This window comes from Ochotona princeps, chromosome 1 (assembly GCF_030435755.1).
Source record: "Ochotona princeps isolate mOchPri1 chromosome 1, mOchPri1.hap1, whole genome shotgun sequence".
NCBI classification, from domain to species: Eukaryota; Metazoa; Chordata; class Mammalia; order Lagomorpha; family Ochotonidae; genus Ochotona; species Ochotona princeps.
The window spans coordinates 10,185,297-10,613,778 of record NC_080832.1 but is presented as its reverse complement, the minus strand read 5'-3'; the positions used below and the strand labels follow the sequence as shown (position 1 = coordinate 10,613,778).

Here is a 428,482-nt window from a genome sequence, read left to right as displayed (position 1 = left end):
TCATCATGGCACACACGGCACTTCCTGCTTCCGGTCTCATCTCAGAGCTTCCGGGAAACTCTCTGTGAAACAGAAGTTCTGCCTGGTCTTTTATGGTATGTTCTTAGCATGTGAGAAATGGCAAAATTCATATAATTAAAGAAGCTTGTCACAAAAAGGCTAAACAGATAGCTGTAAGTAGAGAAAATGGGGGCAGGTGCGCAGCGTGTGGCATTGCAGGTGAAGGAACCGCTGTGTATGTTTTTGGAATGATTAGAAAACAAAGCTGCATGGATACACAAAGGAAGTACACGTTGAGCCCTCCTTCTCTGAAATGCTTGGGACCAGAAGTGCTGCAGCTTTTGAAACAAGTGGTTTAGACTTCAGCAGCTGAGCCCCCTCGGGAATCTGAAATCCCGAATGTTTTGGAATCAAACACTCCTGGGTCCCAAGCATCTTTCCATGTGTTCAACAGATTCACATTTGGGCTTTGTTAGGTTTTTTTTTTTTCTTTTTTCTAGTGCGGATGCTCAACCTGGATTACAATGGAAATTACACTGCAAAATGTTTTTTTTTTTCTTTTTGTAAGATTTATTTATTTGGAAGTAAGCAGAGAGAAAGAAAGATATCTTTTATCCTCTGGTTTACTCTCCAAATGAAATGGCTGCCAAGGCCTGGTGCAATGGCTCCATTGGCTAATCCTCACCCCTACAGGTGCCTTGGTCCCATGTGTGTGCTGGCTCATATCCTGGTTGCCTCACCATCCAGCTCCCTGTTTGTAGCAGGATGGCCCAAAGTCTTAGGACCCTGCACCTGCAGGGGAGACTCAGAAGAAGCTCCTGGTTCCAAGCCTCAGATCATCTCAGCTCGGACCATTGTGTCCATTTAGGGAGTAAGCCAACAGATGGAGGCTCTTTCTTTCTGTTTCTCCTCCTCTCTGTAAATCTGTGTTTTCAATAAAAAAAAATAAAGAGGAAAAGAAAAATAAAAATAAGAGAAAGAAAAAGAAAAAGAAAAGGTTGCCACAGTCAGAACAGAACCGATCCAAAGCCAGGAACATGGAGCTACTTCCCAATCTCCTACATGAATGTAGGGACCAAAAACTTGGGTCATCTTTTGCTACTTAAACCTTGGCATCCTTCTGGGCACATTAGCAGGGAGCTGGATAGGAAGTAGAGCAGTAAGGACCCCAAACCTGTGCCCTTACAGGATGCCGGGGCCTGTATTACAGCGCTGGCCCCTTACTATTTCGTAATTCTAAGTGTATGTGCTTGCCTTAGTCCTGGCTTTGGAGGCTCAGAGGATTTGGATTTGAATCCCAGGCTCACTGGTTACAATAGCTGTGAAATGTTAGACAAGTCATTTCATGCTCCTTGGCGTAAGGTGCCCTCTTGGCGATGGAGGGAGAATAACAGGTTCTACCACCTTGGTTGCTTTGAGGATTACATGAGATAGTGCTCCTCCATGTGTGGCCTGGCATCCCGTGACAATGAATAAATGACACCTGGCCTGTCGATAAGGAGGCCTCCAGCACAGAATAAAAAGCTGTGGCTCCAAGTCTGCACAGCAGCTGGGAGCTCTGGCCATGTCTGTCCTCAGCTTCCCCCTGGCCAGCTATCCCGATGAGGCTATAGCTCCACACAAGGTCAGTCATTCTGTGGCTTTTCCATGTGGTGGAGTGAGCATCACTGGCTGCTAGGTTTGTGTCACGAGGTCTCCATGTGTTTGAACGTGGGAAGTTCGCTACTTGAAAGTTCAAACAGGTTGCAGTGTTGTGGCATCCCCTATGAGCTCTGTTCCACTACTGATCCAGCTCCCTGCTAACGCATCTAGGAAAGCAGAAGATGGCTGAAGTGCCTGGTTCTGTCACCCCCGTGGGCAACTCAGATGGCATTCCAGGTTCCTGGCTTCCCCTGGCCATCTGGGGAGTGAGCCAGCAAATGGAAGATTCTGTCTCTCTAACTCTTCTTTTAAAGGAACAACTAAATCTTTTTAAAGAAAAGATTAAGCTATCACTTTAGGCTATTCCTAGTGCCTCTGTCTCCTTCAAGGAAGGAAAAATGTGTTGTTTTCCAACCAGAAATAAATGTGTCTACTCCAAATACTGTATCAAGGATACTGTGGCACATAAAGGTAAGAATAAGCAAGAGCCCAGCACATTAGCCTAGCGGCTAAAGTCCTCACCTTCCATGCATTGGGATCCCACATGGCAGCCTGTTCTAATCCTTGGCAGCCCCACTTCCCATCCAGCTCCCTGCCTGTGGCCTTAGAAAGCAGTCAAGGACGGTCCAAAGCATTGGGACCCTGCACCCATGTAGGAGACCAGGAAGAAGCTCTGGGCTCCTTGCTTCAGATTGGCACAGCTCTGGCCGTTGTAACCACTTGGGGAGTCAATCATTACACAGATGATCATCCTCTCTGTCTCCCCTCCTCTCTGTATATCTGCCTTTCTAATAAAAATAAATAAATCTTAAAAAAAAAAAAAGAGGAAGAAGCAAGATGGCCCCTCCTCCTGAGGACTGTGCCACCATGATGGCCACAGGTGATAAAAGGCAGATGACAGCACCAGGAACCTTCCCAGTGGCAACTGACAGCTACAAAGCCGAACCCTAGAAGCAGGTGGCCGGTGGGAGCCCAGGAGCTGGCTGCCTCTGTGAGCCTGAGATGTCTGAATACAAGAACACTGTGAATTCTAATCTGTTCTTAGGATGGAGTCATTCTTCTGTTGACTGACTGTAGCCAGATTTAGAGAAGATTCACATAGGTAACTCGGGCCAGGAAATCACACTCAGAGCCCTTCAGTTTAAGGATGACCCGAGGCAGGCCTCATGGGCAAGCAGGAGTTGGAGGACTCTCTTGCTGGACCACCAAAGCAGTTTCAAGCTGAATCATTTTCATGCAGACTGAGGGAGTTAGAAGCCTTGATTGGAGCCTTCCCTGTTGAGAGTCTAGGTGAGAAATGTTTTTTCTAATAATAATATTTTTACTAAAGTTGCATTAAGTATGGAGAGATGGTGGTTGTAGGGTGTATCTCTGGGATGAACTGAAAGGAACACACATGTGTGACCATGGCCCGGGTCACTGGCTGGGACCTTATAAGAAGCCCTCTGGTCCCAGCAGGGTGAGCTAGTCACAGAGCATGTGTCTGTTGGATTTTGGTGGGGACTGTCAGTATTTTTGAGAAGTGAACAACTTGACGCACCCCCAACAACTGTTGCCATTAACACAGCGCACTGGTGTCTCTCCAGTGGACGCCATGGACAGTACAGAGTGCGTTTTTGTGGTCTTAATTGTTCTGTTTTTAATCTGCTTGATGGTCACTGATGGTGAGCATCTTTTCAGTATTTATCAGCTATTTGGATATCTTTTGTTCCCACAAAATTTATTTATTTATTTGAGGAGTAGAAGGGAGACTGAAAGAGACAGAGCGGTTGAGCGAGGGAGAGGAGAATGAGAGAGAATGATTTCATTGCTGGTACACTTTCCTAAATGATTGCAAAAGCTGCAGGCCCAAGCCAGGAGGAGCTGGAACTCCAGCCAGGCCTCCCACACGGAGGGCAAGGGCTCAAGCACTTGAGTCATCATTTCCTGCCTCCCAGGGTGTGCAGGAGCAGGAAGGCAGCTTGGAAATGGAGGAACTGGGACTCAAACCTCAGGGCCTTAGCCATAGGATGTGAGCCGCCCAAGTTGCAGCTTTGCTTCTGAGCCGGATGCCTGCCCTGGGTCTGGTCTTTGCAGGAGGAGTCTGTTCCCATTGTTCACAATGGCCAGGAATGGACTTTTCAGGATTTGATTTGTTGCAGTCACATGTGCGTGCTCTGGATGCCAGACCTTCGCTGGACATAGTTACCGCACATCCCATCTCCCTGGCTGGCTCAGCGACCAAGTGGCTCACAGGTGTCTGTAGGGAAACAGGGAGCTGAGAGTTGGACTTTGTTCCTCAAATTTCCTTCGTCTTGGGAATTTTGGTCCAAGACTTGGATTCTGGGTAACACGTTGATGATTCCCAAATGTATGGCTTGTTCACGCTTCCTGTCTGAGCTGTAGTTTTCTTATCATCTCCAGAAACAGAAGTCCACAAATGAGGCTGTGGCTCAGGGCATTTCAAAGGGAGGAGGGAAGGCCTGCGGCATCCAAAGGACATGTACACACTTCTCCATTTTCAGGCTGGCACCAGAGGGAGGAGATCGGGGCAAGGAGAGGACGACCTAGACCGTGGCTGGCACCAGAGGGAGGAGATTGGGGCAAGGAGAGGATTTCTGTCTTACCTAGGCCTCATCCCCCAGGTTGGGGGTAGAGAGAAGTTTGGGGATCCCAAAACAATGTCCCTAAGGGTTACTGCTGAGAGATGATGGGCCTCTTTGGGAAGCCTCCCTCCCATAGAGCTAAAGATAGAAAGGGGGAAAGAAGCTGCTGCTGGGTGGAGAACTGGTAGTCACTTCTCAAGCACTGTGCACCCCTAGTGCTATGGGAAGGGGGCTTCTAAACCTTTACCCAGAGTGAGGCACAGAGGCAGGCTGAGCATGATCTAGGAGAGGCTGCCTGTGGGGCCTGGTGATACAACCTTGCTATAAAGACCAAGGTTAAGTAGGACAAACTTCAGGGAAGGTTAGGACACAGATGCCAGTCAGACATTCTTGGCTCATCCCACCTGCTCCTGGGAAGAGGATAAGGAGTAGGGAACTGTGTGGGGGTGGGAATCCTGGATTGACAGATGAGTACCTAAAAGAGATGAGACTTTTCCAATTAGGAAAACTAGGAGGGGCAGAGGTTCTTTGGTGGTGATACTGAATACTCTGTATTAGTGGTTTAGATTGAGTCCCCACCATGACATAGGCTGCAGTTCTCACCTTTCGTCTCTGCAGATGGACTTGGTCTGTGCAGGTGTGATCTGTGAGGTGGGCGCTAATCCATGACGACTGGCATCCTTCAAGAAGAGAAGACACAGCTTGAGTGTGTCCTGTGACTGCAGAGCCGGAGGCCATGGGACACATGCACGAACCAAGAAGCACGCAGGATTACAGCGATGCCCAGAAATCAAGAGAACAGCTTGCAGCACTTGCTCCAGCTGCTCCCCCACAGCCTTAGCAGGGGCAGGCCCCACCAATGCCTTGGTTTTGGACGTCTGGCTTCCAAACCAATGGGAGACAGTAAATTTCCATTGCTTTCAAGCACCCGTTACTGTAGCCCAAGGAAGGTAATGTGACTACTGGCTGGGAATGGGAGCTGGCAAGCAAAGTTGGGTTGAATTAGGGAAAAAGAGAGCCAATTCCATGTGTCTCATTTGCCATGATTTATATTAAATTCAGGTTTTGCATATGCGTGTGTGTTTTACAGAGTACCTCCCGTGAGTCTTTAGATACTTTGCCTGCCTGCCCTATCTGCAGCATGCTACCCAACTCTCCCCATCGGGAAATTTCCTGAGGTCAGGGTTCACACATACGATGATTTTGCGTATATCAGGGTGGTCAGCATTGGATGGCATTTGATCTGTCTTGTTCTGGTTTGGGGAGTCACAGTGACTGAGGAGGTAGACACAGCTTGTAACCATGTGTACTTTGCCATAAAAAAAAATAACTTCCAGGCCAAAGACTCACCAGGAAGGAAATTGCTAAAATTACTCCATGCGGTGACAGTACTTTTGTCTAGAAATGTATGTTGTCAGGGTTGAGCTGTTGGGGCGATGGAAGGGCTCCAGGGGCTTCCCCCTTAATGAACTCACTTTCCCTTGCTCCTTGCAGTGTCCGAGATGCGAGCAGGCATGTTTGTTTCTCACAGGCATTGTCAGTGTTCCAATTAATGCACAATCATCCTCCCCCACCCCCAACACACACACACACAAGTCCACAGCTTATCTCTTAGCAACCACCTGTGGTTGCTGATTGTGTGTTGTCTACCTTGGGACCCAGAACAGATGTGACAAGGCAGGCTCAGGCCATCTTCCTGATTGGGTCTAGGGCAAGGCCATTACCACCACTACCACCACCACCACCACCATCATCATCATCATCATGAACAATAGCCAGGACTCAATCAAACTCCAGGGAGTACTAAAGATAATGAACATGGAAATCCTGAAAGAAGTGGGTGAGTAGGATGAAGATCTCTGTCTTTTCCACACTGCTGACAGACCCCTCCACGCTCGAGTCAGTTGACCACTAGTTCTGTGACCATGTGCGGGCTACAGAGGAGCTACATGACCCGCGACACTGAGCCACCTGCCCAGAGCAAACACTCAGGAACTGTCATAGCATAATGCCCGTCTGTGGGTTTTCTCTTCTGCCTCAAATATGCAGCATCAGCTGTGTGCTAACACTGTGCTGTCCCCACAGCATGGTGCAGAGTTGTGTGGTTAATATGATCCAGAGATCAGCCCATCGACAAGCCTTCAGGGCCCCGCACCAGGCAGGGCCCACCCTGGGCCAGTGTCCTGTGGCCTTCACATTCACAAATAAGCTAAAATAGAGCAAGGCATCAAGATAGCAGAGATTCTTGAGCTGTTTTTGTTTTATGCAACACTTAGTGCTTAACCAATATTAACTGTGTGGTGAGCCCTTACACTGTGGTTAAGACATCATGTGGGTCTTTCAGAGGGCCTGGGTGTGAGTTCCACCCCACTTGCAAGCCAGTTTCTTGCTGACACGTACCCCAGCGACAGCAAAGGATGGCTCAAGTAACTGGGTCCCTGCTCCTGCTGTGGAAGACAGGGTTCGAGTGGCAGACTCCTGGCGTCTGCTTGGCTCAGCCCTGGCTTTTCAGACTGTGAGACAGTGAATGGAAGATCTCTGCCTTACCCATACACATAAACACACACTGCTTTTCAAATAAGTAAAGTATTAATCCGTTTGTTGCCCACATGATTCCATCAGATAAATTCGATCACACCCATCTCACAATACAGAAATTTGATGCTCATAAAGTTACATCCTTTCCTTGATGTGACAAACCCAGGATCTGAAAACAATTAATTCCATTTTATTTATTTGAGCAACACAGACACACACAGAGAGACAGATATAGAAAGAGCTTCTGTCTGGTGGAGCACTCCCCATATCCCTGCAGTAGCCAGGGCTGGGTCAAGCAGAAGCCAGGAGACTGGAACTTAACTCAGGTCTAACTTATGGGTGACAAAGGCACGGGCCCTTTAAGGCTTCCCCTACTGCCTCCCCTGGTGCACATCAGCAGGAAGCTAGAATCAGAAGTAGAACCCAGGCAGGCACTATAGGGGAGGTGAACATCCTAAACCCGACGGATTTGTGACACCAGTGTCAGGGCTGTCATCCGCAAAGGCTTCTCCTTCCACTGCACTGCATCTGTGTGGCAGGTGCAGCTTCATAGCCACTCCCTAGTGCAGTGACAGCAATTAGAATGATACAGCTAAGGAACAAGAGAGTTTGGGAGTTTCTGGTGGCTGTGGAGACTTTCCCGGGGGACACAGAGGAACTGATTAGGGCAACAGTTGCTGTAGCTGCATGACTCTGGCCCCTGCCTCGCCTCCATTCACAGTGGAGGTGCTCTGGAGGGATTACCAGTGTCTCCCAAGTAGAAGAGGAAAGGGGAGTGGCCTTCAGAACCCAGCCATGTCATACCTGATACCAGAGGAGCCCATCGTGGCTGACCCAGGGAGGAAAAAGGTAAGAGATTTGAGCTCCTGGAGCAGTGCGTTCAGCTAGTGTATGGCAAAGCAAGGCTTTGCAACAGCCTCTGCAAAGCAGGCAAAAGCAAGGGTGCTCCCCAAAGGCTCCTGTGCTATAGCCAGGCCCTGGGCTAGTCACAAAGTCCTCAAGCCACTTGTGAGCTTCTGTTCAGCCAGCAGTGATGGGACAAGCACTAACAGTCACACGGCCGCAGCAGCACGGGGCTGGCTCCAACTAAACAAACCCTGGAGAATGTGGCCCGTGGATGCCATGTCTTCCAGGTGCCCAAGTGCAAGCAGGTGACCTGTAGGTGGCTACCACTGCTCTGGCTGAGTGGTGGAAGTGGCCATGGAGAGGCTTGGAGGGTCTTTTGAAAGATCGCAGAAGACTGGCTTGGGCAGTAATGGGGAGAAGTCCAGGGTGGTTCCACACGTGAAATCCAGCGATGCCAGCAAGCAGGGGCTGCCAGAGTGGAGGAGGAAGTCAGAAGTGGCTGCAGAGCTGCCCCTGAAGGTGGTCACGGCTCAGCTCTCCACGGGCTGGCAGACAGGGCTGAGTAAAACCACGGAACCTTGTGGGCTATGGCTTTTGATTTTTTGTCATCCCCTACTTGTGAGTACTGAAGTAATGGGCTTGCATTAAAACCAAAATAAAACTTTCTGGAAAGGTAGCAGGTGTCGGGACAGGTTTGTGGGGGGCGGAGCCCTGGGGAGGCACACGCTTCCCACTGCATGCTCATTTGGTTTTTGCCTCTATTTACCTTGTCTCTTGGACAATGCTGGGGAGACATGAATGTGCCTAGGCTCATTTCTGGGGTGGCGTTTCTCATGACCTCACCACAACCAAGGGAAGATGGGTATCTCACATACTGCTCCAGGTTCCTGACCGAGCAGGTAGCAACAGGCCGAGTTTCAGCTGCCTCACTGTCGGTGTGGCAAAGCTTAATACTAGGAGCCATCACGTTCAAGTGAAATTCCTCCCAAATCAACAACATCCTTCTGTTACGGAAAGCTGTGCTTCAACAAAGTCATTTTAGAGGGTTATTTATTTATTTGAGAGAGAGAGAGATTCACTCCCCAAATGGCTGCAATAACCAGATCCAGAAGAGACCAAAGCCAGAAGCCTAGAACTTCATCCAGGACTCCCACATCAGTGTCGGGGGCCCAAATTCTTGGGTCATCCTCTGCTGTCTTTGCAGGCACTTTAGCAGGGAACTGGACTGGAAGAGTAACAGCCAGGCCGGAGATCATTTGGGGTGCTGGCATCGCAGGTAGAAGCAGCTTAACTTGCCACATGATGACACCAGCCCCTAAATCATTTTCTGAAGTGTGTATGTGTGCATGTGTGCGGTGGGGAGCTGAAGGTGTTGAACAGGGCAGGGAATGGCACCGGAAGGCCTGGGACGGCTGCTGGTGTCAGGCCGGTTTGTCTGACGTCTGTTTGATGAGAGGACTCCGCAAGGGAGAGTGTGTGCTGAGTGCCTCGGCCCCCGGACACACAGGAGACTCGGAAAACGCATGAACTTATTCTCGCCTTCATCTTGGGAGGGGGTGCAATGTAAGAGTGATGAGGGCAACAGATTATTCCAGAGGCAGAAAAATCACTAAGATGAGGCCTCCGGTTTATCCCTTAAAAGAAAATAAATAAATAAATAAATAAAACAAAATTTTTAAAAATTCTTGAAAACTGTGGGCAGGAAGATTTTAGTAATGTTATGACTTTGGAGCCACTACCAATGTTAATGGGTAGTTTTATGCTAATCTAGAAAAGAATATTTTAGTGTCAAAATAGTTTTCAATTATTTTTATAGAAAACTGTACTTTAATTTAACCTTGTAGACAGTCCTATAGACATTACCTAGGGGGCAACTATATGGTGTAGCAGGCCTAAGCCTCTGACTGTGACACCGGCATCCCGAATGATCACCGGTTCATGTCCCGGCTGCTCCACTTCCCATCCAGCTCCCTGCTTTTGAGCTGGAAAAGCAACAGAGGACAGCTCAAGTCCTTGGGACCCTGCACCCATGTAGGAGACTAGGAAGAAGCCCCTGGCTCCTGGTTTAGGATCAACTCAGCTCTGACTGTTAAGAACATTTGGGAAGTGAACCAGCAGATGGAAAGTCTTTAACCTTGCCTTTCAAACTGAAAAAAAAAAAAAAAAAAAAAAAAAAAAAAAACACAAAAAAAGAGCTAAAAAATGAAAGAAATTATCTAATTTAAATGCTTACATTTAGATTTTTTTAAAATGTATGTCTTATCCAAAGCTTACAATCAGAACATCTGAGTAAAAACCAAATAGTAGTCACAAGTTCAAGGTACAGTTCAAATTTCAGACAATGAAGATTCAGTTTTTCATTTATGCAGCATTTATATGAAGTAAATAGCTTTTATATCATAACCTAAAACATATTTCTAAATAACCTAAAACAATTTCTTAAAAACAATTATGCATTGGGCCCGGCGGCGTGGCCTAGCAGCTAAAGTCCTCGCCTTGAAAGCCCCGGGATCCCATATAGGCGCCGGTTCTAATCCCGGCAGCTCCACTTCCCATCCAGCTCCCTGCTTGTGGCCTGGGAAAGCAGTTGAGGAGGGCCCAATGCATTGGGACACTGCACCCGCGTGGGAGACCCGGAAGAGGTTCCAGGTTCCCAGCTTCGGATCGGCGCACACAGGCCCGTTGCGGCTCACCTGGGGAGTGAGTCATCGGATGGAAGATCTTCCTCTCTGTCTCTCCTCCTCTGTGTATATCTGGCTGTAATAAAATGAATAAATCTTTAAAAAAAAACCAATTATGCATTTATTTTTAAAAATTACAGAAAGCAAGGGAGAGAGACAGAAGGAGAGAGACAACTCCCCAAATGAGCTCAGTGGCTGGAGCTGAGTCTATCTGAAGCCAGAAGCCAGGAACTTCATCTGGATCCCCCAAGTGGGTCCAGGGGCCTAGGGACTTGGGCCATCTTCTGCTGTCTTCCCAGGCATATTAGCAGGCAGCTGGATCAAAAGTGGAACAATTGGGACTTGAACCAGCTTCCATATGGGATAGCAATACTGTAGGCAGAGGCTTAACCTGTTGTGCCATGGCACTGGCCCCTAACATGCAATTTAAAAAAAGATTTTTCTTTCTGCCTGATATTGCTTCTGCATTCCATGACTGAAGATTATAAAGTTTTTTTTTTTAAGAAAAAAAAATGCAATAGAACATGCTGTTTGAAGAATCAAGTAAGATTTTATATGAACATATTTGCTTCCCATGAGTGACACATCTCATGAATATTCACTATAACTGTTATGTGATACACTAGTGCCTTTCCCCCCTTATTTATTCACTTTAAATTTGAGGAGAGAGAGAACCCACCTGCTGGTTCATTCTCCAAATGCCTATGTGAGGCACTGGACAAGGCCAACGCTGGGAGCCAAGAACCCAATCCCGCGGGGATGATGGGGCTCGGTCACTTGGGGCATCACTGTGGCCTCCCAGGGTGTGCCTGTGCAGGACTGGAACAGGGATCCGACCCAGAAGCTCTGACTTGGGCGTCTTAACCTCAAGGTCTTAACCTCAAGGTCAGGTTTTAGCTCACTTAGAAGCTCATCTTTGACACGGAATGCTCCAGGTAATAACTGAATCACAATGCTTTTTGAGGAAATGCATCGAGACCTGGGTGTTTCTCCTTAATCCCTCACGGGGACACCTGTAACACTGTGCTGGCTCTCTCCTGAAGAACCTGGGTGTTCTCTGCTTTTGTGAATCCTGCCTTAATGGTTTGGCTGGGGGCTGTGTGAACTCCAGTCTACGTGACACCGGGCAGGACACCTGGCAGGTCACATAGGCAGACCACTCCTCAAAAAGGAGGTGCTAGATAAGATTCACCGCCCTATAGCTCATCAGTTTGTACTTTTTGAAAGTTGCTTGCTTCAAACCCACCAATAGAAACCTGCTAAATCATGACTGTATAATTAATAGCCTGAAATGTATAAGAACCCTGTGCTGGTCAAACAAGAGGGCTCTCTCTCGCTCTTTTTCCTGTCCTGCTGTTCCTGCAGCAGCCCTGGCTGCAGCGGCCCCTCCCCCTCCAGCCCTGCTGGGGTGGAGTGGGGGGTGGCTGGGAGATCTAGATTAACCTGAATAAACTGCCCTTTATGCCTTAGCACCCACTTCAGGCTCAATGATTTTCTGGGGATATCAAAATCCAGCACAACATAGCGAATAGCTGCTGCTTCCAGGATCCTGGCTGGCGGCCATTTTCCAGGCAGGTGAAATGTCAAAATGACTTCTCTCAAGATCTCTGCCACATAGCAAGAGGCCTCGCACCCAGAGCTCTGAACTGCAACCGTGGCTCAAGTTCTCCTCCTCAGCCATCAACAAAAGCACCTGCTTCTTCTGCTGACAACCATGACCTCAGAATGCCACACTCTGGGCCCCGACACCTGCAGCAAGACAGAGAGGGGGTTGAGGGCAGAGTGAAAGCAACTGATGTTAAATGGGAGGAGGGAGGGAGACAGGAGGAGTCCACCCAGAGAAGGCTCTCCAAAGTTCACGGTTAATGGGACAAAGGACTTGGGAAAGAGGAACTAAAGGCCATAGAGGGAAACTTGAGAGAAAACCATGATCAGATTTTTTTAATTAATTGATTTTTGATGCCATTTAGTTGGTGTTGGGCATTTCCTTCTCCCTCCCCAAAGTTCTCTGCCCTCCCGTCTGTACTCCCCTCCAGGTTCACAACATGTGTCTTTCTTGAGCATGATCAAATTTTTGTACGGTTCGCGTTTCTCAGCACGTTTTTGGATTCAGCAGACCTGTTTCTCACAGTGAGGGCTTCAGTGAGCAATAAAGCTGAGAGCACATTGAGTTGCTGAGCAAGAATCGAATGAACATCATTAAGTGATATAGCTCAGGAATAGATGCTTTGCTGTGATTCAGATGGAATTGACATGTACATTTTCAGTTATCAGGTTAGCATGGTAACCGATGAAAAATGAAACACACGTACGTAGGCTGGCGTTGTGATACAACAGGTGAACTTGCCACTGTGATGCTGGGATCACATAGGAGTGTCACCTCGAATCCTGCTCCAGCTCTCTGCTCGTGCGCCTGGGAAGGCAGCAGCAGGCCTGACTTCTTGGGTCTCTTGGGACTCTGGAAGAAACTGGGGAGGATTTCAGGGCTCCCCACTTTGGCCTGAGCCAGCTCTTGCTATTGCGGCCATCTGAGGAGTGAACCAACAGATGGAAGATCTCTTTCTGTCTCTCCCTTTCTGTAACTCTGCCTTTCAAATAAAATAAATCTTTAAAGAGGAAACTTAAAATAGCATCAGTTTCATGAGTTAGAACAGTTTCAAAGGGAATTTATTTAGGGACTTATCTCTTGTGGGGAGGTCCAGCGTTTTACTATAGATCGTGGGGTGCCTGTGTGTAGGTCACACAAGGCCCAGGCTTATGCGTAAGTGACTTGGGTTGGGCAACTCCCCTGAAAACTCCTTTCAAAACTCAAGAATGAGACGCTTCCAGGGGAGTACTAGGGACCACTGTCTCTTTGGGGGACCCCTGAAAATGATTCCTGGGATCAGCTCTGGCCAGGGATTCTTCTCTGGAGCACTCAGCCAGGCTTGTGGGTCTGGAATCTAAACAAGGCATAGAGCTTTTATCGTGCTGAAATAATCCTACAAGCTGTCCTTCCATTTTCCAGTGTTTCTTCAAAAACATGTTGAAATAGACGCTTGGAACTTGTTGGAGGGAAGAAAAGGTAAAAAGAAGAAAAGTGAAGCCTTGGGCATCCTCAACTATATGCCACACACACATGCAAACAATTTGAAATCCACGAAGGGCAGGCAGATCAAATGTGGGACTAAGAGCAGCTTTCTGGAATTACAATCCAGCCTATCGCTGCCTTCTTTCCAGGGAGCTGAGACACGCCAGGAGGAGAATCACGCCAGCTCTTCGGCAGCCAGCTCAACGAACCATTCGGGTATCTAGCCAGCTGATCTTCAGAAAGGAGAAATGCGCCTTTCTCAAAAAACACACTGCCTAGAAATCCCAGCTTCTCCTAGCCAGACTGCCCGACTGGCAGACTCAGCTACCTGTGTGCAGAGACGCTGGGGCTGGACCTGAGATGGCACGGTCCCTGTCCATCTCGTCCATCCCGTGGCGCTGCGAGACCGACTGGCTGTTAGCCTATGAGGAGCAGAGATGCCTGCAGCAGAAGGAACCACTGCTGATGCTTGCTACAAACAGGCTGCAGGGAGGTGGGTGTTAGTGCAGTCGCTTTTTACAGCATTGCCACATTAGCAGGGAGCTGGATGGGAAGCAGAGCAGCCAGAACTCAAACTGGCATGCTGACAAGGGATGTCGTTTTTCTGTGGCTTTTCTGCTGCATTACATGGCCGGCCCCTGGGCTGCCTCTAAACCCTCATGCCGCCCTTCCTTCTGCCAGGGTGGACACAGAAGCTTTTCCAGAGTACACTGGCCCTTTGGGGCCTTTGGTGTTTCTAGAAGTGAGCCCATCCTGCTTGGCCAAAGTAGGGATCCAGCTTAGCTTCCTCCTTGTCTTCTGGCATCAGCCCTGCACATCTCAAGCCTCCTGGCTAGCCCACTGCCACCTCACAGGCTTCTGTCTCTCCATCCAGTGCACTTACTTCACTGCTGGTGTAAATCTGTATGTGTGCCCCCTAGACTGAGCTCTGACTCCATGTCTTACGCTCTTCCCAAACGCTTCTTCCTCTTCTTTTTTTTTTTTAAAAGCTTTATTTATTTGACAGTCAGGATTATAGGAAGAGAGATCTTCCATTTGTTGGTTCACTTCCCAAGTGACTGCAACAGGCAGGCCAGGAGCCAGGAAGTTCATGACTTTGGTCACCTTTTCCCAGGCCATCATCAGGGAGCTAGATTGGAAGTAGAGCAGCCGGGACATGAACTGATGCCCCAGTGGGATGCCAGCATCACAGGAGATGGCTTTACCTGCTATGCCACAATGCTGGCATCCCAAATGTATTCTTCTTAAATGTCTCCTTCATCTCTTTTCTGACCACCAGACAGACTGGTGTTCAGCATCCTTTTGGGGCTCTTACCAGGTTCCTGGGTAAAAAAATCCCATGTCCTTACTATGGCACCATGCCCACGTGTGCTTGGCTCTTGCCTGTCACAAACACAGCCTCACCTCCTGTTGCTCCGTCCCCACTGCCTTTCCATCAGATGGATCCATCTCCTTCCTATGGCAAAGCCTCAACGGAACCATTTCTTTGACTGGAGTAAGTCAGCTCAGTCGCCCAGAACTCTGCCACCATGCTGCTTCCTGAAGGGCCCACTCCAGCCTGAGAGCCATGGAAAAACTCACTACACAGGTTGTGAGCATCCTGCACATGAAAATCCCAAATTCCAAAACCCTGTGGGCATTGACTTGATTTCATTTGTGAAAAATTCCACAGTTGGCCTCATGTAATGGGTCCCTGTCAAAACTAAATGCACTAAAAATAGCATTTGCAGTTCACTTCAGGCTATGCAAATCATGTGTGCACAGAGACATGAACGAAAACTGTGTTTAGACCTGGGTCCACCCCCAAGATACCTCCTTTTTAGATGTGGGAAACATTTAACAACCTGAAGTCTGGAACATTGGGGGGGGGGCGCGGTCCAAGCGTTGTACACGAGAGATCCTGTATCCTGCTGTCTGCGTCCTTCTAGAACTTACCAGACATAAGCAGCTCCTTTCTTTTTTTTTTTTTTTTAAGATTTATTCATTTTATTACAGCCAGATATACACAGAGGAGAGACAGAGAGGAAGATCTTCCGTCCGATGATTCACTCCCCAAGTGAGCCGCAACGGGCCGATGCGCGCCGATCCGAAGCCGGGAACCAGGAACCTCTTCCGGGTCTCCCACGCGGGTGCAGTGTCCCAAAGCATTGGGCCGTCCTCAACTGCTTTCCCAGGCCACAAGCAGGGAGCTGGATGGGAAGTGGAGCTGCCGGGATTAGAACCGGCGCCCATATGGGATCCCGGGGCTTTCAAGGCGAGGACTTTAGCTGCTAGGCCACGCCGCCGGGCCCAAGCAGCTCCTTTCTAAGGTGATTTGTCTCCCTTCTGTCTCCCTCTGACTGTGGCGATTTCACCGATGATCCACCTGCTGCTGCTTTTCCAGCACAGCCACACGCTGTAGCTACTCCAGGAGTGCATTCACAGATCAGCAAGCCGAGGTCCTGGGCACCAAGCCTGTCAGTCTTAGTGTCGTGTGCATGCTCATTTTTACTGCAAAGCTATGTCTCTGTTGACAATTTCTACTTATTATGATTTTATTTTTGGAAGGTTATTCATTAGAAAGAGTTACAGGGTGGGCATGGGAAGAGGTCTTCTATCTGCTGGTTTACCCATGCCCCTCCCCCCCAAATGGCTGTAATGGCCAGGGTTGGCTCAGGCTGAAACTAGGAGCCAGGAGCTGCATTCAGGTCTCCCATGTGGGTGCAGGGGCCCACGCACTTGGGCCATCTTCCACTGCTTTCCTAGGTACATTAGCAGGTAGTTGAATGGGAAGTAGAGTAGACGAGACTCCAACCAGCATCCATATGGGATGCCGGCGCTGCAGGCAGAGGTTTAAACTACCGTGCCACAGTGTTGGCCTCCCTATTTCTTCTGTCATGGGGTAGGACTCACACTGAAGATAAGGACAACCATACTTGTTTCTTCTCTGCTCTGACCCGCTGGCATGGCGGCCTGGACTTGGGTAGCAGACACAGAGAGGAGGTGACCACGCTACCGCACAGCCCAGGGCTCGGGCCCAGGAGGAATGAGCAGCAGTGAGCCCTGGGGGTGCCTTTGCATCTTCAGGACGGTTATTTGCCTTGCCTGTGTTTTTCTTCTGCGGTCAGGTTTTGTCGCATCCCACAGCGTGGCCGCAGCTAGCCATGAAGACCTGCGGGCAGAGGCACCACGCCTCCCAAGGCAGTGAAGGTGGTGGGGAGACTTGGGCAACACAGCAGCCGAAGGAGTGGTGGTCAGGGACATGATGGCTGCTAGAGGGGACAGGTGCCAGCTGGGTGAGGTCTGAAGAAATGTCAAGATTCACTCCGAGTGTGTGCAGGAAGCTCCAGGGAGGGATGCTGGGTGATGCCTAGCTTTTGTGTGGCGTGCTGGTTGTCAACCTGTTGCCTCTCAGCCCCAACTTCACCCTTTTTTCTTCTCTGTAAAACTGAATCTGGGTGGGTCCTGTGCGATAGCGTAATGGTTAAGGTCCTCGCCTTGCACTTGCCGGGATCCCAAATGAGCACCGGTTCTAATCCTGGCAGTTCCACTTCCCATCCAGCTCCCTGCTTGTGGCCTGGGAAAGCAGTTGAGGACGGCTCAAAGTCTTGGGACCCTGCACCCACGTGGGAGACCCAGAAAGAAGTTCCTGGCTCCTGGTTTCGGATTGGCACAGCATCGGCCGTTGCGGCCACTTGGGGAATGAATCATCGGACGGAAGATCTTCCTCTCTGTCTCTCCTCCTCTCTGTACATCTGCCTTTCCAATAAAATAAATAAAATCATAAAAAAAACCTGAGTCTGGGCTCCACAAATAATGGCCTTTCAGCAACAGGTGGGCGAGAGGCCTCTCCTGAGGACAGTTTTCTGCCTGCTCTGAGTGGGGGAAGGGTTAGGTGGGGGAGCGTGTTTCCCAGGACCTCGCCCTCCAAGGGGTGCCTCCTCATGAGTGGCTTTCCTCACACCCCCAGAGCAGAGTTCCAGCAAGTCCCACGGGCATGTCACTGTAGTGATGTCTCTGCCGCTCAGTATGCCAAGGCTGTGCCCTCTGCAAGGGGTGTGGGTCTCAGGCCATGGGCTGGGGATGGCATCTGGGGACTAATCCCTGGGCACACCCTCTCTGTCCCGGGGGTAGGGCTGCTGCTGAAACCCTTGTAGCTGTTACTCGGCCTTGCACTCCCAGTCCTGTTACAGGCACTGCTCCGTTTTTAAGTTAGTGATACTCATTCTTGCTGTTCAGATGACAGTGGTGATGTGTCTTCCATCCGTGTAATATGGGCATAAACCTGTGAATTCTTCCTACCTGCTTTACGTCACCTCTAGATTTAGAATACTCGATGTAAATGCCAAATAAAGAGGCTGCCAGTCCTCAGCACTGTCTGGGGGAGGAATGACAAGAAAGTGACCACCTGCTGGGCATGGGCACAGCTCTCTGTCTAGAATTTTCCTTCTGCAGTGGGGTGAATCTTGGGATGTAGAGCTCACGGATAGCCCATTGCATTACTCATCATCAGAAACAAATGACTCTTTCTTTAAAAAAAAAAATTTAAGATTTATTTTTATTGCAAAGTTAGATAAACAGAGAGGAAGAGAGACAGAGAGGAAGAGCTTCTGTGCGATGATTCACTCTCCGAGTGACAACAAAGGCCAGAGCTGAGCTGATCCGAAGCCAGGAACCTGGAGCTTCTTCTGAGTCTCAAACATGGGTTCAGGGTCCCCAGTCTTTGGGTAGAGAGCTGGATGGGAAGTGGGGCTGCCGGGATTAGAACTGGTGTCCATATGGGATCCTGGCGTGTTCAAGGGGAGGACTTTAGCTCCTAGGCCACAGCGCTGGGCTCACAAATGATTCTTTTAAAACAGTATGGAAAATGTAACACAGGAAGCAGGAAAAATAAACAGAACGCAAGGCATGCCCAGGGCCCTAAGCCTGAGGTACAAGCAGGCAATCGCAGGCCAAGAGAAGAAGCTCCCAGGAGGGGATGAAACGGAGACAGAATGGCCATGGGCAGCCCAACCACGGGGTGGTAAGGGCCAGGCACCTGCGGCTCCCCGTGGCATGGAGGGCTCAGAGCCCCTGGGGCTTGAGGCTGAGGAGTGGATCCGTCCCATCCCAGGGAGGAAGCCTCAGGACCTGCGCGCCCACTGTGCCCCGGGGGAGAACTCCTCAGTGAGCCTCCCGCCCAGCCCTCGGGCTCCGGTGTGCCTGGGGCCACACAGCCCAGTGGTCGCTCCCAGGAAAATCCCCGCCGACCCGGTTTGCCTAACGCCGGACTCTGCTCCCGGCTGTGGGAGCGCTCTTCCCATTCCGGTCACTACCAACGAATACTCTCCTCCGCGGATCTCCCATCCCTCGCCTCTCCCGGGCTGGGACAAGCCCCCGAGGAACGCGTCCCCACCTTGGCCGTCCTCGGGACGCCCTGGGTCGCTCAGGGTCCCCAGTCCATCCCCGCAGCGCCTCCATCTGAGCAGCCCCAGGTGCTGTGGACTCTGAGATCCCGTGCGTCCCAGGGAAGGTCCCCGGGAACCCGTGGGACGTGGCCTCTCCCTCACAGCCCTGGGATCGTGTCCGCCCGGCTCCGTGGGCCCCAAGCCGCGGGCCGTGGGGCGCCGCCGGGGCCGGGGGGCGGGAGCTGGGGGCGGGCCGGAGGCGGGGCTCGGGCGGGCGGCGCCGGGCGCGACCAAGGTGCGGCGGCGCGCGCGGGCCTCGCCGCCGGGGGCAGCTGTGGCCGTGGCCGCCCGCACGCCCGAGTGGAGAACAAAAGTGACCCCAGAAAACTTCTCCAACTCCCCGCACAGGAGCGCAGCGCAGCCGAGAGCGTCCGGTCCACAGCACGCCCGCGCTCGGCCGAGGTAAGGGCGCGGACGGGCAGCCCCCCGGGCTCCGGCGGCGTTGGGCGGCCGCGGGTCCTGCGCCCACCCGGGTCGTCGCTGGCCTCGCGAGGCTCGGGCACCTTCTCGCGGGACGGTGGCAGCGCCAGGGACGCTTTCCTTTGGCCCGGGGCGCAGCCCGGCCTGGGGGTGAGGGGACGACCCTGTTCCCTCCAGGCTCCGAGCTCCCCGGGCGCCCCCAGCGTCGCGCACACCAGCAGGCCCCGGAGAGGGTAGACCCCCGCGCGCTCCAGGCGAAGCCCTCGGGCCCCGCCGCGGCCTCCCCGCCACCCGGGCCCCCGTGGGTGCTGTCCCGGACGGGGCCGAGGGGCCGAGTTTCCGTGCAAGCCCACACGTTGTGTCCCAAATGGATCCTGCTTCCACTGGGAGAAGAGAGGGGAGAGTTCATCCCTTCGGGCGTCCGGGGCCGGCAGCCGCCGCACCGGATTGGGGATTGAGACTGTCCGGGAGGTTTGTTAAGAAACCGGGAAAGTTCAGACCGAGGAGCTCGCAGCCTCTAGTTGGCGTTTTAAAATTGGACAACGTGGGCTGACTTTGTGTGAAAGTGGGGCGAGTTACCTTCAGGTGCGGCCCGGGGCGGCCTGGCGGCTGCCCAGACCTTTACTCCCCGCGCCCTGTGCCCCGGTGCTGCGGACACACCTGCGTGAACTGACCACACCTGGCCGCCCGCAGCATGTTCCCCAGGAAGCTGTCGCCGGCGTCGGAACGGACTTCCAGGGGCAGGTCATGCTGCCCAGTGCCAGCTGCTGGTCTTCTGGTTTGGGCGTAGCCCCTTAGAAACGTACCCTGCCGTGTTTTAAGATCTTCACGCGTTCAGAGCATGGGGGATCAAGGCAGGTGAACGTATGGAGGCAAGTTTCTGTGGGGCGATGGACCTGCGGTGTAGACGCACAGCGGCCCAGGTGAAACTGGAGCTGCGATGATTGCTCGCAGTGGCCGACGAGGCCCGCTAGAGGCGCAGCATCAGCTTTCGGGAGTCCCGGTGGCCACTGTCTGCCTGCTCAGGCTCGGCTGCTGACTGCCCCACTCACTCACTCACTCACCCCCCCACCGTGTGTGGCCACTGCTGACTTTGCCGGGACTGTCCACCTCCTCCCCCATTTACACACACATCCCAGACTCATGCTGCTTGCAGGTGATTGTTTCCAAGTGGTCGTCCGGAATGGATGCATGAATGCTCACTCACACTGCTTGTGTTGCTCTTACTCGTCCCTCTCTCCATTACCCGCACATCTTTATCAGGGACCACTTGACTTGAGCCTCTATCACTTACTAGGCAAACTCAAACTCTTCCTCCTCTGTTTGTTAGTATTTCTACAGCACATTTATGTGTCTGGTCATGCCGCCTCAGTCAGTTGTACAGGTAGCTCACTGTTATCCTAAGGTTATCCTAAGGCAGGTGGAGGCAGGGAGGTAGTTCACACCCAAGTTGTCAGCCCGCTGGACAAGGTACCTGTTGTAACTCACCCAAAGGCACCATATGGGTTAGTGGTGACCCTGCTTCCTTCTGTCCCTGTAGTTGGTGGATGAGAGAAGCCCAGGCTCCTTTGAATGAGTAAGGAAAAAGCAGGATTATTTCTGATAAGTTGCAGAGAGAAGTGACTCTGTGGGGATAGATCATGTGGGTCTGCGTGCACAATGTGCTGCAGTTTGCTGTCTTACGTCTGGCTGAGCAGGTGATGTCTTTCACTTGATCACGTGCCTGGGTGGGCTTTGGAGCAGTGCATGGGGTCCTCCGGAGCCACTGTCACGAGCACACTAACAAACTGGGTTCTGGTTCCATTTTGTATACAAGAATTGGTGCCTTGTATATATGTGTAAGGGAGACAGACTGAAGTCTTCTGTTCACTGATTCACAAATCTCTGTGATAATGAGGGATGGGCTGGACCAAAGCCAGTTGCCCAGAACTCGGCCTGGGTCTCCTGCACATGTGTGGCGTAACCTGAGCCATTGCTAGCAGCTTCCTGAGTTGGCAATTGCAGGAAGTGGAGTTTGGGGCAGAGCCTGGACTCTGCTAGGGACCGAGGGCATCCACGCAGCATCTTCACCAGTGTGCCCAACACCTGCTTCCATATGTAAGCATTGACCTCATCCTGCCAGCTCACAGAATTGAACTAGGGAGGTCAGAGGAGAAGGCTTTGGGTCTGATTTGTTTAGTTTCTTTAGTGAGATAATTTAATATCGGAATTTACACACTAGAAATAAAGCTTTTAAAAAAGAGATTCATTGGGCCCGGCGGCGTGGCCTAGCGGCTAAAAGTCCTCGCCTTGAAAGCTCCGGGATCCCATATGGGCGCCGGTTCTAATACCGGCAGCTCCACTTCCCGTCCAGCTCCCTGCTTGTGGCCTGGGAAAGCAGTTGAGGACAGCCCAAGGCTTTGGGACCCTGCACCCGCGTGGGAGACCCGGAAGAGGTTCCTGGTTCCCGGCATCGGATTGGCGCGTACCGGCCCGTTGCGGCTCACTTGGGGAGTGAAACATCGGATGGAAGATCTTCCTCTCTGTCTCTCCTCCTCTCTGTATATCCGGCTTTCCAATAATAATAAAATCTTAAAAAAAAAAAAAAAAAAAAAAAAGAGATTCATTTATTTTAGTTGAAAGATAGAGAGAGGGAGAGATTGGGATCTCTGTCCACTGGTTTACTCCCCAAATGGCCAGAACTGAGCTAAGAAAGTATGGTTTTTATATAGGGCAGTTTATAAGCTAAGGTAGTTAGAAGATTGTTTAACATTTTTCAGCTTGCATGTAGTTAAAAATTCCCCATAACCTTGAGGCCTACGTGGCTCAACAGGTTAATGTTCTGCCTTGTGGTGCTGGTATCCCATATGGGCAACGGTTTTAGTCCCTGCTTATGGCCTGGGAAATCAGCGGAGGATAGCTCAGGTCCTTGCGCTCCTACACTCACATGGGAGCCCCAGAAAAAAGTCCTGGCTTTGGACTAGCCATGGTGGCCATCTGGGGAGTGAACCAGCAGGATGGAGGGTCTCTGCCTCTTCTCTGTAACTCTGCCTTTCAATACGGACAAATCTCTACAAAAATGAAAAGACACGGAGCAGTTCTCCCATTTTATGGGTAAGGAAAACGAGAGGCAGGGCAAGTGCTCAGGCGTCCTGGCTTCCAGCTCCTGCTTCTGTTCATGTGTCTGGAAGAACAACCTGCTGTGTTGTTCCCCATCGCTGGTTTCCACTGGGAGGTCTGGAAGATGTGGACTCCATCACAGCAGCTTGGCAAGAGAGAGGTTTCCCAGTATCAAATACGATGGCCTGTGTGAAGCAGGCACCTGCTAGATATTTGCTGAATTAAGGAACAAATGAATGAGCCAGTTCATGGCTTACGGAAAATGATTTCATGACAAGAGGCAAGCCCAGGTCCTTTGGCGTTCGTTACAGTGGAGTTTGGCCTACGTGTTGGTATCTCTTAAATGCAATAAAAATACTTATAAAGTTATGGAAGCGATGACTGTGTCATATATTCACATACTTTTCATGTGATAAAACTATTTTGTTTCCTTTCCATACTGTTTTCCATAAGACAAGCCAGACATTCTTGACACAGGCATGGTGACAAGACTCAGGGCCTGGTGTCAGTGGGACTGAAGATTTGTCTTGATTTCCAGCCTCACATGTCACTATCTTTGCTATCTTTGTGTGCCCTATCAGGGTCTCAGAGCCATACATGGCTAGAAGCAGTCTTCAGGAAAGACCAGGTGACGTGTTAGGTGTTCTGTGCCTGTCGCTGTGGTCTTTTCCTTGGAGTGAGGCACATACAGCTTTAGTGGAATGAGAAAGTCACACATAGACACTCTTCTCTCAATACTGAGCAAGCATTGTGTAAACTCTACAGTGTGTTGAGAATTGCTGAGCTTTGGAGCTGATGCTGTGGTGTAGTGTGTTAAACCTCTGCCTTTGGCACCAGTGGCTCATAGGGATGCTGGTTTGAGTTCCTGCTGCTCCATTTCTGATCCAGCTCCCTGCTAATGTGCCTGGGAAAAGCAGTAGAATTCCTTTGGCCCCTGTACCCATATAGGAAGCTCAGAAGATGCTCCTGGCTTCAGATTTGCCTGGCTCTGGCTGTTGTGGCCATTTGAGGAATGAACCAGCAAATGGCAACACACACACTCTCTCTGTCTGTCTCTCTCTAACTCAACCTTTCAAATAAAAATATCTTAAAAAGAAAAAAAAACCTAAACTCTGAACACCCGAGAACTTCAGGCGGGGGAGAATAGCCAGGAACACTAGCAAAACTTGTCATTTCCCATTTATGGAGGCCAGATGTGTATTTGAGACCATTCCCTTGGCTGAGTGGACTGGCCGAAGGAGGCCAGTGGTGACAGCGTCAAAGGTCTATGTCAGTGGGACAGTAGGAACAGGCGAGGGGAACAGTCCAGAAACACAGAGGAGGTGGAATGCATTTAGTGCATGGGAGACGGTGGAGGCCTGAGGGCATTGTGTCCAGGGAGGGGTCTTCCCTGGGACAGCCACACAGAAGCAGGATGCTGGGGACCTGGGGATCTCTTGCTGACCTAACCCAGCTATGAACATGAGCAGCTGAGATCTGAATCCAAGCGTGCTTGACACCTTGTTTCTTTGCTCTTCCGTCCTGTCTACTGCTAGCAGCTGCAGGAGGTGCAATAAAAGCCAGGCAGAATTTGAGGGGTTTTGTTTGTGGGGGCTGCCGGACTTTGCCTAGTCCCAGCCCGCAGCCCTGAGTAGGTTCCTGGCTGGGAGAGCGGATGGCGTGTTTCCTGTCTTGGCCCGTGTGTCCCTGGGCTGCAGCCCCAGTCCCCTAGGCACTGTGCCCAGCTGGAAACTGGTCTGCTTTGTTTCCATGTGTGAGGTTTGTAGATTGAGTAACAGAATCTGGGCTGCAGCTTTCATTGTGTGTTCAAGGTGTTGGATTCCAAGGTTGCTTTTGCTTTCCCAATCTGTGTTTCGGACATGTCTGGTGGAGAGATCTCACTAGCAAGTGAGGTTTCTTTGCATTGGGAACTGTGGGCGGGGAAAGCATTTGGAAGGTTATTTTGTTAGTAGTTGGGGAAATGGTGTGGTGAATAAGCTTGGAATTCTCGTAAGCTGCGGAAGGTTCAGGATTTCCACAGCCTTTAAAATAGAGTGAGGAATTGTGTGTGTGTGTGCGCGCACAATATTTTAGGTTATTAAACATTAGAAAAAGTGCTTTGTGTTGTCGAATGAGCCTTCTGTGCTTTAGTATGTTCGCTTAGGAAAGGAGAATGACATCAGGCCTGGAGAATTGGGGACTGAACGTATGCGTGAATATGGTGTGTGTAGAACGGGGTCTGCCACTGGGGAGAGGACAGCAAGGGTTTGCTGGCTCCTGGTGTTCTTTCTTCTGCAGGTCTGGTTCTTCCCTGTTCTCCCATATGGGATCCTGGCGCGTATAAGGCGAGGACTTTAGCCACTAGGCTACCGCTGGACCCACTAACTGACATCTTAACCACCAGGTCAAATGCCCACTCATGATTAAACAAACATTGTTTTTGTACCAGTCTCTCTCTCTCTCTCTTTTAAAGATTTGTTCATTTAAAATGCAGAGTTGCATAGAGAGAGACAGCTGGAGAAACAGAAAGGGAGTGGTGTTCCATCTGCTGCTTCATTCCTCAAATGCTGCAGCAGCCTGGGCTCAGGCGGGAAACTGTCAGCTTCCTCTGGGTTGTCCACGTGAGTGCAGAGGCCCAAGCATGTGGGTCATCCTCTGTTGCTTCCCTAGGTGCATTAGCAGGGAGCTGAGTGAGAAGGGGAGCAGCCAGGGCTCAAACTGCTGTCTGTCTAGGATGCTGGCATCTCCGGCAATGCCTTTACCCGCTGTACCACCACGTTGGCCCCAGCTTTTAAGTCTATGTTCTGTGGTGAGTCACCTGAACATTGAGGGGCCTCAGTTTCCTTGGGGAGTAAGTAAGAGTGATCTTTGATGCCTGATGTCTTGTGACAACTGTGGCATCAGATCCTGGTCCTGAGCTCTCCGCCTCAGACCTTGGGGCAAGATGGCAGCTGGCAGGGTCCTTGCTGCTCTGGGAGCCACAGAGCTGCTTAGAAGGGGGACTGTGGGAAGCAGGCTCTTTGATGGTGTGAGTGGAGAGTGAGGAACACACCTGGACCCAGAAGGATGGGTGCCGTGCTGCTTTGCTGCCAGTGGCCTTTGCAGTTTCTGCCCTCAGAACCCACAGCTTGAACACATGAAGCCTCGATGAATCAGAAACCAAAATACTTCCCCTCCTGAGTTTGCCTTCTGGAAAATCTGCATCATTCAGTGAAGTGGCAGTGGCCTGGGGGTGGGGGTGGCGGGGAAGGGGCTGTCTCTGACCCCTGTGGGTGGGCCTCTTGTCCATGTGTGTAAATGTCTTCATCTTAGGGCTTTTGAAAAGCCAAAAATGGTTGGTTCCTTTTGATGTGCCCAGCCCCTGCTAGCCAGCCTCTCTCTATGGGAAATGGGAAACCCCTTCAGAGAGCGCTCATGTCTCCTGCCTGCAGGCTGCTTCTGCAGCTTTCCCTGACCGCAGTGTGACTGCACAACTTCCCTCGAAGCTAACCATCCATGCTCACTGTCCCCAGGGACTGTCCCCATCTTCCCCCGTCATGGCCTCCTTGGGGAAACTGTTGGGTGTTGGTGTCTGTATCCCACCGTCTCTCCCAGTTGGATTTCTTAAACAGTTTTTTGTTTTTTTAATTTTTATTGGAAAGGCAGCTCAAGATTTATAGGGAGAAGGACACAGACAGAAAGATCTTCCATGTGTTGCTTCACATCCCAAGTGGCCTCAACGACTGGATCTGAGTTGAACCGAAGCCACGGGTCTTCCATGCGGGTGCAGGGTCCCAAGGCATTGGGCCATTTGCAACTGCTTTCCTAGACTGCAAGAAAAGAGCTGGAAAGGAAGTGGAGTAGCTGGGACAAGAACCGGCACTCACTCCTATGCGATCTTGGCACTTGGAGGTGAAGAATTAGCCTTTCAAGTCATCGTCCTAGTTGGCTTCCTTATGAATGATAGAAAAATGGCAGTTCCATGATTTTATTTGAGGTGTTTTGGGTTACCTCTGGCTTTCATCCGGGCCCTCTCTCTCTTCTCCATTCTGAGGGGCAGCAAAGGGGGAACTACTTGAAAGACACTCTTTGTGTCTAACTTCTTGGTTCTTACAACCCAGGGTGGAGATCTTGGTAGTAAGTGGGCTGTCCTGAAAAGGAGATTGTACTTGTGGCTGTGTGGCAAAGTGTTACCTTCTTTCTAGGTCTCCATTTTGTGTCCTTTTAGAAGAATAGCTTCTCCTTTGGGAGCTCAGGCATCTTAAAATTGATTTTTGTTTTGTTTGAAACAAGAAAGAGCAGGAAGAATGTCCATCTGTGGGTTTACTTCTTAGAGGTGGGCCAGTTGAAGGCCACGAGCAGCGTGGAACTTGATGTGAGTCTCCCACGTTGGTGACAGGAAGTCAACTACTCGAGCCATTTTCTGAGGCCTCCCAAGGTACCATTAGTGGGAAACTGGCACTGGGGGCAGGAACAGGACATGACCTCAGGCACCCTGCTTTGGGATGTGCGTGCTCCCACATGCTGTCAGAACCACTGTCTCAAACACCCACCGCTCGTTTCCTTCACGTGTGACTTCAGAGGGCAGCAAATTCCATGTGCCACATTGGCTTTGGGGATCCTCTCCATTGAAAAATTCAGTGTTTGCTTGGAGCTATAGGGAGTAAGAAAGCAGTCACTTTTATTGTAATTTCAGAGTAGTCATTTTGCAGCCATGCTGTGTGCCGTCTGAGCATGAGTGGATGACAGGTACCCATTGCCCTATGCTGGTGATGAGCAAGGGACTGGACCTGCTGGGTCTGGCAAATGCTCAGCAGTCATTGGACGTTGCTCTCAGGGGATGTTCTGTGATCTTGTGGCTGTGGATGCTGTTTCCAGACCTTGGAAACTGGAGCAGGTAGGGGGATTTCAAGTGTGAGGTGTCAGAACTAACTGAGCTGAGAGCAGTATCTTAAGGTAGGCAGGTTTAAGGAAAGGTTGGCTGGTACCAGTCACACTGGAAACTTGTGCAGCAAAGTAGCTGTGTGGACTGTGTATAGAAACAAAGTTACTGCATTGGACACAGAGCAAAGCATGAAAGAGTAGCCAGGGAGGGTGGAGAGGAATGAACATGCCTCTGCAGATGGTGTAGGAGCAGAAAAACTGAAGCCAGTGATGGGATGTGGGTCCTCACACCTGAGAGCGCTGGATGCTTCCTTTAGGAGCCTGTTAAAATGCAGGTTCCTGGAGCTCTCGGCTTTTGACTCGGAGGTCAGGAGGCCCAAGAATCTGCCTTCTACTGAGTACGGCAGAAGCCTCAGGTACTTCTGATCGAATTGTAAGAAATTGCCATGAAGGATGCAAGACCTTCTTGGGTCAGTGCTTGGAGGAGGGGCACAAGGTATCATGCCAGATCTCACCATGCGTCTGCCTTGCTCACGATGCTCACCTGAGCTGGTTTGCGTGGGTTGGTGAGGGCCCAAGCACAGGAGTTAAATTTTTATTTTCTGCTGATCCATGTTTCGTGGCTTGTTATAAACTATTTGAATGAGGAACACCTGATCTCTAAAGGCATCATTGACTTATTACCTCATTAATTATAAGCATATACATTGTAAAACAAAAAAAGGTTATTTAGAGAAAATTTCAACCCACTCAGAAACACCTCTTTTGTGTTAACTACTAGCGAGAACAGATTCTGTCTTTTCTAGGCAGCACCTGCAAAGGCGCTATTTCAACTTTCTAAATAATTGGAGTTTTAAAATTTTAAAAATTTAGAGGTGCCACTAAATCAGACTGTCAGAAGTGCCACCCTGGCCATCAGTCTTGGGATGTGAGGAAATTGGGTCCAGAAGGATGGCTGATGTTGTTGGGGTCTCCCTGTGTGTTGAGGGTGGGGCTCATGCAGCAGGCAGTTCATGAAAAGCTGTCATGATTTTTTTGTAAAGCAGAGAGAGAAAGTGCCCTTCTGATGATTTACTCTCCAGATGCTTGCGATGGCTAGGGACTAGGTCAGGCTGAAGCTGCGAGCTGGGAATTCCATCCAGGTTTCCCGTGTGGGTGGTAGGGACCCAGTCTTGAACCTGCCTCCCAGGTGTACATGAACTGGGCGTTGGTATTGGGAGCAGAGCTGGGACTGTAACACAGGCACTGTGACATGGAACACTGGGATCCTAAGTGGCTTTTTGTAGGAGGGGGAGGGGAAAGATTTATTTGAAAGGCAAGTTAGAGAAAGTCAGAAGCAGAGAGAGATCTTTTCTGAGAGAATTTATTCCCCAAATGGCAGCAGTGGCCAGAGCTGGGCGGATCACCTGAGTCTCATGCATGGGTGCAGAGGCCCTAGCACGGAGCCATCTTCTGCTGATTTCCTACGTACAATAACAGAGAGCTATGTGGGAACTGAACCAAACAGGACCCAGATTGGCACCCTTGTGGGATGTGTCACTGCGGATGGTGGCTCCCATGTGGCCAGATGATAAATCCTGGAAGCTATCTTTGGACGGCTTATAAAGCTTATTAGTTAGGTTGCTAAAACTTGGAAATTTCCAACCTGTCATGCATGATAGTGTAGGATCCAGACAAGGAAGCTGACTGTGCATCCAGATAGAAATCACTTGTACGGTGTGTCCTCAAGTTTACTTTTCATGTCTTGCAGTTTTCCAGGTAATTTTGAAAGGTATGGACACATGTAAGAGCACTTTAGAAACTTTGTGGCGATTGACTTTAATTCAGTAATTTTATTTTGGTGTAGACAAGTGTGACATCTGTTCATATGACAGGTCTTCAAAAACGTTTATGGAAAATGTACATTATGAGATACTAAATGGATTTTGAAGTTTTTCACAGCATAGTAAAGTTGAAATTTTATTTTTTTTCTATGAGTTGAAGTTCCCTCAAACATATTACTTTCAACTTTAGATAATGCCTCCTTGCAGCTTTTTCCCGTTGTCTAAAGGAAAATCTCAAAACCTCGCAGAGTACTGTGAAAATTCTCAAGTAATTTCAAAATGTGGAAATCCATTTATCTATCTCTGAGTGGTCAGTGATGAGAAACACTTTTGAAAGCTCTGGGAATAACAGGAGTGCGTAAATGCAAATTGATCTCTCTGTGTGCACACTCAAAATAATGTGATCCCAAGGCTCAAGCATACTGTCTCATGTTAGTGGTGGCTGTGCATCAGCACACATGTTAGAGTGGGAGAGCCCGGCGGAAATCCTGCAGTTCAGCTCCTGTTTCAGAGGCAAGGCTGGGCCCTGCAGGTTAAGGAGCCTGTTCCAGTTCTGTCCTGAGACATTACTGGCAGGCAGAGATAGGCCCAGATCCCTGACTTTTTTTTTTTTCCCCGTTCAGTCTGGAATTTTCTCTGCTGTTTAAAAATTAAAAGGATTTATTGTAAGAACTGCATCAAAAAGCCAGGAAATGTTTCAATTTTTTTTTATGGGGATGGGAGCTATACACCAAGGAATTGTTGAAATTAGCAAAGGCAGCTACACTCCCTTAGCTTTTGTGCTTTCCCAGCTCGACCAAGGAGCAATGACTGCAAAGCGACCTCCAGGTGGGCTGTTGGGCAAAGCAGACTGCGGCATCTGCCCACAGATCAATAGCCTTTTCCTAATCATGTCTGAGCGGAGGATGGAAGGGTAGATGCTTCTGATACTGTTTTAAAGAGAAGCATCTTGGACTCGGCAGCATGGCCTAGTGGCTAAGGTCCTCGCCTTGATCCCATATGGCCGCTGGTTCTAATCCCGGCAGCTCCACTTCCTCTCTGTCCTCCTCTCAGTATGTCTGACTTTGTAATAAAAATGGAATAAATCTTAAAAAAAAAAAAAAAAAAAAAAAAGAGAGGCATCTGACATCTTCGAAGTCTCTGTCTATAGGCAGTGTAAACAAAGTAACTGTAAGGAAGTTTAAGGTATCACTTGCTTCTGAGTAGATGCCAGCAGATGGGAGAGGTGAGCAGGGAGGTTTGGAGCTGTGACTGCCTTGCTTTCCCAAGGAGGTGTGCTGCCCTGCAGGGGCACTGAGGTCACCGTGTAAGCCCAGGGACACCTGCTGTAGCCTTGCCTAGGTAGGGCAGGGTCCAGGACAAGGAGGCGTGCTGCCCTGCAGGGGCACTGAGGTCACCGCGTAAGCCCAGGGACACCTGCTGTAGCCTCGCCTAGTAGGCGGGGTCCAGGACAAGGAGGTTTACTGCCCGGTCCGACAGAAATCACACATGAATGTTGCCGCAAGTCTAGTTTTTGAATCTTACGTCTTTATGACTGAATATTCTGTAGGCCTTTGCATATGCAATTGGAAATTTGTGATGCCAGAGTGAGGGAGTGGCTCTCAGAGGGATGAAGAAGGCTCTGTCGTTGTGTGCCACTTTATTCTTTCCTTTTTTTTTTTTTAAAGTTATTTTTATTGGAAAGTCAGGTTTACAGAGAAGAAGAGACAGAAAGATCTTTTGTCTGCTGGTTCACTCCCTGAGTGGCCACAGTGGAAGGAGCTGAGCTGATCTGAAGCCAGAAGTTTCTACTGGGTCTCCAGTGCGGGTTCAGGTCCCAATTTGGGCCGTCCTCGACTGCTTTCCCAGGCCACAAGCAGGGAGCTGGATGGGAAGTAGAGCAGCCGGGATTAGAACTGGTGCCCATATGGGATCCTAGTGCATGGGAGGAGAGGATTTAATCACTGAGCCATTGCACCAGACCCTGTTTTATTATTATTATTATTATTTTATATTTGATGTTTACATAGTTGAGAAGGATGTATGCCCATGGACTACAGATTAGCCTAGGAAGGCAGATGGGGCAAATTATTCCAATTCCCCCCCCCCTTTTTCTCCTGTATAGGGCCAGCGAGGAAAGAACAGGGGGGTGCTCCCAGCTGCCAAACTACCTCAGCACCCAGGGGTGCGGGGGGAGGCCATTTGATGTCATCTTAGCAACCTCGAGGTGGCGAAGAATGCTCTGAGAGTGTTGCTTGAGTAGTTTTCAAAGCTCTGAGGCGCTGGTTTCATTGTTCCAAGGTTGAGAAAATCCTTCCAAGGTTCCTTGGCTGACCAAGTCCACCTTAGTGCATCCACTCACCTGGACGCTTGCTGCCAAAACTTGGCCAGGAGAGTTGTCCAACCTGTTCTGCATTCCATCCTCCAACAAGGCACTTGACATCCTCTGTAGGCCTACGTGAGCTGGCCATCCTGTCCTCCATGTGCGTATGGGCATACTGTGCACTACACAGGCATCAGCAGTTGAGGAGGCATGGAGTCCCAGTGCATGCATTCCGAGGTCAGACCACAAATCCTGTGCTTTTCCATGTGGCTGGAGTTTTGAGTCCTACCGTCCAGGTTGCAGAGGGGGGTAGGGAATGCAGCCTCCTAAGAAACCTCACCTGGGGTGGCTGCAGACCTGATTCTGGTGTGTGCCTGTTAATGTGGGGTCCAGTTCCGTCTGTCCTGTGCTTCAGCCTATGCAGTTGCCTGATCAGTTCTGTCCCCAGCTCCATGTCCTACACAAACCAATGGGTGCTACAAGCTAGTCCAATGCAGCCCGCTCCAAACCCGGCCTTTTGGACACCGATGGGAACTGCAGCCCAGCCAGGGCCCACCAGGCCCGTCCGCAGCCCTGGTTCCTGCACATGCCAGTATGTGCAGCGGACCGGTTTGGTCCGTCCTGCAGTTTCATAGAATGAACACGGATCTTGTGATGTACATGTTACCAAGGTGCCTGCCTGGCACACTAGATTTCTCTTTGTGTCAGCCACCTCTGGAGGCCCTTAGCGTGGTGTTAGGGAAGCTGTGAATTGATTTGCACTGGACTTTGGTATTCAGTGCTGCTGCTTCTGGGCTTTATTAACTGCTCTGTGTACTTAGCTTACTCTCGTTTCAAGAGAAGATGTGAATACAGTGAGGGAAAAATCCCAGGCGGCTGCCCTGAGCATGGGATGTACCTTTCAGATCAAACTGTTTTTCGAACTGTGAGTTAGGAATAGTGAATTGATTGAATAGGCCATGTTTTGTTCCTTTTTACAGTTAGTCTTCCACATGTAGACTTAGAGTACAGTGGCTTGGTTCTTCTGGCTCATATCACACAGTGGTGTTGGATGGAATAACAGCCAGATGTGGACTATGAAGCTCTAAGTCCTGTGTGCAAGGCAAGGATAATGGTGGTTTCTTAAACTATTGTTTTAACACCAGGCAGTCATTTAGCGTGTCCCGGGCTTCTCCAGAGATGAGGAACCTGTGGGGCGTGTGTCTTGTGTCCTTTTTTGTTGAAAGATTGGCTTACAGTGTGGGCTGCGGGCTGGAGACATGGCGAAGCTGGCAGTGCAGTCCTCCGGGGACAGGCTTTCCTTCTGCCTAGGTTCTCTGCACCTGCTGGGGCGAGCCCCCGTGCTGTGGAAGGCAGCCTGTGCCATTCACGCCTGGCTCACCAAGGTCAATGTCAGTCTCGGGGCAGGATCAGGCACAGTGGGTAAGACCCTGCTGGGGCGGGCTGCGTCCTATTTCGGAACGTCTAACTATGAGTTCTGATTCTGCCTTCGATTCCATCTCTGCCCTGTGCATCCTGGGAGAAAGCAGGCAGTGACTTGAGTGCCTGGGTTCCTGCCACCCATGTGGCCTAGTCATGACTTCTCAGGTGTTTGGGAGGTAAATTACTGGATAGAAAATTGTCTCTCTGACCGATTTCATATAAAAAGAAATAAAAATTTATAAATGTTAATCTCACCCAAAATACCTTGCAGATTCATGGGTAAGATGAACCACCACATCAGGATATAATGAGATACAAGGTTAAACCTAATCAGGGGCCAGTGTTGTGGCACAGTGGGTTGGGCTACTGTTTTCAGTCCCAACACCCCATATCAGAGAGGCTGGTTGAAGTCCAGCCCTCTGTTGTTTCTGTTCCAGCTCTCTGGGTCCCTGCCCTGCACAGGGAAGGAAGCGGATGACGGCCCAAGCATCTGGAGCCCTGATGCCAGTGGAGGGGACCAGTGGGAGACCAGGGCTCCTGGTTTCGGCTGGCTCACTTGGAGGATGAACTGCAGGATCAAAGATTCATTCATTCGTTTCCCACTCCTTTTTTCCTTTCTCCCCCACTCCATTCCCCACCCTCCTTCTTTCTTTTCTTTTTTTTTTTTTTAAGATATTTATTTTAATTTATTGGAAAGGCAGATTTACAGAGAGAAGGAGAGACAGAGAGAAAGATCCTCAGATATTGGTTCACTACCCAGCTGTCCGCCATGGGTGGAGCTGAGCCAGTCTGAAGCTAGGAGCCAGGAGCCTCCTCTGAGTCACCTATACGGGTGCAGGGTCCCAAGGCTTTGGGCCGTTCTCTATTGCTTTCCTGGGCCACAAGCAGGGAGCTGGATGGGAAGTGGAGCAACCAGGAACTTGTAAGGGGAAGATTTAGCCACTGAGCTGTTGCACCGGTCCCACTCACACTTTCTTTCTTCCTCTCTTCCATTCCTTGCCTTTTAGATAAGTAAATTAAGTCAGTCTTCAAAATAAGCCATGTGATCACCTGTGCAGGTTGGCATCTGTGTGTATCCTCCTAGACTGTCTGTGCAGGGCTCACCCAGGGGTGCAAGCCTTAGCTGCAGCAGAGGCCCGCAGTCCAGGGAAGGTCTGTCGTTACCACCTGGGAACTTTGTAAAGCAGAGATTGCTCTGTGCTACAGCCTCCCCTTAGGCTCTCCTGTTCTTGGGATGAATTTTCAAATGAGATGGTGGTAGAAGAAAGAAGCAAAGTTATTATTGTTTAAAAGATTTAATTCATCTGTTTGAAAGGCATAGTTTGAGAGAGAGAGAGAGAGTGATTGGTTCCATCCTCTGGTTCACTACCCAAATGGCCTCAACAGCCAGAACTTTCCTGGTCCGCAGCCAGGAGCTTCTTCTGGGTCTCTCATGTGGGTGCAAGGGCCTCAGGCTTCGGGCAGTCCTCAGCTGCTTTTCCAGGCCATTAGTGGAAAGCCAGGGCATGAACTGGTACCTCTGTGGGATGTGGTAGTTTTATTCACTATGTCACAACTCCAACCCCTAAAATTATGCTTTAAATGCGATGGGATGAATGAAAGAGAGGACTGAGGGTAGGTGAGTATGCTCTGTATGTGCTTGAAAGGGAGAGACAGAGAGAGAGGGAGGGAGGGCAGGAGAAAGAGAGAGAGAGAGAAAGAAAGACACTGATTGATCTTCCTTTTGCTGTTTTGCTGTCCAAATGACTGTAACAAGCAGAAGCCCGGAACTCCATCCGGGTTCCTGGCATGGGTGGCAGCAGCCCAAGCACTTGGACCATGTTCAGCTGCCTTTCCGGATGCATCACAGCGAGCTGGATCTGCAGCACGGCGGCTTGGGACTGTCTTAGAGATGCTGCCATTGGAGGGGCAGCTTAACCTGCTGTGCTGTGGTGCTAACCCTGTGCCTTACCTTCTGAATTGCAAGTGCTTCCCCTGCCCTGTTGGATAGAGCTGTTGCATTTCCAGAGGAATTCAGCTTGTGGGTCAGAGGCGCTCAGGGGAGATCGTGTGGCTCCTCAGATGTTTCATATCTTAATAAAATAATCGGTGTGCTGCTGCTGTTTTGGGAGCCTGTGTCCTCACCTAACTTGTGCTCAGTTCTGGGCTGGGGAGTGGCCTGTCTCATTGCACGCTGGCTCTCGTTGGTCCGTTTTTCTCGTGGGAGGTGTGTCTGACAACAGGCTGCCCTGTGGCTGCTGCATCATTGAACCACGTGCTAAGCAGAATTTTCATTCCACTGGGATCATCTTCGGTTTTTGTACCTCTTCTGGCTCTCAGTTCCATTTAATTACAGCTATTCTGGTATCTGGCCAAGTAAACTAAAACCGGCCGGCTGTCTCCGTGGGGAGACTGTTGCATGTGTGGCGGCACAGCAGTAGATGTGGAATTCTTGAACATACGCACACTTTTCCAGGAATTATTCTTGCAAATGCAAAGAGAAGTTGGCAGGCTTTGGATGCGTTTGGAGGGATTTTAGTGGGTGCCAAATGATGCCTAGCTACTGTATGCTTGGAAAATGTTAACGAGAGGCTGGTTTTTTTTTTTTTTTTTTCCTGAATGTGTGTTTTAGCTTTTTGAGATGACTCCATGGTGAAAGAGTTGCCCTTTGAAACAAAATGTAGATGGTGGACTTGCTCCAAGAGAAGTCTCGTAAATGCATCCAAGCTGATCCCACGTTGCATGTCTTTACAGAAAGGGGGCATGCTGATGCCATTGTAGTGTCTGAGCAGAGCCTTGAGTTTCTGCAAGATTGTTCCTCCTTCTGGCCAGTTGGCATGCGTGGCTGATGTTTGGGGCCTGATGCTCCCTGGTTCATGCCCTCCAGCTCTGCAAGCTCTTCTTCCTGGCTTTCTCTGTGAAGAGTTCTCCAGGTGCAAAGAAGCTTGCAAAGCAGGAAGACGACTATCATCTTTACCATGTTTTGGTTCCTCCTTCTCCATTCCCCGGCTTTTTTTGAGTTTTTGCTTGAATGTGGTCTTACAATAAACGTGCGTTTCTACCTTTGGGTAGAGTGTAAAAACTAGAGATTGGGGTTGGTGTTGTGGCAGTGGGTTAAAGCCGCTGCTTGCGAGGCTGGCATCCTTTTACCAGCTTGGTTTTGAGCTCCGGTTGCTCCACTTTGGGCCAAGCTACCTGGTCATGTGCCTGGGAAAGTGGTGGAAGATGGCCCAAGTACTTGGGCCCCTGCCACCCAGATGGGAGATCTGGATAGAATTCGAGGCTTGTGGCTTTGGCTTGCCTTAGACCTAGCTGTTGCAACCATCTGGGAAGAGCATCAGAGGGTGGAAAATCGTCCTGTGTCTGTCTGTCTGTCTGTCTGTCTGTCTTGTTTCCCATTCCCCTTCTCATAACTCTTATTTTTAACTAAATAAATAAATCTTAAAGTTAACCAAAAGGATTGTCCAGCGAACCAAACCCCATGAATTCAGGCCTGTGTAATATGCACAATGGTATTTTGCAGAGTTAACTGCAGGATAACTTGGATGCTCTTATACGCTGCACCTGCCACCATGCCACCTCCACTACCTCCTTTGAGTTTCACATTGCAGCATCTGAAGTCAGAAAATACCAGGCGAGGTCTGAGTGAGGATTCAGATTCACTTCAGAGGATGGGGTGAGAGCAGGTCCGAGCCTCGCTCTGTTCCTCCCGGCGCTGTGCCTGGGTGTCGTACTGGGCACTGTGCATGTCCATGTCCCCTCCTCCTGACATGGCTCCACCTCTAGTTGCAGGAACTGCCTTCTGTGTGGACCGGGTGGCTGCAGGGTAGCTGGGTTTTGGGTCTGCTGCCCAATCATCTGTGCCCCTGGGAGGTATGTGTGCACACACATGCACTATAGGTGATCTGGAAAGCAGGGAATAAAATGCCTTTTTGCTTAATTAGAAACATAATATTCAATAAGGTCTTTGTGTCCAGTCTTTGGCCTGAAGCTTTATCCTTTTGGCTTTTACTTCCTGGCCCTGCAATGGCATGCTCTGAGAGCTGCGGGGCTCCCAGAGGAAAGCCAGGGTTGCCTGTCCCTCCTGGACACCTCCTGTGCTCCAGGCACTGTGCCTTCTCGCCACTCCTCAAAGGAGTGCTCCCCGAGACTACCCCACGCGAGCCTTGGAACTCTGTGTTGTGGGAGCCCAGGGCTGGGACTGCATCCTGGCGTGTCTGACTTCGTATTTTTCCTCCCGGCTCCTTCTGGAGGGGGAGAGCTTAGAGCACATGTGCCTTTTACAAGCCATATGGAATCTTGAAGAGCTGCTCAGCTCTGACAGCTGCTTAAATGATCTGTGATGCCACATCAACACGATGATGGATGGGGCGGCAGGAGAGGCCTGAGCCCTGGCAGTGCAGGAGCCCGCCGAGGCTTTCCCCAGTGGCGTGAGTGCACAGTGTGTTCTGGTCATTACTGCTGCGTTGGAAGATGTTTGAGAGCCTGGCAGGCAGAGGTGTGTATGTGCATACAGGTGCATATACATACATACAGAAGTATGCACACAGATTAACACATACATGCACGTGTACAGACAGCACACAGATCCATGCATAGATGTGTGCTTGTATATGTTTACACGTGTGAACACATATTGACACACAGATACACAAATATCTAATACAGATCCATGCATGCAGGGATATATATACATAGACATACACCCACAGACCCACAGACCCGCACACACACACACACACCCAGATCCACACACCCAGATCCACACACCCAGATCCACACACCCAGATCCACTCACACCCAGATCCACACACACCCAGATCCACTCACACCCAGATCCACTCACACCCAGATCCACACACACCCAGATCCACACACCCAGATCCACACACACCCAGATCCACACCCACCCAGATCCACACACACCCAGATCCACACACACCCAGATCCACACACCCAGATCCACACACACCCAGATCCACACACACCCAGATCCACACACCCAGATCCACTCACACCCAGATCCACTCACACCCAGATCCACACACACAGATCCACACACACACACCCAGATCCACACACACACACCCAGATCCACTCACACACAGATCCACTCACACCCAGATCCACACACACAGATCCACACACACACCCAGATCCACACACCCAGATCCACTCACACCCAGATCCACACACACCCAGATCCACACACCCAGATCCACACACCCAGATCCACTCACACCCAGATCCACTCACACCCAGATCCACACACCCAGATCCACACACACAGATCCACACACACAGATCCACACACACACCCAGATCCACACACCCAGATCCACTCACACCCAGATCCACTCACACCCAGATCCACTCACACCCAGATCCACACACACCCAGATCCACACACACACACCCAGATCCACACACCCAGATCCACACACACACCCAGATCCACACACCCAGATCCACTCACACCCAGATCCACTCACACCCAGATCCACACACACACCCAGATCCACACACCCAGATCCACTCACACCCAGATCCACACACACCCAGATCCACACACCCAGATCCACTCACACCCAGATCCACACACACCCAGATCCACACACACAGATCCACACACACAGATCCACACACACACACCCAGATCCACACACCCAGATCCACACACACCCAGATCCACTCACACCCAGATCCACTCACACCCAGATCCACTCACCCAGATCCACTCACACCCAGATCCACACACCCAGATACACACACACCCAGATACACACACACACACACCCAGATCCACACACCCAGATCCACACACACAGATCCACACACACACCCAGATCCACACACATAGAGATCCACACACACCCAGATCCACACACACCCAGATCCACACACACCCAGATTCAGTCACACCCAGATCCACACACCCAGATCCACTCACACCCAGATCCACACACCCAGATCCACACACACAGATCCACTCACACCCAGATCCACTCACACAGATCCACACACACACCCAGATCCACACACATAGAGATCCACACATATGCACACACGCAGAGACACAGAGCGTGAGATGGAGCAGATCATTGTTGTTTTGTGTCTACCAGGAAGAAAACTGAGCCAAGCAAAGGAGAGATGTGTGTTGTTTCTCCATATGCTGTTGGCTTCATCTCACACCACCCTTACTCAGGCCCTCTGAGCCCTGAGAGCCCATTTTTCTCGGTCCTCGGGCTCGCAGGTGTGCTCAGTCCTCCCAGCCTGTGCTTTTGCTGTTGGAGGTCATTGCATTTATCTTCCCCTTTTAAAAATTATCTTCTCTCAATTATGTCAGATGGGGTTTAACTCGTAAGTTCCAGATAAATACTTATAAGAAGTCATTTTTACGGTTTCTTTTTAAAATCATCAGCTCAAGGTGAAATAGAATGCCAGATAGTTGTTTTGTCTCTTCACATTTTAGTAAATTTTATTTAGTCCATCCTTGCTTAAAAGAATAAGTATGGCATAATAAGGCTGTCCCGCTGTGTTTTAATGCCAGTTATTTATGAATCCCCATCATGTGAAACCCTCATGAGGCAGATGTAAGTGTAAAATGATTCTCTGCTGTTGGTATAAATGTTGGAAGCTTTCACTGTGGGGGATGGTTTTTCTGTTCTTATATCTTCAGTATATGCTTATTGTGAGTGTACGTTTATATTCAATGGCAAATGGCAAGTTCTTCTTTATCTTCCATGATTCACTAGCTGCTTCTTCTCCCCACCCCTGCCCCACACATTTCCTCTTTACAAGAAAGTTGTTAGGCCCAGCACGATGGCTCAGTGGCTAAATCCTTGCCTTGCATGCACTGGGATCCCATATGGGCACTGGTTCATGTCCTGGTATTTCCACTTCCCTTCCAACTCCCTGCTTGTGGCCCAGGAAAGCAATAGAGGATGGCTGAAAGCCTTGGGACCCTGCACTGACACGGGAGACTCAGAGAAGCCCATGGCTCCTAGCTTCAGATTGGCTCAACTCTGACTATTGTGGCCACTTGGGGAGTGAACCAGTGGATGAAAGATTTTCCTCTCTTTCCTTTTCTCCATAAATCTGATCTGCCTTTTCAATCATAATAATAATAATAATAGTAATAGTAATGAATCTCAAGAAAAAAAGGCATTTCCATGGAGGAGACAGGGCCTGAGCGACAGAGGGAAACCCAGCAGGCTTCTGCTGCTCCTCTTGGTTGCTTTCCTACAAAGTCTTTTGGCTGTGAGAATCGGGCACTCGAGTTTGGGGGGTGGAGGAGGGTGGCTGAGCACTTGGAAGCGCTCCTGGAGCGAGTGAGTGGGCCTGCCTGGCCTTGGAGGTGTCCAGTTTGGAGCGGCCGGTGTCCATACTAGAACTGGATGTAAGCTGGACCCTGGCAGGGTCATCGTGGCTTATGCAAAGGCTCTGCAGGTGTAGGAGAGAGAGGAGTGAGAACTGTGCCAACTGGCTCACTGGCTGGATACCGGGACAGGGTGCGGGGAGAAAAAAGAAATGACATTGGGTTCAAGGCTGGGTGGCTGTGATGAGGAGGCTTCTTGACAAAACATTTGGGGATGGGGTGGTTTTGGGGCACCTATTTATTAAGTTTTTTGGTTTACTTGAGAGAGAGAGAGAGAGAGAATATTTTATTCAGTGGTTCATTTCCCAAGTACTTACAGCAGCTAGAGTTGGATCAGGGCAAAGCCAGTACCCCCGAACTCACTCCAGGTCTGCCCCGTGAATGATGGGGACTCACCTGCTTCCTCTTAGGGTGTACACAAGCAGGGAGACAGAATCAGTAGTCGAGCTGGGACTTGAATCCAGGGACTCTAGTGTGGATACAAATGTCCAAGCCTCATCTTTTTTTTTTTTTTAATTTTATTATTTTTTTAATTGGAAAGTCAAATTTATAGAGAGGAGAGACAAAGATCTTCTGCTGGTTCACTCCCCAAGTGTCCACAATGGCCAGAGCTGAGCCGATATGAAGCCAGGAGCCAGGAGCCTCTTCCAGGTTCTGCCACATGGGTGCGGGGTCCCAGGGCTTTAGGCCATCCTCTACTGCTTTCCCAGGCCACAAGCAGGGAGCTGGATGGGAAGTGGAGCTGCCGGGATACGAACTGGCACCCATATGAGATCCTGGTGCATGCAAAATAAGGACTTTAGCCACTGGGCTACCATGCTGGGCCCCCAAGCCACATCATACCTGTTGCATCAAATGCCTGCCTTGATCCTGTTAGTCTTTAATTTTGTTATTTATTTACTTTTTGATAGAGCATCACAGCAGGGGAGGGGAGGGAGAGAGATCTACCTTCCATCTGCTGGATCATGCCCCAAATGTAGGCTGAGGCTAGAAGCGAGAAACTCCGTCTACAGGGGTGATGGGCCCAAGGGTTTGGGTCAGTCTTGGCACCCTCCCCGATGTGCTGGTAGGAAACTGGGTGATAAGTGAAGCAACCAGGATTGGAACTGGCGCTCGCATTACAGGCAGTGGTTTAACCACAGTACTGCAACACCAGCCCTGATCCTGTTGATGTTGGAGGTAGCTGACGGTAGTGAGTTCTGTGACAAGTTCCCTGTGAGCAGTGAGGAGTCTTGAATGAGAGAAAAGTGAGAAAAAAGTGCAGCTGTATGTGCAGGTGTAGTTCCGTCTCTTAAAGGGGTGACTGTCCCAGAAGTGGGTACCCAGAGAGGAGGCAGAGAGAGGGGACAGAGCCTGGTTGCATGTTGTCCTGGAGGCAAAAGGACAGGAGGCAGAAGGTGGCTCAGAAACAATTAGCAAAGGAAAGATTCCGGAAGAGACTGGGAGGGGAGAATGGGACCTTGAGGACCGGTGGTAGTTTTAAAGAGCTGTAGTCCATCTTGCTGGCAGGAATCTTAAAGTGTGCCTGGCGCGGGGGTGGGAAGGGCACTTTTGGAAGGAGTTCTGGCAGAGTCCATTGAAATTTCAAAAGCACGTGGCCTGTGACCCACTAATGCCTCCCCTGGGATTCTGTCCCGCAGACTTGAGAGCAGCTGTGTGTAATTTGTTTGTACAAGGATATTTATTGCAGCATTGTTTCTGGTGGTGCAGAATTAGAAACTAAGTGGATGCTTTCAGCAGGGCAGAGTTGGGTGAAATGTGGCATGTCTGTGCCTTGGGTTTCTGTGCCACTTGACCCAGGTGGATTCCCAGGAGAGAAGGCAAGAACTGCGCGTAAGGGGTTTTGTAAAGCTTTGAAGGATATGTAAAACAGTTCTTCTGTATCTGTAGGAAGACAGAGGTTGATGGCGTGGGAGGGAGTAAATGAGAAAAGACTGCTTACAAAATGTATGAGATGGAGCGCCATGGAAAATTACCTGTGTGCATATCAATGTGTATGTGTGTCTACCTGTGTGTATGTGTGTCGCTGGGTCTGTCTCTATATGTATGTGTCTCTGTGTCTGTATGTCTCTGTGAGTATGTATATATTTCTGTGTGTGTCGCTGTGTGTCTATAAGTATGTATTTGTGTGTATGCATGTCTACGTGTGTATGTGTGTGTCGCTGTGTGCATGTGCGTGTCTTTGAGTATGTATGTATCTGTGTATGTCTGTGTGTCTCTGTGGGTAGTATGTATCTTTGTGTGTGTCTGTGGGTATGTGTGTATCTCTGTGTCTGCCTGTGTGTGTGTGTGTGTGTGTGTGTGTGTGTGCATGAACAGACTGGTGGATCGGTGCAGTGTATTCACCAAGAGGTTACAGATGAGTGTCTTGTGGTCTGGGAACACAGCTGGCTGGTGACTTCTTCCTTCTAACTTTGTGTTGGTTGTAAGTGATGGAGAAGAAGCCATGCGTTTGCAGTGTGAGGATCCCTGGAGGCACCTCATGGAGCACACACAAACGGGATGGTGGAAGCCCCATCTCTCCCGGTCAGGAACAGAGTAGAGAGGGTATGCCATGTCTTTGGTGGCAATGAAGAAAAATGACCTGGGACGGCCAGGAATGGCTTATCCAGGGCAGGAGAGCTGTGGGTGAGTCTTGAGGCACAGCACAGGCACAGAGAGGCCGAGCTGAAGATGCCTGTGTGTGTGGACACCTGACTGCAGGTGTCTCAGAGTCGGGGAGTGTCTGGGGCCTGAGGCTGCACCTGTGGCTGTGCAAGGAAAACCCATCTGTGAGGCCAGGGGAGGAGACAAGTGAATCAGAGGAAGGAATCGAGGGTGTTTCTGAAACACTGGGTGGGGGAGAAGGGCCAGGATCATCAGCTGGGCAGGAAGAGGCCTTGGGGTCACTTTGGATGCTTGGGAGGAAGCAAAATGTTGGCTGTGATGTGCGAGGAAACAGAACGGGTCATACATGAGGACAGAGCGTGGCTCGCTGCAGGGAAGGTGCTGGTAGAGCAGAGAACTGCAGCTTCTGTCCAGTGACCTCATGGTGTCGCCAGCTCAGACAGGCGACGATGGGCCTTTGGGGTTACCTTTCTGCAGGGCTCACCCGGGAAAGTGAGGGGGACCAGGACTGAAATTTGGTTGTGACATCTCTGTGGACCCGACTGGGACCAGAGTGGCCATGTTCAGAGGTCCTTTGGGAAGGGAGTTAGGAGAACTGGGGGTGATGAGATGTTCAGCGATGTGAAATCCAGGGGCCCTCTACACCCCGAAAGTGCGGGCTCACGGTGGTTGGGGGGAGAGTTTTGCTGTCTAAGGTTGGGACAGCTCCTTACTCTTGCCACTGCCTGCTCTTATAGTCACCTTATGAAATGTTACATATGTGAGAGGCAGAAAGAGAGCGTGCAACTCATGTCAGCTGTCTCATCAAATGGCTCCAACAGCTGGGGCTGGCCAGGCCAAAGCTGGGCCCCAGGAGCCAAAGCTGGGCACCAGGAGCCAAGCCTGGGTCTCTCACGTGGGTGACAGGGACCCAGGTATCTGAGCCACGCCCTGCTGGTACCAGGATGTGAGTTAGCAGGAAGCCAGAATTGGAACTGGAACGTGATACAAACCAGGCACTCAGATACGGGGTGCGTGCATCCCAAGTGGTGTCTTAGCTGTGACGTCAAATGGCCCTTGGCCTCACTGCTTTGACCACTGTTCCTCCTCACACACTTGCCGGATCCCTGTGTCTGCATGTGGCTTCTCAGCGTGCTGAACCGAGGTCAGCACAGCTAACGTGTCTCTGAAGACTGCATGTCATTTGCATATTCACGTGGTGCCGTTTGCATACTCGCGTGATGATCTTTGCTTCCGCTGGCTTCTGCTGAACTTCAGTGAGCTTTCCTTGTCTTTCTGCTGTTCTCAGTGTGACTATTAGAAGACTGGAATTGCTCAGTGACTCACGTTTCATTTCTTTTGGGAGGCTCTGGGCTGTTTCTTTGTTGTGCACTTTTCTGGTTTCTCTGGTGACTGGAGATGAGATTGGCATTGCCTTATTGAGTTGTAAGCCTGTTAAAGCAGGGCTGATACAGAGATTAGTTTTTTTTTTTTTTCCTGCATTGTTTCTAGTGGTGCAGTCTGTCTCTGAAAAAAGGCTTAAATCTATAGGTGACATATGTGCAGGTCCACTAGCCTTAGCAAGGTGTACCTCTTACATCCAGTTTAGGGTGCCGCTGTGGCGCTGTAGGTTAAACCTCTGCCTGTGAAACCAGCAGCCCAAATGAGCTCAGTTCTAACCCCGACTGCTCCACTTCTGCTCAGCTCCCTGTTAATGCTTCTGGGGAAGCTGCAGGGTAGGCTGCGCACTTGCATTCCTGCCACCCATGCGGGAGACCTGGATGAGCTCTGGAATCTTGGCTTTGGCCTGGCCAGACCTTGCCATGGCAGCCTTTTTTTTTTAAGATTTATTTGAAAGTCAGATTTACAGAGAGAAGGAGAGACAGAAAAGTCTTCCATCTGCAAGTGGCTGCAATGGCTGGAGCTGAGCTGATCCAAAGCCAGCAGCTAAGAGCTTCTTTCGGATCTCCCATGTGGGTACAGGATCCCAAAACTTTGGGAATCCTCTACTGCTTTAGCAGGCCGCAAACATGGAGCTGGATGCAAAGTGGAACAGCTGGGACATGAACTCTAGTGCCCATGTGGGATTCTGGCACGTGCAAGGTGAGGATTTAACCACTAGGCTGTCACGCTGGGCCCATTGCCACCATTTGCGGAGTGAACCAGCAGATAGAAGATCTGTGTGTATGTTGTGTTTTTATATGTGTATGTCTGTCTCTCCCCCTTCTCTCTCTAACTCTGGCTGTAAAATAAAGTTGTTGTTGTTGTTTTAATTTGGTTTAGTAGGGGACTGGTGTGGCAAAGCCTGTTAATAAGCTGCCTTTGTATTCTGTATTAGAGTTGGTTTAGGTCTTGGCTGTTTTTCCCATCCAGTTTCTTCCTAACACACTTGGGAAGGCAACAGAAGATGGGCCAGGAGTTTGGGTCCCTGTCACCCATGTGGAAAACCAGGATGGAGTTTCTGGCCCCAAACCAGGTTGTTGCAGACATTTGGGGAGTGAACCAGAGGACGGAAGATCTCTCTGTGTCTTCACTCGCAGTTGCTCTTTCGAATACTTAAATGTTAAAAAACAAACAAAAAACAAATAAACAAAACCCCTAAACCTTCTGTTCTTCAAAAGACAAGAAAAGAGAAAGGACCTGAGTTTGGAGAACACAATAAAACACAAATGCTAAATGACTTGTATTTAGAAGACTGAATTTTTTTTTTAAAGTTACAAATAAATCCAGATTAGTAATGCTGTCTGCAACTTCTCTTTCTTAGCAATCTCTGAACTGTAGGGCAAGACTGGTGTCCAGGATTGGACACACCTCAGGCTCTGCCTTTCATGATTGTTTTGTGCTGTGTGGCCTTGGAGGCATCACTGAATTCTTTGCACCTTAGCATCTTGTTTGTAATTGGGGTGTTGGTGCTTGTGTCACATAGCTGCTCTGAGGGGACGCGCCATGCTGGGTTCAGTGGGTGTTCTGGCAGGGACAGTCTGTTTTAGAATGGGGAGAGTTTAGGCTGTTGCAGCCACGGGGAAAAGCAGTCAGGTTGTGTGGGCTAATTCTTGTCTGGATGGGTGACTAACTTCCTGTGTTCCCTCCTTGCCTGTTGGCCCTTGGTTGCCCCGTGATGGGACTGTTTGGTTGCTGTGTAGTACCTCGTGGAGGGACAGACTGTGTTGCTGGAATAAATAGCTGCTCAGGGAAGCCTTAGTAGATAACTGTGAAGGGGGCTCTTATGAGTGACTTGCTCAATGGGTGATTAAATGAGACCGTTAGAAGGTTGAGAATGAGGTGGGGGCAGACAACCTTGAAAAATTCAGGGGGACTCAGTAGTCTCTTTTGACCCCGGATGGGGTTTTCCAGTGGTGTATTGGAAAGAATGTTTGACTGGTAGCTGGCATAGCTGACTTCTGGGCCACGGTCAGCTTGCCGGTTGTGGAGTCCTGAAAATCCTTCCTCACCCTTCTGGGCTTTCAGTCCCTCATTGCACATGAGAGAATGCATGGATGCAGTCAGCATTGTGGCAGACTGAGTTAAGCCGCTGCTTGTGATGCCAGCGTCCCATAGTCTGCTTCCCATCCAGCTCCCTGGGAAGGCAGGTGTTGTAGGGTTTTTGAACCCCGAATACTGCAGCAACCTCAAATTCTTGTCTCGCAGGAAAGAAGAATTTTCATGCGGACACAGTTTAGTTTTAAAGTAAGATTTATTAGAAAAGCTAAGAAAGGAGACTCCCGTCCTAGTGACGAGAGGGGGTTCTGAGATAGAAAAGACCCTTACCCCCTGCCATAGTGGCAGGAGGAAAAGCTAAAAGACCCTAGTCCCCTGCCATAGTGGAGGGAGGAAAAGCAAAAAGAGACCCGTATTAATGGTGGGGAAAGCATCTTTTAAAGGTTCCCCTCAAAGATGTTTCTCCATAAACAAAGAAAATTCCTGGTTTCCATGGTACCTGGCCTTGGGACAAAAGGCCAGAAAGGTGTCACTGGCCAACTTCCTTGGTCCCTTTCTAATGATAAAGAGGCCAGTCTGAAGCCCTCCCCCTTGGCAGTGGCTGGAGACAGATTTGGGCGGAGGCTTCAGGTGGGGAATAGATATGTTAATGTCACCCTTGTCTCCTGGGAAGCTTTCCTGATAAGTTAAGATACGCACTTGTCTTTGGAGAGACGTGCTCTGGTGAATCCAAGACATGGTGGGGAAAATACCCCTTTATATTTGAGAGAAAAATGACTTGGGGACCCAGAATACCTTAACTGCCTACTACCCAGTCTAACTCCTCTCATACAGGGAGGTGGCCCAGGTACTTTGGCCACCCATGTGGAATACCTGGCTGTTCCAGCTCCTGGCTTCCACCTGGCCCAGCACCCACTGTATTAATGTTAAGTTTATATATATGTATAAATATAAACTTAACATTTTTTAAATTATGGGAAAATGCATGTAAACTTTGCCACCTTAACCATTCCACAGTTTCTGGTGCGGTGCCTGGTTGTGCAGCCGTTCCCCTTGTCCTTCCCTGAAAGTAGTTTCATCTTGCCGAGCTGGCGCTCTGCACCTGTTCATCACCACCTCCCCATTCCACCCTCTGCCCAGCCCAATGCCCAGCCCACAGAGCTCAGCCTTCTGCTTTCTGTCAGTGTTGGTCTGACCGCTCCAGGTGCCCCATGCAAGGGCTGACGTGCAGTGCCCGTGCCTTTGTGACTGGCTGATGGCTCTTAGCGTGGCTGAGACCAGGGGCCATCTGTGTTGACGTTGTGTATGAAAATTTTCTTTCTTCTCACAGCCAGCTTCTATCCCATTGTCTGTGTGTGTGTGCGTGTCCATCTAGGTACGCTTGGAGAACCCTGTGTGTGTGTGTGTGTGTGTGTGTGTGTGTCCATCTAGGTATGCTTGGAGAACCCTGTGTATGTGTGTGTCCATCTAGGTATGTTTGGAGAACCGTGTGTGTGTGTGTGTGTGTGTGTGTGTGTGTCCATCTAGGTATGCTTGGAGAACCCTGTGTGTGTGTGTGTGTCCATCTAGGTATGCTTGGAGAACCCTGTGTGTGTGTGTGCGTGTCCATCTAGGTACGCTTGGAGAACCCTGTGTGTGTGTGTGTGTGTGTGTGTGTCCATCTAGGTACGCTTGGAGAACCGTGTGTGTGTGTGTGTGTGTGTGTGTCCATCTAGGTACGCTTGGAGAACCCTGTGTGTGTGTGTGTGTGTGTGTGTCCATCTAGGTACGCTTGGAGAACCGTGTGTGTGTGTGTGTCCATCTAGGTACGCTTGGAGCTCTCCATCTGTAGCTGCTGTGACTGTGGTTGATGAGAACATGGTTGCACAGATGTTTCCTGGAGACGCGTGCTCAGATCTTCCCGAGGTGTGTACCAGCAGTGGGTTTGCTGCAGCCCTTGCTGACTCTCCTTTTCACTTTTCGGGGAGTTGCCTCCTTGTTCCCCAGAGTCCCCGTACCAATTTACATCCCCCCAAGTGGTACTTTGAATTCCAGTGGCTTTATATCAAAGAACTGCAGGAGATAACTTAATTCCTGATAGGTTAAGCAATTTGACCACCCCCTTAGCTTGTGCAAATGGTGGGACCAGAATTCTGATCCTCATGCTGGCACTGTCATGCATACAGGGTAGTGCGGTGTAGTCTTTCCCTCAGTCGCTACCTGGGTATGCAGGTCAGAGTGTGAGGGGCAGGAGCTGACCACAGTGGTGTAGCTATGACTCAGCTCCCCTCCTGACCCCCCGAGGAGGACGTGGGTTTCTGCTGCACACTTGGGTTTCTGGTCTGTTTCATGCTGAAACATTGGCAGTGTCATGCCGATTTCCACAGCTTTAGGGTTCGAGGAAGAAATCGGTCATTGAAGAACAAAAATGAATTCTGTGGAAGACAATTGCAACAGAAACGGTTGATGGGAAGTGGATTTAAAAGGTTACGGGTCAACATGTGGCACCGCCGGTTGGAGCCCCAGCTGTTCTCCCTCCAGCCAACTCCTTGTTGATGCCCCTGGGAAATCAGCAGAGGATGATCCAAGGGTTTGAAACCCTCCCCTGCATCCACGTGGGAAACTGGGATGGAGTCACAGGTTTCTAGCTTCAGCCTGGCCCAGACCAGAACTCTGGCAGCCATTAGGCGAGTGAACTAGTGGATGGCGAATCTGTCTCTCACCCGCTGCCTCCCAGGGTGCGTGGGCAAAGCTGGTCCAGAAGCCGAGGAACCAGGACTTGAATCAAGCAGTCCAATCTGTAACAGCCAATGGGCTTCACCTGCTGGGCTACGCCTCACCTTCTACCCAAGTGACTTTTGTAAGGACCTTAGTAAGTCTGCTTTAGGAAGCTTGAAAGTAGTCTGGAATAACGTCTTCCCTTACTTCAGGATTTTAGAGATACATATCTGCGCTAGAGAGTATAAGAGCGCCATTTAAAAAAAAAAGCCATGGTATAATTTTCTGGGTTTCTGAGGACTTTTTCAGGCAGCAAATTTCTTAGAAAAAAAAAAATGTGTCTTTTCTCCTGTGAGAATGTGAGCAAGCTGGGCCTCGGCGTTGCCGTGGCAGATGGACGCCTTCGCCTGCTCTCCTGTGTTGGCCGCGGAGGAGACGAGAGCCTGCTCTGAAACGGCTGTTCTATTTAGGTCCTCAGGGTGGGTTCTGTGAGTATGCTCTCATTGTAGACTGGAATCTATGTATAGGGACACTGAAATTAAATGTGGTGAAAATCCATGTCTTTAAAAAAAGAAAAGCAATGACTATGTTGGTAAGCCAAGCTATAAAAAGGAAATGAAATCAAAGAAGGCCAACTCAGGATTTCATTTTATTAGCCAATGTCTCTGAATCACTTTTCCTTTCTGTGTCCTCCCGTGGCCATGGGGATGCCCATGCTTCAATGTCAGGGCGGTGTCTGTTTCCCTGGGGCTGAGGAGGTCACTGCCCTGTGAGCTCTCGTCCTACGGCCTTCTGACATTCACCATGGAGGCACACTCGGGCAGTTCAGCTTTCCAGTCTAGCACATTCCATCGAACCTGGTTTAAAAAAAAAAGTTATTTACTGTGTACTCTTACACGTTGTAATGTATTTTCATTCAAGTTGGAGCTGATTTCCTTGACCAGATGTGTGTATTTGACTACTGAAGTTTAAAGAGTGTAGCCAGTTTTGTAAACCATACACACATACACATATTTTTAAAGTGTATTTACTTATTTTAGAGGCAGAGAGAAAGGGGAGATGGACAGAGATCAAGAAGGACATGTTGGTCCACTTCCTGGATGCTCACATTGGAACTGGGGATCCAGCGCAGGCCTCCCACGGGGGTGTCCCTGCTGTCCCAGGACTTGCATCCTCAGGAACCCACATCAGGAGCTGGAGCCAGGACTTCCAGCCAGGTGCTGCCATGGTGGATGAAACTGTCTCAAGGGGCATCTCTGAACGCTTGACCCCCGCCGGCTAGCCTGCCAGTGCCAAACGCCTTTCAAAATCTGTTTTTGATACACAGTTGTGAACAAAGGTGAGCAGCTCTTATATCCCACGTTATTCCTCTTCCTCAAATATAGAAGGGAAGAAGAAAAACCCTTTAGAGCCCCTCTGGAAAGTGCTGAGACCTTTGACTGTTGGCTGGCTGTGTTCATATAGCCACAAGGAATGGAGTCAGGTTCCAAGACCACCAGTGGGATGCCTGAAACCTAGCCAATAGCAGACCCTCTGTGGACTCAACTGTGTTTTTTTTTCCTTGCATAGTCATACCTGTGAGAACGTTCCATGTATAAATGAGGCACAGTAAGTTTATAGCAAAATAAGAGAATTATAACCAAATGATATCTTGTAATAGAAGTTACTTAAGAATGATTGATTTCTGGGATTTTTCTGTTCCATCGTTTCAGAGTGAAGTTGACCATGGATAAACCAAAGCTGGGAGTTGGAGAGTGAGCGGGAAACATAGGCCGTTTGTCTGTAATCCCATTTCAGGAGTAGTCTACGCAGATCAGAGGCTCTCCCCAGGGCCTGCCAGAGTTCTTGTAAGGATGGTTGGATTTCTACGTGGAAGCACCAGACAGTTCATAGCTAGGCATTTTGCTTTGTCTTGAATGCTGCCAGGTTTTGACCAAGAGCTAGAATAAGCAGAACTGCTCCCGAGAGAAATGCGTAGGATACGGGTATGCCATCAGAGGCAGGCAGGTTCTGATTTCATAGAAATCTCAGTTGATCTCTCAGCAAATACGAATGATCCTGGCATCATTTCTGCATGCATTCTCCGTTTGTTCCCAGGGTTTCCATGAGAAGTCATTTTCTTGCCGTTAGAATGGGGAGCTTCTCACTTTGGCTGTCTCCCCGTTGGGGGTGGAAGTGTATAAGGCTGTGCAGATGCTTGTCTGCTCGAAACCCACAGTGGCTGATCATCGTATTCCAGAGGGGACCAGCAGCTAAGAGAATGCCGTGGTGAGACCAGGGTGAGACACGAAAAGTTACTGTAATGAGATTGTGCGTTCACGTAAGAGGCTGGCAGGCTCAAAAGTGTGACTCATGCATGACTCAAGTGGCAGGCTCTGTGGCCCCTGGCCAACCCCTGCAAATGGAGGTAGGGAGGGACCATATCTCAGCTCTCCCTTGAGAACTTGAAAGTTAAAATATACGACAATGGTCTGGCTTGATTCTGGTGTGGGATAATCCTTGGTTAGGAAACCTTGAAACCACTGTGCCCTCTTACACCTTTGGCTTGGCACTGCGTGTGGTTAGGGGAAATGGACTGACACTACTTTTACATGTGGCTTGGGAGGAGAAAAACCTAGCCTGTTTGTTTGTTAGGTCCATTATTTTTTCTTTATTGGATATGCCACCTTTATCATATTCTGTGAATTCATATAAATGATATCTGTTTTGGACTTTGACTACTTGGGCTCAGTTTGGCTATGTTCCCCAGGTGCTTTGGCAGGGAGCTGTTTGGGAAGCAGAGCAGCTGGGACTTGCCCTGTTGCTGCTGTTAGATGCAGGCGGAGACGTAACCCCACTGCACCACAGTCCTGGCCCCACCAGCATAGGCTGTTGAAGTGGAAAGTGGGGAGGAGCTGACTGTATGTCTGGTGGACAGCCACTTGTGTTTTGCTGCTGTGATCCCCTGCAGAGGTTGACACCAAGGAGCAGAGGTACTGAGGACTGGACACTGACTCGAAGCTGCAGGGGTTCTCTGCTGGGCTCCCTGTCACATGGCTGCTGGACTCGTCCACCCCACTGCCGAGAAGCGGCCAGCTCAGGCTTCCATTTGACCAGGAATGCCTGCCGAGCGTCTCGGAAGAATGCTACCTGTGCAGCAGGTTTGGGATCCCCTCTTTCCTTGTAGGCATTGGTGAGTGGGGCCTAGACTCAGCCAGAGAGGTTCCGAACGCTCATCACCTTAGAGACAAGGAGAGGGGACCAGTGATGTTGGTGAGCTCTCTGTACTTTCCATTAGGAGTCATGGGGGCAGCCTGGTGACCAGGTCTGGCACAGGATGATGTCTGGCGGAAGTTTCGTAGAGACAGTGCACTTGTGGCTTTGGTAAAACAGCTGCTCAAGAGGCCATCCACCCGGCGGTTACTTCTCTCTGTTGGAGCTGGGTAGGAGTTTTGGTGGAATCTCACAAGTTAGTGTTCTTAGGACACCTTTATCACCTTGGATGGCGTGCTGGAAATTCCACTGGGGAAGGCACAGCCCTACGTGCTGCTCACTGGTAGCTGACTTTCCTGTAAGCTTCCTTATTGTTAAAGGACATGTGCATCTGGTGTGTGAGTCAAGTGAGACACATCCTTGTGATTCTTTGTAAATGGCTCACTTCCTGTGGCTATCATTTGAAATCATTTTTTGATGTTGAAAAGCATATCTCAGTTTTTATAGAATGAACTCTCTCCAACTGCAAAAATAATTTTGGCCTTTGAAAATGAAGAGATGGGGCTGGGCATGATAGCCTAGTGGCTAAATCCTTGCTTTGCAAGTGCTGGATCCCATATGGACACTGGTTTGTGTTCTGCGTGTTTTACTTCCCATCCAGCGCCCTGCTTGTGGTCTGGGAAAGCAGTGGCGGGCAACCCAAAGGCTTAGGATGCTACACCCGTGTGGGAGACCTGGAAGAAGCTCCTGGCTCCTGACTTCAGGTGGGCTTAGCTCTGGCCATTGGGGCCACTCTGGGAGTGAGCCAGCAGATGGAAGATCTCTGTTTCTCCTTTCTAAATCTGCCTTTCCAATAAAAATACATGAATCTTAAAAAAAAAAAAAAAAAAGAAGAAAATGAAGAGATGGTTATTATGGATAGTATTGCACACCTCTGGCTTTTTTCAGATTCACAAATCACCGAGCTTGTATTTACCTATAAGAAACTATAACATAGTAGAGGCTTCTGTCTTGGTCTGACACATTAAATGGAACATTACTAAGGTGAATTGTTTTACCTCTCTTTTGTGACAGGAATATCCTTGACGTTGCAAGCCACACTGTGTATATAACTTGATGTGTCCTTGCAAGTTATTTTGATTCAGATTTGAAGCTGTGTGGGTTCTGAGCAGGGGCTGTCCGTTGAGGTCACGGAGTACTGCTATGGTGTGGGCAAAAACCCTGTGACAGCGTAGAATACACTTCCTAGATTTTATACCAGAAGGTAGCACACCATGCAGTGTATGGTCTGTGTGCCGGAAGATCTGTGAGGGAAGAAGGTTCGTGACAGAATTTACGCGACTGTGAGAAAGGAGAATACATTCAGGGTGAACGATTTCTGCCTTTGGCCACAGCTCCCTCAGCGATTTTCCTCACACAGACACGTGACTTACACCTGCGAGGACCTGCCTACTTGCCTGCAGAAGGAGTTGAGCTTGCCAAGACCCCACCCTCCCCACTTCCCAAATGGCGTATGGACCAGACCTCTCAGGGGGCTGGATGCCAGTGGTGTCTGCGCCATGTCATTCACCATTCAGTGGAGAATGGAGGCATCTGTGGGCACAGTTTGGGGAGACGCCTCCAGAGGCCCTCAGCATTCGCATCCTGTGTGTGCGCGCACCACCAGCCCCTTTCTCTTGTAATATCTGTGTTGTGTTCTGGCGTGAGGCTCTGGGTGTGTGAAAGGATCGTTCCGCTTCACATGTGCCATGTGTGAGTGTAGCTTGAAATCAGCTGTGTGCTAAGGGATTGTCCTTGGAGAGTCCAGAACCATAGCCCTTCAGGCTTCCTCTCTCTCACTCACCTGGCCGATGTTGCCTGTGAGGTTGTATGTTAGACGCACATCTGGCCAAGCTGCATTTGGTCGTCTTTGTTCCCAGGCCACCGCTGCCACCTCCTTCTCTTCCTCTTCCTCCTCATCTTCCTCTTCCTCCTCTTCCTTTTCTTCCTCTTCCTCCTCTTCTTCCTTTTCTTCCTCTTCCTCCTCTTCCTCCTCTTCCTCCTTTTCTTCCTCTTCCTCCTCTTCCTCCTCTTCTTCCTTTTCTTCCTCTTCTTCAGAAGAGAGGTTGGGATGGGGGTAGGTTGGGATGGGTGTGAAATAGAGATCTTTCTTTACTGGTTCACCCCCAAAGTGTCCGCAGTAGTCTGGATTAGGCCAGCTGAAGCCAGGAGCCTGGAACTCCATCTGAGTCTCTCCTTGTGGGTGGCAGGAACCCAAGCAGTGACGCTGTCACCTACTGCCTCCCAAGGACGTTAACAGCAAGATGGACTCTAACTGGCACACTGCTGTAGCATCAGACTGCTGAGCCACACACCTTCCTGTCTTCCTGTGTCTTGGAATAGATTTGAACTCCTGAATATTCGGTGCAACCATGAGGAACACAGGATTGTCTCAGCCCTGCTTGCACCCTGCTTGAGTGTGGCCCATGGAGGGCATGAGCTGTGTGTCCTCTTGGGGTCACCTCTGCGCTGTCTCAGGAGCCAGGACTAAGCTGTGTGCTGCCTCCATTCCCTGGGCTGCTGCCCCGCAGAGCAAGTGGGGGTCCACACAGCCTTGTCTTTCATTTGAGCAGTGTTATCTGTGGTCTCCTGTCTTTGCTGTATTGCATATTTCCTCATCTTGTAGCTGGGGTAGCACTTTGCTTCTGAAGTTCACAGGTAAAAGGCAGTAAGTAGGTTCTTAGGTTTAAAGATCAGAGAATTTGGGATAGACGCTTAGCTTCACAGAGAGAGGCGAGCTGCACCCTGTAAGCCATGCTCGGAAGGAGAAAGTTTGCCTCTGGGATTGACACGCAGTGTCTTTCTCGGAGCAGCTCAGCCTTCTTGCTTTTTGTTGTTGTTAAGAGTGATTGGTTTATTTGGTTTATTTGCAAGGCAGAATTACTTAGAGAGAGGAAGTAACAGTGAGCGAGTGAGCGCGCTTCCATTGCTGATTCACTCAATGGTTGCAGGGTGAAGCCAGGAACTTCAGTTGGGTCTCCCACAGGTGTGGCAATGACCCACTCAAGTCTTCCTGCAGTGATCTCCCAGGTCCTTAGCAGGGAGTTGGATTGGAAGTGAAGCAGCCAAGAAGTGAACCGTTGCCTATATGGGTTGCCAGCATTGCAGATGGTGGTTTAATTCATTGTGCCACAAGGCTGGACCCCTGCCTGCTTCCTCCAACACGCTCATCTCCTCCTTCAAAGTGGCTTCTGGTTTTGGCTTGAGGATCCATTCCTTTCTCTTGTCATTCTTTTTTCTCTGGTCATCCTCATCTCCTCTCTGTCTGGGTTCTCCTTCCCTGTGAAACTGTCAAGGGGTGATGTTCTCCCTGGGGTGCCATCCCCGGGTCCTCTTCACTGGATAATTTTGTCTTTGCCTCTGCCGTCCACTGCTGTCATATGTGCCAGTTACTACCCAGCCAGGATATATCCATGGGGACCTCCCTTCTGGCAGCTGACAACCCATGGCTTGAACTCTCACCTGGATGTCTTCATGTGGATGCTTGCTACATCTTGGGGGCTCAGCATGTCACACAGCCTGTGTCCTGCAGCAGAGTGCCTGGATCTGTTCTAGATTCTAGCTTGTTGCAGGTGCACACTAGGGTTTGATGCTTAAGCTTTTGGATTCCGGCCACTCACACAGATTGAATTACTTGCTGTTGGCTTTGGCCTGGCCCTGTTGTAGGCGTTTGATTTTTCTCTATTGGATGAGATTTCCCTCTAAGGGAAACAGTCCTGAACAAAGCCTTCTCACTTCACATGCTAGTGTGGGGAATTGTAGAATTTAGTAAGATTAAAAACCAACACCTTTTCATGATGAGAGCACCGGAGAGAGCCGGGGTGGCAGCAGGAATGGGGTCGGTGGTGCAGAGATCAGAAGGAAATGGACTGAAATCCTATCAGGAGTTGGGTTGCTTGCTGAAGAACTTGCTGTTGAGTGACTGGACTGCTGGGGATTCCGGAGAGCTGAGTGGATAGGGTGACACGCTTTTCCTGTGATCACCATCAAAGGCCAAAGCTGAAGTTCCATTCAAAATCATTATTACCATATGCTTTCATATCTGATGGAAGAAACCAGTGCTTCTTCATTGTTGCTCGTTGAAGGGGAAGAGATGGGTCCCACAGACATTGCGTTACAAATGTAGAGCTCAGGGCCCAGCGGTGTGGCCTAGCGGCTAAAAGTCCTCGCCTTGAAAGCCCCGGGATCCCATATGGGCGCCGGTTCTAATCCCGGCAGCTCCACTTCCCATCCAGCTCCCTGCCTGTGGCCTGGGAAAGCAGTCGAGGACGGCCCAATGCATTGGGACCCTGCACCCGCGTGGGAGACCCGGAAGAGGTTCCTGGTCCCGGTATCGGATCGGAGCGCACAGGCCCGTTGCGGCTCACTTGGGGAGTGAATCATCGGACGGAAGATCTTCCTCTCTGTCTCTCCTCCTCTCTCTGTATATCTGACTTTGTAATAAAAATAAATAAATCTTAACAAAAGAGGAGGAACTGCCGGGATTAGAACCGGTGCTCATATGGGATCCTGGGCGTTCAAGGCGAGGACTTTAGCCGCTAGGCCACGCCGCCGGGCCCAATAAATCTTTTTTTTTGTTTGTTTTTTTAAAATGTAGAGCTCAGGCAGTGGTGGTATGCCCAGTATTTTCAGATGGCCATAAGCAAAGGGGTGCTGGGAGAATGGGTGATGGAAAAAAAATAACACCCCCTCCTCTGCAGTTGTTTCCCCTTTTGTTGACTGCTTTTCTGCCAGGAATCAAATTAGCAAGCCCTCCGTGCTCAGCTTTAGACCTGTGCTTCCGGCCATGCCATGAGAGTTGGGTGGCCAGGCTGGTATTTCACCGTCTTAGCAGTAGTCAGCCCCCTCCCTCCTGCTCCACTCACCCAGAACCTCAGAGTTAGGCTGTGCTCTGAGGCTTTGCCAATTGCTTGTCTCAAAGGCAGGAGTCTAGAACCATACTTCTTTTAAAAGGTTATTTTATTTGAAAGTCTGAATAATGGAGAGGGAGAGAGAGAGAGTGAGAGAAAACATCTATTTCTGTTTCACTTCTCAAATGTTTACAGTAGCCAGGAGGCCTGGCCTGTGCAGAAACCATGAGCTGAGGAACTCACCTGGGTCTCCCACATGTTGTGGTCGTGGTCTAGGTTAGGGGCTACTATTTATTTCCTAGGTTCTTACCTCTTACTTAAAAAAAAACAAAAACAGTTTAAGTACAAGCACCCACGTGGCTTAAGAAAGTAGTAAGCTTTATTTAGAAGGTGAGGAGTAGAAACACATGTGGGCCCTGTTCGGGGAGAGTGGGCCAGGAGGGAAAAGGGTGAGGGAGAGAGAGTTTGCAAACTTCCCAGAGTCCCAGAGAGAAGGAGATGGACTGGGAGGGATCCGCCTTCCCCAACTTGGGGAAGTTAGAAAGGGAGTGGTTATGCAACACTGCCCTCCTCAGGTCCGGTGGACAGATAGGATCACCTAGGTCAGGGCAGCGTGGCTTCAGACTTGTGACCCTGAGCTAGACGCATGCCTGAGTGGCATGAGACCATTACTCAGGCTGTCTTCTGCCTTCCCAGATGCAATAGCAGGGAGCTGGAAGGGAAGTTGAAAGAGCTGGAGTTTGAACTAGTGCTGCAATATGGGATGCTGACAACAACACTGGTCCCAGATGTCATTATTTCCACTGAAATTTCCCCAACTATGAGGTCTGGGCTATGGGGTGGAGAGTGTGGGGGTGGCGGCAGGGGCTGGGTCATTGGAGCCCAGGCATCTCTTTAGGAAAAGATACACAGTGATCTCTTGTGGGTAAGAACATTTGTTATGAAGGTATTGATGGGGCCCTAAAAGGCACCTTGGGGTGTCAGCTGCATTAGCTTTGTGTAAATTACTTCTGTTTCGAAATGAGGGGTTGGAATGCACTGGGATCACCTTCAGCAACCTGTGTACGTCCTCAAAGCTTTGTTCTTGGAAGCAAAGAAATTTTAAAAACTGTCCCACTGGGCCCAGCACAATGGCTCAATGGCTAAGTCCTCACCTGGCACATGCCAGGATCCCATATGGGTGCTGGTTCACGTCCTGGCTGCTCTACTTCCCATCCAGCTCCTTGATTGTGGCCTGGGAAAGCAGTGGAGGATGGCCCAAAGCTTGGAACCCTGCAGCCATGTGGGAGACCCGGAAGAGGTTCCTGGATTCTGGCTTTGGATCAGCTCACTGTGATCGTTGCAGCAATTTGGGCAGTGAACCATCAGATGCAAGATCTTTCTCTTTCTGTCCTCTTTGTAAATCTACCTTTCCAATAAAAATAAATAAATCTTTAAAAAATAAAGAAGCATGTGTCCCATTCGCAAAGGTTGCTGGGAAGCTTCTAGGAAGGGACATTTACAGTTGAAATTCAATCACAGGGCATGTTTAACATGATCGTTTTCCAAAACTTCCATTTGGCAGTAGTATGTGTACCGTAATTGAGTATTAGAAGTGACCTCTGACCCGGAGTGTTGTGCTTAGAGTGCTGCCTGGTGAGATGGGAGAGGCTTGCTGTATTCTCGCCTCCAGGATTCTTCCTATCTGCTCCCTCACTTAGATAATCAGAGATTAAGGTAATCTCATTACCCAGCAGGAATTCCTGATAGGCACTCAGGGCTTTAATGGAGCTCTTAGGGGGTCTTTGTCATTGAGAGCAGTACTTGGTGGCCAGATGGGTACCCGGGGAGCTACGTGGAGAAGGCTAGCATCCTGCAGGCACTTAATGAGGTGTCACAAGTGAGGGTGTCCGGGAGGCATTTAATGAGGTATCACCCTTGGGGCAAGCAGAGCCATCCTGATTTTGTGGTTGTGCCAATTTGGTTTTACCTACACTAGTGGCATAATATTTTCCATTTTTTTCTTCTTCTTTGGGAGTGGGTAGGATGAAGATTTAACTTCATGTCATGAAAAGGGAGAGAGGGAAACAAAAAAAATCCAAAGAATGCACTTTGGCTTTGGTAAGGGAATTCCTGATGGCTTAGCCCAGGGCTTGCCACGCCTTGGGGACTGCGGGGGGGGGGGGGGGGGGGGGAGGGGGGGGAGGCCGCCCTGCCAGCTAATTTGCTGGGTTGGGGTGTCCAGATTGCACCGTGCCTGGTGCCAAGTGTGTGCTTGGATGTGTTTGTTCCCGTGCCAGCCACGATCTGGACCAACTTGATAAAAGCATCCTCCCCTCCCAAACAAAGCCAGAGTTTGAATCCCAAGTTGAAGGTGAAAAACAGATTCTCTGAACCAATTAAACCTCATTATCATTCAAGGAGGGTTTTTTATACTTTTGGTGGGTGGGGACCGTAGATACTAGGAGATAATTGAATAAATTATTCTTGTAGAGATTTCTTCTTTTTTTAGAAGTTGCAAGTGCCTTAGGTGCCCCGCTAAGTATATGTGTTAGAGGCTAATACACAACACTTGTGAAGATTCAAGTACCTACTACATTGATGGCTTCAGAGCATTATTTTTAAAATACATTTTTTTAAATTGGAAAGTCAGATACATACACAGAGCGGAGGAGAAACAGAGGAAGATCCTCCATCCACTGATTCACTCTCCGAGTGACCACAACAGCTAGAGCTGAGCCAATCCAAAGCCAGGAGCCAGGAGCTTCTTCCAGGTCTTCCCTATGTGTGCAGGGTCCCAAGGCTTTGGGCTGGCCTCAACTGCCATCCCCGACCACAGGCAGGGAGCTGGATGGAAAGTGGGGCTGCCAGGGATTAGAACCAGCACCTGTATGGGATCACGAATCCCGGCGCCTGCAAGGCAAGGACGGTAGCCACTAGGCCACTGCACCTGGCCCAGGGAGACTTTAGATAACTTGGCTGTGTTGGTAGAGAAGACTCTTCTGTCTGCTTCGTGCTCTGGAAAAAGTGGCTTTGCAGTCTGTTCTTTTGCAAGGACACTGGTGCCTTAGGCTTGAGGGTAGCTGGGTTATTTTGGGAGTGGGATTCATACTCCCAAAGGAGGAAGAGGGGGCAGGGAGGGGGTGTGGGGAAGACACCGGGACTGAGTGATGTGGGGAGGCATGTGGCATTGTTCTGCGCTTCCCTCAGTGTGCTCAGTGGAGAAATGGGGTGAGAGAAGAATAAAGCCGGATAACCGCTGGCTTTGTTACCAGAAAAGCTCGGTGGATTCTTTCCTCAGCTCAATATAGAAGTAAAAAGCCAGGAACCGGTTGCAGACAGGGAAGTTCCAGTGGCAAAGTGTGCAGGCGAATGTGGAAAGAAGAGGGCAGGGGAAATAAGCTCCATGGGAAAGCTGGGAGGCGGGGCGCCTCTTGGGAAAGGAGAAGGGAGAGAAAAGAAAAGTTTGAGGAAGGGTCTTGGGACTTGAAGCCTTTCTTGACCCCTCCTTGAGTGGAGGGAACCTACAGACAAAAGGTTCGCCACTGGTGGGCTGTTAACCAGTTAGGAAATGGCTGGGCACTTCTTGTGCCACCTGCTTGAAGAGGTGACCAAGAGTTCTGTGGGCTTAGATGGTCTCAATTTGATGTTCTTGATGAATGGCTAAAACTCCTGAGCTTCGTTACTCATAAGTGAATAAACCCTCTGCAGTATGAACTCTTCAAACACTTCAGTGTACAATATGAACAATGAGCTCTTTGAATAATGTATTTATTTTATAAAAGTTTTAAAAAGATTTATTTATTCAGTTATATAGGGAAGACGGAGATACAGAGAAAAGCATCTTCTGTCTGTTTGTTCATTCCTCAAGGGGCCGCAACGGCTGGAGCTGAGCCAATCTGAAGCCAGGAGCCAGGAGCCTCTTCTAGGTCTCCCACGCAGGAGCAGGGTCCCAAGGCTTTGGGCCGTCCTTGACTGCTATCCCAGGCCACAAGCAGGGAGCTGGATGGGAAGCGGGGCTGCCGAGATATGAACTGGTGCCCATATGGGATCCCAGCACGTGCAAGGCGAGGACTTAAGTCACTAGGCCACAGTGCCAGGCCCATTTAACAGGATAATGTGTTAATTTTAGCAAAATTACATAAAGTCAAACAAAGCAATTCCATTTCTTATGTATCTGTATGCCTCATTTTGGCGTGTAAATCTACCTTTAAATGATATCTCTATTCTACATAGACACAATTTGTTATTTAGTAGTCTTTTAACTGTTATTAAAATTCAGCAGTACTGAGCCAGTGCTATGGCATAGTGCATGAAGCCACTGCCTGTGGTGCTGGCAACCCGTATGAGTGCCAGTTTGAATTCCAGCTGCTTCACTTCCAATCTAACTTCCTGCTAAAGCATTTGGGAAAATAGAGAAGGGCACAAGTGCTTGGGCCCCTGCACCCACTTGGGAGATCTGGCAGAAGCTCCTGGCTTCTGATCTGCCCAGCTCTGGTGTTGTGACCACTTGAGTAGTGAACTGGCACATGGAAAATGTCTGTCTCTCCTTCTTTAGCTTTGTCTTTCAAATTAGTGAATAAGTCTTAAACAAAAATTAAGCATTGGGCCCAACGCAATGGCTCAGTGACTTAACCCTCGCTTTGCTAGCACCAGGATCACATATGGGCGGCAATTCGTGTCCTGGCTGCTCCACTTCCCATCCAGCTCCCTGCTTGAGGCCTGGGCAAGCAGTCGAGGATGGCCCTGCACCCGTGTGGGAGACCCGGAAGAGGCCCTGGGCTCCTGGCTTCGGATTGGCTCAGCTCCGGCCAATCAATGAACAAAAGATCTTCCTCTCTGTCTCTCCTCCTCTCTGTATATCTGACTTTGCAATAAAAATAAATAAATCTTTTTTAAAATTTGTTTAAATTTTTGTTTTATTTGAAAGGTAGAGAGAGAGAACTTGTAATTGTTGATTCAGTACCCTACATGCTCCTAATAGCTGAGACCTAGAGCTCGCTCTGGCTGTCCTACGTGGCGGATAGAATCCAACCATGGAGCCATTGCCTGCTGCCTCCATGGTGCACGTTTGCAGCTAGTTGGGTAGAAAGCAAAGTAATGGGGCTAAACCCTGGCACCTTGATGTTGGAGGCAGGCATCCCCAGCTGAGGTTGGCTATACCAGGTTGTCACCTGTCAGTGTTATTATTCATAATGCCCCTGTGCTCTTAGACCCGATTAGGTCACTGTAAATTGTGACAGCAGAAGAAAATCAGTGGTTCACTGGCACCAACTTGCTTTCAAACAAATTAACAAATAGACTAAGGTTGGCAGTTTTGTGTTGGTATGTATTCCCTACTACTGCCAGGTCAGCCTGAAGCCAGTTGAGTTTCCTCTACTTCTGTGCTCCCTTCCCTTCCAAGTTTATCTCCAGTGTGTTCCTGGTGGGAGAGGAAAGCCTTTTCCTGTGGTGGGTGTGGGCCCTGGACTGCCCTGGGTGGTGTGGACTGTGGCCCCTCCCTGTCCAGGCCGCCACTTCGGCCTCTGCTGTAATCTCATTTCCTCTGCCTGGCCCCTGGGGTGCTGGGCCGATGCCGTTCCTGTGGGGCAGGGCGCTGCACATGTTTGTAGAGAGAACACACTGTAGCTCAGTCTCTCCTCCCTTTCTCTGGGCCTGGCAGCTATTGTGGTCCCCAGAAGCGTGTGCCTGCGGTCAGCTCTGCTGCAGTCCCAGCCCAGCTGGTGCTCTCTGTATCAGCTCTGAACCCATCTACCTGCACATGGCATTGGGACCTACAGCCTGAGGGCCAGTGCCACCAGACTGGCCCCTACTTCACACGCCAGTCGCAAGACCCCAGGAAGTCTGATGGTTAAGCTGCTGCTTGTGACGCTGGCATCGCACACTGGAGTGCTGGCTTGAGAACTGGTTGCTGCACTTCTGATCCAGCTCTCTGCTCACGTGCCTGGGAAGGCAGTGGAAGATGGCCCATGTGCTTGAGCTCCTGCTCCCTCTGTGGGAGACCTGGATGGGATTCCTGGCTTCTGGTGTCAGCCTGCCCAGCTCTCACTGTTATAGCCATCTGGGGACTGAACCTGATCTCTGTTTCTCTCTTTTACCATTAGTCTTTTCACATAACTAAGCTCTCTTTGGGATAACTTTGCTGCAATAAGCCAGTACACCAGACACAACTAGACACCTAGGAGGTCCTTTATTCCAGCAGGATAGGGGCTGCTGGATGGGAGAGGAGGCAGAGCGAGAGAGAGAGAGAAGGGCCATCTGCCAAGGTGGCAGGAGGGGCTGCAAGGGCAGGGGAGGTGGAGCAAGTTGAAGGAGCAGCACATGGAGACAGGAACGCCTGTGGGAGTTTGCCTGTTTTGTGGCCAGGAGCAGGTGTCATGGGGCTGTGAGAGACTGGGAGATAGGACTGCCAGATTGGTTGGTGGGCAGGGATTAGGAGGAGGGGCCACCAGGGGTTGATGGAGAGGGCTGTCAGGTACAATGCCATGAGGTTACAGCAGATTGGTGGGAACAGGGTCATGAAATTACAGAGGATTGGCAGACAACAAAATTTGAACCTGGTGGTCATGTGATTGTTAAGGAAACTAAGACCTTGGGGAAGCGGGTGTTTAAAATAGCCCGGAGTCCCCAATGGCAGGGGTCTTCAGAACCAATGCCAAGTCTCTCCTCGCATTCACTTTGCCCTTCAAATAAAATCATTTAAAGATTTATTTATTTTTATTGGTTAGATTTACACAGAGAAATGGAGACTGAGAGAATTCCATGTACTGGTTCATTTCCCAATTGACTGCAGTGGTTGGAGCTGAGCCAGTCCGAAGTCAGGAGCTTGTTCCAGATCTCCCACATGGGTGCAGGGTCTCAAGGCTTTGGGCCACTTTCTGCTGCTTTCCTAGGCTACAAGTAGGGAGCTGGATGGGAAGCGGGGCCGCCAGAATTAGAACTGGTGCCCATATGGGATCCCGGTGTGTTCAAGGCAAAGACTTTAGCCACTGGACCACAGCGCTGGGCCCCAGGCTAGTATTTTTATCGTATGAGAAATGCTGCAACTAGCAAACAAACCCAGGTATGCTGGCACAGAAAGACGGGGTGGGCATTTGGTACAGTTGGCTGTATGGCACTTGGGGGACATCTCCATTCTGTGTCAGGGTGCCTGGCTTTGAGCACCGATCTGCCTCTGACTCCTGCTTTCTGCTGCCGGGCACCCCGGGAGGCAGAGGCAATGGTTCTAGCTGTTGGGTTCCTGTTGATGTGTAAGAAGCCTGGGTTTGTTTCTCGGCTCATGGCTTTGGCCTTGCCCAGCCCCTGGTGCTGTGGGCGATTGGGGAGTGAACCAGGGGATAAAAGATTTGTTTGTCACTTTGTCTTTCAAGAAAACAAATCAGAAAGACCCTATGGTTGCTTGTTTAAACCCTCCAGCCAAGGCTGTGTTGCTTTTGACCTGGCTGCGTAAGTACACATGTGAGCTTGGGATTTGGTCCTCCCTCCCTTGGCCTGCCTCTCCTCCTGGGGGCCAGGCTGACGAGGGAGTGCAGTGCTGCTGGCTCCTGCCTGGATGCTGTGGAGGTCCCTGAACTTGTGGATGATGGACCACAGCTCTGCCTCATTTTTGCACACTGGGCTGCCAAGCTAGCTCGCCAGTACAGTCTTACTGTTTACTGTGGCTGGGGCTGGAGAGTTTATCTGAAGGTACTTGTAGCTGCGCGTTGGCATTCTCTACAGCGCTCAAAACTCTCCTTGTTCCAAGGGCACAGTCTAACAGCCTGTCCTGACCCCATGTTTCATAACTGGCTCACTTATCAGAATGTTTCTAATCTGAAATAGTCAAAAATAATAAAATAACATTATGAATAACAGAAGAGCTGTTACTGAAAAACCTTGATGTCAAAATAGAGCCTTTTGATTTCAGGGCAAGCAATGAGCTTGTATTTAAAATTTTAAAGCACTGATGTGGTGGCTCAACAGGTTAATCCTCTACCTGCTAGCACTGGCATTACATACGGGCACTGGTTCTAGCCCTGGCTGCTCTACTTCTTTTCCAGCTCCCTGCCTGTGGCCTGGGAAAGCAGTCAAGCACGGCCCAAAGCCTTGGGACCCTGTACCTGTGTGGGAGACCCGGAAGAAGTTCCTGGCTTCTGCCTTTGGATCGGCTCAACTCCAGCCATTGCAGCCATTTGGGAAGTGAACCAGGGTGTGGAAGATCTTTTTTTTTTTTTTTTTTTTTTCCTGTCTCTTTCTGTAAACCTGCCTTTCTATTAAAAATAAATCCTTTAAGAAATAAAAATTTCAAATTTTCAGAAAAAAAATGTTTAGAGAAAGACCATGTTAGGTTCATTAGAGAAAGACCGTGTTAGGTTATAGTTAATAACATGTTAGACGAACACAGTGATTGCAGAACCGGCACCATAATGGGTGCTCTTAGTTGGTGCAAGCCCAGCAGGTTTTGATAGTTTTGGCAACAGTACTTTCTCAACTACTGTTTTCCCTTTCCCCAGAATATTGTTGCTTTAGGGGGTAATGCAAGTGTTTGAAATGAAAGCTCAAGTTCCTGAAAGAGTAAGACCATATATTTTGAATCCTTTTTTTTAAAGATTTATGTTACTTATTTGGTAGGCAGAGTTATAGAAGGGGGCACAGGGTGTGTCTGTGTGTGTGTGTATGGGGGGATGGGGAGAGAGAGGGAGAAGAGAAAATGTTTCCACCGAAAGCTGGGGCTGGGCCAGGCTGAAACCGGGACCCACGAGCTCTGTCCAGGTCTCCCTTGTGGGGGCAGGACCCAGACACTTGGGCCATCCTCCTCTGCCTCCCCAAGCACGTTAGCAGGAGGCTGAGGTGGAAGTGGAGCAGCCGGGACTTAAGCTGTCACCCACTTGCGATGCTGGCGTAGCAGGAGTTAGTTTACAATCTGTGCCACAATCCCAGCCCCACATTTTCTTTTTTTAAACTGTTTTAGAAATTATTTTGTTTTCTTTTTTTCAATTTTAATTTAAAATTTTGAATTTTATGGTACAATTCTGTAGAGTCTGGGATTCCCCCCCCCGGCCTGCCCGCCCAATTCTCACCTCCCCCCAAGTGGTTTTCCCCATATCGACACACTAGCATAGTCCTTCAGAAGGAGTTACAATTCCATCAGTCTGTTATTTGAATGTGTCCCGACAGTGCTGGTACAATGTCAGACAGTCCATCATCCATTGTCTAGACATGTCCAACAGTTTCACAAGGTAAACAGAGCTTTTATCTGATAGTTCATGCCCCTTTAATTTTTTTTTCTTGAATGAACAACTTCATTTGCACAACTGTTGGCAGCTGGTTGGTTACCTTGTTTAGAGATGTTACATTGTAGCTAAGCCTAGCATCTGGACCCATTCTGTATGCAGTCGCCCTCTTGTTAGGCATCGTTTTTTATTGATTGGGACAAGATTCTCATTGGGGTTGGTCCTCAGGTGGCAGCAGGGCACGTCCTTAACTCTCTTCCCTCATTTCATTTGAGTAAAGCGATGCAGGGCAGAGGACATGGAAAGCGTGTGGCACTAATTTGGCACAAGCGGGCCTGGGCAGGGAGAGCTGATTCGTGTTCAGCGTGACGAACTGAGATGCAGGGAGCACTTGAGAATGGCAAGTGGAGAGTAAAGTGGAAAATGGGCAGACCGGAGATTGTGAACTCACTTGCCCCTGTAGGCCGGGTGCATGTGGAGGGGGCTTCTACCCCTGGGAGTGGAGTCTGCCCTGACCCGTGTCTTGGTGCCAGGAATGGGGCCTGTATGCCATGGTGTGGACAATGCTAGGCTGATATGTGTGGGATGGTCGGTCCTTTGAGCATTTCCAGGTAGATTTTCTTCTCCATGTTTATTTTCCTTAGAGAAGGAAAGAATGTCGGTAACTTGCCCAAGAACAGAAATGTGCTATTAATAACGAGTAGGCCAGAATTGACCAAAATCCACCAGGAACTAAAGCCCACATTCTTCCTACTAAACCGTGGTGTTTCCTGTACGTCTACTTGCCAGATATTTTTGGCCTAAAATGCCCTCTTGTTCAGCTGTGGTTCTTTTCTTAAAAAAAAAAAAAAAGACTACAGGAATCTCTTTTTGAGACGCGAGCAGCTGGTCAGAGTGGGGTAGCAGCTTTGCCCATCTTTGTAGGGATGCAGCTGCACACGTTCGCTTAGCCACAGAAGGATTCCTTTTGTACCTGAGGTCTGGGTGGGCAGAGGGGAGTAGGGACGTGGCAGAGGAGCGTCTGCCTAGGTGCTGTTCTTCATTCAGACGCACACGTGATGCAGTGGCCCAGGGGTTAGGCGGACTCCTTACTGGCCAGTGCTCTCGAGTCCAGCTGCTTGCTCCTGTGCATCCTGCAAGGCACAGTGAGCCCTTGGGTGCTTGGGGGATCCTCCCCAGTCACGTGGTAGCCTGGACTGCTTTCCTTACTCGTGACTTTGGGAGTGATCCAACGGATGGGAGATTCTCTCTCGTTCTCACTCTCTCTTTGCCTCACAAATAAATTAAAAAATGAACTTTGAAATGCAGAATTTGCACACGCCCTCAAGCCCTTACGTTATTAACATAATTACGTGGGCAAGGCAGGGAGTGTGGCAAGGATAAGGAGCTGGGGCTGCCAGCTTCCAGGCCACAGCTACCGCCCTATCCTGCGGTTCTCCGTGCGGATCCAGCAGGGCTGAGGACGCGGCACACCGCTCTGCAGGGTGCAGCTCAGCCTACCTTCCACCCTGCCCTGTCCTGGAGCCCAGCCCAGATCCTGTGTCCTGGGGATTGAAAGTCAAGGCCCTGCCTGGGGTAACATCCTCTCTCGGGCCTGAGTGTGTACCAGCTCCTTTCTGCCTTTCAGTAACTCCTGCCCTTGTGTTGACCTTCACCTTGGTCTCTCAGTTGCCTTCTTAGACACAGGAAGACGAGAGTTTGTAGTAAGTTTAATGGGGTGGGGGGGGAGGGGTCTGTTTGAGCCTAGCCAGGTTCTTGTTCCCCACAAACTAATAATCACAAGTTCTGTGATTTATTTGTATTTTAGGTGACAGAATCATATTTTATGTTAACATGATATTTAAAATTATTTATGATATATTTGATGTATTGATTCTTGATAGAACTTTTAAACAGTCAGATTATCTCCTTATTAAGCTGGACAAACTGAATTATTTAAGGATTGAGAGATTAACAGTATAATATACAGAATAGGAAAATATTCTCTGATTATACAAATATATTAAAATGTATCTTTATTTATCTCTCTCTTTTTTTTAATATCACCATCTGATGATTCACTCCCAAGAGCTGAGCTGATGCAAAGCTAGGAACTAGGAGCTTCCTCCGGATCTCCCACACGGGTGCAGGGTCCCAAGGCTTTGGGCTGACCTCGACTGCTTTCCCAGGTCACAAGTAGGGAGCTGGATGGGAAGTGGAGCAGCTGGGATTAGAACCAGCACCCATATGGTATCCCAGCGCCTTCAAGGCAAGGACTTTAGCTACTAGGCCACCATGTCAGACCCTAAAATGTTTCTTTATTTAAAGGTGGATTTATAGAGAGAAAGAAACAGAGAGAGACATATCTTCCATCTACTGGTTTAGTCTTCAAATGGCTACAGTGGCTAGAGCTGAGCCGATCTGAAGTCAGGGAGTTCTTGCAAGTCTCTCATGAGCATGCAGATTCTCCAGGACCTGGGCCATCCTCTGCTGCTTTCCCAGGCCATTAGCAGAGAGCTGGATGGGAAGTGGAGCACCCGGGGCATGCAACAATGCCATAGGAGATGCTGGCGCTTAAATGTGGAGGATTAACCTGTTGAGCCATGTCATTGTCCCCAAACATAAATGTTTTTATAATGGAAGCCTTAGGAGAATTTCTTGTAAACTCTGTGAGTACCAGGACCATATTTGCTTTGTTAACTTTAATTAACTCAGTGTGTAGGAAATTACATTTTTAATGAATATCTTTGGGTAAGTGTGTATACTAATGAATGACATGTGTTTCTAAAGGCATAACCCGAAGCATAACCTAGTGTTGCAAACTCATTCCACTCTTCTCTGGCTTGTGGTGTAAGGGCTTAGAGAGGGGTTATTGTCATTACTTGGGCATCAGGATTGCTGAAACAGTAAGGATATGTTGTTTCCGGTTAGAAAGCCCAGATGAGAGGCAGACATTGTGCTTGTTGCCTCTCCTAAGCAGGTATGTGAGTGTATGGCGAGATGGCCAGGGCAGGAGCCTGCATGGCGACAAGGCAACACTCAGGAGGACTGGATTTAGGGAGTAGTGGATGTGGGGGTTCATAAAGCTCTTCCTGCAATTCTTATGTGACTTGAAACAGTTTTCGGATAATTGAAGCAGAGACGTATAATGTCATCATTTGGTTATTAGTGAGGCATGAACAGCACTGACAACATTTCCAGGTAAAATGATGCTCAAGGGAGTTTCTCCTTCGAGTTAAGCTGTAATAAGTTCCCAACACACCAGAGTGGGTTTAGGCAGAGTAACACCGTAGCTCCTGTAATGCCTGCTGTACATTCACCCTCATCCACTGAGCTTGGGATGTTTCTCTTTCACTGCAAGGGATGGGTAAGGGGTTGGATGTGTCAGGTCTTTTTGGCCCTAGAGGCATTAAGCTTTTATTTTACCCACCCAGCCAACACCCCTGCTGTGTCCATCAAGTTCAACACACACGCTTGTGATTATCATTTGGCTTTTGAGGTGTCCCTCTTGTGGGAATCAAGTGGTTGCAGCTGCATTGGAGTCTGCTGGAAAGTTACCTGTCTCCTTTTGAGGTAGGACCCCGTCTTCCCCCAGGTACCCTCGCCTTGTGCTGGCCTTCTCACCTCCTTGGTGATGGCCGTGCTCTTGACAGTGGAGATTCACTAGGCCAGGGGGTCTAAGGAGGCCTCTTGGATCAAAGTTGGTTTTTAAAGCAACTGCTGCTTCTTAGTGCTCAGTAGTGTTTGCAAACAATCTCAGGGATTGAAGTTAGAAGGGGGGTGGTGGTGGAGGAGAAGGGACCAGTACTTCAGAAAGGGGAAATTGGGAATTTACTTGTTAAGGGTATGGTGTAAGTATTCATGGATATAAAAGTGACTTCTAAGTACAATGCAGTATGCATCTCTACTTCCAAATCAAAGATGGACTCCTAATGAAACTGCTAAATATATGTTGACAATGGGATGCTGGACTCTGCCATTGTCCACACCTACAGTTTCAGGATGCACTTAAATAGGATGATGGACTTATGACTATTTTTGAAGGACTATACTATTGTAATATTATAGGGGAAATCAGTTGGGGGAGGAGGGAGAAGGGGAAATCCCAGACCCTATGGAACCGCGTTATTAAAAAAAAAAAAGGGACTTCATTTTAAGAACAAAGTTTGGAAAAATGCTCCATTGCAATAATGTAACTGGTGTGGTTGATCTGCTTGTTCATGTCAGAGCACGGGCTTGAGTCCCATCTCTTCCACTTCTGGTCAGCTCCCTGCTAATTGCTGTAGGTTGAATAGGCAGCAGGTAATGGCCCAAGTGCTTGGGCCCCTGCCACTCATGTGTTGGACCTGGGTGCAATTCCTAGTTCCTGGCCTCGGCCTGAGCCAGCGCTGGCTACTGTAGCCATTTGGGAAGCAAACCAGCGGGTGCAAACTCACTCTCACTCTCCTAGTCTCATTCTCTCTCTCTTGCATAAATAAGTGTAAAGGAAAAAACGGAGTTGTGATTTCAGGATGTGCTGCGGTGTTAGTCAACAAGCTACTGAAGGCTCTGGTGAGAGTGGGACCCTCAGGTCCCAAGACCATATAAAGCCAGCAGATTGGCCTGGCCCTGCCAAGGCAATTGCGGGCAGCACTTGAACTTAGTAACTCTGTCTGTGGCAGGCTAATTTTTTTTTAAAAGATTTATTTTTATTTTTATTACAAAGTCAGATATACTGAGAGGAGGAGAGACAGAGAGGAAGTGGAACTGCCGGGATTAGAACCAGCGGCCACATGGGATCAAGGCGAGGACTTTAGCCACTAGGCCATGCTGCCAAGCCCGGCAGGCTAATTTTTAAGTTGATGATTTCATATGGTCTGCAGATGGCATTATGAATAGCCAAATGGCCCCATTCTTGATGTCACTAATGCTGCATGAAAACCTGCAAAGCTCATGTTGGCTTCTGCAACAAGTGTGCTAAAGAGGGCCGGAGGCACATCTGGGATTGTTCATGTTTTTGTGGTGTTTTGTGAGCCTGGGTTGGTGGAGCCTGCTTGTGTAGCAGCCTAGAGCATTGTGTGGCTGAGGGAAGCTCTTGGCCATGACTTGGCTGTGGAGTTGGGACCTGAGTCACTTTCTGCTTCTAGGTAGTTGTCAGTTGGGTGTGTGGTGTGAGAAAAGGTTTGTCTGGGTCACTCATCATTCCAGAGCACATTGCCTAGAACAAGGGTACATGCATCTCTCTGGCTCCTGCCTCTGCTCCAAGCTTTTGGCTCATTGCTCTTGCAGCATGTGTAGGGTCCAAGTGCCACACTTTAACAGCAGTTTACAACAGCCAGGGTCATCTCGTATGTCAGAAATACCATCTGTATCCGAGCAGAAGTTTTCCAAAGGAATCAACAAGAACATGCTGGTTACCAAGGCAGTCCTTCCTTAGAGGATTGGTTTTGGGAAGCAACGTGATGGGAGATTGAGTAAGTATATGTTAGAGCTACAATGACTTAAAAAAAAAAAATCAGGCTCATATTGACTTATTTTTTAAAAACAGATTTTTTTAATTTAGCAAATCAGAGAAGGAGAAAGACAGATGTTGCATCTGCTGGTTTACTCCCCAGATGGCTGCAACTGCTGGCTCTGGGCCAGACTGAATCCAGGAGCTTGTGCTGGTCTTGCTTCTAGGCAGCAGGGGTGCAGGTCCTGGAGCCATCCTCTGTTGCTTCCTCAGTCCATTAGCAGTGAGCTGGATTGGACCTGGACAGCTGAGACATGAGCAGGGTCCATGGGGGATGCCGGCTCTGCCGGTGGTGGCCTTACTTGCTGTGCCACAGTGCCAGCCCCCAAACACAGACTTTCTAAGCCTAGTTTGGAGGTTTGTATTCTGAAATCTGAAAGCAGCTTTTGATTTCATACATCACGTTTTCTGACTCATTCTCTGTTCATGCTCATGTCTAATTTAGAAAGCTCTTTCGTATAAGGACACAGAAAGGTGGTGTTGACAGGAAAGAGAAGCATTTGGTAAACAATTCAGTATATGTGGCCAGAAAAATCTGATCAAAATCAAGGATTTTTTTTTCCAATGTGTTTTTACTTTATAAATAGTTAATTTGGGGGTCAGTGCTATGGTTCAATTGGCTATTTCTTCGCCTCAAACTACTGGGCTCCCATATGGGCACTGGGCTGCTCCACTTCCTATCCAGCTCCCTACTTAAGGCCTGGGAAAGCAGTAGAGAATGGCCGAAAGCCTTGGGACTCTGTACCCACATGGAGACTGGATGAAGCTGTTGGCTTCAAATCTGCTAATCTCTGGCCATTGCGTCCATTTAGGGGATGAGCCAGCAGATGGAATATATTTCTGTTTCTCACCTCATCTCTGTAATCTTTCAAATAATAAATAAATCTTTAAAAAATAGTTAAATTCTCCCTCAGAAAGCTACTGGGACAGTATATAGTTTATAAAAGTTATGCATGGATTCAATGCATTCTTGTACACTGTAAGCTGATGGTCCTTAGCATACACTTTCTGCAGTCCCCCTCAGGGCTCCTGTCTCATTGGTTCTAATGGATTTCCTTGCAGTTCTCCCAGGTCCTGGCAATTTACAATTTTCACTCACACCTACTTGTTTCCCATATTTAAATCCTGCTCTTTTGTAATTTCTTTGTACTCTAACCAATGACAAGGTAATGATTCCATCCACTTATCTCTTGGCTAACTTTTCTTTTAATAAACTGTTTGTTGTAGAACAGTTTAAAATTTTACAGAATGATTGTAAAGATGGTATAAAGAGTTCTTGTCTAGCCTGCAACTGGTTTCCTGTGTTATTATCATCTAAATTGTTATAATACATTTGACGCAGTTTATGAAGCAATATTGATACAGTATTATTAAAGCCCATACACTATACAGATTCCTGTTTTCCCTGCGTATCCCATCTAGGACATGGCATCCTGTGTTCTCACTATCTCTGCAGCACATCCTTTTAGCTGCAGGGTTTTCCCTGTCTTTTCTTGTCTTTGGAGGCCATGGCTGGCTTGAGGAGCACTGGTTATTGATGTAGTAAAAGTCCCCTCATGGCTGGGCTGTTGTGTTTTGGGAAGACCATAGCACTGACATACCAGAGCACCTCCTGTCCAGGACAGTAGCATGACTTGTCTGTCTTGGTAATCTTGAGCATTTGGCTGGAGGTGGCACTCTTCATGGTTCTCGGAAGTTTGTCTCTCTTGCACATCTGTCTCGGAAGTTTGTCTCTCCTGCACATCTGTCTGGAAGGTACTCACATGCACAGCCCACACTCACGGAGCAGGAGTTCTGTTCCATCTACCTGAGGTCCACACATACACAGCAATGACACACAGTTCTGCAGGAGAGAGTGGTCTCTGCTTCCACACCTAGCTTGTAGGGTTCCCTGTAGCCATATGGCTTCATGGGTAGTTATCTGCGCTTTATCAGTGGGACTGCTTGACTTGTTTGGTTGCTCAGATTGTTCCAGCTTTGGGCATTGGCCCCTGTGTCCCTTTGAAGTGTCCCCATCATTATGGGTTTTGCATCATAGTCCCAGAATCAAATGTTTCTGCAAGGATCCCTGGCTCACTGGTGTTAGAATGGCACTGGAAATCAAGGTTTAATATATGAATATTTTTTTTTTTTTTGGAAAGACTTACTTATTTGAAAGGCAGAATTAGAGAGAGATGTATCGATAGAGATCTACCAACCATGGATTCTCTTCTCTTCCCTGCAGAGAACTGCAACAGCTGGTGCTGGACCAGTATAAAGCCAGGAGCTTCATCTCTTTTTGCCACATGAATGGCAGGGGCCTAAAACAACTTGGCCATCTTCCATTGCTTTCCCAGGCCAGTAGCAGAAAGTGGGGCAACTGGAAGTTGAACCAGTACCCATATGAGTTGCTGGCATTGCAGCAGCTGTATGCCACAATGCTGCCCCAAATATGTGTATATCTTCATGTGTGTTTCCTGTCCCTTGGACTAGATTTATGAGTCTCCTGTCAAAGTGGGGCTTAGGCATTGGAACATGGTTAAAGTCACAGGTAATTTCAATCTGCAGAGAAAGAGCCATAAAAATCTTTGAGGGTAAAGTCTGCTCGTTTTGAACAAGTTACTGAGCAAGTGTTTCCTGATATTAAATGTTAATTCATATATTCATCCAGTACATATATTCATCTAGTACTATACACAGAATTCCTAAGAAGGATGAGGGTAGCTCACGCAACCTGAGAATGTGTTGTGTCCCAGCACCAGGTGGTCATTCCATTCCGATCCTGATACATGCTTGTTGTCTTGGGCCTGTTTGGCCAGTGAGCACCCTGCCCAACACTGACACCTGTGGCTCTCCAAAGCTCCTAATGACTGCCTCCTGCTTTTCCGTGGCCCTTGGGGAACTTCTCATTGAGTAGGGAAAAGCAAATTGGTAACTCTACTAGAATGGGATACACTTTCTCGGAGAAACCCAAGTCAGGTGCTAATAGGACAAAGCAAGATAATTCTGAGCAATACCTGTTGCAGGGGAAACACACAGGAATAAAATCTGACATGAACCAGAGCAGGTAGTCATGGAAAGCTTCCTTGAGGACGTTTTGAAAGATCCCCAGGTTGACTGAGCAGCGTTATGAAGGGGAATATGTGCCAGGAATCAACACTAGAAGTGTACCCCTGGTACGGTGTTGTTAACTAGAGTACCTGGTGTTTGGATTACCCAGGTTTGCTACTTCTGTTTTCTGTCTGGAGACCCAGCCGTGGTTCTACACTGCAAGTGTGTTGTACTTCCTTGCCTTCTCCTAGCTGTGACAGTTTCTTGGTTTTGCCTTGTCTTTCCTGACCTTGACGTTTCCTGCAGGGTTGCACTGTTTGTGTTGGGTGTTTTGTCATATTAGATGAAGGTCGCAGATTCTGGACAGGTGTGTACCCTTTTTCTTACACCGTATCGGGGACGCAGGATGTGGATGTCACGTGTCGGTGGTGAGGTTAGCCTTGGTAGGTTGATGAGTGAGGCGTCTCTGATGCCTGCTTTTGCTGCTCGAGTGTTGGAACTGAGGAGCCAAGGCCGTTGTTCTGCCTGCAGCAGCGGGGCCTGGTCCATCTGGAAGGAGCACGTGAGAGGCTTTGTCCATGTCCTCTTTGCCTTGCTGCCTGCAGTGTGATCTCTGTGTCTGGTCTGTGAGTGTCAGGGCTGTGCTGTTCTCATGGCATCATTCTGTTTCCCTTATTCCTTTTGCACTTTACAACTGGAATTTTCTTGTCAGGGGAATTGGTGCTTCTCCCCCTATCTTCCTTTGTTCAGTTTGTTTCGACCGGTTTGGACTCATGGCCATTGATTGTTCAGCTTCTTGAAACTGTTCCAGCTTTGGTGATCGGAAACTCTCTTGGTTGGCTCTTGTGCTGTTTGGATATTCAGATTCCCTGATGGGCCTGGTCTGCCTTTCCTGTGGCCTCCCCTGCAGCTTTGGGACCAGCCGTGTCTCCAAGGAGCTCTGGTTCCTTTCATTTGGGAAGGGTGTTTAGAAACCAGAATCTGAGTGCCAGGTGTGTTCACTGCCACCGAAGGACCCATGCCTCTCCGCCGTGTCAGAGGCGGGGAGGACTTGCTGTGTGTTGGAGCATGTCTGTATGCCAGTGAGCCCCTAGTGATTTCCGGGCTCTAGATTCTGTGTTTCTGCATCTGTTCAAATGAACATGAACCAATGCTGCTACCCCTGTACACATATATTGTATTTATATTTTTACCTATAAAAATGAGCATCTATGGTATGACTTTCAGAACTTTTTGCAACCACATGAATGTGTGTTTCAAGTCCATTTTCTGGGAACTTTGGTATATCCTTGTCTCAATTTGAACATGGCAAGAGAGGTTGTTCTAGTCCCCCCCTTTTCTGATTGGTAAAACATTGGCTGTAAGTGTTGATCGTTTGTTTATGGATTTGTTCAGACTAGTTGTATATGCAAAGTAGCTGATAGTTGCCAGCATGTACACTTGAAAGCAATAAATCTGCAACCTGCACCACAGCCTTCGTGCACTCTTCAGTCAGAGGAGGGCTCTCCAAAGTTACCTTCATCAGCTCCTTTCTCCTCCACTTACTTACAGCGATAAAGCCATGGCAAAGGTTTGTACTGTAGTCACATTTTCCTTTTTAAAAAAGGTGTACTTTTTATATAAAAAAGAGATTTATTTATTTATTAGGAAGATAGTTCCAGAAAGAGGGAAAAGAGAGAGAGAAGGAGGGAGGGAGAAGAGAGATCTTTTATCTAAAAGTTTGCTCTCCAGCTGGTGGTCACAGCTTAGCCTGGGCCAGCCTGAAGCCAGGAGTCAGGAATTTTTTCCAGATCCTCCATGTTGGTGTGGGGGCCCAAGAACTTTGTCCATCTTTCACTGTTTTCTCTGGTGTGTTAGCAGGGAGCTGGATCTGAAGCGGAACAGCTAAGAGTCGAACTCAGGCCCATATGGGATGCCAGCATTGTAGCCTGCGGCTTGACCTACAGTGCCACAATACTGACTCCATATTTTCCTGTCTTCATTCTATCCTAAGATTTTACTGACACAAGATTGTCTTTATAAACATTTCCTAATAGCTCTGTGGGTTCTTAGCAAAAGCTTGGGGCCATATGTCTACCACCACAGTGTCCTACTGGCTCTACCGCCCTAGAATTTCCTGTATGATCCTCTGTTTGCTCCTGGCAAACATGGATTTTTGTCCTAGCCTGTTGCTGTTTCAGAGTGTGATGTAAATGGAGTTAGAAAGCAGATGGCAGGGCCACTGGGGTTACTTAGCATCTGGTTTGTGTTCCAGCTCCTCCACTTCCGAACAAGCTTCCTGCCTATGGCCTGGGAAAGCAGTGGTTATTTGGGAAATGACCAGAAGATGGGAGAGTTCTCTCTCTCTTTTCTCTCTCTCTCTTTCCCCTCTCTCTCCTTATGATTCTGCCTGTCAAATAAAAATGAATGAATCTTTTTGTTTGTTTGCTTTAAAAGTAGGTGGTGTTTTTTTGTCTGGCTTTTTCTGTTAGCAAAGCATGCTTAAGATTCATTCAGATTGTGGGTGAATCAATTATGTTCTTTTTTATGCTGAATAGCACCCCACTGTCTATATTATTGTTAACTGTTCAGCTGTTGAAAGGCATTTTGATTGTTTCAAAATTGGGGCCATTATGAATAAGTGTGCTGTGAATGTGTAAAGGAGTTTATGTAAGCGTAAGTTTTTCTTTAGGTGAATGTCTAGGTGTAGGATTGATTGCTGGGCATGCACTTATAAGACTTGATTCATGCATCACACTGACTCATTCTGTAGTTTCACTTCTTGCTCCCTGATCCCACTAGCTCTTGGTGTTGTCGCTTTCATTTCAGTTTTTTGGATAGGTCTGTAGTGAAATCTCTTTGTGGTTTTAATTTGCATTTCCTAATGACTAATGATGTTGAACATCTTTTCATGTGTATATTAGTCATCTCTATCTTTGATGAAGTGTCTGTTAAGATCTTTTGCTATTTTTTTTTGGTGAATGTTTGTTTCTTTGGAAGTGGTAAAGGGAGAAACAGAGAATCTTTCATCCACTGATTCAGGTCCCAGATGGCTGCTCGGTCCAGCCTGGGCCAGGCCAAAGCCAGGGGCCTGGAACTCCATCCAGGTCTTCCATGTCAGTAGCAAGGGGTGCAAGTACTTGCACTATCTTCTGCTGCTTTCCTAGGCTACCAGCAAGTTGCTGGATCAGCAGCTGGATCAGAAACCCAAGCGGGCAGCACACTAACTGGCACCCGTATGAGGAGGCCGGTGCTGCAGGTAGTGGCTTAATCCACTGTGCATGCCACACTGCCAACCAGCCCCAACTTTTGCCAATTAAATAAAAAGCATTTTCTTTTTTGCTGAGATTTTCGTTTTCTTTTAAGATTTATTTATTTTTATTGGAAAGGCAGATCAGATTTACAGAGAAAAGGAAAGACAGAGATAAAGATCCTCTGTCCATTGGTTCACTCCCCAAGTGGGCCTCATTGGCCAGAGTTGAGCCAATCTAGAGCCAGGAGCCAGGAGTTTCTTCTGGGTTTTATGCGTGGATGAAAGGTCCCAAGGTTTTGGACAGCCCCTGCTTTCCTGGGCCATGAACAGGGAGCTGGGTGTTAAGTGGAGCAGCCAAGACATGAACCAGCGCTATTGCGTCAGGCCCCTTTTTGCTGGTTTGAACAATTGCTTGTATCTACTCCTGTGTATTTTTTGGAGCCAAGCTTTTTTTTTTAATCAGATGTATGATTTTCAAATGTTTTCTCCAGTATGTGACTTGTAACTTTTTTTTTTTAATAAAATAACTGGTTCAGATTTCGTGGCAAGGCAACATGATTTAATAGAAGGGGCAATGATTCAGGACTTAGAAATGTGGTAATAAGATCTCTGCAACAAAGTGTAAGTGATACTTTAAATACACTCTTTTTCACAATCAACTCAAAAGCAGTGTTTTAGTACTTGATTATGTGTGGTAGACCTCTTTCTCTTTTGTTTATTTCATAGCTTCCATGCATTCCCAAGGAGGGGCAGTGTGTGTGTGTGTGTGTGTGTGCGCGCATTCATGTTTGCACAAGCATGTATATAGCTGGGCATGTGTAACTGAATGGTTTTTGTGATATGTCTTCATCTGGGTGAGTGTGTATACACAAATATATACATAAGCAAAGAATAATGTGACTATTAACATCTATACTTTATCACTTGCTTGGTATCATAATTGGATAAAAAATAAAGCCAAGTGCATTTAGATAGTGGAGCTTAGTAATAGTCATAGATAAAAGCACTAAGTAGAAAAAAGCAGAAACTTTGTGGAAGGAGCAGGTGAGCAGATCTGGCCAAATGCTTGTGTGTGAACCTGTCTGAGGACTGCAGGGAGGCTTACACGTGACGGTAGAGCAGTATATGCAACATCTGTAACTGCAAGGCATCTGTCAACCTGCCCATCTTCCTTCCTGCCCGAAGGATTTGTTTATTTGCACACACACACACACACTCTCACACCCTTCTCACACACAAATCTTCCACCATCTGATTCACTCCCCCAATGGCTGCAATGGCCTAAGCCGGGCCAGGCCTGAGCTGGGAGCCTGGAACTCCAACTGGGTCTTCTGCATGGGCAACAGTGTCCCAAGTACTTGGGCCATCCCCTGCCAGTATGATATCTGGGGTCTAGCTTCTGCAGCTAGAAGACAAGAAAACTACGTAACCGAAAGAGTGTCATCAGCTTTGCTAAAAAATAAAATCCTGATGTCTCTGGGCTTGTGGATCTGGTTTGCTTATTTCTTAATGGTGAATTGTGAATGTGGTTTGGGCTGGGCTGGAGTGTGAGTACTTGACGTCCTCACGACTTTTGGTTTGGCCCTGGACCAAGTGTAGTGTGTGCGAGTGGGCAGGCACAATGGGCAGTGTCTTGCCTAGGATTTGAAGGCTATGGCTTGACTTGATTTTTCAATGGGACATAATGCTTTTGAGTAATCCCAGATGAACAAATTGAGTGTTAACACTGTGTTACAATGGATGTACTCCTGTACATGTGTGGCTTGGTAACCTGCATTGGAGTGTATTGTAAAAAGATGAAGGAACCTTTCTTTTAGGTACATATGGGGGCACCTCAAAAACACCCGTGAAAATTAAAATTATTTTGGAATGTGAAAGTTTGAAATCCCATGTATCTGAGGAATCTTAAAGTTCATAGGAAATAGACATTGTAAAAAAGCTGTATGTGGATTTCACTTTTTTTTTTTTGTACCCAAACTTGTCTTTTAAGTCAGTGTTTTCCATGCTCTCTTTGTGGTATCCCTGTGTTCTTATCCAGCCGCAGTCACTACTGTGGTGATCATGTGTATGTCTTCTTGGCTGCCTTCCCTTTCTCTCTGCTGCCCCCCACCTCAATCCCTGTCCACTGATTCACATCCCAAATGCCTGCCACTGCCCAAAGCCAGTGGCCCAGAACTCAGTCTGGTTCTTTCTTGGGGGTCGCAGGGCCCCAGTGCACGAACCATCACCTGTTCCTCCCAGGAGGCGCATTAGCAGGAAGCTGGGTCAGAAGAGTGGGAGTCCAGCTAGGCACCTGGATCTGTGATGAGGGTATCTTGAGGCATCTTATCCACTGTGCCAGACACCTGCTGGGACAGGCCCGGCTTTCTGTCTTCGTCTGCCATCACTGTTCTCTCGGCCTCGTTGTTTCGAGTTTGGTGTACCTCCATCAGGGTCTTGTTTTGTTGATTTTGCTATTGTTTGTATTACGTGGCATGGGCAGCTGTGACATCTGTGTGAGTGTATGATGTGGCCTGGGAGGTTCTTCCTGCAGGAGGAGGTGGTGTGTGGGAGCACGGGGCCTCAGAGGCTTTGGTGGCTGCGCTTCAGTGTTTACGATGCTGCTGCCTTGTGATTCTGGCTTTCCTCTTTGGCTCCATTCAACCTTTCCTTTTTTTCTGGTGTAATAGGCTTGGATTTCAGACATGGGAAGCCAGCCCAGACTTTCACAATAAACCTAACAAATTTTTTTTAGGAAGACAATTATTTCTTTGCAAAGCTTCTTGCTGTCTAATAGTTGTATGGAAGATTGACTGATGGGCTCTCTTCACGTGTTTATGGTCATCCCAACCTGCTGCCTTGGGTGCGTGGAGGGCTCTGGGGAAGACCTCGTCTTTGTACTATCTTGTCACAGCCATGACAGCTGGCACTCCCTGGTGCTGCTCATTTCCTACCAGGTGATACAGCAGACCTTTTGACTGTCTCTCCTATTGAGACCACCCAAGGAGCCAATGAGTACCACCACGAAGCTCAGAAGCCTTTGGGTTGGGGAGCATTTTGGATATTGAGTTTTTGAGTTAGGGATTTTCAATGAGTAAAAGGCCATACACATATTCCATTATCGGGAAAGTGTGAACTCTGCAACACTGCTGATCCCAATCATTTTGAGTCTTCCTGTCATGCCCCCATCTCCGGGATCACTTCCTCTCTTGTTGACATCTAACCTGTGTTACCTACTCACGTGCTTGCATTGCATGCAATTCACTCTTCAGGCAGTTTGTGAGTGAGAGAAAGCCGCCTGATCTCTAGCAGTCCTGGCTGGACTCTGGGAACTGGGAACTTGACTGCTGGTTGGCTGGGCTTGATCTGAGCTCCATGAGAGAATGACCAGAGCTTTGTTCACTGGAAGGGAAGGATGACACAGCATAGGCTTGCGTCTGATCTTGGTGAAGTGGAAGACAGTGAGCATTTGTGATTTTTTTAAAAAAATGTCTATTTTAGTTTTCTTGAAAAGGCAGATTTACAGAGAGAAGGAGTGACAGAGAAAAAGATCTTCCATCCACTGGTTCACTCCCCAAGTAGCTCATCTGAAGCCAGGAGCCAGGAGCCAGGAATCAGGCCTCCCACATGGCTGTAGGGTTCCAAGGCCTTGGGCCATCCTCCACTGCTTTGCCAGGCCACAAACAGGAAGCTGAATGGGAAGTGGAGCAAGCAGGACATGAACTGGCATCCATATGGGATTGTGGGGCTTGCAAGGGGAGGATTTAGCCAAATGAGCTTGCCTATCAATGAGAATTTGTATTGTGACATTATAGGTAAGAGTTGATGGCCCATTTCACTTTATCCAGCAATTTTAGTGTGGAGGAGTCACCCAGTATTATGCTAATATTTGCATAGCAGCTAAAATATATTAGAAAAATAAAAACCCAGACAGTTGGCTCTGTCATTGGAGTTGAGTCTCAATGGAGTCTTCCGGGATTATCGAAGTGAAGAAAACAGAAACAGCAGCCGCACTGAAGACACCACTTACCACACTGGCCTTATAGCTGGCTGTGGGTTACTGCATCCCGTGTGTTGGCTGCTTATGTGGCGGGCTGTGTGGACAGCTGTGTCTTTCTTAAGTTCAAATTGGTTTTGTTTTGGCTGTTGCCTTTGAATCTCGTACCAGAAAGTCAGTAGTTATTACAAATGTCTCCCTCAAGTGTAGCCTTCTTGAATTTCGGACAGCATCATGGCAGTTTCTTGATGATGAATCAAACAGGGCATAGTAAGTGATGGCAGAGAGCCTTAAGAGCGAGTGTCTTCATCGTTTGGAGGAACCTTTCTGTTGGAATGTGAATCCCTGACATGACTGGAGAGCCTTGTCTCCCAAGAAGCTCACTCTTAATGCGTGGCTACCCAGTTGAGTCACAGGTTAATAATATTCTGCCTTATGGTGCTGGCATCCTATATGGGCACCGGCTCATGTTCTAGCAGGTCCACTTCCCATCCAGCTCTGTGCTCGTGGCCTGGGAAAGCAGCAGATGGCCCACCTGCCTGGGGGAGCTCCTGGCTTCTAGTTTTGGGTCAGTTCAGCTCTGATTGTTAGGGGTCATTTGCAGCATGGCCCAGCAGAAGAAAGGCCTGCTCTTTCTCTATCCTTTTCTCTCTGTAGAAATATGCCTTTCAAATAAATAAATAAATGTTTAAAAGAAAGATTATTTTTTAAATTGTATTTTCATTTACTTGAAAGAGACAGACAGAGATCTCCCATTTGCTGGTTCTTTCCCCAGAGCGGGGCAGGCTGCAGTTGGCAGCCAGCTGGGCTCCCAGGAAGGTGGCTGTGGGGACCCAGGCATTGAGTCATGATCTGCTGTCTCCCAGGCACAGCAGCAGGAAGTTGAATGGGAAGTAGAGTAGCCAGGACTCGGACCAGGCCCTCTGGTAAGGGATGCAGGCATTCTAAGCCTAAGCTGCTGAATCAGAATGAATGCCCCCAAGTTTATTTTTTGCATAAAACTTTGGAAACTCATATATGTATATATTTTCTTTCCTTGGCCCTGTGCCAGACCGAGCTGAACAAAGGCGTGTGGAACAGGCTGTGCCCTTGTGCAACAATGGGCCGGTTGTGAACATTTCTGTGTAGTGGGATCAGGTTTTAAGCAGTGCTGCAGGATGCAGTGATGTATCCCCAGGTAAAGAATTCTCATCTGGCTGGTGCTGTGGCTCAACAGCCTAATCCTCCAGCTTGTGGCACTGGCATCCGTGTGGGCACTGGCTCATGTCCTGGCTACTTCACTTCTGATCCAACTCTGCTTAAAGACAAGAGTTATCATCCCTGGAGTGAGATGGTCGCATGGTGTCTGAGAAGAACCGCTTAAGTTGGTCTTGAGAAAGAAGAGAGACCGGCCACAGTGTAAAAGCAGAGGGGAATGTTCTAGTCAGGATCAGGGGCCTGAGGGCATTTGGGCACATGGACTGATTGGTTACAAGGGGTGTACCCTGGTGGTGGGCAGGCAGGAGCTGGGATTGTCAGCAGAGTACTGTGTGTCAGGGAAAGAAGTCTAGGGCTTAAGATTTATTTATTTATTTTTGGGCCTGGTGTGGTAGCCTAGTGACTAAAGTCCTTGCCTACTTGTCTTCTATGCACCGGGATCCCATATGGGCACTGGTTCTAATCCCGGCAGCTCTGCTTTCAGTCCACCTCCCTGCTTGTGGCTTGTGGCTTTGGGACCCTGCACCCATGTGGGAGGCCCGGAAAAGGCTCCTGGCTTCTGGCTTCTGATCAGCACAGCTCTGGCCATTGCAGCTACCTGGGGAGTGAATCATTGGATGGAAGATCTTTCTCTCTGTCTCTTTTCTGTATATCTGACTTTCCAATAATAAGAAAATATTTTTTTTTTTTTAAATAATGATTACATGATTGATCAAGGAGGAACGGATCAAGGTTTAGGGAAAATTGGGTGAATTCATTGCTTCCAAATTTGCTATTTCTTCTTGTTGTTCCTGGGGGAAGGGGAGAGACAAAGGGGGAAACCACTCACAACTTTCTACACGTCCCAGTACCCAGGGATGAGGAACCGCCACCTCGTATCAACCCAGAGTCTCAGTATGCACACATTCCGAGGGTTCTGTCCAGGTGGTTTGGATAGTTCTGGAATGCTGCCCATTTCACCGATCCGAGGATGATGTCACCCTCCCAGTGTCCATTGGTTCCATCCACTGAGATTTTTTGCTGTCATGGTTTGTTTGGGCTAGTTGTCCAGCTAGTTCTGTCCTTCTGCTACAGCACCAAATGTGCTGCCATATTCTCTTACAACAGGGCCTGTGTCCACTGCTCCATCTTTTTCATTAAGTAGGATATGTTCTTGCAGGTGAGTCCAAGTATCTGGGCCAGGTGTCCTAAGCATCCTCGGCTCCCCTACCCCTGGGGCTCATGAACCCAACATCCACCTAGTAGGCTGGCCCCAGGGCCCCAGACAGGAGACCCAAAGCCCCGCTGAATTCCCCATCCCTGGGGCTCACAAACCTGGCCCCCACCTAGTACGCGGGCCAGGAGACCCAAGGCCCACCCCTCGGATTCATTAAACCAGTACCCACCTAGAAGTCAGGCCCCAGGATCTGGGCCAGTTGACACCCCACTGCTTCACACCCCACCAGTTCCCCTGTCCCCGGGCCTCAGGAACCCATCCTCCACCATACAAATGGCCCCATGACCTGAACCAGTCTATCCGAGCCCTGTCGGATCCCAAGTCCCTGGAACTCACTTACCCGGTCCTTGCTGGGCCCAGACTGGAGTGATTCATCTCACCTCAGCGTCCACAGTCTTACTGCACAGCCTGGCCTAGTCTACTCTGACCCCTGTTCCAGCTCCTGTTGGTGGGTGCTGCAGCCTATCCCAGCCTAGCCTAATTGCTGTCCTGGTCCTAATTATATGAGGGGCAAATTTACAGAGAGAAGGAGAGACAGAGATGGAAAGATCTTTCATCTGCTGGGTACCAGTTGATGCCCCACAAAAGGCTATAATGGCCAGAGCTGAGCTTATCTGAAGCCAGGAGCCTGGAGCTTCTTCCAGGTCTCTCATGTGGGTACAAGGGCCCAAGGATTTGGGCCATCCTCTGCTGCTTTCTCAGGCCACAAACAGAGAGCTAGATGGGAAGTGGAGGAGCCAGGACATGAACTGGCACCAATATGGGATGCTGGTACTGCATGTGGGGGGTTAGCCCCTGGAGCCACTGCAGTAGCCCCCAAAACCAGGAGTTTCATCTGGGTTTCATGAGTGGGTGGTAGGGGACCATCTTTCACTGTTTTCTCAGGGAACTGAATTGAATGTGGAGCAGCCAGAACTCAACCTGATGCTCGTATTGGATGCTGTTACTGTACAACACTGTGTGTAAGTCTGGGGCTTTGTGATAGAGGACGGGCCTTAGTGGAGTGTTGCAAGCAGGAGTGCAGTAGCCTCAGATTGGTGTTTCTGAGTGCTGCTGCAGCTGCTGGGCTTTGCAGCTGGTGAAAGGGCCGGCACTGCTCCGGCACAGCTGGAGGCAGCCTCCGAGGAAGGAGGCAGCCTCCGAGGAAGGAGGCACGGGTGTGGGAAGGAGCTCTGAGTAAGTGGAAGCTACAGTACTCTATTACTAAGAGAAGCAGAACAGGCCTGGCAGAGCAGACATGTTTCTGTGTTTTGAGAGTGGCCTGAATGAGGGGTCCACGATCCTCATTTGGGTGCATACGAGGGGGTGTGGGTTTTGGGGTCAGTGGTAAAGTCAACTTGGAATTAATGTTAGTTTGGGTCATGCTGATTTGGAGGTGAAACACCCAGTTGGCAGGTCCCACCCTGTGGGAGATAGTTATGGCTGCTGTCAGTGATGGTGAAAACCCCAAAGTTACCTGACAGAGGTCAAGTGTGCAGAGATGAGGCCTCCACCTGTAGCCCCGAGGACCACAGGACATCCATGGAGGTGGCAGCCTGGAAGAATACAGAGAGGAGGCCAGATGGAAAGGAGAGGCATTGAAAGTAGGCGGGAACCCCCAGGGATTCCCCCAGAACACAGCATCCGGAAGTTGTAGAGAGCTTGTCCTTCCTTTAGATTTGGTGCTAAGTGAATAGTGTTCCAACAGACACACTGTAATGTGTAATCAGGAGGATTAAACTCTCCCTTTGCCCTCAGGCGCTAATAGACTTACTTTGATGCAGTGTTTATGAGTAGGTGTTTCCCATGCCCACAGCCGAGAGGACTTGGTGGAGGCTTAGCCAGGCTTCCGAATCATTCCGGGTCTTTTGCTTGTTTTGGATGGCCTGAGGACTCTGAGAGTCACGGAGCCGCCATGTGACGCACATGTTTCCACACTACAGTTTGACCTTCTCTTGTGCGCTCTGCTTCTCGTGGTGGTACTGTGTGCTTGACCTGGATTTACAGAGCAGGAAAGTGAGGCTGCAGGTCATAGCTCAAGAAAAATGAGAACCGAAGGGCTTCTGGTTTCTGGTTTCTGGTGAAGCACAAGCTTCCCTACGTCCCCGTAATTTAAAGTGTATCATGAATTCCACTTCAAACGCAACATTTTCCTAGCTGCCGTAGACATTCTGGAAGAACAGTTTGGAACCTTCCCATAGGGCAGAGTGGGAGTACTTCTCAACAAGATACTCATTAGCACCTTTCATCCCCAAAGATGAAAGATCTCTCAGACATCAGTAATCCCCACACAGTCCCTTTGAGGCTGGCAGGCAGGTGGAAAATGCTAAGTGTCTGGGTGGGAAAAAGATGGGAGGTGTGCTCCCCAGAGTGGCTGCCGGCAGCTCTCCACTAGCCGGAGATGCTCATGTGGGACCTGGCCCAGGACACATCCTAGTGCTCTGTGGTGTGGGTGGTGCAGGTGCTGTGCAGGTTCCCCCTGGATCATGCTGCCTTCCTGCCTGATCAGGAGCTGAGGTTGGTGATTGCTGATGACGAGGCGCACAGTGAACCAAGAGAAACTTCCTGATGAGAAACTTCATGCCATACTCCTCTCCTTATCCAAGTTAATAGACTTTTTAAAAACATTATTCGAGAGAGTTTAAAAGTAGAGAGACAGAGAGAGGTTGCCAGTCTACTGGTTCACTCCTAAATAACTGCAATAGCGAAGGCTTGGCCGAGTTGAAGCCAGGAACTGGGGTGGGTGGCAGGGATCCGAGTACTTGAACCATTGTATGTTACTCACCAAGGTGTGTGCCAGTCAAAGGTTGGAGTTGTGGGATTGAGAGAGGAGCTGGGGTTTGAATTCAGGGACTGTGATGTGGGAGTTGAATGTGGAGTGCCCATCCTGTTACAGTGAGCTTATTTTAAATGCTTTTCCAAATTGATATTATCAATAAGTTTATTTAGTGGGGGGGTGGATGTTGGGTGCAGTGGTAAAGATGCTGGGAGGGATGCCTGCATCCCATACTCAAATTGACTGTTTCGAGTCCCCGCCCCTCCACTTCTAATCCAGCTGCTGTCCTGCTGCACACTGCGGGAAGTGGCAACATTATTAGGGTTTTACTGTTCACTCAGAGACATGGGTCAAATTCTGGACTCCTGGTATGGGCCTTCCCTAGCCTTGGCTGTTATGGGCATCTGAGTATGAGTAGTGAGGCAGTAGGTGGCAGGTGTCTGCCTGCCTGCTTGTCTTTCAAATTAGATGAAAATAAATAACATTGTAGTAGAAAAGTTCTTTGTAAGTGACCTTCATAAGGGGCTTTTGGTTCTGAAATTGTTCTTGATTGCCACAGACTTGGAACTTAAGGGTAGCTATTAAAGTGGACATGGAGCCACCCCTGTTCAGCTCTTATAACCTTGGCCTCAGGAAGTTGTAGAAGGGGGTGGCTGGTAGCAAGGAAGGTGGAGACGGGATCTCAGAAAATGGATCTGTTTCTGGGCTAGACTAGGTCCATTTCCATGGAGGGGTGGAGTACAGAGCCAGAGGGCACCCTATCGCTGATTCTGGTCCCTCCGGATTGCTCTGTTACGGTGGGAAGGCAATAAGTGTTTGGGATAACACAGGTCTGGGTTGAATGGAATAAAAACAGATCTCAGTGTCATTAGCACAGAACATTTCAAAACCGTGCAGTCATCATAGAGCTATCATTAACATAGGTAAGTCTGACTATAGCTCAAAGATTAGGTAGAGGCTAAATGGAATATTGACTTTTGTATCATTACATAAAAAAATCTAACAACAGATTATTCCTGAAAGCCTTCATCCCAGTCTCTCCCATTTTCTGTGCTAAGCATTGGGCCCACAATGTCTTTGCCTCTTCTTTCCTTGTCGGATACCGCTGATCCCTTTTGTTCCACATGGGATGAGAACAAGACTTGAGGCCATTAGTGTGAAATAACACTGCAGGAGAGGCTACTGTTCATAAAGAGAGTTGGTCAGGACAAGAATGTGGCAGGAGTGGACAGGTTACAGTCAGCTGGTGAGTTAGGTAGGAGTGTGACTCCTTCCAAATCAAAGATAGGGTAAGTTGAACATGCACTTGCTATCCTTAACCTGCCACACGTCATAGCTTAGCCTAGCAGGTCTTGAATGTGCTCAGAACACTAAACCTTAGCTTATAATTGCACAAATCACCTAACACAAAACCTGTTTAAGTGTTGAATATTTCATGTCATTTATTGACTGCTGTAAAATAGGTGTTGTATGGGTATGCTTTACACCTGGGAAAGTTGAGAATTTCCACATTGATTTATCGCAAGGAGAGTGTTGTCTGATTGGGATGGGGCCTAAGGTATTGGAATGGAGTGGGGTTTTATGGGGGGAGGGGAGATTAAGGGGCACAAAGGGATGGCACGTTTATTTGGGGCCCTGATGTTCAGTTCTGATTCTGTCCCTGAGCTGCTCTCCTGAGTTTCATGAACTAGAAATTGGTGAACCTTCAAGTCCTCCTCCCCTCCCTGTCCTGCAGCCATCTATTGCCATCTTCTATTTGCGATTTGAGTCCTGGATGCTCATAAAATGAGTAAATGTGTCTAGAAAAATGTACTGGTGAATTCAGTCTGAAGTGATTTCAGTGAAAGGTCTGACCCTGGTTGCTTGGAAGACACGGATGATTTGGGTCTCATAATCGCCATTTGGTGCTAAGCAGTATGTACTTTGGTTTTAGAGATTTGTTTATTGGAATGGCAGAGCAACAGAGAGCAGGGAGAGGAATTCCTTCCATCTGCTGGGTCACTCCCCAACATGACCCAGCTGGCTGAAGCCAAGAGCCTGGAATTCCATCTGGGTCTCCTGTAGGACTTGCATGGGCCCGAGCACCTTGGGCCATCTTTGCTTTCCCAGGGAGCTGGATGAGAAGCAGGACAGTGGGAGTTGAACCGAAACTGCAGTATCGGATGCCTGTGTTTCAAGTGGAGAATTAACCCTCTGTATCACAGTGTTGGCCCCAAGGCCTATTCAAATGCTAAGCTCAGAGGAGAATCAACAATAACTCAGCCCATGCTTGCCTGGGGTGGCAGGAGGCCCTCATGCCATAATTAATTTAATTACTGTTGACTTTAGAATATGATGAAGATTTTTTTAGAACATTATTGTAGGCCGTGAAGGGCAGCCATCTCTAAGTTTACAGGTTACACAGCTACACTTATCCTTTCACTTACACTTCCCCTCCCTACTTTCACTTACAGTTTACTTACCTACTCATTTCCTAGGGAAATATATATTTTTCTAACTGTTTTTCACTATTTGTTAGTAACAGACATTGGGTCCTGGCCCTGGTGTTACTGAGTCATCTTGCTAGCCATGCGCTTGTTAAAAATAATTTAGTTTTTATTGGTGTTGCTTAGTGTGGAGGAAAAGCTGGCAAGGCTTAACCAGGACAGGAGGAGACAGCTCCCATTTGTGATTTAACCTTCTTCAACTTGTCCTGGGCCATAGGTCGTCAAGTAGCTTAGATGTTTTCTCCTTTGGTTGTCGCAGCGATAGGTCATCAGATGTTGAGTGGCCCTGAGAGAGGCAAGGCTGCTGGTCACAGACCCGAGCTGGCTCTTGGCTCGTCACTGTCCTGTGCATGCATATGCTACAGCTTTCTTAGGGTCGAGTGCATCCCATCTTGCGTACACACTGGAGACTTCCTAGTTCATTTTGTGACACTGGTAATGGCCTCACAGTTAGTACTCAGGGTTGGCTTACTGTGATGGTCTTAGGCCTCTGAGAAAGGGCTGATGGATGGCTGCTTTCTGAGTTTAGCTCTCTAGGCTGGTTTCTAATGAGGAAAGCTCACAGGACAGCCTGGAGCTGAATGGCGGTGGGGGTCCTGATGTGTTTCCTGCTCTGTTTTTGGCAGGTCTCAGGCTTCCTTGTCTCGGCTTGTAATGCTTGCCACTCTCCGCTCTCCGGTTAGGAAAGCAGAGCCAAATGGGACACATTCCTCAAGTTGGGTCAGCCAGCAGGGCTGCCGTCCGTCCGTCTGCCTCCTGTGCCAACACTCCCACCCATGGGAGTGGCTCTCTGGTTCTGGCCAGGCCTCCCTCCAGGGTTTCTGGTTCGTCCTAGGCCATCCTTCTTGATCACACACAGTCTGCTCTCACTGGAGGCGTGCAGCACCTGCCTTTCCCTTTTTGGAAATGGATTCCACAGGTTGCCCACATCTTTCCCGAGGTTGTAAATGTGTCCCATCAGAGATGGATGTTTTCCTTTCTGTGTGCTTCGTGATCTTTCCGCTTTGAAGCTGGATGTAGATTTCCTTCCCTGGCTTCATCTCAAATGGCTGTTCCTACTGACAGTGTCTGTTTCACATGGAGTTAATGAGTTTGGTTCTGCTGTGCTTCTGCTGTACTTCCCTTGGTTCCCCCCGGGGAAGTGTGCCTGTTTTCAGCATAGCACATCCTGCTCCCATCGCAGAGGGCTGCTTCAGCTCACCTCCCGGCAGGCTTGGTACAGCGTCTTTGCTGTCCTTCCTCCCCTACTCCTTTTGGGAGTTCTGGTAAGTGGTGCTGTGCCGCAGTCATCCTTGTGCTATGCGGTCACAGTGATGTGGGCCCTGAGTGCTTGTTTCTTTTAGAGATTTATTTATTTTTGTTTGAAAGGCCTCAGTGCCAGAACTGAGCTGATCCAGAGCCAGGAGCCAGGAGCTTCTTTATGGTCTCTCCTGTGGGTGCTAGGGCCCAAGGACCTGAGCCATTCTCCACTACTTCTCCAGGTTTAAAGCAGAAAACTGGATCAGAACTGGGGCAGTTAGGACATGAACTAGTGCCCATATGGGATGCTAGTGCTTACAGGCAGCAGATTAACTTTCTATGCCATGGTGCTAGCACCAATAATTCTAATTATTTAATAAGTTTTTTCCTCACATTATTTATTTATTTAGTTAGTTAGTTAGTTTAGATATGTGGAGTAAGGGGAGAGATAAAGGGAGAAGCCCCACCCAGCCTCCTACCCATCCCAGGTCCCCAATGTGGGACATGCTCCGAGGGTCCTGCTCAAGTGGTTTTGATAGTCCAGCAGTTCTGAATTGCTGCCAATCTCACCATTCCAAACATGATGAAATCTCTCCAGAATCCACTGACTGACACAGTTTACCTGAGAGTCTCTGTTAGATTTTCACTGCCAACACATGGCTGGGGTAGGTATCGATTTGTTCTGTCCTCCGTCCTGCTGTGATACCAGGTGTCCTCTGCAGGTTCCAACAGAGTGCCGTATCCTCCATGTGCGCTTGGGTTTGCTGTCTACTGTTCCATCTGAGCCTCTGAGGAGGCTCAGCTTTGACACCTGCACACCATGGTCAGACCATAGAACCTGCACTTCTCTTTATGGTTGGGTTTCTGAGATCAGCAGTTCAGTTGGAGGGATCCCCAAAGAAACTTTGTCTGAAGTGATCCCAGGCCTGATTCTTGTGTGTGCATGCCAGTACAGGGTCCGGCACAGTCTGTCGGCCCAATCAGCTTATGCATATTCATGAAGTTTTGATTGAGGTTCTTCAGAGAGAATGTGTGCAAGCAGAAGCAGTTTATTGGGCAGTGGGGAATAAACACATTCACATGCCAGTGTAGACCATCTTTAACAGAGATACATGGCATGCGTGGGCCACAGAGTGTCCCATCAACTAGTAGACAAGAATATTGAAAGCGGTACCTGTGGTTGGGTAGGTCTATCTGAGCTGGGCGGGGATGGGAAGGCAGAGAAGTTCCAGCTGAGCCCTGGACAGTTTGATGCAGGACCTCTAAACAAGATCTAGGCTGGGCAAAGGGCTCTCTCCCATCTCCCACCTTCTTCTATCTCCTGTGTGCTCAGGTGCTGATGTAACAGATGCATCATGGGAAGGCAGAAGCTTTGATTGACAAGATGGAGGGTACGTGGGGTGGAGAGTGGCAACCTGCAACTTCTGGCCACACAGACTTAACTAGATGTCTGTCTGTTTATCCTGCATCCACAGTGCTGGGCCCAGTTTGCTGTCCATTGCGACTGCCGTGTAACTGAATGTCAACCTGTCACCTGTGAGCCATAGTCAGTGCAGGTGGGGATTCACAGGTGCGCACTGTGAAACCTGAGGCTGGATTGTTGCGGGGTGGTGGCATTCATTTTCTTCAAAAAGTTCCCAGTGTCATTTTGGGTCCTGGGTTACTTGAACTTGCCTGTAAGAGAGGGGTGAAGCAGGAGCAGCTGTATAATGAGTGTGTGTTCCTTTGTGCAAAATTAATCATTGAGTTGAAAACTAGAGTCGCCAGTGTCGTGTGCTTTTGCCATTTCCCGAAAGATTACCTTCCGGGGGCTGTCAGTTCTGTGTTTGTCTAGATTGTTCAGAGCCTCCTCTCTGGTTTCTGCACCCAAGATGTAAGTGTAGCCAGGGCTCTTCAGTGGGCTGTACTCCTTTGTCTTCCTTATGCTGTTTGTTAATGAGAGGAAATGAAAATATTTTTGAAGGGACTGGGGAATGAACCAGCACACTACTAAGTATTTGGCTTTGAGTGAAAGTTGAGTTAAAAAGCAGGTAGCAATCTCCACAGTCCAGGAGTCTGCTCAGTTAGAGTGAACTCCCACTAGCATGCTGCTGTATGAGTCCTACCTGAGTGAGAGGAGGCCTCCACCTGTGGTGCTGCATTCCCTGCTGGCTGCCAGTTCAAGACCCAGCTGCTCCACTTTCTGTCCAGCTTCCTGCTAACGTGCCTGGGAAAACAGCGGAGGATGGCCTAGTCCTTGGGGTACCCAGAAGAAGCTTCTGGCTTCTGACTTCAGACCAGCACAGCTCTGACTGTTGCAGCCATTTGAGGAGTAAAGCAGGAAGATCTCTCTCCCTTATCTCTGTAACTCTGCCTTTAAAATAATGAAAAAAAAATTAAGAAATCTTTTTTTAAAAAAAGTTCTATCTGCAGACTGGTATTGTGGTACCATAGTTAAAGCTGCCAACTGTGATGTTGGCATCCATCATGGCACCGATTTGTGCCCTGGCTGCTCCACTGTTGGTTCAGCTGCCTGCTAATGGCTTGGCAAAAGCAGCAAAAGATGGTATGTGTATTTGGGCAGCCTGAAGAAGCTCCTGACTCCTGGCTGCAGTGTGGTCCAGCCCAAGCAGTTGAAGACAACTGAGGAATGTGAACCAGTTGGTGGAACATGCTCTCTCTCTCCTTGCTTCTTCCTCTCCCCATGTAACGTTCGAATACTAAATAAATTCGGAGTTACATACAGAAGGAGAGAGAAAAAAGTCTTCCATCCACTGGTACACCCCCTGAACTGCTGCAGTGACCAGGTTGAGGCAGGCTGGAGCCAGGAGCTCCATCTGGGTTTCCCATGTTAGGCACAGGATGAAGCACTTAGGCCATCTGCTGCTGCTTTCCAAGACACAATGGCCAGGAACTGAACGTGAAGTGGAGCAGCCAGCTCTTGAACTGGCACCTATGTGATACGCTGGCACGGCAGCTGGTGGCACAGCGCTGGACACCATCCTGGAAGAATCCTGGATTCACTGTTGCAGCCATCAGCAACTCTTTAAAAAAACTGTGTCTGAAATAAAGTTGACATCCTTGCCTTAGGGTGGATGTGTGGGATGTGTCCCCATAGGGTGAGTCCATAGGTGGTCCTGCAATCTCTGAGTGATCTTGGTTTTTCCTGACAAGGATGCCCACCTTAACATTTCCAGCTGAGCTGCTAGGTCAGAAGTCACCCTGCCCCAGGTTCTAAGTGCGGACCACTCGTTAGCTTGTGCTGCATCCATAAGGAAGAGCACGTTGGTGCTGAGAGGTTTAGGGTGACATGTTTTTGTCACCTGCTGAGATATTTGTGACAGTGTGTAGGAACTGTCACTCCATATGCTGCCGAGTCCAGGGCTTCTGGGAACACAAAGTAGCGGCATTCACTCCTCTGTTCATTGCTTCATTCACTCATTCTCGCCTACTTGTGATCATGCAACAAGCACTTACACTCAAGAGCTCTTGAAAAGGATCATGGGTAACAGTGTCTTTATTATAGACCAGTCCTCACAATAAAGCCTGCACATTTTAAAAAAAGACTTACTATTTATTTATTTTTGCTGGAAAGGCAGATTCACTCCCCATGCGGCCACAATGGCCAGAGCTGAGCCGATCCAAAGCCAGGAGCTAGGAGCTTCTTCCAGGTCTCCCACATGTGTGCAGGGTCCCAAGGCTTTGGGCCGTCCTCGACTGCTTTCCCGGGCCACAAGCAGGGAGCTAGATGGGAAGTGAAACAGCCAGGGCATGAACCATGGGACCCCGGCACGGGCATGCAAGGCAAGGATTTAGCCACTAGGCTGTTGCACTGGGCCCAGCCCACGCATTTCTTTCCCACACTATGCCACTTTTACAAATTGTGTCTCAGAATGAAGGCAAGTTAATCTTCAGAGGATGCATCTGGCTGAGGCTCTGTGAACTAAGCTTCAAGGGCTTGTCTTTTGTGCTGATGGTTAAGCTTCTGGCAGCGACGCCAGCCTTCCATATTCAAGTGCTGGTTTGAGTCCCTGCTGCACCACTTCCCATCCAGCTTCCTGCTAATGCACCCCAGAAGGTAACAGAAGATGGCCCAGTACTTGGGTCCCTGCCACTGACGAGCCAGGCCTGGATGGAGCTCTTGGTTTCTGGCTTCCATTCAGATTGGCCGCAGCTGTTCTGGGGATCTGGACATCTGGGGAGTGAAACAGTGGATGAAAACCGCTCTCTCTCTTCCTTCCCTCTTCACTCTGCCTTTCAAATAAACAAGTCCTACATCTGGGATCCTGCCTTACCCTCTGGTGGATTTTCTGGGGATCACTCAGGCAGAGCCCAGGGAGGTGCGTGGTGGCTGGCAGCCTTGCTGTCGGGCTCTCACAGGTGTTTAGGGAGGGCTGTTTAGCTTGTGATTCTAGACGGATGGCTCGGAGTCCAAAGCAAGTGGGGACACACACCTGAGACAAGTACTGGCTGAGTTGCTTTTTCCCTGCATCTTGTGCTGTTTCTCCTTTTAAGGGATGCTCCAGGGTTTCCTGTTTTTGAAGTTCAGTACATCCACTCTGTTTCTGCCCTTGACTTTGGCCAATGGAGCAGTTGAGTGTGTGGAGTAAGCTGGCTGTGGCTTGTGATTTTTCTTCTTGTCCCAGCTGCCTCTTGTGAGCCACTGTGTTGTGTTCATTCGCTCGTTTAATAGTGCTCAGGTGCTTCCATAGGGTCCGTTGATTCACCAGTCTAGAAAAGGAGCTCTGGCTCTATCTACAGATGGGGTGGAGAGGGAGTTGAGCTGCTCCTGGAGTGAGTGGATGGAGGGCGTTTCCTTCAGGTGATCCTTCAGCTGCTAGAATCGGGTATTTTGCCTGCTTTAAAGCAAGAGTCTTGGGCCTGGCGAGATCGCCTCGTGGCTAAAGACCTTGCCTTCTATGCTCTAGGATCTCATATGGATGCCAGTTTGTGTTCCAGCTGCTCCACTTCCCATCCAGCTCCCTGCTTGTGGACTGGGAAAGCAGCAGAGGACAGCCCAAAGCCTTAGGACCCTGCATCCTGAAAATGTGGTTCTGGACGAAAATCAGGAGATCAAGGAAACCAGGGATGAGGCCGGATAGGTGTGGCTTCAGGGGTAACCCTGCCCCCCAAGAAACTATCCTGGCATTTTCTAACCCCTCTTATGAGTCCTGGGGTGTTGCATGGTGAGCTGCACCCTGTAGACTGAAGTAGATTCAGATAAAGAATGGAGCCTTTCCCAACCCTTGCTGAAGAGGGGTGTCAACAAATTCAGAAACCTGTTTTTAAAATGGTCCTAGGATCCTAGTGAAGAAGGATCCATTCTGGTCTACCCCAGCAATTTTTGCTGATAACATGATGATTATTTCTTTTAAATAATTGTTATTTATTTGAAAGGCAGAGAGAAAGTGAGAGAGAGAGAGAGAGATTGATTCCCTCTGCTAGTTCACTTCCCAAAGGCCAGAGGACTGGGATGAAGCCAGGAGCCAAGATCTTCCAGATCTCCCACATGGGTGCAGGGACCCAAGGACTTGGGCCATCTGCTGCTGCTTTCCCAGGCTGTTAGCATGGTGTTGGACGGAAAGTGGAACAACTGGTCTTTAAGCTGGCATTAGTATGTGATGCTGGTGATGTGGTCATCAGGTTTACCTGCTATGATACCGCACTGGCCCAAACAAATACCTTTTGTATGGCGTTGAATTATTGAATTAATCTGTTAACCTGTCCTGTACACTGGTCATCTGCTAATGTCCTTGACTTTCGCCCCTGGTTCTGTGAATCTTTGTGGGCATTCTCAGGAGACTTTCTAGGCAGAAGCCATGCTGGCTGTTGGGATTGTGGGCCTGAGTGACATACCCCAGTGGGTATGCCTTGTTCTGCTCCCAGCTATTCGCCAGCTCTTTCTGGGGTTTTGTGGGAGCTGCAGTCTAAGTAGCAAGGGCCTTGTTGTAGGTTGGTGCAGCATAGCACTGTGTGCAGTCAGCTGGCTGAGGACGACTGGCTGGAACTTGGTATTTTCATTGTAATTAACCATCCCTTTGTTGGGAACACAGCCTCTCTAACGCTGTGTAGTCTACTGGGCCACTTTGGTTCTCCTTTGTTGAGGGCAGGATTCCCTTTAGCCCTTTGAGCGGGGACAGGGTGCTCGGGTGGCTGGGAGTGACTGGTGCTGGTTATTACTACAAGCATTCCGCTCATGCTGATGGAACCTGGCCCAAGGCTTTAGAGTGGGAGTCACAGAGTGGTGGGTCTATTGTGTCTCAGAAGCACCCAGGGGCCCTGAGAGACTGAGCTCACAGATAATCCTCCTGTGAACGGGGGTCCTGTCCACCTGGGTCCCAGGAGGGGTTCATGGAGACAGGAATCATGTTTCTCTTTCCCAGGGACCTCGGACACTTAACACCCAGTGTTCTCTTTTATCAGAATATTGAGTTGCATCTGAGTTGATAAGCTTCAGACTTGATAATAAGGCTGAAGTAAACCCAGAAAACTTCACAACATTTTAAGTTGAAGGGAGTTGTGTTGGCAAAGAGGGTATCGCTTGAGGATGATAGGCATTTGCAATAGAAGGTGCTCTGTAAGAAATTCTTTCTGCCTTTATTTGTATTTAAGTTTTTCTTCATTTATTTTAGCATATTCCGTGCTGTGCTGGATGTATGTGTGATCTTTTGTGATCTTACGATGCTAACCAATACACAGTTCTGGGAAGATTAGACACCTAATTAGTCATGCCAGTGTAAGGCATCAGAGAGCTCAGAGGGTGAACAAGGAAGAGGATTCAGAGAAAATGAAAGCAGAAACTGAAGAGAACTATCTGGTGCATCTGATCACTGGTCTTCTAGGATTGCTTTCAAAGAACTGTTCGTTAAGCATCACTTCAAACCATTGTCCAGCACAGCACCGTGAGCTGTGGGAAAATGGGCAACACTGAGGAATTCGTTCCTGGTTTCCTTCACTAAAAGTCAGTTCTTCAAGGTGATAATTTTCAAAACACTTTTTAAAGTTTTTGACAAGTTTTAATTTTCTTTCATTAAAGAGGACAAATTGCATGTATTTCAGAGATGCGGTTCTAAAGCATCGGTGATATTTGCCTATCTACCCTCCTTCTTTCTTCCTTTCTTTTGCTTCCCATTTTTGCATTAGCATACTTTCAGTTTATTTTTTAAATGTTTTTTATTTTTATGTGAAAGAGTCATGGAGGGAGAGGAGGAGGGAAGGGAAGGGAAAAAGAGAGAGAGAGGGGGGAGAGAGAGAGTCTTCCGTCTACTGGTTCACACATTGGGTGTCCTCAATAGCCAGACTGAAATCAAGAGCCTGGAACTCCATCGTGTCCTCCCATGTGGGTGACAGTGATCCGAGTGCTTGGGCTGTTTGCCGCTGCTTCCCCAGGTGCAGTACCAGGGAGCTGGCTTGGAAGTAGAGCAGCCAGGATTTGAACGAGCACTTATATAGGATGCTGGAATTCCAGGTGGTGCTGGAATTAACATGCTGGGCCACCGTGCCATCCCCTCAACTTTGTAATCTCAGACTCAGTGCTGCAGAGAGATTCCAGGAGATCCGGGGGAGGGGGGTGGGCAGTGGGTGGTGGCAGGCTCTCAGGGATCACCTCCCAGCGTTGCTCAGGCTTCCTTGTTGATGGCAATGCAAGTTTTATTTTAGTTTTAAAATTTTATTTATTTTTACCTTATCGAAAAGCCAACCAGGCAGAGACAGATACATTTCCCATCTGAAGGTTCGCTCTCCTAGTGAGTGCCAGCAGCCAGGGCTGAGCCAGGCTGAAACCAGGAACCAGGAACTCCTTGTGGGTCATCCAGGTGGGTGGCAGGGATTCAAGTTCTGCTGCCTCCCGGGTGCACATTAGCAGGAAGCTGGCATCAGAAGCAGAGGTGGGGCTCGGAGCCAGCACTCCAATGCAGCAGGTGGTCACCCCAGCATCCTGACCACTGTGCCAGCCCTGAAAGTTCTGTACACTCAGGCCACTGTGAACTCACTCCTGGACTTGAGGGCCTGCTTCTAGGCTGCTTGGTGTTGTCCGGTTTCCTGGAGCATGGCCTGCCCTTGCCCCACACGCTCACCTTTTTGGGGGTACAGCTGAAGAACCAAGCCCAGCTCTTGCAGAGAGCCTGGGGGCAGTATCTTGAGCACTTTCAAAAGTAGGAAATGTGACCCCTGTGCCTCTCCAATAAGAGTGACGTCATGGTGGCAGGCAGGCAGGTAGCTGCCTGCTGCTGGAGGGAGTGGCTCTACTATTGTCTGATTCTCAGGCTGAGAAGTGTGTGAGTGACATGTGTTGATGGACACCTGCTGTTAGAGACACAAGCCCTCTTTGTCCTGTTTGCATTAACGAGCTGTTCCAGGTGTGGCTTGTCAGGCATCACCTGGCATCTCTGAGGTGAGCGATGGAGGGACCGGGTGGGATCCTGCGTGCTTTGTGATAGGCTGCTGTCCTGCATCACATCTGTGTAGAATTGGCGGCTCCACCTGCCGCGGCCTCTCCGTTCTGCCTGCAGAGCAGGAGTGTGTGGAAGCAGGCAGAGGGTCTGTTTGGAGGGTGCTCTACAGTGCTGGAGGAAGGGGGAAGAGGCGATGACGAGGACAGGGTGCCTTCGTGGCTGCTGATGTGCCCCACAGAGATGAGGCTGGAGTGATGCAGCCCCCGCTCCCTGCTCTGTGGGCCCCCTTACCATCTTCATAGCAAGCTGGGTGGAAGTTGGTGTGCACCAAGTTTGGGTGGATCTTCTGCCATCTTGCCTGACATTGGATAGTTCAGCTGTAGCTTCCTTTTGTTTTTTTTAAGATTTATTTTTATTAGGAAGTCAGATATACAAAAAGGAGGAGAGACAAAGAGGAAGATCTCCTGTCTGATGATTGACTCCCCAAGCAGCTACAATGGCCAGAACTGCACCAATCCGAAGCCAGGAACTAGGAGCCTCTTTCAGGCCTCCAATGCGGGTACAGAGTCCCAAGGCATTGAGCCATCCTCATCTGCTTTCCCAGGCCACAAGCGTGGAGTTGGATGGGAAGTGGGGCTTCTGGGGTTAGAACCAGCACCCATATGGGACCCCGGCACGGGCAAGATGAGGACTTTAGCTGCAAAGCTACCATGCTGGGCCCAGCTTCGTATGATAATGGGAATGTGCTAGAAAAGCAGATTTGTGTAACTCATGTTGTGTGAGCACTTTGACGCGCTGATTTTTCCTGTCAAGCCGTTAATGAAGCATCCTTGTAGAAGGATTGTCACCACACACCAGATAGAGTGAGACCAGTGCTTCACACTCACAGCAGAAATGAGCAGAAAAGAAGTAACTTCATTTCAGTATTTGCTTATAAAAGATGGGGTTGTGAGGTGAAGGAGAGAGGGATAACCTTGGGATTGTTGGAGGAGGAAGTTGTCAGGGAAGAGTTTGCAGAAGAGGGGGCTTGAGCGCTGGGCTTTGAGGGATAATTAGGAGCTTTCCAAGGAGGCAATCCTAGCATGGCACAGTATAGACAAAGGCATAGAAAATTAAAAAAATAAATTAATAAACTTTAGTTCCTAGAACTCTAAGTTGCTTCAGACGAGTGTGTGGAAAGCTCTAACTTATGAAACATGTTTGAGATGCAGTTTTACTGTTATTGCAAAAATCCAAATGTAGCCCGTCTTACAACTTGCAGCTTTTCGCTCACTCACTAACCATCTAGCTCTCAGGAAAATATGATAAATTTTTGGTTTGAAAGATTCTCTGCATTTGAACAGAGAATCAGTGAAGCCTGATTCAGATTTGTTTTCTTACCATTTGAAAATTCTTTTTTCTCTTTTAGATTCATGTAAATTAAATTTTTTTTTGTTACTATGGGGTTTATTATATAGGACCAGCATTCTTAACCCAATATAGGATTTCTAAAAAGTTTTTCTGAACGAATGATGTTATTTTGAATAAACCAGACTACTTCTTAGTTTTAAATTCTTCCTATAAGGTCAGGGAATTAAGCTGACTTTATGTATTTTTTTAAGAATTTATTTATTTATTTGAAAGGTAGGGTTAGAGTTCTTCCAGCTGCCTGTTCACTCCGCACAATGGCCGGGCCTGGAACAGGTCCAAGGCAGGAGCTCTGTCTGGGTCTCTCGCATGGCGAGCAGGGGCCCAAGCACCTGGGCCATCTGCTGCTGCTTTGCTGGAATGTTAACAGAGTTGGATCAGAAGTGGGGCAGCTGCAGCCAGGAATTGAATAGGCATCAGGTGGCAGGTGGTGACCATTGGCTGGCTTTCAAATGTCCACCCCACGGCTGGTGACACCAGCATCCCATGTGAGCACAGGTTCAGATCCTGGCCATGCCATTTCCAATCCAGCTTCCTGCTAATGCAACCAGGAGGAAAGTGGAAGATGGTCTGGTTGCTTTTGGCCCCCGCCACCCAGGTGGGTGACCCGAATACCCCTGCTGCAGGGAATCAGCAGATGAGAGGTGAGTATCTCTCTGTCTCTGTAACTCCACCTTTCAAGCAATTAAATAGACAAATCTTAAAGAAAAACAAAACAAACTCTCCCAGTTCTAACACTGTGTATTTCTGCAAGAGAACACTACCTCTGCTGTGCCTCATTCTACACATGGATTTCTGTCATAGGAGTCATTGCGATCATCAAGCCTGCCCCAGGAGCAGCTGTTTACAGGGAAAGTCTAGTTGGTGTATTGCCATGTTGAATGTTTCACATATTTGCGTCACTTTAGTATTTTCCGTGCCTTATCCCAGTAACTGCTTACACCAGCCTTGTCAGGGCAGGTGATATTTCTGTTTCGTAGTTGAGGAATCCAAGGCTTATACCACCTGAATAACTGAACTCGCACAGGTGACTGGGGAGGCTGAGGTTTTGTGTCCGTTTTCTACAAGGACCGTGGCCAACACCACAGTAGTAGTATTGTAGTGTAGTTACAAAAAGCATCATGTCAGTGTTCAAAGTGTTAGATTTTGGCTTTGCAGGAGCAGGGAATGCCTGGCAGGCAAAGTCTGTGCAGATATTCCAGAATCTGTAAAACTCTACAATTGAAAATGCTTCTGGTCACCAGGGCCTTTGGATAAGGGCCGTTGTGTGGCCCAGATGGGGATATAATGCCTTGTTTTAGAAAGACACTTCTCACTTTCTGGGGGCACACATGGTGGAGGGCTGGGCACACCACACCCTAGGGGAGGAGGCATGCAGATTCACAGTGGCCACCCATGGGACTCCCCTGTAAAGGTACCCATAGAATACCTAGGGAAGGAGCCCCCCCCTTCACCTCCATGGCATGTTTGAACCTGGTGTCAGGTGTCATCTGGAGGAAGCTGGAGGGCCTGGCCTGAGGCTCCGCGTCACCCTTACGACCACCCTGCCTGTGTCCTCTGGAGCCCAGCTCTGTGATGCTAATCATGATGACCCAGCGGCTCCTTCACGAGGCAGCAGGGTGGAGCAGGGGTCCTGGGGGTTGCACTTAACCTTCCTTCAATATGCATACCATGACCCCTACCTTCTAAAAAATGGATCAAAAAAAAAAAAAAAAAAAAGAAAAGAAAGAAAGAAAAAGGAGGCATATTCCGGCAGGTAGACAGTGCTGCTGGGCTACTGGGATGCTCATTAACACAGGAATAGGCCCCTCATTTCCAGAAGATGACCAGAAGGTCCTGGGCAGTAACTGCTGAGACCCTATGTTGGGACTCAACCCACTCACTGGTGTTTGGGTTATGCGGTTATGCTGCACAATTTGTGAGGACTGTTTAGCACATACTGGTTCTTTTCTAGGGTTTTGTCTCTGCTTGGGAGATCATTGGCCTTAGTTCAAATCTCGGGCGCATCTCAGAGCGACATTTCCTGGTCTTGGGATTTGCGGAGTCATTTAGCACTCATTCCCTGGCGAGGGGCTCTCTGCTTGTCTTGCTCTGGGAGAGTTACTTGCCTGGTTCTCTTCTTATTGGCTGCTCTGATTCCAACAACTGGAGCTCCAACTTGATCCAGACGCTTAGCTCTGTCAGCTTCTCTGTTTTACGTCCATCTCGCTATCGCCTGTGACTGTCTTCTGTATCTGTATTTCCATTTATTTTTCTTTCTGTTTCTCCCTTCATCCATCCTTCCACCTGTGCTTCTATGGGTCAGATGGCTTAGCTGTGCAAGTGATGGGATGAAGGAAGTCTCATTCCCATTAGGATCTGGGGAATCCTGTTTCCTCCGATTTCTCCTTTAGATTCTCCCTTTTTGTGCCAGGGCAATGTCGGAGCGCTAAGAAATTCAGCTTTCACATGGTGCAGATTTTGATTTTTGAAGACCTGCTGCCAACTACCCATGTTTGTGTTTCCTTTGTGCTAGGACTGTGTGCGCCCCTGAATGACGGACAGGCCTCTTCAGCCCGCGGCCTCTGGGTGAATGAATGCTTGCACCCAGTGTCATCCACACGACCCCCGCTGGGTAAGTTTGAGGCGCTGTGCATCTCAGAGACTCCAACAGTGGGTGCCAGGCTGTGCAGCTATGCTTAGCGGACCTGGTGCCATGGAGCTGTGTCAGAGGTGGAATGGGCAAGCTGAAGTGCATTTCTCAGATACTGACTGCTTGCACAGGGCTCCACACGGAGCTGGTTATGGCCTGGGCCCCAGGGCTTGCCCCGGTGGATGACTCACTCAGTGCGGATGCTCTTGTGTTGATCCTCTGTGGGACCTTAGCTGGAGAAGCTTAGGTGAGAATCCTGAAGGCTTAGCTTTATTTGGAGTTAGACTGCCTGAGTCCCCGCTGCTCTGCTGCTAATCCAGCTCCCTGCTAATGCTCATGGGAAAGCAGTGGAGGACGGACCAAGGGACCTGCTTCCCATGTGGGAGACCCAGGAGGAATCCTTGGCTATTGGCTTTGCCCTGACCCAGTCCCAGTCATCATAGCCCTTTGGGGAGTGAAACTGCAGGTGGGCTATCTCTCCCTCTCTGATTTTCCCGCTCTTTCTGTATCACTCTGGTTTTTTAGTAAATGTGCTTTAAAAAAAAGAGAGACTTATTTCTAACGATCCTAAGTTATGAGTAAATCCGACCACAAAGATGCCATTTTCAATCTGAATCAGAACGCTGTTGTCTCCTTATATCACACACCTGGTTTGAATTTTTCCTTGTCCTGCCTTCGATACCTAACTTCACTTGACCTTTGTTTCCTTGTCTGCAGAACAGTGATAATCCTATAAAGCAAACATTAGTCCAGTGAGGGTGAAGCCCAGGAACACCTGCCACCAGCCTGGCCCGGAGCTTGCTGCTGGCCTTGGGCACCGAAGAACCCTGAGTGTTCTCCCCTCCTCTGTCCACCAGCCTGGCCCGGAGCTTGCTGATGGCCTTGGGCACCGAAGAACCCTGAGTGTCCTCCCCTCCTCCTCTCTTCCAGCCGTTAGATTCCAGATGCCCGCTCATACCCATGTAGGCTGAGCAAAGCTGGGCCTGTGTGCACGAGCAATGTGTCAACACTGACAAGGTGGATGGGATATTCAGCCTAGCTGCTGGAAAACTCAGTTGGGGACATGAATGGGCTCATCCTGAGTGAGGCAGAGCAGGGACAAGGAGGCTGCTTTGTGTGCCTCTGGGAGCAGCATGAGGCCCCCATTGCGGGGGGATCTACTTTGGGTTTCACGAGTAGGACTTCCTTACAGAGCTGTGGGAAAGTGAGATGGGTAACCTTGTACTGCAGCAAACTTGAACTCCTGGGGGCTGCACATGCTGTCTGGAGCTTGGTGGTGGGCTGCAGATGGAGAGCTCTCCAGTCTTCCACGGTATTCCGGAAGGCTGGCGTGGCCTCTGGTTCATGATGGCGCTGTTTGTGCATAAAAGACCCCGCTCTCTAAAGTCTCCACATCTGGCCACACACCTGGTTCCCCAGCCAGCTTAGCTGTGGGAGATACGTGCCCCTGGAGACTGTGGAGTCAGGGCACTGGCTCTGTTGCGTGCTTTGATTTATAATTTTTTTTTCCTTGAAGATATTCTGTGTGTTGTTGCATCAGAGGTTGCAAACCGATGACCCTCCCACTACACTGATTATTGGGGTTGACGGCCATTGTTTTACTTATGGCAGATTTGGAGAAAAGGGAAAGGGATGGTTTCACCAGTGTCTCTGCGATAGTAGCGGGAAAACGGACAGTGTTGGAGCAGAGCGTCAGATTTCAGGGAAAACACAAGAACATGACGAGTCTTGAGGCCCTACTACCTTGTCTCCTTCGTTGCTTCTCTGGACAGCATGGCCCCCAACCACGGGAGGCGCTGTGCCTGCTGCTCCACGAGCGGGGAGGCTTAGGACCTGTTCTGTGTGCATTCTGATTTTTCAGGAACATGTGTTTGGCTTTGTTTGATTTGCTTAACTGGAGTCAGTGCAGCTTCCTCCTGGAGCTGGGCTGGGAGAAGTTAGAGTGCAGAGAGAACAGGAAGAGCCACAGCCTGGGGCTGGAGTTGTTTGCAGAGTGATTGGGCCAGAGAGGGGTATGTGTCGATAACCAGGGTAAGGCTGAAGTTAATTAGTGGAATGTTTACAAAGGCTGGTTTGGAGTGGCTGGGAGGAGTGGTCCTCTGTCTGCTGCTGATTTTGTGCTGGAATGCGCTCCCTCACTGAGCTGTGACCTTCCTGTCTCTCAGCCTAGGCAGGTAAAGAGAGCGGCCCATCTGTCAGGGTGCGGGAGGAGGGTCTCAGTCTAGAAGGAGGCTTGGCTGAGTGGATGACCTCTGGCGTTTCTTCAGAAACTCAGATTCAATTAGTCTGCGAATGAGATGTGTTGGGAACATTTCAGCCCTAACGGATTCCCTGCAGTCCTTAAAAGGAAAGCACTGTGAGTCCACAGAGAGACTGAAGATAACACTTTAATTGGATTTTGATCTGGGCAGATTACTTGCACTCTCGTAAATGTTCCGGTACCACCCTTCAAAAGGGTTGTGAACAGTGGCTGATGTTTGCAAGTCTGATTTTACAAGCATTTTTTTCTCAAATGGCGTTTTTTTAAGCAAAGAATTTTTATTTTTAAGATTTATTTATTTTATTTATTTTTTATTGGAAAGTCAGATATACACAGAGGAGGAGAGACGGAGAGAGAGATCTTTCATCCACTGATTCATTCCCCAAGTGGTCGCAACTGCCGGAGCTGAGCAGATCCAAAGCCAGGAGCCCAGAGTCTCTTCCACGTCTCCCACATGGGTGCAGGGTCCCAAGGCTTTGGGCCATCTGCAACTGCTTTGCCAGACCACAAGCAGGGAGCTGGATGGGAAGTGGAGCTGCTGTGATACAAACTGGCACCTATATGGGATCCCAGCGTTTGCACCGTGAGGACTTCAGCTACCATGCCGGGCCTGTGGCTTTTTTTTTTTTTAACTGAGTATTTCATTTTACCTTAGAAGAAGAACATTTGGTAGATTTCTTTTTAGTAGTAGGATTTTAAATACTAGTTTTATAATCTATCTAAAAAAGAGTACCTGTTATCAATTACAGGACATATTACTTAATTTCACGTCAGTGATATATTATGAATTTTGTAAAGATTGACTTGATTTTGAGACCTCTCCAGTTAACTTAAAAAAACAAAGTTTAGGGCCCGGCGGCGTGGCTTAGCGGCTAAAGTCCTCACCTTGAACGCCCCGGGATCCCGTATGGGCGCCGGTTCTAATCCCGGCAGCTCCACTTCCCATCCAGCTCCCTGCTTGTGGCCTGGGAAAGCAGTCGAGGACGGCCCAATGCATTGGGACCCTACACCCGCTTGGGAGACCCGGAAGAGGTTCCAGGTTCCCAGCTTCGGATCGGCGCGCATCGGCCCGTTGCGGCTCACTTGGGGAGTGAATCATCGGACAGAAGATCTTCCTCTCTGTCTCTCCTCCTCTGTGTATATCTGGCTGTAATAAAATGAATAAATCTTTAAAAAAAAAAAAAACAAAACAAAGTTTAAAAGTTTCTTCTGCTCTCTACTTTGTGCTTATGTAGTCTGTAACGATTGAGTAGCTGTGAAGGGGTAGTGCAGGAACCCACACAGGTTACCACTTGTGAGTTCAGGGAAGCACTGTCTTCCTTGCGGTGTGAGGCGACACAAGTGGGGTAGGCCTCCCACTGTGCTCACCAGGGGCTTTTGTTTGTTGTCTTTGGCATTTGTTGGGATTTGTCAACCTCTGTGTGTGCACTGTGGGCTAGAGCGTTTCCCCCGCAGGTGGAATCACTGTGGGGCAGGCTGTTTAGGAAGAGCTGGTGTTCGCATCGTGGGATTTCTTAGCTATGAATTCCAGGCCCCCAGCAGCACTCCTAGGACTGCCTCGCGTCCCCAGCGTCCACACATGGCAGAAGGCAGAAGTGCATGGCCAGGGCAGTGCAGTGCGCTTCTGGCATACACTCCTTGTAAGGACATCTTCCGGAGCCCACCCAGTCCGGAATACGGAACACCACAGTGGGATGGACAGGCAGATGCTTGTGATGTTTCGTTGGCTTGGTAGTGATCACGTGTAAGGTGGTTTATTTTACTGAAAATTGTTTTTTATTGGAAGTGGGGAGTGTGGTGAGAGAGATCTCGCATCTGCTAGTTCATGCCCCAGATGTCTGCCAGGCCAAAGCCAAGAAGGCAGAACTTGATCCAGCTCTCCCATGCAGCTGGCACGAGCGTTGCCTCCCATGGTCTGCATTGGCAGGAAGCTGGAGCCGGGACTCAAACTCAGGCTGTTGGGTGTAGGAGGCGGGCACTTTAACCACCACGCCAAACCCCTGCTCTGCATGGCTTGTTTTAATAAAAGGGCCAAGCGTCTTTGATCTAAGGGTGTAGGCTGCAGCAAGCACTCACAGCTCTGCCACCATCACTCTCATCTTTCGCTCGTTTATGCCCTTGCACAGCAGTTTTTTATTGGTATTTACCATGTGCCATCTTCTTTTTGGAAGATTTTTTAATTTTACTTTTAAGTCAGTTACAGAGAAGGCGGGGGGAAGACGGGAGACAGAGAGATCTTCATCTGCTGGTTCACTTCCCAAGTGGCTGCAATGGAGCTGGGCCTGCCTGCAGCTGGGGGTCAGTGGCCGGAGCTGGGCCTGCCTGCAGCTGGGGGTCAGAAGCTTCTCTTTGCTCTTCCTGTGCAAGCAGGGACCCGAGGACTTGGACCATCCTCTGCTGCTTTCCTAGGCCCTACACAGAGAGCTGGATCGAAAGTGGAGCATCTGTTGCTTGAACTGGTGCCCGTTTGTGAGTCTGAGGTTGCAGGCTCAGGATTGGCTTGGTACGCCAACATGCTGGCTCTAGCCACTCCCTCCTAACCCCAGCTTTTTTTTTTTTCCCCTTAACTACTGGATTTTTGCCAGTGACTGGTTTTAAAAGCTTTATGGAGTTTGGATTCTTGGGCAAGTCTCATGTTAAACATTTTGTATCTGTTATTTGGCTTAATTTCTGTAGTCACCTTGGAAGGCCAGTATTATTATCCTCACTGAGCAAATGAAGACCATGAGCCGCAGGGAAGTGAAGGAGGGTGTGCAGTGTTCCACAGCAGGCTCTGGTCAGGAGCCTGAGCACTGGGCACTGAGCTGCTTTGCTAGTTCCTGGGAGCGCTGGTGGACATGTGGGTTGTCTGTCTCTGTGGTGCGTTTTTGTGAAATTTCAGTATCCCATGCAGGGACAAACCTTCTGACCAGTCCCATTTCAGAAACAGACTTGTTAGGTTTGGACTTTTGGACCACATGCAGAGAAACATCACCTCTCCAAATGGTATTTGAAAGGGTTGGAGGGTTTTCATCCGAATCCTTTGTGTTTTCCTCTGCTCATACATCTATCTAGGAAGGCTCTGCAGCTCTGAGCGTCCAGGGCGAGGCCAGCTCAGCCCATGCTGCTGCAAATGCTGTTTCCGCATCACAAAGCGGAAGTCCTCCAAGGCTTCTGCTCAGAGCGGAATCACCTCAGAGGTGGGTGTTTACTCTATGAGGGATTATTTTGAACAAGTTTTAAACTTGTAAAATATTTGGATATTTTATTTAAGTAAAGTTAATTTAGATATTATGTATCTGCTTGTATATAGTTGTGTTTTTTTAAAGCTTGTTTATCTGAAAGGCAGAGTTACCGGGGGAGACAGATCTTGCATTCACTAGTTTACTTCCCATTGCCCCCCGACATCTGAGGCTGGGCCACACTGATGCCGAGAGCCTGGAGCGCCATCTGAGTGCCCTCTGTGGGTGCAGGGACCCATTATCTGCTACATCCCAGAGGGCAGTAGCCGGAAGGGACTCCAACCATGTCATCTGATATGGGTTGTGGATATCCCAGCTGGTATGTGTTAGCAATACCTGTCCAATAATTTATACTTTGAACACATATTGTATGTGATAGTGCCTCTCTAAAGAGCGTTTATTTTCGAGACACTGATCTGCCCTCGTTACTCGCTTGCAGTCTCCAGCTCCTCCCTGGATAGCACCGACACCAACCTTTGCTGCCCACCTTGAATACAGTCAGGTTACCTTTTGTTTAGTGTTGAGCACTCACATGGAAGAGAAACATGCTGTTTTTCTTGATTGATTTGTGGTGGGTTGTATATATGCATGTATATAATTTCTGTGCAATGCTTTATGAAGAAACTTGCAGTAACATAGGAAAGAAGAATTGTTCATTGATTCCCCACAAACCCAGCCCTTGAATCCTGGGGTTGTCAGTGTTTGCCCTGAGATTGCCTGCATGTCATTTTGGATTGTATGCCTCACAAATGGTTACATCATAAGCAGTGATCTTGAAGATGTTCGTAAAAGGAATTTAGCATCTGATGACTGTTAATACCTATGCATCCTATGATATCAGTGTCTCAGAGCGAAACATTAGAAAGATCGAGTCTAGTTTTATGATTGGCAGGTATGCTGGGGCTTGTTTCAGGAGGGAGAACTATGTTGGGTGTATTTTAATGTGGTTGAGCCAAGTCCAAAGAACTCAAAAAGATCTTCCATTGTTGGAAACCCTGGTGACTTTATACATGCATAGAACTTAAGTTAGGTGAGTGACCTCAGTGGTAAAAAATGGAACCAGACAATGCAAACCCCCTGGAAATGTCTGAGGAATGTTGAAGAGAATTCATCCTTACGAGCGGTTCTGGGATCTACATATGTAGAATGTATCAGAGGGTCAGAATTGCCTTAACTTCTCCAGGCAGGAAGAGAGGAGGGGCAGATAGTTTTTCATGCATTTAGTGTTCTGATCTGCTTCTCAGTCTCAAAAGCCTGCATTTTGACCTCTTCTCTTTGGTTTGGAATTAATTCCACACCCTACTCCCTTTGTATCTAGGCAGCCTTCATCCGTCTCTTGGTTAGATGGATGTCTTTCTTCTTTGCCAGCTGATTTGATTTTTCTCCCCGTTTGGTAACTGGAGTGATTTTGTTAGGTTTAGCAGAATAGGCGTATTCATACTTCTGTGTTTGCTTAGAGAATTTGTAAACATGCGCACACATCAAATGAACAGCTTGGGACTCCTCACTTTGGTGTTGTGTGCCTTGGCTTCCATGGCAACCCGCTGCCTTCCGCTGGGGTCTGTGGTTGCTTGGGCAGCACAGTGGAGCTCTGCCGCCTCTCCTCCACCTTGCGCAGTCCCATCCTGTCTCTGGGTCTTTATCTGGAGTGCAGGGGGGTTGGGATGGAGTTGGTCTTCTCCACAGCACTGGGCATTCGGTCTCTGGGCGTGCAGTGCAGTGTTTGTGGCGGCTTGACGGATTTTTTTTTTAAGAATCAGACTGATGCTTTTACATAACAGCTCTTACTGTTCACCACTGGGAAGCCCATCTTCAAGTGCACATCAGCTACTCTCTGGAAAAGATGTGTGTGTGTGTAAAGATACAGTTTTTTTTTTTTTGGATGAGGAGTTACAAGCTTGTCTGTCCATAGTGGAATTTAGTCATTGATATGAAAGGACAGTCTTGCCTGTTGCCTCCGCGTATCCATCCACATGTTTAAAATAAACATCAGGGGCAGGAGTTGTGCACAGGAGGTGACGCTGCTGTTTGGGGCACACATGTTCCATGTTGTTGTGCTAGTTTGAGTCCTGGCTCCTCTGCTTCTGCTCTGGCTTCGTGGTAATGCGCCTTGGAGGCAGTGGATGATGGCCCCTGGACTTGGGTTCCCGCCACCTCCATGGCAGACCTGGGTGAAGGTCTTGCCTCCTGATTTCAGCAGACCAGCTTTGGCAGTTATTGATATTTGAGGTAGTGAACCAGAGATGGAAAACTTCTCTTTCTCTTTTACTCTGCCCTTCAAATAAATATGCAGATCTTAAAGCCTATAAAATTGTGAAATAGTATCTTAAAACAGCCCCTGACGTGTGTGTGTGTGTGTGTGTGTGTGTATGCATACTTAGAATGTGTTCATCTGGGGTCATCAGAAGATTCAGCGAGCTTTAGCAGTGCTCAGAGCTGCTGACGCATACTTTTATTGAGGGGAGTGTCGTGCACATTGTGAGGAGTGTGCCAGACTGGAATAGTGAGGACTTGTGGCACAGGGCACGGTAGCTCAGTGAAGGAGCTGTGTTCCCCCCACTGGGGCACAGAGGAAGCTTATATCCCACATTTTACGAATCACAAAATCGCTTGGAAGGGCTACTCTCAAGGCAGGGTTTTTATGGCCGACATTCCATCTGTGGTTTGGAGGCCGAGTGTTTACTAGCGCTCTACACGCAAGCTTAGTATGTGTGGATTCCCACTGCTGCAGGGCTGAAAAAAGAAGCTGGGGCACCGTTGGAGTGAGTAAACCTTTCTTTAGCAGACTGTGGGGGCCTGGTTCCTATGGAGTTCTGGTGGTCATTGTGGAATGCGTGTCCAACAGCGGCCCAGTCATGGGCAAGCCTGGGCTCTGCGTCTCCAGGGCAGCCTGTGCCGGCTGAATGCTCCAGGCAGCCCATGGAAAACCACTTTCTGGTTAAGTCTGCATCATACTGTTCCACCAATGGAAAAAATTGAACATGATGAGGGTGTGTAGCTAGCAGACAAAAATATATCCAGCATTGCACAGGATCTGTTTTTAGCTCCCAACGGCTGAGCCGTGGAAGTGTTAGACACCGTTTGTTGGCTGACCGTGGGTAGAAGGAAGACAGCATTCCGTGATTGTGTATGTGTGTGTAGACTCTAGTCTGAGAAATGGTTCCTGTGAACTAAACGACCCGGAGAGAAACTGCTCCATGCAAAGTTTTGGCGGAGGTAAGGATATAAACATTTATTTCCCTCTCTCTGTACTTCGGGCTTAATCTTGTGAGACAAAATGATTCTCTGAGTGCTGCTTTGGCAATCGATGCTTGTGCATTGTTTTTGTGTTATTTTGTACTTAGGCTCACACGTTGCTGACCTTGAGCGATGGTGGGCTTTCAAACACCTCTCAATGACTGATAGCCGTCTGCTGGTTTGTTTCACTAATTACTGCTGCAAAATAAAATCAATTGTATGCTTGTGTCCCCAGAACATCCATGCCAGAACATTGGTGACTTGCCTGCTGTCTTTCCCCGTTCATTCTTTCAGGGTAGAACAGGAAATTAAAATGGGGCGGAGATCGTATTTTTGCAGTTTCCTGGACATTATATAATCTCATCAGGCTTAAGTGTTTAGGTCAGGGAACTATTTGGTTAGGAGTTTCCTTTTCCAAACTTGCAACTTAACGTTCACTGACCCATGAGTGTCCTGTATTCTTGACTTTTGTCTTGAACTTTCCGGGAGAGAAATGGCGTCTGTCTTATCTGGGGAGGGGTGCCTTGCCGAGCCAGAATGCTGGATTTGGGATGTACCCTGTCGGTGGCGGCTTGCTCCCTCACTAGGGGATGCGAGAAGCTCACGTGAGCATTGAGGAGAAGCCGTGGCTCTAATGTAGTCCTGTCTTGCTTTACGTTACTTTGGCCAACATGTAATTCCCGGAAAATTGGTAGGTAGGAAGACAGAAATAGGAAGCTTTACTGAAGTTGTTATAACTTGGGAGGATTATTTATAGGATTGCTGGAATCTGTCCTAACACAGTTAGCATTTTGCTGTGGGCTTCCATCACTCTTAGGAACACTGTAATTTTGTGTGTGCATTCCGCATCCTGAGGTCGGACGTTATTTGAGGGCAGGCGATACAGGCTCCCTTTCCGTTGCATTTGGGCTGCCTTCTCTGTGGTCTTCTGTAGGTCCCAACTGCGTCTAGTAGTGATGGAGTAGGGAGTGGGGTGCAGGCAGATTAGAATATGGTTAGAGATCTTGGACATGTTTTAGCAATTCCTGTTCCCTTCCACCTGGCAAACGCTGCCAACAGAGCGGAGGCTGCCTCGCTCCTCTGCTCAGATTTTACACATGCTACGCACTTGGAGTGTGGCCAGAGCTGGTAGGCTGGCGCTCAAGTCTATTTAGGACCTTAGCAGGCCACCCCAGGCTCAGCTCCCCGGATTGCTGCCTGGCTGGGCTTGTGTTTCCAATGCACACAGATAGCACAAATCTGCAGAATTTCAGCTTGCAGAGGAAAGGCTTGCAGAGCTGCTCCAGGGAGTGCGAGATAAGACAGGCTCCTGGGACAGATCCTGTGTTAAGTGGGCCCTCACTACCCACTAAGTAAAACAGATGATTCCGTCCTGGTGGTCCAGGATTGTTGAGCAAAGCCATAGTTCCTTGTGAAAGGTCTGTGCCTCCTGTTCCCGCCACAGATACGGGAGGAGAGCAGGCACATTGGCTGCCTGTCTGATGGGGCATTGCCCCTTGTCTCTGCTTGACTCAGTGTGTGAGAGTCACTTTGTGGTGATGATGAATCATGTTAGTGCAGCCCCTGAGTTCAACTGTTAGATTTTTGTTTATAAAAACTATCTTCCAGGACCAGGTGTGATAGCCTAGTAGCTAAAGTCTTCACCTTGGATGCACCGGGAACCCATATAGGCACTCGTTCTAATCCTGGTGACCCTGCTTCCCATCCAACTGCCTGCTTGTAGCCTGGGAAAGCAGTTGAGGACAGCCCAAAGCCTTGAGACCCTGCACCCATGTGGGAGACCTGGAAGAGGCTCGGGGCTTCAGATTGGCTGAGCTTTGGCCATTGTGGCCACTTGGGGAATGAATCGGTGGATGGAAGGTCGTCCTCCCTTTTCTCTTCCTCTGACTCTCCAATAAAAAATAATTTTAAAAGATAAATCTTCAAAAACAAAAACTACCTTCCAGGCCCTATGCTGTGGCTCAATAGGCTAAGCTCCTATCTTTGAGAGCTGGCATTCCATGTGGGCACTGGTTTGTGTCCTGGCTGCACCACTTTCAATCCAGCTCCCTGCTTGTGGCCTGGGAAAGCAGTTGAGGACGGCCCAAAGCCTTGGGCCTTTGTACCCATATAGGAGATCCAGAAGAAGCTCCTGGCTCCTGGCTTTGGATCGGCTCAGCTCAGGCCGCTGCGGCCACTTGGGGAGTGAGCCAGTGGATGGAAAGTATTCTGTGTTTCTCCTCTCTGTATACCTGTCTTTCAAATAAAAATTATACATATATATTTAAGCTACCTTTCATGGAGTATTCAGAACAATGGCTTTGTACATTTTTTTTTTTTTAGTTTCAAGCACTAATTCACTTTTTTCCTTGTAGACTTAAAGATATCTGAGATAAAAGGCATAGTAAAGTAATGACTTCAGGGTGATGCTATTAAAAATTTAAGGCTATGCAATTGGAAGAAATGGCGATAGTAGTGAATACTGTGAAAACTAATAAGCCAGAATTTTTGACTCTTCAGTTCTAGTAACAGTGGTTGGATGCTTTTTTATTTCTTAGTCCTGTTTACTTTTTATGATTTATTTGAAAGGCCAAATGAATGAGACATCTTTTGTCAACTGGCTCATTGTCCAGTTGGTCCGACGAGCCAGGAATGGGCAAGTCCAAACCGGGAGCAGGGAACTTCATTTCATTCTCCCACAGGAGTGGCAAGAACCCATATCACGTCCTTGAGCTGTCACCTGCTAGTTGCCAGGATGCACATGCGCAGGAAGTGGGAGCGGAAGTGGAGCCGTGACTCGAGCTTACAGTCTGTGACGGGATCTGGGCGTCCTAGGCAGCAGCTTGCCCACCACAGCTCGATGCCAGTTCTGTTTAAAGCAGGAATGCATGTGTTAAGAGGCTTTTACACTGCTGTTCCAGGAATACTTTACTCCATTTTCAGCTATTTCTTGTGCTGAGTGTTGTGAGAAGGACTTTGACAGCTGAAAATGCACCCTAGAACATTTTTCTCATGGGGAATGAATCGCCCCCCCCTCCCTGCCCAGGAGCTAAGTGGCTTGTCCAGAGTCACGGAGCTGGTTTGGTGAGTTGTCCACTGGGTGGAGGTTCAGTGTCCTGTGAGTTAGCCCTTTGCTTCCATTGCCTGTTCCCTTAATCAGGAAAACTTGGGCACGTCGTGATGTGTCTGAGTAGGTCAGTGGGGAGGTAAGGGCTCTGGGACCCTTGCAGATACCACCATTCATGGATGCTCAAGAATGAGCTCTAAGTATTTACATCTCACCTGTGCAGGCCCTCCTGTGGACTTTATTTCTAGATTACTTGTAATACCTAAACTATGCAAACATCGCTGAAATAATTTTAACACCTTATTATTCAGAGGGAAATGACAGGAAGAAGGAATTTGTACATGTTCAGTGTAGATGCAATTGTGGGTTTTTCCTTGAATATATTTTTGAAATATTTATCTTATTTGAAAGGCAGATTTACAGAGAGAGAAGTATCTTCCCATTGCTAGTTTACTCCAGCAAATGGCTGCAATGACTGAAGCTTGGCTGGTCGGGGGCCAAGGGTTTCTTCTGGATCGCCCACGTGGATGCGGAGGCCCTAGGACTTGGACCCTCTACTACTGTTTCCCAGGCACATTAACAGGGAGTTGGATCAGAAGGGTGGCACTTGAGACTTGAATTAGCACCTGTTTGGGATGCTGGCACCAGAGGCAGGGGCTTAAGCTCCTATGCCGTTGTGCTGGCCTCGCTCTGAATACATTCTCTCTGCCATCGGTTGAATCCTCAGAGGCTGACACCTGTGCAGCTGGAGGGCCAACTGTATGCAACGTTCACCCACCCACCTCCTGTAGTCCTCCTTCCCCACCTTAGCTCTTCCTTTCATCTACTTAGCTACTTAGTTACCAAGCCACACAGAGCAAAGGTGAAGTCACAGACAAGGGTGACGTTCAAAGCCAAGGTTCTGTGGTGCCTGGCGTCCCTGTAGTGACCCCAGTGTAGATGCTTGGGTGCTGCTCCAGGCTGCGTGACCTCAGGTGCCGGTCTGCTCCTGTCCTGAGAGACACTGCTAGGCCTTTGATATGGTTCTGTGCCCCTCAGATGCACAGCTCTGGGTGGGGCAGACACACAGCAGGTAAGCAGAAGGTGAGCTTTATGTTCACAGAGCTTGTATTCTTTGTGTACTTTCTTATATCAGCTTTTTAATTTTTTTAATTTTTATTTTTGGTGATGTTTACATGGTTGATCAGGGTGGGAAGGATTAAGGGTTAGGAGAGAGTGGGGGAGACCACTGTTTCCAAACTTTCTTCTACTTCTTGTATCTGGAGGAAAGAGGGAAATAATAGGAGGAGCCACACCCAGCCTCCCAAATGCCCCAGCACCCAGGGATGGGGGCTGGCCACCCAGTTTCATTCTAAAGTCCCAAATGTGAAGCATGTTCCGAGGGTTCTGCTTAAGTGGTTTTGATAGTTCTGAAATGCTGTCGATCTCACCAATCCAAGGATAAGGAAATCCTTCCAAGGTCCATTGGCTGACACAGTCCACCTTAGAGCCTCCATTTGCCCTGATATTTGCTGTCCATGCTTGGCTGGGGTAGTTGTCCTATTTGTTCTGCTCTTCGTCCTCTGCTATGGTACCAGATGTCCTCTGCAGCCGCAGTGGAGTGCCACCTCCTTCAGGTACATCTGGGCATGCCATCCACAGCTCTGTGTTTTCCAATGATGAGGCAAGGTTCTGACACAGGCACTCTGTGGTCAGACCACTGATCCTGGATGTGAGCCCTCATGTTCCTGCACACCCCCACCTGTGTTGCCCCCCAGACCTCCTGTAAGCCCACAGACCAAGGCCCCACAAGTGCGTTGCTAGGTGGCCACTGGGTCTTTTCTGGTGCCAGTGATACCCCGGGCTGCCCGACTCAGGACCCTCTGGACCCTTCACACATGGGGCTCATGGACCTGGCACCCATCCCCACAGGCTGGCCTAAGAATCGAGGCCAGATGGCCTGGGCCCCACTGGATCCCCCCACCCTGGACAAGTAAGCTTTGACCTTGATGCCAAGCTGGTGTCATGGAAAGGGCTTTTGGAAAAATAAACTGTATGTGTAAAAATGACAGAAGGAGTTAGCACTGATACTCTAAAAGGGTTGTGGTGGACGGTAAGATAGTGTCAGGGCAAGCTTGATCCAGGACAGTTCTGGGGCTTCAGATAATAAAGGCTACAAAATCTTGGTGGTTATCTGTGGGACAAGCCTGGCAAGTACAAAGAATCCTTCTCTGGCTTGTATCCTTGGCCGCCACTCCTCTGTCTGGCTGTTGAGTTGCGAGGTGAGGACTTGTAAACTGGAGATGTGAAGAGGCGTTCCAGATATGTGGGGTTTACGGGCGGGGGAAAGACTGAAGCTGCTGTCCATGTGATTAAAGGTGAGGGGAAGAAGCTCTGAACAGAAAGAACAGACACAGGCTTGTTCTCCAGTCTTCTGTGTGGCTACCCCTGCAAGGTGAAAGAGGGCATCCTTGGGATGAGTGAGAGGAAGCCACACGCACACCCACCTGCCCAAATAAGCCTTTGATGTTCTCTCCTCTGGTCCAACTGCCGTCTGAATTCTCCGTACCCCTTTATGGTGAGATGGCGGATGACTGGCCTCTGTTCTCTGACCTCATCCTCACCCTGATTGCTGGCCCCACCCCCTTGCCACTGCATGTTCTGCACCCGCTGAAGCCGGTGCTTGGTGTCGGTCTTTGCTGTTGGGTTCGGGAGCACTTGACAGCGTTGCTCCCTGTCTCCTCCAGGAACAGTTTTCTTGTGGCCCTCAGGATAGCCCACTCTTGCCTGCCTTTTTGGGTTTCTTCTTCCTGGACCCCTTTTCCTGGACCTCTCACCCTCTCTTCTCTGCCTTGTGGAGGTCTCCGCTGTGGTGCTTCAAGTCCTGCCTTCCCGTGTCCTGCCTTCCCGGTGTGCCTCCAGCCCAGCCCCCCAACCCTGCTTGACTCCAGAGTTGTGGACCCCACTTCCCACTCAGCCCACATCTCAGGGCCAGCATCTGCAGCACCAAGCTCCCAGCCTTCCTCCAGCCTGCTTTACCTTTCCCATTCGTCCAAGACCCACGTGCACCCCCTGCGAGTCCCGTGCTTCTGCCCCTTCCTGTATCTCTCCCCATGCTTGACAGCTGGACTCTGAACTGTCTAAACTCTCGTGCAGAGGATGGCCACAACCTTACAGCTCACAGTGCAGAGCTACGTGGCAGCCACCAGGACTTTTGTAAAATCCATCTTATGGTGAACTTGTCCCAGCCCACTACTGACGACCTTCCCAAAGTCAAAACTGGAGCCTTCCAGCTGGCCCTCCAGACTGCATGTATGTCCTCCTATCCCCGCTGCTCTCTTTTGCACTAATTTCCCTGACCTCCTGCCATGGGGGCTTCCTGACTGTGCCTCTTCTGGCACTTTCTGTCACCTCTGCCTAAACTTCTCTTTCCACTGGCTGCCCACAGTCCTCCATCCCACATCCTTGCTTCGACTCCCTCTGGTACTCCTTAACACGGTGGCACCTGCTACCTCTCCCTTCATTCCTGCTTTGCCAGGGCTGATTTGCTGCTAATAGGCACTTCATCTTCCTTGGCTGCTTTTTCATTCCACCAATGGAAGAGCCCCAGTTTTTGGTGGGGGTGGGGAAGGGGGCAAGTCTAGTTTATTGTACTTCTAGGCCTAGAGCTTTGCCTGGTATGGGAAATTATTCAGTAAACCCCTGTGTTACATAAGGGAAAGGCGTTGGCCACAGCAGTTACATCCCTAGTTGGAACCTGCACATCCTATATCAGAATGCTTGTTCAAGTCCTGCCGATTCCGCTTCCTGCCCAGCGCCCTGCTAATGTGGCAGGAAGGCGGGAGGTGAAGGCTCGGCTTTGGATGCCTGCTATCCTCATGGGAGACTGAGTGGAGTTCCTGGTTTCTGACTTTGGCCCGGCTCACTCCTGGCTGGTATAGGTATTTGGGGGAATGATTCAACAGCTGGAAGGTCTCTATCTCTCTTTCAACTAAAACTGGGGGAAAAGTTTTTTTTTTATGCCAGCCAACAGAAGTGCTCCCTACCAAGGAAGCAGCCAGCTAGAAGTGTGAACTTCCAAGACTCCTATTTTAACTTAGGTATGTGTTTGTTCATTATGAAAACTGTGCCGGGGACATGACTGAAATGAAAGCTTCGGAAAGATTTCACTTAGTTCTTTCGATCTTCATGAACATCTTGCCTTCTCTTCTAGATCTTGGTAGCCGTATCTCATCTCTTCAGCTTTTCGTGCCTAATACACAAATACTGCAAATATATAAAGATTAAAATATAAATAAAAACAAATGAAACATGAAAAAAGAGAGAGAGAAAGAGACTTTCCATCTGCTAGTTCACTCCCCAGATAGCCACAATGGCCAGCGCTAAACCAGACTGAAGACAGGGGCCTGGGGCTTCATATGGCTCTCCCATGTGAGTGCAGGGACAGAGACTCCTGGGCCATCTTACTGCTTTTTCCAGGCTCTTCAGAGGGAGTGGGAGTAACAGGTTATAAAGTAGCAACCACATAGGATGCTGGTGTTGCCGGCAGCAGCGTTACCCACTGTTCCACCACACAGGCTCCTGTAATTCATATATTAAAAAAAAAAGACTACAAAGATCAAGCTTTGTGTTGAAGGACTGAGCGCTGTCTTCTGTGAAATATGAATGCTGGGACCCACTGTGTTGGGGAGGGGAGTTCCTCTGTCCCGTGTGACCCCGGCACAGGGCATGGTACTGGTCAGGCACATCCGCTTTGACTGTCCTGCAGTTACAATTCCTGTGAAGGGACACATTTGAAGTATATTTAGTACTACTCATTTTTTTTTCCCGGTAAAAGTTTCTGTAATGTTGTTACCTAAAATATTACCAGGTTTTTGTGTGTGGGGGGGTTGGGGGGAATTGTTCAAGTTAAGGAAAATTACAGCAGTGATTGACTTATTTTCACCAGCAGGTCCAAGGACAACTAGTGTGTGATATCGTCACCTTAGGCTTATCGGAAATAAGCTCTGGAGTTAGAGCACCAAACTGCAGTTGGATAGGAGGGTGGTGGTTGGAGCCTGGTCATTTTTTAACCAAGGCAGAATGGTGTAGAGCAAAAAGTGTCTTGCCAAGAATAACCTGGTACGACTACCATGGCACATTTTGATCACAGAGATGTGACCGAGGCGCCAAGTGTGCCGTTTCTGAGTCACTGAACTGCATGCCTCGTGGATAGGATACCACTGCTGTGTGGCTGCAGGATCCCAGTGTGTGACCCTCTGTGGGCATTTTACAGTGACCTTGGGGGTGTGTTTGTCCCTGTTGGCCTTGTGTCTGCTGGCATGGGCATGGCCCAGCTTATAAAAGTTGAATGAGAATGGTTATTGAAAAGTCAGTGCTAACACTTTTGAATTTCCTCTTCCTACCAGTTACCAAAGAGGGTTGTTTTTGAAAGTCAGGCTCTCACTGTGGATTGATTGGTTCTGGTGGTCAGTGGAACAGCATGAGGGGTTTCAGGCAACTTCTGGATGAAGCTTGAGGTAGCCTTGAGGAAGGAGAAGCTAGAACATTTGATGTATTTTGGGTTGTTATATGTTAGCTGTCTTGATTCTGTAACTTTACATGACCCCTGTAATGGCTTGTGCTGCAGCATTTCCTGGGACAGTGGCATGGGGTAGGACATAAAGGGCAGTCAGCCAAGGCCTGTTCAAATCTCCTTGCTCTTCTTGTCCCCATTCCTGCCTCATTCCTCCTCTTCCCTTTTTACCAAAAGCCAAGTCCTTGTGGAGGATGCGGAATATACTCAAGGAGGACAAGATTTGCAGCTAAATAAAGGAAAGTTGAATCTATTGATAGATGAAGAGTCAGTCAACTTAGTCTTCCCAGCTACCTCCTGTCCTGCTGAATGAGAGTATCTGGGATTTTTAAGGAAGGAAATAAGGGCTGGTTGGAGTCACAGTGGTTGTTTGTTCATTTTCTCGTTTAGCTTTTCTCCAAGTTCCTGGTTGATTAGCAATACTGTAGTCTTCAGGGTATGTTTATGATGACCAAGTGGGCTTCAGCCAGCCTGGGGGCAGCATGGAGGTGATAGTTACACTCTGCCCTTGAGTTGGATTTCTTCCCCACCTAGACCTGGAATTCCCCTGAAGCAGAATCCCCCAAGGCTGTACTGGTGTGAGGTGTTATCTGTTGGGGAGGCAAAGGGTCTCCTGAGTCCAGTGATTAGGACCTTGAAGCTGTCAGGGCTGCAATCTCAATCCAGTGAATTAAGGTCAGGGAGCGTGACCAGCAGATTGGGGCCTGATGGTAATTAGCATCTGCATTCAAGGCACTGTTGGGAGCTCAGTTTCACTCTGCTCTGCACTCGGTGTCCCTGACACCCCTGCTCAGGCCCTGCTGGCCCTGTCATCCATCGCTGAGCAAGTTGGGGTCCTTGTCCCCTTCATCTACTGTGTGGTGTGGCCATCTTTGCACCCAGCTAATGTTTTGGAGCCGCTGTCTCTTTGGACATGCCGATTTCCCCTTCTTTGGAATTACCTTCTTTTCTTTCTTCATCAAGCAGAATGCAGCTTATCCTTCAAGACTCCCTTCTTGAGTTAGCTTTTCTGGGGAAGCATCCTAACTTAGGAAGATTTTGAACATCCGGTGATTTTCATTTTACCTCTAGCATGGATAAATGCCCTGGGCCCAGATTAGTGATGGAGAGCGCTTGCTTTATACACCTGTTCCAAATCTTGCTCAGAGGTTTGAGTTGAATAATAGGTATGTTAAAAATTGTGCTGAGCTTCTCAAGAGTTTGGTTATTTTTGCATCTTATTGGAATGCCTGTATTATTTGGATAAAGCTGCTGCTTGAGGTTTTGTAAGTAATCGGTTTTCCAGGTTTTTTTTTGTGGAGGGAGGGGTCACTAATCAAGAAGATACAATTTTATGTTACAGTCCAGTTTTTTTTAGCAAATATGCAGCACGTGAAAGAATTTAGTTTTGTGAAACTCTTTTTCCCCATACAGGGGTGAACTCTGCTATTTCCTGCCCTGTATGTTATAGTCTCTCCTCTGCTGTGCCGCTTTTCTATTTCATTCTGTTCTGTTCAATTCCATTTTGCTCTACTCCTAAAGGTATACTAAAAGGTACTGGCATCAAATTATTAGGTGAATTTCATGGGCCAAACATGACCGATAACTCAGTCAGCACTGTAGCATATGTGAGTTCTGAAGTCCCTGCTTGTGATAGATTAGCTTACTAAGGCAAAAAGCTGGGCCGTTGTGTGCAGGGAATTTATTGCTTTCCTTCTGTTGAATGCCAGCCATGCTTGTCTTCACAGACATCCTGCTCCAGGCCCTGGCGTTCCTTGTTGAGGATTGGCTTATCCACTCATCTGCTAATAGGCATTTGGAGGGAGTCCTGCTGAACTGGAAGAGAAGCAAGGGTGGGGCGTGGGGAGGACACCCAACCATGGATCTTCTGGATCTTGACTGTGGGTGCTCCCGGCAGCGGCTAGCGTCTGCCTAAGCACTACTCCTAGGAAGACCAGACGTTCCTTTCACCTGCCCCTCCTATGCATGGGGTTCACAGCTGCTTATCATTAGAAGTGAGCTCCTTCAAGTCTTGGTATTTGGTTTTGACTCCGGAGGAGAGAAGCAGGGTCTGGAGATCTTTGCAGAGCTTTCTTGTAGGAGGTGTGGGCTCTCAACAGCATTCCAGTGTTTGTAGTGAACTAGGCGAGGGTAAACCTGTAAGCAAGGTTTCTCAGCTCAGCCTTCGTGATGGTGCTGCCTAATTGCTTACTTTGAGCTGTTTTTTGGTGCAGGTTCTTAAACAGCATCCTTGGGCTTGTATGGACCAGATGCCAGTAGGGCAACCCCAGTTGTGACACCAAAAGCCTTTCCAGACATGGTCTTGGGGAACAAAGTTGCTCTAATTCAGGATGACGGCTTTTGGTTTACCCTGCTTATTGGATGAGCACTCAGATTATTCTCTTGCATTTCCCCATGTTAGTTTCTAATAATGTTTGGCCCATACAATTGTCATTTGACACTTGATAGCTCTCTTTATATGATGTATGTATCATATATGCAATATGTTTATGTATGTAATATATAAACAAAAGCACTATAAGCTGAGCTTAGATTTCATATTTGTCTATAAATAAATACAATATGCTTACCAATAAATATATGTATATAATATTTAACAAACTAATGACAAAATATCTGAACTAGCAAGTGGTTATACGATCTGATGTCATAATACAGAAAATTAGATGTAGAACTAAAAATTAATGACTGCATGCTGTATTGTATTGCATTTCCTCTTTCTTAGAGGTAGCTTTACATTGTTTTCACATTTGAGGTTAAGTATATAAGCTAGGTAGGGCAAATATTTTTATCCTTGAATTACACATGGGGAAAGTGAAATCCAAAAAGTGCAAGTAATTTGCCCGGAGTCTCACGTGCCGTTAAAGAGACAGAAGCAGGTCTTAACCCCAGCTGTCTGACAGGAGCCAGGCGAGCATTGTGCAGCTGTTCACTTTAGTGATAGAAGTTCTCCTCCGACTCACCCCAAATAAAGGGAACCAAGTAGATATTGTGAAGGGTGAGAGGTGGCCAGCCCTTTTCTTATCTGCCTCTTAACACCCACTGAAACATTTGCTTTGGACAATAATGAGGGTCCAAGTCCTGTGTAAGACAGTCTGGCTCTGTGAGTTGGTATCTGCCAGGGCTACAACTTGACCTTCCTGTGTCTTGCCTGGCCATAAATTGGCCTCTGTGCAGGGGTTCTGGGCCTGTGCTCTGTTCACTGTCAAGCATCACCCGGTGGCTGCCTCACAGAAGGTCCACCCGAGTCCTTGCTGGCTCAGGGCCTCGGCCTCAGGGCAGGGTGGGCCGGTTCTGGTGTTGGCTGTGGGCGCGGCTTACCATGGAAGCAGGGTATTTGGGAATCCTGCACGTTGGTCCTAGCCCAAACTGAAGGTAATGAGAAAAGGTAAATCTTGAATTTCCTTCTGGAAGGTGTTTTTCTCTGGGACCCAGGAGGTGGGGTGGCTGCAGGACCTGTACAGGGAGGAATCTTTGCTCCACTTCCCTGGGCGTTTCACGAGATTGAGCACTAGAAAAAGCTCCCATCTTGTTTTTGCATTTAACTTACAAACCTACATAGCACATTCATGGAGATGGAGGGTTGGAAGGGAGGTGGAAATTGAAATGTAAAGGTTATTTTTTGGGAGAAGGGGAAAGCGAGGCTTTTATTTATTATTTTTTAGCTTCGTGGATTGTGCTAAATTCTGAAAAATTTCAGTATGTTAATGCAATCATTCAGTCAATAGTTTTAGAATGTATATGCTTAGCATATGGTGTTGGCGAAGTATGACGTGTTGGTGTGTCTTCTCACTTTTTCCCAGTCAGCTGGGACCTCATTGTGCCTTAGTGTGTTTGGTGAGTGCTGTTATTGCACACCTGTATATACCCAAGAGGTCTCACAGCATGTTCATCCATGCATATGTGTTATTGCATGCCAGTATGTTTCATGTTTACTATTCCATGTTAGTGTGCATTGTGCATATTTATGTGTCTATATAAATGCACATTCATATGTGTATATGTGCTACTCATATGCTCTAGTCACTATTTTTTAAGACTTCATGGGGAATCTTATTTTCTTTTTTTTCAACCTCTCTTTCTATCAACAAAAAAGTTTTTTAATCATAATGCCATGAAATTCGCTTAGTCAAGGAGATGGTGGCCAGAGGTTGCTGGGACTTTGACCTGCTCACTTGCTGCCAGAGAAAAATCCCCACGAGGGCACAGCAGAGAGATATCTGTTAAGTTCATCCAACCCCTCAGGGACAAGGGTTGCATCATTTCCCTCTGAGGTTTTCCTTCCTGTCAACTAAGCTATGGATGTTGGATCAATTCTTGCTGCTGCAGGGTTTGCCCTTCTGAAAGGTGGGCATCTTGGGGCTCAGTTCTGGGTCTCCCCCTGGACAGTGAGTCTGTGTCTGACCCCTCCTGGGGGCGGGAGCATTGCCAGTCACGAGGCACTGGCAAGCCACTCTGCAGGCTCCGTGTCCGCAGTGTTGATGAGATGCTGGCCTCGGTTTTAATAGATTCAAACGAGCATTTTGATTTCTGGCCCCTGCCGGAGTGGAAAATCTGTTAAACTTTCCCCTCTCTCCTTCCATGTAAAATGTATCTGTGTGGAGGCTTTATAAGAGGAGCTCAGATCCACTGCTCCTCCCGTCTCATTAGCATGAAAAGTCACTTTTGAACCCTCCAGAGATGCACTCGCCACCAGGCACCAGGAGTAAGGAAGAGATGCCCAGCCTCTCATCATGAGGGAAAAAAATGGCAGTGGAAGCTAGAATGAGTGCAGGGGTGTGTCTCAGGGGAGCTTCGTGTGGGGATTCCTCGAATAATTAAAAATGTAAGGCCAGTGCCTTGGCGCAGTAGGTGAAGTTTCTGCCGATGATGTGGCATCCTGTACGAGTGCCACTTTGAATCTCTGCAGCTCCACTTCTGCTCCATTTCCCTGTTGATGCGCCTAGGAAAGCAGCAGATGGCTCCAGTCCTTGGGCCATTGCCGCCCTTGTGGGAGACCTGGAAGAGGCTCCTGTGGCTGACTGGCCCAGCTCCAGCTATTGCAGCCGTTTGGGAAGATCTCTCTCTCCACTTTTCTCTCTGTAACTTTACTTTTTAAAATAAATCTTTTAAAGAAAAGAATTTAAAATGCAGTTACCTGGCAACCCAGTCAGCAGTTGCATTTTTGTGCATATAGCCAAAAAGAACTGAAAGCAGAGTGCAGAAGAAATATTTGTGTACCTGCGTACATAGTAGCCATGAGCTGGGAGCTGCCCAGAGGTCTGTGGAATGACGTGTTGCCTCTACACATCATGGAATGTTACCCAGCATTCCCAAGGAAGGATATGCCGGTGTGTCCTGCTGCCTTGAGGGCATGACACTAAGTGAAAGAAGGCAGGTACAGCAAACAGTGGCAGTTCCACTTCCACAGGGTGCCTAGAACTGCCAGGCTTAGAAAGACAGGAGCTTGGGTTCTGGTTGTCAGGACCTAGGAGGAGTGAGGCTTGGAGGAGTCAGTTGCGTAGCAACCGGCACAGTTTCAGTCCTGCAAGATGGGCAGTGGTGATGGTGAGCTGCACAAGGGTGCCAGGTGCTGCTGAGCTGCACACCTGGCACACGTGGGGCAGACTGCGTTCCACATCTTCTGATGGAATCCCAAATGGAATCTCTAGATGGAACTAAAAAGTCACTCCTGAACCCTCACCACCCTTTCCCATCTTGCCAAGGGCAAGTCAAAGCTGTGAGGGGGAGGGGCTAAAGAGAGGAGTGCCTGTATTCATTGGCACACTCCTCAGATGCCCGCAGTAGCTGGTGCTGGGCCAGCCCACAGTTAGGGACTAGGATCTCCCTCCGGGGATCCCATGTGTGTGCCATGGTCCTCGGCTGTTGCCTCTTGAGCGCACATCAGCAGGAAGCTGGATTGGAAGCAGCAGTTCCACTTGATCCCAGGCACTACAATATGGGCTGTGGCTGCCCCAAGCGATGCATTAACGTGCTGTGCCACTCTGCCCCGCCCCTCGTTGAGGACTTTGGTGATGATCCAAGGTGCTAGGGATTTCTTCAGTTTGGGGGAGGGGTTGGCACAGAATGCATAATGGAGTGCTGTCCTGTTCTGTTTTCCAGTACCGCTTCATGGAATCACTTCCCATGCCTGCTAAGTGCGCCGAGGGGTTCCCATGGTCATGTAAGGTGCACTAACCTCTGGGTCCCCCAGAGAGAAAGCCAGCCTGCAGGTGAGCCCAGCCCCTGTGCCCCCAGGTTGAATGATCGGTTCTTGTTTTGGCTCTGAAACGCTTGATGCTTGTGCCACCAAAGAAAACTTGATCCATTTCCCTCCAGTTTTGTAGCTGCAGATGTTTAAATGTCAAAGAGTTAAAAACTTGCTTGATTTATTCCGAAGCCTAACTGGAAACATTACCTCCTGCTCTCCTAAAGTGATAAGCGCTGAGAGGGGAAGGTTTGGGTCTCATGTCACTTTAACTTTGGCTCCACCAGTAAGATTGGGAGGGGGTAACCTGAGGTTTGAATGCAAATCCCAAGGAACAGATTGTTTTTTTCCGATGCCCGACTTCTGTTCCCCATTATCTTCCAAAGTGCCAATACCGGGAGAGAAGCACACTCAAGATTAGCTGTCAGACGGTTTCCTGTTCAAGGAATGCTTGCATTTTTCCCCCTCCCAGTTTGAGGGCTTCTGGTCCTTTTCTTGGGGATCCTCGCCCTCAGTGTGAGGGGTAAGAACTTTCCCAGAGCATGGTCCCTGGTGGTGTGGGGAGCAGTAATCCCTCAGGCAGTTGGCCTCCCACGCCTGCACTCAGGCAGCCAAGGATTGACCATGTTTAAAAATCATGTCCAGGCTGGACATACAGGCTTTCCTTTTCTTGTCCTTTCTGCCCCCTCCCCCAAAACAATGAGCTAACTATTGGTTATTGATCATTTATCATACCTTAGGCACTGTCAATCTTCCTGCGACAATTAGATTATACAGAATGATGTGAGTCAGTAATAAGCAATTATTAGGTGTCTGTATCATGGATTTGAATACACAGATTTTAATATCTTCATGAGAGCTCTCTTCCCCTTCCCCCCCAGCAAATGTGAAGAGGCAGCTGTGATGGCACTGGTTGGGAGGAAATTCACTAGTGGCAAATGCAAATTTCTCTTCATTGAAAACCCATGTGTCTGGTTGGAAATAGGAAAGAAACTTTTCCCTGCATGGTATGCCCCCAGCATCCCCAGATCCTGAAGGAAGCCGCTGCCTTCAGCCCATGTTGATCCTGTTCAGTGTCTGAGTTAGCACCCTGCCCATGGAGTGGTACCTGACCCGAGGGGTGGAATTGATCTGGTGCCGCCCGGCAAGGACTCGGACCTTGGCCGTTGTATTTCAGATTGGAAAACCATTTGGGTTTTAGTTCTTAACTGCTGTCCCTGTTCTTCATTTAGGTGAGAATGGGCAACTCAGAGAGTCAGTACACTCTCCCGGGATCTAAAAACCACAGCAGCGCGCTGAATGGGGCCAGGCAAAAGCCTTGCTCCCTCAAGATCCGCAGCGTTCATGCGAAAGATGAGAAGTCCTCGCACGGCTGGGTCCATGGTGGCGGAGGGGCCGGCTATAAGTCCCGGTCACTGGCCCGTGGCTGCTTGTCCCAGCTGAAGGGCAATCCGCCTTATGCAGCAGCCAGACCTGGAGGGCCCCCTTGCAAAGGTCCTAGAGGCTTGGCCCACTCCAAGCACAGGGCCAGCGGCCCCGGCCACGAGCTCCAGGGCCACACTGCTGCCCTCTATACCGAGAACGGCTTCCAGTGCGTCAGCCACAAGCCGCTGCCAGATAACCACACAACCTCCAGAGACTGCAACGGGCACCTCCTCAACTGCTATGGCCGGAATGAGAGCGTGGCGTCCACGCCACAAGGGCAGGACCGCAGGAGCCCCAGGGTGCTCATCAAGACGCTGGGCAAGCTGGACGGTTGTCTCCGGGTGGAGTTCCATAGTGGCGCCACCCAGCACGGGGCTACCTCACCTGAGGCTGAGCCCGACCCCAACCTGCCTGTGCAGCTGCTGAGGTACTCGCCCACCCTGGATGCGGACGCTGGGAGGGGCTCCAGCGGCGACTCCCTGGCCAGCCAGCGCCCTTCTCCCACTGACTCCCACCTGCGCTCCAGCAAAGGCAGCTCGCTCAGTTCCGAGTCGTCTTGGTACGACTCTCCCTGGGGCCCTGTGGCTGAACTGAGCGAGGTGGAGGGCTCACCCGAGCCCAGCCTCCCTACCTGCTTCCCGCCCGAAGACTCTAAAAAGGCTTTCAGTCAAAGCTGCTCGCTCTCCTCACTCCGGGACATGTGCCCCTCGGCCATCGGCCTTTCCCACGAGGAGGAGGGCGTGGACGCCAGCCTCAGCCACCGCGTGTCCTTTGCCTCAGACATGGACGTGTCCTCCAGAGTGGAGCGCGGAATGCCTGGCCAGTACAGCTCCTTCACCCTGCCCTGCCGCAGGTCCAAGGCCTTCACAGAGGATCCCACCAAGAAGGACACGCTCAAGGCCAGGATGCGTCGCATCAGTGACTGGACAGGGAGCCTGTCGAGGAAGAAGAGGAAACTGCAGGTGAGCCAGGGGTGCGCAGGGGAGGACCCTTCCCAGTGTGGCTGCTTGCGATCCAAGGACAGTGGGATGCTGGCCAATAACTTTTTTTTTCCTTCGATATGTATTTTAAAAAGTTGTATTTATTTACTCTGTGGCTGTGTAGACTGAAGGTTTAGCTGTCCTGAAGACAGCCACAGAACATCGTTCCTTTGGGGCCTGGATCTCACACACCAGCCCAGCGGTTCTAAACTCAGGCCTCTTCACATGCATTGTCTGGCTCCCTGTCCGCTGGCCACCTTAGTTGCAGCTCCGCTGCATCCAGCCCGCCCCCAGGAACTGTCCCAAACCAGAACTGTGAGCTGCTTGCATGCCTGTAGCTTCCAGAACAAACGGGTTAGAATCTGGGAAGGTGGCTTGTGAAACGAGGGAGGGCTCCTTGTCATTTTTGCAAGGAGGGATGTGAAGGTGAAGAGCTGTGAAGGGCTTTCCGGTGTGCGCCTGTTCTTGCAGAAGCTGCAGGCAGAGCTCTTTCTGTGGCATCTCAGACATATTCTTTTCCCCATGTAACCCCATGGCCAAAAGGTATTGTATGAAACTACTGCTAGCTAATTGGGAATGATTGCGTCCTAAGATAATTAACTATTTTGGATTTTTAAAGCTATTTTTTAAAGATTTATTTTATTTTTATTAGAAAGCCAGAGTTACAGAAAGAAAAAATAGAGAGATCTTTGTCTGCTGGTTTACTCCCTAAATGACCACAACGGCTGGAGCTGAGCTGATCTGAAGACAGGAGCCAGGAGCCAGAACCATCTTCTGGGTTTTCCCACATGGGTGCAAGGGCCCAAGCAGTTGGGCCATTTTCTACTTTCACAGGCCCTTAGTGGGGGGCTGGGTTGGAAGTACACAGCCAGGAATTGAAGCAGAGCCTGAATGGGAAACCGGTGCTGGTATTTCTGCACCAGTCACACCTGCAGTTGTATCCATTGAGGAGCCCCTCAATCCCCTGAGGTGGGCACAGCCTGTTTACACCTGTGCTGCGGGGTCACCATCCGCTGCTGACTCTGGTTTGCACCCTCCTTCCTCAGCACCCTAGGGTCACACTGCAGGTGCCCCCCCCCATCATTAGGGATGCTGTGGCAGAGGGAGAAACACAATTGTGTGTTGGCTTTTAAAGCTTGCACTGCGGTGGTTATTGGGTGGAGAGAGTGATATTTCATCTGCTGGTTCTCTTGCTAAAGGCTCACTCAGAACGATTACAGCCATGTCTATGCCAGGTGGAAGCTGGGCACTGGGAAGTGCATACAAGTCTCCCGTGTGGACTGGCAGTGCTGGCTGCTGTGGAGTTGATCACGGGGTGGATTAGACATTCTGAATTTTGGACACTCTTAATTTTGAGCTCTTGCTGCCTTTGGAGGGTCGCATTTCCTTTGGGAATTTGCAGAGTCTAGGAGTTCTTGCTGAGTGTGAAGGGAGGTGGCAGCAGAAGAAGGGCAAGACATGATTCAGTAATTTTTTTTTTATGAAATGTGAGACTGTTGGCCAGTTTTGCTTCAGTTGTTAATGAGTTGAGGGACATCTCATTGTTCCACCCTGGTTTTGTTATGGTGTCTTTGACAAATGGCAGTTTGTGTTTCAAGCACAGAGCTTGGTGCTTTCATATATGAATGGATTGACAAATGATGGCCACTCGGGGCTGGCATTGTGGGATAGCAGGTTAGGTTGCCGCCTGTGATGCAGGCATCCCATATGGGTACTGGTTCAAGTCCCAGCTGCTCCACTTCTGATCCATCTCCCTGCTACGGTGCTTGGGGAAGCAGTGGATGGTGGCTCAAACACTTGACCGTTGTCAGCCATGTGACACAGCTAGATGTCAGCCTGCCTTTCAAATAAATCAGTAACTCATAAAAAAAGTGAGTGATCATGATACCGTGAAACTAGAAACTGTATCCTTCACCTCGCACAGGACTCTTTCCTTGGAGGTGAGAACATGGAAGATGCACTTTCTTGGTAAGTTTCAGGCATATACATATAGTCAGTGTTACCGACTGCGGTCACCTGCCCTACATCAGCTTTCCAGGACTTTTCCACCTTGGGATCTGATGATCTGACCAGGAGGGAATGCAAATCTATCACATGCTTTGTGTCCATATATAACAGGCGCCTTGGTTACACATACACATACATACTAATTAGGAATTCTGCTTGTTTAAAGGCATTTTATTTAAAGAAAAAAAAAAGGCTGAAATGTGATCTTCTATTACTTTTCCAGGGGCAAGAGGCATTTTATTTAAAGAAAAAAAAAAGGCTGAAATGTGATCTTCTATTTTACAGGGGCTAGATTTTTGTTTTGCTACTATAGTGTTTGAAAGTTAACTCTGTAACGTGCAGTCTCTTCTGATGAGAAAGTTGTCAGGAGTGTTTGTAGGTGGTCCTGGAGTTTGGCCTGGTTACACCTGTCTCAGACAGAGTTTTGCTTGTCTTGAGACACCTGTTCAGGCTTCCATGTGCTCTCAAAGGGGCCATGAGTCAGACACAGAGCTGAGATGAGGTTAACACTCACAAATTCACTTCCGAGGAGTGTTTGAAAAGCAGTGAAGTGGCATGTTAAAAAAAAAATAACAACCCTCGAAGCATTTTGACAGTTTCCTGTCCAAGTGACTCATGGCAGCTGCTTGTTGGCTGTGTTCTGCCTAAGCACCGATGTCTAAATAAATCTGACTCCAGGCTGATGCTTGAACAAGGGAAAGAGTATTTCCATTAGCACAAACTCTGTTTGAGGCCCAGTGGCTGATAGCCCTGGGGTATCTCAAACAGTATGATTTTCCCATGGAGACAACAGGTGATTGTGGCTTGATTCCTGGATAAGATTTCTGAAGACACCTGCTCCACACAATGCAGTGCTCCAGATGAATTGATAGCCACTTATGGGACAGTTATTCCTCATTTAAAAATATTCATTTGTATTTATTTGAAGGAAAGACACAGGAATTTTCCGTCTGCTGTTCATTCCTCATATGCCCCCAAAGGCCAGGGCTAAGCTAGGCTGTGGCCAGGACCTAGGGCCCCCATTCAGGCCTGCTATGTAGGTAGCAGGGACCCAGGTATGCGGGCCATCCACAGCTGCTGGCTGTCTGCCAGGGTGCCATGAGTAGGGAGCTGGAGCTAGGAGTTGGGAATTGACCCAGTCTCTCCTCAGTGGCATGCTGGTGTCTTCCTGACTGGCCCAGATGCCTACCTCTCATTTTGCATTTTAATATATAAAGAAATGGAACTGAGGGGCCAGTACTGTGACATAGTAGGTAAAACTGTTGTCTATGGCACCAGCATCTTATTTGGGCACTGGTTCTAATCCCAGCTGCTCCACTTCTGATCCAGCTTCCTGCTGATGTGCTTGGGTCCCTGCACCTGTGTGGGAGTCTATGGTTTCAGTTCTGTGCTTGGTCAGTTCAGGGAGTATATCCAGTGTTACCAGGAAGCACCAGTTACTACAAAAGGAATGAGTTTTATTTACAGCTTCCTATATCTAATTTAGTGCTGGATGAAATCTTAAAGAATCGTGTTAATACCCCCCAGCAGTAAAATCACTACTCAGAAAGTAATGAATGAATGAGTAAATGAATAAATTTTCCTCATGAAAGAGATTCTGGGATTTAGCAGGCTAACCCTCTGCTTCTGGCACTGGCATCCCGTATGGGTGCTGTTTTCAGTCCTGTAGGCTCCACTTTTGAACTAGTTCCCTGCTAGAAGCAACTGAAGATGACCTCGGTGCCGCAGACCCTGCCACCACAGGGGAGACCTGGAGGAAGCTCCTGGCTCCTGGCTTTGGACTGGCCCAGCCCTGGTAGTTGTGGTCATTCGGGGAGTGAACCAATGGAAGCAAGATCTCTGCCTCTCTTCCTCTCTCTGCAACTCTGACTTTCAAGTTAATTAGTTTAAAAAGTGCAAAAACCAAGTTTTTTGTTTTAAAGAAAGAAATTAAGTAAAAAGTACTTTGAAAAAAGCTAACTCATGGATCCGGTACTGTAGCCTAGTGGCCTAAGTCCTCATCTTGCCTGCGCTGGGATCCCATATGAGCGCCAGTTTGTGTCCCAGCTGCTTCACTTCCCATCCAATCCCCTGCCTGTGGCCTGGGAAGGCAGTAGAGAATGGCCCAAAGCCTTGGGACCCTGCGTCTTTGTGGGAGACCCAGAGAAAGCTCCTGGCTTCGGATCGGCTCATCTCCAGCTGTTACGGCTACTTGGGGAGTGAATCAGAGGATGGAAGATCTTCCTCTCTGTCCCTCCTCTCTAAAATCTATCTTGCCAATGAAAAAGCCACACTCATTCTCCAGGATGCTCCTTGTCTCAGGAATTCTAGATGTATAGCTTTTACTGCATGAGCTGGGAAGGTAAGGTGCTGAGGATTCCAAAGTCCCGATGCCCAGAGTGGGGAGTTCGTTAGAAGCTGGGCCTGGCTTCACCATGGGGAAGGGGAGAGGCTGGAGGGTGTGCATAAGCCTGCCCTTCAGCTGACAGTGTTCAAATTTAGCTTCCCAACCCTGCAGGAAGAAAGTAGATGCCAAGAAATGGGTGCTTTCTTAGAAGACACTGATTCACAAAGGAAACATGAATGTCACCAGGAATTCTCACTAGTGTCTTTTTTTTTTAAGATTTATTTATTTTCATTAGAAAGGTAGATTTACAGAGAGAAGGAGAGACAGAGAGAAAGGTCTTTTCCTATCTGCTGGTTTACTTCACAGATGGCCGGAATGGCTGGAGCTGACCCCATCTAAAGCCAGGAGCCAGGAGCCAGGAGCCTTGAGTTTCCTCCAGATCCTACATGCAGGTGCAGGGTCCCAAGGCCCTGGGCCATCCCCCCAGTGCTTCCCCAGGCACAATTAGGGAGCTGGATTTGAAGTGGGACACAAACTGGTGCCCACATGGGCTGCTGGCGTTGCAAGGTGGAGGATTAGCCAGTTGAACTATTGTGACTGCCCCCCTCACTAGTGTTTTAAATAGGCAATTACTTGTTAATTTCTCGATGCTATAACTAGATTATATTTATAACAGCTGATATTTAATAAAATACTCATTTGAAAAATTATCTACATATGTTTCTATTGATTTATCCACCCACTTACTCATTCCCCATAGCCCATAACAGCCAGGGTTGGGTCAGGCTGCTTGGCTGAAGCCAGGAACCTGGATCCTCCACGTGGCTGGCTGGGACCCAAATGCTTAAGCCATTGTCACTGCCTCCCAGCCTGCAGGTTAGCAGAAAGCTGGAATTGGGACCAAAAGCCAGGCCTCCCGTATGGGCTGTAGGCATCAGCAACCGCAGTATTCCATTTGTGCTGTGCGGAGGAGGGGACACTCGGGGCACCTGCAGCCTCTGATGGCCACGGTTTGTGTTGCTTGCAGGAGCCGAGGTCCAAGGAGGGCAGTGACTGCTTTGACAGCCGCTCTGATGGGCTCAATACTGACCTGCAGCCCCCGTTCCAGGCGTCCGCCCCGCTGTGGTCAGGAGGCTCGGCTCAGGTCCCGTGTCAGAGGAGCGAGTCCACTCACGCGGTCGGCAGCGATCCCCTCCGACGGAACATTTACGAGAACTTCATGCGAGAACTGGAAATGAGCCGGGCCACCACTGAGAATGTGGAGACATCGACGGAGACGGCCGAGTCCAGCAGCGAGTCGCTGAGCTCGCTGGAGCAGCTGGATGTGCTCTTTGAGAAGGAGCAAGGCGTGATCCGGAAAGCCGGGTGGCTTTTCTTCAAGCCCCTGGTCACTTTGCAGAAGGAGAGGAAGCTGGAGCTGGTGGCCCGCAGGAAGTGGAAACAGTACTGGGTTACTCTTAAAGGTAGGTGCATGATCATCTCCCGTGGGCTCTGGCTTCCCAGGAAATGCCAGTGAGCCCAGCAGTGATTCGCTTTAATGCAAAGGGGTTCAGTGGGGTGCTTGAGGGGCTCAGGTCCTTGGCCCTGATACACAGAAGTATCGGAGGAGGAGGAGATGTAGCTGGAGGTTAGCGGAGGAGTGAGATACAGTAGCAAAGAGAAAATATGCAGTCAGGGTGGAAGTGGGCCTGTTCAGAAGAGCTGCCCCCCACAGGGTTCAGAGTCATCTCTCTGAGTGATCTGCAGACCTGGGGGTGGTGCTCTGGGTGGAGTACTCCAGAAAAGAGCAAGGGGTTTCCAGGAATGTGGTGATAGCCCGTTTTCTGGCATTGCTAGGAAGTGTATGGCAGCAGGTGCATGATGGGAATGAGAGTGTCAACCCAAGCCATTGTAGCCCAGTGGTGTTGTAACAGGATTAGGTCATCGGGGGACCGAGCAGCTGCTGTGAGTGCTTTTGCAGATGCTGGTTCTGATTGTAGCCTTTACTGCAGGAGCAGTTTGTTTAGGTTGGTGGTGATGGGAAGAGGAAAGCTCTAGGGAGGGTGTGGCACTGTATTTCTTTTGGCTCTTTTTCTGATTCTCATGCTCTCCTTACCTATAGTAATTTAATATAGAATCTTGATTAAATCATGCTTAATTCACATGTTTTAAAAATGTATTATATATTTGAGAGATAGGATAAGATCTTCAGTTTGCTAGGTACCAGAGTCGAGTAGGGGTAGGTCCCTGCGTACTTGGCAGGGACCCAAGTGCTTGAACCGTGACCTGCTGTTTCGCAGAGTGTACATGTTGGGGATTGGTAACCAAAGGACATGAGGTCGTGCAGAACTGATTTTTCTTTTTAGATTATGGCAGCAGGGCAGCTATCATCTTGCAGGATGACACGTGAGGACAAAGAAGTGAAGGTTTTTATACTTTTACAAAAGAATAGTGCAAGTGGTTGGAAGGCAAGTGTGCAGAGTACAGATTAGCTGTTTCCATAAGTTCAGAATAACCTGTAACAGTTCCAAGCACAGGGGAGATAAGTAATTCTACTGTGGGAAGAAAAGGACCAGGCAACATTACAAGGGACAACAAAACATCAGGCGCCGGGGTCAGACCTTCCACGCCTCCAGGCCTGTGCACGGCTCACACACCTACACAGGAGGTCCTTTGCTTTACGTCTGTCTTGGAATGTCTGCCACACATCCCCATCAGTACATGAGCAGAGAACTGGCAGGCCAGGCACTGTGCTGTGGGACGTGGGCATTGCACGTGACATCGTAACTGTGGCATCAAACTCCTGTCCCATATAGAATCTTTATTTTACTTTTTAAAGTTATTTATTGAAATTCAGAGCAACAGATAGAGAGAGAGAGAGAGAGAGAGAGAGACTTGTGTCATTCATCACCAACAAGTTCAGGTTTCTTTCCATTGTAACAGAAATAGAAGTAAGCCTTCATTTTGTTAAAGAAGAAAAAGATTTCTCACAATCATTGCCAGGCAGAAATTGCACTTGCCTCACTCATGGGGACTGGAGACGTTGGCAGAAATCTCAGTATGCTGTAAGAATCGAGAGGCTGCGAATGAATGTGATTGATTCAGAGGGGAGCAAGATGGACACCGCCCATGTGTGACTGTCCGAGGCAGAATGTCCCTCACTATCAGGCACAGTTCCCTATGATGGGACAAAACAGAAACACAGGTCCCCTCTGTGGACGGTGTGTGACACCACTGGAGCCCTCTGCTCCACTCTCCCGTGTCATGTGTGAGGAAGTTTGAGTCTCCTGCCCCACCTTCTGAGTACCAGCATCATTCCTTGGTTTCCCAGGAGCCCTTTGGTAGTGGTGCACTTGTACTGGCTGTGCAAGAAGCCTGGGGTGGTTGGGTGTGGTCGAGGGGAGTTTATAAAACTCAAAGCCCCAATATCACCCAGTACTGGAGACACTTCCTCCCTCCTTATCTAAATATTTATTTACATATTATTTGAAAGTCGGAGTTAGATAAGAGATAGATAAGAGATTAGATATAAGACTGGCATTGGGTCAGGCTGAAACCAGGAAATCCATCCTGGTGTTCCACTTGGATGCAGGAGCCATCATCAGCTGCTTTCCCAGGGGCGTCAGCAGAGAGCTGCATTCGAGGTGGAGTGACCTAATCTGAAATGGGTGCTCTTCTGGGTCGCCGGCATCACAGGCTGCGGCTTACCGTGCTGTGCCACAGTGCTGGCGTCCATGTAGTGGTCCATGCACATGGCGAGGCACTTCTGCTCTGAGTTGTCCAGCGAGCCCCCGGCTTCCCGATGCCCTTGCGGAAACACTTGTCCGTTATCCTCTGCAGCAGCTCCTGCGCGTTGGCCACGGCGATATGCACCTTCACCTGCTCCGTGATGAGCTCCGGGTCCAGCTTCCTGCCGCCCGCGCCCCTCAGGTCTGAGCCGAAGCCGCCCTCCATGGTGTCTAGGCCTCTTTTCCAGCTCTGGCTTTGGACTCCTGGGATTTGGCGCTAGAAAAGGCAAGGATTGGACCCAGTGTTTGCCTCCTGGAGAGGCAGGTTTTGTGAATTCTGGCTACAGAGATTGACAACCATAGGCTGAATCTACTAAGACAAAAAATTGATGGGATAAGAAAAGTGACGCTTTAAGGTTTAAAGTCAAGTTGCTCCCCAAGAGCAGGAAAAAGAGGTGTGACTGTGGCCGTGCTGTCCGTGATCCGGGGTTTGATGTGCAGGCCGTTCAACATGAGCTAACAAGGTGATATGGCTGAATTCAAAGCTCATGTGATTTAAAAGAGAGGTTGGCATTCTCACTGCATCCCTGGGGTGCAGAGACATCTACCAGGCGTTCTTGCCCTGTGGTCACGGGGTTGCAGGTGCTGGGAAGCGAGGGGTTGGTCCTCAGAATGGCCCCGCCTAGATATCTCTACCTTTGAGCTACCTCCTGGGCTGCCCAGCGTGCCGTGTCAGAGAAGCCGAGTGCGGTAACTGCAGGGTGTTCGCTCGTCCTGACATGGGCTGCAGCAGCGGGCGCAGGGGGAGTGGAGACCCAGAGGGTGCTGGGGCTGAAGGAGGTCCTGGGTTCTTCGCTGTCAGGATCCTGGTGATTCTGTCACTGATGTCGCCTCCTATGCTCCCGACTTTCCTGACTATGGCAGTCTGTTTTCTCTCTCTCCTGTGGTCCCCACAGGCTGACGTCAACCAGTGACCCCGGCTCTGGAGCCAGCAGCAGGAGGTTGCTGGGGTGCTGGGAAGCCCCTCTGCCTCCTTGAAGAAGTGGAGTTTCTTTCCAGGTTGTGATAGTTAAGGTTGATTGCCTCCTCCTAAGTCTGGTGACCACTCAATGCTGCATGGGTGGTTTGTCCCAGCTCGGCTCTCATGTGAAATGTCTGGTCATGGATTTTACCCTCTTGTGTTGTGCCATGTGTTCTAGATGGAATGTCAGGTTTGGCAGCCCCTTGGCACCTGCCCAAGGCACACGCTCATCTCCTCTGGATGAAATGGTCACACCATGGCCCGTGGGAGCACAGTGAGAGAAGCTGTGATGCACACATGGGCCCACTGGAGAGAATGTGGCCCAGGGTGTGACCGATGTGTCCTACTCCTCAGGCTCTGGGTTGTTTGGGGCCGACAGTTCCTGAGTGCCTGAGTGGCTCGACAAAGAGGCAAACTTAGGCCTCAGTTCTGGGTGCAGGCTTCTTACTGTTTCTTCCTGTTTTGTATATTTGAGTTCTTTCAACCTCTTGGTTTAGTAGGAGGAATGATCATCGAGTGCTCCCATGCTGGGAGAATGGCTGAGCGGGGCAGTCCTCTTACTGGGCCCATTCTGTGGACTTGTTTGTCCCTATTCAGGCTTGCCTTTCAGTTTCTTTCTTTTTCTTCTTCTTTTTTTTAAAGGTTTATTTGTTTTCATTGGAAAGGCATATTTACAGAAAGAAAAAGAAACAGAAAGATCTTCTATCTGCTTACTCATTCCCCAAGCAGCCGCAACAATTGGAGCTGAGCTGAACCGAAGACAGGAGCCAGGAGCCTCTTCTGGGTCTCCCACATGGGTGCAGGGGCCCAAGGCTTTGGCCATCTTCGACTGCTTTCCCAGGCCACAAGCAGGGACACAAATTGGCACCCATATGGGCTTGGAAGGGGAGGATCAGCCAATTGAAGCATTTGCCAGGCCCTCGGGCTTACTTTCAAAGCAATTAATGAAACTCATAAAAGTGAGATAGAGTTTAAACCACTCCCTCAACTGTTCTGAACTAAGGTATATGATGCTACGGAGAGAATGTCATTAATGCCCCCCCCCCCCCCCCCGCCAAGGCAGGTGAGAGCAGCTGGACTTTCCTTATTTTCAGTGTGAAAGGCCCTGCAGGAAGGGATGCTGGTGCAGGGGTTAAGCTGCTGCCCGAGACTCCCACATCCTATGCTGGTGTAGCTTCTCTACCAGTCCTGCTCCCTGCTAGTGTGCCTGGAGGCAACCGATGGTGGCTGAAGTACTCAGGTCCCCGACGCTCATGTGGGAGACTTCGGCGCAAGTCCAGATCATTGATTTTCACTTGGTCCTCTCTGGTCGTTGGATGCCTTTGGGGAAGTGAACCAGCAGATGGATGATCCAGCTATCTCGTCCCTCTCTTTTTCTTCTGTTTAAGTGTGAGCTTTCCCTTTCAAGGAACTAAATTAAATCTTTCTTTAAGGTGTTTGCAGAACACGTGAATGGTAACCATGTCATTCATGTTTCCGTGATAGAAATACTTACTGTATTGAAGGATTGAAAGGATAACAAAAATAAACAAGGCATTTGTGAGCATTCTGGAAACATCAGTTTGCTTTTAAAAAGTAAAATTATGAGACCTGCAATGTGGCATAGTAGGTTAGGCCTACAGCTGCTGCACTGACATCCCATATTGGTGCTAGTTTGAGTCCTAGCTGCTCCACTTCCCTTCTGACTTCCTGCTAACATGCCGAGGAAGATAGTGGAAGATTGCCCAAGTGGTTGGGTCCCTGCCCCCACGGGAGACCCAGAGGAAGCTGTTACAGTTCTCATGGGAGTAAACCAGTGGATGAAAGATTGCTCTCAGACCCTCCAGTTCTCTGTCTCTCTCTTCTCCCTCCCCCTCTCACCCCCTCTTTCTCTCTCTCCCCCTCCCCAACTCTACCTTTCAGATCAGCAAAAATAAGAATAGCATAATTATAAGGAATTTCTGTATACTATCAAAGGAGACCCTATCGTATCTCGTCTTTATTAACTTATTATTAGAAGCATAGATACTGAGAAGCAGCTGCTAACAGCATTTTTCGAGTCATATTAATAAATCAGTCATATATAATGCTGTTACACTCCCTTAGTAATTTTTGAAAAGATTTGTTTTTATTGGAAAGTCAGGTTACAGAGAAAAGGACAGATAGCAAGATCTTCCATCTGCTGGTTCACTCCCCAGATGGCCTCAACAGCTGGAGCTGAGCTGAACCAAAGCCTGGAGCCAGGAGCTTCTGGGTCTGTCACATGGGTACAGAGTTCCAAGGATTGAGTCATCCTCCAGTTCTTTCCCAGGCCATAAACCGGGAACTGGACCGGAAGTGGAGCAGCCAGGACACAAACTCGTGCTCATATGGGATACTGCTGCCTCAGGTAGAAGCTCGGTGTGCTATGCCACAGCGCTGACCTCTTGAGCTGCAATTTTCTTTTCTTTTTTTCAAAGATTTACTCTACTTTTTTTTATTTTAGTCTGAAAGGCAAATATATATAGCGAGAAGGAGAGACAGAAAGATCTTCCATCCGCTGGTTCACTCCCCAAGTGGCCACGAGGGCCGGAACTGAGCCTGTCTGAAGCCATGAGCCAGGAACCTCCTCCTGGTCTTCCTTACAATTCCAGGAATCTAAGGCTTTGGGCTGTCCTCTACCACTTTCCCAGGCCGCAAACAGGGAGCTGGAAGGGAAGTGGAGCAGCTGGGATAGAAAGTAGTGCTCGAATGGGGTCCTGGTGGGTGTAAGGTGAGTATTTAACTACTAGTCTACCACACTGGACTGTAGCTGCACATTTCAAATGTAATTGATAAATGTAGAATTTCCTTCAGCACCCCACATTTAGATTCCCTAAGTGTAGTAGTTTTGTGTTTAAGAATGAGGACTGTGGAGCCGGAAGGCGGGAGTACTGACCCTGCTCCACGCAGGTCTGACTCTTGACACCTGTGGTCACACTCAGGAATGGCTTGCTGGAATGGGGTCAGGAGCTGTGCGGCCTCCTGAGGCTGCATGGGGGTGAAGTGAGCAGAGTCGTTAAAGAGCTAAATTAACATATGCTTACCCTTGCAATTGCTGATACTGACTTAGGAAAACATCTCCTTTTCCCTTGAGGTTGTGTTAGTGCAACTGGACATCTCTCTGAGGGCCAGCTCTATCTGCGACCATGTTTGTGATCAGTAACTGTCTCCTGTAGGTGCTGGGGTGCTTGGGCTGTCATTACCTTCTCACATTCTTCGGCTGCTTTCCCAGGCTGCACGCTGCTGTTCTATGAGACCTACGGGAAGAACTCGGCGGATCAGGCCAGCGGCCCCCGGTGCGCCCTGCTTGCGGAAGACAGCATAGTGCAGTCTGTGCCAGAGCACCCCAAGAAGGAGCACGTGTTCTGCCTCAGCAACTCCTTCGGCGACGTCTACCTTTTCCAGGTGTGGCCCCGGGCGCCTGGTACACGCAGGGCTGTGGTGATGGCTTGTGTCATGTAAGGATGAAAAAGCAGAATTCAAACACCTGTGCTTTGGACTTGGGCTTAAGCCGGAGACCTTGACCTCATCCCTCTGCCCAGCGCAGCAGGGCCATCCCAGACCCATGATGTGTGCAGCAGGCATTTCTCAGATGCCCCAAGAATGCCATGCTGTGGCCTCTGAGATGCTAATTCAGACAAAAGAGAAAACCCTTAATTCCCATTCTGGAATAGGTCAGGTGAGAACCTCACAGGGGCAGGGGCAGGGCAGCAGTGGGTATGGGCAGCAGGAGTGAGGCTCCTCCCAAACGTCCCCGCTAAGACTGGGAAAAGGGTTTTCAGGATTCCCCCATGGGCGAGAGCTGTGAGGCCTCATTCTGTTTGAGGGGGCTCTTGGAATGTTAAATTTCAGGTTATGGCTAGTAGGAATTTTAAATAACTTTCTAGCACCTAGGGAGTTTCGACAGCCAGTGCTGTTGAGTGATAGGTCCTGGCGTTATGCGTGGCTTTGAATAATGGCACTGTTATTGAACGCATAACTGATGCTAGTGCACCTGACTGAATTTCTCTGTGCTTCAACCCTTCAGAGGGATCCTAAGAGCCTACAGGATTGCTGCAAGTGTGAATAATATAGTGTGTGTGTGTGTGTGTGTGTGTGTGTGTGTTCCATGCCCAAGAAACCATGTTGCCAGTCAACTCAAAGAGGATAGAGTGGAAACTGGGAAGTGAAGTGAGCTCTCCCGTGACTGCTGATCCAAACTCCGACATGCCGTTGGCTGCATCTGGCTGCAAGGGTCGTGGTTACGTGTCCTGGGTTTAGGTCTTTGAGAAAGTGGCCCTGAGAGTCAGAGGTTCTCTGGGGTGACCTTGTGATTCTGGGCTTCTCACATGCTGTCTGCCTCAGGAGTTCCCAGGCCCAGCGGTGCGCCAGCCTGCAGCCTCCTGCTGCCCGGGCAGCTGGGTGGCCAGGGGCAGAGCTGGGGTTTCATTCTCCTTCTCTTAGGGAAAGGCTGCCTAAGCCTTTGCATGCTGTTCACGGTAAATACTGAAATGTAGTTAGTCTGGAGTGGACGAAAGGAAACACCTTAGATTAGATCGACGTGACTTACGGGCAAGAATGAAGGGAAGAATGCATTTAGCGATTCAGGTAAAAACGTCTTCAGTTTTGAGAAGTTTTCCCTGTTGACCTTCCTCTGTGATCTCAGAGGCCACCCTAGGGTGAACTCTGTGGAGATTCCATCCCGCTTAGAATCCTAGTCGGCTTTAGACAGTTTCCTCGCTGCTAAAGCACAAAGTTTAGTGCTTTAGACAGTTTTCCTAGCTGCTTTTTTTTTTGTTGTTGTTAGTATGAAAGCTTCCTGTTAAGACAAAGTGGCAGGAGGGACAGAAAAAGAGACAGACTGAAATATTCCACCCAGTGGTTCAACTCCCCCAAATCCATCCTAGTTGCACCTCTTCGGCCAGGCGAAAAGGATGAGCCGGTCACATCAGTGAGGTCTCCCCTGTGGGTGGCGGGGGAGCCCACGTGCTTGCCTCATCATCAGCAAGAGGCTGGGTTGCAAGCAGAGGTGGCATTCTATCCTGGGCGCCTTGACGTGGGCAGTGGGCATCCCGTGCAGCAGCTTAACGTGATGTGCTCCTGAGGACAGAGAAAGCAAAGCCAGTCCATGCACTCTGCGTTCAGGGAGAATGTTCCCGCTCCCTGCACTGCCCCCGGTCGTCTTTCAAGGGCATCTTTCCTCAGTGTTTGGTCCCTTGTGTTTATGCTGTTTACAGCCAGGATTCCAGTGTTACTACTTCAGTCCCTCCATATTTTCACAGTCTGAAAATTCTGCAGGGACGCAGCCGGGTGCAGCCTTGCTTTGTTAGCATCCCCCTGTTGTTGGCCGTTCTCCTCCTGGCAGCCTTCCTTCCTGCTTGCTTCAGGGCCCCACGATTCTTAGTGTTTCACCCTTGAGGTTGCTCAGACCCCAAGTCTGTGTTGAGTGCTTGTGTGATTTTGACATTCATCGTGCTTCTCTGAAGCTCAGGGAGCCCAGCCTGCTCTTGTGGCTGGCCTGCTTCTGGTAACGTGGTTGTAAGTGGTTCTCACCGTTCTGTGTTTAGGCCACCAGCCAGACAGACCTAGAGAACTGGGTGACCGCCATCCATTCTGCGTGCGCGTCCCTTTTTGCCAAGAAGCACGGGAAAGAGGACACGGTGCGGCTGCTGAAGAGCCAGACCAAGAGCCTGCTCCAGAAGATCGACATGGACAGCAAGATGCGCAAGATGGCGGAGCTGCAGCTGTCCGTGGTGAGCGACCCCAAGAACAGGAAGGCTATCGAGAACCAGGTACTGACTGCATGGCTCACGCCACTCACAGCGTGCACGTCTTCTGTCTGGCTTTTTTTTTTTTTAAAGAATAATTTATTCTTATTGGAAAGGCAGATTTACAGGAAGGAGAGACAGAAAGATCTTCCATCTACTGGTTCACTCCCAAAATGGCTGCAATGGCTGGAGCTGAGCCAGTCTGAGGCCAGGAGCCCCTTTCAGGTCTCCCTCGCAGTTTCATGGTCATCCTCTACTGCTTTCCCAGGCCACTAGCAGGGAGCTGGATGGCAAGTGGAGCAGCTGGGATGCGAAAGAGCACCCATATGAGATGCCAGTGCTTGAAGGTAGAGGATTAGCTAATTGAACCATGGTGCCATCTTGCTTGAGGGTGTTTTCTTCATGGCCCCAGGAGAGTGGTGTCTGTGGCATCTTCCTTCTGGTCTTAGGTGGTGTGCCTTCTTTGGTGCTGGGAGATCACTGTGCTTCTGGGGCTGGGCATATCATCAATAACCGAGGTTTCGCTGTAGCTCACAGTTTTAGGGTCCATGGGTCCACCACACTGTGGTAGATGACCTCATGGCTGGAAGACGTGTGAGGGGAGGGCACAGGCTGCAGCAGGAAGTGGTGGAGTGAATCAGACGACATGTTTGCTTTGTGTAGCAACACACTCTCAGCCAGCCAGCTTCTGCTAGGTCCCATTTCTTAAAAAAAAAAATTTATTTGTTTTTATTGGAAAGGCATTTACTGAGAGGAGAGACAGAGTGGAAGATCTTCCGTCTGATGGTTCACTCCCCAAGCGGCCTCAAGTGCTGGAACTGAGCCGATCCGAAGTCAGGAGCCAAGAGCTTCTTTAGGGTTTCCCACGCAGGTGCAGGGTCCCAAGGCCTTGGGCCGTCCTCAACTGCTTTCCCAGGCCACAAGCAGGGAGCTGGATGGGAAGTGGGGCCTCCAGGGTTAGAACCGATGACCACATGGGACCCTGGCGCATTCAAGACGAGGACCTTAGCCACTTTGCTATTGTGCCAGGCCCAGGTTCCATCTCTTAAAGATCCTATTGCCTCTTCGTAGTGTCATCTGGAAGTTCAGGCTTCCTACTCCTTACCTTTTGGGGCATATTGGAAATGTTTTCTAAGCTGTAGCACTGATTCACTCATATCTTAACATTTTCAGTACAAAAGCCGTAAAATTAAACCACTTTGAAGATGCCCCACATAATTCTAATGCAAAACATGACATTGGAAAGTGCTGTTTGGTATGCCAGTTATGCCAGTGTCCATGGGTTCCAAAAGCCCAACCACAGGGGACAGAGAGGCTGCCAGGGGCTTGCTTTCTGGCTTCTAGTTGAACGCGCATGTCCTTGTTATGTAGCTAGTGATGGCTACCACGGTGGCTGGGGAAGGGAGGAGTTTGCCTCCAACCAAACCCGGAACGGATGGCGGAATTCTGGTGGGCCCCTCAGGCAGTGAGACCACCGTTGCACCAATGAGGGGCACAGATCCATATCCCCCCACCGATAAGGGCTGAGGCAACCCCCGTCTCGGCTTCCGTGTCAAGGAGAGTTTAAAAGGGCCCCTTCCCTGTCTCTTCTGCGCTCTTCTCCCTCTGCAGCCCACTCCTTCACGTCTATCCTTTCTGCTGCGTGGCGAAGGGAAGCCTGTGACCGTGGGTCCCTGAAATAAAGGCCATCTAAATTCTTTTCATATATTTGGCCGAGTTATTCTTTCCCTGGCGAGTGGCAAATCTAACATTTTGGCCAGCAGCGAATCTCACAGCTAGCACCCCAGCTCCCATTCTGATGGCATTTTAGAGAATGAAGTGCAGATTTTAAGTGTTCATGTCCTTGAGCCAAACACGTACTGGGGAGTGTCCCTGGGGCCTCCGGATCCCGTCTGAGTCAGGATCCCTGGAATGGGGATCCTCAGGAGGGGGTTTTACCAGGAGTACACTCAGGAACGACATCAGTTAGAGTAACAGGCACGTGTAGTAAGTGACACCCCAGCCGGTAAGGAGAACCCAGGGGCTGACGGGAGCCTGGCTGCGGCCCCCAGGAGCCCAGCCTCTGTTCCCCATGCCCCTGCTTGTGGCTGGGAAGCTGGGAAGAGCTCTGAGCTGAGGGAGCTTTCGTGTGCATGGGATGGCGGGTGTGCCCAGGACCGCTCTAGAGTGTGCATTGCTGAGCAACCCTGAGGAACCCTCCTCAACAATCTCACACCGACGGTAGTGGGAAACGTGTGGCTGTCATTCTGGAGTTCTGAGTTCTGCTGAATTTCAGTCTTTTTGGAGGCAGACCCACCCAGCTGGGAGCTTTTAGTTCCTGATGGAGTCAGATGTTTAGGTCTAGGGAGAGGAAAGGGGCGGTTCAGCAAGGTTGGGAGACCCCTTGCCTGTCTCCTGTGTGTGTGTGTACGCATGTCCTTTTTTGTGTGTGAGATCTCTTTATGAACACACAAAGTCTAAGCAAACTTTAATATTTTTTTGTGTTTGGTGAAATGTGATTCTCTGGGGTCTAGTTTGTAAATTCTTAATTGCTGGTGAGTGGGAGGGCATGTGGCTGTGACACAAACCCTTGCAGCGATCCACGGGTGGGGACTGGGCCTGAGCCCTGTGAGTGGGCCCACTTCTCATACCCTCCTGGCTAGCCTCCTTGACAGGACCGCTCTCTTGGTTATTTGAAGTGTCTTCCTAATTGTCGCATCCGTTCTCCCTACCTCCATGACCTGGCCTGAACTCCTGCCTGCTGCTTCTCCATGCACCCATCTCTTCTGCTCCTCTTGTTATACACAAACCCGCCATACCACACCACACCCACACACCCACACACCCCGTTCTCTTTTTACTGTAGTGGAAGAAAGCAGTTTGCAATGATCTACACAAATGCCAATGGAAGATATCTTCTCATCATGTTGGGAATTCCCGTGGGCATAGTATAGTCATCTCTTTTCAAAGACCCTTGCTGTGGGTGACGTGTTTTCATGTACTGTGCCCACTGCCCTTTCGTTGCCTTGCCAGGAAGTTGCTAAGAGAGCTGTTTACTCGTTCGAGAGGCAGAGCCGTGAGGTGTAGGGCAGGATGGAGCAGAGGCCTGGACCTAGGTTTATGAAGTCGCCCTTGGCTGGGCAGCTTGTGAGGCTCTGTAGCCGGAGGGGTTTGTGGAGTGAAACCAGCCAGGTGGTGGTCTCCTAGATGTCACATGTGGGTGTAGTTTTCTCTGAAACACCCTTTCAAAACTTCTTTCAAAGAGTAGCACTTTACCCACTTACCATTTAAAAATCTCAGCTCCGTTTTTATAGACTTTTATTCATGTAGTGCTTTTCCCCGGAGACCTCAAAAAGGCCTTAGATGGAGTCATGGCAGACTGTCCTGTGAATAGTAGGATGTGCAATGTGGCTGACATCATGCAAGATCCAGTCTGTGGCGCAGGGTTTCTTTGAAGTAGCTGGCTGGAGGAGGTCATTGTCAGGGCCTTGTCCTAATCTAAAGACTAGGGCAGTCAGAGCTGCTGAGCTTCGGACTGTTCTGGGGTCATGTGCTTTGCTTAAAACAAGCCTGCCTTGGGTCTTGCCCTCAGGCCTCTTGGGTATTTCTGGGGGCAGATGATGCAATTTTCTTTGGGGCCTGTCCAATGAGGCCCCGACCGTGCTGCCAGGCTGCCTGTGGGACTGCCTTTGAAGTCCCCTGGGAGGAAGAGCTGTGAATCAAGTCCAGTTAGTGCTTGATTTTCCTTTCCGAGGATTATTTTAACCAAGTAAATGAGGACAAAACCTCACCACCCTTAGGCGGTCTGGACCTGCTCCCAGATGACTTCCCGTATCCCACCTCATTATGTGCTTGTCTCAAGAGAACCATGACTCATGGGGCTGGGAGGGTGCCTGGGTGGGTGAGGGGGCCACTCAGCTGCTGGGTGGGGTGCAGTGGGGTGGCATGCTTTTGGGTTTTGTGAACTGTGGACTTCATTTTTAATACTTACTGAAGGTAAGTTTTTGAATGAGGAGGAAGATGGGTTGAATTTTGACAACTGGAAACTTTGGGCAAAGGGACCAAAGTTCTGGGGAGGATATAATGTGGTATAAGGGGGTGTGGGGGAGAAGAAGGAGGATACTTGGGGAGCAAACTCTTGGTGAGTGGAGGATATGTAAGCTGATTAGAGGGAGACCAAGTCGGATGGTGGAGATACAAAGACATGGACTGTGTTCAGTGGCCACGGGGCAGGAAGCGGCAGAATGTGGGACTGGAGGTGGATGGATGAGTATTCATTATGAACATGCGTGCTTGAGATCCTGTGAGTCTAGCCAGGGCAACACATAGCTGAATTCAGAGCAAAGAATATTCCAGAAGGCTTTGGAAGGCAGAAGTGGGAAATTGTCCTGGAAGACTTGCTGTTACAGTACCTGAGCCATGGTTCCACTTCTCTGTACACTTGGTCCTCCTGTAGGGAAGACTCCACCCACTGCTCCTCCCCTTGGTCCTCATGGTTCATTCTGCTTCAGGCCAAGATTATGCCGATTTCATAGTGAGTCTGTGAGGTCGAGATGGGTGGGTGGATGGATAAATGGACAGAACAATGGACCCCATTAATGAAGCGTGAGTAGAGCCTTAGGTGAAGTGAATGTCCCACAGCTGGTAAGTGACAGAGCTGGGAATCGAGCTTAAATCCGCCTCTAACTCCTAGGTTCTGATGACTCTGGAAGACAGCAGTGAGGTCGGTGATGATTTGCTTCAGCCCCCTCACTTTTATAACTTGGATTTTTCAGTTCCACTCAGTGGGGGGCTGTATTTGTAATAAAATGGAACACATTTTATGTGTTTGAATTGTATTGCTAAGGGAAACGTTATAAAACCTGTTCTCTAAACCTTAGCTGCTTGTTTTAACTACTAGTTAGTTAGGTGTAACTAGTTAGGTGTGGCCTACTAAGATCTGCTGTGTAACCTGTGTCATTAGTCGAATTCTTCAATGAAGATAGAGATTTTAGTGTTTGGGAATATAGCATGGGAATTTTTCAATGTATTCCACCAAAAAGAAAAAGTAATTAGCTTTTAGGACAAACCTGGTGATGACCAAGTGGCCATTTGACATACTGTGATTAAATGACCAAACTGTCAAAAATATTTTCCTAGCGGTGTTGGGTGTGGCAGGAATGTGCTTGTCATCTTTCTGTGTGTCACTGATTCATCTGGTATTTTCAGCACTGGCCTTCAGTGCTGCTCACCTCCTGTTCTCTGCAGGAGACCATAGCTCTCTGAGCTCTGTAAGCGACTGTGGTTACGCCAACTATAAAGGGGGATTTGTGTCAGTGTTAACTGTAGGAAATTCCCCATGTAGTTTGTTTTGTTAATAGTTTTGCCTTTTACAATGAAACGAAAGATGATGAAAATTTTCTTTTTTTTTTATTTTATTTTTTTTATTAATTATTTTGCATTATGTGACATTTTCATAGGCTCTGGGAATCCCCCCATCCCTCCCCCTCCCCTCCCCCCTGGTGGATTCCTCCACCTTGATGCAGTATTACAGTTCAAATTCAATCAAGATTCTTTCCTTGCAAACATATACCAAGCATAGAGTCCAGCTACTTGTTGTCCAGATGGGTTGAACGATGATGAAAATTTTCTTAGGTTGAGTTTATTAAATAGTTTTGAATGTCAGTTGCATTTGGTCTATTCTTAAGGATTTAATTATTTTATTTGAAAGGCAGATTTACAGAGAGAGGGAGAGACAAAAAGATTTTCCCTCCACTGCTTTACTTCCCACATTCTTCAAAACAAGGCAAATGTTTAAATATGTAACGGAAGTGTGCTGATGAGAGTTTACGCTGCTATTCATTTGGGGGAAAGGAGGCATGAGGATTCGGGGATCTTCAAGGAGACAGAGACTGTGTGTGTGTGTATGTGTGAGTGTTTGTGTGCATGGATGTGTAGGTTACAAGAAATAGACGATTATGAAGGCATTGGCCCCCCCAAGGTTTGTAAGCTCAGTCAGCAAGCTGGGACCCAGGAGCACCAGTGGCTTGTGTCCAGGCTGAAGGCCGACAGTGACATCGCAAGACCAAGAAAAGCCAGTGTTTCAGGCAGAATACAGAAGCAAGAAATAAACCAATGTCCCCAGCTTCAAGGCCTTTGCATCTACTGCAGGATGTTCGGCTTTTCCCTTCTGTTCCCGTTCAGGGCTTCACCTGTCATGAAGGCAGCCTGCTCTACCCCCACCCAAGTGTTCATCTCTCCCCAAAGTACCTAGAATATGTGAGAAGAAAGATCTGAACACCTTGTGACCCTATCACATTGACCCATAAAACCAGCCCTCGTGAAGGGCCCCTGTTAGAATCAGAATAAAGAACAGAAGTCATTTATCACACTGATTCTGATAAAGGTATAAGATTTCCCATGCATCATATACGGTAGAAATGTCTTAGTGTATCAGTGGTGGTATGATGTGCTGTTTCATAAACATATTAGATTATGCTTTTCAAAGTATTTGTAAGCTGAAGAATTCTGTTTCAGTTAAGAAGCTTATCCTTTGGAGCTGGAATGGTGGCATAATAGACTAATCTTCCACCTGCTGATCCCAGCATCCTGTTTGGGCACCAGTGTGTGTCCTGGCTGCTCGAGTTTCCATCCAGCAGCCTGCTCATGGTCTGGGAAAGCAGTGAACAAGGGCCTGAAGCCTCAGGACTCTGCAGCCACAAGGGAAAGCTAAGGGAGCCCCCAGCTTTGGATCAGCTCAACTCTGATAATTGCGGCCACTTGGGAAGTGAACCTGCAGGTGAAAGATTTCTCTGTCTCTCCCTCTTTCTCTGTAACTCTGTCTCTTTAAGTTAAATAGACCAATCTTCAAAAAGAAAACGAAGAAGAGCTTGTCTTTTTCCTTGGTCTGTGGTGATTTTCTTTCTTTCCTCTCCTTTTTTTTCCTTTAAGCTTGTTAAACGTCAGCAGTTGACATGTGTATCTTGAGTTATTGTAAAGGTGATGTGGTCTGTCTAGCACCCCGGGGATCCACTGGCCTGCCCATTCCCAGACCAGAGGGTGGACCTCATTAAGGCTGTCCATCAGAGTCACAGTTGGTGCTTTGGAGTGAAAGCTTCCCCAGGCCTCAGGCATAGAACCCCTAGGCACACGACTGGGACATCTACATCTTCCAAGTTCATTCTGCTGCTCATTCAGGAGTGACTCTGGGAGGCTAGCCCATTGCTCAAAAGGCTGTTTAGATTCCGAAGCAGAGTTAAATTTAGTATGGATGCTATTGTCACTTCAGTGTACTCTGTGACTCCGTTGTTATTGACAATGATGAGTCAACACATTATTTATGTAAGTCTAATGGCCCTCATATTTGTTTCATGCAGAAAAGTTGTAACGTGACCTAAAGAAGAATTGGGAATAGATTTATAGGGAGCTGGGAAATGCCCATGCTTGGAAATATTTTTCCATTGGAGGAGACCGAGGGGACATGGTGTTCGGGGTTGGAAATCCCCCCACCTGTCACTTTGCAGTAATTGAGAATTCACACAGGAAGCTCAGGGTGAAAGGTCTGGATCCGTTTGATGTGAAGAACATGACAAAACCAGAACTATGGTTGCTGGAAAGGAAATGACGTGACTCTCATCCTGCATCCTGTATTGCAAGTCTTTGCTGCAGATCCTCATTGGATTCTGTGACAGTCCCTCAAGATTTTATCCTTTTTTTTGAAAGATTTATTTATTCAAAAGGCAGACATACAGAGATGCCTTCCATTCACTGGCTTTTTCCCCAAGTGGCTACCACAGCTCCTGAAGTCAGGAGTCCATCTGGGTCTCCCATGTGAGTGCCGGGGTCCCAAGTACTTAAGTCGACCTCCACTGCCTTCCCAGGTACATTGACAAGGAGCTGGATCAGAAGTGGAAGACCGGGGACTTGAACCAGCTTCAGGGTTGTGGGTGGCAGCTTAATGGACTGTGCCGTAGTTCCAGTCCCCCTTGATGCCTTTGGAAATCGCAGCTTCTCTTGTGCTCCGGACAACCTGTGTTGGCAAATCCTAAGAACCCTTTCAACCTGTTGGTGTCTCTGTAGTTGAAGGCGATGCTTCTAGAATAACACACTTTGGCATTTGCAGAATGGAAGAGTCCTTGGAGTTGGCCTAGTCATGATTTTTTTTTAAGTGTGGAAGGGTTTCTTCTGTGTCAGTTACTGGAAATACTTTGGTTTATTTGGATGGGCAGGTGGTGGTTATTCCTCAAGATAGGGGCAGTAGTAGGGATGGTCCTATTTGCCTTTGCACCTTAAGTCTGCTTGCTTCTTACTGATTTGAGTAACAGACTGAAAAACAAAACGCAGTCCCATGTTTCAGTTATGCACCATCTGTGAGCAGTTCTGTTTATCCATGTGAGCGTCAGAGGCTGTACAGATCAAGGGAGAGTCAGCGGAGTGGAGAACGGAGCTGTGTAATTTACCGCTGTCTTGCGTTGGGCCGGTTGGGGGCTTTAGCTTGTCACCATGTCGGGACCACCGGCTCTCCTGTGTCGCTGGCTGCCTTGCTGGCCCGTTTAACCAGCCCTGCAGGTGGCGTGCTAGGGGAAGGCAGAGTGGAAGCAGTGAATTTTTCCTTTTGACCTAGCCCATGAAAAGCCTCTTTTCTTTGTGTTGTCCTTGGTCTTTAAGATCCAGCAGTGGGAGCAGAACCTGGAAAAGTTTCACATGGACCTCTTCAGGATGCGCTGCTACCTGGCCAGCTTACAAGGAGGGGAGCTACCGAACCCCAAGAGTCTCCTGGCAGCCGCCAGCCGCCCTTCCAAGCTGGCTCTTGGCAGGCTGGGTGTCCTGTCCGTGTCCTCTTTCCACGCTCTGGTGAGTTCCTAGGTGGGGTCCCGAATGCTTTGCTCTGTTCTTCCACTGTGCTGAGACCCAGCCCGGCAGCTGTCCAGGCCCCCCTGCAGGCCCAGGCACTGAACACTGGGCACTACTGCTTCTGGGTGGGCTCTCACTTGCCATGCCAGAGCACAGGGGTCCCACATTCATGTCTGCCTCTGCTGTTCTGTCTGTTCCCCTTCCCACTGCCCACTGCCAGGGGGTAAGGCAGGATCCCCCGAGAAGCAGCACAATGCTGTGAAAATTGAGGCATTGATTCAGAGTTGTGTGATGTGCACTGCAGAGGGGCCCTTTGGGTTTATGGAGATACTGCCTGCTGAATGGCTTCTGTGTGCTGTGCTGGCCTCTGCTGGTGGTGCTGTTGACCGTGCTGCCCACGGGGCAGAGGTCTGAGTGCTGCACCGTCCCCATAAGAGGCATCTAGAGGCTTCTCAAACTCCTGAATAGGTTTCAACTTCTGGCGCTGGCCAGAATGCGTTTTCAGCAAGCAACACTTCCATGTGTTAGGTCAATGATTTACATAATAAACCCGAAGGGTTGTCTTTGCTATTGTTTTGTTTGTTTTTAATTGTGTTTGAAATTAGGTGTGCTCCAGGGATGACTCTGCTCTGCGGAAAAGAACACTGTCCCTGACACAGCGGGGGAGGAGCAAGAAGGGCATGTTTTCCTCCCTGAAAGGCCTGGACGCCCTGGCAAGAAAAGGGAGGGAGAAGAGGGCCTCCGTAGCTCAGGTGAGTCGCCCGGCGGCAGCGGCACGTGGGAACGTGTGCTTGGTGCCCCTTTTAGTCGGCTGCAACCCGTGAATTTGCGTCCTCTGACACAGGAGTAGTAACAGTTCGTTTATTTATAGATTGATTTATCTTTATTGGAAAGGCGGAGTTAGAGGGGGAGAAAAACAGAGAGAGAGCTTCCGTCTGCTGGTTCACTTCTCACATGGACACAACAGGCGGGAGCTGTGTCAGTGTAAAGCCAGGCAGGAGCCAGGAACTACGAGCTGCTTTCTGGTCTTTGATGTGGGTGTAGGGACCTAAGCACTTGGACCATGATGCCACCATTTTGCCAGGCACATTAGCAGGGAGCCAGCTTGGAAGTGGAGCAACCAGGACTTAAAGTGGTGCCCATGTGATGTGGGATGCCAGCGCTTCATGGGCTTTTCCTACCAGGCGCAAGATGTAAGTGACTCAGTCTGTTTTGGTCCATGCAGATGTACAGTGGTAGAAACATACAGAGTAAGAGTAAGTAGAAAGTGATCCACACTTTTTGTTGCCTTTAGTGTTCATTTTAATCTCTGCATAGGATTTATATTAAAGAAGTGTGGACGATTAATAACAGAGTGATTGTAGCTACTTTCCATGGATAGAGCTAATGAGGTGCTTTGCTCCCACAAGCCTTACAGCATGGTTCCTCATAGATAAGAAAACTGACAGCTTGAAGACACCATCCCCACTTCCCAGCACTTGAGGGACAAGGCTGGACCTGCCTGAGCACAAGCACTGGGCCGTTGCTGTTGCTCCATTCCGCTGGGTGGGCGGGTGGTCATTTCACATTGCACTGAGCAGGAAGAGTTGGAGTGTTTATCGCCCACCTGCAGCCCGAGCGCAGTGCTCTGTGGTGAGGACGGCTTGCAGCGGGGCTCTGCAGCTTTCACAGTGCGTTGCACATCCTTAGGATGATTTTCAGACTGTTGGAAGCAGAGTTTGTATGACTGTTTTAGAGAGTACAGAAGACATCTGCATTTGCATCTGGCACAGAGGTGTGTGTTCACAAACTTGCTCCTGTTGCTTTCAGTATTCTCTCCAGGAGGCTCCTGTTCGTGAGGCTTGATTTTCTGACCTGTGCAGGGCTTGTTATCTGCGCTCAGCACTGAAGTGAACAAAGAACTGCTGTCAACTCTTAGGCCTGTTTAAAGCCTGGGAACAATCCAGGTGTGGAGGCGGGGGGAGTGAAGTAGTCGAGGGAAGGAAACCTCTTTATGTGGACACTGTTTTGTGTGTTCTGTATGAAAAGTGTCACATTTTAAAATTCTAGCTAAGCTTTCAACTTACTTGTAAAGAATAACCACCCGTTGGTTACAAGTGTGCATTATTTGTTTATAACCATCAGTCCTTGGCCGACCCTGGGCCTCTGCTCTAGGAGTTGAATCTTTTTGAAGTTTAGCTCTTGTCCTCGTGACTCCTACTGATGTTAAGATAGTTGATTCTATAGAATTAGTGATAACACAATAAATCGCTTGACAAAATGCTGTTTTCTTTAGCGATAGACATTTAGTTAATTAGATATCCATCTAATGTGGGCTCTACCCCAGCATGTGTGGTAAATATTCTAAAGCTTTTTTTTTTTTAAAGATTTATTCATTTTAATATACATTCATTAACTTTTTTTTTAAGATTTATTTTATTTTTATTACAAAGTCAGATATACTGAGAGGAGGAGAGACAGAGAGGAAGTGGAGCTGCCGGGATTAGAACCAGCGGCCATATGGGATCAAGGCGAGGACCTTAGCCACTAGGCCATGCTGCCGAGCCCTCTAAAGCTTTTTTAAAGAGAGTTTTAAAAAAAGTTATTTGTCTGTTTAAAAAAGATACAGAACCAGCTACAGTGTTGATACTCATATAAATAAATTAAATTGATTGAGTCAGTTGGTTTTCGTGTTAAAATGGTCCTTAGTGTTAATTATTCTGTTGCAAAAGTTTGAAGATAAAATTTGGGAAAGTCAAGGAAGTAACTCCTGGTCCCACGACCCAAATATAACTGATTTTGCCATTTGGTTGTAGTTTCACCCAAGATTTTCTGTGCCCACAGAGTTATAAGCTTGATTTTCATGTTTTCTGCGCAACTCCAGGCTATGTCTCACATCTTCGTAAATGTGTGCCTTTGCTAAGAGCAGCATGGTGAGGACCCAGGGAGACTCCAGGAGTGTGTGGCAGCATTGAAGAATGCACTGTGTAGCTGTCAAGGCAAAAAGAAAAGTACCATTTTCCCCCTCAAAGTTGAAATTTTTGATGTCGAAGAATAGTAGGTGTTGCAAATTGTAATGTCGAGGTCTCACAAACTCTTCTAAAAACTTTGGTTTTTAAAGGTTCAAAGCCATTTCCTGTCTTTCCTTTCCCTCTGACTGCAGATATTTGATTCGAGCGGCAGCCATGGATTTTCCGGAGCTCCCCTACCTCAGAGCTCCAGTCAGTCCAGTGAGGTAAGCTTGGCTGGAGATGGCAGCCGTCTCGGTTTCGGTTAATGATGCCAATGAGAAGGTAGGCTGGGGATGTTGGTTCAGGATTTTTGTAGGACTGTAATTGCAAACCTAATATTTAGACTAAAAAGAGTCTCACTGCATCGTGAAATTGTGACATGGCAGAACCACTCTTTTCAGTGACATGACTGAAGCCGTGAGCAGCTTTCATTCTACATCAACATTTCAGCAGGACACACTCCCTCGGGGTCAGTGAATCCAGATGTGGATGCTCCTCTTGGGACTCTCAGGGTCTTCCCAGTTAGGCCATGCTGCCCTGGGTGTGCGCCATCTGTGTTTGCAAGTGCCCCCAGCTGAGCTGGGAGGGGTGCTCCTGCAGTCTCCCTGGCTGAGCTGGGAGGGGTCCTCCTGCAGTCTGTGCTGAAGAGTGCTGGGTGTGCTTTGCCTCATCTCTGTGTCTGAGGAGCGCTGGGTGTGCGTTGCCGCATCTCTGCGTCTTTTTCACACTTCCGTTTTCCCTCTGGCCGTGTTGCACTCGGCATCTCCCTTTACCTTCTCCCCTGCATTGTTGGCTCTTCCGTTTGTTCGCTAACATATCTCTAAGCGATGTTTGAGGATGCCAGTCTGTTTATCATAGGCTTTTACAGCTATGCCTGTGCAGAGGGAGGTAAGGTCAGAGTTCATGAAGGGGTAATTCAGTGCATTAGGAATGGTGGAGGGATGCTGGAGTGTCACAGATGCTTGTCAGGGGCTGAGGGAGGGCATGAAGGGCACTTTTGTGAAGCCGAATTATGGAGCACACAAAGCCCTTTCGCCATCCTCAGCTCCCTGGGCGGGTGGCCTGAGCCTTTCTGCACCATCCTTACCATTGAGCCTGCTCCTGGAGCAGCTGGCCCAGCCTTATTCCTAAAGGGATGGCTCAGCAGAAGGTAGAAAGCGCTCTGGCCAGCCCTGCTGCCCCTCGGCTGCTTGCCATCGCTGTGTGAAGCTGCGGCTCTACCCCAAGCCCCTGTTGCTGCAGGTGCTGCTTGGTGCTGTGTTTTCCCGGTCGGACCGACCGTGGGGAAGGGGCAAGGGAGCTAAGTGTAAACCTTCCTGCTTGTGTATCTTCCACCCCCATGGCCGACTTCTCGCAAGAGTACATTCCCCCCGCCCGTTTGTTTTTGAGCACATGTGGAACTCATCTAAAAATCCAGATGAGCCCACACCTGCTTCAACGGGACCTGGCTTGGCGTTTGCTCTTGTTATGCTGTTCTTTGCTGGTTCTTAGAGTGTACCGTCTTGTATTGCTGGTTGTCTTTTTAAAGGTAAAAACGTCTTCAAAAAGTGCTTTGGGAATGTATAGCATGGAAAAGCGTGCCTGCATCTCAGATTTTGTCCTTACCCAAATTTGTCTTTCATTTCCAGTTTCCATGAACCTTCGGAAGCCCCCTTCTTTTGTGTCATGTTTCCCAGGAAAGCCAGTATCCCAGCGTCTGGCTTTGTAAAATTTATGCCTCTCACCTGAATTACAGCACTAAGGATGTGGCACTTAGTCTATAGATTGTTTATACTCGATAAACCTCTTGAATGATAGAGAGCTGTTCTATCATTAACGTTATATCACACTTTCAAATTCATACTTTTAAGAAATTACTTCATCGAAGCACAATCTGTGAACAGAAGTCAGCCTTTGGAAAGAAATTTTTGCTAAAATAGCCACTGACAGTGAGAAGTAAACTAGAAGCGTGCTTAAAATGAGGCTCAGTTAGCCAGATGATCTCGTATTTGGTTGACACGCTATGAGTGCTGGGAGAGGTGGAAGTGCGTGTGTTTCGTTAGCTGGGATATCTGGAAGTCATCCCTGCGTGGGAGGCTGGACACGTTCCTTTCTTCTGTAGCGCTAGTTTAATGGTGCCTCTGTTACTATTGTGCCTCAGTTCTCGGACAACTGGGCCCAGACTGACTGTTAGAACTAAGGGAAAACCTGATGTTTTGTATTTCTGGGACTCAAAGTCAGCCTGCTACCTGATTAAATAATGAATAATACATTTCGCTATGGTTTTCCTCTGTTGGATCATTCTCGGCGAGTATGTATGAGGTGCACAAAGCTTCATTTTTGTGCAGTAGGCACAGGATGTGTGTCAGTCCATGTAGCACAGAGATGTCATTGTGAAGGAGAGGCCGTGAGCATTTTAAAATATTCCACTCTAATTGGTGCATCACATGGTGGTCCAAGCGTGAGCCGCCCTAATTTGAAATCTGTTAAGGTTGGACTAAAGCCAGTCTGACTTGGGCACTTTTTTGAAGTATGCTTTGGCTTGCCAAAAAATGAAAGCTTTTCATAACCTCCTGCTTGATGAGTAATAATGGGCTTCCTGGGGCGTTTGAAGGGAGGCGTTTGTTATGGAGATTGTGACAACAACCCCCCTAGCTGGGGCCCTGGATGGCAGCTATCTGGGAAGGCTCGGCCCAGAAATTGTGGCAGACCCCGAGCCTTGGCCCTCTCCCCTGGAAAACTGGCCTCAGACGTCCCAGCATTCTGTGGTGGGGAGTGAATGAGGTCTTATGGCCTCACCTGCGGGTGGGGAATGTTCTAACTGTTAGACAAGTGGAACCTATGAATGAAAACACTGTGTCTTGACCGGCCCGTTAGTGGTCTGTGTGAACTGATGATTTGTGTACATGACCCCACAGCCCAGACATATCCACACACTCGGACACACGCACAGACAACGAGCGAGCAGGTTAAGCCTGTGTTCCTTTCATCAGCTGACATGTGGGCAGTAGCCCAAGAAGGACATAAACATCTCTCTCCCGTGTGACACTGGCCTGTGAAGAAACGTGTGGTCCAGGTCTCCTTTTGTGTGTACTGCTAATCTCACTTGCTAATCAGTGTTTCCTTTACCAGGGCCTGCCTTGGTGTGGGCCCGCCCCTGACAGCCAGATTGTGATTTTGCTACTCGCTTCCCCTGCACCAGCCAAGTGGTAATTACAGGCCATTTGATCCCCAAGCATCTGCTGTGAGTTTTCAATTTTCTCTCCCAGTGAGTGGCATACCAGGCTGCTGCGATTTGACGTGTAATTTCAGGACCATGATAATGATAATAATAATAATATAATAATAAATGCCCAAGTTGTCCTAGAGGGGGAACTAAAGGAGGTATATGTTGATCAGTCTGACTACTCTGCATTTCTGGTGTACCCATTTTCTCGGGGGACTGTACAGGGGGCGTATCCGCTGGACTGCACGGGTGAACCAGTGCTTAAGCAGGGCCGGGCTCCCATATAGTACCCCGTGGTGGCCATCGCTGAGTGGCGGGGCTTAAGCCAGTTACAGTTTCATGGCACCATCCAGGCTGTAGAATCTGTGACTTGGGAATGCCACTGCCCACATTAAGCTTTGCAGGGACACTGGATGGCCAGTCTTCACAAGCTGGGATGTGCCCCAGCTTCTCTTGGAGTTAGTGTGTTAGTACTGTCCCACCTGCATTTCCCAGGAACTAATACCTTGACTTGCACATTTGGAAACTGTTTTTGTTTTTTGTTTTTTTCTGTTGTGTGTGTGGGAGGAGGGGAGCTGGGGGTTGAGCAGGAGGGTATGCAGCAGTGGACAAAGGTAGCCAATTGTTGAATTCCAGGTGAGTATTATAAAGAGTCACTTAGCATAGTCTCCACAAGGGTGAGCAGGAAGACCTGTCTGGATGGCTCGTGTGTGTGTGTGTGTGTGTGTGTGTGTGTGTGTGTACGTACACTCATGGGGCTTATTGTCAAGGTCTTCGGTTCCTTTTATGAGTAGGTCGTAGGATGGTGTTTTCTCAGGGCTATTGAAACCAAACCCAGTGTGCTGTCAGCTTGACAGAGAGTGTGGTGCGGGAATCCGCACAGCTTGCTCTCCAGGAAGGCAAAGCTTGCAGCAGCTGGGGACCTCTAGCGTCAAGAAGCTTTGCTATTTCTAGTTGCGATGAATTAGTTAATCAGTCAATTCTACAGTGTTTTATTTTTTTTTAACCCCCACAAATGTGCTTACTTATGTGAAAGGTGGAGCAATACAGACAGGGAAAGCGAGATCTGTCATTTGCTGGTTTATTCTCCAAATGCCCTCAGCAGCTAGGACTGTGCCAGACTGTAGCCAGGTACCTGGAATTCACTCTGGATCGCCTACAGGGAGAGCAGGCATCCCAAGTGTTTGAGCCATCATTTGCTGTGCTCCAAGGTGTGCATTAGTAGGAAACTGGAGTGAAGAGTGCAACCAGGACTCATGACCCTACACCCTAATATGGGATGTGGGTATTCCAAGAGGTGGTTTACCCGCTGGGCTGAATGCCTGTGCCCAGTTCTGCTCTTTGAATAACTAGGTTTTGCCTTTCTGGAATTACCTGCATTTTTAGCATGGACGTGTGTGTGAATGTGTGTATGCCTTGCAGAAGAAAATGATACTAAATAGTCATTGAAGAATCTTGAGAGGGTCTGGATCTTCGATGGCCTTGGCCAGCATTTTCCTTTTGTCATAAATTAGATCTTCAGAGGACAGCGGAGATTCAGGAAGTGATTTCTCAGAGCACTTGTAGACACAGAAGCTTTGTTTAATTGAATGTAATGGGAACATTTTGTCTGCGCTTCCACCCATCCCACCATTGAACCCGCACACCTTTCTCTTATTCAGTTTGTAACTTCTCTTCTGGAAACACCAGGGGATGTTAAGATCCTGCCTTTGTCTGCATGTATCAGGACCAGCGACTGAAGATGGACTGATTCCCTTAGTGCCCGTGCATGCCCGGGAATTGCTAGTTGTAGCTGATGCAGCCCCGGTCTTGGGTGTGTGCTTGGGGCACCCTATCTTTGTTAAGGTCCAAAGGAAACAGAATGAGATACTCCACGCCTCTGTTTCTGCTCACTACCCAGGGCCTGCAGAAGGGACCTAAAAATGGCTGTGATATGGGGAATGTTTTACTGAGCTATGCTAGCGATTTTGAAGAGCAGATCAATGGAACTGAGTGGGATTGGGGGTGGGCAGCAGAAACCAGAGACTTCCTGGGTGTGTGTGTTTGGAGGGGGGAGGAGATGCTGGGGAGGTAGTATTTGAAGGTTACACTTGTATGGGTTTCAGCATGGAGGCTGTGAGGGAGATAAAGGCAGGGGAAATAGAAGGGGAACAGGCGGGAACCAGTCATTTGTAGGGACTGTCAGGCAAGCTGCTCAGTTCTGCTAGAGTGGGGATATGTGCAGTAGACTAACAGGGATGAATTGGGAGCTTACGGTCACAGCTCTTTCCTAGGGGGTTAATTCTCAGATTGGTATTTCTGTGCTGTGTCCTGGTGGTGAGTACAAGCCAGATGTCCAGGGCTGCAATTCCTACAATACCACAGTCACTAGTTAATGTGAGCTAGGATAACTTTCTAGAATTCTTTTCAGCTTGCTTTTACTTAACCTTTTTTAGCAAGGAGGGTGACAGTGGTGAGTGACACCTGGCAAGCACATGTCAAGTTTACTGCGTTTGGCTGTGGGTGATGCAGTCTCGGAGTGGACAGCAGGGACCGGGCCAGGACAGCCATTGCACCTGTGTCTGTGTGGCTCCCCTGCTCCCCTCTCCCGCCCCCAGCTGCCCATCCTCTGGCTGCTCTCCATTGGCTCCCCAGCCCGGAAGGCGACAGATTTCCTCTTTGTTTTCTTACTCCACAGTGACCTCTACTGGAGATTTAGTTTGACTTACAACAATTGCAGTGTACTTGAGAGGTGGGGCCTGACTTTGCTTAAGGCAGTGCCTTCTTGGTGATGCAACACTTGGTTGAAATCCACAGCCAGGTGCAAAGAAGTCCAGGGAGGAAAGGTGGCCGAGGAGCACGCGCGCCTGGGCGTGCGGCTGGCTCCTTTGGCTCTGCTTCTGCTCGCCTGGCTCCTCTTTCTCTTTCCCTTTTTGTGCTGGCGCACATTCTGACTGCGATCATCCTTCCAGGGAAATGTGCTGTAAGTGACAGATCCAGAAATGTCACTCCGAAGAGATGACACAGAGAGCTCGATGCCCCCAGCCCCCTGCTTTACGTAAACCTGATTGAATTTAGTCACTGCCTCTGTTCCAGTTTTGTGTTCCTGTAGAGAAGGACCTTTTATGTTCTTAAAAAATGCATGCAATGCAAAGTCAAGTTCCCCAGTTAGGATGACTTTGAAGTATGAGGAGTGAAATATCATTTGATAGTATTGACTCTGTGGTACATTTTTTTTTTTTTTTGGTGTGTAAGGTGTCTCTGTATGTATGACTTCCCTTGTTCACAAAGCTCCTATGAAATGATTAACCTAATTAGCTATGTTATCACAATGCCCTCTCTTACAGAAGAACAGCTGAGGCTCAGCAGGGTCAGGGTCTTGTGCTCGGCCGTTCTGCTTGCTTGGTGGTAGCATCTGTGATGTTTGGTTTCGAATCCCATAATCTTTGATTTACTACCATGCGAGTGTGAGAGCTTCTCTCAAGAGCAGTATGTCCCAGCTGCTTTTAAGATGTAAGATTTTGTTGAACATTGTAGAGTACCTGAGTTAGTTTGCTGTGAGGGTGACAGAAAGTAAACTACTTTGAGAAAAACCTCCAGAAAGTGATGTTTAGAATTGACTTTCTAACATTGATTTGCTTGGAACAGTTGAGAGAGACTTTACCCCAGATCTAGAGGTTAATGTAAAAACACAGAGCTACAAGTAGAAATGATGGAGGAGAACTGTGCTTGGGGTGAGTTTAGTGCAAGCCACGATTGGGGCGTGGCCATGAGTGCAGTGTGTTTGGTATTCAGTGGGTAACTGGAAAGGCATGGGACTGCCATGTAGATTTCAGGTGCCCTTCTCAAGCACAGTTGCAGAACAGCGAGGCTGGGTACCCCGCTGCCCTTCCATGGAGTGCTGTGCTCTCCCTTGGTGACAGATGGGATGTGCATAGGTCCCTGGGCAGGGGTCAGCTGTCTTCCATCTGACTCTTTGGGTTTGTAAAGGGAGGGAGGAAACACTGGATTTATCTGCCCCAGAGGCTTATGGGAAGCCAGTGATGTGAGGAGTACAAATGAAGGGCCCTTTTTCAGTCAGCCCGTTCCTTTGGTTATCAAATCCTTCTACATTTTCATTTGCTATTGCAATGCTGGTGGATGAACCTCTGCACCTGTGTGGTTCATCAGTAGATGGTGCTCCCCGGGACAGCATGCGGGAGAGCCAGGCTTTTGTTCACTTTCCGGATAATCAAGGAGTCACGGTAATGATCAAGCCAGAACACAGAGTAGAAGATATTTTGACTCTGGCATGAAAGGTAATGGGATTGGGGACGAACTCTGCTTTTGGATGGCAAGAGGCACTGATGTTAGTACGACAGCTTAGTGGCTAAAGTCCTCACCTTGCATGCCCCAGGATCCCATGTCGGCACTGTTCCTTATCCCGGTAATCCCACTTCCCATCGAGCTCCCTGCTTATGACCTGGGAAAGCAGTCAAGGACGGCCAAAGCCTTGGAATCCTGCACCCATGTGGGTGACCCAGAAGAAGCTCCTGGCTCCTGGCTTTGAATTGGCTAAGCTCCGGCTGTTGTGACCGCTTGGGGAGCGAACCACTGGACGGAAGATCTTCTTCTCTTTCCTCCTCTCTGTATATCTGACTTTGCAATGAAAATAAATAAAATTAGGGGAAAAAATATCTCACTTCCTAGACGAGGAAATGTATTAGTGACCCTATATTTACCTTCTGCCACTGGATTTCTTTGGGAGAATGAGTTGTTAGATCATGACGTCATGCCCTCATGAAAAACTTGAACTTTTCTGAATTTCTGTATGTACCTTTAAGTCTGGAATAATTACGTGATCTGCTGCTGGTGCTCTGTCAGCGGATGGCATTAAAGCTGAAGTCGTTTGATTCCATCCTAAAGAGCTTTCCCATGCGTGCCTAGACTAGGCAGTAGGTTGATCCCATCTGCAGGTGCTTCCATGTTACAAAAAAACACTGCATTAGTTTTAAAATTATTTCACACCAAAGAAAACTCATCTTTTTTTTTTTTTTAAAAAAAGGATTCATTTTCTTTATTTGAAAGCGAAAGTTACAGAGAAAGGGGGAGAGTCAGAGAAAGAGAGATCTTTCATCTGTTGGTTAACGCCCAAGTTGGCCACAGTAGCCAGGGCTGGACCAGACTGAAACCAGGAGCCAGGAGCCTCGTCTGGATCTCCCCTGTGGGCACACGGGCCCAAGGACTTGGATTCTCTTTTGCTTCTTTCCCCACACCATTAGCAAGGAACTGGGTCAGAAGTGGGACAGACAGGACTCAACCCCACGCCTGGATGGAATACCTGTATTGCAGGCAGCAGCTTTGTCTGCTGTGTCCCTGAACTCACCTTTTAAGCCGGTGTTCTCTGAACTCTGCAGTCCTCTTGTGGTCATCCGTTACACTGAATATGTAATTGCAGTTTCATAATCTAGCGAGATGGCAGAGATGCAATGTCTTCAGCAATGTCAGAGCAGAAGTTTCTAGACCACCAGGTGGCATCAGAGAAGTTTCCAGAGAAAAATGCAATCAAATTTGGGAAAGGTGAAAAAACGATGGTCCCTCTTCCCGCGCAGCCCTGGTGGCTGTGGGTACTGACTGTGTTTGTTCTGTCACTTGTGCCGCAGCGTCAGGGTGCTGTACACGCAGCGTGGTCCTGCATTGCCTTTTGCTCCAGGATGTGAGGTGTTCCTTCAGAAGAGAACAATGTTACTTTCCATCGATAATGTCAGTTTAAAAATAGATAGGACTCCTAAGTAATAACAAGCTTATGTCAGAGAGGGAGGAGGAGGAGGCAGGGGAGCAGATTTTACCTTTTGTGAAGTTTGTGGATTAACAAATTGCTAATTGTGAAGTGTGAGGAATCGGAGATTTCTCTTGGGAAGCGGCTCTAAGTTTGGTACAACCGATTGATAAAGGATTGCATGTGCTGAGATGATAAGACGATTGGACTCCCAGGGATACTCCATTGTAATCACATCTTGCCTTTATGGATGAAGCACCGTTTAAAGAAAACCTTCGAAACAATTGCCTGGGTTTTCTTTTCTGCTCATTTAAGTCTGAGATCTAAGGTTGAAATGGTGGATTACACGCAGGCCTCTTTGGGAACGTCGACTTTGACTTATAACGAACCTGTTGGACAATGAACAATTTCCAGAGAGCACTGACAAATCTGAATGCACTGTTTTGTTTTGTTTTGTTTTGTTTTCTAGCTGAGGCACTTGGAGCCCAGCCACTATGGCCTTCAGCTTCGAAAATCAGTAGATGAAAACATTGAGTGCTGTATTCCTGCACCAGATGAATATATGCAAAAACAGGTATGTTTGCGTTTGTTTACGAAAGGGAAGCATGGGCTCCGGCACAATAGTGTAGTGGTTAAGGTCCTCGCCTTGCACACCCGGGATCCCATATAGGTGCCAGTTCTAATCCCAGCAGCCCTGCTTCCAATCCAGCTCCCTGCTTGTGGCCTGGGAAAGCAGTCAAGGATGGCCCAAAGCCTTGGGACCCTGCACCCGTGTGGGAGATCCGGAGGAAGCTCCTGGCTCCTGGCTTCAGATTGGCTCAGCTCCAGCCGTTGCGGCTGCCTGGGGAGTAAATCATTGGACGGAAGATCTTCCTCTCTGTCTCTTCTCCTCTCTGTATATCTGCCTTTCTAATAAAAATAAATAAATCTTAAAAAAAGAAAGGGAAGCATGAGCCATATCTGTGGCTTTTGGAGTTTGGAAAATGTAAGTTTAGGAGAAAACTGTTAAATTTGGCATCTCATTAGGAGGCATGTTCATGTTAAAAATATCACATTTAAGGAAACAACCATTTTCTTATGAAAAATGATGTGCGTGACCTCCAGATCCGTCCTAAGGAAGGCCCCTGATTTTGGCATGCTTGCCTTTTCCAGGTTTATGATGAAATAGAAGTCTTTCCTCTGAACGTTTATGATGTGCGGCTCACAAAGACTGGGAGTGTGTCTGACTTCGGTAAGTGTTGGGGGACCCCGGTCAGAAGGCCTGCTGTGCGTCCTGGCCCAGCTTGCCCCTGTGTCTCGGGCCTCGCTGTTTCTCTTTATATTCACATTTTTCCAGAATATGCTTGGAAGACAGACATCTCTGAATGTCTTTTCTCTTCCTTTGTTTCTATTTATTTATGTTAGCAGGCTAAGACAGTGTTTTGGGAACCAGTGCTGCAGTAGTGACTGGCGGTAGAGGTGCTGGAAGGGGTGGTCCCGGCCCGACAGGGCGCAGCTCCGCAGCTGGGTGACAGCTCCTTGCTTCTCCAGCTGCTTCGCTGCACCCTTGCTTGATGCACCTGCACTGCCGGCCGGTCCCCTTCTCCTCCTCTTCACAGCATTATTCCTTCTTATCCATCGAGGACTAACTCAAAGTCTGACTTTCCATATATTTTTGTGATTGCTTTATCTTCACTTGCCTCTTTATTTCCTGAGTTTATTAAGGCTCAGCACTTCTGAAATCCCTTTATAGCATTTATCTGAAGGGCAGAGTAACAGAGAAAGAGAAGATGAGGGAGGGAAAGAGAGAGAGAGAGAAAGAGAGACAGACGCACTGAGGCTGACTTCCCATCTGCTGGCTCACTCCGCAAGTGGCCTCAAGACCAGGGTCTGGGCCAGGCCAAACCAGGTGCCTGAGCTTTTTCTGGGTCTTCCACATTGGTGCAGGAAGTGCACCTGGGCTGCCCTCCACTGCTTTCCCAGGCACGCTAGCAGGATGGGAAGTGGCACAGCTGTGACTCACACTGTCACCTGTATGAGATGCTGTCGCTGCAGGTGGCAACTTCACCCACTGTGCTGCGGCACCATCCTCTGCAGCATTTGATTCTTGCGTTTTGGTTGTAAACTCGCTGTAAGCGTTTTGTAGTTTATGTTATCTTTTGTCTTTTACTGTAGGAATTCAGTAATCAGATAGTATCTATGTAGACAGAGTTATTTTCTTAACCTTGTTACTATATTAACAGAATAGTGATTCATTCTTAAAATGACCCGTCATAATATGCTAAGGTTTGTGACGTGTTAAAGCTATATAAAGCGTTCTTCCTTCCGATTTGTTCTGTTTCCTTATTTACACGAGCGTTTGGCTTCGATGTGTTGGATTTGGTTCTGATATGCTTCTGCTGTTCTCAGTCCTCTCTGTGTGTCCTCTCTGTATTGGAATGACTGAACAAAGATACTTATAAAGATGCCTTTAAAAAAAAATATGTTCATGGGCCCGGTGTTGTGGCTTGAAAGGCTAATCCTCCTCCCACTAGTGCTGGCATTCCATACTGGCACCAATGTGTGCCCTTGTTGTTCTACTTCCCATCCAGCTCCCTACTTGTGGCCTGGGATAGCAGTCAAAGACGGCCCAAAATCTTGGGACCCTACACCTGTATAGGAGACCCGGAAGAGGCTCTGGGCTCCTGGCTTTGGATTGGCACAGCTCCGGCCATTGTGGCTGCTTGGGGATTGCAACAGTGAAGGGAAGATCTTCCTCTCTGTCTCTCCTCCTCTCTGTATATCTGACTTTGCAATAAAAATAAATAAATCTTTAAAAAAATTTTGAAGGGGGGTTGTGGTAAAATATGTGTAACACACCTGACCACTTTGAAGTCACAGCTGTGTGGCATTGTGTGCCTGTCAGCACCATCCCACCAGGGTCTCTGTTTCATGTTGCACAACTGGAACTCTATACCCATTAAACTTGAACTCTCCAGGCCCAGTGCGGTAGCCACATGCACCAGGATCCCATATGGGTGCCAGATCGTGTCCCAGCAGCTCCACTTCACATCCAGCTCCCTGTCTGTGGCCTGGACAAGCAGTCAAGGACGGCCCAGAGCCTTGGGACTCTGCACCCACATGGGAAACCTGGAAGAAGCTCCTGGCTCCTGGCCTCGGATCAGCTCAGTTCTGGCTGTTGCGGCCACTTGGGGAGTAAACCACCGGACTGTCCTGTCTGAAAATCTGTCTTTCCAGCAAAAAAAATCTTTAAAAAATGTTTGAGTTCCCCATGTTCGTTTTTTTGTAAGATTTTGTTTATTTTGAACAATTACAAAGTGGAAGACGGCAAGAGATATTCCATCTGTAGGTTTGCTCACAAATGGCCACAATGACCGTGGATGGGCCAGGCTGTAAGCAGGAGCTAAAAGCTTCCCTCAGGTCTCCCTCAGAGGTGCAGGGGCCCAAGCACCTGGGCCATCTCCTGCTTTCCCAGAAAGTGTAGCAGGGAGATGGAGCGGAAGTAGGACAGCAAGGATTGGAATCAGTGTCTGTATGGTATGCCAACATTGCAAGTGGAATCTTCAAGCCCGTCCCTCTCCCCCACGCCCGTGCAGCTCCCAGCAAGCACGCTTCTGCTCTCTGTGAATTTGACTGCTCTAGGTACTTTGTGTAAACAGGATCATACATAATATGTGTGGTTGTGATTGCCTTGTTTTACTTAGCACAGTGTTCTCCGAGCTCACCCATGCCGTCACATCACTGCATGAATAAACCACACTGTGGGTTCGCCTGTGGATGGCGGTGGGGTTGTTTGCACCTCGGGGCTGTTTTGAGTAATGCTGCCATCAGCACGGGGCGTGTGTTGTCGGCTTTTGACTCAGGTCGTGTGCTCATCTTTCCTAAGCCTCCGCAGCGGACACGTTCCTTTTTTCTGGTGCCTGTGCTAGATAATCGTACTTTCAAAGGAGTGGTTGACTTTCTCAACATAGCACTTTGAGGAGGATTGCTGTTCAAGGAATCCCCGTGGGTTGGGTGGTGGGTTGGGTGGGGTGCGTGGTGAAGGTGGACTCAGTTCGCTTGGGTTTCTCCCACCAGGGTTTGCAGTTACGGCGCAGGTGGACGAGCGGCAGCACATCAGCCGGATATTTGTGAGCGACGTCCTCCCCAACGGCTTGGCTTACGGGGAAGGTGCGTGGGACCTAGCGTCTTGGCTCTGTCTTAGCTTGAAGCTAGGGGAGGCAGTCTGACTGATGAAATGCTCTTCCAATTTTGTCAGAATCTCAGAGGAAATGAAGATGCATTTGTGGCAGGTGGGGATGCGTATGTATTTTAAAAGAGAGAGAGCTTGTCCAGGCACCAGGAGAATAAACCCATGTTGGTCTGGACAGGGGGAGGAAGCAAGAGACTGGTAGAGACTCATACACACAAAGCAAGTGGTGTTGCCCACTGTGTTTGCCAGCAGAGTGCCCAACGAGTGAGTTATGAGTGATAGAACAGCTCCTGTGTGTGCATGGCTACTTGGGCAGCTCCTTTCACCCGGTCACATCTTCCTGTCTCATTGCTTCCTCTTCGTGCTTCCTTGTTCTCAGGGCTGAGAAAGGGCAATGAAATCGTGGCCCTGAATGGGGAAGCCGTGTGTGACCTGCACCTGAAACAGATGGAGGCCCTGTTCGCCGAGAAGAGCGTTGGGCTCACACTCGTTGCCCGGCCTCCCAACGTGAGAGCCACGCTGGGCACCTCCTGGTCGGACAGTGACCTGTTCTCCAGGGACCAGGAAGGGCTCTCGCCCCCTCCCAACCAGTCCCAGCTTTTGGAGGAATTCCTGGACAACATGAAAAAGAATACAACCAATGGTAAGACTTTGTCCCTGCTTCCTATTTGGCTGCCGCCATCCACGGCCAATGTTGGTAGGCTGCTATTTTGGTTGCAAACTTGGATTATTTAAGCCATTCAGACACTGTTTCTTCATGTGTTAGGAGATGAACGCAGACGCCAGCTGGAGTAAATTTTATCAAAACTCCATGCATTTTACTCATTATGGCACTTTTCATGAAAATGGAAAATAATTATTTTTGCACCAAGTAACACTCTTTAAATGACACCCTTAAGAATCACCCACAGCATTTAATCTTGTAATTACCCTGTGACTGAAGGCGGCTGAAACCTGTGTACATGCCAGCATTGGAGGTTTGTTATTTGTTTGAATCCAAGGCAAAACCAGTTTCTGGTGTTCTGGTGGGTTTGAGAATGGCTGGTGCAGTTCGGTTTTTGTTTTACCTCTCATGTTATGTATGACCATCTCAATAAGCAGCCAGGTAGTGTAGGTTATGAATTTTAAAATTTTGTGAGAGCCTAATAATTTATTTAAAATGCCCCATTGTATTTTTCCTTAAGGTAAAATTCCTGCATGCAGAAATCATTGGCGGATTGGGGTACCTGAGCTTGTTCATGCATATTTCATAGGCTGCAGTGAGGTGGATGGGAGGCCCCAGCTAGCACTGAATAGCCACCATTTCCTTCTCGACACCCCGAGGATGATGGTCCAGCTCTGTAGGAGACCAAGCCAAGCAGTTTTATCCTGGGAGTGTGCAAAGTAGTTTTTCTATTTAATTACCATCATAATGGGTTTCCAGTGGAAATCTCTGCATGGGTACCAAAAAGGAATGAAAACACAAAAGAGAAGTCTGCTAGGATGGATTTAATTACAAAACAAATTTATTAGGTCATTTTGGGGATTATAAAGTTAGCCAGTTAAATTTGTGATTCAATAAGGTATCCTGGGCTCTCTCCACCTCTCTGGGGGCCTTCTTCCAATTTAAAATACTATTAAATGCACTGGTGGCAGATACGAGTGCAACTCATACACTGAAGTTGCTGCTTGATTCTGTTAGGGCCATCCTTCATCGATGCTGGGCTGCTGTTAGAGGAGACGGTGCCTGTTCTCTTGGCTTCCTTACTCTGCAGGGCTCCTTCCTACCTGGGGTGCACCTGGATGAATTGCATCATCATGAGAAATCACTTCAGGATTTAGGGTACTTCTGGTACTCACAGGGATACATCCTTGTAAAAAATAGCAAAAGGGAAAAATGGCCCTTTTTTTAATAGTAAGGACCAGCGGGTGAGTTAAGCTTGTAACCCCGTCCTTTTTTGTTTTTGACAAGGAGGCAGGGTGATGAGATGGTCATGTTTGTGCTAGCCAGCCATTCTGGTCCTTACCCTTGATAAGATCAGGTGCCCGTGATCTGAACGCGGCCGCTTGCTGTTCTGATGTGTCCCCACATCTGCACGTCCCGAGAGCTGAGCTTACAGGCAATGGTGCCAGGTGTCCGCTGCTGGGCACCTGCCTAGGCTGTGGCTCCTGTGTGTGGACGGGGTTACTATCACTGAGGTACAAGCCCCTGGCCCTGTCCTGGCTCCCTGGCAAGACTGCTCTGTGAGGGTGGTGTTACCCTAGATGGCACCACCTGGATTAGTTAACCTGGGTTAGTTAACCTTTGTTGCTATCACAAAATACCTACAGGCAACCTACCTTTTTTTTTTTTTTTTTAAACAGAAGGTGTTTAATTTAGTTCACAGTTTTGCAGGCTCAGAGCTCAAGGTCAGACATGCGTCTGATGTTGCTGATGGGGTCACAGGGCTGGTTCCCTAAGGTAGAGGGTTCTGCCTTGGCCGTTGTCTCTGGAGGATGAGCTGGAGCCAAGCATGTGCCTTCCAAGCATGTTCAGAACATAGCCCTCCCTGCCCTGTTGCTGGGGCACACAGGCGTAGAGACCTCCCCGCATTCACCAGCATGGCCCTGGGAGCAGCACAGCAGGGGACATGGCGCGTGAAGGGTCTCCTGCTCCGTGGATGGCCACTTCATTGTTGCTTTCAAGGGTTTGAATTTCTGTTCTGGGAAGGGGAGGTGAGTGGAAAGATCATCTGTGAGGAATTCCCCAAAGAAAGCAATGTTATTTTAGTGCCCACAGGCCACTGTTGAGGGGATTGGGTGTCCCAGACCTGTTTATACTGGGATCCAAGCAATGCTGGTGTTTTTGGTACCTTATATATGAAAATCCCTTTTAAAATTTGCCATCTTTTTTGAAAATTTCCAATAGTTTCTGTGTGTGTGTGTGTGTGTGTGTGTGTGTGTGTGAAAGTCTTCCAAACAGTCTTTATGAAAGCACAGGAGCTGTTTGGCCTTCATGCACGCTCCATCCACAAACAGCACTGCATGCCGCCTTGCTGGGACTGGGTTAGGGCTCTATTCAACAGGAGGCAAAATAGAAAAGATCTGTGTGTGTGCTCTCGTTTAGACCATCCGTCCCAGCAGTGACTACCAGATGACGACCAAGGGACAGTGCCCCAGGCTCTTTATTTTGGCCCTCCACTTTCCTTAGAGTTGCAAGCTTCTAGAAGCCGCTTTATTGTAAAACTGTGCTTTGGAATGAAACACTCTTGGGAATGTACGTGTCCATTAGCTTTCCACCAGGGGAAAGAATGATCGCGCCAGCTCTGATGTGGGGACCCATGGATTTCCTGTTTAGGAGAGGCGGGGCGTTTTGGCTCCTAGCGCCGACGTAGGATGGCTGAGAGCCCTGAGCCTGGAGGATGCTCTGCTGTGGCTAGCACCCCAGATTGCCAGATGTAAAAATTTATTAGTACTCCTAAAAATAGGTGGTGTACTATATTTTAAAAAAAAGTTAGATGGGGAAGTACTTTGTTTTTGTTTTGAACCAGAACACAGAGTTTTTTTTTATTATTATTAAATTTATTCATTAATTACATTGTGTTGTAATTACATAGAATCTGGGATTCTCCCCCCCACCCTCCCCCCATGGTGGGTTCCTCCACCCCGCTGCATAACCATAGTTCAAGTTTAGTTGAAATTCCCTCCCTGCAAGAATTTGCCAAGCATAGAGTCCAACATCCCATAGTCCAGACAAGTCCCACTACTTATTGGGAAGACCCTCTCTGGTCTGAGGGCAGAGTCAGCAGAGTATCTTCCCGGTCAAATAAAAGCACTAATATACCATCTGCAACAATTAACATCATTATGGATTTGATTGACATGATATTGAGCAGTCAACATGTTAAAAATTAATGCGAGTTCTTAACCACTTTCTGTGACCCCCCTTCACAGTTCAATTTTAGTTTATATACTACAAATGACATAATATCCATAACATAACATGATATGCTTAACATCATATCATATTAAATTAAGGCAAACATGTGGTATCTAACCTTTTGGGATTGGTTCATTTCCCTTAGCATTATGGTTTCCAGTTTGGCCCATTTGGCCACAAAGAACTGCATTTTGTTTTTTTTAATAGCTGAGTAGTATTCCATGGAGTAGATGAACCATAGCTTTCTTATCCAATCCTCTGCTGATGGGCATTTTGGCTGTTTCCATGTTTTTGCAATTACTGATTGTGCTGCTATGAACATAGGAGTGCATGTTGGTTTCTCATAAAACAATTGTTCTGGATATATTCCTAGGAGTGCTATAGCTGGGTCATACGGTATGTCGATTTTGAGTTGTTTGAATATTCTCCATACTGATTTCCATAGAGGCTGTACCAGCCTGCAGCCCCACCAGCAGTGGAGTAGGGTTCCCTTTTTCCCCGCAACCTCGCCAGCAAGTGTTGTTGGTGTTTTTCATGTGGGCCAGTCTTACTGGTGTTAGGTGGTATCTCATTGATGTTTTAATTTGAATTTCTCTTGTTGCGAGGGAGCTTGAGCATTTTTTCATATGTTTATTTGCCATTTGGGTTTGTTCCTTTGTGAAATGTCTGCCCATTTCCCGTGCCCATTTCTTGAGTGGCTTGTTTATTTTGGTGTTTTGGCTGTTTTGTAATTCTCTGTATACTCTGGAGATTAGTCCTCTATCACCTATGTCGTGTGCGAAGATCTTCTCCCATTCTGTGGGTTGCTTTTTTACTTTGTTGATTGTTTCCTTTGCTGTGCAGAAGCTTCTTAGTTTGATGAGGTCCCATTTGTTTATTTTGGTCTCAATTTCTACTGCTTTTGGAGTCTTTTTTAGGAAGTGAGGGCCTACCCCTAAGTGTTGCAGTGTGTTTCCAACATTTTCTTCCAAAAGTTTGAAGGTTTCTGGATGTAGGTTTAGATCTTTTATCCATTTAGATTTGATCTTAGTGTATGGTGAGAGATGTGGATCTATCTTTTTGTTTCTACAGGCTATCAACCAGTTGTCCCAACAGCATTTATTGAAGAGACCTTCCCATTTGCCTGGATTGTCATTTGTCCTTTTATCAAAGATTATTTGACTGTACCTGTTTGGGTTCCCTTCTGGTGTTTCTATTCTGCTCCATTGATCTTCCTCTCTATCTTTGTGCCAGTACCAGGCTGTTTTGATAACCACTGCCCTATAGTATGTCCAGAGGTCCGGGACTGTGATTCCCCCTGCTAACTTCCTGTTCTTCAGGATGGTTCTAGCTATTCGTGTTTTTTTGTGTTTCCAGATGAACCTTTGGATCATTGTTTCCAGTTCCATGAAGAATGTTTTGGGCAATTTGATTGGAATTGCGTTGAATGTATATATTGCTTTTGGCAATATAGACATTTTAATGGTATTGATTTTACCTATCCAGGAGCATGGGATGTTACTCCATCTTTCTAGATCTTGTTCAATTTCTTTTTTCAGTAGTTCGTAGTTTTCCTCAAATAGGTCTCCTACATTTTTGGTTCGGTTTATTCCCAGATACTTCATGCTTTTTCCTGTTATTTTGAATGGTATCTTGCTGGTTAGATCTTTTTCCAACTTGGGGCTATTAGCATACACTATGGCTGTTGATTTTTGTTCATTAATTTTGTACCCTGCCACTCCACTGAACTCTCGTATAAGTTCTAGTAGTCTCTGCAGAACACAGAGTTTTAGCTGTGGAATTATCACTTTCTTACAACTGTGCTGAAGGTACTTTCAGTTTGGGGCAGGTGCCTTTTGCTAGCAGTGCGGGGAAGAACGGGCTGTGGGTACTCTTAAGAAATTGGGTTTTGTTTGGAGATTTAATTCCCTCTCTCTCCCACATTAGTGATTTATTTAACCAATAATATATTTTTATATCATTTTGTGTTGCTAAGAAACTATAGTTGGATGGGAAAAGTTATAATAATTCTAAATAAGATCACACTGTTTGAGAAAAACTAGTGCAGTGAATTAGAGGTCAGAGTTGGGATTCGCATTAATTTTTCTGCTTGTGAGCAGAACGAAGTCTATATCGGGAGCAAAGTATTCCAGGTGTAAGAGCAGAGGACGGTTTCTGCATGGCTCAGTGTGTGGATTCCACGGACGGCCCTGCTGATAGACCTAGGGCTGGGAGGAGGGGAGCTGTAAGGGCAAGGAGCAGACAACCTGGAAGCTGAGGTTACGGGAAAGAGGCTCAGAGAGTCTTCTTGGCACCTGATTGTAGGAAATCCAGAATTCCAGGAATCGGTTACATAGCATAGCCCAAACCTATAAGAAACGAAAGCCTAACCGCTATTGCATGTCTTTCTCCTGCCTTCAATACAACACAGGAGACTTGTCTGATCACTTAGTGACAGTTGTGGTGTGGTGTGAAGAACTAGGTCTCCCGCCCGTATTATCTTGCCACTTTAGCTTCATCCGTTTTGGTCTTGAGCTACACAGTCATCTCTCTGTCCTCGGAGGACTGGCTTCATGTACAGTGTGTGCTCAGATCTGCGCATGCTCAAGTTGTCTGGATACCATGGTGGAGTGCGAGGGAACTTCCGTAAGTTCACAGGAAAGAGAAATTAAAATTCTTGTTTGTCCATGAAATGAGACATAAACTTTCTTTACTTTTTTAAAAACACAAAGTTTATTTGAAAGACGGAGTTGAAGGAGGGAAGAAAGGAGAGGGAGGGAGAACTCTACCATCTGTTAATTTAATCTCCAAAGGATTGCCAGGACCAGGGCTGGCCGGTCCAGCACCAGGACAGCCAGGACCAGGGCTGGCCAGGTCAGCACCAGGAGCCTGGGAGTCCATCTAGGTCTCCACTGTGGGTGGCAGAGGCCCACGTTCTTGGGCCATCTTGCTCTGCTTTTCCCTGGGCATCTTAAAAGGGAGAGCTAATGGGAAATGGAGCAGTGCTCTGCTAGGGGATGCTGGGATCAGATGCCTCACTCCACCTGCTACACAAGAATTTTGAAGTCCTGGCACACAGTGAGTCTTCAGAAAGTTCCTGTGAAAAAACTATGCGTGGGTTTCAGAATTATTTTGTAACAAAATAAAGTTAGTTTCATTATTTAGGAGCTGTTAGAAGTTGCCTGTTTTATATATTCAGCAGTAGTGAGATGGAAAGCAGATGGGCCAGGGTGGGAGGGATCAGGAGTAGGGCCTGGGACAGGCTACAGCAATAAACAGGCAGCACCTGGTGATGTCCGTGCAGGGGACAAGCTAAGGAGGACGCCCAAGGACGTGTGGAGACATGTGGATGTCTGAAAGCAATCATGAGTCCTTAGAAGTTCATAGAAATCACAGATGTGGGGCTTGCCGGGCGGCACAGGAAGTGCAGGGATGTGCAGGGCTGTGCAGGGCTGTGCAGGGCAGCTAGGGAGGAGGCCGGGGGAATTGTAGGGTCAAGTGCACTCAGCCCTCAATGACTATCTTGAGGTGTGACACTGACCTGAGGCAACCAGGAGACCCTCCCAGGCATTTAAGCCAGGAAGCCAGCAGGGCTGAGGTTAGCCCGAGGTCCCCAGATGCTGACAGAGCACAGCTGGGGGAGGCGGTAATGGAGCAGGACCTTCTGTTGTCTTCCTGGCATTGGTAGCGGCCTTGGAAGTGGATCCCTCAGAGCTTGCCCTGAGACTGCCCTGGGATGGAGGGAAGCAGTGAGGTGAGTGGCGACTCTCAGGTTTTGGCCTGAGCAGCTCAGATGGGAGGACCACAGGCCCGGCATCTGTGAGGTCCATCTGGGGATGCCCCGTCACACCTGCTCCTGAGACTGGTTTGAAATGCCTTTTAGTGAGAGCCCATCTGTGCAAAATTCATCAAAACCAGCAGCATACAGAGAGATGGGGGAGAATTGAATGGCCGTTTGCTGACTTTAAAGATTTTCGTGGTTAGACTGCTGCATGGGATGCACAGTTCCCATGCCCGGTGCCTGGTCCAGGTCCTGCCGGCTTCCGGCTCGTGCCCCCCGACAGGCAGCAGTGATGGCTGACATAGCTGGGTCCGTGCTGCTCACAGAGGGGCAAGAGTTAAGTTCTCGGCTCCTTTCGTTTCAGACAGTTCAGCTAGGATCTACTGTACTGTGTATACTTATTTCTGACCCTGTGTTATTCAGCTGTGATTTTTCTGCCTGAAAATTGGCCATTCCCGTATAAATTCTTTCATTATGTATTCTCCCCACCATTTTTTCCCCCATTAATATCTTCAACTTGTAGGGAATAAAATGTGACAAAGTGCAAATGATCTGATTTTTTCCCTTGTGGTTATTAGCTCTGGGAAAATGTTTAGAAATAGGCATATGGAATTATTTTCAGAATTGCTGTGTGTCTTGCGCCGGCAGCTCTCAGCAGCTGCCCCTGGATGGCGGACAGGCACTCTCCCAGGTTGCCCTCTTGCCACTGTCTCCTGAAGAATTGCAAAGTGCTCAGCTGCCACTGCGTGGAACGATTTGTTGTCCCCTTTCCAGTCACGGCTCTTAGACATCCATTTGCTCATCTGATTCTGACTTCTTTCAGCTGATGGATGCTCATGTCATGTTTCTGGGAGCTTCAGACATCTTTCCTAGGGAATATTAGCGAAATTATGTGAATGAATCTTGATAAGAATGAAGGGGGTGGGGAGAGAAGGAAATTGCCTTGTTGACAAGAAGTTTGGGTTTCCAAGGCTTACTACCACCACCTGTGCTGCAGCCCTTGCCCCCATGACCCACGTGGATGCCCTTTGCTCTTGCGTGGTTGGGAAGTGAGGAGAGACGGACACCGGTGTTGTTAAAAGGGAAAGTTTATTTAGGTTTTTTTTCCTAACATTGTTTATATAGTTGAGACGGATGCATGCCCAGGTGGATCTCTGATTAGGGTGGGGAGGGTTGAGGTATGAAGGAAGATGGGTGGGACAGATGTTTCAAGTGTTTTTTTCTGCTGTATCCCCAGGCAGGGTTAGGGAGGAGGCCCCTCCTCCCTGTCAGACTACATCAGCTCCCAGGGGCTGGTAGGATAGTCGGTTGATGACAACTTTAGAGACCCCAGTGTGGGGAAGAATGCTCTGAGGGTGTTACTCGAACTACTTTGATAGTTCTGAGGCATCCTGGGTTTTGTTGCCTCAGGATTGAGAGAATCCTTCCAAGGTCTGTTGGCTGACTAAGTCCACCTCAGTGCATCCACCTGCCCAGGAATACATAACAAAGCTTGGCCATGAGAGTGCTCCAACCAGTCATGCTTTCCACCCGGTGACGAGGCACTTGACATCCTCTGCAGGCTCTGATGAGCTGGCTGTCATGTCCGTTGCGTACCTCTGGGCATGCCATCCACCACATGAACATCAGCAACTGAGGAGGCCCAGTCGCGATACGTGCAGTACAAGATCGGACCACATAGATTGTGATGTTCTCTGTGGCCGGGGTTTGAATCCAGCTATCAATTTGGGGGGTCCTCCCAGAAACCTCACCTGGGGTAACCTCAGACTTGACTTGTGTGCGCCAGCCAGTGCAACGTCAGTCACACCAGCCATTGTACTTATCAGTGGATGTGTTCTGCTTTATCAGTTCTGCCCCCAGCCCTCTGTCAGGCAAACTAATGGGTGCTGCAGCCCACCAAAGGCCTGGTCTTTACGTATACCTGTGGGTGCCATGGCCTAGTTGGGTAAATCCCCAAAACCCCTACCAGGCCCAACCCCAGCCCCAGTTTTTGTGTGTTCTGTTATGTGCTATGGCCTAGCCTGGTCTGTCCCACATCCCACATGGCTCTCATGCACACCCATGGGTACTGCAGCTCAGTTAACCCTGACCCACCCCAGACCCAGCCCACTCACATGCTGATGGGTGTTGCCACCTTACCTAGTTTAGTCTACCACCAGCCCTGGCTTTTACGCCCACCAGCAGGAACTGCAGCCTAGCAGAGTACTGCCCACTGTCCTCACGAAGCCCACTCCCAGCCCCAGATTTTATGCTTGCCAGGAGGTACTGTGGCCCAGCCTGTCGTGACTTGCACTAAATCCCTAGTATTTGCTAGAGGGTGCTGCAGCGTAGCCTGTTGGCCTGCACCCATTCTGGCTCTTGTGTATGTCAACAAATGTAGCAGCCTATCCCAACCCAACCTGCTGCCAGTCCCAGCTCTCATGCTCATAAGTGGAAGCCACGGCCCACCAAGGGAGTCTCTGGAGTTCCCCTGCCAGACTCTTACATGTGCCAGTAGTAGGTACTGCGAGTCAGTATAAGATGAGCCACTTCCAGTCTTGGCATTCACCAGCAGGTGCTACCATCTGGCTCAGCCCAACCTGCCCCGCCCCACCCCCCCAGGCCTAGCTCTTGTCAGCAGAAGCAGCAGCCTATTCCAGCCTGGTCCACCCCCAGCCGCCATGTGAACTGATGGATAATGTGGTCCAACCTGGCCTGACCTCCACCCCATTTCTGGCTCTTGGTCTTGCCAGTATGTGCTGTGGACTGACATTGCCCAGCTTGTCCCCAGACCCAGCTCATACATATACCAGTGGGTGCTATAGCCCAGCCTGTCTTGGCCTGTTCCGACCTGTCCCCAGTCCTAGCTCTTTCACTCACCAGTAAGAGCTACAACCTAGCAGGAGATTTCTCCAAGTTTTCCTTAAGGCCCAGGATCTCACATGCACAGCTGTGCTTGGCATGGTCTGCCCTCAGTCTTTGCCTTTGCAAGTATCAGCAGGTGTTGCAGCCTGGCCCAGCTTGGCCTCCTCCCTGACCTGGCTCCTGTGAGTGTCAGGTGGATTCCTGTTAGGTGAATTCTGTAGTCCAGTGTGGCTTGGCCGGTCACCACCTCCAACTCTCTGTGAAAACTGGCAGGTGCTGTAGTCCCACAGAGGTGAGCTCAAAAGTGCCCTAAAGAGTTTGCTCCCAGTTCCCTCTTGTTTTGGTGGTTCTGCAGCGAAGCCTGTGGAGGCCTACCCCTGTTCTGACACTGGTGGGCGGGTACTGCAGCCTAGCCCAGCCAGTGTTGCCCCTTCCCCCTCCTCCGGCCCCATCTTTTGGACTAGTGTTCTGTACTTTTTAGCCCAGCCCAGGACTTCATGTGGGAGTGTGCCTTGGCTTGGCCCAGACATGCCCTCTGGTTTTCTCACCTTCCTAAACCACTCCATCTCACTTTCCTCACCAACCTGCAAATGCAATGGCTGGGTCTGTAGAAGCCTCCAGAAGTTATTCCTCCCCTGTCAAACATATCTTAACCCTTAGCCACTCTCATTCCAACAGGTTCCCAGACCTCCTTCCCTGGGCAATCTGCAGTCCCCCCACTGCCACCTGGGGGCCGTGGTGGCATGTTCTGGCTCTGTGTTTCCTACCTATCTTTAAAAGAAAATGAAAGAGGGCCCGGCGGTGTGGCCTAGCGGCTAAAGTCCTCGCCTTGAAAGCCCCGGGATCCCATATGGGAGCCAGTTCTAATCCCGGCAGCTCCACTTCCCATCCAGCTCCCTGCTTGTGGCCTGGGAAAGCAGTTGAGGACGGCCCAATGCCCAATGCATTGGGACACTGCTCCCGCGTGGGAGACCCGGAAGAGGTTCCTGGTCCCGGCTTTGGATAGGCGCGCACTGGCCTGTTGCGGCTCACTTGGGGAATGAAACATCGGATGGAAGATCTTCCTCTCTATCTCTCCTCCTCTGTGTATATCTGGCTGTAATAAAATCAATAACTCTTAAAAAAAAAAAAGAAGAAAATGAAAGAAAGAGAGAGAGGGAGAAGGAGAGGGAGAGAGAGAGAAAGAAAGAGGGAGGGAGGGAAAGGAAAGGAAGGAAGGGAGGAAGGAAGGGAGGAAGGATAGGCAACTATGCTGGCACGCTGGTATAGTTAACACAGGCTTGTCATTAGCCAGGCCCAGGATGCCAACCAGCCTGGGCTGCTTTTCTTCCAGCAGAGTAACACTCACCTATGTACATGACAGCTTAGTCAGTTGCCCACAGCTGGAGTGTCCGTTTAGTTTTGGGACTTTCACATCTCTGGGAGTGGAAGTTGACAGAACCTCTGTGGGCATACTTGAGACTTGAGAAGGGTTATAGAAAATGGAATTACAATGTGTTTATATTGGTGTGTATTTTTTTTGAAATAGTGGACATGAGCGATGTTTTAAAAGCTCATGAAGGGGCACATTATGAAAAGATTCTGCCTGCATTGAAAATCTGGAGGGAAACCAGAATAATTGTATCTCTTCATTCCATTTTCTGTGCACTTTTTGGAGTTCTGTGCACTCGCCTCCCATGTTGCCTTTAGAGTTGTATTTTATAGGAAATACTCCTGGGAGGCTGCCTGTGTGCTACCTTGTAGGGACCACGGGCTCTCCCTGTGTCGAAGACCAAAAGCGTATTGCATGTATACCTGACAGGGAAATTGCTAATTTTCGTCTTGTGCTAGCAGTCCCTCTGTGCCTCTCCTGTAGTCCCTTCTGTTGATAAACTGTTGCAAAGTGGGCACTTGAAGAATACAAAGGTATTTAGGACGTAGCAGCTCAGGTCTTCTGGTGTTAGGAGCACAGCTGTATTGGGTAAAAGAAAATGATTAGGAATCTCTTAAGGTGATATTAAAACAATGTTGTGGAGGGTGTGTTACAGTCATAGGAAGAATCCCTGGAATAGACTAGAAGCTTCTCAGATTTCTGCTCTGTGATGTCAGTGTGGGGGAATCCTGTGGGGACATTCTGACACACATGTGCAGGGGACTCAGCTGCCAGTACTTTGTGGCCAAGAATGGGCTATCCCACTCCCGGATCCTGGGAGTTCTCGGGGTCCAGCTGGGGTCCATCCTCTCCCTCGCCTCCATCTATCCTGCTCTGTGCAGGCTGTTAGTGCCTGTGAGACCAGCGAGAGAAGCTGTGTTAACAACTGCATCGCCGCTGGTCCAGGTCAACTTGAAGAGGTTAGTGTGGGCTGGTGCTGGTCGGCCGACTGAGGCTCTGAGCCACATCCTCGTGTCACTGGTGACCCTGGGGGACTGTGTCCTCCACGCTTCAGATGAGGGCTGGACAGAACGATGTAAACTATTTCTCTGTTTGTAAAGTTCATTTATTTGAGACAACTAAAGTTAACAATTTGATGACGGTGGGACCAAAGTTCTTGAAGGGGAAAAATAAATAAATAATTAAATCAATAAATAAAGCAAGTGACGAAAGGGAAACAGGCTCTCCAGGTTGGTTTTGCAGTGAATCTCATCATGTCTTTAAATAGAGTCAGGTCTTGACTGCTGCGGAGAAGGTGTTTGTTAAGGCTTCGTCATAATTGCAGCCTGTCTCAATGTAGAGATCACGAATTTCCAGAAAGCGCTAATTACCCCTGCGTCACCCAGAGGGAGCTGAGAGGTGTTATTATCTCTGACTTGTCACAGTGGGGAAATCAAGGCACCGAGACACACGAAGTCACCAGTAACTTGGGCAAGGTCATGGAAGGCAGAACTCTAGCCTATTGGGTTTCCTACCACCCAGGGGAAGCTGTCTGGATCTTGACTACAAATAAAGATTTTCCCATCAACGCATGAGGAGTAAAACCCTGCGTCATTCTGCCTGCGGTAAAGCAAATTTAGAAGTAACTGAATTATGGTTGCCATCCGCTTGGGTGGGGGTGGGGTGGCAGTGAGAAGCGGCCTGCCTTGGGAACATTTGATCAGTGCTTATTTCCAGTAACAGCATTAGCATCTTTATTCTTGTATCTTTTTTTGGATGGTTAAATCATACTCATGTGATAAGGTGGCCATTACCATTGATTCTTTGGAATGCATTTAAAGCGGTTTTTTACTGTAATTCTAATTTCTTCTTTTTAATTTGTTTTTAAATACTTAACTTATTTTTATTGGAAAGGCAGAATTATAGAGAGAAGGCAAGACAGAGAGAAATATCTTCCATCCCCTGGTTCACTTCCCAAAGGCCACAATGGCTGGAGCTGAGCTGATCGGAAGCCAGGAGCCAGGAGCTTCTTCCAGGTCTGCCACATGGGAGCAGGGACTCAAGGTTGTGGGCCATCTTCCACTGCCTTTGCAGACTACAGGCTAAGAGCCAGATGGAAAGTGAAGCGGCCTGGACACAAACTGGCGCTCATGTGGATCCCAGCACTTGCCAGGGGAAGATTAACCAATTGAGCCATTGTGCCAGGTCTGTAATACTAATTTCACTCTTGTAAATCAACATGATAGAGTAGTAACCTTTATGCAACACTGATCTAGGAGTGTGTGGGTACACTGGCTTGGGCTGCTGCTTGGCCCACTACATTTCAGAATGCCTGGGACCAAGTCCTAGCTCTGCTTCAGATCCAGCTTCCTGCTCGTGTACCTGGAAGGCAGCAGATGTTGGCCCAGCTGGCAGGGTTCCTGGCATGCATGTGGCTTCCACCTGGGCCTAGCCTGGCTGTTGCGGGCATCTGAGGAGTGACCCAGCAGATGGATGTTTCTGTATGTGTCCCACCCCCCAAGCTCCCGATCCCACCTTGTCATTAGGCCTTGTAAATAGTTAATCACTGCGGGACCATGCAGCTCACCTTGAACAGCATACAGTTCAGTGGTTTTTGGTATTCGTGAAGTTGGGTAGCCATTACCACTGTCTCCCCCTGCAACATGTCATCACTGTGAAATAAACACCCCACGCCCATCAGAAGTCACCCCATATACTCTTCTTACTGCTCTCCCAGCATCAGGCACCCATTGTGCACCTTGTCTTCCCTGGGTGGTGTGTCCTGATCTTTCCACATAAGTGGAATTGCACGTGACCTGTTATAACTGCCTTCTCTCTCTGACATGGTGTTTTCTCAGTTCATCCATCGTTCAGCACAAGTCAGTATTTCCTTCCTCTTTGTGGCTGCTGAATAGTCTATTTTGCCTTTTTTTTTTAAGATTTATTTATGTTTATTGGAAAGGAAGATTGACAGAGAGAAAGACCTTCCACCTGCTGGTTCATTCCCCAAATAATGCAACGTCCAGAAGTGAGCCGGTTCGAAGCCGGAAGCCTCTTCAGAATCTTCCATGTGGGTACAGGATCTCAAGGCTTTGGGCCATCTTCCACTGCTTTACACGCCATAAAGAGGAAACTGGATGGGAAGTGGAGCAGCCAGACATAAACTGGTACCTCTATGGGATCCCAGTGATTGCAAGATGAAAATTAGCCAGTTGAACCATTGCACCAGGCTTGTTTTGCCTTCTTTTAATTCAGTAAAATAGTAGCACTTAAAAAGATATTCCACTCGCCCATATACTCGCTGTCAAAGCTTGTCTAGGTGAGCTGTCCAATTTGTTCTGACCTCAATGGTACTAGCCATCCTCTGCAAGCCTCAATGAACTGGTTGTCATGTCTCCCATGTGTATCTGAACATGCCCTCTGCTGCACAGGCTTCAGTAACTGTGGAAACCCAGGTCTGACACATGCACTCCACCAGTCAGACCACAGATCTGTGGTTTTTTTTCCTCCTGTGATTGGAGTTCTGAGTCCAGTGGTCCAGTAGATGGTGTGTGGGAGGTGCAGTCCCCCAAGAATCGTGTGTGCCAACCAGTACGGGATCTGGTTCCGTCTGTCACCCACATCAGCCTACACACACACACTGGTGGTTGCAGTTGCTGGGTCAGTTCTGCCTCCAACCCCATCTTGTATGCTGTAGCCCAGCCCATTCCTGCCCACCACACACTCGGCCCTCACACACCAGCAGGGACTGCAGCCTAATCGGACTGACCCCCCACCAGGCCTGCCGCCAGCCCCTTTGCCTGTGCATGCTAGTGTGTTTAGCTGACTGGTCTAGTCCATCCTGCATCCCATTCAGGCTTGTACTCATCAGTGGGCGCTGCAGCCTAGCTCAGCCTGAACAACCACACTATCCAGCCCATACCTATGCTGGCTGCTATCCTGTACCTATCCCGCCAGGCCCACCCCATGACCTGGTTCCCATGCTCATGGGTGGGAGCTGTAGACCATCAGAGGGGTGCCCGCAATTTCCCTACCAGGCCCAATTTCTAGCCCCAGTCTTACATTTTCCAGGTGTTTCTACAGTCTAGTCTCACAGGACTTGCCCCTAGTCCCAGTACCTTTTAGCCAATGGTGTGGCAAAGCCCGATCAGCCTGCACTTACTCTGGCTCATGCATACACCAGCAAATATGGTCCCTTAACTCAGCCTGGTCTTCCCCAACCCAGCTCATATGCAGGCAAATAGATTTTGTATCCCTGCCCAGCATTGGTCTGCTCCTAGTCCTAGCTCATACGATGGGTAACACAGCCTAGCCCAGCCCAGCCAGCCCCCAGTCCCAGCCCTAATGTGAAGTGGCTGGTATTGTGGCCTAACCCAGGCTGGCCTGTATCATATCCTGGTTCTCACATCTGCCAGTGGGTGTTAGGAACTGACTTAGCCCGGCCTGCCCACAGACCTGGCCCACACGTATGCTGGCAGGTTGTGTAACCTGGCCTAGCCTGGGCTGCTCCCTGCCTTGGTGCTTGTGCTCACCTGCAGAGACTGCAGGGGCAGAGTTCCCTCAAGTTCCTCTATCAGGTCTCCTCCTAGTGTCAGAACTCGCGCATACTGATGGGTTCTTGGCCTATCCTGACTTGGCCCACCTCCTGTCCTGGCAGCTATGGCAGCCTTGCCCCACCATATCACATTCATTCCAGCTGTTACTATTGGATGCTACAGCCCAGCCACACCTGGCCTACCCCCAGACCCAACTCTTGCGTGGTTCAGTGGGTGCCAAGAACTAGCCCAACCTGTTTTATATCTACCCTGATTCTCATGAGCACCAGTGGGTGCTGGAGCCCAGCCCAGTCTGGCACACCCCAGACCCAGTCCACAGCCATGCTGAGGGATGCTGCAGCCATGTCCGTCCCAGTTCACCGCCCCTATTCCAGCTGTCATGTTCCCTACTGGGAACTGCAGCCTGGCAGGGGCGTCCCTTAGCTCCCTCACCAGGCCTGCTCTCAGCCCGAGATCTTGCATGTGCCAGTGTTGCTTTGACCCAGCCCAGCATAGCCCATCCCCTGACTTGGCCTTTGCCACTAGATGCTGTAGCCTGGCATGGCCTGGCTCGCCCCCAATCCCAACTTTTGCCGGTGGGTGCTGAAGCCTAGCCCTTCCCAACCTGACTCCATCCCTGGCTTTCATGCAAACCGTGATAGCTTAGTCCAGCATGGCCTGCACTCCATCCTGACTCCCGTACGTGCCAGTGTGCTATAGTTTGGCCCAGTCCTGCCCAGTCTGCAACATCCCCAGAGCCAAGCCACACCTCTGCTGGTAAAGTGAAGCAGTGCTACCCAGCCTGGCCAACACCCAGCTGACTCACATGTTCGCAATTGAGAGCTACAGCCCGTTAAAGAAGTTCCCCAAATTTCCCCACCAGGCCTACTCCCAGACCCAGATCTCATGCATGCCAATGGGTGTTAGGTTCTTACCTGGCACAGTCTGCCCCCACATGTCAGCCCACACTCAATTCTTGGGTACACCTGCAGATGCTGCAGCCTGGACCAGTCCAGCCTATACTCAAAACCCCAGTACCTATGAGTGTTGGTGAGTTCCCTGGTCATGCCTAGCTCGGCCTGTTATCATTCCCAGCCCTCGAGTAAACCAGCTAGTATGGCACTCCTGCAGGGTTGAGCCCTCAAATCTCCCACAGAATCTGCTCAAAGATCCAGCTGTATCGCATGCTAGTTAGTGCCATGGCCAAGCCCGATGTGGTCCACTCCCTGCCCTGACACTCACTGGTGGGTACTGTGGTCCAGCCCTGCCAGGCAGGTCCCCCAACCCCAGCTTTTGTGTGTGCCGGTAGATGGTGGTTGATAGCAACAATCCCAGCTCAGGACTCCCACATGGGCAGCTGCATTGGTCTGACCCGGTTTCAGCCCCCTTGCTTACCTGCACGTGCAGTAGCTTGGTTGGTGGAGGTCCTCCAGAAGTCACTCCTCACCTGTCACATTCTCTCTGCCATACGTCTCCAGTCCCCTTCCCTGAACAATCCATAGCTCCTTATCCCTGTGCGTGTGCAGATCCCTAAGCCCAGTCCTGCAGCGGTGTGTTGTGCCACCCTGGGGCTCTGCCCGCCTGCCTGCATCCCAAACGTGCTGGGGCACAGGTCCCTAGACCCCTTCTATCGGTGAGCTTGTGTCTGCCCCCCACGTATCTTAAAAAAAAAAAACAGCAAAAAACATAGGCAACTATGCTGGCACACTGGTGGAGTTAACACAAATTTGGCATTAACCAGGCCCAGAATGCCCACCAGCTATTAGCTTCTTTTTTCCTAGCTGTGTAACACTTGCCTAGGTACAGTGCAACCCAGTCAGTTGCCTAATAGCTGAGGTTACTAAAATTATTAATGTGGCTTTTGGGAGGGAGCCCTCCTAACTTGAGCAGGTGTCACTTTCCAGTTGTATCAAAATCTAGGTTGAATACCTCTTTTGTCATTGAATTTGTAGCTTCCATGAAAAATAAGATGCTCTTTAGCAGATGAGGCACTTTGTACGGAGTTACCTTCTGTAGATTAAGCATGCTGTCTGGGTCCTAGCCCTCACCCGCCTGGAAGTTGAAGATGGGAGTGTGTGTAGGTGTCCCCCCCGGGAGTGAAGTGTCACCCTTGGCATCGGCTGCTGTTTATCATCAGTGGTGGCTTGCACTGTCAACAATACTGCCCGTGGTGATGTGCCTTCAGGTGAAGTGGACTAGGAATGTTTGTGTTTTTCTAATGTGTCACTTATGCTGTGATGCCATTTACTGCTCTGCAGATGTAACAGTGATACACTGCAGCTTTACATTTTCTTGACACAGTGATGATACTCAAGACATGGAGAGACCCAGACGTGGTCAGAGTAATACATGGAGGAGCAGGTGCTTCGTGCCATGGCTCCTGTGCTGCTGGGGGCGGGGTGTGCACATTCCACAGCACAGTGTCTAGGTTTGAGCTCCAGCTCTTTCCTGATCTCAGCTTCCTGCTAGTGCACACCCTGGGAAGCCGCAGGTCCTACTGAAGCGCTTGGCTCCCTGCCACACACACGGGAGAGACCTGCATTGAATTCTCGCCCCCTCGCTTTGGCCTGGCTCTGCCCCAAGCTGTGGCAAGCATGAGGAGTAAGATGCTGGGTAGGAGGTCTCTCTGTCGTCTCCTTTCCAGGAAATTTGTAAAAGAAAGCAGATTGCTTTTTATCTATATTAGAAGTATGAAGTATTAAATATGATTTCCTTGTAAATCTTACAGTTTAGAATTTGACTAACCTTTGAATGTGGACAAGTCAGGTGTTTTTTTTTTTTTTCCCGTATTTTATTTAAATAGTTTTATTTTCACTCTGTTCCATTGAGCAATGCTGAGTCCTAAGTACCTGGTGAAAGAACACACCAAATACATTTAGTGAAGGTTGTCTCAAACCATGGTATTGTCCAAGTAAGAATACAAGTGAAATGACGGGAAATCTGAGTTAGTTTAAAATATGCATTGCTATGTAGAGTTTACGGATCGAAACTTCAAGTTGGAAATTCTTAGTTTTCCTTTGCAGGCGGTAGCAGGTTTCAGCGTGTTCTTTATGCCATGAGAACAGTGTCTCATGGACATTAAACCAGAGGGAATAGTTAGTGAAATTTGGAGAACTGAAAAAAATAATTTTTGAATTTTGGATTTACAAAATGTGACTTGCATAACTGGGCAGCTTTGATGGATGAAAGTTTGTATCTTTTCGTAACACTGTATTTGTGTGTGTGTGTTTTTTAAAGTATACATGAAAAGATTTCCAAATTTCTTTGTCTAAATTTTGTTGATTCTTTTTTCCTTTAAATACTGTATTTATTGTTGCTGGAAAGCCAGATTTCCAGAGGAGAGTCAGAGAAAGATCTCTTATCTGTTGGCTCACTCCCCAAATGGCCACAACGGTGGCAGCTGAGCCTGTCTGAAGCCAGGAGACAAGAGAGTCTTCTGGGTCTTCCATTTGTGCTGCTCTGGCCATGAGCTGGACAGTTCATGAGCAGACATCAGTAGGCTTGCAGGTCTGGAGACTGGTCACTAGGGAGTGGCTGTTCAGCCTGGTGGTGAAGAAACCCATGTGCCTGGGTTGGATAGCCGGCCCTAGCTGCTCACCCGCATCTTGGGAGAGAGCAGGTGACGGCTCAAGGTATCTGGTGCTCACCACCTACACGGAGAGCTGGATTCGGGTCACGGCTCCTGGCCCAGCCTGGCTATTGTGGATGTTGGAGGGAGTGAACCAGTTTGCCTGGCTGTTGTGGATGTTGGAGGGAGTGAACCAGTTTGCCTGGCTCTCAGATGAATAATCAAGTTGCTGCGAGGCTTGGTGATTTTGGTTGCAGGACAGCATCTTGAATGCCTGTGTCCTTACATTGGCTGGGGTGGGTGAGGGTTGGCAGAAATGGAAGAGGGTAGAGCCCCTCCTGAGAACCCTCTTAGGAGTTGGTGTGGAGAGTTTCCCTTTAGTTGCTGGATCTGAGAACTCTACACGTGCTGTCAGACGTCAGAGTTTTCTCTAGGAGCCAGATGTCTGGACCCTCGCCACTCCCGCTCCACCTCCCTCCACCCCATCAGCCAGATACTTCCAGGCATCTTCAGGCTCTGCTGGCAGTCCCCCAGCCCCCTCGGGGTGAGAACTTGGCTGCCTATTTACTTGTGCCCCAGTTCAGTGAGGAGAGGGGGATTCTCCAGCAGGTCAGGGGGATAGAGTGGCACCAGCTGGAGGAAGCAAACCTGAAGGCTGTGCCCCAGCAGGAGGCAGGCTTCCTTAGGGTTCAGCTGCAGTGGGATGTCCACAGGGCCCCACAGCACGTGCCACACTCCTCCACACTACACGCCACCTTTTTCCAAAAGTCTATCCTCACACATGTGGAAGTTAGCGCCTGGATATATCGGTGGAGGAAACTATGAGCAGATGCACACACTGGAACATGAACCCTGCTAGAACGTGAACTCTGTTAGCCTGCCTGGAAATGATGTCATTGGGAACTCGGAATCCAGATGATGAGCTGTAGGGGTGAGGCACCCTTCACCTTACCTTTTCCGGCTGTGTCTGTCTGGAAATTGGCACCCAGGGTGTTTCTTTCATGTCTTGCCCTTTAGTTGGACAGGATTTGGGGTTGCCAGTTGCTTGGCTGACAGTGACACTAATAAGTATATACTGATGCCCAGTCCAGGAAGAGATGAGATTAACTAGGTGTCCCTGAGTGACATCCTCGTGTTTCCCCAATGGTCCGTGATGAAGTATAGGGCATGCAGAAGAGACGGGAGGCAGTCATTTTTCATGACCGCCTGCCTGGGGCATCATCCATCCCCACAATCTGTTTGTTGATCAAAGAAGAATGGCTGGGCCCACCCTCCTGCAGCACCTGGCTCACTGTCTGGTCCCTGGTGACTACAACGTGCTTGGCCTGCACCTGAATGAGGGCATGAATAAGGAGGATGAGCAGGTGCAAGCCAAGGAGCCAGCACCATTGCTTGGCCTGTTGTGACTGCTCGCCCGACCACTGGGTGTTAGCCCTTGTTGATTGGATGTGTTAATTGGTGGCTTCTTCAGATTGCTATATCTCACCTAAACTGTTCATTTCTATAAGGAGTGAGACAGAAAGAGGAGAGGTGGTTTGCCAGAGACAAACAGATCTCTGACTTGAGTTCGTCATTGGCTTAGTTTTTGTGCTGTATGTCTCAGGGGCCACAGGCTCCCCTGAATTAGATCTGAACATTTGTGCTGTGTGGTGCTGAGCTCGGAGTAGACAAGAAGCACCCATTCTTCCTTAGCCAGCAGGGCTAGGCAGGCCCCACTCCTGTCACTGTGGCGATTCCTGATGAAGGGCTGTCCCAGGCAGTGGTCAGCCACCAGGCTACACTTTTTTTTTTCTCCATAGTGAATCTTGTATTCTTCTAGAATGTTCTTTTTGCTGTTTCTCCTCTAGGGAGAACACTAAGGATGCAGGCTGATGACTAGGATTCAGGTCCTGGGAAAACAGACTCCTGCAGCTGGGTGGGCAACCTGGACACTCAGCTTCTCCTGGGCGTTGCCAAACTCCAGGATGATGCTGGTGTCCTGTTAGCCAGTGCAGGAACTCTGTATGCCTGGATGCTGTTCTGCCTCCATGAGATCTGGGTAGTGCCACAGCTTTCGGGTTTCCTGTCCTGGTGGATCTCCAGAGCTGTGCAGAGCTGCCCTCTCCTTGGCATCCATGGGGCCAGCCTTGGTGAGAATTAGTTTTTGGAGGCACTCTGCTGTCCAAGCTGGTGTCACAGCCTGAGGTCCAGCAGTGCCCCAAGCCTCAGTCAAGGGGACTAAAGGTAGCAGGGTTGTCTCCTGGGTCCCAGCTGAGTCTTTGATGCTGGAGCAGGAGGGACACAGACGGGGAAGCATACATTCTGTGAGCTGACAAGCGCCACACCCTTCTCTAACTTACCTGAAGCATGGGCTGCCTTTTCTCGGAAGCCACGTGGGTTCCTCTTTGTAAGAGGCAAGCTGTGGGTTGTGCTAAAGTCGCAGAGTTCCCGGAATGTCTTGAAGAGAGGGCTGGGAGTTCCCCTGGCGCCCACTGTCAGCGCCTCCTGTGTTGCTTTCTGGAGCATACCCTGGGCTGCAAGGCACCTGTGTCCTTGCACCTCAGAGATCTCCGTGGCCCTCAGGGTCTCGTTCTCTGTGACCTGCCTGCTGCTTAGTAGGTTTCATCACAAATCCCTGCCTGTGTGGACTGCGACTGGTTTCCTGCACTCAATATAACTGTTTGAAAGAGTGTGGCACCTGTCGTGCACATCGGGTCCTGTGTCTGGGACGGGGGGATGTTCTTCTGAGCTGCATGGCTTCCTTTGCTGTAGACACAGAAACGCCTTCTGAGAGAGTACCTCTGTCTCCCCCCTCTGTGCACTGGCGTTCCCAGGATTCTCTCCTTGGACCCACTGGCTGCCTGCCATGCGCCCAGTCTGTCGGACACCATCCGTCATGTTGGCTTTTGTGTCAGACATCTGGGTCTGTCTGCTTGGGGTGTTGGCAGATAATCAGCCCCAAGCAGGGGCTGCTCACACACAAAGCTTTCTTAACTTGAATGAGTCAAAGCGTTAGTGGGAAGGTGCAGTTCCTAAAGAAATCTTCATCTCCCTGAGAACACACCTTCATACAGTACACACCTTCATACGTTGAATGTGCCAGATTCTGGCCTCAACATTGGTCACTCACTGCTTCCCTTGTAGGTTCGGGTGCATTCTCCTGAATTCTAAAGCATTGCCTCTGGGAGCACCTGTCTGGGCTTTGACCCCTGGGGTGCTGAGTACTGACCATCTCCCCCTGGAAGGTCCAGATACACCCCCAGCTCAGCTCTGCTGAGTCTAGCAGGCTTGTGGCTCCCCACCCGTGGCCTTCCAGGGCTCCGCTGGCTTCACTCCTGTCTTGGTGACCCCTGGCGTTGACCTCTCATCCGAGTGTCTGTGCTCTAGTCTGTTGACTTGGGTCCTTGCCCATCACACCTCCTGTGTTATTGCGGCTTTCTTACCTGCCCCAGAGCCAAGCTCTTGCCCTTGCTCCATTGTTCCATCCTAGGCCCGCCTCCCTCACTGCCCCTATGTCTGCCACAGTTGATTCAACAAACTCCCCATCCTGCCTGACTCGCAAACCGCTTGGCTGACCCAGCTGCTGCGTGTTCGTGGAACCCTCTCTCACTCCCCCTCCTGTGTTGTCTTAAGCTAAATAGATAAATGCCCCTTATATTTCAAGCTTTGGCTCATGTGTCTCTTAAAGATTTATTTGAAAGATATAGAAAGGAGTGAGACAGAGAGAGAGAGATCTTCCATGAGCCAGCTCACTCCTCAAATATCTGCAGCAGCCAGGGCTGGGCTAGGCTAAAACCTAGAGCTTCAACCTGGTCTCCATGTGGACCATCTTGTACTGACTTCCTAGGCACCTTAGCAGGGAGCTGGATCTTGGAATTGGAGCAGCCAAGACTTGAGCTGGCTGCCATATGGGTTGCTGATGTTGCAGTGGACAGCTGAACCCACTATGCCACATCGCGGGCCCCCTCAGGTACTCCCTTTTCTGTGATGTCCTTTAAGGTCCTGTGGAGAATACATTTAGCCTGTATGGCTTCACCCCATATCATCCGTGAGACTCAGTTGTACTTATCTCTGCCTCCCCTGCCCCACCAACCGCCTCTGCTCAGATTAGAGGCTGAAATCATTACAGTTTAAACAGTTTGTCCCTGTGGAAACTCATGTGAGGCATCATCGAGAGGCTTGGAACTTCGTGGGACTGTGGTGTGTTCAAGGGGGACCTCTGAGGATGATGAGAGTTAGATAAAGGTCAGCAGCTTGGAGCCCCCATACCTGAATACCTGTGGCTGTGAGAGAAGAGGGAGAGAGACCGAGTGCATGCGTACACTCATGCACAGTCCCTGTCCCCTGCACTGCAAGAAGGCTGTCCACACATGTTCCTACCTCCTTGACTCTGAACCAGAACCACGAGCCCACATCAGCATCCTTTCTTTGTAGCTTAACCAGTTTATGACGTTACATCATTAGCAACAGATAGCAAAACCAACACGGACCTTGAGAGCTTCTTACTCATCCCTTGTCCTTGGCACCAAACGTCATGCCAGGAGATTGGCTTGTGCCCACCGAGTGCATGTTGAGTGGATGGGTGCAGAGACGTAGTCACGCTGGCTGCAGGAAGAGGCTGTGGGACGGACTGACCCTTGAACAGCAGTGTGTGTGTGTGACCTGAGGAGGAAGTGATGCAGAGAGGGGCCACTCGGGGCTTGATCTTCCCAGGTAGCCTGCCCTGGTGACTGAATCTGCTAGGCGATGTGAGTCGTGGCAACAAGTGTGGGATTTCTGGCTTCCTTTGAATTCTCCTTTGCAGGTCACTGTTCACCAGCCTCTTTTCCTCTTTTCCACTTTCCTCCTCCTCGTCAGATCCCTGGCAGTCCGTGCCATCACTGTCCTGTGGTATCGTCCACATCCACAGCTCCACCCACGCCTAAAACTTTCTTTCACTCCTGGCAGGCTGGCCTCTTCTTCTCCTAGGACTTGATGGGATTGTGTGAATGCAGGGCATGGCACAGGCCTGCAGGTGGTGGGCCGGGGACTGCTGTGAGCACGGCTGGGTCTGTGCGTGAGGGCACGCACCAAACGCAGCTCTTGTTTTCCAGGTAATGGTTGAGTGCTTGTGCGTTGGAGGGAGGATGCAGACGGTTGGTGCCTGGTGCTGAGAGCAACAAGACCAGTGATCTTGAACTTATTAACCTGAAAACGTGTGCCTGGAATTCTTGAGGAGGGGATGTGCATATTGTCATGGGTTTGGAGACCTATGTGCTCTGTTTACCTTTAGTCTTCTTCCTGAATCCTTGCTAGAAGAGTTTGCTTTTGCCCTTGGGACTTTAAATTTTGAATAAAACTGATTGACACTAGAAAAAGAATCATGCATGCAAATGATCAAGTTGTGGGTTGCAATAAGCAGCTATGATATAACATCATTGGTTTTCCACGGCATCCTCTTGGAGTTTGTCCCACTAAGAAAATACTGCCATAAGTCTCTGCAGTTTGATTCTTGGTACCAAAAAGTTAGTTGAGAACAGAGCTTGGGGAAAATCCATTTGCATAGTCATGAAGAGAATGACAAAGCACTTAAGGGATGCTGTTCATTGGTCTGCTTTGGCCACAACAGGATGCTGGTTCCTCAGGAAGCAGGCACGTGGTTTCGTAAACCGGCTGTGCCTGTTGGACTGTCAGTGGTGTGAGGGGCCCTCAGAACTGCCTTCCGGGCTGTCCTCTGTCTTCCCGCTTTCTCTTCTCAGGCATCAACTCCTCCGCGCACATGGCTGGTCTCAGGTCTGTCCTCTTGTTTTTTCCCACAGATTTCAGCAATGTCCCCGACATTCCAACCAGTCTGAAAAGGAGCCAAACAGATGGCACTCTGGACCAGGTGCCCCACCGGGAGAAAATGGAGCAGACATTCAGGGTAAGGCACTGGCCCAGAACTTTTGGCAGGCAAGAGCTAGTTCACACTTCTACCTGATGTGGGGACAAGTTATCTTCACCCTGGGTCCAAGAGTCATTACAAACCTCTCAGGTGACCACCAAAACCAGGGCCATGCCAGGCTGACGTCAGGAGCCAGGGTCTCTGTGCAGGTCCCCGGTGTGGGTGGAAGGGGCCTGCTCACGTGAGCCATCAGCATCTGTCTTCCCAGGAGCATCAGCAGGAAGCTGCCTGGGAATCAGAGCAGCTGGGACTCAACGCAGTCCTCCCTATGGGATGCTGGAGTTGCAAGCGGCAGCTCACCCGGCTCTGCCACAGTGCTGCCCTCTGTGTGAAGTACTAGGAGAGGTCACTCGCTGGTGATGGAACGCCTCTGTCACCTCTCATATGCCGTCAGACAGCAGAGCCAGCACTGCTAATCCCACACAGTAGGGTGACCTTACTTGGCTCTTTAAAGACGGAAAACTCAAGCTGAGGTGTTCTGAAAGTCCTGTGAAGTCACTGTTCCATTTCTTTCCTGCTTTTTTTTTTTCCCCAAAGATAGGTTATTATTGGAGTGTTGTCATGTTAGCGTAGTAAGATGTATGACAGAAACCTTGTCACTGTTGCTGCTGGAGTGGCATTCAATGCTTTTGTGATGTTTTGCCCCTGTCACCACCACCCTTCAGAGAGAAACACTGGGCCCACTGAACGACACCCTCCTTCCTCCCCCTACACCCTGGTATGCCCCGTTAGCGTTTTGTCTTATTTGCCAGTTCCAGCTATGGCATCTGAGTGGAGCTGGACGGTATTGCGTTTTGCCTGATATAATTGTACCTGCCGTCTTCTCTGGCCATCCGTGCTGTGGCACATGTTTGCCTCCTGTTTCTTTTTTGTGGCCGAATGAAATTCCATCGTGTGTCTGTGCTGGGCTTTGCTGTTTGCTGGACGGTTGGGTCATTGATGCCAGTGAGCCCCCCACGTGGTGCTGCCTTGGTCACAGGCACACCTGTGCTTGGACCACGAACACAGCGCACACGTTTGTGCTTGACTCCTCGTTCTCCGGGCACCTTGGGGTGGTCAGTAGTAAGTAATTACTGTGGGACAGGCCAACTGTTTTCCACAGTGCTGGGCCATTTTGCACCTCTTAGCCCCTGCCCTGTCTGTGTATAGGGGTCCATGACGGTCCACTTTGTCCCTCCACTGTTGGCTGTTCCTCATCCGGTGTCACTGCAGAACTGAAGTGAGTGACACGATGTATTGTAACACCGAGTGAGGTTTTGACTGACTGTGAAGTAATAACTGTGTGAGACTTCTCGCTTTTGTCTTAAATGTACAGTAAGAATGGAGGAAGTGGAGGCAGTGGCAAGTGTTTAAATCAAAGTCGCAGGAGGCTGTGCCCCAGCTGGGGTTGGACTGATACAACCGGAAACGAGTCCTGTGGCAAGCAGCTGGGTGGCATGCCTTGGGGAGTGGTGCTGTCCACCTTGGGGTTAGGGGTCAGGGGAGAGCCTGCCAGCCTCCGGGTGGGTTCCAACAGCTGCAGGCTCCCACCGCCTCCTCTCTCCTGCCCTTCCTCTCTGTTCCCCATCTTCCTCCAAGCTCTCTCCTCCTGCCCCTCCCACGTTCTCAGTGCACAGCTGTGTCCCTGCTCTGGTTGGACTCCCAGGACATGGTTCTTTTGGGTAGGCTTTCTGCTCTGAATTTCTTAATTTTGTACCCCCCTCCCCCCCATCCTGCGTTAGTTTTTTAAAGGAGCATCAGATGTATTTAGATTACTTGATTTTTAGTGTTTTTTTTTTTTTTTTTTACTCCTTGATTGAACAGAGCCTGGCTCCCCAGACTCATGCAGCTGTTGGAGCCCCACAGTCTCGGGGGCCAGTGCTGATGGGTGATGGGTGAGAGTGGCAGCTTGAGCCGATCCTGGCGTGTGGAAGTGGTTGGCTTGGGGAGGTTGCCAGGGAGGAGTCCCAGGAGGGAGCCCAGTGGCCTTAGCAGGCGAGAAGAGGGCAGAAGGCGTGCCTCCTGTGCCTCTGCTTTCCAGCTTGCCCCGTGTTCATCACATGCCAGGCTGACAGGGCTGCCCTGGCCTTGAACTCTTGCCGTCTCAAACTGTAGACCCAACTACGCCTCTTCCTTCCTTCATGAGCGATTCCTCTCAGATATTTTGGGGCTAATGAAGACAGGAGGACTAACACGTGCCTGAACCTTGGTGTAAGGCTGTTTACAGTGAGTCTGCCCGTGGGGGACCTGGCCCCACGTGGCAGTCTGGGCAGCTTGCTTAACACCCTCAGGGACAATGACTTTCCTCTCTGTAATAAGCCGCTTGCGTCACACATTGAAGTTCTTAAGGAAATCAGTTTTCCACCCGAATATATGAGTCCATAAATGAATCACAAGTTAACCTGGTCAGGCTGATTCCCTAAGTTGTATAGCAGTGGCCGTTTAACCTAAGGGTGTTTCAGTGTGAGTGTGGAGCACCAGTTGGAGATTTCAAGGAGAAGGGAGAGGCGTAGCCTGAGTGGGGGTGTAGGGTCAGAGGTTCAGGGTGGGTGAGCGTTTGGCTGGGTGGCTAAGGCATCTCCATCCCATAGCCAAGTGCTTGCAGCTGCTGCTGGTTCGACTTTCTGCTAGTGCAGATCCTGGGCTGAGGGGCAGTGGATGGTGGCTCAAACAGCTGGGCTTCTGCCGCCTAGATGGGGTTGCTGGATGAAGTTCCCATCTCCTGACTTTGACCTGGCTCAGCCTTGGCCACTGAGGCCTCTCGGGGAGAATGCCCATGACCAGAGACTCTGCGTGCTCGTCTAGGACTCAAACTGGGGCACCCATGTGGCATGCCGATGCCACAGGCAGAAGTTTAGCCTTCTGTGCCATGGCGCCAGCCCCAGGGCACCTCAGTTTTGACTGTACCCCCTCCCAGGAGGTCAGAGGTGGAATCTTCCATTTTGGCTTGTTGCAGTGCTGAGAAGGGACGCGCAACCTGATGAACCTCTGCCTCCAGAATCCTCTCCCACCACAAGGGTCAGATTGCCTGGGCTCCTGCCTGGAAATTTCAGGACATTTTTAAAAAGAAGATTTATTTATTTTTATTGGGAAGATTTACAGAGAGAAGGAGAGATTAAAGAAGAGAGAAAAATCTTCCAGTCTCCGGTTCACTCCCCCAATGGCTGCAATGACCAGTGCTGAACTGGTCCAAAGCCGGGAGCTTCTTCCAGGTTTCCCACACGGGTGCAGGGTCCCAAGGCTTTGGGCCATCGTTGACTGCTTTCCCAGGCCACAGGCAGGGAGCTGGATGGGAAGCAGGGCTGCTGAGATTAGAGCTGGTACCCATATGGGATCCCGGGTGTTCAAGGCGAGGACCTTAACCGCTATGCTGTTGCACCGGGCCCGAATCTCAGGACATTTTAAAAACTACTAGGGAAGGGTCTAGTGTTTACTTCATTTCCTTGTTCTCTGCTTCCAAAGAAAAAACTGATGAGCACCTGTAGGGCTACCTCTGAAGGATATTAATGAAAACAAAGAAAAAATTTCTAACTTACAGATTCAGAATTTTATTTTTTTTATCATTCTGAATGAGGAAAAGCTGGAAGTAATTTCTTTTTTTTCTTATTTATTTATTATTTTTAATTCATTAATTACATTGTATTATGTGACACAGTTTCATAGGTAGTTGGATTGTCCCCACCCCTCCCCAAACCCTCCCACCATGGTGGATTCCTCCACCTTGTTGCATAACCACAGTTCAAGTTCAGTTGAGATTCCCCCATTGCAAGCATATACCAAACATAGAGTCTAGCATCTTATTGTCCAGTCAAGTTCAACGGCTTCTTAGGTATACCCTCTCTGGTTGAAGAGAGAGCCAGCAGAGTATCATCCCGATCAATTAAAAGCTCCAACATACCATCAGCAAAAATTTACATCTTTATGGAATTAATTGGCATCAATGAGGTACCACCTAACGCCAGTAAGACTGGCCCACATGAATAAAAGCACCAATAACACTTGTTGGCGAGGTTGCGGGGAAAAGGGATCCCTACTCCACTGCTGGTGGGGCTGCAGGCTGGTACAGCCTCTATGGAAATCAGTATGGAGAACATTCAAACAACTCAAATTCAACATACCGTATGATCCAGCAATAGCACTCCTAGGAATATATCCAGAACACTTGTTTTATGAGAAACCAACATGCACTCCTATGTTCATAGCAGCACAATCAGTAATTGCAAAAACATGGAAGCAGCCAAATGCCCATCAGCAGAGGATTGGATAAGAAAGCTATGGTTCGGGCCCGGTGGCGTGGCCTAGTGGCTAAAGTCCTCGCCTTGAAAGCCCCGGGATCCCATATGGGCGCCGGTTCTGATCCCAGCAGCTCCACTTCCCACCCAGCTCCGTGCTTGTGGCCTGGGAAAGCAGTTGAGGACGGCCCAAAGCATTGGAACCGTGCACCCGCATGGGAGACCCGGAAGAGGTTCCAGGTTTCCGGCTTCGGATCAGCGCGCATCGGCCCGTTGCGGCTCACTTGGGGAGTGAATCATCGGACGGAAGATCTTTCTCTCTGTCTCTCCTCCTCTGTGTATATCTGGCTGTAATAAAATGAATAAATCTTTAAAAAAAAAAAAAAAAAAGAAAGCTATGGTTCATCTACTCCATGGAATACTACTCAGCTGTTAAAAAAAACAAAATGCAGTTCTTTGTGGCCAAATGGGCCAAACTGGAAACCATAATGCTAAGGGAAATGAACCAATCCCAAAAGGTTAGATACCACATGTTTGCCTTAATTTAATATGATATGATGTTATGTATAACATGTTATGTTATGTATGTTATATGCTGTGTATAAACTAAAATTGAAATGTCAATGAGGTGGTCACAGAAGGTGGTTAAGAACTCGTATTTATTTTTAACATATTTGGTTATTCATTACTGTGTCAATTAATTCCAGAATTTTATTTTGCTGCTTGGCATTGTGTGTTGTCTTTATCTCCTGGAAGCATTTGGTCTTGTGTTTTGGAAATGGTGATTTGGGAGATTGGGGAGGCATGTCCAGCGTGTGCTGTGGTGGGTCTTGGGGTTCCCCCAGCGTGCAGTCCCCTGCCTGGCCACAGGGAGAAGCCCCGCCTCCGTCTCCCTCCTAGGTCTTCCATTCTGCCCCTCCGCCTGTTGCTGTTGGTTATTAACTTCTTTGTGGATTAGACCCTGGTTGAACCTGGGCTCTTTGGGGTCTTTTACTATGGATTATTCCAGACTTTTCAAATAAGGAATAATTTCCCTTGAACATCAAATGGAGCCTGGCTGAGTGGAGCCCAGCTGTAAAGTAGTCTTTTGACAGGCGGCAATTTCAGCAAATGGTTTATAATTGATTGCCTTCTGTCTCGGTCAGGGTGCCTATTACTGTCACAGCCCTTTGTATGACCCTGACAGCCTCTCCTTTGGGAGGGTCTTCCTCCCCTCCCCCTGTATTGTTAGCAATTAGGGTGTGCTGTTGTTACAGTTTGGAGTCTGAAAGGAATAAACACTCTCTGGATGCAGAGTTGGAGGAGTTGGTGGTTTGCTGGGGGAACCTGAGGTGTGTTAAGCAGCTCTGCATGGAAGTCGCAGTGGTGTTCCCCTCTCTCGGCCCTGAAGATGTGGCACTGGGTGCTTCTGGTGCCTGCTGGGCTGACTGCGCTAATTGGGTGCCTCTCTGGGGCAGCCAGACACATGGTGGGGTGGAGCAAGGGGAAGGCAGTGAGCCTTCCCTAGTTACCGCTGCTGCTGCTTGGAGGAAGAGCGTGGTGGCGCTAGGGCGGCCTTGCAGACGCTGTGACTGGGAGGAACAGTTGGGATTTTTTTTCATTGCCTGGGGGATGAGAGTGAGAGCCACTGTGCGACTGTGTTCTGTATTCACTCCCCAGCCGCCGACTGCTCCCCGAGGAGGCAGGTGTCTCTGAACTTGGCTTTTTTAATGTACGGCATGTAAGTAAATGAGACTTTGCCTTTTGTGACTGTAGATTCTGACCCCATTGTACACATGCCTGCATGGCTTTCTTCTCCTTGCAAAGTTAATCTTACTCTGAGAATGTCTAAAGACTGCTGTGGAGATGAGTGGAGATATGTTTCTGGCAGAAATATTGAAGCCCTCTTGACTGTTAAGGATGAGTGGATTTCTTTTGCCTACTCATTGTTCTGTGGCGTGGTCAACTTTTCCTTCTCATTCCAATGTCTTGAAATCCATCTCTGAGACAGTTCGTCCACTCGAGACAGAAAGGAGTCAGAAGGGCTGGCGGGAATATTTACTCTGATGTGTCAAGGGCATGGGAGTGTGACCGGACCCTGGCAGAGGCATTCTGTGCCTTGGTACGAGGCAGGGACCTGTGTTGGGGCTTAAAGCTGTGGAAGAGAAACCACCGAGTAAAAGTCCCATCTTGTACGAGGTAAGCGGAGTCTCTGGTTTGTCTTATTCCCGATGAAACACTTGTTCAGCTTGTTGGGAGAACTTTATGTAATCACCTAGTGCAGCTCTGGCGGGGGTTATTTTTGCCGTACTGTGGGCGTTGTGTTGATGGAACACAGCTTTGAGGATCTGGAGATGTGGGGCTCCGGAGCCTCGTGTTGGATGCTGCCATGTCATTGTGTGTAAGATCTGTTTTGTCCTGTTTGTTTTGTCAAGGTAGAAGAAAGCGCCCTAATGGTGGGGTGTTGAGTACACAGTGCCAACACAGCTTGCAGTTAACACTTAACTCCTCCTCACTCACCCAGCTCCACCTTTTCAATGTTGCCCTCGAATTGCTTTTAAGGCTTTGCATATCTAAGAAGCTGAAGGAAAAGGAGAAAAGTTTTGGGTGGGGATTGGTTTTCCAATATTTTCCAAGTATACATGCTGCTTTCGGCTCATTGCATTATTTCATGATCTTTTTGATTGTAAGATGCGTTTAGAAATTCCAAGTAAAATATGATCTGTTTCCACACAAGAGTCCTTCTGCAGGGCTGCTAGTTAATACCCCAATTTAATTATGAGTCTTTCCATGGAATGAAACACCTATTTCTGTGTGTGAGTTATCTGACCTAATCCTATTTGAACAGGGGCCGGAGACAGCACAGGCTCCTCAAGACAGGTACTTTGTCCCTGAAAAGTCATTTGTGGCATGAGAACCTCCAGGAGCCGAACAACGAACAGCCTTTCATGGTGGTTTAGCTCCAGGTAGCTGTTTCCTGTAGTTGGTGGTAGATCGGAAAGAACTCTAGACCTGGAGATGAGCAGTCAGCATTTGTGTCCTGACCCATTGGGGTTTACTGTGGTCTGACCTGGGGGAAATGGTGCAGCCTTCCTAAGCCCGCGTGTCCTCATCGGGAACTACAGCTAATAATCCCAGTAACCCTGTGTTGAAGGGATCACGTGAGATCACATATGACCAGAAACATGCATGAGAGGCAGTGGTGGGCTGTGAGCTATGCTTGCGGGGGGTGTCTCACATGTGCGTGGGTGGCTCACCTGCGAGCCCACTTGCCGCCTTTGCCTCTGGGGGACTCAAGGTCTGATTGGAAATGGTGAGCAAATAGACAAGTACCCCGAGGCAGCCTTAAGGACGTGGGGAGACATGCTTGACGTCCGCCTGCTAGCTGCCTGCTCGGTGTCAGCTTCTGAGAGGTACAGGAGAGCAGCCTGGGCCCTTAGGAATAGGGCCTGCCGAGTACAGGGCCGCAGCACCTGTACATCCATCTTTCTCTCACGTGGTGGGGTGGGCCTCAGCTGCCCCAGGCCAGTTGGCATCGTCTCCTAGTAGGAGGGACTGGGCGAGGTCTGAAAGGTTGTGGGAAGGAGGTGTGTGCCATGGCCCTGGTAGGGAGAGAGGCGACAAGGACACAGGGCAGCCCCATTTCTGCACCCAGATCCAGAGCACCTCCTTCTGCACATCTAACTGCACGGCCCAGATGCAGGGGGCAGGTGCCATTTGTGGCCCTGTTTGCGGTGACTGTGCTGTGCTTAGAGCCTTAGCCATGCCGGCCTCTTTGAACATAGTCAGACTTCAAACCAACCAACCACTTCTGCTTGCCTGAGCTCCCAGGTGCCCTTGCCCTGCTCAGTTGGGTTTGTCCCTGAACATCAGGGGCTGCATGTCGGGGCTGCGCAGGCAGGCAGGGGTGTAGGCAGTGGCACACGGAGGTCAGTCATGGCGTGAAGCTGGCCTCCATACTGCCGTGGGTCATGGGCCTGCTACGTGCAGCAGTGCCGGAGACACCCCCATGCATGTCCGTATGAAATGGGATGGAAGCAAAAACATCTGAGGGCAGGTGTCAGGCAGGGGCTGTGTGTGAGCACAGCAGGGAGCTTGAGAGTGCAGTGGTGCTGGCAATGCGGGCATGGGCGTGCCCGGCTGGTGGCTGTGTGGACCGCAGATAGCGTGGGAGTGTGCCCTGCAGGAGCCTGACAAGGCACAGCTGCCACTACCATCTTTCCTCTGCTCCACCTCTGCTTGCCGCCGGCCCTGGCTTTGTTGCTGTGACCGATGCCTGCTGGGCAGGAGTAAAGCACGGGGAAGAGGCTGTTGCTGAGGTCCGAGCTGTGGACTCACTGGGGCTTGGTGATACATCGCTGCTGCCTGGTCTGTCCTCAGCTGTCTGCCTTTGCCAGGGAGGCTTAAAAACCAAGACCCTGGCATAGCAGGACGCTGAAGTGTATGAACCTAGGGGCACAAGGTTTGCAACTTTTTGTAAGATGTGGACTCTGTGTGCGTAGGACAAGGAACAGGGTGTCGTGAGAGGCCGGGAGGTTCTGGGGCCAGCATGAAGACAGGAACTTGGAACTCAATCTGGGAGTCCCTCCGTGGGTGGCAAGGCCCAGATGCTTGAGCCATCGCCCACTGTCTACCGGGGTGTATCTTGGTAAGAAGCAGGAACTGGGAGTGGAGCCAGAACTCACACCCAGGTACCCCAGTGCATCATGTGGACATTCTATGTGACTGCTAGACAGCCGTGCCCAGCACCACCATCCGCCCTTGTATCTGTGGGTAACTGGTTGTGAGCACCTCAAGTCTGTTCAGGTGCCAGTTTCCCCTCCATCCCGTTTGTTGTCCCCTGCATCTGTTTTTCTCGACTTTCCCTTTGCATCTGGTGTTTCTGGGGAAAATAGATTGCTGTGCAGGGTCATCCTCGGTGTCATACAATGGAGAGAGAGAGTGTGTTCTCCAGGGCAGAGCTGTGAATGACTCAAAGTGGGGTGGGCTGCAGGTTCGGGCCTTGTCAGGTGCAAGCCCAGCTCTGGAATTAGCTCACTGTCAGACCAGCCTGCGCACTGACAGGATAATTGCACCCCGTTTCCGCACACTAGGGACAGTGACTCACGGGAGAGTGACTTGGAGGCTGTGCAGAACTGAGGCCACCCCAGCGTTTGACCCTGGAGGGGCGGAGCTGCTTCCTGGGCATTGTGGCCCGAGCCCACAGTGGCTTTCTGACACAGGCGTCTTCTGTTCCTCTCCTCTCCACCTCAAGGCTGCTGTTTGCTCCCATCCTGTCTGAGGCCTCGGGCAGCATGTGTTTGCCCTGCAAGGCTGACTGGGCGCTGTAAGTTGAAGGGGCAGCCAGGCGGCTTGGGTGGCAGAGAGGGTTGCCCAGCCCATGCTACCTGAAATGCCTCTTGTGGCCTCTGGGACCAGCAGTCACAATGGGGCCGGAGGGCCGGTCCTCGTGTTGCTCCCCTCACCCCATCCTCTGTGTCGTCCACCTTATTTCTGCCCGTTTGTTTCCTCTTCCTGGACTGGAGGTAGATGTTACAGAGACCTCAGTCCAACTTGACCCTGGAGTCAGACTCTAACCCGAAGTTCCTGTGCGTCCTGAGGGAGAGCAGCCGCTGGCTCTGGGCGGACTCGGAAGAACTCTTGTTGCACTACTGAGCTCCCTTTGTGCTTGGGTAGGGCAGTCATCTAACTTGTGTGTCCAGGACACCAAGGACCCTCCCGTTTCACGGTCTCTGGCTTCCCACCTTTGTCTGTGTTTCCACCGAAATAGCTGATCCCAGGCAGCTTTGGACTTGACGTCACTTCGATCCTCGTGCGTACAGAGAGCTGCTTAACCAAAAACCAAATCTTAGGAGCAGAGCCCCGTTAGGATTAGCATCAGCTGTTCCCAATTGTTTAGGGAGAGTCACTGCCGTTTAAGCCTCTAAGACATGTGCAGGTTTTTAAGGTGGTAGTAAGCACAGGGCTGGGAGAGTGGAGATCTCCCCATTCTGTCTGCTGTTTGACTGTCTTACCTTGTTCAGGAAACCCTTCAGACCATTCAGGAACCTGAACTTCTGAGACACGCATGCTCAAACTGAAATTCGAGAGGTCACTGAATCACAGGACTTTTGTGTGTGGCTTTCTCCTTTAGGAACCTCTGGCTTTGAGTGAATTTTGGCATAGTCGGGACTCTGTCTTGAGTTAGCTTAGTGGAAGCAAAGCTCAAATGCCTTTCATTTGAAAGGCACGGTTTAGTCCCGTGCCATTTTGAACTTTCATCATGCTAATTGGTTGGGTGAGATTAACTATCAATACTTTATTATTATTATTATTATTTTAATGTGCAAAGGAAACACTGAGGAATGCTGAATGAATGGCCATCCCTAGAAGGCAAATACACGATGGGAGACAGACGCCCTCACTGTTACAAATGGTGACATTGTATGCTGTGCTTTGGTGTTTTCCACTTTCATTTCCTGTGTTTAGTGGAAAGTGGTGATGGGGGTGCGGACATTTAAACGTTGACCCCCCCAATTCAAAATCTTGTACGTCTCTTTAGTGCAATAAGTAGCTGTCTGATGGAGTGGGGTGCAGGGGCACGCAGTGGCCCATCCCGGTACTGCTTGTTCAAGGGTGCATTGAGAAGGACTTCGTCTTAAGCTTCGTGGCTGCTCACTTCCTTTTAAAGCAATAGTAGCCACAATTGCAGCCTGATTTTGCCTTGCCATCGTTTGGGGCTTATCTTTAATATTATCTTACCGATTCTTACATACACATACCGAATGTGTGTGTGTGTGTGTGACTCCTGGTTTCCCACCACTTGTTGATTCTCCGTTGATTTCTTCACAAGGCGTTCTCGGCAGGTTGCCGCTGCTAAGGGGTCTGAAACAGTTGTCTCAGCGATGCCTTCTTTAGCAGGTCTTGTGCACTTAGGGGGTGTGGTCCAACGCAGACTGTAAGGCTTGCATCAAGCGGCGTTTGATTCGCAGTGCTTTCTTCATGCCTCTGTATCTCTCATGGCCGATTCTCACCTTTCCACCATGTCCCCACCCCACGTGGTGGGGGCTGCTTTCACTTTAGAAAAATAAAAAATTTTGAGAAATTGTTCTGAGTCATTCTGCAATTTCCGCTGGAGTTTCAGCTCTGAGTGGATTTATATGTCACCGTCTGTGGATGAGAGTTGAGGGAAAGGAGAGGTCACGGCCAGCAGCGAGGCACCTGTGGCTTGTTTCCTCCAGCTCCCGTCCCAGCCTCTAACTGCTGAGAGTCAGGATGGGAGGGTGAGGTCGCCAGGTCCGTCTCTTCCTGTTCAGGAGGAACAGGGAGTGAAAGCGTGCAAGCCGCTGCTCCAGAAGGAAGGAGGTGTGGGCTGTTTCCACAGGCACTCCCAATTCTGTCATGTCCCCTTCTCACTATCTCCTCCTCCTCCCATATTTTGCTTGCTCACTTCCAAAACGCACCTCCCCGCCCTCGCCCCCCTCTCCCCCCCCCCCCGTGGTTCCCTGACCTTGGCATTCTCGCCCCCTCCCCCCCCCCGTGGTTCCCTGACCTTGGCATTCTCTTGCTCTCTGATGCCGCCTATGTTGTCTGGCGTCTTCAGGAGGCAGGTGTCCCAGGAGAAGGCGAGGGGATGTGCACTAGCCTCAAGGCTGGGGTCCCTCAGCTCAGTGCTTAGAGTGGCTTGGGGAGTCCTGCATGTCCTGCCTTGAATGCTGCTTTCAGCTGCTGTTGGGGGATTTCTGAATCTGTCACCTTCACGATGGCTTCAGTGAAACGGAGGAGATGGCCAGGTCATGGCAGGTGGCAGAATCAGCGGCAGGCATCTCTGCTCTACCCTCATCTGGTGGCAGCATCTTTATTTGTTGATACTTGAAAGGCAAAAGTACAGGGGAGGGTGCAGAGAGAGATTTTTTATCTACCGATTCGTTCCCCAAATGGCCACAGTGGCTGGCACTGAGCTAATCTGAAGACAGGAGCCAGGAGCTTTTTCTGTCTCCCACATGGGTGCAGGGTCCCAAGGCTTTGAGCCGTCCTTGACTGCTTTCCCAGGCCACAAGCAGGGAGCTGGATGGGGAAACGGTGCCGCCGGGACACTACTCGGCGTCCATATGGATGCCAGCATCAAAGGCAGAGTTTTAACAGCTTGCTGCACCATGCCACCAGCACAGGAGTATGCTGCTAAATGAATTGCCAAGAAAGAGAGATGAATCATCAATTGAGTAATGCTAGATGAGATCTCAAAGCCTCCTGGGGACAGGTGTCTAACGCAGTGGTCAGAGCACCTGGTTCCACTCCTAGCTCCAGTGCTTTGGTCCAGCTTCTTGCTGATGCAGGCCCCGGGAGGGAACTGGGTTCCCATGACCCACAGGCAAGAACCAGGCAGAGCTCTCAGCTCCCGGCTTCCAGCCACGGCCCCAGCTGCTGTGGGTGCTGGGGAGTGAACTAGCAATGCAAGTTCTCCACAGGTGCACACCCTCTCCCTCTTAAACAGATTTAAAAAAATGTAAGCATAAATTGTGATATCCTGTTCTGTCTCTGAGGCCCTGAGGACATGTTCCCTTTCCATCCTCAGGCTACCACTGTGTCTCTTCTGCCTTGCGCTTTGGTCCAGGAGTCCGACGTGCCTTTCCCTGTTTGCTCAGCTCTTCTTGCCACCAGGGAAACGGGTCTTGGTGACTAAGTTGTATTTTCTAGAAGGTTACTCAAAGGTGTCAAGCCATCTATTAAAAATAACGACTGCCTTCCTGTGCGTTTTGTTACTTCCTTTCTGTTATGCAGTCGACATCGGGTTTTGGAGATTGGCGAGTGGTACATAGATGCTAGAGGTGGGTGTTGCTCCTGAATTTAAGACCCCTTGTGGGTTTCAATGTGGATGCCAGAATAAGGTAATGGATTTAAATCAAATTGTTTAAATTGAGCAGAAAAAAAAATTAAACTATAATGAAAGGTCATGCAAGCTATGCATCTCCTGAGTTAAGATAAATAACCCTCAGTAATACCATTCCTAATGGAGGTTTCTAGGTGAGTAACAGCTCTCTGAAGCTGTACCTTTAAAAAATGTATTTAAAAGGCAAAGAAAGGAAGAGAAACAAGTCAAACAGAAAGAGCTATCATCTGCCAGTTTGTCCCCAAAATGCCTGCAACAGTCAGGGCCAGGCAGAGCCCGGGAGGCAGGGATGCCAGGGCTGGGCCAGGCAGAGCCCAGGAGGCAGGGATGCCAGGGCCCGGCAGAGCCCAGGAGGCAGGGATGCCAGGGCTGGGCCAGGCAAGCCCAGGAGGCAGGGATGTAGCCTGGATCGCCCGTGAGACTGGCAGAGACCCTCCCTCACCTGCTGCCTCCTGGGGTGCATGGCAGCAGGAAATCGGGGTGGGGAGTAGACCTGACTCAGACTCAGGCACTCTGAGATGGCCTGCAGATATTCCCAAAAGGTGTCTGACCGCCCAATGAAGCGCTCACCCCAGATATGCTTTGTTAAAATCAGATCCCAGGCATTGTTGTAAGTTGCATATGAAAAGCCTGTGTAGGGCCCAGCACAGTGGCCTAGCGGCTAAAGTACTCACCTTGAACATGCTGGGATCCCATGTGGGCGCCGGTTCTAATCCTGGCAGCCCCGCTCCCCATCCAGTTCCCTGCTTGTGGCCTGGGAAAGCAGTCTAGGACGGCCCAAAGCCTTGGGACCCTGCACCCACTTGGGAGACCCGGAAGAGCTCCTGGCTCCTGGCTTCGGATCGGTGCAGCACCAATTATTGTGGTCACTTGGGGAGTGAATCATTGGACAGAAGATATTTCTCTCTCATATATCTAACTTTGTGATAGAAATAAATAAATCTTTTTTTTAAAAAAAGCCCAGGCTGTTCTTCAACAAGTGACTGAGTGGGGGATGGGAGGAAGCCTTGATCCCTGAAACTCGGAGGGACAGCAGCCATAGAAGTTAGTGTCGTTGGTGAATGTGTCATAAGGGCACCGACCGCGCAAAGGGACAAGCGGTTAGCTGGCCCTGTCAGGCTGCAGCTGCGGTGCTTGCAGCTCTGCCTCCGAGCAGAAGCAGCGATTGTAGATGTGACATTGAAATGCTTACCGTTTGTCTGCAGCAGATCTAGGCAGGGTAGTGTCCTCTTTGTGTCCCTTCCCGCTCCAGGACGTAGCCCTGCTGTGGCTACCTTTCTCAGGCTGCTGTCTGGCAGCCCTTGTCTCTGGCTGAGAGTGGCTGTGCCGTGGCCAAGGCTGTCCCCGACAGCCCATTGACAGAGGGATGAGCAATACTAAAGCACTCTTCCCCTGCTGCGCTGTGTCACACGAAGTGGCTGGTGTTTGGGGCAGTGCTTGGGCAGCCTAGGCGCTGAGCAGTGGGCCATTGGAAAACGTGGCTTCACCCCCATTCTTATTTTAAGAGAGAGGGGTTGCAGTTCCATAGCCACCTCATGGCTGTGCGGTGAAATGAAAACCGAGCCACGTCCACAAGACAGCTTTGAAACTCCGTGAGACTGCTGATGCTCAGCCCTTGACACGTACCAATCGCCTGCAAAAGATCCAGAATGTTCCAGAATCCCGAGGACTTGGCGCAAAAGACCTGGTACCGCACATAGAAGCTTCTTCATTCAATGAAACGTTGCTTTGTGCACTATAAAATTTTATATGTTTATTTTCAGGCTAGTGTGTAAGGCATATATAAAACATAACTGGATTCTGTGTTTAGGCTTGGGCCCTATCCCAAGGATATCTTATTGTGTAAGTGCCAGTTCCCCCTGCTCCCTGCCCCCAAATCCTCCAAAGTCTAAAATATTTCTGGTCCCAAAGTTTCTACTTTGAATTTTGAATACACCACCCCATTCAAATTCATTTTCCCAATAGGCCTATTGAATAGCATTACTCCCGCTTTAGCAGGAAGAGGCCAGGCTTGCTTGATTCGCTTGCATGATTTCATAGCCAGTCAGAGTGAGCCAGTATTCAATTTTGTTGCCCATGGCTTCCCACTGCCTGCTAAGGAGCACACACCTTATTGGTATAAAGGTGAAACTATGGTATTTTAAAATTTGTGTGTTTATTTGAATGGTAGGATTACAGAGAGAGGGAGAGATGGAGTGAGGAACATCTTTCACCTCTATTGTTTCACTCCCCAGATGGCCTCACTGGCTGCGAGTGGGCCAGGTGGAGCAGGTACTGGTGCTTCTTCTGGGACTTTGACATGGGTGCAGGAGCCCAGGCTCTTCGACCATCCTCTGCTGCTTTCCAGGCACATTAGCAGGGAGCTGGACAGCAAGTGGAACAGCCGGGGCTTGCACTGCAGTGGCGGCCTAAGCAGCTAATTGCCAGTATGATGGAATTGCTTGCTTGCCTGCTTTCCTCCTCCCTCCCTCCCTCCCTCCCTCCTTTCCTTTTTAATTAAAAAAAAAAAAAAAGGCACTTACTATATATTTTGGGGACAGTGCAGCGATATTAGAAAATATCACATGTGACTGTATAGAAATGGAATTTACTATATATGGCTAGATCAGCACTTCCTGTCTGGGCCTTCAGGACTCCAGACTCTACTTATGGCAGAGGAGTCCCGTAATAATGCATCTATGACTTTTAAACATTTTTAATATTTGAAAGGAAGAGAGTTTTCCATCTGCTGGTTCACTCTGCAGATGCCTACCAGAGCCAGGAGCCTGGAGCACCACCCGAGTGTCACAGGTGGGTGACAGCCACTGTAACACCTGAGTCATCCCCCCTTGTGTCCCAGGATATATGTTCGCAGGATGCTAGGTCAGAAACCAAGCACCAAGGTACAGGATGCTGGTGTCTGAAATACGACTTAGACCGTGGCGCCAAAACACCTTCCTCCAAATCTGATTTTGTCAGTAATTGTTAGAGAATGTTTCCCTGACAGTTTCATCACCACGGCTCTTCTCATGTGAATCCATGTTTTTGATGTGTTATGTTTCCCATTAGGGTTCTTGCACAATCACATATATGTCTACTCCAGATAATTTAAAAAGCCCATCTCCAAGGGGGTGACAAAGCCTTTGTAAAGATTTTTTAAAAGGTTTATTTTATTTTTATCAGAAAGGCAGATCTACAAAGAGAAGGAGAGACAAAGATCTTCTGTCTACTGGCTCATTCCCAAGTGGCTGCAATGACCAGAGCTGAGCTGATCCAAAGCCAGGAGCTTCTCCAGGTCTCCCATGTGGGCACAGGGTCCCAAAGCTTTGCACTGTCCTTCACTGCTTTGCCAGGCCCCAAGCAGGGAACTAAATGGGAAGTGGAGCAGCTGGGACATGAACTGGTGCCGATATGGGATCCTGGCAGTTGCAAGGCGAGGATTTAGCCACTGTTATTGTACAGGACCCCTTTGTAAAGAATTTTAACACTGTTGGTTTACTTTGTTGCCAGCCCTTCCTTCCCATTTCTTTTCTTTCCGTCCTTTCATGATGAATAGAGATTGTAGGAGAAAAAAATCACGCATTTCTACAAAGCTAAAAAGTAGTCTTAAGAAATACCACCAGGGGCCCGGTGCAGTAGCCTAGCAATTAAAGTCCTCACCTTGCATGTGCCAGTTCATATCCTGGCGGCTCCACTTCCCATCCAGTTCCCTGTTTGTGGCCTGGGAAAGCAGTGGCGGACAGCTGAAAGCTTTGAGACCCTGTACCCACATGGAAGACCTGGAAGAAGCTCCTGGCTCCTGGCTTTGGATCAGCTCAGCTCTGGCCATTGCAGCCACTTTGAATATGAGCCAGTAGACAGAAGATCTTTCTGTCTCTCCTCCTCTCTGTAAATGTGACTTTCCAATAAAAAGATAAATCTTAAAGGAAAGAAAGAAAGCAAACCCCAGGGGCTGGTGGGCTGGTGCGTCAGCTTAGTGACCACCTGCAATGCTGACATCCCGCATCAGCCAGTCCAGCTGCTGGGAAAGCAGGAGTCCCTGCCACCCATATTGGAGACCTGGAGTTCAGGCTCCTGGCTTCAGCCTGGCTCAGCCCTCGCCATTGTGGTCATTTGGAGAGTGAACCAGTAGAAGATCATTTTTGTGTCTGTTCCTCTCTGTAACTCTATCAGCCAGCTAATTATAAATAAATCTTAGAAAGATAAAGAAAATGAAGCAACCCCTGTGGTAGTTGCCTTAAAGGAGTGCATGTGGGTTCCTGTGAGGATGTTTGTAAGATACAATGACTGTAAGGCAGAAACATGTTGATGGTGATGTCAACCAACACGCGGCCATATGTTCAGCTGGGAGTGTTCCATGATAAAGAGCCATGGAAGGCAGACATCCTGTGGGCCGTGTTCGTCTGTCTCCATGAAGCCTCTTGCTCCACATCCTCACTGATAACCTCCAGGGAGCTGGGGACCCACAGAAAGAGGGACCAGAGCAGTCAGCTGTCGTGGCAGAGGGTGTGAACGTTAGGGCCGTTGAAGGTGACTGTGGATGCCCGGGGGATGGCATCGAGGGACCCCTGTGGCTTGGTTCCCTTGTCTCTCTCAGCACAGCTCACAGAGCTGTGTGGCTCTGTCTGGCTCAGGTGGCCTGGGACCCACACGGATCCCAACTGGAGTGGAAACCCACTGGATGGGGAGCCGGTGAAAGGGAGTGAGGCAGCAGCTAGGGGTGGTCTGGGCCTGGTTGGCCGTGTGGCTCTGTCCCGGGCGCAGCCGCAAGTAATTCCAGCTGTGTGGTGTCTTTCACCTTTCTGGATTTGCCGCTGCCTCGCCAGGCTTCTGTGGAGGCTTTTCTGGGTTCTGCAGAGCTTCGCTCATCCAGAATTCGATAGCTGCTGTGCAAGTGACATTTTAAATACAGTGACGGTCATTTTAGTGCCTTACTGTTGAACTATTAACATGCAAAAGGTTAAAAATCTCATTTCAAGGAGATTCTCTGAATACTAGACTTTGTCCGCAAGCATTGCTCAGTGATGTGGGAGGGTTTCAAGAAGTTCTTGGAACACTGGGGCAGGGGTTGGGGCACAGTAGGGCATGCTGTCACGTGCAGTGCCAGCCAGCATCCTGTGTGTGTGCCAATGTGAGTCCTGGATGAAGCTCCTTGCTTCGGCCTGGCCCAACCCTGGCCATTATGGCCGTTTGGGGAGTGAGGTGGCAGGTGGAAGATCCTTCTTTCTCTCTCACTCTCTGTAATGGAAAATTGCATTATCTTTAAATTTCCTTTCTGAATCCTTGCATGTATTCTCAGTTGCCAAGAATTAAGCCAGAGTCATAACTCTGCGATGGAAATTTGCATTTCAGACACTTGGCACTAAGCACAGACAGCAGCCGGAATGAAAGCTTTTACTGACAGCGCTAGCCGCTAACGTGGCTTCCCAAGTTTAAACTAATGTGATTATCAGAACCAAAGTGTGGGCTGTGAGGGAAAACTGAAGGAAGAATGAGACAGCAGCGCAGGCCGGGCTAAGCACCTCTGCACGGGGAAGTGCGGGTGGAGGGCTGCTCGGGCGGGGAAGTCACAGCTAAGAACTTGTTTTTCTCCAAAACTGAGTTGGAAGGTTGATTCGGAGACTTCCTTGGCTAAACGCAGGCAGAATGAAGACTACATGATGAAGTAATCCCGGGCAGATATTTTTAAAGATTTATTTATTTATTTGAAAAAGTTACAGAGACAGAGATATCATCCGTCTGCTAGTTCATTCCCTAGATGGCCACAGTGACCAGAGCTAGACCAGACTGAAGCCAAGAGCCAGGAGCTTCTTCGGGCCTACCATGGAAGTGGCAGGTGCCAAGCATTGGAGCCATCTTGTGTTGCTTTCCCAGGCCATTAGCAGGAAGCTGGATTAGAAGTGGAGCATCTGGGGCCCAGCACAGTGGCCTAGCAGCTCAAGTCCTCGCCTTGAACGCACCGGGATCCTGTGCGGTTTCCAGTTCTAATCCCGGCGGCCCCGCTCCCCATCCAGCTCCCTGCTTGTGGCCTGGAGAAGCGGTCTAGAACAGCCCAAAGCCTTGGGACCCTGCACCCTCGTGGGAGACCCGGAAGAGCTCCTAGCTCCTGGCTTCGGATCAGTGCAGTACCGGCCATTGCGGTCACTTGGGGACTGAACCATCGGACGGAAGATCTTTCTGTCTTTCTGTATATCTGACTTTGCAGTAAAAATAAATAAATCTTTTTTTTCCTTTTATTTATTTATTTTTTTTAAAGATTTTTTTTCCTTTTATTTATTTATTTTTTTAAAGATTTTTTCCTTTTATTTATTTATTTTTTTTAAAGATTTTTTTTCCTTTTATTTATTTATTTTTTTTAGAGATTTATTCATTTTTATTACAGTCAGATATACAGAAAGACAGAAAGATCTTCCATCCGATGGTTCAGTCCCCAAGTGACCACAATGGCCGGTACTGCACTGATCCGAAGCCAGGAGCTAGGAGCTCTTCCGGGTCTCCCACGAGGGTGCAGGGTCCCAAGGCTTTGGGCTGTTCTAGACCGCTTCTCCAGGCCACAAGCAGGGAGCTGGATGGGGAGCGGGGCCGCCGGGATTAGAACCGGCTCCCATATGGGATCCCGGGGCTTTCAAGGGGAGGACTTTAGCCGCTAGGCCACGCCGCCGGGCCCAATAAATAAATCTTAAAAAAAGAAGTGGAGCGTCTGGGAGCTGTACAGTGCCCATATGGGATACTGGAACTTGGAGGTGAAGGATTAGCCAGTCAAGCCAACATGCTGGCCCTTTTAAACAGCATTTAGGATTCACTTTTTACACATGCAGACTTCATTTGTAGACCGTCTTCTTGGTGTGGTTTCACTTCTCTTATTGTGGGAGTTGACAGACTCCTAAAGGACTTGACGCATTTTTGTGCTAAAGCCACGACACGTAGGATAACCACGCACCAGGAGTTCTGATCATGCTTTTTCTGCGATGACTGTTGATCGGTGGGCTGCTCACAGCCTCGGGCTTGCTGTCTCTGCTCTGGGGCTTTGCCTTCATGCACCCATTTGTGTCTCAGTGGGGCTGAGGGAGTCTCACAGCTTGGCGTGCAGCACGCAGGAAAGGTAGCATGCCTTAGAAGTGAGCGATGTCGGCCTTCCTGGGTAGAACACAGGGGCACGTGTTCAGGAGATGAGCCATTCTGTGTACCCTCTGTACACCGGATATCTTACAGGAGAGTCCCCGGTCGTGCCAAGATGCCGCCCTGGCTCTCAAGGCGTCCCTGGCAGAGGGCACAACTCTTTTTCTGTCCCGACTTCTGCTCGAACTCCTGTGAAATCAGGAACCTGAGCAGAAGGCAGACAGCAAAGACACACCAGCCAGCCTGGCTCTCTGCCTGTTTGCACAGCTCTGCCAGGAGCAGGTGCTGGGTCCTGATGCCACCCAGAAAGGCCCCTCGCGGTGACCGTGACGCTTCCAGTCTCCAGGCACAGGCTCAGCTCTGCCCTTCCGGGGGTGTGCCACCTGAAGCCGAGTGTCCACTGCTTGGTGCCATGTCATGTCCTCCTCCTGCTTCCAGATATGTGTCCGCTGGGCCGCCCTGCCTAGGTGTCTCCAAGCTGTGAGTGACAGTCCTGGGGCTGGCACTGTGATGGTACGTGGGCTCTCCATGCGTGCTGACTCAAGTCTCAGCTGCTCCACTTCTGACCCAGTTCCTGCTGATAAGCCTGGGAAAGCAGTAGAAGGGGACCCAAGGGCGCCTGGCATGATGACCCAGTGGCTAATTCCTCACTTTGCAAGTTCTGGGATCCCATGAAGGCACCAGTTTGTGTCCTGGCTGCCCCACTTCCCATCCAGCTCCCTGCTTATGGAGGACTCAAAGCCTGGGGACCCTGTACCCACTGGGAGACCCAGCAGAGACTTGCACTGCATCCTTTGGAGTGGCCTAACTTTGGTCATCGCGGCCATCTGAGGAGTGAACTTACAGATGGAAGATCTTTGTCTCTCCTGATCTGCCTTTCCAATAAAAATAAATAAATCTTGAAAAAAAAAAAAGATGGCCCAAGCCCTTGGGGTCCTGTCACCCACGAAGGAGCCCCAAGTGGATTCCAGGCTCCTGGCGTCAGCCTGGCCCAGCCCCAGCTGTTGAAGCTGTCTGAGCGTGCAGTCAGCAGCTGGAAGACTCTCTGTCACTGTGCCCTTCCAGCATAGCAATTTCCCTCCCTCTGCCACTTCGGGAGCGTGCCAGCCCAGGGCCTGGTCAGCTGCGCTGTGGGTGCCCAGTAGGCTGTGGGGGTTGTGGATGTGCCAGGACCAGACCAAGTGGTGCTCCTCTGGGCTCTTTTCTTTTAAATAAAGATTTATTTAATTATTTGAGAAGGAGAGAGAGAGAACGAACTCTTCCATCTGCTTGTTCACTCCCCGTACGGCCACAACAGCTGGGGCTGGATCAGGTTGAATCCGGGAGCCAGGAGCTTCTTTCTGGCCTTCCACGTAGGTGCAGGGGCCCACGTGCCTGTGCCATTCTCTGTTGCCTTCCCAGACACATTGGCAGAGAGCTGGGCCAGCAGTGGAGCCACAGGAACACCAACCTGCGCCCCTGTGGGATGCCGGCATTGCAAGTGGCAGCTTTGTGTGCAACACAGCACTGGCCCCGGACTTGTGTTGCCGATAGACAGCCACCATTCCCTGCGCCTCTTGGTTGGCGAACATGACTTACCTCATCCCTGCAAGGTCCCTGTCCATCCCTGATGCTCCTGGCTTGCGGGCTGTGACCACACTGGCCTTCAGTTCCTGCTGACTGTGCACCCGCGGGCTTCCCTCTGTGCTTAGGTAGCAGGTGTGGCTTCAGGGTTAGTGACCTTGGCCTTGCTCCGGCCAGCGTGGCTCTCGCTGTTCTATTTGGGACCCCGCACTTGTGGACACTGATTGCATTTGGTTTCCCTACTCAAGGCTCGTCCTTCCCGCCACAGTAGGGTGCTGTGAGCCCAGGGACCACCACTCTTGTTCATCCTGGGATTCTCATGGAAACAGATTGCCAAATTGGCCATTTTCTGCTACAGGTCATTTTTATTGTAAGCAGGTAGGAGAGATTTCTATTAAAGAATTCAGGGGTGAGTGCTGTGGCATAGCACAGTAAGCGTCTGACTGAGGGGCTAGGATCCTGCATGGGCACCGGTTTGAGTTCTGGCTGCTTTACTGCTGATATGGCTCCTTGCTAAAGGCCTGGGAAAGCAGTGGAGGATGGCCCAAGTGCTTGGGTCACTGCACCCATCTGAAAGACCAGGAAGAAGCTCCTAGTGCCCCTGGCTCCTGGCTTCGGACCAGCCTAACACTGGTCTTCCGGCCTTTGTGGCCATTTGGGAATGAGCCACAAGATAGAAGATTCTCTCTCTCTCTTTCAACCTCTATTAATTCTGCCTTTCAAATGTAAATAAATGTAAATAAATCTTTTTAAAAGTTCAGCCACTATAAAAAGTGAGGAAATTCAGATAAGCCAAAAGATTAAAATTAAACTAAGTTGAAATGCAGCGTTAACCATATTGCATTTATTATATATGTATATATACACATGTACTTTATAAAAGCCTAGCATACACCTTTATAAATAGTAAATATATGTAGAAGCTACTTTTAAAAATGTAGATCTCCTCCTCCCCTAGCAGCAAGTCCCGTCCCCTCTGCTGTGTGTGCGTCTCCCACGGCGTTTCCAAACCGTCCTTGTGTTCAGGGGAACGCTTACTGTCACGCTTCCTCCCTCTGCCTCGTGAGATCCCTGGGAACCGAGCTGGCTTTGGGCAGAACATCAGGGATTTGAGGCTTTTGTGAGCAGCACTTCATCTTTTTGGTATCATCTGGACGAGCATAAAGCTTTCTTCTCTTTCCTTGGACTTTGAGTCAATGTGTTTGTCTCCCAAATAAGCTTGTCCCTGCCTCCCCCTCCCGACGAGTGTGGTCTCTGCAGCCTGACCACCCTGCCCAGGTGCGACTTCATTCACCTGCCTCCCTCCTCGCCATCTGCCAAGCCTCCCTGTGGTCACCGGACCTGGGCCTGGCCCTGCACTCGGCCCACGGGCCCTGCACTCGGTCCACGGGCCCTGCCGGCTGCCCCTAGGGTTGTCGCAGAGCTTAGCCCTTTGTTTCTGTCCCGACTGAGATGGGGTGGTTCGGGTTTCAGAGGCTAGACAGGTAGCACCTGGGCCAGCCTTGTTCCCCGCAGGGAGCATGAGGTGGTGTTGGTTGGTGGGGATATCTACCTCCATCCAAGACCCCAGTCTGTGTCACCCATCAGTGCTGTCATTGGCCCCAGGTGATCCTTCCAAGTCCCCCATGCCATGCCGCTAACGTTTGGGGATGGCGTCAGGACTTTTCAAGGTTAAATGATGACTTTAATAACATTCAGCGTAAGTTGACCGGTTATTAGACCTGGCGAACTGCCTGTAGTTTGACAGCTGATCTTTCGGTGCTTGAGCCGTCAGCTGCTGCTTGCCAGGGTGTGTGTGAGTGCAGGGCTGGGATCAGGGGCCTTGCTGGGACTTGAACCCAGGTCCAAAGGCAGGAGGTATGGGTGTTGCAGGCAGGGTCTGAGCCACTAGCTCCAACAGCTGCTCCTGTTGGTTAGCTCTCAGTGGTTCTATACCGACTCTGCCCCAATGATGCAGCACTTTTAAACCTATTCTCTTAGGCTAACCATGTTTTTTGAGGCCAAGTAGCACCAACAGGTGCCTCTGAGAAAGCAATGTGGGGTTCCTGGGGCCCCTAACCAAGCCAGGGAAGCTGGGCGCACTGCCCACCCAGCTGCTGATGCCACGAAAGATGCGTGACCAGCCCTGTGCAGCCTCCGCTGGCTACCACATCTCTGCCCCAACCTCAAGATGGTTCTGATAATATGAGATACTGAGCTGTTTGTACCAAAGCTCAGAGGGAAATGGGGGAGCAGACATGCCTCCAGATAAAAGCAAGTGAAATCCTGAAACTGATCAGGGGAACGGATGTTCTAAATCCACACCCAGAGGAGCCTTCTGATGGGAGAGCAGTGTCAGACAGCGGGGCCAGCGGGGCCGGTGGAGTGATGCAAAGCCTGGGCCTAGGCAAGGTGCTGCTCCTGTCTGCCCTGCAGAGTGTGGGGCAGGCACGGGAACCGCTCAGGCACCTTGGGCTTTTTTTTTTTGCCAGGACCAAGTAAAGACTTCACTGGCACATTCCAGCCACACGCCTGGCCCCCTGCTCATCGCCTAGGAAGACAGTGACATTGTTTTGCAGCAGGGACCAGCCTTAGTGTCACCTGGAGATCCTGAGGGTCGCTGTTGATGGTTCTCTAGACAGCACTGGTTTTAGGGGGAAAAGCTATTAATTAATCTTACTCTCAGTGGGGAGAAAATACTTCGTTTGTGGTCTTGTGTGGAACACCGGCCTATGGTGAGCCCCACTTCCAGCACTGCTTGCTCCAGTTGGCAGACACCGCTTGGGGGTGCACACTTAGGGTCCTAATGTTTTCTGTTCTGTATCTTTGGCCAGTCAGGCTACTGGTCTCTCGCATATGCCCGTCCTAACTTGGGATTGCCTGTCTTAGGCCACACTCCTGGGACTTGTCAGTTGCCCCTGTGTTTGGGTCAGCAGAGATGAACACATGTGCTGGACTGTTGGTGCCAGGAGAGCCCTGGCCATGTACGTGGTGGACAGGGGCAGCAGGTGTGCTTCAGCCATGCTCTGCTCCATAGATGGGCTGTGTGGGCAGCCAGAGGACACAGGCCGCATGCCCTGAGAGCCCTGCTGTGTACTGGGAAACACACGGTGCCAGTGTGCCTGCTGGGAATGCTTGAGAGGTGTTGGGCATGCCGCAGGTGGTCAGCAGGTGCAGGCTCCCACTTGTTCTTGACCCAACTGATAGTGTGAGGATTACTTGGTGGGCTCGACACTGCTGCTGCTTATTTCATGATTGAGGACACCGATGCTCAGAAATGAGGCTTGCCCGGGATGCAGGCAGAGCTTGGACTAGAACTCAAGACCCGTGAGTCTTGTCTTTGCTTTCCACTCTGTTCGCCCTCCTTGTGTGGGGGTGCCCCAAGGCAGAGGGCCACCATGGCTAAGGAGACGTCCCAGAGCTGTGGGATGCTGCCTGTCGCTGTTCTGTCCTCGGGACCATCACTGAGAGGGACTCTGAGATACCATCTTCAGCCACACTCTGATCATGGATCCTTGTCCCGTTGGGAGCTCCGTCTGCTTTCCGTCCCTGGGAACCCTCATGCGCCCCTCCTCGGCAGCACACGGAGTGTGTTCGCTGTGAAGGCGCTTCATGGCGGGACCTTCCGAGGTCGACCTGCCGTTGACAAATCTTAGCTCCCATTCACTTTTTGGAAATTCATCTTACCAGAAGCATTTTTCAAAATGAATTCTGAGTTTTTCGAAAATGGCAAGAGGCTTTATTTTTCAAATCCCGTGATTTTAGCACTGCCTTGTTAGGTGGGATTTCTGACGTCCCAGCAGGCAAAGCTGATCTCACCAGATGCCTTTTGACTTAGGGTGCATTTTGTCAGCTCTTATCGTCTACAGTGTGTGCGAGTTTAACATAGATTCTGTAGCCTGGGAGCTAGCGTGCTCCGGAATGCAGACGCACATCCTCTGAGCTCCCCAGACAGAGGTTTGAGCCACGGAGTCCTCGTGTTCTTGTGGTGGGCTTTCTGCCATCAGGACAGGGGCCAGACCCGGAACCCCAGAGTGCCGGCGGAGGTCCTGCTTCCTCTAGTCTCAGAAATTCAGTCCAGGTATCTTGTTCATGGTCACTCAGCAGTGCAGATCCCAGAGACAGGGTGAGCCAGGCAGACACCCTCCGGGAAACCCAAGCAGAACGTAGCCGTGTTGAGAGGTCGACCAGTAGTCCTCACACAGCCCACATGTTGACCTCACTTGGGACGTGTTCAGTGCCTGCTGGTGGGGCCTGCTGGATTCCAGGTCAGTTGGATCTGCGGTCACGTAGCTGTTTGCTCTTAGGCCACTGCTGGGTAGTGTTGTTCCAGACATGAGGTTAGACGTTTTCAATGATTGTTGCCTTAAGATCTACATCTGTTTTCTTAGTCTTTGAAATTTTACCCAAAAACGAATATCTTCTGATAAACATTGCCAGAAATATGCTTTTGTGTTCCAAGTGAAAGAAAATTAATTAGATACAGGTATCTGTGTATCCAAGGTGAATTATTAGTATTTCTGTTACTTCAGCATGTTTGGAAGTCAGTTATTTTATCTGCTGTGTGTCCAGTGAGAGGCTTAGTACCTGGTAGACGTGACTCCTGCACTGAGATTAAGGTTCCAAGAGAAGCAACTCCTAAGAGCTCAGCAGTAAGGGAGCTCACTGCAGACGCACAGTGGGGCTTCACTGCCTCCTGCCCCTCCTCCTGCCCCTCACTTGCCCCTCCACCTGCCCCTCCACCTGCCCTCCACCTGCCCCTCCACCTGCCCCTCCACCTGCCCCTCCACCTGCCCCTCCACCTGCCCCTCCTCCTGCCCTCCACCTGCCCTCCACCTGCCCTCCACCTGACCCTCCACCTGCCCCTCCTCCTGCCCTCCACCTGTCCTCCACCTGCCCCTCCACCTGCCCCTCCACCTGCCCTCCACCTGCCCTCCACCTGACCCTCCACCTGCCCCTCCACCTGCCCTCCACCTGCCCCTCCACCTGCCCTCCACCTGCCCCTCCACCTGCCCCTCCTCCTGCCCCTCACCTGCCCCTCCTCCTGCCACTCCACCTGCCCCTCCTCCTGCCCTCCTCCTGCCCCTCACCTGCCCCTCCTCCTGCCCCCCTCCTGCCCCTCACCTGCCCCTCCTCCTGCCCCCCTCCTGCCCCTCACCTGCCCCTCCTCCTGCCTTCCTCCTGCCCCTCACCTGCCCCTCCACCTGCCCCTCCTCCTGCCCCTCACCTGCCCCTCCACCTGCCCCTCCACCTGCCCTCCACCTGCCCCTCCACCTGCCCCTCCTCCTGCCCCTCACCTGCCCCTCCTCCTGCCCCTCACCTGCCCCTCCTCCTGCCACTCCACCTGCCCCTCCTCCTGCCCTCCTCCTGCCCCTCACCTGCCCCTCCTCCTGCCCCCCTCCTGCCCCTCACCTGCCCCTCCTCCTGCCCTCCTCCTGCCCCTCACCTGCCCCTCCACCTGCCCCTCCTCCTGCCCCTCACCTGCCCCTCCACCTGCCCCTCCACCTGCCCTCCACCTGCCCCTCCACCTGCCCCTCCACCTGCCCCTCCACCTGCCCTCCACCTGCCCCTCCACCTGCCCCTCTACCTGCCCCTCCTCCTACCTCTCCTCCTGCCCCTCCACCTGCCCTGCACCTGCCCCTCCACCTGCCTTCTGCCTGCCCCTCCACCTGGCTGTCCACCTGGTTGACCACGACTTGCCTCGTCTTCCAAAACACCTTTGGCTCGTCCTGGGCAGCAGGTCCCTCCCAGGATGCCATTACAACTACCACCAACCTTGCCCCCTCTTCCCGAAGCCTTCTGAGTCACTCTCTAGGGATACTTCTGTTTGCTTCCTGTGCTAGGTTTCCCATTTGTTCCATCCAAGCTCGTGTTGTCTTCCATGCTGCCTCAGTGTCTTTTGAGTAGGAATCTCTTCCACATTTTTTTTTTTGCAAGCAGAACTGGCCTTCAGTTGTGCCCACCAAGCTGAACTGAAATGCCAAACAGCAGGGCAGTGTTGAGTTTTAATGTGGATGGCATGTTTCCATCCAACACTGAGGTGAGAAGGCAAGGCATCGAACAGGGGCAGGTGGGCAGGAGGCATCTGTTGTTCCTTTTGAAGAAACTTTATCAGGTGACAGCATGGAGACAAAAGCACAAATCGGGCCACCGTGGTTGGTCATCGTGGTGTGTGTGCATGCGTGCTGAGATGGCTAACCAGGGGAAACAAATTGAGTACCAAGAGATGCTTCCAACACATTTGACCTTTCGATCTGGATGGAGATGGAGAGAGGTCAGGCATGAAGGCGTGTGAGCTAAAGGAAGCAGAGTTGTAATTGATGGACGGAAAGTTCCCACATGTGGATGGACGTGTGTCATAGCTGCTCGACAGCCATCACAGCTTCTCTACTATTCAGTAGAGGTTTCAGTGCATGATGGGAAAAAACAGACTGTCCTATGAGCCACTGAGCTGGGCACCTGTGGCCAGGTCCATGTGGCCCTACCCTTGATAAGCTTCCAGGCTGCCAGGGGATACAGTGTTGGAGGGATGGAGAGGAGGAGTTCAAGAATACTGCGTGTACAGTCCAGGATGCTGAGGGAGTGACCAGGAGATAGGCCTGAGACGCTCCGCCGCCAGCCCTAGGATGGAGCATGCGCTTGGCTTCTCCCCGGGAAGATCCACCGAGGATGCACAGTCTCCCAGCTGTCCCTGCTCCCACCTGTCCCCACAGCCTGGATGAGACTTGGAGTGGCTCACCTGCATGGTAGTCACAGCTGCACCATGCTGAGGCCGGCTCAGCTTCCTCCTCTGGGGAGCCCCCACCCCCACCCCTGCCCAGGGCTGGTCTGACCCACACTTGGTAGGTGCTGCAGCTCACCCGCCTCCCTGGCTGTGCCTGCTACTGGGCCCGGGCCCCTGTGAGTAGAGGCCTCTTCGTGTCTCTCTCTCTTGGTCTCTGCTCCATTGGTAGAATAGTGTGTCAGCCCAAGACTTTGTCACTCATCACTTTGCTACTTGGCACCAGATGGCCCAGCTGGCTGGACTGGAGGGCAGAGCCTTGGCCTGTCTGCGTGCTGCACTCTGCTAATACTACTGCACCATTGCAGATCTCCCGAGCTGCTCCTTCACGGGGCACAGAACGTTGGACCAGGCCGTCATTGGAGGACCAGCGCACGTCCTTCGTGTGCTGTTCAGAAAGCCATGACCTCTTGATTTTAGAGCAGGCTCACTGATGGCAGAGGGTTAGCCCTGTACCTTGACTCTCGTCTGGGCACCGAGGGCTGTCTCATGTGTCAGTGCTGGATGCTGGTGCAAGCGTAGGTCCTCCCTCCTGGGATCTGCAGTGGCAGCCGTAGTGGTCCCTGGAGAATGAGCCCCTCTGCCCTCCGCCTGGACTCGGGGGAGCCTGCTATCCTCACTGGGCAGCTGATCCAGGTGCGTGTGTCCGGCACCTCACTCTCCACCTCTTCTCTTTCTCAGAGCGCTGAGCAGATTGCTACACTGTGCAGGAACTTCACCCACGCCCAGGCCAACGGCATGGACGGTGCCAGGGAGGGTCAGGACGCGCCCCCACGGCCACTGGCCCGCCACCTGTCAGACGCAGACCGCCTCCGCAAAGTCATCCAGGAGCTTGTGGACACGGAGAAGTCCTATGTGAAGGTGAGGGTGGTGTTGGGCATCCTTCCTGTTGGCTGATGGCAGCCTCAACTCACCTCTGCCCGGGACACCTGCCACTCATGGGACTTACTGCAAGGAAGGGACGGGAGTGGTGGCATGGGTGGAAGAACTGCGAGAAGTCTAAAAAAGCACTAGACTCTTGGCTCTTTTGGTTACCAAGGTAGCTCTTGCTATGGAAACAGATGTTCTGGTTAGTCATTCGCAATCTGTGGGAAGTGAGTCTGTGCTGGCTTAGTGCACAGGCAGAGAGCATTCTAGGTGAGGAGGAACTGAAGAGCAGTCAGTACAGAAGTGCCCACGACCCAGGCCCTGCTGCTGGGGCTGCCCTGCAGGCGTGTTGGGCATCACATGAACGCTGGGGTCAAGGGACAGCCGCTGAGTCACTTGAAGAACTCACGTGTACCTGTCTCACCAGTCCCCAGGGAGTGGTTAGAGAGGTGGTGTGGAGCGCACAGGAGCCCAGGAACACAGAGCTCCTTTGCCTGAAAAGCTGCTGAAGCTTTGCAGTGGTGTTGTGCTCACTGCACCTGTCAGCCATTGCAGCGACGGGGCGCAGAGTGGAGGCTGAGCTCCCGGCAGTGGCTTTGCCTGTGTCGTGCTCTGTGGCCTTGATGGTCCCCTCTGGTGTCCCGGTCCATCTGTCCTCACAGATCTTTAGCCCTGCTGTGCTGGGCTCTTAGAGCAGCCTCAGCCCACCCTGTGGCTGTTAGCTTCTTTCTGCCTAAAACGGAGCTGAGCATCACCCCATGAGCAGCCCCTGGTCTTGGTCTTGTTGGGGACAGAAAAGCTGGAGCTGTCACAGCTGGCCTGCACTTACCTCCATATCTTTTCCCACGTGCCTTCCAGGCACTCAGACCAGACTGACCTTGTCCATGACCTTGACCTCCACAGTGACCAATGTCTCCCACATGGGTGCAGGGACTCAAACACTCAGACCATCTCCTACTGCTTTCCAAGGTCACTGGAGAAGTGGAGTGGAAGTGGAGCAGCTGAGACTGCCTGGCACCGTATTGGGATGCCAGCACAACACCCGTCTAGCAGCACGCACTCTGCCTTGTGACTTGTACTGCTGTATGTCACTGAGCTGGGCGACACGCTGCAGTGTGGCACGGGTAGAGATGGATGCTGGAAGGAGACGACAAGAGGGACTGACTGGCACCCCCGTCTGTGGGCCATCACCCTGCCACTCCCTGACCAGATAACTAGCACCTGGGGCCTCCCGGGAGCTCCAGTCCCTGCTTCGTGTTTTTCTTTTGGTTGTCACCATGTAACATGGAATTGGACTTGTAGTTGAACCTGGACTTCTGCCTGCTTCTTGAGCATTTCTACATGTGTGTCACAGAGATGTGACCAGTGGCTTCTTCCTTGCTAGGCACACCCCTGGGAGGTCAAGGGAGGGAGAGCCTGGGGCAGCACAGGCCTGGCCTTGTTCTCAGAAAGGAGGCTGTACGGTTCTGGGGACACACTGGGCCTCACAGAGCTCTCGGGGTCTTTTGCAAGTATGACAGATGTGAAATGCGAAACAAACATCTTAGGTCTAGTCTATTGGTTCACCCTCCAAATGGCCGAAACAGCTGGGGCTGTGCTAAGGAGCCTGGACTCGAGCTGGGTCTCATGTGGAAGGCGGGGGCCCAATGACTGGGGCCCTTCCCTCTGCCTCGCAGGACGCGAATCCAGGCACCCCAGTATGGGATGTGGGTTTCCTCAGTGGCATCTTAACCACGGCACCTGACACCTGCTCCAGGCTGGGCCTTGATTCCTGCCTGGCACCATGTGGACCTCAGTTTAGGGGACTTTGCAGCCTTCAGATTCACTGTTTATAAAATGAAGCGCAGAAGAGAAACCTTGCCATCACTACATTATATCTTAGTCTTGGCTTCAAATGATTGAATTCAAAACCTTTACCTGATGGGGTTTGCACATAGCCAGCCGCACGGTCTGTTCTGCCATGGCCTAATTTAGCACTGACCCACATGTGGCTTTGGTTTTAAACATTCTGATGGCAAACCCTTGGAAATTGTTTCTTGCACTTGTGAAATTCTGGCAACCTCCAAGTTGAAGAGCACCCCCAGATCCTGTGTTGTCCTTCCCAGCTCCGTGCTGGAGCTCTCGTGGAGGAAGCCAGATGTGCCAGAGCCGCGGGCATGTTGGGCCGGCCTGTACTTTGTCTCAGGGAAGTGAGCGCTCCCAGGAGCCAGTTGCTGTGGGCCAGATACCGGGGCAAGCAGGAGAGGTGGCCGAGCTACAGAGGAATGTGTAGAATCCAGTGAAGATAACCACTTCTAGCATTGAGCATTCCGGGAAAGATGAGCGGCATCGCTCCTAACGGCAGTCCTTGGAGCTGCTGCACCTGCCGGCGTTGTGGAGATCTGGGCGTGCAAAACACAGCCGTCTTGTGTCTTTCAGGATCTGAGCTGCCTCTTTGAGTTGTACTTGGAGCCACTTCAAAGTGAGACATTCCTTACCCAAGACGAGGTAGGTGCGAGTCGGCTTCGCTCTGTCTGCCTACTGCTGGGCTTGGTGTCCAGCCGCCCTGTGGCTAACCTCAGGGCTAGGTACACCTGCCACTCCCCAGAGCACAACCGGGGTGTCAGGAGCCGCCGAGTCCCGTGCCTGGCCTGACCCGAGCCATGTGGCACAGCGCGTCCTCTGGCACCAGGCTGGCCGGGCTTTCCATCCGGGCCATGGGCTGCAGCCCCAAATGGCTTAAACATGTTTGAAATTTTCAAGTTAAACCACAGTAATTAGCTCTTTCCTACTGAGTCCCATTTCTAACCCAGTTTGAACTCTGAGAATTGGACATCCATTTAAAGGTTATTCTAGAATTAGGAGCTGTGTGGAAGGTCTGTGGAAGTTTTGTGGCCTTTGCTGAGGGGCTGCCGCTCGGGTGGTGCTCAGATCTTCGTGGCGCACACCCCCTTCCGCATGCTGTGCTTTCATCTAGATGGAGTCACTTTTCGGAAGTTTGCCGGAAATGCTGGAGTTTCAAAAGGTCTTTCTGGAGACCCTGGAGGATGGGATTTCGGCCTCCTGTGACTTTAACGTCCTGGAAACCCCCTCACAGTTCCGAGTAAGTGTCTGAGAGTTGGGCTTCCTGCTGAGTGGGAACCATGCAGAGTTCTGGTCAAGGTGCTGCTTGCAGGGCACTGCCGCCCTCTGCCAGTGGCCTGGAGAAGGCTGCAGCCCCGGGGTTAGGTACCAGCTGCATCCGTGCCGAGGAGGGTGGGCAGCTCAGCTTTCCTGCAGCTGTCCTGGCTGCTGTACACACAGGCTCATCCCCCCACCTCGCCGGGGCTAGCCAGGACTGTTGCTGCCGACGCAGGAGTGTCTGCCCTGCACCTGACTCTTCCCCTCCCCACACACACCCTGCAGCCCCTGTGAACCTGTGAGCCTGGGGCAGAAGGCACAGGCTCAGGTTGCTCTGGCCAAGCCTTCTATTCGGAGAGCATCGGTATAAGTTGCAGAGTCGGGAGAAGGCTGAAGGCAGTGGCAGGGCGGGGTCAGGATGGCAGACGGCATCACCGGTCCCAGGCGGCAGGTGGCCCTTACTGCTTGACCTCTCACATCTGGTGCAGCCTGGGCCGGGCAGACGTGTGTCTCAGGACTGTCTCGCACTGTCAGTGGGTTCTGCTGCCAGGCCATTTCCCTGAAGCTGAAGGTCAGGGGATTGCCTGGTCTCATCACCTGCTGTGTGTGGAGCTGTCCTGGCTTATCTGATTGGCATCCTCTCTGCATGCAGTGGCATCTGACAAATGCCAGGCCGTGTCTGACTTCACTTTCTTCCTTCCCCTTCTAGAAGCTACTCTTCTCCCTCGGAGGCTCCTTCCTCTATTATGCAGACCACTTCAAACTGTACAGCGGATTCTGTGCTAACCATATTAAAGTACAGAAGGTTCTAGAACGAGGTAGGTCATTTATTCCCTTTTATAGCCGTAGTTTCTAACCACTAATTATTTAACATGTAGCGTTAAGTGCAACTCCAGTGAACTATGCTACATTCTTGACCTTGAAAGTCATGGAACTGGCCTGTTTGGGTTTATTGGTAGCAGGGAACTTTATTGGTGTTGCTTTTCTGTGAAATGACGCCTGCCTGGATGCCTTCCTCACCACACTGCTTTCTGTAAGCACTGAGGCTGGCGGCCCTGGGTCGGCACAGAAAGGAGCACTGTGCCTATTTCCCTTGCCAGCCTTAAGCCCAAGGTGCCTCTGCAAACGGCTGGCACAGGGCCACATGACGGCACTGCTCCTGAACATGCCTTTGGCAGAACTGGGAAGAGCTCACGTTTTCCAGAGGCTTCTCTTTGCACCATTGTGGAGGCATACGACCCTGCTCTTGGCGGGGTTTACTCAAGGCCACTGAGGCAGCTGGTCTGTTTAGTGTAAATCTGGAACCTTCTACTATCTCAGAAGGAAAGCCCTAAGTTTTAACTGACAGAATCTTGGGGCATATCGAGTTCCCAAGGCCCGCTCCATCCTCTGGCGTTTTCTCTCCGAGCGCCCTCTCCATGCCAAGCTGTGGCAATGGCTGGCCGCATTCTTCCTCAGCCCTCAGCAGCTGCCTGGGTGGCCGCATCCCCAGGGACACTGCCTCCTGGCTGCTGGAGATCTCTCCTTGTCAGCGAGCTCTCAGCTGGTAGGAAGCCTGCACTCAGATTGGCTGCACTGTAAGTATTCTTAGGTAGCTGGTTGCCCATGCTAATGGTGGGCTCCATGCGCACTCACACCAAATGGCCCTTGGACTCCAGTGCACACAGAACAGAGAGGTGGTCCTTGCTGCCAGATGGGAAGGAGACAGAAACGAGAGCTCTCCCACCTGCTGGCTCGCACCTCAATTAAGTCAGACGCAGAGATGTCACGGCACAGATGCGTGCAGCCGGCCGGGCCAGGTCGAAGCCAGGAGCCAGCAGCCCGGGCTGGGTCTCCGCTGTGGGTCTGGTGTGTGGCAGGGGCCTGCGTTATGAGCCGTCACAGTGACCCTGCGGGCCTGCATTCTTAGCAAGAGCTGCAGCCCAGAGTGGAAGCAGAGCCCCGATGTAGACTCTGGGGCAGGTGGGTGTCCCGGGGACACGTGGAGCACAGTGTCCAAGTCCCAACTTACTGTGAAGCAGAGAAAGACACTGCTGCCATTGAACTTGGAACATGAGCAGCAGGCCAGTAGAAGGAACGCAGATTGCTCCCTGAGCCTGTTACGGAGTGTGCTTCAGGTCTGGGGAACCCTGCTTTGGTGGCTTTGCAGTGTTGGGAACCCGCCCGTGGTCACCTGTGTGCATGTGCCTGGGAGCCTGGGGCTCTGGGTGCCAGCAGCCCTGCTATGGCACCACAGCCAGTCTCCCTGGCTCACAGGGATCGGCCAGCGGAGGCACCAGGTCCCGTGCCTGGTTCCGGAAGGTCAGGCTCTCGGTTTGAAGACCAACCGGGCAGAACTGAGCTCGCCCTGCCGTTGTCCTCTAAGCCGCTCTTCTCCACCTGCTTGCAGCTAAAACCGACAAGGCCTTCAAGGCTTTTCTGGACGCCCGGAATCCCACCAAGCAGCACTCGTCCACCCTGGAGTCCTACCTCATCAAGCCCGTGCAGAGAGTGCTTAAGTACCCGCTGCTGCTCAAAGAGCTGGTGTCTCTGACGGACCACGAGAGCGAGGAGCACTACCACCTGACAGGTGAGGCCCGGCATCAGGGCGCCCCTGCCCGCCACCTGCAGGATTATTGGCCGCTCAGTGCCGCCTCCCTCTGCAGGCCCAGCCTTCTCCGGAGTGGTGGATCCATCTTCCTGTGAAAGGCTCAGAGAGCCTGCGGGTTCCCGGGTGGGCTGCAGGACTTAGAAATGAGGCAGAGAGGTTGGGCGGGGCGCCCCCTTGTGGCGCGCTCAGAAAGCAAGCTCCCTGCACGCACTGGGTTTTAACGCTGATGTGGAAAGCATTGGTAACCGTGGAAATAACCGTCTCAGGTGCGCTCTGATCTCCACGTGTTGTAATTAGGTCCACTGTCATTCATAAAGCTTAATATTGCTGAGTCAGAATCATGGGGAGAGCGTGTAACAACTTGGCTCTTGTCCCAAGACAAATATTTTGATAGCATACAGTTGTTATATATATACAGTTTACACAAGTGCTTTTATATACATATATATGTGTAAGTTCAACAAGTGTCATGCAAACTAGGATTAGGATTGTGTAAATATTTATTCCACAGTTACGTTCTGAGGGGGCGAGCCATCCATCTGTGCATTCACTCCCCGTGGGGCCAGTCTGGGCCAGGCTGACGGGGCCCCTCTGGGGCCTAGGCACGGGCCGTCCTCCACTGCCGCCCTTGTGGATACATTAGCAGGGAGCTGGGTTGGAGGTCGGGCAGCAGGATCTCCAGTGGATGCCCCCAGGCTGAGCTGTGGCAGGCAGCCTCCCAGGCGTCAGCGCCACTCCACAAAGCAGGACCCAAGCATTTGTTTTGCATTATGAGATCGGTGAAAGGGTTCCTTCAGGAAACTTCCTCCAGAGCTCCCTGCTGGTTGAAATGGAGTATTGAAGTGGGAGATCGAGAAACAAAACGAAAACCTGTACTTGGATGTGACATGAAGCCCTGCCTTTTGATTTTAATAAACTCATGGTGTCTGTCGCCCACCTGCTGTCACAGAGCTGTAGAGCATGAGCAGGTGGCGTGCCTACAGCTGCCCTGGCAGCAGGCCACCCAGCAGGCAGCGCCCTCTCGCCATGCGCCCAGCTGCATCCCACCCAGGGTCCAGACACCCGAGGCTGGCGTGCGTGGGATCCCAGCTTTGCTCCTCCTCCTGCAGCAGCTGCAGTCCCCGGCCACTGAGACGCCGTGGAGACGTGAGATCTCACAGCGCTGTCAAAGAGCCGTTGTTAGTCCCCTTCCTTGCAAGGGGCATTTGAAGAGGGGGATGACCTGCCTCTTTGCTGTAGTAATGACCGGCTGTTATCGGGTGCTGTGACCCGCCCAGGCACGTCCCTGTTCGGGAGACGGGGGTCTCCAGTCCTGGCTCAAATCTCCAGCTGCTGACAGCTGTTGGACGGGATTTAAAGCAGAGGTTTCATGTTTTGCAGAAGCCCTGAAGGCCATGGAGAAAGTGGCCAGCCACATCAACGAGATGCAGAAGATCTACGAGGACTACGGCGCCGTGTTCGACCAGCTTGTGGCAGAGCAGAGCGGCCCAGAGAAGGAGGTCGGTGGCCTCCGCAGGCCTTGGGTGCAGCTGTCCTGGGCCTCGGTGGCCCTCCTGCTTAGAATGGAGAAGACAGCTCAAATCTTCTCTTTGCCAAGTCGAGCTAGAAGGCTCTCTGAGCTTGTATCTGCTAGCTTTCCCGTCTTCGGGGACACCAGGACCTCAGTCCCAGAGGCTGGGGTGAGAGGACCCAGGAGGAGGTGCTGGCAGCCTTGGGAGAGAAGCTGGGCTGTGCCTTTTTTTTTTTTTTTTTTTTTTTTGCTATTTTTAAAATACACACACGCACGCACACACAGAAAGAGCTGCTGTCTGCTGGTTCAGTGTCTGCTGCCCATAATGGCCAGGAATGGGCTGGACCAAAGCTGGGACCAGGAATGCATCCCAGTCTGGCATGTCGAGGGCAGACCCTCCCAGCATTCACAAGTGGCATCTGCTGCCTTCAGCACTGCCCTGGCTGTCCCTGCTGCAGCAGCAGGTGCTGGTGCTTACGGCTCCAGCGGGGTTTGATATTCTTGCGTCCCTCACCCTGCAATGGCTAACTGGTATTGTGGTGCGATTGGTTAGGCCGCTGCCTGCAATGCTGGCATCCCATATGGGTACCATCTCAGGTACTGGCTGCTCCACTTTGGATCCAGCTCCGTACTATGCTTGGGAAAGCAGTGAGGTGATGCATGGATTGGGCCCCTGCACTCATGTGGGAGACCCTGCGGAAGCTCCAGGCTCCTGGCCTAGCCCTGGCTGTGGCCGTCATTTGGGGGAGTGAACCAGTGGATGAAGGATCACACTCAGTCACTCTGCCTCTCAAAGAAACGGCTTTTTGTCCTGGCCACATTGTTTAAACCTACCTACAAGAAGCAGCGTTAATTAAGTGGCAAAGGGAAGAGCAGAAAAGAGCTGGTGTGGCATTGTCACTGTGACCGTCCTGAGGTGTGAGGCTCGGCAGCAGGCCGACGTGCTGGGTCCTGCAGTGAGCGGGCAGGAAGGGCCCTTGGAGGAACGCAGAGCCGACGTCCCGGGTGCCGTCGGGCAGTTGGGCCGCGCTCCGGCATGCCTCCCTCGTTGGCACTGCTGTGCATGGCTCACAGGGCACCCCACTGGCATTTGTGTGCGCTGGCGCAAAATGCCTTCTTTGCGTCACCGATCACACAGAATGTACTTTCATTTTAGCAATGACCACATATAAGCTCACCTCAAAAAGTGCATGGAAAATACAATTAGAAGCTAAGTTTATTTTGGTGTGAAAGGATTAAAGCCCACGCTGAAGTTTTGCATCATGCATTTTTTCCCCATGAACTTGCTGGAGACCCCGCCAATGCCTGGGTCTCTTGGATTGTTGGCCCCCAGATGTGAAGTGCCTTTGCGTCCAGCAGAGGGCAGTGTGGCTTCACGCCCATGTGCCCTCACCTGTTTATTCTGCAGGTGACGGAGCTGTCCATGGGAGAGCTGCTTCTGCACTCGACTGTGTCCTGGCTGAACCCGTTCCTGTCGCTGGGCAAAGTCAGGAAGGAGCTGGAGCTCACGGTATTCGGTCAGTAGCTGCTCACAAGGCAGTGCACTGGCCGTGGCGCGGCCCTCTTGTCCTGCTTTACTAACCTCTCACCTCCGGGAGCCGCAGGAAGCTTGGCTGCCGCAGCCTGCCTGCCTCTTTAAAGCCCCATAGCTCTGCAGGCTCATTATCTCCGCCTCCCTTCGGCTCAGCTCGGGCCAAGTGTTACAGGAACAGACCTCCTGAGGCTATTTGGAAACTTGCTAACTTAATAGTTGGCCACAATTTGAAAATTGCTTAATTTCTCATCGAGAACTGGGAGAGCAGGTACCGTGACCCAGGTGAACACCATGAGGTCCTGGGCTTTTCTGTAAAACCAGAAGGAATGAAAATGTCAGGAATGACCTTGCGTGGTAGCTTTTCCTTCCGCAGGAGCTTCTGCCGGGTGCACACGGACGAGGGAGGGGCCGGGTGGGATCCTCCCCGCTCTCACACGGGAAGAGCATGTTGTTCTAATGAAACATTCAACCCTGGGTTCACCTTGCAAGCAATTGTATAAAATACAGACTTTCTCTTTCTCCTTTCTTTAGTTTTTAAGAGAGCTGTCATACTGGTTTACAAAGAAAACTGCAAACTGAAAAAGAAGTTGGTAAGACAAGAATTAACAAACACTACCTTTCTGTGACCCCGAGCTCCTGGCATGTGCTGGGGCCCCGCAACCACTCCCACCCTGGGGAACTGAGCCCGCGAGCCCCGGGGTGTGGCTGGGCCATCCCTAGTGACATCTGCTTTGGACGGAATCACAGGCATGCAGTGGGAGTTGGTGTCTGGCTAACGGTGGCCTATGAAGTGTGTGTGAACCTTGGTTTGTTCTAAGATGACCTTAACTTTGACTGAAAGCAACACCACCCCCGCCCACCTGGACCTGCAAAGCCGAGCTGCGGGCAGTCACTGTCCGGCAGATGAGGCATGGGGACGGGGAGGCCTGCGGGCGTGACCGCTCAGGGACAGGACTCGGGCCACCCACACCCGCCCCGTGAGGTCTCTGGGTGACTTCCTGAGGTGGTTTCTGTGCACAGTGCCCCCTCGGTGCGTGCCCTGACACTGCTTGGTGGCTTGTATCCCCCGCAGCCCTCCAATCCCCGACCTGCACACAACTCTGCCGAACTGGACCCCTTCAAGTTCCGCTGGTTGATCCCCATTTCTGCGCTTCAGGTCCGACTGGGGAACCCCGCAGGTAACACTGAGTGGCCGATCCCGGGGCGTGGGGACGGGGACAGCGGGAGGAGGAGGAGGGGGACTGCAGCTGGGCAGCTGGGCAGCTGGGCACAGGGCGAGGCTTCCCATCGCCTCTGGGAGACACTGAATGTTGCCTCACTCTCACTGCCAGGTCAGAGGTGTTTTTTCAATACTTTTCTGGCTAATATCCTTGATGTTCTAAAACCGTTGATGAAAACCAAGCTTCATAAGTGAAAATTTTTGAAAATTCTGATTTTCTGGAAAATTCCCTACAGTTGGGCAGTGCTGCAAGTAATATAATCTTGTCCAAGGCTGCGAAGCATTCAGACTTCCAGAAGTCACGTGTCAGCCCCAGGCAGGCGGTGGGCGGAGATGATGTGCTGGGTCCCTGCTTAATTTCTACTGGATCCGTTTGGGGCCAGCTTCCCCCCAGGGCCCAAGCACATCCTACTTCCTGCAAGAATGGGCAAAATGTCAAAGAGGGAATGAAAAGTAGGAGCCGCTGGGAGGGGAACCAGGGCATCAGGGTGAGGCGGTAGGAGGACCCAGGGCAGCGGGGTGAGGCTGTAGGAGGGCCCAGGGCAGCGGGGTGAGGCTGCAGGAGGGCCCAGGGCATCGGGGTGAGGCTGTAGGAGGGCCCAGGGCAGCGGGGTGAGGCTGTAGGAGGGCCCAGGGCATCAGGGTGAGGCTGTAGAAGGGCCCAGGGCAGCGGGGTGAGGCTGTAGGAGGGCCCAGGGCATCAGGGTGAGGCTGTAGGAGGGCCCAGGGCATCAGGGTGAGGCTGTAGGAGGGCCCAGGGCATCAGGGTGAGGCTGTAGGAGGGCCCAGGGCTTCCCCCCCAACCCCCATCACCCTCAGCTGCAATGACCCACGGAGGCAGCTGGGTTGGCAGGATTGGGAATGTGTGTCTTGTCAAACCCTTGAGTTTTAAACTTCACAAGTTCCTCAACCACAGCATCCCTGCCAAGGCCACGGACGCCTCTTTGTTTCTTACACAGGGACAGAAAATAACTCCATCTGGGAGCTGATCCACACCAAGTCCGAAATTGAGGGACGGCCAGAAACTGTCTTCCAGTTGTGTTGCAGGTACTGCTGAAGGCCCCTTGAACTCGGCTGGTGTTGGGGTTACCCTCCTCCCCCGCCTAAAGGCAGCTGAGACCCTAGTGAAAGAGATCTACTGAATACACACATTTAGCAGAGTTCACAGAACATGGAAGTAAGATGTTTTGCTTTGGTCAAAATCTGATTTGGAATTCAGACATTTCCATGATATGGACGGGTGATGAACCAAATTTCCTTTATCTGTATGACTTAAAAAATTTTTTTCTGTATCACAATAAATATCTTCTTACTCCATTTTCTGTGGACTGTGCGAAGTCTCCTTGCTGGCTACTTCTGACCAACCAGAGCCCATGTCCTTCTGTGAGCGAGGAAGTGAGGCTGCAGGCAACAAGGGAGTGGGCTGTCGAGGTAGGACCCCACGGGAGCCCCAGGACATGATCGCTGACTGCGCCCTGCTCTCCTGCAGCGACAGTGAGAGCAAAACCAGCATGGTGAAGGTGATCCGCTCCATCCTGCGGGAGAACTTCCGGCGCCACATTAAGTGCGAGCTGCCGCTGGAGAAGGCAAGCAAGGACCGCCGGGTGCCGCTCAAGAACCGAGTGCCTGTCTCCGCCAAATTAGGTGAGTGCCTTGCCGGCTGGGTGCTCCTTCCTGAACCCAGTGACCGTGTCCTTCAGCAGAGTCACTCAGAAACAGGCCGTGCCCTCCCTGTTAAGGTGCGTGCCCTCCTGAGCACGCCGAGCAGGAGCAGCAGCTGCGGATCCCGTTCAGGAGATAAACACGCCTCTGTCCCTTTAGACAAGCAAACAGGTACCCAGCCCAACGCCCCCTTCTGACCACCGGGGACACAGCTCCGACCCCCCGTGGCGTTTCTTCCCCTGCCATGTGCCCCGATCCAGGGACTTGAGGCCTCCTTCGTTTCTACTGACCCAGCGCACGGAGCAGTGCCAGGTGCCCACCGGAGGGCTCAGTGACCCGTTCCTGCCAAAGCAGGCTGGCAGGCCAGCATCGTGAATCATGCTGTTCTTACAAACTGTCCTCTTTCCAAAAGCCCAGCCTCGCTTCACAGACCCTTCTTTTTGAATAACCGTTTGGCTATTCCCTTTGTGCTTGCCTTTACAGAACACGCCACCTTCCCTTTTTCATGGCTACTTTTTACTATTTTCTGCTTTGAGCAAGCTGTGGTTGTTACACTGCTGTCTCCAGAAACAAATGGTACCCTCGTGCCTCCCCCTTCAGGGCCAGGTGCACCCCCTGCTCAGCTCCCAGGGTGATGAAACCTCGCAGAGTTGGCTGGACATTCCAGCCAAGACCAGTTTTCTTTTCGTGGAGTATAGGCAGATGCGGAGAGCAGTGGCAGGGTTGCCCATCAGAGCGCCGTCAGGAGGGGGACCCAGATCTCATGCCTGCTTAACGCCCCGAGAGCCCCTGCCTTCAGACACCCCAGTGAGGGAGTTTTGCTGCGCTAAAGATGCGGGGTCCAGGCAGGCGACAGGGAGCCCGAGGGACTGGGTTCTGGAACTGTGCTCTCCCTGCAGCTTCCTCCAGGTCTCTACGTGGCCTCAAGAATTCCTGCAGCAGCGAGTGGCCCGGCGAGCCGGGCAAGGGCCACTCGCTGGACTCGGACGAGGGCAGCCTGAGCAGCGGCACCACGCAGAGCAGCGGCTGCCCGGCAGCTGACGGCAGGCGGGACTCCAAGGGTGGCTCGCCCGGGAAGGGGCCGGCCGGCTTCCCGGACAGCCTCATCAAGGAGAGCGACATCCTGAGTGACGACGAGGACGATGGCTGCCGGCCGCCCCTGGGAGGGGGCAGCCCCACCAGAGACATCGAGATTCAGTTCCAGAGGCTGAGCATCTCCGACGAGCCCGAGGCCCAGACCGGGGAAGGGGAGCAGCAGTCCAAACTGGTTCGGGGTCACTTCTGCCCCATCAAGCGCAAAGCCAACAGCACCAAGAGGCACAGAAGCAGCCTAGTCAAGGCGCAGACGCGCCACCAGTCCCTGGACTGCCAGTCGGATAACACCAGCCTGGACCTGAACGCTGTCCTGGAGCGGGAGTTCAGTGTGCAGAGCCTGACGTCGGTGGTCAGCGAGGAGTGCTTCTACCAGCCCGAGGGCCACGGCAAGTCCTAGCACGGCTCCGCCAGGGCAGGGGCAGGGCCAGGGCCGGGGCCAGGGCCGGGGCTGCAGCCACCCCTCGCTCGCTCCACACTGCCGCCCAAGGGTAGTGCCTGGCCCTCCGCCCCCAGGACAGCTGTAAAGACCTAAGTTATTTTAATTTATTGTGGGTCAGAGAACTAGACGCAACTGGTCAGAATCCGTCAGCTGCTTCGTTCACAATCCTTCTGAGCAGATATCACAGTGATTTAGATTTCTTAAAATTAGATTGCATTTTCAATAAATCATTTATGTGGGGAAAAAACACGGTTGGGAAGGTTGTGACTCAAACCTTCCAAGGGGTCTTTTTTCTTGGACCCTGCCGGGCATTCTCTCCAAGCTGTTAGTGTCGGCTTTATTTAAAGCATACTTAAGTTATTCAGATGTGGTATCCGAGTCAGTGTGCACACACTCCCCGTCTATACTGGACATGCCATATCTATGCAGTACATACATATATATATAAGCTTGTACGGTACCTTACTTGATATTTATTTTCTCTACCAATCTGTACAGTAAAAGGAGAACACGTGCTGTCTGGTCGCGTCTTTATTGGCTCTCAGGGGACACCGTTCTCACTGTCGTCGCCGTCTCGCTGCCGTTTCTGTTTATTCTGCTTAAGTTCTTCCCGGAAACTGTAGGCGAAGAGCTGCGGGTCGCTGTCACACATGCGCCTGTAGACCTCACAGAGGCTGCGGAAGTGCGCGATGGAGAGCTGGCGGGGCCGCAGGGTCGGGTCGACGTCCGCCAGGCGCAGCAGCCTCCCGGTGCTTTCCAAGCGCTGCGCTTCGGGGAACAGCATCCTGTGGGAACGAGGACAGTCCAGGGTCGGCCCTGAGTTCCTCCAGTCCCGAGGCTGCCCTCCGAGAGACGCCGGGGTGCGGGGGATGTGAGGGGAAAGCGACCCAGCCTGGGGGGGAGGCGGCACAGGGCCCCGGCATGCAGAGGGCGGGAGGCAAGGCAGCACGGCTCCGGGCAGTCTCCCCGCAGCCCACCTTGGACTGGCCTTGGAGATGCCTGTACCAGGAAGAAGACATTGTAAGTCCTGAACTCACTTGAATGTGTTCAATTCTTTCTTCACACCATGAATAAGGTTTTTTTTCTTTTTTCCCAAAGTTGGAAAGAATTCCCAGGGCAGGGCTCGGCAGGGGCCGAGGCCCCAAGGACAGCTGCTAGCTGCCAGGACAGATACCCGGGTGTTGTGACTGCGGTACACTGTCAGGCCAAAGTGGGTCACGGGTCTGCCTCTCTACGAGGACGCTGTGTGACATACGGGAGCTGTCCCCAAGCTGGGAGCTGGCCTTGGAAACAGGACGGCAGCTCCAGGCTCACACCAAGTCCAGGATTTCCGAAGCAGGCCTTCCCTTTCATGACTGCCCCCATCCAGCAGGAAGAAGTCTCCTGTCGTGTTCTATGAGCCACGCGTGTCTAGTCAATGACAGGCGTGATGAGGGGAACCGCTTCGGGACGAGGCTGCCTTCTGGCACCTGAAGGGATCTCCTGTACTTCTGGGCTGGTGTAGCAGGTAAAGCCCCTACCTGAGGCGCTGGCACCTAGGATGGCTGCCGCCTGTACTTTACCTGACCAGACTGAGAAACTGTGAAGCTGAGCTCCTATAAGGAGCTAAATATTGGTGGAATTAAAAAAAAAAAAAATCAGCTTTCTCAAGCAGGCTGCAAATATATGTAAATTTTTTTTTTTTAGTTTTTAAAGATAGTTTCATTCTTGTACCTTTAAAAAATTTTTTTTATTTTTATTTGAAAGCAAAATTACAGACATGGCTGCTGGTTCGCTCCACACCAGTCTGGAGCCTGGAGCCTGGAGCCTGGAGCCTGGAGCCTGGAGCCTGGAGCCTGGAGCCTGGAGCCAGGAGCCAGGCCTGGAGCAGACAGGCAGAAAGATCCAAGTCCGTTAACAGTGATCTGGGGGGTGGGGAGGGGAGGGTGATCGGCCTAGTGCTTAGGCTGCTCATTGTGGATTTAAGCCCTGGCTCAGACTCAAGCAGCTGGGTCCCTCCCACCCCCGAGACCCCTGGATCCAGGGTTTGGCTCGGTTCAGCACTGGCCACTATGGGCATCTTGGGAGAGAAGCAGCGTGGCTTTCAGATATCACTCTGGAGATGTGCCTGGGGCTTTTCCGGCTGGCCACAGGAGGAAGAGAAGGGTTCCCACCTGAGCCCGTGATGGCAGTACTTCCTCCGGAACTGGAACACGTGCTGCACGAGCTTCTCCACCAGCTGGAAGGGCTGCTCGATCTTGGGCTGTACCAAGGGGATGAAGCGCACCACGCCCACGTCCACCTTCACGGCAGAGAGAGAGATTGTTCTGTGATGTGACTGGACTCGGCAGCCACAGCGGCCGGCTAGGGAGCGCGGTGCCAGCGAGCCCCGGGCTTCGACTTCTCCCCTGTGCGCATGCGCTCTACACCCTGAACCCTTGCTTTAGACTGGCCCAGCTATCTCCCTCTCTTCTCTATAACTCTGCCTTTCAAATAAAAATATATATTTTTTAAAGAGAGGCAAAGAAGGGCACTGTTTAATGATTAAAGGATTAATTCAACAGGAAGATGTGATCACAAATATTAAAACATCTTGAAGGTGACACGTTCCAATACAGCCCTAACAAGAGGCTCCAACAGCCCACCTTCACGAGGGGACAGACCAACGAGACAGAATCACCAGAGCTCGTCTGCACTGTGGGCCTTCCACCCCGAGCTGCACTCCACACGTTCTCTTCCTCAATGCACGCAATTTCCTCTAGGGTCGACCACACAATAGGCTATAAGGCAAGTCTCAACAAGCTCACTGTGAAATCGTATCATGTATCCTTTCTGACCACAATGGAACGAAGTTGGAAATTAACAACTTAAACTCAAATATTCATTGACGTGAAGACTGAACAATGAGCTCCCGAATGAACAGTGAGTCACAGCAGAAAGCAAAAATGGAAGTCACACAATTCCTAGAAACCAATGAATCCAACACAACACCACCAAAGCTATAGGATACAGCAATGCAGTATGCAGAGGGAAGTTTACTTTCAAGAAAATAATCTAACAATGCATCTCAGAAGCTTAGAAAAACCAAGAACAAAATGACCCCCAAATTAGTACCAGGAAACAATAAACAAAAATGAAAACAACAGAATATAAAAGATTAGTGAAATGAAGAGCTGGGTTTCTGAAAAGAAAAAAAAAAAAGATTAAAATTGATATACTGATCTAACTAACCGACAAACGGCGGGTGATGGCCCAAGGCCTTGGGCCTCTGGACCTCAGGGAAAGACTGAGGGAGCTTCCGGCTCCCAGCCTTGGACTGTCTAACTCTGGCCGCTGCAACCGTTTGGAAAGTGAACCAGTGGGTGAAGATCTCTGTGCCTCTCAAAAATATTTAAAAACATGTAAACATAGAATACATAAAAAGTGTAAGAAATGAGATGGACATTCTGGGGTATGACTGTCGCCTTTATCTCTTGTTTATACTTCCATAGAACAGTGGTCTTCCTGCTTTTTATTTGAGTATTATGGCTAGTGGTGAATTAAGTCTGTGAAAAGAGTGGATTAAAATTGTCTTTGTAAAACTGATGAAAGGAGAGAGGGGACCAAGGGCCAAGGGTGAGCGCCGGAGAGGGACAGTGTGTTAGGCTTGGCACCATGCCTATGGCATGCGTGGGGTCTCTTCTCTTTGTATTAATTAGAGGAGAGATTCATTCAAATCACTTTAAATGTGTGGGAGTGAAACAGGTAACTATTTTATCTTCCTTTTAACTATCATGATTTGAAGAGAAAGCAGAGTGTTTTTAAAACTCAGAACCCCAACTTTTCATTAGCATACACTGGGCAGAATTTAAAAATACACTGGGCACCAACCCAGACTACTTAGATCAGAGCCACAGGGCTGGGGCCTGCGGGTGCAGCTTGCCGCATCCCTGCCTGCTGTCACAGGAGCCCTGTCTGCAAATGAGACCTGGGAGCTCAGGCTGGGGGAGGGCTGAGCCGGAAGGAGCAGGTTGTGCATCCACGGCTGACCCTGGGCCACACCTGCTCCCTCTTCCTTCACCCAGAACTTGGGGCCCTCACAGCCAGGACCCCAAAGCAGCTGATCAGTCAGTCCCAGATTGCCCACTCCCAACGAGTGTCCTTACGCTTCCATCTATTGTCCGTTGGGGTGGGTACTGTGGGGCAGTGGGTTAAGTCACACCTCGGCTTCTCCAGCTTCCTGCAACCTCATGCTGGGAGGTGGCAGACGAAATACCACTCGGGAGTCCAGGTGAGAAGGCCAGCTTAGCTAAGCCGTCCAGGGGAGAGGCCCAACTTAACTGAGATTTATCCAGAAGCCTCTGGGCTTGAAGATTACTTCCCTTTAATGTCCACATCAGAGTAAGATAAAGTGGATGAACTGCATTTCTGGATACATGCTGACTTTTCCATATAAGACACTGTGTCTTCGTTAAGGGTCCATGTTAGTGAAACGTCCTTCAATTTTAGTTTTCCCTTCTAACACAGTTTCAGTTTCACAGAATAACTGCTCTCCTCAAGATGGAAAAGCCAAAAGTGTTTTGAGGATGGAAATGTCCAAAGGCATTTTCACCCGCCTTGTCCTCCAGTGGGTCTCGGCACACTGCAGGTCAGGGCTGGGAGCAGGCGGGGCCCTGCGCCTTCCCCAGGCCAGCCTCGGCACGGGTCTGCCTGCACAGCGCAGGCACCTGGACGGGCATCTCCCATGCAGCAGCCCCGACAATGAGTACCAACACCACCGGCGCCTGCACGTCCACACTGCTGACATGGGCATGTCTATGAAACAGAAGAACAAGGCCTGTCCATGAAAGCCACAACTCTGTCTCAAGGAGGAAAACCGTCTCCGGCCAAATACCAAAGATGCAAACAAAACAAGTCTAGACGAAGCTCCACAACTGAAACGCGGTCCAAGACTCAGGCCTGACACCTGACGTCTAACACGGCTCACCAACAGCAGGACCTAAGGATCCAGCTCATGAACTCTTTTTTGTGTCATGGCTATGATGTATTGCTTGGAGTATGAAAATTGCCAACGAAGAAACGAGAAGCTGAAAGGGTGGTGGTGTAGTCCGCCTGCATTATTTGTGTAGTCTCAGCGTTTGGTCAGTTTGAGCTGACATGCTTTAACACATTCTGGTGTAGTTTCTCATCCCATTTCTGAAATCTTTAATTTACATAATAACACCCCAGCATTTTTTTCTTTAGTCAGTGAAATAATGAACAGGGAAAAAAATTTAGGATACCATACCAAAAACAGACACGTATACACACACACACACACACACACCCTTGCAAGTTTATTGTTTTTATGGATCGGATTTTGGCCAAAAGTTGTTACTGGGTTTAACTGAAAAAACAAAACAAAACAAAACAAAACAAAAAAACCCTTTTATTAAATCAACGTCTTCCTAAATAGTCTTTTCAAGGTTAACAATTTCTGAGGCTTGGTTCTAGACAATAAGCACCAGAACAAAAAGCCTGTTGCTCATCATCTGCAAAGTACAATCTAGTTAAAAATATTTCAGACCATACTCTTTAATCGAGAACATAAAATAATAAGATGTATCTTCCAACACAGATAGAAATCTAAAGATAAAATTATAACTGTGTGACTGCAGCATAATATTAAAAAAATAAATAAATAAAAAGCCCTTCTGTGAGCACCCAAATAACCCCTCCTCCAGACCCAGCCACACAAAGCACTGTAGCCTTCAGGTTTGGACAATCCCTTTCCAACAACCCCCTCCGCTCGCCGCCCCTCCTGGCTTAATTCTCCCACAGCTCCAAAAATGAGAGGGAGAACCTGGTATTTATCTCTGGCGCCATCAGCTGCGTTCCCCTCTTGGAGTTCTATGCTGCTCTGTCTCTGTACTTTTCAAGTTAACTTGTGGGAGCTTTACAGAAAGCCTCAGGACCTCAGAAATGAGCGTCACGGGCATGGTTTCCCATGTGTGACGGCGGAGAACTGAAGGCGATACAGAAGGGGAAGCCTGCCGGCACAGGCATGGAGAACGGGACGTCCCTCTGACGGCTGACCCCTCCGTGCCCTGTCCAACACTAATCGTAAGTCTGTCTTTAAGTATTAATTTTTGGCATAGATGGAAAAGTGCTATTTCATTTTTAATGAGATCTGCAGTAGCTCTGCTGCCGGCAGTTTGCCCAGTGCACGTCGGAGGCTGGGCTCCGTGTGTCTACCGTTCCAGGGGCGGGAGAGTTTCCTCTGAGGAACACAGCCCTCCTGATCTTGGTCTGGTAATTCGCTGCCACCCCACGGCTGCCACAAAGTACGTCTATTCTCCATGAAAATCAGAGAACAGGCCACAAACTGCATGCTTGTGGCTGAAGAGCAAGCAAACATCTCATAGCAATACAGTCAAAAGGCAAGATAAATGTGTAAAAATAATAGGAACATGACACTGACTTTGGAGAGTATATTCTTTCTAGAAAGTTCTCATGCAGAAGCAAGCCCAGGAAGGCCAACCTTTAACACTAACAAGTGCTATGCTAACTGAAAGCACCGTCATCCTGCCTTTGCTCATCTTGGCTGTCTGTAATTTATCATGGCCAGCACTCGTTAGCTGCGCTGAGCAAGCTGTCTGCAGGCCTGATTCACACGGGAATTCAGAGTGTACTGGCTGGCGGGAAGCAGGAGGCTTTAAATGTAAGCCGACCACTGACCAATCGACATACGAGGAATATTCAACCGAGGAAGAACGGAAGGCAGGTAGGGAGGAAGGCTGGGGCGGGAAGGGAGGAGTGGGACAGCTGAAGGGGAGAGGACTGGGGTGGGAGCCTGCCAAGGCGCTCCTGGAGTGGGAGACAAGGACAGTGCTGAAGAGCTCCTCGGCAGAAAGCTGTAAAAACCCAAACTTAAACAGAATAAAACTATAAATACCTGTCTAAGTTTTTCTTCTAGAAACTTTAACTTTTGCTTGGCTTTGATCTCAATACAAAAACAGGTAGTGGGGTAATACCTCAACACACTGATATTTACAAATAGGTCTTCCTCTTAATAACTCACGATCCCAGAGAACTGCTCCTCTAAAATGACAGGTTTGCATTCGTTTTAGAAACGCAGCCCCTCATCCAGAGAGCCTGTTTCTGTTAGCACCAGGGCTATCGGGGCGTCTCACACACACTAGTTTAGCAGCACTTCAAAAACGCAACACAAGCCGAGCAGCAACCTTCCCAGGCAGTCCCGGGGGCTGAGCCGTGTGCCCTGCTGGCGACCCAGGGTCCTCTTCCCGGAGGGGAGGAGGTGGGCCCAGCAGATCCCCATGCTGCCTCCGTCTACACTCTCAGCACTCCCACGTTCCACGGAAATGCCAGAGAGGGCTGTGGCAGAAGTTGCCTGGTGAGACAGGACGCGGGATGAGGTGAAGGAGGGAGGAGGGCTGACCATGGCACACCAGCTGCTGAGACTGGGAGGCACACATGTCCTATCTGAGCAACCGAGTCAGGAATAACAAGTACGCCTGACACTGCAGCTCTGTGACGCTAGAAATCAAATTCAAGCAATTTAAGAAAGATTCAATTATCTGACATTAATTGCTGTATGACTTAAAAAAAAAGCAAAACCAAAACCAAAACAAGCAAAAAAAAAAACCACCTCAACTACCGAAGTCAGCTTCAAATGACTCGGTATTGCCCGGAGCCCCTTGCTGGACCCTGGCGGGCACCTGCTGCAGAGCACGATGCTTGGCAGGATGCTGAGGCAGCCACAGGTCAGAGAGGCCAGAACAGACCCAGGCGTCTGGATTCAAGAACTCATACTGCACTCTGCATAACATTTCTGAATTACAACACTTTAATAACACAAATTCAGAATTACTTCAGAAATACAAAAACAAACAAACAAACAAACGCCACTACTGCAGCATTTCAGAAACCCTTTCCTCAAAATAGGCTGTAAATACCGTGAGGCAGAATGGGTTAGATACTGGTGTAAGAAGCCTTTCTGAGTCTAACAACACGGCTAAGCTACAAAGCAGGTGCGATTCCCTCCCTTCTCTTGAAAGCAGAGCCCCATTGGCACCCCGCAGGGCGAGGGCAGCCACCTCCTTTCTTGGGTACCCCGGAAGGGCAGCCACCTCTGCGTGTTTCGAGGGTTGCTGATTCGACCTGGGAATTATTCAGAAGAGCTGTGTTTGCAGGACATTTGCCAGGACCAGCTCTGGTCTGAACTAGCAGGGATCTAGAAGGGGTGCCTTCCGTGGCCCAGGTTCGGCTGAGGGCAGGAGCTTGAGCTGGGTGTGATGAGAAGTTACAATTAACCACGGCAGTGACGTCAACGTACACCACTACCTGGCTTCTTCGGCATTCCGTCTGGCTCACGGGCTGGCACGGGGTGGGTGTGTGTTTCCTATGAGGAGGTGTTCCTGGGTCTGCCTGCCTTCCCCTCCCATCCTTGTTTGTCTTCTCTGCCTAGCCCTCGCCTTCAGGCCTAAGCACCAGCCCCCTAGGAGGACACACGGAGGCATCAGCGACACCATGGCCTCGGAGGGGCTCCAGCTGCTGGCCTTCACCCTGGCCCTGTCTGGGGCTTCCGGAGGGCTCACGGCCACTCTGCTGCCCAATTGGAAGGTGAACGTGGACGTGGGCTCCAACATCCTCACAGCCATGGTCAGGCTGCAGGGTCTGTGGATGGACTGCACGTGGTACAGCACAGGCATGTTCAGCTGCACCCTGAAGTACTCTATCCTGGCCCTGCCGACGCACGTGCAGGCTGCCAGGGCGGCCATGGTGCTGGCCTGCGTCCTCTCTGCCCTGGGGCTCTGCACCTCCGTAGTGGGGATGAAGTGCACCCACCTGGGCGGGGACAGGCACACCAAGCGGCAGGCTTCCCTTGCCGCAGGAGTGTTTTTCCTGTGTGCAGGGTTTGCTAGCTTCGTACCAACGGTATGGTACACGAAGGAGATTGTTGCGAATTTTCTGGACCTCACGATTCCGGAGAGTAACAAATACGAACCAGGAGGAGCGCTCTATGTAGGATTCATTTCAGCAATGCTGTTGTTTAGTTCTGGCATTATCTTCTGCACTTCCTGCACAGGAAGAAACCCGGAGGCTTGGCTCTCCGCACACGAGCAGCAGCACATCTGGGCCACGCAGCCGGAGGGCAGGTCGGCCTACCACCTGAAGGACTACGTGTGAATGACTGTGGCACACACGGCACACGGCACAAAGCCCCGGTGCCTGCTGGGACTTGATCTTAAATCTGAAACATCAGAAGTATGTTTCCCTACAAAGAGTGCAAAATGATTTCAGAACTACGTGGTAATTTCAAATGCAAGTAAAACTATCCCATACAGCTGTATCTGTCTTAAAGATGTCTTTAGTTTCCCATTATTGTATTCCTGCTGTATTTAAAAGTTAATTACTAACAGAGGTCCTGATTATACTAAAAAGGCAACTAATTGACAGCATTTTGTTAGATTTTACATTTGTTTTATTTACTTGAAAGGCTGATCTACAGAAAGAGAAGAGAAAGCAATCAATCTCCCATCTATGGGCTCACTCCCCACATGGCTGCAGCAGCCAGCACTAAGGCTGCCCAAAGCCATGAGCCAAGAGTCTCAGCAGGGGCTCCCATGTGGGCAGCAGGATTCCAAGCAGTTGGGCCATATTCCACTCTTTCCCACTTGAGTTACCAGGAGCTGGATGAGGAATGGAGCGACCTGGACTCAAACCCATGCTCATCTTGGATGCCGGCACTGCAGGTGGTAGCTTAACCTGTTACACGACACACTGGTCTCTGTTCTTCTTTTAAGACAACTTGTTGTCTGAGGCTGGTGTATCCTGACTGCTCCAATTCCAATCTAGCTCTCGGCTTTTGGCCTAGGAAGGCAGCAGAGAATGGCTAGGGTCCTTGGGCCCCTGCATGCATGTGGGAGACCCGGGGGATGCTCCTGGCTTCTGGCTTCGGATTGGCTCAGCTGTGGCTATTGTGGCCATTCGGGGAATGAACCAGCAGATGGAAAATCTCTGTGTAAATCTGCTTTTCAAATAAAAACAAGTCTTAAAAAAAAAAAAGATAACTTGTTGATACATCTTCCAAATCGAATTTTATAAAATAACTAACCTGCCATGTAGAAACAGGCCGTAGGCCTGAGATGAACTGAGAACAGCACCCACCTGGGCCTCCTGGGGCCTCGCAGAGTGGCCTGTCTGTGCACGAAGGACCTGAGGAACTGAGGAGTTGTCCACCCCACTTAAAGGCTGCCCAAGCCTTCCCAAGAGACCCATAGTCTCTTTTCTCATGTTAGAAAATGCTCTCTCTACAATTTCTATAGTTCTCAATATTACACACAAACTAACATAGGGCAGAACTGAGGTGACCTCCATGTTTGGTCCAGAATGGCCTGGGCAGGTGACAAGGTCACGGTCAGTGCGCTACGCATAGAAGCAGGTAGATGAAATTTTCATTTTGGACATGAACTTGATATTTCCTCTTTATCTTTTCCATTATTACACTGTTAGCTACTGTCATACACTGACTGACTCTGACTGACAGCACAACCTAGAGTTTTCTAGAACTTTATTGTTAATTTCATCATTATTGTATCTTTTACGCCTGTTTCATTGCATTTAATATTAAAGAATAGTCTTCAAAACACAAGTTTGTTTCTTCTTTCTAGGGCTTATAACACCTATTGCTTATTTTACTCCTGAGTAACAACAAGGAGTAACTAGTATTCAATTAGAACTATGGTGATAAATATAGGTTGAGTGTCTTTAATCTGAAAACCCAAAATTCTCCAAACCCTAAAATCTTCTGAGTACTGACAGGACACAATGAGTGGAAAATTCCACACCATGATACTGATTCATACAAAATGTTATTTAAAATAGTGTATAACATTATCTTCAGGCTATGCTCACGAGACACACAAATGAATCCCTTGTGTACACTCGGGTCCAGTTCCCCAGATACCTCATTATGTTTATACAAATGTCCCAGGATCTGGAAAATCTGCATTTCATACAAGGGACTCTGGACCTGAATTCCTGTCTCTAATTTTGATTTTTGAGGATGCTGCAGCTGCTTTTCTAATTATGGAACTGACTTTAAGTTTATACTGTGTCAGCTTCAAACTTGCTTTCAGAAACAACTGCGCTAACTTACACAGCTGTATGCATGGTAAGTCTAAGTATCCCTGATACAGGCCCAAGGTGCAGTTCCCCCACTGGCGGGTTTGTGTGTGACGGATGAGGCGCAGCATCTCCCTCAGGCCTCTGGTCTCGGGAGGTGAGCGAGAGGGCAAGCAGTGCTGAACCAGCGCAGCCACTTGTGTAGCCTCAGGCCCCTTCTCAGGGGTGTCCACTTCAACTCCCTCCTTGTGTGACGTGTGAACAGCTCGAAAATGTGCTAAGTGTGGATGCCCCAAGCCCCATCTTCTCTTTATATCATGGGCTTACTGTCCTTAACCTACCCAGAATGCAACTGTCCTGATCTATGCTTTCATCCATACCACGTTTGAGTGGAGTTTTATGCATATTTGTAATCTTAAGCAGGTAAGATCAGATGAAAATCCTAGGGTTAACTGTTGCTTGGGACACCTGCCAGCCCACACTGAAGTGCCTGGGTTCGAGTCCTGGCTCTGCCCTCAGTCCAGCTCCCTGCTTAGAGCATACCTTCAGTGTGAGCTGGTATCACCTTCAAGGGTGATCCTGGCTTGATCTGGAAGCGCTAACTCAGCCTTTCAATTTGATCAAGGTCTCGTCAGCAGCAGTACTTGGAAGCCCACTCCCTCTGCTAGTGTATTTTCAAAAATGCCCTGCTGGGATTCTCATATTCTACGTGCTTTTCCTAGTAGCCTCCAGCGCACAACAGCGGTGAGACCTAAGCCTGCTCAGGCCTTGTGAAACCGTTAGCCAGGAGGCCCATGACTACAGCTGACCAGAAGAGGACACAGAACCTTCAGGGACCACTACCAGACTCTGGTTCCTCAGATCTGACTAATGTACTGAGTGGCTGAGAAAAAAAAAAAAAACTAGTCAGGAACCCCAGAAACATGGATCCTCAGGGAATCACAGAAATTTAACTTTAATTCTGTCATAAAAGGCTTTCAGTTGTAAAAGCAAAAGACGTTTTGCCTTGTATTTGATAAAATATTTTTTGGTAATTGTGAAAATGAAAACAGTTAAAAAAAAACCCTTCTAACTTGAACTACCACAAACTTAAGTAACTCAAGTAAATTAGATTAAGTGTCTAACATCAGACACCTAAGAAACTGTCTTTTTGTAGATAGGCAAACTTAAATTCCAGGGACAACACCAGAGAAGCTACTGAGAGCAGCAGGCAAGCAAGATGAGGTGGCCCTGTCAGAACAGGTTTGTAATAACTGCACGGCTCTGAAATTCTGCCACTAAGGCTTGATTAAGTTTGTTAATCAAAAGACCAATAAACAGCAAAGGAAACAAAATCTATCTGTTGAGGAGACTCCTGCACTTCTATGTTTAAGGCAACACTATTCACAACAGAAAAGACAAAGAAATAACCCAAAGGTCCGCCCACTAATGACTGGATAAAGCAGACCAAGCACACAATGGAATACTACCCTGCAGTGAGAAAGGGGTGACCCCTTGCCATTTGCTAGCAACAGAAAAAACAGAAAGTCATTATGTCAAAGTGAAGTAAAGAAAGGCATGGAAAGGCAAGTACCACACGATCTCACTCACGTCGAATCTATACAAGTTGATGTCATAGACGTTAGAGTACAATGGTGGTTACACGGCCTGGGAAGTTAGGAGAGAGGGCGAGGAGAACTTCTGAATGCTAGGTGTTGGATAGCAGTGAGAAGTGCTGCTGTTCTATTGCTTAGGAGGGGACTACTGACCATGAAGACATGACCTGTTACATGGGGGGCTGGTGTTGTGGCCCAGTGCATCATGCCGCCAGCTTTGAGTGCAGCTGCTCCACTTCCAATCTGACTTCCTGCCTGAAAAAGCAGCAGCAGATGTCCCCAGTGCACTGGCTCCTGGGACTCACACAGGAGAGCTACACGGAGTTCTAGGCTCCTGGCTTTGGTCTGGCCCAGCCATGACTGTTGCAGCCATTTGGGGAGTGAATTAATAAATGGAAGATATTTCTTTCATTCTAACTCTATCAAATAAATAAGTAAATCTGATCAACAAAATACAGAATTTTGACTGTTTTTAGCAAACAGCAATGATATATGTTTGGGGAAATAGATATTTATCCTATACTGAACAACACAGGATGTATACAGTATCAAAATACCACATGGTAGTACTCCACAAATATGTACACTTAATGTACTGGTTAAAAATAAACAAAAAAGGCCAATAAACAGAAGGGCCAGCAATACTCACAGAAAGAATCCTAGAGGCGTTACCCCCAAGTCCCTCGCCATGTCAACAACAGCTTCTCTGCACGTAACTGTGACAGCACGGGTAATGGATGTAACTGTCCTGACATGAGCCCCTCCCCTGTCTGCACCCGCCCTCCCTGCTAAGCCAGTGTTGGTCTAGCACTTTCTCCTCCTGCATTCAGGTTTTGCCAGAGGGACAGTCTTGTGCTGTTATTTTATCATCTTTGGGATCTCACTTAACAAAAGGAATATAACTATCAAACATTTTCTGGCTCTCCACAGAGCATTTACAACAGAGAATTCCTGCCAGAACTAAAATTTAATTGTTCGATATACAGGTTTGCTTCTAGGTTCCAAGGCCACCTGTTCTAAAAGAGAAAATCCATGAGAGAACTAAAACATTAAATGGTGACAACCTGTAAGATACTTGCGCTTTATCTGAACTATGATCTAATTCTGTGGGGAGAAGTCATTTGCAATGCCCTGAAGGTCCTGAGATGCTGAAGGGACAGGGCCTGGCTGCCAGCTCCCTCAGTGCCGCTCAGAAGAGACTGAGGGCCTGGTGCTAAAGTCCTCGCCTTGAACACACCGGGATCCCATATGGGCGCCGGTTCTAATCCCGGCAGCCCCACGTCCCATCCAGCTGCCTGCTTGTGGCCTAGGAAAGCAGTCAAGGATGGCCTAAAGCTTTGGGACCCTGCACCTATGTGGGAGACCCTAAAGAGCCTCCTGGCTTTGGATTGGTACAGCTCTGGCCACTGCAGCTGCTTGGAGAGTGAACCAGTGGATGGAAGATCTTCCTCTCTGCATATCTGACTTTCCAATAAAAAATAAAAATCTTGAAAAAAAAAAACCAGCTGATAAATCGGTCTGTTGTATAAGTGGAAGATGGACTTGGTTCCTGCAGTTGCCCAAAAGCTCAGCTTACGGGGTGGCTACGGTGGAGGTAGAAGTGGCAAGCCATGGCAGAAAAAGCATGAAGGTCATGGCAAAGATCATGATGACTTCTATGACTGCCCTAGAAGACACACAGAACTGCCACCATCGGTTAAGGCCTTCACTCTAAGTCTGCATCTATAAGCCATGCCAAACTAACTTTTATACCATCTGCTTTAATTTATAAAGGACAAATGTAAACTAACAAAAAATAATGTTAGCAACCGGTGGAAAATGTCTATTCTCCAGCTATGAACTCCCTGAAGCCAACTTCCCATCTCATGGTTCCACCCAGGCATCTCTCCTTGATGCCCAGCCCACCGAGGTTCAAACAGCAGGCGCTCAACAGTCAGTGAAGAAAACAGGTACCCTTTCTTGGTGCACATTATGCAGTCACTCATCAAGCAATGGTTTTACTAATAGAAATACCAGGTTTTCTTTTGTAGGAAGGGACAGCAGAACAGCTGTTTCTGTAGTTAGCATCAAGTCATGTAATCGGCAATAACAGTCAAATCCTAATTCAATACCCAACTATTTTTCCACAGATAGTCTGCCACAAATAACACTACCAGAGGTCTTCCAGAAACATTATAAATAAGTAATGTTTGCTGCAGCTTTAGTTATAAGTCTCATCAGAAATCACAGATTAAATCTATCTGAATTCTCCAGGACTGGTGACCGGGTAACTTATCTTTGCTACTAGTGCACTTCTGGGAGTGCCAGGAGAGGATGACGCTGACCCCACTAATGTGTGGGAAAGAAGCAGGGAGATTAGTTCTAATAATTTGTCTCTAGTACCCCTCCACTGAAGTCCACCCTTTACCTGTCAGTCTAGCATGCCCACCTTCCCATGATGCACCTGCATCATCAACTAGGACCAGGAGGGAGAAGCCAAGATGGCCCTGTGTCAATAAAGCTACACGTGGAGACACTGTGACACTCAGGAGGAACCTCATGTATGCCACCACTGCCTGGAATCCATTGTGCTTGTGTATCCAGTTAGGCACCATCCCTTACCCCAAAAAGTGACTGCTCAACATGGGAACATGACAGTTTGTCTTCTGGTTTCTGGGTCTTCCTTGCTAATGGTCCTTTTTGGGCTTCCTCCCAAGTTCTCTCCTCATAGCCAACTGCCTGGCCTGCTCAGGATGGAGTCTCTCTCTCTGCAGCGTGATCCACACACATGCATGAATGAATACGCAGTCTCTCACCTGAGCACTGTACTGATATCTCTGATTTCAACTCTTGTTTCTTTGGTGGCAAGCACTTGAAATCAAAGTTAAGACATGTATGATTTCAATACTACCACCAGGGCAATGCCCACAGGCCCAGACATTTGGTCACCCTATGTAAAGGGGAGAAAAATTACAGTAAGGACAAATTCACACATCACAATTTGTGTGATTCTTTTCTTCAGGGAACACAGTTCGCACGTAAGTAAAGATCAGGTCCTGGAGACGATTTCCTAGCATATATCTTCAGCAGAACACAGATGACAACAAAGTCCCAACTCCAATAAAGCAAATGAGGAGACACTCACCTCTGGTTTGGGGACAAATGCTCGACCTGGAATGGTGAAGACATGCTCCACGTCGCAGAGGTACTGGGCCATGATGGAAAGGCGACTGCGCTGTTTGCTTCCGGTGGTGGCCGTGAGTCTCTGCAGGAGAGCAAAATGCATTGGGAGAACTGAGTGAGCCAGCCGGGTGGACAGAGCACCGAGCAGAAGCTGGAAGCACCCAACAGGGGGAGCTGCCTTCTGCTAGCATCCACTGAGGTACGCCTACGAAGAGTGCACCGGATCACACTCACAAGATCAGGTTCGAAGGCTTTCCTCTCCTAGGCTTGCTTGAGTCCCAAGCTCTCGCCACTTGCTGTGAGAAAAGGTCCTGCATGAGGTAAAATGACCAGCAAGTGCTTGATGAGACCAGCAACATCATAACTCAAATATGTAATCATCCCAAAATAGGTTGGACATTTGTAATGATGTGTTCTCCTTTGCTGAGAGCATCTGGAGAACTGGGGATTCCTGATAAAAGATTATGGCAGTAAATTAGAGATTTATTCTTTCAAGTGTTAAAATGTTTTCATTTTAAAATTATTTAGATGTACCAATAGGGGTTCGGGCCTTGGGGTTGGGGGCAACTGCAGCTCCCTGCAGTGTGGTAGCTGTGGGGGATGCCCCTGCCGGGTCGGACCCAATGCTGGGGACTCACGCCAAAGACACTGCGGGAATGCAGTGAATGAGTCCTCAGCCTTGGGTGGCCAGTACACTAAGTGGTGCCAGGCTTTGCCTGCTGGCCGCCCAGCGGCAAACTCTGGGGTTTTTAAGATATGTAATTGCTGCCTGGGGACACCCATGACTAAAGCTAGTTTTACTGTAGGTGAGAAGTGAATTTTGGGTGATACCCAGTGACAGGGTCATGAAAGTTTCAGGCATGCATGGGGACTGAGACCTGGTGGTTTGGAGGAAAGTATCCAGAAGACAATTTGGGTTAGACAGACTCACCAGCCCAATTAGGAATCCAGAGATGTGCTGTTAGCATAGAACATCCCTGATCGCCACACACCAGCCCACACCAAAGCTATGGACGGGGGCCTCTTTGGCAGTGTTGGGTACCATTACCCGACTGGGTGGTGGAGTGTTAGAGTGGTCAAATTTGGCAGGGTCAAGACTCTATCCAGCACATGAGAGAACTTGGTCTGGGGGTAGACTCTGTGGGGTTGTGTGGGCCCAACTGTGTGGAAATACAAGTCCCCTTGGTTAGCTCGCAAGCTGGGGTTGCAATGTACTAAGCCAGGTGTGACCATGCCACCTGCCATCACTCACAGGTAAAGGAACCCACAACAGTCTGGGCAGGTCAAGGCAGCAGCACCTGAATGTGCATCCTAAAACAGGATGTGGGGTGGGCCGGGCTGCCACTGGAACGGGGCAGAATGGGCAGGGCCAAACAAACCTTAACTCACAAGAAACAACATAAATCAGGTTGGAGCACAGGTCATGCCAAGTAGGCCCTTGCACCTACTGATCTGTGTGAGATAGGGACGCTAAGCCACAGCATCTAAGGAGCCAAGACAAGTGAGGGGCTCTGCCAAGCTGAGTCAGAGCAACCACTGGCCTGCACGTGATCTAAGGCTGGGACTAGGCCCGGTTGGGGAGCTAAGAGGACACCCTAGCTGGGTTGAGTTTCCCACCAAGAAGCGCATGGGCCGGAATTGGGGCTGCATTCTGGTCAGGATATAGTTGTAATCTCACTTGACACTAGTGTGGACTGGGACTGGAAGCACCAAGCCAGGCCAGACTCCAACAACATCTGGTTGTCTGGAGGACCAGGGTAGATGTGTGACAGACTAGGCTAGGTCTCAGCCCTTACTGAACCATGTCTGAGCTGTTTGGGGGCATAGAAGAGCCGTGGCTGGGTTGAAACATCCAACAGTAAGAACCAGATTGGGTTGAAGGCCAGTCAGGAAAAGCCACTGTTCCCGCTAGGACAGTAGGTGAACTGAGTAGGGCTGGCTCATGGACCCACTGGTATGCGCGAAACCTGGCATTGGGAGAGTTTCTGTTGGAGGAGCCTGGACAACTTCTCTGGCAGGACACAGTCCCTGCAGGTAAGCGCAAGAAGCACATTAGGAAACAGCCCAGAACAGGCAATACACATGGCATGGGTTGGGGATAGACCAGGCTGAACCAGTTCGTATCACCTGCTGGCGAATCCGAGCGCCAGAACAGAGTGTGGGTCGAGCCAGGTTCGGTTGCGACACATACTATACACATTAAGGAATGCCAAGGTGAGATGAGCCGTACTAGATGTGGTTGCAGTACCCAAACAGCACATGTGATAATCAGAGGGAGGAGGCAAAGCTGACAGTGGAATGTGGGCTCCCCTGCTGGACAACTACTTCCATTGGAAAGCATGAGCTGGGATGGGGGCAGATCACACTAGGCAGGGCTATAACACCTGTGAGCCTCATGTGAGCTAGATAAGGGAAGGGCCATGGTGGGCTGACTGTTCTGAGTGATGAAAGCAAAATTAGAGTGGGTGAGGGTTGGTTGGGCTTAGCCGCAGCATTAGCTGGCAGAGGCTGGCACTTAGAGCTAATTCTGTCAAGTCAAATGCCAGAACCACCTGGAGAGTGCATAATCTGCGTGTGGATGTGGCCTAGGAGGGAAATAGCGGGCATCTCCCTCGTGGCTACCACTCCCACTGGACAGCACGAACACCAGGACAGGGGCAGGGGTGGCTAGACAGAAAGGTACCTGCCAGTAGGTATAAGGGCTGGATAGTAGGTTGGGTGGGTTGAACTAGGCTTCAATGCCCACTGACATGTGCGAGAGCTTAATGGGAGGTGGGACAGACTGAACAAGCCTGCGGTACATACTGGCAAGCATGGGAACCAGGGTAGGGGCAGAACTGGTGGGAGTTATGGGGAGTCACCCCAACTAAGCTGCAGCTCCCACTGGTTTGCGTGAGGACTGAGTACGAAGCGGGTAGGATCGAGCTGGACTACGACACCCATTGGTTCACGAGGAAGACAGGACTGGAAACAGAACGGACCTAGCAATCGCAACGACAAGCATGTGCATAAGCTGACTGGTGTGACGGATGGTGTTGGACTGTGTACTAGCAAACTCACACAAGAACCAGGTCTGGGATCATCTCAGATGAAGTTTCTTTGGAGATCCCTCCAACTGAACTGCTGATCTTAGAATCCCAACCATGAAGAGACTATTAGCCAGTGGATTCTGAATAGGTTTCATTGTGATTGGAACTGTGAGATTGGCAGCAATCCAGAACTGATGAACGATCAAAATTGTTTGAACAGGACCCATGGAGCGCGCCTCCTGTTGGGGATCTGGGATGGGTGGGAGGTTGGGTGGGGCTTTTCCCTTTGTTTCCCCCCTAACCCCAGATACAGGGAAAAATGATAATATTAGTGTGGAAACAATGGTATTACCCACTTTCACCCTGTAGCCATTGACCCTTTGTACCCTAATCAACTAAGTAAGATTATTAAAAAATAATTTAAAAAATTATTTAGATGTACCAAAATCCACAAATGAAATGTCAATCAAGATATGAGGAATATTAAAAAAGAAACTTGATTTTCATACATGTACACTGTACATATTTTAAATTAAATTCTTTATAATATTTACATAAGGTCAAGACTCGCTGGGTCACTCTTAAGAATGCCAACAATGCTGATGGAGGCTGGCCTTACTGGGTTTCACAAGGAAAGCCTTATCCTGCCGCCTGGCCGTGGCCTGACCCAGCCTTAGCTGTTCCGACATTCTGGGGAGCGGACCAGAGATGGAGATCTCTTCTCTCCCACTCTAATGCTGCCTTTCAAATAAATACATTTTTTTTTTAAAGCCATTAAAACAGAAGTACAGATATGAGCTAAAGAAGCTTACAGATCTAATGGTCAAAGACATTTCTAGTTCTTTATAAAGAAAAGCAAATTTAATTTTACTAATGAAATAAAACTCAAAACTTCAAAATGCATTTCAAACGGTTACCTTCCAACTATGACATTTCAAAGCAGGTTCTTAAAACAGTCATTTGCATGAGCATAATTACAGAATCAGAAAACAAGCCAAAAGGAATGCTCATAGTTCCAAAATGTTAATTTCACCCTAGATTTTCAGAGCTAACATTTCATTTCATTATTCAAAGACAGGCTTCCCTAACTATGTAAAAAGCCAATTCATCTGAAATAAAAACACACTGCATCCTAAACTCAGACAGCTGTGTACGCCATGATGCCCGGGGCATGGCTTCCTAGTGACCTGACTCACTCCATGTGCCAGCATGTGGATATGAACACAGTGCAAAAGAATGCAGCACACCCAGCTGTCCCCAACTTGAAGGAACAGTCCCTGTCACACAGAAGGCTGCATAAAACATTCCTTGAAAGAGTTAAAAGGTTTATCAGTTTTTCAAATATGCATGGCTATTTCTGTCATAGGTTACAGGGCAAGCTATGAAAATCCAAAAATCCATTACAAGACAGGATTTTAACAACAACAAAAAGTTGAGAAACCAAAGCCAGTGAATTTTGTCACTGAAAGGGAACCTCTAACCCTTCAGCCTTTAAAAATACTTTGACTGGGCCCGGCGGCGTGGCCTAGCGGCTAAAGTCCTTGTCTTGAAGGCCCCGGGATCCCATATGGGCGCCGGTTCTAATCCCGGCAGCTCCACTTCCCACCCAGCTCCCTACTTATGGCTTGGGAAAGCAGTTGAGGACGGCCCAGTGCATTGGGACACTGCACCCGCGTGGGAGACCTGGAAGAGGTTCCAGGTTCCCGGCTTCGGATCGGCGCGCATTGGCCCGTTGCGGCTCACTTGGGGAGTGAATCATCGGACGGAAGATCTTCCTCTCTGTCTCTCCTCCTCTGTGTATATCTGGCTGTAATAAAATGAATAAATCTTAAAAAAAAAAATACTTTGAGCATGAGAAAAACAAGGGGTTGAAAAAGTAAAAAAAAAAAAAAAATTGTTCTTCTGACGTCATCTCAAGTACAAGAAAACTTAGGCACACACGAGACGACACACAGGCACACCTTGGGGGACCATACTGTGCCTCGAGAATGAATCCCCTTCTTGAGGAGATGTACCCCAAAACCAGCTGGGTGAGGAGACAAGGGTCCCAGAAAGCATCTGAGCTCCATGTCAGTTCAGTTCCCCCGTCGCTGCTGCCCGACCTCCAAGAAGGCATCAAGCCATGCTGGGGCCCCAGCTCCTCAGCTATAAAGTGAGGCTGCGGATCAGCCGAGGTCTCCTTTACAGCTGCGCAGTCCGCTTCTGCTCGATGAGCTGTAACTTTACACGGCCTCTGGGCGCCCTCACCTGTAGGAGCTGGATACTTACAGTAAACCCCATGTGCTCTTAGAGAAAGGCTATGTTCTACAGGGTCACAAGAGCAGATTCCAGGAATACTGAGCAAAAGATCTCAGAGTTTTTCAGCCTAGACATCGCTGGCATTTTGGGCTAGTTCATTTTAGTTGTGGCCCTCTCATGTACACTGAACAATGTTCAACTCCCCTAATCTCTGTCCCAAAAAACCAGAAGTACACCAGTGAACAGTAACACCCTAACACCCACGTCCAGTCACTGGGTGCCGAGAATGACTGCTCTGCAGGGGACGAGGGTAAGGATGGAGAACGACTGACGGGCAGAGCTCTGATCCCACGCTGCTGGAGGGGGCAGCACACACAGCGCCAAGCCAACACGTGTTCCCATAAAGGCTAACCGAGGAACTGCGTAGCTGGTCTTCTAGGCTAATCACTGCTTTGTCTCGGGCCATGCTTTAATTATTACAGCTACCCAAGCACCTCACCATTCAGCAGGTGAGTTTCCTCTCCTCTTTTTCTTTCATCATTTCTTACATATTCTGCGACTCCCATAGCTCAGGACAGTCCTTAAAATTTCACTATTTTTTTTTAAGATGTATTTACTTTTATTAGAAAGGCAGATATACAGAGAGGAGGATCTTCCTATGGCTGGTTCACTCCCCAAGTGGCTGCAACAGCTGGAGCTGAGCCAATCCGAAGCTAGCAGCCAGGAGCTTCTCCCAGGTCTCCCACGTGGGTGCAGGGTCCCAAGGCCTTGGGCTGTCCTTGACTGCTTTCCCAGGCCAGAAACAGGAGCTGAATGGGAAGCTGGGCTGCCAGGATACAAACCAGTGCTCACCTGGGATCCTAGTGCACACGAGGCGAGGACTTTAGTCATTAGGCTACCGAGCTGGGCCAAATTCCACTACATTTCAAAGTATTATCTTAAACCTATAAGGTTATTTCAAAAAAAAAAAAATCAGTATCTATAAATCTTTTCTTCCAGTGTTCTATCTTTATTTATCTTAGCATTCTTGTTCAGGATTTTAGGTGATTTATAGAAGTCTCTCTTATTCCTTAGATTTCCAAATCAAACATCTATATCTTCATTCTTTTTCCTTCCTGTTGACATCTTTTATTTATGTTACTCCCTGCTGTATTTCGTTTTCTAGTCATCATTATTTCAGTGCTAAACTCCTTTGAACTTGGATGACTTATCTTTCAATCTATGCAAACATGATAGGAATTAACTGAATTCACCCTTCTGACTGGCTTTGATCTGGTATAAAATTTTCCCCCCAAGGATTTTATTTCATCTCTGCCATTCTGGGTGGCTGACTTCCCAACTACCACACACCATTTTTTTTGTGGTGTCGCTTTCTTACACCAGGGCAACTATGCATCTGCCATGATGATAAGTGTTGACGTACCTGCCCATAAATGAGGTCGTATTAACTGAGATCCATATGTTCAACACAGTAACACTGATTTCTGCTTCGACCATATGATGAACCCCAAGTATATTACAGATATAAATGTCAAAAATTCAGTTGAAAATGTATAGTATGTAACTAAATATCTTCATATCAGGACATAAAAAGATATTCTCAACAAGACACAAAGATCATGAATCATCAATTTATTTCTTAATGAACTATTTATTGATTCTATCTGAAAGGAGGAGACACAGACACATGTCTTCCATCTGCGGGTTTATTTCCCTAGTGTCTGCAACAGCCAGGGTTGTGCCAGGCCAAACCAGCGACCTGGAACTCGACCTGGTCTCCCATGGGGCAGCAGGGATCCAAGACCTGCAGCCTTTACTGCAGCCTTCCCATGAGCATTAGCAGGCAGCTGAGGCAGGACTCGATCCCAGTTCCTCTGATGTGGGATGTGGGTACCCCAAGCCGCATCTTAAATGCCTGTGTCACCAACCACACACTTAAAATAAGTACACTTGCCCTTCAAAAGACACTGTTGGCAATAACAATACGCTACAGAGTAGAAGAAATGTGCCATGTATTTAGTAAGCAGTAGCATGGAAAATGTGAGCAAACAAGGCCTTCTCCAATCAGGAGCAAGCAGCAGGAAACAGAGGCAAGCCGAAGGTAAGCACCTGACAACAAGTACAAGCACCGCCACAGAACACACAAACGGCGCTGCGTTTCATTAAAAACCAGCAGAGACAAAGCACATGCTATGACATCCTGTCATCTGCAGATTAATAAAGATGTGCAAATCTGGCAACAGCGAGTACTAGCAAGAATACGGGGCAAAATGGACTCAGACAGCGGTGAGCATTTAGTGGCAGGGTGAAGATACACACCCTCAAGAAATCCTGTTCATATGCTGACGGAAATCGGGGTGTTCTTGACTGTTAGAGAGGAATGGACAGAGAAATTATAACATGGTCAAAACAGTGGGTAGTTTGTGTAACTACATAAACTTACAGCTGTGGGTAGCAAGAGAAAATCCTACAGTGTTTAGAATACAAGAACACACTGTTGGAATCCACTTGATAAAACTTAAGAATAGACAAAACCATGCTAAATTGGCTACATGCCTACAAATGTATGTGAAACAACGATGTACGGGAACAGCAACCTCAAGCCACAACACTGATCATTTTGTCAGGGGCGGATGGACAGCAGATGCAGTCGAAGATACAGCTCAGTGACGGCCGTGGGTGCTGGGCACTCAGTGCTATGCTTAAACATACTGTTTATATGTCATGTCTGCAGATCCCGTCCTTAAAACTACCAGAGCTCAGAAACTGCCCGTGCCTGCCAGGACACACACTCTGCCGAGAGTGCACTAGAGGCAGGGCAGGGCAGGGCAGGGCATAAGTCAGAGACTACACGGTGGGCAGCAGGAACCAAGTCCTTTCCCTTTGTCAGCTCTGCATCCAAGTCCTACTGACACCCGCGTGGTCAAGCACACACAGCTAACACAGGCTGACTTCTGCCTGAGCCATGGTTGAGTCTTTCTGTGAATAACTGAGTATCAGAAAACACAGTGTCAAAAAGAAAGGATTATTCTGTTTTGCAATTTGACAATGTGATAAGTATAGCTAGAAAGTCCTTCTCTCTGTCTCTGTAACTCAACCTTTCAAATAAATAAAAAAAAAGAATCTTACAAAAAAAGAAAATAAGACATCAAGCAGCCAGTGCTGTGCTAGAATGGGTAAAGCCGCCACCTGTGACACCAGCATCCCCTACAGGCGCTGGTTCAACTTCTGGCTGTTCCACTTCCCACCTAGCTCCCTGCTAATGCTCCTGGCAAAGCCGTGCCAGATGACCTAACGCTTAAGCACCTGCACCCACACGGGAGACCTGCAGTCTGGCCCCACCCAGCCACAGCTGCCATGTGGGGAATGAACCATGGGATGAAGATCTTTCTGTCTCATCCTCTAACTCCACCTTTGAAATAAATAAATCTTTTTTGTTAAGATTTATTCATTTCTGGGGCCTGGTGTAATAGCCCAGTAGCTAAAGTCCTTGCCTTGCCTGTGCTGGGATCCCATATGGGCGCTGTTTTGTATCCAGGCTGCTCCACTTCCCATCCAGCTCCCTGCTTGTGGTCTGGGAAAGCAGTAGAAGATGGCCCAAAGCCTTGGGACCCTGCACTGGCGTGGGAGACCCGGAAGAAGCTCCTAGCTCCTGGGTTTGGATTGGCTCAGCTCTGGTTACTGCAGCCACTTGGGGAGTGAATCAGTAGAAGGAAGATCTTTATCTTTGTTTCTCCTCCTCTCCATAAATCTGACTTTCCAATAAAAAGAAATAAATCTTAAAAAAATTTATTCACTTTTGTTTTAAAAGCATTATTTACAGGGAAGAAGACAGACCTTCCAATGGCTAGTTCGCTCCTCAGACAGTCGCAAAGGCTAGAACAGAACCGAAGCCACCAAAGCAGGAGCCAGGAGCGTCCTCGCATGAGGGTGCAGTGGCCAGAAGATGCAAGCTAGCCTTCGCTGCTTTCTCAGTCCATAACCACGGAACTGGATCTGAAGTGGAGAAACCAGGACTTAGACCAGAGCCAGCATCCGAAGGCAAGGCATTAGCCTACTAGCCACTCCACCAGCCCCTCAAACAAATAAATGTTCTAAAAAAGAATAGCCAGGAAGCTCAAACTTACCTCAGCCACTTCTTTCTGAAATGTCAAGGTCATCGGGGTTCTGCCATACACAAAAGGTCCATCTCTACAGGAAACATGTTCCAGCCACTTGATAATCAGCGGAGTTGAAACACTAAATGGCAGATTTCCAATAATATGTACATTGGGAGGATCTGCACAGCAAGAAATAAGATAGGCAAAATAACATGGAATGAGTTCACAATCTATTCTTGAATATAATTTTAGTTCAGACCAAAATCTAACTGGGCATGAACAGTATCAAACCCAAAACACGCAGAGCCACGGCTGACTGCTCCAGGGCAGGCACGGCTCACAAGCAGCACGTCCGACCGCCCAGGAGACCCTGCCCGACTCGGGGTCGGCCAGCCACCGGCAGGCCCGGACTCCAGGTCAGGAAGTACAGGAAACAGAGCGGTGGGATGGAAAAGGCAACCGGCTCTGGACCAGTGAGGGAAAGTGTCTGTGCAGCTGACCAAGGCCGGACGCCCAGGCAGGGAACATGGGCTGGGCACACAGACAAGCAGTGCTGGCAGCACGCTGGCATGACACCACAGGCATGCAGGCACAGCCACGGTGTGAGAAGATGTACAGCAAGGGAAAGCCAGGAGTAACAGCAACTAGAGTCACAGGAGGCTCACAAACGCGACAGGAAAAACCAGGAGGGCTTGGGGTAAGAGGAATCTTCTAGAATAGATGTGTGCCAGACAACTTGGCAAGGTCTGAATGAGTCAGATCGGGGATGCTGTGACACTGGTGTGGCTGGCGCAGGGGGGAAGGCTGAGGGCTGCATGCTAAGATGAGACAGCCAGAGAGCACAGCTGAGGAGCACTCTGAGAGGACGGAGCACTCTCAGAGCCGGATGTGGGAGGGTCAAAAGGCCCCCTCTTTTTGCTTTTAGACTTCTTAATATGGAAAAAGCTACTATTTTTGAAAATGTATTTCAAAGGGCTGGCTCAAAACAGGTACCCAATAAACAATGACTGAATGAAGAAAGCCTTGGTTAGTCACCAAGTCTGACACACAAAGGAGAATGTTAAAACAGAACAAACCTTTGCCATTTGGAGAAAGTAACTCTTTATACTAGCCGCCTATCTTTTTACACTGTATCACAAAAATGACAAGTGTATGGGGCAGTACTGTGGCCCAGTGGGTTAAGCTGCTGCCTGCAATGCCCACAACCCCCTTGGGGGCTGGTTCGAGTCCTGACTGCTCCACTTCCAATCTGGCTGCCTGCTAACATGCCTGAAGAAGCAGAAGTTGACTTAAGTTACTGGATCCCTGTCACCCCTGTCAGAACTCACTTGGAGTTCTGGGTGTTCTGGAGTTCTGGCTTTGTGTGCCCAAGTTGTGGCCACTTGGGGAGCTAACCAGAGGGTAAAAGATCTGTCATTCAAATAAAACAAATAAACCTCAAACAAATGAAGACAAGTTTATTTGTACAGGATCTAAAACATTTGGAAATCTTAGACAAACAGAAATTGAATTTCACATGTTGCAACAAAGGAGCAGAATTAATGTATAAGGTACATTATTTAATGCCCAATTTTAACATAAACATTTATAATAAACACACAATAAATATTTGTAATACAAATAATTACAAATTGAAATATTTAAAAAACATTTAAAGAACATGTTGCAGGTACTCACCATCCTGCCAGTGTCTTCTAAGGCTTTCTGGAAAGGCCTTCTCCACCTTATACGTCAGCACATCACCATGGACAATCCTGAGCTTCCCAGGGGCTGCGTCAGAAAGCATCTAGTTACAGAAAGGTCAACACCGTGAGCTCACTCGCCTCAGGGAGCAAGAACGCTAACTTCTCAAACTCTGCATTCTGGCTTCAGCTGGAAAAGCTAGAAGCAACCATGCAGGATCTAAGGGTATCACGCCCGCCCCCCAACAGACAACTGGGGTACGCGCTAACAAACACGAACGGCTGAGGGATAGTGTCAAGCAACAGTGTACCAGGAACTTGCACTGTCACAAGCAGTGCTGGTATAACTTTCGTTTTTCTTTTTTAAAAGATGTATTCATTATTTATCTATTTTTATTGGAAAGGGAGACTAACAGAGAAAGATCCTCTGTCTACTGGTTCATCCCCCAAGTAGCTGCAACAGCTGGGGCTGAGCCAGTATAAAGCCAAGAGCTAGGAGCCTATCCATGGTCTCCCATGTGGGTGCAGAGTCCCAAGGCTTTGGGCTGTCCTTCACTGCCTTCTTAGGCCACAAGAGCTGGATAGGGCGTGGAGCAGCTAGGACAGGAACCGGCGCCTATATGGGATCTTGGCAGGTGCAAGGAGAGAATTCAGCCACTGAGCCATCAGGCTAGGCTCGAGCTCTGGTATAACTTCCACCCTCACGATGACTTCTATTTCTACATATTTTTTAAACATAAACTCAACTCCTAAGTTCTTAAATCAGAGACCAAGGACATTATAAAGAAACCCTTGGAATTGAGAAAAGGAACTGCATATGTCTAGTATGAAAGTACTTTAGATTATTTTTAATTACCATGATGTTCTGGAGTTCCAGACAATCTCTCACAGAAAACACAACAGCCGCAGATCTGGCGCTGTGGCGTAGCAGGATAAGAAGTTACCTGCAATACTGGCATCTCACACAGGTGCTGCTTAGTCTGCCAGCTGTTCCACTTCAAATCCTACTGCTAGCGCACCTGGCAAAGCAGTGAAAAATAACACAAGTACTTGGGCCTCTGCATCCCACCTGGCCTGGCTGGAGCCCCGGTCCACCCTTGGCCTGGCCTGAGCCCCGGTCCACTCGTGGTCTGGCCCAGCCACCCATGCGGGACGCCTGGCTGGAGCCCCGGTCCACCTGTGGCCTGGCCCAGCCACCCACGCGGGACACCTGGCTGGAGCCCCGGTCCACCTGTGGCCTGGCCCAGCCCTGGCTGCTGCAGTCATTTTGAGAAGTCAACAAATGGAAGAGCTCTCTCTTCATCTTTCTCTCTCCATCTCCCACCCCCATCTGTAACTGCGTCTTTCAAATAAACAGACAAATCTAACTGGCAGCAATTCATAACCGGAGAACTATTAACACCACTCGAGCACATATCTCAGAGCATGCCCCACATCCGGGACTCGGGGTGGGCGGGAAACTGGGTGGGGCTCCCCCCTCAATATCCCCCTTTACCTCAGATACAAGATGGAAACAATGTGGACATAATAGTATTATCCACTTCCCTATCCCCCTGAACCTTTTTTTTTTCTTTTCTTTTTCTTTCTTTAACTGTAATTAACTATGTAAAGATTGTCAACAACACAATAAAATAGATTATTAAAAAAAAAAAAAAAAAAAAAAATAAACAGACAAATCTTAAAAACAACAACAACAACAAAAAACCCTTAAGAGACAGCTCTCCATTGGAAATGTTCTTCCTGTATAAAAAGCACATATTTAACGATGGAATTTACCAACAATGGAGAATGCTAAAATTTTTCTGTAATTATGTTCCACATAAAACAAATTAGTATATCAAAAACAAGAGGCTGAACCAACCAAAAGCCTAACATGATGTCAATATATGGAGGATAATTCAGCAATTAGTAGGTAGGACTAAAACAAAACAAGGTAAACTTGCCTCTTTGGCATTAATTTATATTCTTTGACAACCACAGTTAATTTTCCCCACATTCACAGGTACAACTGCATTCCTGGAAACTGAGATAAACTCAAATGCACCTTCCTTTCCTCCAGTTAAATTCATATTTCTACTGCCTTTCCCAAGACTCTCTTTCAAGTTTAAGTCTCAGTGGACGACAAACCAACTAAATCCTTACAAGCTGACCTCACTGCTCGGTAATTGGTTCCTCCCCTTTCCGGCACCTCACTGTAGAAACAACGCATGCTGGGGCTCACAGATTAGGTGAAGGCCTGAAGAAATACGGGGAGGAAACCGAGTGCTACACAGCGCTAACGGATACTAGGACACTGCACAGACAGTGGACTTAAATACCTCAGACTTTCTAACCAACCAGAAAGAGAAAAACGTCCTTTCCATCATAACAATATTTGGGGGACAGCAGTGGGGTGAAAAAGACCCCCCTTTTTAAAATTAATTATATTTATTTTTGATGATAGTTGATTAGGGTGTTAGGGTCAAGGGCTACAGGAAGGTAGGTGAGATCACCATTTCCACATTCCTTTTTCCTTCCTGTATCTGGGGGATGGAAGGGGACGAGCAGAGAAGCTACACCCAGCCTCCCAAACACCTCTGCACCCTGGGATGGAGGACAGCCATCTGACACCACCCCAGGGTCCCCAATGTGGGGTGTTCTCTGAGAGTCCTGCGCAAGAGGTTTTGATAGTTCAACATCTAAATTACTGCTGATCTCACCACTCTAAGCACTACAAAATCGCTCCAGAATCCACTGGTTGACACAGTCCACCCTAGAGTCTCTTTGCCCATATAGTCACTGCCAACCCTTGGCTGGGGTAGTTGACTGATTTGTTCTGTCCTGTCACGGTACCAGGTGAAGGACCCCTTTTCTAACCCTCTAAAGGCACCCTGGGTGCATCACACTACAAAACCCTGTAGACGCAACCACAGAATGGAAGCACAGGCGAAGTTCACCACGAGCACAGAAATCCATCTACAGCCAAATGAGTACTTTTACAGCCAATACGGAATGGCTGCTAAACATTAATAACCTTCTAGCTGATCTGCCACACAGCAAGGTCCACTGTTGAAATAAATATTTGTCCAGGGCAGGGTATAACTGTTAAGCAAACCATGTAAGAATAAAAAGATATAATACAGAATACAGTATATGAAAAAATAAAGCTTTTACTGTTAGAACATACAGGAAGATCAATGCCATTATTGCAGAGGACTGAACAATGGTAGAGTCATCCTCTCCAGGGAGGTCACAGCATGATTTCAGAGTCAGCTTGCTTTTGCAGCAGGACCAGAAACAGCATGTACAGCACAGTCATTGATCAGTCTCATCAAACGATCAGATATTGTTTAAGAAATTTTCTATTTTACTTCTTTAAGAATGAGCATTTTGTAAGAAACCCAAGGACAGAAAATCATTTAAAACCACAAAGCATAATTTTGTTCCTGAAACTAAGAACAACTTCATTCTTGTCTTTTTTTTTTTTTAATTTTTGTTGGAACCGCAGATTTGCAGACAGAGAAAGAGACGTGAAAAGATCTTCTGTCTGCTGGTTCACTCTCCAGGTTGCAACAAAGGCTGGAGCTGAGCTGAGCTAAAGCCAGGAGCCAAGAGCTTTTTCTGGGTCTCCCACAGGGACGCAGGGTCCCAAGGCTTTTGGTGATCCTCTACTGCTTTCCCAGGCCACAAGCAGGGAGCTGGACAGGAAGTGGAGCTGCTGGGACATGAACTGGTGCCCATATGAAATCCCTACCACATGGTAAGGATTTAGCCACAGGCAATCCTTTCTTTAAAGGGATGAAAGGTTTTGAAATTCATTATTTATTTCTGATGAGAGGCCTAAATTATTGTACATACTCCCTTGTAAGATGGCAGAAGAGGAATAATTATAATATTAACCCTTGGTTACTGACAACGTCAGGCTCTTCAAGCATCTATCCTAACTACCCTTGCAATACAACACGCACAGTGACAATTCTGCAACTTGTGAGGTCTGTCTCTGAGTAGGTAGTGAACTAATATGATTAAAATCAGCATGATACAAGCAACGGTGTCCATGACTTGTTTTCTGTCTCCAAAATTCCAAGAAATGACCATGTAACTTATGGCTAGGGAGAATTCCTGAGCCTATTACTCCGACCAACACGGAGTACAAAGGACCAATTCCATTCTTCTGAATTGAAAAAAAAAACTGGGGCTTGTGTTGTGGTACTACTGGCTAAGCCACCATCTGTGACTTCAGGCATCCCATCTAAGTGCCAGTTTGTGTACTGGCTGCTCAACTTCCAATCCAGAACCCTGCCACCTGCCCGGGGAAAGCGGCAGAAGATAGCTCAACTGCTTGGTCCCTGGCACCCATGTGGGAGATCTGGAAGCAGCTCCTGGCTTAGACTGGCCCAGCTCCAGTAAGTGTGGACATTTGGGGAGTGAACCAATGGGGGAAGTCATCTCTCTACTTCCCTCTTTAACTCTGCCTTTCAATAAGTAAACAAAAACCTTAAAAAAAAAGTTCATCATTTGCATTGATTAGGCCTATAGTTCTCTAATTTTCTTCCTTGTACTCATTAGGCTAAAATAACAGGATGAAGTTGTATCTTAAAAAGAGGATGAAAGGACATATTATTGTTCTATTATTGTGCTATTATTTTTCTTCAACGTTTAGTACAATTAATCACGGAAACGAGGTCTGCAGTTATCCACTGGGAACAATGAATCTTTCAAAGGCATATACAGCTCTTCAAAATCTTTTTCACGGCAAGCTTCTAAATCTGTGTTTCTCATATAAACTGCCAAATCTGTCGACATAAAATTGTCTCACGGTCTCAAGAGAAGAGCTAAAAGCAGAACTGCTGCATGCTGCAGCAGACCAGGGCCTGAGGATCACCCAGAAGGAATGAAACCACCGATACATTCACACAGGAGGCACCTGCACTCCATGGTTACTGTAATACTATTCACAACAGCCACGTTAGGGAATCAACCTGAGAAATACAAACCGCCATTGGGGACTAACATGAACAACTTTCTGTAACAAATCAGAAATGCTGGAAGAAAGAGACAAACTTCTGGACACATGTGACCCACCAAAAATGGAACCACTAAGACACAGAAAACCTGAACAACAAAGTAACAGGACTGAGTAATAACAGATGTCTCCACAAAGAAATGCCCAGGCCCAGCTGGCTTCACTGCTAAGTTCTCTGCAGCAACTTTCTAAGGAGGAACACACACCCATTCTTCTCCAACTACTTCAATATCAATAACGCTGGCCACAGGAAGCCTCTCAAGAGCTCAGAAATTCAACACCAAAGAAGTTGAGACCCACACTCTATCAGAAATGCTAAAGAAAACAGCATTAGATGGAAATACAGATGAGTCCAGAGAATGGTAACCACGGAGGGAAAAAGGGAAGAAACGTTCATTATTTACATTTCTTCAGCGTGGCATCACTGTGCTGATGCGAAGGCAGGAAAGAGCCACATGGACTTCTGCGGAGGCAGCCCTTCCGACACCCCGGGAACTCGGAGAGGACACCCCCGGAGCTCTCAGCTCCTCCCCAGCCTCCTCTCCCTGGGCTCACTGCCACTCCAGACAGGTGTCTCTCAGGGTGGTGGGGCGGGCAACCCATGCTTGCTTGTCTGTATGTGTGTTGACTGCTCTCACTTTGTCACCTTTGGAATAAAATGTACTTTATGAGGGTCAGCCCCTTCCCCACACTTGTGCATGGTAGGGACCTGGAATAAAAATGTGTTCACTCCTTAACTTCAGCACTATGGATTTTTTGAAACATGTTAGACAAATACCTGGCCATGACACAAAGGCCTAGCAGGAGAATGTAAATATTTGCAGGTTAGAGAAGAAGTGGAATATTACTTCTTGAAGATAGATTGCAGTATGTTAAGGGTGTACACTATGGAACCTTCAACTAATCACTGAATAACAGAGTTACCAATAGCGCCCTGCCACTGGCTGAGGATGGCCTTACGTCCTAACGTGTTTCCAGCCTGATCCCGGAGCCTGTGACCGTGGCCTCCCTGGGTAAAAGGAGCTCCAGATGTGGTGAGGTCAGGACTCTGAGAAGTGAGAACTGTCCGGCATGCTCTGGAAGGCCTCACGGAGCCACAAGGCAGAAGCAGGGGCACTGCGAGGGTGAGGCGAGGAGGGCGAGCCGCAGCAGCCAAGGACGAGGTTGGCTCTGCAGGAGAAATGCATGTCTGCCCTGGGAAGCAACACAAACCTGCTGAACTTCATTCAGACTTCTACTTCCTGGAACTTGTTGGCAAAACGTGCTCTCCCATCATAGAACCAAACACAAGTAACACCAGAATGATATCACGGGCAAGACTCACCAAAATGTGCTGAGTAAATGATCCATTTCTAAAGAATTCACAAGTCAAGTAGCAAGCCAAAAGGGAAAATGAAGTTTGAGAATCCCTTCTGAAAAGATACTACATTTTTTTGGATGTTTTACTTATGTTTTTTTCTAAAAGGAAATTAAGACTCAAATCAGGGATATCTCAATTCTTCCTTTAAAAAAATCACAAAAATCAAAATTAAGGGGCAGGCATTGTGGTGCAGCACATTAAGCAACTGCCTGTGACATCAGACTCCTACATGGCCATTGGTTCAAGACCAGACTTCCCCACTTTCCATTCAGCTTCCTGCTAACACACCTGAGAAAGCAGCAGAAGACGACCCCGTGCGGGGGTCTCTGCACGCACATGGAGACGTGAGGGAAGCCCTGGGCTGCTGGCTTCCCCTGGCAGCCCAGTCCCTGGGGCCATCTGGGGTGTGAACCAGCAGACAGCAGATCTCTTCAGCACTCCCTCTCAGAAACTCTTCCTTTAAAAACAAAACAAAACAAAAGGCAAACTAAGCCCAAAGAGAGCAGAAATAAATGAAATAATACAAGAAAAATTTGAACTAAAGGCAGTTTTTTGAAGATTAACAAAATTGATCAATTTTCATCTAGACCAGTCAGGAGAAAAGAGTCACAAATAAACAATCTATTATCAGGAATGAGAGATGGATGACATCATTACAAACTTACATGGCTAGCCTAACATTAGAAAAAGAAATATAATCCACCATATTCATCAAATTAAAAAAAGAAAAATCATAGATCATCTAAATAAACCCAGAAAAAATTTTCTGTTAAATGTGTATTAATTCATTTTTTAAAGAAAAAAAAAACAATTTTAGCAACAAGAAAAAGCAGCAGCTTGTTCAATGTATTCGGGGAGATTTTGATGAAAAGCTACAAGTAATGTCATATTCAGTGATGAAGACTTGATGCATTTTGCCCAAGATCAGGGACTCACACCCCTGGTTAGTCAACAGCGTGCCAGGAGTCCCCGTGAGCACAGTAAGACAAACCAGCCACACAGGACTTGGAGTGCAGAAGGTAAAACTCCTCATGACACGGAAAAACACAGAAAACATCCCGAGGAATCCACCAAACGGCTATTAATGAGCGAGCTTTTACGAAGTTGCAGGATACAATATCAACAGCTAAAAGGCTGAGTATCTACACAGTGAAGACAAATGAAAATCAACATAAAGGCCAATACTTTGTAAAAGATTATCAAAATATAGGAAATTGTTAGTGTGACAGAAGTGCAAGGGCTGCACATTAAGAACTATGAGGCACAGCCAAGAGAAATTGGAGAAAACCTATAGAAATGGAGACATATCATGTTTATAGATTAGGAGATTTTATATATATATATACACACACACACACACACGATAAGGTGTCAATCTGCCCACGCTCTCCCCAAAGGGATCTATACTGCCAGGGCACATGCCTGTCATGTAACAGGCCCAGAGGAAGCCCCTGGCTCAGCCTAGCCCGGTGCTGACCACTGCAGCCACGTGCAGAGTGAGCCAGCCTATGCAAGATCAATCTCCTGCTCCCACGTTCTTATTCTGTTTCTCCTTCCTTCCTTTCTTCCCTCCCTCTCTTTTCATTTTGAAGATTTATTTATATTTGAAACGCAGATTTTTATACAGAGGATAGACAAGAGAGGTCTTCTATCCGCTGATTTATTTACTCCCCAAAATGGCTGCAACAGCTAGAGCTGAATCAATCCACAGCCAGGAGTTTTTTTAGGGTCTCCCCCATGGGTGTAGGGGCCCACAAACCTGAGTCCTCCTTCGCTGCTTTCCCAGGCCATAAATAGAGAGATGGACTGAAAGTGGAACAGCTGGGACCTGAAGCAGATGCTGGTCCTGCAGATGGAGGATTAGCCTACATCAACATCATGCTGGCACCTGAAGATTTATTTTCTTCACTAAAAACCAGAGTTACAGAGACAGACACAGAGAGAGGTATCTCCCAGCTGTGGGTTCACTGGCCAATGGCTAAAAACAGAGCTCAGCCAAGTTGAAGCCAGGGGCTTCACTGCAGTCTCCCACATGGATGGTAGGGAGGGAGCAAGCCCAAGGACTTGGGCCATCCTCTGCTGCTTCCCCAAGTGTATGAACAGAGAGATGGATCAGGGAGCCATGGACCCGGTGTGGTAGCTTAGCAGCTAAGTCCTTGCCTTGCATGCCCAGGATCCCATATGGGCACCGGTTTTAATGCTAGCAGCCTCACTTCCCATCCCGCTCCCTGCTTGTGGCCTGGAAAAGCAGTTGAGGACAGCCCAAAGCCTAGGGACCCTGCACCCACATGGGAAACCTGGAAGAAGCTCCTGGCTCCTGGCTTCGGATCAGCACAGCCCCAGCCACTGTGACCACTTGGGGAGTCAATGAGCGGACAGAAGATCTTCCTCTCTGTATATCTGATTTTCCAATAAAAAATAAAAATAAATGTTAAAAAAAAACTTAACTTGTTATGCCACAATGCTGGTCCACTTGACTTTCAATTACATAAATAAATCCTTTAAAAACTTTATTAATATAAAGAGAATAATTTCATGCATTTTATAGGTACAATTCTAAGAAAGGTAACCACCAGTTCTCTCTATCCATCAATCCCTCTTCTTCCTTCCTTTGCTTTTTTAACTCTTAGAAAAACATGATGCTAATCCACTCTATAACCAGGCTCAACGCAGCACTAATTGCATCATTCAGCCAGTAAAAGTAGAACACCCACACTAGCACAGAACCATGGACAAGAGCAAAATGGAATCAAGTCACAAGATGTCCAATTCACTCCCGTGCATTTTTTTGTACTCTATGTTAACTACCCCATATTAGAGAAAACACAGGATGTTTGTCCTTTTGCAATAATGATTTCCAGTTGCATCCATTTGATAATAAAAATGGATTTAGTTTTTTTATAGCTGAGTAGAATATGTTTATATAAATAGTATACACATACACATGTATATATGAATCTTTTAAAAATAAAATTAAAAACCTTTTAGAATAGTAAATATTTCACAATTCCTGAATGAAGATAAACATATGGCAAATGAGCACATACCAACAGGACCAATACCAGCCAGCACTAAGGCAAAGCAAATAAGGATCACAGTGAGTTACTGCTATGTTCTCAACAGATGGTTAGAAGTGACCAAGGTGGTACTGGGGACAGGCCAGGCAGCGGGGCTGAGTGGGTCAGCAGTGTGGACATCCTTAGGTTAGGCCATAGCACCTGCTGGTGGGTGTGACAGCAGGGGTGACGGTGGGCTGGGTCAGTGGCCTGGAGAGCTGGAGCGCCAGGGCTCCCTGGGCCAGGCTGCATCACCACTGTATAAAGCAACGGCTTAGAGTCAGCAAGTAGCACGTCCTTTGATCCCATGTTGGTCTTAAACATGTCAGACTCTCCAGTCCCAGGGACCAGGACCCGGGGCTGTGTGGTCTGGCCTCGACACACACATCAGCTGCTTAGTGTACCTATGTCGACAGCTGCTGTGCAAGGATGCCGACACCTCAGAGTTCTGAGGAAGGGCACAGCCACTGGCACCAAGTGACAGTTCTCAGCTCACAGCAGGGATCCACAGATGAGGTAAGAGACTTCTAAACCCAGCATAGGCAACCCCAGCCACTAACCAGCAGGAGGGAACCTCAGGGGATGTGATGAACCTGCACCCCTCAGCAACCCTCAGAGTTGGAAATCTCAGGACATGAGCTGAAAGCCACACTCACCCATCTTTGTCAGTCCTACCCACCTTTCTATCAGTGACCTCTCATCAAGTTCCTCACAGTCCACCTGAAACCACCCCCTTCCCAAGATCTTAGGAAGACTGGCAACGAGGGGGTGATTCCTCTCTTCCTGTGGACATCAATGGAAGACACCATTTCCCCCTCCCACCTTTCCCTTCCCTACTCATCCCAAGCCAAACATGCTCCACAGGGTACCCGTGATCGCACCACCTTTAAAATAGTTAAAAAAAAAAAAAAAAAAGAAAGGAAAAGTGACCAAAATTGTCCCAGTATTGGGACAATCAGAGCTAAGACACACCTGGTCTGTAACCGTGACAAGACACTTGGTCAAACTAGCTAAAAACCCAGGTGGATGGATTTACAACTTTAGTATATCCATACAATGGAATACTACTCTGAAATAAAATATCAATATGGATGGATGTTAAAACACTATGCTAAGACAGCAGCCCAAAAGAGCACGCAATACATGATTGCATTAGTACAAAATCTGCAAAGGATGAATTACAAGGGAAAATGAGGAACTGGATGAGGGATATTCATTACCTCGACCTGGTGATGGTATCATGTCATTGCACATATGTCCAAACTGATGGTTTTGTGTAATTATACATGTGAAGTTAGTAAATCGTACACTTTCAAAATGTGCAATTTACTAAGCAAGTTACACTTCCATAAAGCTGTGTGATAAACATTTACACTTATCACACAGTTATTAATGTAAGAAACCTTTAAAACGAAGAGGGAAAAAAAAAAGAGGCTGAATGTAGGGACTTGTCTGAAGGCGAACACGTCATTTATGAAGCACCTCTGTTGAAACGTGGAGGGAGGGCAGGCCTTCAGCCTGGCAGTGAGACACCGCCCGGGAGGCCCACATGCGGAGTGAGGAGGCCCGGCCTGGGCCCTGGCTCCACTCCTGCGGGCAGCTTCCTGGGAGATGCCAGGGGATGGCTCATGCAGTGGGCTCTCTGCTGCCCACGTCGGAGAGCCAGAGTGAGCTCCTGGCTCCGGGGTTCAGTCCAGCCTGGTCTCAGCTCTTACAGGCATTTGGGGAGTGAACTGGTAGATGAGAGAAACCCCCACCTCTGCCTCTTAACTAAATAATAAGTATTCGCTATTTTTTTTTATTTCATTTTATCACAGTTTCATACGCTTTGGGATTCCCCCAACCCCTCCAGAAAGCCCTCCCCCCATGTTGGATTCCTCCACATTGTTACAGTTGTGTAGTTCATATCGTCATGATTTCTTCATTGCAAGCATGGACCATGCATAGAGTCCAGCATCTTATTGTCCAAATAAATTCAACAGTTTCCTTGGGAGACTATTCCTGGTCTGAAAGTAGAGCTGGCAGAATGTCACCCCTTCTAACGAAAAGCCACTACACAACTTCAACAGCAATTTAAAACATCATGAAGTCAACTGACATGGTACTGAGTGACCGATATGTTAGAAAATGCAAGTTCTTAACCACATCCTGTGACTACTTCATTGACATTTCAATTTTAGTTTATACACAAGCGGCTGCTATACAACTTAAAATGGTTATAGGGTACTATTCAGCTGTCTCGTGTCTACTTTCATTTTTATATTTAGCAGCTTAAAATATTAAAGCGTGACTTTTACTGAACTTGGTGAATTTTAGGATAGTCCAAATAGGCTTATAACTCTAACAAGGCATATTGTTAATAATTGAGGTGCAGAACAGTTTTAGGAAGGGTGTGCAGAGAAATCTTTAATACCTTAGTGAGGAATAATTAATCTCTGTGTTCTACCTAGTAAGGTATATGTGAGTCCAAGCTGACTGTTTCCTGTCTGTTCTAAGCTTTCCTTATTGGTCTCTATCTGATCTACATAATAAACATTAAAGAAAAAATGAGAGAATGAATCTATCTAGCATTAAACTTCTTTAAAGTGTCAGGAAATTCTCATTTCCACCTCCAAATAAGACACAGGTCTTAAAATAAGATTACAGTTAAAAAAATAAACTCCATTTGCTCAAATGTTAAACTCCATTTGATCAAGGAAATGTACAAAATGACAATCTCAAATTTAGAAATAAGAAATTCTGCCAGTACAGACTAGCAAAATTAGGCAAAAGGAAAAATTACATGATTTTTCAAAGCACAGAAACTAGATAAAGCAAAATACGGAAAAAAGCCGGTAAGATTTCTTTAAAAAAACGCAGGCATGCAGATTTAATTCTATATTTTGAAGCAAATTTTCCTGTATATGTTCTGATAGAAATTCATTTTCTCCTTTAATCAGTATTAGAATGCAAAAGTCTTAAGTCAATTTGTTCTCATTTATGAAACAGCAATGCTGGTGATTTTATTATTCTTTTCATAGTCAAGTTGAGTTATAAATTGCTGGGCATTTGGGCCAATGGCTCAGAGCTCTATGAAAGTCTAGAATGACGAAGGAGTGAGACAAAACCTTGTGCCCTTAAGCACTGATTTCCTTTCTAAGGGCCCTCAGGAATGCTCCACTGTTTGCCCAGCCCCTCTCTGTCACACTCATCCACCCAGCTCCCTCACTCCTACCCAGGAGTTCAGTCCTTCCCAACAGCAAGCTTCTTGCCCCCCTTCCCTGGCCACTTGTGAGGCCCTCCCTCCAGCCTTCTCTCCCAGCTGAAAGATGCCAAGTTCCTTCAGATGGTCCCCACACCGTAACTGTAGCCATGTCTACAGATGCAGCTGGCATTTCATTCAACCTCACCTCACACTGCAGAGTACACTGGTACACCTTGATTCTTTAATTCTCTCAGACTGCGTCAGGCTTAAAGGCTAGACTCTTGAGAAGGAGTCAGCCTGTGTTTCCTCCATCTCTTGCTTATGGAATGCCTTTCTGAGCCTACGTCAAGTTGTAATGGTCACACACAGCCACTGGGATGCAGAGTCCAAAGCTCCAGGCGGGGCGGGGTGTCAGAGGACCTGCAGCCTGAGGAGCCCCAAACACTGCCAGCGCACCTTAGGGTTTAGGAAGCGGGCTTGGCTCAGGTTTCCTGGGAGACACTTGCCGCACTCACCTGCAGCCCAGGAATAAACCGAGTGTCCTTCTCGACCACCAGCAGCTGGGCCACGTTGGCGTTGAGGATGGATCTTGTGATGCCCCCAGGCCCAGGGCCCACTTCGTACACATAGGCACCTGTCAGGCTGCCAGCTTTCCTCACGATTTTATCTAGAGAAAAGAAAAGGTGTAGCAATTTCAATTACCTTGGTAAAGTTCAATGTACAGAACTGAGAAAAAGAATCTATAAAAACACTCACCAGCCATTTCCCAATGAACCAACCTTTTTTTTTTTTTTTAAGATTTATTTATTTTATTACAAAGTCAGATATACAGAGAGGAGGAGAGACAGAGAGGAAGACCTTTCGTCCGATGATTCACTCCCCAAGTGAGCTGCAACGGCTGGTGCTGTGCCGATCCGAAGCCGGGAACCAGGAACCTCTTCCAGGTCTCCCACGCGGGTGCAGTGTCCCAATGCATTGGGCCGTCCTCAACTGCTTTCCCAGGCCACAAGCAGAGAGCTGGATGGGAAGTGGAGCTGCCGGGATTAGAACCGGCGCCCATATGGGATCCCGGGGCGTTCAAGGCGAGGACTTTAGCCACTAGGCCACGCCGCCAAGCCCTGAACCAACCTTTATAGAAAATATTTACCCCAATTAGTTAATTATCAGGCTAAAGCAACAGTGAAGGCCATGAACATTCCACCACAGCACTGCTGAAGTCAATCAGAACCCTAACAAACATGCGATTATACTGACAAATTTCCTTCACTTACATTTAACTCATCTTACACTTCCTGTGTGTTCCCCACCCACCCAATTCCTCACAGACAGAAGCAGTCAGCCCTTCTACACAGCTGCTGAACAACCAGGATTTGAAAACTAGTCTCACTTGCAGAATTTTTACTACCACTAGGTAAACATCCGGAAGCGGAATAGGGCTGGCAAGCTGTTTCTACATACAGGCACTTGGTCGTCAGCGAAGGCACAGTAATAAGCCAGTCATTTATAAGGCTCTCAGAAACTTGGATTCTTGATTATTTTCAGAAAAAAAAATTAAGTGTACCACCAGCAATTTTTAAAAGGCACTGAGAAAATGACAGTTAATATGAAAAACTTAAAAATTTTTAGTTAACTTCTTTTCGAACCCCCAAAAAGCAGCATATTCATGATGCAACTAATACTTGCTTCCAGAAAACACAATGGATCATCTGACAACTCCAGGGCTGTGCAGATAACAGGTTAATTTTTTTGTTTTGTTTTTTTGCTCATGCCTGCAACCTGAAGAAGTAGCACAGCAGGCAGGAAAGTGGCTCTGGCCTCAACTTCCAAGGCACATTCAACACCAGCGAAGTCAGGACGCTCTGTACTACCAAACCATTAGGCTGCAGCGCCAGTCTGGCTACGCTCCGGCCTGAGCTGCTCACCTGGCACCTGCCTCACCTCCTCCTCACGGCCTGCAGCCAAGGGGGATCCCAGCTGGTACAGGCTGCGGGGCAACACGCGTGCCTGCAGCCAAGGAGGGATCCCGGCCCCTACAGGCTCTGGGGCAGCACTGTCTGCAGCCACCGAGACGGATCCCAGCCCCTACAGGCTGTGGGGCATCTCCCAGCGAGCGTCTTGTTGGAGTCCCAGCTACTTTGTGCTTCTACAATACCTTCTTGCTGGAGCTGCTCAGGGAGTGAACCAGCAGATGGAAGACTGCTATATCTCTACCTTGCAAGTAAACCATGTTTGTCCTTTTCTCACAGAAAGGCATAGTTAGAGAGTGAAGCTATTTCGCTCCAGGTCCTAACGCAGGCCTCCGTGGGCCGTGCGTGCGGCCGCGGGGCTGCAGAGCCCCTCACCCCGGCCCCGGGCAGCGCCGAGCCGCGCACCTGTCAGCCGCAAGTCCAGCAGGAAGTTCTGGGACAGCTGCTTCACGGCTCGCAGTCGGAACAGCTTAATGATTTCCCGGATGGTGGGCAGCGGCGGCAGCCGGAAAGCACCGAGTTTGCCGGAGGCGGCCATGAGCCCGGCAGTCGCTTCCCGCCCGGCCTGCCCGCACGCCCGAGCCCTCCGCGGGCGGGACGGCCAGGGCCCGACAGCACCGGGCGCTCGCCGGAAGCCACCACACGGACAGGAAGTACCAGCGCCCCGAGACCGCGTGCGCGTGCGCCACGCCCCTCCCAGCGCGGTGCGGCCTGGGAGCGCGGTGTTTTCCGCACGTGGAGGAAGTGGTGGGGCCCGGCTGGGGGGTGGGGCCTCGAGAGTGGGCGTTCCCGCGAGTGAGTAACGGGAGGCGGGACTTCAGCAGGAAGGGGCGGGGCGAGCCGAGTCCTGAACTAGGGCGGGACGTACTCAAAACAGCGGCATGGGCGACCTAGGGTTTGTCTGCAATGAAAAAAAGGTGTGTATGAAATACGTAAAGCGTATTCCCTTTAATGTGCATCTAACAAAACAAAACAAATGGCGTTTAAAATGTTAATTTTGAAACCACGTGCGATCTGGACAAGGCTAATGGTTTGAGCAGAGAGGAGCTGAACTTTGGTCCTTCCAGAAGCATACCTGCTGAGGAGAACTACCGTGTTTGTGTTCAGCTAAGCTAGTTTGGACCTGAGGGTGCAAAGGAACTGAGGGCTGAGCTCCAGGGTGCTTCAGCGGAGGACAGCTGCCCGGACAGCTCAAGCCGGGCGAGCCCAAGCTGCGCCGAGACCGGCTGTCTCCATGCTCACTGGTGCTTTGAACCCATGAGTGCTGCCTCTGCCCTGCTGGCTGGAGTTCTTAGAACTTGTTCCGGTTTCTGTCAGCTTCTGTAATTGGTCAGGAAGGATCATGGAGCTCTAACTGTGGTGATGCTATCTGTTGACTTTCAGTAGTGTAGACTTTAGGAAATGTTTTTGTATACACCTTTCACTAAGTCCAGTGACATAAACAGAAGTGTTGCTAGTCTGGGTGTAAGGAGTCATTCCAATATCCCTCCCTGGACCCGGCGCCATTCCTTCTTCCTCACAGCTCATGAAGTTCGCGCCGGTCCAGCCGTCCACCAATCAGATGTAACCTGGCTTTCCACCTGAGAATCCCACCCCCATCTTCCAGCCCCCTCCCCAACTCCGCCCACTCGCCAATCATCCCTAGGCATTCACCTGCAGGCGCCAATCCCTGGGGGGCCTGGCCTCAATCCCTCCCAATCCCCACCCCCTACACCTGGCAGACAAAAAGGCCCCCCCCCCCCCAGGTGCGGCTCCTTCTCTTATCCCTCCTTCTCTGGTCTCTGTCTGCTCTCTCTCTCTCTGGTCTCTCTCTCTCTCTTCTCTTTCCCTTCTCTTTCCCCTTTCCTGATTTTCACCACCTCTACCCTGTTCCTGCCCCGTTGGAATAAACCTCCTAAGATACCTCGTTGCGTCTGGTGTGTTTCAGCTCACGGTGAAGAACCAGGTTGTGGGAATTAGCTGCGTGTAATAACATCGTAATATCGTATGAACTAGAACTCTACCAATCTTTTAAATAACTAACACTGGGTTTCCAGCAAGTGAACCAAAGCTTAGAGAAGTGTCCTAACTTAGTGGAACTCACAGAGCTCAAGGACGGTTGCCTCTGGGTCCAGCCCAAGTGTCCTTGAGCCGGCGGTGGCTACTCTTACAGGACTGCCTGTGCAGTGAGCGCTGGTTTTCTGCAAGACTGGAAGTGTTGCAATACCTCCTTCCCCATGGCAAGGCTGAGCAAGGAAAGAAAGCAAAATGGCTTATGAGTGGTGGAATTAGGACTTGCATCTGCACAGCTGTGTCCTGGCATGCTTTGAAAGACAACAGCCTGTGCAGGGAGGTCATTAGGCTCACCAAGGATGGTTACATCCAAACACAAAGAGAAAGTCCAGCCATGAATTCTATCCTTCCGTAATACCAGGGAAAACTAAGAATGGAAATAATAAGGTGCAAGAAGGTTGCTCTTCCAGCCCTGTTGTTTGCAAATCATTGCCCTGATTGCTAGTGAATCATAAAAACTGTATGTTGAGTAGTAGAAAAGCCAACCATGGTGGATGTGATGTCAGATGAGGAGTCCTTTGCCACTGCAGTGGAAGACCCAGTCACCTGCTGTTACAGCTGGGTTAGAACCAGCGGTGGTTGCGAGGTTGGATTTCCTGCTGACTGGATCTACTCCTGATGCCCCAACCTGAGAAACTTCCTGTCGGGTCTTCCCGTTATTTCCCTGAAGGCTCCCCACCTTGTGCTTTACCGATGGGTCTGATCAAGCTGTCCTTAAGCTGCTTGGAAGAGCTGTAGGGAAGTGGCTGCCAGAGGGGTAAGGATTTTGCCCAAAGTGGAATCTTCCTGTAGTTCCCAGGTCGTGATTCCCAGGTCTTACTGTCCCCAGCACACTTTCTCTGGGAAGGATTCATTCGTGCTTTTCTTCACACTGGTCCTGCGCGGATGAGAGTTTTATCCTTATCTTACTGTGAAAAGAATGCAGGCAACTGCAGCTGGCTTTTCCCAGGATTGCTTCTGAAAGGACAGAGAGGAGTCCTCCATCTGAATTCTTTGCTGATTTGTGATTGCATCAGTCATGACTGAGGTATCAGATTGGCTTAAGTTGATTAGTTGAATAATTTTATGTTTGTAGATTTTATGTTGAATATGTAGAAACATTAGGTTGGATATGGATTTAAACTTATGTTTTAATACGACTGACTGAAAGCACTATTTTTTTTAAGATTTATTTATTTATTTTTTGTGAAGTCAGATATACAGAGAGGAAGAGAGACAGAGAGGAAAATATTCCATCCGATGGTTCACTGTCCCAGCAGCCGCAACAGCCAGTGCTGCGCCGATCCAAAGCCAGGAGCCAGGAGTTTCTTTCAGGTGTCCCATGCAGGTGCAGGGTCCCAAGGCTTTGGGCCGTCCTCCACTGCTTTCCTAGGCCACAAACAGGGAGCTGGATGGGATGCACGGTTGCCCGGATTAGAACCTGCGCCCATATGGGATCCCAGCGCATGCAAGGCAAGGACTTCAGCCACTACGCTATCGTGCCGGGCCCTGAAAACACTATTACAGTAAAGATAAATACAAAGCTATAAGACCGACATAAATGGTCTTATCAACTTGTATTGCTGAATAATATTAAATCAGTACTCCTAATACATTGGCTGGTGGAATGCTGCTTTTGAAGTTCCCTTATCAGTGCTGCAGGGAGCCCAGTGATGGTGTGATGCTTTCGACAGTGTGTACTCAACCGACTAGCAGATCTCAGGTCAGAATATTTGCTGTCATCTCTTGTCCTGTGCTTAGAACATGCTAGCGACCTGTTAGGGCTGGCTGCGTCTCTTTTCATCAGCTTGGAGTCAACTGCATTTAATGACTTACCATTAATACTCTCACAAATACCATGTTGATGGTTATAAGGAGGATGTTCAGGCAATTTAGATAGAATCATAGCAACTTTGTAGATGCTCAAAAAAAAAAAACCCAACTTACATCTGAAGATTAAAAAAGACATTCACGTGGAGATGTTGTAGATTCCTGGGAACGTGTCTCCCGATGACTCGTCAGTCTTCTACGTGAGTAAGGTTGTGGCCTGATATTTACAAAGCCGTGTCCTGTGCTGTCACTCACTGATAGTGCCAGGAATCTAGATGTGGGTACCCTGACCGTATTTTATTTTTAACTTTCTTCACAACTTATTTCTTATTCATCATTTAAGTAATAGGTGTAGCTTCTTAGACCAAAAGCAGCTCAAACAGCCCCCAAAGTCCTGTCTTTTTGCAACACAACAGTGCAGACCCAGACGTGAAGGCAGAATGTGGGTTCAGTCCTTCTCGGAGACCAATCTTGTATCTACACGCAGGTGGCTCGGGAGAAGGAAATGGCAGGCCACCACTGCTAGACACGCAGGGGCCAGGAGCACCGCACAGCCTGAAGCAGCCTGCCTCTTCTGGGGGCAGGGAGGGTGCCATCACAAGAGATGGTGTTGTTAATCTCTACAGGCTTTGAGGGGGATAGCATTTGATTTGCTCCTTCGAGTCTGGATATGCCAGCCTGTGGGGACATTCAGCCACGTCCAGGGAGATGGGAGGGGACTGTTCCCTGAACAGCCTCTTAACAGGATAATCACACAGGGCTCTTTCAGAAGGATTCCTGAGCTCTCAAGCAGCCAGCAGCGCTAAATAGTGCACCCTATAGGTTGAGGAGGGAAGTGCCTGTCAGAGCAGTCACCATGGAGGGCACCAGGGGACCCAGGGCAGGGGACAGAAATCACAGAAACGCTCTGTGTTGGCTTGATTTACTTTGTCTGCTGTAGGAAGCCGTTGAAGCAAGGCAAGGTGATTTCTAAGTACAAATGTTCAGTTTGGTTTCTTTTCTTAGGCATCAACTGACCATCCTTAGTTGTCACTCCAAGCTTCCACTGCTCATCTGTAAGTTGGCCTGATTTACCTCCTATCGAGCAAGGGTGGGGCCCTTCTGCTTCCGCTTTCCAGGGAAGTTAGTGGCTTTTCCTCACCAAGACCAGCAGATAGGAAATCTGCCCAGACCTGTGCTGTTCTGAGACTTTCATTCAAGGCAGTTGAGCTCCAAGCTGGCTCAGGGGCTGCATGTAACTGCCCACAGCACTGGGCACAGAGTCTGTGCCGTGCAGGCATCCCAGGGCACCTGCCTGGCTCCACTCCCAGGAGCCGATGAAGAGGCACCACTGTCTGTTTTAACTCTGGTATGAATTGAGTCATTGCTGAACTGCATACAAATTCCATCTTAGGAAAATCTCCCAAGTTTTTATTAGTTCTTGAGATCCAATTTTTATCATCATAAATATCTGATCCTCAGTCTTTTAATTTGCAGAAAATTATGCAGAACTTCTTGCACAAGCCTATGAAAGCAGCAGGGGGTGTTTTAGCAGTATATCTCACAGATTAATGCAAACAGTTTTATCCCTTAAAAGAGAAGTATGCAGTTTCATCAGTTTTGAAGCTTTGAAGTATCTGCCTCATCTAGGCACAGATTTTAATATGCTAAAATATTATAATTAAAGCAGAAATTGCTAGCTCCACCTATCACTGAGGACGAAGCACTACAAATGATTCATACTGAACTATAATGTGCAATTCTCATTTGCATAAATCCCAAACTGTCTATTTGGGAAAATTACTTATTATTCCAGTATTTATTTTAATGAAAATGCATCTGTGGCTTTATTTGATATAAGTCATTAAGTGTCTCTTTATAGGAAAGGCGAGAATTCTAAGAATGTCACTTCAGAGTTCCCTGAAAGAGACTTGAGAGCCACAAAGGGTAATATCTTCCTGCCATGTGGGAATTTTCAGGGGAAATTAAATGTGGCTTGGAAGTGCCAAATTGAACTTCATAAAATGACTATTAAGGCATCTAAAGTGCCCTTTCCTGGTAGTATTTTATAATTCTGAATAATATGACTCAGAGCTGTAGGGAAATATTCAAAGCTGCCTTTTACATATGTTTATTTGTGGATTTTTTCTTTTTTAAGATAGCTGTTGGAGACCCATGGTTCACAGTGGAATCCAGTGACCTACCCCAAGGGAAGAACAAACCTAGGGGGTGTTCAGCACAGAAGGACCAAATGCTTGCTCTAGAACATGGCAACTTAGGGGGCGAAACACAGGCTAACCGCCTGAGGGGACCAGGCTGCAGTCACTTTATTCTTTAAGAAACACCATGTTTATCACCATTCCAAGCAGCTTTTGAAAGCCTGTCATTGTCTGCAAAGATTTGTGAATTATTCTCAAGTGTCCTAACGAAGTGATGAGTGCTGGCAAGCTTTTTGACTTAGGGTAACTATGGTAGCTAGACAGGGCTTTTTCTTATACAAACTGTATCTTTTTGTGAATGAAGGAAAAAGTCAGCATGCATGAAAAACCATGTAAAATATCAGCCTGCACATTCAATTGAAAAAAAAGTTGAAAAAAATACCATGAATATGAATACATTGGTGATACGGCTTTCCCATGTGGCTTTTTTTTAAAGATTGATTTATTTTCACCAGAAAGGCAGATTTACAGAGTGAAGGAAAGATAGAAAGATCTTCCATCTGCTGGTTCACTCCCCAAGTGGCCACACTGGCTGAAGCTGAGCCAATCTGATGCCAGGAGCTTCTTCCAGGTCTCCCTCGCAGGTGCAGGGCCCCGAGGCCTTGGCCGTCCTCTACTGGTTTCACAAGCAACAACCAGGGAGCTGAATGGGAAGTGGAGCAGCTGGGATATGAACCGCTGGCCCTACGGGATTCTGGTGCATGCAAGGCAAGGACTTTAGCTATTAGGCTACTGCACGAGACCCCCACCCATGCATTTTTTTTAATAAAAGATTTATTTATATGAAGGAGTTACAGAAAGGAAGAGAGACAGGGCCAGGCTGAAGCCAGGACCCAGGAGCTTCATCAGGGTTTCTTATGCAGGTGGCAGTAAGCTCCCCAGCCAACTTTCACTGCTTTTCCCGGCCTGTTAACAGGGAGCTGGATCAGAAGTGGCACAGCTGGGTCACTAGCAGTGCCTGTGTGGGAGGCTGACATCCCAGGGGATGGTGTTCCCTGCCACGGCACAAAGCTGGCCTCCTTCCCCATGCATTTAAAAAGCGACCTGAGAGCACAGTAGGAATGGGAAGGTTCTGGCTTCAATCTAGATAAGCTGCTAGATAAGGATTGTTCTGCCCTTCTCAGGCTGTCCTTGATGCTTTTTCCTTGCCCATCCCTAACCCACTCCCTGAACACCTGTGTAGGGCCGGACCCAGGCTGAAGGCAGTGCCTGGCTTGTGCTCTGAACTCCTCCGTGTAGGCTGCTCAGGATGAGTGCACTTAGTGGCTGCCAGTTGCTCCGACTGAGAAGGAGTTGGTAAAGGCAAAAAGAAGAAGACAGGCGTGTTGACCTCTCCTCCCCTGGCTGGGGGAGACCAGTGCTTTCTGGCTGCCACTGGGTCGTCACTATTCCTCTTTTTCACTGCGTTTCCCTAAATTATCCTGAATTGATGCTCTTCTAGTGCACATCCCCTATCCAGTGGAAACAAATCATCTCTTTCCCCTAGCGAATCATAACTTTCGGAGGGATGACGTAGAATATATATTCTTATGATTTTCCAGTACTTGTGATGTTTGCTCCAGGCTGAGAGCTAGGATCAGGAAGACATCTTGGTCAAACGTCTACGTGGGTAACTTTCTTCCTTACCTACACTGAGAGTCTGGACTCGGATGGCTCCTTCTTTGGGTATCAGAGCAGAAGTTTCTGAGGAAGCAGAGTACACAGCTACTTCCCTTGCTCGTTTGTATTTGATGAGATGGAAGGACTGAAAAGAAAAGGTAGGTCATGACTTGTAACGACCAGCATGTCCTGCCTGTGTTTCTGGTATTATTATAACGAAGAGAGTAAATGAAGCGCCCCTGAGCCAGTAGGGCTGTCCAGCTGCTGGCCCATTACTAGTCCATCTCCATAGTCAGACTTTCCCAAAGGACTCAGTGTACTTAAAATTCCAGCTTCCTTGCCTGTCCACCCTCAGTCCTACTTCACCCTGGCTCTAAAACTGCTCTTGCCAGGATTCCCAGGAATTCTCAGGAATCTCTACATGGTCAAGTCCACAGGCCACTTCTCTTCCTTGATGGGTGAATAGTAACTGTAGGGAGATCCATCAACATACAGCACCCATCAGTTGGACTCACAGCTGCTTTGCCTGCATTAACTTTTTGAGTATGCCCAACATTTTGTTCCCTTTGACTAATGGGAAAACTGAGGCACAGAGGGAGGAGTGTCCAAGTTCACACAGCTCACCGACAGAGAAGGGACTTGAACTGAGGCAGGCTGACTTTGGGTGTCCACACCTCCTGTCTGCTGTGTGTGGGCCCCGGGTGGTGACTGGTAGCCCTGAAGCAGTCTGTGCCCCCAACTTTCTCCTCACAGCCCAACTTTCTCCTCACACGCTGCTTTTCATCTTCCAGCCACGCTCTCAAGTGTGTGATTCCTCAGGGCCCTGGCCAGATCTGCTCTCTCACCTGGGATACTTCAGCTCTTTGCACTTTTGCTTCTCATAAGTCATCCCAGGTGACTCACCTGGGAAACTTGGCACTCCAAGTTTCTCTCTGTTAACACCCATAGCCCTGTCATCACCATCATCAGCTCCTGAAATTCTACCTGGGTGACCTGGGAAGCACCTGACTTCCTCTTTCCATTTGCATGGCCTGCTGCTTTCCTGTGCCTCTGACACCAGCTCCCAGCTTCCCTGTGCTCCATTCCAATTGGATGACAGCAGCAGAATGATCTTAAAAATGTAAATGGGATCTCTTCACTCAGCAGCCTACAGCCCTCCAGGGTCTCCCAGTACAATGGGAATAAAAATCCAGCTCCTAGTGACTGGCCTAAAGGCCGCCTCCAGTGCTGTTCAGTCACCTTTCAATAAGCTATAACCTTGCTGCTCGTTCGGTTCCCCAAGCGTGCTCAGTTCTCTCTTCTTGTTCATGCGGTTTTCTCTGTTGAGAGTGATTGTTTCGCTTCATGCAGCTGGCTGGTGCCATCTTTCTTTGTCTCAACTCCAACATGGCTACTTCAGCTAGAACTTTTCTTGACTAATTTCAATAGTGGAAGCTAATGTGATCTTTGAACACTTTTCCTTGAGGGTTCGTTTTCACTTCCTCTCCATTTAACATTTTTCTGTATTACTTTTAAAGGTATTATTGATTTCATTTTTGAAAGGCAGAGTTACAGAGGGGGAGAGAGAGAGAAAGAAAGAGAGAGCGAGCGAGAGAGAGAGAGAGAGAGAGAGAGAGACCTTTCATTCACTGGTTTGCTCTTCAAATGACTGCAGTGGTAGGCGCTGGGCCAGACCAAGGAGAGGAACCAGGATCTTCATCTGTGTCTCCCATATGAGGGTGAGGGTGAGGGTGAGGGCCCGAGCACTTGGGCCATCTTCTGCTACTTTCCCAGGTGCATTAACAGGGAGCTGGGTCAGAAACAGCAGATATAACTTGAACTAGAAAGGATGCTGGTACAGCAGACGAGGGCTTAAGATGCTGTGCCACAGCGCCAGACCCTAAATTGCTACTTTAATTGTACCCATTTTATGTGGCATCATATGATGATTCCATGCATGGACTCAATGTGTGGCAATCAAATAAGGTAAGCTAGTATTTTTATCTCCTTAAACATCCCAAATTATGAAGATGAAATGATTTGGGCCAGTGTTGTGGTACAATAGGTTAAACTTCCTCCTGGAGTTCTAGCATCTGTTGCACAATTTCCAGTGCAGCTCCCTGCTAATGTGCCTAGGAAAGTAGTGGATGGTGGCTCAAGTTTTGGGCCCCACACCCACATGCAGCTTTGGCTTAGTTCAGCCCTGGCTCTGTAGCCATTTGGGAGAGTGAACCAGTGGATGGGAGATCTCTATCTACGCTGGTGCAATGGTTCAATTGAATAATCCTCTCTCTCTCTAACTCTGCCTTGTAACTAAGCAAATAAATATATTCTTTTTTTGAATAACGGCAGTGTGGGATTTCAATAAATGTATAGCGCCTGTACCAATCAACTCAATGTAATTAACATTGCCCTCTCCTTATCATTATTTCAAGCCTTCTATTCTATTTTAATTGCTATTATTATTATTATTATTATTATGGCATATTCTTAATCAACATATGAATGTGTTTCTTCCCTGGTTCCATTTGGGCTGAGACCCAGTAACTGCGCCCTCTCTCCATCTGTGTGCCAGGGGCAGACATAACCAGAGATGGCAGTCTTGGTGTCTTCCAGAAAGGCTGCCACAGGTTGCTGGGATGGAGCAAGGTGATGGAAGTCATCTCCAGGGCAAACACTAACTCCTTGGTTGCTGGTTTGTGAGGACTTGTAGGGGTCCTCAGGGGATGTCCAGGTCGGCCCAGCCACTGATGGAAGGCAGGTGAGGGTCCTGTAGTCTTGGTTTCTAGTGCATGTGCCTGTGACCTATTCAGGATGGGCCTCCTGACACCTGCCGATGTAGCGAACAGTCCTGTTCCCACCCGCGAGCCTGCTTCTTCCAGGATCCTTCAGCTTAGTTCTGTGTCCTCGAGCCATCCAGCCACTCTGCCAGTAACCCGTTTTTGCTATTTGCCTGTTTTCCTGTGTGTCCATGTCTACCTTCCCGAGTAAAATGTAGGATCCTTGAATGTGAAGCAGTATTTATTTGTTCACAAATGTGAGCTGTTTATTCACCTAGCACAATGCATGACATACAACCAATGCTTAATTGACATTTGCCAAGTACGTGAATGAAAATTACTTCCTCTGATGAGTTAGGCTTCACCCTATTTTTCTATGATGACATGCAACTCTGAACATTAAAGTTGTACTGACACTTGAATTTTTAAGGTTTTTAAGGCTTGTTTTTAAAGCGCTATTTATTTATTTATTTACTTGAAAGAGTTACAGAGAGGAGGAGAGAGAGAAACCTTCCGTCTGCCAGTTCACTTCCCAAATGGCTGCAATGATCAGGGCTGGGTTGAATTAAAGCCAAGAGCCAAGGTTCATCTGGGTCTCCCATGTGGGTCCAGGGGCCCAAGAACTTGGACCATCTTCTGCTGCTTTCCCTGGTGCATTCACAGGAAGCTGAATTGGGAGTGGAGCAGCCAGGTCTCAAATTGCTGACCATATGGGAAACCAGCTCTGTAGACAGAGGCTTAGCCTTCAACACAGATCCCCAGACGTGACAGTTCTGAGCAGATGGTTTTGTAGCGCGTGGTACACATCTTCCAAAGTGTGCCCTGAGACAGCTGCAGCAGCTTCTCCAGTGGTTGGGTGTTTCTTCAGGCCTGCATTGCGAATTCAGATCTGCTCCTGATCTCCTTCAGCTAAAAAGTATCTGGTTTCTGTTTCCCACTTAAGGGGAAAAGTCCAACCCTTCATCCTGCTCTTTAAAATTGGACACAGCCACATCTAAATGCCCTTCTATTTGCATTTCTTTCCTGGGATTTTCTACAAGAACACAAGCTTCTTTGTGAAATGTATTGGATGAAATAGTTTTCAAAGTTTATTTATTTGAAAGGCAGGGTCACAGAGACAAAGGGAAACACACACACACACACACACACACACCTGTGCTGGTTCACTTCCCAGATGGCACAAATGATCAGGAGGTTCATCTGGGTCTCCCACATGGATGACAAGGACTCAGTTTAGCAACCTTCCCCAGGCCATTAACAGGGAGCTGGATCATAAATGGAGCAACTGGGATATGAATTTATGCCACATGAGATGCTGGTGTCACAGAAGTTCAGAGTTACAGAGAAAGAGTGATCTTGGGGCAGCAGGACCTGCTCGGATGGGATGTGAGCGTCACAGGGGGTGGAGACTCACTGTACTACAACACTGGCACCTGGTCCCTGGGTGCCATCTTATCCTTCCTTCTGGGTACTACACAGTGTGATCCCTGTGCAAAGGCTTTTCTCTTGCTCCCCTCTGTGGTCCTCAATCCTCTTTTTTTTGGTTCCTGATAGCGTCACATTTGTAAAGCCAGCAGGAGTCCTATTGCTAGTTAAAACAGAAGATGAATTTTCCATGAACTTTTTGAAGCCCCTTGATCTATCATCAAGGCTTCCTTTGTCAGACTCTCATGCTTCAAAGAAGATGCTGCATTTGAATCATCTTTGTGTGTCTGAGCACCAACACAATGCCTGGCACACAACCAGCCCTAGAGAGAGAGAAATTTCCTGAATAGACCCAAAGCACAGAAATGGCTGCTCATTTTAAACAGGAGCTGCCTAATGGAGTATGTTATACAGCAGGAGAGCTGGGGTTAGGCACATTGGACTGGGGGTCCAGGCCCCACTCTTCTTTGATTCATTATGTCTCTTTGCACAAGATACTTAATCTTTCTGGAACTCAGTTTTGGTGGAAAGCAGAATAAGTCCCTAAAGTTGTGTTATGTGCTGATTTCTGGACTCTGTGGGCTCATAAAGGAAAGCGGATCAACACTGCAGATGGGTTTAGATCTTTAAGGGGAATTGGGTTTAGATCTTTCAGTAGGGGAATTGTCCTGGATTATCCAACAGACCCAAGGCGATCACAGGAGTCTGAGTGGAAAGGGAAATTGGCCATGTGCAAAGGATTTCGCTGGTTGATGCCATGGCGGCCCAGGATTCAGGAGGCAGGAAGCCTCTGGAAGCTGGGACAAGTGGGAAGTGAATTTTTCCCTGGAATTGCAGAAAGGAGGGCAGCCCTGCTGTCTTCTTGATTTAGCCCAGAGAGCCTATTTCAGACTCGTCATCCGCATCACTCCTTAGACTGTGTTGCTTGGAGCCACTATGTCAGTAGCTGCTGGTTAACCACAGCCACATACAATGAATGCAGTTTATGTCTTTGTACTAGATGTCTCATATCATTACAAAATATGTGTGAGTCTCATGATGCTTTGTAAGACAGAACACATGATGGATCAAGCAAAGTGCCCGACACATTGAAAGTATTTCATACATGTTCTTGTGTGAACACATGCATGTGCCTGAATCTGATAAACAAATGGGTTGTATGCTACTGAAGTCAATAATCTTATGATATTGAAATGAATTCATTAGGATGCAGTTCCCCTCTTGCTGTTGCAGTGTCTGATAAATATGCTCATTTCTAGTTTTATGTCTCTGATGCAAGATGATTTTCTCTCTTGCAGATTTTTGTTGAGCTTGGCTGCTGCATGTTAACTCTTTATTCTTCTGTTTTGTTGTTGAGAATTGACTATTTGAAAATACTTGAGGGGTGGACAGAGTGCCCATCTACTGATTCACTTTTCAAATGCTTGCAGTGGCCAGAGCCTGGGCTGAATACTTGAGAATTCAATCCAAGCCTCCTACTTGGAGACATCACTTGCTCCCTTCCAAGATCTGAACTTCTAGGAAGCTATTGTTAGGAGATGGAGCTGGGACTTGAACTCGAGTCCTTGATGTGTGTTCACAGTGCCAACCTCTAGGTGAAACACTTGCTTCTGGAATTGACAATTTTAACACTGGAGCTATCTTTAAAAAATTATTTACTTATTTGAAAGGCAGAGTTAGAGAGAGATGGAGAAGCAAAGATCTTCCATCTGCTGGTTTGTTCCCCACGTGATCACTGGCTGGGACTGGGAGAGGCAGAAGTCAGGAAACGGATTGCTCCTGATATTCCATGTGGGTGTAGGGATCCAAGTCATTGGGCCATCTTCTGCCACATTCCCAAGCTAGATTGGAAGGGGAGTAGCTAGGATTCGAACCTAAAATCCATTGGTGGTGTTGCAGACAGCAGCTAAATCCACACGCCCCAAAGCTGGTCTTTGAAATCATCTTAAGGGCAGAATTACGAACATTATCTCTTATAACAATGTCTCATCTTACTGTCATCAAGTTCCAAAACTGTATTCATTTTAGCCTGTTCTCAGTCTCTGTAAGGAAGGGTGGATGGCTCTAAATCAATAGGGAAATTTACACCAAATCAAGAGGCAGGAAAAATATCAATGATACACTGTTAAAGTGTGCTGGAAATGGGCCCACGTTGTGTTGTGACTGAGATCCTGTACTCTGGATGACCTTTCAGCGTGCTTAGGCGCTCCATGAAGACAGGTGGGAAAGGCATTTCTGACTGAGGGCTGGAGGAACTGCAATAGTTCATCTAAAGGTCATTAGACCTGGTCACGGCCTATCATGGCATGTCATGCTGTAACTTATATATTGTCACAGAGTTAAATAGGCTTTTGTTGCCACCCCTAGGGATCTGATCATAACGGAACTTCTAGTTTCTGCTGCCAGTTGCTGGACGAGCTCTGGCGGCAGGCCTTGTCATTCGTAGTCTCGATGGTTCCACCCACAGCCTCTCCTGAGTCACTCTGATGGAGTCTTCAGCCTCATTTAAAAGCTGGCTGATGGTAAGACATTCCTTTTATGTTTTAGCTCTGCACTTACACCCTCTTGTACATACACACACACCATTTTTGTAAAAACGCTCACTTTAATTGCGGTCATTTTTTCTTTCCTGAATGATCTTACTCATTTTTTCTTAATATAGATAATCCATATTAGTACAATCCATTGTACTAATTCTCACTGATTAATAATAGGTTATGTGATCTGTTTTCTAAATGATTTTAATCTTCTTTTAAAAAGTGATTATCATAAACGACTCTGCCCATTGTTCTCACCTGATAACAGATTATAACCTTCAGTTTATAAAATATTGCCTTATTTTATTATAAGCCTCAAGGCAGACTAATAATAGTTATAATAAAATAGAACACGGACTGCTGGTCTCAAAGCTCTAGCATGTAACTTTATTGTTCTAGTTTGGGAACTGTTGACAGTGGAGGTTCCTGGTAGATGATGTTTTCTTGAGTAAATACATATACTTTTCGCTTCCTGTAAGACGCCGTGCTTCGTGTGGGATCTGTGAGTGCCTGGGGTGCTCTCTCAGCCTTACATGTACCTCTCTTCAGGGCTGCCGTGTGTTCTGTTTGTCTCTCCAGTGTTCAGGCTGGGACTTGATGGCCATCATAGCAGTGTTCAGCGGTTGGACCTCCGGGGGGGATTAGAACATCAGTTCCCCTCAGGGGTGGGATTGGGACCTCTCCGACTCTTGCCCTTCCATCTGCCATCATGGGACGATACTGCCAGGATGCTCCAAAACATCTAAGTTTCAGTTAAGGCATGCATGCATTCCTAACTCCCCCTTCGCCAGGTTCCCTGGGTTGCCTCCTCTCCAGAGAGTGAGATGGTCTGAACTGATGGAGTCACAATGTCTCATGTGTGCACGTTTGGCCCAAGCCTGACACCAGGCGAGGACATTTCCAGACCTTCCCACGGTCTTGAAAGGGGCTTTGTGACGATGACATTAAAGTGAGACGGAACCTAACAGATGACACAGTGTGATCCCCAACTTGCCAAAGCTGGCTCTCACATCAAAGCGTTAGAATTCCAGAATCGAGGGACCCAGGTTGACGGTGCAGTAGGCTCAGCTTCTGCTTGTCATGACCCACACCCATGTCAGAGCTCGGGGCGAAGTCCTGGCTGCTCTAAGTTGAACTCAGCCTCCATCTTAAAGTGTCCAGGAAGGCAGGGACAGATGGCCCAAGTGCTTGGATTGTTGCTATTGAACATGGGAGATGTGGGTGGAGTTCCATGCTGCTGGCTTCTGCCCGCACCAGCCCTAACTGTTGCGACCATTTGGAGAGTGAATCAACGCATGGTAAAAAGTTCAATTCTGGGATCAAGACCTTGTGCACTGAAGGTTAGCCGAGTGATGATTTCTAATTGTATTCTTCACTTGCTAGGCAGAAAAGAGAGGGCCGAAACATTGCTGTACTTACCCACGATGAGCTGTTCATCCCAGAGAGTGGAGGCCCCCTTCTGAAGTGTTTCTGGTTTACTTTTACCCATTTGGAGGAAGGAAAGAGCTTCACTGTGGTCACTTACTAATGATAATCCCAAGAGAGGCCGAGAACACAACAGGTGTTCTGTGTTATCAGTCAGCTCTGTGAGCAGTAAGTCCTTATCTGCCTGTGCGTCTCAGTTTCCTTGTCTGTGTGACAGCCTTGGCTTGGTTGAGGTTTTGAAGGTCACCTGCAGCTTCAAGGACCTACCCTTGTAAAAGGACAGGATGAGGCTCCCTGATGAGGTGGGCGCCATTGTGAACACAACCAAGTAAGGAGACCCTCTGATCTTTTGAGACATGGAGGGGTTGGGCTAGGCCCTCTGTAAGGACATCCCAATCCCATAGCCCAGGAAAGTGAAAATGTGGGGAGAAATCTACCAGGAGGCACAAGACCAAGTCCCGCTTGGCCACACGGTGGCGATCTTGTTCCATGCTAAGGAAAATTGCTTTTACCCATCGTAGCAAAGTTTGAATGAACTAAGCTTATCGAAGAAAGATTTTCAAAAGGATACCTAAATAAAATCAGGTCAGCAGAAACCAGAATTATGAAGGAATGACAATAAACAGCAATGCCAAATAAAAGACGTAAACTCCCCATCACAAGGCAGTAAAACATGCAGGGGTGTGTGAGTTGTGCTTTAGGTATTATTTAAAGGAAAATAGGAAGAGGATTACATTGTAAAGTTATATTGTTTTTGGAAAATGTGATTTAAAAGATAGCGCTAGCACATTTAGAGTTTAACTCGTAGAGTTACCCAATACCTCAAGGCTGTGCTGGCGTATAATATCTAAAGTTTAACAGATCCGAATCAAATCAAGAAAGCCTCTCTTATTTGAATGTAAAGGAGATTAGAACACAGAGGAAGCTGGGTATGTTCATCAGATGTTGCAGATGTACTAATATGAGGTGCCGATGCTAGGGAATGCTGAGTGTGGTTCTTAGATTATGTCAAATATACCAATGCAAGATGTTAACAGTAGGGGAAACTGGGAACTTTTGGTACTACTGGACAATATTTGTTTTGTATAATTTCAAACTATTTTGTTTTTATTTTTATTTTTTGTTAAATATTTGCTTTTATTAAAAAGTCATATTTTATAGAGAGAAGGAGAGACAAAAAGATCTCACTCCCCAAGTGACTACAACGGCTAGAGCGGAGCTAATCTGAAACCAAGAACCAGGAACTTCTTCCAGGTCTCTTTCGTGGGTGCAGGGTAGGAAGGCTTTGGGCCATCCTCTGCTACTTTCTTCGGCTACAGGCAGGGGGCTGGATTGGAAATGGAGCAGCCAGGATATGAACCAGCGCTCATATGGGATGCTGGTACATGCAAGGTGAGGACTTAGGCACTAGGCTACTGCACCGAACATGAATTTCAAATTATTTTGAAATAAGAGGTTAAGACAAAATGAGGTGGGGCTTGGTGCAGTGGTTAAGATGCTGGCATCCAAATCAGAGGGATTCCCATCTCCAGTCCTGATCCCAGCTTCCTGCTCAGGCACACCCTGGGCACCTGCCGAGCACATGCTTCTGTTTGCAGATGCTGGCCTGATCCAGACCTGGCTCTGCTGCAGGCATGTGGGGAGTGAACCGGTAGGTTAGAGATCTCTGTCTCTCTACCTTACAAGTGAAATTAAATGATATATAAAGGAACATTTAAAGGGATTGCAATGTTTTTCCAGTCTTGCAATGATAAATAAAATGTGCCAATCAACAGATGTTGACATTTTTCATATTCTTATTTAAAGATGTATTTATTTATTTGAAAGTTGGAGAGAGAAACAGATCTTTCATCTGCTGTCTTACCCATCAGACGGCCACAACAACGGTCAGCATCGAGGCAGGCCGAAGCAGGAACCCAGAGCTCCATCCACGTCTCTCACTTGGGTACCGGGGCTCTAAGCCTTGGACCATCTTCTACGACTTCCCCAGGCCATTAGCAGGGAGTTGATTCAGACGTAGAGCATCCAGGCCTCAAATCAGTGCCCATATGTGATGCTGGCACTGTAAGCGCTGGCTTTATTTGATGTGCCATGTGGAACTTTGAGATCTTTCATGTTTCATAAGAGCATGGAGGATGTATTAGGTTGTCTAACTAACTGGGGCATTGTGGGTTGACTGCTGGATCCTGGCAGTTGTAAGTTCCGTTGCATTGAGCTGGAGTCTGTTTCTGTGGGAATGAAAGGACATCCAGAGAAATGCAGAGGACACCGGCTTCCTGATCATAGCACTGCCAGCCTCTGTCCCCAAGGCAGGTTAAGTTCAGATGAAACCATCAGCTCGTGGCCAGCACCCTAACTGGATGCTGCTTCATGCCCGGCTGCTCTACTTCCCACCCATTCCCCTAATACTGCACCTGGTAAAGTGGAAGAGGACAGCCCAAGTGCTTGGGTCAGCATCACCCATGTAGAAGACTCAGGTGGAGTTCCAGTCTCTTGGTTTTATCGTGGATCCTTTGTGGCCATTTGAGGAATGAACCAGTGGATGGAAGATCTCTCTCTAACTGTAACTCAGACTTTCAAAGAAATAAATCTTTTTTTTTTTTAAAGAATCATTTCTCCAACCATGCCCCAGTGAGCATGAAGGGAAACCCCTTGGGGTCTTGAGGAAGAGGATGGTGGGCATCAGCAAATTCACGCTCCCAAAGATTACAAATTTTTTCGGTGCTAAGAACCCATGTGGGAGGAGTCCACAGAGGAACCAGCACCTTACACTCTCTGAGGAGTTGGCGATTATTGCTTAACAGTCTCACACAGTAGCTCTGTGAGGAAGGTCAGTTTCATTAGTGCTGTGTTTATCCATGAAGAATGAAAGAGAAGCTGAGTGGCTCCCTCAACACTGAAAGCTCTCAAGCCAAATCAGATCGGGATTCAGGGAAGCTGTTTATGGAGGCAGCTGAAGTAGACCAATGGGAGCTGCCTCTTCTGGGGTCCTACATCCCTCATTTTGCCTTCTAAAAGCTGCCTAGACATAAACGACACTCTGACCTTGCACAGGGCCTTTGCTTGCCTCCCAGTGGCTCTTGCTGTACTTGTCTCTTCTATCTACCCACTACTGTGTACAATTTCAATGCCCCCCTTCACTTACTCATTAATTCGCTCAATGAGTTTGAGAACATAGTGTTCTTGGACAGGAGTAGAGAAGTGGAAAGAAGGGGCTGGCGCTGTGGTTGAGTGGGCTAGGTTGGCCCAGCTGTTCTGCTTTCAATTCAGCTCCATGCTACCCTGCCTGGGAAAGCAGCAGAAGATAACCCAAAGGTCTTTGGCACCTATCCTGGAAACTCAGGTGAACCTCTGGACTGCTGGCTCTGGCCTGTCCCAGTCCCAACCATTCTGGTCATTTGGGGAGGGAAACAGTAGATGGAAAACCTCTCTGTCTCGTCCTCTCTGTAACTCTGCCTTTCAGATAAATAACTCTTTATAAAGAAGCAATTGAAAAGGCCTGGTGCAATGGCTCAATGGCTTGATCCTCACCTTGCAAGTGCCAGGATCCCATATGGGCACTGGCTTGTGTCCCAGCTGCTTTATTTCCTGTGGGGAGCGGGGTACTGAAGCCGTTCCCAGGAATAGGAAAGGCGTTGCAGGATGGCGGCTGGCTCAGGGCCAGGAGGCGGGGTTGGTCTCGCCAGAAGGTAAACAGGAAGCCACACGGATAGGCTGATGCCCTCGCTGCGATTATGTCATTGCTACTGGCCTATCAGGTAGTGCCCAGTGGATCCACGGGGAGAAGTGTTTGGTGGAGAGCGGTATAAAAGCAGCCACTAAAAGCGGTGAGAGGGACAGAACGAGAACAGGGCAGCAGAGAGGGGTACAAAAGCCATATAGACCTACGGGAAGAATGGGGAGAAAAAGCAGAGAGGGGTACAAAAGCAGTATAGACCTACCGGGAGAAGAATGGGGAGAAAAAGCAGCAGAGAGAGGGCTAGAAAAGCAGCAGACAAAAGCTAAGACCTACAGGGAAAAAAAGCAGTGGAGGAAGTATAAAAGCAGCCACTTTTGGCAATAAGGAGTCCGGTTGTGGTTCCGGCTTTTCCCAGACCCTCAAGAGTGTGCCTCGTAGGTAGTGTCGCTGCTGATCGGCGACAATTTCCCATCCAGCTCCCTGCTTGTGGCCTGGGAAAGCAGTAGAGGACGGCCCAAAGCCTGTACCCACATGAGAGACTCGGAAGAATTTTTTTGGTTTCTGGCTTCACATCAGTTCAGTTCTGGCTGTTGCAGGCATTTGGTGAGTGAACCAGCGGATGTGTTATGGGGTGCGAGTGAGATCACACCAGACATGTCTAAGGTTTTATTAAGGAGTCTTTATTAACCAAGCTTGGTAATAACAGAACATACTAAAACAGCAGATCATAAGTCCAATCACAGCAGTTTACAGGGACCATGCTCAGGAGATTAACTGTCCTGGATCAGACAAGAGTCAAGGTGCCAGAGTAACAGAAACACCTGACTAGAAAGTGAGCCCCTGCTTCACGGGCCTTTTAAAGGGGTTTGTGAGGGGAGTGGTTACACAACAATGCAATACCGCCCCCTCTCAGTTGATAGGTGAATCACAGGTGGGCAGGAGCAAATACCTACGGGTTGTGAGTTAAGGAGTTAATTGGTGCTCATTGGGATGGGCAGGAACAGGAACTGGTCTTGTAGCTAAAAAGACTAATTGGACTCATCTGCATCCAACATCTGAATTAGGACGTGGGGGGACGGAGAGGTGAAGGAGCAATCACCACAATCCATTACAGATGGAAGATGTTTCTCTGTGAATCTGATCTGCCTTTCCATTAAAAAAATCTAAAAAAGAAGAAATAAGAAATGAAAAAAATAATCTCTGCAAAAGATTGTTGACTTGAAGAATTTTAATTTCATGATAGAGGCACACATAAACCACACCCTCACATACACTCCTAGTAGAGGCCACGAGGTTATGTTGGAGCCACCGTTCCTGATGCGATTCTGGGATTTGAGTGGAAGGGTCCCTGAGAGTGCCCAGGGAGTGGCAGAGACATGGAGGCTCCCTCAGCATCAGTGTTTCACGTGGAGCCTATCGTGATAAGCTCTTATTCTGCAGTGTTTTAATTATTTGTATGAATGTCTTCCTTTTCCGTAGTACTAGATGCAACTGGAAAATGAGACTGGCTTTTGCGGCCCGTAGCATATTGTAAGAAATAACAGCACAAATAAGTGTGCTAGGTGCCTTGTCTGTGTAGCGTGTTTTGTTGCTGACCCTGTTTCACAGTGGAGGAAAGAGAAGTAGCTGGCCTAGCTACGTAGTAAGAAGCTTCATGCTAAGCACAGAGGGCCAAGTGATGAGGAAAGCAGGGCAGGTACTTTCCACAGGTGGCTTACAGTTCACTGGGGAAGGCAGGTGTTGATCAAATCCTAACTGTATACCAATATTTCATCCCAACGTATGTGAAAGTCGCTAAAGGAAAAACAAAAGGCACAAGATGGGAGAAGCAAGTGCAGCATGATTTGATCTGACCACAGGACAGACATGGAAGGAAAGCCAAGGTCAGGGCAAACTGGAGGCTCCAATGTGTGGACTGAATGTTGAGTAAGCTAAAGGGAACAGCAGGTGCCAGGACCTAACGCAGGAAGAGACGGGCGCACTTGAGAATATGAAATCAGAAGTGCTCTGTTGGGTAACAGGAGGAAGTAGGTAGTTTTTTTTTTAAATTATTTATTATTTAACTTCATTAATTACATTGTATTATGTGACACAGTTACATAGATACTTGGGTTCTCCCACCCCTCCCCAAACCCTCCCACCATGGTGCATTCCTCCACCTTGTTGCATAACCACAGCTCAAGTTCAGTTGAGATTCCCCCATTGCAAGTGTATACCAAACATAGAGTCCAGCATCTTATTGTCCAGTCAAGTTCAACGGCTTCTTAGGTATACCCTCTCTGGTCTGAAGACAGAGCCAGCAGAGTATCATCCCAGTCAATTGAAAGCTCCAACATACCATCAGCAAAAATTTACATCATTATGGAATTAATTGACATAGTAATGAGTAACCAATATGTTAAAAGTAAATGCGAGTTCCCAGCCACCTTCTGTGACCACCTCACCTATACTTCAATTTAGTTTATACACAACATATAATATTCAAAACATAACATGTTATACACAACATCATATCATCTTAAATTAAGGCAAACATGTGGTATTTAACCTTTTGTGATTGGCTCATTTCCCTTAGCATTATGGTTTCCAGTTTGGCCCATTGGGCCACAAAGAACTGCATTTTGTTTTTTTTAATAGCTGAGTAGTATTCCATGGAGTAGATGAACCATAGCTTTCTTATCCAATCCTCTGCTGATGGGCATTTTGGTTGCTTCCATGTTTTTGCAATTACTAATTGTGCTGCTATGAACATAGGAGTGCATGTTGGTTTCTCATAAAAAAAGTGTTCTGGATATATTCCTAGGAGTGCTATTGCTGGATCATACGGTATGTTGAATTTGAGTTGTTTGAATATTCTCCATACTGATTTCCATAGAGGCTGTACCAGCCTGCAGCCCCACCAGCAGTGGAGTAGGGTTCCCTTTTCCCTGCAACCTCGCCAACAAGTGTTGTTGGTGCTTTTATTCATGTGGGCCAGTCTTACTGGCGTTAGGTGGTACCTCATTGATGTTTTAATTTGGATTTCCCTTATTGCCAGGGAACTTGAGCATTTTTTCATATGTTTATTTGCCATTTGGCTTTGTTCCTTTGTGAAGTGTCTGCCCATTTCCCGTGCCCATTTCTTGAGTGGCTTGTTTGTTTTGACATTTTGGTTGTTTTGTAGCTCTTTGTATATTCTGGAGACTAGCCCTTTATCACCTATGTCGTGTGCGAAGATCTTCTCCCATTCTGTGGGTTGCTTTTTTACTTTGTTGATTGTTTCTCTAGCTGTACAGAAGCTTCTTAGTTTGATGAGGTCCCAATTGTTTATTTTGGTCTTGATTTCTACTGCATTTGGAGTCTTTTTTAGGAAGTGAGGGCCTACCCCTAAGTGTTCCAGTGTGTTTCCAACATTTTCTTCTAAAAGTTTGAAGGTTTCTGGATGTAGGTTTAGATCTGTTATCCATTTAGATCTGATCTTAGTGTATGGTGAGAGATGTGGATCTATTTTTTTGTTTCTGCAGGCTATTAACCAGTTGTCCCAACAGCATTTATTGAACACACCTTCCCATTTGCCTGGATTGTCGTTTGTCTTTTTGTCAAAGATTATTTGGCTGTATCTGTGTGGGTTTCCTTCTGGTGTTTCTATTCTGCTCCATTGATCTTCCTCTCTATCTTTGTGCCAGTACCACGCTGTTTTGATAACCACTGCCCTATAGTATGTCCAGAGGTCCGGAACTGTGATTCCCCCTGCTAACTTCCTGTTCTTCAGGATGGTTTTTTTTTTTTTAAAGATTTATTTTATTTTTATTACAAAGTCAGATATACTGAGAGGAGGAGAGATAAAGAGGAAGTGGAGCTGCCGGGATTAGAACCAGCGGCCATATGGGATCAAGGCAAGGACCTTAGCCACTAGGCCACGCTGCCAAGCCCCAAGTAGGTAGTTTTTTCATGTCCTGGTGAGTAGCATAGAGTCAGATTTAAGTAAATAATGCCTTGATCAGAAGAAAAGACAGTTTGGACGCAGTGGGGAGAACCTTCTGAAGAGAAACTTGGCAAAGGAAACACTTTGGGAATGTTACGGTAACTCTGGAGCAGTTGTTGACGCCCAAGAGGTGACAGTAGAGGTGGTGAGAAATGGAGAAGTTTATGCAACATTTAGAAATCCAAATGCACTGTTTTTGGTGATAGGAAGAGGTGGGATGGGGTTGGAGAAACCAAGGTCAAGGTTGGCCCCCAGTTTGCTGGATTGGACAAGTGAATAACTGGGGAGGCATTCAGGCTACACCCAGGACCCTGGAGGAAGAAGGGTCCCTGGATAAGTGATGGAGGCACAATTTAAAACTATTTCTCATTAAAATGTGCTCTTTCTCCCTGGCATGAATGTGCTTTTGGAAATCATATGCTAACAGGTGATTCTAGCTTAGTCACTGTCATCGCTTGCGTCATCACCACTGCCATATCCCCTTGTGTTGCCTAATTGATTGGTAACATCAGTGGTTCGATGCCCATTCTGGCAGGAAGCTGATGGTGGTCCTGTGTCAGAGAAGCACCTGGAATCTCTCAGAGCTTACTCTTCACTTTGGATCCCGCCCCCAAAATTGCCATCTCCTTGGAGTGACTTGTCTAACATTGTCTCCTTTTCCTCATCAGAAAGATGGGGACCATAAAGGTCTCTTCTCTAGGAAGATCAGAGCTGCTTCGGCCCCTCAGGACACCTTTGTATGAATTAGGAAAAGATTCTTGTTTCCCAAAGAAAAAAAAAAAACGTGACGTTAGTACGGTATATATTTATCATTAATTACAATTATACAAACAAAATCATTTTGAATAAATAAAATAAATCAAATTATTAAACAGTTTACAGTTTGAATTTTTAATCACAATAATTAGAAAATCAAATTTGGAAATAATAGATATGTAATAAGCCCAAACTTTTTATAGCAGTTAATTATGAAATTTTCATAGCAACAAATAAATAAATGCTTCAATGTAATTAGGAGATTGTTACGTAGTAATCTCTAATTTATGTCAATTTAAGTCTTGCCTTGTGCCTTATTAATACTAAATTAATATTATCTATTACCTACTTCTTTGTGTCATAATCGAAGTGGCTGATATTGAAAATGGGATGCTGTAGTCTCACTCGGGTACAGAAACAGGAGGACCAGAACTGCTGTGAACTGACACTGAGATTATAACAGGAGGGCTCAAATCAACACACCACTGAGATACGCAGCTCCTTACTTAGTGACACAGATGAAACGGCACTTCAGAAAACTTGTGGGAAAATGGAAGTAAAAGATAAATTTCAAGGGTTTTTGAAATTCATGTAATACACATTTTGTATGAAGGTTCCCTTGAATTTTCAATGTCGTTAGGTCATCTACATGTTTCTAAAAGTATTTATTCATTTATTAGAAAGACCGGGTGATAGAGAAAGATTTTTCATTTACTGATACAAATTCTTGGGCTGTCATCTGTTGCCTTCCCAGGCACATTAGCAGCAAGTGGGATTGGAAACAGAGCAGCTGGGATTAGCATCAGCCCTCTGATATGGGATGGTACTGTCGCACGTGTGTCTTAGTCTGCTTTGCCTGAATACCGGCCCCTGCTCGAGGTCTTATAATAGATGTTGTTTCTTTGGGAGTCTAGGCAGAAAATGGTAGATGTCAATTCCATGGGGAAAAGATGCTTTCCTGCCACCTGCTATAAAACTACCTTAATACATTCTCACTCATCTTTGAAATTAGTGAAGTTATGATAAACATACGGGAAACTGTAGAGACGGATATGACATGAAAGCCTTCTGATGTGTGTCAGTCCTGTGCAGCACACAACCCAGCCACTGTATATATCAGTTCTGGAAGGATTGCAAGAGACAGTTCTGTAAAGCACTTAGCATTCACTGGGCTGACATTCACCGAGTAACCACGAAGCTCTAGCTTTAAATTAAATTTGAAGTTATTAAGCATACATTATAATGGAGGTACTTTAGGGTTAAAATACCTGGACTCAATCCCTAGTTTCCCTTCTGTTTAGAACCAAATGGAAATTGTCATTGAGGAGAAAGTGGCTGAAGATGAATGCTCAGTTGAATTACATTGGAACATTCTTGGTTTACTCCATTCTCCATTCTCCATACTCCATTCACTAGCACCAAACTGCAATAGGTATAACAATAATCATTTGATGTATATGTCTTGTCATTAATAAGCTGAAGTTGATTCATCTCAGATTCACTATGGAAGAAATTCCAGATTCCATTTGCCTTAATGTTTTTCTTTGTTTGGCAGCAACAGACTGGGAAAGGAGCTCCAATGCTGGGTGCGGAAATGTGACGGAATAACTGGCATGCAAGGAAAAGAAGTGAGAACCATTCACTGCTCAGAGCGAAGCTTACTTAAAGATGAGGTAAGATAGGATTTTACAGTATGATTTTGTACAAGTTATAAAGAAATGAAAGAATGAAAGTATTTCCATCTCAGAGAAGGTGGTATTTGGCCAAAGTGCTGGCACTAATATGGGAAAGACATGACAGGTGAGTGTAAGGACGCAGCACGACAAGATGGAGAAAGGTCGGGAGGATGGGTGTGGTGAGCTGTGTGACTGAGCCAGGTGACAACTGAGAGCTGAAATTCAAGGTTGAGAGCATTCAAACGGGATAGAATGCACTGACTGTCGAAGTGCCAACATTGCATATGGGTACCAGTTTTCAGCTGCTCTGCATCTGATCCAGCTCTCTGCTTTATGGACTGGCAAAGCAGCCCAGGATGGCCTGAAACCCTGGGACTGCACCCACGTGGGAGATCCAGAAGAAGCTCCTTGCTCCTGGCTTCGGACAGGCCCAGCTCTGGCCATTGTGGCCATTTGGGGACGTGAACCAGTGAATGGGAGATCTTTCTTTCTCCTTAATCTCTGTAAGATCTGGTTCCCCAAGAAAAATAAATGAATCTAAAATAATAATAATAATAATAATAATAATAATAATAATAATAAAAAGCTTACGGGGCCTGTGTCGTAGTGATTTAAGTCATTGCCTTTGATGCCTGCCTCCCCTATGGGTCCTGGCTCCTGTCCCAGCTGCTTCACTTCCCACTCAGCCCTTTGCTAATGGCCGGGGAAAGCAACAAAGGATGGTCCGAGGACTGGCCTCTGCCACTGATGTGGGAGATCTGGAAGCAGCTCCTGGCTCCCAGCTTAGGAGCAGCCCAGCGCTGGCCGACGCGGCCAGCGGATGGAAGATCCTTATCTCTTCCTCTCTGTAATTCTGCCTTTCAAATAAATAAATAGAACTTAAAATATACCCAGCTTGCAGTTTGACTTTGTGAAGAAAGAAGAGGTAGGTTTATAATTTAAAACCCATGTTTGAGCTGAGAAGCCCATTAGAGATGTGTTTCATCACAGCCTGGAGAGACACCTGACCTCAGTCATTTAAGGATGTCTGTCTCTCTTTTCATTTGTCAGTCTATTAGCAGATCTCATGGCTGTCAGACGGCCTGGGCACAGCAGCGCCCCACTCCTTACCCACGAGCCAGAAGCAAGCTGACCGGATGTGGCTATATGAGTAACCACACATATGCCCCTGCCTTCCTCCTCTGGGTTAGCTGCAATGCCTGAGCTGCTTCCCCTGGCTGCTAACCCCAGCCAGCACCAGTTTCAGCACTACCGCCTGGCATCTGGGTTTGGGTGTTTGGGTTCCTGCCCGTGTGAATGCCGCAGGCACTGCAGCTTCCTTGCAGTATGCATAGCCAGGCTCACTTCCTGCTTGCTGGCTGAGTCCTTCTTCTCTCGGTTGGGATTGTGAATTGCTTTGAAGTTTTGTTCTCTTATCGCAGATTTGCCTCCTGTGCTTTCTGCTTTTTCCTTTCTTAGTACCCCAACAGGTCCCATGACCATTTTCTCCCTGAAAATCCTGGGGAGCAGCCTTGAGATCAGGTGCATTCCACTGCTTGACTCAGTGTCTGATTTGACCTGAATCAGAGGTTAGCCTTGTGCTAGGGAGGTGTTGTGATGTGCACTGCAGGTGTAATTTGATGGCATCAGACTGCCAGGCCCACCCTGCCAGACTACCCCGTCTGTGCTTCTCTCACCTGTTTGCCAGAGCTGGGACCTTCCCTGATGGTAGAACACACATTTCATGGAGCAAGGAAGCTCTTGGAGAACTCCCGGGGGTCTGGCCCAGGCAAGGACAGAGCCAGAGACTTCCTGTTTGTGGGGTGAGAGAGCCTTCCGCTTTGCCCGGGTTTATGCTCATTGTCCTAGCATGGCTGTTTATGGTACCCTAGTCATTATCCTGAGTTGGAAGAACCATTGTGTGATAACCCTTCCCTGTCTCACCAGAAAACCGGGGACACACCTGACAGCCTTTTCTTACTATGCTGTCAAGAAGATCAATGTGGTTTCCTGTGGTTATGGAAGTCCTATTTATTTATTTAGGGAAATAAGAGAGATAGGCATCAGGCTCACATCCATTGATCCTAGTGGCTGGGGCAGGGCTGGAGCCTGGACGGGGGACTCAACTACTGCAACCACGCCCAGTTGTCTCCCAGGGTCTTCCTTAGCAGGAAGTTGGAACCAGAAGCCCGAGCTGGGACATGAACCCCGTCCCTCGGTGTGTGATATGGGTGCCCAGAGCAGCGGCTTCACTGCTTTTAAAACAATTTAAAGACAACTGGTCCTGGCTGCGTGTGGTAATGGCATTATTTTTGCTGCTATTATCTATTTTGGTGTTTAGACTTATTAGTTCAATTCCATTTTCTTGTATAGGCTTTAGGCTCATTGGGGTCATGAAACAACTTATCTCCAGGTTAGGGAGGTGTTATTATATATACACGGTTCCATTAGCAGTAAAAAATCCCGATAAAACCAAAAACCAAAAAAAAAAAAAAAGCCACACCAAAAACTCAGTTTTTCAAGTTAACACTTCATTTAAAAACACAATTGATTTTTACAAACTAGAACTATGCTACCATTGTAATTTTGTCCCTGCTCTTCTTGCTGTATTTCTAAATGATAAGAAGGAAAAAGAGATACAGATAAAATTTTAAGCAAAGGAGAAGCAATAAAGCACTCATTACAGTAATCACATGAATAAGGGAGCAGAGAATACCCAGCCCTGTGTGGGTGTGCAGATGCATAATTTCCATGGAATTTCATAAATGCGCATGTACTAAGTGTACATTTTTACATGCCCATTAATATCGACACGGACAAATATTCTCAATGAGGAAGAAAGAAAACTGAAGTTGAGTAACCAGTAACACAGTGAACTGAATGCCAAATAACTGGGCATTTCCTGTGATAGAAGCAGCAACTTTATTTTGTTTTTAGCAGACCAGATAAGGGATCACGTCTGTAATTAAGCTCTGGTGTGACTGTGTTGCTCCAAGTGCTTGCCTGCAGCAGAGTCTTGTGCTTATGCAAGTAGGATTGGTTCTCTTACTTTTGATTCTGGAATGACCTGGTCGTTTCTGAAGCAGGGAGAGAATGTGCTGCTCTTGAGGTAGTTGGTATGTTGTTTAAGACCCGACAATATTATTATTTTTTAAGGATTTATTTATTTTTATTGCAAAGTCAGATATACAGAGAGGAGGAGAGACAGAGAGGAAGATCTTCCATCCTATGATTCACTCCCCAAGTGACTGCAACGGCCAGAGCTGAGCAGACCCAAAGCCAGGAGTCAGGAGCCTCCTCCAGGTCTCCCACACGGGTGCAGGGTCTCAAGGCTTTGGGCCATGATCAACTGCTTTCCTGGGCCACAAGCAGGGAGCTGCATGGGAAATGGAGCAGCTGGGATAACTTGTCCATATGGGATCCCAGCACGTGCAAAGCTGGGATTTAGCCACTAGGTTACTGTGCCAGGCCCAGGAATGCTTTTTTAATGATACCTTAGAGACCCCGGTGTGGGGAAGAGTGTTCCGAGGGTGTGACTTGAGTGGTTTTGATAGTTCTGAGAAGTTGTTGGTTTCATTGCTCCAGGGTCTATTGGTTGACAAAGTCCATTGTAGTGCATACACAGACCCAGGAATATGTTGTAAAGCGGGGCCAGGAGAGTTGCCCATCCTACTCTGCTTTCCATCCGCTGACAAGGCAGCTGACATCCCCATTGGCCTAGATGAGCTGGTTGTCATATCCCTGTGTGTATCTGGGCACGTTTTCCCTGGACAGGCATCAGTAACTGAGTAGGCCCAGTCCCAATACATGCACTTCAAGGTTGAACCACACATCCTGTTTTCTTCCTGTAGCCAGGGTTTGAGCCCAGAAGTCCTGTTGGGGAGTCCACAAGAAACCTTGCCTAGGGTGGCTTCAGACTTGACTCTGTGTGTGCCAACCAGTTCAGGGTCAGGTTCAGTCTGTCACCTGCACCAGCCAATGCACATATTGGTAGATATGGCCGCCTGGTCATTTCCATTCCAGCCCCATAGCTTACTCAGACTGAGAGGTGCTGAGGCCCAGCCCAGCTAGCCTGCTTCACATTTGCTTCTCACATGTATAAGCAGGTGCCATAGCCTAGCGGGGGGCCATCCCCAAACCAGCCCCCGAGGCATGCCCCCAGCCCCAGCTTCTGTGAGTGCCAGTGGACTGTGGGCAATGCTGTTTGGCCGAGCCCAGGTCTCCCATGTGGGTGGGAACCTTGGCCTGACCCAGACATGCCTTCAGGTTTCCCCTCTAAACCACTCCATCTCAGCTACCTCGTTTACTTGTGGGTGTGGTGGCCTAGTCTGTGGAAGCCACCAGAATTCATTCCTTTCCTGTAAAACATTCCCGCAGTCATTTCCGCTCCAATATGTTCCCAGACCACCTTCCCAGGGCAATCTGCAGCACCGCTTTCCTGGGGTCTGCCTGTTTTGTCCCGCAGTGGAACTTTGCCTAGGTACAAGGCAATCTAGGCAATTGCCCACAGCTGGGGGTTAATTCTCTTTCAGTGGAACATTCTACAAAGCAGAAATGGAAATTTCCATAATGGAAAATCAAAAGTGTGTAGGATTCTTAAAGGGGAGTACAGTTTTTACAGATACGGGCGGGGGGAGGTTGGTTATTCCTAACTAGAGTACTTTATCTGGCTGTTCTTTGTTTAAAAAAATGTAAAGATTTATTTATTGATTTTTAAAATAGAAATGCAGTGTTAAAAGAAAAAAGGAGAGAGAGAAGAAGTATCTTCACCCACTGGTTCACTTTCCAAGTAGCCACAGTGATTGGAGCTGAGGCCATCAGAAGCCAGGAGCCAGGAAGGTCTTACAGGTCTCCCATGTGGGTGGAGGTGCCAAGCACTTGAGTCTTTCTCCCCTGCTTTCCTAGGCTGTTACCAGGGAGCCGGATTGGAAATGAAGTAGCTGGGACATGAACTGGCACCCTACGGTTTGTCGATACTGCAGGTGGAGGAGCAGGATACTACACCATGGTGTTGGCCCCATATTTATTTTTTCTTAATGTGGATAAATTTTTTATGTATTAGCATGTCTCAGAAGCTGCAAACTGGTAGCCTATGCTTGGCCTGAGGCACTAAAAAACAAAGAATTAAGAAATTTTGCATATTAAAATGGATTTAGGGCATCTCTCTTTTTTTTTTTAAAGATTTATTCACTTTATTACAGTCAGATATACAGAGAGGACGAGAGACAGAGAGGAAAATCTTCCGTCCAATGATTTACTCCCCAAGTGAGCCGCAACGGCCGGTGCGCGCCGATCCGAAGCTGGGAATCTGGAACCTCCTCCAGGTCTCCCACGCGGGTGCAGGGTGACAAGTCTTTGGGCCGTCCTCGACTGCTTTCCCAGGCCACAAGCAGGGAGCTGGATGGGGAGTGGAGCTGCCGGGATTAGAACCGGCGCCCACATGGGATCCCGGGGGTGTTCAAGGTGAGGACTTAAGCCACTAGGCCATGCCGCTGGGCCCTAGGGCATCTCTTAAATTTGAGGAGGAAAGGCAGTGGTGTGATGTACTTACTGGGCAAAGCTGCTTCTCGTGGTGTCAGTATTTCATATAAAAAATGCCAGTTCAAGGCCTGAGTGCTTCCCTTCCAGTCCAGCTCCCTGCCTGCCAATGAACTGGGAAAGCAGTGGGACGTGCCCAGTGCTCTGACCTGGATGAAACTCCTGGCTCCTGGCTGTGGCTTGGCCCAGCTCCAACCATTGTGGCTGTTTGAGGGGCTGAACCAGGGGGTGGAGGAACTTGCTCTTCCTTGCTGTAATTTTTCTTTTCAAACAAACTAATCTTTCTAAAAAAATAAAACTCTTGGGATATTTCACTTGCTCTAAAGCTTATCAGGGAAGCTGTGTGTGTGTGTGTGTGTGTGTGTGTGTGTGTGTGCTTCCTAATGAAACCCTCAAGGGACCAGGGTACTGCTATCCTGCCTGTGGCACTCACCCAACAAACTGATGTTAGAGTTTATAACTTTCAAATCTGTATGTTTGGTCATTGCACAAGTTATCAAGACCTGGGATATATAAAACCCTGTTGGAGGAGCTAAGCCGAGACATGTGCAGGTCTGTCGGCTAAGGGATCTCGTAGGATGCCAGACACGGAGAGGAGCAAAGGGGAGCCTTGATGAGCAGCTGAGCTCAGAGGTGCGGTGCCAGTGGGGACTTCAGGACAATCACAGAGAAGGGAATGAAGCAGATATGTACTTTGGTGCCTAAACGTTGTTTAATATGCGTTTTTCGGTGAGTTTTTGAAGCTCCCTTCTGTTTCTTCCCTGCTATTCAGATGAGATCGGGCCCGTTCAGGGTGGTATGGCCGTAGACCTTCCCTGATATTTATGGTGCATATTATTAGCCTATCAGAGGCTCATTGCAGCCCACGGAAAAAAGTGTGAAATACCCTGCAGCCATTGTTTATGTGGAGAGAAAAAAAAAGTTTTGAATGCTAAGCATTACCTTCTCAAGAACTGATTCTGGGGCGCTGCTGGGAAATGGTGGCCTGTGATGATTTCCTGTTGAACACATCTGTTTACAAGTATATATTAGTAAGTAGAGGAACTAGACTAAGAGCGTCAGAGAGCTTCTGATTCATCCTCACAGGGAAAATGAGAACTGCGCTGCAGACTTCATCCATGCCCTAAAGTGTGGTCACCGTGGCAAGCAGGAACAATGAATAAACACGAGTTGTCCTAAGGATGATTGCTTAATATGCTCATGTATTCCTTGTGGGTTTACCTCTAAATGTGGCAGGGCTGGAGACTGTCCTAAATCCTTGTCTCCCCATGCAGGCACTAGTGTCAGGTCGGCTGGATCACCTGCTCTCTGACGCCTCTTCTACACTGTACTCACATGAGCTTTCCAAAACACCAGTTGGACTTCATTTTTCAAAGCCCCCCCAAGTCCTCTTGAGCAATCAACTCGTTGTGACATCTACAAATCCTCACTAGATCTGTGGGCCAGCTCTCATCTTTGTCCATTCTTTTAACCCCACCCAACTTTTGCTGAGGCACTCTGCCCATTCAGATCTAAGCTCCAACGTTTCTTCTTGACCTGTCTCTACCCCAGTCACACAATCCCCTGGAGATTACTGTTTTGGGGCCGGTGTGGTGGCTCAGTGGCTAAGTCCTTTCTTTGCACGCACCAGGACCCTACATGGGCACTGGTTCGTGTCCTGGCTGCTCTGCTTCCCATCCAGCCCCCTGTTTGTGGCCTGGGAGGACAGCAGATGCCCCTAGTCTGGGCCCTGCAGTTGTGTGGCAGACCTGGATGAGGCTCCTGGCTCCCGGCTTCAGTTTGGCTCTGCTCCGGCCATTGCTGCCACTTGGAAAGCGAACCAGCAGATGGAAGATTTTTCTTTCTGTATTTCCTCTCTGTAGATCTGCCTTTCCAATAAAAACAAATAAATCTTAAAAAAAAAAAACCTGCCACATTTTCTGTTTTATATTTGTAGGTAGCACCTCTGCTTTTCCTTCTTGGCAGTTATCATAGTTTGTAATCACACTTTATAAAAAGGATTAATTTATCTCCTGTTGTGGACAAATTTCCTAGTATCTGGCATACTGAAGAACACAGAATACATGTGGATGAAGAGGGGAATGGCAGAAGGCAGAATTCTTATGTACTTTGTGTAGAATCTGCATTTCTGGAGATTAAAAATGTATATGTGTGTTATTATTTTATTTGTAAATATTTATGGACTGTGGTGCAGTAGCTTAACCCACATATTTACAGTATAGTCAAATTGATTTAAAATTTCTGCTTCTGTAAACACTGAACATTTGTTTGGATTAACAATGATTATCTGGATCGCCATAAGAGTGTGTGGCTCTTCACTCAATTCTGTGACCACCCAGGATGCGAACCTCTATTGTGCGCCTTGGCCCGCACAGCTAGCCTTCTGGCATCTCAGAGTCCTTCGGCAAAGGGTCTGTCGGTGTCATTAACGGTGCCCTAAGCTGTGCCTAAAAGTGCAGGGGAAAAGCTTCACCGACTTCAGAAGACATTTTCCACTTCGGGTTGGTCAGTGGATCAGGGTGGCTGGCCTGGTTTAGGCTAACTGCGTTCCATCTGCAGGACCATTTTAATGGTCACCGTTTGGTCCTCTTTCCTCCTATAACCTCATTAAACTTCAGAGGCTCCACCTTAAGGAACCTGGGGCCACCGAGCGAGGTTCCTGGCAGTGCATTCAACAACAAAATGTATTCCAGTGGATCATGTTATTTCTCAGTACCTCTTTTATCTAAGACTGCAAACAAAAGGTTCCTATATAATAAAGGAATAGCTGAAAATAGAGATTAAGATGTATATATTTGTAATTGACACTGTTCTCAAGAATTATTTGTTAAGTATCTATGATGATGGCAAAGTTGCCTTCTAATTCTAAGAGAAATTTTGCTATTCTCCTTTTATATAAGTCATCTTGATTTCTGATTCTGTGGCCCTAATTTTTATTGGAGTCTGAGATTAAACTCTGCTCAATGGAAGAAGACAGTAATACCCATTTCTACTAGCACAAGCTAAGAAAACAGTCTTGCTAAATAAATGAAATATTTGTATGCACTTCAGAACAAGATATTAATATTTTTATTTTTTTACAAGTTAAAGGTTGTAATAGTATCACACTAGCTCTCTAAAAACTTACTTCAGTTCTGAACAAAGCAGCAATAACGAAAATCTAATTATTCTAAACAGAAGAAATTTGATAATACACATGGCAACCTTCAAGCATTCCATTACTATGAGCAACTCTTTAAAATTCTATTTAAAATATGTTTTTCAGTTCGATATATTTTTAAAAAGGACACGGAGTGTTGTTTATCTAATGGGCTTCCTGACAATTTCAAATGAAGTACGACTCTATGCCACAATTTTAGATGCATTTATTTAAATGCACCATAGTTAATATGCAACTTGGAAATCTCTGGGCTAACATGACAACACATTTGTCTAGCTCTGATTTGCTCTTCTGAAGCCTGGCCATACTTCTTTGTCTTGCTTTTCTGGCTCTCAGGGAACAGATGAAAAATTCCCCAGGTCTGGATATTCTTCTCTGCAATTGAAACTCTTCAGAAACTTTCTTTTGTAGTTGCAGGCTTTCAAGCACAAGGAGATAAATGTTTAATCTTTGAATGTTATTGTCTGGTGTCTCTTTCTGTTTATCTTTACCTTAAAAGGGGGTGCCCCTTCAAGGAAAAATGTTTTAAATTTATGAGTAGGTAGAACTTATTCACAAAACCAAAAACAAACAAATTAAGTAGAAAGAGTCTTACAGGCCCCTTGCAGGGTCATTGCAATGATCACCAGAATTTCTCAGTCTTGGCTCATTTTTGTTGTTGTTGTTGTTGTTGTTGTTTACTTATTTTGCAGAGAAAGAGAGAAACACTCTTGTATGCCGTAATTTACTCTCCAAATGCCTGCAGCAGCCAGGGCTGGACCAAGCTGAAGTCATGTCTAGGAATTCAGCTTGGGTCTCCCCCCACATGGGATCTAAGTAGTTGAGCTGTCGGTTGTTGCCTCCCAGTGTGAACATTGGTAGGTTCTAGAATCAGCAGTGGAGCTGGATCTCAAACATAGGGACTCTGATTTTGTATGCCTGCATCCCAAGTGGTATCATTTTTACTTAAGACATTTATTTACTTGGAAAGTCATAGTTATAGAGATGGGTGGTTTACTCCCCAAATGGCTGCCATGACCAGAGCTGGGCCAATCTGAAGCTGGGAGCTTGGAGCTTCTTCTGGGTCTCACAGAAGGGGGAACAATGACTTGTGCTATCCTCTGCTGCTTTCCCAGGCCATAAACAAGGAGCTGGATGAGGAAGTGGAGTAGCTGGGGTATAAACTGGCAGCCACATGGAAGGCTGGCACCAGCAGGTGGGGCATTAGCCTAACCTACTGTACAGTCCCCAACCAAGTGGTACTTTAACTTCTAGGACAAACACTGGCCCCTCAGCATTGGTTTTGGCTGTTTAAAGTAGGGTATGATGTTTTCTCTATCCTAGTCCACAGTCTTCAAGTCTTAATTTTTAACCCAGCTAACACTTCACTTCTTCAACAACATCCTAAATTAAAGAAACTAAAATGTCTCCACTAGAATGCTTCTGGACTCCCTTTCAGGCAGGTTTGCAGGACCTCAGCCCTAACCTTCCATGATCTTGATTATTCTCCTTCTCTGGGATCATTAAAATGACCATGAAACTTCACCATGTCAATTTCACACGAGGTAATCACACTTGCCAGTACTGTCCCCATTTCCCTTCTGCCCTGCTCAGGGGAACTGTAGCTTCCATGACTCCTGGTGAAACCAGGCATCACAGGGATGTTGTCCTTTTCCCAGGCATATCCGTAGGATCCAGTGAAGGTTCCAGCGTGGGGTGGAGGTAGAGTGGGGGACATTTCTATGTCATCGAGAACTTGAGATGTTCAGGTGACTGCTGAAGCTATGTGTATGTATTCATTGGTGTGTGCATTCATTCCAGGGAGACCCTCAGACAGCCTTCCCTGTGTCAGATGGCAGGTGGGAAGGCCCCTGCTAACTAGCTGTTCGTTGGGTTGCCTAGCCTCCTCTTGAAAGGAGCTCTGTGTTCTTACTGCCTGTGTTGCCAGACCCAGAATTAAATAAGGGCTTTTTTTAAAAATTGAGGATGATGTTTACAAAGCTGTTAACCTAATTTAGCAGCTCAAAATTTCTGGTACAAGTTTTTTCCTTTGCCAAAATCATTTGTCTCTTTTCTTTCTTGTTCTTCAGTAGCACATAATTTCTTATCTGACTGTCATTCTTGTTTTCTGCTCTCCCCTTTCCTCTGGAATTCACATTTTTCCTTGGCTAACGAAATAAAAATGCTTGGAAAATTTCCACCCCCACTCTGCCCTTTCCCCCCGCCCTCACTTTTCAAACATCTGTTTTATCTCTCCATGGCACTTGCCCTTTTCTGATAGTTCTTTCATTTTCGTGCTTTTTTTCCTTTTGCCTTTTATTTGGCATTGCTTTTTCTTCTTATGCCTAGTGAAGTCAAGATTTTTTTTTACACATTCTACAATTTCTTTTCAACTTGGCCTGTATCTGCTCTCGGTCTCTCTCTTTTCTTCTCCTCAATAAATCCTTTTTTTCTCCTCTGATCTTCTCCTCGCCCCTTCTTACTCTCTTTCACATTTCCCAGTATACTGTCGTATTTTTTCCTTCAATGATTTCCTTCTTCTCAGTTCTTTTATTCTCACTTAATACTTTAAGGGGAAGATGATTTAGAGTTTGTTTAAACTGTTGTTGGACAAGAGCTCACTTTGAGGCCCTGTCCTGCAGAAGCACAAACAGCTTAGGCATTAGGAGTCTGTCCATACCAGGCCAGGGGTCAGGGTCATGTGGGACTGCCTGAGACAGCTCAGGCTCATCTCTCAGCTGATGCTGGTGTTGCATGGATGGTGTAGCTCGCTCTCATCTTAAAGACGCTCAGAATGACACCACAGTTGAGTAGCTTCTCAGAGTTCTTCATTTCATCCCTGATGACTTCATGGAAGTTAATATGATGAGCTGGCTTGAGTGAATGATGTCACTGAGGCAGAGTGAGGACATGGACTCAGGGGCAGCCCAGGATGTGGGAGGCCCAGGCCTTTGCTCCAGTGTCCACATGAGTGGGGACTCTCAGAACCCCCTCCTGACTCCCAGGAGGGCAGCACTGCGCGCACACACACACACACACACACACTTTCCACCCACTGGTTCACTCTTGGATTGCCTGCAATAACCAAAGCTGGGTCAAGCTGAAGTCCAGAACACAGATCTCAGATCTTGACTCAAGGATTTGAACCTGTACCTGCTGTTACCCACCATGCCAACCATCTCCCTGCCACCCTACTGCCCAGCTTGGATTGGCAGAGAGCTGGAATCAGAAGCGAAGGAGCCAGGACTAGGGCTAGGCACTCTGGGTTGCAGGCATCCCAAGCAGCAACCTTAGTGCTATACCAAACTCTGCCCTCAAGACAGCGTTTGTTGCCATATTTTTCTCCCTAGCTTTAGACTCTTCTTCATCCTTCATTCTCTGGGAACACAGTTTTCAAATATTAGCACTTTCCCCCATCTGGACATTGCTTGGTCCAGGAGGAATTGTGCTAGGTCTCCATAATGCGTATTCTTAACTCCTGGCACTTCCCACTCAGAAATCCTGAGAAATGGGCTCTCAGCTCTCTGGCTAATGAGAAAGGACCACTCACCCGTGTAGTGCTAGCAAGAACATGATATGATTCTCCAGTGTGTCTAAGAAAACTCTGTATTCTGTTTGAAAATACTGGTTGTTGAGATTTTTTTAAAAAGTGAGTCTCTCGGGGAGGGCTGGGGAGAATCCAAGTATCTATGTAACTGTGTCACATAATACAATGTAATTACTGAAGTTAAATAATAAATAAATTAAAAAAAAAAAAAGTGAGTCTCTCTTGTTTCTGTTTAAGTCGTCATTCCTCTCCTGTTTTCTCTTTCTTTCTCAAGGAAATACTTTCCTTGTATTTCAATTCCAGTTATTCCTAGCCACCATATGTTTGGATGCATCTTGCTATCAAACCCAGCCTTGTCTTCTCTAGGTTTTAGCCTGAAAGAAGAGAATTCAAGGGCATTGGGATAGGAAGTCCCCATAGGGTGACTCAATTTTCAACTTGGAGTTAGAGGCTAAACACAGCAATATAAGGACAGCAATGGTGTATTTTCTTTTCCAGTTGCATCCATTTTATTGCAAAAGACAGGATTCCATTCTTTTTTATGGTTGGGTAGTATTCCATGGAGTTTATACACCACATTTTCTTTTTTTCCTACATTTTACATTTTATTATTATTATTATTGTTATTATTATTATTATCATTTTATGATACACTTCCATAGGCTCCTGGCATTTCCCTTATCTCAGCCCAAATTCCCCCCTCCCCCCAGTTCCTCTATATCATTACTAACATATAGTTCTTCATACACAGTCATGTGTTCATCATTGCGGGCATCAATGGAAGAGAGTACAGCATCCTATTGTCAAGATATAGTAAACAGTTTCCTTGTAAGTCCATCTTTGTCTGGAAGTAGAAATGAATACTACATTGTATCCTTACATCTGGATATGTTAGTCTCCATTTTACAGTTACTGTACATCCCCTCAAATGAAAAGTCATAATACAAAATCAACAATAGAAAGAAAAATAGAAATTTACAATGCCTTGAAGTTAAATAACATGTTACTAGGTATGACAGTCTCCATTATACAGCTACTATACATCCCCTTAAATGAAAAGCCACAAAACAACATCAACAGCAGGAAGAAAAAAAGAAATGAACAACACCATGAAGTTAAATAACATGCTACTAAATGAATAATGTGTAGCTGAAGAAATGAAAATCAAGAACCTTCTTGCACAGAATGATGCTACTGTAAGATCTATGAGTCAGTGACAAATATAATCAGAAGAAAGTGTTTTGAAGAGATGAAACTAACAGAAAACATCAAAACCCATGTGATACAGTTTCCGCTGATTTTTGTTGCTGAAATGTGTCTCTTCTAGACAATAAACAGATGGGTTTTGTTTTTTAATCCAGTCTACTAATCTATGACATTTGATTGGGCTTAAGCCATTTACACTCAGGGTTAATGTGTATGTGTGGTACTTCGGTCCTGTCATTTTAGGAAAGGGTTGTTCATTGGTTTAGTCTTCTGTTGTCATTTTACTGGGATGTTCTTCACATTTGCCTTTAGTTTTGGTAGGTGCTATTCCTCTTCTTTGTCAAGAGAACATCTTGAAGTATCATCTGTAGAGCAGGTTTGGAAGAGGCAAATTCCAACTTCTCTTGACTATGGAAAAATTTTATTTCATTTTCAAAGACAAAAGAAAGCTTTGCTTGATATTTTATCCTAGGCTGACATTTTTTTTTCTTTTAGAATCTGGAACATGTCACTCCATTCTCTTCTTGCCTGTAGAGTTTCCTGTGAGAGATCTCCTGTGAGTTCAATTGGCATTCCTTTATATGTCAATTGATTTTTTTTCACATGCATATTTAAGGATCTTTTCCTTATGTTCAATTGAAGAGAGCTTAATGATCATGATCATTAAGCCTATTGGGAGTTCTGTGCCCCTCCTGGATCTTGTTTCCCAATTCTTTCTCCAGATTAGGGAAAATTTCCCTTATTATTTCATTAAATATATTTGCAAACTCAGCTTCTCTTTCTGCACCTTCTGGGACTCCCATAACTCTTAGATTTGGCCTCTTAAGAGTGTCTTTCAATTCTTGAATACTTTTTTTGGCCTGATCCAGCTCTGCTTCCAGCTTTGTGTTTGTTTCCCCCTGCTGACAGGAAATATCTTCCAATTCTGAGATTCTTCTGCTTGCTTCATTCTGTTTTGGAGACTCTCCACTGTAGTTTTAATTTGCTCGACTGTGTTCTTAATTTCTGGTATACCAGCCTTGATCTGCTTTCTTGCTGCTATTGCTTGTGTAAAATATTCCTTAAATTCTTTGAACTCTTGTATGTGCTTCTCATTGTTGATCAGAAGCCTTAAAATGAGTTTTCTGAATTCTGTGTGCCCCATTTTCTCGATGTCTTCCTCAGTTAACTCTGAGCTTGGCAAAGAGTTTTGCTCCTTCTCAGGGGAGTTTTCGGTAATATTCACTGTGCCTTTGTCTCTTTTGCTCTTGGTCACTGTACTTTTGGTTATCAGGTTCTTCTCCTTGGGGCAGGTTTCTAAGCTGTGTTACCCATAGGTCTGCAGTTTGATTTGACTTATTGCAGTTGTTATACAATTCTTTGCTTGCAGCCAATTGTGCCACTCACTCCGGCAAGTTCCAGGTCTGGGTTCTTATGTCAGATTTCCACCATGGTCTCCACAGCCCCAACTCCTGGCTCACCAATCTTCACCTCCTGTGATATCATGCTGAGGCTGCACTTCCAGTTGGAGCAGATCCCAGGATTAGGCAGAAACCAGGTGTCCTATATAGATAGGTTGCTGGTGGCACTGATATTGCTGGAACCTGTTGGACGTTAGGTCTGGATGCCACACGGACCTATTTTGGCCGGTATGATGCCACAGTCGGTATTATTTTCCTGCAGGACCAGTGCAATTTGCTGAACTCAGTGAGTTCTTGCGAGCTCAGCACATGTGCAGTTCACTGTTGTCCCCTGCAGTCCTAAAGCTTTTGCCACAGTGTACAAAATGGCGCCTGATGTACCATTACTAGAGTTCTTGATCTGCTGGCTGTCAGGTCTGAGGGCTACCCAGACCTGTCTTGGGTGGAACCTGTAGAATGCCACATTGATGCAGTTCACTGAGTCAGAAATGAGTTCACTCCCAGCTCAGCATATGCTCAGTTCTTTCCCTTGCCTTTGACTCCTTACGCAAAATGGCACCTAATTCGGCTCTAGGGGGCTGAATGGGCTGTGAAATCCACCCTGTTCTTGCACTGCCCGTCTGGGTTCTGCTGCTCTATCTCTGCTCCTGGTCAAATCAAACAGACCAGCAGGATGGACGGTTATTTGTCTGGGTTCACCTCCCAAGCTCCCAGTGAAAGTCCCTTCCCACCTGGTTGCTGGTGGAGTTCCAGCTGCTAGTGGAGTTCAGATCACCATTAGCTGATGCTGTTGGAGTGTCAGTCAGTGCAACACCACACTGTTGTGTCCGTTGCTTTCCTGTGTCTGTCAGTCTCCAGGTACCCCTTTGCTGTTGTTCTGTCTTCTCCTATTTCCTGGAATGTGTCCTCTCTGCTTCATCCTGGTTAAATGTTTCTCCATCCATTTAAATGTGTCCTTACCCTATTCTGCCATCTTGATTCTCCAGTGTATTTTTAGTTTTAAAGGTGGAAATCCTTATAGTGATAAGCTGTACTGATGATAAAGGTGTAGTTTTTCTACTTTTGGTAATAATTGTGTTAATTTAGTATTTTTCACACTGCTTGTTTTGATGGAAAAATATAAATGCTAACATCATTCCCTTAATGGCCTGACATGACAGCTCGGTTGGTTAATCCTCCCTCTTCAAGTGTCAGGATCCCATCCGGGATACTTATTGATTCTTCCCTTCAGTAAACACTTACTAGGCTACTGTGATGGGTCAGGACAGTGGAGAATGGGGCAAGCCAAGAAATGCATGGGGAGCAAGCGTGTATTCTTGGCTGTTTTGGGCTTATCTGGTGTCCTCAGCGCTATGTACCTATGCATGACCATGTAGGAGTGCTTTCCATGTAGGAGAATCAAGTCAGCTTATGCTCTGCTTTGATGGTCAGCTCTTCCTCCACTTTAAACCTCTCAAAACACAAATCTTCCTTACCTTAATGGGTTTTTAGTAATTTTTATAATGATGATATATAGTTTATTCTTCTATTTAAGTGATGTTCTCATCAGTCTTTCTTTTAAAAAAGTCATTTAGTCAGTTTGAAAGGCAGGGAGACAAAGGAAAACAGAGACTGACTGGTAGAGATGTTCTGTCTGCTGATTCATTCTGCAAATGACCACAACAGCTGGGGCTGGGCTAGGCTGTAGCCAGGAGCCAGGAGTTTAGACTGGGTCTGCTTTATAGAGAGCAGGCACCCAGCTACTTAAGTCATCATGTAACAGTGAGCTGGGATCCAGAGCACCGCCAGACCTAAAACCAGGCACTACAGTATGAGATATGGACACCCCAAGTGGGCATCCTAATTGCTAATTGAAACATGCACCCATCATCATAAATCTTCACTGAGCCTCCTTTTGTTAGGTCTGCCTACATCTCCAACTTGTGATCCTTGTGAAATTTAGCTGAGACTTATTTAAAAAAAAAGAATTTTTATTGATTAATTGATTAATTGGAAAGGCCAATTTACAGAGAGAAGGAGAGACAGGAGAAAGATTTTACATCTGCTGGCTTGCTTCCCAAATGGTCACAATGGCTGAAGTTGAGTCGATCTGAAGTCAGGAGCCAGGAGCCTCTTCCATGTCTCCCACATGGGTATAGGGTCCCAAGGCTTTGGACCATCCTCTACTGCTTTCCCAGGCCGCAAGCATAACTGGTTGGGAAGTGGACCAGCCTAACATGAGTTGGCGCCTATATGGGATCCAGTGGTTGCAAGCTGAGGATTTAGTCACTAGGCTACCACGTCTGGCATAAGCTGAGACTTTAAAGTTGTAGAGCTTTCTCTTCATATTCACTTAACATGTGTCCTACTCATTTATCAGAGTAGCTCATAAAAATATTTACTGGAACTTAATTCAGGAATGGCTTTTGTTCACTTTCTTGGTCACTGTTCACCAGGGGAGTATAAGACGTCTCTACTTCATCAAAGCCTCCCCAGAGTCAAGGACAGCCAATGAAGTTCTGGTTAATTAAATATTCAAAACTCACTTTATGCAATATGTTAGTATTTAGTCAGCCTTATGACAAGGGAGAATTGTATCTTAATGAGATCAATGTATTTCATTGTCAGTTAAAGCCCTTATGAATTTTACTATTTTCAAATTACTATAAAATTTTATTGTTGTATCTCTTCTCTTTATGCTCTGCTGTTGATCATACCTATGACTTATTGGATTTCAAGTCCTTGATCAAGAATACACACTGTAATTATAAATTGGTTCCTTGGGGGAAATGCAACTTGTTCTATGATGAATTTTTTCAAGAATTCACTGTGGCAAGCATTGTGGATTACCTATACTTACATCTGTTTCAAGTTCCAATTTCTTCAAGGATCCCTGAAATTTTCTAAGACATTACTCTTATGTCAGATAAACTAGGCTGATTTCATTTTTCAAGAGATATTTCTGAATGATTTTAGTTCCTACTCTTATAAGAATAGAGAATCGGTCTTGCCCCCTTCCTCTGTCTTGGCAGACTCCATCCTGCCATCATGGCAGGAGATGTTTCCCTTCCTGTTATTTCCCCTTGCACCCCTACTCCCAATCCTACCCTGGTGGAATAAAGGACCTCCTAAGCACACACACAGACACACAAAGAATAGAGAATCAAAATGTTTTTTCTTTTACTTAAGTACTATTGAAACATTTTGATTTATTACTATTATGCCTATGGAAAAGGACAGAGAAAGGAGGGATAGCAGAAAACATGAGAGAGGGAGGGAAGTGGGCAGGGTGGTGGAAAGCCTTCAGAAAGGAGAAATAGGAAGACCCAGCCAAAGAAAGACAGTGGAACGCAAGCTCAGACTGTCCTCATGTGACCCCCTGCACCTAGGCTCATGTTGTCACACGCACTCACAGCCAATCTAGCTGTGTGGATCAGGACTGACATACCCTGTGATCTTAGCATCTGGTAGCAGTCTGCACCGTGCACCTCGCCACCACTTGGGCATGCTGCATTGATAGTTAGGGAGAAGAAGGTGATGTATGGAAAACAGAAGCAAGGAACAGAGGCGGCCCCATGAGTGATGGCAGCTCAGGCATGGCTTGAACAGTTGGCTGCCTGGGATTGACTGGGACTCGGACTTGTTAGTCATGTAGGTGACAGGTGGCTTATACATCAAGCTAGGTTACAGATAATCTGTGTACTGTGAAAGTTTTAGGCCAAGCTTGTAATAGGCCAGAGGTAAATTTAGGCACAAACGAATCCACTTCAACCTTACCTTCATGCTCTCTCCCACAATGGTTGCCTCTCTGCCCTCTGTCCTTGCTCATACCCAAGTAAGCTCAGCCTGCAGTACGAGATCTTAGTGCACTTATGCATAACGTAGCTTTGGCTTCTGCAGGAGGCTTGCGTGCAGTACAACGTATGACCCTACATGGTGGTGGGTTGTGGTTTAGCCAGTTAAGCGATTGTTTGTGACCCTGGGATCCTGTATCAGAATGCTAGTTCAGCTTTGGCTGCTCTGTTTCCAATCAACCTTCCAGCTAATGTGCCTGGGGAAGCCAGTGGAGGATGGTCCAAGTACATGGGTCCCTGCCACCCACCGGGGTGACCTGAATGGAATTCCTGACTCCAGGTATCCCTTCAGCCCAGAGCTGGCTGTTGTAGCCATTTGGGGAATGAATTAGTGGTTTGAAGATCTCTCTCTCCATCTCTGCCTCTCGCTTTCCTTTGTGTTGCTTTTTTCAAACAAATAAATCGGAATATTTTTAAATTTAAAGAGATGACCCTATAAAGTGAGGAAGCTTGAGACGGACAGAATCAGGGGAAATTTAGCTAGAACTCAGGAACCTGAGGCACTGAGTCCAGCTCATCAGCTCAGGGATCTCAGACTGTGGTGGACAGCACACACACACAGAAGAGGAGATGCAGTGGGCTCCAGACACACCCCGTGGGGCTGACCTCATGCTGAGACACCATCAACACCACTGCTCCCCATCTCTGTACTTGCCTGTCATTAGAGAGACCATGGGAGGAGTGAAATTTAAAAATCTTTCGGCAGTGCCGGCAACCAACTGCCTTGCACTCTGTGGCTCTGCTTGGCCATCTGTCCTGCTCAGCTCAACCCTTGGCTCCCCTTTCAAGTCCTCATCTATTTATCTATGGAAACATCAGAGACTCCAGGGCTGCTATCTCCAGCTGTGTTTTCTTGTCTCTGGTCCAGCTCATACCAGACGTGACGACGCCATGTTCTCGCTGGGCTGTTTTCCCATCATCACAAACTCCACGAAGCTGGAAGTGCACTGCTTACTCCAAGCCCTCACCTTCTCATTTTCATGTTGCTGTTCCCAGTGGTGAATGCCCCTGACCATGGAGGCTGAAGATCATCTTGAACTCAGCTAGCTCATGCTTGTGTCCCGTCCATTTCCAAGTGCTGTTAAATGTGCTTGAACAATGGGCGACTTCCTACTTTTCCTTTGCATTCCTAGTATGAGTCCTCCCATACCTGGGTTGCACGTTAGTTTTTACACTGGTTCCCTTATACTTCAACCCATTTGCCTGACACACAGTGTTAGAATATTGCTTTGTAAGCCTTTTGACAAATCATGTTGAAAATGTCTGATGTTTTGCCAGTTGACTAAAGACCACACAGAGTCAGAGCCAGAACCCAGGACTTCGGTTGCTTCAGCTCTGTTCCTGTTTCTAGCGGAGACTGGGTCTTATACATTCCAGCTTGAAAATGCATTCTGTTTTATTCTGTCTCTAAATACTCTGGTTCTTTGTACTTTATTTTGATCCATAAACTGCCTTAGTTCTTTTTGGAAGTAGTAGGGATCACAAAACACAAATAAGTCAAAACAAACGTTGGTAAAAATAGAATGCTGTATAGATAGATAGGTGGAGCCACATGGCACAAGCGGAGCCCAGCTGGGGTTGTTGTTTTCAGAGACAACCTCACCTAGTTTTACACGCCACTGGCTAAGCATTGTAGATGGCTTCTGACTTCAGCTTCTCCTTGCATTGTCGCCCTGCTTTCAGGGACCGCACCTGGTTCTGGGGAGCTAGAAGCAGTACTCTGTATTGAGTACTAACTCTTGTCATGATGTGTGTGTGTCAAGAATATCCAGATTGGGGCCTGGTGTTGTGGTGTAGGGGGTTAGACAACTGCCTAGAACAATGGCATCTGCTTCTACATCCGAGGATAGAGACATCCCAGCTGCTCCGCTTCTGATGCAGCTCCCTGCTAATGCACGTGCGAAAACATCAGAAGAAGCCCCAAGTTCTTGGGCCCCTGCACGCACAAGGGTGGTCTGGCTGGAGTTCCAGGCTCCTTTCTTTAGCCAGCACAGCTCAGTTCTAGCTGTTTTGGCCAGTTGAAGTGTGAGCTGGGTGTGGAAGAGTACTCACTGATCCTGTTCATCTCTGTTTGTCACTCTGCCTTTCAAATACATAAAAATAAATATTTAAAAAAAGAATACTCAAATAGCTCATTATTTCAGTTTCTCTAAAAAAAAAAAATGCAATACTATCACAATACTCTCTAGCCAGGAATGTGGGCTAAAGCCCTATCTTAACAAACTCTAATTAATGCTGGCAGAATCTGAGTGTGATTCTTTGCAAGTCTTCACCTGAGCCTGCAGCCTCCCACCACGGAGTGCCGCCCTAGCAGTGCTCAGGGCTGACAGAGTCAGAGGACCGGCCGGGAAAGCACAACTTCGGGCTCATGAAGATGTGCACCTGTGACATCACAGACACTTGGGGAGGCATGCTGTACCCCAAATCCTAGAGCAGCCGTAGGGCAGGCTCAGCACCCCAAGGGAGAGAGACCTTTCTGAGCACAACCGTTGCCTCAGCTATTAGTGGACTTTTATACATCAAATTATGACAAATCGAAGTGTACAATATATGAAGCCCTTATGTGGCAATTTTCATCTTCAATGCACTTTCCAAATGTTAACTAATTAATCTGTCTGACAGTGTTCCATTTAACAGTTGTACTCATTTTATGTTCATAAACTCTTATAAGCTTTTATTGCTTTGATATTTTATTTCTGCTCTTTTTTTCCCCTGTGTTCATCCAAGGTCAGATTAGCAGGGTTCTTTGCTGCCACAGCACCACATCCACTTCCACACAGGCCTGGTGTCTTCCTGGTGGTAGATGCTAAAGCGAGAGTAAGAAATGAGCATGAGGGTATGGGAGGGGGGCCAGCCTTGGCCTTGTAAATAGCATCAATGCCTCCCACACCCAGGCTTTGTATATTCGCAGGCCATTAGCTCTTGAGATTTCAGAGTGATGAGCCTTGTTAAGGTGTGACAGTAACTGTGCAGCTGCTGAACAGAGCACATGTATGTGTGCACTCACATGGACAGATACATAGATACATACATTTGAGCTTTGTAAACCTTCCAAGTCTGCAGGCCTCAGACTCGGGAGCATCACTTCATCTGGAAACCTGACTTTTTTCCCCTTAAGCTGTGTTGATTTTTATGTGAAAATCAGATTTACAGAGAGAAAGAGAAACAGAGAGAGAAGATCTTCCATCTGCTGGTTGATTTCCTACACGGCCTAAAAAACCAGAGATGAGCTGATCTGAAGCCAGGGGTTTCTTCTGGATCTCCTTTGTTGGGTGCAGAGGTCCAACAACTTGGGCCATCTTCTGCTGCTTTCCCAGTACATAAGCCAAGAACTGGATTGGAAGTAGAGTAGCCAGGACTTGAACCAGTGCCCATATAGGATGCTGGCACCACAGGGTGGAGGATTAACCTATTGAGCCATGGTGTGAACCCCCAAATCTGTTTCACAGACTTCACCACACTGCTATGTCAAAAGTCACATTTGGACCTTGCGTGTTGGAAAATCACAGCTACTCACACTGATTTTCATCGGCAGGCATTTTTACACTTGGATCTCTGGGGCTTCTTTGTACCATCTTGGCCCTTGATAAGGAAAGATGTGCTACCCAGAGTATCTGAGCTGTCTGGGAACCACAGTTTTAGGAGGTAGAATGTTGGTTTTTGAATTGTTCTCACTCTTTAGTGGAAATGGTTCACTGTCTTCAGGGTATAGTCGATAATGACGGCATGCTGCGGATTCTCGATGTTACTGAAACCTGAGCATCCATGACTTTCTGGGATAATTGGTATTGTGCACTCCTCCCTTGAGTCTCTTTCTTTACATGTGTCTATACGGAATCTGCTAGCTTTCTGCTCCCACATGCAGCCTTGTGAAATTTTCACAGTTTCCTCTGCATCTGTGGCATAATGTTTCATTATTAAAAAGGACTTAGTGTCATATGCAAAACTGAGGGTTTTATTGTAAATAGTCTCTTGTTAGGTCTTAGCACAGATTTGTGAGTTGGAACAATTTAGAAAATTTTTCTCCTTGTCTCTCTTTTTTTTTTTAGCCAGCATCATTTCTCTTCCAAGATAAAATAGTTAATTAAATTCTGTGTTTGGTCTCAAATGATATATGGCAAAATATTAACAGTGGACATATCTGGTTTGCTGGATTATGGATGGTTTTAATTTAATTTGATTTTGCTTTTCTGCATTTTCTGCATTTTCTACTGAGAACATGAACTGCTTTTGTTATAAGAAATATTAACTATACATTGATTTTCTTGGACTCATATTGCCCGTTTAAGGTAGAAGATGCTTACTGGATGTTAAGCTCCTGATGGAGATGTTCATGACCCACACTGGGTGCCTGAGTCCAGTGTCCCATTCTGGCTGTCGATTCCAGATTCCTGCTAACACAGGCCCTGGGAGGCAGTGGTGATGACGTAGGTAGTTAGGTTTCTGCCATTCAAATGGGTTGAGTTTCTGCCTCCCAGTTAAGTGTCAGTCCTGCCCTAGCTGTTGCTGCATTTGTGGAGCAAACCAGATGACAGGAGCTCTGAATGTATCTATCTCTCTTGCTGAAAGAAGTGAATACAAGTTTAAAAGAATATTAGGGAAGTATAATCTCCCGTTCAGAAATTAGCTTGCCTTGCTTATGGGAGGTTACTGGGTCGTTACCCACAGAGGGCATCATCTCCTCAGTCCTGGCTGATGAATGCTTGTCACATCAGTGGTTTTCCAGCCTTGTACTAAATTGATTTGTCTACACAAGTTTCAATGGATCCAAAATTTCACCCTTGAGCTTCTTCTAAACTCTTGGGTGGAGCCCATTTATTTCCAATGATTACTCAATTTGGGGAGAGAACATTGTGACAAAATGTATTATTGATTAAACCAAGAACGTCTAGTTTATTTATGGCTGTTTGATTTTGTACCTGTGACTGATCTGCTTCAAAAGTTAACTTAGGAGTGAGAGTGTCACTAATGCTTTCCTCTGAATGCTGGTTCATTCTGCTACCTCCTCCTCAGGCCTGTGTGGACTTTAGTATCATGGTCATTAATCAATCGGTCTGTAGTCATTAATCAATCGGTCTCATTGATTCTCTTGCTGTTTTTCTGCTTCTCTTGTTTCTATCCAAGATTTTATTACTGGGGTTGGTCACTTGGAAATATCTATCATGTTTTCTTAAGCTTTAAAGATTTTTTATTCACACTTGTTCTATGTCTGACGTTGCTTTTATTTTTTCCACTTAGCACTGTGAATTTCCATGTGATGCCTATTTATTATTACATTTTTAATGTTTCTATTTGAAAAGTAGGAGAGAAAGAGGAGAGAGAGAAAGGAGAGAGAGCTACTTTTCACCTATTCAGCACCCAAATGCCTGCAAGGGAGCCAGGATTAGGCAAGGCTAAAGGCAGAGTCCAGAACTCGGTCTGGGTCTCCTGTGTGGGATCCAGGTACTTGCATCATCCTTTGCTGTCTCCCAGGGAGCACATTAGCAGGACGCTGGATCAGAAGTACATTGAGGACTGGAACCCAGGCCCTTTGGACACATCTCAAGTGAGGTTTCAACCACTGTACCAGATACCCACTAATTAGCTTCTTAAAGTTTAGAAAGACTAACTTTTTAAAAAAGGAATTTGTCATCATTATTCATCGTTATTTAAAAGACAGAGACATCGAAAAAGAGAGAGAGAGAGATCTCCCACCCATTGGTTCATTTCACCCAGATGAGGCTGATCTAAATCTCCCTCCTGGGTGATGGGAACCCAGGTACTTACGGTGTCCCTTGATGCTTCCCACAGTGTGCATCAGCAGGAAGCTCGACGTGGAAGTGAAGTGGAGCCTAAACATACAGGATGCAAAGGTTTTAACCAAGCCTCAGTCAAACATCTGCCCCATAATCATTTTTAAACGGCATCTTTTCTTCTTAAACTTTATCAGTAAATATATGTAAGGTTGTTATTGTTTTGCTGTTAAAAATCCTTCATCTTTTGCTCCATAGCTTACGTTTTCCCTGGCTACCCAAACTGTCTGAGAATAGTTTAAAAGTGAATAGAAAAACAGAATTAAAAGATAAATTAATTTTATTGCAAAACATTTCTAAAATTCATGCATACTTTTTTGTAGCATACTTTTTTATTGATTCTTCATGATAAATAACTTTTGGAATTTGGGGGGTCGTTTCTTATTTTTCATATTGATGCCTTGGTAGAACTTGATGTGATTAAACTTTTTTGGCAGAACCCATCAGTCTGGGACCATTCTAAAGTGAGTGTTTGTTATAGGTACTTCCCATCCAACTCATATCCATTACTTGGCACCATAGAGAGAGACTCCTCTCCTTTCAAGTGCTTAGGTGGCTTGCAGTGGAACTAGTGAAGTCATTGGACTTACAACTCAAATTTGGGCTAAGTGTGATTCAAAACAGATCCCTGTGGTTATTGAATGTTTGTTCTCCCAACGTAAGCAACTAGTTTTACAAAGGTCATCAAAGGCTCAGTGACAGAGAACTCAGCACATGGATCATGTCCATTGTGGTCTAATTATGAGCCAGGTTATCTAATCTAAGAGGCCCAGCTTTTCTCTCTGTTCAGTGGTATCCTTTATCTTGGACAAGTTAGGTTAGGACATGATAACTCTGGGCAAGATAACTTTGGAAATGATTTTCAAGTAAGATCAATTGCTTTTCTCATTATTTGGGTATTTTTCTTCAATGTGAGGAAAATAGCATTGAAGTAACACTGAAGGGTTTTGACTTTTTATTCTGGTTACATGACCTTAACCAACAGTGTTAAGTCAGAATGTCCCTAAGGTATTTCAGCTGAAAAACAAAATGATTTTTTGTAAGACTGCGTCTCTAGTGTCTTGAAACTCTCCCATTGGACTCTGTGGTAGCAACAATGACAAACTCAAGGGGTGTGACTGGCATAATGTGATGTCATTTCTATGACCATGACTCTTCCATGTGATGTAAGTCTTGCTCTGGTTTGAATGTTCACCTCCTGCAAAGCTCAGTTGGAAATTCAGCTGCTTCTGTAACTGTGTTAAGAAGTAGAGTCCTTAAGGGGTGATTAGTCCGTTGAGGGTCCCACTTTCATGGTTGGGCTTGGCATGGTTGTAGGAGGACCAAGTTATCCACCTGTTCTCTTGTCTTTTTGCCTTCTTTTATGAGTTGAGACAGTAGCAAGGGCCCCATGAAAGTCTTGCACTTCTCAGTCTGCTAAACTGGGAACCCTTCTATTTCTGTTCATCATAAGTGATCCAACCTACAATATGTTTTTACTATGGCACAAAATGGACTAAGATGAGCCCCAAGTGTGAATTGCTGCGTTCTTCAATTTAAGAGGCTTTTCACTGATGATGAAAATGGCTACATCTGTCAGGGCCTCAACGAACTCAGAAATACTGACATGACAGTGATGTGAAGCAGTGAAGGCACAGAAAGAAACTTCTTGAAATGACAAAAAGTGTCAGGATTATAGTTACCAGGACTCATGTAGTAGCTTTAGTTAGCTCATTGGTTAGTTTAGTACATTAGCTAGTTTAGTATATTGTCCTTGGCTTCTAAATGTTTTTTTTATGATGGTTTTATGATAGTATGTGTTTGTAAGTAGAAAACCAAACTGATTTTGACCTCTTAGTCCCAAATTAACTCTTCAGAAAGAGTTATGACTACTCCAGTCCAAACACCTCTGCTTCCTTTGTGTCCACAGACAAACTCAAAAAACCAACAAAAACAGCAAAACAAACACAAGATGTTACATATATAAGAAGCCCATTTAGAATTTGGACTTGATTTTGGTAGACAGATGGCTGAACTGAAAAATAATAAAAATTTATTTATTTGTGTTAATATGATATTTAATGGTGTGTGTAGTTGGGAGGAGAAATGAAGTGGAAGGGGGGAAAAGAGAGAGAGGGAGGGAGAGAGAGAGAAGAGAGAGGGAGAGAAAGAAAAAGTGTGACAGGGGTTCCATCACAGGCTCACTCTTCAAATGCCCACAATAGCCAGGGCTGAGCAAAGCTGAAAGTGGGAACCAGGAACTGAACCGGGATCTCCCACATGGATGGTGGGAACCCAAATACCTGAGCCATCATCAATTGCCTCCAAGCATTTATATTAGTAGGAAGCGGGATTGGATGCAGAGGAGTCAGAACTCAATTCTGGCATGCTGGTAACTAGATGCAGACACTCCAAGAGGAGGCTTAATTGCCGCATCCCGTGCCAGGGCACTGGATGACCTCTGAGTTCCCGGATTTAAACCTACCTGCCTCCGCCCTGCAGACCTAGCTCTCTCTTTTAGTCTGCATTGTTGTTATTGCCTGGCTGATCTTTTCATATCTTCTTTGTCCTCCTGCCCTGCCTAGTTTATTTGGATATTGGATAACAATAAAAATATGGAATATAGAATATATCCCTCCTATGATTCCTATACCAGGCCCTTTTGCTGGTGGAGGTCAGGACCTACCACATGGGGCAAGTGGCTAAACTTGAGGGTACTATTGAAAATGTGTAGTCTTGCTTTGGTTTTTCAATTGTTTCTTTGTCTATGCTGTTGCCTGTTGACATTCATCTCTTTTGGGTGGCCTAACCACTGCAGTCCTGGCTGCTTGTTTAAGCTGTCTTAAGCTTTTTGGCTTTTCCTTTTGTGTCTGCTGCCGATTGCTCATGCTAATACTGCATGTAGGCTGCTTCCAGACATCCGTGTAGCAATCTCTGGCTCTTTGCACCAGGCAAATGTGGGAGTGTTCTGACCTTGTGAATCCAACTTCAGACAAAGAAAACAGGCAATGACACGGAGGCTTCCTTTGACGTGGTGACTGCTAGATTGAGAAATCAAGGAGAAAGCTATGGTCTTCTGCATGTCAAATAGCCTGGCTTATGTGTTGGTACAATTCCTGGGTGGATTATCAGGCAAACATGCTCATGGCAAGGAATACATAAGTGATATAGAAAAGAAGCCACTTACAAATAATTGTCTCTTGTCACAAAAAGGCGAATACTTCATGATTCCACTTGCATGAGGCATGTGGAGTATTCAAATTCATAAAGACAGAAAGCGGAACGAGCTAGTCAGGGAGGGGGGAGGGAATGAAGAATTATTGTTCAGTGCAGATAGGGTTTCTGTTTTGATTTTGCAAGAAGAAAAGGGTAATGGAGTTGGGTGGAGTCACTGTGCTTAATGCCACTGAACTGATTCCAATGGCAAATTTCATGTTATGAGTATCTTACACCATAAAATGTCTACAGAATGATTGTTTTTAGTTCATTTGGCTTATGTATAGGTGTTTTTTATTCCTTCTTAAAATCCATTGCATAAATGTTTTTCTTTCCTTTTGAATATGATGATGCGTGTTCCTGGGAAATATGTCTCACGAGAACTGAAGTTGTTGGGCAAGGAGGAGGCCAAAGTGGTTACTGGAAGGGCTTTCAGTATGCCACAGACATTTGAGTTTCAAGATTTATTCTAGCATTTCCCAAAACCATCAAAAAATTAATTACTAAGGGGCCTACTATTTCCACACTTGTAGCACATGGAGCACTGTTCTTGCCCTCTTTTTAATTTGAAAAATTACAATACCTAAGAGAGCTGGTGGCAATTTCACACTGCACTCAGCCTCATGAAGAACCTTCTCCTACTTGAAAATGTCTGAACAGGGTGACTCATAAAACCCACTTGCCTCGTTCTGTAAGAATGGTACCTAGTACTATCTAATACATTGAGGTTTTATAAAGCGCATAGACCAGAAATTCCAAATCCACTATGCTTCCTAAAATGTAGGCATGTGTGGGCATTTTTGAATCTCTTGCAGGTAGAATATGTATTTGTTTATATGAAGGGCTCAGGAGAGTGTTTATCTCAAGACAAAATTAGAGGCTCACATGTTTATTCTAGGCTGTGAGTCTTGGATGAGCTTATGGGGATGGGGAAGTGGAGTAAAGTGGATGGAGGGATAATGTTAGTGTTGCTGTGTTGTTGTAGCACATGGCCCACAAGTGACGACGTGGGTCTCCGTCTTGAACCTTGGATTTGGACAGACATGCCCATGAATCACAGGCAGCCTCACAGGCTCTTCCTGTGGGACAGAGCCTTGAGTGCCAGTGTGGGGAAATCAGACCAAAGTTCATGATCTGCCCAGGTAGGGCTGAGTGGCCTAGTGTTTGCTCCCAGTTTTTCCAGCATCCTTTCTTAGGGAAAAGGGAGCAGGAAAGTGTTCCCTTATATGGGATAATGAAGTCGTGGTCAGGGGCTCCCTCCTTCCCACCCCTACCTCTCTGCTCATCAGTGTCTGAGCGGCTGTGTTTTCGAGTTGAGTGTAGTACTTGTCATTTGTGCCCAGTTTCCACTGAGAGCTGCATTCAGGGTGAGAAGAAGTTCAAAAAGAAAACAAGGAAAAAGCTGTGTTATTAAGAATGTTGGCCCCGGGAGCATTGGCTTCTTACAGGCTGGCAGGAACTGGAGATGATTCTCTGTGCTCTGGACTGTGGGTGGCGGTAGCCTTCATGGTCATGCCAGCAGGCATCCATATCAATGGCAATAGCTTGGAAATGATAAAAATGAGAATGATTAGAAAAGCCAATAGTAATAGAAGCATTTACTGTGTGTCTGGAATTCTCATAAACACTTCATATGCATTTTATTATCCTTTTAAATTTTCTCATGAAAATTTACACACTGAAAAGGGTCAGAGAAAGAATTATCCACAGACCAGTTATCCACAGCTAATAACTATTCATATTTTGTTGTGCTTGTAATTTTTGTGCATGTGTTCGAGTACTTTAAACCAACTCACAGATACATTAGCATTCTATTCCTGAAGATTTTAATACATGCCTGTGAAAAAGAAGAACATTTACTAGGCAATCCTACCATCACTGTAATACTGATAAAATTAAATGTTCTCTATCATACTCTAGTATCCTGCTGTATTCCACTATCTCCAGTTCTTGCCCTTGAACGTCTTCTGTAGTAAAGTAGTTTTTATTTATTTGAGCATCTGAGAGAGACCTCCCTGCTCGTGCCATGGGTAGAGTTGGGACAATCTGAAGCTGAAGCCTACATGGCTATGAAGGACATAGTGCTTCGTCTGCCGCCTGCTGCCTTCCAGGGAAACTGGAATTGGGAGACAATCTGGCAGTCAAACTCAGACACTCTGATGTGAAATAAAGCTGTCTCAATGGATGAGTTAACCATTATGACCAGCACTCACCCCCTTTTTAAAGATTTATTTATTTATGTATGAAATGGTAAATTTACAGAGACAATGAGATATAGAGAGAAAGAGCTTCCATCTGTTGGTTCACTCCCCAGATGACTGCAATGACAGAGCTGAGCTGATCTGTAGCTAGGAGCCAGGAGTTTCTTCCATGTCTCCCACATGGTGCAGGGTCCCAAGGCTTTGGGCCATTCTCTACTGTTTTCCCAGGCCACAGGCAGGAAACTGGATGGGAACTAGAGCAGGCAGGATATGAAATGGTGCCCATATGGGATTCTGGTGGTTGCAAGGTGAGGGAGGCTTTAGCCACTAGGCTATGGTGCTGGGCCCAAACACTTGCCCTTCAAGTGATATCTCAGTGGTTAGGCCAGATATCTGTTCCTTAACTATCTTTAACATAGAAAAGTCCACTTTTCCGTTATAAATTTTTCTTTGCAAGTAACAGGTGAATATTTATACATTATAGACTGTGGTGTGATGTTTCATTAGAGCGATACAAGGTGGCTAACCAATCAGGTGGATTACCATTTCTATTTCCCTATTTCTTTCTTTCTTTCTTTCTTTCTTTCTTTCTTTCTTTCTTTCTTTCTTTCTTTCTTTCTTTCTTTCTTTCTTTTTTTACTAATTATTTTGCATTATGTGACAGTTTCATAGGCTCTGGGAATCCCCCCACCCCTCCCCTCCCCTCCCCCCTGGTGGATTCCTCCACCTTGATGCAGTATTACAGTTCAAATTCAATCAAGATTCTTTCCTTGCAAACATATACCAGGCATAGAGTCCAGCTACTTATTGTCCAGATGGGTTGAACAGTTTCTTGGGGAGACCATTTCTGGTCCGAAGTTAGAGCTGGTAGAATATCATCCCAGTCAATTAAGAGTCCCAATATAACATCAACAGCAATTTGCAACATTATGGAATTGACATGGTTTTGAGTAACCAGTATGTTAAAAAAAAAAAAAAAGCAAGTTCTTAACCACAAGCTATGATTAGCTCATTGACATTTCAATTTTAGTTTATATACAGGACCGGCTGCTATATACCTTAAAATGGCTATAAGGTACCATTCAGCTGTCTTGTGTCTATTTCATTTTAGTATTTAGCCATTTGTTGTGTTGAAGTATAATTTTGCTGATCTTAGCAGATTTTAGGATAATCTACACTGGCTTGTAACTCTAACAAGACATTTGTCGACAATTAAGGTGCAGAACATTTTTGTTTAGGGGGGTGTGTGCAGGAAAATCTTCAACACCATGGTGAGGAGTAACTAATCTTTGTGTCCCACCCAGCGAGGCATGAGCCAATCCACGCCAGCTCTTTCCTGTCAGATTCCAAGCTCTACTTTTTGTTGTTTGTCTATTTATTTTAGGTTTTTTTAGTTTGTATGATTGCTATGAGGGGTTTTCGGAGCGATCCCGATGGTCATTGTGAGGGAGGGCAGGGGTCCAGAGATGGAGCCAGGCTCGGACCAGAGAAAGCTCTCCTCCCTGGTCCCGAAGGACGTTTATTGTTCTTCTGTTTCTGCGGACCGCTCAGGGCTTCTGATTGTCTTTCCGATGACGTTGGTTTCTGCGCGGTAGTGTTTGGACTTCTTCCATCCCCTGCGGAAGCTCCGGTTGTGGGTGGGTGACCTCAGAGTACTCGGCCTCCGAGGGCATCCAATTCCCTGTGGCCTCCTTGGCAGTTGGGATATAGTCCTTGTTGCTCGTATTAATAGTTTGTGGTGAAGGTCTGGGAGTCTTCATGGTTGGCTATTTCCCTATTATTTCTTCAAGCTCACTCCCAGCTCCTCTTCCCCCTGCCTTTTGAAACACAGCATTGCCTCTTAAAACAATGACAGTGGCTTTTGTGGGTTCCAAAACTGTTCTTCATCTTGTTCTTCCCAGCTAGATTCAGGCAAGGCATTTCAGCAAGAATGGGTATTTTTCATCTGCCTGTCACCTGGCGTTGCCCTGGGACGCTCTTAATTCCCGAATGTCTCACTGTTACTGGCAACTAAGTGGAGAACTGGTTTCAGGTGGTGACGACCTGCCCTCCTCTTGGCTACACTGCATCATTCCAGCCTCACAAGCCTGCTTGTCATCCACGCTCTGCGACTGGTGCTGCAGCATCTGACCCCAGATACGACATGACACAACACTGTCTTACTAGACTCCCATCAGGAGTGACTTTCACCAATGCCAGGGGCATGCCGGACTTGTTCTATGTGATGTGTAACAGTCCCACCCCAAGCAGGTGCAGAAAGACAGCCCAACAACAGGGAACTCTTCTGGGAGAAGAGGAACCTGCTTTCTCTTTGAAGCACACAAATCCCAGAATTATTTAATAGGAATTTGGAAAATGTGTTTTGTGAACTGGTGTCATAAATGTACAATTTTATTTGTATATAATTTTACTTTTAAGTTATTTTTGCTTCCTAAAACATGGTTACACAAAACCAAATGTATTATTCACTCTCGTTCTTCCTAGGAATGTAGGTGGGGGTGGGAGCAGCTGCTATTAGTGAAAAGCTTGGGAAGTGTTAAGGAGAGGTCAGAAAAACCATACATCAAAGTTCTCACTATGTGCATTAATTTTTCTCTTAATCATATGCTACCTTGGACAATTCCTTCTTTTTTTTTTTTTTTTGGTGTGATAAGTATTACTTCCCTCTATGCCTATCAGCTTTCCTAGATCATATTTGGGCCTTTTAGAAATAATGTGTCTGTGGGATGAATCTGGTCTATGAGGTCAGAACTAGTTAATCTTGAATATGAGTGATTATGTAGATTTTTTATGTGACCATGTGTAAATCAGCCAATCCTTGCATTTAGGTTTCCTTGTCAATAGGATGGTGTAATGATACATGCCTCATGGTTTTGCTGTAAGAATTCACCCATCCACTGATCCATCCACCCATCCATCCATCCACCTGCCCACCCATCCAATCATCCATCATCTCTCCATCCATGCATCCATCCATGCACACCTGTGTCCGTGTGTGCATATGCATATGTCCATAGACCCATCTATGCATTCATGTTTCTATGCATGTCTGTATCCATCCATGTACCACATAGTTTTCCATCTATGTAGTCATGTGTCACTACATGCAGGGTACATCTATACATGTATAACATCCGTCCATGCATGCCAGCATCCATGTTTGTATCCACCAATCCATTTATTCCATGATTTATTAAACATATTCTATTTATCAAGCCCACAGTAGGCAGGAAGAATAAATTATTGATGTTAAGCGCAGGTCCCTGCTTTTGGGAAACTTACAAGAATCCAGTGCTATAAGGATTCCACATTTAACAGGGTTCTAGCTCCATGGAAAAAGCTAGTGAATCATTGCTGTTTTCTTTGATCTGCTTTGTGCCATACTCAGTGTCTAGCACTAGTCTGCACTACAGGCTCATCTACCCTGCTTAGGATAGGATGTGGAAACAAATGCTTCCATACGCTTTGGGCTTTTGGCTCACAGTGTAGCTTTGACATGGAGAAAATCTTAGAAACAAGGGAACACATTTCCTAATTAGATTAGGGAGAATGTTTGTCATGTATATAAGTATAGCAAATGCATGTACACAAATACACACGTATTCTAAACACAGAGAAGCTAAATTCCTAGCATGCTCGCCTTAGAATTGGCACATTTCAGTGGCTCATTTGAAATCTCCCCCTATACTTGACTGCTCTGATGACATTTTCACATGTATTTGTTTGACCCGATTAGTTTCAACGAGAAGCTTCTTGCAGACAGCACAGCTGGCTGAGTGACAACAGAGGCCCCAACATCAGCCACTCAGAATGCCAGGGTTGGGCAGGCATTTCCTTGCCCTCGGCTGGTGCGCAACGCTCACCTCTAACGAGGTACAGTGCTCCTGTGCTCTGTATTGCGGTCACATGTTACTATCCCACACCTCCAAGCATTTTCTGTGAAAGAAGCTGACTGAGCAAACCCAGGAAGATATTTTTCATTTTCTTTGATGGAGCATAATGCTTTCGTGTATAAACGCAATAACACAGTCATTACTATGCACTTACATTATTGTAGTGACTGGGTGCTCAGCACACTGCCAGCCAGGCAGGGAGTCTGATAGTTTTCTATTTCATTCGTTTTTATGTTCATCATAAAAGAGTTTTCAATCAAGGTAAATACAGTTTCTTCTCAGCATAACGTCTATATTCCCTCTCTCCCATCTTTTTTTTGGGGGGGGGTTCTTATAGGTATTCCTTTCCTTTTATTCTAGGTCACTCGCCCTGACATGCATGAGATTGTTCTCTGGTGGGGATAGCAGCCTTGCTCCTGGATAAACTATAGTGGCGGTTCTAAATGCATCGCTTGTAACATACCTCTGTGATTTGCTAAAGTGGGAATAAATCAAAGTAGGGGAGAGCCGCCACGGCAAGCCAGAAGCTAAATGTTCCATCGTGTAGCGCGAGGCTGGGGGAAGACAGTGCCGGCTTCCTCCTGGCAGCGCAATATCTTTGTGCTCTTTGCCTGGGCCCAGCCCCATTAAAACCATCCTTCTGAACCTGCGGGAAAGTGTCACCCCTTTCCTCCCTCCATGGCAGCTGGTACTGGAGGGTGCAGGCATTGTTCTTTCCCTTCAAGGATCTTAATACACACGCAGAAAAGAAAATGGAGCTTAATTTATTAAAAAAAAGAAAAAGGCGTCAGCTTACCCTGAGGCTCAGCGCTGGCACCAGGGAGAAAGAAAAAGACAAATGCCTCTAGGTGAGCTGGCAGCGGCCCTAATTCCCCACTCACTCCGCTGCTCCACTGTGCACCTTCCACTAATCATACCGGGTGGGGAGGAATTTCAAAAACTTAAGCAATTTTAAGACACAGATGCACCATTTTAAAAACACAATAATTTGATTTTGTGATTCTGGCTTTGTACTGGTGGTGAGTCTTAACAATGTGCTGCAGATGTTAGTGCAAATAATTAATGTCCGCGTGGGGGGCAGGTGGGAGGCGCCGGAGGGAAGCGGGCAGACCCAGGGCCGCCGGCTCCCTCCTCCTCCCGTGGCCTTAGCCAGCTCAGGTGAGTACCTTGGGTCCTCTTAGTTAGGGGAAGGCACGGCACGGCCCCCACATTTGGAGTGATGCGGATAGCAGGTGGGCAGTATTTAAAAGCAGCTCCCTCACTTCATCTCGCGAAATTGGGTCTGTCAGTTTCCCTTTGGTGCTCTGGCCCCCAAGTGACCTGCTTTTAAGACTGAATTTTGTCATACTTCTTACTGGCTCGCTGCTCTTGTGTGACTCCTGCTGCTGGTGCCCAAGTGTCTTGATACCTGCCATTCTCAATCCGCTGTGTTCTCTGTCTTGGATTTTGGCTGTCTTGGTCCAACTACCTGTCAGGCAGTACCCACCTCCGCTAGGAAGTCTTAGTGTCCACTGTGGACTGACCACCACTTTTCTTTGGCCATTACGCTTGGTCCCCATGCCTTGTTGTGTTTGTGCCTAGTCTGCGTCAGCAACTCAATGCCATTCTTCTGGAGTTTGGGAGCTTTGTGAAGAACCTTCCTATTTGTACCGTCCTCCCTATTCTCAGCCCCTCATACTATTAGCCCCATATTACAATAGTATAGTCCTGATTCAGCAACAGTCACAAGTCCAACATACTGCTATTTAAGTATATCATGACATTGTAGGTATAGACAATAGCAGAAAGTCTAGCATCCTATTGTGAAGATGTATTTAGCAGTTTCACTGGGAGTCTTCCGTTTATTCTGGAGTGGAGATGCATACTGCAACATATCTTTACTTCCTGGTATGCTAGTCTCCATTATACAGCTTGTATATGAGAATATATGTATATGTTTACCTAAATCTATTTTAGCTTGTATTTTGCGTGAATATTGCCTTATATTAGAGAGAACATATGATATTTTTCCCTTTGGAATTGGCTAACATTACTGAGCATAATGGTCTCTAGTTGGGGCCATTTTGTAGTAAATGGTAAAATTTCATTATTTTTAACAGTACAGTAGTATTCCATGGAGTAGATGCAGCACAGTTTCTTTCAACAGGCATCTGGGTTGTTTCCATCTGGTCACTATTGTGAATTGTGCTGCTCTAAATAGAGGGTGACAGGTCATTTTCTCATATGCAGATTTCACTTCCTTTGGATATATTCTAAGGAGTGGGATACTGCATCATACAAAAGATCAGTTGGCTTTGGCATTCTCCATATTGACTTCCATTGTGGCTGCACTAGCCAACACTCCCACCAACAGTGGAATAGGCTGTTCCCCGTCCCCCCTCCCTCCCTCACAACATCCACGCCGGTAGGTGTTTTTAGCAGTTTCTGAATGCAGGCCAATCTCATTGGAGTTAGATGGAACCTCAGTGTGGTTTTTGTTTGTATTTCATGGATGGCCAGGGAGCCTGAGCATTTGTTCATAAGTCTGTTGGTCATTTGAATTTATTCTTTTGGAACATGCCTGCTCATTTCCTTTGCCCATTTCTTTGTTTTGCTGTCGTGAGTTTCTGAAGCTTTTTGTGAATTCTGGATGTGAGTCCCCTTCTGTTGTGTCATGGGCAAAGATTCCCTCTCATTCTGTTGACTGCTGCTTCACTTTGTTGATTATTTCTTTTGCTGTAGAGAAGCTTATTGGTTTGATGTAGTCCCATTTGTTTGTTTTGGCTTTGACTGCCTGTGCTTTTAGTGACTTTTTAAGTCTTTACCAATGTCTATTTATTGAAGAGTGCTTCATATATTTTCCTCTAATAGTTTGATAGATTCTGGGTGCAGACTTAGGTCCTTGGTCCATTTAGAGCTGATTTTTGTGTAAAATGAAAGGTGCAGGTCTTGCTTCTTACCTCTGCAGGCTGCTATCCAATTGTCCCAACAGCATTTTTTTAAAAAAGATTTATTATCTTTATTACAAAGTCAGATATATAGAGAGGAGGAGAGATAGAGAGGAAGATCTTCTGTCCGATGATTCACTCCCCAAGTGAGTGCAATGGCCAGTGTTGTGCTGATCTGGAGACAGGAACCAGGAACTTCCTCCAGGTCTCCCACGCGGGTGCAGGGTCCCAAGGCTTTGGGCTGTCCTCAACTGCTTTCCCAGGCCACGATCAGGGTGCTGGATGGGAAGTGGAGCTGCCGGGATTAGAACCCGCACCAATATGGGATTCTGGTGCGTTCAAGGCGAGGACTTGAGCCACTAGGCCACACCGCCGGGCCCCCCAACAGCATTTGTTGAAGAGAACAGGCTTTTTCCTTGGATTATTTTTCAGTTCTCCTGTTGAAGATTAGTTACTGTACATGTGTGGGCTCACTTGTGGGATTTCTATCTGTTCCATTGGTTTTCTCTGTTTCTGTAGCAGTACCAAATGATTTTGATGACCACTGCCCTGTAGCATGTCTTGAGGCCTGGAATTGTGATTCCTCTAGATTTATTTTCATTCTTTGGGATAGCTTTGGTTATTTGTAGTATCTTGTCTTTCCAGATGAATTTTCCTATCATCTTTTCTATTTCTGAGAAGAATGTTGTTGGGATTTTGATTGGGATCACATTGAATCTGCATATGACGTCCAGTAATATGGACATTTTGATGAAGTTGATTCTACTGATGCAAGAACATGGTACATTTCTCCATCTTTTAAGACTTTCTTTTGTTTCTTTCTAAAAAGCTTTATAATTTTCATCATAGAGGTCTTTTACACTTTTGGTTAGGTCTGTTCTAAGGTATTGAAAGTTCTTCTCTGCCATTTTAAAGAAAACTGTGCTTACATATTCTTACTCAGCCATGGAGTTGTTCTGTAAACTAGGTTCATCGATTTATGTTCATTGATTTTGTACCCAGCTACCCTTTCAAACTCCCTGATGAGTTTCAGTAGTGTCTTCATTGAGTCTTTTGGTTTTCCAATGTGGAATCACGTCCTCTGTGAACAGGGATACTCTTAATTTGTCTTTTCCTATTTGAATTCCTTTAATTTTCTTGCCTAATAGCTCTAGTGAGGACTTCTAATACTATGTGGATAGCAGTGATGAGAATGGACATCTTAGCGAATAAGCTTCCAATCTTTTGTTGTTCAGTATGATGCTGACATTGGGTTTTTGATATATTGCTTTGATTGTGTTGTAAAATGTTCCTTCTATGCTTATTTTGCTTTGGGAAAGTTTTTAGCATGAGGTAGTGCTGGATATTATCAAATGCCTTCTCTGCATTGGTGTAGTGTATCATATTTTTGATTTGTACATGTTAAAAGATTCCTGGATTCTAGGGATAAATCCCATCTGGTCCAGGTGAATGATCTGTCTTATGTATGTTCGGATTCTGTTGGCTAATGTTTTATTCAGGATTTTTTGCACCTATTTTCACTGTGGATAATGGTTTGTAGTTCTCTCTCTTTGTTGTGTCTCCATCTGGCTTTGGTATTAAGGTGATGTTGGATATATATAAAGACTTTGGAAGGATTTCCTCCTTTTCTATTGTTTTGAGTAGTTTGTTGAGGATTGGGGTCAGGTTTTTTCTTTTTTTAAATTTTTGGCGAATTTAGCAATGAAGCCATTAGTCCTGAGCCTTTTCTTTTTTGGGAGGGATTTAATTACTGATCCCACCTCTGTGCTGGTTATAGGTATATTTAGATTATTAATTACCTCATGATTTAATTTGGTAAATTTTATGTGTCCAGAAATCTGTTTCTTTTAGGTCTTCACATTTGTTGATGTATAGTTGCTTGTAACAGTTCCTGATTATACTGTGTGTGCCTGAGGTATCTGTTACATTTCTTTTTTTGCCTCTGATTTTATTGATTTGTATTTTCACCCTTTTGTTGATGAGTGGGATTAGTGGGTAATCTATTTTGTTTTTTCAAAGAACAACTTCTTTGATCTTATATATTGTTCTTTATGTCTCTGATAGGCTTATTTCCTCCCTTATTTTGGTTGTTTCTTTTTCTGTTAATCTCGGGATTATTTTGCTATTTTCTTTTTTTTCTTTTTTTTCTTCTTTTATTATTATTTATTATTTTTAATTCATTAATTACATTGTATTATGTGACACAGTTTCATAGGTACTTGGGTTCTCCCCACCCCTCCCCAAACCCTCCCACCATGGTGGATTCCTCCACCTTGTTGCATAACCACAGCTCAAGTTCAGTTGAGATTCCCCCATTGCAAGCATATACCAAACACAGAGTCCAGCATCTTATTGTCCAGTCAAGTTCAACGGCTTCTTAGGTATACCCTTTCTGGTCTGAAGACAGAGCCAGCAGAGTATCATCCCAATCAATTGAAAGCTCCAACATACCATCAGCAAAAATTTACATCATTATGGAATTAATTGACATAGTAATGAGTAACCAATATGTTAAAAGTAAATGCGAGCTCCTAGCCACCTTCTGTGACCACCTCACTTACATTTCAATTTTAGTTTATACACAACATATAGCATTCATAACATAACATGTTATACATAACATCATATCATCTTAAATTAAGGCAAACATGTGGTATTTAGCCTTTTGTGATTGGCTCATTTCCCTTAGCATTATGGTTTCCAGTTTGGCCCATTTAGCCACAAAGAACTGCATTTTGGTTTTTTTAATAGCTAAGTAGTATTCCATGGAGTATATGAACCATAGCTTTCTTATCCAATCCTCTGCTGATGGGCATTTTGGTTGCTTCCATGTTTTTGCAATTACTGATTGTGCTGCTATGAACATAGGAGTGCATGTTGGTTTCTCATAAAACAAGTGTTCTGGATATATTCCTAGGAGTGCTATTGCTGGATCATACGGTATGTTGATTTTGAGTTGTTCGAATATTCGCCATACTGATTTCCTTAGGCTGTATGAACCTACAGCCCCACCAGCAGTGGAGTAGGGTTCCCTTTTCCCCGCAACCTCGCCAACAAGTGTTGTTGGTGCTTTTCTTCATGTGGGCCAGTCTTACTGGTGTTAGGTGGTACCTCATTGATGTTTTAATTTGGATTTCCCTTATTGCCAGGGAACTTGAGCATTTTTTCATTTGTTTATTTGCCATTAGGGTTTGTTCCTTTGTGAAGTGTTTGCCCATTTCCCATGCCCATTTCTTGAGTGGCTTGTTTGTTTTGACATTTTGGTTGTTTTGTAGCTCTTTGTATATTCTGGAGATTAGCCCTCTATCACCTATGTCGTGCGCGAAGATCTTCTCCCATTCTGTGGGTTGCTTTTTTACTTTGTTGATCATTTCTCTAGCTGTACAGAAGCTTCTTAGTTTGATGAGGTCCCAATTGTTTATTTTGGTCTCGATTTCTACTGCTTTTGGAGTCTTTTTTAGGAAGTGAGGGCCTACCCCTAAGTGTTGCAGTGTGTTTCCAACATTTTCTTCCAAAAGTTTGAAGGTTTCTGGATGTAGGTTTAGTTCTGTTATCCATTTAGATCTGATCTTAGTGTATGGTGAGAGATGTGGATCTATCTTTTTGTTTCTGCAGGCTATTAACCAGTTGTCCCAACAGCATTTATTGAAGAGACCTTCCTATTTGCCTGGATTGTCGTTTGTCTTTTTGTCAAAGATTACTTGGCTGTATCTGTGTGGGTTCCCTTCTGGTGTTTCTATTCTGCTCCATTGATTTTCCTCTCTATCTTTGTGCCAGTACCACGCTGTTTTGATAACCACTGCCCTATAGTATGTCCAGAGGTCCGGAACTGTGATTCCCCCTGCTAACGTCCTGTTCTTCAGGATGGTTCTAGCTATCCGTGGTTTTTTGTGTTTCCAGATGAACCTTTGGATAATTGTTTCCAGTTCCATGAAGAATGTTTTGGGCAATTTGATTGGGATTGCATTGAATGTATATATTGCTTTTGGCAGTATAGACATTTTAATGATATTGATTTTACCTATCCAGAAGTATGGGATGTTACTCCATCTTTTGAGGTCTTGTTCAATTTCTTTTTTAAGCAGTTTGTAGTTTTCTTCAAATAAATCTCCTACATTTTTGGTTAGATTTATTCCCAGATATTTCATACTTTTCTCTGTTAGTTTGAATGGTATCTTGCTGGTTAAGTCTTTTTCCATCTTGGGGCTGTTTGCATACACTAAGGCTGTTAATTTTTGTTCATTAATTTTGTACCCTGCCACTCTACCAAACTCTCGTACAAGTTCTAGCAGTCTCTGTATTGAGTCTCTTGGCTCTTCTACATAAAGAATCATATCATCTGCATATAGTGAGAGCTTGACTTCTTCGTTTCCCATTTGGATTCCTCTGATTTCTTTTTCTTGTCTTATGGCCTCAGCGAGTACCTCTAGGACTATGTTGAATAGTAGTGGAGAAAGTGGACATCCCTGTCTTGTTCCAGATCTCACTGGGAAGGGTCCCAGTTTTTCTCCATTCAGTATGATGCTGGCGTTGGGTTTTTCATATATGGCTTTAATTATGTTGTAGATTTTTCCATCTATGCCTACCTTGGTTAGGGTTTTTAGCAGGAAGTGGTGTTGGATTTTGTCGAAAGCTTTTTCTGCATCTATTGATACTATCATGTGATTCTTGTTTTTCAGTTTTTGGATGTGGTGTATCACATTTATGGATTTCCGAATGTTGAACCATCCCTGCATTCCAGGGATGAATCCTACTTGATCTGGATGAGTGATCTGTCTGATGTGTTTTTGAATTCTGTTGGCTAGGATTTTGTTGAGAATCTTAGCATCAATGTTCATCAAAGAGATAGGTCTGTAGTTTTCCTTCTCTGTTGGTTCTCTGTCTGGTTTTGGGATTAAGGCAATGTTAGCTTCATAGAATGAGTTTGGAAGGGTTGCTTCTTTGTCTATTGTTTTGAAGAGTTTGTAGAGGATTGGGGTTAGTTCTGTTCGGAATGTTTTGTAGAATTCTGTAGTGAAGCCGTCTGGGCCTGGGCTTTTCTTTGTTGGGAGGTCTTTAATCACTGATTCAATCTCTGCTTCAGTTATGGGTTTGTTCAGGTCGTTTGTTGCCTCTGGGCTAAGTTTTGGCAGGTGGTAGAAGTCTAAGAACTTTTCCATTTCTTGGTGATCTTCTGATTTGTTGGAGTACAGTGCTTTGTAGTAATTTCTAATTATGTACTTAATGGTTGCGGTGTCTGTTGTTATGTTGCCTTTTTCATCTTTGATGCTGTTAATTCTTGCCTTGTCTTGTTTTTTCTTTGTCAGTTGGGCCAGTGGAGTGTCTATCTTGTTTATCTTCTCAAAAAACCAGCTTTTTGATTCATTGATTTTGTGTATCGTTTTTTTTATTTCTATCTGATTAATTTTCTCCCTTGTTTTGATGATTTCTTGTTTCCTATTGTGTGTGGGGCTCTTCTGCTGTTGTTTTTCCAATTCCTGGAGGTGTGTGTTTAGCTCCTGTATTTGGCGCCTCTCTTGGGCCTTGACATGAGCTCGAATTGCGATGAGTTTACCCCGTAGCACTGCTTTGGCAGTGTCCCACAAATTTTGGAATGTTGTGTCAGAGTTTTCATTGGTTTCCATAAATTTTTTGATCTCATCTTTAATTTCTTCTCTGATCCATTGTTCGTTTAATAGCATATTGTTCAGCCTCCAAGAGTTTCTGTATTTCCTGGGGCATTTTGAATTGCTGATTTCCAGTTTCATTCCGTGGTGGTCTGAGAGGGTACATGGTATGATTCCTATCTTTATGAAGTTATTTAGGTTTGCTTTGTGTCCTATCATGTGGTCGATCCTGGGGAAGGTGCCATGCACTGCTGAAAAAAATGTATAATCTGTGGCCTTAGGATAAAAAATTCTATAAATATCTATCATGTCCAGTTGTTCTATTGTTTGTATGAGCTCTGTTGTTTCTTTGTTGAGTTTTTGTTTTGTTGATCTGTCTATTGTTGTTAGTGGGGTGTTAAGATCACCCACTATTATTGTGTGCATAGCTATGTCTCCCCTTAAGTCCGTGAGTAATTGCTTCACGTAGCTAGGTGCGTTTGAATTTAGTGCATATATGTTCACAATGGTAATTACTTCCTGATGGATCAGTCCCTTCACCAATATATAATGTCCTTCCCTGTCCTTTTTGATGTGTGTCAGATTGAAGTCCACATCATCTGAAATTAAGACAGCTACCCCAGCCTTTTTTTCTCGTCCATTGGCATGAAATATCTGTTTCCAACCTTTCACTTTCAGTGTTTTAGAATCTCTTCTGGTTAGATGTGTCTCTTGTAGGCAACAGATAGTTGGGTGCTGTTTGATAATCCATTCTGTTAATCTATGCCTTTTGATTGGTGAGTTCAGGCCATTTGTGTTAAGAGTTAAAATTGAGAGGTTGTGATTTTGCCCTGCCATACTTGTTTTTGTGGGTGTTGATATCTGTGTAATTGCCCTTCCTTGTGTGGACTTTAGTGGGGAGACCTTCTTGTTTGCCATCTTTGCTTATGTTTCACCTCCTTTTTTTCTGGATTTAGTACATTTCTAAGGAGATTTTGTAGAGCTGGTTTTGTGCTGGCATATTCTTCTAATTTCTCTTTGCTGTGAAAGTATTTGATTTTGTTCTCAAATACGAATGAGATCTTTGCTGGGTACAATATTCGTGGTTGACAGTTGTTCTGATTCAGGATTTGGAAGATCTTTGTCCATTCTCTTCTTGCTTGTAAGGTCTCTTCAGAGAAGTCAGCAGTGATTCTGATTGGTTTTCCCCGGCATGTGATCTTTTCTCTGCTTCGTACTTGTCTCAGGATTCTTTCTTTGTCTTCATTGGAGTGGAACTTGAGCACCATATGTCTGGGTGAAGATCGCTTTGGGTCATATCTGCTGGGAGTCCTCTGACCGTCCTGGATTTGGGCTGGGCTCATGTTCCAAGTGTTTTGGAAGTTTTCCTGTATAATTTTGTCGAGCACCATTTGCATTCCTGACTCTTTTTCCGCTCCTTCAGGAAGGCCAATAATCCTAATATTCGATTTTCTGAGGTTGTCTTTCATTTCTTGTATGGTCTTATTGGCTTTGTTCAGACTTGTCTCCAGCTGTTTAATGAACTGGGTATGTTCGTTTTGTGTGTCTTCCGTTTCAGAGATCCTCTCTTCTGCTGTATTTGTTCTCTTGGTTAGGCTCTCAATTTTGTGCTCTAAGTCAAGGATTTTACTTTTCGTTTGTTGTATTTCTGCGACTATGTGGTTCTTGAATTCCTTGAAGTCCTACCAATTCTTCTCATTGTCTCTGACATATTTTAACATTATTTTTTTGAATTCCTTGTCTGGTAGATCTTCTATGTCTTCATCTCGCATCTCCGAAATAGACATTGGCTTTTGATCCTTTATTGGTAGGGTGTTGGCTCTCTCATCTGGATCATTACCTTTTCTGGTATTTCTTCCCATTGTGTTAGTGTTTCTTTTTTGAGAGACCTAGGCACCAGTGTGCTGAGGGGTCTCCAAGCACTATCCCGTAGAGATTGGAGCCTGCAGGCATGGAGTAGCAGGGTGTGGGAATTTTCAAGGCACTTTTGGTGCATCTCCAGAACACTGGACCTCAGGGCTCCACTTGCAGGGCCCAGCGGATTCAAAGCACACTCTCAGCTCGTCCCCTACAGGTATGCTACCACAGGGCGTGGGGGAGTGAAGGCACTCTCTGTGCGCGCCCCCTGTGCGCAGGATCACAGGGCTCGGAGGATTCTAGGTGCTTTCTCGGTGTGTCCCCAGTGCCAGGGACTGCAGGGCGTGGAGGTTCAAGGTGCTCTCTGGGAACGCCTCCTGCACGCAGGTCCCCAGTGCCCTCCTGGTACGTCTCCCAAGCACGGGACTATAGGGCGTGGAGGTTCCAGGTGCTCTCTGGAAGCGCCTCCTGAGCAGGCCCGCCCACCCCAGCGCTTGCAGGGGACCGACCGCCCCAGCGCTAGCACGGGACTGCCCAGCCCATAGGCGTGCTCGGTTTCCTGTGGGATAGCACTGCCCAGCTGAGTGCCAGACCGCAAAGGCACGGGGGAGTATTCAGTGTGCCTTTTGCCTTTCTCCTCAGTGCACAGGACCACTGTGCGTCACCTCCCAGACACAGTTTTGGCAGTTTCAAGGCACTCGCCCTGTGTCCCCAGACGCTGGAGTCTCGGGAGGGGGGAGGGGCGGAGAGATGAGCACCAAGGTTTTCCAGGCTCTGTGCATGCCCCTGGGGGGCCAACTCCCAGAGCCTCCGACCCACCACTGTCCCCACCCAACTCACTGAAACCTCAGGTTCTTGCAGTCTGCCTCTTCCTCTGGTGGGAACCCTCGCTGCGGGTGCGTCTCCTGGCGACTGCATCTGTTGCTGGTCCGGACGGGTCCCAATGGGACTTGGAGACTGCGGCGGGTGCAGGTCCTGGCGGGTCCTGGCGACTAGGGTGGGCAGGTGCCAGCGGGTCCTGATCACTGCTGGTCCTCATGGCCACAGCGTCTGCGGGTCTTGCGGTCTGTGGGTCGAATGTGGCTCTCAGCGGCTGCACTCAAAGGTGACTCAGCAGGTCAGGAGTGGAAAGCCGTCTTCCCTGCCCTTTGTTTTGTTTTTCCCCGGTTGCTCTTCCGAGTTGTGTGGATTTTTTTTGGCTCCACACTGTCCAGGGAACTTCACGTTCTTCTCCCTGTAGCTCTATGCTGCTCCTCTTACGCTTTTGTCGCGTTCTAGCCCTCTCTGTCTGTGAGCTCCCTCACAGTCTTCCTCCTATGTCGGCCATCTTACGAGTCTCTCCTCTTTTTTTTTTTTTTTTTAAATTTGTATTATCAAGGCAGATCAGGTTTGTGAAGAGAAGGAGAGACAGATCTTCCATCCATTGGTTCACTCCCCAAGTAGCTGCAATGGCCAGAGCTGCGTCGATCTGAAGCCAGGAGACAAGAAGTTCTTCTGGATCTCCCCACATGGGTGCAGGGTCCCAAGGTTTTGGGTTGTCCTCTGCTGCTTTTCTAGATCACAATCAGGGAGCTGGCTGGGAAGTGGAGCAATGGAACCCGAACTGGCACGCATATGGGATCCTGGAGCTTATAAGGCAAAGATTTTAGCCATTTAGTTCTCATACCAGACCCGATTTGACTATTGTTTTCCTAGATTTTTCAGATGTGCGGTTAGCCCTTGTACTTGGTGAGTTCCTAGTTTGTTGACGCAGGTGCTGACTGCATCGCACTGTCCTCTTAACACTGTCCTGTCTATGTCCTGCAAAGTTTGATATGTTGTGTTGATGCCTTCATTTGTTTCACGTAATCTTTTTTTTAAATTCTCTATGATTTCTTCTATGACTTAATGTTCATTTGGCAATCTACTGCTCAGTTTCTCAATTTTTACACATCTTTTAGAGTATTTTGACTTGTTGGTCTCTAGTTTTACTCCAGGATGGTCTGAGAAGATGTGTCATGTGCTTTCAATTTTTAAAAACTTGCTGAGGCTTGTTTTGTGAGCTCTAATGCGGTCAGTCCTGGAGGTGGTTTCATGTACTGATGAAAAATGTGCATCCTGGATGCTGCTAGTTCATGTCCATGCTCTCCAGGAACTCCTCTGTCATTGGATTGATCCTTCCTGTTTCCCAAGATCATGTTCTCTCTGCTTCTCCTTGGCTAATTTTTCTCCATTCATTTTAATGTGTTCTCACACTGTAGCACAATTTTGCTCCCCTATTTTTGAAAGGCAGATTTTACATAGGAAGAAAGAGAGACAGAGCCAATTTACTCCCCAAATGACTGCAGCAGGCAGGGTTGAGTTTATCAGAATCAGGAGTCATGAGCTTCTTCTAGATCTCCCACATGGGTGCAGGGTCCAAAGAACTTGATCCATTCTCTCATGCTTTCTAAGACCATAAGCAGGTTGCTAGATAGAAAGTGGAGCAGCCAAGACCTGAGCCAAAACCCAAATGGATTGCCAGCATTGCAGACAGAAGTTTAGCTTGCTATACCACCATGCCAGTATTATTTCTACTTTTAATCAACAATGGCCACATACACTTACAAGATAGAGTGTGTTGTTGTGATCTATGCATTCATTACAAAAAGACTCAATAACATTGATCAATATATCTGTTACCTCGTCAATTTTCTACTTGTCTGTATTGGTGATGTTAAAAATCTATTCTTTTAGTAATGTTGAAATATACCAGACATTAAAAAAAAATATGTTCTCCACGTAGTGTTAGTCTCTAAAACTTTATTTCACTAGTCTTGTGTAAATTTATACCCTTTGATTAACCATTTTCTTTTTCTCAGCCCTCTTGGAGTTACCTTTGTACTCTCTACTATTATAAGATCAGTGTTTACATTACACCTGTAAGAGAAATCAGTTAGTATCTGTGTTTCTGTGTCTGGGTGTTTAACTCAGTGTGATGTGCTCTTGTTTAAGGCTGTGTAGTATTCTGCTGTGTTTATGCAGCATAGCATCTTCATTTGCTTACTGCTGGACACTTAGGCTGTTTCTGTATCTTGGCTATTGCTGAGACATATGTGGGATTGCAGGTATCTCTGAAGGATTGGTTTCAGTCCTTTTGGATCTCTATCTAGAAGTAAGATTGCTGGACCTTACAGTAATTCTGTTTTTTACATCTTTGAGAAAACTCTCAACTGTTTTCCAAAATGTCTGCGTTAATTCACATTCTTACTAACAAGAGTTCAGGAAATTCCTTTCTCACATCCACACGAACTCTAGTTATGGTATATTATTATTTTTTTAATGATAGCATTTTAGGGCCCAGTGGCGTGGCCTAGTGGCTAACGTCCTCGCCTTGAAAGCCCCGGGATCCTATATGGGCGCCGGTTCTAATCCCGGCAGCTCCACTTCCCATCCAGCTCCCTGCCTGTGGCCTGGGAAAGCAGTTGAGGATGGCCCAATGCATTGTGACCCTGCACCTGCATGGGAGACCTGGAAGAGGTTCCTGGTTCCTGTCTCCGGATTGGCGCGCACCAGCCGTTGTGGCTCACTTGGGGAGTGAATCATCGGATGGAAGATCTTCCTCTCTGTCTTTCCTCCTCTGTATATCTGACTTTGTAATAAGAATAAAAAAAATAATAGCATTTTAGCAGATGATATATTTTTTAGTCAGATTCTTTGCTCACTTTAAAGTTAGGTTAGTACTTTTTTCCTTGTATATTTTGAATGTTAGTCCTTTATGTGAAGTATGCACCCTGAGTGTTTTTTGCTCTTGCTGTAGGTCATTTTTTTGCTCTGCTAATTGTATCTTTGATTATGCAAAAGCTCTTTATTTTTGATGAGATTCTATTTGTTTTGGCTTTGTTGCCTGTGTTTTGGAGATACACCTAAGAAATCCTGGCCCAGAGTAAGGCCATTGTATTTGCTTCTTGTAGTTTTACTGTTTCAAGTTTTACATTAAAACATTTTTATTGATCTTGGTGTACACAAAGAGTAGCTCCGTTTTGTTCTTCTGTGTCTGCACATGCAGATGTCTGAACACTATTTACAGAAGAATATATATATATATATATTCATATACACCTATATGTTGTTTTCCAAATATACAGGTTATTTCTAAACTTTGTATCCTGTCCTAGTGCTTGATGTGTGTATTTTTTTTTTACTCCAGTGCCATTGTTTCAATTACTATAACTTTGTAATATATTTTGAAATCAGGGAGTGCAATTCCTTGTTCTTTTTGCTCAAGATTGCCTTGGCTATTCGCGGTCTTTTTTTGGGTTGTGTGTAATAATAGGATATTTTCTCTTTCTGGGAAATATGATATAGGGATTTTGATAGGAATCACTTTAAGTCTGTAGATTATTTTGGGGAGAATGGCCATTGTAGCAATATTAGTTCTTCCAATCCATTACAGTTGGGGATATCTTTGTATTTATTTGTGGCTTCTTCAATTTCTTTAATCAAGGGTTAATAGTTTTTATGTATGGATCTTTACTCCTGGATTAGAGTGAACTCCTAAATTTTTAATTTTATTTGCTATTATTGCCTATGGGGTTGCTTTCTTAATGCCTTTTCTGGATAATTCATCGTTAATGTGTAGACATGTTACTAATTTTTGTATGTTGATTTTGTAACCTGCAACCTTTACTTAATTTGTTTATTGATTCTAAAAGTTTTCTTTAGAAGCTCCTGGAGGTTGCTATAGAGATCATATTGCCAGCACAGATTGACAATTTGCCTTTTTTCTTTCCTATATGGATGTCCTTTGTTTCTTCTTACTGTCTAATTTCTCTGGCTAGGACTTTCAGTACTTTGTAGAAGTCGTGAGAGTGGGCATACTTGTGTTTTTTTGATCTTCAAAGACAAGCTTTCAACTTTGCACCACTGACTATTCTAGCTGTGAATCTGTCCTACAATGGCCTTTATTGTATTGAAGTACACTTTTTTTCCTTTAGTATAAATGGATGTTCAACTTTTTCAAATGCATTTTCTGTGTCTATTGACATGATCATGTGACTTTTGCCTTTCATTTTGTTAATGTGATGTCTTATACCTATTGGTCTGCATATGCTGAATCACCATGGCATCCTTGGTTGGCTTTTATTGGATCATGGAGAATAAATTTTTAGCATTCATTCTGTAGAGTTCAGTTTATAAATATATTCCTTTTTTTTTTAAGCAAGGCAAGATTGATTTAAGATGAAACTCCGCTTCCACAGCAGTTTAGATTCGGACTCCAAGGGAGGAATATCCATGGGAACTTGCCAGTGTGGGATCTTTTACGCACAAAGATATATTTGTTTTATTCAAAAGACATGTTTTGACAGAGAGATAGGGAGAGACAGAAATAAATGGACTCTCCCATCTGCTGGTTCAGTCTTCAAATGACCACAATGGCCAGACTGAAGTCAGGATCCAGGAACTGTGTCTGGGTCTCCCTCCTAGAAAGTGAAGCTTATTTCTGAGTTGTTCTTATCCTTTTGTATTTCATAAACATTAAATTAAGCTGATAAGTTTTCATGAAAACACTTGGTAGGATTTTATTGAAATAATTTTAAATTTATAGTAATTTCGAAAAGAATTGCTCATGATATTCTTTTAGCTATTTGGTTAATATGGTTTTTTTTTACATTTTATTATTATTGCTATCATTTTATGATACAGCTCCATATTCCCTTATCCCCTCCCCAATTCCCTCCCCCCACCCCTTTCCTCTATATCATTACTAACATACAGTTCTTCATTCTCAGTCATATGTCCATCAATGCGGGCATGGACAATGGCAGAGAGTCCAGAATCCTATTGTCAAGATATAGTAAACAGTTTTATTGCAAGTCCATCTTTGTCTGGATGCAGAAATGCATACCACACTGCATCCTCACATCTGGATGTTAGTCTCTGTTTCACAGCTAGTGTACATCCCCTTAAGAGAAAAGTCATAATACAAATCAACAATAGAAAGAAAAATAGAAATTTACAATGCCATGAAGTTAAATGACATGTTACTAGATATGACAGTCTCCATTACACAGCTACTATACATCCCCTTAAATGAAGAGCCACAAAACAAAATCAACATCAGGGAGAAAAAAGAAATTAACAACACCAAGAAGTTAAATAACATGCTATTAAATGACTAACGTGTAGCAGAAGAAATGAAAATCAAGAACCTTCTTGAAGAAAATGATGCCACTGCATGATCTACGAGTCATTGAATGATTTAATCAGAAGAAAGTGTTTTGAAGAGATGAAACCAACAGAAAACAACAAAACCCATGTGATATAGTTTCCGCTGATCTTTGTTGAAGTGTGTCTCCTCCAGATAATAAACAGATGGGTTTTGTTTTTCAATCCAGTCTACTAATCTATGACATTTGATTGAGCAAAGCCAGTTACATTCAGAGTTTAATATACATGGGTGGTACTTTGGTCCTGTCATTTTAGGAATGGGTTGTTCATTGGTTTAGTCTTCTGTTGTCATTTTACTGGGATGTTCTTCCTGTTTGCCTTTAGTTTTGGTAGGTGCTATTCCTCTTCTTTGTCAAGAGAACATCTTGAAGTATCATCTGTAGAGCAGGTTTGGAAGAGGCAAATTCTTTTAGCTTTTCTTTACTGTGGAAGAATTTTATTTCATTTTCAAAGACAAAAGAAAGCTTTGCTAGATATGTTATCCTAGGCTGACAATTTTTTTTTTTCTTTTAGAATCTGGAATATGTCACTCCATTCTCTTCTTGCCTGTAGAGTTTTGTGTGAGAGATCTCCTGTGAGTTTAATTGGCATTGCTTTATATGTCAATTGATTTTTTTCACGTGCATATTTAAGGATCTTTTCCTTATGTTCAATTGAAGAGAGCTTGATAATCGTGTCTTTGTGATGATCGCTTTTGATCAAGGCTGTTGGGAGTTCTGTGCTCCTCCTGGATCTTGTTTCCCAATTCTTTCTCCAGATTAGGGAAATTTTCCTGTATTATTTCCTGTATTAATTTTCCTGTATTATTTCATTAAATATATTTGCAAACTCAGCTTCTCTTACTGCACCTTCTGGGACTCCCATAACTCTTAGATTTGGCCTCTTAATAGTGTCTTTCAATTCTTGAAGACTTTTTTTGGCCTGATCCAGCTCTGCTTCCAGCTTTGTGTTTGTTTCCCCCTGCTGACAGGAAATATCTTCCAATTCTGAGATTCTTTCTTCTGCTTGCTTCATTCTATTTTGGAGACTCTCCATTGTAGTTTTAATTTGCTCGACTGTGTTCTTAATTTCTGATATACCAGCCTTGATCTGCTTTCTTGCTTCCTTAAATTCTTTAAACTCTTGCATGAGATTCTCATTGTTGATCAGAATCTTTAAAATGAGTCTTACAGATTCTGTGTCCCCCATTTTCTCAATGTCTTCCTCAGTTAACTCTGAGGGTAGCATAGGCTTTTGCTCCTTTGCAGGGGAGTTTTTGGTAATATTCATTGTGCCTTTGTCTCTTCTTTTGCTCTTGGTCACTGTACTTTTGGTTATCAGGTTCTTCTCCTTGGGGCAGGTTTCTAAGCTCTGTCACCCACAGGTCTACAATGTGATTTTACTTATTGCGGTTGGTACACAACTTTTTCCTTGCAGCCACTTAATGCCACAACCTCCAGCGAGTTCCAGGTCTTGGTTCATATGTTAGATTTCCATCATGGTCTCCACAGCCCCAGCTCTTGGCTCACCACTCTCCACCTCCTGTGATATCATGCTGAGGCTGCACCTTTGTCTCTGTGAGCTTTCTCCCACTTCCGGTTGGAGAAGGTCCCAGGATTAGAGAGACACACCAGGTGTCACATATAATTAGGTTGTTGATTGCGCTGATCTTGCTGGAACCTGTTGGATGTTAGGTCTGGGTGCCACATGGACCTATTTTGGCCGGTATGATGCCACAGTCGGTATTATTTTCCTGCAGGACCAGTGCAATACACTGAACTCAGTGAGTTCTTGCGAGCTCAGCACATGCGCAGTTCACTGTTTTCCCCTGCAGTTCTAAAGCTATTGCCACAGTGTACAAAATGGCGCCTGATGTACCATTACTAGAGTTCTTGATCTGCTGGCTGTCAGATCCGAGGGCTACCCAGACCTGTTTTGGGTGGAGCCTGTAGAATGCCACGTCGTTGCAGTTCACTGAGTCAGAAATGAGCTCACTCCCAGCTCAGCATATGCTCTGTCCTTTCCCTTGCCTTTTCCCCCTTACGCAAAATGGCGCCCAATTCGGCTCTAGAAGGCTGAATGGGCTGTGAAATCCACCCTGTTCTCTCACTGCCCTTCTGAGATCTGCTATTCTATCTTTGCTCCTGGTCAAATCAAATGGACCAGCAGGATGGACAGTTCTTTGTCTGGGTTCTTTTTCCAAGCTCCCAGTGAAAGTCCCTTCCCATCTGGTTGCTGGTGGAGTTCCGGCTGCTGGTGTAGTTCAGATTGCCGTGCTGGAGTTTCAGTCACTGTAGCACCACACTGCTGTGTCCACTGCTTTCCTGTGTCTGTCAGTCTCCAGGTACCCCTCTGCTGTGGTTCTGTTTTCCTAGTTCCTGAAATATGTCCTCTCTGCTTTATCCTGATTAAATGTTTCCATCCGTTTTAACGTGTCCTTACCCTATTCCACCATCTTGATTCTCCAATATGTTTTTTCTTTTTATAACAAATTGCTGAAATCAGCATTTTGTCACAATGCAAATACAATTTATAATCTTTCATTTGTTTCAAGTCAAACTCCAATGTGGGTGGTTTTGTTCCTTTCCAGAGCTACTGAAAGAGAACGTATTTCTTTGCTTCTTCCAACTTCTTGATGTTGCCCACATTGGCTTGCTTGTAGCACCCTTCTTTTTTCAGAGCTATCAATTGCATCACTCCAACCTCTGTTTTTCTGATTTCATTTACGGCACTGACATTTCTGCCCCATCTTTGTAAAGACCTTTGTGGTAATGCTCGGCCAGAGCAGATAGTGAAACATAATTTGTTAATCCCACGAAAGCTATCTCAAAGAAAATGTAATTTCACCTGGAACCTTAATTGTCCTTTTCCACGCAACCTCACGTATCACAGTTTCCAAGGAGTTGGGGAGACTATTTTTCTACTGATCACATGCGTATCTAGCCTATTTTTCCTTTCAGTCAGTATATTTTTAAATTCAAAGCATGCATTTTGTTCTTTTTATATTTTGTATTTACTTGCCGAGGCTGTCTTTTTCCATTTGTTTCACAAATATTTTAATCACCTGTTGGAATATTTTCACGATAGCTACTTTAAAATTCTTGTGAGATGATTTCAACATTTGTGTCATTTTGGTGTTGGTATCTGTTGATTTTTCTCATTCAAGTTGAGTTTTCCTGGTTCTTTGCATGGATTATATACATGTATTTTGAGTATAAGGTTATGACATACTGGTTCTTATTTAAGGCTTCTATTTGAGGTGGTTAGTTAGCAGATATAGGTTGCAAACATAAACCCTGTCCCACTTTTGTGGTGTGTTGTTCAAGTATCCACTTAGCTTTCAAAGGCTTTGCAGTGCAATTTTAGTATGTTCCACTTATATGTAACCCCAAGGCCAGTCTGAAGACTGGACAGCATTCCCCACCAGAATTTAAGGCTCAGACTTTGGGCTGTGCTGTCTCTGGTGAGTTTTATACAATGGCTGGGAAATTACCCATGGAATTATACACAGATTGAAGAATCCTTTTCTTTAGCTCCCTTCTTTCGACAATCCCACATCTCTGGCACAGAAACTCTTTAGCTTACACTAGAGATTCACTAAATTCAAGCAAGGAATGATTGGCAGGGCTCCACTCCACAGTCTGCAGGGACAGGGGGTAGGAAGAACCTAAAGGGGTAACACCTTTGTTCTTACTAGCATGGGGCGGATATAATTGATGAGTCACATTTTTGGAAAAAGGTTTCATTTACTTCATTGGAATAATTTATTGGTAGCTTTGTTTATCTTCTTATACCTATAAATATTATCTAAAAAATAAATTTGGCTTTTGAGATAAGTTGAATGGAGATTTGGGGAGAGTGGAACAAGATTCCTATATAAATATATAATGGCAATTCTTGCCTTTGTTATAGAATTACTTCACTGAATCAATAAATTGAGACTGGAATATTATTGAGTTGTATCATCCAGACATTTTTATAATAATTTGGAGGTATTTGGAATTGCTACAGAATGTGTAAAACAACTTTTCTGCTTGTTCTGTGTGAGGGGGAAGACCTGGGATAAAGTAACTTGGAGGATTACAGATATGAAAGTGACAGGGGAAACAACTTAAGACTTGAACCAAAGAAGAAATAAGGAAAAAAAAAGCCAGCATCATCATTACTAGTTAATGTGTAAGATAGATTATTTGGTTGTGAGAGAGGCCTATGTAGGTAAAACATCCTCAGGAAGGATCTACCCAGCTCTTAGAGAAGGCAAAGCATTCTAGCGAGCAGGGTTCTGTTCATGAGAGTAGTGTGGGTGAACTTGGCCAATTGCTGGAATTGGCTTTTAGATGAGTAGTGGTGTTAACTTTGAAATTTCTATTGTGCACAATGGAGACCATGAAAGCACAATTTACGCTTCTGTAAAATGTTTATAGAGAAAGGCTACACAAGAAAAGATGATGGAAAGGTGGTTTGGAATAGGATTTTGAATGAGGATAAGAAGAAACAAAAAATACCAGCTAAAAACAAGAGGTGTTTAGCAGACACATGTAAGTGATCATGTTATTGACTGAAATAATAATAGTAAGCAAAAAAACTAAAAGAAGAGCTGGATTACACAGAAAATTCTTTTTAAAAAACTGTAATTTTGACTATGCTGAATTTGAGATGCTTAGTATATTTCTACCTGTGTATCAGCAAACTGGAGTCCAAGTAGAACTTTGTGCCACAGTTTAAATTTTGGAATTCATTAGCAAGAAGATGGTATTTGTAGGTGCAGGATGTTGGATACTATCTAAGGAAAGACAATCCATAGAAAAAGAGAAGAGAGACGATGATCAGGTTCTATGACAGACCAACATCTTGGATTTGGCCAAAGAAAGCTGAGATAAACACAAAGAGATTGGAATGTCAGAGATGTTGAAAACAGCAGTGTTTCAAGAAATGAGAGTGGGCCAACCTTTTCATTTGCTGCTAAGAATAAAAGGAGTGGGATTGTCCACCTAGGAGGTTATCAGGAGCCTTCATGGCAGTTGTGGCTGTGCTAATAATAATCTGTCTCTTGTTGTCTGGGATGCTCAACTTAGGATCTTTAATTGACTTTGCAGTAAGAACAGACACATTCACCTGCACAAAAAAGAAGCACAGAAGTTAATATATATATATATATATATATGTTTAAAATTTTATTTATTTTTATTGGAAAGGCAGATATACAGACAGATAGAGAGAAAGATCTTCTGTCTGATGGTTCACTCCCCAAGTGACCGCAATGGCTGGAAACCAGGAGCCAGGAGCTTCTTCCAGGTCTCCCACATGGATGCAGGATCCCAGGGCTTTGGGCTGTCTTCAACTGCTTTCCCAGGCCACAGGCAGGGAGCTGGATGGAAAGCAGGGCTTCCAGGACCAGAACCAGCACCCATATGGGATCCCGGCGTGTTCAAGGCAAGGGCTTGAACCGCTATGCTATCGCCCCAGGCCCAGTTAATACATTTTAAAAACTGATGGTCAAACAAAGGAACAGAAACCTGTATTGGGCTGAAATGCAGCAGCATGACTTGGCTGCTTTCTCTCTGTCACTTGCTGTTTCAAATAAATAAATCCTGGGGAAAAAAACTTGTACCTGAATATTTATGGAAGCACTATTTTTAAAATGACTCCAAAGGAAAAACAAATCAATGTCTATTGACTAATAAATAAAATCTGTATACACATACAACAGTGTAGTGTTTCAACAAAAGCAGAGAGAAGGATTACTTATCCTTGCGATTGCATGGATGAACCTCAGAAACATTATTCTGAATGAAGGCATCCAAGCACGAAGGACCATACATTGCATAATTTCATTCAGATGAAATGTACAGAATAAGAGAGTTTATAAGGACAGAAAGTAGTATAGTGGTTTCCTAAGCTTATGGATGACTTGGGAAAATAAGGAGCAACTGCTAATGGATATAAGCTTTCATTTTGGAATGATAAAATTATTCCAAAAATATCTTTGGCCGTGGTTACACTACTCTGTAAACACACTAAAACTGTGGAGTGGTATATTTAGAGGAGGGAAATTTTTATGGTACAAGGATTACATTTCAATACTGGTCTTAGAGATGGCAGAGGGAAAAACCATCAAGGATTTATTCACAGGATAGAAGAACCAATAAAATTTCTGGGCTGAGTGAACTAAATCAATGTGAAAAAAAAATCCCCATAGGTTACATACCAACTGTGAAGAGACACTACAGGACAAAGAGAATATTCTAGGCAGAAGAGGAAAAATACAACCCAATCTAATGTAAATGAAGATCAAACTATCAAAACTACTAGGGGGAAACATAGAGGAAACCCTCAAAGATATGGGAGAAGCAATGAGATTAAGACAAGATTCCCCAATTGTGAAAATAAAAGAAAATTAGATTCAGAGGGTATCTGTAAGTCCAAGGTAGCAAATTAAAGCTCAAAGAAGCAGCTCTGTAAAACTCACTAAAATTTTTATAAACAATCTGACAGACATTACTGAAGACTGAGTTTAAGTCCAAATCTTTTAACCCAAATTTCCACAATCTAAAACACTATGAAAAGTGGTGGTTTTAGTTTGGTTGCTTTTATTTTCTGTAATCCACTTGGTGGTATAATGTGTCCTGAACAGATGTGATGTTACATATAATGTTTGTTTTGAATATTTTGAATCTTCATATTTATAGCTTTCATTGGAAAAGCATTAATACTCTTGAGTACTGCCCAGGCCAGTGGGAATATCATGCAACATATGGACCATGTACTTGTTATTTTCTAAAATATGAAAGCACTTTGAATTCCAAAATATACTTTGCCTCCAGGGTTTCAGAAAGAGATTGTGGGACAATAATAAATTAACACAAACCATAAATAAATAGAAGAGACAAAGAAATGAAATTAGAAAACTTAACAGAATGGAAATAAGAAAATGACTCTAAGACTAATAATGATAAATTAGGGTGACAAAGGAAACAGAAGTGTATACAAAGACATAATACAAGATAATTTTCCTGAAGAAAAAAAATCCCATAATATGTTCTGTAATAAATTTTTTATTGGAAATACTCAATACAGAAAGTTGTGAACTTTAAAGATAAAGAAAAATTATTTAGTAATCCAGTCAAAGAAAGTAATTCACTAGCAAAGGAGAGAGGATGAAATTTAGCCTTATTCTCCATTATGGCAATGTACAATGGTAGAAAACACTAGGGAAAAATCTAGAAAGTTCTGATGGAAAGGGAAGAGGGACCAAAGAAATGTGACAAGTTAGGTAAGTGTCAGCTGAGGAAAAAGCCACAGTGACATTCTCCATATGAATTAAATCAGAGAACGTAGCACTAGTGAGGACTTGTTAAGACCTGCTGCTTGGCAATCCAGGACATTAGAAGCTTAGGCCCCATAGAAACTCAGGACTAGAGAATGTAGTGTTAGTTTTAAGGTAAGTGGATCCACTTAAAATTATCTCTTTTAATTTGGTTTTAGAACTTCTTAGGATTCCACTGACTTGACAGTCTCTTCATCATGCTACATAGCAAGGCTTCACTGAGGTGACGTCTTCCCAGCTCACGTTTGCTGCCTAGTATTTCAGTTTTACTTACAAAAAAAATGTTCCCTGAAAATAATCCTCTTCTTCTGTAGCCAATGCTCTATAGAGATTCTCACAAAGTGTTTGGCAGTTTCTTTGCTCATCACTACTGATTGCATCTCGTTAGTTAATTTCATCCTCTGTCCTTCTGTAGCTATTTCAGTGAAGGAAATACATTTCAATTTTCTCCTTTTTCCCCCCTCTTGTTTTCTTTTGTTCAGAGGATCTGTTTTTTGCCTTCGCTTTTGAATAAGGATTTGTCAGTGAGCCCCAAATGTTCCACTGACACTGGTGCTCCCCAGTACTTTGAAGATATTATGTCTTCAGCATCTGTTCTCAGTATATGTGTTTGAGCAGGTAGGTGCCACACCTATTGTTACTCATTTGAAGACACTTTAACTTTCCCTTGTCTGGCTTCTCTGAGATCTTCTGCTTGAAGGTGATACTTCCATATATGGAACCATTTTACTTCTCCTTTTTCTCTTCCTCCCTCCCTTTATTTCTTCTTCCTTTCCCTTATTTTCATGTTTTTTTTTTAAAAAATTTCCATCTTATCTTTTTGTAGTTGATTTTTAGAGTCAATGTCCTTTTAAAGAACCTAGAAAATGTAGATTTTGATTGGATTTAATTTAGCTTATTAATTGACTTGGAACAAAGTGGTATCTTTAGTTTAATGGTTCTATTTAGAGACATACTATTTTTAGTCATTAAATGTAAATGTTTCCTATAGTTTTGACTCACTTATCAATCATATTGAATATGTTTTATTAAATAAGTTTGTATGTTTGATACTTAAAAAAATTATTTGAAAGGCAGAGTGACACAGAGAGATCTTCTACCTGCTGATTTATTTCCAATTAGCTGCAAAAGCCAGGTCTGGGCCAGATCAAAGTTGGCAGCCAGGAACGCCATCCGGGCCTCCCACAGGTGGGCCACTTTCTGTTGCTTTCCCAGATGCATTAAGAGGAAGCTGGACTCGCAGTGCAGCACCCAGGGCTCTGACCAGCACTCTGATATGTGATGCTGGCATTGCATGCGACGGCTTAACCTCATGTGCCACGAAGCAAGCCCCTACATTTTTGTTTCTAATTTGAGTAGATTACATATATTTTTTTGGAAAAATTTCCACTTTCTCTGTGTTGTTGGTATTGTTGCATTAACATAATCTATTGGTATTTGTATGTTTCCTACTTGGGCATACATGGCATGTAACCCAAGGATACATGTTACAGAAGAAAGTAGTATAAAGCTCAAGACTAAAAGAGCATCCCCAGAGATCAAGTGACATGAAAAACCAGTTTTTAAAATCAAATGGCAAGCACAAGCATACTTAAATTTACTAGAATTAGACAACTAAAAAGTATATTTTATTTTTATTTATTTTTTTTAAAGATTTTATTATTATTGGAAAGCCGGATATGCACAGAGGAAGATCTTCCATCCGATGTTTCAATCCCCAAGTGAGCCGCAATGGGCCGGTGCGCGCCAATCCGAAGCCGGGAACCTGGAACCTCCTCTGGGTCTCCCACGCGGGTGCAGGGTCCCAAAGCTTTGGGCCGTCCTCAACTGCTTTCCCAGGCCACAAGCAGGGAGCTGGATGGGAAGTGGAGCTGCCGGGATTAGAACCGGTGCCCATACGGGATCCCAGGGCTTTCAAGGCGAGGACTTTAGCTGCTAGGCCACGCCACCGGGCCCTATTTTATTTTTAAATACACAGATCAAGAAAAGCAATAATTGAATTTGACCAAGGGAAGAAAGTTCAATATATTTAATTTTCCTGTTAAAGAACAGATTGGCTATCGTGTTTAGATGGATTCAAACTTAAATGGGGATGTGATTGCACAAAATGATTGGATGTATTAACAGTAGTGGAGTTTCAATGATATGCATCAAGCAATATTTAAATATACTGATAAATAACAGTGCAGAGCTAGTAAACATTTTTTGTGCTATTATAGAATATATCCTTTTAAGGACTTTTTCTATTACAACTCATAAAATAAATTTCCTATTTGAGAATGAAATAGAATAAATGCTAAGTTTATGATTTAGAAATATTTTCAATAGCTTAAGTGGCCGCCTGATTTTGTAAAGACAAATCCTGTCAGAGTAATTTAATAGCAGTCTACAATGATAAGAAGCATTTGGAAAAAATAATCTAATTTAATTTTGGCAAATGTTTTAGTTCTATTGTGTACAGCATGTTATTCATAAGCTAAGGAAGTATGATGTGGTATATTGTCTGCCAATGACTATATGTTGTTAAAGGATTCCCAGCTGGACAATAATATTAACAGGCAATCAGAGGAACTCCTGCCAGAAGTATTTGAAGTCAATAATGTGCTTGAAAACCTATGGAAAAAATAAGATTTGAAAGATCACTGATTAAATCTACAGCTATTACAAAGCTACATATGAATGTTCATTACCTGGGGCAAAACCTCAAAACAATCTTGAGGTATTATAAAATTTTTAAACATTAATCAATGTGAGCATAGATACCTACAAAAGGTGAATAATACTTTTGATAAAATAACTTCATGGTACAGAAAGACTGATTCAATGAAAATGAACCAAAAGTACTGATTATTTCTCAGAGGGATGTTGAGTCGTGTTATAGGTATCAACATGGCCAGGAAATAAAATACGACAGGAAAAAAGAAGCATTTGTTAAGAGAGTGAGGAAGAAACATGGAAAGAAGAAAGGAGGAACATGGGGAGGAAGGAAGGAAACGAGGGACAGAGGAAACTGAACAGAATTTAACTGTATGTATTTGACACATAAAGTTTAAAAATCCTTGACCTACCCAATACCCATCACGCTTCTGCTGGAATGGTATGTCTTATTATAGCCAACACATTCAAAAGCTATGTGAAGAAACAGAAGTAATTTGAAGCAAATAAAAATAATTGCAGGGCTGTAATATGTAAGGCGAAAGGGTTAAGCATTTATTTGTGTTTGTAGAAAGGAATGGTAAGGATGAGTTCATGATAATTTTCAAGTTCTATAAAGGCCTGTTGTGAAAGAACATTCCTAGTGGTGATTTCTCTGGCCAATCGGTGGTTTGATAAGAGCAGAAAGAAGCTTAAATACAAAGCAGAATGGATCAGGTTTGCCTGAAAGACAGTTATCTTTAATATCAGAGTAATGAAAATTTGAAATGACTTCTTAGGGAGACCTCAGGCTGCACACTTAGGAAAGTTTCCATACTGGATGTAATGTGCAACATGAAAAATGGGTTGGGAAAAGTGACCTACTTCAGGGCTCAGCAAACAATGTCCCACAAGCAAAAGTGGTTCATTCCATAATTTGGGTGGTCTTTGAATTAAGAAAAAATTTTACATTTTTTAAGTTTTTGAAGAAAATTAAAACAATTTCTTACGAAACTTACATTAAATTCAACTTCTGTGTTCATAAAGTTTTATTGGAACACCATCACTCCCACTAGGTAATTTTTTTGTCGATAGCAATTTAGGTTTATTACAATGGTGGAGTTGAGAAGCTGGGATTGAACTATATGGTCCAGAAAACCTCAAATGACTTCCCTTTACAGAAAACATTTCCTGACCCATATGATTATGTTCTGCTGTTACCTCCAAAGACTAGAAGCTTTCCTTGTTGTAATAAAAATGCACACCCCTGGGGTCAGCAGATGAATATAACCGGCACATCCTTTGAAGTGTCTTGGAAAGAGCGCTGGGTCCACAGCAAAAGACGCCAATGCTGCTGCTACAGGGGAGTGAGAGCAGAAAGTGTTACTCTGGTTAGGCTCGGCAGAGGCTAGGCAGGAGTAGAGAGAATCGGGGAGTGGGTCTAAGAGTGCTGACTTACTTTTCTGGATCTTTTGTTTCTAAGATGCCCTTGGCTGGCACCTGCTCTTGCCTTGAACCACACAAGCAGACCAAGAAGTTGAAAGGCTGCAAGGGCTTTGGTAACTGTGACAGAGGTGCCAGCACCTGGGGCTTTGGCCGGTGGCTCTGATAAGCAACCTCTTGGATCCATGACTGGAACATAGCTCCCTGTGAACAGATTCTTATCTCCACTATCTCATTGCCGTAGTTCCTAGAACTTGGTATACTGTAGAGAAACAGCATCTGTCTGTTGAAGGAGTAGCTAGGTGGTTGGGCTAACTGCTGTGCCTGTGTGCTCTTGGCCAAGGCACCACACCTCAGTGTCTGCGTGTGTAAAACAAAGATGATAAACAACTACATTGTATATTTTCTCAAAACCAGAATGAGAGAACGCATTCCAGAAAGGCTTAAAAAGGGTTAGCTATTACTAATCCTCTGTTCCACCCTGCCTATTTTATAGGTAATAAAATTTATGCTAAATTAATTGCAACTTAATTTATATCTCCAGTTGGAATTACTTGAAGATTCAAAGAAAGCCAGAAGGAAGGGCTATTGAAAGGACAAAGACATTGCCGAAAATGTAGTCATCAAGACATTATCATTTCTGCTCATGACATTTCAGAAAACAGCATGGAAGACAGCTTTTTGCATAGCAGAACGCTTCCACGGCTGCTCACCTCCCTGGCTCTGTTTGTATAACAACACCATGCTGATGAGGGGGTTCAGGGTGTCCTGATGTTGCTGTGTCACTCTCTATAGGGCTATATAGACACCCTGTGTGTTTTAGGCTTTATTCTTGGGTGCGACTAGTCTGTGCAGTGTTTTTCCTGTTTCTGGTTGAGATCCCAAGCTGCGCAGATTGTGCAAATGCAGCTCTGCAGGCTTGCCCCCGGGGAGCAGGCTTAGCAAGGTGCTGTGGTGATGCTGAGGCAGGTTGTCCTGTTAGCCACGGATAAAACACTGCCCCAGGGAAATTCTTTAGTCCTTGGGACCAACTCCCTCTACGGCAGCCATTCCTTTATCCCTGACTCTTGTTGGGCAGTGTCCTGTAGCCTGGTTCATCTCTACAGCATTCACCGCTGTGTCCTAATGATGTGGTTGGGGACCATAACAGCCACGCAAAAGTCAACATTTCAATCACAGTGGAAACCTGAGCAGTAGAGGCACTTATCAAATGGCTTTATTTATATATGATAACCTGTTTAAAATGTACAAGCACTACTTTTAAAGATATTATTCCCATGACTAAATTAAAAAAAAAGCTGTATTTCCAATGAAAAAGATGACTCAATAAGGCAATTTTAAGGTGTTTATTGAAATAAAAGGAGAGGGTTGCGAGAACTGTTGGTTCCACCACTTGGTGGCAGGCAGTCTTGGGCTTTTTCATTATCTTTGTAAAGCCCTTATTTCACCAGGAATAAAATGGGGGAAACGATTGAACCTGGCTCTGAGCAAAGCTGTGAGGATTAGACAAGGTATTGCAGTTCAGCCTTTGACCCCTATTTGTCACACCGTGAGCTTCCTGAGTGTGCACTGACATCAGTGTCCCCCCCAACAGGATGTCTGCCTGTCTGCCTGCCCTATGTGGAACAGAAGATGGGTTCTGGGATGTTAACCCAGAGCTGAACAGAGGTGTCCCGGCATCAGTACTTCGAATTTCGAGCTCCAGATGAAACATCTGGAGTGATGGACGGGTCAGGTAAGCCTTGGTGGCGAGCAGTCACAGCTGTGCTTTGTGTCTGAGGCCCCGAGGGATCCTAGCATCTATTTTCAAAGATGTCGTTGTGGATGGTGATGTTTTTCCATTACTGCAGATGTTAACTACAAAGATTGCCCACTGGCCCATGCCCAGCCAGCTAGGACTGCCCTTTCCTGTGTAGCCACGGTGTCTGTGCAGAGGCTGATGCTGCTTTTTGATGCTCTGCCTTCAAGAGTGCATTTCAAAGGACTCTGATTGCTGGCTGCAGGTGCAGGTGTCCCCAGCAGTTCACAGCTCCCCTGCTTCTTTTGAAGTTGTGGCTACTGCACAGCACAGCTAAGAACATGGTTTTCTGAACTCAGGGTCCATGACTGTCATAGTGATGTAATCTCCCCAAAGCCTCACAGAGACCATTCATTAGGCACTGTCTGCCCTGGCAGGAAGACCAGTGGCTCTCTAGCTCTGTGCACCCCACGGTCGGCTTCATGCCATTCTGCTATTCACCTTGCTGAGCCTGCTCTGAGTATAGACTGCTTGTCAGGAATTCATACTGTGAACCACAGAGCCAAAAATCTATGCAAGGTGGGTGGCAGATGTGGCAGCTTTTTCCTGGTTTTTCTTTTTCTTTTTTTAATGAGGCAATAGACAAGAGCCACAGAACTTTAATGGGGTTGGTAAAGAAAAAAGAATTTCTATAAAATTTCATTAACGGCTATTACTCAGTATTTTAAAAAAAGTAGGTTCTCTGCAAAAGAAGTATAAAACACAGGTGCAATTTATTCTTGAGTTTACAGCCTGCAAACGGCCGGGCTTGCAGCACACGTGAGGAGCTGGATCAGGGACAACATTAATGGCATTGATCAGTTGGGGCTGCTGACTTTGATGGGAAAAGGACACATTTTACACAGGCTGCAAAGATGGTTAAGTGTCCCTGCATTATTTTAAGCTCTGGTAAACAATACAGAAACGCCTCCTTCCCCCTGTGTATTTGCTAAATAACTGTGGTGCTCTTCTTGGTGGGGTGGGTACATTTTTCAAAAATGGTTCAACGATAACATGCATGAAAAGCATCCCAAATATCACCCAGCAGGAGATTTAAGCCCAGCAGATAAACGGGAGTGTGGGTGCGCCTGCCAGTAATCCCACCATCACACTGGATTCCCAGGTTCCAGTGCTGTGAGCCTTTCTTGCTTTAAATTGTATGTTTGTTTTTATGTGTTGGCTTTTATGCTTCATAAGTTATAACCCTGTCGGGGCAGACCCTAAACCCCATTTAAAAAAAATCAAATTACTTTATATCCTGAGTGCATTCTGCAAATAAAATCGATAAATAGAAGCTTCCCATGGATTTATGGAGCCTCAGATAGAGGGCAGCGAGAACAGCACATTGTGTGCCAGACAACGGACACTGTTCCTGCTGACCGTTAGACGTGCCTTCATCTGATCCATCCCAGCATCATATTTTTGCACTCTCTTCTCTCCATTACCACGATGGCCATTGTGCTGCTGGCTGCTACCCTCAACCTATCTCCCAGGAGGGAGCAGTCTGCTTCATGACTTTGCTTTGGGCCCCACTGACTCAGATGATCCTTAGGAGCTCTGGCTGTCCCCAGCGTTGTACACTGGAAACTCTGCTGTCCACTTCCCACCCACTCGGCCATCTGCGGCAGCTAGAACCGGCTATGTGGGACTAGGTTCTGGCTTCCTCACTCATCCCACCATCCTTCAGCTCTCCAGTTTACTTGTGCTAGCTGTTATTTCAGGCCATGAATCACTAGTGTATAAGAAGACAGGGGAGAAAGAAAGACAGCTGACAATGTAGACTGGATCCAAAGTGGTAGAGCCATCTGTTTTGCCAATTCTCTTTTGTCTATCACTCCAATAAAGGACTAAAACCAAAGGTACTTCAAGAAGTTCACTTAAAATAGAATTCAAAGTTATTTAAAAAATGTTGGAATTCATACATCCTTGTGACACTCATTTTTTTGTGAACTTCCTGAAAATTCCTTGTACATACAGTTTTATGTGTAAGTACCCAACTATTTTAGAATAAATAATAATTTGATCATCTCATCAAAGAAACTTTGCAGAGTCATAATAAATCCACCCTGTTCTCACCTATCTTACTACTGCCTCTGCAGAGTAGTTGCAGCAATTTTTGCTGAATTTTTTTCTCTTGTTGATAGCCAGAGAATTGAATGTTCTCCGATGGAACAGTACTATGTAAATACGCTGACAACATCCCTGCCATATGTTTATGGTTTTATTTTTCTCATGAAGCTCTCATTTATCATGTGTTGGGTTTCCATGTCAGTCTATTTCTTTGAATATACTGAACATTTTAGTCATGTAATGAATGTTTAGGATATCCCATTAGATAAAGAGTACGCTATAATCAGTATGTTAATTTCTTTAAAATTTCATGTGAAAATGTTTTGCCCATATGCCTAGATAAATGAGAACTGAAGGCTGTGCACACAAGGAAATGTAGTTCCAGATGGACACATTTACTGAATTTAGCATAGAGGTACTTTTACATTTCTGAAAACAGTGCATCATTTAAAATAAACTCATGCAACAGGAGTTAGAGACTCCAAACGCATGAGAAGTCACCATCTTTCTTCACTGTTGGGTTCGATAAACCTGCTCCAAGAAGAGGAGGTACTCTTCTATCCATGATTTTTTTTCCCATTAAGATAAAAGTAACACTTCTGCTGAAGTTACAAAAAATGGTCATTAATTAATAATGCAAAGTTTACACCTGCAATGCATGAAGTTAGTAACAACTAAGTTAGACAAAGCAAAGTGGAAGTATTCCCTGTGGTGTAAGATCAAGGACCAAAAGCTCACAGAAAGACCTCCTGTTAAACTAATTAAAAATAATCAAACCACAAATTTAGAAGGTCAAGTATATGCACAATCTGTGTTTGTAATAGATAGGTTGGTGTGACATTTATTGTCATTGTTTATCTTCTTGGAAATGATTTTTTGGGTTTTTTTGGGACATTTGTCTAAAACTTGGGAACATATTTAGAAATGCAACTTACATGTTTGTAAAGACCTATTTCTATAGATTAAGAAAAAATAATGCTAGCATATGTATTTAATTTACTTACACTGTTTTAATAGGGAAAATGATTTCCATTGCTTTTGTTTTTAGCATTTTCTCTGTGTGTCTTGCTGAAGCAATATACATTGTCATGTGAATGAACTTTTCATGTCAGTAAATTTTTTTTGCAGATCTACCTAGTATTCGTTGATGATCCTTTAAAGCCACACTTGTGTTTTGATATAATTATCGAAATTAATTACAAGTAGAAACAAGAGAATCCACTTTCCTCTTTCCAGTCTTTGATGTGTTTTTAACTTTTCTTTCCTCTTCCCTATTTGTATTCATTTTGATGTCATCAATTTGTATCTCTATTACTGTTATTTTTGCAATTTTCTGGTTCCTTTAGTGCTTGAAATACTCGCTTTGATCTTCTCCCCTTCCAGCTTTATTTTTGGTGCTATTTTTCATGTTCTGTGAAAAAAAAGCTACTTTTGCCTCTCTTTCTTTTGTTCTTTTGATTTAACTGCTTCCTCTTGGAGCAGGGGCTAACTGGGGCTTTGAGTGAACAGGCAACTATTTTTCAAAGAGTAAGTCTGGAGAATCCTGAGCTCTGTGGTGATGAATAAAGAGGGTCAGGAGCCTCCTTCAAAGGCCTTTAGGGACAAAGATCCTTTACTGAGGCCACCGACAGGTGCACCAACACCTCTGACCCATCTTCGCCAAGAAAGATATGAGCTAATGGCAGGACAGGCCTGTCTTGTAAGAGTAGCCAAGTAGGCTTGAGAACAAATATATCCTTGACATAATGAGGAAAAAACATACTGTTTATCTCTGTAATAACCATCTTGAGGAAAATTAATGTTACTTTGTCCTTTGTGCAGAACAATAATTGGATTGTGTGTTTCATTTCTATCTGGACAAAGGCCAGGATATTGAAATACTTCTCGATATTAGATTTTCTTGTTTAAAAATTAGATTTTATTGGCATTCTCTTTCCGAGATTTCTTCATTAAAAGCTTCATTAAACATAAATCTTCTTTACAAAATTATTTTAAGGAGGTCATTTGAAAAGTCTTCTGGAGGAGTGGTGCTAAGATTGTGACTGGTGACATGTCATTTCCCAGGGAGGTGGCATTCCAGGGATACATCCACAACCAACTTAGTCTGTATGTGTCTAGTATTCATTTAACTGAGGCCTGAAGCTTTAGCAAGCTGCTGTGTTCTACAGTCCAAGGGTATAACTAACATTTTTATTTTTAAAAATGGCGAGGCAGGCAGGTATTTGACCTGCTGCTAAGACTCTACTAGGGACACCTGCGTCCCACAGTGAAGTCCTCAGGTTTGGTCTCTACCTCTGGCTCCTGATACTGCTCTCCTGCTAACACAGTTCCTAGGTCTAGGCTTCTGGCTTCAGCCCCAGCCCAGTGCTGGCTGTTGAAGAATTTTGGAAGTGAACAAGCAGACGGGAGCACAGACCGGTATCTCTGCTTCTCAAAACCAAAATCCATCCCTCCCTCCCTCCCTTCCTTCCTTCCTTCCTTCCTTCCTTCCTTCCTTCCTTCCTTCCTTCCTTCCTTCCTTTGTCTCTCCCCTCCTCTCCTCCCCTCCTCTCCCCTCCCCTTCCCTTTTGTCTCCTCCTGTCTCTTCTCCATTCCTTCTTTTGAAATCTGGGACTAAGCGGTACTGGTGACAGTTGAATCTTGGAGGGCGTCTTATATCCTGGAAAAGAGGAAGTCATCCACCCAGGACACAGAGTTCGCCTAGTTACTGAAGCCTGCAGCTGGGCACGAAGCAGGTTTCTGGACTTTGCTGTGATTATGTCTTCTGAACAGGAAAGAGCACACTCCACACAAGGACAACAGGGAAGCGACAGTGATATAATTTTCCCAGCTTAAAACTGTTTCTATTCCTCGCAGCCTGCAAATGTTGGACCGGCTCACTTCCCTGCCCTGCATGACATCATTGTCTGGGCAGAGTCTGTGCAAGCCCGGTTGTGCCCTCGCTCTCCTGGCACTCTGTGTTTCTGGCTCACGCCTTTCTGAGGGAAAGGAGATAATGAAACGATTTGGTTTGAAAGGCCTTCCCCACTGGGCTGAAAAATCCATGTGCGACAAAAAATGAACGGGCGAGGAGTGAGATGTCAACAGGGAGAGCCCTAACAGAGAATGGAACTGTGTGTAACTTACAACCAACCTCTGTGTGTCTGTGGCAAAATCTCGCAAAAGGGGAAAATTCACTCTGTGACTGCTGAAAACAGAGTGTTAAACACTTATCAAAAAACATATGCCTTTTTTCCCAAAAGCAGAAAATAGGAACAAAAAGTGTAGTTGTCATATGTGAGCCTGTGATATTTTGCTAGTTCCTACCTGTAAGTTTTTCAAGCTGTTGATGACATTATCTGCTGCATGCTGTGGACAGGAACCAGAGGAGACCGGAGGGGTGGTAACTGTCAGGGACTGAGGCAGGAGGGAGCTGAGAGGTCGGGGCTAGTTGCTGAGTTAGAGCCCAGTGGAACTGGATTCAGAGGGTTGGATGCATAGACCTTGGAGAGGAGTAGAGCCCCAGTTGGATTCCAGGCCATGTATCAGCTTGGAAGCAAGGCAAGAAGGCAAGGTAGACCAAATGGGTTTTAGAAGTACTGCTGGCAAAAGAAATCTCCAAGGGCAGTTGCCACAGGTGAGAGCTCTTGCGGATAACTGAGGCTGTGCCCCATGGAGTAAGATTAAGACTATAAGATGTTTACAGCTCTTGGCTCCTCTAACCCTGACGTCAGAAGTTAAGCTTTCCTTGGCTTCCAAGTTGGGAAGCTGTTACTCCCTGGCTGACTGCACACCAGGAAGAGGTCCCCACAGCACTCCTTGAGTCTGCTACCTCTCCAGGCTGTGGCAGGGTGGGGAGTGCTCAGAGTCTGTTTCTTCTCACTGGGCATTCTAATCTTGGGGCCAGTGTGACTCAGGCTGGCTGCTCTGGGCACAGGACATGGATCTGGCAACAGTCTCAGCACAGGCTGGCTTAAGGCGGAGTAACCCCACGTGGAAGGAGGTGGTTGGCATTGGAGGTTTATAAACTTTGGATGGCCACCTGGTCACTGAACAAATGGCTCATCTATGTTAAGAGAGAAAATGACAGTTCTGGTACAGAATTATAAGAAAAAAATTAAAAAGGAGCAATCACATTGATTGAAAGACAAAAAAACACCAGGAAAATAGTCTGTGGGTCAGAAAATAAATGCTAGGGAACTACAAAAAGTTAACAAAGCATAACTTCTATGAAGGAAGGTCACAAAGCAGAGGGAAGAGATGGTGTGGCCATGGAGAAATACTCAGGGCTGGCAAATTGGCAACATTGTAGAAGATTTAGCTTGCTGGTTCAACTGTGATACAGGGGACAGGAAAAAGATCTGGGTATGAAGGACCTAAGTGGCAAGATTGTCAAGGTAGATATGAGTAAGCCATATTAAACTCCATAACCTTTAAAGAGAGATTCTATTTCCCTGTGCTCCCACACTGTGGATTTTGAACTCTTCATCTGCTCCTCTGTTGTCATGGGCAGTGTCATGGCTCCAGCTTATCCCCTGAACTTGTGATGTATGTTCGTCTGCCCACTTAGTCTCTCCACGAGCATATGTAGCAAGCATGTTCAACTAAATATGTCAAAAACTGAGCTCCTGGTAACCCAGTGAAGCATCATTTATCCCTGAGCATGATGCACTATCCTGCAGATGAACTTCCCATTTTAGCCTCAACTTGGATTTCCCTGGAGAAGCTCCCCGTAGGCAGAGAAAGAACCCGCTTTACCTGGGGTGATTGTAGGCTATCTGCTTGAATTCGTTGTCCCAGTTGGGTCTCCCGTAGAAGGTTTTCTGCTTTAAGCCCGTAATCACATCAACATTTTCATCCCAATGTAAAGCTATGTGAATAGCCTAAAGGAAAATGTGATATCAGATGATATTTAGAACAAAAAATAGTAGGCTTCTATAAATAAAGAGTGAAGCAGTTATGCTCATTAGTAGATTTAGCACACTCCGTTTTTCTAAGCTAGGCTAGAAATGCTTATTATGGGTAGCCATCACAGACGCTCTATTTTATGGCAAGTATACTAGCTCAATAATTTTTGCATTGGGACTGTGTCTCCTTGTACATCGTTGGTATTCAATGACATTAGCCTACGAAAATATTTTCTTTGAATAGTTGAGAGTAATACAATCAGTATGGTTAGGAAAAAGCAACACTAAATGACTTGCTTATTTCTGATAAATTTCTTGCAAAAGTAATCTTCACCTGCTGGGCCCATTCACTTAATAGTAAACCCTGAAGATTTAAGAAGGGCATGGCCAGATTAAAGTGCTGTGAGATGTCTGGAATGAACCTGGATCTTATAATCAGATCTGCCTGCTGGGTTTAAGCAATCTGATGGACAGGTGTCCTTTAGTATTCACAGGGGCTTCAATCTAGGATGGTGCCCTCCTTCTGTAGCACTGCTGGTACAAAAATCCAAAGACGCCCAAGTCTCTTATATAAATGGTGTAGTATTTGTATGTAACTCTGTACAGTCTTCTAAATAGTTCAGCTCATCTACTGATTATTTATAATCCATAATATGAAATAAATACTATGAAAAGAGCTGGTATGCAACGTTACTTAGGGACTAACAGCAAGAAAAAAAAAGCTTGTACGTATTTAGTACAAATCGATTTTTCCTAAATATTTTGACCCACTATTGGCTGAATCTATGGATATTGATTCAAGACTGGTTGACTATTTACTATTAGATTTCAAGTTCTAACAGATAGGATATGATGGCCAGGTAGCAGGAGCATGGTTCGAACTTGGTGCCTGATTATTTGTTTTCAAATTAAGCAAATCTAAGCAACATGTAACTAAGTAGTGATGGTAACAGCATGGACTATATTAATTTCTCATGATTCTTTTTTAATTTGATATGACTTGCTTAAGCCCATGATAAATCTGGTAGCTGCTACATTCTTGTCTCCTGGGACCTGTGCCCTGAGTTCACCTTTTGTCCCATGAGCAACCATGCAGCTCACATGTCTTAGTTCTTGCTGCTCAACTTGCTGTAATCTTTTAGTTTTGCTGATGCCACCAGTTTGGCAAACGATCCTGCTGGGCCCATTTTATATGCAGGACTCTTGTCATCAGCCTGGCTTCCATGGCTTGTCTTCCCTCCAGTCTACAAAATCGGTTAAGCCTGTGGAAAGTCAGCAGAATATGGACTAGAATGGAAGTATCCTGATGGGAGTCCCAGAAAGATCAGCCCCCACATGATCAGGTCTGCTATTGGGAAAGAGTTAGAGAAGAGGAGCATGTAAGGAGAGTGAGGCAAGTGACAGAACAGCGACAGGTCAGGGACAGGGTAGTGGGAGCCAAGACTTGGAAGAATGAACAGTGGCATGATGGACACACATCATGAGTAGTGCCAGTGCCAAAGGAAATGGTGGGTTTGGATGGTGGGTGGGGATCGGATTGAAAAGGGTCTTAGGGTACTTGCTAATCTTCCGAAACAAGGGGGGCAGGCCCTTCCCTTCTTAGCTTTTGTGGTGGTGCCACCAGTCATTTGATGTAGAGTTATGTTTGTTCCATATTTCTCAACCCAATGTTCAATTAATCTGCAAACTCTGTTAATTTGCCCTTCACAATACCTCTCCCATCTGTCCCTTCTGTTCTTGTCATTTTGCCACTTTGAGGTTGTTGGATTCAGCTTAGCAATTGGCTATTTCTAAAACAGACTCTTGATTCTTGAAATACTGACAGAATGCACCAATTATTTTTTCTCTTAAATGTTGAGGTTAGTGATTTCATGCTTGAAATGTGAGCATATAAAGAATTTCCAATATGTCATGGCAAAAATTTAAGAAGACACCTATTTTAATCTATTTGTATTTAGAATATATATATATGTATATATATACACACTTTACAACATACACTGGGAAGTGACAGAGATGATGTTGTCACAAAATCAGCTTCACTGATGAAAATCTCAGTCTCACAGCTCCCAAGTGACGAGGTTGCCTTGGTGGACACTCGGGAGCAATTTATTGTAAAAGTAGAAGAGCGGCATGGTGCTAGGAAGCACGAGACAAAAGCTGCATCTGTGCCGCACCAATGTATCATCAGTCAAAAATCCCACTTGAATAAGGAAAATGTTTGTTTGAAAAACATAATTAACACTATATAATTCATTAAGATGTTTCAAGCGTACTTCCCGAGAAACCTACATTTCAGCTTATCCCAGAGGATTAAATATTTAAGGAAGACTGCAAATAAGACCATAAAAATTCATTAACCTATCGAATTTCAAGCAAAGTCTTGTTCACTTGGCAGAAGCACTGAGTCAAATTATAAGGGTTCTCTTAAGAGTCAGTGTATGTTTCTGTGTGTGTGTGTGTGTGTGTGTGTGTGTAAGACAAGCACACAGAGCATTCATTTGCCAGTTTAGCAATAAAACAAATCTTGGCTCAAACACATACTTTCCTTAGACGTCTGAATCAGTGATAGTTCCTAAGAAAGTACTGATTAGAATATGCGTTTTGAAAGCTAGCAATCACTTCATAGCTACCTCGCATATCAGGGAAATCAGAATGGATTAAAATGCAATAGTCACTTTAATATTATCAACATGAAAATAGTAATGCAATTCACATTTTAATATACATGATTTTGGAAATTTCAGCTTTAATATTTTAATAGCAGAATACACTGAGGAGCCTGTTGATCTTAGACAAATAAGCACACATGTACACCTCCTAAAAACATCTTAAGAAAAAGTAATTTCTGGATTAATAATGTATTCATAATTATCTTCTCTAGGCACTCACATACTTTACAATATAAAATGTCAAGTGCAAACTCCTAGGGATCTGTTCTGTTTAAGTCAGAATAACTCAAAGTGTAGGATTAAATTCAATCCACCACTCATCAGCATGATACACCCAATCAATAATGATTGCTCAAAGTCACTCTTTTAAAGTGACAGATGCAATTTTATTTGGGATTTCCAACCTCAAGTTATGTCCTGTTCATATTCACCCTCTTCTGTATTCCTGAGCAAGTCCACTTTACATTGTTTTCTTGCTATACTCCAACTAGTTCTTCCTAATTTGTTTTTGCTTTGTTTCATTTCCTTTTTAAGGACACAAAAATAATTCTTTTAAGCCACTGATTTTGGAAGTCGCTACTCTTGTGCCATCTATTAAGCAAATCAGGTAATACGGTTCGGATCTCAGCGTTTTTTCAATACCTGGTCTTCATCCCAGCTAGTAAGAAATATATGGTAACTCAGAAAGTGAATTTTCCCATGTTCACTCATCTGTGTTTCCAGGGAGAGTAGGAGATCAGCAAACCACTCAAATGCCCTTGAATCCCGGCAGATCCAGTAGAAATACACCTGTCAGGAGGCAAGCAAGAGAACGGGTTGGTCCCACTTTTCGTAATGGGCTGATAATCGCAGTCTACTTCATCCCCATTCAATTATTTCAGCCCAAATGGGCACTTCTGCAAAATAACATGCTTGTCTCTGCCAGTGAACAGTCACACTGTGATTTCTTTTGGAAAAAAAATACACATTGTGTTTAAAAAAGCCCGGAGTGAATTCAGAGTCAGGAGCCTGTGGGCTTTGCCAGCTCCTCTGGCGGAGGATCAACTTGCTACATTTCTGGCTGTGCTTCCTCAGAACAAGATTAATACCCATAACTAGCTGTGCCTTTGACTGCTCCCAACGGGGGATCAACAGTTAGACCAACCCCCTTCATCGTTACTTACGACCTAAGCTCAGGATTTGAACTCTTTGCCCCAGAGACCCCATAGGCTTGGGTACTAATCCACTTTACCAGCCCTGGCCACTGGAGAGTGGAGATTATGGTAATTGCAGAATCAAGACACACAGGCCAGAAATTTCCTCTCAGCGAGACAGATCCGTGTCCAGGAAGGTGGAGCTGTGTCTGTATGTCAACCACGAGGATGAAATAATGTCTGGGGAAGAATTTTTCAAAACCTCTGTGTTGAGCAAATGGCGTGGCGTGAATTTGGTAAAATAAAGGTTTTGTTTTAGGGCTTTGAGATTCGGATAATTTTGACTTGAAGTAACCACGAGAGACAAATCTATTAAATTCCAACTTTTTCTCACACTCCTACGCACCGATACCAAGGTTTACGTCTTCCCACCTGTTCCCCAAAGATGCATAAGGATGACTTCCTGATGGGGCTGCTCTGGACTCTGGACCTGCCTGGTGTGTCCGCAGCTGGAAGCACCTCCTCTAGAGAGGAGAATTCTCTGCCATCAGCCTGCAAACTCCCAGTTCTACATTCAAAGCCAGAGATGAGATTCAATTCATAAATCAACTTCATGAGGGAAACAAAAGTTGTGGCCTTTAGCTCATGGCTAAATATCTTGGCTATTCAGTTCAGATTTCTGCAAGAGCTTATAGTATTGTCAGTGAGGAAAAGCAAAGCGTTTGTCCAAAGAATCATAGTTGCTGGACAGTTGCTCTTTGGATGGACATGCAAGACATTAATCTCAGCACAACTTACCCTCAGTCCCTAAGTAGGATAACCAAGCTCCCACTCATCTCCCAAGAAAAGGAAAGTCTCTCTGAAGCAGGAAGCAAGCCTTTGGCTCAGAACCCAAGAGTAGATAGTTATATTGCAACCAAAACATACTGAAGTGTTCGGATTGTACATGTGGAGACTGTGTTGCTCCAGGTTCTGATAAACAGGAGTACAGGGACCCTGGGAAGAGCTGGGAGGCTGAGCAGTGAGTGTGGAGGGAGCAGGAAGAGGTGAGCGAAGAGGGAAGGCCATGGAGGCCCACATGTTGTAGGGCTTTGCAGAGAAGTTTCCTTGGAGTCAGCTGGAGCAGTGAGGGCTGTGGAGCTGGGTGTGCCATCACCAGAGACCTGTGGGACAGCCTTGCTGGCTGCCGGGTTGGCAATGAATATGTTCTCTTCTCCCTTTGCACCTGATGTGCTTTCACATTGACTTGCTGTACTTCTGGTGGAAATGGAAAGGCTCCTGGCTGGATTCAAGGAGTACTGTGCCTCCTTCCTCACTTGGGCAGGTGATTTTATCTCATGGCATTAGGGATGGCATTTGGCATACAGCAAACATCACTGATTTCTTCTTTATGATTTCTTTAGGAGCAAGCCTAAAATGTATTAATCTGTAAATAATAAGCCATGAATTTTGCTCTTAAAAAAAAGAAACAAGTTTTTTTTTTTTTAAAGATTTATTCATTTTTTTTATTACAGCCAGATATACAGAGAGGAGGAGAGACAGAGAGGAAGATCTTCCATCCGATGTTTCACTCCCCAAGTGAGCCGCAACGGGCCGGTGCGCGCCAATCCGATGCCGGGAACCTGGAACCTCTTCCGGGTCTCCCACGCGGGTGCAGGGTCCCACAGCTCTGGGCCGTCCTCAACTGCTTTTCCAGGCCATAAGCAGGGAGCTGGATGGGAAGTGGAGCTGCCGGGATTAGAACCGGCTCCCATATGGGATCCCGGGGCTTTCAAGGCGAGGACTTTAGCCGCTAGGCCACGCCGCCGGGCCCAGAAATAAGTTTTATTTTCAGTTTCAATTATCCTTGCTTAAGAAACACCCACATCTTAGCTTCCCCCGCATGCTGCCCTCTCTAATAGAAATTGTTCCTGTCCTCACTTTCTTGTGGTTTAGCTGTATGTCAGCATTCTCAGGGCTTGCCAAGCCTTTTATGCTTTATTGTTTTTTTACTTCCTTATAATGGCTTTGTGAGTTTTTCCCTCCGTAGTTGACTTCCAGGGGACATGGGGTGGCTTCGGTGCCCGACACTGTGCAGGGAACATGGAAGGCTCCAGAGAAAGGCTTCAAGCAGAGCAAGGAACAGAAGAGGCCGTGAACAGCAGAGTGGGTTTCACCTGGATTGTCTTTCCTTTTTTGAATGGTCAGCCACACTCATTGTGAAGGGCCACCAGAGTTCCACCTCTGTATTTCGCCCAGGACAAAGCACCTGGTCAATGGGAGAACAGGTCTCCCAAACAACAGGCTGGAAGTCTGTGATCTTTGCTTTCCATCCCCCCGTAACCTCTAAAAATAAGACAACCCTAAAATCAGTATATAGGCTGGCTTTCAGAATTCTGTTGCTGATATCAGAAATGAAAGAACACATCTGGGTGCATTCGTTCATGGAGGACCTGGGTCCAAGCCATACTGATAATGTGCTCTCTCCCACATCTCATGCCACTCCCACGGTCCCAGGAGCCTGGGCTTCTTTAAGAACACATCAACAGCACATGTGTACCAGGCCAACGTTGTCTGGGGCCAGTGGGAAATGGCCATGTACAGAATTTTGATAAACAATCCGTGAGCTGACGTATGAAGCCCTACCAGGGTTGGTAGTTTGTCTCAGAAGCTCTCTGCAGCATTTCCTAACTGTAGCTACATTTTCTGAGAGGAGAACTTAGCAAGGGCGGAGGTTGCTGTCTGCTGACAGGTTGTAGATTCACGTTGTAAGATCTGGTGAGGCTGCAGGATTGCAGACATGGGGAGCACGCTCCTCCTCCCACCCTCTCCCGTGTGTGGTCCCTCCTCATAGAGCCATCAGGACGTGGTCCTGGGGCTCCATGCTAGTACCTGGTTGGATCTGATTACTTCCCTAAAGTCCCACCTTCAGACACTGTAATTGTATCAAATCTCCACCTGAATCCATCAAGCATGGACAACACTCCATTAAGTGTTAATCTAAGTCTTTGAGTGTGAGGAGTCATATTATTCTGTTTAAATCATTACAGAAACCTGTGTCACAGCCTGGCATAGATACCCACAACACAAAGGGCATTTCCACCAATATTGTTGGGAGCACTGCACGAGTGCCCTGCCCTAAGATGGCACCGAGACCGTTCTTCCTCTTGGAGCTTGGCGGTAAACAGGTTTCAGGAAGTGCCCTCTGATTGGCCTGTAGCCCGCATGACTGGCGCGTGTGCTACGCGTGATCAGGGTTATGATTGGTGTGGCCGTGGCGTGCATCGGTGACATTTAAGCTGATTGGATTAGGATTGTATATAAGCGGTGGGGGTTCAGGCTAGAGAGAAGTCGAGTGGACGGGCTGGGAAAGTGACTGGTTAGAAGAATAAAGTGCCTCTTGAAACAGAGCCTGGAGTGTCGGGTGATTTCTTCCGCGGGACGGGAGACCCCGATAAATATCATTTGTATTCTTTAGAACCAAAATTGATTCCCTGAGAATGAATGGGAAATATGTACCTGTTTATTTGTTTATGGCCCCAAATCCATCGCGGGCAGGTTATGTGGAAGCGGGAGATGTTTAGTGCAGCATTTAGGGCGTGTCTGACTGACAGCAGATGCTCAGAAGTTGTTAGCCGCTGCTGTTACTGTCCTCATTACTGCTCGCAGGCACATGAGAATGGGTGCAGTGTGCTCACATCCGAGCCGCGAGGGCCATTTGCCTGGCGCAGTCTGTGCTGACACTGGTCTCTTTGGGACTCAGATACAGTGAGCTTTGAGAAGAGTGGCCACACTTCCTCTCCAGCATTGCTATTAGAACTGGGCTTTCAGGGGAGACCGTGATGAATCAGGCCTTCCCAGAGAGACCCCCTCACCAGGGCAAACACAGCCTAGACTCCATCTATGTCAGATCCCTGTGGATGCCTTTGTCCGAGTGCTGCCTTCCCAGCTGCCTCCCTGACAAGGAAATGGCCAGTGGGCAGCACAGTGACCAGCCTCCTGGGCAGCACCCCAGGTGAGGCAGACGCCTCAGATGGTCAGAGCAAAGAACATCCTGCCCCATGAATCCTGACTGTCCTCCACAAAGAGCTGTCCATGCTGAGAAGACGCAGACTGTGATGGGTATTGAGAAAGAGTGCTGCCCCCTCCGAGGACGGCGTCCCTTGGCCTGGTTTTCATTTTGCTGTTGTCACGGCAATTGCAGAGAAACATAATAGCATGCAAGGAGATATACACAAGAAATGTCCTTCTTATGTGCAAACCTTCCAATTGTAAAGTGATAACATTACAGAATGCGTTTCTGGCTGATCATTGTAAAACCCAGACAGGCCTCGGCCAACTGTGTTTTGTTCGCAAGTCTTTTCCTTAAAGGCACAGTTACTATTTCCTCACATCAATGCTGGTCTTCCCTGAAGCCCACAACTGACATTTTAAAAATGTTTCTCTTTGCAATAATTACAGTAAATCATACTTGTTGGATGACTGACACATTTATTAATAAAATGGTAGTTAAGTAAATGATGGGCCAGCTAAACTGTGAAATACCCTGGAATCACAAAATAAAATGAAATAGATCATCAAGTGTTGACCATAAATTTGCCAATAGGAAGCAGAATACATAACTATGGATATTGTATATTATAATGGAAAAGAAAGGTAAGAAGTGAAGCAGCCAGGACACAGACCAGGATGCTGGCACCGTAGGTGGAGGATTAGCCTGGTATGTCAATGTCCTCGTCCCTGGTATTTTATCTTAAGTATTTACTTTATAAAAAGACAGAGAGATCAAGTGAACCCACAACAGCAAGTCTGGCTCATCTGGAAACCAGGAGCTGGGAATTCAGTCTGAGTCTCCCACGTGGGTGGCAGGAACCCACAACAGCAACTCTGGCTCATCTGGAGACCAGGAGCTGGGAATTCAGTCTGAGTCTCCCACGTGGGTGGCAGGAACCCACAACAGCAAGTCTGGCTCATCTGGAGACCAGGAGCTGGGAATTCAGTCTGAGTCTCCCACGTGGGTGGCAGGAATCCAGCCATTTAGGCCAGCACCTGTTGCCTAGTAGCATGTACATCGGCAGAAGGCTGTAGCAGAAAGACAGCCAGGACTCGAACCCATGTACTCTGATACGAGCTGGAGGCATTTGCTGTGTCAAATGCTCAACCCTTAATTTATCTTTTGATTTACTTTCCAAGAACTTTTTGAAGTCCCTTGCTATCATGTAACTTCCTAGAGTATGTGGGAATGGAATGGCATGCGACCCACTCGAGTGTTGGCAAGATCATGGTGGTTGGTGTGAGGAAGGATGTGATATAGGAAGATTTTGGATGGTGCATTTCATTTTGTAACCTTGTACGGAAGGCAATAGTCAGGCTTGGCCTGTGAGTGGTATAAACCAAGATATTAAAAAAAAAAATCAACACTGCCCCTCCCCCACAGGGCTTGTGGGCTGCTGAAATCTTCCAAGGCAGCCTTGTGGGAGAGGACAGAGAGCAGGGCTTCCTACTCCCCAGCTCCATCAATTACAGCTCTCGGAGGTTACAGAGGGATCAGTTCTGGGAATAGCCAGTACTCCGGTGTGAGCAGGAGAGAAAGCAAATAATTTCTCAAACTAAACAGATGAAATTAAATGCATTTTTCATTCATTAGAATTAGAACAAGCCCTCCTTTCTTTTATTAATATATTCAAGTAGAGTATGGATTTCTGTCTCTCTTGGCCCCTTTTCCCCTGTTCCCACTGGCCCATGCTGTCTTTTTATTTGAATTATCTGTTTATTATATTAGGTTAGGAACCCAAAGGCCATTTTACATGGGACAAACTATAAATACCCATTATCACAGTTATCTATTATGGAGCTGATGAAGCAAGACAAGTTATGAAGAAATGGGATTAGCTCCGTGTGTCTATAATCTATTTTATTGTAGTCTGAAGATTACATATGCAGTTAGGAAAAAGAGCCAAGTCTTGCCATCAGCGGTTCTCCCCGTCCCATGTACACAGCCATGATGTGAGGGAAAACTAAGTGTGTGAGGCAATCTATTGATGTCAGCAGTCTTCTCCCTCCCTCCCCACTCATACACACCAATTTCATTCATCATTTTGACAGTTTGCACAAGCAAACTGTCCTAATTTTTTTCAAGGGCTCTTTTCACAAATTGAGTCTGATGTAGAATTCATCAGCTCTTCCAGGCAGGAGCGGGAGGCCCTCCTGCTACAGGGTGTTCGTATGCCTCCACTCTCTGCCATATTGGAGCAGAGATTTTTCAGCACCCCCCTCCCTTCCCGGTCCCACGAGGGCACGAGACCAGCCTCTGCTTGCAGCCTAGCAAAGGCTGGCCTGTGCTTCTGTATCCCTTTGCGGTAGCACAACCTTTTCCCATTTTCTCCATAGTAAGTCATCGTTAAACTTCCGTTAATTTTGCCTTCAGGAGGCGTCTCCTGCCAGTTTCTCCCTGCCTCTGCCCACACTTCATATAGTTTCAAAAACAAAAATACTAGCTTGAAACAAAGAGATTTTAAAACACCAGCTTCAAATAGAAAGTGCTACTTAAGATCCCAAGCAAGCAGCTGGTGTCTCATTGGTGATGCTTTTTCAATTTGACTTAAGAAGTTTTCTAAAATAAAGAGGCAGAGGAAAGGAGTGAAGAAGACAGAATTTGCAAAGGAACAACCTTGAAAATTTTTAAAATGTACACCTGCAACTTGAGGTTTACATGTAAGCATTCATACTTCGATGCCAGCTAGTATTTTACAGGTGGAGGAGAAAAATCCCTCTAAATTGAAATGCACTATTTCAGCTTAAAAGTCTGTGTCAATTTTCCCTTCACTTTTTTTCTTTTAATAGATAAATCTTGGAAGCTATAGTCCAGATTTGAAATTGATAAGATGCTGCTATCAATTTTTCTGCAATACATTCAAAATTATATAGATGCTGAGAGCTTAGTGGCAGGAGTGGTATTTATAGCTCAACAGCAGATGGGTGGTCCTGACACATGTAAGACGCATAAGCCGAACGATAGCTGTACTCACACAAGCATCAGGCAGTCTCGATGGAGGCTTCCTCCACTTTGGCTCTTGCATGCAGCTATGGGGTCTTATGCACAACTCTCTATCAAAATGTTCAGTAGCATGGAAACCCCACTGGTTTCACAGAAGAACTTCACAGTGAAATCTGAAATGTGCACACACATCCTGACTCAGTCGCCAAACAGCTGGGTGACTAAGTCACAGCCCACTTGAAATAAAGATGGCAGCTTTCATTGCCATGTGTAGCGCTGGGAGAGGAAAGCTTCAGGGGGTTCTGTGATTTTACACTTTTAGCTTCCTGTCTCCCACATATCATTACCACTACTTTCATTTTCCATGGAGTCACATCCTAATGTTCCCTCAAATATTTGTTAAGTTTTGAAAATACTCTCGTTTATTTTTTAGAATCCAACTCTGTGATTTCACACACTTTTTTTTCCTTTCAGAATGGAGACCACCAATGTCTCTGTTTTATTGCTTTATGGCAACTGCCTATACCACATGTTCTGTCTTACAAGTGAAAGCTAAAATGAAAAAAAAAAAAAGAAAGAAGTTTCTGTATATGTTGGGATTGCTGCATATTTGGTTTTGTAAAACTTTGTTTTAGATCTTTGTCAAACCTTGGGTGAAGGATGTTATACTTCTGTAGTTCTGATGATATAATTTACTGTTTGTGGCTGAAATGGAATAAAGGGAGGGATAGGATAGAGAGGGGAGAAGGGATGTCATTGTGTTCTTAGAAGTGTATCTGTCCAGATCCTTCCTCACAGGATCTAATGTCATCGGAATATCAGCCGGGAGCCCTGAGCGGTCTTCAGAAACAGAAGAATAGTAAACTTCCTTCGGGACTCGGGAGGGGAGCTTTCTCTGGTCCTTACTTAGTTCCAACTTTGGATCCCTACCCTCTCTTGCAATGACCATCAGGGTCGCGCCGGAGCACCCCCCCCAAAAAAATTAAGATTAGATAGACAGAGGCCAATAAGGAAAGCTTAGAACCAGACAGGAAACAGTCAACATGGACTCACATATACCTTACTAGGTAGGACACAAGGATTAGTTATTCCTCACTAAGGTATTGAAGATTTCTCTGCACACCCTTCCCAACTGTTCTGTTTCTCAATTGTTAACATATGCCTTGTTAGAGTTACAAACCTGTTTGGGCTATCCTAAAATTCGCCAAGTTCAGTAAAAATTATGCTTCAATATTATAAACTGCTAAACATAAAAATGAAAATAGACACGAGACAGCTGAATAGTACCCTTTAACCATTTTAAAAGTTTATAGCAACCGGTTGTGTATAAACTAAAATGGAGATGTCAATGAAGTAGTTATAGGATGTGGTTAAGAACTTGCATTTTCTAGCATATTGATCACTCAATACCATGTCAATTACCTCCATAATGTTGTAAATTGTTGTTGAAGTTGTGTTGTGGCTTTTCATTGGAAGGAATGACATTCTGCCAGCTCTACTTTCAGAACAGGGATGGTCTCCCAATGAAACTGTTGAATTTATCTGGACAATAAGATGCTGGACTCTATGCATGGTCCATGCTTGCAATGAAGGAATCATGACGATATGAACTATACAACTGTAACAATGTGGAGGAATCCAACATGGGGGGAGAGTACGGGGGAGGGGTTGGGGGAATCCCAGAGCCTATGAAACTGTGTCGTAAAATGAAATTAAATTAAAGAAAAGTGAATCTAATATTTTAAATATTAATTATAAGTGAATTTTTATAAACAAAATTTAAGTTTAGTGCAAAAGATTGTAGAATTTTATGTGTAGCTTCTTTATAATATACATTTTCTTCTTTCTGTTTTATTATTATTTTTATCATTTTGTGATACAGTTCCATATTCCCTGGGATTTCCCTTACTCCCTTCCCCAATTCCCTCCCCCCCACCTCTGAGTTCCTCTATAATATATATTTGCCATGAGCTTATGGAAGACTTTTAGACATACACACAGATTTGCTAATGTGTAATGATTTAGCTTCTGGTTTCTTGACTTTACTAAGGGTTTATGGACTATTCAGTGGGTTTATGATTTATGATATTTTTGACTTCCACTGTGTTTCTTAACAAACAACCTCACCCATTGTAAGTTGAGGAGCATCTGTTTGAGTATTGTAATTAGGAAGGGATTCCAAAAAGCCAAGTTCAGGGAGCTCAGTGTACTAGAGGAAAACAAGACACTTTGAGGGAATATCAGATGGGAAGGAGGAACAGAAGCGGAGGAGAGTGAGACGGCTGACTCATAGTCGGTAATGAATAAATGCTGGTTGAACGAATGAATGGCACTGGGATATACTGCCCACATCGTCTCCCTGTAAAGACTGGCGGGACCCTGCGATGGGACAGACACAGTGGGGCATGACGCAAGAGGACATCCCCAAGCAGAGCAAAGCTTTCCAGTGGGGCCCAAGCATGCACACCAGGAGCTGTGTTACTTGCTTCATGAAACACACTGTGGTGTAGACAGAAACAGATGAGAGCTGGCACCAGAACAATCTAGTTTTGAAGCCTCCTTCTAATGTTTATTGACCCTGTGTGTTTTAGGTTACTGACTAATAAAAATGAGGACATTGCTTATGTGAATGGATTTTGATGTTACTTCCAGAAGCTTTGTGATCTAGTTCCCATTTTCCAGTCTGCAGAATGGGAAGGAAAGTGGCAGAAATACTTCCACAAGATGCTGTCAAATAGCAACTGGAAAAAGCCTAGTTCTTCTCTGCTGGGTAGTCAGTGCTTAGTAAGTCTGGGCTAGTTGTAGTCCAGTAATGTATTTGCGTCTTTGGCAGATATAATTAATTTTTATATCACTGTAAAAACTGTAACCCTGGATTCCCACCGTTTTTACTTGTCTTATTTGTTCTTAAAATTCTCTGCTGGATACAGATCTTTTATTCCTTCGTTGTGCAGAAGAGGTGAACGCCTGCGCTGAAGGTGGCACTGCAGTGAGGGTAGGGGCGGGAGGAGTCTGTCCCTGGTGAGGGGCGAGTCCAGGTGCAGATTTTCCGAGTATGAACCTCATGGTCTTCCCACAGTGTCACAGTAGGACTGCAGCATGTTCACCACGTATTGTTCATGTCGTAGGAAGAGCCACATGAAGCTGGGTGGGAATCCTGATTCTGCCTTTTATAACTCTGGCAGATTCAGGGAAAATCACTTCTAGTTTCTCCTGGCAAATAGCATTTGTATTGTTTGCTTTGTAAGATTGTAGTCTAGTAATGTTTTCATCTGTTGAACTCCTGGCCCCCAGCTTCAGATCAGTCTAGCGCTTCCCATTTGGGTAGTGAATCAGTCAATGGACAGTCTCTGTCTTTTCCCCTGTCTCTATGTAACTCTGACTTTTACATAAAATAAATGTATCTTCAAAATTTATATTATTTCCCATGGTACAGCTTTATAGATGTAGGGATTCCCCCCTTCACTTTCCCTTCCTCCCCTCTCCCCCTCCGTAACAATTTCCCCCCATATTATTACAGTAGTATACTCTTTCAGCAAGTCACAAGTCTGACATGCTTCTATATAAGTGTATCATGGCATTGTATGTATAGACAATAGTAGAAAATCTAGTATCCAAAAGATTGAACATTATAAAACAGAAAAGAAGAAAATGGATTTCAAGCGCCTATTACTTGTAATAGCTACAGTTACTTTTGCTTCTTAGATGAGAAAGCTCCAATATCAAAGATGTTGCAGTCAGTTTTGTCCAAAGTGCTTCAAAGAATAAGATTATCTAACAGACATTGATGGAGAAGGTTCTGTGCCTGAGGAAAGGTGAAACAAAATGGGGTGAGGTCTTCTTCTGGTAGAACTTATCTGATAGTTGAGTGGGGCTGTGGATCTTCCAGTGTGGGAAGTTGTAGGAGTATTTCTTAAATTCATCTGACCTTAGAATTCTGGTCATTGAATCACATCACATGAATACACTTCGGCAATGCTACTTGGGTCAGGCATCTTCCTTGATGGAGGAAGAGACTGCAGTCAAAGGACCAATCAAAGAAGAGGAAGCAGGGCCAGGACCTGGACCAAGATTACCTGTGCCCTGGTTCTGCCTGTGTTCCACAGCACTAGGAGTTCTCACGGCTCTGCCTTGCTGCTGGTGGCCCTAAAAGTGTCGCTGGGGCTCGGGAACAGTACCTCCATTGCGAAGTTTTGGCATGCTGAATGCTTTGTACTAAAGAAAACCCAAAGCCTCTCTGGCCTTCTGCTCCTCTTTCTCTCCTTCTTTCGCTTTCTATGAAGGTCCTGTGTTTACTTAAAGGGCTGGATCCTCCAGAAGAACTCACAGGGACAGAGGTTTAAATTGACAGCAATCCCAGAGCCAAGGGACATTCTCTCCAAGTCTACTGTCTGTTCTTCAAGCCCATTCATCTCCATTAAAAACACTTCTCTACTAAAATGGCCCATGTTCCTCACTTCCCTGCCTCTTTTAAAGAGGATTTTGAAGCTTCAAACAGGTGATCCTTCTTTGAGATTCATACTTTATGTGATTCCCAGAAAACTGTACCTTAATACATTTTTTGGGCTTTTCTCCTGTTATTCTGTCCATTTATATTAGTGACACAGATGACCCAAATCTTCATGGACAGAGGCTTCCTTTTCTTTCTATAGGGTTGAAATAAGGATTGGAGTTTCGAAATAGGACTAAGGAACCAAGGGAATCAAGAGGGATCTAGTCGGAGAACACACACAACATGACCAAGCGGAGGTGTGGAGATGAATGACAGCACCAGTGTGAGAGGACGATATGGAACTGGATGGTTGTCGCCACGGTGTCAGCCTGAGGATGCTAAGGAGAAGGCTACCTGCTAATGTGGCTAACTGCTGCCTAGTCACGTAGCCATTTCCAGCCTGTCTATATTTTAGCAAGATGAGCAATTACATGTCCTGTAATGGCAATGAAGCAATAAAATTTATGTCTTGTCATCTTTAACAAGATTACACATAACCCTTCTCATAAATGTAATACTGAAAGGAGATTTTTAGGAACATAAGTATAGTTCAGGATCCTTGAATTTATCCCTCATAGTTAATTAAAATCCTCCCCAAGAATCTGCAGACGATAGATATAAGAACATTGGACCTTTTAATCCACAGAAGGGTGAACTAATGATTTTTCCATACCTTGCTTAGTTTCAGCTGGCACTGGGGCGCACAGCATTTGTACCATATAGACTTCAGAAGCGCAGCAAAGGGAGTGACACCAATTCCCGCGGCAACGCACATGCTCACCGGGTAATGAAACACGTCTGTGAGTGCAGCTCCAAAGGGCCCATCCACGGCCAGCCTGCAAGCAGAGCGACCATCAGAACATGTCGGCTCGAGCACCAAACCTTCCAAAGCCAGTGTTATCAGCACCATGTGTCTTCATATAGTACAGAGAGGCTGAGCATGTGCCAGAGCAACTCCTGTTAGCCTGAGTTTAACATAAAGGGACCAGGACTGGCCTCCTGGTGGCCACAACCTGTTATCTCTCTTGATGTCTCTGGCTCCAGCTTACGCTTCTGTGAGACATGTTCTTGGTAGTTATTGGAATGTTTTTTGACTCTGTCATGAAGGATCATGGAAGAGGCATTTCCTGCTCCTCCAGCCCTGACAGTTAGCAGAGGAAGGCCCTTTCATGTTCCTAATGTCATTCTCTCCTGTTGTCATTTGTTCAGTCAACTCTGAGTATGCTTAAGTAATTTTAATTTAATGGAAGCCATCCATTTGGAATGAACATAGTTTTAGAATGATTTATCAGTTATGCAGAACTTCTAAAACTCAAGAGTTTAGATTAAAATCTTTAAGTGGGTCAGAGGTAGTACTGATACTGTGCCTTTAATTGTTGATTTCTTTATAAGGACCAAGCATACTTATTGGATGAATAAGTCAGTCATTAACATGGCCCCACATGTATTGGCTCCTGGAATCTTCTCCATCTCTCAGGGCTGGTTCCTCATTCTGGCTTTTCTTTCGTTTCTGAAAATATGCAGTGCTCGTTTGTGCCACAGCATGTGTGCAAACACATTCCCCTTGCAGTCCTCCTGTTTCTCCTTGTCTTCTGACATGGTTAACAGGCTACATTTCATTATACCTAATCTGAGTGATTTTCTTAACGAGGTCTTCCTGGACCCATTAGGCCAGGTTAAATCTTGTCTTCTCATAAAATTTAGAACACCACATTCCGCCTTCCAATGTCCCTCATCACATTAAGAATTTTGCAGTTTTTTTTTTTTATTATTGGGCACAAGTGCTTCACCTTTCCTCTGCCTTGTCCTCTAGACCATCAGGCCAATTGGAGAGCCAGGTTTGTCCGAGCTCATGTCTAAACATCACAAAGTCTTCCCTTGCTTTCCAACATGGACTTGTTCAATAGTAATTTTGAATAAATTTATTTGGGAGTTGTTTAAAATATTTCAGTCAGCAGCACACATTTACATATGAACAAAGATATGCTAATTAAAATATTTCTAAGTCATTCATAACCATTCCCTAAAGGATGTCTGTTGAAGGCTCCAGAGATTGACCCATTTGGGTTTCCCTATGTGTTCAGGAAAGTTTAATTGGGTTTATTCAAAAATACTCTATAAGACAGAATCCTAATAATTCAGATGAAGTCTCCTCAAGTTCATCTTAATTAATTATGCATTATTTGCATATTGATATATGAAAATGAAAGAATACAAATAAAAGGTCATTAACTAGGCAGAGCTAGTGTCTTAGCTCACTGTAGATTATTTCATAAATAACTAAACAAAGGGAATTGAGAAAAAGAAAGGAAAAACTCTCCATAGATTAAAATGTCTTATTGGCTATTATGTTTACAAATAGTCACATTTGGGAAGTGAGTTACAGAATCTGCAGAAATATACAATACATGCCTGCAAAGCTAGAATTGAGAATCTGAAATGACAGGGAAAATATTCAGTGCAACCTCCTGCCTCTAGATTATCTGCCTTTCTACCTCCCTGAGAGCTGACCACAATCCGATGTGCATCAGCTCAGCGCACTTCTATGGATGAGACAGTTTCTCCTCACGCTTCCCTGCAGTTGACCTTCCTGAGTGGCCGACTTCAGACAGCTCCCTTTCTGACAACTCAGGCCTTGGTGTTCATGCTAACTGTCATGACCCCCGAATTACTGTTTTTGGGGGGCTCACATTTCTCTATTTCTCAAGACTTTTTATCATCTTGATGGCTTCCCTTGTACAACTTTTGCTTATCAAGTTTATTGTTACTCCCACCTTGATTCTGTTACAGAATTTGTAATAATGCAACTTTAAGAAAGTCATCCTGCAACATCCTGTGCTGTGGTGTCCTTACTGGCTTTGGACAGCACCGCTTCCAGCATCCTCCAGTAACCTATAGTTTTGTCCCCATAAACTGACCTCTAGTTATTCATCTAATCATCATTTTGTATTAGTCAACTTTCTATTATTACAGCGAAATGTGTGAGAAAGTGACTTATGAAGGGAAGAAGTTGATTTTGGCTCATGGCTCTGGAGATTCATGTCTTAGATGGGGCTCAGATGAGTGTGGTAGTGGTGACACATGGGTTTGTGAGTGGAGGCGGGATCTCATGGGGTCCCATTATCATCTGTGCTGTCTAGATAAGCAAACTGAAACAAGATTGCCTGAGATCATTCACAGAGTTAAGCTTTGGGTCCAGGTCACTTCATATTTGAACATTTAGCTCTGGGCATCAAGTTAAATTGCTGGAATTCCAATATTAACTGAGAAATGTGTTCATTTGCTTCAGAAGTTGGTCAGACTCCCGCCCCCCCTAAGCTCAGACAAAGAAGTTCACTTGCCCTTTGTCTAGGTTTCTTCTCAGCTCCAAGGGACCTCCCTTACCCTTCACTTCCTGAATTCCTGGAACTAAATTAAAACCTTCCTAAATCAATGAAAAGATGTGTTAATCATCCCAGTCTGGTCAATTACAGTGCTATGCTGCAATATCTTCAAAAGAGTAAATAAAAATCGTATTCCTCGTGTGTTAAAAATTTAAGCAGTTCTAATTTCTTGGGGAGTGGCATGGCTGGTCTGGCCACTGTATTCAGGGCTGATGTTCCATTTCTGAAATCTAGTTCCAGTCCCAGTTCTTCCTCCTCCAGTTCAGAATTTGCTAATGTATCTTTGGAGGCAGCAGATGATGGCCCAAGAGCTGTGGCCCCTGCCACTCCTGTGGGAGTTTCAGAGGTTATTCTAGACTCCTGCTTTCAGCTTGGCTGTTGTGGCCATTTATGAACTGAACTGGCACTGGGAGGAGCAGGAGTTTTCTCTCTCTCTTCATTCCAAATAAATGAATAAGTATTGAAAGAAATCTATTTACTTGGAAGTCTGTACTGCTAATACACAAGCCTACCCACACAGAGGCAGAGGACAAACAATTTGCAAATGAGGGGAGACTGCCAACGAGGACAATTCAGTTTACTCATTTCATAAAAAATTATTGTGTGCCTACTACTTGCAGAGTTTTCTTCCAGGAATTGGGAATGTGCAGTAGACCAAACAGATAAAATGCTTCTCCTCAGTGCTATTATTTGTGTATCTCCCAGAGGGCCACACGGCAAAGGCTTGCTTTCCAAAGTCTTAGGGTGATTGGTATTGAATTAATATTAATACTTAATGGATTAGTGGTGGAAACTAATCTGATTAGGGTGTCAGAAGTGGGGCCTTTGGGGAGTGATTAGATTGGAATGAGTTGTTGGGATGGAATCCTCATATTTAGGTCATGGTGGCTTTCCAAGGAGCGACAACAAGGTGTGCATGAGTTTTCTCGCTGACTCTCTACTTCTGTCCACTACCTGCCCCTGTCCACCACCTCTTCATGTGCCAGACCAATGGGTTGCCTTGTCATGAACTGTGAATTCAGGAGGCCCAAGAAGCCAAGGTCCCACAGCAGCTGTTACACTCCACACACTGAAAGCCAGCCAACTACTGAGAAACACACATTAAGTTCTTGTAGGGGATTGGCTGAAATGCTAGCCATCTTGTGAAAGGGGATAGCAGTTGACAGACAAGACAATGGCAGGCACACATTGCAGCAGCCAAGCTAGCAAAAGCGATAACGTTGTGGGACTTGGCAATACCACAGGAAAGCTGTTAGATGTATTGTGCGTGTCTACTTTGATTTCCAGTGTTCAATATTTGTGCTGTTAGTTTACTTTCTTTCCATCAAAAGAAAGCAAAGGTTTTAATGGAATCATCATGTCTGAGCTGATGATGTTTCAAGCTGGCTTGATCTCATATGATTCCTTAGAACTAGTGGTTAATGAGGAAAAATCTGTCGAAGGGTAGGAGTTTGGGGAGGGGATCCCAGTCTCTACAAAATTGTACCATAAAATTCAAAAATTCAAAATAAAAATTTAACAACAACAAAAAAAGAACTAGTGGTTGAAATGAAGAGAGGTGACGTTGTATACACAACATACAGTCACAGCCTCAATTCTACATCCCATGGGAAAGAGGGACTACAGGCTGATTAGAGTTTTGAGCCTTCCATTTATTATTGTGTCTGATTTGTCATCAATACATATTTATCCAATTAAATGAGCTGAAGAACCCTGTAAAGTGATTCATTCCGTGTTGAAATCACACCCTGTGTTGGAACCATTGGTAGGCACTAGAGCTACAGAGGAGAAAGTTGCTTCCCACCCACCTGGGAACTCCTGTTCTGATTGTGCAGTTCCTGTGTTTCCTTCCAAAGCTCCTGCAGCAGCAGCTGTGTAGCGTGATTCTGATGCCCCCCAAGGATGGCAACCATAGGAATATGCTTATTAACCCCTTCAAAAATTTCAGCATTTGCTTTTAAATCGTTTCACTTGACACATAAAATCTGAGTGTATTTGTGGGCTACCATGTATTGTTTCAGTGCATGTACACAACGTATAATGTTCAAACTGAGGTGAACATATCTGTTGGTCCAGTATTTGTCATTTCTTTATGACAAAACATTCAAAATATTTTCTTCTTGTTTTGTTAAGACTATTTGCTACATATCAACGTTGTTTAGAATCCTCCTACTGTGCCATAGACCACCGGAACATCTTTCTCCTATCTGACGTAGTGTTGATGCTTGTTTTGAGTTGTGGAAAACATTTTTCTCATCGCTTTTGGATCCCTATTTGTTCTGAGATGCTAGGCAGGAGACCTGGACTTCCTTGGTGTTGGGGTGATCATGTTGTTGGAGTAGATGTCAGTTTAGGCCAGTGTTTACTACCGAGAGCAGAGGAGTGGCGATACTTGCTATGTGCCCAGGTGGTGCTTCTTTCTATTTTGTGTTTTTTAGCCAACAAAGTAAATTTCAATTGACATATAATTATATTTATGGAGCACAGTGTGATACCTTAATATATACATACAGCGTGTAATGGCCAACCAAGATCACAGGCATATTCACCACCAACCTGCTTCTCATTTCTTTCTGCTTGGAACATTCAGACTCTTCACGTGCTCTTTTGAAATAAGGGCTGTCAATCATATTATTCAATTGTGCTAGAGAACAGCAGAAACTATTCCTCCTATCCATGTATACTGCTGTATCCATTAGACATCCTTTCTACAGTAGTTTTTTTTCTGATGCTTTAGCATCACTGCCTATTCTCAGCTATTTCACGCAGGAGTGAGGAGGCACGGTGTTTGTCTTTATGGGCCAGGCTTTTAGTGAATGTTGAATTGTATCCCTCATTGAAATATTGAAGTCATTACCCATCTTAATACCCTGTACTTTACAATGTGATCTTATTTAAAAATAGGATTGCAGATTAATGAATCATGTTTAGATGGGGTCACATGGGAGCTGAGTGGACCCTGAAATTCAAAGCCTCTGACTTTATAAGGGGATCCAGAGACTCAGGAATCTGCTTCTGAAGACCAGACTTTGCAGATACAGTCTGCAGCCCTTAGGCTGTGCCAGTGAAAGTTCAGAGTTGTCTTATCCATACCTGGCTGTGTAACAGATAGCAGAAGAATGCTCTCAGAGCCGGGAAAGTGTGTTCCTCCTTCCTGGCAAATCATCCACCTTTACTGAACACTCTTTTTGTTTGTTTGCTTTACAGAAATACACTTGCTTCTATTGGAAGACTCCTAAGTGAACCTTTTAATGTAGATTCTCTGATTTTAAAAAATTAGTTCAAAGGGAACAAGGAAAAAGGAGACGGAGACGGAGACGGAGAAGAGAAGAGGGAGGGAGAGGAGAGATCTTCCGTCTATTGATTTGTTCCCCAGATGCCCACAGCAGTCAAGGCAGGTCCAGGCCAAAACTTGGAGCCCTGAATTTTGTGAGGATTTCTCATGTGGGGGAGGGTCTCAAGCACTTTAGCAGTCACCTGCTGCCTTCTGAGCTGCACTTTTGCAGGAATCTGGATAAGAAACAGTGGCTGGGACTCAAGCCAGGGACTCTGATATGGGATGGGGACATTCCAAATAGCATCTTTTTTTCCAATTAATTCTTAAATTCTACTGTGGAATGTTTACTAAAATAGGAAATGTTTGCCATATGTATCTAAATGCTATAAATACATTTCAAAACTCACTTCATATTTCAATGAAAATAAAAAGAAATTGTCTAAAATGCTAAATGTGGGAATGTATGGACAAAAAGAGTAAAATGCTGAGAGTACTACTAGAAAGTATAACAAGTGTTTTTATCTTGTCCATATGTTCTGCATTAAAAACTAACTAGTTCAGAAAAGATAGTTAGGTCAAACTTTATAACCTAGAATAAAATATTGCTGAATTTGACACCATATTGATGTATTATTATTCTTTCTCAATGTGGATTTATACACACACACAAGAAAGGCTCTCTAACCTTGGAAGAGTGTGGGGCTGCTGCAGGTCTCGTCCCTGGTCCCCAAAGGCCTCGCACAGAGCTCTGGTCCAGTCTCCAGCTGCCCGGATGTGAACACTGAAGAAGTCTTCCTGGGGGGCAGAGGTGAGGGTAAAGGGATGCCACTCCAGCTTGGAGATGGCTGGGCACTGGATGAGGACATACTGCCCCGGGGCCATTCTGAAGTCACGCTTCTGCATGTGAATCTCCAGGACTCCAGATGGGTGGCTTATCACCTAAATCAGAACAAGACATGGTAAGACATTGCCTTTGTTACATCAAATGCACTAAAAACGTGGCTTTCTTGACATACAGCTTATGTGAATCACTTGTTAGCGCCAGTGCTACTGGACACCATTTTCATGTCTGGCATTGCCACTTGGGCATGAATAAAATCTATCACCTTCAGAGCTCTGGGTTTGAAATTTGGGTGGCAATGTGACACCTGTCATGACCAGACTCCCCAAAGAATTGGCTAGTCAGCCCTATGAGACTATATAACTATATATTAAGTGTATCATGTAATTTGAAGCTATCAAAAAGAATACTCAGAAATCCATGTTTGTAACAGGCTAGTATCTTCTTCAATTATTTGCATCTTTTCTCCATCCCTTGTAGATTAACCTGAGCATGAAAGGGCTTCAGAATGTTGAGGAAAACGTACATTATCTTTTAAAAGTATTTGTTTATTTGGGAGAGAGAGAAAGAAAGACAGAGATAGTATAAAGAGAGATCTTCGAACCCACTCGTCATTTCTGAAATACCTGCAATGGCCTGAGCTGGGCCAGGCCAAGGCGAGGGGATAAACCATCCAGGCTTATCACACAGGCAGATCACTAACTGCATGCGCCATCATCTGCTGTCTTCCTGGGGTGTGAATCAGCAGGAAGCTAGAGCCAGGACCTGGGCTAGGCAGTTGGAATGGGAACCTCCCAACTGGCATGCTGACTGCTGGGCTAAAGCCAACACTTTACATGATCTTAGAACACCATTTTCCATGAAATTTTTGAAGCCCTTCAAATTATTAAACAACAACAACAAATAACCCTCCAGCTCTCTTTGTAATGTTTGATTTGTTTTGTGTTATTTTACTCCAGGCTTGCACAATGTCCTCCCAGGTTCTTTGGGTATAAGGAGGCATGCCAGCGTTTTCACAGCTTTTTATGAGGCCCTTTTTATTTGTTGTTTCTCTGAACGAAAGACCTAATTTCTCTTCTGAAATTTCTGTCTCATTTTCTGAAAGAAAACAAAATTTCTCCAAGCCTCCACATCTATTTTGTCAAGAGGTAAACAGGAACAAAATCTAACATCTAGATACGGTGACAGTATTTTTCCATTCAGAAGTGAATTTCACAGCATTTTAATCATTAGTGCTAGGTTTCTCCTCTCCCCACTACTATTTGTTCTGATTCTGCTGTTAAGTGGTCTCCCTAGTAACAGTTGCAGCAGGCTTCCACGAGTTTTACAGTCTGGCACTTGATACAGGCTGACACCCTTTGATGCTTAAGTTAAAAACAGCAACACAGAAACAGCTTAAGGCAGATGTAAGAAGCAATTCCTATATATCTGCTTTCATGAAGACAGTGAAGGGGACATAGTGTTATGTCAAAATTATATTACCAAAGTGCTGCACATTTGGATAGCAGGAAATGTCTTTGGATATTTAAAAATTGCCTGGGGAAGAGTATTTGGTAGTTTTTCAATCTCCTGGATTTGGGTTTTTGGTGGACCCATTCTTATCTTCCTGTAGCATGTGGTGAAGATTGAGAAGCTGTGAGAATGGACAGTAGGACCAGCACCTTCTACCAAAGAATGTTGCATTTGCTAGGGTAGATTCACGTGGACCCCTTCTTGCTCTGAATCGCACAGTGACCAGTCCCAGGAGGCAGGGCATGCTTGGCAGTGTTTGATAGTATACGTATGTTTGTAAAATCCATGTTGTTATGTGGTGGAGGAAGTTATTGTGATCAATGTGCAGCCCCCTGATTCCCCTGCCTTCTCCCCCCAGAGAGAACCATATGAAGAGACATCCAGACAATCTTAATGCTCTTCCAGGAGCCTGTATCAGAATTTTGTGTACTGGTCTGGAGCCGTGTTCCCTGCCTTCAGTAAAATTAGTCACACTGAAAGATGTTCAAGATATAAGCAATTACTAAAACTGAAGAAGAGCCTCTAAGTTACAGACAGTTCTGCAATAAAAATGGCAAATTAAAAACTTGGCTAATAAAGAAATTTCCTCTACACTCAGGCTTTTATTCAGACATAAAGCTACATGCATACCTTGGTAATGACAACCTCTTGCTGAAATCGCCAGAACCTAATTATTCTTTCACATGAGTATAAGACCACAGGTCCCAAAACCCATTTCCAAGCCTGCAGAGAGCAGCAGAGAGAGGAAAAGGGAAATGAAAACAGAATCCAAATATTTTCAATTTGAAGCAAATCAATATACAGCATGATGGGGTTCACACGGTTTCCTTTCACTTTGGGCCTGTTATCAATAACAAAGATATCTCCTTGTATTAAATACTATAACATTCAATTATCCCTTGAAGCCTACAAGCTTATTTAAGAGATTAAACTCTTCTATATTGGTTTTTATGCTTACTTGATCAATGCTGCCTTTATGTAATTAGAAATAATTGAATTTGCAAAGAAATAAGAAAGCAGATTGATGTTTATGTTCCATATGATAGGGTCATCAATGCCAAAGTCAAAGGCTTACGAAGAGACATTATTCAGCCGATACAGGACAGGGGAAATTAAATTAAGTCTGTTCAAATTGAAGATTTTGGGGCCCACAATGCATCTCAACTAGGAGGTGTGCCTGAATGAACACTTGCAGACAGACACACACATCCATGCTATCTGGAACACGGCACAAAGTGAGTTTCTTACCTCCTTAAATCTCACCTCTAGAATCAGAACAAAAGTCTCAATAATGATCTGGAGAACTGTGACAATAAAAATTTCTATTCCCAATAAACTATTATATTAATCCTTCATAATTAACCGTTTATTCTTTGAGGGATGAAAGAGAGAGAGATTGATTATGCTCATTTGCTGGTTCACTACTGCAAATATCCACCATAACCAGTGATGGTCCATGCAGAAGCTGGGGACCTGGATCTCAATTTGGGTCTCCCACATGGGTCACAGGGACCCAATTCATTCATCATCTGCTGCTCCCAGGATGAGTAGTACCAGGAGCTGGAGATGGCAGTGCAGCTAGGACTCAAACTCAAACACTCCAGTGTGGGATGCAGGTGTCCCATGCAGTACCTTAATCACCAGGTCAAATGTACACCCACGAGATAATTACTTGAGGGTTCAATGGACATGGTGGGTGATTAATTCAACATCAGTCTACTCTGTAACAGTGATCTGCCCAACACAAGGCATCTTACTCCGGTAAGAGGGAACAAATGGGAACTTAAATTTTGAAGATTTACTTTAAGTCTGACATCAAACTGTCAGACTAGGCTATCATCTTTGCAAACTAGGGTGAAGGAAAGATCAAATTGTTCAGAGCCCCAAAGGCAATAAAGTGTCCAGCAGAGATGTGACCCAGAGGTATCTGAACTCCAGGCTAAGTTTCTTCCTCAGGCTGCTCCCCTTGAGGAATTACCAAGTGATGAAGCTGCTGTCAGTTCAACAAAACATCAGAGATACATGAACGTGCATACTTTATAGTGGTTATACATTCTTAGAAAAGCAGCCTAACTCTTCTTTCAAAATAGAAGAAACTTGGCCTTCTGGGAATTTGTCTGAGTTGTCCAGAGAGGCAGAGGTAGATTACAGAGAGCCAGGACTGGAGCTTCCATCTTTCCTAGTGTCTCTTATTTCCTCCTAAGCCTCCGAAATCCTTGGAATGACACCTTAGGAGCAAGCAGGCACCTCGAGGTTTTACTCAGTTTGCTAAACTCTAACCAACATGTCACTCATTACTCCCTCATTGGCTGTTTGGTCACAGGACTTTAACATGATTTCTACTTCTTTTAAGAGATATTCTTAGTTTCTTGTTTTAATGTCTGGTTCTGTTTGCATGGTACCCCTTCTAATCTATAAAGCCCTGTCCTTTTTTTTTTTTTTTTTTTTTTTTTGCTAAAGGGAGCCTCTTGTTTGCTTGATAAAGTCTAGATGTTTGTAGGCATCACAAAGCAATTTGATCCATTTATTCTTTTCTGTTTCTGGAGGACTTGGCAAAGCATGTAGAACAGCAGAGAGGATCAAAGTTTTTCCCCACCTGTGCTGGTAGAGCACGTGTTGGTGGCTCAGAGAAGGAAACCTGGTAAGCATGGGGTTGGACAGATATTGTGAATTCCAAGATCTCCCCTGCTTGAAGAACATAGAGAGCAATTTAAGAATTGGGGTGAACATTTACAGACATGGTAGCAGGAGTGTGGTTCTTTCTGCATATGCCCAGGGGGCACAGTTGCTCACATACTCTTTGCATGTTTTTACAAAGAATCATCCACACTCAGTTTGGAGGGTTTTGGGCAACATAAACTACGTGTTAATGACATCCAAGCAGCCTATGTTGATGAAATTGGATGGGCTATTTTTATTTCTTGGGTGAAGGAGAATCTAAGCTTTAATTGCTTCTCTTGTTCTTCGCTAGTCTAGGAGTTGCTCCAGAAGCAGATAATGTACTTTAGCTGCACTGGGCTGCCCAGGAGCTTCAGGAAGTGAGGGAAGGAGGTTTGGTCAGAGATGAGTGTTAGGAAACCGGTACATGGATCACCAAGGCAGCAAGAATGAAAAAACAAGATCACACTGTAGAGGAGGCGGGCCAAGCAGGGACGTGGAACTTCACTGTCTCTCAAGGGACTGACTCAGCACTTGGATTCATCATCTCTCACCCTATGCTGTAGGCACATCTTGGGTTACACAATCCTCTGATTTTCCAGTTTGTAACACAGGAAATAATTGAAAAAAAGGTGATTATTTAGTTTTCCTTCCAGCTCTGAAATTCTTCGGCTCTGATCATTGAAATAAAACACACACCGCTTGGGATGTGTGCTTGTAGGTAGCAATAGAGAACTGATAAAATGGAGCTTAGGGGAAGGCTAGAAGTTCAGACCTAATGATGTGACGTAGAGAGAAGAAACTTCTGGCCACTGAGGTAGGAGGGCTTAGTTGTTTTTGACTTTTAGAAAAATACTAATTAATTAGTTTGAAAGGCAAGGGAGGAGAATGCTCGTGTTTGATGATTTGCTTCACAAATGTCTAGAATGACCAAGGTGCAGCCAGCAGCTAAGAGTTCAGTCCAGATCTCTCATGTGGGTTTCAGGGACTCAACCACCTGAGCCACCACCTGCTGCCTCCCAGGGTCTACACTGGCAGGAAGCTGAAATTGAGAACTGTATTCAGGGAATCGGATACTCTGGTATGGGATATGAACACTCGAACTAGAATTTTTTTGTTTTTTAAATAAATGCGATTTCTTAACCACATTCTGTGACCACCCCATTCACATTTCCATTTTAGTTTATATATTACATATAACATCCATAACATAACATGTTATGCATAACATCATATCTTCTTTTTTTTTCAGTTAACATTTTTTTCTTCCTTATATATACATTTTTTAAAATTCATTAATTACATTGTATTATGTGACACAGTTTCATAGGTACTTGGGTTCTCCCCACCCCTCCCCAAACCCTCCCACCATGGTGGATTCCTCCACCTTGTTGCATAACCACAGCTCAAGTTCAGTTGAGATTCCCCCATTGCAAGCACATACCAAACATAGAGTCCAGCATCTTATTGTCCAGTCAAGTTCAACGGCTTCTTAGGTATACCCTATCTGGTCTGAAGACAGGGCCAGCAGAGTATCATCCCAGTCAATTGAAAGCTCCAACATACCATCAGCAAAAATTTACATCATTATGGAATTAATTGACATAGTAATGAGTAACCAATATGTTAAAAGTAAATGCGAGCTCCTAGCCACCTTCTGTGACCACCTCACTTACATTTCAATTTTAGTTTATACACAACATATAACATTCATAACATAACATGTTATACATAACATCATATCATCTTAAATTAAGGCAAACATGTGGTATCTAACCTTTTGGGATTGGCTCATTTCCCTTAGCATTATGGTTTCCAGTTTGGCCCATTTGGCCACAAAGAACTGCATTTTGTTTTTTTTTAATAGCTGAGTAGTATTCCACGGAGTAGATGAACCATAGCTTTCTTATCCAATCCTCTGCTGATGGGCATTTTGGCTGCTTCCATGTTTTTGCAATTACTGATTGTGCTGCTATGAACATAGGAGTGCATGTTGGTTTCTCATAAAACAAGTGTTCTGGATATATTCCTAGGAGTGCTATTGCTGGATCATATGGTATGTTGATTTTGAGTTGTTTGAATGTTCTCCATACTGATTTCCATAGAGGCTGTACCAGCCTGCAGCCCCACCAGCAGTGGAGTAGGGTTCCCTTTTCCCTGCAACCTCGCCAACAAGTGTTGTTGGTGCTTTTCTTCATGTGGGCCAGTCTTACTGGCGTTAGGTGGTACCTCATTGATGTTTTAATTTGAATTTCCCTTATTGCCAGGGAACTTGAGCATTTTTTCATATGTTTATTTGCCATTTGGGTTTGTTCCTTTGTGAAGTGTCTGCCCATTTCCCATGCCCATTTCTTGAGTGGCTTGTTTGTTTTGACATTTTGGTTGTTTTGTAGCTCTTTGTATATTCTGGAGATTAGCCCTCTATCACCTATGTCGTGCGCGAAGATCTTCTCCCATTCTGTGGGTTGCTTTTTTACTTTGTTGATTATGTCCCTTGCTGTACAGAAGCTTCTTAGTTTGATGAGGTCCCATTTGTTTATTCTGGTCTCGATTTCTATTGCTTTTGGTGTCCTTCTTAGGAAGTAGGGACCTACCCCTAGATCTTGCAGAGTATTTCCAACATTTTCTTCTAAAAGTTTGAAGGTTTCTGGATGTAGGTTTAGTTCTATTATCCATTTAGATCTGATCTTAGTGTATGGTGAGAGATGTGGGTCTATCTTTTTGTTTCTGCAGGCTATTAACCAGTTGTCCCAACAGCATTTATTGAACAGACCTTCCTATTTGCCTGGATTGTCGTTTGTCTTTTTGTCAAAGATTATTTGGCTGTATCTGTGTGGGTTCCCTTCTGGTGTTTCTATTCTGCTCCATTGATCTTCCTCTCTATCTTTGTGCCAGTACCAGGCTGTTTTGATAACCACTGCCCTATAGTATGTCCAGAGGTCCGGAACTGTGATTCCCCCTGCTAACGTCCTGTTCTTCAGGATGGTTCTAGCTATCCATGGTTTTTTGTGTTTCCAGATGAACCTTTGGATAATTATTTCCAGTTCCATGAAGAATGTTTTGGGCAATTTGGGATTGCATTGAATGTATATTTTGCTTTTGACAATATAGACATTTTAATGATATTGATTTTACCTATCCAGAAGCATGGGATGTTACTCCATCTTTCTAGATCTTGTTCAATTTCTTTTTTAAGTAGTTTGTAGTTTTCTTCAAATAAGTCTCCTACATTTTTGGTTAGATTTATCCCCAGATATTTCATACTTTTCTCTGTTATTTTGAATGGTATCTTGCTGGTTAAGTCTTTTTCCATCTTGGGGCTGTTTGCATACACTATGGCTGTTGATTTTTGTTCATTAATTTTGGACCCTGCCACTCTACCAAACTCTCGTACAAGTTCTAGCAGTCTCTGTATTGAGTCTCTTGGCTCTTCTAGATAAAGAATCATATCATCTGCGTATAGTGAGAGCTTGACTTCTTTGTTTCCCATTTGGATTCCTCTGATTTCTTTTTCTTGTCTTATGGCCTCAGCGAATACCTCTAGGACTATGTTGAATAGTAGTGGAGAAAGTGGACATCCCTGTCTTGTTCCAGATCTCACTGGGAAGGGTTCCAGTTTTTCTCCATTCAGTATGATGCTGGCGTTGGGTTTTTCATATATGGCTTTAATTATGTTGTAGATTTTTCCATCTATGCCTACCTTGGTTAGGGTTTTTAGTAGGAAGTGGTGTTGGATTTTGTCGAAAGCTTTTTCTGCATCTATTGATACTATCATGTGATTCTTGTTTTTCAGTTTTTGGATGTGGTGTATCACATTTATGGATTTCCGAATGTTGAACCATCCCTGCATTCCAGGGATGAATCCTACTTGATCTGGATGAGTGATCTGTCTGATGTGTTTTTGAATTCTGTTGGCTAGGATTTTGTTGAGAATCTTAGCATCAATATTCATCAAAGAGATAGGTCTGTAGTTTTCCTTCTCTGTTGGTTCTCTGTCTGGTTTTGGGATTAAGGTAATGTTGGCTTCATAGAATGAGTTTGGAAGGGTTGCTTCCTTTTCTATTGTTTTGAAGAGTTTGTAGAGGATTGGGGTCAGTTCTGTTCGGAATGTTTTGTAGAATTCTGTAGTGAAGCCGTCTGGGCCTGGGCTTTTCTTTGTTGGGAGGTCTTTAATCACTGATTCAATCTCTGCTTCAGTTATGGGTTTGCTCAGGTGGTTTGTTGCCTCTGGGCTAAGTTTTGGCAGGTGGTAGAAGTCTAAGAACTTTTCCATTTCTTGATGGTCTTCTGATTTGTTGGAGTACAGTGCTTTGTAGTAATTTCTAATTATGTACTTAATGGTTGCGGTGTCTGTTGTTATGTTGCCTTTTTCATCTTTGATGCTGTAACATCATATCTTCTTAAATTAAGGTGAACATGTGTTATCTAACCCTTTGCAAACTGGAATTTTCACCACTAGGTCAAATGTCAGCCACGGAGCCTTGGTTTCTTGATGTGGTTTGGCTGGGAATGACTTTTGTGATTAAGGGTAAGAAATTGAAATTCTTGGGACCTCAGTTGCTCACCTATTATATAAAAGAGCAGAGCTTTTCAGTTTATAAGTTTTTTTTTTTAAACGCTGAGATACTCAGTAGATTCTTAGCTCTATCTCTGCTCCAAAAATACTCGGAGAGTCAGAGTACAGTGAAGGTTTTACGACAGACATAAAACTATGCTGATTTAAAAGTAGCAGTAATGAGACTTGTTTCTTCCACTTTCACTCCTGGTTTCTCATTCCTCCCAGAAAATGAGAACATGCTGGCTTTGATTTTATTTTATGTCTGTGTTTATGAATAGACTCTTTTCCTACACAGTATGGTCTCCTGATACAGGGCTCACGCCTCGGAATTCTGTGTCTAGCACAATGCCAAACACGTCTGCACTGAGGGAGAAGGTGTGCTGCATCGACTCTGCCTTGGCTATAGCTTTCCTCATTACCATTCACATAGCTCCTTAGTAATTCAAGAAAAGAAAAAAAAGAATAAAGGCCTGCCCCAGATTATCATTTGTTAGTGTGCTGCTTTGGCTAAGGAGGATTGGACATCTGTTGGGATTGGATTGCTTGGAATGTGGAGTCCTGTCTATGGCAATAACTTTGGGTAACAAAAGAAAGGGCCACCCGTGGGTGGGAGGGGAGCCACGAGGCATAATTAGTTCCATTAATCAGTTCAGTTTATCTGCAATGATGTACAAAGCTTTCTGTGTCCCGATGCCGAGAGGTCGCCCTCTTCGGAAGGTGAATTGATGAATATTGTACAAGAAGACAGCACCGAGTTAAGAGGAAGAGACGCAGCCTTGTAGAGATGGGGTTGGTGTGGTGCAGTGGAGCATGGGCAGCTCAATTCGTCCTTGGGATGCCTTTCAGATCAGTGTCTAAGACGTCCCAGAGAATATCGTAGAGCTCCGCCAAGCAGTGATTGCACAGCCCACACACGCTTTGAATCAGGACCCATTAAAAATAATGGGAAAGAGTGACACCATGAGTTGGGGTGTGCAGGAAGGCTCAGCAGGGCAGACCGAACAGAGGGATGGGTAAGTTCCCCCCTCTTAATGATAATTAATGTCCGCATGAACTGCTAGGAGCAGGCCCTGGTCTGTATTCATGAGGTGTGGGGGAGCATTGATTTTTTATGGAGACCCTGTAGCTGAAAATTTTAGAGCAGCATTCACCTTCCTCATTAATATGCAGGCTGGGTAGTGGCTACTGAGAGTTGAGTTTAAGACACAGGCAATCTATACTGGCCATTAAAAGAACCACAGTCTAACAGGCACGTCTATTCTGCTTCTCTCCATTTTGAACATTTCTCCCAGTAGCTTTATCCTTAAAATCCAGTACTTAATTTAACATACTTGAGAGTTGGAAGAGAAAGCAATCACTTATATTCTCTGTATGCTGATGACTTACTGTCCTAAATCTCTAACATTTATGTATTATTATATTCTATGCTGCCAGTTTTTATATCTGTTTTGAGACACTTGTTTCCTCCTAGTTTTAATTTGTGAATTTCATTTATTTTCTCTGATGCAACACCCAACTACGTCCAAGACATGCATTGCTCTGAGACACCTAAGGACCCCAAATAGGATTATTATTGCAATACACCTGTGCCGCCTACTGCAGTGATGGGTGGGTACACATGCAGCCGTTCTTACTTTTAGAATCTGTGGGCATTCTCACCTGCTCAAACTAATTTAATCAGCTCTTTCTTTGGCTAGTACTGGTGCTGGTATTATTTCAGCTATGAGAACCCACTTTGAACGAAGGTAAATGCAATTGACATCCAGATGGTCTATTTTTTGTCCCCAAATCTGTAGAAAGAAAGAAGCCCAGCTTTTGAAAAGGGCATGACTCCCATCTGGCTGTCGCTCCCTGCAAGGTGGAGAGATGATAAGCTTGGGAATTGGCACCTCTGGCTCCTGGGATGGAGGAGGCAGAAATGTGTACCTATGCTGTTACAGATCCCCACCATATCAGATGACCACATTGGAAGGGAAGTCAAAGAATACATTTTGATGCCGAGTGTTTTTGGCAGCGAACCTCTTTTAAAATTACCCGTAACTTGATTTTGTCATTAGCACACCAAATATAGAGGTGGCTCTGTGTAAGTGGTAACATGGCTGTTCCTCCTTGAAGCATACAAAAGCACAAGTTATTTTAAACATGGGGCTGATTATCTGTGCAAAGGGTTCTTATTCTTACCGAGGGTTCCTTGCCAGAAAATTGAGGTATGGGACACAGGGCGACTGTCTGCCACTTGGCATAGTGGTGTCTACAGAAGGTGACATTGTGCAGCAAGAGGCTCTCCGGAGTTTGACCACGAACAATCCGACTTGTTGTTAAAAACAAACAGAAGACATCAATGCAAACACTTGGCTTTTGTGCAAGTCTGGTTAAGTCCACATCCAGATTTTTCCAGTAGGTTCTGGAGTTATACTTCCACCTCTCAGAACCTAGGCTATCACTCATCTTTATTTAAAGGCATTTTAAAAAGCTGGAGAGAACTTTGAAGATCCCAGAAAATAGGTGCCCCGTGTTAAATTGAAAGTGTCTATAACAGAGAATTCATAATGAAGGGAAATTGTTTGAACGCATCCTTTGGAGATTGTTGAATTTAATTAGGTTTCATCTCATCCTGATTGCTGATTTGGGCTAATTGGCTAACTTTGTACTATTTGATTCTTTTGCAGATTGATTTAACTTTTACCCTTTCCGGTGTGTTTCTAAGCGCTTAGAAGTTTTCAAGTGAAGAAGTCAAAAGAAGGGCTTGTTTTCCCCCAGCGACCACTGGCAGATTTAGTATTTGACAGGGTCAAGCTAAATCACTGTGACGGGTGTCCTTGAGACAGAATCAACACCTTTAAGAACAAAAGAGAAGCCAGCTTTCAGGAATGACTGGACGCCCATGCCCTGATGGATAATATCTCTCACAATTGTGTTATTGACTCTAGCAAAAACTCCTGGGGTTCCCATGGGCACACCACATATTGAAGATGTGTCATCTAGGAGCTGCTCGCTCAGATTCTAAGTGTTTCTGAACGAAGTACAATGAGTTATCAGGAGCCTCCTGGCGCACTGACCTCAGAGTTTGGGAACTTGAGTGTCCCACAGATTCCCATTCTGAGTTGTTATTTTTGTGGAGCAGTGTGTTCTCCTTCAGAATCCTGGACTCTGGGATGAGGGAGAGGAGCTGACAGCATGCTGCTGTCAGCTGGAACTGACATGCTGGCCTTTGTTCCAGGCTGTTTCATGGAAGTCATCCAGAGTGGATAACATCCCTTTGAGTTAGGTGAACAAAACCATCAGTACATCTCGAATGTGCAAATGCTGCCCAGATGCAGGAAGGGTGAATAATACATGGCAAGGACTCCTTAAGTTTTAACGCCTTCATTCTCAGGCACTAGGAGCCACTCTTTATTTCATTAAAAGAATTTTCAGATCATTTTTATAAAGGCTGTATCTTTTTAAATTTTTTGAAAATTTCCTTAAATGGCTTCATCTATGCCATCCCATAATAGGGAGATTAGCAGGCTTTAACACATTCCAATAATCCTACATTTACTTGGCATTTTGTATAGATTTGCAAATTACTTTTTGCTGTAAACAGTAGCTGTAGAATACTTCAAGCTGAGAAGATTATACGAATCCCTTATCCCAAAATAAGCCTTTCAACTCATCTTATGAAACGTTATTTGGAAATTAAAAAATGTCTTCCATGAAATACTGCCCGCTGACATCTTCTTTTCCCCTACCTGGCACCAGGGTGTGAATGGCGGGGACCTAGTTTAGAAAGATGCATGCATAATTTCTGAGAAGAGAACTTGACACATTCAGATTAGAATGCAGAGCCTCATGAATGTGCTAGAGTGGTTAACTAGCCCGGCATGGGGAGAAAATATGGAGCAGGTGGAACATATTGGGACTAAGCACCACTCATCCCGCCTGTCCCAAATACGAAAAGGGAAGCGGAGAAAACCCACATTCAGGGGAGATGACAGTTACTTCTAACCTGGAAGTGAAGTTGTAAGTTCTAACCGTGTGGCTGCACGCATGTAAGGATTGACTTAGATGACTCAAGGTGAGCAGTGGGAAGGGCGATGCTTTAGGGTGAAATATGGAACAGTTCTTTCCTTTGACAAGGTGTGTGTGTCAGACAAGCTGCTGAATGGTAGAGGAGATCTTCATTAGCCACAGGCAGGAACAGTGGTATCAGAACCTCCTTCTAGGAACGGGGGAGGGGTAGGATGAGACGTGTAGTATGCTGGTGGTGTTCTGCTGGCAAGCCATGCAGGTGTGTGTAATACCCCCAGGCACATTCTCCTAAGGATGAGACAGGTTTAACTCCTGGAACTGAGGCCATCTTCCTTAAGGGCTTGTTAAACATGAGGCTCTGCTTCTCTGAAGACTGGCCATGTGGGACCTCGAGTGTGTTCCTTAGCGCTGTGAACATGCAACATCTCTGTGTGAAGACTTGAGAAATGAACAGAACTGTTGTTAGGTCAATTTGAGCATGCATTTTGAAAACTGTAAAAAATGGAGAAAAGGCCTCAATTTATGAAACAGTGGGAGAAACAGTCATCACAAGTGAGAGCTAGTTCAGGGCTAGTTATTAATATTTAGAGAATTGAAAAATGTTACAGGGGCCAATAAACATGCCACAAACCCTCAAATGCTTCAGGTGCTACTCTTGCTTGCTTCTGAAGGGGTTAACAATGTCAAGTGGGCACTGAGCCCTGGAACAGACTTTCATGCACAGTCTGAACAAGAAGGCAGTCTCAGGACTCAGCTGGAGAAGCTGAGAGTTGGACAGATTCCAGGGCTTGCCCACGGACAGTGTGATGGACGGCAAGACTGGCCATCCTACACCCTGTCCCAATCCATGGCCAGGCTCCCAGTTGGTGGTTTTGGTTAAGCAGAAAGGACATTGAGTGTCAAAAATATATAGCCTGATGAATCCCACAAAAATTGGATTGCAGAGATGGGTACTGAATGAAACATAGATCTCCTGTCATCTAGCATTCATTACAGTTTCTGAATCTTATAAACATGTCAAGACTCACTAACTGAGTCGGCTTGGAAAACTTCACCACTTATGTAGTTTATTTTCAGTATCAACTAGACAAATGTTTACCACGGCAAAGATGTGTTTTCACACAAAGAGTATGTGTCCTTTACTCAATGAATGTCTTACTCCTCTCTCAAAATAACTTTCTAAAATTATAGAGATTTAATAAATTCATAGAGATAAAAAAGTCTTACCAGACTGAACATAGTAAGGACTTACCCTGCCCCATGGAGAGCCAGACTGATAAAGAAGATGATGAAAATGTGGTGTGTATACCAGAATAACTCATAGGAGACCTGTCTGATGGACTCAGTTGAGGAAGTCACGATCAAGATCAAAGTCAAAGAGAGTGCCAGGCCAGTGATGCCTGCGATTGTCGTTAGCAGCTCCGTGATTGTGTTCTAAGAGAAACGCGCAGCATGACGTTAATACCCTCACACATCTTCAATGTTTAGGCTCAACACTAGAGAGTGCAAGCAGGGAGCCGTTCAGGATGGTTCACTCCAAGGCTCAGGGACACAGCTGCCCCCCTCTCTCTTTCTTCTCATACCTTAGGGCAGCCACTGTTCTGCTCAAGTTGCACAAAACACCATGTCAAGAATTATATCTTTGGGTCATATAAATCCACTTTCATGTCAAAATTATTATGTTGAATTGAGAGTAGACAATATAATGGAAAGAGCATTTTAGGATAAAATGTAAAATAATTCTGAGTTTTTAGTTTTCTAATTTTAAAAATAAAAATTGGATCACCATGCTTAATGTTAGCTATAATAAATACGCTTTTGAGCAGTCTGTTGGGGGTGTTCCTAACAAAGCAGTGCAAGGCCCATTCCTTGTGCTCACTTCTAATTGAAAACACCATGACTGCATTTCTTTCTCGCCACCTTGGGGGCCTGGAATAAGGCTTGGTAAAGCTTTGGTGATCAATAAAAGCACAGCTATTCTTATCAAGTAGAGATGGCCAAAAAGCTCAGAATTCTGGTCTGTGAGTGTATGGGAGAGTTAAACAGCCTTTCAGAAAATATGATTGCAAGGCATTTTGTTTTTATTGTGATTTTTCCATCATCTTACTAAGTCATTAGTATGTATCCCTTGTCTTCCTATTGAGACAACCATGAGCTCAATAAACTCACACTGTATCTTTTGTCGGTGAAACCTCATTAATTTGGGCTGCTTTGAGATCTGGAGGTAATTTGGAAAGGGACCTCTCTGTTGTTTATTCTTTCTTCAAGGAGCAAAGAGTGGAAATAAATTGAAAAGGGTATGTCTAAAACATTTAAGAGATTTTTTTTCAAGTAGACCCAGGCATTTCAGAAAATCATTTGTATCATTGGATCTGCCACTAATTTCAAATCATTCATCTTTGCTTATTAAGATTCTTCTCTCTTCTTTTGATACATTCAAGACAGGCTTGAGTTTCTTGGTATCTTCTAGAATCATCCCACTGCACCTTTTAGTATGCTTTATAATGTGCCCTTTGTGTTATTGATACTCATCTTTCTCCAAACATCCCAAATTAGAGGGTTTCTTGAACTTAATTAGTAGTTGAATAGTATATTGGTTCTAAAATTATGAGATAACTGTACAGGGAGTAGCTTAATGATCTTGTTCAATTGCTTTAAAACTATTTTTAATAAATACTGTTCATTAGATGGTCTCTTAACATGCTTAGATTTGTCCTTGGATTTGTGTTGTGGTGAATTTTTCTGAGCCTTAGCAGGGAAGCTCTAGCAGGTTAAATATTACAATACAATAGACATTGTAACTGGATGGAGTGACACTAAAGATACTCCCACATACATAGTGCACCTATAGTTTTGATGTCACTGTGAAATTTACTCTTCTCATTGTTGTCAGCTAAGAAAAGCAGCTCAGTGTGGTCAATAGTCTGATATTGAAACAAAACCTTGGAATTAGGGATCATGAGTTTCAAGAGTCTTTCCCCAAGCACACTTGGGATTTTTCTTCTTCAAATAAAGCTAGATGAAAGCAATGATTGCTTAAAGAGATAGTCCAGGTAATAATAGAAAGATTACCTTTGCTGGAGTGTATTGCCTTCAGGTTTGGGCAATGCAGATTAACAAAAAAAAATCCTGGTCAACATGTTGGTAGCTGACCATACATGGGAAAAGGCTTGGCTCAATCACAGCAAGTTGGGCAGATAGGTTTGACCCAGTATTTTAATGACCTATGTCCTGAATCAGAGCACCTGGTTTGCGTGTTGACTCCCAATTACATCTCCCTTTTATGTGCACTCTAGGAGGTAGCAGGTGATGGCTCAAGTAGATGAGTCGCTGGAGAGACCCAGATGGGTTCCAGGTTCAGCTTGGCAAAACCCAGGGTATTGCAGATAACTGGGAATGTGCTAATAGATAGGAACTTTTCTTTCTCTAGCTCTCTGCCCTTCAAATAAATACATTTAAACTTAAAATGAAAAAAGAGGTAGAGTTGGATTGTTGGAAGGAAATACCTTATCTTTCAAGATGGGTTGCTGGGACTATACTTCAGTCTTTTTCTCCCAACCCCACAGGCACTGCTATTGTATGCACCAAGGTAACTAGCATTAGTATTTCCTCTAGCAGGCTAGTCTCACTATGAAATTAGCTGCTTTGCTCAGGGTCTGAGTTGGCAAACCAGCTATTCAAGTGTATGCCAAAGCATTAAGACATGGGGAAGAGATTCAGAAAACCATCTGAATATTGAAAAGAAGGACAGGCATTTTATAAACTCCAGGTGAAGATGTCACCTTCAGGACAAATGTTGAGGTAGCACACCAAGTTGTCATTTGCAATGCCTACAGCCTACTGTCAGAATGTCAGTTTGAACCCCAGCTGCTCTACTTCCAAGCCATATCCCTGTTAATGTGTCACAGGCAGATGCATGATAACTTAAGTGGTTGATCCTCTGACACTCCTGTGGGAGAGCCAGATGAGCCCCTGGCCCCTGGTTTTGACCTGGCCTGCACCGAGCTGTGGAGGGCATAGGGGGCGCGAACCAGAAAGTTGGAGATCTCTCTCGCTCTCTCATTCTGCCTTTCAAGTAGATGAAAATAAACCAGTATTTTTTTTTAAAAAGCTGATACCTTAGATTGTTTTTGTGTCTAACACCAGTGAAAAACTATTTAAACATGAGCTGCTTCTAATATTTTAAAATTAGAGTTTTAGTAAGTTATCATATTTTTATTTGCATTTGATTGTTGTCATAAGCGAGTTAAGTGACATATGTTTTCCCGTTGCTCATAAGCTTTCAGCACTATTAACTGAAATACTTAGAAAAGATAAAATCAATGGCACCTTTGGCAGAATCTTCTCTCCAGATCTTTTATTAAAAACATTTGGAATGTAGTGTTCCTGGGAAAGTGATGAGGGAAAGGAAGCATTGTGAGATGAGAAACTAGTTAGCATGCAGGAACTCACCGTGCTGGAGGTCCGGATGGGGTTGAGGTAGCTTTCATTCGGGCTGTTGCCAAGTTTGGAAAGTGCAGCCGGAAGCCCAGGAGCTTCCTCCGACTGGCTGAAGTGGTAGCGCTCCAAGTTGAACAAATGGGCCACGATGTGGATGGCTAAGGATGTGGAGACAGCATTGGACACACACCATATGGATCTCTTTCTTTGCAGAAACTCAACAACACACTGTGTCCGTGATCAAGTTTCTCGATGCTGCTTTTACAAATTCCAAGGAAAGTGATTTGTGCGTGTTTCCTAGCATCTCAAATGGAGTAGACTGAACATGTCTGAAACTATTCTATGGTTCACCACAAATCTCACTCATCTTGATTTAATTTTAGACATGTGGCCATTCTGGGAGTAGAATGAATTCAAACAATATCAAAACATAATCATATATGAGATAGAATTCTTGAGGAAGAAATTATATATAATTATAGATGGAAAACTGATTTCCTTAAGAATTCAGCATTATTCTAGAATATTGTACATCATGCACACTATTAGATGAGCTTTGGGTGTGTATGATAGACACTAGGGAAATCAAACTGAGGTCCTCCAATGTGGGGCATGGACAAAGCAGCAGAAAGGCCGAATATCCGCCCGTGGCGATGTCCAAATTCTAAATGATGAGGATTAGAACACAGCACCATTCACCCAGAGACAGTGCCTGATGCCACTCTTGCATGTGAAATCTGTTTCAATATCTAGGTGACAATATAGTGTAAGTGGGACACTAGCTGGGTGGCCAGTGGATATCCACCACCAGAATTGGATTTCAATGTAAAATGATAATTACCCAGGCATAGATAATTTCCCATTGGGTATCTCTATCTGTTTCTCCTGCACCAAAAAGGAGAGGTAGCAGGGTCAACTACTTGTTTAGACCATAGGAGTTATGAATGAGTTATAGGAACCTGCATGGCTGCAGGTTGAGTCACAGACTAGTGAGAGGAGGGAAGGAGCAACAGAAACCTCTAAGGGTACTGATTTTGATCCCTGTGGTGCTAGTGACACTTTTTAAAAGCTTTATTTCACTGTTTAGCTTCTCTCTGTTAACTGTGTTCTTTCCATCAGATCCACCCCCTTTCCTGCCCTGCAAAGATCTACTCATGTCTTAAGACTTGAAGCGCATAACAGCACTTCTGCATCTGTGAGGAGTACTACCTGCTTATGGTGCAGTGCAATCCCGCCTTAGACATCTTGGTCACACTCACAAAAAACCTGAGCTCTCTGGTTTAGTAATGGTGTCCACAAAGCTAGCCTCTTCCAATGCTGCACAGAAAAGGGAACTACTTGCTAATTTAGATAAAACTTTGTCTGGAATTCCTATTTGCTGTTTTCTGATGACTATCTGATGTCCTTGAGAAGGAAGTAAACATTTGTTTTTTCATGACATTCATTGAGTGGTAACTGTACACCCAGGCAGTATTATGAATGCTGTAGGAATGTTACCCAATACACCCTCCACTTGTTAGTCTTATTCCCATTTTGCAAACCAATATTCCAAAAAGCGACTTAAGACAGTTGCTATCTGTTAGTGGTAAAGATGGGATAAAGCCCTCTCTGCAAATTCTGGGCCTCAGATTTCAATCTTGAAGCTCTACTACTCTCTTTCACTCATCAGAAATTGTTATGTCTTACTTGTTTACTCAAACACGATTTCTCTCTGGGTTGAGAAAAGCTCTTTGAGTGATTCACTTGGAGTCTTTCCTCTAGAGCTCAGCTGTCACAAAGGCTCATGACACTTGGTTTAGGCTGTGGGGCTGGTCTCTGCCTGCTCCATCCTCTTCTTTTCCTCTGTTGCCACTTGCGGCATCCATTCTCTTTCCATAGACTAAGGCCCTGCAGACAGGGAGTGGAGCCCTTCCCATCTGCAGAAATAGAAGTTGAAGCTCAGCTTAAATTCAGTGCCTGCTTTGCCGTCGTACGATCCATACATGATAGAGAGAATACCAATTCCCTCTTTCTGATTCTTCTGCATCTCATAACATTCTTCTCCCTTGTAATGAGTTGTTGATCACAATCTGTTTTCTAGTAGATTGATTTCCACATGAGAATCTGACACTGTTAAACTAAATTTAAGGACGTTGATTGAATGAACAAAGATATCGAACCATTTATTTATTCCTAGTGCTGGGATTCTGCTAACAGAGCTGCTAACAGTCTCAGGGAGCCAGGAAGGCTTTCAAGAGGCAATATGTTGAAAACTTGCACTGTGCTTGAAAATTCATGTCCAAAATGTTCTTCTACCTCACCTACCTCCATTTTGTTTTCCTTTTTATCAGATAGGAGATGAAAAGTGGAATTTTTTTTTAATCTCAGGAATTCTCAGATTGACGATTGCTTTTGCCTGTATTGTTAGTTAAAACATATTCTTTTTCTTGTAGCCCTGATCTTAATATACTGTAACCTCTGGATTTTAGATGAGCCCACTATGAAGTCGGGGACCTTTTGCATATTATAGACATTGGAGCACCAAAATGTTATTTTCATTCTTTTCTGGAAACCATAGTTTCTATGATTTCGATTATTCATTGGAAGCTTCTGTTTGTGTGAACAGCCCCGTCTAGGTTGTTATGACAGTGGCTATGGAAGTGTAATAAAGTAGTTGCAAGGTCTGATTTTTCTCTTAGTCATAAATATAATTTCGTATTGTTGGGATTTTGTAGCAGAACAAGAACTGAAATGGACACTTCCCAGCTAGCTGGCACTTTCACTCTGTCTTCTCTTCTGAGAAATGGGTGTTTTGTGCTAAAGGACATGATCTCTGAGCTCCTTTCCAGCTCTGTGAGCCCCAGGTCTTCCACCAAAGGGGACCACAAACAATGATGATGTCTTCAGGGAGATGTGGTCCAACTTGGGAAGATTATAAACACAGAACTCCATTTTTCATACATTTCCAAAATTAATACTGGCCTACACAATGCCCCAGTTCAGTGGTAAACCCAAGATCATCACCTTATGCAGGCAAATTCTTTGCTAGGCCTCTGTGGCCTTCAATTGGCATGCACTGCTATGTCCTTGGAAGAACCCAAGATCCACATTTCATAAGCCACCCAAAGGTACAGGGCCCAAGAGTGCAGCGTCTAGATCTTTTTGCACTTGTTTTTGGGTTGTTTTCTTTTAAAAGTGGGTGGCAATGTTGGAAACACTCCACTGTGTATTTAATTGGTGTGTAAACTCCCACGTTCAAATACAGATGTCTAGACATGGGGGTACAATGGAACAAGCATCCCTGCATCCAGACGAAAGATGGATTCCCAATGAAACTGTTGGACATGTGTAAACAATGGGATGCTGGATTTGTGTGACATTGTACCAACAATGTCGGGATACACTTAAATAAGAGACTGATAGAATTATGATTCCTTTTGAAGGACTACACTATTGTAACAAAATGGGAAAAATCTGACGGGGGTGGGGTGGGAGTTTGGGGGGAAATCCCAGCCTATACAAAAATGTATCATATAATTCAAAATTCAAAATAAAAATATTAATAAAAAACAAATATAGATCTCTCATAGATGAATTGAACAATAACAAGAAAAAATTCAGGAAGGCTGCAACTAGAGCCAGTTGCCCCAAGAAATAGCCATTTTTTTTCTTTCTTTTCTTTTCATTTTTCAGGAGACCAAAGGGAACATAATCGGTGGCCTCCTGGGAGCGTGTTTGGGTCTTGCTGCTGCCTTTGGAGTTAGTAAATTCATGATGGAACAGCCTTTCTGTACCATGAATCAAGATTCCGTGGTCAGAATTGGGCCCAGAATTTCTGATTTGTGGTCTTATTTCCGCAGGAGAACTCCTCGACTCTGACGCTCCGTGGATGCCATGCATTTGTCAGTTTCTTGAAATTCTGTTAGGACGGACCTGGGTCGGAGCTTCCTGGGAGCTCCTGGTGCCACAGGTGGAGCCCTTCAGGGGTCAGGGCTTGAAGAGTTTGTGCCTAAAAGGCTAACCTCAATTCCTGACCCCTGGATCTTTATTTTCTCTGGGTCCTTCTTCTGAGCTTCCTCCTCCTAACTGCACACATCCTGCTTACTGCTGTTGGTCAACTGATTTTAGCCTTCAGGATGTGCCTTCAGGGTGATGGTCCACCCTTGCAAGCTGGTAGATGCAAACCGTGGCATTTGCTGGATCACTATTCACAACCCCCTTCGATGAAACCGCAGGTGCCAAGCACTACTTTTCAATTAGGAGTTTCAAGGTCTATTGAACACCACAGAATCCAAAAAGATCCATGTTAATAAGAGTGGAGAGGGTGCAAAACTACTCTTCTGATACCCTGGGGGGGGTGCTATACGTGCTTGAAAATGATTTATTAGCGGTTGAAACTAGCTCTGGCAGCCCTTATCATAGGCAGACAAGCTGGAAGGCAGGGAGCCAAAAGGAGAATCGTTCCTGTCCCTGCGTTCCCAGCGGTGCCCTTGAGCCCAGCTAGCATTGTTTTGCCTCTTGCCTCCTCCTCCCCAGCCTACTTCTACCAGTCTCTAATTACAACCTTTCATGATTTGACCAATTAAAGCTTGCAGCTCAACTTAGAGGGGAACGGATGAGAAATTAGATCCTGGCACGCAAACTTCGATGTGGATGCACTTCTTTCAAGGTTACACACCTCTATTAAGCCAGCAGGCTATTTGGAAAGCGACGTAATGGGCGAGGCTAATAAAATGAGCCAAGGGACATTGCAGCTGCTCCCCAGCGAACACACAAGAAGGACGCAATGTGCAAAGCCCAAGTGCAGCTACGATCCAGCGCTTTGCCTGGGTTTTTCTTTTTTTCCTCCTAAAAGCGCGGTTGCCAGCCGCATTTCTTAGTTACTGTGAAATGTAATAATTGCTTTGTCAGGGCTGGGTAGAAGCGAAGAGCTCTCTCCACACCCTCCCTCCTTGGCGGGGCAATGGAAATCACGGCAGTGAGCTGGTTGCCATGGAGGTGTGGAACCAGGGGTGCTTGGCTCTCAACGAAGCTGGGGCCTGCTGTGGGAGCCCCAGGAGGTATCTGCAAGCCTGCAAAGCAGTGGGGATTCAAGAGGAAAGAGATGGAAAACAAAGACGGGGTTCTCTATGGGTCGGCGAGGAAAAGCTGGAGAAAGACTGCTCTGTTTTCTCTTGCGGCAGCACAATGAGAATTTATTATCTCATGGTGGGCATCTCTAAATCTCTTCCCTCCCAGCGGCTCCCTGCATTTGGTCCGCCCTAAAATGCTCCCCTCCACAGCTGACATGCTTGGGATTTGTACTGCTGTATCCAGTGAACCATTCAATCGCACTCATCCTCAAGCTTGACCACATTTGTTGAAGAGTTATTATGTGCTATGGGGCAGGGAAACTCAGATGCACTAGGCACAGTCCCAGACTTTGAGGGCACTGAGTCCGAGGAATTTGACTCGTTGGTGGGAAGCTGGCCATGGCACCTGCAAGTGGAGGGACTGTTTCCTGCCAAGGGGGATCAGGCAATGGTTGCTGAATATGATGTCCCCAAAGAGAGGTGTGACATTTGAGGCACAAAAAACTTCTTGGGCACAGGTGCAGGATGTTTTGGATACTTGCTGGAACTGGGTACTGGGGATGTGGTGATGGGATGCGTTGGGGTGGGAGCATGGTCAGAATGAGACTAGCGTAGCAGCCACATCAGCAGAGCCTGTTAGTTATTCTAAGGAGTCTTGATGGAATCTTACCTGGAAGAGTAACCCACAGGGACCTTATTCCCTGCAGATTCTCACGTAGGGAGAGTCCTGACAATTACCAGCTCATCTCACTGAAACTGATAGTCTATTTCTTTTTTTAAATACCACAGAGGAAAGGCCACCAGGAACTTAATCTGGGATCACACAACCATCTAATGCAGGTGTATTAAATAACTTAGACATGTGGTTTTTCCAATAGCGGTCAACTGCAGCCATCTACCGTTCCTAGCCTGTCCTGACCACACTAATTTCAGAAGGTTAGAGCTCAGCAGGATACCTTTCACATGGGCGGCAATACACTGCTTTATACCATTGGAATGTGAGTACATTTACAAAAGGAGACATACTCAAAAGTTTAAGGAGAAAGGTGTTTCATGACACCCATTTTCTTTAATCTTTGGTTCCTCTTATGATATGTCAGAATGAGTTTCCATCCTCTTCTTGCTATATAATATTTTTATAATTTTCCTCTGTGTTCAACTGTTTCAATGCTGTTACTATTCTTTCTGCCATTTTATTCTCTTATATCTTCCGCTTTACAACACAACTATCCCATGCCAGGGAATATATCCAAATGAAATGAAATCTTCATGCAAGAAAGTATCCTGCAACCCTATATTTACAGCAGCATAATCCACAATAGTGAAGACATGGAAACAACACAGATGACTGTCAAAAGAGGAATGGATAAAGAAACTGTGCTTCATCTACTCCATGGAATATTACACAGTCATTAAAAATGAAATCCTCCCATTTGCAACTAGATGGTCCCAACTGGGGATCATTATGCCCAGCGAAATGAGCCAATCCTGAAAGGACAAATATCATGTGTTCTCTCTAACATATGGCAACCTTCATGCAAAACACAAAACAAATGGATATATAGGTAAACCAATATATACAGTCCTCACAGATGAGTTTTATTGTGGAGGCTAGCGTATCAGGAAGTGAAGATATGTTGTGGTGGGCATTCTGAATAGAAGGAGGATTCCCAATGAAACAGTTAAGTGCACATGAACAATATTAAACTTTCTGCTGTTGTCTATACCCACAATCCCCTGGTGTGCTTAAATAACAGTAACTGTTGCAGTTCTTTTAGTGACTATTACTAAAGAACTATAGTATTGCAGTCGTTTGGGGGAAATAGTGGATGGGAAAGAAAATGGGAAGTAAAACAAAGACGGAAAGAAAGGAACCCCTATACCTACAAACTGTATCATGGAAAATAGTAATGACAATAATTTTTTCAAAAAGAAAAAGAATTAAGCATTCCTAAGGCTTGATGTCTAGAGCTTCTTTAAATTCCTTCTCTGATGAGCCTACCAAGGAACAATCTGGCCTTTGCTTGGATATTGCTCACAATGGGGAACTCAACCTCCTCATTCTAGCCTCACATAATTGTCAAGGTTTGGAGCAGACCCCAGACTCACTGAGTGTTCATTCCTTCATACCTTCTCCCACTGGTCAAATGCTAGTAGCCCCCATATGTTCTCCACGACATTGACCCTGCCGGGGTCTGAAAATGGATCAGCTGGGCTCTTGGCTTGCCACCTCCTTGATCTGGTTTTCCTCTTTAACGGGAAACATTTTTTACCACCCACTCCTTCACAATCCGCAAGAACCTTTGGCAGAACATTGCTGGGGCTGGTCTACTCATGTTGAGGACAGTCCATGGGGAACCTCTTTCCCTTGTGTCTCACTGCACACCCATGGTTGTGTTAACTGGCACTCAGGCCCCCATCTGTCATATCTTGATGTTTAATTAAATTCACATTTGTTTTAAGTGTTCCTTTTACTCTGCTATTTTTTATGCATGGGAGGAGAAAAACAAATGGGGAAAACGTTTTCTAGTTACATTAGTTTGAGGAAAACGGTCTTGAATCAGAACTCTTTATTGTTCGGAGAGCCTTTTATTTCTAGGTCTTTGTTTTCCAAGCACAGCACAAGCCCGTTAATGACTAGCCCCCTTCTGCTCTTTCTCATCCTTGTCTAAAGTTGGCCTTGGATGTTAATTTCCAGGGCCTTTTATTTGAATTACAAATGCAATAATAGCAATAACACTTTATATGATCATAAACTTCCCATCCTTTCAAGATCGTTTTATGTTTGCTGGCTCAGTCCTGCTCAGAACCTTGCTCCTATGACCTCTGTGCTTCTCTTTTACTGCCCGTGATATCATGTGCCAATCATTTTGCTGTGACCCTGAGTGAGAGTTTGAGTGTTGGCCAATTTTATTTCCATTGTGAATTACATTGACTACAAATGTGTTCACTTTTCAAGGAGGTATTTATCACTGTGTTACTGACAAGTTTAATTATTCACAAATGAAAATCTTTTTGGACAACTTTTTTTTGACAAATTGATGCCCTGGTAGGGGAATATATTCATATAGGAATATAAATTGCAAATTAAAAGCCCTATTATCTAAGGGTTCTGTGGCCAAATGGACGGCCAAGATTTCTTCTACCTAAGGTAAGACACGGTTATGAGGGGTGGAAGGGGAGGAGCATCATGAAGCAGAACTATAGCAAGCACTGTAAAATTCATCAGGCAATAAAGAAGAACTTAAGTACTTACCTGCACTAACGACTATTCCATAGGCGACCAATTTGTGGAATTTGAGGTTTTTGTCTAATTGCCTTCCCCATGGTCCTCTGCAGCACTAGAGTAAGAAAATATATAAGTAGGAACCTAATAAAGGACCAATCACAGGATAATGATATCCTGAGAATTAACATAGGACTTGGGACAAACAAAATAAAGAGCCTAGGTCACAGGATCTACTCTTACAGGATGCAAAAGTTAGTGGCCATTTGTGAAACAGCAAAATTAAAAGGTAGGCTGATAGTTCGCTTTGGTAAAAATGAATTTTCAGTTGTCTGGCTATATCTCAGAACTTGATTAACATACCACCCTCCATACCAAACTCAGCTTCTCTAAGTAGAAAACTCAGGTGGTGGCATCATCCTTTTCTAGGTGATTTCAGACATCCAAAAACTATCCTTCTTAAGCAAAGTCAAGTATCATATGGATCTATATCTCATAGTCATGAACGCTGGTTAGGTTGCTAGGATAAGTTAATTCGACCAACACAGGTTACTGAAGTTGTTGTTTTCTGTGTCTTTCTGTTTAACAGGAAACTTAAGTGCTTACCTGCACTAAACAATGAAATGAGCACCAAACAATGGAATCAATGTAGTTAGGAAATGCCCTGTCTGCCTACTAGCAGCTAAAAATCTGCGTACTAACATGTGTGTGCTGTCGGCTTGGGTATATAGTGCAGTGGCTGAGCTGCCTCTTGGGCGAATGCATTGCTTATGAGAATGCTTGGATTCAAGTCCCAGTTCCACTTCTAACATATCTGCTAATGTGCACCCTGGGAGGCAGCAGGGGGTGGTTCAAGTACTAGGTCCTTGTTGCCCACATGGGAGACCTGAAGTGAGTGTTTGGCTCCAGACTCCAGCCTAGCCCAGTTCTGGATGTTGTGGGCATTTGGGGGGCGAGTCAGGCAGCTGGAGAGCTCACTCGCTTTCTTTCTCTCTCTTACTGTCTCCACCTTTCCAGTAAAAGGAAAGCAAGTAAAATGTGAAAATCTATATATCATGATTGTGCTTTCTGGGGGTTAGAGAATTGAATTTCTCGAGATACATTTAACTGCTTGTCTTTTTTTTTTAAATTAGAAATTGTGTCTGTTCAGTGAGTGCCCTAGAGGAAGTCAGTGGTAATAGCAGTAGCCAAGTCATGTACACTGATGACTGATTTTCAACTGTAGTCATCCTATGCTCTCTTGCAAAGAGATAACCCTGAGTTTCCACAGGGTGACTGGGAATTTCACAGTAAAGGAGACCTGCTTTCAACAGCACTTGTGTTCGTCAGTCATAATAACTGAGATTATTGCAAATACTTTAGTACTTACAGTGCTTGTTCCTCTCACGAATGAAATCAGGTTTCGACTGATTGGTAGCAGGATTAACATACAGTTAAAATTCAAGCACAGTGCAGACGCTCTTGCCCAAGCCAGTGTTGACTTACAGATGGAAAAAAGACAAAACCAAGATGCCCAGTGAAAACAAGGAACCCAGGAGAATAGGGTCTACTTTTATTTTCTGAAAGAATAAGATGCATTAACTCTACTTACACCCAAAATAATTCGTGTGTAAAGAAAAGACTCCGCCTCCTCATACCAACGAAATGTGTCAACGAAGAGATACACATTCACTCCCAGCCACAAGAGCTCGGGTAGAAAGCAGACAAATCCAATCAGTCCCATCTTCACATTTTCCTCTTTTCAAATCAGTTTTTCAATGAAGAGTTTTCATATTAATCGTGTCTTAGAGGTGAGATTTTCGCAGTGATTACAATTGTAAGAAATTATTAACTTCATAAAAAAGATATTAGGCACATGTGAGCGAGAACTAAGGAAGATTTTAACAAGCACAAAACCTTCCTCACCTTGACAATGATGTCAAGAAGGGAAAAAATATTTAAGAACAGCTCGAGTGTGTTCTAGAAAAATCCCCATTTCATAGTCTAATTTGAAGACTTCATTTGATTTAGAGAAACATTCATACATTATGCAAACACAACTACTTGACTTTAAAAATAATTAAAAATGAACTCAATCGGAAAACAACTTTGCATGATTCCATAAGGCTAAATGAAACATGTCTGCTGAATGTTTTCTAACAACCTTTCATCTTTTACTAGAGTCATACTTCAAGCTATTTAGTATTTCCACACTAATTATCAAAAAATTAAAAAATGCTATATTTAAGGTTGAATAACAAAGATAATACTTACTACAACTGTGGCAGGGAGACTCTCATTCAAAACCCAACACCTCATCCTGATACCTGCGTTCCGCTGTCAGTGGATCTTTTCATCCACCTGAGCCCCAATGTTGTGTCCTTGGGGAGGATTTCCCTACTAAATTGTATCATCTTTTTGTCTTAGGAAGTACCTACTGGGAGCAGCTCTCCTGGAATTTCTAATTAAGCACTTCTTGCCAAAGGCACATCACCACACTGACATGCCTCATGACCTGGGTAAATACAAGGCAAGTTTCATCTCATGATTCCATTCTTCAAAGGCTTCAAAAGAAAAGAAAGCTCGTTTTATTAAATTGTCCTCATGGACTTCATCCCCCCCTTCATTTTCTACATGATTGCAGTCAAGATGATTATAAGTCTATGTAAATTTGAGAAATGCCCTACCCGCATACAGAAGAGCTGCCCCGGGAGCCTTCTCTGCCTTGCTTATTCTGACTTCTTTTCCCTCTTTAAAAAATACTCTCAGTAGAAGCTCTGGTGTCAGAGCTAAATAAATACGGACTTTAGACATGCTGAAGAAAGGAAAGACCCTTACAAAAAGGACAGGAAAATAACTGCAAGTCTAAAACTATGGCTATAGAAAGGGAGAAACTTCTTCTGTGGGATTAATGGGCTAAATGTTATTTTTGCCTTAATCCCATTTGGCACACCCTGGTGGCAGGTTAGAATATCCGCTCACACCTTCCCTATCCCAGGGGTGTTTGCTCCTGAACCAGTCAGCCTTTGATTTTGTGCAAGTTCTACTTGTTAAATGGTGTGATTCTTGACTTCATTTTGGTGGGCAACGTTATCCTAATGTAAGCATTTTTCTTTTTCTGATTAGTTCTGGTCAGGGTATTTTATATTTAGATAATTAGGTTGGAAATAAAAGTTTCCAGTCACGTATATACTTGTCCAGGCATTTTTTGTTTTCTCATGGTACATCTATTTAGTTGTCCAATAAATTTGAAAACCTGGTAAAAACAGTAAATGTAAAGACTTGTTGTCTCGTATTTATGTTAAGGACGTCTCCAATACTGCTCAGTGAAATCATGCAATATCTCCACCCGACAGCTGTTAAGCCCTGCCACACAGATGTGCAAACCAGCTTCGCCGAAGTAGCTTTGTAGGAGGCGCAGTGAGACTTGAATCCAGTTGGTTTGGACTTTAGCATCTTCATTGTTTTGGTAAATATTATTATTTTTTTCTAGTGCTGCCATGGAAAAGTTTTTTTTTTTAAAGATTTATTTATTTTTATTGGTAAGGTAGATTTACAGAGTGAAGGAGAGACAGAAAGAAAGATCTTCCATCTGCTGTAGCCAAGTACTTCTATTCCCAAGTAGCTGCAACAGTTGGTGCTGAGCCAATCTGAATCCAGGAGCTCTTCCGGGTCTCCCACGTGGGTGCAGGGTCCCAAGGGTTTGGGTCTTCCTCTCCTGCTTTCTCAGGCCACAGTCAGGGAACTAGAAGGTAAGTGGAGCAGCCAGGACACTATTAGGCAATGCCCATATTAAATCCTGGGCATGCAAGGTGAGGACTTTAGCCACTAGGCTACCGTGCCGGGCCCAAATATTAGTATAATTTTTTAAAGATTTATTTATTTTTATTGGAAATATAGATATACAAAGAGAAAGAGAGATAGAAAGCTTTTCCATCCACTGGTTCACTCTCCAAGTGACTGCGATGGTTGGAGCTGAGTCATTCTGGGGCCAGGAGAGAGGACCCTCTTCCAGGTCTCTCACATGGGCGCAGGGGCCCATGCTTTGGGCCATTCTCTGCTGCTTTCCCTGCCACAGGCAGGAAGCTGGATGGGAAGTGGAGTAGTCTAGACATGAACTGGTGCACACATGTGATCCCGGTGTGTGCAAGAAGAGGATTTAACACCAAGCCATTGTACTGGATCAAGCAACTTCAATTTTAACCATTGCTTTTCATTAGCTCTTTAATAAAATAGTAACCTGCAGATTTGTCTATCAAAGTGTACCATATAAAATGGATCACCCTTATAAACATATATATAATATATAGTCACATATATAATCACATATAATATGAATCAGATACATTTAACTTAGTGGCAATGATTTATTTTTACTTATTTATTTTCACTTTGTTCAAGGGAAGAGATAGAGAGAAAGGCATCTTTTGTCTCCTGGTTTGTTCCCAAAGGCCTGCACCGTTCAGAGCTGAGCCAGGCCGAGGCCAGGAGCCAAGAGCTCACAGGAGTGGCCAGAGCCCAAGTGCTTAGGCTCCCACCTGCTGCCTCCCAGGATGCGCATTCACAGGAGGTTGGAGTGCAAGTGGAGCAGCTGAGACTCAACCAGCCACTCTGACAAACTGCTGCATCCAATACCTTCCCCTCATTTATTAATCACAGCTACATCCGGGTTACGTATCATCAAGTGTGCTCTTTCTACAAAATGCCAAAAGTGACAGAAAAACAAGTAAGTTACCTAGGATACTAATCTTTTTTTTTTTTTAATTTTCTGCATTGCGTGATGCTTTGAAAACTCAGGGCCAGCTGTGGTTTGACTGTGTCTCCCAAAGTCCCTGTATTAGGAACTTGATTCCCAGGGCCAGTGTTTCGAGCTGGGGCATGACGAGCCATGATTAGGCTGTGAGCATTCTGGTTTGATAAATGAATGAATGTTGTCATGGTAGCACTTGGCTGACCGTGAAAGGACAAGGTCAGCTCCCTCTTGAGTTCTCTCTTGCTCTCTTTGCCTTTGTGCCATGGACTAATACAGTAACAGGGTCCTGGCCGGACGCCGGACTTTACATCTTGGGTTCCAGGCCTCTGGAACTATGGAAAACAAATTTCTGATCTTCAGAAATGATCCAATCTCAAATATTCTGTGTCAGCATCATGAAAGGGAATAAGACACAGTCTTAACAGATGTGGGGAGGGGCCATCTCAGGACAGCTTGCTTAGTCCTGGAGGTCCCCAAGCACTGGTCCTTAGGTATGCAAATCAAGTATTCCCTCACAAACCCAAAGCTGTAAGCAGCAGGAGTCGCACTGCTGGGAACCACTCCTGCTTTCCAGAGCCTGCTGATCTCCCTGCCTCTCTGCTGTCCAAAGCCTGCCCGTTGCCTGTAGTGTCTTGTACTGTCTTTTCCTTTTCTTCCTATAGAAGCCACGGTAAATCACGTGTTTCCGCTGCCCCTTTTGCCTCTTGGTCAACTCTAG

General features: G+C 47.0%; 4 protein-coding genes and 1 pseudogene across 8 annotated transcripts; 2 read left to right on the top strand and 3 right to left on the bottom strand.

Annotated features, from left to right (window-relative positions):
• Positions 1-19,025: 19,025 nt before the first annotated feature.
• TIAM2 (TIAM Rac1 associated GEF 2) lies at positions 19,026-237,000 on the top strand. 5 transcript variants are annotated; one of them, XM_058662345.1, is made up of 26 exons: positions 19,026-19,189; positions 126,478-126,587; positions 127,795-128,949; positions 134,328-134,763; positions 141,261-141,433; positions 143,575-143,799; positions 152,401-152,586; positions 153,192-153,338; positions 155,729-155,800; positions 164,988-165,092; positions 165,671-165,749; positions 168,575-168,667; positions 169,069-169,332; positions 194,423-194,526; positions 223,709-223,888; positions 226,313-226,381; positions 226,851-226,976; positions 227,703-227,811; positions 229,383-229,562; positions 230,964-231,082; positions 232,502-232,610; positions 233,159-233,217; positions 233,700-233,805; positions 234,806-234,893; positions 235,336-235,490; positions 236,408-237,000. In XM_058662345.1, the coding sequence occupies exons 3-26, from the start codon at positions 127,801-127,803 to the stop codon at positions 236,998-237,000; spliced, it is 4,926 nt and encodes a 1,641-aa protein (XP_058518328.1). In that variant the 5' UTR covers positions 19,026-19,189; positions 126,478-126,587; positions 127,795-127,800. The 5 variants fall into 5 exon arrangements, with proteins under 5 accessions (XP_058518328.1, XP_058518434.1, XP_058518463.1 ...); XM_058662387.1 differs by lacking the exon at positions 19,026-19,189 and adding an exon at positions 85,066-85,128; XM_058662428.1 differs by lacking the exon at positions 19,026-19,189 and adding an exon at positions 109,550-109,568.
• On the bottom strand, positions 136,444-137,233 carry LOC105942366 (mitochondrial import inner membrane translocase subunit Tim13-like; annotated as a pseudogene).
• Positions 237,001-237,583: 583 nt separating the features above from the next.
• Positions 237,584-279,097, bottom strand: TFB1M (transcription factor B1, mitochondrial). Its single transcript, XM_058662864.1, has 7 exons — positions 278,881-279,097; positions 277,054-277,205; positions 263,929-264,037; positions 262,279-262,430; positions 252,847-252,966; positions 239,196-239,323; positions 237,584-237,827 (listed from the first exon to the last, which is right to left on the bottom strand). Exons 1-7 carry the CDS (start codon positions 279,041-279,043, stop codon positions 237,584-237,586), a joined length of 1,068 nt encoding a protein of 355 aa, XP_058518847.1. The 5' UTR covers positions 279,044-279,097.
• Positions 245,401-246,189, top strand: CLDN20 (claudin 20). The gene has a single exon (XM_004595446.2). The coding sequence runs from the start codon at positions 245,404-245,406 to the stop codon at positions 246,187-246,189; it is 786 nt and encodes a 261-aa protein (XP_004595503.2). The 5' UTR covers positions 245,401-245,403.
• An 86,759-nt stretch (positions 279,098-365,856) lies between the features above and the next one.
• Positions 365,857-425,330, bottom strand: NOX3 (NADPH oxidase 3). Its single transcript, XM_004595473.3, has 13 exons — positions 425,286-425,330; positions 424,624-424,719; positions 424,402-424,512; positions 423,063-423,147; positions 414,768-414,913; positions 411,568-411,749; positions 408,486-408,615; positions 399,719-399,811; positions 397,421-397,674; positions 390,749-390,911; positions 378,117-378,263; positions 374,654-374,778; positions 365,857-365,983 (listed from the first exon to the last, which is right to left on the bottom strand). The coding sequence occupies exons 1-13, from the start codon at positions 425,328-425,330 to the stop codon at positions 365,857-365,859; spliced, it is 1,704 nt and encodes a 567-aa protein (XP_004595530.2).
• Between the last annotated feature and the right edge of the window lie 3,152 nt (positions 425,331-428,482).

Coding starts and splice junctions, on each gene's coding strand:
- TIAM2 (XM_058662345.1), top strand. CDS start 127,801: ATGGGCAACTCAGAGAGTCAGTACACTCTCCCGGGATCTAAAAACCAC. Junction 153,339..155,728: donor AGAGGGCCTCCGTAGCTCAG/GTGAGTCGCCCG, acceptor CTCTGACTGCAG/ATATTTGATTCGAGCGGCAG. Junction 229,563..230,963: donor GGAGCACTACCACCTGACAG/GTGAGGCCCGGC, acceptor CATGTTTTGCAG/AAGCCCTGAAGGCCATGGAG.
- CLDN20 (XM_004595446.2), top strand. CDS start 245,404: ATGAGGAGGTGTTCCTGGGTCTGCCTGCCTTCCCCTCCCATCCTTGTT.
- TFB1M (XM_058662864.1), bottom strand. CDS start 279,043: ATGGCCGCCTCCGGCAAACTCGGTGCTTTCCGGCTGCCGCCGCTGCCC. Junction 277,206..278,880: donor CGGCGCTGCCCGGGGCCGGG/GTGAGGGGCTCT, acceptor TCTTTTCTCTAG/ATAAAATCGTGAGGAAAGCT. Junction 239,324..252,846: donor CATTTGTCCCCAAACCAGAG/GTGAGTGTCTCC, acceptor TCTGCCGTGAAG/GTGGACGTGGGCGTGGTGCG.
- NOX3 (XM_004595473.3), bottom strand. CDS start 425,330: ATGAGGTGTTGGGTTTTGAATGAGAGTCTCCCTGCCACAGTTGTA. Junction 424,720..425,285: donor GTCTCCCTGCCACAGTTGTA/GTAAGTATTATC, acceptor TTTCTACCCGAG/CTCTTGTGGCTGGGAGTGAA. Junction 408,616..411,567: donor CTGGCTCTCCATGGGGCAGG/GTAAGTCCTTAC, acceptor TTTAACAACAAG/TCGGATTGTTCGTGGTCAAA.